Source organism: Lycorma delicatula, chromosome 8 (assembly GCF_047948215.1).
Source record: "Lycorma delicatula isolate Av1 chromosome 8, ASM4794821v1, whole genome shotgun sequence".
NCBI lineage: Eukaryota > Metazoa > Arthropoda > Insecta > Hemiptera > Fulgoridae > Lycorma > Lycorma delicatula.
In genome coordinates this window covers 111,436,685-111,859,568 of record NC_134462.1, presented here as the reverse complement: position 1 = coordinate 111,859,568, position 422,884 = coordinate 111,436,685, and the positions used below count along the sequence as shown (strand labels likewise).

The window sequence follows — 422,884 nt, the reverse complement described above, 5'->3', positions numbered from 1 at the left end:
GTATGTGTATACAATTGTATTGTATTGCTCTGTGTGTGTGTGTGTGTGTGTACCCGCGCGCGCGCGCGCGCGGGTACACACACACACACACACACATACAGAGCAGACAATACCTCGTACAGAGTTTTGTACGAGGTATGTTCAAAAAATAACCGAACTTAATTTTTTTAATCTTTCTTATTAATTTGACAGATAATTGGTCCTTGTCCCCTTCAAAGTACTCTCCTCCCTTATTCACACACTTTTCCCAGCGGTGTTTCCACTTCGCGAAGCAGTCCTGGATAGCTTCATTTGAAATGACCTTTAAGGTCCGTGACGAATTTGTTTTAATATCATCAATAGTCTCAAAACGGCGTCCTTTCATCACTGGCTTTAATTTCGGATATAAGAAAAAAATCGCAAGGAGCCAGGTCTGGTGAATAGGTAGGCTGAGGGAGGACAGTCTTCTGATTTTTGACCCGAAACTGACGAATTGACAAAGCCGAGTGTGCGGGCGCATCGTCGCAATGAAAGAACCATGAGTTGTCTCGCCTCGTAACTGGTCTCTTTTTGCGGATTTTTTTCGCGTAACCGTTCTAAAACACCTTGATAGTACGCACGGTTCATTGTTTCACCTTGAGGCAAGAATTCAAAACGCACGATTCCAGTGAAATTGAAAAAACAGAGAACATCACTTTGACGTCGGATCTAACTGACGTGCTTTCTTGTAGCGTGGAGATCCTTTGGCGACCCGTTGTGATGATTGAACTTTTGTCTCGATATCGTAGCCGTAAACCCGGCTTTCGTCTCCTGTTGTGATCCTTTGAATGAATGTTTCATCGTCATCGGCTTGTTCAGGAAGTTGCCGACAAATGTCCAGTCGGTGTTCATTATGCTGTTCGGTCGTCAAACGAGCAACAAATTTTGCTGCAACTCGATGCACGTTCAGTTTTTCAGTCAGAATCTTACAGCATGAACCAATTGAGATGCTAACCTCTTCTGGAAGTTCTCTGACAGTCAATCGACGATTTAAAATAGCGTTTCAAAAAAAAAAATATATATATATATATATATATATAAATAGTGGAAAGAAATTGTTTCTAAATGAACAAAGGTTTTCAAGAATGAAGGAATATTTAATGACCTTAAATTTTCCAACTATTTTTTTGAATTTTTATTAAAAAATATCTTATATATAGAACCAAACAATACATCATTACGCTATAAAATTCCAGTACTAAGCAATGGTGATGAAATCAAAAGATAACTAAAAATATCCTCAAATTCGTTATTGTAATTAATAATTGATATTCTTAAAAAATTTTCGATTGTAATTATGTTGAAAAAGACCGGCAAAGGGTTGCATAACTTTCCCTCCCTGCTTTGCGCTTGACACATTTTTTATTTCAAAACATCGCATAGTTTTTAAATAGTAATGAATTAATTATGCAATGTTTATAGTACAATTGCGAAAAATATGAAAACGTTCAGTAACAGAATTTGACTTCTTAAAAAAAAAATTCTTAAGTCGGGCCGCATGGGATAAACTAAAGTTAAAAAAAGATATTTACGGGTCCTATTCAGCCTTCTTTTGCGCTTAAAAGTTTATTTATTAGGATAATTATTTACTTCAATAAAAAATGAATTGACACGGTTTGGTGGAATATTCAAGGCCTGGACAAGGCTAAAATAGAATACTTTACAAAATAAAAGTATATATATATATATATATATATATATATATATATATATATGCATATACTTATATATAGCCAAACACTTGTGCCAGACTTCAGTTTCTTTGTCCACGGGTTTTGGATCTATCAGGCAAACATTGTTCAAAACTAATGTTAGATATCCTCCTTCCTTAAATTCGATTGATTTTAGACTTGGAATTTTAAATAATTTAAGTCATTCATTGTGCTAAAGCTCAATTTTAGAAGAAAATACAAAATGTCAAAATTTAAATATGGCAAAAACTACCCTTTTTTTAATTTAGTTCAAAATTTAATGCCAGCAATGCCCCGAATATAGAAACATTTTCAGCCTTTTCCGAAGAAATTATGTTGAGCTAATCCGAAGAAATCAAAATTTAGGCCAATTCATTTACATATGTATACATATTTACCGAAGATTTCAATAATTTTCTGGTGTTTTTTGGACTAAGAGGATCTTGAAACGGTCGACATTTGCAAAAATTCCATACCCAAAATTTTAACTGTCCCTTATACTTTCCCTTTATTTGCTATACCGCTGCAGGAGAAATAGAGCTTTAGCCAGAAGAGTAAAAATATACAAAAATATAACAATCCACGAGAAGAATTGCTACCTATACTGTTTTATAAAGAGAACGGTTTTTGTTTGTTCGGGATAAAAAAAAAACATTTGATTTGCCGGTTGAAGCACAAACTTCAATAGATTGAATTAATGAATTGCGAGCTGAATGATTCGAATCAATCGAACGAATAATATTACAAAAATAATAGAATTAAATAAAATAAAAATGTAAAAAATTTCTGTTCAACAATAATGGGCTTCCCCTGGGGACTGCGTGTGAGGCTAGAGTGGTGAGGTAGCGAGCACCTCGTGGGAGGCTAGACCAATCATCACCATCATCTCTGGTAATAAACGTGCTGCCTCTGAGGCGCTGTTTTGGGAGGTGCAATGGGATGCTCTTATAATATCTCTGTAAACAATCGTTCGATTTTCAAAATTGGGTAATTGTTAAATTACCAAATTTAGCGAGTTACCCATTATATAGTATTTGTTAATAGACTGAAGGCTTAGTTTCGCATGCATCAGATACACTCCCGATTTAACAGATCACGGTTATTCCGAAATATATATATATATAAATTTTGTCTGTTTGTTATCAGAACCAACTGATCAATACTTTCAAATTTGCAGGATACATTCATGTTATCCCAGGGAAGAGTTTAAGTCATCGACCGATGCCCTGGCTCCCTTGAAGGTTAAGATATTAGAAATATTCATTATTTCTTCGCCCCCAAGAAAAGTAGTGAATTAAAAATATTCATTAAGGAAAAAATAGATTAATCTTTTCACTTCATTATTATATTTCTACCACCATGGCAAAGAAATAAATTATGAATCTTTCGTCGTCAAAGTTGTGTGTACTTTAGTTATCATAGTTACTATTATTCTATCTTTTTTAATTTAGTTTCTTTTACAGGTTTCTATAAAACCTGAATACTGTAATTATTATTTATCAGTATTATTCTTACAACCATGAGGTGTGGGAGAGGTCCATGGGGTGGATTGCTCTGGGTAGATGGGAACAACGAGCGAAGCGAGCTCTGCGGTTATGTGGTAGGTCCCTTCGCCCCGGGAGGCCCCAAGGAGCCTCTGAATTGGCTCCGAAATTCGTCTGGGCTGACCTGAGTCCCGAGGATCCCAGGTTCTGGCTAGGCGGACCGACTAGTAAAATAGAAAATTAAATTATTGAAACCGGTCCATTCGATAAAGAGTAAAACTACTAAAAATGCATACGAGTTGAATTAAGGACCTCCATTATTTTTTGAAGTCGATTAAAATAATAAAGTAATTTTTATTTACATGTATTAAGTATATTTCTATTTATAAAAACATCAGGAAACATAAAATCACTGAAAAAAATTTCAATTTAGAAGAATTTGTTTACAATAATTAATACAATTTTTATTATAATTTGGGGTATATATGTACAAATGCTACGGAAAACAATTTACGAAAAAGTTGTTTCTCACATCAGCTCATTCAAATTTAATAATTATATTCTTTTAGCACATTTTATACATAAAACATTTGTTTGCACTATTTATTTAAAAATATATAGATCTTAAACCCTTTCTCCATGTTAACATTAGATTACAGTTAATTCTTTATTTAAAATTGTACAGTTAATGAATTTCATAAGTAACATTTTTCACGACCGATCTCATTTCCTGTCAATCAGATTTATTCATCTGAATAATTTATTTATTTATTAATGTTTATTTAATTAAGTAATAAATTAATATTAATACCCAATATTGCTAGTTTATGTACAGTTTTTAATTATACAGTTTAATGTTTTTTTTTCGTGAAGTGGAGGTATTTTTTAGTGGTCTTAAAAGCAAGAATTAAAAAATCATATGTTAATAATTATGAAATCCTTAAATTATTTTTATTTTTTCGCTAATGTTAAAAGAATACGTTTACGAGCATATGTAACACGAGATTTAATTTAAAATTGCTGTCAAGTGCGTGATTTTCTGGTTTTTTTTTTGGTTTTTTTTATACGAAGTAACAGTGGTAGGCTGACGTTGAATAATTATTATTTTTTTTTTAAATTATAATCTTTCATTTACAAGAATTTATTTAAGTTTGGGCTTTACTTTGCAGTTTAGGTGGAATTCGAGTATCCTTTGAACTAATAAGCCATCGTTACTGTGTAAATGCGTGCGCATTCTGTGACGTAACGTGACGTTTGATAGTGCCTTTGAACGACCTTGAGAAGTTGAACTCTGCTTCGGGTCGGCGGTTGATCAAATGCGAGGCAGTCGTGAGAGTGGTTGCGGAATGCGAGTCAGTAATATGGCGTTGAAATCGATTCAAGTAAAAACTGTTGTGTATGACGGTCAGAAACCTGGTACCAGTGGTTTAAGAAAAGCGGTTAAATTATTTCAACAGCAGCATTACACTGAAAACTTTGTTCAGAGTATTCTAAACGCCCTTGGTTCAAGTTTAGTCGGATCCACGTTAGTTGTCGGCGGTGACGGGCGGTACTTTTGTAAACAGGCCGTTGACATCATTATTAAAATAGCAGCTGCTAATGGGGTGAGTGACCTCGCAATAAACAAATAATTATTATTCTGTTCTGCTAGTTTTAGAGTAAAAAATAAACAGGTATTTGAATATTTATCAACTGAAGTTAATAAGCAGTACCGGCAAGTATAATGTAGTACGGTTTTGTTTTGCGTTTCTTTTTTGTTAAACAGGTCAGTTTTTCAGTATTACACCGCATAAACATAGTAATTTTAAATTTATTTACGTTTTACGAGATCCGTTAGACTTAAGTTTTAAGCCTTATTTACTTTTATGAATGAATAGAATGTGATTTTGAAAGATCAGATTAAATTTGTTAATTCTGTATAGACGTACATTGTCATCAACCAATAAAACATTTACGTGCCGGTGAGAAAAAAATACAGATATTTACAAACATTTTTTTTCTTTAATTTTGGTTGTTTTGTTTATAGTGAACAGGATCACGTACAACTAGATACGCGTTGTACTTGCTGTACGCACCTGTATTATATTACATATAAATCCTTTATCATGTGCTTACTTGCTGTGAACATAACCTCAAAGCGTAGGTTTTGTTAGTTTGTATACAGTATTTTTTTGTGTAACGTTGTACATTTACTAACTTAAAATTAGAATGACCATGTAAAATGTAATTTAACTCGAAGTAGATCCTTAAAGAGGATGATTGCTGTAGGTTCAAGACTGAAGTCTCAAAAGGCAATACCATTTTGTACCACTTATATTTAAGAGCTTATATATTGCTTCTAATATTTATATATATAAATACTTTTTTTTAACCAGGGACTGGCAATAACCTTGTATGGACTATTTGTAACCTTGGACATTTTGTAGTTCATAAAAATAAGCAGTATCGATTTCCAATATAATTAAAAAGATATACCAAAAATCTGTCATTTCCTGAGCAAATAAAAACTACAACTAGTGGCACTTAATTTCAGTGATGAACAGAGTCTGTTTCATTAAATCTAGCTTCACTCTGTGGCATAATAACCTTAATATTTATCCTATTTTCAAGTTATTCTCACTGCTAGTTGATTGGGCCACAAACTTTATTTTGCAAACCCTTGGTTAAATACTTTTTTTTAAAAGAAAACTATTTGCAATACATATATATATATATATATATATATATATATCTTAAATTTATCAAAATGGCAATTTGTGTTTATACTATTGGTTTTAAGTGTTTTGGTAATTTTAAGATGTATGTGTTAAATTAACATTTATTTGTATTTTTAAAATTAACATTTAATTCCATATAAATTTTTCATTGAATGTTTTAACCAAGGTAACAGTTTTAAATATGACTTAATTTTGTATTTAAAACTGTTACTCTTTTGTATTTAAAATTGTTACTTAATTTATAAAAAAAAAAAATGCTGTCAGAAAATATATACCTAGAAACTTGATTTAAGGGAAGATCAGAATAGACTGATTATTAATCATCATATTCTATTTGTAGGTGAGTAAATTGCTGGTTGGGCAGAATGGTATTTTATCAACACCAGCTGTTTCAAACTTGATAAGGAAATATAACACTATTGGTGGCATTGTTCTCACTGCTAGTCACAATCCAGGTGGACCTGACAATGATTTTGGTATCAAATTCAACATTTCAAGTGGAGGTAAGGAATTATAAAGTTATGTCTCTGTATATTCAATAATTATGTTTGAATTCCAATTGTAAAACTAATTGATTGATCACATGGAATAATTTCTGCATCTGCTTTCTGCAAATAACATTTTAAATTATATTTTGTTAGATAATATTAGGATATTTTAAAACAGAATTATTAGTTTTGGATGTTTAAGATTGAGATGTTTAAGATATTTAGTAACTATGTAGAGTGTCCAGGCTAAACATATCCAAAAGTCATGGCCTGTATTTAGCAAACTAGTCGTAATCTCTTGAATATAGGTTCAATGGAGAGGAAATATTTCCAAGATTTGCTTTCTATACATGCAAGGTTAGCAGAATACACACGTGCAGACAATTGCAAGTCACTTGCAATCAATTGCAGTGATTGACTTGCAATGCAAGTGTAATCAATTGAGATGTGGACCCCACAACAGAAGGTTCAGTATGTGCTTTGGTTAGCGGAGTTTCAATTAGTTACGTGTATTCAATGGCATGTATGAAGTGAATGGAATATTGGTCCTCCTTACATCCAAGTCCCAAGTCTTTTTAGTCAGTGGGATACGACTTTAAGAGAGAAGTTTGGTTTCACACACTGGAAATTATCCAAAAGTTTCAGTTAGTGACAAGACTGTGGATTGAATATACAGTGCATTTACTGCCAGACCTGGAAAGTCAGTTAGGCATGCTAATTAACGAAAAGAAAATTCTTCGTTCCCTTGTTTACGACATTGTTCATCATAAGCAGCTCCATTTGCTATTGTTCAAGTTAGAGCTCCTTCATCACATTAAACCAAATGATTGCCTCGTACAATATCAGTTTTCTGCAGAGGTAATGCATCGTGTTGAAAACAATCCCAATTATCTGGATAAATTGTTATTTAGTTATGAGATACATGTGAAAAAGTTAACAGATTATTCAGTCGTTGAATTTGGGGTACTAAAAACCCCAATACAGTAGCTGAAAATTAAAGTGACATTCCGAAAGTCAATGTTTGGTTAGGATTGTACAAAAGTGTCATAAAGTCCATTTTTTCATGGAGTCCTCTGTGACAGGACAAACGTAACTCAACATGCTTGAGAACTTTGCTGTTCCTCAGATTCCTGCAGGCTTCACTTTCCAACGAGCTGATGCTCCACCATGATTTCACTGAGATGAGATGAGATGAGATATTATCGTACTCTTGAAGAATACATTCTCTCCAGATGTTGACTCTGATGAGGAGGTCCAACTGCATGGCTACCTAGTTTTCTAGATATCACAACTTTGGACTTTTTAGCTTAAGGATTTATTAAAAGTTGTGTGTACCAAAGAAAAATGTGAGATTTAGACGATTTAAAATAGAGAATTGTTGAAGCTGCTGTTGGTCTAGTAATGCTGCAGATGCTCCTAAACACCTGCCAAGAGTTTGATTGTCGGTGATAATCTAACTCTAAACCTTTATCATTGAGCTACAGTAAGTTCACACCTTTATTCAGTTGATGTTAGTTAATTTAACTTAACTAACTTACATTAAAACTGAATGCTGTGTTTATTAAAAAAAAAAAGAAATTAAGTTAACTGGTTCTCTTAATCTGTTATTTTTGAATTCTTTTATCCCAGACATCCTGTATTTTAAGAATCACCTAGGCTAAGTGCATCAGCACTTCAAAATATTGTGGTTCAATGCAGTGAAATATCTATATATATATATATATATAAATAATAAAGTAAGTGCAGTTAAATGAACAATATGCATAATTGCTTTACTTAAAATGATTTTTATTTGATTTTAATTTCATTTTATGCCTTGACATCATATTTTTACAATTTAAGTTTTAATGTTAATTTTAATTCATTTTTCATATTTTTAAATTTTGTTTAATTTTTAATTTAACAGAATAAAAGTTTAAAATGAAAAAATTAAAGGTTTTAAATTTAAAATAAAATAAATAAATGCATGATATGTTATTATATTTTAATGTAATGTAATTTGAGATGAATATATAATGCAGCTGATGATGCGAGTAAATCGCGAAAGCGCTTCTGTATATATAGTGGAATAAGGTAAGGCATCCTACTACATTTATTCTGTACTTTGGTTGATTTAATAAAATAAATATATTTTTATATAGTACAGAGGATTATGATTCTTAAAAGAATTGATTTAATATATATATATATATATATAAAATAGAAAATCACATAATTAATGAAAGTTTACAGATATTAACTGTGGGAAAAATTATTAATTACTTTGTGTTTCATTTAAATTTGTTTTAAAATGAAACTGGTATCTTCCATTTGGAGGAAGGAGCTGATGTAAGAATATAGTGTTTTAATAACCAACTATAAAGATAAAAACATTTTATTGATGGCTTTGTATTTTTAGAAATTAAATATAAAAATGGTTTGAGTAAAATGTTATCGGCAGTAAGAGAATATTGGTTTAGTAATATTTGACATAGTATGATTAAGCTCAGCTGTTCTGTCATTATGTAACATATAAACCATTAGTATAAGTTAAGCAGTTATTAAATGGACCACATAAATTCTGTGGTGGTTTATAAGAAATGCCTAATATTAATATTTTCGTTAATTTTTTTTCGTAGGTCCAGCACCTGAGTCTATTACTGATAATATATATGAGCTGACTAAATCCATCCAGTCTTATAAGATTGTAAATGATTTAAAATGCAGTGTTTCATGTATTGGTAAACAGACATTTCAGGTAATGAACTATTAATTTAAATTTTATTTTAATTTAATTATTAAGATGTCGACTGTCAGGAAGGTATGTTGTACTGTTGGGAGAAATCAACAGAGAGCCACAGTACTTGCATATTGTTTAATAAAACCATCCCTGTTTTTCCATTGTACTGCTAGAAACATGTATTTTTTTCTATTCTACCTTATCACTGTAAACTCCAGATAACTTTTGAGAGAGTTGGTGTTCAATTTTTTTATTTTTTTAATATTTTACACAGTTTTTAAAAATGTATTAACTTGTAATTTTGGTGTAATCTATTTTATTAATAATTACATCTTTATAAGGGAAAAAATGAAAAATATTTAGAAACTTAGTATACAAATGCAAATTGTTATTTTCAGTGTTATTCATTACAAGTTATGTTATCAAATTGCATTCCACGTAGAGCTATATGAAATATTGATTATAATTACATAGCTCAAAAAAAAATTGTCTTATTTTACATATAACTAGCTTCCTGACACAGCTTTGCCTGCGCTATATGGTTATTTGTGATTCCAAGAGCGGTCAATCTTTTTTTTTTATGTTTATTAGTCAAGTAACCAGATGCAGGTGCAGCCAGTTACACATACAGTAAAGAGGTGGCAGTGGCTGTGGTTGTTCAGCCACATACCTTCACACCCCTTAAAAAAAATCAGAATTACAAAAAATCCAAAAATGGTTTTTAAATATTTATCTGAAGAGTGTTTACAAGCTCAAATCTACAGAATATCTCATTTACTGTAGTTGAGATTGGGAAAATGTTCAATCATTCAAAAATTTTTTCCCTTTCTTCATCCCTTTTCAAGATCAAATTTCAAAAATCTAGAAATTGGTTTATTGACATGAAGATTACACTCGCCAAAAATCAGGTTTATTTCTTCATTTGTTATTGACAAATTAAAAAATAACAGGGTTTCAAAAATCAATTTTAATTGTTGAAACTCGTAATGAAACTCAAAAAATCTAGAAATTGATTTTTAGATGTTCATAATCAATCGGTTCAAAGTACTTTTGCATTTCTTCCCCCCCTCAAAAGTTTTTCCCCTGGAAACAACTAAAAATAGCAGGAAATATTGATATTAACAATAACCAGGTTGAAGAAATAACTCTATAACATGCTAACATTCTGTTTTATACCGATCATTTTAAAAATTCTCCATATTAACATATTTTACATATTAAAAATATTATCATTATTGCTTATAATTATAAATATTATCTAACCAAACTTAACCTATAATTTATATTTATAATTATAAGCACTAATGCTTATATTTTTAATATGTAAAATATGTTAATATGGAGAATTTTAAAATGACCGGTATAAAACAGCATGTTAGTTACCATATGCATGTATGTTTTTCATACAACATGTATGTACATATTGCTAGTTTTCTAGCAATACTTGTACTTTTTGAGTAAATAAAGCTGTTACTAGCATAATAAACTTAAGCTAAATTAATTTGATTATTGAAAAGAATGAAAGAGAAATATCAAATATATATCTACGATTTCTCAGAAATTGGAATGAATCATTATCCATCATTTAGGAAACATATTTAAAAAAATAATTTTTTACTAGTTTACAGATTTGCCTAAAGAATTATGTACAATTGTGGCCTGCAGGATGTATTTTTACATAAAATTTTCCAGGGTGGTACATTGAGGCACTACAATTTGTTTTTGTTATTTAAGGTAAAAATTCAGTTTTTAATAAACAAAAGAAATGAACCTTATTTCATTTGTAATAAACAAAAACAATTCACTGTAGGAAAGAGAAAGTAATTTTTGTTTTTATGAAAAATGTATGGTTTTAAATGAAAGGAATAAATCTCTGTTGATCCACTTAACTTGTCAAAAAAGAAGGGTTATGACAACATTTAAGTAATTGTTTTTCTTCTCAGCAGGATTTTGTATCGTTGTGTCTGAATAAAGTGATGAATCGTACAGTTCATTATTCTGTGACATTTTATTTTTTGTAATTTTATTTTTAATTTTAAGTATTTAAAATTATATCGTACAATTTTATAAACAAAAAAATGTAATAAGTTTGTGTAATATATAAAATATTCCCTGAATTCTGTTCTGTATCACCAGGTTAAATAATAAAACATTGGTTAAAAATATATATATATATTTTAGTATTTTTTCATCAAATTGTCATTACAATTTAAAGAGAAAAAAAATTGTAAAAATAAATCTTATCACATCTTAAATGTGATAAGATTTTAAACTTTGTGTGTGATATTAGTTTTGGATTTTATTTTGCCTTCTTGGCTTGTTTTAGTGGATTTTTATTATATGATTAATATGACATTTACACCTTGTATAGCTTATTATTTTGGAGTTATATTACCCTTTTAATAATAACTACCGGGCGATGATAACGCCCAGGTGTTTTTCGCCCACAAACAACCAAACAAACATCTTAAATGTATGTATACTGACAAATAATATTAAATTATTTATTTTCATTACATTTATTTGTACACTAAATATTATTTTAAAAAATATTCTTTTGCATGATAAGTAGTATTTGTGTTTAATATGATTGTATTTTGGAGAAATTGGATTTACATCTGTGGAAAACAAGTTCTTGATGTTTGAAATCGTAACTGAACATTTGAAACAAATTGTAATCTCCTTGTTTATGTAGTGTAACACTTTAGGAAACCACTTAATGCATAATTCAAAATGTTACGAAGCTAGTTAAAAACTTATATTAACATCTAATCGTGAAAAAGTCATTGCTGCTTGATAGTGGGATACACTGATTCTCCTCATGGGTTTGCAATTGGAAATGGTTTGGTTATGCTTCTTATACTTTCATTTTATTTGCTTATATATATATATTTTTTATTAATAGTTTTTATATGTAGAGTTGTAACTCAATGACAGAACATAATAACTCTGTAAAAATTGTTAATATTAACTTACATTTTATTTAACAAACACCTGAAGAAGCCGGGGATCACAGTGAAAGCACTTCTATGAATTTAATAGATATAATAAAAATAAGTACTATTTAAGGTAAATAATTTAAACTTGCTATACATAAATTTATTTTAAAATTTGAATTTTATATTGCAGGATGCTTATAAACAAAATATTTATCAAACATGCGTGTGTCCACACACATACACACACACACACACATGCACGTGTGTGTGCGGGGGTTGATCAATAATTAAAAACATAAATGGCAACAGCGAAAAAGCTATTCATTAGACTAAACTCTAAAACCGTCTGATGTTCAAGTTGGGACCCTTAACATGGAAAATATCTGCTATTTGAAAAGAATTCCAGTATAAATTGTTTTGTTGTATTTTAAAATGTTGATTGCTTGAAATGTGTACAGTGGAAGAACAGTGTTCTGTGATACAATTTTGTTTCCTTAAGGAGTAAAATTTGCTGAAATTCATTCAAAGATGTTAAAAAGGTACAAGGAAAAGTGTATTAATTATGCAAATTTTGATAAGTTTATTAAACAGTTTAGATTGAGTTGAAGCCTTAGATTTTCAGTATAGTGGAGGTTTTAACAGATAATTTGTCAAAACGCTTGACAAATAGTGATCTTATTTGCAAGGACTGCAGCTTAAAAATTTGAAAAATTGTTGAAATTTGAAGTGTCAATATGAGCACTGTCCATTGCATCATTTATGATAAGCTGAATTACCTAGAATGTATAAGGTGGTTCTAAGGCAAGTCAACTCAAAATCACAGACACCCAAATTTACATTTGCACAGAACTTAAACAACAGTTATTAGTGTAAAGTACTGCTTTTTTGGATTGCATAATAACTTGTAATAAAACCCTGGATTCATCATTTTCTGTCTGAATTGAAATTGCTGAGTATGGAATAGAATTATCAGAGTTATCTCACCAGGAAAACTGTCAAACCTATGTGTCGGCAGTTAGGTGATTGTAACATTAGTTTGGTGCTATAAAGGCCCAGTTAATTGTGATTATTTGGAAGAACAGTGTACAGTCAGCAGCAAGTACTATTATGACAAGACTGTTATTTTAGAAAATAAACTGAAACCTGCAAGAAGGAGGAAACGTCCTGATTCTCTTTTAAATGGGTGATTCCTTTGCATGAAAACACCTGCCCTCAAACTGCTCAAAAGACACTGGAAGCTATTCAAAAGTGTGGTTGGAAGATGTTGCCACACCCACCTTATAATTCATCAGATTTTGTTTTGTTTTGTCTTCTCAAAGTTTTTACATGGCACAGCGTGTATTAACAATGAGCACGTCAAGGATGCAGTATAAGAATCCAGCTTGGACATGGACATGAAAAATTCTTTACTGCTTCGAAAAGAAATCTCATAGAAAGATGGACAGGTGTCTAAATGTGGCTGGGAATTATGTTAAAAACTAGTGTTATTTTCATTGTTATTGAATAAATAATTATTTTTTATAGTTATTTGTCCCTAATTACTGAATTAGGTAAATATGTATAGCCTCTTTAAAATATTATGACAAAAAATTAAAAATTTGTTAAATTTTGCAATGAAATTATATCTCGTAATTGTTAATGCTCCATAAAAACAGGTTTTAAAAATATATTTTGTATGTCAGGAGAAAATACATTTTTGTTGTATTTTAAATTAATATTATATGAATTATATTAAATTTAATATTTGTGAAGTGCTTACAATCATAGTGTTTATTTTTATTATCAGAATCCCTGTTATCTCAATCTAAATTCATAACACTTCAGATCTGGCTTATTTTTGACTTTGTTAAGTTTTTTAATTTTTTCCTTCATAATTATAATGATAATTGTAATGTTTTTTTATGATTTTCTACCTTATCAAAGTAAAAGTTGATTGTAGCAGTTAAACAAATTTATTTTATTCCTATCTTTGTATTTCTGTTTTCAGTCAGAATTATTACATTTATTTATATGAGTAGTAGAAAAAAGGCAGGCCTACAGCCCGCTGCAAAAATGTTACGTAGTTTATGTTTCTTTACATTTAAATGTTTTTTCAATTGTAGTTAAATAACATTCATAAATCTAACGGTGGTCCCAGAGGTTAAAAAAAAAATATATATATATAGTAAAAACTTTGGTGGTATTTGAAAAGTCTAAAATAACTGCTGCATGAAGAAAAAATACTGTTTAGATCGCCTAATAAATTAGATTATATAATTGTTATTGTGAATTGCTGATTATTATAAGACAAGACATTCACCTATCATTTTCTTATAAAAGCTGTATATTTTTACTATAATGATGAAAATTATTCACTCAAACAGTTGTATCTGTGTATACAACTTTATCAAGGATTAAATAATGATTGTTTTTCATTACCATACTGTTTTTTACTTATCTTATTTTTAGGGGCCATTTATACAATTTAAAAAAAAAAATCATTAAATAGCAGATTAATAGAATATATATTTTAGCTTTAATGTTTATTTTAAGATACATTCATATATTATCTGGATGTGTAGTTCATTGGTCATGGCCACAGTTGATAAGTAATTACATTGCAGTTTCATGATTCTTATTTAAATTGCTATAACTGATTATCTTATGTAATACTTGGGTAAACATTGATTATTTTAAATGAAATTGTACTGATAACAGAAGTTCCAGAATTTATTTATTTGCTGTTAGAAGTGTCTATATTTATTTATTTATTCTTATGTTATTGAATATTTAAGTATAAAAATATATTTATTCTATATCATAATTTTTTTTTTACCTAGTTGATTTATTTAAACTAATATTAATTTATTTATAATTTGTAGACTTGCAGTTTTGTTGTTTATTGCCCAGCTTTACCAGTTTCTAAAATATTAAAAAATGAATATTTTGTAAAAAAAAGGAAAAAATTGTTATTTATTAAAAAATATGTTCTTTGGCTCACATTAGCATTAAGTACATTATGTAGTTGTACATAGTGTACTATGCAAATTATTTTTACTCCTAACTGAACTAATGAGGCAAGTCGTTCTTATATCCTGAATGAGTTGTCAGAGTGACTGTATGTGAGTGTGCATCATTTCAGTATTTAGTCCGTCCTTTGATCTGCTCCCTCTATATCTGTTTGTGGAATAGTTTTTAATAAATTTTGAGTGGTATCGATTGCTATTGCCATCAGCCATAAATGCGAAAGTCTGTAGTGAAACTGCATTCAACAGTGTTCGACTGTTTTCAATGTTGTTCGATGACATTGGAACTAGTTTATTAAAAATTAAATCGGTTGCTGCCATTTATTTTTTCTTCACATTCTTCAATTTTTTGCATGGTATTCCCTGAGACATTCCAACAGTTTTAGAACAGTCAGATTGTAAGGGATTCCTTATATATCCCTTACAATCCTGCATACCGTACAATCTGGTTACTAGATTTTTACAACATGACTTGTGTTTTCTTGAAGATGATTTTTTGTTGTAGATATTTATATATACAGATCTATTACTTTATTGTTAACGTCTATTGCCGCTTCCAATACAGAGATTTCAACAATCAGGAACCACATAATTTCCTTCTACTTCTTTCATAATATTGTATTTACTATAAGGTGTGTTTCAGAAGTAAGAATGGTCATTAAAAACAAACTAAGCAAGAAAATAAAGAAATGTATTACCCGCTATTCTATTTTCTACATAATCACAATTGTTATCTAAGAATATCTACTATCTAAGAACCTTTTTTTTAGCATCTTGTTCTTAAAGATCTGCCTGAGATTTTACCGAGTTCGACTGCTAATTTTAACTACCTGCTACTCCTGAACCGTTGTGGGGCAAGCCACTTTTTTAGGTGAAGGAGGATGTGGTAGTCACTAGGTTTGGGTTCTGAGGTTTAAGGCATTTTGTAAAAGTTCCTATTCATAATGAATCTTCTCAACAGTAATGAATCTTCTCAACAGTAAAAGCAGCAGTAGGTTGCATTCATTACAATGAATGAGAAAAATTAATGATGTCAGCACCCATATTGCCAGTTCTGGAATTGTATGTCTTAGTTTTGAAAGCATTTCACAGTATGCTTTCACTGTTGTTTTTCCCTGAATTCGTACTGTAGTTGTTCCAGGAAACACTCAACATGATTTTCTGTCCTGAATAGGTTTGCTTGAACTGAATACTTTGGCTTTGATGAACTTGAATGATCCCATTGTTGGACTCATACACATATGAAATCTTTGTTTAATCACCAAGTATGATATAGGGGAAAAAATTTGTCTCCTCTCTCTAGTAGTAGTCGTCTAGTAGAGGAGTTGGTTTGATTTTCTTCATGTCAGTCAGCCTTTTTTGGACCCGTCATGCCTGCAATTTATGATAACTAGTTTTGCAGTAACAATTCTTTATTCTGTATTCCATGGAATGTGTGGAATTACTTTGCAAGAACAATAATTAAAAAGCATCTATTTTCTCAAACTAAACTTATGGATTCACTTGTTCAGTGGTCATCTTTTTGAACATTAGGCTTTCCTCTCCTCTTTTCATTGCATATTTGTACAATTTTTATTAAACTCATGGCTACTGACATTGCTGTCTTATCTTTCCTTTACTCATTACTCTAGGCCTGTAAAGTTTATTACTCAATTTATGTTGAATTTTGAAAACATTACAATAGTTTTCACAGAAATTTAATCACATTTTAGATTTACACAATTGGTGGGTTTGTGTACTGTTAAAAAAGTCAGCGGTAATGCAGACAACAGGATTGCTTTAAGATGACCAAAAGCTAGCTAATGAAATGGTTGAAGCTACAATGCACGCACAAGAGATTCATTGTTGTAAACAATTATTTATTTGCAACCAGCACTTAGTTTTGAAGTACACCTAAAATTTATTCAGTAATTTTTATAATTAATTTATACTAAACTAGCCAGTCAGGACAAGCAAAGTAAGTCCTTCTCGTTTAGCTGAGGGTTCTGTCTCCTAGACCTCTCTGTATTAAACTCATGCTTGTGAGAATAATGATAGATAAAAATTAATGCCTGTTCAATTTATAAAACCTGTTAGTGTATAGTAATTTCTTTAGAGAAACAGTTTGGTCAGTACATGACCTGAAACTTTGAGCGATCTTAAGAATGTGGGTTTCAAAATAGTTGGTCGTAATCTTAAAGATAGTAGTTGTAGCTGGTTACCCATCATTTGTATGGGTAAAAATATATTTTTCCCTTAGTGTTACTTGATAAGCACTACTAGGAGGTGACCGTACTTTTTTTCATTTTTTAATTATATTTTTCTAGTCAAGTAATGCATTTGCAGCCAGTTGCATCACACATGCAGTAACAGTGGTAGTGGATGTGTATTTGAGTTATTGCGCACCGTACACCATCACACTTCTTAAAAAATTAAAATTAAAAAAAAACCTGAATGGTTTTTAGATATTTCTCTAAAGAGTATTTGCAAGCCCAGATAAGTGAATATTCCATTTAGTATAGTAGGAAATGAGAAAATTTGCAATCATTATTTAAATTATTTCATCTTTCTTCACCCCTTTCAAATTCAAATTTTGAAAAATCTAGAAATTGGTGTTTAGATATTCACTTGAAGATTACACACACTAAAAATCAAGTTGATGTCTTCATTTGTTATTGAGAAATTAAAAAAAAACTAGTAAAATCCATTGTAAACCCTTTAAACTCGGAATTTCAAAAATCCTTTCTTAGTGTGCACGTACACCTAAGAACGTACATACCAATTTTCATCAAATTGTCTTCAGTTGTTTTTGAATACTAGAACGTTGATATCGGTGTTCTTTGGTGGTTGTGTTTCAATTAACCACTTATCTTAGTAATGGTCGACCTGAGACTATACTTCATTTACATTCATACATATCATCCTCATTCATCCTCTGAAGTAATAGCTTACGGTGGTTCTGGAGGCTAAACAGAAAAAAGAGAGTGAGTTTTGCTGGTTGTCGATTATGAATCAGTCACGTCATGTTGTTTTATAGGTACAAATAATATAGTTAATTTATTTTTTACCCTGATATGGTATTACTGGGCCTCAATTCTCTATTTAGTACCAGTCGTTTCATTTCGATATACCCCCTACATCCTGCATCTGTATCAGTTTGTTTTATGTATTCCAAATGTTTGCTGCCTTCACAATTTTTCCCATCTCCAATAAATAAATAATATTAAAGCGACTATTCCAGGATGATGTTAATTTGTTGCCTATAAGTCTGTCTCTTCTGTTAACTATAGTTTTCCAAATGCTTCTTTCTTCATCAATTTGCTGCAACACCTTTTCATTTGTCACTTTATCCACCCATCTGATTTTTAACTTTCTCCTGTAGCACCACATTTCAAAAGCTTCTAATCTTTTCTTCTCAGTTACTCCGATCGTCCAAGTTTCACTTCCATATAAAGCTGCGCTCCAAATATATACTTTCAAAAATGTTTACTTGTAATTTAAATTAATCTTTGATGTAATCAAATTATATTTCTGTCTGAAGGCTCGTTCTCTTGTGCTATTCGGCACTTTATATCGCTCCTGGTTCGTCCATCTTTAGTAATTCTACTTCCCATATAACAAAATTCTTCTACCTCCCTATCTTTTCTCTTCCTATTTTTATATTCAGTGATACATCTAAATTATTTCTACTACATTTCATTACTTTTGTTTTGTTCTTGTTTATTTTCATGCGGTAGTTCGTGCGTAGGATTTCATCCATGCCGTTCATTGTTTCTGCCAAATCTTTTTTACTCTCACCTAGAATTACTACATCATCAGTAAATCATAGCATCTTCATATTTTCACATTGTACTATTATTTCAGATCTAAATTGTTCTATAACATTATTAACTGCTAGTTCTATGTAAAAGGTAAAAAGTAACTGTGATAGGGAAGTCCTTGTCGGACTCCCGTTTTTATTATGGCTTCTTTCTTATGTTCTTCAATTATTACTGTTGCTGTTTGGTTTCTGTAAATGTTAGCAATTGTTCTTCTGTCTCTGTACTAGAACCCTAATTTTTTTTTAAAATGCTGAACATTTTATTCGAGTCTACGTTATTGAATAAATTTTCTAGGTCTACAAATACTAATTATGTTGGTTTATTTTTCTTTAATCTTCCTTCTACTATTAATCTGAGCAATAAAACTGCTTCCCTTGTCACTATACTTTTCCTGAAACCAAACTGGTCTTTTCCAATTTCTCCTCTCAATTCTTCTGTACAGAATTCTAGTTTAGATTTTTAATGCATGAGTAGTTAAGTTAATTGTTCTGCATTCTTCACATTTACCTGCTCCTGCTTTCTTTGATATCATGACTGTAACACTCTCTTTGAAGTCTGGTGACTTCCCTTTTTCGTAAATATTACGCACCAGTTTGTATAATCTTTTCTTCTTTCTTTTTTCTATTTAGCCTCCGGGAATTACTATTCAGGTATTAGTTCAGAGAATGAATGAGGATGATATGTATGAGTGTAAATAAAGTCTTGTACAGTCTCAGTTCGACCATTCCTGAGATGTGTAGTTAATTGAAACCAACCACCAAAGAACACCTCCATGATCTAGTATTCAAATCTGTATAAAAGTAACTACCTTTACTTGGACTTGAACGTAGGAACTCTTGACTTCCAAATCAGCTGATTTGAGAAGACGCGTTCACCACTAGACCAACCTAGTTGGTTAGTTTGTATAATCTATCTATTGCTTCCTCACCTGCACTGCGCTGTAATTCTGCAGGTATTCTGTCTATTTCAGGAGCATTTCTGCCACTCAAATCTTTTAATGCTCTTTTAACTTAAGATCTCAGAATTGTTTCTCCCCTTTCATCCTCTTTGACTTCTTCTTCTTCCTCTGTAACGCCAGTTTCTAATTCATTTCCTACGTATAACTCTTCAATATATTCCACCCACCTACTGACCTGTCCTTTTGTATTATAAATCAGTGTACCATCTTTCTTTAACACATTATTACATTTTAATTTATGTACCCCAAAATTTTCCTGTATGCTCCGTCTATTTTACCAATGATCATTTCTCTTTTCACTTGTGAACACTTTTCTTTAATCCACTCTTCATTTGCTAGTTTGCACTTCCTGTTTATAGTATTTCTTAATTGTTGATAGTTCCTTTTATTTTTTTCATCACTAGCATTTTTTTATTTTCTATGTTCATCCATCAGCTGCAATATATCCTCTGATATCCAAGGTTTTCTACCAGTTCTCTTTGTTTCGCCTAAGTTCCCTTCTGCTTTTTTAAGAATTTCCTTTTTAACATTCTCCCATTCTTTTATAGTTTCTACCTTAGATTTTTTACTCAGATCTCTTGTTATGTCCTCATCAAAAATCTTCTTTACCTCCTCTTCCTCAAGAGTTCTCTAAATTCCACCAATTTATCTGACACCTTTTCTTCAGGTTTTTAAACCTAATCTACATTTCATTTTCACCAAATTATAGTCACTATCATTGTCTGCTTCAGGGTAAACTTTACAGTTGACAAGATGATTTCTAAATCTTTGCTTAACCAATCAACAACATCTTTGCTTAAACAATCTATCTGATACCTTGGAATATCACTTGACTATTTCCATGTGTATATTCTGTTATGATTTTTAAACTGGGTGTTGGTAATTACTAAATACACTCCGTGTAAAACTCTATAAGTCAGTCCTCTCTTTCATTCCTTTTGCCCAACCCGTATTCACCCACAATATTTCTTTTCTTGCCTTTTCCAATGCTTGCCTTCCAATCTCCAACTATTTTTAATTTTCATTCCCTTTTATGTGTTTAATTGCTTCATCAGTTTCTTCATATACACACTCTACCTCATCATCATCATCATGGGCACTTGTAAGCATATAAATGTTAACAATCATTGTCGGCTTAGGTTTTGATTTTATCCTTATTACAATGATTTTGTCGCTATGCATTTTGAAATACTCTACTCCGTTCCCTATCTTCTTGTTCATTACAAAACCTACTCCTGCCTGCCCATTATTTGAAGCTGAATTAATTATTCTAAAATCACCTGACCAAAAGTCATTTTCCTTTTCCCACTGAACCTTGCTAATTCCTACTACATCTACTTCTAACACTCCACGCTCCGACTCCAAGAATGTTCTTTTTTAATTTTCTGGTGACTCCTTTCTTAGTAGTCCTCACCTGGATATTCAAACAGGGGACTAGTTTACCTCCGGAATATTTTACCAAGGAAGGCACTTCCATCTTTGTTACATGAAAATGCAGAGAGTTATATTTTCTTGGAAAAAAGCAGCTGTAGTTTTCCATTGCTTTCAGCTATGCAGTACTCAGAAGATTGAGTGATATTGATATGGCCTTTTAAGTTCTTCTGACCTACACCCTTAACAACTACTGAAAGAGCCGCTGCCCTCTTTCAGGAATTATTCCTTAGTCTGACTCTCAACAGATACTTTTCCAATATGGTTGCACCTTTGATCCAGCTACTCTGTATCACTGAGCACTCAAGCCCCCTCACCATCGGCAAGGTCTCATGATTCATAGAGGGAGAACTGTTGTTTATGTTACTTAATAAAGGGGTTATAATTTTCAAAATGAAGCTAAGCTGACAGACAAGCATGTGACAGACCAACTTGGAAAACTTGTGTAGATAATTTAGAGGTAAATAAACCAAATTAGTGGTATATTTTATTTAATTGTATTTTATAATTCTTTTGTAATGTATATTTTTATGATTAATAAATACACTATTAATATTATTATTTTATAATAAATTTTATTACATTCCATATTAAGCAGCATTTAAAATAAGTTAATAAATAAATAATTGGATGTTTAAAAAGTACTAAACTGTTAAAAAAAGTCAGATTTTTAAGTAAGCAGTTTTGTAAATTTTTCTCTTCATGTTTTGTTAGTCATAGCAATATCCTTCATTAATTTAAAATTTGGGAAGGGGCAGTTACTAGTAGTACAGTTTTCAGTCTTTCAATCCTAATCTTTTTTTTACTAATGTTTAAGTTCTCTCAAAATTACCAGTCATGTATTAAAAAAAAAAAAAACATTTCAACATTTCTACTGAAGTTTATATATAATTATGTTTCATTGGATGTTTAGGAGAAATTTAATTTAAGAATAAATTAGTTCTTCTATATTATTAGGCATGAGGTCTTAAGGTAAGGTAGTGGTGCAGTTATGTACTCGCTTTGTCATATATTTCCCCCAGTTGAAAAGTAATTAATATAGTTTTGATATGATTGGAAGTCATTAGTTCACGTTGCTCGGTCACATGTATTATCTATCACTTCTAACTATTGATGTATTTTGGACTTGTATTAACGTTTTTCCAATGCTTGAAGTGAAACGGTTCAATTTAAAAAATGTGACCATGTACCTGTACACTAAATTCTGTTAACATTGACTACTTTTGCAATAAAAAGATCTGAGGTAAGTCAATGAGGATACTTTCATCATCACAATAGGAGCATAATTCAGCTCTGATCACCTGGGGTTATGTTGTTATCACCAGAAACTTTGAGCGCTATACAGAAAGTGAAGAACATTTAGTATAATGCCTTTATAAGTGACTGTTGTTGATCTGTGACGTATTCAACTAGTTATGTGTTGTATTAGCTCAGTCTGAGCCAAGTTTCATAAGTAAATATATTACGCCTTTCCTGAGAATTTAATAGGTGTAAAAGAGCAGAAATTCCTGAGAGTGAAATTCAGACTAATGCGATAAGATTTTTAAATTGAAGAGAAGTTCACTCTGTAGATATCTATAGACAAGGTATGTCAATGGTGTATTGCATTCACTGAAGAAACAACAAATTTGAAAGGTTGTTCTAGATTATCCTCTTTTATGGTTGAAAAAATGAAGTAAAATTTGACAATAAAGTTCATGAGGTAGATGATTTGGTATTTGTAGATTATATCATCTTAGATTTCAAGGTTTCCTGTATGAAATTTTTGTTGGATATCATGGCTCTGTTAAAATTTATGTGGAAAGATTCCTATACTGTCTGAAGAAGAAAACAAAAGTGTTGGATTTATTTTGACATTTCTTGATCAATATGACCGAGAAGCAGTGAATCTCATTAAATAAATTAAAATGAAAAGTATATAAAATTTTATTTCACTAATAACTTCTGATTGTTTTCATATTTTTTTTTTTATTGTTATTGAATTATTATTTATTGATACTTTTTTTTATAATCAGAGGTTAATAAGTATTAATAAATCAATGTATTTAAATTAAAACAAAAAAGTTAAAAAAAAATTTGTATATGAAGTCAGATTCAAACCGTTGTGCCTTCCCCATTTTAAGATCCAAATATCTCATTAATTAAAAATTTTATTTGGCTACAACTCTGGAACCAATGAAAATAAGTACCACTTATGATATATCATTGAAAACCTCTCAATGAGGGCTTGTTACTGCAGTTACAACAAAACAGGAGAAGTTTATAAAATTTTATAGCAATATTTATTATCAAGTAGACTGAAACAAATGCTTAAATAAAATAATACGATTCTAAATTATAATTTTCAATTAATATTAAATAATAAAATGTTTCACCAAATCTGATGTTGACACAGTGTATGCCTAGTAAATTACATATACACATTTTTAAAGTATATAAAATTTTATTTTACTAATAACGTCTGATTTTTTTCTCTATATATATATATATATATATATATATGTTTTTATTGCTATTATTGAATTATTTACTGTAAACATTTTTTTACAATCTGGGTTTAATAATTATTAATAAATCAATAAATTTAAATTAAAAAAAAACAGTTTGAAATGAAGTCTGATTCGAACCGATGTGCCTTCCCCTTGTAAGATCCAAATATTTCATTAATGAATATTTTATTCAGCTATAACTCTGAAACAATGAAAATAAGTACCACTTATGATATATTGTTGAAAAGCTCTCAATGAGGGGCTTATTACTGTAGTTAAGTAAAATCCGAATTTTTTGGATTTTGGGCTTTTTTTGGATATTTTTGGTCCAGTCAATTGCAATCAAAAGGGGAGGTGCACAACTAGATGTTTCAACAGTCCTAAATCCAAAATTTCAACTTCCTACGGCTAATCATTTCGACTTACGCGAGATATATTTGTACTTACGTGCAGATGTCACGCCAAAACTAGTCAAAATAGATTCAGGGATGGACGAAATAGATATTTCTGTTGAAATCTGCAAACAGAAATTTTTCACTATCACCAATACCTCCTTCATTACTTTGTACAAGGAAATATAAAGATGAAATACTTATTTTAAGGTGAAATTTAATTAATTTCTCATTTCTTTTTATTTTGCAGATTGATAATGGTCGTACGTTTACAGTGCAGGTTATAGATTCTGTTGAAGATTATGTTATTTTAATGAAAGAGATATTTAATTTTGAGGCATTGAATAACTTGATAAAAGAACGTCGCTTCAGCATACTTATTAATTCTATGCATGGAGGTATATGTTTAAAAAAATTTCCTGTTTTGTTATTGTTTATAGAAACTAATGGATCAATTATCATAGTAAGTAGGGTCTAGATGTCAATGTTGGTTCAGGCTATCTAATGAAATAGTGAAGGTTAACTTTTCATTTATAAAAATAATTAGTTTAATTTTATTACTAAATATGTTATTTCATATACATATTGTCAATGTTATTATCACTGTGCTGTCAGTGATTTTATGATGATTGCTTTTTTTTAGTTTTTTATTCTTTTTTTAATTATACTTAATTCATTTCCGCTAAAAGTTTATTTTAATGATTTGTTAATTGACAATTCTATTATATCTTAGAACTGGCAAGTCCTTTTTTGAAGGTCAGATTTTCATAAAAAAAATCACATAAAACTCAATTTTCATCTTGCTTGTAACATTTAGCTCATTAAATTAGATTAAATTAAAAATTCTTCATATTAAAAATCTCTTCTGTAGTTCCAGTTATGTATGTCTTGTTGAGCATTTATGGTAAGATGTCCTGTTCTTCTCTCTTCTTTGTGATATAGGTCCTAGATAGTTGGTAAAAAAGAATGTAAAATTTACTGTCATATTAGTGTGAAACCGGACATATAGGATTGGTACAGTTGGAGGATAAAGATATTAGACATTTGCATACATCATAACATTGCCAAGCAATACAAATAGTTTTATCATTGATGTAACAAATATTGAAATGACTGTCAGTGATTTGACAGATATCGATGACTTGACAGAAGAGGTGAAAGCTTACAAGGTTGTTCTGAAACACATTTTTGGAAAGGCAAATAACAAAAAATGGAAACTTGTAACACAAAAATTATATTCATTAAAAAAAATACTGCAGCCAACATGTTAATTTTACCAGTATGTTTAATAATAACATCCTTAGATTTTTTGATAAGCTTTCTGTAATATTTTTACAAAATATAACATTTGAAGATTGTCACCTAAATGAATAATTCTTAAATCCTACCTCTTGATTTCATTATATTCAGAATAATATTTCTTGTTATATTTAGAATAATGAAAAAAAAAGTATCTTGTATAAGATGTAATCTTCTAAAAGATGTTATCCCTAAAAAAGTTAGGGAAATTATTATTATGTGGTGTAAGCACAACATTAGTGTAATTTTTCTGATTATTGATAGTCATATTTTTTACCCAATTTCATATACAATATTGTTACACTCATTGTAAAAAAAAACCTGTAAATTTTATACAAAATAATTTTACTATTATTATGTGCATCATCATCATCAGTGGTTAATTCATTTATTTATCATTAATAATTCATTAATTAATCATTTATTGTAACAATTAGGAGGATAAATAGAATTGTTTTTAAACATTTAGTTTGTTACATTAGTTTCTTTGATAATGTACGTACGTTGTAATTATTTAATTCATTATATTCTTTAAAAGGATATTATTAATTAATTTCTACTACGATTAATATTACAAGTTGTAATAAGTTTAATATTATAAGTTGTAATATATATATTTTTAATAGAATTTATGTTAATAAGATAAAAAAATTAACAAATCAAAGTTATTAGATACATCTTAAGCAATAACAATTAAATACTGGTAAGCTGTAATTATAGACTTTTTTATTTTACAATTGTCTTCAGTTATGTTGATATGCTGTACATTTAATTATTGTTTTTTAATAATTCTAAAAATGTTAAACTATGAAGTTTAGAAAAGAAAATATATATATATTTCTTGGTTTTTTGAAGTAGCATAAAAGTTATTAAAATATCAGCATTTTAAAAAAAAAACGGCCCTTTCCCGGCGCTGAGAAACTTTTCCGAACGATTTAAGATCTTTTCTTATAGTTGTTTTATTCAAATTATTATTTAAAGAAAATAAGTAATAATCTACTTAGAGAAATATTAGTATATTTTATTGTAAAATAAAATAATTACGAGTTGATTTAAGTAATATTAACAATTTTACTTTAAACTTATAACAAAATATTTTCAAATGGTGGATCAAGTTTTTTGATGGACATAGTTTTTTTGAAATATTTATAAAAATAAATATAGAAGCACCATGCTTCTTGATACAAACAATGTATATTTATTCCTTTTGCTTCATTATTTATATATTTTACCACCATATTTCTGTCCACCTTCATATTTCTGTCACCATGTCAACAGAAATGTAATTTAGTAAAATTGCCACTTTTTTTTCTTTAATGAACTGTAGAATACTTAATATTCTCACAAACGTCAGGATACGAACGCGTCGAGAGTCCAGGGAGCTCCACATCCCTGGCTAGAAGGTTGGGCGAGCGAATTGAGCCCTGACCGGCTAGTTAATATAAGAATAAATAACCAGTGCCAGGAAAATATAATAACTTCGTTATCAGCTTGTTTTTTAGACTATTCAATTAAATACATACTAGATCAAAATACTCTCATGTTACCGGTGTATTATACTTTTATAGCAACGGTTCAATTAACAGTACTGTAATATGGCTTTTTTAAAAATATATACAATCTTTATTAGGTTATGTTACAGATAAAGGAAGGAAAAGAACATTGTTAATTTTTTTTTTTTAAGTTAGGAGCCATAACAAAAAAAAAAGTTGTAGTTGACTTACATGAGATAAAAGTTACCTTATTCTTTAATAAGGATAAATAAGTTTTTTTTTTTCGAAACAAACATATCTTATATCGAGGTTACTATGGGCTAAGAAGAGAAGAGTAGTTTCTTGAACATATTGTCATACATTCATACATCAGCATGCCACGCTTAATTTGATGGGGTAAATTTCAGTGTACGTTTTCTTCATAAAACGGTCTTTTCACACCTTAATGTTAAAAAATATAAAATAATGTAAATAAACCCATCCGTAAATCATTTTATACTTTTTATATACTATTTTGAAATTTATAAGGGGGTTTATAAGCTTTTGATTTTTCATCACATTAATTTTTTTTATGCATTATATTTACTGGTTGTTTGTTTTTTCCAAAAAAATAAGTTTTTTCCATTGGTGTGTTCATTCATAAATATTTCTCTGCAAATGGATTACTACTTTCTGTCATATTTTAAATAAACATAAACTTATTATCGATTACAAAAAATGTAACATCTTTAGTTTAATTATAGTATTTAAGTAAATTGTTTACTTAAAAAAAAAAAACTAAATTATAGGCAAATATTACTATTGCTTAAATGATTGTTTATCAAAATTGAAAAAGTAAAAAATGGTTGAATATATTAATAGATTGAAGAATTATCTATTAGTTACATATAAAGGAACTGCTTTATTAGGTTAGAAATAAAAAGTGCAGTCCACAGTTTTCTCAATTGATGATGAAGTACCATGACAACTGTCACTGTCATTTTACATACATTGTATCAAATGATGCTGAAGTGGTTAAAATGATGCAATTTGTCATAATAGTCAACTGTCTTTAGTTTATTAGGTTTTTACAGTCATAGAAAAATCAGTAGTAATTTGTGGTTACAGCATTTAGTTGATTTGTTTGTCTTATAAAAAATGAAATTACTATAAATACTAGCTATGAAATGCCATAGAATCCTATAATCATTAGTTACTAATATGCAGAAACCATAATGTTAAACAGCAGCCAACATTCTTTAATTTTGGTACATGAGAACCATTTTATTATATAATGCTTTGTGAGCATTTTTCCAGATCTCATCCTATATTTTCCTAGATGCTACTCCCTAAGATCTTCCAAATGTTGGAGAACCATCAAGTTAGAGAATGTGGTTTGGCTTCTTACTCAGCATCCTGTAATTACCATTTCCAGTCATTGCTTTTTAATGAGTTCCTTGAAAAATATCTAATTAAATAATTTTTTATTGTGCCCATAGTTAACTTTATGATTCCTATTTTTTTCTTTTACAAGAGAGTGTATTGGAATAAATATTCAGCTTCCATATTTTTGTATCGGTAGAATCTGGTATACACCAGATGAAGATGCATATGTAAGTGAAGATTTATACCCTGCATATTAAGCTACCAATCTTCTGAGTAGCAAAGAGAAGTTTAATAAACATTCTTTACCACTTGAATCCATTTGGTATTTATGAAAAAAATTAAATCTTAAATGTTTGGTCAGTTAACAAATAAAAAATAAATTTGTACATAGATTTTTATCAGTCTTTTTAACTTTTATTTTTAGTCACCGGGCCATATGTTCGAAAAATATTTGTCGAGGAACTTGGAGCACCCGAAAACAACACAATCAACATTGTACCTAAGGAAGATTTTGGAGGTCATCATCCTGATCCGAACTTGACTTATGCTGCTGATCTTGTAAAGGCAATGCAAACCGGTGAATACAAACTTGGTGCTGCATTTGATGGAGATGGAGTACGTAAATATTGATTCATGTTGTAATTTTTATATAAAAATTTGTATGAAGTAACAGCTTGACAAGGATTTCTGTTACTATATTTTTCTTTAAAAAGAGATTTTATAAAATATATATTTAAACATCTTATAAAATTAAAATTTTAGAAATAAAATATAAATTTAATTTACTATACAAATAATAAATAATATATTTATAAAAATATAAATTTATGCTGTTCTCAGGAATGATGAGAAAACAAATTCAAATGACTGGATTAATTTGATGACTTGATAAATTTTTGAAATATATCTTATATAATCCATTAATTTATTTTTAAATGAAATATTCTCATATTACAAATAAAGAAATAAAAATTATTTTTTATCATTTCTCCCGTTGTTACGAGGGTCATTCAAATATAAACTGGAATTTTTCTGTGCAGACTGAGAAAGAGCATTGAATGTGGTAGGGTGCTGCAGATAGTTAGTTGGATATGTGTGGAGGTAAGCAACTGGGCAGCCATGCCAGTAGTCACATTCCCATGTCACTTGCAGAATGTCTGACAGGAGGTTCCATCCTCAACAAATTATAATCTGATTTCTCGCCAACAAAGGTGTCAAATCTTCTGAAATTTTGATTCGACTCTACGCACAGTTTAGAGATGCTACTCTGTCAAAAATTCAAGTGCTTGGTTGGGTCAAAAATTGTTGAAGGACTACAGTGCAGTGGCTAACGAAAGTCACGAACATCGTCTGTGGACCAAATTAATGATCACAATATGCAGGTTGTTTGTGAACATGTTGAAGGTGACCACTGCATAACCGTCGCTGAAATTGGGTCAGAGGTGGGAATAAATGTTTTTGGAGTGTGCATATAATGCTGACACTCTTGGATACAGCAAAGTGTTGGTGAGGTGGGTTTCATATCTTCTCACTGAGGCACAGAGAAATTACCATAAAGACATCTATCAGGGGCTTCTGAATCAGTTTGAGGGTGAAGGAGAGGCATTTTAGGACTCTACTGTAAACCCATTGGGTTGGTCTAGTGGTTAACGCGTCTTCCCAAATCAACTGATTTGGAAAGTCAAGAGTTACAGCGTTCAAGTCCTAGTAAAGCCAGTTATTTTTACACAGATTTGAATACTAGATCGTGGATACCGGTGTTCTTTGGTGGTTGGGTTTCAATTAACCACACATCTCAGGAATGGTCGAACTGAGAATGTACAAGACTACTACACTTCATTTACACTCATACATATCATCCTCATTCATCCTCTGAAGAATTATCTAAACGGTAGTTACCAGAAGCTAAACAGGAAAAAAGAGAGAGAGAGGACTGTAACCAGAAATGAAACGTGAGCCCATCACTACACCCTGGAAAGCAAGAGAACAAGTATGGAAAAGTGGGGAGGGGACACCCCTTACCGATTGATTTCCTGCATGAATGAAGGATGGTAAATGCGGCATATTGCTGCCAGTTATTGGGTGATATAAGGATTGCTTATCACAACAAATGTTGTTGGCAACCGATTTGCAACATCCTCTTTCACAAAAATACACAGCCGCATACAGCAGCTCAGACTCATGACAAACTTGCTAAAAATCATTGAACACCCACTGTACAGTCCAGACTTGTCACAGTGTGATTTTCCACATGTTTGGTTTGCAAAAAGAAACTTTAGGAGAGGAAAGATTCAAAGATGATACCACAGTTGAGAAATTATGTGCACAGTTGGTTGTTGGGGCAACCATCTTGTTTTTTTGTTGAGGGGATCAGGAAACTACCCATCCAGTGGAGAAAATGTATTTCTATTGAAGGAAAACTATTTTTAAAAAAAGTAGAGTAATTTATTTGTAATTTTATCTAATATCAATAAAGCTATGTAAACAAATTTGGTTTATATTTGAAAGACTTTCATATATAAATTTTTGACACCGTTCAGTGAATCTAATATACATACACTAATAAAAAATTACATACACTACGTAAATCTAATATACATACATTACGTAAAAATTGTAGGACAAAAGTCGCTTTTATATATCTAATTATAATTTAATATCTAGTTATAATCTTATATCTAATATACATACACTATATAAAAATTGTAGGACAAAAGTTGCTTTTATAGTTTGCAAAATATTTCCAGTAAGGTTCATATTAAAATGTTAATGCTTTCACTTATTTCCACACTTTGTTTTCTGCTTTATTATTCTGTATGTATATTTTAGTAATTTTTATAAAAATTAATGAAATATAAGAAAAAGTTTGTAATTAATCTTCTTTAGTAGTAGCTTTTGAAATTCTTTTTAATAAATTATTATTTTTATATTGTTATGTATTATTATTATTTTTTTATAGGATCGTAACATGATATTAGGCCATAAAGCATTTTTTGTTACTCCAAGTGATTCATTAGCAGTTCTGGGTGCTCATTTGGAGTGTATACCATATTTCAAATATAATGGAGTCAAGGGTTTTGCTCGCAGTATGCCTACAGCAGGCGCTATCGATCTTGTTGCTCGTGATAAGAATAAAGAATTCTTTGAGGTTCCAACTGGATGGAAATTTTTTGGGAACTTAATGGATGCTGGGAGATTGTCTCTGTGTGGTGAAGAGAGCTTTGGGTTTGTATTTTGTTATCTTTTTTTAATCGTTACTTATCTAGATCGTTAGCTGTAGAATAAAGCGATAATAATTATAGCTGAGAGCAAATATCTGAAAAAAACAATTGTGAATTCATCCTATGGTAGAATATACCCAAAAATATTTTGTTATTGTTTTGGCATGATTTGATAGAGTTATCAACACAGTTAAATTTAACAATTTTGTATCTTAACTAAATTATAATAAAAAATGTTCTATTTTTATGATACTGCCTCTATATAATTGTTTTTTTTAAATTCAAATTGAAGTCTTCTTAACTAAATTTGTTCAGAATAAATATATTTCAGAAATTTTTTTCAGATCTAATAAAAGTCTTGCCTATTCAGTTTCTTTTTACCTTTATAACTTTTTCAAGGTTTTTTTTTAATAACTAAAAAACATTTTTTTAGGGCTCTTATTTTGAAGATCTTAATTTGATTGATTATAATCCTTTACCAGATTATTTCATGTTTTGAATCATTGTGTGTTGAAATATTTGAATGGATCTGCCAAATCTCAAATAAATAAATAAAATAATTTTCCTTTTTTTAAAAATAAAATTATGTACCTAATAAATAAATTATTATTAATCAACCTAAATTATTAACCTCATTCAATGAAGGTGTGATATTTTCATAATTACAATTTTTTTGATACTTGGAATAAATTGAATTATTGTATATTATATTATATTTTTATAAATAATAATATTATATTATAAAGTTTAAGTTATAGTTTTTTTTTTAATAGTTTGTTGCTATCATTGTGCCAGTATCAATTTATGTAAATCATTGATTTTTTCTTGTTTTCAGAACCGGGTCTAATCATATAAGAGAAAAAGATGGTATATGGGCTGTTCTTGCCTGGCTTTCCGTTATCGCTCATCTCAATCAGTCTGTTGAAGATATAGTCAAAACTCACTGGGCCAAATACGGAAGAAACTTTTTTACTAGGTACTTATAGATGAAAATATATATATATATATATTTTTTATAAAACTATTTGACTTATTGTAGAGTATTATTAACAAAGGAGCTATGTGTAAATTTACTATTAATAATGTGTTTTGTGTATATGTTTGCTTTATTAGGGAATTATCTGTTTGTTTTTGGTCGTGGGCAAGATCACAAACATCCTCCATCAGAGGCAATCCCTCCACGAGTTCATTGTCTCCTTCCTTTTTTATTACTTCTTCCTTTATTAGTTCCACGGGAGTTTGGTTAGCTGCCCTGGTTTGACTGGTGTCATCTACATCTGTAGTAATCAGAAGGGTTACTGCTTCTTTATTGGAGCTTAATTCTGTAGTAACCCTATTACTTTTAGTATTGTCCAAGGATTCTTTGTATTTTATTTAGATAATGATTAAATTATTAAAAGCTCATAAAAAAATAATCTTTCAGAATGTGATTGAGATTTTTAAAATGTTTTTATTGATAATAAAAATCTTGAAACCTTTTCAGATTGCGCTTATGTACATAATGGAATTTTTCTTAGAATTAAATTGAAAACTTTTAAGCGCTGTCTGTTTTATCCTCAGATTATATAGCGTAGAAAATATAATTCAGTTTAGAATTATATCTACTTTATAACAGTATTTACACCATATAAAAATGCTTATTAACCAGTGGTATTAGAATTATAAAATTTTGTTTTCTATAGTAGTCATGTTAAAAAATACAGTTTCATTTAAAAAAGTTAAATCAGCCTAAATATTTAATCAATTAACCTCAAATTGATATATTTGAATATGTGTGATAGCATTATTGTAAAAGAAACTTAGCATATGGCAACATTATCGAAAGAAACTTTAAAAGGGTATTTTAGAATTCACTCTTTATATAAAAGTAGTTTCAAATTTATAAATAAATCAAAATGATTATTTTTCAAGAAGTCTAAAAATGTTACAATTCAAAAGACTGAAGTAAAATTAATAAATGTAAGTATTTTGTTATATGTAGCTAATAAACTTTATACTTAAAATTAACTTGATATACCTGACTGACTCGCATCAGCAAATAAAATCTAAAGAATCTCTCACCTAGTATTCAATTTTTAAGTGTAACCCTGTGATTGTGTAAATTGAGAAGATTTGGAATCAGTCCCTTATAGTGAATAAATATCACAGAGATAACTGAAAAGATGAAGAAAATTAAAAATTTGGGTAGATTCTTTATTAGAAAATGGAATAACTTGAAATTTTATTTTGTCTTCAGTCATTTGACTGGTTTGATGCAGCTCTCCAAGATTCCCTATCTAATGCTAGTCGTTTCATTTCAGTATACCCCCTACATCCTACATCCCTAACAATTTCTGTTTACATATTCCTAATGTTGCCTGCTTGCACAATATTTTCCTTTTACCTCTCCCTCCAATATTAAAGCGACTATTCCAGGAAGCCTTAATATGTGGCTTATACGTCTCTCTTTTTTAACTATATTTTTCCAGATGCTTCTTCCTTCATCAATCTGCCGCAACACCTCTTCATTTGTCACTTTATCCACCCATCTGATTTTTAACATTCTCCTGTAGCACCACATTTCAAAAGCTTCTAATCTTTTTTTCTCAGGTACTCCGATCGTCCAAGTTTCACTTCCATATAAAACTACACTCTAAACATATACTTTCAAAAATCTTTTCCTGACGTATAAAATAATTTTTGATGTAAACAAATTATATTTCTGACTGAAGGCTCGTTTCACCTTTGCTATCTGGCATTTTATCTATCTCGTCAATCTTTAGTAATTCTACTTCACAAATAACAAAATTCTTCTACCTCCGTAATATTTTCTCTTTATTTTTTTACATTTAGTGATCCATCTTCGTTATTTCTACTACATATCATTACTTTTGATTTGTTATTGTTTATTTTCATGTGGTAGTTGTTCCATAGGACTTCATCCATGCCGTTCATTGTTTCCTCTAAATCATTTTTTCTCATCTAGAATTACTATATCATCAGTAAATCGTAGCATCTTTATCTTTTCACCTTGTACTGTTACTACAGATCTAAATTGTTCTTTAACATCAATAACTATTTCATAAGAATTAAAAAGTAATTCGTAGACAGTAAAAGTAACATCCTTGACAGACTCCTTTTTTTTTTATGGCTTCTTTCTTATGTTCTTCAATTATTACTGTTGATTGGTTCCTGTAAATGTTAGCAATTGTTCTTCTATCTCTATATTTGAACCCCAATTTTTTTTAAATGTTGAGAATTTTATTTTAGTCTACGTTATCAAATGCCTTTTCTAGATAAATGCAAGTATGTTGGTTTGTTTTCCACTTCTTCCACTCACCTCTCAATTCTGTACAGAATTCTAGTTAAGATTTTTGATGCATGACTAGTTAAGTTAATTATTCTGTATTCTTCACATTTATCTGCTCCTGCTTTCTTTGATATCACTTGTATCAGAACTTCCCCTTTTTTGTAAATATTACACGCCAGTTTGTATAATCTATCAATCGCTTCTTCACCTGCACTGCACAGTAATTCTGCAGGTATTCTGTCTATTCCAGGAGCCTTTCTGCCATTCAAATCTTTTAATGCTCTCTTAAATTCAAATCTCAGTATTGTTTCTCCCCTTTTTAATCCTCTTTGACGTTTTCTTCTTCCTCAATAACACCATTTTCTAATTCATTTCCTCCATATAACTCTTCATTATATTCCAGCCACCTATCGACTTTTCCTTTCGTACTATAAATCAGTGTACCATTTTGTTTAACACATTATTAGATATTAATTTATGTACCAAAAAATTTTCGTTAACTTTCCTGTATGCTCCATCTTTTTACCACCATCTTTTTTTAACACATTATTAGATTTTAATTTATGTACCACAAAATTTTCCTTAACTTTCCTATGCTCCGTCTATTTTACCTTGTGGAAAGAGAAATTGTGAAATGATCATTTCTCTTTCCACCTCTGAACACTTTTCTTTAATCCACTCTTCTTTCACTAGTTTGCACTTCTTGTTTATAGTATTTCTTAATTGTTGATAGTTCCTTATTACTTTATTCATCAATAGCATTCTTATATTTTCTATGTTCATCCACCAGCTGCAATATATCCTCTGAAAGCCAAGGTTTTCTACCAGTTCTCTTTGTACCGTTTAAGTTCGCTTCTGCTGATTTAAGAATTTCCTTTTTAAAATTCTCCCATTCTTCTTCTACATTTTCTAGCTTATTTTTTTTACTCAGATCTCTTGCGATGTCCTCCTCAAAAATCATCTTTACTTCCTCTTCCTCAAGTTTCTCTAAATTCCACTGATTCATCTGGCACCTTTTCTTCAGGATTTTAAACCCCAATCTACATTTCATTATCCCTAAATTATGGTCGCTATCAATGTCTGCTCCAGGGTAAGCTTTGCAGTCTACGAGTTGATTTCTAAATCTTTGCTTAACCAAGATATAATCTATCTGATACCTTGCAGTATCACCTGGCTATTTCCATGTGTATATTCTTCTATTACGATTTTTGAACTGGGTGTTGGCAATTACTAAATTATACTTTATAAGTCAGTCCCCTCTTTCATTCCTTTTGCCCAACCTGTATTCACCCACAATATTGCTTTCCTTGCATTTTCCAATGCTTGCCTTCCAACTCCAACAATTTTTAATTTTCATTCCCTTTTATGTGTTTAATTGCTTCATCAGTTTCTTCGTGTACATACTACCTCATCATCATCATGATGGGTGCTTGTAAGCATATAGATGTTAACATTCGTTGTCGGTTTAGGTTTTGATTTTATCCTTATTACACTGATTCTATTGCTATGAATTTTGAAATACTCTACGCTCTTCCCTATCTTCTTCATTATGAAACTTACTCCTGCCTGCCCATTATTTGAAGCTGAGTTAATTATTCTAAAATCACTTAACCAAAAGTTGTTTCCTCTTTCCACTGAACCTCGCTAATTCCTATTACATCTACATTTATCCTTTCCCTCTTTAAATTTTCTAACCTACCAACCTTTTTTAGACTTCTAACATTCCAGCTGTGACTGTTATTTTTATTTTTCTGGTGACCCCTTCCTTAGTAGTCCCCACCTGGAAATCCGGACAGGGGGTCTAGTTTACCTCTGGAATATTTTACTAACGAAGGCTAACAAATCTTTGTTATATGAAAATGCAGAGTTATATTTTCTTGGAAAAAAAGCAGCTGTAGTTTTCCATTGCTTTCAGCTACACAGTACTCAGAAGATTGAGTGATGTTGATATGACCGTTTAAGTGCTCCTGACCTACGCCCTTACCAGCAACTGAAAGAGCCGCTGCGCTCTTTCAGAAATCATTCCTTAGTTTGGCTCTCAACATATACCTCTCCGATATGGTTGCACCTTCGGTCCTGCTACTCTGTATCACTGAGCACTCAAGCCCTCTCACCATCTGCTAGGTCTCATGATTCATAGAGGGAGTTATGAAATTAAAAAGCTTAAATCGTACAGATAATCTTTTACAATTTAAGTATTTCACGTTAATTTAATTAATTTCTCAAATTTGAAAGCATGTAGAAGGTTATTCGGAATATTTAAAGAATTGAGAGAGATGTCGTTTTATACCAAAAAATGTAAAGTTCTTAAAAAAAAAGTCTTAGGCTTGATGTGATTTCCATTTGGCACACATCTCACCTGAAATCAATTTCTTGTCAAACTTAATCAAGCATGGTGATAGCGATTCACTTTTTGATTTCAGCAAGAATGGAAGGTAAGGACAGTACAAGTTATGAAACCTCCCAAAAATATCAAGGAATGTCAAATCTGGGGAGAATAACATGGCTAGGCACCTGGCCAGTTTGGCCTCCCCACTGACCCAGGAAATGGTTATAAAGTAGATCCTACAGTAATGTAATTTAAGTTAATATACAAAAAACCACTTACCAACAATTGAATTTGAAGCTTTCAAGCACTTTTGGAATTAAATTCTATCTTCAGGAACTCTCCTATTTGTAATTAAAACTTCACATGTAAATTATAAAAAATTGTGATATTTCCTTAAAACATAACAGTTGGTCATCATATGTTACAAAATTATGTCAACGTAAATGTCCTGTCAATTTGGTGATCTCAACTGTTAAAATAAAACAAAATTATTATAATGTAGTAGTTCACCATCTAGCTGGAAGTGAAAGTGTGTCCTTCTTAGGAAAGGATGATTTTCTTTAAAAGGATCATCTACAACTAATATAGAATGAAAAAATGTTCATTCATATCTAGGATCACATTGGTATTCTCAGCAAAAATGAAGGGACTATTATACTGTCATGTGTTTGTGGCTCATTCAGGATATTGAGAGATTCACAATTGAAATTTGTTTTATAAGTATAATTTATTGATTTAATAACATAAGTAAAATAAGACAAATCAATATTAGTAATAATTATAACAATAAACAAATAATAATAATTAGAGTAATCACAACAATAATAATAATAATAAATGTCAATAATAATAGTAATAACAATAAGTAATGATTATATACAAAACAGAATTTAAAGTAAGGTCAGAATTTATTTACATTATAAAAACCAGAATTCAGTTCCATTGACAAACGACATCATGACCACTAATATTTACACTTTAACAACTGGTATTGTATTACTATGAAGATAAGATTAGACTAAAGTTCTTTTACTGCAGATACCTTTCCTGTTCACAAATAAAATTGCCCTACTGTTTATGAATGAATTTAGTATTTGATCTCTTTCACTAATTGCCTATCGGTAACTTACCAAATAACTTACTATATTCATGTACTGTTCACACTGGAATGCTTGTGACATCATGTGGAACACATCCTGTACCCTGCAGTACTACATGTTGGCAGGTAATGCCATCTTACGATCATGTTGAACACATGCTAATACTTACTTCGTAAAAACTCACTTAATACTGACCTTCTTGTTTTTCCATACTCCTCTGTTCTTGAACTGCAGAACCAGACACAAGTTAAAGCATGAGAATGATTGTCAGAGTTCTTTCATTTTCCCATAAATTCTTATCCTGGTCCGGTAATTCTTCTCATTGAATAACATCTGTTGAGGTTGTGCCAGTGGACAATATTACAAAGAACAATTATTAAACAGATCTATTAGCCCTATTAGCCTTAGAAAAATGATCCCTTCTGAATTCCGTCCATTATAATTTTCTACCACTTTCTCCTTAATCGGCAGGTATCCATTACTCAGGTCTGTTATACTGGTCTTGTTACAATTCTTTAACCTGACTAAGAGCACAAAAGACTAATTTCTTTCTAAACAATGAACATAGTGTAACATTTACAGGAAATGTTAACTCATCACAAAAGATTATAGTTTCTGTGAAAGTCCCATTTCCCTTTGTCTGATTTAACATTCTGGTACAGTTCATAAATGAGCCACCTCATCCACATCAAGTTATAGCACAATTATATATTTGTATGGTTCCAAGATGAAATTTTTATGTAATTCACACCAAACAGTTGTTTGAGGAATGCCTGCTTTCATGAAAAGTACTGATTTATGAGGACATATAAAAAGCTATCCCATAATGTGCTGACAATAGCATCAGAAACAAAAAAGTTTCTCGTGCCAAAGAGAACAGTTGATCTCAACAAAATTATGGCGCCAAATATAAATTATAGGTTCTCTGGGAGGATCCTTTCCATGTTGGATGAATATTGCATTGAAACCAAAATATGTTTATGGCAGCTTTACATCTGTGCTCCCCATTTTTTTAGCTGAATTGAACAAATGCATTAGCCTTTGTGAGGAAAAAATTTGTACTACAGCACTACATAAGTCAAAGCTTAATATGTTTTACAAAATCAGACCTTGTCTAATTTTGTAAGTACTTTTGAATAAACTTCTACATTCTTTCAAAGTTGTAAATTGATTTTCCAAATGCTATACTTTAATAGAGTGTTAAGTAATATCTATAATTCTGTTGCAATATTAGAAATTAATAACCAGTTTTAATTTTTAATAGTAATTATTTTCATTAGAACCTTGAATTAAGCAGAAATTTACAGCTCCTTGTTATTTCAGGGTAAATTTTACTTTTATTTCATGTGAATTATTTTCTAGATATGATTATGAGAATTGTGAGGCGGCTCCTTGTAATAAAATGATGTCTGAACTGGAGGCCAAAATTACTAATCCAGGATTTATTGGTCAAGAATATTCTACTTCAAAAGGAAAAACATATAAAGTGAAATACGGAGATAACTTTGAATATACTGATCCGATAGATTGTAGCATTACATCAAAACAGGTATTATAAGAAGTTTCTTCTATTTATTCAAGTATTTATTGGTTAGAAGATGTTATAAGGTTTTTAATACTACATTTGTTGTTGCTAATGCCAGTGAATTTGTTAAATGTGTATGCAGGTATATGCGTATAACATGACCAACAAATCTCTTTCAAATTCATTGTGGTTACATTTGAAATATTTTTGCTATTCAGAGATGATATGTTTATTCTATGATCTATTTTATTGAACTCAATGTAAATGCGAGACACCTACAGCTATTCACCTTTGTCTCTGTATGTATCATGTGAAAAGAGTCAAAAGCACTAACAAGTCATTGTTTTTGTGTTATTAGAGAACAGATTTAGCATCAGTATGAGCACAATTTCATACAGTACTTAAGATTTGTGGGAAAAACAGAAAAAATAGATTAGACAAAAAAAAGACGCAAAAAAAATATTGTAAACTAGACAATTTATTATTTGCAATAAACTTGTAAATAAATATTTATTATAAGTATTTAATAATATTTATGTAATAGTATTTATATTTATTTATAAATTTTTAATAATAAATATTTATTATTTGCAATAAATTGTTAACTAGACAGTTTATTAATAATAAATTGTCGAGTTTACAATTTTTTTGTTTATATGCTGCGCTAAATCATCATTTATGTCTGTTATCTACTGCATGCTTTCTCTTGCGTTGTTATACTGTCTTACCATTTTTTTTTACTGTTCTGCCATTATTGCAGTTTCATTTTAAACTTCATTAATCACCCTTGTTTTACATTTCTTGCATTCAAAAAATGGATAAGCTATATTTTAGTTGATCCTTCAACTTTCTTAAAACATTTAATACATATAGAACTAATCACAATCAATTTTTTTTGTAATGGTATCTAGTAAACAAATAAACATACATATTATTGTGCATTAGTTGCTATATTCATACATCTGAAGTGTTATAGTGGCCATATTTGAAAACTACTTGCTTTTCAAAGATGCATCATATTTTTTTTTTAAATTAATTTATTTTATAGTTGAAATATTATCATCATCATAATATCAACTTCATGACAGTGATGGCAGTGGACCTCTCTCTCACCCAGAAGGTTCTGGGTTTGAATCCTAGTCAAATTTGGGATTTTTTACATGTAGAAAATTCATTTCTTTTTTTAAAAAAGGGTATTGAACTAAAGTAACCGGTTTAATTAAATTTTTAATTTAAATCACCTTAATTTATAATTTTTTTCTTTTATAGGGTATTCGTGTGGTATTTGAAGATGGTTCTCGTCTAATTTATCGATTGAGTGGCACAGGAAGTTCTGGCGCTACTGTACGTCTATATGCAGAAAGTTATGAAAAGGATTACAATGTCATTTATCAACCAGCTGCTAAAGTACTTGAACCTTTAATCAATATCGCATTGGAATTATCAAAGTTACCTAAGTTTACCGGCCGTAATAGTCCAACTGTTATTACATAACTTTTATTTAAAGTTTTAATTAATGTGACACTGTTGCCAGTGAATGTAATGCTATCGAGTGAGATAGTTGTTACTTTTATTATATTCTTATGCAATAAAAAAACAAAAACAAAAATGAATAAATTAGCAGGGTGATATTAATTAGTGGTTTACTTAGTTATATAATTATTTCAGGGTAACCAGCTGAAAATATTTCATTGTTATTATTGTTGTTATTATTATTGTTATCTGGAAAAATTTGCTTTATTTTTGAAAGTGGTTGATTGTTGACTATTACTTTATTTACAATTTTTTGTTTTTAATAATGAATTAAGTTTGCACACCTGGTTTTTGTAATTTTTTTTATTCCTCTATTGAAAATTAAAGGGATCACACACTACTCCTGTGAAGTGGGATTGTAATTTTAAAGTTATGCTTAAAGTTATTAAGTTGTCTTTTGCTTAAATCTATTAAGTCTGATAATCTGGCGTGCCTGCTGCTTTAATGAAAATTATTGATTAATTTCATAAACAACTAGGAAACTACAATGTATGTTCAGGTAATCATAAAAATAAATAATCTCATGAGAGAGATAACACAAAAAGCTATTACAGACTATTTTAAATATCTAGTTTTTTATAGCTCTTTAAAAAATGATTATTTCTAAAGATGTGAAAAATGTCATATTATAGTATTTGATGCATTCTGCTGACTGAACAAACAAATGTGGCACACATATAAGGTGTTGCTGTCTTTTGTTTGGACGATAAGCATTGTGTTTTCTTAATCTAATTCTCATCTTTTTTTGCATTTTCTTTGTGTATAATAATGAATTACAAATGATTTCTACTATGATTGCCTATTCTTTATTTACATCTTCAACTATTTTTTTCCCATAATATTGTAATTCTTTTAACTAGTCTTGTCTTGCTGTCTAATGAAACTTAATTTATGATTTTATGTCTAAACTTCTCTATTCAATTTATTTCATAATAAATATTTAAATGTTTGTATTTGTATTAGAGTAAATGTTCTTGTTATTATTTTATTTTGAATAAAATTATTCATTTAGATGATTGATTATATAAAATCAATTTTAGCAAATCTTCTTTGATTCATATAACATTATAAAATCAAATTGTTCATCAACCATTTGTACATGATAAAAATCTTTACATATTTTTATATAAATAAGTGTAAAATCAGTTGTTATAACATTTTTTTTTTGTTTTTATTATTTAAATAATACTATATTAACAACATGAAGGAATTTCCCTTCCTTATTAAAAGTAAAAAATTAGTTGTAATGAAATAAAAATATCTTCTTAAAGACAGGATAACCAGAAAACATAGTGCTGTTGTGTATGTGGTTAGTGGTTCTATCCCTGCTACCTAGTTTTATGCATTTACAATACAAGGAGTGAAGTTGTTCTCATGCTATTTTGATGTAAACTTATTGAGAGGATGGCAGTACAGCTGTATATGTGGGTAGTAGAATTCAGACTCCTACTACCATCTAGTTTGATGCATCCATCATAAGTAATAACAGTTGTTCTCATGCTGTTTTAACATTATAATTAACATTATTTCATAAATTTCAGTTTGTAGTACTACTGGATAGATACATGATTATTTGATCGAATCTGTCATAGCATTGTGATTTCATCTTCCATAATTTCTTAGGACAGGCCTTCAATTAATGCTTCTCCATTTCTCATCTATCTTACATTATTCTCATATATACCTTCCTTCTAGAAATTCAGCGCTTTTTTGGATAAATTTTTCTTTTGTATTCCATTATATAACCAAGACGATCATACTTTTGCTTTTCCAGTTCTCTTAACCAGCTAACCATTCCCAAATGTCTTATTTAAGTTATTCTTTATCATAATTTTACTTTTTTTTCTAATTATTCTTTTTAAACTTTTTTTAGCGGTAGCAATATGTACCTTCATCTCAACTTTTCCTGTTAACTTTTCTGCTACATGTGTAATAGAATGAAATAAAAGAGAGTTACAAATTGTATTCTTGAACAATTAACAATTACTAGAAATAGTTTATTAAGGATGTTTTTATAGGTGTTAGTGTATGAAATTCATTTTAAAAACTGCATAAATTGAATTTATTATTTTTTCAAATATTTAAATTGTTCTTGGGGATCAAATTATTTTTTTGTTACTGTAATTGCATCCATTACTTTCATTAGTTAAAAATTAAATTATTCAAAAAATAAAATATGTATTTTGCTTTGATTACTCACTTCTTTAAAAATAACTCATTAATTTTATTCTTTTCAGCTGAATTTTTGTTATCCCCTTGTAAAATAATGATTTTTTTTTGTATATAATTGTTGTTTTTTTAATGTTAGACTTATTTAGAAAAATATTAATAATAATTTTTATGTTAATATGAATGAGTGAAGCTCATTGTAAATACCTTAATTCATACATTCAGTTATATTTAATTACTATTGTATTTTTATCTACATGTATATTTATATATACATTTGTAAGAATGATTACTGTTGATTATTGTAAATATGTATTATTACCTGTCATATTAGTTTTACACTTAATAGAATTTATTATAATGACCCTTGTGTCTTGGTACTTATATATTGTTCGTTATCTACACAAAATTTAAAGTAAATTACTTTATATTGTCATTAGAATCCTTGTTACAAAAAAAGCAAGACAAAAATAAGACACATCTTTTTCAGGTTAAATTATTGCAATTTTCATTTAGCGGCCAATTTAGAAAACTTGATATGGGCATAAACGAAGCCATTCTCTTTTCTTATCATCTGTCATTTTTTTTATTTAAATTTATTAATAAAGGTTACTAGCATATTAATTACATTAACAGTACTTATATATTAATTAGTATTTCATGGTTTAGTAAGATTTCACCTACCGGGTTGGTCTAGAGGTGAACTTGTCATTGCAAATCAGCTGATTTTAAAGTTGAGAGTTCTAAGATTCAAATTCTAAAAAATTCATTTACTTTTATATGGATTTGAATACTAGATCATGAATACCGGTATTCTTTGGTGGTTGGGTGGGTTTCAATTAACCATCCATCTCAGTAATGGTCAACCTGAAACTGTACAAGACTACACTTCATTTGCATTCATACATATCTTCATTCATCCTCTGAAGTAATACCTTATGGTCGTTCTGGAGGCTAAACAGAAAAAGAAAAAACATTTCATTTGGACTTAATCTTATTTGACAGAAAATTAATGTTTACATCTTTAACTTTTTACTTATTTAATTTTCAAATAATTATTTTTTTTTAAGAATCAATTTTGATTAATCAGAATTCTGTAATATTTATTGTTTTATTTAAATTTTGATTGCTTTTATAAGTTAAATGATATTCAATGTTTGTTCATATTGAGGGAACTATTAGTTATTTTGTGTAAATCCATGTTGGAAATTGATTTTGAACTATTTTTATTAAAAAAAAATAAAAGAAAGAAAAGAAAATGTACTTTGATATGAAATCAATTCGTATAATTTTATATAAATGAAAGTATGTTATTACATATTTACCAACATGTTAGATAAACTAAGAGGCACAAGGGTTATGTAACTATATAAAACTTAAAGGAGTAAATTCTTTTTAATTATAATTTGTGATAAACTGTAAATATTTTTTTGCAAATAATAATAATAATAATAATGATAATAATAATAAAGATAATAATATTTAGTAAGTCAAAAAATCATAATTAAACTAAAGGGACCTGATGATTTTTGTTATATGTTACCTAAAAACGGTTATCGATCGTTGCTGTAGTAACGATCAATATGATAACGCTTTATGGTGACAGACGATATTAAAAGTGACCAGCATCGACTGCCAAGTTTTTGTAAAATGCCACTAGATGGAGATGTGGTCTGGAATTATGTACAGTTTAAATTGTTAGGATAGGTTAGTTTATTTTAACCATAAATAGATTAGTTTGTATGAAAACCAGGGGAACAGTTTTATTATTATTATTATTATTAATTAATAATATTGTTATTTACATGATGTTCTTATTTTTTATCATGTATTATTACGTACCTAAATTTTATTTATTCATCATCGCTGTAAAATTATGATAATGTGTTACATCTGTTTTCTATAATAATATAACAATCAGCATGCATTGACATTCAATAATATCCAACCTTTTCTGATTTTCTTAGTACATTTAAAATTTGAAACATTAGTAGATTAAAAATGTACTAAAAATTAAAATTGTTAGTAGATTTAAAATTCCAATTCAGGAAAATAAATCTGAAGTTTTTCCAGATTTCTAAAACTGCTTATTTTTCCTGAAAATCATTTGTAAGATTATGAAATATCATGTAATAAAATTAAGTTTTTCTTAATATTATGATCTTACCTTAATAATCATTGCTTTGGTTTTGTCATTTTGAGATAACAAAATCATTTAACGTTTAATTTTGAAGAGTTGGTTAATATGCCTTATTACAATGTATTTAAACTCTCATTGTACATACACAGTACAAAAGTGTGGTACCTCAATTAATTTAAAGCTGTTGTCAACATCAGTTGAAAAGCATGTGGTAACATGCAGTATAGGATAATGAGTTTTATTTGGAACAAATACATGTTTTTACATCACTAATTTTGCAGTAATACACGTTTGGTAGATGTACTTATTTTTGACTTTGAGTTAAATCTGTTGCAATGCAATTAACATTCATTCAGTCACTGCACTGCATGCAGCTGCATTATACAAACATATAGAAGACTGCATTAGATTTGCATTAATATCTGTTAAATAATTTTGTTTTTAAAGAAAAATCTGAGCAGACACTAATTAACTATAAAAAATCTACTATTCATTTATGACATTTTTTGTTTACTTTGTAACAAAAATTTAATGTTATCTATCTTATCTACATTAATGAACAACATTTGTAATGTTATTTGTTTGTGTTGCAATGTATCTCATCTCTAATTTGGCCCCCAGCCTAATTCATTTGTAAAATTTGGGATAATTTTCATATAAAAAAATAGTTAAGATAGTTCATATATAAATTTGTTCTTATGAAAAACTAACTATAAATAAATTCATATGAATACTAATATGATCATTTAACTTAATAAATCATTTTTTTAATTATTATTATTGTTTATAAAATTATATCATAATTCTTTCTAATTGTAGATTTAAAATGGAAAAAAATTTAATATAAAATTTATTTACAGATAATGTATTATATCTTATAAAATCTGATTATTCTATTTTAATTTAAAGAGAGAAACGTTCCCAATGTTATAGATATAATAATAATAATAATAATAATCAGTCACAAATGACTTGAATTGTTGATGGGACTATAAATAAAATTATATTATTATTAGATAATAATAATAGTAGTAATAATAATAATAATAATAATATTGCTAATAACAGTGTAGGATAATTTTCAGCAGGTACAACCCGTAGTTGTATGTCCATACATATTTATTTGTGATACTATTACTAATTAAACTAATAATTTGCTTATCAAAGATTTTATTTTGAAATAAATTTGGTGGAAAAATTAAATGTGCATATCATATGTATTTTTTTAAATTTGTATTTTCTTTATTTCATTGTAACTAGAAAATAATTTATTTAACAAACTTCAATCGTGGTTCATATTTATAGAATTACAGCTCCTCTTTATACATAATATATGCATATAATTTTTTTTTATCATATAAAATTATGAAAAAATTTAATTCATTTAGAAAATGTTTTCTGTTAAAATCGTATTTTTTTATTAAGAATGTGATGTTTATCAATGAATACTAATTTTGTTTTTACATTTATAGTTAGATTATGTACCATGAGTATTTCAAGAATTTATGTAATGTAAGTAGTAGTTAAATTTGAACTCGAAGTAGTTTCAATATTGCAATTGAAAAAATCCGTTTCGTTTCCTAATTTCCTTATTAAAGATTTCTGGAAATTTAGTGTGAACCTATAATTTTCCCTTTTTTGATTTACTTTTTAGATATTTAAGCTTCTTTTATAATATAAAAATAGGTCTAAGGAGTTATTGAACAAAATATTTGCAATTTATAAAAATAATTTAAGATCAGATCACAACTCACCAATTAATTTTTATAATAATTTATATAATATGTATTGTAATTGTGTGGGATCTGTAAATAATAATCACATATAATTTTTATTGTAATTTATGATTATCTTAATTATATATATTGTATAATATTTTGTATATATGTTATATCTATATTGCATTACTGGTTAATATTTGGTAGCACATATAATCACCAAATCAAAGCATTAATATTATTTATTGTAGAAATATTACATAAAGTTGTTTTCTTTCTTTTTTTTAATAATTAGAAAATATAAAATAGTTGCATAAAACTTTGATACCATTAATTTCTTTTTTAACTCTTATCCTTATTGAACTGAAGCATTGTATGTAATGCACTATTTCCAACAAAGGAATTCATTAATCAACTACTATATTAAATGGAATCATATATTTGGCTCCATAAAGAAGATTTAATTAATCGGACAAACTTTTTATTGACCCATTATTATAATGGAATACGATTGGATAAATAAAAATCTGATGTAGACACAGCATGACTTCCTTGTAAGCCTTGCACTTCCTTGAAAGTGAGATATGATCCTCCAATTTTTTAATAAAGTGGACAGTTACACAATTGCAAAAGCATTATTATTAACATCAAATATTTATTTAATTATTAATTCAAAAATCTTACCTGCAATATTAGATTAGAGTAAAAGTCCATTTATTACTCTTTAAATAAATGTAAGTCGTATATCTATCAAATACTATATTTTTTAAAATTATTATAATGTAACCATCAACAAAATGAACACAAAAACAAAACAGAAGTTTACTAAATTTTATAGCAATATTTATTATTGTCAAGTAGACTGAAACAAATGCTTAAATAAAATAATACGATTCTAAATTATAATTTTCAATTAATATTTCACCAAATCGGATGTCGACACCTTGTATGCCTAGTAAATTACATTTACACATTTTTAAAAGTACATAAAATTTTATTTTACTAATAATGTCTGATTTTTTTCTTATTTATATATTTTTTTATTGCTATTATTGAATTATTTACTGTAAACATTTTTTTACAATTTGGGTTTAATAATTATTAACAAATCAATAAATTTAAATTATAAAAAAAACAGTTTGAAATGAAGTCTGATTCGAACCGATGTGCCTTCCCCTTGTAAGATCCAAATATTTCATTAATTAAAGTTTTATTTGGCTATAACTCTGGAACCAATGAAAATAAGTACCACTTATGATATATTGTTGAAAAGCTCTCAATGAGGGCTTGTTACTGCAATTAAAGAGTCCAAAATCCAAATTTATTTAGAGATCTGACTGTACACACGTTTTTGGCCCAGTCGAGTGCAATCAAAAGGGGAGGTGCACAACTAGATGTTACAACAGTCCTAAATCCAAAATTTCAACATCCTACAGCTAATCGTTTTTGAGGTATGCGAGATACATATGTCACGCTGAAACTACTCAAAATTGATTCAAGGATGGTGAAAATGGATATTTCCATTGAAATCAAAACCAAATTGCATAATTTAGTTTAGTCTCATAAATCAGACACTGAATCTTATATCTGAACTTTGATATAGTTGGTACCTTATTTTTCACCTAACCACAAAGTAACCCAATTCTGTCAAATTGCATGTTTTTTTAGATCAGTTTGTGGAAGAATTCTCTTTATTTTCAAATACCAGACAATAAACTTATGACACTTATCCCATGCCAAATAACTCTTATACTATTTTAAAAGCAAATCCCTCTTAAAATTCACTATTGGTGGTTGATATTGGCAGAAATTAATTCCTGAAAATAGATTAGAATTGCCATTCTTGAGATTTTTCATGAACTGTGTCTAGTTTACAACTGAACAAGAACAACTTGCTAGTTACCACAAATTTTATGCATGATGAATGAATTGTTATTTCTCTGTTGGGCAATTATGTGGCCAAAAAATCATTGAATTTGTGAAAGGAAAGTGTGGCTTTCCGCAGAACATACACTACCATAATATTAATGGTATGAACAAATTTTAGTGATGTCCAACAAAGGTAGATGCAGCACACAATGAACAACAGAGCTATCATAATCATCTGTTAGCTGTTGGAAAACCTGGTATACTATTTGTTAGTTATAAGATGCTTGTCTAAATAAACAAATTGCTCATTCTTAAAAAGAAAAAAATCTTTTTATTTTTTTCATAAAAGTTTATAATAATTGTTAGAACTGAATTTGTTTTTTATCATTCCAGTCCTCATGAATAATAGAATATACTTTTTACGTGGTATTAGAATAATAGTGAATAGTGATTCATTATTAATTTGTTATCGTAACAGTGAATAATATTCACTTAGAACTAACCGTATAATCTGAGACTTTTGGAAGTAAAATGTATCTTGAGCTAAGTTTTAGTAGCTCATTACATTAACATTTCTTAATGTAAAAAACCTATTATTTGATAAGAAATTTCCTGTGAGTATAGTATTTTGTAAATCAAGAAAGCTAATTTTCTGACAGCCATTATCATTTTTAGGTTATTAAATGACAATATGAAAGTTGGAATTTTTTGAGCAATCTGAAAAGTACAGTTATTTTTGCCAATACAGAAACATCGCGGTTCTCGGTTTTGAAGTATGATAAGTGTGACTTACAGCTTTATGTTTTCCCCACTGTTTTAAACATTTATGATTTTTTTTTGTAAAGGCGTTGATTGTCCCATCACATTTTTTATTTATCTTCTTCGTTCTCAAATTACAGCCCTTTAAACAAAATTTTCAGCTTCAGGAATTAGAAATCACAAGAAGCCAAAAATGGCTCCGTGTGGTGCCTTTGAATCGCTTATTTCAGTAAAAAGTTACAGCTCATTTTTGAAAAATTATAGAAATTACATACTGTTTCTACATCTGTTTTTTGAACAGATGGGTAAGTCTACATCTGTAGACTTACAGATGTAAAGTTATTCAAAAACTTTTCATGTTTACTCTTTAACTATGCTTATTATTTGACAAAGTTTATATCGTATTTGCATGTGATTCTTTTTGTTAAAGTTTCGCTGGAAATGATTATCTCAGTTTAAAAATGAAATGTTTGTTTTAGAAATGATATTTTTTTTTCTTCAAAGAAACTGTTTTAACTTTGGTTATTTTAATTCTCATAGGCTACTCGCAACTGATTGTCTATTAATATTGTATGTTTGTGAGAATTTCACTGAGATTACATCAACAATCTCTTGGACCATAACCTGTGTAATTAACAATATTATACTTTGCAGTTTACCAGAATGTCGACAATCTTTGCATCAAATTTTGGCAATTTTTGAAATGCTAGAACATAATCCAAAATCAGAAAACGTACATCTCAGCAGAGGGATATTAAGAAAAATTATTGTTATGCTGTTCATTACACTGAATTATTGTTTTGATATAGTGCTTTCATTTAGTTAAAAAAAGTTGTCGCAGAAAAATTTAAAGTTTTTCACTGAAGCAGTGGAATTTTTTTTTATTTTACAACATAATCTGAGAATAAATTATTATAAGAACACATGAGAATTATTTCATAATGTTTACTGACTCTCATGTGTAAAATAAATTAATTGTAAAATGTTTTCTCAGTCGCTTTCATAAAAATGGTAACATATAATGAACACAATGATATTGAATGTTTTTTTGATGGCAGGATGTGGTCCCAATCAAGTGTTTGTTTTCAGAATTGGCTTTATGTAATGAAAATTAAAGTTGTGTGTCATTTATGGTTAGGTAGACATTATAAATAAATTATTGCTTTTTTAGGGTCTAAATATTGGTTCTGTTACAAGAGTGTTGACACCATTGCACATAAGCAGTTTGGATTTTCTTCAAAAAAACTTTTGATGTCCTACATTCAAAAGGTTGTGATCCCAAAGTTCTCTTGATGATTTATCAACAATTTTTTTTTGGGTTCTTTTTAAGCCTATAATATGTAATAACAAAAACAAAATTATAATATGAAAGGAATTCTCTCGACTTGTTCTAAATATGTGTACGTGACCAATTACCCAGAAACAGGTCGACTGTAATTTCTGTACAGTACTTAGACATTAAAACAACTTAAGAGATGTGTGTATAATTTTTAACAATTCTGAGAGCCAATAATTCTGCAACACAACAATGCTCAGCCATACACAATGTATGCAATTGCTGAAGTTCTTGTGAAGTTGAAATTTGAACCTATTCCACACCCTTCAAACTCATCAGATTTAGATTGCTATGATTTTTACATCTTTTTGAAATTGGAGAAGGTATTCTTTAAATCAAAGATGATACTCTGAAGGATAAAGTGAGATCATGGATCAAGGAGAGACCACCAGCATTCTTCATTAGTGAAATTAGAAAACAGAATTAACATTGGGAGAAATGAATACCTGTAAATGGTGACAACATGGAAAAACAGATTAACATTTTTGTAGCAAATAAAATTTACTTTTATTCATTTCATTTGCTAGTTATGAGAAGCTGTGCATTACAACTCAGCCACCCCTTGTATGATAAAAGTGTTAACATAATTTATATATAAACATTGTATGGCAGTGACTGATTTTACTAATGAGGCTAGAAAAGAATCTTACAGCAACATTAACTACAACACTTTTTAAGCTACATCCCAAAACTTCAACCTGCTTCCAAAGAAAAATAAACAAATAATATACTTTATTAATAAGTTTTCTGTCATAAATAATACAGAAAACTAATAGTATAAATAAACAACAAAGCTTACTCAACAATAACATCATTTATTTATACAATAATAATACAACTCGTACATAATTTACATATTGAAACAATACATAACATTAAAATAAATTAATATAAAATAGTAGTTAATTAATAATATAGTTATATTAAATAATAAAATAAAAACAACAGATAATGGTGTTTAAAATATTTTAATAAAAAAAAATTAATACTATTTAAATATGATAATCAAAAGAAAAATCTTCATTATTACTAACACTGTTACTACAATAAATGGTAAATCACGACATGAGATAAAACTGTTGAAAATTGTAAAGTTTTAAATATTTTTTCAACTTTATATATAGACAACTTTATTCATTTTTCTGAATAGAACAAAGAAATGTAAAAAACAGGTATTAAAAACTAGATGGACATTTGACTATTAAACAATCATAATCAGTAGGGACAAGGAAAAATGTATATATAAGAAAATAAATTAAAAAATGAATAATAATAAAAGTTGTCAATGTTTTCAATTTTTTAAAAATTATCTCAGCTCCTTCATATGGTGATTAACAACCAAAATGGCCATCTAGCTTTGGATTTTAAATAAATGTTTTTTGATTGCAACTGTATTATCTAATTTATCTTATTAAGTAAAGATAAAAAGGTTTTAAAATAATAAGATATATTACTCATCAAAGTTTAGAAAGCAAACACAAAGATGCATAGTTCTTCTACCTGGATGTCTGAAGTAGTAGTGTTGGCACTGCTAGTAATGCACTAGGAAGGATAGTGCACTGTGACAGGATATTGTAGGTAGTAAGAAGCCTATCAATGTAGCTTTGTTACATTGATGATTTTCTTATTTATATTTTAGGTAAAGTATTTTTCAATATGCATTCATGCAGGCATGTGTGTAGCATAAGGCTGTTAATTAATTTGCTTTATGCCTCCATAGTGTGCCAGCATTCACTTCCACCAAATGTGTGTCAAATGAGCTTTCTAAACTTACATGAATAATATGTGTTCTAGAACAGCAGAAGAAACAAGTACGATCAAAAGATCTCTATATAACAAAGTTAGAACTAATTATTCAAAAAAATAAAAGGGTTTTAAAGTTTAAAAAATGCGCGATTCTAATATTTAGAATGTAGAGAAATAATATACTTACAGATCCAGTTGTTCCTTCTAATAGTAGTAAAATAGAATAAAAAGTGAATAAGTCCATAACACTTTTGGTCCAATGTCTGTGCTATATTTGAGTGTACATAAGTTATTGTAAATGACTACAAGTCTATAATCTTACATAGTCCAGTTTTTTTTTAAATATTTTTTTTTAACATTCCCTGCATTCAACTGAAATTTGTACAAAATGTAGTTTCTACAAATAGTTAATAAACTTCTTGTTCTATTTTTAATAGAGCAAGAAGGAATATTTTTAATTTTTTACGCACAGCATGGGTACTCATTTTTGAGAAGTTTTGCTTCTGCTTTAGTGATCAGTTGCTTTTGTTTTACTTGCTGTTTCTGATTACTAAGTATTCAGCTGTTTATTTTTGAAGAGTAATAATTTGTTTTGGTTGATTTTCAATAATTTATAACTAAAGACAAAAAATTAACTGAATTTGAAAATTTATAAAATACGAAATTAAAAAAAAAATTTATTTAGCACATTAGCAACCTTACATGAAAATAAAAGAGATTCCCTTTCATACACTGTCAATCAATTACATAAGTATGTAAAAATGTTAACTTAATTGAATTTAAAAATATAAAAATCACTAGTCTAGTTTATCAGCCCAAAAGCATGTTAAAAATAAAAAGTATGGGATTTAAAGTTGTAAAAAACAACAATTTCTATTATAACATGTTTTTTCTTTTATAGTGATAGAAAAATTTGTAAAAATGTAATATGGTAAGAGTAACTGGATAAGTTAAACTTAAATTAATTTGCAAGAATCAATTTTAGCGGCATTCTGCATCGCCAGATGGTAATGAATTCTATAATTACCTTTAAAATTGTTATTTTATTTTAGATTGTTCTCCATTTAAAAAAAATTAATTGTATTATGAATGCATCTTTTAAAATAGAAAACAATCTGAAAATAAAATAACAGTTTTTAAAAAAATTATATATAATGTAACTATAGAATTCATTACAATTGAATATGTAGGATGCTATGAATATCATTAATTCATGGAAAGTAATATGGTAAATTTCATTTTTCTTATTACTGTGTTTTGGTGGTTTATATTTTATATAATATTAAATTCTATTAATACAGTGGTCCAAATGTTAATGTATCATCCAACTAGTGCAGAATATTGAGATAAGACATATCTTATCATAGTACTTTCCACAAGATCCCCATCCTCAGATACGATTGAAATAATGTTTTATCATTTTACTAGATGGTTTATTTAATATAACTTAACAGTACCAGCAGAAAATATGAATCTTAATAAGATTCATTTTAGAAAATTATATATATACATATATATATATATATATATATATTATAATATAAGGTAATATGCAAGTTGCAATATTTGAGACATCAAATTATTAGAAATCTATTATTAAAAAAAATAGTTTGAAAACTAAATTTACCTAAGAGAAAAGTTTACAAAATTTAAAATAAACATTAATGATCCATGTAGACAAATTTTAAGTATAAAATCAATCTGATGGCACACTGCAGTTTGTAGATTCCACTGTAATGGATTCATGTCTTAGTATATAAGATCTGAGCCATTCTTTGACTTTCTAAGTATTTTTAGTCGTCAATGTTTTCATGAAACCTTTTTTTTAAAGAGTAATATATTAATATAACAGTATCAGAAAAATGCATTCTTCTCTTTACAATAGATATAACACTAAGTCCATGATAAGCTGAACATTTTCACCAATTAAATTTAAATAAGAAACACAAGTTTTGCAACTCTAAATTTCAAATTTTATTGTTCATAACCTTTATCTTGTTTTAAGTATGATTTGTACTAACTAAAGCAATAAATAAAGGTTTAATAATACAAAAATATTTTTAATATTTATTAACTAGTACAGGCAATTCTATGTAGACTTAAGGTAGTTTTGATTGCAAGTGCTATGACTGTAATGTAATGAAATGTTCAAAATGTATTGACAAAAACAGCTGCTGAATTCTGGTATTTATTTTTTCACACTTATGAAAAATAAAATATCTCCTTAGAACCAAATAGGCTAGATTCTAAAAAAAAAGAAACAGTTTCACAAGGGAAAAAATCACATAAAAGCATGTATTTATACATCATGAGACCAGTATTAATTAATATTCATGAGAAGAAAAAACAGAAAATTGAGTTATAATCAGCTAAAACTACATATTGTGATTATTCAAAGTAATAGATGTAGTGTTTAGTACATTTTGAAAAAAGACAAGGAAACAAAACTAATTTTGAATGAAACTGTAAAAAAATAAGGTAGATTATGGTTATGACCTGCATTTATAATTTACTAACAGATTATGAATATGTTAATTTCCAAGAGGATGGTGACATGATTCTTCTAAGAAAAATAACTTTTTTTGAAATAACTCCTTAGCAATTAATAAAAATAATGCAACTTTACTTAATTTACTTCTTAGTTCTCTTTATATTTACTTATATTTATGGGGTTCTTAAAGAGAAACTTTACAAATTGATTGAAATTGATTATTCAGATGTAACTAGCAACTTGTTAGAACAAAAAATGTTGTAAATGAATCTATGTTCAAAAGTGATGTCAAACAAAAGTATTTCTGCAATCTTTTTTCCATAAAAAGAAAACTAAAAGAGTAATACTTATCCTGAAGAATAAAAAGAAGATCAGGAAGAAATAGAACAAGTTAAAGTGCTATGTATATATGAAGCTGATGAGCAAAGAATATGTGAAATATACTTTGATGGGAAAGCTAGAAACAAGGTAGCAACAGTTTTCAATGGAATAAAGAGTTATGCGGTAGTAACCATAAAACGTTTTAGAGTAAAAACAAGAAAAGTAATGTGATAAATGGTATAAGGATGAAGGCAAGAATCATGAATCCTGAAGCAGGAGGTAGATAGGCACAGAAAGCTGATGCTACCTAAAACCTGATGTATGACAAATACAAATTACTACTGGCAAAAGTCGTTCAAAATAATTGTCAGATGATAAAACTTAACAATTTCAATACACAGTAAGAGCTGTTTTTCCACTTATTCCATGAGTTTTAGATCAAATTACATATACATAAACAAAAAATCAGCCAGCCTTCTTTTTTCAGCAACCAAAAAATATGTACCTTCAATAAATTATTCAAATAAATAATATGTAAATATTTATTTAATTAAAATGATTATCATATAATTGTATAAATTACATATACCTTTAATAGTTAATAAAAATAATAAATGAGGCAGAATAAATAACAGCATAATAATAACAATAATAATAATGTTCTATACACCGGGATACATATAAATTGATAAGAAGAGGGAGTAATCATTATAATGAACAAACATAATTTTAATGTATACAATTACTAAAAATCACAAATAAAAGTTTTAAGTGTAATCATTAAACTTTATTTAAAAGTCACATATGACTAAAACTGGATGATTTTTTTCTTTTAGCACATTTTACCGCTTATCAATAGTTGCAAACATTACTGATAACCTTAATCCTTTACGGTCATCTCATGCAGCAAATATGGTAATATATCATAAAAAAAATAAAAATAATACTGATCAATTTACATGTCACCGTCAGCTTAATTTACTACCATAATTATTATAATGTTGCTGCTGATGTTGTTCATGTTGGTGTCTTGTATACATCATCACTCCAGAAATGCTGTTCATCCTTTAACAAATATAAATAATAAAGTACAGGAGAGGGTACACCATATGTGCACACATACAAATGTATAAATACATAAAGAATGTTTTTGAGGAAAAACACATGTTCAGGAACTAATACCGGAACTAAAAGTATTACACAAATGTCTTCTATGGTATCTTTCTAAGTTAAGGCCTCTGCATAATTTACTCTAGATTATTTGACACAAGATAATAATCTGGCCTTAATTTCTACTCAATGTGCAAAATTTATGATGAAACTAAAGTTTTCAGATATACTTTTACGTAAAGAATTTATTTATTTCAATTTTATTTTCTGTAACTTCTAATATCTTTTTCAATTTCCAAAACAACTGCAAAATCTAGTCAAAATTTATTTCATCAATAAGTAAAATTTTAATTTTTTCAATAAATTGAATCAACTAATAATAACAACACTTTATAGGAGCAATTATAATGAAAATTTAATATTTTTTTACAAACTGATTGGCAGCATTGACTAAGCAAAGCAAGAATAATTAGATTTTTGTTCAAATCACTCATTAGATTATAATAAATATAGATAAATTGCTGTTTATAATATTTAACTAAATGGCAGATGATTCAATGTACATTTCTGTCTTATAATGAAAGTGCTAGGAGTTGTAGTTGAATATCATCTCTGATTTACTACCTGTACTACTCCAAATCAAACGATATTTAACATAATTTTAAAGAAATTGTGCGAGTGGTACAATTCAAAGAACCAAATTTCTTCTGAATTAAATGAACAAGATTTAGATGAATTGAAAATCAGTAGTTTTCAAATAACAGTAACCTTTTTTCAGCACGATTGTAAAAACACTAATGACACCTTCACAGTGCTTTCCTTAGTGCTCTGAAAATCTGAGCAATTAAAACATATAACTGCAGTTTAAAGTAGTGAAAGCTATGTACATTTAATAATCTACATTAGCATACTCAAGGATTTAAAAAAAATTGTATACTAGTTTCTGTGGTAACAACTTCAATTGGTTGCATGAATTGATATCGCACATTTCTGCTTCATAGAATAAATTCAATGAACCACATTCTAGAAACCCTTATTTTGGCTTCCCTTTGCATTACCCAGTACTATAATATTTTTTCAGAGATTTTGAGATTTTTCTACCCTCACTAGCCACAGAGATGTATGTACTTCCTAATGAGAAACAACCATAAGACTAGACAAGGTAGAGTGAGAAATGATGTTTGTAGCAAATGAGAGTGAGTAAAGATGTAGTAAACACAGATTGTAAAGAATATCCCATAAACAGGATGAAAGATGCTAGAATACCAATGAAGTTCTTGGTGGGGTTACAGATAGAAGTTGTTTACAATGTCTGCAACATTACCGGAATGATAAAATTCAGGAACAATGCTGAAAAGAGGTATGTTGCTGTATGACTGCACAATAGGAAGAAATAGAAACAGTATTGTGAAATTCAACAGCAGCAGCTGTTGAATTTCACTGAAAAGTATACTAATATGTTTGTGTTATGTTTACAACAGGTATCCAGATATTCAAACAACAACATATACTAAATTAATCTACTATGTAGTCGACTACATACCTAAGCAAATGAATTATATCTTGGCAAATAGTTCTAACTCTTAAATCAACATTTGGATCATTCAGCATTGCTCTCAACATATTACTTCCCTCTTCTGCTTCCAACATAGGGCAATAACGTTGAGCTGGAACATAACATCATTATTGTAAATACCAAAAATTGGAAAATACTAAACTATTTTTTTTATTTACAAGTATCTTCCTTGATATTTTATAACATTACTACTGGTTTCAGTTTATAACCATCCTCAGGCAATTTTACATTCTTTGTTCACAAATTTCATGACCATATAGCATAATAAAACATACAAAATGAATATTTAAAGAAACATCAGAAAATTAAACCTCCTTTAATTATAAAGTTACTATTATTGTCAGAAATTAAACTGTAAGCAATTACCTATACATAAGTCAAACCTTACGCAGGAATTAATCATTCAGATAAATCATACACATTTTATTAATAATAACTTCCAGTTAGGTTAGGTGTTTCTATGTTCGCTCCAGCTTTTATTCACCTTTATCAGTCAATAAAACTGTTTTCCTTATGGCTTTCTTCTTACTCAAAAGTGTGTAGTGTAAATTGGTCTTCTGTCATAAGCACTATATACTAAGACCACTATTCTACCCAAATCTTGCCCTTAAATATTCTTTGTTTATATATGAATAAAAAGCACATGCTAATTTTACAAACTGGATATTCTAAAATAAGTATTTGCTCAAATTTTACCTCTTCTTTACAAAGAGGAGGAAAAATGATTCTGCTAACACAGCTGAATTGATGATAATCATAAACAACATGCAACAAGTGACTTGCCACATTCAGAATGACCAGAAATGAAGGAATAAGTGAGGAAGAGAGAATGGCTATTTCTTCAAATAGACTACTACATATTTCTGACTACAAATTTCTGTCTGCATGCTAAACTTTAAAAACTTCAGCAAATAGATCTTTAAGTTTGGTAACAGTACTCCCATTGCATTCAACTATTTGTTTTTCTGGATGTGAAGAAAAATTTAAATGTATTCCACTCCAGTGAATAGAATTTTTTAATATGGTAGACTGAAAATTTGCTAGTGTCACACTGTCACTACATGTGCATAAATTTAATGACATGTGTGCAATGTCAAGAAGCTAACTCATCAGTTAGCTGATAGTTTTTCAAAACAGAATTACTGCACAATATCAAGACAATATTTTCATTTTGCTTCCTGATTTGACAAGTCAGATTGGCATTGCTGAAAATAAATTTCCTTTTATGTTTTAAGGTATGAGGAGTACAAAAACCATTTACTTAAATTCAGGTTTCCTTATATATGTATATAAAGGTCTACGTATAAAATTATGTGGCTCAATAATCTCCAAAACTATTGCATCAATTTTATTGAAATTTAGATATGTTGAAGTATTGTGTAACTGAAGTTGTATATGTGAAAATTTGATGAAGATTGGTAGAGATGTTTTAGAATTATGCTCAATTTAAGGTAAAATAAAAAAATTTGAGGTTATGATGACTGTAAAGTGGTGTAGTTTTCATACACGATTACGCAGTGAGTCACAGTGGTAAGCAAGTTGAGACTTACTTTTTATTGTAATGCTTTTTGATAAGTATTTTTATGGATCAAAAGTGTTTTTTTAATAAAATTTTAGATTAGAATCAGTTGATACTTTTGCAAAAGGAAAAAAAATAACAAAGGTCTTCTTACGCAGAACTGCTCAAGAAGAATATTTTTAATGTTTAACAGAAATTAACAAAAGTTTTAACTGTCAACTAACTATAGTTGTTTTAATGCAAATAAATTATCTATACGTGTTTTCTATATTATATACACATACCTACCTTTACTTCATAATACCTATTCATCACAAAAAAAATTTACCTTTAACATAACAAACAATTAATTCCCTTGAATCCATTTCTTCCTCATTTAAGTATTTCCGATAATGAATGGAGTATCTTATATATTACATAACAATAAAATTTTATAGCAATTTTTACTGTTTAATTAATAACAGTAAAGATAAAACAAGTTTACTATTTATATATAATCTTCACATACCATTTTTTGTACACACATGCCGAATTGCCCAAACTGCCCACAACTGTACTTGAGGAGCATCAGTACATTTTAAGAGTGAAATGAAAGGATGAAATGATCTATATGCAACCATTTCACTTTCTGGAGTCTCCCAACTGCTAACAACTGATCCAAGTTCTTCCAGGACATCATCACGTTCAGCACCGCTATTAACCCATGCTGATTTCGGTTTAGAAGCCAAATGAGCCATTATTCCAGCAGCAAAGTAACTGACATCTATGTGGTTAGAGTGAAGCAACTCCCTGTTGAAACAAAATTGTAAGATAATAAGATTTTCCAGTTAATGCAAAAATGATCACCACACAACATACACCAACAAATTACGTTGATGAAACAAATGAAATGACAAAGGAAATTTATTGTTATAGTCACCAAAATATAACTAGTACATAATATTTTTCTGTGTTTAACAGTAGATATTAATTAATAAAAAAAAATTAAATTTGATAATGTACAACACATTCTAATCTAATTTCCATGTTCAACTAAAGTACTTAATTCAAAATAAATCTTACCTGAGCAGAGAAATGAAAGTTGGCTGAAGAAGCGAATGTCTCAAGCGTGGCACCTCAGCTATATTATTGACTAGGCCAAGCACCTTTGTTTCAACAGTAGATTCACCAGGGAACTTTTGTAGCACTTGTAGGAACAATTCGAGGCCACCCTCTTCTAGAAACACTCCACATGTTGTTGGGGATTCATCTGTAACTAAATTAAAGCTCATAGTATTCGCACGCAATTACAAAATAATACAAAATTTAAAATTATAACTCCACTTAACATTTCATTTAAGGTAAGTTTCAAACACCAAAAGGCTATCTGCTAAACTGTGATCAGAATACATTATACGAGGTCTGTAAATAAAATAAGACTGGTTCACAAAAAGTTTTTATTTACAATCCAATACATGGACTCTAAACCTTCAAAATAGCCCCCTTGGGAAGCCACCCAATGCTTCAAATGGTTTTCCTACTCTTCATAGCAGTGTTGAAACTCAGAAACCAGAATATCCTTAGATGGTCCGTTACATTTTTAAAAATATTATCTACTACTCCAAAATGGTGTCCTTTTAGGTGTTTTTTTAGTCGGGAACAGCAAAAAGTCAACAGAAACAGGAATAGGAGGGACTAAAGTCAGGTGAATAAGACAGTTGAAGAACTACAGGAATATTTTTCTTTGCCAAAAACTCATTAATTGAGAGTGCAGTATGACAAGGTGCACTGTCACGATGCAGCATCCAGTTGTCTTTGATGCCTGGTCTCACAGGGGCAACTCTTTTCAGCAGTCTTTTAAGAATTTCTCAGTAAACATATTGATGTAATCTGTTCTGTAGGCAAAAACTGCTTATGGACAATGCCATTACTATCGAAGAAACAAATTAGTACGGTTTTGATTTGCTCATTTTTGGTTTGAAGTGTGTCACTCCTTGTTCTGGTATTTAGTTTCTGGGTAATACTCAAATATCCAAGATTCATTGCCAGTAATAACATTTTTTACTAGTAGAAAATCAGGATCAGTTTCAATTCGTCCAAGAAGATCACAGGACACTTCTACCCTGTTGTTTTCCTGTTTAACAGTGAGGTTTTTTGGGATCAATTTTGAACAAAATTTTATCATGTCTAATTTGTTTGTCAAAATTTGATGGACTGTGGTACGGTTCAAATTCAATTGTTCTGCAATCATTCTGATAGTTAATTGCTGGTCGTACCATATCAAGTCTCAGATTCGCTCAACACTGTCATCACTTTTTGGCATTAACATCTTCCAGAGTGTGGATTGTCTGCAAACTTATTCCCAGCCATCTGAAAATGCTTTAAACCACCTAAAACCTAGGGCTCGTGACATCGAGTTCACAAAACTTGATTGCACAACATTGCTCATAATTAGTATCACTCATTTTTGTAACGCACAACAAAAACTCGTTTCACAAAAAGTTTATTTACATCTCACTGGCAACAATAGACTAAAAATATTAATATCTAATATAAATCAGCTGTTCATATAACCATATGTTTACTAGTAACTTTACAGTGTTGCCACTTTGGCTGCCAAAAAAACTAGTCTCATTACTTTATCTACAGACCTTGTATGTTATGCAAAACATATTTTTCCTATAAATTTTAATCTATACCTACATAAAATGTACAGTAGTGCACAAATCAATCCAAACAGGAAATTTTTTGTTTGTATCTATGTTATGGCTATACTGTTTGACCACACCCATTCTCTGTAATGCGAGGTTATTGTTCTTTGGTTAGTTAGCAATTTTCACGGTTAAAAATAGTGTTTTGTGAAATTTTATTATATCTTTTATTACAAAATCATTTTTGTATTTTTTGTTCTGTTTCTTGAATATACTGAGTACTCCAACTTGTATGGCAATCTCTTAGTAGATGATTCTATAGAAAAAAATTTCATATAAACAGGTCAGAAAATGGTTCGTTAGGGAATTTCGGCTTGCAAAACAAAGACTTGCTTTCTGCTCCCACTGAAATTAAACCGTACTAAAATTCTTGGGGTGCAAATGAAGGGGTAAATTTGGGCTTCCTGATGGATTTTGATCTAAGAAGTTGAATAAAAGTGGTCTCAGATCTCTGTCATACTTAGGTTTTAAGAAAAGCTGGTAAACATGAAAAGGTTTTGTTGGAAAATTCACTTTTGTAAGTTTGGAATAAAACAACTCTGTTAATTTGCCTATAAACAGATAAAAATTTCTAGTTAACTTTGAAGAGAATTTAATTCTGAGAAAATTTATGTAAATAACATCTATTAAAATTAAACACAATTTGACAAGTTCAATTTTAATTAGAAATAAAACATACAAACTGGATCAGAAAAGTGATAAGATTTTAAGCAGAACAATGAATTTTTAACAATGTTTGAACTTGTAAAATGAAAACAAGCAGAAAACTTATCAATAACAGAAAAAATTAATAAGTAAAAGATTTAAAATAATAAAAATCATACTTTTTCTTTTTTCCTAAAAATGATTAAATATCAAAATGGTTACTTGAAAAAGCTGCACACATTTCTTCGAAGCAGTTGCTCAATCTGGTCACCATTCTGTTCAATGCATAGTTCAGTTCAGTGAATCCATGCTAGCCAGGCACATTTATAGCAACACTATTATTCTTAATAGTACCTACAGCTTCTATTATACAATGCCTCAGTTCTTTTTGTATGCCAATATGAGTAGAATAGATTAATGACTTCATCCAACCCCAAAGGAAAAAATCCGCTGGTGTGAGATTGCAAGATCAAGATGGCCATTTTAGTGGTCTATTTCAACCAATCCATTGCTTACTAAATGTGTTATTTCAATGTTTCATCACATCACGACAGTAGTGAGCAGGTTAATTTTATCATTAAAAAACCACTTCTGCACTCTATAAAGTGGAATGTCTTCCAAGAGTAATATCAATTTGTTTACAAAAAATGGAAGTACCACTCTCCATTTAGGCACAGATGTAAGAAAAAAAGGGCATATGGGATTATCACCAAGAAGATTACACTACACATTACACAAAAATTTTTTCAGGATTAAGTTCTCTACAAAGTAAACTAGAAATTTTTATTTATTAGTAAATTAACAAATTATTTTATTCCAAACCTAAAAAATTGTATTTTTTGAAAAAACCTTTTTGTGTTTTGCTCAGTTTTCTCAAAATATAAGTTAAATATAGGTCTGGAATGACTTTTATTCAATTTCTTAGCTCAAAAACCCTTAGGAAGCACCAAATTTACCCCTCGATTTGTATCCCAAAGAATTTTAATACAGTTTAATTTCAGAGGGAGCAGAAAGCACAGCTAATTTATTCATGAGCTGTAACGCCCTAATGTTTTCTGACCAATCTTTATATGAAATCTTTTTCTTATTTTTGGTTATTGAATCATTTTGATATAGATTGCCATGCAATTTAGAATCACCTGTATAATAATGGATATAACTTGAAAGCGTTCGAAAATTGTTTCTCTTTCCGAGCATACCAATATCACACAATGACTAATAACTTCTGTGCGAGGTGATGGTCTAGGAACAGTGTACACTATTTTAAAACAATTTAAAGAAACTGGTTCCTTTTCACCTCAAAGGCAAAGCAAATGTGGTCATAAAAGAAAACCTACTCCAACACAGGATCAATTTATTAGTGAGAAAATGTAAACTTAATCCAAAATTATCTGCTGTGGACTTAAATCAAGGGCATTAGCAGCCAGTTTAACTTATTTACATGTGACAAATGTTAGATGCTGACTTCTTGCAGTAGGATGGAAAGCATATCATCAGCTAAAAAGCAGCTTTCAACACTAGCAATGTGCAAAAAAAGGCTCTTGTGGGCCAAAGCACATGCTAATGATCAAAGAAGACTGAAAAAATGTTATGTTTTCCAACGAGTCACATTTTTGTGTTCAGGGGCTAAAGGTTCCATACATTAGAAAAGCATCAAATGAAAATACATTACCGGCTCGGCTCTCATCCAACAATCGGTTAAAAACCCCCAGAAAAAAATACTTTACATTTGAAGACTCTTGATCATTACTTCCAGTAGATGGTCTGTTGAAAAGCGATATATTCCTTCAGAATATATCAATTTTGAAGGAAAGAGTTGTATCACAACTTCAAAACAATTCCCACAAGGCTGCAGTGTTCAAACAAGATCTGGGACCACACCATACTGTCAAAAAAGCAGAAAATGTTTTTGAAGAATAAAACATTAAAGCGCTCCTGTGGCCAGGCAACTCCCCACACTTAAACTCAATTGAAAATCTTTGGGCAATAGTCAAAAAACTACTCTCAAAACTGAATTGTTCCACAAAAATTGACCTTATTAAAGCAATAATATCAGAATGGTTTCATGATGAAATAAAAAAAAGTGTAGTATACTCATTGAATTGGCCAAATCTGTATATGAAATCATAAAGAATAAAGAACATATTAATTACTACATATTCAGAAATGATATAGGTATGACTTTTTTTTTTTAAATGAAGTTACTTTTAATTGAATAACGTCTGTATTTGGATTAATTTGCATGCTAATGTAGATAATTTTACAAGTAAAAATTGTTTGCTTTCTGTTGGATTATTATTTAATCATTTACACTGATGAATTAGTGAAATGTTTTCAAATTCATCCAATTATAATGTACATTAATCTACTACTAAAACATTTATTTATTTTGCAATCTTTTCAATTAATTTTCTGGCCTCCATGGCGTGAGTGGTAGCATCTCAGTCTTTCATCTGGAGGTCCTGGGTGTGAGTCCCGGTAAGGCATGGATTTTTCATACGCTACATTTCCATATCCCATGCACAAGCTTCAATCTTATGTGGAGATATCATCAAGAAAAAAAAATTACAGATTGCAAAGAAATATGATTGGAAACTCATCATGTGTCAATGTAACACATGATGTGAAATATCACATGATGATTAAATAATATTAATATATTTAACAATAATTACTAAAATAAGTCAATGATTGTAAAAATGTTTATATTTTTTTAATTCAAAAATATTCTTAAGAAATATTTAAAAAAAGTTAACACGCAAGAAAATTACATCTAATATTGTTCAACTTTCATGATCTACAGAAAGCTACTTTATTAAAAACAGCTCTGAATGATGACATTTTAATTTATACCCTTTGAACTTTCTGTTCTCCAATACTCTCAGTGTTGTAGAACCGAGCTGTAAGACATAACATAGTAATTAACTATATTCTATCAGTATATTATTGATAATAATTAACAAACTTCAAAAAAGAAGGATGTTCTTAATTCAACTATTATATTAATTTGTTTTTTAATAAATAATCAAACCTTTCTTTTCAAAAAATGAACCAATGATTTTTTTTTACTTTATACAGGAAATTTTCCTTTAGTGGTTTTGTAAATTCAAATTACTTGAAGTAATGATCACATTACATTTTTTTTTTGGGGTGTCAAGATAAAATATTTAAAAAAAATTAATACTTAGATGCAAATTACCCAAACTACTATCATTTTATATGTTTTGTAATAAACTTATGCACAGGAGGAACGAGTTTGTAATAATTTTAAAAATGGCTTAAGAAATCAAAATAACAATAATTTTTCTTTTGATATGACATAAGCATAGGAAAGTAACTAATGTTGAAAGTACAATAAATAATTGCCAATTTTATCAATGAAAAATGTTAAGTATTAAGCTCTACACAAATATCAGGAAAGTTTAGAATCATAATTTTTGGTCTCTATATACACAGTCTAACGATTAAATAATATTAATAATAATAATGCAGATTTTATAATGACCAAGACACAAATACTACCTGGCAAAACATGTGGAGTCCATTGGGATATCTTTAATATACAATATAAAGTAACAAAATGGTTTCCAGCAAGTTGTGAGAATGACTACAGACGATTTTAAAGTTAATTGAGACAAATCACTAAATCTTCTTAGAAATTTTGCCTAGAAGAAGGTAATGTCTTGCTTGGGTTTACTGTGCATTTCTTGCTAGGTGATCAGTCATGACTGCAGAAACTGACTTGTTTGTTATAATTATTGAATTGCAACAAAAAATTCATAGGCTAATTAAATTAATAAATAAAATGAATTAATTAAAATTAATTAAATTTTTAAATTAAATTTTATGAATTAAATTTAACAGGGGATATCAAATGATTAATTTATTTGATAATCTAGAAATCTCTGAATATCTAGTATAACACTGATGTATCGGGACACAGAGGCAGTTACGTTTCTTTTGAGTAATTAATATACAAAAACGTTTTACATTCATATAACTTATCACATTTTAGCAAGGCAAGACTATGTTATTAATTAGCACCCAACAACAGAATGGTGTCTTGGAGATAAAGAAGAGAGCTTATAGTGTTCAAATAAATATATTGACTACCAACCTTCCACATATAAAGACAAACACCCATCCTTTGTACTCCCCAAAACACCGTACATCAACTTCCTAGTTAATGTATTATTTATTATCTAAAAATACATTATTCATTAATTATATTATCTCATAATTAATAAAGTGTTAATGTAATTAATTAACAATTAATAAATTATTATTAATTAATGAAGACTTATTTTTAAATAACCAGTACAGTATTAGGATGCAGATTATCTTTTAATAGTTCAATTGAGTGTGGGATGATACTTCATTCTAACAATAACCAAATTTTTTCATTTGTAAATGAAAATATAATTATGAAGCTTTACACTGAATATTACTTTTAGTTTTACAAATTTATTTCTCACTTCTGCTTCTTTCTTTTCTTGATAAACTATGATGAATAAAAAGAAATATAGATATTTCATCAAAATGAAAGGAGTTTGAATTGAAAATCTCCTATCTTTTCTCATAATCTTATTTGCCAGGATTATTATAAAATCTCATAAACTGAAACCTGGCTAAATTTGAAATTGATAATATTTAACACTTCTGTAGTCTTTATAGTGTCTATAGAAGGGACCAGAATACTAAGTTTTTACCCAAGACTTTTGTTCTGGTTGACTTTTCTAATATTAATTCTGAAAGTTTTGTTCTATTTATCTAAAACATTGTACTTAGGAAATCTATATTTCCATAAAAATGTCTTAGCTTACAATAAATGTTATAATAATGTTGAGAAATATCTTACTAATGTAAGAATAACATACTAATTGATACACAATAACTGTAGGAGACTTAATCTACTGATTCATTGAATTCACATTGAGTCAGCATTAGAAAAGATGTCGAGATTGTAAGAAAATAATTTAAGGAATCGTCAATAATTTTAAATACCTGTGGATTTAAGTTATTTAAGAGTAAGTCTGATACAAACTATGGTAAAATATTCAATTTAGTAAAGAATCATTTAAACAATGCAGCAGTTTTTAAACATTCAGCTCTTAAAGATTGTTTCACAGTACAATAAAAGTTACCATAAATGAAAAATTCCACAATAAATACACATGTGCACACACAAATATGATTAGGTAGATTTCTTTTTATTTCACAAATCTTAGACTTAAACAAGGATGGGTCTATAAAAGTGAAAGAAGCTGCAAAATTCATAATTACATTAATTTGTTCTAAATTGAATAATTACTCAAGCTACTCCAAAAAGTCTATTTCTTTTAATCTATCTGTGTTGTGTTGTTTCACAAATTTTAACACATTGTTATTTAATAACGAAGGACTTAGGAGAATAAAAGTAATAACAATACTATTATAATATAAACAAATAAAAAAATAATTACAAAGAATTAAAATAAGTTAAAATAAAGTTAAATTTATACATAAGTTAACTTTCATTCACAAATCTAAATTCTCTAACAAAGCACCAATAAAGAGAAGTAGTTAATAAAATATGAATGATTTTACAAACTGGCAGAATGTACATGTAACAAATATGCCTGACCTGTTAAATTCCAAAGAGCACTCAGAGTAAACTTCATAGTAATGTCAACATTATCGCTGTCCATTTTGTTTCGTACTAATTCTAACAGCTTACGCATGTAACGAGGCTCAGCACCTAGCTTTGATGTTTCACAAGTTGCTATTTTAGCCGCTGTAATAATGTTAAAAAAAAAAAAATTTAATTAAATAAGATAAATTATTATTATGCTATACAAAGTTACAGATTCCTTTAATAAAATACAATGAATTTTTATAATACATTATGAAGTTATACTGTACCTTTGTAAGAGTATAAGTTATTTATACAAAATAATTGAAACTTGAAAGGAAGAATTACATACAAAGCTTAAAAATCTTATAATAAAGAACTATATATGCAGAAGTTAAGCAATAAAGAAAGTAGCCACTTTATACAGGATGAGTGAATTCATTTATATTAAATTTACAATAAATGATTAAATGTACAAGAAGTTAAACTTTAATACAGAGGCAATAATCTTTATTGTGCAGCCTGGACAGAAAACAGTGTTCTAGGGCAGGTACACCAAGGACATGCTGCCTTACAGGACCTAAATAGGGTGTAAGTCATAACACACAGCATATGATTTGGAAAAGAACAGTTGGAAAGTGAACAGTATCCAAAAAAAATGAGATTAGCAACCACAAAAAAAAACTTAAGAGATCACGGCATTTTCAATCACAATGAAAGAAAAAGATTACGAATTCAGGATTTTCATTTATGTCTCTAAAAAATTTCATTTATCTCTCTATAAATTTAAACTCCCCCTGAAGAACGAGCAACATTTCTTTACAGAACCTTTTTATCCATCCCTAAATTGTATGGTATAGAGAAAACAGTTGGCAAGCCCCAAATGAAGAAAAACTCATTTGCTAGTTACAATTTAGTTTTGAACTAAACTGTACGTGGCAGTTACCTTATTGTATCTATTCACATAAGATGAGATCAAATATAAGGAGAGAGGAGTACATTTTTTATATATTAAAATTTAAGAAAGTAGTTAAGCTCCAGAGTAAGCTTAGCTTAACCCTATAAGTACCTACTCAGTAAACTTGATTACACAACTGGCTTAGTCTGCTGTTTATGGAACCAACAGACAGGAGACATTATCAAATCATTTTACACCAGCCACTCTTAGCCCAGTAGGTTACAAAAAAGTATCAAAATGACACAACAGATGAAATTGAATGGCAGCTGATAATGTCGAAGGATATCAGGGAAAGAGTGGATGAAAGATAAGGCAAGGGAAAAAGAAAAGGAAAGGCGCAATCAATTCATACACGGACTGCCTCGAGATCAGAATAGTTGTCTGTATAGACAACTATTCTGATGTAGTATAACCAAATAGGGTTATACAGTGAAAACATAAACTAGAAAGATACACTTGAAGATCTTGTATGAGAAACTAGTTAATAAAAAATAAAAATTATTTTAAACAATTGGAAATTGGATGATCAGTTTTAAATAATTTATAAAACTTTAACAATGAGAAATAAAATCTTTATAAATACCTAAAATACTGCATATAGCAACACTCATCCTATTCATTGATGTCTCTTCAAAAGCACAAAGCGAATCCAACACCAGCTTGGCACATCTATATTTATCTATTGGTACTTCCTGTAATATCCTATCGCTACATAATGTCAATAAAGTGTTCTTTTGCAACTGATAATGATCTGGAAATGTTTCCATTGCATCAAGTGAAAGTTCAACAACACGTGCCAATATACGCGGATGGATCTTGCTCGCTAGATCTCCTTTAGTTAAATTATACAAACATGCTGTAGCTGCCATCTGTACCCCAAAAGCCTGAGGATGCTGCTGCATACCAGGTAACACCAACTGTTAACAAACAATGGTAGACATACATATAAACAACGTACAGTAAAACATCATACAGTAAACACATACAGTAAAACTATGGTAACCCAAAACAGAATCAACCCTGGAAACAACGTAATAATGATAACTCTATTAATTATATACAAGGATACTGGTTCTTTTTTCATTAATTGATCGGCCAAGTAATGAAAATTGCTGAAAATAATGAAAATTTTAACTTTTCAATACTTGTTTTTTAAATAGTTACACTTTTGATACTTTTGGTTTTTATTGTCTATTATTTTAAAAAACCTATTATAAAACTTACAACCACTTACAAATATTAAAAGTGTAAAGAGCTTAAAACAATTTCAATTTTAGAAATTGAAGATTGGCTACGTAAAAAACTATTTAATTATTAAAAGTGATAATACAAAATGTTGACTTTAGTAGAGATGGACTTTCAGATTTCAATTACAATTAGAATTAATGAAATTTATAATCAACTCAATTTCAAATTAATGAGAATTGTTCTTTCAAACAACTTTTAGAGCTAATTATACAATTATATTCATTAAAGAATTATTTTTTGTGGTGTTATTAGTTGTACCAATCCTAAAAAGGTTATTAAATTGCCTTTTGTACTTATTTGAGACGTAGTTAATTAGTATACGTGCTCTGTTTCTATGAGATTATTGCAAAGGCTGATGTTATTGTTCTACATAGTATCTGTATGGGTTTTTACATCTGTGGATGTACATTAATTCACAGAAAAAGGACATAATGGAGGGGGATAGAAAGATATATATTTGTTCAAAATATTTAATCGTTTGACTTTTAACAATATGACAACATATACTAAGCAGAAGCACTGCCACAATTATAAATTATAAATTTAAGAGTAACATCACAATTATAAATATAAGAGTAAAATCAGTTTACTGCAATTTATGTTAAGATATTTTGTATTTTATGATGCATTTAACATGCATGTAAAAAACAATTTTAACTTGATAATTTTACAAGTTTAAAATGAATGTTTATATAATCAAATGAAAAAGCAAACTTGATTTAAAAAACATATATTTGGTAGATTTGTATGTATTAATAAAATTAATGAACTTTAAATATAAGTGTTTTAAATAACCTTTCCTTTTGCTTTGCGTCTAATTTTATCATGATGTAATTAATGGTATATGTAATTTATTTATTTGTTACTTTGTACATTTTGTCATTATTATAGTATCTAATATTAATTTGTACACCAGACTTGTTAACATTTTCAAAATCAAGATACGGTAAAGCCATTTGCGTTTTAAAAAAAGTAACTTTTCCACCAGGAAAGTATTATAACTCCCAGAAAAGTGATAGGAAAAACAATTATGTTTTAAAAGTAATTTGAAAATAATTTAAAAAAAAATTAATAATAATAATTTTATAAAGCATTAAATAATAATTTTATTCAATAATTTTAAAAAGCAATAAGCAGACAATAAAAATGCACTTCTCCATTCTACTGTCAAATCGTAAGTTAAATTAATCATAAAAGCATTATTAATTACCTGTATATATATATATATAAACAGCACAACAAAATTTTATTACCTCAATTATATCAACACGAGCATCAGTAAATGTTGGTGTCAATCTAAATAGATTATAAAGGCATTTCTGTACAAACCAAGGCCTCGATGTATAACGTTTCAGTCCCAAAAGTATCTGTTCCTCTGTTGCAGTACCAGCTACCTATTTAAGAAAGTAAATCAACAGTAATTAGACTCCACCTAGAATTAAACACATAAATAAAACAACACGCCCTGCTTAATAAAATCTTACCTAGAGTTTCAAAAAAATTGTTTAAATATAACATATGAGGTCTGTAAATAAAGCAATGAGACTAGTTCTTTTGGCAGCCAAAGTGGCAACACTGTAAGTTACTAGTAAACATATGGTTATATGATATTAGGTATTAATATTTTTAGTCTATTGTTGTCAAGCAAGATGTAAACAAACTTTTCGTGAAACAAGTTTTTGTTGTGTTACAAAAATAAGTGATACTAATTATGAGCAACGTTGTGCAATCAAGTTTTTTGTTAAACCTCAGTGAGAATGCTACAGAAACTTTTTCAAAATTGAAAAGGACATATGGAGATAATGCTCTATCACAAGCCCGAGTGTTTAAGCGGTTTAAAGCATTTTCAGATGGCCGTGTATCAGTTTCAAACGATTCACGCTTTGGAAGACAGTTAACGTCAAAAAGTGACGACAATGTTGAGTGAATCAGAGACTTTTGGAGTTTTTGTCTACAGAATAGACTATAAATTAATATGTTTACTAAGAAATTCTTGAAAGACTGCAGAAGAGTTACCCGCATGAGACCAGCCATCAAAGACAACTGGCTGCTGCATAATGACAATGCACCATGTCACACTGCACTCTCAATTAATGAGTTTTTGGCAAAGAAAAACATTCCTATAGTTTCTCAACCACCTTATTCACCTGACTTGAGTCCCTGTGACTTTTTCCTGTTCGCGACTTAAAAAACACCTCAAAGGACACCATTTTGGAACAGCAGAATACATTAAAAAAATGTAACCGACCATCTGAAGGATATTCCCGTTTCTGTGTTCCCACACTGCTATGAAGAGTAGGAAAACCATTTGAAATGTTGCTTGGCTTCCCAAGGAAACTATTTCGAAGGCAATAGAGGTCCATGTATAATTGGATTATAAATAAAGTTTTTCTGAACCACTCTCATTACTTTATTTACAGACCTCACATATTAGGGAAATTGAAGTCTGTATTTACTTTTACAAATTACAAGCAATGGAATTACTCACCATTAGTGTATGTTTGATATAATGATATAAAAATTCAATACATTTCACGAAATTGCAGTTTAATATAATTAATTATTTTAAAATACTGAACACATGTGCATTTACAAACTATACATAAAATTTAACAAAATAATATAGGCTTTCTTAAACCATGAAAAAATAGGATCCCTGATTTTTTATCTGACATTTTACACACTTATTGCACATGTTAATCATATACTATGTGCAATGATGGAGAATTAATCAATGGTGAAACTGAAGTGAAATTTTTATCACCAAATATCAATCACATCACTACTTCTAATAGATAAGGAGTAAAAGAAATGATTAAATGAGGATCCAGAAAACAATTATTGAAGAAATCATTGATTTAGATGACACAGGTGAACAAAAAAGATAACGAAGAGTTTTAAAACTCTACCAACATTTAAAATGTCATTTATACAGCTGCAATATCCTGAAATACAGTAAAATAAGTCAATTATCCACACTAATACAAAATGATTGGCATAAAGGTTTATCAAACTATTCTATATGTTTCATAAAATAGAAAGTTGGTCTAAATTGGATGGAAATAGTGATTATGACTGAAATATACACTTTTGACAGCTTATTAAAAATTTATTTTTTAAGAGCTGATTTTTTTTTTTGTGGAGGGCGAAAAACGTCTGTACGTTATCATCGCCTGGGTTTTTTTTTATGAAAAAAATAAATAAAAGTAATTAAAACTAGTACGTAAAACTAAAACTTAAAATAATAATAAAAAAATAAAAGCAAAACAATTAAACAAAGTCCGAGATGGGTGTAAAAGGCCCATTCTCGGATAACAAGAGCCAAAAATGATACAAAAAAGTTAAAAAAAAGTAAGACACAAACATAAAACTTAGAACTAGGTTAAAACTAAAATAAAGAAATTAAATAAAACTTAAAACTAATATCACAGACCGAGTCATTAAAACATAAAAGCTAAAATAATAAATAAAAAAAACTATATAAAAAATAAAATTTAACAGATTCGGATGTTAAAAGTGTTAAAAGGGTCCCTCCTCGGTTAACAAAATCAAATCTATTAAAAACTTTTTAGAATAAGAAATATACCCGACAATATAAAATTTTTTGGGTTAACCCTACACTATGCAGAAAAAGAAACATCCGGTTTAAAACTTCATTGTCGTTGCACAAGACACCACGGATGTTTCTGGGTAATTTAAACTTAAGATGCAATGCCACATAAACATATGCAGTCCACGAGTATGTGGTGCACAGTCATGCGGCAGTTACATTGTGTGCATAGGGGTGCTTGTTCTCTTGTCATCAGGTGCTCGTGTGTGACCCTGGTGTGTCCTATCCGCAACCGACAGAGGACTACTTCCTCAGGCCGAGATTTTCTACATGAGGAGTCCCATGGCAACACAGAATTTTTAATCTGCCGGAGTTTATTATCTACAGTAGCTGTCCAGTCACCTTGCCACTTTGCTCTTAGTGATTGTTTTACATAATTAATAAAATCAGAAGTAGCAACTCGGGTAGTGAAAGGGGGCTGGTTACATGCTTCTTTGGCAGCGGAATCTGCATGTTCATTACCTGGAATCCCTATGTGGCTTGGGACCCAGCAAAAACTTACTTCTGTGTTGCGATTATTAAACTCAGCGATTGCGTTGTAAATTTCAATGACGATAGGATGTGTGGAATAAAAGTTTTTTAAGGCTTGGAGAGCACTACACGAGTCACTGCAAATAAGAATTTTTCTATATTTAGGGTTAATGATGTTTAGAGCCTTATTTATAGCGTATAGTTCAGCGGTAAACACACTCATAATAACGGGTAGACCAAACATATAAGTTCTTTCATTGACAACAAATGCACAGCCAACGGTATCGTTTTGTTTCGATCCATCAGTGTATACAACTGCGTCTGGTTTCATCTTGGAGAGAACACACTGAAACATTTGCTGGAAGACAATAGGTAGTGTTGATTGTTTATTGTATGTCGTAAGGTCAAAAGTAAAATTTACAAGGTTTATTCTCCACGGAGGATATGAGCAAGGATACGTAGGAAAGAATGACGGTGTGTCAACATTTATATGCTGCAGCAGATGCCGAGTACGGACACCTACAGGTGCAGTACGACGTGGATGGTCCTCATACTTTCCTAGATTAGGATTTCTAAAGACTGACTCAAGAACCGGGTGATTTGGCTGTCCTCTGAGACGATCAAAATAACATAATAAAAGCTGGTCTCATCTATCACAAAGTGATGGTTCACCACAGTCTACAAGTAAGCTTGCGACAGGACTTGATCTAAACGCGCCTGTGGCAAGCCGAAGGAAAGCATGATGTACACTATCCAGCATTTTAGGCACAGCTTGGCGAGCTGAAGAGTAGGCGACACAACCATAATCTAAACGGGAGCGAAATATGATGGGCATTGAAGTCTCCTATTAACGATGGAGATGGTATTTGCGTGAGGAGATTTGAGACATCTAAAGCACTGAAGTCAGTGTTCGGTGAGAGATACAGATTGCAGATATGCAATTTGAAGGGAATAGAGACCTTTACTGCAATGGCAGGAATGACAGTGGTTAGTTGAATTCTTGTAGCCAACACCCCATTCTTCATGAAAATCGCCACTCCACCACTCTCCCTACTGTCTACTAGGGAGTCGTATCTCTCACAGAAGTGTCCTCTGAGTGTAATTGGGTCATGTTGTAGAAGGTGAGTTTCTTGGAAACACATGATTAGTGGATCATGTGCGTGCGCTAGTACTCTAATATCTTCAATGCGGGACCGAATACCTCTAACATTCCACTGAATAATGTTCATAAGTGTAAAAAAAAATAAATAATTAAATTTCGGAAATTATATAAAAATTAGCTGTATGTGATTCGGTTTTTCCCTTTTTTGTATTTTTTATTTTAAAGAACTCCGATGCCCTAGGGTCGGGTGGTTCTTCAACCATATCCTCCAGTATATGAGGTGATTGTGGAGATTTATTTGAATGGGATGCTGCAGTTAACATCCCAGAGGGGGTGGTTATGTGGGTTCCCTTTACAGGGAGCTTATTAGGTGGCTTTCTGCCAGCTGTGATAGTCGCTACTCGTGCCGGTACGACTTTGGGAACAGGAACTTTCGTATGTATCACACTGTTGGATTCACTAACTGCGACGAAAGATTTTTTATTCATCTTTGTCAGCTGAGATAGTGGCTGTAAGTGAAGCTACTTGATCAGAAAGCATCTGAACAAGTTTTTTAAGTTCATTGCAGGATCCGCACTGCTGATTATTAACGTTTGTAAGAGTTTGTTTCGATGTAGCGGTGGCAAAATATACATCTGGTTTAACCAGGTTCCGTGAATTATTTAACTTTTTGTATTCTCTTCGTGCGGCCGGGAAAGATAGCTTTTGCTCCATACAGAATTTGAGAATTGCCTTTTCTTCTTTAAAGATTGGGCAATCTCCGGAGCGGGCTGTATGTGGACCACTGCAGTTTGCACATTTTTCACTTTCTTCGCAGTTAGTGTCATTGTGACCTTCTTTAGCACATTGAGCACAGATCTCAGTTTTCGTGCAAGATGTTGTAGTGTGACCAAAACCTTGGCATCTGAAACATCGCCGTGGGTTGGGTATGAATGGTCGTACCCGAACCGAGAGGTAACCCAGTTTAATCTTCTCTGGTGGAACAGGGAGATTGAATGTTAGTATAAGAGACGGTGTCGGTTCTTCTGTTCCATTTTGCCGTTTCATAATACGTTTCACTTCAACAACATCTTGGTGGCAAAGCTCGTCAACTATTTCAGTGATATCTACATCTAAAAGGTCTCGACAAAAAATTACACCCCGGCTCGTATTTAAAGTTTTGTGGCTTTCTGCACTTATATTTATACCACCCACATTACGGAGACGTAAGATAGATCGACTCTGTTCGTCGTTGAATGTTTCAATTACAATCGATCCGTCGCGTAATTTCCTGATGTTCTTCGGGGAGCCACTTGCACCTGTTACAGTTTCGTTTATTAAGAAAGGTGAAACCTTTTGGAGGGAGACACCTTCCTGACTATTTCGGAGAACAACAAATCTAATATTTTTAGAATTCAAGTCTAAAGATTTGCAGTTCTCTTCGGTAGGACTTTTATCCTCGTCAGACAAAGCTGATCGAGGTCTCTTCACAAGACTTAATTTGGTGGTTTTTTCAGATGGACCACCAACCATCTTTGAATTTAATATAGGAACTGAAATTTTGGTCGCACGAGTACCGGCGAAAAATGGGCCACTCCAGCAGAGCGCATGCGTACTGGAGCTAGAGCTAAGTACAACTGGGTTCGCCCTGGTGCCCAGAGGACATCGTTCGAGACTAACTACGTAGAGCCATTTACCCATCGGCACGATTTGTTCCCACCTTGGGTTACGACATCACCGAGTGTTAAGAGCTGAGATGATTATTTACATGATTACATAGAAAAATTCTTTATGTTTTTATTTATAAATGTTCAATGTGTGCAACATTTGTAACATGACAGATATCAACACAATAGTCGAATTTGTCCCAAATACGTGCAAGCATATGCTTGCACATGTTTTGCATCATAATGCATCATTTATGATGCATTGTTTTAAGTCATCAATATTAACAGGAAGAACAGCACAAAAGCTTTGTCTTTTACATAACCCCATGAAAAGTAGTCGCAAGCCATTAAGTCTGGGCTACATGGAGGCCAACACTTAAACAACTGTTTTCCTCACTTGCACAACCAATTCATCTTCTGAGAAAATGTTCATCTTATATAATTTCTGAGTTATAAGTGCCAGTGACACAGAGCTCCATAAAAAACGAAGCTGTCATTATCTTCCTCGAGTTGAGCATTGGCCATTTACTTAACATGTCCAGATAAATTACTCAGGTTACTGTCACTTTGTGAAAAAAGAATGGCCTGTACTCCCTTTCACAAGATATAGTGCAAAACACGTTCATTTTAGGGGAATCACGTATATGTTTTAAACTTTCTCTTGGGTTTTCTGTACCTTGTATTCTTACATAATCTCTATTAACTTTTTCACTAATGTGAAACATATATTCATCAGTGAAAATTAAACAATGAAAAAAGCCATCGTCATTCCTACAACTCTACACAAAAATGTTTACATAAGTCTTCATCATCAACATTTAAACTTTGTACTAACTGTAATTTATAAGGCATCATTTTCAAACCTTTCTGCAGAATTTTCCACACATTCAGTAGATTTATTTGTTCTTCTGAAACAGGAAAGTGCTGGAAGTGTCTTCCATCACTTTTCTTCTTACACAGGCACCCAGTGTTTTGAAACTGTTTATTCCAGTCATAGATTAACTTTCTTGTTGGTGGTGATTTACCATATTTTGTTCTGAAACGTCGCTGCATGACAGTAACTGAGTTTGTTTTGGTTAATTCAAGCACACAAAAAGCTTTCTGTACTGCAATAGCAGCCATCTTGTTGGACTGGTAACATGACACAATCAGTGACATTAGCAGCAAAGCAGATATACAAACATAAATTTAAAAATCCCCTGTAAAACCGTATTATTCACATACACCATTTTAATTTTTTATAAGCTATCAAAAGTGTATATTTCATTTGTAATCATCCGGTACTATAAATTCTTAGGTTAAATGTGACATGATCATGAAATTTTCACAATGAAATAATTTTAACTTGTTCTAAACTTGTTTTGAGAATAAGGGTGAAGATGAGGATTTTGAAACTTAACTGATGAGGATAACAAATGTGAGGAAAAAACACTCAGTCAAATGAAAACAGATAAGATTATGAATAACTTATATAAAACACTAGATATACATTTACATCAATAGCTATTAAAAATTTACATGATTGTGTTTTTCATAAATGGTCTAACAAATTTATAAAATAAGATTTTTCTTAAAATGATTAAATGCATTTAAACTGTGTACTAAATTACTCTTTCTTTTTTTTTAAATTTCTAAACTTTTGTTTATATTTATCAAACAGATGTGTTAATGCTTACATTATTAATTATTGTAGTTTTAATTTGTTAAAAACAAAGTTTAAATATAAAGAATAGTTTTAACACTTTTGCTGCTTGCATGTACGAGTTGCCTTAATATGCACTGTATTCATTGCATTTAAGCATGTGATTTTATATATATATATATATATATATATATATATATATGTATATATATTTTTTGCATATAATTTTAAATTATTATCATAAATTAAAAGCTACAGAAGTAGCAATTTTTTTTTATTTTACTTCACAATTTTCCCCCACTGGTTTGTTTTTATCCATTGCTTGAAACAACATATCACATGTTTATACTTTTATTTAATTGTTACAGATAATTTAATTCTATTCATCTCCACTTCTACTTTTGTAAGCATTCATTCCAGAAAACTAATGTATAATCAAAATTTCATGCCTATCAAATTGTAAGTAGTTATAAAAAAAACCTACTCATTTAGAAATAGTACATACAGTAAAAGTTTGTTCACGTGCAGCTTTTTAAAAGTTATACAAATAGCTAATGTTACAATAAAAATAAAATAAAATAGGAATGTTTTAGTAAAGACGGAAACCGAACAAACTCAAAAACAATAATAATGTGCAATGAAAAGATTTCAAATTAATGGAATGGATGAAGTAAAATTATGTGTAAATATGTATAGAGAATGGCAAGAAAACCATGAACCATGACTTTATACTAATATAATGTAAGAATATTACTTTATTGCAGTCTGTATTTTATATATTTTTAACTCTGACTTTTTTGGTTCCTTTTGATCTAGATAAATGAGAGTTTAGGGTGTGTGTGTGTGTGTGTGTGTGTGTGTGTGTGCGGGCGCATGTGTTACACACATACACAAAACAGAAAAGTACATAAAATTAATATGTTTTAAGTAAAAGGCTATTGTAAACAAAAATATATTAATTAGTTTATTTTTACTCATAGTTAATTTTGATATATTGATAAAATAAACAATTCTTACAAAAATCATGAAATGTGTTGCAACTAATTATAACCCTACAAGTACCCATTAAGAATAAATCTGTATTGCTAGCTCAAATTTTTCTTTACATCTTTGTTGTTTATAGGAGCATTATAAAATATAAGACATCAAATTATTCAGAAAGATTTCATCTTTCAAAATACCTAAATATCAGTAAAATAAGTAAAAGACTGTTCATTAAATATAGCAATAAACATAAATATTCCAGAAACATTAAAAAAAAATAAAATTGAGTATTCACAGAGAATTATCCATAGACAGCAGGAATTTTCCAAAATATACATTTTGTTTGTTATAGTTTTTGTGTTTGTCAAAGTTTCATTGCAATAAATTGATATTAGTACAAGTTAGAAGAAAAAAAAACGTCTCGCACTAAAACTTTCAGTTCACTACACTACTCACCACTGAACACAACAAAATACATTTACACATAAAACTTACAAACTTGTTCAATAGAATTGCATTTTTTACATTTTATTTATATTTGGATAATTTAATAAATTTATTCATTTTATTTCAGGCATTTTTCTACCTTTTGAAATCTAATGGATGGTATTAATGATCTAGTTTTTGCCAACAGTTGTGATGGATTCTTCCTACATTACAACCTGGGCACCAAAATGTTGACCTATTTCTTTTATTTTCTGGATCACAGACAACACACTTTCTTTTCATCTTAAAGTTTTGCAAAGAAATGGTTTTTCGAATCCTCACTAGATTTTATGTTTACCAGAGTTCCAGGTCTCAGAGGCACATCATCCTTATTACTGCCGTAACATATTGTTTCAATAATATCCACTAGGAAATCATAAGGAGGCAAAGGATTGTCTGTATTACCGCAGTAGATGATGCACATATTAAGTACTGCTTCATTAATAAAACTTATACATATTTTTTTCCAGTACCTCATTGCAGCCTGGTTAGCAGCTACATGATAGACCGTTTTGTCTTTTACATTAACACTACCCATGTTTTTATTGTACGTAAGTATCATGGATGGCTTTCTTACTTCTTTGTCAAATTTAATTTTACGTACTTCCATCAGCCACTTCAGCAAATGAAAGCATGAAAACGTGATTTTTAATTTTTTTTTTTTCTTTAAAAGCACAAGCTAACAGAGCCCCTTTTCTAAGAAGTACTGCTTCTCCCTCAGATTGAAATTTATACTGTATTAGCTCTTTAAGTAGATCTCTGGAATTAGACCTTATAGTCCCTGTCATCATAACTTTCATTCTATACAACTCTTCTATTAAAGATACTTTAGTGTAAAAGTTGTCTGTAATGAGGTGATACCCCTTACCTTATTTTTTGAAAAGATCAGTTAAAAATAAGACTACAAGCATTAGTCATCCCAAGTGGATCTCCAGTAGCAAAGAAATCTTTACTACTGTACAATTCAGCGTGCATGACGTAACCACTGTAACTGTCACATAATTGAAATTTGTTTATTCAAAACCGTGAGTGCCGTTTTTTAGACATATATTGAATACTTACAACAAGATTTTTCATGCAGATTAGGCTTTCATCTAGGCAAACCATTTGATTTGGTATAAAGAGTGTCTTCCATTTAAATTAAAATAAGAAAGCAAAAATCTTACTTTAAACCAGGGATTCAAATCCTTCATTACCTCTAAGAATCAAATTATTATTATTTGAAATATGAATGTAATGATCAATCAATTGAAACTCATTTTGTGCCATTACCTCACTAAAGAAAGGCATCACTTGGCTTCTCCTAGTATTCCAATGAGTTGATTTTATTTTTTTTCTATTTAAGCCCATATTCAGCATTACAAAAAACCACGTTTTAAGTTTTGAAAATGTTACAGGCCTCCATTTGTGAATTCTATTTAGAAGGATGAGTTTCTAACCATTCTTTCATGCTATCTATCTCTTGTTCAGCATACAAGTTATTTTTTGTCATTAATGTAGACCAAAAGTTATTATCAATCGTCATAGAAAAATAAGAAACTGGAGGAGAATTTCTTGAAGGAATAAGTCAAGTATTAGATCCTGAATGATGAACAGAAAAGGGAATTTCACTATGGTTTGAGTTGGTTTCAGGTAGAATAAGTTTGGTCCAGAGTTCACCGTTATTACCGGATGAGACAGGTCTAGGAACTTCCTTCACAATCTATAAGAGCCAAATCATCATTCGAATTCATTTTCAAAATAAAACAACTAAGCAGCCTACTAAAGAAAACAACAAAATTTCAGTAGCCTATTTGAAAAACACATTACACGTTTCTAAAGTTTAACATTAAATTACTGTTTTAATAGTAAATGCAACACTGACAATTAAAAAACTGTAGCACGCATTACACTCTGTAGCACATTGTTTGGTCGCTTTGAAACAAACTGAAAAAATTGAGGTTATATTCACAGTACTATAAATCGCCTACCGCTTGGTCAATTGCAGATAATTTTACATTAATAGACTCTGTATAATTTTTTCTGTTCAAATAATAATAAAAAAAGCCAACAGAGAACAGCACAGACTAGTAACAATTTAGTTTCCTAGAGTCGATTCAGCCGACTCTGGCACAGAAACCAGTAGATAAAAGTCGCTTTAAGCGACTCTGGCACGTGTAGGGTTAATAAACAATCTGTAAAGTATAGCAATTATAAAAAAGTATTGAATTGTTTAAAATTTTTATTTATGAGGCACTGTTACTACCACTATATTAAAAAAACAATAATATATAAGATAACCTATATTATCTGTTCCTTGAAAAAATTCATAATTTTAACTTTTTTCACTATTTTCAAATTCTTCGCTCTTTTCTAAATTATAAGTTTTGTTATATATATATATAAATCCAACACTAAAACTTCATGAGATAACTATTTTGCTAAACACACACTTTCATCAGTAATTTATGTTTACAATCACTGTCACCGACATTTTCAATGTTGTCATTAAGCTAAATACTGCAATTCTATGTCACTAATTCTTTCACAATTTTTTTTATCAGTTCTTCACTATGACATTCAGCCAGTTATCATCAGATTCAGATTCAATATAAGTCTAAAATATAATTAATACTACTGCGTCATTAATTTATGGCTCAAAACAGAAAATATAATAAACATAATGTCTGGGATCAGTCAAGAAAGGGCAGATGGAATCACAGGCTGATCCCAGACCTCCAGAGATGGCTGGACAGCAAGCATGGAGAACTGGGTATAAGTTGGCCAAGTTCCTTACCGGTCAAGGGTGCTTCAAATGATACCTACACATGGACATTGAGACTCTCTGAGGAATGTGACTATTGCAGGGAAAAGGATACCACAGAACATACAGTTTTTGTATGCAATCGGTTCCTGCAGCATAGGGAAGCATAAGGCAATTTATTGTGCTGCAGACTGAACAGACATGCCACACAGTATCCACGATGTTGGTCACGATTATCAATATGAAAATGGTTAGAGGAATGCAAGGGTAATTCTCCCTTGAGCTATGTTTGTGTTAAACCAGGTTCGGTTCCAAAGGTGGAGGTAACAAAAAAAAAAAAACAAAACGGTATCAATTACTTATTTTATTTTAGTATAGGAATAGTTAATGAATGAAAATAAGTGAAACTCAAACAACAAATCCCAAGTACAAGGAGTTAGTGTATATTCTGCCTGTAGAAATATAAATTTTGATATATAGGAAACTTTAATACAATAACAAGTATTTTAATATATTCTTGTAATAATTTGTAGTGAAAAGATTGTGTGAATTTTGATAATAATATGTGTGTACTACCACAAATATTTTTAATTAATGCTCTACTTTTGAATGCATCAGAATTAAACTAATGAAAATAGATACCTGAAGATCAGGACGGTATTCAGGATTACTAGGATTTGTGAAACATTCATCATAACAAGCATCAGACTGAACCAGTCCAAGGAACTGTAATTTTGGATGTCTCCTGATAAAACCTCTTAACTCCTTTCTGGCGATTTCATCTTTACCAGAAAATGAACCTGAAACAAAAGATTCACAAAATACATGGTAATTAATATTAGTAAATACAAACTGGTAACCATGTTACCAGTTATCCTATTTGTAAAACAACATAATGTACAATACAATAACAACAATATTTACAATTTCAAATGAATATCAATAACTATAGATCATACTATAAGAGATTCAGATTTATTAATAAATTTGAACTGAAAAGTATCAGCACAATGGTAAAATTAGAAATGTGATTAAGAGTGTGCAAAACTGAATATCAAAACTGTTATGAATGCTATCTTGGAACATGATGAAAATTTCAAGGACGATTTAAAGGACATTTACCAAAAAAAATTACAAAAGCTTTATTTCAAATAATGACCAACAATAATTAATAATACAAAATCTCAACTATATACAGGATTTGGATTTTATGTTCTTTCGTCAGACAAATTCTTCAGTTTCTCCTGACAGAAAGGTAAAATATTTTTATTGGGATGGGATTTTCTTTCAGAGTAAAGTGATGAACAAGTTATACTGGGTAGCTTTCTAATATATTTCTCTCATTGTTATTTATTCTTATTCAAGGCTCACTCTTTGCATAAGTTTTAAATGAAAGTAGTTCATTTTTAGTCAATACATCTAAATAACAATTTATATCTAATAATTTATTCATTTAAAACTCTTAAAATTACTCTACCTCTTATTATGTAGGGGTATTACCCTTACATAATTACAAAATGCACAGAAAAACTTGAACAAGCAAACAAAAATTAATGAACAAGGCAAATGAAAAAACATCAAAGGAATAACTGGAGGTGAAATTCTTATGCAGTGTGGTGCGCATTATGTTAAATATAACAAGAAATCCAGAAGAACAAGAATATAGCCTTTTAAAATGCAACATTGTAGGAGAATATTGAACATCATGTGCAATGCAGAGTTATGAAAATTATGATGTATAAGATGAATTGGAGAAAACAGAAATTAACTTCTTTTGTAAAAATAAAACAAAAAAACACTAGGTTAGTGAATCACACCTCAAGACATCAAGGTATGTTAATTTAATATTATAAGAAAGTTAATGGGTGAACACTGTAATAAAAGGCATTAGAATAATGAAAAAGATAAAGATGAAAGGTGTAATACCATATTTATGCATATAAAAGGAAGTGTGTATAAGACACATCCAGTTGTAGCCAGACTATAATTTTAAGAAAAAATAATTTTCTTATAATTTTGTCAAGAGACCAAAATAGAAACAGTAGTAGTGAGAAACTTGAAAACATTGCAAATTCCTAAAAACTGCGCTGTCCACATAATAGTAACGCTTGGCACAGAGGGAAGGATGAATGCTGAAAAGCTTTAAATGCTTGCCAGTTAAAGGTACCTCACAAAGGGGAAGAGAATGGAGAGCATTCCTACCAGTAGCATGTAAACTCTTTCTTTAACTGACTGATGTGTATACTCTTGACTTTAGTTGACATTAAGCAATGAAACATGGCCCAAATAAGAGCAACAATTGTATATTTAAGCTGCAATTTTGGAATGAAAGGTGCTCTTGAAAAAAAAATTGCAAAGTCGATAATCTTTTTGTGGCAAGAAGGTGAAATGCCCGGCAGTAGAAACCAATCTAGTAGAATATGTCAAGAATATACAGGCAGATGGATTTTCTGTGTCCGTGGAAATGTTACAGTTTGAAGCGTGTCAATTATCAGATAACATGGGAATTCCTCAAAGTTTATGATGTATTATTTATTAATAAGTTTTTTGAAGTAACCTGTAGGCTTAATATCTTGAACATAAGTTGCATCCTATTTTTCCTTATAACTATGTAAATATCATAAATATTTTGAGATTGTATTACTTCTCTACTTCTTAAAAAAAATAAAAAATAAGACGTGCCTAAAGCTAATCAAACAGTGGATTAAAAAAAAAAAAATGTAACATGATCTACTAGCTTTTGAATCAATCAACATCTGTTCGTAGATTGAAAAAAGTAAATTCATATATTTTTTTAGAAATTGTGTAACATCTGCCTCCTCAGCAACTTCATACTTGACTCAAATGAATGTTTTTCATAATTAATATGATTTTCAATTCAATTGCTTTGCTATAATCAATTACTGTCGCTATGTATAGGCTGATAACTGATTAGGGTCATAAACCATTTTTCAACTACATGTAGTACAGCCAAAAAACATAAAGGTGACTATGGTAAAACTTTTGCTTTAATGAAAAAATTTACAGAATAACTCCAAGTAAGAAAACAGAATGAATGATTGACAGATATAAAACCCATTCAAAATTCTGCATAAATATCTCAAACAAATATTTTTGTAACTTATTGTCCCAATTTTTTTTCAGAGTAGAACTAAACAGTTCTTAAAGAATTCAGACTAAGTAGGAAATATAAAATATTTTTCAGGATAGAGAAAGTGTCCACATTAAAATTTGATAAAGTACTAGGAAAAAATTAACAGGCTTAAATTTAATTTATTTAAATAAACTCAGTTTCAATAAATTCTATTAAAGATTAATAAGTGAGAAAATCTAAAAAGTCTACTTTCACCAGAGAGCCAAAAACTCCCATTATAAATTTCAAGATAAGTTTGTGATATTTTTTGTTCATGGTAACTGACAGAGAAACAATGTTATAAACACAAAACAAACAAATTGTTACAAACAATTAATAGAACACTAGTAATTTTTAATGACATACAAACCTGAACTTATTTTGACAATTTTCTTTTAACTTATGTCATATCATTCTCAGTTATTTTTACTCACACTTTTAGTGATTTTTAAAGTTATAAATTGAAAAATAACGGGTTGTAAAGACAGTCTCTTTTACAACCCCCTAACTTTTAATTAATTTATTCATTATTAATATATTTATGGAAACAAAAGAATAAATTAACCATGACAGAAGGTAGAATGCATCAATCAAAAATAAAAAACTAACAAAAAAAATTTGAAAATAAAACAGGTGTATATATAAGTGCAAGAACACCCAAACAATGTAATGAAGACAGAGGGAAAAGAAAATTTATAGTGATGAAAAACTGAAGAGAGGAAGAGTTGAGCGGAAATAAAGGTTTAAAATTTAGATAAAAAACAAACATGCTAGAAAAACAAGGTTACCATCCCAATCCAAGACTAAGAAATACACTGATTTTAATAAATTGAAAAATACATTGATTTTATAAAAAAAGATCTCTACATCCCAAACCTGTACTATTGACTAGTGACACAAACATCTTTATAAAGAACATGGCTATCTACTAACTGTAACAATCTTATAAGATCATTCACAGTTTACATCTTTATGGATATAAAACAACCTATCATGACTTAAATATAAAAAAAGGCAATGACTTAGGTGACTTCAAACTTAATTACAAGTTTTAATAAAAAAAGACTTCCAGTTGTATAAAAAAAAAAAAAACTTACCAGACAAGTCCAAAGCAGTAATATAGGGCAAAACATTTGGATTATTGAGTAGATCACTAATCCTTGATTCAGCCAGTGATATGAACATATCAAAAGGATGCATTTCTTTTCCCTCTGACATATCCAGGCAACGTAAATTACTCAGTTCAGCTAGAACATCTTCCCTACATATTAACTGGAAAAAAAAAAAAAAAAAAATCTAAAATTAAATATTTACTTTACGACAACAAAATTGTAAAAAAATTAATGAAACAATTTATTAGCAAAACATGTGAGTGAATGTAATAGTATAAACATAGTATCATGTGTTTCAAAATGAATATCAGAGTTTTAAAATTATGTAATATTTATTAAGTTTTACTTACATTGAAAAATTATACCAGAAATGAAACAGCAAGTCATAGTTTTACCTATAAATTTTCAATGTGAGCACCATTTGTCACACAGCACACATTCAGCCAACAGAAGAGTATATTCCATACTTTAATCAGCCAAGTCTGGAGTAATTGATGCAACAGCTGCTTCAATTCTGTGTCTCAAGTAGAGTACATCAGCTGGTAATGATGGTACATATGCTTGATCCTTTACAAACCCCCAAAGAAAAAATCGCACATGGTCAGATCAAGGGAACGTACAAGCTATGGCAAAGGAGCCTTTCATTTGGTCCCCGATGATCAATCCAGCAGTCAGGGAGAATTTCATTCAACCGATCATGTAAACGTTATGTCAGTGACGCGGCGCACCATCTTGATGTCAAATAAAGTTCTGTGGTTCATATCGCAGTTGAGGAAAAAGCCATAGTTTTAGCATATCAAGATAGTTCATTCCAGATATACCTGCTTCTTGCTTCTGCAAAAAAGAACACCACATACATAAACTTGCCATCAGGATAAGGCACAAAAACCATTCAGTTTTGGGAGTTTCGTTCACACTGCTATATTTTGTAAGAATTTTCTGATACATAGATATGCACATTATGAATGTATACTTTTCTATTAACATGAAATGTTTATCCATCACTGAATACGACACGATAAAAAAGTCTTCATTGTCATGTGCATCATTTCACTTGCGAAGCTAGCATGCAAACCATTAATCTGTAGGATTTATAGCTTGTGCACAGCTAAAACTGTTTGAGTTGCTCTTTCATTTCATGTATAATTAATGTACATGAAACTTGAGAAATATTATACAGCTTTAAAATTGTGATAATGCATTTTGGTAAAACTTATCTATCATTCAAACATTTCCAATAAATTTTGAAAAAAAAAAGAAATGGAAATCCAAAATTATTTAATGTAGCAGTATATCAATATATAAAAAAATATATATACAGATATTATTAATACAGAAAATAAATTGGAAATACTTGAGATGTTTAATAAAAAAAAAAAAAATCAAATAGAACTACAAAAATATACTATATTTACAAATTTAAGTTCAAATATACACATGTGGAACTTCGAAGGGTAAAAATATTAAAATAAAATTCAAAATATTTTTGTTATTTAAACTGAATTTACAACTCCAGTCCATGATCAAATATAAAAGTGATCATATACATTAATATAATATGCAAACATAAACTTTCTGTAATAATGCCATGATTTACAATTAAAATATAATTAAAAATCAAAATGAAAATAATATAATGATGGATTGAAAGATTTCTCAACTAGTGATTCTGTTCAATTAATTATATTTAATATTTACATGTTTAATCAATAATATGTACAGTTAGTACATAAATATGTTAATGTTTATTAAAATGTGTAAAATAAAAATATTGACTAATTACAAAATCTGTACACTAAAATGTAAAAATAAGTAAAAATTTATAGTTGTCACCAGAGAATGACGTGAAACACCTTGAATATTAGTGCACTGAAAAAAAAAAACTCATTAAACTGGTTGCATGAACAATTAGCTGTGGGAAAAAGACCAAACCTTAACATGTAGAATGCAGTATGAGCCATTTTTGCATCATACTTGGATTTTTTGGTCACTAGTGGTCCACATATTTCTCATTTTCAATTCTTTTTACAGTTTACAATGCTTTTTAGAGTTTGACATGAAAGCCACAGCCTCAGAGAATAACAAAATAGCTTTGGCCTTTTCACATCAGTTTATTAAAACTTTTTTCTATTTTTACCTTCTTCACTTATAGACTGATAATTTTTTTTCTGTTTAAATTTCTGCTTCTGTTTTTAATTTTTTTTCATCTATTACATTACTACTATTATTATTATATTTTATACATTTAAAAAAAATAATATCAACAAGGCAATGGCTATAAATTAAAAACTGTGTATGTATGTATGTAAAAGAACCTCAGGGGGTTCTAAAAACTGGTTCTTAAAAGAGCCATTTAGGATTGCCTTCGGCCAGAGTTGAGTGTTTGGCCAAGGTATCTGGCTGTAATGATGTAACCAAGTTGTGCAGGATTAGTCAGTGTTATCTCTCTGAATGGTGACTGGTGGTTCTGCCAAAGGGAGAGGTGCAGATCAGGATGAGTAGTGGTGTTCCACAGGGTTAGTGTTGAAGCCAACACTGTGAAATATTGCACACAATGAAATCCTGTCCGACATGGTTCCCATATGGGCAGCCTGACCAGGTTTGCTGACAACTTGGCACTTGGTGATGACCCAAGTCAGAATGAGCAGTGATAGAAACTGGGAAAGAAGCGATAAATATTATTATCTCACTTGCAGGAGATTGGGCTTCAGCTTTCGCCTGAGAAGACCCAAGTGGTTTTAGTCTAAGTTAGATGTAACCTGATCCTGATTTTATTTAGGGTCAGAACCACTGTAGTCCACCCTACCCCTACAGTGAAGTACCTTGGAGTGTGGACAGCCACTTTCAGAGACATGTCAGAGGACAAAAAATGACAGCCACCATCAGTCATATAGTGACTAAGTTGGGACTCCTTGCACATAAAGTCTTGCATTAGGTAGTGCTCTTGAAAGTGTTGTATGGAGCACCAATATGACCTGTTGCATTGGAAAGGAGAACAGCCTATGAAATCCTCAGTCAGATACTCAGGGCTATCTCCCTTTGGGTATATTACAGGTACATGATCATCTTCAGCAATGCTGCCAGGGTAGTAGACGGACCTGGACCCCTGAAAAAACACCTCATTCGGAAGAGGGAGGAGTTATTCAGGGGGAAGCAGGTAAGGTGGATGTGAAGACATCACTTGTCCACAGATGGCAGATGGATCTACAGTCTGATCCCAGACCTCCAGAGATGGCTGGACTATAAACATGAGAACTGGGTATGAGTAGATCCCTACCAGGCAGAGATGTTTTAAGGCATACTTGTGTGCGTGGACACTGAAACCCTCTGTGGAATGTGAATATTGTGGAGAAAAGAATACTGCACACACAATATTGTGTGCAATCAGGAACTGATCATACAGTGCTTGTATGTGATCAGTTACTGCAGTGCAGGGAAGCAATCTGGAGAGAATTCGGCATGTTTATCCCCGCTCTATAACATCAGGAGTATGCTGCAAATTGAATGGGCGCAGCACAATGTTGTTCAAAATCAATTGTATGAAGATGGCAGAAGTGTAGGGGAAAATAATTCCCTTTGATTATTCCTTGGGCATGTGTTCATATTAAAGCAGGTCTGACCCCAAGGTACAGTAAAAAATAAAAAAAAAATATTCAAACCAATTTGGAAGGTATCCTTTTTAGCTCTCATAAGAGAATGTATGGATGTATTGAATGATGAGAGTTTTTTATTTCCACAAAGGAACTTTTTTATACACTATTTACTTATATCCAGCAAGAAGAATTCATCATTAAATTTTTAATTATATTCAAACCTTGTTTAAACCTTTCGGAAGGTACCTTTATTCACTTGAATGCTACAAATAAAATTCATCAGTTTAACATAAGTATATGGAGACTTCTATGAACTACATTTAATCAACCTCCAATCACATGGTGGAAGTGTATCGATAAAGGTTTTGATGTATTTCACTATTCAAATTGACTTAGAAGACAACTCTTACTTTTAAGTGAGTATATGAATGAGTTGAGTGTTAAGAAGTCAAGTTCACAATAATTTTAAAAATAAAGTGCTTTTTATAAACCACTCCTTTCAATTTCTGGGCATGAGGTATGGATCACATACATCACATGAGGTACGGTAAGTTTTGATTGCAGTTGCTTAAACCAAATTGAAAGCTGCATATTTTTTGTTTTCTTTTACAGAAATTGCTAGTGAAATGTAATTGTTTTTAATGCAAAAAATCAATTTTTTTTTATTTTGACACACATGATTTTATAAGCCAATTTTGTTTTGATTTTTGGACACAAAATATGAATTGTATCGATTAAGTATAGGCTGAATACTTTTCATTTGCTCTATATTTCACTTTTCTTATTTTTTCTATGTATAGTAAATATGTAGTACATAGAATTTAATTTATTTCAAGAATTCAATTTTTACCATTTTACCAATTATAAAAATACTAATGTAGCCAAAAAATATTGTAGAGAATAAATAGTACACCCATTATTTGTAGCAATAATTAATGGTTTAATTGATGTACATGTAAGTAATCCAAGAAAAATAAAAGAGCCAAAATTTAACTGCTACACTCATGTAATGATGAGCCAGAAAATTACAAACTTGTACGTTTCTTTATATCTCTTTCAAAAATATTTTTAATATTACTTAATAGGTTAGAATCAAATCTAAATGAAAATAATATATTAATAACAGAATAAATGAGTTTATAAATGAAAAATCTACTAAAGTGCATTAGTAACTTATAAAGCAAAGATGCAATAGATTTAGGAGAAAAGGATAAATCAATCTTTTGAAATTTAAATAAAGGTGGTTCTGAATTGTTAATCTTTAATCCTACAAAAACTGGAGGAAATAGATAATACTACATTAAATAATTAGCTTATAACAAAACTATTATCCTGTGTATCTAAAAAATCAATTTAGGTATATTTCAATCTCACTTTTTAATTACAATTATTTTAACTTCTGCATAAAATCAATGTAACAATTAACATACTAGTTCATATAATTTTCAAACAATAAAAAGTTATAAAGATGAATAATAAAGTAACACTGACTGACCTGTCACTTGTCAATATTCAATGACTACTGGCAATTTTTAATACAGTATCTACATTTTCATATTGATTTTTGTAACTACAAAGAGATGTTAAATTAAAATGTAATAATCATTAGTTTAATTAACATTAATAAAAATAACAATTTAGAAACAATAAAAATATCATAAGAACAGAATCTTCGCATATAAAGTAGTAAGTTAAATAAAACTTAATATTAAATACAACATAAATAATTAAATTTAGCCCACCTTAAGATCATAAATATCAAGCCTCTTGAGACGATGTTTACATTTTTTTAGTGGTGAAATGTCATCAACCCTAGTGCTGGATATATTTAGGGATTCCAGTTGCGGCAGATCTTCAACAACAATCTCAAGGCCATGTTTATTAAACTCTGTTCCACTTACATCCAATGATAATAATGCCTGAAGTTTTGATAATGCAACTACCACACAGTACCTGGGAGGAACCCATAACAATTATGTTACTTAAGTATCATCTGCTACACTCTGATTAACATACAAATTGATTAATAATAAGCATCAAACTCATTTTTTAACATAGAGTTCACTGTTCACATCATTTTTTAAATTAATATCAATAATGAATTGAAACTTGTCACCAAGCTTTATTTAATGAATTCCTTTACTTCACTTAAAAGTTATACTTTAATGAAAGTTTCAGGAGACAAGTCACTCTCGATGATGACATAGCAATTCTCAAGTTTAGTATAGAAGCCTTTTTTAAGCTTCCAAGGGAAAATCAGGCGTAGAATGATTTACAGTTGACAGGGACTAGCTATAGAAGGTGATATCCATAAATGATAGAAATTGTATTATAACGGTGAAGAGGTAAGGTCATAGTTCACGGCTCTGCTGCTGGAACAGTCTAGGTCTAGAACTCTTCCAAGTTAATTTGTGAGGCGACACCATCCTTATAAGTACTACATAAATACAGTAAATTTTTAATAGTTATTTTCCAATTCTGGAGAAAACATGATCGCTAAAAATTATCAGCAATACAACCATCAAATTTTGTTTCCTTTCAGTAAAAAATGTGGTGGAAATACTTGAAATGATCCAGAAAGCCTACAAAGAATCTGTTGAGTAAAGATGTATTTACAAGTGGTTTTCATGCTTCAAAAAAGATCAACAAAAATGTTGATTGACTATCATCAGCAATCTGAACATGCTACAAATGTTTGAACAGAAGAAAATTTTTGACAAATATCATTGACTAACCAATATTTTACCTGAAAGTTATCAAATGATTGCAAGTTTATGTAAGTAAAAAAAAAAACAGAATTTTGGCCAACAGGTGACTGGTTTTTCCACCACAACACCCCTCCCATGTCACACTTGAAAAAAGTGTCCATCCTTGAGTTTGGGGGTAGCTTCTCAAGGGCTGTGACAACTTTAGGCAGGCATTCCTCACTATCCACTTCCCTGTAACTGTCTTTAAGTTTCCAACACAACTCGCTCTATAAACTTCTTTCACAATAAAAAATACAGTCACCATTACCATTCAATTCTTCACTGATGGCTGTTTCAAACAGCCATGGGAGTCTCTTCATCTTTAAATACCCACTTTCTTCTGAGACTTGATTAGGATGTCATAATAGCACGATCAAGTTTCACCACCTGTCACACTGTTCACACAGGAAATTTCCCATTTTTAAACTTTTTCAACTCCACCATGAAATGTAATGTACCATTTGTTGGTCATGTTATGTGGCACTCAAAGGGTACAAAGCTTTCTAATTTGAAGGTGATCTCATAGAACAGCATGAACTATTGGTACGTTAATGCCAAGGACACTTTTATTTGGTGGCAGATCACATACATGTCTGTCTCAAGCACTTTCTGAACTGCAGCTATATTCTCTTAGTCATATATGAAGAGGGTCAACCTGACCTTGGAGTGTTCTCAAGACCAAAATTTCTTCTTTCAAACTATCAGCACCACCTAAATATTGTAGTATTATGAGGGTAATTTTCTCCAAATACAGGAGTGATTTCTTCAACCCACCAGGTTGGTCTAGTGGTGAACGCGTCTTCCCAAATCAGCTGATTTGAAAGTCAAGAGTTCCAGCGTTCAATTCCTATTAAAGACAGTTACTTTTATACAGATTTGAATACTAGATTGTGGATACCGGTGTTCTTTGGTGGTTGGGTTTCAATTAACCACAAATCTCAGGAATGGTCGAACTGAGACTGTTCAAGACTACACTTCATTTACACTCATACATATCACCCTCCTCTGAAGTAACACCTGAATGGTAATTCCCAGAGGCTAAACAGAAAAAAGGGGTCATTTCCTCTAATGATCAACACTTAACCGATGTGCAAAATTGCCAGGTACTCAGTTTCTGACCATGACATCATCATTAACCTCTTTTCACTAAAACACTTAACAACTAAAAATCAAACGACACTGAGATAGTGATTAGAGTAGTTGCATGCTGGTTGGGACCAGTCTAAACACAAGCTAATTTGTAATCATCTGTGATGATCTGTTCAGTCTTATTGCAAAACCTTTCTACTGCCCTTTGTAATTTATGTAACTTTATCATGCATGATATCTAGTTCAAAGGATGTTTGTGTGGTATTCAAAGTGTAACGAACTCCTTCTTTTAACTTACATGATATAGTGTAAATTCATTCAGATGAATGCATCCTTGTGTTTATATTTATCAATATGAAATTTTTTGCCTAAAAGAATAACAATATTCACCTTTACCAAACCAGAAAACAAGACAATTTTGTTGTTAAATAACAACACAATACTTTGGCTTATCAAAAAGGGCCTTATTAGAGCACTGCCAATTTTAATAATATTTTTAATTAAGAAATTTTCTTTTCTGTAAACAATAAACTTCTAATGAATTTTTAAATAACAAGAATTTAAAAAAAACACATTTATCTGCATCCTGTTCAATGTGTACATGAATATGTACTCAAAATAATTTTCAATAAAATTGGAAGCAGCTTCTAAATTGTGAATTATCTTGTGGTAATTTTTTTTAATATATTTAAACATTAACATACTTAAATAATTAATATGGACTTTAAGCACATCTATTTTATAAATTACAATTTGTTTTTACATTTATAATTTATTTTATATTGATGTTATTTATATATTTTTATGTTTTGATCAGAATCGATTTATTTAGATATTGCTAAAATATACCAAGGTTTCCTTATAAGAAAACTGAGAGCTGACCTTGTGAAATGATAAATAATCCTTCAAATAAAATAACACTGCTATTTTACTTCTTCAAAATCTCATGACTTGTTCCGAAATAATTTCTTAAAATAATATGCAATTTTCAATACAAAATTCTATAACATCCAGCACAATTATAGGCCGGTTCATACAAAATATTGGTTATAGATATGTTAAACATGTTGACCATAATATACTTACTTTGAACCATCAGTGAATGTACTTCGAGCTACATTTAATGATCGTAAATTGTGTAATGTCCATTCACCAAGGCAACCAATAAGATCATTGACTGTGACAGTCAAACAACAAGCTTCTAGTTCAGAGATTTTATGACCCTTCAACATTCTAAGTCCTTTAACTGTTAACTTTCTGGCATCTGGTAGGTATACTTTCCTAAAAATAAATAAAAAATAATAAGTAAATTATACAAATACACATAAATAATAAAAATCATAACAGTCTAAATTTCTAACTTCGATACCTCAACTGTAACCAAACAGATCTATCAGTCATACAGTACAATCCCTTCCTTAAGCTTATAAGCTTAGGTAAGGTTAGTTGGGTTGACCCAACTAACCATTGGACCACCTAATTCTTCTCATTCTACACATACAAATAAAAAGTTACATATAAAACAAAAGTAAAAATAATAATAAGATGTGTAAACAGGTTATCCGCCCAAATATTGGTTTGAATGTTACCAACAAACTAATAGATGTAAAACCATTCACAATAGAATATTAGTAATAAAATTTTGTTTAACAATTAAACAAATCTGATTTACCAAGGATATATAAACTTGACTGTCAGACGGTAAATAAATAACAATAAATAATTAAATAACACAAAAGCTCTTCACCCTATTAATAAATCTATCTCACTGAAACAAATGATATTTACAAATATCAAAAATATGAAGCTTTTACATATAAAATATATACTAGGAGCATTTGGAAAATTCTTAGCACAATGAAACAGAAGATTTTTCAGAATTTTTTTTATTTTTAATGTAGTCACCTTGCAAGTTGATACCATAGACTTTCCAACTCCAACAATACCTCAGTATGTAATTTGTCAAACTTCACAAAATAAACAGTTGTCTCAGCTTTGACCTCACAATTTGAAGTCAATTTGTCCAGCAGGCCACTGATTTAGTTTTGGGAAGAGGAAGTAACTGCTGGGAGCCTAATCTGATCAATATGACCCATATGTAAGCTCTTCAAAGTGTAGGCAATGGAGTTTTGCAGCAACATCCTGATATGTGTTGCAGGTTTATTAACATGGTAAAAAAACACATTCATTTTGGCCAGTTGCAGACATTTAGCCAGTTGTATTAGTACCCTTCAATTGGTCCAGTCATTAAATGTAATAATTCCTGCTAATAATCCTGCCTTTTTCCAGGTAGTCTATAACCATGACACCAAAAGAAACCTAATAACTGAACCAATGACTTCACCTGCATATGGAACCATTTTTACTTTCTTTGGTATACTTTCATCTGCTCCGACCCACTGTACGGACTGCTGTTTGGCCTCAATCTGGTAAAGGTGAATCAATGTTTTTTCTGTTATGACAACAAGCTTGCAAACCTTCAGTCAGCGATTACTCATTAAAGTAATGTGCATTTTTGTGATGATTTCATTGGTGGTAGCAGTTTTTGAGTGACCTGAGTGATCATCGTTTTGAATGGATGTATGATTATGTTTAATTTCAGCAGTTCACTTTCTTAACTGTTGTAAATGGAAGAGAAAAATCCTTTAAAGTGAAACTCTTTTTGAATTCATCAAGGCTAAACCTCATAAAACAAAGCTTGAACTGCAGTTTCTTCCATTTTTTAGAAAATGTCAAAACTTGTTTGTTCAAATGTTATAAAAAAGCAAGTACATGCATGCATCTCAAACTTCGCAGCATGTCATATAAAGATTTTACTTGGCAAATATCATAGTCATTGTTCATATCTGCACAATCTCTATGTCAGACTATGAACTTTCCAGATGACTCTAGTAAATGCAAACAAGATAACTGAACAGTTATTGAATATCTGTCTTTCTTTACCATTACCAGAAAGAGCTGGAGCTTTCCTATTTGTTAATCAAAGAATAGCAACCTACTTTTCTGATGTCATTTATAAAATGTCTAATTATGTCATGATCTGAATAAAGTATTTATTTACAATAATTCCTTAAGGATTTAATTAATTCAAACCACACAGAAGGAGAACTATCATAGATGCAAATGCAGAAATATACATACGTAGCACATTCAGCAGAAACTATACATAAATATAATTGTTAAAAATTAAACAATTTTTAAATTTTATGAAAATTTATCTTCTACAGAAGCTGCACAATTATTTTATAAAAGTTCTCTGGAGGAAAAATAATCATATTACTCGAAAACATATTTTCACTTTTTAATATTTTAAATTGCTAAGGCATTAATCATGCTGTTTAAGGAATAGAATAATCCATAACAATCAGTTTAATTAACTAAGCATACCTTTAAGAACAATTCACAAAAGGAAAAAGTAATTAAAACAGCTTTAGTACAATAATAAAGCATAAATTTTAAAAGCCTGAAACAAACTTTAACCGATGCTCAATGTAATTAATGCAGATTTTTTTTTCTCTGGTTAAATCTAAATACATTAATTCATGCTTATCAAAGGATAGGAAATTATAACATGTTGTTACATGACACAGTTGTAAAACAAATACTAAAACATTTAAAACTTTAACTAAATGTTTGAGAATAGTATAAGTTTAAGAAATAAATACAAACACACATCACGATATACTCAATGAAAATCGTAAACTAAATGAACGTAAAAGATATTAATTCAAACGGGGAAAAACGAACTTAAACCCAAACATTCACTAAGCTTATTTCTCTCTTACTAAAGGGATAGTTTGGAAATTCAAGCAATCAGGGTCATTGGTTCAAATACAATAATTAACAAAACATCAAAAAGCATCACAAACCTCAAACATGTTGTTTTCACATCAAATAAAGACATTTCAAAATCCGTTAATTTCCCTTTCAAACACAACGTTTTGAGAAGATGCTCAGATATTTCAGGATGAAAATACACATCTTTGCATTTAAACACAAGTTTCTCAACCGGTAATTTATCAGCTGGATAAATCTGTTTATTAGAAATTCCATCAAAATTATTATTTGTGACAGTCGTCTCACATAAACCAATCAAATGTTCACAAATAAAATCTACACACACGTCCTGAAGAGAGCTCGGAGAATCATACATTTTCTAAAAACTAATTATAATTAAAAATCACTATAAATTATCACAGAATGAAAGACCAAAATAAATTATTCTTAACGACTTAATGACAATTAACACGCGATTAATGCCGAAATACGCATCATTCACACAATCTACGCGACGTACTCTTTCTCCATTATTATTGCAATGGTATTACAAAATCATGTGTTACTATTAGTTACAAACATTTCAGGAGCAGCTGTTTCTAAATTTCGTACCAACTATCATTCATTACTGATAGCATTCTAATAAAATATTAATTGCAACACCCTTGCGTTTCAATAAAGACGTGATACGTTTCAGTAAGATTGGTTTAAAAACATGTTTACAAAAATACAATTTAATTATATTATATTTTTAATTTCATTTAATTATATATTTGAATATATCTATTATTACACTGTTATTAAATGCAATTACAACATATTAAAATATATTTTTTAAAGTTCTCTTATTATGAATTCCAAGAATTCTATGTTAGTAATTAGACATTCGAATCTAGAAATATTTTGTTATCTTCAGATGATAAATAATAATTAAAATATATTTATTGTTGTTATATTGCTATTAATTGCAATTATTGTAATTATATTAAACTTTTGCAATTGGTTATATTTTTTAAATTTCAGAGACGTTTAATTTTACTTCAGGAATGCAATAGTCATTTCATTTCAACAGAGTAGTAGACGGATCAGTGATCGAAAATGATATCAAAGCACCACTGAAGTAATAGAGAAGTGTGGTACGTCCCGAACTGAATTATGGAGAAGTTCGCTGTTGATTTTGAAAAATTATTGGATGATTTTGAATTTAGTGAAGGTAGGATCTGTAACGTAGTCGTGTCATTTCTTTACCTAAAAAACATGTAATATAGTTTTTACTACAACATGTGTGCATTAACTTACTACGCTGTCGATTAATGTGATTGTTTTGCGTTTTTTTTAGAATTGGGAGAACAAGTGTCCCTTGCTGACCTTAATCATCTAACTTTTTCCTGTGTTTATAGCGTAAGTCAGTTAGCATTGTATATTACCATTTATTTAGTATTAAGTTTTGGTATACATGAATTCCTTATATTTTATTTCTGTCTGTTTTTTTAGACCTGCAATGGCAAATTGCCTAGCTTATCCAATCAGTAAAAATATTTATTTCATCTGCATTTTATGTTCTAGTTTGTTAACATTCATCGCCGTTTATTCTTTTAGTTTTATATTCTTTAAATCTGATGTTAGTTTCAACCCGTTAACATATCTGTTGGGTTGTTGTTTACTGGCCTTTGTGGTTATTTTGGCATTGTTTTTTTTTGGCGAATTTAGAATAACAGTATGAACAATTTCCAAAACAAATTAGGTTCTGTAGCTACTTATAACATTCCCGTTCTTCCGATATTTAATTTATGCAAATGAAATGTTGAAAGTTACCATGAATATTGCATTTATGTAGTAGAAGATTTACAGTTATTTTCATGGGTCATCATTTGCTTGGCTTGTCCCCCTCAACAGTTAGTTGAAGTTTAAGAATCTTCTCTAATATTCAAAACAAAAGTATAGCAATACAAGGTAACTCTCTTATATTTTTTTATTACCAATATGTGACATATTCCAAATGGATTCCATGTGAGATATTCTTTAGCATTTTATTTGCTGTAGGAAAAATTTCTGAAAGATTAAAAACTATGATACTGGCATAGTATAGCTTGCATAAGTTTATAATAGCCATGGACCCATTAGACTTAAATATTTTTTTCATTACAAGTAACTATAGGCTATCATCTAATTAGAGTTATGTACATTAATAATGATAAGGAATATTAATTTTTTGAGCACAAATTGCAAACCCTGACCGGTCTTCTCTCCCCTTTTCTCTCTGTAACCCATTTGTTTATAAAAAATAATTGCATATGTCTGATTTGTCATGATGTATAAGTATCATAATTTATCTACTTCAGAAGGTTATATCCAAAAACTGCATGTAAAATAAGAGGGAGACTGAATAATTAAATGTAATTGTTTGTGTTTTACAGCTTTGTTTGTAATGAAATAAGTTTCCACAAAATTCTTTGCTTTAAAATTATGCAGTCAAATTTTTTTCATGAATATTTATCGAACAGCATTCTTAAATTAAATTTTCCAGTTTCAAATACTAATTTAAGTTATTAATCACACTTATATTTGTCTTAACATTTAGCAGTTTCTTTTGCTTATCATTAGCAGTTTTTCTGGAACTGCAGTTTTTTTGAAGAAGAATTTACAATGATCTGTAATATGTAATAATAGTTTGTCATTAGAAGATAGTTATCAGTATAATAATGTAAGTAACTATAACATTAGTCAAATTCAAGTAGTTAGCGTACATGAAGTTAATTACTTCTACCAGCTGGCCTCTGTGGTGAGAGTGGTAGCATCTCTGCCTTTTGTTTGGAGGTCCCAGGTTCGAATCCCATCAGGGATGGAATTTTCACACGCTACAAATTATTCATCTAATCCTCTGAAATCATCTGACCTAACAGTGAAATCATCCTTATTCATCTGACCTAACAGTGGTCCCGGAGATTAAACAAAAAAAAAAGAATTCTACTAATTACGGTATCCTTCCTTTTTTCTAGTAATTGATTCCTGCACATAAGCATCCTACTTGTAAGTTTTGAGATAAATAATTGAATAAGAACTGCAATTTCCAAGTAGAGTAAAATTTATGAACTTTTTTATATTTGTTTAGTATAGATGTTAGTATCTTTTATTGAAGAAAATTTGAAACCTAATAAAAAATATAAACATTTGTTAATATAAATATAAACTGTTGTTAAAGATTTATTTTTATTTATCTCCAATAATATTTAGTTTCCATTTTATATTTTATCAGAAATTAACTTTCCTAGAAAGTTAGCAAGCTAATATTATGTCAAAACTTCATTCTTAGTTAAAAATATTCAGATACTTAAGAACTTTTCCATTGAAAAGAGAAACTTTAACTTGGAAATTTTCCAAGAGAAAAATTTCTAGTAAAATTTATTTACTAGAAAAGTTAATAAATATTTATTCATTCCAAAATAAGTACTGTAATTGTTTTTTGATTTTTTGGAATTCACAAATATAAGTTAATATGTATATTAATTATGTAATGTATAGTCCTAATTTAACTTAAAAAAATAATTATTGTTTGAAAAATGTAACAATTCTTATACACATACTACATTAATATAATATAGCTCACCTATATTATGAAACTTAAATAATAAAAGTAATAAAGTTTATTAAAATACATTTTACCAGAGTTAGTCTATATTATTTAATGTAATGGTCTATATTACATAATATCTGCATGTGTGTGTGAGTGTCTAGAGCTTACCTATATATTGTAAAACTTAATAAAGATAATTTAAATTTACTAAAATACATTTTATGTATTTAGTTTTTATTAAAATAATATAATATTGACAATAAGTTAATATTAATTAACCTCTTTTAATGTTAAAAATGCAAACAACAGAACTGACACAGTAAGTATGAATGTTTGTAATTCCCTTGGAGAGAAAGCCCCTATAGCAGTTAACTCCTCAGTATCACATTTAAAATTAGTAACTGCTGCTTAATGGTAATGACATACAAATTTTTTGTACCAAATGAAAAAATGCCATGCTTGATGAGGACTCTAACCCAGAATCTCCCAGATGTTAAAATTTTGACATGATTAATTTTACCTTACAAACACCACAAGCACTTACTGAAAATCAGTCCAAAATGGGCCTTCTCCTTGTGTAATAAGCAACTTCTGCTATCAATCAATCTTACTGTAATCAATCAATCTGCTATCAATCAGTTGTACTGTAATCAATCAATCTATCAAAGCAGTAACATTTTTTTACACTTTATTATTTTTTTTCTGTATTTATATTTTTCACATCAGATAACAAAACAATCTTAATAATTTTCAAGGTAAGCAATAATGGCTACAAAAAAAAAGTTAACTTCCAAAAAAACTTCAAAAAGATGTTTTTCAGAGAATACATTTTTCCTGATGTACTCATTTAAATGATTCAGATGTGCTGATAGATATTCTTTTATCAGAATATATTCAGTTGATGACTAGAAGCTTTCAGTAGTTTGTGCATGATGCAATAATCAGAACAGTGGATGATCTTTTTTGAATTTTCTTCTCCCAAATGTTCTCTCATTGATTTTGACCATTATACCAGCATTGCCAATTTTTAACTACTTTAATAAAGGGTGTGTTAATATCTTTAAATACATTAATTCTCATTTAATCTCTCTATTTAGGTTTGTTTATTTATTATTACATAAATAGGATATTTCAAAACCCATTTACAAAAGATTTTTAGGGTGAATATACGCTATATTCACTCCAAAAATAATATATACATATATTTTCTGGATCTGTACCTTTTTGTTCCTTATCCAAAATATAATCTAGTATCTTTTTCTCTTTTTGAGAAAACATTAAGAATTATTGCTTTAAATTCCGTATTAATCAACCATTGATAATAAAATCTGAATTCCTTACAATTTCAACAAAAGACATTTAGGAAGAAGTATTTTTCTCTATTAGTAAACATTAAATATCAGTAAGACCACTAATCTAGTCCACATTTATTCACCAGTTTAGGAAGACCCTGCTAATCCTGTAATAATGGAAAATTTCAATCAAACTGTATTAAAATATTATCTTTCTTACCTTAACCACTCTCCAACCTGTTTACTCTCATGCAGATTTGGGGGTACTAGAAAAGTGGACTTTTCTAGTACCCCCAAATCTGCATGAGAGTAAACATAGCATTGTCCACTTAAATTGTAACTATACTTTTCTATAATTTAGAAAATTTTAATTAGAATAATGAATAAACTCTTAAGAATATCTGGACATTCAGAAAATATCTTAAGATTTTAATTATAAATATAAGTTTATAGATTTTGTTCTTTTGAAGAGTTCACAGATTGTTTCTTCATGAAAATCCCTGATTAGATTTTTTCAAAGCAAATAGAAGAATTTTTTGTTTTATTTTTTTTCAATGAAAACTTGGGTATTTCATCCAGAAGGTTCTAGGTCAACTCCTAGTCAGATTCAGCATTTTTCATACTGTACAAAATTCATCTCTCATAAAGTAACTATAATTGGGAGTTAAGCTTGTTGTTGCTTTTAGAATAACTAAGTAACTGAAATTTTTCTGTTACTTTGATCCGGCCTATTGTTGATATTTAACTATATTGTTATAATGTTGTGCAATGCCCTAATTAAGTAAAAAATTGAATGATTTTCAAGAATAATCATCATTAAAATTTTAGAAATTTGTATTTGTGAAAAAAAGGTGAACAAAATTTTTGTTCAACTGTTTTACTTTCATTCTGGTTAATATAAGATAGTATGAAAAGTTCTTTGTTTTGAAGAGTATTAATATATAAAAATAAAATGACCACCCCTAAGTTTTTCTATTTCTCAATATTTTGAGTTCTGATTTCTAAATGGAAATATAAATCAGGTGTTTCTAGAAATTCATTTGTAATATTATTTTCTTACTAATAACCTACTTAAATTTAAGTACTGATACTGTTAGACCCAAGATCTGCTTAGAATTATTTAAGATTTACTTAATGTATTTTAATGTTTTGTAACTCAGCATAACTGGTTATTAGATAAATTAACAACTAGTGGTATATTTTTTGTGCAAATGTAGATAGAAGTGTCCCCTAAAAGTAACCTTAGGACATCAAGTTAATTTATATCATATTTAAGTATATTTAGTAACGTACTTCTCTCATTAAACCCATAAATGTTTCTATTCCATAATTTCAATTTGTGCCACCAACTCTTTGCCTTTAAAAACTAAACAATGAGTCACAGCTTTTCTAGTGTACAGACTCATACCGTCATGATTGTTGAATCTACCTGCAATAGATCATACTTGGGAGTTAATTGGTCTAATTCCAGTGTTTAAACTGTAGGAACCAACTCAACATATGTAGTACATCAGCAGCAAAGGAACAGGAAAACTTATTTTCTACATTCTTTATTTTGTATTTAATATTAATTTAGGACAAATTATTGCAAAGTTTTATGAAGTTTATTTTTATTTAAAAACAGATTGTGGAATAAAAGCGTGTATTTAGATATGTGTATGTAAGGCAAATGTACAAGTCATTTCACTCACTGTTATGATGTATTTATTAAGTAGACTTCTTTTAAGTTTGTAATATTAAATATTGTTTTATAATTTTTGGAAGTATTTTTATGTAAATTAATTAATTTTTTTATGTCTTTATTCTATTTTTTTTTAACATGATTTATTGGGTATAATGTATGGCCCGGTTTCTGGTAAGTTAAACCTGTAGCTGAATAAAAATTGAGCTTTTAATCAGCCTATTGTGAAGCAGTATAAACTTAATTTTGTTATTTCATTTATGAGAAAACCCTTGCATTGGTTTTTATTCGTTTCTGTGTTGTGTAATTATAATTTAAAAATAAAAAATTTGTTTTAATTATAATTTTTTGTTTTTAAGTACATATATGTTCTAAACAATATATAAAAAAAAAATTGGTTGTATAATTTATTTTAAGAGTGAATTTTTCCACAAGATTTTTTTATTAATATAAAACTTAGATTCACCCACCATTTCTTTTTATTTAGTGTAACCTGAAAATGCAGATAATTGCTGAAGCATTATTATTTATTTTTATTAATATTTACTCTTTATTTATTAAAGTAATTTTAACTACGAACTAGTAAAGTTATGCAATTTTTTTGTAGAAGTAGCAGTGAGTACTTGCATGTTATTTAGATATTCTCTGACTAACAAGACAGTACTGTGAGTTTTTTTGCATTTAAATACAAGAAACTGATATGATCGTGTTTATTACATGTTATGAAATGCATATGTAAAATAATTGGTTTGTGAAATCTCATTAGATAATATTAATTTAAAATTGAAATAAATAACTTATCTTTTCTTTCATAAAATTATAGTTTTATATAGAAATTAGTGGACACTTTTTCTTCATGTAGTACAGGAAACATTTGTAGAAAACTAGTACTTAATAACCTCTACATTACACATAACATAATTGTATAATTATCATCTGTTTTTTGCTTTTCTATTGCTAGGTTTTTGGTAGTTACTGGTTAAGCCTTTTGGCAGCAGATTGTTATTTTTTATTTAAAATTTTGTCGTTTATATTATAAAATAATGATTTTACATTTCATGTTTCTGTGCAGTTAAAATTAATGGGATTTGAAACTAAAAATTCCTTTTCAAACTGTAGGATAATTCAGCATTCTATTGTGTTAATCAATTTGCATACAATCACAAATCTACTTATGTAATATAGCTATTTTAGTCTTAAAATTATATAAATTTCATTAAAACCTGTTTTTTATTTCAATAAGAAATTAAAATAAACTATAAATAATCTCGCAACTCTTTTGTATTAGTTCATAAAAAAATTTCATATTGCTAATTTTTTAATTGGAAAATATGTCAATATTTTTTTTATAATAGCAACACCAACTGCATCTGAGTAACAGAATAAGTTTTAATATATATATATATATATATTAAAAAGTGTATATATATATATATATATACACTTTTTTTTTACTATTGCTCTTAATAAATCCTTTTATTATTCAAATATCAAATATATATCTGATAATTATCAAATTTTTTTTATACGTAACAAGAAAAGAGCTATTCAGTCTTTTAAAGAAATATTTTAAGCATCTGTTTTTTATTATCAGTTTATAGCCATGAAAGTGAAATCGTTGAAAATGCCCTTATCTCCAGTTATGTTCTGCCAAAGTTGGCTAAGCCAAATTTTACTTGTCTGCTATTAACTCAGCCTATTAATAATTTGTCTTTGCAACTAGTTAAATTGGAAAATTATAAAGTTTCCTTCAATGTAAAAATAGTTGAATTTGTGAATGTTTAGAAATTTTATCTGATCATAAACATAACCTAAAATTGAAATTGCTGATTTCATTATGAGTGTAATTAGAAAGAGGATAAATTTTTTTACAATTTTTTTTTTTTAACCTGATCTATTGCCTAAGTATCAAATCTTATTAAAAAAATGTTAATGTTATTGATTACATTTAAGTCTGATTGTAAAAAAAAAAGAATTTGTGGTAAGAATTATACATATAAACAGAAGTTTTGTTTATATTTTGGAAGAAATTATATTATTTAAATGAAATAAATCTGTAAGGTTATTATGACTGACAAAGATAATCTTTAAAAATGAAAAAAAAATTTTGCCATCCCAAAAAGAGTTATGGGGCCTCTGTTTATTTTTCAATTCCAATAATTCATTTTTAGCTTTGCATTACATTGATTGTTTATAATGCTGTCATCAGTCGTGCTCCATTATTACAAATTTTTCTTCAAGCTTCTTGTACTTATTTTTGTTGTTTTGTTGTGAAGAAAACATCATGTCTACTTGCTTTCATACTCTGATTTTAAACAGTTTAAAAATTTGTTTACTTTTGCATTGTAATTATAGATCATTGTACTCAGTTCAGTATTTTTATTGTAATTTACTGTGCTTATTTCTGAGAACTGTTTTATTTGAAAAAATCCTACTTAATGAAAATTTGAGTTGAAAATGATTATGAAATGATTTTACTTTCACTCCTCATGGTACTGGCATTAATATATAATTATATTGCTGAATAAACAAACATCAAATTTAGTAAGTGAATTATGATATAACCACATCATTCTCTGTTTTCTGTTATTAAAAAAAGGAAAATAATTAAGAATTTAGATCATTATAAAATATGAACAAACAAGAAGTATAACCAGTTGGTTGCTGTACAGTATTTGCATTTTTATAAAGCGTCTAAAATTTATTTTGATCATGTTTTTTTGTCTGTTGTTTGGAGTGTCCACCATCTGGAATACTTTATTATTAGGTAATTATTTTAAGATACTGCAATTATTATTATCTTCTACAATTAGCCATTAACAAATTAAAATTGTCAGTGGGAGGTGTTCATTGATAGACACTTCATTGTTACATTGTATCCTTTCAGAGTTAAATGAATTCGAAAATGCATATAAATTGGTTCATTTTCAAGTAATTAAAGTTTTTAAATCATAGGTATATGCATTACTTTGTAATTAAGTAATACCTAAAATACAAAATTCCTTTAGGATTTTGTGAAAGGATTTATAAAAAAAATAGTTAATAGCAGAAATTTATTATTTTTCATAAAAAATGTAATTTATATTGAAAAGCAGAAAAAATATTTCTGTTGTTAATGATCCAAGTGTGTAGTTACCCTTTTTATCATTTTGTTCTGTTATCTTAATTTCCAGGTTTTTCCAGGAGCAATTTAACTTTGTGTTCTCAAATTCTCAAAATTATTTATTAATAAATTAAATGTTTTGACAAATAATAATTTACATTTTATTTTTTCTGGTCTAAAATGAGTTCTGCCGTACACAATCATTCATTATCTATTTAGGTAACTAATTTCCTCGAATAAATAATTAAAAAAATAGTTAAAAATTAATTAGTTTGTAACTGCTAATTATTTATTAATGAAATTTATGTTTACGTAACTACAGCATTGAAAATAAGTTCGTTATCATAATAGCGGAATGATAGCATCTCTGCTTTTCATCCAGGACCTACTGAGTTCAAGTTCCCAGCCAGGCTCGACATTTTTTATATGCTACAAAATTCATGTATTATAAAGTAGCTGTATTATTTAGGGTAATCCTGTTGTCATTTTGAGAATAAATAAATGAAATGTTTCTGTAATTGTGGTCCAGCCTATTATTGATTTTCAGGTCTAGTGTTGTAATGTCATGCAATATTTTTCTTCAATTAAAAAATTTAATGATTTTCAAGCATAATTCTCTTTAAAATTTTAAAAAGGTTTATTTGTGAAAAAGAAATGTACAGAATTTCTTTCAAAAGTTTTTTATGTTCATACTGGTTTGTATAACGCAGAGAAAAAGTGTTGCTGTTGTTAAAAAATAACTGCCCTCAGATTTTTTATTTCTCAATATTTTAAATTCTGATTTCAGAAATATTAAAATGTTTGGTGAAAAATTCTATATATAAGCAAATGTGAATTTATGTGTGTTTGCATCTTTTTCCCCCAGTCTCACATAGTAATTCATTCTATCAAAGGCGACATCATTAATGAAATTCTGTTAATAAATTATGTATCAGGAGGATATATTCTGTTTAACTTAATTGTTATGAAAAGGTATTGAACTTAAAATTTAATTTGTTAAATTCGTTTAATTGAAAAAACACCATAACATTTGAGATTTTATAAATTCATGTAATTTATTACTTTTAAATTATCAATAAAATATTAAAACTAGGTTGACTATATAATTTAAAATATTTATTTTATTGGTATTTCTGTAAGCTTAATCTATATCCATGAGATTGTTGTTGAAAGTCAGTATAGTGCCAAAAAGCCCCAGTAAAAATCGCATTGCAACAACTGCAGTCGCTAGTAATAAGTTATTACTCTTGCAGCAAAAATGTTCTGATGTGAGTGTAGAATTTTGGTTTTATTCTTCTCACTTTTTGCTTGGTGTATCTTAATGGCATTTTATTTCATTTCCGTCACTGACTGGCACGGTTAGATCTATGTTAAGATTTGGATATCAACTCAAATTCTGTTTTTACTCCGTTTTTTAGTATGACATTCATCACTATTACCTTTAATAGTCCATGCATTTTTATTTTTTTTTAATTCATTATTGCCAGTGCACTTTGTTTATTAGTCCTTTATGCCATTTTTGAATAAAATATATCTCTTCTGATTTTATATTTTCATAATATATTTGACAGCTTCATAAACACTATGGAACAATTGTTTTTGACTGTCCTTTGTTGAATATGTACTATATTTATAGTTTTTTACTTACTATTTTTGTTTTCTTATTTAAAATTTTGTGTTAATTATTGACTACTGATCCTCTTGATACTTTTCAAGTGGAAAGACTATATCAACTTTAATTTCATATGCTTTTAATTTAATTTGGAAATATGTTGTATTGTTAGTGTTACAAATGAAAAAATATGGCAGTTTAATAAAATTTTTGATTGAGATTTGGCATAAATAATCATTTGCTTTTAAAAACAAGTGTGACTTAAATAATTCACCACAATAGGCCATTCTAACCTCTTAAATATACTTAATATAGTCTTTTGGCTGTATTTAAATGAATAATTCCATAATTTGTGTATTTTTTTGTTTTTATTATTTTTTCTTTAAATAAGCTTTATCTTATATTTTGTTTTTTTTATTAGCCTCCTCAGCCCCGTCCTGCTATCAACAGTTATAGACGTCCTTCTTTTGAACCCATTAATTTAGCTGATGCTGATTTTGCTGCCTTACCTCCACATTTGCTGCACAATCAGCAACATAATTTAACATTTAATAACAGTTCTGTTACATCTCCTGTCATACAAAATGCACAAGATGAAGATTCACAATTGATAAATGTTGATAATTCTCGACAGTTTAATATTGTGGATAATAGAATAATTTCAAACGGTGTATCTGCTTCAGTTAGTGCACCAGAACATCTGTCTAAATCTTCATCGGCTCGTAATACTGCTGTGCTTAATTTATCTTCACCTTTATCTTCAAGAGGTTCAATTATATCGGAAAATTGGTCCGAAGAAGAATCTTCATCTTTAAGTGATGAAAAACCAGATTTATTGGACTGTAATTCGTGTAAATCTGTTGATATTATAAATGATCAGCAGCTTAGTAATGAAACAGGCGATATTAAAAATGGCAGCGACTATGATATGGCCAGTCGTTTATTGCCAGATGTAACAAATTCTGTACCTCATAATAAGTGTATAACTCATAATAATAAAATATTGGACGATAATAATAGTAATTCAAGTAGTTTTAGTGCAAATGGTGATAGTAGGAGTAGTAATTATAGTTGTAGAAGTGATTTTTCCAATATTAATTATAATAAAGACTGCAAAAAAGATGGTGTTAAGACTGTTTTAATTGATACATCTGTTAATTTTGAAGAATCGGAAAATAATTATAAGCAAACGTTAAATGAAAAAGGCAAGATTGAAAATATTGATAAAACTGATGATGATAATAAGCCCCAAGATGATGACAATTATGATAACTTGGATTGTAATGATAATAAAAGTATGCATCAGGGATTGTTAGAAGTTAATGAAAGTGATGAAGATTTATCCTCCAAAGATAAATGTATTACCTCAAATGGAAATAATGATATTATTGATAAAAATGTTTTGAAAAATTCTCATTATAGTAAAATTGAAAAGCTCACCACAACTGATATATGTAGTGTTGATGATATCAAAATTTCAGTTGAAGATCGTGATAATGAATCTGAATTCATACCTCAAACAAAACAGTCACAGCAGCAGCAACAACAACAGAAAGCTGAAGTAGCTGTTGGATTTACTTTAAATGATAATGATGAATTAGGTAATGATAATGAAGAAGAACTCGAAAAGTATTTAGAAGAGTTAGAGAAATCTCATAATTTTAATGATTATGATGGTGGAAAGAAGGATTTAGAAGTCAAACAATTGTCAGATAATACTTGTAATGTTAATCACCATTCAGAGAATGATAAATTTCATACAGATGTTATTATCGAAAGTAATGATAAATGTCAAATCTTAAATGATTTTGGCAAGGAAAATTTAAAAGAAATTTCAAATACTCTATATAATATTAATAAAGTACTACTGAAAGATCAATCTGAGATATCATGTATCGGTAAGAATAACAAAGCCATAATAGAATCGCCAACATCTGAAATTAAATGTGAAGTTGAAAGCATTGGAGATGGTAATATTGAGGAAAGCAAATCAGAAAGTTGTACAAAATTGAGTAAAACTGATGATATAAATAATTCTTTATCTTCTGATGAAAGTATTACCATTAATACAGAAAATTTTACTTTAACTGATGATTACAGACAAGACAATAGCAGCAATATTGACTGTGAGATAGATGATTTATCTGATGATTTTAACAATTTAAAAGATGAAAACATTACAAATATCATAATGGGTAATACTGCTGATAAAAGTATAAGGACTAACGATATTATTTCCACATCCATTAGTAATGTTAGCGCTAACAATAACAGCAGCGATAGACATGAGGATGTAACAAATGTTGAACAGTGTATTGGCATTATTGAATCAAAAACTGTCGATGATAGCGCTTGTTGTCCGAGTGATGATAAAAGTGGTATCGAAAACAGTGAAAGTAAACAGTTTCAGTCTCATCAGCAACAAGATATTATTCATGATGTTGATGCACGTGTATCGAGGCCAAATTATTTAGAATTGCCTGCAAAAATTACTATTGATCCTGAAGCCAGTAATGATGAAGTGGCCATACCGTCCACATCTACATCACCCTCTTCAGCTGCTACCATAACAAGTAAGTTCATTTATTTATTTGTTTGTTATATTTTAGTAAATAAAACTTAATCTTAATTAAAATATAACCTCACAATCAAAAGAATATTATCTATTATCATTGTTGATGGCTTACATCATGAATAATATACAGTATACTGTTCATATTTAAAGTAAAAAATTTTCTACACTAATAAAATTATATAAAAAGATAAAACTCATGTATTGAGTATTAATGCTTTCAGACATCCTTGTAAAATGCATGTTTTTTTTCTGATTGTTATTTAATCTAAATTATTTGTTTATATTTTTAAGTACTACTTGACACTTGATTTGAAGAAGAGAAAAAATTTTATCTGTTTTGATCTTGATATGTTTTTTCTATCTCTTAATGGATGCTTTATAACCATCAAAAGTTGAAATTTCTTAAAAGCAGTATTTAAAGAAAAAAAGGGAAAAGTAGGTAGTTTAATTTGATTTATAACGTCTTTATGTTAGTCAAAGGGACTTTGTTTATGTCAATGTAATAATAATAAAATGATTTTTATAATTGAATATTGTCATATAAATAGTAGAATGATTTTAAAAATCTATTTATGTTTGCTTCAATTTTTTTACCATAGTAAAATGTTATTGTAACAATATTTAGTTAATAATAATAGTAATAATGAATATAATATATTGATATTAATGCCAAAAAGTATGCGCACAATTGTGGTTAACACTTAAAATAAATCGGTTTAATTAACAGCTTACTGACTTCGTGTCCACTGTCCCACGTTCAACACCCAGCAAGTCTAAAATTCATTATATAAAACTATTTTTCTCATCATTAAAAATAGTATTGATATAATTGCTTCCTTTCCTATTTTAATAAAAATTGAATAACTATTATACTCTTATATTAAGTAAAGTTGTGTTTTTTCTCAATAGAAGGGGCTGTTTATCTGTTGTTTTAAAATTTCTTTCTTATGATGACATGTTTAAACCACCTAGCCATATAAGAGGCACAGGTTGAAATTAATTTCTTTGGCTTTGTTCATTTCATTGTTATTCACTACGCTTGATAATAAATAATTATGATATAAGTATTGTTATGGTATTGATTATGAGTAGGTACCGTATGGAAATTGATAATGAGTAATTATTGATTATGTTGTCATTGACATGATACACTGTAACTGTGCTTCTAGCTTATGAAGAAAGCATTGGGAAACTGCTTTGCTTTTCGCTTACTGTACAGTGGGTGTAGCATTGGATGTTTTGTATTCTTGAGTATTGGTATGTTGATATTAGGAGTGACTTGTCCCTCATCGGTTTACCTACAACCATTTGGATTGACACTTAATTAAATTTTATCAGTAATAATAGTTCTGGCTTTACCGGTAGGCACCTCAACTCCTAATTAGGATTTTTGTATGATCTATGGATAGTTAACTGAGTTCTTGGACAATCCAAAAACCACAGAGATCATATCATATTACCACTGAGCCACAATAAAGAAGTGGCTGCTGTATCAGCATGGTGTACAGATGGAACTAGGAAGTTGGCTGACCAAATCCCTTTAACATTCATCCAAATAAGAAGGAATAAAGGTTAAGGAAAAGATCTGGAAGAGATTAGAAGAAAGAGGGGTGGCCAACCCTCAGAGGAATTGCCTGAGATTGTATTAGTTTATCATTTTGTTTGGGATCTTAGCACCTAATATAAATAAACAGCAGTAAACAATTTATCAGAAATGCACAAAAAATTTCTTTAGAAGATCACCTTATTGAAATAGTGCAAAATATGGTTTTATTTCTGTCCTTTTTTTTTTTTTGTTTTTTGCTGATTTTGATTGTGCAAAAATCCAAGCCTTATCTTAAATCTTTCAATTAAAAGACAATCTGTACTATTACATTACAGTGGCTGGAATGGTACATTCCATTCCATTAGAATGGCAATATTAGTAAAAGTCACTTATAAAAGTACATTATCACTGTTCCCACAGGGAGGATAAGTCAGGAATTTAAAAAAAAATCAGAATTGCATTTTTGTTACTAAATTAAGTTTAATAATGTTAGTTATTAATAAAGTATTTCTTTAAGTAATGTCAAAATATTTGATACTTTCCTGGCATTGAGAACTGGCAATCCCATCTCCCAGCACATTGCAACTATGTGCATCAAGTAGCCATTAACATGTTCTGTTCTCACTTACATTCCCTAATTATTCTTTTTTTTGTTTTTTTATTACTTTTAAGACCATAATGAATCACTTTAGTTCATATTTCTTGGCAAGTTCTTTCTTTTCTTGCTGATTTGTTGTTTTTCAGCTTTTCTTTTTTGCCAGTAATTTCTAAGGGTTTCAGATCTTCTTGCCCTTTCTTGTTCAGAGTACACCCGGCTTATTGTTTTCTTGGGTTTTGATAGGAATCTTGTTTCTTTATTTTTTAATTTCTCATAGTTTCCGATTTTCGTTTTTAGGTTTTCACGGGTTATGTCTAATTCCTCCATGTCTTTCTGTACTTCGTATAACCAGTTCGGTCTGCTTTTCTTGTTCCAGAAAAGTTCGATTATCCGTCTGATTAGTCTGGTCCCTTCCATTCTGAAAATATCTCCTAGAAAGGAAATTCTCTTCTTTCTAAATTTATTAGTTATCGGGATGATAGTTTTGTAAATCTCTTTCTTTGGAATAATTCTCCAAATCCTGTCTTTTTTTAATGTTTTTCCCGATGCATCATCGTAGAATCTGTCTTTCAATCTGAAATCTGAAATAGTGCAAAATATGGTTTTATTTCTGTCCTTTTTTTTTTTTGTTTTTTGCTGATTTTGATTGTGCAAAAATCCAAGCCTTATCTTAAATCTTTCAATTAAAAGACAATCTGTACTATTACATTACAGTGGCTGGAATGGTACATTCCATTCCATTAGAATGGCAATATTAGTAAAAGTCACTTATAAAAGTACATTATCACTGTTCCCACAGGGAGGATAAGTCAGGAATTTAAAAAAAAATCAGAATTGCATTTTTGTTACTAAATTAAGTTTAATAATGTTAGTTATTAATAAAGTATTTCTTTAAGTAATGTCAAAATATTTGATACTTTCCTGGCATTGAGAACTGGCAATCCCATCTCCCAGCACATTGCAACTATGTGCATCAAGTAGCCATTAACATGTTCTGTTCTCACTTACATTCCCTAATTATTCTTTTTTTTGTTTTTTTATTACTTTTAAGACCATAATGAATCACTTTAGTTCATATTTCTTGGCAAGTTCTTTCTTTTCTTGCTGATTTGTTGTTTTTCAGCTTTTCTTTTTTGCCAGTAATTTCTAAGGGTTTCAGATCTTCTTGCCCTTTCTTGTTCAGAGTACACCCGGCTTATTGTTTTCTTGGGTTTTGATAGGAATCTTGTTTCTTTATTTTTTAATTTCTCATAGTTTCTGATTTTCGTTTTTAGGTTTTCACGGGTTATGTCTAATTCCTCCATGTCTTTCTGTACTTCGTATAACCAGTTCGGTCTGCTTTTCTTGTTCCAGAAAAGTTCGATTATCCGTCTGATTAGTCTGGTCCCTTCCATTCTGAAAATATCTCCTAGAAAGGAAATTCTCTTCTTTCTAAATTTATTAGTTATCGGGATGATAGTTTTGTAAATCTCTTTCTTTGGAATAATTCTCCAAATCCTGTCTTTTTTTAATGTTTTTCCCGATGCATCATCGTAGAATCTGTCTTTCAATCTTTTCCAGTTTGTCGGTAAACCTTGTCTGGTACGGTCAAATATGGTTTCGCATCCGTAAAGTATTTCTGGTTGGATAACTGAGTTATAATGTCTTATTTTTGTGTTTATGGACATGCATTTTTTGTTATAGATGTTTTGTGTTTTTATTGTGGCTTTGATGAGTTTATTTATTCTTTCATTCCATTTTGGATTTTCTTGGAGGTTGTGCGTGATGTTTTCCCCCAAATATTTAAAGTTTTCTACTACTTTGCTTATGCATAGTGGGTCTCTCACCATAATTTTGGTTTTTTCATATGAAATTTTTAGACCGATTTTTCCTGCAATCTCTTCCAGTGTTGACAGTTGGTATCTGGCCTCTTCTATATTTTGGGATAGTAGGGCTAAATCGTCCGCAAAGCCTAGGCAATTTACTGAGATACCTTTTCCAATTTTAACGTTGTCTTTATTTATTTTTTTCCAATCCCGTATTATAAATTCAAGGGCACAGTTGAATAAAAGCGGTGACAGTCCATCTCCTTGTCTCAGTCCTGTTTTGATGTCGAATGGATCAGATATTTCTCCCCTGAATTTAACCTTGGATTTGGTATCCGTTAGTGTTAGTCTGATGATTTTGACTAGTTTTGGGTGAAGCCCTAAATTTCTCAGGATTTTTAGCAGGGATTCTCGATGTACACAATCATATGCTTTCTTGAAATCAATAAAAGTCACTACCAGTTGTTTATTCCTTACTTTATGATACCTTATAATTAATTTTAAATTTAGAATTTGTTCTGGGCAGCCTCGCCATGGTCTAAATCCCCCTTGGTATTCCCCTAGTTCTTGTTCCAGTTGGTCTTTGATTCTGTTGTAAATTATTCTTGATAGAATTTTGTAAGTGCAATCTAGTAAGGAAATTCCCCTATAGTTGTCAGGGTTGGTTTTATCACCTTTTTTATATAAAGGGTGGATTATTGCGGTTTTCCATTCTTCCAAAAATTCCTCTTTGTGCCATATTTTTACCATTTCTTTGTGGAGATTTCTGTGTACTTTTTCTGACGCGTTCTTCCATAATTCTGCAGTCAGGAAATTTTCTCCACTTGCTTTGTTGTTTTTCATTTGCTTCAGAGCTATCTTTACTTCTGCTAATGTTGGTGGAAGGATGTTTTCTCTTGGTGTTTTAATCTGGGTATTTGTGTTTATTTCCAGAAGTTCTTTTGGTTCTTCACAATTCAGAAGTTTTCTAAAGCTTTCTCTCATGATGTTGGCATTTTCTTTATCAGTGTGTGCCAGATTTCCTTCTGAATTTCTTAACATTAGTGTTGGGGCATTAAATGTAGTGTTCTTCAGTTTAAAGTTTTTGTAATATTGTCTTTTATTACTTTTATGGAAGTCTTCCTCAATCTGTTCTAGTAATTTCGTGTGATACTCTCTCTTTTGATTTCGGATTATTTTTTGTGCGAGTTTTCTTTGCATTCTTAGTTTTTGTTGGTTCTCTTCTGCCATTCTTGATTGGAAGATCAACCAAGCCTTGTGTCTGTTTGCCAGTGCTTGATCACAGATAATGTTCCACCACTGGTGTTTCCTTTTTTTATCTGGCGGTGCAATTTCTGATGCTATTTCTTTTAGTTTTTCCACCAGGGCTTCTAGTTTGTTTTCAGTCCCTAGTTGGTCTGGTTTTTCGGTGTATGTGACATTTCCTGTAATTTTATTCTGGTCATATTGCTTTTTAGATCTTTTGTCCCTTGCAGATTTTCTCCGTGGTGTCATTTTGATTTTAATTTTGATTAAGTAATGATCTGAGTCTACTTCCAAACCTCTCATCACTTTTACATTGTAGATCTCTTTGTGTGAATTTTTTTCCATATAGACATGGTCAAGTTGAAACTCTCCTAGTTTCCAGTTGGGACTTTTCCAGGTTTTCATTCTTTTGGCTTTTCTGGGTAGTCTGGTGAATTTAGATAAAATGTCGTGATTTCTACAGTAATCCACCAGTCTTTGGCCATTTGCGTTTGTTCTTTTCTGTACAGGCCATTTACCAATGATATCTTGGTATCTTTATTCTTAATTATTCTTTTATATTAAAAGAGGAATATTCCAAATTGCAGTTAATTTTTTCACTGGTGAAATTTACAAAAATTTAAATAACATTTTGGACTGGGCATTATGGGCTGAAAGGCAGTGACTTTGCGCAGTAAAGGAAAGCAGCATAATGAAATAATTAAGATAAGAAATTCTGAAAACCTTTTCATCTCTCAGTGGTACTTCAACTCAGCAGTCTAATACTTTGACCAATAGTTGTGAGAACGGTGGTTGAGATAAATCTGTGTGATCTTTGCCTGGATCTTTTGGTCATAGTAATAGCATTTTAGCAGCAAATGATATATTTGAATCCTCAACTTCATTTATGCAACAATTTCTTCTTTGTGTAAAAATGGTATGTTTCCAAGGCGGAGATTATGTGGGTTCTTGGTGCTGTACAAAATAAGTTATCCTAAAGTTCATGTGAAGATATTGGTGCAACTTTTAAAATTATTTTCATGATAGTGCGTAGTATCAATTCCAGCTTGGAGCTACTAAAAGCTCTAATGTCATTAATTGTTCTCTTGCACCATATTTTGATGACATTCTGCAAATATATTAGAATAATAATAACAAAATATTTTTCAGGTAAATGTTAACAATGTTTGTTTTCGTTTTCTATATAGAATTAGGTGTTCTGTTCTAGTTTTCTCTGTATTACTTTTAGTCACAGTGATTTAGTTTCCCTTTAAGTTGTCATCATATACATATTTTTTTTTTGTCTTCAGTCATTTGACTGGTTCGATGCAGTTCTCCAAGATTCCCTATCTAGTGCTAGTCGTTTCATTTCAGTACACCCTCTACATCCTACATCCCTAACAATTTGTTTTACATATTCCAAACGTGGCCTGCCTACACAATTTTTTCCTTCTACCTGTCCTTCCAGTATTAAAGCGACTATTCCAGGATGCCTTAGTATGTGGCCTATAAGTCTGTCTCTTCTTTTAGCTATATTTTTCCAAATGCTTCTTTCTTCATCTATTTGCCGCAATACCTCTTCATTTGTCACTTTATCCACCCATCTGATTTACATATCATATACATATATTCTTCATTAAATTGAAATCTGTGTTCCTTAGCATTTTTATGCAAACCAAGTTATTAAATATTGTTTTTTATTTACTTTGCAAAATAATGTTGGCTATTTTTTTGAAAAATGTTTAAACAATCTTAGGTGTGAGCCAATTATTTTTAAAAATTGCTTTAGTTAGTTTTATTTATTATTTGTGTTGCTTTTGGTTAACATGATTTTCATTTAATACAAGAAACTTATTAAATTTTTTTTTTGTACTTTCCAGTGTAATTTACTGAAAAAATTTATCGCAAAAAATAACCCAATTTTAAAAGTATATTTTTTAAAAAAAATCATTAAAACATAAATTAAAAAAATGAATGTAATAATAAAAGGCATGAGTTGGGCAGCTATGGGGATGGTGGAGGCTGCAAAAAAATAAAATATATGTATATTTTGTAGAGTAAATGGCAGTAGCGTAACATTATGAGTCAGGAAAGTTTTACTAAATTGGTCAGGAAAAGTTAGGGAAAACTAATCTTAAAATTCGGTAGGAACGCTGATTATATCAACTATCTGCAGTACAGTTTATTAAGACTGACTATGATCAAACAGCAAGTAACTTGTTAAGAGGAATTTAAATGTACTTCAGTATATATCAGAATGTTATTGCCAAGCCACTACAGATGTTGTGAAACATTTGGTTTGTTAAAAAGATATAGGGATGTTAATTTTATTACTAAAAGCTATTCTTAAGTCTTAAAGATATTTTGCACCAACAGTATCATAATTTTGAAGTAAACAATATTGATAACATTCAGCTACTGTGTATCAGCTGTTGTAAATATTTTTCCTAGTACAGTTATGTTCCTTTAAAAGTAACTATCCTTTTTGGCTTACTGTTCTACTTCACTGAGCATTTATTAGCTCCAAGTTGTTGGTTAAGCAGATAAAAGGTTAACATTTCTGTTTTAGATTTAATTATTTGGTTATTGTATATAGAAAATTATTTAAAAATTATAACTGGATAATAGTTAATTATTCAGAAATAATTCCTTTCGTTCCAACTACAACAATTGTCAGATTATATCTTTATTAGTTATGTAATGTCTGTTACTCCTCATTTTGCAACAGGTGCTGATGGAATCGAAGTAAGTAGTGGTAATGTGAATAGCCCATCATTATCATGTGACTTATCGTCTGAAGAATGTCAGTTGGGAAAAGTACCACCTTTTTGGGTACCAGATTCAGAAGCATTGACCTGTATGCAATGTCAGCAAAGATTCACACTTGTCAAAAGAAGACATCACTGTCGTGCATGTGGTCAGGTTGGTAAAAACCTTTACTTTTAGTATATGCAATTTTTTTTGCATTTTAGGAGAGAAAAGCTCTACCAGCCACAATCCGCCTGTGAATGGGTGGCAGTCAGCTCTCACCGACTAAACCCTCCCCTGGAGACCAGACTTACTGAAGTGATATTCAGTCCCTGTGAGGTATTATATTTTTTACCGATCACTGACTAGCCCCAAACAGTGGAAGAGATAGGCCATAGCATGGTTTGCAGCACATCACTGAACCCCCCCCCCCCTTTCCTGCCGAAGCACAGATGAACATAACCTCCATGCTAGGATTACCTAAAACCAATGTTTTTGTCTTCATTGACATAGTGTTTCCTAAGCTGGCCCACTTCCTTTGTTATTATTGGCTTCTGAATTCAGCATAGTATTAAGGATTTGCTGTTCTTGAAAAATTTGCGTAAATTAGTTAGTTTTATTGTGCTTTTCTTATATTTAAACATTTGCAATATATATACAAAATGTACACCATAATACAATACTGTATTCAAATACAATACAGTTTACAATACCATTCATCTTATATATAGAAACAAAACATATATACTATACTACACATATATATATATATATATATATATATATAAAAACAATATGCAACTTTCTCCAGCTATGGTCGCCCTGATCAGCTTCATAACAAAATTTTGACTCCTTTTCTTGTTCAAACTTTGTAACCAATAATCCAGAGATAGGAAGACACAGGTCAACTCTGGGTTTCCAACACATTAAAATGACACCCACAAATTAATGCGAATGGCACCATTCCCAGCAAGGACGAACGTCACATCTGTGCTAGGAATAACCCGCTACCTATTCCTCCTCCTCCTCCTTACTATGCAAAATCTGGATCAGCCTGCAGATCTCGTCCTAGTTATCTATGCTCAAAGTCATATTGTTCTGATGTTTACTTCCAGCAGCCCTATCTTTAGGAAGTACCTCATCCTTTCTTCTTCCCTCTACCTCACAGCTAAACATGACATGCCTGGTATCATCCACCTCCTCACAATATGTACACCTCGATCATCTGCTCTATTTCTGACATAAAGGCAAAGCATCCATGGCTAGTCAGAAACTCATTCAAACAGTCAGACACTGAACTCATAGTTAACTTCACCCGGCGCTCCTTCCAACTGTAGCACAATTTAGTGTTTGCATTATGGTAATATTTTAAATTAAGAGAAAATATAGTTGTCTGTGCATGCACACGAGTACTTAAGTATCTATATGTAAATAAGAAGATTTTTATGTGTGCATGTGTGAGAATATAATTATTTTCTTACAGTTAATTTTCAAATTTTGTCAATTATTGCTTTGCCTTTTGATAACTTCCACAGATTACTTTCACAGAGATCTGTGTTTTTTCAACACTGCTTTTTATGAAAAATTAATTTAAACATAATTAAAATGTTAAAATTATAGAAATAGATATTTGTTATCCCAGTCATAGAAAAAAAAAATGTATTTATATTTCAATAAGTAAGATATAAAAGTATATAATTTTAACTTTTTAATTAATTTTTTTTTCCTAAAAGTCATTTTAAAAAAGAGATTGCAAAGGTACTCAATAGAAGTTGAAAAATTTGAAAATATGTTTTAATAATATGATGTTAAATGATTATTAATTGGTTTTTAATGTTAAAATATTTTGAATAAAAATAAATATCAGTTATAGAAATTTACAGTTATTTTAGTACACAGGATGTAAATATTACATATCATAAGTATTATTACTTTTCTTTATGATGTGGGTTTATTTACTATGTATTTGTTGTTTGTATAATATTCCTTGCATAGTAATGATTTCCAGTATTATATACTAATCAATTACTGTTATCTGTATTAATATTTTTGAGAAATTATTTAATAATGCATTATCATATGTGTTACTTTATTTGAAATGTATAGAAAGATTCTTAGCAGTACACTGAACTCTGCTTAAGAATTTTGTAAAATATTAAGCAATGCTTCTCTACCAAGCAGGAATTATCTGCGCTTTGGTTGAAATACTGCTCATTTGATAGAGCAGGATTTTTCTAGATTCTTTTGCTGAAAGATTTTTTCTTGATCTTGTATATAAAGTATTGGTATAATAATACTTCATAATAAAGCAACCCTGCGTTATTTTTTCCGGCATGGAATAAATCTACATAAATAAAATTATAAGTGTTCGTTTGTTCAAAATCTTAAATCTCCAAAAGTTCTTCACTGATTGGTTGACATTTTGACACAGCATTACATTCGAATACACTTGTGTTTTTATATACCTAAGATGTCACACCTGTAACAGGTAAAACATGCTTTTTTTTAAAACCAGCCCTATCTTTGGACATAGAAGCAACACACACACTGTTTAAATTGTTATTATTACTATTTAAAAATTATTATTATTATTACTAAATATTTTACAATTCCATTTCAGTGTTTCCGATATGTGTGTCCACTATAGACTAAAAAACTACTGGACCGGTTCAGACGCAGGGAAAAACTGGGGAAATGGAAATTGAAAGAGGAAGGGGGAGGGAAATAAGGGAAAGATAAATGAGGGAAGGAAAGGGAAAGGAACATGTTAAAAATTAAAATGGGAAAAAGGGAAAGGTTAAATTTTGTGAAGTTCCGTAATGTTCATTTTGTTAATGTTATAAAAATTTTCAATTGTTTCATTTATTTGTTTATATATATAAACACACATGCACACAAATCTAGCAATAGCAAAGCATTGCCGGGTCTGCTAGTATTTTATGGAAATGGAGAAATTGACAACTCATCACATGTATAAGCATCAGTTCTATGATCTCATTTTGTCATAGGGGTAGATACGTTTTTGAATACTTGTAACAAGGAGAAAAGAAATTTTCAGATATTAGGTTTTAAGAGATATTATTTTACAATACCAAAGAGATAGTGGTTTACAGTACCAAATGTCAGTGATTAGGGTTTCTTATTTAACTATTTTTAGCAGAGCAATATTGTTATTACTTAAGTAACAGATAAAACAAAGTGTCTTTATTAACCTCACACTTTTTTTTTATTTTAGCCTTCTATTTTTCTTTTTTCCTGCCTAATCCAGACATAAATGAATCATTTCTGCTATCCATTAATATTTGGGAGTAAAGGACAGTTTAAAGTTTTCATATTAGAAACGTGTTGGTCATTCAGTCTGTCTGTGACTGTTGAAGTTAATGCAAAAATTAATTTATATAATAATGCAAAGGAGTTACAATGTAGTAGTAAAGAAATGGAAAGAGTTTTTGACTGGCATTTAATTGATGCAGTCATTTAGCAAAAGAACAATTCCTTTTTATAAGGTTGCAACTGTCAAAAACAGTTTGTTTTCTCTATTAATACACAACATAGTGTCTTGTGTAGAACACTGATACTGATGCTTTTGAAAATTCTGAGTACCACTTGAAAATATTTGAAAATTATAATTATAGTAGAAAATTTCAGGCTGTTCCCATGGATCCCATTGAGTCTGTAATGATTATAAAACATGAAAATCAGGACTCTGAAGGACCTCTTATAGAATATCTTGCTGCTTTTCATGATGGGAGTGCGATTTAGGACTTTTTTTCCCATCCCAAAATACTATATATTGTTTAGAAAGCCAATATTGTGAACACACCTCAAACTAATGTAAACAGATAAGTTTGAATTAAATAAGTTTATGCAAATGGTAAAAGTTATTGCTGTTAATCATAGCTGTTGGATTCACATGGTGTGTCTCCCTTTTAACTGGCAGTATCCCAAACAGAGATTTACATCCTACCAATATACTCGGTCTGATTGTAAATATTGTATGTTATAGTTAATAAGATTATTAAAATTGTTATTTTACATTTGTCATTGTAGGTGCTGTGTTCAAAATGTTGCTGCATGAAAACAAAACTAGTGTTTATGGAAGGGGAAGCCAGGGTATGCCAACCTTGCTTCAGTATACTTGGCAAAGGTAGGTAATTAATAAAAACTTGAGAGATTTCATGTTAATGCCTTCTTTTTTTCTCGATAAATTTATTTAATTACATTTTATTTTTATTTGAGTATTGAAAATGTTTACTATAGTAAAGTAATAAAATAAAAATATTCAGGATGATTTTATATCAATCTGTTAACACTTTTTATTTGAAATATCTCCATTAAATGTAGTTGTTTTAAATTTTTGATAAATTCAAGTATTTTGTCAGATTCACTAAGACCTTCAAAATACACTGAAATCAGTATTGATGGAAATTTTTTATCGCTCATCTTGAACTTTTGCCTGGTTTTCAGTGCTGAAAAGATGAACGAACCGCATACAAAGATGAGAAAATTATTCTGTTAACTTCCCCCAGGAAAACTTAAGGTTTACTCAACTATTAAAAACTGGAAATCCATCTAGATTTCTTAGAGGAGGATTGATTTTATAGGAGTAAGAGGCCAAGGAAGGCCTCATCCAAGGAAAAAGGAATAAAACATAAAAGAAGGAGATTGAAACATAAAAATAGGGTTGTACTAGTGCAATTGGGGTAGTTATTGTCTTTTCTAAAATCTAAGAATTTTTTATAGCTAGGTAGATATTTTCACATGTTATAAAATTCTAGGATAGATAAGGATTTTGCTTAGGGAAGCCTGATCCTGTTCTGTAGAGACTAGTATTTAAAGTTGAAGCGGTTTATTGCAGCGTATATTTGAGATGGTTAATACAAACTCATTAATCAGTAATGTATGTTTTCCATTTTAGTTAAAGATAATGTAATCTTATTTGTCTTAGTGAGCGAGATGGGAACCCATTATCAGGAGAAATCTGTGCAGGGAAAAATTAGCTACTGATATTGTGGGATACTGTGAAAATGTTCTGGAGATATAAAGTTAAGAGACCTTACTTAATTTTTACTGTGTTAGTCAGTCATAAATATAAATAATAGATAAGTAATTAAGAATGATATTTGTAATATTTCTCTTATTGTTGTTGTTGATGTATATTAATTATAATTGTTACCAAATTGTCATCCATTAATGAAAAGCGACAAAATGTAAAGAATTTCTGATTTACATTTCAGCTATGTTAGTGTGTTAATCTAATTATATATTCTAGAGTTTACTTTTTTATTCGTAGTGAATGTATAACTAATTGAATAATTTAAATAACAATAAAAATTATATATTTTGCTTAGAAAAAAAAAAGAAATATGTTATGACGTACATATATGTGTGTGTGTGTGTGTGCACACGCACATGCACATGCTTACAAGCTGTCATATAATCATTAAGATCTGAATTTTAAAACTAAAAACTGTTACTAATATAGCGTAGAACATCAATTAAACCGTACAGTATCATATTTTAGTCAGAAAAAACTTATTTCAATGTTATATTACATCCATAATGTTTTAAATCAACTACAGTATCCTCAGGTGATCCTGAATCATTTAGTAGGATTACAAAAAATACAGGAAGTTTGTTTCATTTGGATTTCTTCTTTTTTTTTCTCAGAAATAATACTGAGAGTTTAATTTCTTTTGTCGTATATAGTATTAATAATTATGGCAACAGGTGTAAGAGGAAGTCTTTGAACTTTCATGCTGCTTCCACATTTTGTTTATATTTACAGCTTTTAGTAATGAATATCAGTTAAATATGTTTTTATCTATTATAGCAAATTCTTCGTCTGAAGGTAAAAGTCCTTTAGGACGACAGCCGAATCCAAATAACCCAATGGAATATTGTTCAACAATTCCACCTTTACAACAGGCAGCAGGTTCATTACATCAACCACCTCCTTCAGTGTTAGTTCCTGTTGGTGTATTAAAGAGAGAAGGTAAATTCTAATCCAATCATTTTGTTTTTAGTTTTTAGCATTTCTTTAATCATCTTTTTTTTAATCCGCTGGTGTTGTAATTTCTGTGCATTGTTTATAAAATAAATTTAAAGCATTAATCTTTAAAAAATTAATAAAATAGTTTAAAATTGCAGAGTCCCAAATTCATATTGACTGAATACTGTAATGGTGATTCTGGGTTGTGGTTTATGATTTGCGTATATCTATATATGAATAGCTGCATTAAAAATCTGATTTGGACACCATATGACCTCCTTATACACCTATAAATTACATATTCAAAACATTTTTTACTGTACTTCATTTAAATTTATTTCATTTGAAAGTGAGATATGACCCTCCAATTCTTTAATAAGGTGGACAGTTACACAATTGCTAAAATATTAGTTTTTATTAACATCAAATATTTATACAATTATTAATTTAACAATCTTACCAGAAATATTAGGATAGAGTAAAAGTCCCTTTATTATTCTTTAAATAAGTGTAAGTCTTATATCTATTTAGTACAATGTTTTTTAAAAAAATTATTATGATTTAACCATCAACAAAATTAAAATAAAAACTAAGCAGGAGAAGGTTACTAAATTTTATATTGATATTAAAATTTAATTTGATTCTAAATTATAATTTTCAATTATTCTAAATGTCGATTGGCCAGTCGATTGTAATCTAAAACGGAAGTGCACTACTTGATGTTACAACAGTCCTAAATACAAAATTTCAATATTCTATAGCTAATTGGTTTTGAAAATGTGTAAAAGGTAAAACAAGATAGGCTTTGGAAATAAAATTATTCTAATATATTAAGATCATGCTTAATGTTTAAAAAAAAATTGATTTTCATAAGCAAATTATTTCTAATTCTGAAAGAAAATAACTGTAGTGACCTTTTTATATAAAATGTTAAATCAGTATAAGGCACCTAAGATCCATATGACTGTAGCTAACAAGCGGAAGGCACAGACTTCAGGACACCGATTTGAACCATATTGCGTGTGTGAATAGTACACTGTTTATGTGTGTTCATCACAAAGTACTAACACACAATATTCAGTTATGCTAAAGAAAAATGGCCCTAAAAATTTCCTTAGCAGTTTATATTACTTATAATTAATCTTGTTTCACATCGCTCAAGTAGATATGTGGTGCAAGTGTGAACATGATCTGCAACCATGCATACATCTGTTCGAATCCAACTTCATATACATTTTTTTTTAAATTTAAATATATTGATTTATTAATAATTATTAACCTCTGATTGTAAAAATGTTTGAATTATTTTTTTGTATTGTTATTATTGAAGTGTTATTTATTCTTAATTTTTTTTATAATCAGAGGTTAATTATTTATAAATCAATATATTTAAATTAAAGGAAAAAAAAAGTTAAAAATATATATATATGTATATAAAGTCATATTCAAACTGATGTGTCTTCCTATTGTAAGATCCAAATATTTCATGAATTAAAATTTGATTTGGCTATAACTGTGGAACCATTGAAAATAAGTACTACCTATGGTATATCATTGAAAAGCTCTCAATGAGGGCTTATTACCGCAGTTAAGAAAGTCCAAAATCCAAATGTTTCAAAACAGAAACCCTGCTTTATTTAGAGGTCTGACTGTATACACATTTTTGGCCCAGTCAATTGCAATCAAAAGGAGAGGTGCATAACTAGATGGTACAACATTCCTAAATATAAAATTTCAACATTCTACAGCTAATAATTTTTGAGTTATGCAAGATACGTACTGATCTCACGCCAAAACTAGTCAGAATGGATATTTCCATTGAAATCTGTAAACTGAAATTTACTTTTTTACTTCCTTTACTTCGTACAAGGAAGTAAAAATGAGGTATTAAAAAACATTCAACTCTTCTTGTTTGTGTGCAGTTGAAGACTTTTTGTTTGTGATATCCTTTCAGTTATAATTCTTTTTTGTTCTTCTTTAATTAAATAAACCTTTAAATCTCATTACGTAAAAAATGTATCAGTTTACACTTAAAAAGAGAATGTATTTGTATATGTTGCTTGCATGTGTAGGTGTAGTGAGTGATTAATGTAAATAGAATTATTAAAATGCTGAAATCATGTTAAAGCAATTTTAAATTTATTGTAAAATAATTTATCCTTTTTTTTTTTTTTTGTATAAAACAGCAGTAGATCTTTGCAATTTTAAAAAATCAACCTTTAATAAAATCTGTCTCGTTTTACAGAAATTATTACATACATGTAACATTTAATACTCTTAATAAACATTAAATCTTTTTTGTTTTATATAATGTAAAATATAGCGAGAGAATTGAGCAATTTTTTTAATAATATAAACATTAATTACTTTTTATTTATAAATATAATATAAAAAGGAAGAGTGAAAATTGTTGTATAAATCATATTTATTGATTTAGCTGGTTTATTATTTATTGCTCTTTAATTCTGTCATTATAAAAAGTAATTTTTTTTAGTTAATTTTTTTTTTCTTTTTTTTAGGTAGAGTAAAATCAGAGGTTGCAAAACAAGTTATGTTTAGTGATGGAATAAGGCCAGGAGGTGATCTGACAGAACTGGATGGTTCAGGAGAACCTAGATTACCATTTAGACGACCAAGCCGTTTAACTAAAAGAGTTGGCACACCTCCTGGTATGTATGGAATTCAATTACATATTTGTTGTTTTTTTGTTTTTTTTTGATAATGTTATTACCTGATCAGATTTTTTCACTCCTATTTAATAATGGAGATAACTAATGAGCATGGTAGATAGAGCCAAAAGAACTAATATAAATATTTTTTAAAGATTGTTGTGTTGGGTTAATAGCTAGCTTGTTTTATTATCAAAACATTTTACTCATTTTGATAAGGATGTGTTCCTGAGGCAAGTCTCTTGTTCCATTTCCACCTCCAATTTCCAGTTCAACTTTTAGGTTTTTGTATAATTTTTAAATTTCTCCCAGTCTCTCATCTTTGTACTTTCTGCTGATTCTTCTGGCACTGTCTTAAAATGGATCGAACGTGCACTAGCAATGAACCACAATGGACATCCTTTTGAAGTGATTATGCCAGAAATGATAGAAATAGTGCATAATCATTTTGGCAGATCGATGAGTGATAGTGAACTAGTTATCAGAGTCTGCTGACATGTCAACAGAATGTGAACGCAATATTTTGCATGAACAAGCTAGGCACTAGATGGAATATGTGTTTGCTCATGCCCAGCTGAAAAAACATTTCAAGTGATTGTCTTTCGCTCTTTGGTGCAATCCAGAGGAATTTTTATGTAAATTTGTGATGGTTGATGGATTTGGGTTCATTTACTTCACTCCTAAGACAAAGCAGCAATCAAAATAATGGTTGAAAAGGTCATCCTGCTCCAAAAAAAGTAAAAATAACTTTTCATGTGAAAAAGTTATGGCAACTATTTTTTGGATTGTGAAACAATAAACATACCAAAATGTGAAACAATAGATTGTGAATATTATTGTGACCCTGTTCTAGCATCTCAATGATGAAATTAACGAAAAACATTTTGCATTTTTGGCAAAAAAAAATGCTTTTTCATCAAGACAAGTAGTTCCTCCAAGTCACACTTGAGTCACTGCAGTGGCAAAAATGAATGAATTATGGTTCGAATTGCTGCAGCACCCTCCGCATACACCTGATCTGGCTCTCAGTGATTTATCACTTGTTACCTAACCTAAAAAAATAGCTTGGAGGTAAGAGATTTTCAACCAATGAAATTATTGCCCACTGTTGATGGTTATTTTAAGGAGTTTGATAAATTAACATACTGAACTGGCATAAGCACTCTTGTGGTATGCTGGGCTAAATATATAAACCTTAATGGTGGATAAAAAAAAAAGAATAATACTAAAAAAATAAATCAAAATGTACCCAGAAAAATGTTGTTTTTGTATTCAGACCTGGAACTTTTCACCCTATCTTTGTATTTTCATTTATTTATTTTGTTAGTATAAGTGTGTGTGTGTATTTACCTTTATATTAAGTGGATAAATATTGCAAACCTCTTATTTTTTAATTGCATCCATTTTTAATCTAAATTGTTTATTCTGATTGGACTTGTTTATTTTAGACAGTTTTGATAAATACAGTAGCATGTAAATTAATTTGATCACATTAATAACGCACATGTTATTCAATAAAAAGTAACTTTTTTTTAGAAAAAAAAATCATACCTGTACAATTTATCAATAACTAGTAATTAATATGCCCTCCTTGATTCTTAATCACTTAATACAATTTGGCATCAACTCAACAAGTGTGTTGCACAATTTTTGTTGTATAATTCATTTTTGAGGGACATTTTTGTACTATTGCCCAAAGCCTTTCATGTGGGTTTAAGTCTAAGGAGTTGTCTAGCCACGGGAACTCTTTAATAGTTTGTTCTTCGAAAATGTTTTCCACTTTTTGGCAGTACGGAATGGAGGCCAAATCTTGTTGGAACACTCCATTGGCTTGTGGGAATTTGTTTTGAAGTTGTGTCACAACACTTTCCTTCAGAATCTTGATAACCCATCTCTTTTTGACATACAGTCTGGTGGAAATAATGAACAAGGGTCTTCAAATGTGAAACAATCCCAAAACATTTTTTCCGGGGATGTTTAATCGATTGTTGGACACGAGTCAGTAATATATTTTCATCTGATGCTTTTCTAACTTATGGAACATTTTGCCCTTGAACATAAAAATGTGACTCAGAAAACAAAATTTTACCAGTCTTTTTTGGTCTAGTTAGCATGTGCTTTGGCCTGGAAGAGCCTTTTTTGCACATTGATGTTGTTAAAAGCTGCTTTTTAGCTGGCTGACTAGTTTTCAGTCCAGCTGCCAGAAGCCAACATCTAACAGCTGTCACATGTAGTTCTGTTCCACTGGCTGCTAATTTTCGATTTAATTCCGCAGCAGATAATTTTGGATTAAGTGGTCATTTTCTCTCACTAATAACTGATCCTGTGTTGGGTGGTTTTTTACAGCCACATTTACCTTTCCTTTGAGGTGAAAAGGAACTAGTTTAGTTTCTTTAAATTGTTTTAAAATAGCATTCACTATTTTTAGTCCAACATATACTCAGAAACTATTTGTTGTGTCATACTGGTAACCTCAGCAGAGAAACAATTTTTGAACGCTTTCTTGGAGTTATATCCATTATTATATATTTAAGATGTACAGAACAAAAATTATGAAAATATGATTTTGTATTAAAGATTGAAATAAACTTTCACAAAATACTAATTATAACATAAAAAATGCTAAATAACCAAAGAACAATAACCTCACATAACTTAAAGAATGGGTGTGGTCAAGAAGTGCATCCACATTATAGAAATAAACAAAAGTAATTCTCTGTGTTCAGATTAATTTGCAACTGCTGTAGATAATTTATTTATTTAGTATATATATCTGTTTTCCCTTCAGAAAATTTATTGAAATCTCTTATTGACATAACAGTTAAAAACTGATTCAATTTCTTGTCATTTAAAAATGAACAATTAAAATTAGCATGCATCTCTGTTTGACATATACTAAACATTTACACACAAAATACTGTAACATTCACTCAAAAACAAAGTATTTATAAAAACGTGTATTTCATACTTTCCATCTTCTGAAGGAGATATTATTTTTTTTATTATTTGACATATTATTTAAAGTGTAACTTATATTAATAAATGAACTGAATAATACAAAAATAAGCCAGAGCTCACTGATAGAGGTGTCTTTCAGTCCTAGACATTTTCTGAGTTTCTTAATATCTTTTTATTCACATTCTGTATAATTATAATTTTATTCTGCATAGTGTTCTTTATTTCTTAACCTTTAAAAAATCCTCATCATTTCACATTTAATGTTCACTATATTATTATTATTATGCTTTTACGGCCAGCATGGGACCACTTAAGTCAATTTTAGTTGGATCTTTTCTGAGAAAAGCGTATTATTTTACTCTTCCGAGCTGCCCAGTATTTCTTCATCCGTTCAGATCTTGCTTTCTTTTCTTCGTCCGCAAACACCCTCTTCGTTGTATTTTGTCATTTGTTTGTCTTTTGTTTAAATCTAATGCTTTTATCTTTTAGCTTTGTAATTTTTCCAGTTTTATTCTGTAGGTCAGTCAGGGAAATTCCCAATTCTTTCATATCTTCTCTAATTTCTTTGATCCATCCTACTTCTAGCTTTTGGAACCAGAGCTTTTCAATGATATTTCTTGACAGTCTTGTTTCCGGTGTCCTTATGAGATGACCAAAGAAAGAGATTCTTTTTTTCCGCATAGTATCAGTAACAGGCTCTATTTCTCGATACACCACCTCATTTGGCACAATCCACCATTGGCCTTCTTTTGGTGTTTTTTATTGATACACGTTCTGACAATTCTCCTCTCTATTTTCAGAATTTTTTCAATTCGGTTTTTCTGAGTGATTTTGAAAAGGGTCTCGCTTCCGTAGGTGACTTCTGGCTGTACTACAGTTTTATAATGTTTAAGTTTTGTTTTAGCAGAAAGGCATTTTTTGTTATATGTTGACCAAGTTCATTTTTGGGATTTAATCATTTTATTTGTCCTGTTTTGCCATGTCACTTTTTCATTTAAATTATAAGTTATTATTTCCCCTAGATATTTAAATTGTTTTACTATTTTAATTTTCTGATTGTTTACCGTAATGTGCTCTATTACCAGAGGATCTATTGCCATTAGTTCAGTTTTTTCGAAACAGATATGAAGCCCTATCTTTTGTGCTAGGTTTTGAAGGCTCATGATTTGTGTTTTGGCTTCTTGAATATTATTTGCTAAAAGAGCGAGGTCATCTGCAAATCCTAGGCAATTTAATGTGATGGAGTTTTTCTTAGTACCCATTTTTATATTTTTGGGATTTATTTCATACCATTTTCTCATGACAAATTCGAGGGCGTAGTTAAAAAGGAGTGGTGAGAGGCCGTCTCCTTGCCTCAATCCAGTTTTTATGTAGAAGGGTTGAGAGAGTTCAGCTCTGAATTTCACTCTGGACTGGGTATTGGTTAAAGTTAATTTTATCATGTTTACGAGTTTAGGGTGAAGGCCCAGGTTTCTCAGAATATTCAGCATGGATGGTCGGTGTATACAATCATAGGCCCTTTTAAAGTCGACGAAGGTGATTATTAGTTGTTTTTTCCGTCTTTTATATAAGTCCATCATAAGTTTTAGGGATATTATTTGCTCCGGGCAACCTCTCCATGGCCTAAATCCCCCTTGGTATTCCCCAAGTTCCAGTTCAAGTTGGTCTTTGCATCGGTTGTATATGATTCTCGACAGGATTTTGTATGTGCAATCCAGGAGAGATATGCCTCTGTAGTTTTCCGGATTAGTTTTATCCCCTTTCTTATGTAATGGATGAATGAGGACTGTGGTCCAGTGTTCTGGAAGTTTTTCTTCATTCCATATTTTCACGAGGCATAGATGTAGGGAAGTTTTGACTGAATAAACTGATGAGTGTTTCCAGAGTTCTGCGAAAAGCTGATCTTCTCCGCTTGCTTTGTAGTTTTTTATTTCATTTAAGGCTGCGAGAACTTCTTGAATTGTTGGCGGGTTGATATTTACTGGTGAAGTTTTAACTGGAGTTTCAGTGTCAATCTCAAAAAGCTCTGGGGGGTCGTCACAGTTGAGGAGTCTATTGAAGGTTTCTGCCAAAATTTCAGCATTTTCTTTATTGGTGTGGGACATATTTCCTTTTTTTCCTCTCAGCATAAGGGTGGGTGGTTCATATCTTTGAAGAGCCTGACCAAAAATTTTATAATAGTCTTGGAAGTTAGTTTTCTTGGAACTTTCTTCTATTTGCTGAATAAAGTTTTTTTGGGCTTGTCGTTTGGTTCCTCTTATAATTTTCTGAGTTATTTTCCTTTGTTTGGTGAATTCATGGTTAGATTCTTCAGTTTTCTGGGTTTGGTGGTTGATCCAAGCCCGGTGTCGGTCTTTGACTGCTTTGCCACATTCTTCATTCCACCATTGGTGTTTTTTTCTTGGGTTTATAGGGGCTAGTTCTTCAGCTATTTCTTTCAGTTGGGATGTCAGTTCTTTTAAATTATTAGTTAATTTGATATTTTTTGTTGTTTCTTCAAAGATGGCATTGTTTATTAATTTATGTGGATCATAAGCTCTTTTGTTTTTAGGTTGTGATTTTTTCTTTTTATGCAGGGTGAATTTTATTTTAACTTTAATTAAGTAATGGTCCGATCCAGTATCTGTTCCTCTCAAGACTTTTACATTATAAATCTCCTCCTTGTGATAATTCCGGTCCATGCAAACATGATCGAGTTGCCATTCCCCTTTTTTCCAATCTCGGTGTTTCCAAGTCTTCAATTTGTTTGGTTTTCTCATAAAATAGGTGGATTTTGAGATCATATTATGGTTTCTGCAAAATTTGACAATTCTTTGGCCGTTCTTGTTAGTTTTCTTTTGGGCAGGCCATTTTCCGATAATATCAGGATATCTTCGTTCTTTACCAAGTTGGGCATTAAAGTCCCCTATTAAAATCTTGGTGTGGGTCTTATTTATGTTGTTTGCAGTTTGGTCAAGAAGTTCCCAGAATTTGTCCATCTCTTCTCTATCTTTTTTAAGATTGTTTTTGTCATTGGTGGGAGCATGGACATTTATTATGGTGTAGAATTTATTGGCTGATTTTAGGGTTAAGGTTGAAATCCTGGGGGAGTAAGACTTAAATTCTACGACTGAGTCAATTATTTTAAGATTGATTGCAAATCCTGTTCCGAACTGTGGGCAATTCTTCATCACACGTTTCCCGGGGATTCCTTTGTAAATTCTGTAACCCTGAGATTCAAACGGCTCTCGATCGGTGTTTCTCATTTCTTGAAGTCCTGCGATTAGGATATTTTGTTTGTCCATTATGTCTGTTAGAGTTTTTAGTTTGCCGGGTTGAGTTAGAGAATTAATGTTGTGAGTGGCAATGTAGTTTATTTGCTTGTGTCTTATCCTCAATTTTGAAGTTGTGTTGTTTTTGGGTGTTTCCAAACGCTCCGATTCATTGTTATCTTTTAAGCAGCTGCCCACCGGATCCGAGTGCAGCCTTCTCTGGTATTTACCAGACGGTGGATTTTTTTTTAAAAGACCTTCCATATTTGACTTTCAAAGGCAAGTCAGCCTTGGGTGGGAATAAATTCCCGAGTTACAACTCTGGATGTGATACAGAGAGGTGATTCCGATTTAGTTCACCAGTAGAAATCTCCACGTTTCTAACTGGTTATCCAGACGAACCAACGTGGAGGCGCAAACCGATTTTCTTAATTGAGATTTTAAGTATGGAGAAAGTTTAAATCGGTTCCGGAACCGATTTAACTATATATATATATATATATATATTTATTTATTATAAAACGTAGTAATTATTTTGCATATTTTAGGTGTCTGCTGTATTATCATATCTAGATGCTATGCTAATATACTTAATCAGTCTTTTGTTGTTTTTAAGGTGGTACAGTTACCAGCTGCAGTGTTGGTGTGAGCCGAGTGGTTACTGGAGCCAATGGACGCAGGCCATTGGATCCTGTAACGCAAAGTTTCATTCCAGCCGGAGAGAACAATGATACTAATACAAAGTGCTTGCCTCCTGTTGTTGAGCGAGTGCAAGGTGAAACTATTTATTCACAATTTGAGAGTGTGGCCACCAATGGAATAACATTGAACGATGAAAAGCCTATTAAATTTGCCATAAATTGTAATTTGTTTGTACTCATCAAAAGAGTTATGTGTAAGTATTAATGTTATCAAACCATGTAAATCTTTTAAAAAACCTTACTCTATGTTTACTTACAGAAAGTATTATTTCTTTACAAAATAATGCTTTATTTGTAATATATATTTGGTTATGATAAATAAAAAATTTATTTTTATAGGTTTAACCCTAATAGTGACAAACATAGCTGCAATAGGGACAATCTCACAGTTACCATGTTATTTATAAGATTTTATTAAGTATCCCTTTTGTTCTTAATATTTGTGTTTATCACAAGCACTTGTTTCTGCATACAATATATTGCAATTTTCCTTTAGAACACTTGGATGTCATTATAGTTGTAAAGAAGATTCTTTATGCATGCTATGAAAATGAAAAGACCAGCAATTTTGTGATTATGTTAAACTTTCTCTGATGTGCTTTTATTATTAGTTTATTTTCTTTCGGAGTTTAATTTACCATGTCAGATGTAATTTTGTGTATAAGTTTATATGTTTTTAGTGAAATTTGACAATGTTATGCATAAAAATCAATATAAAGTATTCAGTATATGATAACTAGAAAAATTAAGACTAATTTTACACACACGATATAATAATAATATTATGTGATCTTTTTCTCATGCAGAATAATGGCTAATTTTTTTTACTTCATAATATAAATAAAATAAGAAAAAAATTATTTATAATTAAATCCAGTGTAAATGGATCACATGATTTTTTTTATGTAGTTAGAACGCAAGAATGGTGGGAGTTTCAATATTTCACCCTACAGATCACAGAGCCTGGACAATGTCCCTTGCTGCTGTATTATTGGCCGGGTTTCATGGGTTATTTAGCGGCGGTTATAAATTATAAGTTTTATTTATGGACAGATTTGGTAATTTCCGTTCCTATCCGTATGGATCAGCGTGAAATCTATTTAGTGGGTCAGACTGGGAGACCAAGCTTTTGAGCCTAGTACTCCCGGCGTGATTTGCCTTCAGTTCATCCGCTGATGCCCTTTCAGTACCAGCACCATATGGGCTAGCAGGAATATGCCTACTGGGGGCCTAGTTATTTGGAGGGAGCAATGTACATTCCCCCTTTTCTGGAGGGAGTCGAATATGCTGACTGAATTAAATTGTGGTCTCTTCGTGGGACGGTGTGGGGTGTTGTCTAGGTTTTTATAGTTTTAACAAAATTTAATTATGAAAATGGTCACTTTTGCAGCTGGAATTTTCGCACGGTTTCCATTTATAGGTTATGCGATATAGAGGCTCCTAAGCTTGGTTTGACATTTTTTGACTCCCATACCGCCTCTTCATGGTGGTTTGTCTAAAACGGCGTGAGGCTGTTTTCTTATACCCTGTGGAACAAGGTCCTCTCAGCAGATGTCCCAGAGGTGGCCGTGTCTCAACACGGCCATCTCATGAACAGTCTGCGTGCCTGCACCACCCCCACCTCAGATACGGTGTGTAGTCTCGCATCGTGGTGAAGAAAGGCGTTTCTGACAAACCACGGTGCTCCAAATATTGTCTGCAACACTATGTTTTGGACGGCTTTAATTTCTTTTGAAGCATGGAGTTAAACAAAACTCCCCATGCCGGGTAAGCATATGTTAGAATCGGCAGGACATATAGCAAAAAAATGAGCAGTTTGGTTGCCATTGGATTTGGGCTGGCACTGTTCAGTACTGGGTATAGTGTGAGGCCTTTGCCCTTTGATTCACATATTTAACATGTTCTACTAAGGTAAGCTGTTTATATCCAGGACTATTCCCGATTGACTGTTTTCCCAAAGGGGATTTTCTCTTCTGAGATTTCCAGCTGCCTTGCTGGAGAATGTGTCTTGTATGTGAACATCACTGCCACCGATTTTTCACCGTTGACCTTGATTCTCCACATATCGAGCCATGGCTCTACTAGATCCAGTTGCCTTTGGAGTCTCTCGATCGTGTAATCTACACTTCTGGATTCATAATATGCCATGTCGTCTGCGTATAGAGCTGTTTTGACTCTTTCCGACAGCGGCATATCGTTGATGTAGGCCATGTACAAGAACGACAAAAGCACTGCTCCTTGGGGGACTCCAGTGGCTATGTCTCTTATGTAGGAGATTGTTGCCCTTATGCGTACAATAAATTGTCGGTCTAGTAAATAAGACCATATCAATTTGACATAGTGACAAATATACGGTCGTATGCGCAAGTTTATATAGTAAGCCGCTATGCCAAACTTTGTCAAAGGCTTTAGCCACATCTATAAACACGGTTGCAGTTACCACTTTTCTATTTAGGCCTCTGACAAGACTGTTGATTATTTTAACCAGTTGGAGGGTCGTCGAGTGGCCCTCCCTAAACCCAAATTGCTCAGGCCATACTTCTTTTCCCAAATATCATCGAAGTCTCTCCAGGAAAATCCTTTTGAATAGCTTTGACAACGCTGGTAATAAGGAGATCGGTCTGTAATTCTGTGGAAAGAGCAGACTTTTCCCAGGTTTGGGTAGGCATACCCCAATTAAGAAAATATCCAACGTACAATGAATATTGTTATGGTCGCTATAAAAGCGGGTGGAACATTTTGAAATGCACAGGCACTGATCCCATCAACACCAAGCCTTGTCGGGGCTTGTGGCTTTGATTGCTGCGGAAACCTCCGCCTCAGTTACTTGGTCTATTTCTAGTGGGGCATCCTCCACTAAATAATCTACAAGAAAGGACTTCAACTTGGTTGTGTGGTCGTCATTTGTGGCGGGAGGGGGGTTTGGAGTAAATTGTTTTTCCAGGGTGTCGGCGAAAACATCTGCCTTGTCCGCCTCTGAATATGCCAGAAGGCCTTGTTGCCCCACAACCAGGTGGTGGGGCTTCTTTCCTTGTAGTTTTTTGTTTAGCCTGAACACCAAGGAGTGGTCGTCTGAAACTGAGATGAGGTATTCGTTCCACATATCCTCTCAATGTTGTGCCAGCAGCTGTTTCATTCTGTCCGTTTGAATATAAAAAGCGCTTTTATCATGGGGGGGGACAGGGTGATTCGGTATCTCCTCCTCAGTTGGCGCTTCTCTGCTACAGCGTCAAAGATGTGAGGTAGGAGAATATTATGGATAGGCCTCGAGGTCTTCTCTGTAGAGCTGTTTGACAGAGCCTTGGTCATTGACGATGTGACGTGTTTGACCGTGTTGTCAATTTCCTCCAGTGTGGTCAGAAGTTCAGGATGTGTTGGCCTGTAATCCTGTTGGAGAGTTTCATAGAACCTTTTCCAATTCGCTGACCTTTTGGATATAGTTGGGGGGCTTGGCCCAACTCCAATAAGACAGGAGAGTGATCTGAGCTGAGGTCCTCTATCGTTTCAATCATGACCAAAGCATGGGGCTTCTGGAACATTGGTTGGTCTGCCAGACATCGTGGGTTTGGCACCTTTTTTTCCTGTGGTGCAGGCTTGTTCGGCTCTTTTGCTTCCACCTTTTTTTGTAACTACTGCTAGTTTAGTCTTGGGTGATGTGCGGGTAGGTGATTCCCCTTTTCCCACTGTCACCATTGCTGCTGGTGAAACTACCTGCGACTGGGGGTTCAGTTTTCCCCGTCAGGCAACTCGTGCCCAGGTACGTCCGTCAGTAACGGCGGATGTTTTCTGGGTGCCCTTTTGCTTGTTCAGCCTTATAATAAGGATAGCTCCTGTAATTGGCCAGGTGCGACCCCTTACAGTTTGCACATAAGGCAGGCTCCTTGCGGCTTCAGACACATTGCCATGTCATGGTCTCCACCACATTTCACGCAGAGCTGTGCCCTATGGCAATAGTTCGACGAGTGGCCGAACTTTTGGCATCTGTGGCATTGGGGCGGACCCCTCAAGACACAAATGCGGTCACCTTAATTCTACAGTAGAATAAGTTTTCCAGGTCGTAGATGCCCCTTTTGGCTGGCGTTCTTTTTAAGGTGACGAGGCACATGGGGGGTCTCCCTTCTGTCGCATGTTTTAACTGAAACTGCCTCATAATCGAGCGAGATCAGCTCTTCTGATCACCTCTACCGGAGTAACCCCATAAGGGATGCCCCAGACGGGGCATCCGTAAGGGAGTGAAAGGCAACTCCCTCAGAATGCAGAAAACTGCACTTCCCTGAAGTCGACTTTGCTGCTTAGTTGCAGCCTTACAGAGAGCCCAGTAGTTTTGGCTACCAGGCGCCCTCTTACAACGGCAGAGATTGCTCTCACCAGCGATGGCCACTCCTTAGGGCAGTCCAACATGATAGGCCGCCAAGTGACCGGAGGTTGCGAGGAAATTCCATCGCCAACCTCCATGGTGGCAGCTGCCGTTTCAGAGCTGCCCCTCATAGTGTTCAGCTCCTCGGAGGGTTGATCACCTATTGTTACCGATCACAATTTAAAAGTTTTCTTGCTCCCACATCGTTATCCTCTCCACCATCAGAATACTCCAGGGAAGGTGAACATGTGGTGGGGGAGGGGAGAATGGGTTCGGGTTAGATAGCTTTCCATTAAGAAAGAATCATCCGAAGAGTACTGCTAAAATTTAAATTAATAAAGTTATTAAATTAAAACTAGAACTAATTTAATATAATATAATAAAATTATTTATTATATTATATTTAATTTACATAAAGTCCAATTTAATTGCTTAATTAATTAAATTAAATTAAGTAATATTAATTTAATAAAATATAACAAAGTTATTATATTTTATAAATTAATTTAAGAAAATTAAAAATTTTAATTTAGTAAAAGTTCAATAGTATTCACTAATATATTAACTTAAAGTAATAAATACAATTAGAAAGTTTTTAAACAAAGTTTTGAAACTTATCCAATCGTTGACAATAGCAGTGGTATGTGGCTAATGGCCTGGGTAGGCATCCTAACGGGATGTAGCCGACATCACATGGTCAGGGACACAGGTGGGCTGGAAACGAAGCAGAACACTAACACACAAGCACTAGTAACACACTCTTAATGCAGGAGCACTATTTAACACAACCTTTCTCTTTCACATCTCATCAGAGACTTTATGTAGTTGTAAATGCATTGATTGTCTGTCTTGTTTCTTAAAAACCAATAAATTTATGAATATTTTTATCACACTTAGGATAATCCCTATTAAAATTATGAACTTTTATGTTTAATACATTAAGTGTTAATATGTGAAATGAGAATTGAATTGTTTAGATTATTTTAATAAAAAGATATGACATGACCGTAAAAGAGTTGGGTTCTCACAAGTTTCATAGATGATACCATTTTTACTTATAGCATTAATAGTACTTTTAGAATTTTTTTTGTTTATTTGATGGTAATTCTACCAAAGGGATACTTAATTTGTTTGTTGTTAGACATGTCATCAACAAACTATCTAAATCACTGGCTGTGATGTATTATTTCCTCTTTTCTTTTTCTTTTTTATTAAACCATTCAAAAAAAAATTTGCCATTCTCCATTTGTTTTCTTGTTTAATAGACTTCAAAAAAAGGAAGGTTCTCAGTTCAATAGATATGTAATACTTTTTTTTTTGTATTTTCTAAACTTACCCTTCACCAAATAGACTGATCAATGTTTTACTATTTTTTTAGAGGAATCCCTTTGGTGATCCTGTATTATGTATGTAAGTTATTTCAAATAGTCTATGTAAAAAAATTATTTTATGGTAAGACTGTTTTTGGCACTAGTTAAACCTTTCACAATCAATTTTTATGATCAACAATTCTTTTTTGAACTTAATTTTAATTTTCACTCTATTAATTCTGTTTTATTTTAGAGCTCAGTTTATTAAATTCAGTATAAAATGGAGTGAGATTTGCTGTTCACAGATTTGATATTTTAGTGTTAAACTGTAGCCTTTTTTTATTTAGGTTTTAGTGATGATGAATGTCATTTATTAATTCAATGATTTTTTTACAGTGGACTGTTGTGTGAATAGAGAATGTTGGTGTATTACGAGTAGTGGTTTGGCTTGTGTTGGACAAGATGAAGTAGTTTTGCTACTGGAATGTTTACCGGAAGAAAATTGTCCTCCTAAAGATGTATTTTTATTGATTAACATGTTGTATCTGGATGCCTCCAAAGGTAAGTCAGTTTAGTCTTTTCTGATATTTTTATTTTAATAATTATAGGATTATGTTTGTAAAATATCGGTATAGTAATTGCTGTTAGGATCAGTTCTTTTAAATTGTTCTTTAAATGTGGTATTTTAGTTGTAATGGTCAGTTCTTTTAAACTATTCCTTAAATATAATATGTTAAGTAGTTTTATTATATTTGTTTCATTAATGTCAATAATTAATATAGAAATTTAATTGATTAGTTAGTATCATCACCAATTCATGTGTAATGAGAGAAATCACTTTCCCTCTCGATTGCCTTTGGATTCAATCTCACGCTGCTTTCTACAATAATAATGTTAATAGATAACTGTAAGGAAAAAGTAATTATACTAACAGATTTTTTTCTAACATCTTTGATTTTACACTCACGTTTTGAATTAGAATTCTTCCAGACTTGTTCCCTCCTAGCTGCTTTTGGTATACATCTCTCAAGTAAATAAAATTTTACATATATTAGGGTAGGGTGCCTAATGATAGTAAATAAGTGAAAATATTGATTAATTGTACACTTGATCTACACTAATTGTGTTCAAATTTCATTCTGTTTTGTAATGAAACATTAACTCAGAAAGACTTAGTCTGTGGTTCAAACACTTGAAATAAATTCAAGAATTTACATTCTTTTACAACACCTCTATAGAGTATAAAATTTCTCAAAAACATTTTTTTATATATTTTCTCAAAAACATAATGTATATTTTCTGTCATATTCAATACACGGTTAAAATTTGGCAACAGAGTAATTAGGATGTATTTTATTATGAATGGAAATTTACTTTGTTTGAAAGTGATGGAACGAAGGATTTGCATTACATTTTCTGTTAAAAATACTATAAAGCGTAGCAAAGTAGTGTAGAAGTTAGAAAAGACTTTCGATGAGGTTGTTATATCACAACAAGAGTTTATGAATAGTACAAACTGTTTTTAAGAGGGCTATGAAGATGACAAAGGGTTGGAGGTCTTATCTATCACATTAACAACCAATTAAAATATAACAAAATAAAGGATATTGTGATCAGTAATCATCTAATCAATATTAGAGAAGTTGCGCTGAAGAGGTGGGAGTCTTATTGCTCATGTCAAACTATTTCTACTGGCATTTTGGGTATAAAATGAGTAACAGCAAAGTTTACTCAAATTGCTGATTTGTCGACAAAAACAGCATTACAGAACAATTGTTAGCTGTTATGGCTGATGACTCAGAATTATTCAAATGTGTCATAACAGGTAATGAAACTTTTGTGTACGGATATTATATTGAAATGAAGGTCTACTCATCCAGTGGAAATTTCCTAAAGAACTAAGACTAAAAAGCACACCAAGTTCAATCAAATGTTAAGGTTCTCCTTATTGTTTTTATTATTATAATGATGTCATTCATCCGTTATGTATCCTTACCACAAGGTATGGTCAACAAACAGTATTACTTAGGAGTTTTACCCATTTACTTGAGGCTGTCCAAAGAAAACAACCAGAAATGTGGGCAAACAGTTTTTGGATTTTCTAGCTCACTTCACTATTAATTTGTGATTTTAGCCAAAACTAATACCATACTGATGCCTCAGCCTCCTTATTCTTCAGACGTTGTTTAATGTTTAATGAGACATTATCTTGTTCCCACTTAGTAAGAGAACATTAAAAAGGCAATAAATCAATGATAAATGAAGTATAGAAGAAAAATCACCTTAAGTGAACTTAAAAAAGGCTGTATCAAAAAATGATTTGAGGATTAGAAGATCCCTGACTTTAAGTGTGATGCAACTTTGGGTGTAACTTTAAAGAGGATATTATCAGTGTAGAAGAATAAATTAATTCTTTTTGGTAAAAATTAAAATTCTCATTCTTTTTTTTTATCATACAATTTCCAGTTGAGATATGTAAGAAGGACTAGTCAGTGCTAGTTTATTTTTTACCTCAATATTGATTAAATTTTTTAATGTAACATTTTTAAAACTTGTTTTTAAAACAAACAAACAATAATATATGAAATGAAAGCCCTAAAACTAACATGACTTAACAATTTTTTGCAAAGTAGATATGATGAAATTTCAATTACCTTCATGAAATTATCTTCCTTTAATTTTAATCAAATCATCTGATATTGATTGTAACACAAAATTAATTACATAATAAAAATACTCTCTCTAATTTGATTTTTCAATGTTTTTGTTATTGCGACAAATTCATCATTTAAATAAGAGTGACCGTTTTATTAAAATAATTTGATAGTTAACACTCACTAGTCAACATGATTTTTGTCTCACGAGTACCAATAGGTGTACTTAATGCCGTTTTTTAATCTGTTTTCAAATATGTATTTGGGATTTCTCCATTACCCACAGTTTTTTGTTATTTTAATTTTTTTAAATATTAAAAACGTTTTTTCATCCATTTGTCCATTGTCAAGTAAAAGCTTCTAGAGCATTATAAACATGACGGAACCAGATGAGCTAACTGAAAGAGTAGTGTTGCTGCTGTTGTGCAAGTTCAGACGTGTATAGACATGTACAGACGTGATCTAGTGTAGCACACATTCATCAGAACAATGCCAGTTGTGATGTAGTAGTGAACCAGTAAACACATCATTGTGAGTGCTTTCTGTGCCTGAATTATTGTGTATTAAACATATAAAACTTTATTTCTTTTAATTACAAAATGCTTTAAGTTTGCTTAAATCATCCTAACAGTTTTTGTTATGTATGTGGTGAAGTGATGCTCAAGTCCCAAAGGTGAAATCTTACTCCATTAATAAAAAAGTGTTATGAACTTTATTTTGGGTGTAAAGTCAGGGACCAAACAAGGGGCCTGGGCCCCACGTATCTGTTGTTTATTGTTTTCTAGGCTTCTCACTGTCTGGAAAAATGTCACATACCATTTGCTATCCTTATGATTTGGAAGGAATCCAAATATCACTCTTCCGACTGTTATTTCTGTTTAACAAACATTAAAGTGATTATGTCAAAATCATAACATACAGTGGTGTACCCAACTTACAATCTGCAATGTGACCAGTTGCTCACTGTGAAGAATTGCCAATACCAAAGCCTCCAGAACATCTGACATTATATGAAGAGAGCACAGAGTCTGATGGAAATAAGGAAGAAAAAGAAACAGATTATGGTGATAAAAGTTTTGAACAAAGCAGTTTATCTGAGGCCTCATTTACTGACTCAAAAAAATCTTAATCTCATACAAGTTGTAAAGTTACTCAAAAAACAGTCTGAAATGCTTACTACCCGGCTAAAAGGAATGGAATCTTCTTCAAAAGAATACAAAGAAATGTACATATTGTAATCATCATTCTAAATTTAAAGACTATTTTTCTATAGAAAATGGTTTAGTGTTCTGTAATGACATTTCTTCTCTTATGGAGACACTTTGTAATGAATATAACCCATTAGAATGGCGCTTATTCACTGACTCCTCTAAAGTTAGTTTAAAGCTGTGCTTCTGCATAATGGCAATAAATTCCAATCAGTACCTGCATGAAAGAAACATGAAAACTTTAAATTTATATTGGAAAAGCTTCAATATGCAATGTATGAATGGAATATTTGTGGTGATTTGAACGTAATTGCACTTATTCTTGGTCTGCAGCTTGGTTACATAAAGTACTGTTGTTTTTTGTGTGAATGGGATAGTATGGATAAAAAAAACTATTTCATTAGAAAAGAATGGCCTAAATGCAAATCACTCATTCCTGAACAGAAAAATGTGAAACATGTTCCATTTTGTAATCCTAAAAATGTGTATCTACCTCTGTTGCATATAAAACTAGGATTAATGAAGAATTTCATCAAGGCTATGGTTATACTTCTGGTTTCATGTACTTAAAACAGCAGTTTCCTAAAATTAGTGATGCAAAAATTAAAGAAGGAATATTTGTGGGTCTACAAATATGATCACTATGCATGATGAAAAGTTTTGAGGAACTATTGAATCCACTGGAGAAAGCAGCTTGACAAACATTCAAAAATGTTACTCTGAGTTTTTTGGGAAATTAAAACACAAAAAATTATTGTGATCTTGTTAACGATCTTATAACATCTTATAAAAATTTGGGTTGTAATATATCCTTAAAAGTACCCTTCCTGGACTCGCACTGAGATTTGTTCTTGGAATATCTTGGTGCAGTGAGCAATGAGTACAGGGAACACTTTCATCAGGAGATTTCAGCTATGGAAAAGAGGCAAATGGAATTCTAATATGCTGATCGATTATTGTTGGACCATCAAGAGGAACACTCCACAGACAAAATATAGCAGAAAATCGTCATTTCTTACTTTCTAGGTGAGTCAGATGTTTGAATATTGTGTAGTTAATATTAAAATGTTTGAAATTATAAATGTGTGTCTCTCGGAAATCTTGAATGGTGGGGAAAAGCCAATATCATATTTGAATTCAGGAGAAAAAATATAATATATATAATAATATAATATATATAATATAAAATATCAGAATCACATAATTTTCTTCCTGAGACAAAAAAAGAATTCTTTTTTGTTCTTATTAATTAGTTTCACGGAAGTCAAATAACTACCTAAATCTCTTAATTCTTTGCTGACATAGTAAAGTTTGATCATAGCATTTTTGACTAATTTCTAATACTTTTTCTGAATTCATAAGCTTTCAGGAGTTAAAATTAAAATAATTTTGAAAAAACAATCAAAAGTAATTTACTTAATGCCGCTGATGAATATGAATTTCATTAGCAGTTAGAAAATATAAAATTAAATTTTAAAATATAAAAACAAAAAATAAAGAAAAAAGCTGTACAAAACAACAACATTGCCTGTGAAATAAACAAAAGCTGAATATTAATTGAAAAAATAGTACAATCTCATTACAACGTAAGCAGACTTTAATTAAATGCTTTTTTTAATTTTTATTATCCAAAAACAATACAGAAATTACCTTTTTTTTATTTTATCGATTAATGTTTTATCAGTAAAATAAAAAATATATCCTAGTTTCAGAATAGTCTATTTTATTTATCATCAGTCAGTTTTTATTGTCTTATTTTCTTATTTCTTTACCATTTTACAAACATAAAAAGTTAAATAAATTAACAATATTATAAAATGTATTAATTACACTAAGAGCAGTATAATCAAATAATTGTAATACATATGTTTTTTTTTTGTTTTTTTTTTAATAGACTTGCTTACAAAATGTTTCTCTTACAAAAACCATATTAAATATCCTCTTTATATCTTTAAATTCTTATATATATATTTTTTTTTTTTTTAGGTAATACAGTTAGTGAATTATCATTTTCGCCTTCATTTTGTACAAATTTGTTGGGTTCCCGTGATCATGGTGGCTTTTTATATATTAGACCTTCATACCAATGTACTGGGAAGCTGATATTACCCAGTCCACCTTATCTAGTTGCCTTGTTAATACACAAGTAAGTGTTCTATTTTTTATTTAAAATGGTATTACTCTCAGATTTATTATTTTTTATACTTGTAATATAACTGATATTTACTTTAAAATCACATTTATACATCTTTTATAAAACTATTTAAAGAACAGATTTTTTCAATCTTAATGACTTCCCCCTTAAAACAATATATTCTTGGCCTCTTGTAAGTAATTAGAATCTCACTACAATATTTAATCCTTTGGAGTAATTTAAAATATCATTCAGATTTTTTTTAGTCAAGTCTCATCTGCTACTCTTAATTTAACTAAAATTCTTAGTTAAGTGTAATTGAGTTCACTCTAAAAATATTTTTTTACTGAAATAAAAAATGAAATTTAAATGATTACATTCCAAAAATCTAGGTCTAGATTTCATATTATAACATTTTTTGTAATTACTTTTTTGAGTGTAAACTTGTTTTCATTCAGGTAAAAGTAATGGTAACTGAAAAGCAGAAATTATAGGCTTAGCACAAAATTTTTAATTTATTTAACCAAGCTAAGGGTATCAGACATTCTTGATAATGGACAAATGCCTAAATGGGGTTAGGCTAAAAATTGCTTTATGACTCAATATTAATCAGTTGCTGAAAGATTTTAGCAGAATTTTTTCTTTCTTCGTTTTTAGAAGAAGGTTAATTTTAGCAATGCGTAGTGAGATTGCAGCTGTGTCCAATGTTACCAGTGGAATCTTTGACTTAATTGTTTTGTAAGGATTTCTTTATTATATTATACTTTACTTAATGAAAATTTTGTATTACTTCTTTTATCTTTTATTTAAAGTTATTACTACTTTTTAAAATGATTTACTGCTTATGATTATTGTACCTTGCAGAGTTGCAGATTCGAATGTTATCAAGTTTGGTGGTATTTTTCATGAGTTATATGTAATTCATTTCTCATCACAAAAAAAAGAACAGTGAGAGGTTAATTTAATTGTGTGTCAGCTTGTTGTTGCCAGAGTGAATAAATAAATAAATTTTTTATTTTTATGTTTTCTGTATCTTATTTGTAATTACTTGTCATTAATTAATTGTTAAAAGTGATATTACCTGCTCGTGTAAGTAGAGTCATATTTAATTTACCAATAATATAATGTTACTTCATTATGATATATCTATAATTCTTTTAAATAAATAATTTGTATAATAATCCATACTACACTTATTGATTTTTTAGGGTACTTTAGTTTTATTATTATACGATTTTATTTAAATCTAATTTAAAAGTATAAAAGTGATTTTTTAATTTATTTTATAGGAATTTCAGTATTTACTGAAAACAGAAATGTTAAAAAGTAGTTAAAATCAACCATTTAGACGAGAAACAAAAAAAAGTTATCAAAAAAACTTTTGTTTGTTAATTAGTTGCTAATTGAACAGCATTTGTAGATGGTTTTTTGGGGGTTTTTTTCAAAAACAAAACCACTAACAAATAATATATAATAACATGTAACATTTCAAAGCAAACGAAAAACTTTGTTTCTGCATTAAAAAAATAATAATCAGTTACTAAGACTAAAATCCTTTCATCTCTCCTCATTGAAGTCGTCCTTTGCCAGTCACCCATGATTGAAATTATCCTTTTGTCATTGGGCTTCCAAGTTAATGAGTTGTCTAGTTTCTATAGTAAAAATTTTCAATTTCTGAAATATTAGGCTTTTGTCTGATTTTGAATAGATTTTTTATAGTGTTCTTTTTAGGTGGTAAAATTCCTTTTTACCATATTTTATGTGTGTCAATCAAATATAAATTGGACTTTTGTCTTCATAGCTTGTATAGAAACATGAATGGGCTAGTGCAGATGGATACTCCAGCTGCCTTAGCATTCAAGTTTCTCTGGTCAGTAGCATCAGTTGACAAAGCAGCAGATTCTATTGTCGATTGCATAACATATTATCATTTTCAAAAAAATAAAGTTTGATTAGTATGCACGCGTAGTTAGGGAATATAACATCACACACCCAGGTTTACGACCGGGCCAGCAAATTTAAATGAGAGGGCATGAAGCTGTAGAAAATAGATCACAAAAGGTGTTCCAGGAAAACTGTGATGGATGACACTATTTGATAGATCTGTGACCTCATTAAAGACAATCATCACCTTGTTGTTGACAAAATTGCTTTGGAAGTGGATATTGGTCATGAAAGTGCTTATTACATTATCACAGATCACCTTGGATTCTACAAAGTCTGTGTGAAGTGGGTTTCAAAACTTTGGCTCAGAATTTCTTGACAGGAAATTTGCCAAAGGCCGCTGAATAGATTTCAACAAATAGATATTTGTAAATAATCTTTTTTTACATTGAATCTCATGTGGTGAAACACTGTTACATCAGTATGCTCCTGAGTCAAAATCAGCAAGTATGGAGTGGTGTACAGGTGGAGAGCCTTATTCTTTAAAGGCAAAAACTATCTATCAGCTGAAAAGTCCTACAACTATCTTTTGAGATCAGGAGGCGTATTGTTTGTTAATTTTCTTCTCGAATATTGCAGTATGAATGCTGCATACTACCAGCTTTTGGTTAAAGTGAAAGCACCTACAGAAACAAAAAGTACCATCAGTGAATCAGAGATTGATTCCACTTCATGACAATGCCAAGCTTCATACGGCTGCTAACATTCAAGATAAACTGTACATAATTTTCAGGGAAACCTCAGAACATCCTCTACTTATACTTAAGTCTAAGATTTTTAAATTTGTTTTTCTGTTGCTTTATTTTGATTTTTCTTAACAAATTTTTTTTTACCCATCTTGGTTTTTTCTTCAATTTGTAAGGGTCTCTGTACTAACCCCATTTTGTTATTTCTATTTCTATACTAGTGAACTTATGTCCTTATCATTATGGTCCTGCCTATTTACCCCTTGAAAACAGTTTGTCTTTAATAAAAATATCTTCTTCTTTTGAAGCTCCACTTACTCATGACATTATTGGTTTGTTAAAAAGATTGTAATTTTTCTATTTTGATCATTCTTTTCTGTGATTCATTTCCTTATCTGTGTGTGATTCTTTTTTTACAAATTAAGCATAAAGTTCACCACTATTTTTTTTCCTGTAATTGTTATACCAGGTAATTCAAAAAGGACTTCTCAACTTTAAATGGTACATACAACTTATAGATTTGGATGAGGTCTCATTTCATAGAAAAATACATCAAGTTTGTCACCCAACATTTACTTTGGTTGGATATCGATTCCATTTGTAATTCAACATACATCCCGCCTGAAGTCGATTTCATTCCAGACTGTAGCCACCAAATCGGGCATTACCTCTTCAGCTGCGGCATTAGTTCAAAGTCAGCTAATAAGGTCGGCAGGCACAGGTGGTACATAAACCCAATCTTTAATGAACCCTCAAGAAAAAAATCAAGTGGGGTCAAATCTGGGAAGCAAGGGGTCATGCCATTGGACCTTCATGACCAATCCACCAACCTGGGAATCAGTATCAAGAAAATCTCAGACTTCTAGACAGTAGGCAGTGAGCTGATGCCCTGTCGTACTGATAGTAATGGCATTTCTACACAAAACTGTAGCCAAGCCACTTTGTTGTCATTTGTAATGTGTTGAAGCATGTTTAGTTTGTATGGCTTCAGGTGCAATTGTTTACATTATACATGCCAAACAGTTGTTTGTGGAATGCCAGTCTAACGTACGCACATTGAATTGATTTCTTCAAACTACATTAAAAACTTTCTCTTGAGTTATTTGAGAGCAGCTTAAGGGATGCATGGACATCACATCCTGGTGATTTTGTACGTTTAACAGAATAAACTGTCTCAATGAAGGTTTGGTGCTGTGAGTAAGTTGTATGCTACTAGCAAGCTTCCTACAATATTCTCTACAAAAATTATGTTGAACTGCAGTTGCTGACTGCAAATCGTGAAACCAAAACACACTACGAGCATGTCCGCACCAATAAATGGATCCATTTTTAACATCACTGTTAACACACTAGTGGCCAAATTCGGTACTAATTAGCTATGTGAGTTGAAACTTGATGTGTTTTGCCATGAAATGATACCTTAACCAAATATGTAAGTGGTGTAAATAAATTTTTATATGCTTTTTAAGTTGTAAAGTTCTTTTTGAATCACCTGATATAATTTACTGAAATCAAAGTGTAGTTATGTTTTAACTAAAATAAGATCTATAGGACTTCAAAAATCAAAAACACTCAAACTACAGCATTACTAATAAAAAGAATGGGGAGGGGAAATTAGTCATCGAACTCTGCTATCATTCTCTATACCTTGCTTAGTGAGTGCTTGGATGTTGGTACGGTATCGTATTCAGTATTTTGTAGTCTGCTCATTTTAATCATTAACTTGGGAAACAATCACATCAGTCTTAACAGTAGATAAGATTTTTACACATTCCTTTTATTTTTTATAGGTGGGAGACACCATGGGCTAGATTATTTCCAATACGTCTAGTGTTAAGACTGGGAGCAGAGTATAGGTATTATCCTTGTCCTCTACTGTCAGTGAGACATCGCCAGCCACTGTATACCGATATCGGTCACACCATTATCAATATTTTAGCAGTAAGTAACATAGCCATCTGACATTGATTAAATAACTGATAATATAACACTGTAGTGCATTCAAATACATTTCGTATTTAATTATCATTACCATAATCAGTCTTATTTAAAAAATATGGAATATTTTGTTTTCCCCCTTTGAGGTTCGAAAAAGTTTCAAAGCATGATAACTTATATTAAATAAAATAATTAAAATATTTCAAGTCAATTGATTTGAAAAAGCAAATTGAAAGTTTATAGAATCAATTTTTACAAGTACGGTTTATGACTGTTGAACATTAAAATAATGGTTGAAAATTTTTCCTATTTGCATATTGTTTCATTTACAGAAAAAAGATGGTTAATGCATAAAATTTCTCTGCCAAAAGTTTGTCATATTATTTTTTTATTAAGTTAGAAAGGATAAGTGGAAAGTTTTTTAAAATTCAACTTTGAATTTATAGAAAATCTCATCAATATTTTCCTTGTTTACCCCCAGAAATATCCGTTTTCCCCCTTCTTCTCATTTGGGAATTTCCAAAAAATATAAATGAAATGACTACTCTAATACACAGTTTTCACACCAGATTTTGAATTATACTTCCTACATATAAAACTAAATTAATACCAGTACATGTGCATAAACAGGTATGTTCAAAAAGTATAAACGTTTTGATTTACTTACCACGAAGAATTTTATTGATATGAAGTCTGTACCTGTGAGAGAAGTGGAACATAACACCATATATCCATTTAGAATTTATTTGTTTGTTGCATGGTTTGCTTTCTGTTGTCATTTATGTTGTCTTTCAGTATTATTTTGCAACTTTTTTAATGAGTAATTTGTATGAACGTCATATTAAAGTAAAATTTTACACAAAACTATTATTGAAACAGATATGTTATACGTAACTTACAATTATTTTTTATTATTTTTTTTTTTACATAGATTGTTAAAACAGACTTACAACTATGATTTTTTAAGCCATTTGCATTGTTTTGGAGTAAAAACAATTTGAAGATGGATAATCAATTATTGATTATTTGTCTTTGAATGGCTATCTGTATCAACAGATGCCTCTCATTTCACAAAAGACAATAGTTCTGGTAATTGTTTGACTAATGTGACTGAGTACAAAAATTCTAATCTTGGATAAGTTTACGTACTTGATGTTACTTGATCAAAAAGGTTCATTGTGTTGTGATTTGTCAGTAACTAATTCAAGTCAGTAGAAATGAAACAAGTGATAAAATGTAAATTCATGGCTATGGTATTGAAATTTAAGTTCACTCTTTCAGTGGATCTGAAAAAGTACCAAATTTAAAAAAAAATATAAAGTTCAATCTAGATCATGTTGACCAATCATTCCTTATTCTGCCCAAACTTGTGATTCCGACACTACTCCTTAAAAAACTTTATTTTACAAATCTACATTCTGATGGTGTCCCTTCTTTTCATAACAAGATACCTCCTTCTCTTGTTTTATATACAAGTATTGAGAAGCCTAAAAGATCCACTACTACCTTTTGTAGAGCTATGATTTAGGTACCCACAGTAAGTCTTAGAACATATCATTGTGGGTACAGGATATTAAAACATTATCACTGAAAAAGAAGTCAGTAACATGGAAAAATTTCAGGTGATGATTACTATTCTCAGTTCAACAAAAGATATTGGAAGATTCCTAGATTAAAATTTGATCAGAATTTATTTAAAAAATAAATTTCACAGAATGTATTTAATCTTAGTATCTCATTATTTACAAAATAAATAAATTGTAAATTTCACAAATTTATTCCCTATAAACTCAAAAACATTTTCTGTTGTTGTTTTTTGATTTTTCTGTTTTTACATTTACTCATTCTCTCATTTTTTCTTTATTTTTTTTCTCTTGTTCTTGCACTTCGTATCTATGGAAGTTTCTCTTCTCATTACAATAATATTTGAGATTATAATTGAAAAAGCTTACAGTAAATTACATAGTTTCAAAGAAACTATCTGTGTTACTTAATTTGATTATAGTTGCACAAATTGATGACTTCATTATTTTTAATTCCCTTGTTCATAATTTATTTTTTATACTTAAGTGGACAATAATCATGAATTTGTGTAATAATTTTTTTTGTTATGTTGAATGACTGTATTGTATGTGTTTTTAGGATTTTCGTAAATACTCATATACATTGCCTACAGTGAGAGGTCTGGTTGTACATATGGAAGATAGACAGACAACTATATTATTACCAAGAAATAGATATGATCAGGTATTCATAGTATAATTATTATTTATTTTATTTATTGTTTACTTTAACTTTTAAATAACTTTACACAATCATTTTTTCAAAATATCAAAACAATATGGAATTGATTGAATTCCATTCTTCAACTATTTGCACTTAACAGTTGTAAAATATTTATTTGAAAATTTCCAAAATTTAGTATTTTTAAATTCGTCCAATTGGTGTGAGAAAATTTTTTTTAACAATTTTTACAACATTGGCATTAAAAAATTTATACTAAACACTAACTCAGTCAGTAGTATCATTTTTAACTTTTTTGATAAAATTTGGCTATGGATACCTTCATAAGAAAAATTCCAATAAATATGAAATTTATGGAAAAAACATTTTCTGACTAATATCTATGTCAATTGGTGACAATCGCAAAAGGTGACTTGATATGATTCACAGGTCACTCCCAAAAATTATGTGCTATAACCAAGAATTAGAAGCATCCCATGTTAAGCTTACTGGTTAAAATGAATAGTGAAGTGGTTTCCTATTGCCTTCTTCACAAAGTGAAATGTACTGTTGTATATCAGCATCTCAGACCCAAAATGCAGGTGGTAAAGCTACCTGCATTTTATAAGTGACACCATTCTGTTTGTCACAGACTGTTTAGTGAAAAATAATTACTGTAAGACAACTGTGACTCTTGTACCTCTGGTGCTTCACATATATTACAGACATAAAAGAAATTGAGAAGATAGTATAAATCAACAAATTAACGTATCCCTTTCTGTCTTGAAACAGTTCATTATATGAAGTACTACATCTCAGCAAGAAATTTTTGACAAAAGTTGTTCATATTTTATGAATATGTTATTATGTTGTACAGCTTTTTTTCTTAAAATGACAATCATTTAAAGAAATTTTCGAAAAATAGTTTCTGATCAAGTCACAAGAGGAGTGACCTTGGTATATTTGTAAAATGCCTAAGTATGAATTGGAGTTACATACATATCAGCTTACGAGTTTCAATTAAAATTAGATAAGCCATTCAGAGTTTTGCCTTAACAAACATTTATGCAAAATGTATCACTAAGTTCTCCGAGGACTTTTCATAACCTATTCTACCTGTGAAAATAATGGAAAAAGTTCAGATAAACATTTGCCCTATAATGCTTCTTTTGCTAGTTACGGGTAGTGAAGATTTCACTCAGATTTCAGCTTGCCCCGGTAAAATGAGGTAATACTGAAATTTTTAGGATATTAATTAAGGGGCAGAATTAGTGATTGATTTCTTATGGTTTTTGACTTGAAAATCGAATAGGATAGGTCCCAGAACTGGACCTGCAGTAATTTTTTTAGAAATCTAGAATGAAAACCAATAAATTGGAGTAAAAACCCTGTTTTTTTCTGTTTGATGTACTATAACTGTTAAATGGGTAATAAATACGAAAGTTTTAAACAAAACTTGTAGAGAATTTAATTCTTAAATGAATTGAATAAAACAAAGAAAATTTAAAAAAAATTAAAGTTTTATTTAGAAAGAATACATTACTGCAGTTGTCAGAAAAGGTCTTATTTAATGTAAATAAAAAACAGATTCCTTTTTGATGATGTGAAAAAACTTTAAAAACAAAATTCGCTGTTAAAAATTGCTTTTAAAAATTTTTTTTTAAAAATGTACAATTGTAAAATAAAAATTACTCATAATAATTTTTTTATTACTGACAGAAATACAATAAAATATTTGAATGTGGGTAATAAAATAGCAACAGCTGATACTGTTGCGAAGGTTTTCTGTGAATTTTAGTTTGAATGTACTCGGTTTTCCATTGAAGTATAATGCACTTTGGTCTAGTGTACTGTCTCTAAATAAAATTCAAATTTTACTAACTTTTGTATTGTTTTATTCAACTTAAAACAAAAATGTTCTAGACCATTTGACCATTAGATCATTTTGTTCAGAATTAAATTCTGTACAAGTTTTGTTTAAAATTTTTATGTGTTTATTACCCATTTAACAAATTTATTGTACATCAAACATAAAAAACAGGATGTTTTTACCTTTATTATCAGTTTTCACCCCAGATTACTCAAAAACTACTGCAGGTACGGTTCTGGAATGTATTTTATTTGATTTTTCAGGTAAGAAATCACTAATTCTGCCCCTTAATTGTTAAATGTTTCAGTACCACCTCAATTCACTGGGATAGCAAAATCTTTCATTAGCTGTAACTCGCAAACTAAGCCGTTTAGGACATACATTTATATGAACTTTTTCCATTATTTTTTCGAGTAGAATAGGTTATGAAAGTCCCAGGAGAACTTTGTGATACATTTTACATATAGGTTTGTTTGTTTGTGTATTACTTTACTGAATTAATCTTTTTAAGATTCATATTATTACCCTGTACTATTAATTTTATTAATATAAACCACCTAGTGCAAAATATTGAGATAAAACATACTGTACCTTAATTTTATCATGAAAGTACTTTAGTGGAATCCCACATCCTCAGTCAAGATTCAATTATTTAATTAAACTGCATATTGAAAATGCTAAATTATTTTTAATTAGTAAGTATTTAGTATTTTTAATATGCAGCTTATTTAAATGAATACAATCATAACTGAAGATGCAGGATGCTGCAAAGTACTTTCATAATAAAATTAAGATAAGATGTCATACCAATATTCTGTACTAGGTGGTTTATATTAATAGAATTAATATATACAAGGTCTGTAAATAAAGTAACGAGACTAGTTTTTTTGGCAGCCAAAGTGGCAACACTGTAAAGTTACTAGTAAACATATGATTACCACAGTTGATTTATATTACGTATTAATATCTTTAGTCTATTGTTGCCACATGAGACGTAAACAAACTTTTTGTGTAATGAATTTTTGTTGTACGTTATAAAAATGAGTGATACTGATCATTAGAAACGTTGTGCAATCAAGTTAGATGTTAAACTCGGTGAGAATGCTACTGAAACTTTTTCAAAATTCAAATGGGCGTATGGAGATGATGCTCTTGTCACGAGCCCAAGTTTTTAGGTAGTTTAAAGCATTTTCAGATGGCCAGGAATCAGTTGCAGATGATCCATGCTGTGGAAGACCATTAATATCAGAAAGTTATAACGTTGAGCGAATCAGAGACTTGATACGGTACAACCGATGATTAACTGTCAGAGTGATTGTAGAATAATTGAATTTGAGCCATACCACAGTCATAAAATTTTGACCAACAAATTGGACGTGAAAAATTTTTGTGCAAAATTGGTCCCAAGAAACCTCACTGTTGAACAGAAAAACAATAGGGTGGAAGTGTGTCACAATCTTCCTAGGGTGAATTGAAACTGATCCTGATTTTCTACTCATAAAAAAATGTTATTACTGGTGATGAATCTTGGATATTTGAACATGACTCAGAAACAAAATCCCAGAGCAAGGAGTGACACACTTCAAACTCACTACATCCCTAAAAAGCAAAAATGAACATCAAAAATTAAATCGGTAGTGTGTCATTGTCCATAAGGAATTTTTGCCTACAGGACAGACTGTAAATCAGTATGTTTACCGAGAAATTCTTGAAAAAATGCGGAAAACAGTTGCCCATGTGAGACCAGCCATCAAAGACAACTGGATGCTGCATTATGACAATGCACTTTGTCACACTGCACTCTCAATTAATGAGTTTTTGGCAAAGAAAAACATTCCTGTAGTTCTTCAACCACCTTATTCACCTGACTTGAGTCTCTGCGACTTTCCTGTTCCCAACTTAAAAAAACACCTGAAAGGACACCATTTTGGAACAGTAGAAAACATTAAAAAAATGTAACTGACCATCTGAAGGATATTACAATTTCTGAGTTCCAACACTGCTATGAAGGGTGGGAAAACTGTTTGAAGCGTTTCGTGGCTTCCCAAGGGAACTATTTTGAAGGTGATAAGAGTACATGTATAATTGGATTGTTAGTAAAATGTTTTTCTGAAATAGTCTCATTAAATATCCAAGCCAAACACGCACAAGATTGATATCTACTGTTTATGTTACGCTCTTCGCCCTTTGTTCTGGGAGTGGTGAACAACTGTATGCTAGCCTAGGCTGTGAGTCATTCGTAATAAAAATTTGTTTATTCTGGTTTGTGTAAATAATAACTGAATGATGTGTAATTCTTAACATTAAATCTCTATTAATACAAACTGTTCCTGAATCATTCAGAGACTAACTTGTTTTTCTAAATGATTCTGTTCTAATTTATACTGTATTTGCAGTTAAAAGTTGTCCAGTTAATTGTGTGTATCCAAAGAGTATAAGGTTATCATCTGATTATAGCATTTTTTGAGTTTCAATTCTTGAAAGTAGTCTTAAGTGAAATTTTAGAAGTAATTTATTAGAGTCAAATTACTAAATTTATCAGCTCTATTCTTGTGGTAGTGAACTGACGTTACTATTTTGCATATTATGTCTAATTTACATGGAAAAGGCATTTGCCATCAAGGAAAATAATTTATACTCAATGTTTTTAATTACGTGGCAGGAGAAGCTGCAGTTGGAATGTTTGTTAGTGACCCCAAAAAAAGTTGTAGAACATGTTGCGTATGCTACAGGAGTCTCAAAAAGAACAGTTTAGCAAATTACTGGTGAAATAGCGTCAGAAAAAAATTCATTTCTCCTCACAAAGGAAAGAGATGCTCATGTTTGCACCCCACTCTTTAGGCCATTCATCACGCATATGAAAAAATTGGCAAAAACATCAGATTTTTAAATTAAAGCTATGACTTTCTTACATATCACCATCCAAGCTTGTTGTCAAATCCATTCTGAGATACTGTCTTAAAATTATTTTATATCTTTTAGTGCGTTTAATTTAAGAGTGGTGTTTTAAAATTTTTTGTACATATTTTTTTATTTTCACATTTTAGTGCATTTAATATGAGTGATTTTTAAAAAGTTTTTTTATATATTTTTTTATTTTCTACTCTTTAGTCTTCATAAGTTTATAATTACAACTGCGCTAGCACAGGTTTGAGTGTATTTAGTGAAAGATCGGATCGGTATGTTTATGGTGGGCGAGTACAATTAAAACATAGGGTTAAACGATTTAATTTCCGGATAACCAAGATCCAGTAGATCAAGAGTGTAAAGAGTGTACCTAATGTGTTAAACAGTTACCATTCGACCTGCTGATACATACACCATTTATACACACATACACGTTTAGCTAGGCAACCATCGCCTAGATCAGATCTGTGCCAATTCAGCTTGGGTAAGCTATAAAAATAAAAATTAAATACTTAGTGAATGAAAAGTATGCGATAACTTATATGGTTTTTGAATATAAATTAAATTAAGATACTTAATGAAAGAAAAGTATGTGATAACTCATACGGTTTTTGAATGTAAGTTAAATTATGATTTTTGCAAGAGGATTCTCTGTATCAAAAGGCTATTGGGGCTTTATTAATTCTAAGTATTAATTTAAAAGTTTTTTAATTATTTACCCATTATGTCACTCATGGGTTAAATTGAAGAGTTTATTATCTTATTCATGAAAACCAACAAAATTATTAAATTTGTATAATGTATGTACGAGGTCGGAGTAGAAAGTTTTAATATAGGTGCCATCACTGTTCAATAGGAGGGGATAGGTTTTTCTACAGGTGTAGAAGGGGAAGCTTGTTTTGCCCTTGAAATTTCCTTAAAAGATCATAGTGATTTTGTTCAGCAGTGAGTAGCATCCTGGTGAGTAAAAATATGTTTTCGGTTCTTGGTTGATTATTAATTTCACAAAATGGATGAGATAACTGAACAACAAATTTTGTTTGAAAACCAGGAAATCAGAATCTGAGACTTATAAACTCTTAAAAACAGCTTTCAGGAATAGTGTCTGAGCCGGTCTTTTTTTTTTTATTTGATTCTCAACAGATTTAATCATGAATCAGTTGAAGATGACCTCCAGTCTGGCCAACCTTCCACTTTAAAGACCAGCGAAAAAAATTTGAAAGTTTGCCATTTAATGCACTCTGACATTAGAATTACAATTATGGAGATGGCTGATTAAACTGAATTTAAGTTTGTGTGCAGTTCAGTCAATTTTAACTGAAGATTTGAACATGCAATAAAGTGAATGTAGAATTCACTCTGAAAGTGTTGTCAGATCAGCAGAAACAAAACTGACTTAAAGTGTTTCAAGAACTGATTAATCAGGCCGAAACTGATCATCACAGTGTAAGTATACCACGACCAAAAAAAACGTGACGAAAGTTGACGACAATGTTAAGGTTTTCTTCAATTCTGTGGGTGCATGCATCATGCATTTGCCTCCGGTGTCATTCAACCATCCAGGAATACTGTAAAAGTGTCCTTCAGCGTTTGAACAAAAATTGCAGAAGAAAAGGTCTGGCAAGACAAGAATTGGGTCCTCCACCCTGATAATGCACCAGCTCAACGTGCGTTCTTGATTACAGACCGGAATTTTTGACCAAATTCCTGTGCTTCCACAACCACCCCCTATTCCTCTGATTCAGTCCCTGTCAACTTCTACATTTTTCCTAATTGAAATTTTCACTGAAATGAAACCGATCTGACTCAATTGAAGACATCCAGGCAAATTTGGACAGGGTTCTTAAACCCTTAAGAAAGAAAATTTCCAGAAATGCTTCCAAAAGTGGAAACACTGTTGGAATCTGTGTGTTTAGTCGGAAAGGGACTACTCTGAAGGAGATTGATCACAATATCCTGCATGTACAGCAGTTTTGAAAAATTACAAGCCATCTTAAAACTTTACAATTACACCTCATACATATAAGATCTTCAAATACATTTTATAGCACATCATTTTTTATTCATTATTTATATTTTGCAATTCCGTAAATAAAAGTACAATTGTATGTGTTAATCAAATAAAATCCTTTAATTCCATTTATATATAAAAAATATTTCACTTTCTATTTTAGGTAATCAGGGCATTAAATAATTCTAATGACAGTGTGCTGGCCTTTGGAGCTAATCTCAGCCTTGCAGCAGATTCACATCTTGTGTGCATGCAGTCTTCAGACGATGAAAATACTTATCACACTCAAGCCATAAATATTCATAACAAACCACGAAGAGGTAAGTTGCTTAGTAATTTGTACCACTTTTTTTAATTTACTGCACTTTATACTATTTTATGTTCATGTAAAAATTTTCACCACCATTACAATTAAAAAGCAGCAACTCCCACATTTATTGGCTGCTTAGGAATTCCAGGCAATAAAAAGCCAACAAGAAAGTCTGTTTTTAAACAACCTTCATGGACCATATATATTAAACAACATGATTTCTGATTCATTGTTTGAAGGCAGTATGGCAGTTTAAATGGTGGTTACCCAATCAATTAGCACACATTTTAAAGATATTCTGTACCTGTTTGATTGTCAGAGAAGGTAGCCTCTATGAAATTGTTATTTGTTTGTTTGTTTGTTTGTCCCGTATGTGTTCCTATACCATTCATCTGATTACGATAAAACCTTGGTGAGTTGTACGGACGTCCATGAAGTTTCTGAATTAGTTTGGACCCACTAGGTGGCACAGGTCGAGATATTTTGAAAAATTGTATTTATGGTCTGATTTGGTTCATATTCAGAATATATGTTACTTACATGGAAAGAAATACCTCTGCAAAAATTGGACTCCTAGATTGCACTGGGATTGAGATATTTGGAAAAATTGCATTTATGGCTCAATTTTGCTCATATTCAGAACATTTATTAGGTATGTGAAAAGAAATATATTTTTGAAAAATGGAGCCACTAGGTGGCGCTGGGGTTGAAATGTTTAGAAAAATTGTATTTATGGGCCAATTTGGCTCATATTCAGAATATATATAAGTTATGTAAAAAGAAAAATCTTTGCAAAAACTATACCTGCTAGTTAACGCTGGTGTCGAGTTATTTACAAAACAAACACAAATATACAAGCAGACTTTGTTCTATATATATATATATATGTAAAAGGCAGTGTTCATATGTGTATCCGCTATAGGCTAAAAAAACTATGGGACTGATTTACATCAAGGGGGAAAAGAGAAAAAAGTAGAAAGTAAAAAGGGATAAAGTGAAAGGTTAATTTTGTGAATTTCCATAATGTTGTTTTTTGTTTTATTAAATGTTCAATTGTGTTCATTTAATCTATATATATATATAGATACTCAAATCTAGTAATAGTGAAGCATTGCCAGGTCTGCTAGTACTTAATATTTTATACTTAAAAACCGATGCCCAGAATGTAGTCTAGTGTTTAGGCCTAACACTTTTACATATGTTATTGTTCATAACATTCAAAACACAAACCAAGAAGATCTGATTTCTCGCAGGTAGTCAGAAAACTCGTCAGCCAGCTAAAAAAACAGTTTTTAACAACAGAAATGTGCAAAAATACGCTTTTGTAGTCTACAGCACATGCTAAATGGATAAAAAAAAATTAGAATAATGTTTTGTAAAGAGTGATTTTTTATGTTGAGGAGCAAACGGTTACATACGTTAGAAAAGCATCAGATGAAAATAATTCACCGGCTCAATTCCAACATTCATTAATATGTTGGAAAGAGAAGGGATACATCAAGATTCTCAAGGAAAGGGTTGTGACACAACTTCAGATCAAATTCCAACAAGATTTGGCGCCATGCCATACTGCCAAAAAAGTTGAAAAAATTTTCAAAAAATGATATATTAAAATACTCCTGCTGTCAGACAACTCCTCAGTCTAAGACAGGTAAAAAATTGACCTCATTTTTGAGGTAATACATAAAACAATATCACTACAGTGTACTGATACAGAATGTCAAAATGTTTCAAGCATTTAAAAAATTTTTAAATCTGATTGTTCACACTGTTGATTTCTGTGAAACCCACCAAGCGTAGACTTTTTGATAATTTAATAAATCATGTTTGAAAATTTAAGAGCAATGAATATTTCTCGTTTATTATTTCATCAAATTTGATCTGTGGTCACCACATATCAGTTAAGTCAATAACTTTGGTATTAAGATTCGTTTTTGGAGTTAAAGACTATTTGAATGGTGTCGATCGAAAAGAGAAGTTTAATCTGTCTGTATGCTTATAGATCATCATTTAGTTCTAATTACTATCATTATAATGATGCTCCATTCTGCCATTAATTTCTATAGATTTCTCCCTCTAAAAGAAGAAAATGTATCTAATCATTTTTCTTTTTTGATGCTCACAGATTGTGAAATATTTATAATAAATTAACTTTCACAGTAATAGACAGCTAGACACTAAACCATTACTTCAGACATATATAAATTGAAATTGTAGACAATATCGAAAAGTAAGTTTTGCAAGCCTTGTAGTAAAAAGTATTATCCTTTCACTTTTAGAACTTTCCTATAATTATTAACTGATAAAAAAATTGAAGTTCAGAAGCAGAAGTTGCTTCTGTGAAATAATGTGAGATTATACTGTTGATTTTCTACTTATTTAAACATTGATAATTTTTGTTATATCAGAAATATGCACTATACGATATTGTCCAGTCAGGGAAACAAGATCAGAATACTGGTCCTTAAATTGGGCGTCATATCATTTTTATTTTAGTAATCAAATAGAGCATCCAGTTAGGGCAGTTATGTATTTGTTTTGTTGGTATATTTATGAAAGTTCATTATCATATAAGAAAATGTGAAACAAATTATTTAAGCTCTCAGAAATAGTAAATAAATTTTTATCTTTGGTTTAAGTATTAATAATGGTAAGCAATATTTATTGTGTTTCTTTAATATTCTTTAGTTCTGTTTTGTTTAGACTAAAGTATGTGTGCATCCATGTATTGTACGCATAGATGTGCATGCATATTTTTATTTTATTGTGTGTATTTTATTATATATAAGTAACCATTTATTTTCTCAGGGCAAACACCTACCCATTGTATCATTGTCTGAACAATGGACAGAGTACTAGATTTCATGTCTATTAAAGAAGATTAACGTGAAAAAAAACTATAGTTAGTAAAGAGTCTGAACCAAGTACTTTTGACTAAGTACTTTCAAAAGAGACCTTACTAACATACCTGAGTACTTTCGAGAGAAGCAATCGTGGCTATTAAAAGCTCATTGTTTGTAACCTGAAAACTGAAAATTAGATTTAGAAGTAAAAGAAACTCATGAAAAAAGTAGGAAATATAAATAAATATGTGAAAAATAATACACATACAATAAATAAGAATAATATAAATTAAATAATACAAATAATTTAAAAAATAATACGATAAATAAGACTAATGTTATGTTAGCTAGACTGTTAAGGGTTTCTACAAAATTTAAGGTAAATTTAGAAGTCATTGAATAGGTTGTTAAAATAATTATATTCCTGCTGTTTCATATTGATTTCTGCATGGTGTTTAAATTTACTCTGCACTGTCACATAATGTAAACAATCAACGAGAGTGTAACTATATAATACATAGCAATTAACTGAATAGCCAGATAATTTGAGGAATTAATTTTTTAATTTCTTGTGCCCAAACATAAATAACAGCTTCATGACTGTCAACAAATTGACTTTTTTTTTTTTGTAATACAGCATCACTGAATGTCACAGCATTTCGTCAGCTGATAAGCTACTTGCCCTGCCCTATCACAGATTTTAATCAACTTTTCACTACCATGCTTAATTAACATTACTTAAAACTTCATGAAAATCAGCCAAATGCAAGCTTTAGTGACGTCTAAGTCAGCTTTTTTCATTGCCTGGAATCTAGCAGAAACCGACTTTGTAACACAATTACAAAGAACTAAATTGATTTCGGTAAGTGGAATTATGCTTTCCACTTCATTTATGTTACTAAAAATATATAAATATTCTGATTTAATTAAATTTAAGCTGTATGACCAAACAAAAATGTATATCTTATTTGACTAACCTTGTTTTAATCCTTATTTATTAGTTATTAGTTCACTTAGATTTACCTTATAAAGAAAATTTGAAGACTTGAGTCGAGTCAGTTCTTGAAAGAAGTAAAATTTGGGTGATGATGGTGAATCTTAAATTAATAAAGATTAGCTTTGTATAAAATGGAAACATATGTGTTTTTTATTTCTGTTCCAAGTGACCGGTGCTAGTTTTGTTGTGTTTAATGGTGCATTAAAAGCTTCATGCGGTCTGTCTGGTAAATCAAGCATAGTTGAGGATGGCCTGATGGTACAAGTGCCTGGTGATACAATGACTGCTCTACGATCTGCATTACGTGATATGAGAGACTACACTATAAGGTGTGGTCCTCATGCTGAGGAAACAGTGCTATTACGCTGGACAGCTGATGATACAAACTTTAATATTGGGTATGTATTGTATATATATTTTTAATAATTTATCATATCATTATATACAGAGTGTATAAAAAAGAATGTCAAGGTTTCAAAACATTTATTATCTCAACTTGGACTTACAGAACCACAAATAAAATGAAAGAGTAACTCTTAAAGTTACTCCCTGCAAGTTTTCAATGTGAGCACCTTTTGTCACATCATACATCCAACTGATCAGAGCGTTCATTCCATAATTAACCAGCATGTCTGTCTTTAACTCATACTTTAATGGATGCGACAGCTCCTTCAAATCAGGTAGCTCAGTAGGTAGCGGAAGCACATAACACAATATTCTTTAATAAACCCCAAAGGAGAAAATCAGATCTTGGAAGCCACTGCAAACAACCTCTGTCAGTCAGTCAGGGAAAATATTCAGTCACTTCTTTATAGCATTATGCCAGTGAGGAAGTGCACTGTCTTGTCACTAGATAAAATTCTTTGGTCCATCATGCTGTTCAGGAAAGAGCCGTGTATGCATATCGAAATAAGTAACTCTTTTTATGCTTAATTCAGTGAAAAAGAATGGTCTGAATATTGGACAGAAAGAATTTAATTATGAGGAGTCTCTTTTATATTGTAAGAGTTCATGGGAATTTTCTGACCCCCAGGTTAGAAAATTTATGTATTAACTTTTCCTCTGAGATGAAATTTTAACTCGTCACTAAACATAATGTGACAAGAAAATCTTCATATACATGCTGCAACAATTTTATCGTGAAGTCGGCTTGCACATTATAGTCATAGCTTCGAAGTCTGTAATAACTATAAACGGTATGAATGCATGTGTAGGTATTTCCTTAAAAGATTCCACACTGACAACACCAGCTTTGCTGGTTGCGGCTGGTCTTCCTAACAAATTTTTTAGGATTACACAGGAAAAACTCCCTGACACTTTCAACATTTTCTTCATATACCCTTGGTCGTTTCATACTCTTCCCTTATACAGTCATCCGGTTGCTTCAAACTAATTGTGCTAATGATGAATGTTCTCGCTCGGAGGATCACAATTAAACTTCTTATGGTACACATTTTGAATTGTAACTATAGATTCACTTTTCAAAAACTGCAAAACATAGGTTTTCTGGTGTGTAGGAGTCACCTTCTTAGCTTATGGTACTGTCAATTGGAAAAATAGGGAATTAATCTACATCCTTGCATACACTAAAACTGTCCTTTTTACTTTTTGATTTTAGCCTTAAATCAATATTATAGATTTCATCCAGGTGATGTATTATTAAGACTCGAATATATTTTTTTATACACTCAGTATATATACTTTTAAAATTAGATATTAAGCATTAAATACGTAGATGTTGTTTGGTTAACTGATAGTGTAAAAATTTGTTTATTATTTAGAATACAAATATCATAAAAGAATACTGAACCATGCAAAAGTCAATTTGCATGCCACATCAAATTTATATGAAAGAAATTCATCCTATCCTAAGTGAACAGCCAAGCCAAATCATCAGGTTTAGTCTTCATTAAATTAATCAGGACCATTTAAGTGCTTGTGCAAATATTCATTGAATACATTTTGCAAATTTAAGTAATGAATTGCAGTTATATTCATCGCCTATTCTGATTTTTTTCTGTAATATTATAAATATTAAAAAAAAACTGCTTCCCAAATACTGTGCCCAAACTTTTCCACAAATCGATTTACAAGTCACCTCTGTTGTTGATCCTTTTTTTGTATAATTAAAAAGAAGATTATTCTGGTATGAAAAAATCTTCAGGTAGTATGAATGTTATTTTATTGATAACACTGATAAACATAATTTTTGTTTCCTAACATGCGATACATGATTTTAATCTTTTTTTTTTAATACTGAAAACAAATATGAATCTTTGTTTTTGCTAAAAGGAATCTTTCTATCACCCTCTATTTTTAAAAAATTTTTAAATTTTAATTAAAGGATTTTTTTCATTTTTCAATGTACAGTTAGCATTTTAACCTTTTATATTGTATTTTGTTAGCTCAATTTTTATTGTTTAACTTTGTTAACATAATTTGTAAGCTATAAATAAACAATACTAGACAAAGAATTAAATCATATCATTGTCACATATTATGACATCATATCTAATACTGAAGAGTAAGCCTTCATGGACAAGATTAATCATGTCTGTGCAGGTCAAAACATGTAGCTGAAAACACAACTGTGTTGTTTGTATTAAGCACTGGATTTAGGAATGAATTAATTTTGTTCAATCTTATTGCTGTCTTAAGTTTGTTAAAAGTCCAGTGTCATAGTGCCTTGAAATTGTGTAAATGATGTGGATACCTTTTGTTATGTATGTGGTGAGTTTACTGTAAAATCAAATAGAAAAAACATTACACCTTTAATTAAAGAAGTATTCATTTGTACTATCAGTGTAAAATTGGTAATCAGGATAAGAAATGGGTTCCTCATATAGTATGCACTAATTGTTCTGCATATTTAAGAGGATGGCTGAAAGGTACGCAGAAGGCTTTGCCATTTGGTGTAGCTATGGTTTGGCGTGAACCAAAGGATCATGTAACTTGTTACTTATGTTTAACAAGTGTGTCTAGAATTTCTAAAAAATCTAAACATCTTGTAAAATATCCTTCATTGCAATCTGCAATCAGGTGTGTACCCCACAGTGAAATTATTCCAGTTCCTGAGCCACCTGTGAATGTATGTTTCGAAAGCAGCGATGAAGAATCAGGCAGTACTGAAGAAGACAACAATGATTTTGATTTTGAATTATCTTCCAATAAGCCATATCTTATATCACAAGGTGAATTAAATGACTTTGTTAGGGATTTAAATTTATAAAAAAAATCAAGCTGAACTGTTAGGATCAAGACTGCAAGGTTGAAATTTACTTCAAAAAAATACAAAAATTTTGGGCTTTCAAAGGCAAGAAAAAGAACTTTCTCAGTACTTTATTGATGAAAATAATTTGGTTTATTGCGCAAATATTTATGAGTTTATGTTGCACTTAGGACAAGTTCATCAATCTGAGGACTGATGCCTTTTCATAGATTTGTCCAAGAATAGTTTAAAAGTGGTTCTACTACACAATGATAATAAATATCCTTTGATACCAATTGCTTATGGTATTCATTTGAAAGAGACATACAATGTAATGAAAGATGTTCTTGAAAAAAATAAATTATAAAAACATAGCTGGAGCATATGTGGTGATTTGAAAGTTGTAGCTATTTTGTTAGGCATGCAGTTAGGTTATAGTAAGTACGTGTTTTTTCTTTGCAAATGGGACTGCTGAGCTAGGGATAAACATTATGTTACCAAATAGAGGAAGAAACGAGTTGAGGAACAACTCAACTCCAGATGGGAAAAATATTATATATGGATCCTTAGTTGAACCCAAAAAAATATTATTACCCCTCCCCATATCAAGTTAGGACTAATGAAAAACTTTGTAAAAGCAATGAAGGATAATCCTGGATTTGTATACGTCAGGCAGAAATTTCCGAATGAAATTGAAGGAAAAATTAAAGAAGGAATATTTGTTGATCGTCAAATAAGAAAGTTGGTCAAAGATGATATTCAATCTAGAAAGTGCTACTTGGCCTTCATTTAAAGACATTTGAAAATATTTTCCCAGCAAACAAAAATCCGACAATTACCACGATATTGTTAATCAACTTCTTACTTCATACAAAACTATGGGATGTAATATGTCTTTGAAAATACATTTCCTCTACTCGCATCTGGATTTTTTCCCGGACAACCTTGGGAGATGTAAGTGACAAACACGGTGAACGTTTCCACCAAGACATTTCGGTGATGGAAAGCCGCTATAAAGGGAAATGGAATACTAACATGCCAGCCAATTACTGTTGGTCATTAATTTATTATGTGTCTGAGGGTATTTATAAAAGAGAAGCATCCGCGAAATCATTTCTAACACAGGTATGGCCATGCAAAATTACAAATTTTAACTGTATTTTCCCTTGTGTTTTTTTTTTAAGTGTAATTTATCTAAAACTAAGGGTGATTTTAACTGTATTTTCCCTTGTGTTTTTTTTTTAAGTGTAATTTATCTAAAACTAAGGGTGAAAAATTGTATTTGCAGATCTGTAATGTACGCAAAAAAGCAATTCAAGAAATGGTATCACGCTTGGAGGGAGAAACATTAACTTTTTTTTTCTATCATTGTAAATGATTACAAACATTTTCCACTTGCATAACTGTGTTTCTTCTTAAATCTCTAATCGTTATGCTCTTTAGCCACAAAATAGTTTTTACTCCTCATATTATATTGATGAACTTTACTTTGAAATAAATATTCTCCAATATTACTTACATGTAACATCCTGCATTCATGTAGGTCATGCAAAATAAATACTAACTTCATGTAATTTACTGAAAATATCCATTTTTTCTAAAATATTTGAAAAGATAAGAAAAATCAACTTACTGTCATATTAATAAACTCTCAGCAGATTAGACAAAAAAAAAAATTGTCTACTGTCATAGCTATTTCCTAGTTTTTGAAAAATATTTTAAATTCCAGATAGATTCCATCAGTTTTTTTTGGAATCTCAACTAAATATTCAATTTAGTTTATATTTTTTTTACTGATAAAGAATTAGGTATCTATGATGGCAGTGCCCAAACCATAGCTTGTGAGCAACATGTCGCTTGCATACCAGTTTAATGTGGCTTGTGGCTTGCATATTAGATTCATCATGTTTATTAAAAATAAAATAGTTCTAAAAATTATACATATGAGTGTCTATATATATATATATATATATACATATAACTTTCAGAAAATTCAAATAGTTCACCAGCATATTGACCACTGTGCCAGTTACACTAAAAAAAAAACAACTTAACCACCAAACACAATAACAGAAAAATGTAAAAAACTAATCCCAATAGTCGTCTTTTACAGAATCCTGCATCATCAGCCCGTACATAATCGTATGATTACATCAACAAATAACAAATCAAAAAAAAACTTCAAAATTTAGAAAACATAAACCCTAATAACCACAAAATTTATAATAATACAACTTCACTGCCATACTGGAATGGTAAACTAAAGATGTCACACAACTAATAAATGGACATTCTATTTTCAAGATATTTGCAATTTTTGAAAATTTTAACCAACTGGACTCCTGTGCTAAGGTCTCATCGAGCACCTCCTTGTACAGTAGTCACAACAATCAGGATCATCCTCAAGTAAGACTATTTTATTCATACTCACATGCTCGATCTGGTTGATTAAGAATGTATCTGATGCACGTAATAATAAATCAACTTTCAACCTACTAACACATACTTATGAACTTAATGATTGTGGCTGGTTGATCAGATTTTTCCTTTCTTACAGATAAAACAATCAAAATGAATAAACTCAATCTTGAACTCTAGGGAATGTAGAGAGCTTTTTTGAATTAATAGGAAATGTAAAATTAAATTTCAGTTAAAATTAAATTTGTGGATATCCCATATTAAATAATCTAACTTCAGTCATCTTCCTCATTTAGAGAACTGAATTCATAAATATAAGGAAATGGAATAAGATAAATATTCAGGAAATCTCATTTAACTTAAAACTAATTTTGAAATTAAATTTTCTTATTTTCATAAAATTCATCCAATTATTTCATTCATTTTAAATCCATTTGTTGATATAAATATTTCTGAAATGTCGAAAAGATTGCAAGTATGTTGAGTAAAAATGTCAGTATTTTAGGAATGGAAATAATTGATTTTCAATTTGACCTACAATTAAAAACAAGAGTATCACAAACTGATTATTGAACACTTGTGGATGAGAGAAAATATCAACTTGTAAAAGAATCTTCTCAAATATTAAACTCCTACTTTGGATCAACTTTCCTTTGTGAAAGTGGCTTTTCGACAATGACATTTTTAAAATCAAAGTTCACACCCAGAATAACAATAAACATCTGAATGACTGTATGACACTGTAACACCACATGTATTCGAGTATAATCAACTGGGTGAAGATATACAATTCACATTTATATTGGTCAATATAAAAAAAATTTGAAACTGAAAAGGGAGTAGGTGTTCTATATAGTATTTTATATGCTGAATCTGAATAGTATTCTGAAACAACCCATTATTTTCTTAAGTTACAGTCCCTTAAATTTATTTGTTCCATTGTTTGCGGAACAAATACAAATAAGTTAGTACATCTGTATGTTGGCTTATTCACATCAGGTTTATATTTCGATACATGCTGCAGACCTATACTTGATACATAACAGTTGAATCATATCAAGCCAAACATGTATAGTCATTTCAGTTAGTCAAGTAATGAGTAATTCAACGTTATGAAATTTTTTTCAGTATGAGTTCAGCTCTTGGTATGACTTGCTGTGTTCTTTAGTTGTGGTAGTGGTTTTATCATGCATATATTATAAACATTGTTTCATAAGTGATGGCATAAATTTAGTGAAAGATTTTCATGATAGAACAATTTTGGTATTATTTTATTGAACTTCAAGATTTGTTAAGTTGTGTGTTTCGTGTTCTTTTATTATTGCACTCCATGGTGAAACAATTTTTATGAAGTATTTTAAGTAATTAAATATTTCTGTAATATTTCAGTTTACTTTCATTCATTAAAACATTTTGAATCTTACAATGAATAAAATTCAGTTTTTAACAAATATGCAGTCTTTGTTAAAAACTGCATATTCAGCAAATGGTTAAGAGGGATTAAGGTTTTATTTTAAATGTTTAAACAATGTTTCTACAGTTAAGTTCTTATATTACTCCATAAGTCAGGTCACATTTAAAATATATGTGCGTAATACGTATCCGCATTCATAGAGATGCACAGATATGATAGAAAGATTGTAATAAAGTTAGTAAGATTTCTTTATTATTGTTCAACTGGTGGATTGTATTACCTTGTTTCATTTAGGGGTTTATTGATAATGTTAGAAATTGATTCGTTAGTTTTTTTTACTTACAGTATTACAATGAAGTTGATGTATAATACTTGACACAATTGACTTACAAATACCAGATATCGAGCAGGACCTGCTGGATTGGTCTAATGGTGAACTCATTGCAAATCAACTGATTTCAAAGTCAAAAGTTCTAAGGTTCAAATCCTAGTAAAGCCAGTCACTTTTATATGGATTTGAATACTAGATCATAGATACCGGTGTTCTTTGGTGGTTACCTTTTCTTTTTCCTATTTAGCCTCCAGTAATTACCTTTCAGATAATACTTCAGAGGATGATATGCATGATTGTAAATGGAGTGTAGTCTTGTACAGTCTCAATTCAACCATTCCTGAGATGTGTGGTTAATTGAAACATAGAGGCTAAAAAAAAGAGAGAGTGATCAAGCAGGATAGGTAATTTTCATCTTTGTTTTGCTTGTACAACAGCTACCAAAAGTCTTTCTTTCAATCGTATGTTTAAAACCGTTTAATGAACTTCCTCCTGTTGATCATTTTTAAAACTTTGAAATTAAATCTTTATCCTTAAGAAGATACTCCTAGTCTTGTTTCAGAATGCTTCACAATTTTATTTTGTTGAAGCTGATTTGGTGTGGAGTTCTCATGATATTTTATACCATTAGATTTAAGTGTGATGTCTATAACAATGATTTTTGAATAAGTTTATTACTTTTATTAATTATATAATTATTTAATTTAAGCAGAAAAATTTGTAAAAATAAATAAAATCAAAATAAAAGTACAACACATCTTGTGTTATGTAATTGTTACTTTAATATTAAAATTTGTGTGGAATTATATATAAAGAAAATCTTTTTTTTTTTCAGTGTAAAAAGTTGTATTGACGGTCGCCCACTAGATGGAGTGCCTTCAATGAGAGTACATAACGGCACTGATTACTCAGGACAATATAGAATCATTAGATGGACTGAAGTATTTATATTACAGGTTAGTTTTATTTGTATTTTTTAACCATGTGTATGCAGAGATTTTTTTTTACTATTACTTTTAAATCAAGCAGTTTCAATTTCTTTTCTTTTATTATGTGATGTTTTTCATCTCAAAATATTTACTGCCCCTTCGTATGCTGATTCATGTATTCTGTAACCATTTTCAGAAAATAAAGAAAATTTAACTGTAGCTAATTAGATGAGTTATAATTTTTTTAAATTATTTTACATTTACATTTACCCTTTGTGAGTGGCGATGTTTTATGGCTGTTGGTGGAAGACATTTTCAAAAAAAAGGTTCGTGCAAAAACGAACTCATTGATTTTTTTTTATAGTTATATTTAAGTTTATGTGTGTTTTATTTTTCTGCCAAACAGTACCAGGTTTTGACCTCATCATTTCCAAAATTACTAGAAGCTAGATGTGGAGTGGAGAAGGAAGAGGGCTCTCTAGGCCCTACAAATGCTTGCCATCACGTTCTGTATCCATAAAATTTGCTTGACTTTAGTTTTGAAGGAGCTCTTGATTGGTATCATTTATTGACACTTAGACAAATTCATGTTTTGTTACTAGGTATAGAATGATTAAGAAATTGATTGCATTCTTGCTCATATTGATCAAAAAATTTCAAAGCACTCCCATTCACCTTTTCCTGTCTTCTTTAGACAGTAAAATAAGTTTTTTCCCTAGGTGTTTATAAACAACTTTGTATACATTATCCATCTTCAATAATTCACTAGACATACCAGTCCTTGCACAGAAATCATGTATCCTTATAAATTTATTCCATTATTAACTTATGCTTCTGCTTTTCAGTCACATGCGAGAATCATTAAGAAAACTCTTGTCATTACGTTTGCATCTCCTCTAATAGCATGATTATACACCATTTTTCAACAGAACCTATTCTCATAAACTCGTCACCAGATTCCCTTATTTTCTTATGAATTTCTATAGTACAGAATTCTCTTTTGTTCAAAGACGAAATTTCTTATTGGCAGGATTTTCAGTTTTTCCTCTGATTTTAACTGCTGAAGAAGACAATAATATACTTTATAATAAAACTTGTCTCAGATGAAGATAATACAACAGGGAACTTGATTTTGCATTAATTGGGAATACCTGCTCAAACCTATTACAAATATTCTTTATCCTTGTGAATGGCCTTGTAAACTAATTTTATCTCCTCTGTAGTGTGTCTTTGTCTTTTGCTTTGCCATATATTTTCCTCTGTCTTTTCATTGTGTTTTGCTTTTTAATTTCACCCTTCACCATTTCCTCCTTTGTTCTATGCCTATCATCGATTGACTTTTAGCTTCTGCTTTTGAATTTTGACCGTACACTTTACAAACTTGGCTCTTGTCCCTCAAACAATTAATCCTACAAAGTTATAAAAATAACTTTGTAGGATAATATTGTGAAGCACAGATAGTGTTAGCCTTCTCAAGCAGGAAATTGATAGCACAACTGAACTGGTTATATTTTGACTATAACACTCAATATTTTTCCATCATTTCATTTTTTTATTCTAATTAATAACATATCCTCACATGGCAATCCACAACTGTTAATAACTTAGTAGATTCTTATGTGAACAGCTGCGTACTGCTTCCAAATCAAGAAAAATAGTCCAAATTCATAGAGATGTCCAGAACATCTTGTAAATTATTTGAAAGCAACTTATCCAAAATCATTTCACTGAAAAATTTTCTACTATTCTTTTTCTGTTGCATTCCTGTTTTTTGCCGTAAATGGACTTATAACAAATATTTTTTAGAAATTTTTTTTTAATTCATATTTAATTTTTTTAATCTTTCTACCTCATTTTTCCTTAATTTTATTGCTGAAACAAATATATATATATATATATTTATTTAAATTAAATTTTCTGTAATCCATACTTCCCCTGTATGTAAAATCTAGCTAATTATATAATACAAACTTATTCAGCCACTCCACAAAGTATAGAATTAAAGAACATTCTTACCTTACTTTTTTCCACATTAAAGCACTTCTGGCATAAGCCCATCTTCAGTAATGTTTTCTCTAAATTTTACTTTTACATTTACACTACAGATAACATGATATGTTAAAATTTTTTAAAACAAATATTTGTTCAGTCAATAAAAAAAAAAACAATTTTTTTTCAATTTAAACCGTTATAATGTTTTTTTAAATTTCCTTCACCATGCATTATATGTTAAAGGAAATTTTAAAATTATAAGTTTAAATTTTTTTTTAATTGTTTATTTTTATTGACTTAATAAATACTTTTTTGATATGTTAAAATTTTAACATATCATTTTATCTATAGTGTAAATGTAAAAAGTAAAATTTAGAAAAAAATTACTGAAGATGGGCTTATTCCCGAAAGCGCATTAATGTGGAAAAAGAGTAAGGTAAGAATGTTCTTTAATACTATACTTTGTGGAGTGGCTGATTAAGTTTAAATTATATATATGCATATTATATACTCCTATATTAATATTTAATTTTTTATCCTATTTTACATTAATTTCATTACTTTTTGTTCTTATTTCGTTTGAACTGAATACTGTTTGTTCATCCTTGCTATTTGTCTTTCAACTCATTTATTGGTTTTTCCTCATCAAAGTTGAAGAACTGGATGTGGTTGCATTCCTTTTTTATGTTGGAATTTGTTTTTATTACTATTGCTCGATTCTTGTAAATGTGAATTTGTATCGCAATTTTGTGATTCATTGATCTAAAGTTTATGTAGTAAGAAGTTTATTTTTTTACTGAAAAAATGAAAAATGAAGGGTTGTTTAACTTCAGGAAGGACGATGTTATGACATAAACATAAAATGGGGTTCTTCCGATTCCTTTACCTACGGCATATGTTTGTTGTCAGAAACTTTATCACAAATTAAATCTTTTCTGTCAAACAATTAAAAAAAAAAACTAGGAAAAATTTTAATAGTATGCACAGGTGATTCAAAGAAACGGAAAATTAAAAAAATTAAATAACTAATGAAACTTTTTTTTTAGAAAATGAATTTTATTTCATGTAATTGTACAAATGTTGCCATTTTAGGATACATACATTTTAGTTTATTTTGTAAAGATGACATCTTGCAGGTGACCTCCTCTTCTACGTAAACACTCACAAAGTCTCTTCGTTAAATTGTTCATGGTTTGACGTAATATCTCAACTGCAATTGCTTCTCGGGCCTTTGCCTTCAGTTCTTCCGTTGTAGCTGGTCTACTGTGGAACACTTTACTTTTAAGGTGACCCCACAAAAAGTAATCGCAATCTGAGAGATCAGGCGATCTGGGAGGCCATCTAATGTTACCATTTCGTGAAATGACACGTCCAAACAATCTGCGTACAGCTGCCATCAATATTCGTGCAATATGTGACGTTGCTCCGTCTTGTTGAAACCAGGCTGTGTTAAGAATCGGTGGAAATCTCTTTTGTTGTTCCACAACAAAGGTTTCAAGCACGGCTTCGTAACGAGCTGACATCACAGTAATCACAAGACCGTTGTCATCCTCAAAAAAATAAGGGCCTATAACACCGTAAGATGACATAGCACACCACACGGTCACTTTCTGGCTGGGTAACGGACGCTGGTGTAGCTGCGTAGGATTTTCTTGTGCCCAATATCTGAAATTTTGCTTGTTAACAAATCCACTGAAGTGGAAATGCGCTTCGTCTGACATCCACAGTTCGTGAACAAACTCTTCGTTATCATTAATCTTGTGAAGCATTACATTACAGAATTGTGCTCGCCCAACTGCATCGTTTGGTTTCAGTTCCTGGACGATCTGCAACTTGTATGGATGGTATTGCAAGTCCTTCACTAACATTCTTCGAACACTTGAACTATGCAATTGTAAATATGCTGAGACGACAGATTGACCGATGTGGACTTCGTGTGACACCATCTTGTAAAGCTTGAACATTCTGTGGTGTACGGACGGTTCGCTCACGGCCTGGAGGTTTCTTTTTCATTTCCGAACCATTTCCTCAAAATTAGATATCCATGTTTTAATTGCATGTGCTGATTGAACACGGTCGTGCCGTCCCAGATTAAAATGACTATGAAATTCTCTATGCGCTCCCTTCACACTGTCATTGTTTTTGTAAAACGCTTTGATAGCAAATGCACGTTGTGCACCACTCCAAGGATCCGACAACTAAATGGCAGGTTAGGTTAGAGAGGCTGGCGCCACTTATCAAGTGGTACCAATCGCCCACGGCTACCAACACAACTTTCAAAATTTCCCGTTTCTTTGAATCACCCTATATATTGAAAAAAAAATAGTAAATAATAGTGTTAATTTTCACCATAAACTAGTTGTAATTTTTTTTTCAATTTATACTTTATTTTGCAAATATATTTTCTGTGATATTAAATTTTCTATTTATTTATTACATTTTTCTATAGTGTGAAGAAGTTGAGGGTTCAGGTGATCCACTGGATATAAGCCGTTTATCAGAGTCATTAGCAAGAGCTACTTGTGTGGCATTGGTTCCATACCTTGATCTATTGGCTGCAGCAAATTTGACTATGATTGGAGTTAGAGCCGCTATACATCCTGATCATGTTAGTAAATTAATCTATGTATTTAATAAATTATTACTATAATATTTACAATGTTAAGGAATTTTTTTTCTAGATGTAAGAGTGTAAATTGACAAAAAAAACACAAATTAATTTTTCTATTATTTATGAAATATTCATTTATTTACACATAAAACTGGATTAAAAAAAGTCTACAGAGTCTTACAGAATCTGTGATAATATTCTAGCAGTGGAATTCAACAGAGTTTGCAAAAGTCACTTCATGATTTTTAGCAGCTGATCAAAAGACATTAGTTTTTGCTTTGTATAAATTTTTCTCCTCTTTGCTAATTTTCTTACTCCCTCAAGCTGTCTTTAAAATTTTCAACAAGTACTTAATATACTTCTGTATGTAAAAAGAAATTAGGTAAAAATAATTACTTTCAGAAAATTTTTAATTACATCTATATACATCAGTTTAAACGCTTTACTACCAAAAGTTGAACCTCAGCTGTGCACTGAAATCCTTAATGAATTCATTTTTGAAAAAAATGCTATGGTTTATAGTATAAGAAAAAACAAAATCTGTCAAAACTTTAAACAATGTAAATTTATGTTTAGTCATTTGGCTAGTTTAATGCTTAGTACATTTCTTTCTGTTCTGTGTGTTAATCTTATAACTCAACATAATTATTATATCCTACTTCCTCTGTTATTTATTCTATAAATTACAATCTTTGCCTTCCTCTACAGTTTTATTACCCTCCACACATCTCGAAACAATTAGCTAAACCTGAATCTCTTAATACATGACCCATCAGAAAAGAATGACACACTAAAAGAAAAGTTTGGTTGTAAAAGATATGCCAAAATTGGCAAAAAAACCATAATCAGCCTAATATATGTTCAGTTAAGTAAAAATTTTAAGCAAGATAATTTAACTTAGTAAACTGTTCAGTAAAAAAGAAAATCCACTAGTGTGGCACCAATGTATCAGTCCACAGTCTTAGAAGAATTAAGCAGAATTATTTTTTCTTAATATCCCTGTAACAATTTTACTTGATTCCTTGCTTTCACAAAATATCAAGCAAAGCTATTAGTTAGTATTATTTATAATTTATGGACATGATGATAATTTTATTGTTACTTTGTTAATTTTACTTGAACAGGTCGGATACGAGGCGGGTAGTAATTGTGAAAAATTACCACCTTTATACATGAATATCCTGGATAATGAATTAGTTGCTATTGTGCACCAAGCTGCTATCACTTGTCAAGATACGCCTGCTACTCTTGAACTCATTTTCCGCATTATGGAATCATGATAAATATTTATGTCAGTGTTCATATCGTTTTAATTATTCTTTGCAGCTATAATTACTATTACTGCTAGTAATATTTTTATTGAGCATTTATTTACTTTTTTTTTATTTATTTATTACATTTTTAATAGTGCATCTGCAAAATAAATATTGTACATTTTATAATTGTATTATTTAATAATTGATATGTTATCTAAGTATGTGTGCAGTATGTATGTGAAACAGTATTTTTGAAGGTATTTGTGTCAGTCCTGTGAGAAAAAGGCTTGGGTAAAAAACTGTAGTTTTTAACACTGGATGTGGCAACTGCATTTTCTTTTAAAAAACATGTCCCGATGACAGAATTTATTCCCTTCCTACTTCTCTCCCGCTGAGAAATTTGTGGCATTAATTCACTTTTGTATGATAATTTTCCACCACGTCCTCAAAATTTTATATCGATTCACATAAAAAAAGCACAAATTCGGCTATATAATAAATGTGTACTTTTCAAAACTGATGTAGTAATGGCTGTTCTCAGTGCTATATTGTGTTGTGTGTTCTTAAGTTCAGTCATCCCACTCTGATTTTTTTTTAAATGGGTAATGCCATTAATAATTGAAAGTAGTAATGAAAAACTGAAATTCAAAATCCAGGCCGCTCACTATTACCAACTAAAGAAAGGAGCTTTGTTGAAATAAAAAGACTAAATTTTTCCTTTTTTCCAAATAAAAGTAAAATACATTTTGAAGTTTTATAACTGGTAATGTAATACATTTTTATAATTCTTAATAAATTTTATTATATTTTCATTGTAAATGTAAAAAAAAATGAATATTTGTAAACAAGAAATCAATAATGGTGCATTCAATAATAAATCAGTAGTAAATAATAAAAAATTGCACAAACAAAAAAATATATTACTTTGTATATTACTGTGCTCAGTTTTTTTCAGCTTATTATTGATTTAGAAATGGTTAACAACATTCCATAAATAGAAAAAAAGAATGATACGATTAATTTATTAGGGTTACAATTAATATACCTTATAGTGGTTCTGGAAGCTAAACAGAAAAAGAAAAGGGTTGCAATTATGGCCCAGTCGCATTATTTTTCTCATAGCATCCACCAGTTTAATAAGATGTGTCATAATTACATGCAGTCTGCACTCAGTGTAAAATTACAGTTATTCTATGAATATTTTTTTTTATAATATAAAAATACATTATCATCTGTATTTAGCAACTACTGAGATTTAGTCACTTCAATATTTTTTTTTTGTACATTAACTGATACTGTTACCTGTTAAAATATACCATTCCTCATGAATCTCCTACATACTTAAAATGTGTTACCACAAAATTTGATTTGAAGAAAAAATGAATCAGGCTAGATAGATGTGTTCCACAACTTGTCAGGTAAACCTGTTGACATAGTCAAACTAATTTGTCTCTTAGGTTGACATGGTCGTAGCATAATATTTCTCAAGATGTTAAGTTCTAAAAGTTATTTTTCTAAGTGTTTGAGTGTTATGTAATTTTTTGTTTTTATATAAAATTATGTTTATAATAGTATTTTTTACAAATAAAAACAGCAATTTACTTTACCTTTTTTATTAAAATAAACACTGAAAAATTAATTGTAATTATCATTGAAAAATGTGATTTAGAAATCTGATCACTTAATCTAACTTTTAAAAGTAATCTTGCACATATTTTAAGGCAATGAATTTATTACATTATGTTCATAGTCAATACTACTTTATTGTAATTGAGCTCAGTTAAATTGAAAATGATTTAACATTGTCCATAGAATTTGTCACTAAGTTACAGATCTTCAGTAAACTACCTTATACCACATCCTGTGTTTTGAATTCTAATATTGTTAATTAATGTAACTGTTAAGGAAAATTATTACCTTAGTAAAGATTATAGTACACAAAAATGGTGGTGCGTAAAGATTATAATACAAAAAAATAAATAAAAATGTTGATTTTATTTCCCATTTAAGATGAACATATTGCAAATACATCATAAAAGATTTATATACAGTAAACCTTGTTAATCTGAACTAAATGGAACTCAAGTTTGTCCAGATTAACACAAATATTTGACAGTTACGGGTTTAAAACAAAAACTCAAACTTTATTATAAAATACACTTATTTATTGCGTTTTAGAATATGATACAGTAGTTTGATTATTTATTTACAGTATTAGAGAAATTTTTATTTGTTTGGCTTAATTTTGTGCAACACAGTATGTTCAAAAAATAATTGATTAATAAATAAAGTGTTCATAATGTAAACAAAAATAAAATTTCAACAATCAACATCTTATTTATAAAAATTTAATAAAAAACAAATGTTTAAATAAATTATTAACTATGTAAAAAAGAACAAAGAACCTTTGATCACTTGCATACTTAAATCACTTGCTGAAATTAGTTTGCATGCAAATCATCGAAGAACACGGCTCAGGTTTGGGAGCATGAGATGTGCAATCACCAGGTATAATTCCAGAAGGCATTTTGAAAAAACTGCTTATTTTTTTATGCATATGTCGCAAGAGTTCATAATACGCAGAAATTCTTTATTTTTACATTTTTCCATGAAGTCAGTCACATAATTTAAATACTCTTTTGTTTTTCAGTGTATTATCCTCATAATTTGAGTCTCCCCTTACATGTTACACAATTTCTTCCTGTTAAATTTTTGTTACCAGGATCATCCTCATCGACCTCCAACCTCGCTTTGATATCTTCACGAGTAGCATCACGTTCTCCTGCTTTTAATAAATCATTTCTGTAATCTTCTAGTTCTAATCCCTCATCGTTCTCTTAACTTAGTAAATCATAATGTATTTTACTCCATGCCTTTATTAACATAGAGCATTTTACTTCCTTCACTGCAAAATTAAAGATCATATTGATCTTTAATTATATGATTTAATGTTCTGAAGTATACACTTACCCATGTTATCTTCTTCCTAGTTATCACTCGTTTCAATCGCTTCCAAAATTTCATTTAAAAATAGCTTACTGTAACACTGCTTCACAGTAGAAATACAGCTTGATTCATGGGTTGTATTAATGCTGTTGTGTTGGCCAGTAAAAACTTGCACTTTATTTTTCCACCTTCACTGCAAAGGAAAGAAGGTTGGCATGGATGGAACATTGCCAATAAGAATAACTGCCTTTTACGTATTCAGGAGAAAATTTGAGCGCATCTATTTTTTATTTTCAGAACAGCATAAATTTTTAAACTAATCTTTGAAGACATCTGCAACGTATTAATTTTTTTTTAATTACATGAGGATTTTTGCTCATTCTGACTATTTATTGGCTTTAATACATGATTACCTTCAGCTTTACCACAGATCAAGGCAGATACTTGCACCTTATCAATTTTACGGCTAGGAATATTTTTTACAGACCTTGATGCTTGGGTATTTTCAGGAATTGCTCACAGATATAATCTGGTCTTGTCTGCATTGTACAACTGACTGAGTAGTAGACTCTTTTTTTTAATCAGATCATCAAGTTCCTTTTTAAATGTAGCAACGGCCTCACTATCTCCACTTAAGACTTTTTCTGCGGATTGACAATATTGTGTCATCGGTGAAATCTGTACAGCCAACCTGAGGTTGCTGAAAAGTTTTCAAAACCTAAAATAACTGGCTAATCTTTTAGCATCAACTGTATTTCAACACTTCTTACAGCTATACCTTTTGAACAATGTTGCTGATACCATTTATTCGAGATCGTCATCTGCACCAGAACGCTTATGTCAGATACTGTTTGTTTAAAAATTCCATATTCCCTTCAAACACTAGCTACCAACACACCTTGTTCAAGTTTTTTAATAAACTGTAACTTTCATTACAGATGAGAGATATGTGTTTTTGTTTTTGACTAAGTTCTGGCTTACTAAGCGACAAATTAAAATTAATTTTATAAAAACACAAAGAAAACAAACCGTTAACTCATTGGGCTCCAGAACTTATAATCAAATTCTCAATATAAGGGCAGGAATTTATTTATTTTTCTTGTTAAATCAGTGTTTTTGATTATACATTTACTTGATTTCTTGGTGAAAGTGATTATAAAGTTAAAAACTCAGGAAATGTTCACCACACACCTGTTGCATGGTCCACATCATGAAGTGATTTTATTCCTGTAGTATAGGCAACAATACATCACACGTATGTAAATTCATCTTTAATAATATATTGTGAAAATAAGGTAATAAGTAATGTATAACATACTTTATGAATATTTTTCGCTATTCATAAAACTTGAAAAATATAACATTCATTAAAATAAATTTACTATTTTTTTTTTTTTTGCAATTACTAGTATAATTTATAATTGAGTTTTTTGGTTACAAAACCAGGTATCTCCACCCTGTTGCATTTGTCAGAAAAGGAAGAAAACTACCTCATTCATTTTATCAACATAATTTTTCTTCGTGTATAATAACATGGTGGGATTTGCTAATTACACTGATAATTACTGAATACCGCACCAATGTTTTTAATAATAGGCATTTAAAATTTGTTGATACCTAGCTTTGATACCAACAAAGATTTAACTTTTGTCTTGCCTTTGTAGAATATTCATGCCAGTGTGTTTAATGTTAAATAAATATAAAAAGACTAGTTTAATTAAATATAGATTTAATATTATACAGATACAATAATACCTTAAATTCCTAACTTAATTTGAAGAAAAAATAACATTTTAGACATTGTGTAATTAGTGAAATAAAATAAATAATTAAATATGTAAATGTTCATCTAAAATATCAATAACCATTTCACAAATTTCTTCATTAAAAGGAACTGTTAGTAAATGTTCAGCTCGGTTCAAGACTTCACTGTAATATTGGAGTTTGTCATTCTGCCAGTCTTTACGTAGTAAGATTCTAACAACTCTTCAACATCCCTTTATTTTTTCCATACTAATATTATTTGAGTTATCAGCCTCAATAATATCAGGGTTTATATCACTTGCAGTTAGTCCACTTTCAGTTAAAACTTTAGCATTACCACAATCTTGTTTTGAAGTATAATTCTCCTCTTACAATTACATTCAGTTTAGTGCAAAAACATTATAAAATAAATCTGTTTTAAGCACTAATTTTGAAATGCCACGATTCTAACTGCTTCCACACTATGTGCTTCAGAACGATTTTCTATAATACCAAACTATTTAGATGGATTAGCAATTACTTGGAGGGAATAAGCATATGTCCCTTGCTGGGTAGATTATTTCAACAGATTTTATGTTTGTGGGGACTTCCACTAACCACTTGCTGCACATGGCTAAAATAATTTTATTTTTGTTCTGCCTCCACAACTTCCACAAAACGATTTAACGTTCTTGTAAGGGTCATATCTATTTTAATCAACTTGTCAAACAAAACAGAAGCAATTAGATTTACTTGGTTTTGATTCCAGTTTTGTGTAGATTTACCGTGGTTTAATTCCAAGTTCATTTTTTAACCATTAAAAAGTATTCTATTTACCTGAATTTGAAACCAGATACATTTACTACAGTGCAAATAATTAATTTATAAATAAAAACGTATGTTTAGTTAAGAATTACCTAAAATAGGAGATTTTATTTACAATATATTTTTTAAAAATTAAAAAATATTACATTTTATATAATAAACCATTAAAGAGTTAAAATCTAAACATTTTTTATAAGATACTAAAAGGCAGTTATTTTTCAATATTATAATAAAATACAAAAATTTTCTTTCCTTCGTTTTGAATTTATTATAAATACCTCAAAATTAAATTTAAAATTAAGAATATTAATAATAGATAAAGTTTAAAAACATTTTTTCTAATGTTTATAAAGCATTTAGTGTATTTTTAGTAACGAAATCTAAATATAGTCAAATGATACTCAGCATCAAACTTAAAAATCAATTTCAAAAATAAAAAATACAATTAGGCTATATCAAATTTTGTAAAACATTGAACACAAAACTGTAGGTAGAATAATAGTAATTATTATTAGCAATTATTGTATTTTCTCAGATAAAAACCGGTTTTTAACTGGTAATCTGGAAAAACAGAGGTAGTCTATTTATGTACTGTATGTAATACTATACTGTATTTCACTGCACTAGCAAATCCAGCATCCATTTCACAATAAGGTATGAACTGCGATTTTATTATTAGGACTACTCTATTTATTTATCATATCTATAATATTATCATTAGTTTCAATTGGATGTATAATAATATTTTGTTGCTTTCCTTCAATGTTTTGAATATTTTACAGTTAAAAAAAATAAGTTACAGTAGGTTTGTTTTATATTTATAATTTGAAACTGATCTCTTTATAAAGTATTTAACTACAAGTTTATGATTAACACATGCTATGTTGCAATGTATTCTTGTAGAATAGAAAAATAAAGTTGGAACAGAAGATTTTTCTTAGTCCATCTTTTGTAAATAAATGGCTTTCAAGTTATTCAATTGGCAGAAAATAAAAATATCTCTGCATAATGCTTAAAATGATAAAATTATATTTAAAATGTATTTCCCTTATTGTTTAACTTGTGACAAATTAGTTAAACAGCATTACATGAATTGCACTGTTAAGCTAAAATATAATAATAGTAAATTTAAAATGTTGAATTATTATCAATTGTAAAACAACCTGGAAAAAATTATCCTATACTTTCCACCTAAGTTGCTCTTTACAGGCATTATGATTCAATTTCATAACCTCAATACAATCAACTTTTTCGTCACTTAACTCACTCATTCTGTTTCATCAAAATCAGATTCTTTATATCTTCTCCTGTATTTCATAAGAAAAATTATGAGCGTCATAATAAACAGAAAAGGGAGAATGTGACTGCAAAAAATTAAGATATTGGTCAAAGTGTCAAAGGTAACGAATTCTTAATTTTCACTTTTACATTTACTTTGGGTATATTTTTTTAGTTATAAACAAGAAATATTTATATGAGTGTGAACAAAATAACATGATGTACAGTTTATTAGGAACTAATAAATTACTAGAAAGCAGCAGTATTAATAATAAACATTACATATAGGTAAATAATGTACCTTCTACAAATGTTTTACCAATTAGATGTTTGTGTAAGGAATACCTCTGGAGAATAAGGATTCATTGGTTTATACTCTTCAAGCTTTCTGGTATCTTCATATTATTACTGATCCCAAATTTTTAAACAGAAGCAACAGGTTTAACCACTGAACATATTTTTAACTTATTTTTCTGAGTGTGGTATACTTACAATTTCTAAATTACACAAAAAATGGAAAAGAAATCAAGTTTGTTTTAAAAATGACATCCATTTTTCACCAGACACTCTTCAAGCCTTTCATGAAGCACTCCCAAAAACACAACCTAACAGCCCTTGTGTTACGGCAACAATTTCCTGACTTATGGCCTCTAACCTCAGCATATCATAGATATGCTGAGGTTCGAATAATAAACAAGCTTTACAATGTCTTCATGGTGAGAGATTAGACCCCCAAGAAATTTTTCTTTCAAATTATCGACTGCAATAGTAGGTATGTAGGCAGATCTTGCTGGTACCAAACTAAATCACAAGTTGATTGGTTCCACTGAAGTTAAAGCATCAGAAAATTTTGAGGCATGGAAAGAGAGAGAGATAGCTGCTAGTTTTCACTGCTCTCTTAACATGCTAACAGTGTGGCTTAACATTCTCTGATGTCCTGCCTTCCCTTTAACTTTTTAAAACTGAACTTGTTGTAGCTCAAACATTCTGCACCCATAACAAAATAGAGTTATGGAATGGAACACAACCTCTTTGAGAGACATTGAAATATTGACGGAACTGGCGAGGGAGTAACATAAGGCTCACCACTTCTCACCCAACCACATTTCCATCGCTACTAAAATAACACTGTGTGGGCAGTTGGCCTCACTTCTATTTTTTCTCTCTCTCTCCACCACTAGCACTGATAGTCACACACTAATGAAAACAATCAGATTTTATGCCACACCCCCTGTATAATTAAAAATTTAGATAATAATTTAATCAATATCATTCTTTAATCTAGGCCAAAAAGTTTTTTTACAAACCAAAACTAATCTTCAGACAAAGATAACAATAAGCCAAACCGGTTTTTTCTACATACATTATGATATACCAGTTTGGTTTAATATTATCTAGTTTTTTCTGCAAATCAGATTTGATGGAAACTTGCATACATACTCATGAGATGTGTTCTTTTAATAATTAAAAGAACAGAAACTTATTACTGTTCCATTGCTAGTTAACCATTTTATTTTTAAAAAAAAAGATGTATATTTTTGTTATTTGTAAATTAATATTGTAATGATAGAACTAAACTAATTAGTAGTAGTAAGGCGTTAATTGAATCACGCTATGTTTTATCAGTTACATTGTAATTAAAGTAATACACATAGGTATATATATTTAATATTATTTTTATTATATTACTCATATATAACGTGGATTATTAATAATAATAAAATTTATTTTTTATATAATTGATTTGTAATGTTATTAAATATGCATATCAATAATTATATTATTTATTAGATGGTATAGTCTGTTCATCAGTTGTTCAGTTTTTTCTAATTTTGTTTATCATCATGTATTGTTTTTTTTTAATCTCAATTAGGTAGACATATTTAATATGATCTATATTTTAAACTAAAAGTTTTTTTTTTAATTTTTCATTATATATGCCAGTAATATTTTGTTATTTAAATTTATATATATATATAATTGTTTTAAAGATTATTATCTTTTTCTTGTATTATTGTATATTGTATCTTATAAACTACTTCATAATTATGTGTAAATTTATTAATTATTTTAATGTAAATCACATTTTTTTCTGTTCTAGATATTGATTATTGATCATAAAAATAAAAAAATATTTTAAAAAACAGTTGCTAGAAAATTTTCTCATTTATAAACCACCTTGCTTAATTTTCATAATGAACGTGATAAAAAGTTTTAAAAATAAGAAAATTTAAATTACTTGAAAACACATGAAAGATTGTACAAACAATTGTCAAGTAGTATGTTTTCGCTTGACTGACAACAATCCTGTTTATACATTATTTTCTTTGACCTACAGTTTTTGCAATGATATAGTGATTTAACAGTGGAGATCAAAGTTATATGTGTCTATTATTAAGTAAATGTGTTTTTGTTTTGAAAACACATAAAAAATTGTTTATGAATTTCTTGTAATTTTGAAAAAAAATGTTTAAAGTTATTTATAAATAAATCACTCTTATAAACGGCTATTCTTACATATTAGGACACATTGTAAAAAGACTCTTCAGACTAAGTTACTATGAGAATATTTTAGATAAAATAATCTCTCTAGGTCCACCATTTCTAATGTACATCTGAACAATGTTATTGGTTTGTAGTTTCACCCTTTATTTTTAATTTCTTAAATTTACAAATGGTGTACACTTTACATCATTAAATCAGCTGTGCTGCCTACATGGTATTCCAAAACAACAAACAAATTGCATAATTTCTGCATCTAACATGAGATACCACCGCATCAAAGGAACTAATAAGAATGATTGCAAGGTTTCAAAGAAATTGATTAGGGTTGTATGTTATATGAAGTTGTTTCACAGCACCAAAAGAAGTGAATTAATGCTGAGTGAAGAACACGGAAATATTTATTGATGTCCATTAATTCATCAAATAAACCCTCATTCAGCAGCTAGAGACATTTGGGCTCCTAATTTATAACTAAACCAAATCTTGCAGTAATTGTTACATTAAACAGTTGTGGGTTCATGGGCTTATTTTAATAACAATAAACTATTCTTCAGTTTTAACATGTAATCAGATCTCACAGAATTAATTATTAATTTTAATATTAAATTTTACATTTAACTTCAAATCACATAAGAACAGTTTAAGGTAAATGAAGTAAAAACCTTAATTAAGATATCACAAAATTCAATTATAAAAGAATCACATCAAATAAATTTATTTATGATCTATAAATCTGAAATCCGAATTTTCAGTGATGCACTTTTTTTATTATCAAGGTGTGGTTCATCACAAGTATGCACTCAAGGACAAACTGTCAATAAACAGAACATACTGAACTTTTCTTTGTTGGCTAAGAAATGCTGATCAACACAAGAAACTACAGCTTTGAGAAACTGGTGATTGGAAACTTTCATCATGACTACACTCCAGGCCATGCACAACTTTGAGATTCTTGGCAAAACAAGATTGAACAATTTCAGCAGGCTCCCTGCAATTTTTGGCTTTCTAAACTTAAAACTTTCACTTAAAAAAAATCTGATGTGGACACTACACGACTTTGTTGTATGCCTACTAAATTAAATAAAATTTTATTTCATTAATAACTTCAGATTTTTTTTTTTTTTTTTATTGAATTTTTTTGAACTATTTTCCTCCACAGTACATATTGTGAAAGTCCATTTTAAAGCTGAGTATTTTCAAATTTAAGAGAAAGAAATGACTTAACTTAAAAAAATAAGAGCAATGGAAGAAATTTCAAATTACCAGAACACATAAAGCACAAACAAAAAATATAACTACTGCATGTTCAAGATGACAAAAAAAACCATGACTTTAAATACCTGACATTGGTGTGGTGGTCTGTTTTTTCCGAATATTTAAAAAGTATAAACAATTTATTTATAAGTAATAAGTTAAATTGAAAATAAATAGATTTACAATTTAGAGAATGTTAAATTTTCTATTCAGCAACATAAGTGTCAACCAGGTAACTAAGAAAATACTGCTTAAAAAAACGACTGAAACTGGTTCATTACTTTATTGCAATTAATAGCTTACACCAACTGGTTACTGTAACAAAGAGAAGATTATAAACTAGGATCATATTATATTAATATTAAAAATAACAGGAATATAACCAATTAACAGGAATTTACTGAACTTGGCTTTTAATTTTTGAATCTTAACTCAGAACAACTTTTTTGCATGGAAATGATAGAAAACTATTGTCAAAATCCAACTCAAGATTTGAGTTCAGTATAATAAATGCATTCCGAGAGCTTCAAATTGATTCTATAAGTAAACAGACAAAAATCAAAATAAAACTGTAATTTATTGCCGTGTCGTGTATTATTTTTTTTATTTATTTTCATAATTATCATGAAAATAAATATTTCAAGTAATCCAAAGATATAAAAACAAATTCTACAACAAAAAAATTCATAATCATACATTAAAACAATGGTTCACATAGGTTTATGACCACAGCATTTCAATCAAAAGGACATTAAAACTGTGCAGGTTACGAAAGCAGAAACTTGATTGGAAGTGGCAATGTATGGTAGAGGGGATAGTGTTCAAGGACCGAGTAGAAGCAGGAACTCATTTGCCTTGCATTTATGTAGGACCTGTGTACATTATTACCAGCGTTTATAATCAGTATTCTTCAATACAATTTTTTTTTGTTATAAACAGTTTTTTCAAAACTAATTTTCTTTCGATAATGGAATTTTTAAATACTTAATCTTCGTAATGGCTAATACAAGATGCAATCATAGATTGGGAAGAGGGAATACCTCTAGAAAGTCAAAGTAAATATATAATAACGAATTTTGTACGATGGTATTTGCAGAAATTCAAACTCACGTATTAGACCTTTGTGGAGAATCTGTTCACATTGTGCATAAAGTGATAACAGAATCAAATAAACTGGGAGAAAATGAGAATTTTAATTGCCAGGAAAAATTCTTCATAGAATGAAAATGAAAGAAAGTTAACATGGACAACTTCCAGAGATGCGTGTTACGAAATATCATATACAATTTTCATACACAACAAACACTGAAAAAATTATTAGTTTCAAAAACTTAACACCCAGATTTGCAGATGAATTATATAATCAGGAAACTTTTAAGGAAAATTCTGAGTATGGGTTTTAGATGGAAAAAAACTGAAAATAACAGGAAAATTTTAGTAGAAAAAATAAGATATACATATTAAACGAGTAAATTATTTTTTTTAACTTTTTTTAATTATTATATTTTTATTAACGAATATTAACTTTTTTGTTGATGATACTGATAGCGATTTCGAATTATCTAGTGACAGTGGGGCTGAAGAAGATGATGAAATAATCACAAGCAATAGTGATGGGGATTCAGAAGAAGATGAGGCATACAGAAACATCATTGAACCGGAAGATAATGTTCCTCTTCCACATCAATTTTTGGAACTCCCCGGCCCAAAACATATGCCTAATCCAGGTTCCACACCTATAATTTATTTGAACTGATGGTGAAAGAAACCAATAGATCAGCCGATCAATATTTAAATGCAAATAGAGATAGGCTGTCTGAACCGTACCGAAAAAATATTACCATTTCTGAAATGAAAGGTTTTATAGCTTGCATACTGAATTTGGGGATAATTAGAAAACCTACTCTTAAGAGTTACTGGAGTACAGTATCATCATAGGCAACTCCTTGGTTTGGTAAAATGTTTTCAGCGCCCCATTTTAGAATTATTTTGAAATTTCAAAGCATGAATGTTACAAAAAAATGGTAACACAAAATTACAAAAAAATGGTAACACAAAAATTTCAATAACTGTAAATAATATGGATTTTTAGTGAAATTTTTTTTATTTTGTTCACAAATAATTTTAGTTTTTAAATGAAAAAAAGTTGAATTTAATTTTTTAAATAATTAATCAAGGATGTAACACCATTTTGGATCGCAGCACCACAATCTACATAGTTTACTGAGTAATTACAATTTTTTTCATAATTTTATCGTGTATATTGTTATTTCTGTGGCATTTCTACCAAACATCTACTTTTTTTGAAAAACGTGCCTGAGGCTAGTAATTACAAAATAGGCTTGAGGTCGTAAGGGTTAATATATAAAGGAAACATTAATAAATAAATAAATCAAAAATTATAAGTTAAACAAAAAACCTTTATTAAAAATTACATTCTATTTCTTTCCTTCAGGTTTCTTTGCTGGCGCTTTCTTTTTTGTATCCTTTTTTACATCTTTACCAGTTTTTCGGGCATATCTCCTCTCTCTCAATTCCTTCTTTCTGCCAGCTCTCAATTTATAGAACAACTTTGTACGAGCTGCATTACGTACTTTACGAGCATGGATCAACTTAAATCGATCAAAGTCAGTCAGGTCAGCTCGCTAAAAATTAAAAAAAAACTCAATATCAACTTACAATTGAATGTTACAAAAAGTTCATGAAAATATTTAAACCAGTCATCAATTAAGGAAAGTTTTGGATAATGCTAAGCTTGAAACACTCAATGTTTAGGAAAACTGTGGCTCCTCCCTCCCAGCCTATAATTTGTTTTTTAGGGCAAAACAGAAAGGATCACCTGGGAGTCAAGGTAAGGTTAACAAAATCATACTATACAGATGAACATCCAACAAATTAATTTTTATGTAACTATGTAGAAAAAGGTTCCACCAAAAAACCTGACAAATAGATACATCTTTTCATTTCTTTCCAACAATGAAAAATCATCTTCATGGATAATGATGTTAAACATGGAAAGCAAAATAACTGTATCAACAAGATCAAAACAATCTGCATTAACACATATGGTGATTATGCTGAAAAGTTATTTAAAACAATTTCAGTAAAATAATTACTGAAAATCCTCAGTGCTGGGAGGACCTTACTTTATTACCTTTCCTTAGAGATGCAAAACTCACATATTATTAGCATAAATAGAAACTGACAATTTACAACTAAAAATCAGGTTATCAGGGAATGAATAATTATATACTAAATTTATTATTTTACTATTAATTATAATAATACAAGAGAATGAAATGCGGCACCTTTTTCTTTGCCTCAACTTTCTTTGACCAAGCACTCTCTTTCCAGCGTTCGTCAACTTTGTTATCCTTCCATGCCTTCCTTACAACTCTTGTGGAAGCTGTGTAAGGAAATTTAATACGGAATTTTGTCAAATGAATTTGATTTAATCTGATTTGTCCACGGGATACACCAGTTTCAGGTCCATCTATAAGTGCCTGCAAATAAATTATACAAAATTATTTTTTTCCAAAATGATTAGGAATGTAGAACATAAGCTGAGTAACTTGTCCACTCATCTCTTCCCTTTGACTAGACCCATTTCAAGGCCTACCAGAAGATACCCTTATATGAACAATAATGCTGAAGTTTAAGAAAATATTAATCAATCAAAAGATGTAATAAGAAATCCAATCCACTGATGATTATTGGTGAACATTATTTATTATATATATTTACAATGTTAGAGAATTCTAGTTTAATTAAAATAAATGTATACTTTTAAATAAAAGGGAGAATGTCCTTATAGCTTGATAAAGATTAATCAACGTATGTTCTGATGGATTACCAAATAGATACTGTGCAGAGTCCTAATTATAGGGTTCCCACCAAATTTAAGTTTTATTTTTATTGACTTTTCCTGATAAATCTAGTAAAATTTCCTGACTCTTATGCTGTCATTTACTCTGCAAAATATATACATTATTTTTTACAGCCTCCAACATCCCCAAAGCTGCTCAACTTGCACCTTTTTTATTATTACATTCATTTTTAAAGTTTATTTTTTTACAATATAAATTTAAAATTAGGCTATTTTTTGTGATAAATTGTTTCAGTAAATTACATTGTAATATAAAAAAAAGAAAAAACCTAAGTTTCTTGCATAAAAATGATCATGGCAAGGCAACTAAAAGTAACACAGATAAGAAATAAAAACGCAATTTTTAAAAATAACTGGCTTGTACTATTATTTTAAATATAATTTTTCAAAATAATTAGCCTACATTATTCTGCAAAGTATACAAAAAAACAGTATTTAATAACTTTGCATAAAAAGGCTAAGAAACACAAATTTTAATTAAACAAAGAATATATATGATCACAAATTAAATGAAAATTAAAATTACTGAGACTAAAAATAATACAGATAAGAAAACTAGAATGGAACACCTTTTTTGTACAGAAAATAAACATTATTAACATTTACTTAAAAAGGCATTTTGTCATTATTATTCTAAAAAATACCAAAAAATTAATAATAATATGAGATCTCATTCTATGCATATTACGTACGTATAAAACGCAGGGCAACTTTTCTTCAATATTCTTTAGGTTCCTAATGCTTTGTTTTAAAAGTTTAATTTTGGCGGCTATCTGTCTGCCAAGATTGTAGCTCTCATTTCTTTCATTTTTAGAGCAGATAACATGAGTTTTACATTTTGGTGGGCAACACACACACACACACACGCGCGCGCATGCTCGCTTGCGGAGTGAGTATCTGACCCACCAGCCTGAACACAAAATTTAGGCAAATCAAAAAATTTTGAGAAACAAATCTAAAATTATGTTTTTTTAAGGCTGCTTTCTTTGAAGGCTTACCTGCAAGGTAAAAATCTTAGGAAACATTTAATAACATTTTCATCAATTATGTGACTTGATTTCTTTTTGCCAATTTGTGGCAAAATTCCACTTGTTTTAATTAATTGTTTGGATTGATGGGCAAAATACTGACTAACACTTAACTCAATTTGAATTTTTTGAATGCTCCAGCTGCTTGATAACAAAATTAAAATAATAATTATTTCCTGGGTTGATGTAACTGTTTTCATTTTATCCTTTATTCTAATGATTAATTATTCATATTCCCTACCTAAATCGGCATAATTTTGTGGTACTAGACTGGTTTCTTCTAAGCAATTGCTTAATTTACTGGTAACTGACTCGGCTATTTTTGTAATTTTATTTTTTTAAATTGGTTTTAAATTAAATTTGGATTAATCGGTTTAGTGTGACAGCTAAATGGGTCAGAGAAACTTTTCCCATTAATATGAAAATATTTATCTAAATATTTATTTGGTTTTATGTAAAATACAGATATTTTTTCTTTCAGTACATCCACTTCTTAAGGATATCAATGTTATTTGCTGTTCAGTAAACTCTAAAATATCATGCAATACTGAAGATCTATTGTAAGTTAATTAGTGACATACTGTTTCAATGTGAATGCCAACTGAACACTCCATAATCCGTTTTTATAAAATGTAAGGGTTCTTACAATAACAATACAATTAGTATAAATAATGAACTACCAGTTACAGCTCATTTGTCTTATTCCAGTTTCTCTACAGCTAAAACAAATATTACTCTAATTAATAAAATTATAAAAAGATATCACATAAAAGAGAAGTTCACTTCTAATAAAATTACTTTATAAAACAAGGGTACATTACCTAACCACAGTATTAACATTAACAACAATGGTGGGGTAGTTATCATATACACCAAATATCATCAAAATCAAAATTAGTGATACAATGAAATTTTTGAAAATTTGTTAAATTAAAATGGAATACCTCTGAGATGAAATAAGTTAATACACTGGAAAACAATGTTATCACAAAGAATGAAAAAAATTGTCACAGCAAGTCCTATTTCAAAGCTATGCTCATTGTGTTTTTGATCTAAAGGTTGTAATTTTGGAAGAATGAGTCGATATGGCACAACATTGTCATAAGGATATTGAAGCTAATAATCAGAAAAAGTGGTTTCATTCTTCATTAGGAGAATGTACCTGGTCAAACAGCATTTTCTCTAGTCTTTAGAAGACAAATATATTAAGTGAGCTGAAGACTTGCTCCTGTCTTTGTCAATCAAATTATCGGCTGGCTGTCTGGCTTAGGCATGACGGGCAAGCAGGTTTGTTGTACTATCTAACCAGCTGAAATCACCAATTACTGATAACATGACATATCTGTATATAACATCCAAACATGTTAAAATGCTTAGACCAGAACTTTACATACTAGTTGAAGCTACACAAACTAAGATATAAGACAAATATTTTGGATCACCTTCTGGAAGCTCACTGTCACACAGCCATTCCACTACCATACCATCAGGATCTAAATCTTATTGAAATAATATGAACAAACATAAAAGGATATGTGGCCCAAAGAAATGTCACATTCAACGTTTGGATTAAGAGCATTTAGTTGACGAAGAATTTATTACAAATTTACAAGAAAGTAGTGATGAAGACAGTGATTATTCATCTACAAGTGAAGAAAATTTTAGCGACAAAGATTCAGCAACATCCTTAGAATAACAGTTTCTCCATTATGGTTAAGTCAAAATAAATATTTTTATGCTACCAGCATTTATCACTTATTATTAACATTTATAAGCATTATTGGCTATTAGCATCTACTTAGTTAAAGTGAAATAAAAACAAGGGCAATAACAGAATACATACAAATTAATTCATGGAGTTAATAATAAATTTATTTATACAGTGTGTAATAACATACAAAACATTGGAAATAAAAAGAGAAGAAATGAGCAGGCAACATGTTTTTTTGCATAACTAGTACATTAGACACAACAGCTGGCAAGAAGCAAACTTTCAGCTCACGAATTGTGTCTACATTGGAACATCCTTCATATTCATCATATTTTGCACCATATGATTTTTTTTATTTTTCCTAAAGTGAAATCTGCAATTAAAAGAAAACTTTTTAAACCAGCTGATGCAGTAAAGAAGAAAATGGCAGATGCATTAAAACCGCTGATGGAAATTTATCAGCTCCACGCATTCAACTATATAAGTGCAAATGGGAACTAAACAGAAGGGGACAACATTGGAATTATATAATCATAAATAAAGGTGAATTTCTATACAAGTACCATTATTTAATATCTCATATATTCTACATTTCTTTAAGGTTGTATTTTGACTTGTAGGTCTAAACACAGAAAAATATGTTTGCAGATCCACCAACTACATTAAGTAAAATCCGGTTTAACATGGCCCAAATTAATAAGTTTTAAAACATATTTAACCATTTTATAAGATAGTTTATAAGTAACAATTATTACACATTCACATATTAATAACACAATCTTGGTAATACATTAAATAAAGTGCTTTCAATAAACATGAAGAGGTTAATACGTAAGTTAAAGCAGCAAAACAGCAATTATCACCACACATTGAGCACAATATTCACTTTGGCTGACCATAACTTTTCAAGATTTTATGCGCAGCATTCATACAAAATGTACAATAAAACATTTGCTAAATGTACATTAGTACATTTACTTAATCAATTAATAGTCAACTCAGATTAATAGTTTTTATTTAGGGTAGTTTCAGAAAACAAATCTCTTCATAGTAGAAAAGTGCAAGATATAAATATGTTAACAGTTCAGTCGTTAAATTTACAATACTAAGCAAATACTTTTGATTTTAATGTTCAATTTGAAAAGTTAGAAGTTTTATTTATCTTGATGTTACCAAAATCACTTATTTTTAAATTAAAGACTAAACATTAACATGACATTATTAAAAATAACTGTAATTTTTTGCACCATTATCTCATAGAAACTATTCTCATTATATGCTTTTTTACCTTAAACAATTCAAAAGACTAACAAAACAATATATGCATAAGTATGAATACATATTATATTCTAAAATAGGACATAGGATTTACATGCTATACAAATTTGGAGGTATAATAGCAACAATATACGTATCAAAAAAATATGCACATACCTTGGTCTGATTAATGACATCTACTATAGCACACAGTTTACCTTTATCTGGACCATCGGCTACATACGCCACACGGCCTGTTTCAACAAACCTTTTGAAAGGCTGAAAAAAAAAAAACAAAATCAGTCAATTGTAATGTTTCAATCTTTAAAAACCTACCAGTTAGATATATAATATTGATTGCAACTTTAAACCAGCCATACTTTAAGGGAGGTAGGACCAACTGACCATTCCTACCAATGGAGTTAGCCAGAACTACAATCTCCCGATAATAACATTCTTTATTAATACTTAAAAAACAAATTAATGGTGCACAAATAAAAAACATATACAAAATATTTTTCTGTCATGTTAATACAGTAAGGCATCTTACATTAAGGCAAGAATGTCATACATTCCTCTACTAGTCAACAATGTCACACTTTACATATTATAAAACACAACTTTTTCAAACTCAAAAAAACCTAAATAGGCAATAAGAGATCTTACAGGAGATTAAAAAGAAGAAAATCCACTTCTAACAAAATTCCCACACAATACTTCTTCCAAGTCATAGGATACACCACAAACACTCCTAATAACAAGAAATCACATAATTCCAACAAACACAATTAAAAAGCACACAAATATAGTAACAAAAGAATTGGACTTTGAAATCATGAAATCAAAACAAGCACGCACACACACACACGCATAGAGCGGGGGTCAAGAATGGGAGGAGGAGGCGATGGTGAGGGGTTCGGGAGAGAGTAAGGTGAGAGAAGACAGTGTTGAATAGTGATGGAGGGATGACGATGAGAGGGGTAGGGAAAGATAACATGTTAAGATATAGTAGGATAACATAAAGGGTAGTGAGTGGGAGTGAATAAGGGGATGGATGAGGGAGAGTGGTAGAGGGGCAAAGGGAGAGAACATGTAAAATGCAGATATTGACTTTACACAGGACATAAATCCCATCACTCTACTCTTGAACAATATGAAATTTACCAATAAATAAATTTTGGAGGAATATTAAAAAAAAATAATAATAAACTGAATGCAGAACAAACATTTTGTCCTATGTCAGCTCAACAAATTTTATTAAATTTTACTAATTATAATTCATACAACAAATTAATCAGCATAATATAGTTTACAAAATTACAAACAAATTAATACAGGTATAAATTAAATCTCACTTTATCTACAATAATAGATAACAGATATAATTCAAGCTTTATTTTTAAAAAAAACTTTTACAACTAAATGTTCTGGTTTGTCTGCTGTAGAAAAAAAATATTTAAAATTAATAAAATCATTGACTATCAAAGTTAAAATAACAAAAATTTAAATATGAAATAGATCTTTTAAAAAATAATTAAATTCCACTTCCTTTCCTTTTTCCTGTTTAGCCTCCAAGAATTACAGTCAGGTACTACTTCAGAGGATGATATATGTTTGAGTGTAATCTTGTACAGTCTCAAGTCTACCATTTCTGAGATGCGTGGTTAACTGAAACCCAACCACCAAAGAACACCAGTATCCACAATCTAGTATTGTATTCAAATCAGTATAAAAGTAACTGCATTTACTAGGACTTGAACCCTGGAACTTTCGACTTCCATATTAGCTGATTTGCGAAGACGCATTCACTGCTAGACCAACCCAGCTGGTTAGATTCCACTTCCCTAAGCAAGATAATGTATACTAGCATTTCTTGAAATGGCCAAATAAATCCTTGATCAGAACAGGACCACAAAATCAATGAATAAAGCATGCAACCAAACAAGTTCAAATGAAACCTTGCAAGTATTATTTGAAAAATATTTAATATCATCATTTACCAGTTGAGTTAAAGTTGCCAAAATGGCAAATCGTTCTGTCACAAAACTGTACAACAGATATAAATGTTTTCATTCCTGTACAAGTTATATCTCTGTAGTTAGGGCTGAATATCATTCTGTCACTCCCACGTGCAAGTACAATTATTGTTTTATGTGTACAGTAACATACTCTAAGCTATCACTTGTCTGACGCTGTGGCATGCTGATGATAAGTAAATAAAAATTTTGTTGAGTTTGTTACTGATGTTTAATAATAATAATATCATTCATAATGCTTCACAACATTATTCAGTTCAGTGAAAGAAAACATTTCAGTCTGTGTTGTTGTGTTACTCCATACGGAACAATACAGTTTTATAGTTCACTTTTGGAACAATACAATCTTATAGTTCATTTTTATTTAAGTTTTATTCAGTGTTATTTTTATTAATTTTAATTTACCCGAGGTTTTGTGGCAATCGGGTTTTAAAAAAAGTGATTTTGTCATGAAATAAACCAGGAAAATCCTTAAGTAGCACAAAAAAAAAAAATAATCAGAAACGTATACATAACCTTAAAATAAGAAAATCCTGTAACTGAAGTCAGAGAGCAAGTAGTGCATTAGTGGAAGAACAATTTGTAACAAAACTAATAGTAAACATAGCCCTAAAAAAATTTGAAACAATTTTAAAATCAATGAATTTTCATTTCATGTCAAGAAAAAAATAATTCATTACTGATTGAATGCAAACATATTATTTCATGGTATGGGAGATATTTGAGAGAAATTTAAGCTTTTTCATGACAATAATACGAGAATTTATTATTTATATGAAACTTAGGTTAATGTGAGACATGTATGAGTAGAAAAAGAAATAAAGAGGGCACAAGACACTTTTATGAAAGGTTTGTCAACTGAGGGGAAATCCCCTGCTAGAAAAAATAACCAATTAATAGTAACAAATGTTATTAGTGAAAATGGATTTTTGAATGGTGATTTATGAATATTTGAATCCAGATTTCATACCTTAGGCTAAAAACTGAAAAAATTCCAAACCCTTCAATCTGAAAATCAGGAATTGCAGAATGGTTTACACCTAAGACATGTTAAAAATAAAACTTACATTAGTGAAATCAGGTAAACAAAAATGTATTAAGTTGAAATAGCAAAATTAAAAAATTGTGTTGTGTTGTCTTCCTCCATACCATTGCAATTTTAACCAGACAGAATTGACTTGAGCTCAAGTCAAAGGCTTGGACCTTTGGGAGTAACAACATTTCAGTTAAGTGATGTAAAAAATCTATTGATACGTGTTAATAAGAGTAGATACAAATACTTGGAAAAATTGTGTTCAACATGTAATTAATGAAGATAAAAGCACGGGAAGTGGAGAGTTTGTGTGAAAATATTGAAGAAATTGTGAAAAACTTTGGAAACTATGACAATAGTTCAACACAGCAGATTATAAGGTATTGAGGAAACACATTGAGGTAACAAATATTTTCTGTTTTACTTGATGAAAGTTTAACATAGAGGTAACATACTTTCTTAAAATGTTTATTTTTAAGGTAAAAATATAATCTTATCGCAATTGTCTAATTTTTTCATTACAAATTATTTTTGCTTCATTTTTATGTTACAAATAAACAAAAGTATTTTTCTTGGATGGATTGCATTAGATTAAAATCACCATTCTGTTATGTTTTGCTGCATGGTTTCGTGAGACAAGGTTAAGCTATTTACATGACTCAAATTGCACCACTGTAATCAAAAATGATTTACTGCTGTGTGTAGCAAGCACTCTCTATGCCACGTTATACAACCTGCAGTTGTTTAAACAATTTTTTTTAAACAGATATGTTTCAAACATTTGTACAGATATTTACATATTTTTAACACAGTTTTAATTCATTATGATAAAAATAAGGAAAATGTTTTTTCTTCAGATGGATTGCACTAAATTAACTTAAAATCGTCATACTAGTTTGCTGCACGCTTTCGTGAAACAAATTATAATAGCAATACGAATAAAAGTGATGTGAATCTATACATTATAATCTACAGTGTGATGCATACAAATGGGGATAAATAACTGAATGGTACCATTCACCAACACACCAATATTTGTAAGTCTGAATAATAAACTTCACAACTTTATTACTAAAAGTCTTATTACCTTCTGCTTAATGTAATTTTACTATTATCAGAAAAATCCAAAAACATCTAACAAAAACCCGTCATCAATTAAAAACGGAGAACGAACTATAGGTTATGTTATGTCAACCCATGTGGCATTAACAAACTCGAACTTCAAATAATTTTATTGTGATAAGAAACATAGGAAAAATTACAAAGCTAATAATCGATCTGATTCCCTAAATATATAAATGTAAGAAGTACTGATTAACAAATACGATACGTAAGATGTTAAAAATACCACTCACCATCTTCTATATCCACTTCTAAGCGGAAGCTCAAAAAGGCACATTCCCAGTCATCAGTTTCCTTCAGCAACATAGAGAATATAAATAATAAGCCCAGTATACTGAGTGATATTAACTTCGGGAAAATTTTACTCCTTCTAAGTTCGTTTTGAAATCATCAGTGTTTTAATAAAAGTTTTTCCATATAATCAGCGCATCCATCAATTAAAAATGTTTATATACCATGGATGTATTTATTCGTGAGAATATAAAAATTATAGTTTCAGAGTATTTTCTTTGAAGAAAGAATTAGTTCACCCTTCTAAAAATATATACATATGTGTTAAAACAATATATATATATTGTTTTAACATATATATATATATATATATATATATATATATATATATATATGTGTGTGTGTGTGTGTGTGAGTGCGTGCCTCATAAAGTGCGGTAAAGCTTACTATGATGAATGCAATTTTTTTAGGATATATTATCCCAGTTCTTGATAATTGAAAAAAGAAAACAACCACAATAAAGGTGAAAACACTTTTAATAGTTTATTGCCTCGACTAGCGCATTGATAAAATTTGTTGTAGTTTTCTAATTTCTAAACTGTCACTTTTTAGCGGGAATCTAGTATTACTGTTTGATGAAGTGATATACGTCAGTTACGATATCGTTGTGTTAGTACTTTAGTATAAACAGTCGGAATTTTATCTTTGGTGATATGATAAAGTGTGTTAAGAATACCTTATTTTACCATGGTGCGTTTTTTTTCAGTGCTATTTTCATTATATCCTTAAATTATTCTTTCAGTATTCCATAACCTTATTTGTGATCAATTTAGAATCGGCCAACTTAAAGTTAATTGTTTATGATTATCGAAAAGCTGTGTTTTAACTAATTAATTTTTTTTTAATTTCATATTATAATTTTTTTACTGCTGAGGAACATAATAAAGATGCTGTGCATCCCTGATGGGTTCCATCACAGTTATTGAACAAGTTTTAACTATTAAGTTAGATGACTGAAATATTACTTGAAGTAAAAGGTATACAATCATATTAATCCAAACAAGTTAATCTTTCATTTATGCTTTCCTTCTGTAAAGAATAGAGTCTCTTTGCAATAACTGTATTGTGTACTGCAGTATTTATAATAGACTACTTGTTATTCAGTGATCTAATATCTATTAACGTGGTGAAATCATCCTGTTCTCTTCTGAAGTGTTTATTATTTAAAATATTAAGACTCACTTGTAAAATAACAATAAATTTTCAAAAGTACAAATCATGAATAGACAACCGTAATGTTATAAAATTTATACACTAATTTTAGCGTATAATAACATTTAATTAATATTCCTAATGCAGATCAAAACCAATGTTAAATTGTTTCCCAACTATTTTAATTCGTCACCTGTTGTGGCATTGATGATAAAACTGGATCACAGTCAAAAACATCTTATAGAAAAAAATTTACAGTTATTTAGAAAATGTGTTGTGATTTTTATTATTTTACAATATTTTTCCCTGCAATTATAAAATTGTTTTTTTGTCAGATCCTGAATAAGCATTTCTGTAGATGGATAGTTTTGTTTGTTATGTATACCTTGATCTGTACCAAATTTTTAATTAGAATGCATTAGTGTTTAAGTTGTACATATTAACTCATTATGCAAAGTGCCCTTGTTTCATTAGTTATTTACTACTCTCTGAAAATTGTTTTACTTCCTGAATGTAATATTCTGGTGTGTGAATAAGTTTATTCTTTAGGTTAATAATTAAGATCTACACAGATTAAATATGTAGCATGTTATTTTAGGATTCAGTTTAAAGAAAAATATTTTTTAACTTAAAAATGATATTGCATTTTAAAATTATTTTTAATAAACAGAGACGAAGCCTTGCACCCAGTCAAGTTGTGAAACGAGTTCATTTGGATGATAGTGATGATGAAATCTGTTCAGTTACAATCAAAGCTAAAGGCAAAGGAAAAAAGCAGATTAATAATGGCCTTAAAATTCAACATTCAGTGGAAGTTCTTAGTGGAATTGAAAATATTAATGATAATCGTTTAGAAAAAATATCAGATCATGTAAGTTATTATTTTTTTAATCCGTTTTGATTTTTTTCTGATTAAGTATTACTACAAAGTTAGTGAAACATAAATTTTTCTTGCTAAAATAACAAAGAGATTTATTCTTGATTGTGAACCTAATTTTGAGTTTTTTTAGTTCTTTGTTGTTTTATTTTAAAGTGATATCTAATATAATTTGGTACTAAATGGCAACACCAAACTGTTTGCAAATGAACTAAAAAATATGCAACCCATGTAAAAAAAAAATAAAAATAATGCATTTAATAAATTATTGAAATAATTGTTATTATGAAGTGTTAAATCATATTAAAATAATCATGTTGATGTGTCACCACATTTATCATCCTTTTAATAATTATTGCACTGATGTAGGCCATTTGGTTTTAAGTGTTCTGTTTCAGTTGTTCAAATGAATGAGGCCTTTACTAATCCAGAGAAAAAAATCTAGAAGAAGTAAATCTAGCAATCTTGGTAGTCTTAGTCTGAGAAATGATTTTTTTTTCCTAAAATACTCGTGCAGCATAAACTTTTGTTATTCATTTACTATAATGTTGCAGCAGCTAGCAGGAATTTTATCTTTAACAGTAATAATGAACTGAATTATTATCTGTTGATTTGTTGCAGGTGATTTATTTATGTGAAAAAAGAATAGCCAAACTATTCTCTTTTACGTGATTATACGTTAAACTCTTACTTTCTCTGATAATGGTGGAGTCAATAGATAAGGTCTATCGTATTTCTTACGAAAAAGAAATCTCAGAAACATATTTTACACCCTTTCAACATTGACCACGTTTTGCTGGTTCCAAACCACAACTCTATTCTCAAATAAGTTTTACATCAATGAATTATAAATATGTAAAAAAACAGTCTCACATTTTAACTGTGACCATATTCTGGAAATGAAGTGTAACATCCTGAAATAACATATCAGAAATAAAATCTATGTGAATAAACTTTTCAATCAATCAGACATACACCAAATCTTTATCTGAAGGAAAATTTCTTAATTCCATGTTGATAGAGATTTGGATCTGTTTATTATATGAAGTTCATATTATTACAGATACTGACATTAATAATAAATTGGTCAATATATAGCAATTGTTATTCTTTAGTCTTAATTTCTATAAATATCTTCACACTGTCTACAAATGTAAAGCAGTGAGATTCAGTTTCTTAGAACATCTAAGCTCTTTTTATTATAATTGAATTAGCACCATGAAAATAGGCTATTTTTTACATGTTCAAGCAGCTCTTAAAATAATCAAATCCTTCACTAGTTCAAAAATTCTAAATTTTTGCAGAAGGATATTATGATTGACAATATTACACTTTGTTTATGAATGATATGTCTAATAAGGTCGTGTGTTTTTTTGAAACTAGGTTCATTAATATATATTTCACCATTATTTAATGTAGTGTGTTTCACAACCAATCAGAAAGTCTTTAAAGCATCCCTAAATTTAAAATAGTGTTAAGCACAGATATCTAACTGAATCCGGAATTTTTTTTTGGCAATGCATCCCGCATAGTATTACACAATAACCTACATGTTGGAATTTTCTATGGAGTGGTGGCTTTAGTGTTATCATAATGTAAACATTAATTTTAAAAACTGAAACGGTGGGTACCAAGTTTCTGCATGTTTTGATTACTTAGAAATTTTTAATGGCCAGAAAATCTCCCAGTTTAAATGTAATTTAGTATTTTTAGATTGTTCTCAAGAAAGCCATTTAGTCTTGGTTAATAACCATGACATGACAACAACCAGCATTGTCAAAATATTCCTATAAGACCTCTGTGGTAATTCTGTGTAACAAGGATTTAGTTGCAGACCATTTTGGGTAATTATTGTACTTATGCTCTGAAATATCCCAGGAAGGATACTTCTGATACTACTTTTGCAGATACAGACTAGGATAGAATTCATCAGTAGCTGATTCCATAGTTAAAAACAGCAGCACAAGTGTGTCACTGAAGATTGCAACACAAAAGAGATTGTAAGTGTAATTACATATGTTAAAAAAATGTTTTAAATAAATTTTGTTTAGTTCCTCATAAAACACACTTGTTTTAAATAAATATACATTAGCAGAGTAGTAATTGTATTTTTTGTAATTCTTTATTACATTGAGGGATTAAATAAAAATAATTGTTTTTATTTCAGGAGGCTTTGGTGAGACAGATATTACTGAGACCATTTAAGGTTCCTATTCCTAACTATCAAGGTGGCTCCAGTTATGGTTCAAAGGCATTGGGCACAGGCAGAAGATTAGTTCGCCAAGCTCTTCATGATCCTAGCGAACCTTCAGCTTTAATATTATACACACCACCACAAATTAGCGAGCATGAAAAGTTAAAATTACCAAAGTGAATATCTGCTGACTCATTAAATTTTAACCCTTTTTGTTTTGTCTCTATAGAACCAGTAATTTTTGAAAATTAGTCCCTTGTTTAATTTTACGTAAAAATATGTGATATCTTCAATTTTTTTGAAGTTTTACACAATTCATTAAAAATATGAAAATGAAAACATGAAATTTACCTGATTAACCTAAAATACCATCAACTGTAATATTTTTAGCTGTTTTTTTTTTTTTTTTTTTTTTTTAGTAGTTAATGTTATTTATCTGAGGTAATTTGGTGCTACCTTCATTTAGTCTTCCAATTACTGCGTTGTTATATTAAATTATAAGATAAACACAGTTAGCATATAAATGATTATTTAAAACCCATTGTATGCAATGGTGTCAAGGTACTATGCTCTTTCCTTTCTTTTATCCATTTCAAATTATTTCAGTTTGTTTCATTCCACATTTCTTCTCTGCATCAATCTTCTTACATTATTCTTTCATCTAATTACTATTATTTATCAATAACCTTTGTAGATTCTATATAGCAAAACTCATTGAATTCGGTTCATTTGAGGACTAAAAGAAATTTATCCTGTGGGAGTGAAAGAAATGCTTGCTTTGTCTTTTATGTTTTAAAGCGTTACTCTTTTTTTTTTCATATTTCATGTATATACTTGTAATGGAAACTTTCAATCAGCTATCAATTAATCACACTATTTGAATCTGATTGGTCATTGTATAAAAAAAATAACATGCACACTATCGATCATATTTTATTATACAGATATAAATTAATGATTTATATTGTGACTTATTAGCATAAATATTTATAAAATTTATACAAATGTCGCATTTTTTCTTTTTATTATTTTTGTTTTTAATACCACTGTATCTGTTCTATTTAGAGATAAACAGCTAGTTCATGTCGTGGTGGATCCTTTATTATCTAATGTACTACGACCTCACCAGAGAGAGGTAATATTTTATTTATTCATTTTTTCTTTTAATTTTTGTTATTTGATTAGTTTTGTTTTTCCTTACGCTGTGACATTTTAGTTAATATTTGGTATAACACCATTTTATATGTGATTTCTTTCAAATGAAGTAGAAATGGTCATTTCAGAAATAGAAATAAATAATTTTAAATAGATGAAATTTATATTTGAATAATCAGTGATAAATTTAATAATATTTCTTACTGAAATGGATTAATCACATTCTGATTGCTTCAAATTTGAGCATTTGTTAGAGCTTTAGCAATTTATTTTTATGTTTTTGCAGGGAGTTAAGTTTATGTATGATTGTGTTACCGGAGTTAGAATTGAAGATTCCTATGGATGCATAATGGCTGATGAAATGGGTCTTGGTAAGACATTACAGTGTGTAACATTACTGTGGACTTTATTGAAACAAGGGCCCAATGCCAACCCAATAATTGATAAAGCTATAATTGTTGCACCTAGCTCTCTGGTTAAGGTAATAGAATATTGTTAATCTGTTATTTCTTAGTTGTTTTTTTTTTTTTTTTATAATCTGCTTGTTCGTAAAACACATGCTATACTATACAGCAGTGTTTCTCAACCTGGGGGGGATCACAAAATTAGCCTACAACTTTACACATAAACAGTAATGAAATCATATTATGAGAAAAAATCATTTATTATAAACATTTTACTTTCATTTACAGGTGATTCAAAGAAACGGGAAATTTAAAAAATTAAATAACTAATGAAAAATTTTTTTTCGAAAATGAATTTTAGTTGATGTAATTGTACAAATATTGCCATTTTAGAATACATACATTTTAGTTTATTTTTTAAAGATGACATCTTGCAGGTGACCTCCTCTTCTACGTAAACTCTCTTCGTTACATCTCAACATCTCAACTGAAATATCTGCAATTGCTTCTCGGATCTTTGCCTTCAGTTCTTCCGTTGTAGCAGGTCTACTGTGGAACACTTTGCTTTTAAGGTGACCCCACAAAAAGTAATCGCAAGCTGAGAGATCAGGCGATCTGGGAGGCCATCTAATATCACCATTTCGTGAAATGACACTTCCAAACAATCGGCGTACAGCTGTCATCGATATTCGTGCAGTATGTGACGTTGCTCCGTCTTGTTGAAACCAGGCTGTTAAGAATTGGTGGAAATCTCTTTTGTTGTTCCACAACAAAGGTTTCAAGCACGGCTACATAACGAGCCGACGTCACTGTAATCGCAAGACCGTTGTCATCCTCAAAAAAATAAGGGCCTATAACACCGTAAGATGACATAGCACACCACACGGTCACTTTCTGGCTGTGCAACGGACGCTGGTGTAGCTGCATAGGATTTTCTTGTGCCCAGTATCTGAAATTATGCTTGTTAACAAATCCACTGAGGTGTAAATGTGCTTCGTCTGACATCCACAGTTTGTGAGCAAACTCTTCGTTATCATTTATCTTCTGAAGCATTAAATTACAGAATTGTGCTCGCACAACTGCATCGTTCGGTTTCAGTTCCTGGACGATCTGCAACTTGTATGAATGGAATTGCAAGTACTTCACTAACTTTCTTCGAACACTTGAACTATGCAATTGTATAGATCCTGAGAGATGACGGATTGACCGATATGGACTTCGTGTGACAGCATCTTGTAAACATTCTGTGGTGTACGGACGGTTCGCTCACGGCCTGGAGGTTTCTTTATCATTGCCGAACCAGTTTCCTCAAAATTAGATATCCATGATTTAATTGCATGTGCTGATGGAACACGGTCGTGCCGTCCCAGATTAAAATGATGGCGAAATTCTCTACGCGCTCCCTCCACACTGTCATTGTTTGATAGCAAATGCACGTTGTGCACCACTCCAAGGATCCATGACAACTAAATGGCAGGTTAGGTTAGAGAGTCTGGCGCCACTTATCAAGTGGTACCAATCGCCCACGGCTACCAACACAACTTTCAAAATTTCCTGTTTCTTTGAATCATTCTGTATAAGTACAAATGTAAAGAAAATAAATTAATGATGATGGTTGCATTTGTTTTTAATTTAAAAGTTTCTCCCTACGTGGATCTATGTTAGAAACACACTAAAGCAAATTGTTTTCAATTGATAAAAGACATTTCCTATATTTTTTTTTGTCATGTTACCAACTTTGATTCACGACCTGCTCACTGAAATGAGCAGGTCGTGAATCAAAGTTGGTAACATGACAACTACAACAGCGTTTTCACTAAATGGATACAGTACCCAGCCCTTTGAGAAATCTTTTCTATCTTCCATGAAATACTTTGCCAACTGAATTTTTACCTCAGAAAATGCATCTTCATGCTATCCAAACTGTGGAGAATAGTGTCTTCTTCATCCAAATTTTTCTTATTGTAATTGGAAGTGAGTGGAAACAGATCAAAATCTTTGCTTTGGAGGCATTAATCAAACTTCTTAATGAAAGCATGAACTTTGTCATTAATAAAATGTTTTTATCGCATCCTTGTAAATTCACATTCAATTCATTTAAATGCAAAAATACATCAATTAAGTAAGCCAACAGCAACATACACTCATTATTCTGTAAAAACATTGAGAGCGGTATTCATTTATCCTGAAAAAATATTATTAATTCATCTCACAATTACAACAACCAGGTTATATTACTTTCCCCCACAATAACTGTCTGACTTCTGTAGGGAAAAAAAGAAATTTTTTTCTTTTTGCGTATTTTATGTGCATAGTTTAGCAAACAGCCTGTACTGTAATGGTCAACTTTTAATAAAATTAACCATTTTTACAGTGTCATAAAAAATTGTTGGAGATTTTCTAGCATTTTTTTTTTTTTTTGCCAAAAACGTCTAAAGGAAGCAGTACATCCATTCCACCCTTAGTGGAGCTAAAAAGGTTGAGAGTCACTGCTATAAGTATAGATGCTATAGATTCTATACTTATCAGTAAAATTATCCTTTGTATACAGGTAGATGTTACTGTATACTCTTTGTCAGTATAAATGTTAAATCTTTGTTATTATAATATTTTTGCATTTACTGAATGAAAAATCAACAAATACTTTTTTATGTTTACTACTGTTACCAATTTTTTGTCTCATTCCCAGTTTCATCGTTTCATATAGTTTTATGCTTGTAATTTCATATTTGAATGTGGAATACCTGGAATTAGAAGATAATTTCCTGTGTGAATAATAACGTGAATTATATACATATAAAAAAAAAATTCAAATTTTTTCTGATATAAGGTCTGGAAGTAATATTAAAAACATGATATTTAATGTGGTTTGCAGCATGTGACTTATAGCCTTTTGCAACACATTGAGGAACAACTATAACTAGAAACTCCTCAGAATTGTCTGAATAAACTATCCTTAATGCTTGTCAGAATCTGTTATCAGTTTGGTTAAAAGCCATGTTTGTTGATTTAGTAGCCGTTGTTGCTCAGTATGGTGATTTTTAAGGCGTTGATAATACATTAAATAAAGCTTTTCAACACCTGTCTTTATTCTGCTATAAAAACCAACTTCAGCTGAATTTGTAGAAAACTCACCTGGACTTTTCATCCGTGGAATGCTTCACCAAGTTGACAGCTGGAATTAACATGGCAAGAAACACTTCTTTAATATGAACCTACATCAAATAGCATCATATTAGACAGAGCATTGTCTTATAAACAAACTTCACTACAAAGTAAAAAGTTATTATCAGAGATAATATATTAAAGAAATTTTGTGGTACATAATGGCACACTGAACCAAACAATTTAGAACTTCTAATTAAATATTCAGCTACTCAGCAAATGAAAATGGATTGTCTGCGGTTTTCACCCAACCAGGTGAAACAGGTTTATATTCTTATTAATGAAACCTGTAGAATCATCACCGGATGTCTTAAGACCAGTATCTGTTGATTAGTTATATTGTCTGGCAGCTGGCAGACACAGCTCATCTATAATTCATTGCTGTTATACCACTAACATGGAGATACCAAAACAGCTGATTGATAAAAGGCATCTTTTACATCAACTTACTGCTCTTACCTTAGGAATTTTTTCATTAAAGAAATCCAGTTACTTCAACCTCAAGAAAGGAATCTAAATAGACTGAAAAATTAATAATAGTATTCTACTGAAAGGTAAAATCAGCTGGAAATACAGTAAACGTTCATTGTATTGCAGTATAGGCATATATTTGGCTAAATTTAAAAAAAAATGGAAATTAGTGAATGAGGATGCTCTGGCTAATCTGTTTTATCGTGTTTTTTTAGTAAAATAAGAAGTAGTAGTAAGAAAACAGTGGACTGCTTGCTTAGTAAAGAATTCTGTAATAAGTAAAATTTTAATTTCCAATGATGAAACATTAAAACTTGTTGAATATTAGAAAGGTAAAATACGAAGGTAAGTCAATTATTATCCGCAATTTAGTTATATTTTTGTTATTTTGGTAGTACTGTTGTGTTGCGTAGATGAAGCATGCATGGTTTAATTGTTATGTCTGTGCAGGTTTGATGCTGCTAGGTTAGTTCCATTATCACTGCCCTTCCATTAACCGTGCCTTCTCCGCTTTTTGTTTGCACCAAAGAAGAGCAACGTTCAGTGATCTGTTTTTTTATGGTCGGAAGGTGTATCAGGGGCCGAAATTCATCTAAGACATTCGGTACAGTATGGAAACAGTGTGTTGCCGCAACGAAGTGTCTACGAATGGCTTGAAAAATTAAAAAATAGTGCCGGACGACCATTTACTGCCACAAATGAGGAAAACATTGAGTGTGCACATGACATGGTTTTCTTAGACAGACTATTGATGAAGTGGCACATCGTTTGCAAATTAGTCATGGTTCTGCCCACAAAATCATCCACAACAGACTTGGGTTTCATAGTCTGTGCCAGATGGGTCCCAAATCAACTCACACAGTTGCATAAACAAACGCGCTTGGATATCTGACAAACATTGAGATCACTATGGCAACGAACAGGACATCTTACACAGAATCATCACTGGTGACGAAACGTGGATCAATCATTACGAGCCGGAAAGTAAATGGCAGAGTATAGAATGGAAACATCCAAAATCGCATTGCAAAAAAGAATTCAAGACACAATCATTCGCAAGAAAACTGATGCTTACGGTTTTTCGGGACTCACAAGGCCCAGTACTGAAACATTATGAGGAAAGGGGCACAACAATAAACAGTGCGCGTTACAGTGAGATGCTTACTGCCAAGCTGAAGCCTGCAATTCGAAGCAAACGCCGAGGACTGCTGTCGAAAGGTGTTGTGTTGTTGCACGACAATGCCTGTTCACATAGTGCTGCCCACACTGCTGAAACGCTCCAGAAACTCAACTTTGAAGTACTGGCTCATCCTCCGTATAGTCCTGATCTTGCCCCTTCTGACTACCACTTGTTTGGTTCACTCAAGGAAGCATTAAGGGGCCGACGATTTACCTCGGATGAAACAGTGAAAGAAGCGGTGCATTCTTGGCTTGCAGCTCAACCAAAAACCTTCTTTTTATGAGGGCATCAGGAAGTTTGTGCAACAATGGACCAAGTGCGTTGAAATGCAAAGGAACTATGTTGAAAAATGATGTACCTGTAAGTTTCCTATTTGTATTGCAATAAAATTTATAACTATATTGCGGATAATAATTTACTTACCCTCATATAAAAAAAGAAAAGTGTCAAAATGCAATTCATTTAATGAATATATTTATTAGATGTTTCCTAGATGTGGAGAAACAAGTAGCATTTTATAAGTTTTTTTCACAGTGCTTCCTTTGTGCCACACTTGTCCAAATTCTGTTTAATTTGTTTACTATGTCATATACCATATCTTAGTGTTTTATTATTAGGGTAAGTGATTGTTAAATAATGAAAAGTGGAAAATATATTATCATACCTCTTTAAAAAAAAAGGTAAACTTATTGCATCAGTATCAAAATGAAAAATGATTCTTAATTGGAGATATCTGTGAGATTTAAACCAAGAAAACTGAAGTGTATTACACATTGAAAATAAAGATAATATTATGGTTAAGTGATTAAAACTAAAAACATTAGGACAGATAAGACAACTTGGTGTAGTGTCTTTGAATGAGGAAATAAAAACAACGATTTGTAAGTGTAGATGTAAAAGTATGCCAATTTCTGACCCGTAAATCAAACAGAGCCATTAACTGTTATTACTACCACTCCACATAATTTTTCTTAAATATTAATTTGTTTCTTTTTCTACAGAATTGGTGTAATGAAATAAAAAAATGGTTAGGCTCTAGAGTCGATCCGATGTCAATTGATGGAGGTGGTAAAGAAAAGGTAGAATCCAGTATTAGATCTTTTATGCAAAGTTATGCAAGACGTCCTATTAATCCTGTAATGGTAATATCATATGAAACATTTAGAAACTATGCCAACATATTACAAAGCAGTGAAGTCGGATTAGTTATATGTGATGAGGTAAATAATAATATTATATTTAACTAATTAATTTATTTATTTGTTTCAGATTCAAATACATTTCAAATTTTTATTGTGATGTACATAATTCGTTAAGAAATGTACTTTATTTACTTTTTTTTTTTAGAAGTAATTATTTACCAATTTACTATCTTAATGATGGATTAATGGTTTTGTAGCTAAATTGCAAAAGAAACAGAACTGACTAATTGTAAGATTTGCAATCACCGAAGATTAATAACTATAATTATTTATTTATGTAAGTGCTTGTGGATCCATATTTACTTACAGAGATAAAAAACAAATAATGTGTATCATGCACATACAACAGAATCAATCTTTATGAAGTACCTTATAAAAATGAGAAAAGTATAAAGATATTGCTTCTAATTTGGGGAGAAAAAAAGAAGACAGAATTATAATTATTTTGGAAATACTGACAAGAACAATAAAGGCCAAATATGTTTTTTAATGTAAAATCTTTGCCAGCTAGTAATGTGAACATAAATGCAAGAAAAAATAAAGTGACCTCTGCTCAACATTCTCCTGCACATACAGTAGATTGTTATCTACTGTACATGATATCATTATTATATATACATAATAAAATTTTTGTTTCCTTTATTGTAATAAAAAGATAATATTATTACATAAACAAAATTTTAAGGACACAACCAAACTGGTTGTTTGCCAGAGTTGAAATAAAAGTTGGCTTTGTTTATTTCCTAACAATAATTTTCAAACCTGCTTGAAAATTATATAAATAAAAATAATGTGTAATATGAATGCTACATTACTGTAAAAACATGACATTTGTTTATAGCATTTATCACTTTGTTATACGTATCACCTTTTCAGTTATTATATTTAAACATGTCTGATAGGGTGGTAGGAGGGGAAAATCTAGGTGGAATAAACCCATTCCCAGTGATCATAACTGAGGTACGGCCTGATGACTCCTCTTCTTCAGGAGATGATTAATCTAGGGCTGGAATTTCGGGTACTTCTACTCGTTCTGGCACGGATTTGATTAGGGATTTTGGTGCAGATTTGGGACGTGTGGGAAGTTTTGATCTTCTTGTGAGGGAATTCAATGAGCAGTTTGATGAATTAATGCAACTTAGAGAATTCTAGAACTGATTCATTAATTCTTCTCCAGAAGATTATTCCTTAGGTTTGGGATTTTAAAGCCTTATAACAAAGACAAACAAAACAGGAAAAACCCAAGTGGACGCCTAAATCCCTTCGGCAATTCTCTCTTTTGCCAAGTAAATTATAAAATTTCTACCATCATCCATTCGGCCTGACTTATCCAGTTGGCACAGAGTTCAAGTGCCGACCGGATAATATCCAGCCAACAAATGGTATTTGTGTGCATCAATTCATAATTTGAACACTGATAAAAGGCATGGTACACATTGTCCAATTGTCTGCACTGTGGACACATACCTGAGTCCGCCAGGTCAAACTTCTGAAATCTGTCCCGAAAAGCACCATAGCCGGAAATAAATTGTGTCATATATTTATTAGGGTGTACTCAAGAGGTGTCCTGCAAACCTAGAACACTTGAAATAAGATCATGCATGTAGCGCCCACCCTCTGTCCCATCCCATCTGGCCTGCCATAAGGCATTACCATGTTGTTCTATCTCCTGAATTTTTTTTGATGACAATTCTCCTTACTTTTTAGCAACATAACCCATTGTCAGCATAGGCCATAATGAGACACCTGCTGGGCAATCTCAACTGTAGAAGAGAGTGAAATTCCACCACCCATAGCAAAAGACCCAGCACACTGCCCTGGGGATAACCCTTGGACAGTGTCTTGCCTACTTCATAACTGCCCTTGCGAAGCAGCACATCTCAGTGACTGAAGTAACTTTACATAATTTGCAACTCACTTGCAGTTGAAAAATAGCAGAGGGCCAGCAGAGGTTGTTAAATGTCCCTGAAATGTCCAGGAAAATACCCAGGGCATATTGCTCGTGACTGGTTGTTACCACACTCATCACTCAGAGTATGGCATCCTCAGTAACCTTTCTGGAACAAAACCTGTACTGGTTCTCAATTAATAATCTGCATGGGCTCAACATACCAATTAATAATCTGCATGGGCTCAACATACAACGATACAGAACCTTTTCAAAGACCTTACCAATGAGTAGGAGTAATGTCAAGGGCCTACAGGACGAACTAACAGCGGGGTCCTTGTTGCCACCTTTCAACAGCAATCTGCTGGACTTCTAAGACTTAGCCTTCTAAGGCTTTTAACTTAGCCACTCTTATCTCATCAAGTACTAGGCACCTTACTTTAAAATCCAAAAGTCTTCTTCCTCCTCTAAATTCCTTAGTGAGCATAAAAATACCTGCATACCCTCCATACTAGGACTGCGCAATTTAAATGTAATTACATTTCATTTCTATGTATATCCATATTATCAAACTTCAGTTTGATAATACCCTACTTGATTGGTGTGATTCCCTACTTTCAAGTAGGGAATCACACCCACTTCAAACAGTAATGCATATGCAAACCAAAGATTTTTATTGAAACACTGTACTATAAAAGGTTTACCATTGCTGAATTAGTGGCCATAATGACCAGAAATGTGGTGGCATAAAGATGAAAGTCTGTATTTTAGAAGGGAACAGGTTTTAATTTGGTGTAAATAGATTTTTTACCACTGAAAATCATTTGTATCTTTGACATTGCCAAACTAATTAGTGGAATTAAAACAGTCAAATCTAATTATATGTTTAAAAAATAATCCTCTAGTTTATAATTATTATAAATTATACACTTTAAAGTATCCACCATTTGTTATAGAATGAAATGTGTACTTTTTACTAAAGAAGTAATATAATTGGAAGTACATAATACTAAGTATATAATTGTAATTTATTATGGAATCCATTAATATTAAATATTTTTATTTAAGGGTCATCGTCTGAAAAACTGTGAGAATCAGACATATATTGCTTTAATGGGACTTCAGTGCAAACGGAGAGTATTACTTTCTGGTACACCAATACAGAATGATCTTCTGGAATATTTTAGCCTAGTACACTTTGTTAATGAAGGGATTCTTGGAACAGCTCAGGTAAACAGTTTAACAAATTTTATTAAGAAGTTAGTAAAATATTAGGAGACATAATCCAACATTATTATTTGCATTAAAAAGTATTAACACTTTTCTTTCATATAGCTGGAGAAGTAATTATCTGATATTTAACCAGGTGCTTGAATGTTTATGCTTTAACATTTTTAAATAAATTTTAAAATTTAACTTCTTCCATAACAAAGTTGTAATAAAAGATTTTCAGTTGAGATAGTTAAATTAAGCTAAGTGCCTATACATGATTATATCCTTTGATATAATTTGATAAAAATATTGAAAGATAATTGAAGAAAAAAAAATAAAATTGATTTTTAAAAACATATACAAGGTATGTTTAAAAAAAGACTATACTTGTGTAAGAAAAAGTTTATTAATATATTTATAACTACATAGCCTTGCTCTCTTCAAATTAATCCCTGTTACTGACAATATGCTTCCAACATTTCTTTCATTTTGGAATGTTTTCCAGAACACATTTTTGGAGATGGCGCATAGGTGTTGTATCATATTTCCTGCCTGATTTATGGTTTCAAAACTATATACTGGGTAAGAATTATCGCATGAGCTGGCATTTTGACTTGGTGCATCAAGCAATTCCAGCTTTTCCACAGTTCAAGGCTTCTTTATGTACAGCACCATTCAAACGTCATAAAACCTCAATATGGCATTCCTTGTTTACAGTCTGACCATGTGGAATGAATTTATAATAGACCAAACCTTTCCACACAAGAAAAACCTTCAACATTACCTTTGTGTTTAACCAATTCATGTGCCATTTTTGGTCATGGTGATCCTTTCCCCACTTACTTTGGCAGTTTCATCTTGGTTTCCACATCACAGTCATAAAACCAAGTCTCATTATGTGTTACATTTTTCCAAAATGTTCATCATCAAAACCTTGGTCAAGGTCTTCACTGATGTTAACATGATTCTTTTTCTGTTCATCATTCAACAACCTCTGCTATTTGTGCCGTTAAACACGGCACAAATTTTGCAGAGATGCAATGCATGTAAGTTATTCTGCCAAAATTCCACAGTATGATTCTATGTTAATGCCTGTTCCTCAACAATCTCTTGCACTATTCAATGACAACCATAGCTACGTAATGGTTATCATCATTTGTCGATGTGGAATGTTGTCTGGGTCTGGAATTTTCATCGATTGATGTTCTGCCCCATTTAAACAGATTGGATCATACAGTCCAAATGTTTGCTGAAGCATTTTTAAGTGTCTGTGAAAGTTTTACAGTGTGAAGCAAAATTTAACATAAACAAGTTGTTCTCAAGATTTTTCATTGTTACTGGTTAAAAAACTAGCAAAAGGTTAGTATATGTGTTTACTGCATTTGTTGGCTCAAAAACTTAGAATGTAGCATGATGCATTAAATGGCATTGTGTTCCTGAAAGTGCTTCTAGCCAGTCCATTTGTTAGAACATGCTGTGTGTACTAGTTTACACACTATTACAAAAGTTCAGTCTGTTTTTGAACATACCATATATTTTTCCCTGTTTGTAAGACATCCAGCAATGAAAAATTGTACTATTTATTTGTGAATTATGTTGTATTTTATTAACATAAATATTTATTAACCACTAGGATTTTCATAAACATTATGAGAAGCCAATATTGAAAGGTCAAGATTCGTTGGCATCTGATGCAGATCGTGCTAAGGCTGCAGAAAGATTAGAACAGCTGATCGGATTGGTGAATCGGTGTCTTATAAGAAGAACATCAGCTCTATTATCAAAATATCTTCCAGTAAAAACTGAACAAGTTGTTTGCATTAAGTTGTCACCTTTACAAGAAAATTTGTACAAACATTTAATTAATTCTGAAGCTTTATCTAGAACATTAAAAGGTAAATTAAGTTTTTTCTTATAAAAAATAAAAACTTACCTATAATAATAATAAAAAGTAATTGTCTGTAAACCCATTTTTGCTTTTAGGATAAGTAAATAATGTGTATTTGTGCAAGTTATTCATAATTAACTAGTAACATCAGCTGCTATAGTTATTAGCAATTATTAAATTCATTTTACAGTTACTTAGCTTAGTCGAAACTGCACCCAGTATTACTTAATTCTGGTGATCTATGAGAAGTAGGTTTTTAAATGTATCGGTCTTTGGTTTTATCCTTACTCATATTGTTTTTGTTTTCCAGGATCCTATTGCTTTAGACGTTCACCATATTGTAGAAATATCAAGTTGAAGATTATTTATTTTTTATGTCATGGGATTATTAAAGAAATTGTTGATGAACCAAGAAAGAATTTAGAATCATTTTAAGATGTATCTTGTGCTAGTCAGTATGGTGGCTAATAACTTATCCCAACATATTAACTGCAGTGATTTTTAGGATCAACAGTTTAAAATTCATGACATCACTCCATAAAACTTCAACTATAGAAAATTTTGTTTTGAAAATAACAGGGATAAAGATGTCTTCATAAATGTGCTGTGATCACAACACTAAAACAAAGCAAATTTTTTCACTGATGTTACTTTTTGTATAATGTACATGATAATTTTTTTTTACATATTTTCTATTTATTTATAAATGTATTTTGAGGTTTTAAATATTTGTTTCACGCAAAAATTATTTACATGTTTATTTTTAACAGATGGAAATGGTAAAATAGCTTTGTCATCTTTGTCTTCAATAACATCGTTGAAGAAGCTTTGTAATCATCCTGATTTAGTATTAGATAAAATTGTATCAGGCTGTGATGGTTTTGAGAATGCTTTGGACCTGTTACCTGCTGGATATAATTCAAAGAGTAAAATGTATGTACTGCATTTAAGTAACACTGTATTAATTTTTCTGTAGAAATAATAACCACCACTTTGATTATTTTGATTTTATTTATTCTTTTTTAAAAATTGTTTGATTCTTATAGTAAAAATAATACTAAGTAGTACAAACATTATTGATCCTTAGTAAATTGAAAGAAAACAGTTTAAGATCATCATTAAAACGGCTTTTTTTTTAATTTCAAAATTTTTTAGGTAACAGAAAAAGATTTTTCTTCCATATTTTTTGGAAGAAGTAGAATTACTCTTCTGCACTGATGTACATGGACTTTTGAGTCTATTTAACATTCTGAAAGTACCAATTGGAGACTGTTCATAGATTCGTCCAAAAGAACCCGCAAAGTTGTCCATCACACTGGGAATACATATCCATCAAGTCGTATCAGACATTCTGTCTATTTAAAAAAGGGTTATGGTAATTTGGAATTCGTTCTTGATAAAATTAAATATAATAATCATAAGTGGATTACATGCGGCAATCTCAAAATAATATTGATGCTTCTAGGATAGCAAGGAGGATACACAAAGTTTCCTTGCTTTTTGTGTGAGTGGGATAGCACAGAGACAGAGAAAATCATTGGATAAGGAAAGATTAGCCAAGCAGGGCTTCATTAGAACCTGGAACCAAAAATGTGCTCCAAAAAGCTCTCGGATCTGAATAAAGTTCTCCTTCCACCTCTGCATATCAAGTTAGGCTTGATTAAGCTTGTCAAAGCCTTACCAAAAGAAGATAAATGTTTTAAATGCATCTGTAACAAATTACCCTGTAATTATGAACTTAGACCATAGATCACGAAAGTAACATAAAACAATATTTATTTGAGAAAACTCTTGCCTAGGCCTGCCTCAAAGCAAGAAACCTTTGGTTCCATTAAAAATCACCCATGACTTATCTTTTCAGAGCTGAACTAGGTCTTGTCTTAGAGTTGTTTTCCTTGAACATTACCCTAAGCTGATCAGCTACTGTTTCAAGCTGATTATAGGGTTTGATAGTTTGTTGAATTTTGTTTTAGGAACAATGTTTTGCTACACTAATACTATGTCTTTGTGATTTACCAACCTTCATAAAAATTGATTATTTGCCACTCAATCACAATTAAAACTGATTTTTTCCATGCATTGGCTCTTAACTCAAGATAGAGCACCAATTACCACAAAATGAATATCAATAACATTAAAATCAACAGAGTGGAAGGAAAAGATAAAAACAGATGCCAATCTACTTTTATAGATATGTAAAAGAGAGTTTTGCTACACTTGAAAAAATCAATTTAAACATAAAAATTTATTTTTTTCAGATTATTTCATACTAATCATTTCAAAGGTGAACATAAGTTCTCTGTAGAAACCAAAAACCATAGCTTTGCATGTAAACATTTTAGAACTCAGTTTTTCTTTCTAATTTTTGCAAGAAGGTTAAATTTAAAAAATATTAATTTTATTTTTTGTATAAATTGAGCTGCAGGAATTTTATTTTAATCAATTTTTTTCATTTTCTATATAGAACATTGTAAAAATTTAAGGTTATATGACAGTTTAGTTGTTTTGCGGAATGATCTTGAACTTTTTTTGACTACTGATGTCAGACATTCTGTTCATTATTTCAAATTGTCCTTGTTTGTCACTGCCCTCATTCCACATATGCAAATCTTTGCTTTACTGTGTGTAAGTTTAATACTAAATAAGCTTATCTGTGCTATGTTACTGCTGTGCGGATAGGGAACTTGATCATTTTGTTGAGGAGTGCTTTGGCAAACATATTGCAGGCAGCCTGTTTATTTTCTAAATGGGACTATCTTTGCAGTTAAATATATTTGTTATCTAGGGTTTTCATTATACATTGTCATTTATATAATAATTTTATTTATTTTCTTTTTCTTGCACTTGTTATTATATGCAATATATTATTTATATGTGATGAGTATGCATTATGCTAGATAAAATTAAAAAAACTGAGCAGTTTACATGCTGCAAAACCATGACATTTGAATTAATTGTGCTAGGGACATGGAAACTGCCAATACTAAATATAAATTTTAAACATGAGATGTGTTACAAATATTTTGTGTTCTGATTATTTCTACTGAAGCAAATATATACTTGTTCATTCGGTCTTTTGTAGAATTAACATAGAGGTGTGTCATCTAAGTTATATCAAAAATATTACAAAAAATAGTTGGAAAATGTAAAAATCAGGTCTTATAATAATTAAAAATAGCTTATAATAATGGAATCTTAACATTATCATTACTTTAAATTAGAATTGCTGTAACTGATTTTGCTCTTTGTTGGGATCTTTAATGACAATTTTAATTGAAAGTAATTTTATTTTATTCACTTTTTTTTAATTGTGTATGTTTCTGTTTGTTGATAACAGTGGGTTAAATGTGGAGTTATCGAACAAACTAATGGTACTAGATTGCATGCTGGCTGTGATAAAAACAACTACAACAGATAAAATGGTTCTTGTTTCAAATTACACTCAAACTCTTGATCTCTTTGAAAGGTTATGTAGATTACGAAACTATAAATATGTAAGGTTGGATGGTTCAATGAGTATAAAAAACAGAGCTAAGGTACAGTATTTCATTTATTTTATATTACTGATCTCTTGTATGTGTACAGGTTCCATAATTTTAAAGGTTTGTTGGTTCCTAAATGAAAAGTTTGATTGCACAATTTGTAGTTCAGTTCGATACTTCCACTAGATTCTGTTTTCAAATGATTTTATTGTAGTATCTGAAGGAAAAGCAAGATAGATTTGAGATTGTATTTTAGATGCCATCAATAATGTGATGTTTCCGTTCTAAGTAAAGATTCCCTGAATGGAATTTTTTACCTCATTTTGCTAAGTGGGTGGATCAATATTCTGCAGTAAGATTTATATCAGACATGATGAGTTTTACATGCTACAAATTTTTCAAGTTGTAGTGTGTTGAATTATTTGTGTGTCTGTGTGTGTGTTCCTTATATCTGTGGATGGATGACAGACTTGATGGTCAGTCAACCATTAAATCTGTCCATCAAGACAGATTTATATCTGGCTGTCGACTTGGTCAACTGTTCATCAAGTCTTTCATCCATCCACAGATATAAGGGACATAAACACAGACACATAATTCACCACACCACAACTTGACAAATTTTACTTGTAGCACATAAAACAAAAGTTGTCTACAAAACTGAACAATATGAAATTTATTTTATTTACAAAAGTTATGTTTATTTTTCCATGTAATCACCATTTACAGCTACATATTTCTCCTGAACCATTTTTCTTTCTTTTTTTGCCAGTGAAGAATGCTGGCAATCCTTCCTTGATCCCTGGACCTTACTGCATCCTTCAATTCACCATCTATCTTAAATGAATACTCTTAATGTCCCTGTAATTGCAGAGCCCAAGTATGGAGGATTTGGAATAGATTCAAATTTCAACATTACAAAAGCCTTGGTGGTTGCACACAATGTGTGGCCAAGCATTATTACATAGCAGGATTATCAGTTGCATGAATGGTCAAACATTTTTCCTAAAATGTTGTGCTATTGCGTGGTATGATGCTCATTTTGAATCGGTTATCCTTTTCCTACTTTTCGTCATAGAATCTGATCAACCAATGTGAGGTTCATCCTCAATATTTACTTTATCAATTTCTGATGCACAAAGTTTTATTGCCCACCTACTCACATTATATCTATCAATAGTTTCACCATCATAAATGGCTTATAAAGACCCATGAATATCACTAGCACTTCTTTTTCTGCTGTTAAATTCAATCACTTCACATAATAGTGATTTGAGATTATGATATATTTGACATAGTGGTGTACTCAACTCCATAACAATGGCAACTGATGGAAAATGAGAGGGTGTGGGTCAATGAGTTTTGGAATGTTAATACTAGAAGAATTAAATTACAAGATGTCAGCATCTGTTGTAGTGATGAAAATTATTTCCAGTAATGGAATTACTTCCAGGTGCATTACATTTCAGCTGCCCCTCATATAAAGAGATTTTCTAGCCTTTACAAGAATTACACCATTAATAACAGTACTATTGGAAATTACACTAAAAAAAGTTCTGATAGTTGACTCCAAAAGGTTTTATCATTTTAAATAGTTTTAAAGTATTGTTGCGTATTTCTTCATGTTGTTTAATGAAAATGTTTATGAAAATCCTGTAGTTACATATGATAGAGTGGCACGTGGTATATATAGCTTAAGAAAATTTGTTGCATTGATTGATAAAACAGAAATGATAATAACAACAGTTTAAGATAGTTTCATTATGTAACATTTGTGATATACATTTTTTCATGTTGCCTTTTTTTTTAATTTATAAAGAAATTTGGAAAAGTATCATTAGATATCTGTTGAAAATATTGAAGCAGGCAGGATTTTTTATCGCTAGGTTTATTTAAGTTGTAAGTTTGTACATGTATGAAACTGTTGTTATCTATGTAAAATTCTCGTATTTTTAACCTTAAAAGTAAATGAAGTTGTCGATGATCATTATACAAGAAATAAGACCAATGTTCACATTGATCAACATAATTTGATGTTACTTAAAAATTCCATTTTATATGAGGGTTAAATCAATGTAACTTCAAAATAGAGTTAAAGACATTTTTAATTAATAATGCATTCTATTCAATTGATGAACTTCTTAAAAGTAGCTTAGCTATATTATATTAAAATATTGTAATTAGTGATAGTAGTGCTTGTTAGCTTTACGTGTTTTGACTGCTGTGGGTTTTTTAAATTCCCTAGAATTTAATTTTAATAAAGTTTTATTGCTGCTGCTGGTTCATTTTTATCTTTATAAAAATCTTATGTTGTCTTTATCTTCCAGGTAGTTGAAAAATTTAATGATCCAAATGGCAGTGAGTTTATATTCATGTTAAGCTCAAAAGCTGGTGGCTGTGGATTGAACCTGATCGGTGCAAACAGACTAGTAATGTTTGATCCAGACTGGAATCCAGCTAATGATGATCAAGCTATGGCTCGAGTTTGGCGTGATGGGCAAAAGAAGCCATGTTTTGTGTATCGCTTGCTTTGTGTATGTATGCTGCAGTTTATAAAGAGTAAACTATCTAAACTGATTATCAAAAATCAGATACATTGATTAATTCATAAAATATTAAATGGATATTGAACTACTTGTTCTAAAAGAATGGAGTTTTTTTCTTTGTATAAATTCAACTGTGCTCTTTAAAACCTTCCTGATGGGAATTCAAGGACCTTAAATATGTTTATGTTGGGTAGAGAGTTTAGCAAATTTTTAATTTTAATTAGTTAAAGAGCTAAATCCAGAAAACCTATCTAAATTTTGAATTTAAAATTTAGAAAGACTTCAAATTTTTTGTACCATATTATGGTACAAATTATGTTTTGGTAATTTTTGTCTAGTAAACTAATTCGAACAACTTAACAACGCTACAGTTATACAAATTGTAAGGAAATTTTTAAGTACTAAAAAAAACTTATTTCTAAGTTTATTTCTTACTGATGAAATTCAATATTCATCTCTGGTAATTTCAACTTTTGCTTTCACACTTTATCAGGATATGTTAAAAATTAAGAATAGATAATTATCAACTGTTTAGTCCATCTTCATCAAAATATTTATCATATAATGTTGAATTTTATGTTTATTACAATTGAAAATGAAAATATTAAAGTGATTTCAATTATTTATTTATCTTTATCCCGATGGAGTGTTAAAAACCAAACGTTGTTTTTCATCACTGAATCTAATAAAATATAATTAATTTACATCAAAAAATAAAATTTATTGTGAGCTTTTAACTTTTATATCTAGTCAAACTATTTTATTTAAAACTTTGAATTTATGAAGTAGGAATAATTTTTTATGCAGTAAAGTGTTCTATTTATATAGAAATTTCAGGTTTGAGTAATATAAGTTAATTCTTTGAAATTTTAGATAGATAGTTTGTTTATATGTAATGAATCCCTTTTAAATAACCAAACTACATTCAGATAAAATAAACTAGGAACTGCAACAAAATGGGAGGGGAGAGTTTTGACCTTATACCTTATTGAATCAATAGGGCCTATTTTTAGACTTTTCCACTACTATTAACAACTGAACATCATTCTAAACTAATGTGATTATTCATCATATTTCTTTTCTATACTACATTATTAACAGTCTACCCGTGTAAAAAATTGCAATTTCAATTAAGACAGAAAAGCTTTTTCTTGATGGACAAAAAAAATCTGAAAATTGTTAATTATATGTTAAGTGGAGGTACAGTAAAACAGTTTTGTCATGCGTTTCAGTTTTTGACTGATATATTAACTTCAAGATGCCTTTGATATAAAAAAATTTATATTCAGTCTGCACCTGATGCAACTTCTTCTGCCTTTGTGAGTGGAGAATCTTCCATAATGATGGCAGTTTTGTGTAAATTATTTATATAAACCTAACTTTCATTGTCCATAATAATCCTAGGATGAAATTTGAATTTTTTGTCATTTTTTTGGAGCTCTACCCATATAAACTACCCTTTGTTTCTGATTGAGTGTTATGAGCCAAAAAACAGATTTAGCAGAAAATAAATGCATATTTAAGTATTTAGGGATTTTCTTTAGGCTTCATATTGATTCTAACCATGTTGTACTTGGTTCAATTATCATTCTTTGTGTGTGAGTTACTGTATGTTCTGTTCATTTTTTGGTATTTTGTTGGTGATTGGCCACTTTCTGTGATAATTGTGTTTAACTGGCATCCTACTATACTTGAAATAGTCATGCTTCTCAGAATTTTTACTGAATAATGTTATTTAAAATCGTGACAAATTTTTTGGAAATTTTGTTAGGCGATTACCAAACTTCGTATAAAATTTACTTGATGTAAGAATGTTCATTAAATATATCGATCATCTTACTGATACTATAGTCATACATAACATAAACATACACAATATATATTCTTTTAGACTAATTTTGGAGTAATGGCTTTCAATATTCCTTGCAGATTTGACTCATTAAATTGAACATGACAATAGTCAATACATAAAGATTCTATGTTCATTAATCTTAGATCAAAAAACATTTATCTGCTAATTTTTTTTTTCTGGTGGTAGGACTGAAATGTTTTTTCAGGATATATTCCTGTATGTAACAACTCTGAAAAAAGCTTGTCAAAGATGAAGACAATATTTTTTTTTTCAATTCTGATTTCTGATCATGGATGGAATTTATTCCTGTGGCCAGTTGAGGATTAGGAATATTACAGTTATAATACTTACAAACTGAACAGAAAATGTGGCCCATGTCTGTCACGCAGTCTTTAATGGAAAACAGGGTAACCACGTGTTATAACCCACCTTACTTTCTAGTCTCAGCATTCTTTTCTTACAAAAAATTATAATGGTTAAAGTAATCATGACTTAGACATACTTAGTAATTTCAGAGAGCAAACAGTAGCTGGTTTACATCTTGTATCAACAACTTTCTTTTTAGTAAGTTTCAGATTTCCTCAGTCACCAATTCACTACAGGCCCTTTTTGGGTCTTCTTAATTTTCAAGTACAACTTTATTCTTCATCTTAATTAGATCTCTGATTTCTGATTGATTAAATAATAATTGTTTTTATTATTTCTCTAACTCCTTTTTTTTTGTACTGAACCAAATATTTTCATTATTTGAATTTGTGTGCCGTATATTAGTACTGGTGTGTAGTTTTATACCATTTGAGTTTGATGTCTGTCATTAAAATGTTGAAATTAATATTCTATTTAATCCACTCATTTGTTCCCTGATCTTAGACTAGGAAAATTAAATCCACTAACCAGTATATATATGTGTTATTAATAACAGCACTTACTTAAACTGTCTATTCTTTAAAAAATTTATTCTTGTAATTGTGACCTTATTTCTGATTACTTTCTCTTAACAGAGTATTATGATTTTTACTGCGAGTTTTAGGCAGGCTTTTTTGCGTCATCTTTTAAAACTTTAAAGATAGATTAAATTTGATTTTCTTTTTTTCTTATCAGTACAAGGTCATTATCAAAAGCCAACGTGGAGAATTTTTTATTCACATGTTTATACATTGGCTTTAGTTTCAATTGAAAGATATAACAGCCGTAAACTATTAAACATTTTGTTGAAGAATACAAAATTTAAATCCAATGATGTGTAGGCAGAAAAAAAATTATGTTAAGTAATTATGCTACATTTAATATTCTATTGTATAATGTTCAACATAATACTGTGTTTATAGTTTGTTATTATTAAATTATTAATTGAAATAATTAAAGTTAGGTAAACAAAAATTATTTTTTTTTATTAAAGAAGTTATATATTATTATTATTATTAAAATAAATTTTGTCATTTAATTAGTCATATTCATGTACTCGACATCATCAACATAAAAAATAACAAGTAAATCACTTCAAATCGTAGTTAAAGATATTCGTTGTATATAAATATAAGTATTTTGTTAATAATTTCTAACTCTGTATTATATATTTAGCAGATAGCAATTATTAAATTTTCAGTATGTATTGGTATTACATATATACTAATGTTAGGAAATTATTTTTTTAGACTGGCAGCATAGAAGAGAAAATGCTTCAGCGTCAGGCCCATAAAAAAGCTCTGAGTTCAACTGTTGTTGATTGTGAAGAGGAAGTAGCTAGGCATTTTACTATGTCTGAGTTACGAAACCTTTTTAGCCTCGAAGAGAATACAGTTAGTGATACCCACGACAAGTAAGTTTTTCTAATCATACAATAATATGTTCACTTATAATGCTGAAACAAAAGATTGAAATTGTGGTTTTGTTCTAATTTCAGAATAATAACAATAATATCTCTGTACTTCAAGCCTTATAAATTTTACAAAAAAATTAATTTTTAGGAAAGTTAAAACAGTTATCCAAAGCCGATAATTTTTTTTATTTTACCAGTAGTTTTTTTTGTAACGAGTTTGTTGTTAATAGTAATTTATGTTATATATTTCAAAGATAATATGTAAAAAAAGGATATTTTTTCATTACTCACACAAGTGAGCTCCCATATTAATATAAAATTAGTTCCTTTTTATATAACTCACTTTGAGCTTGGTTGCACGATTGTAAATACTTTATAATTAACTGTTTAATATTTTAGTTGTCTAGAAAAGTCAGTTTACTTGCGCTGCCCTATTACTTTTTATATTTGAGAATATTCTGAGAATTTTCTATGGTTTCATCAAATGCGTACATTTTTAAGTAAAAATTGACTATTTGTTTTAAATATATATTCCTTTATTAATATATGTACTGTTTGTTATTGTAAAAGAAAATATATTAAAAAAATACATTTTTTTTGTAAATTATAGTGTAATCATTAAATAATTAACTATATAGCTAAGAAATTAAAAGGTTTATATTAAATCCATGTTATTGTGTACTTGTAGAAAGCTAATTTACAATTAGTATTTGATTTTTGTTTCTTTGATTATCATTAGTTGATAAGAATGTAATGTGAAAAGACATTCTGAGGATAAACTATGTTGATTTTAATTTGTGTTTGTATTCTTTGTTTTTGGTCAGTAACATCATATCATTAAAACTTAATTGAATTATTTTTTAACTCTTGAATTTTTCAAATTCTGATTCATAATGAAAAGCTTGATATATCCTAAATACTGATAAATAAATAGTTTTTACAATTTAATACTGTGCATTCCACTTAATTGGGCCACTGTTTAATCGGAATACCAGTTAAGTGGGACAACTTTAAAAAAAAAACTGAAAAAAATTGTCAAATTAATGATTTACTTTGCTTTTACAAGGCAATGCGCCGGTTAATTAATCCAAATTTTTTAGGCAGAGATTATTTGGAATCATAATAAGTTTGTTGCCAGTGAGATGAAGACAGTAGAATGTCGAGAGAGAATGATAAGAATGGTCTTAACAAATGACACATGAGCTGTGACAGGTCAGTCATCATGATCTGCCATCAGCTAAGAAACATGCATTTTTTATTTTGTCTGTATTGTATTCATTGTCACCATTTTACTGAAAGAGTGAAGTAGCTTTTATCATTTGACTTTATTGAATCGCATTTAGTGCACAGGCTGTTTTCATATTATTTTGTAGTGCGTTGTGGAGCAAGCAGGACTGTGCATTAATTTCCATCTTATAAACATTAGATATTTTTATGTATTTGTTACTGTAATTATGAATATGCCGCAAAAGGATCTGATATTAGTTGAAAAAGTTTCTTTACAAAAAAAAAAAAGAAAAAAGTCGATGGCAGCTGACAGAGGTTACTGGAGTCCAAAAATCAACAATTGCATGTCTGCTACAAAATACGAGAAGAGTGGACTTTAAAAGAAGGAGAGCCAGGACATCTCAGAAATGAAAGCAGTCACTTAAGGATCTAGAAGTTGAAGCACTTAATGAGTGGTTTTCAGTCTTAACAGGATAAGATGTACGAGTCATTAGTCTAATGCTTCAAAGTAAAGCAGAATTAGCTCAAAAATTAAATCACAATGAATTTAAAGCTATGGATGGATGCCTCCCCCATTGGATATACAGGCATAACATTAAATTTAAAAGAATGCTCGGCAAAAACTGTCTGAATTTCTTGAAAAATATTCAACAGATGACATTTATGCCAACAAAACCAGGCTTTTTATAGAGCTACGCCAGATAGGATTACAAACATGCAATACTTTTGAGATCAAAATAAAGATTAGTTCAGTATTGTGTTGCACAAATATGTCCAGAAAAGACTTAGTTATAGGAAAATTAGCAAAACCATGCCGCTTCAAAGGACTTTATCAACAAAAATTAAATTGACAGATTACCAGTTAAGTATTTTTCTAATAAAAACGTGTGGATGACAAGCGCAATTTTTACAGATTTGTTTACGAAATGGGATACCAAATTAAAAAGAAATTCACGGAACATTCTTCTGTTCATTGATAACTGTTCACCGCATCCAAATTTAAACTGTTTATGAAACATTCAATTGGAGTTTCTTCCACCAAATACAGTGAGTTTGATATAACCACTTGACATATATATATCGTAAAGAATTTAAAATCTGTATCATGGAAGATTAGTTAGGCACATTCTTAAGAAACTGAAACAAATATTTTTTCATCGCAGTCAATGGCCAGAGAAATCAGTGCAAAAATTAAAATTCTGCTATCTATCCAGTTTTCTGCTGAGAGTTAGTAACAAATAAGCAGCAGTACAATTAATAACTGCTTTGTGAACTGTGGTTTTAAGTTCTCCGATTCTGAAATGCCAGATGAACCTGTAGTAAAAGATTAACCTGTGGAGTTGCAATTTGTTACAAATAATGACAAGTTTTCTCGTATTGATGAAATCCTTGATTGTTACAAAGAAGAAGAGAAATTTGGGGACACAGTAATTGAACAGATTAAATCCAAAAATGAAGATACACCAATTGTTGAAGAGAGTGATGATGATGACTACATTGAACCCAAGTTGGAGAAGGTAATAATTATCCAAGAGACTAAGAAATTCATCGGTGAGTTGCAAGATGAAAACAAGGGTAGTCCATTACACGCGCTAGATGACTGTGCTGATTTTGTTGATAATCATTTAAAAATATAAGACAGTTAAAATTGGATGGCTTTCAGAAAAATTCAGTAGCATACAATTAGATTTTTTATTGTATAGAGTAATTCCAGTCGCGGAGTAATTCATTGGTTATGTAAACTGCATACATTAAGTAATTGCCGGATAACCAAGTATTGTTAAGCACTTCCTTTATTTACATTGAATTAATCATTACGTTATATTACAATAGTTTCATACTAATAGTTTTTTAGTTGAGTTCACACTTTTAAATATGTATTAAATATGCTGTGTAGCTAGAACATATAGAACTTAGTAGTGTTACTTCTTCAACATTTTAAAGGAAAGTGTTTCAAATACATACAATTAATAATCGTAACAGTAATTAAAACCAGTGGTTCATTAACAAATAAGAAAAAAGAAGATGAAAGGAGATGTTTACATTTAAGCAAGAGGACAAAGAAAACAATTGACTGTTATAATTTTATAAATTTCAATAGCCTAACTATTTCTCTCTTCTTTATATGTAAATGTACATAAAAAGAAGATCTTAGCAAATCATATTTGTCTACATGGCCCGATTAAGCGGAGTGCACTACATTAGCATATTTTAATATCCTTATAAATTTTTGTTCTTCGTATATTACTACATTTATCATAAAGGAAACAGGTAAATTCTGGGAAGAACAGAGTTATTATATATGCATAATATTATTTTACTGAGATTAATCTTTTTAAGATTCATATTACTCCTCTGTACTGTTAAATTATGTTTTAAATTCTATTAATATAAACCACCTGAATATTGCGAGATAAGACATATCTTACTTTAATTTTACCATGAAGGTACTTTTGATAAACATTCCTCCATCATCAATCATGATTAAAATATTTAATTAAACTGCCTATTAAAAATTAAAAATGCTAAAGTAATGAAAATTGCATGTATTTATTATGAGTTCTGTTATCTGTACAGTTTTTTAAGACTCTCTTCCTCAAACACTAATGGTTTATCAGACTTAAATTTTGTTTGTATTTATATATGTAATATTTTTCTAATATATTTAATTTTATGTCATCTTTATTCATTTGTAATATTTTAAAATTTGTGTTAAAATCAGACGTAGAGTGTTTATTGACCATATTATCTAATATGGCAGACCATATATAATTCATTATTTTTTTAATTTCTATAATGTTCAAGAAATTTAGTTTAAAGGATCTATTTGTTTTTCCAACATAAATACCATCACAATCATTATGTTTAATTTTATAAATCGTGCACAGATTGTTTATTTTATTATTTTTTTTTTTTAAGTATATTGTTTTTTGGTTATTAGTTTTGTATGCTGATTTAAATATTTTGTTATTGTTAGTTTTAGTAACGTTTTCAATGACATTATTAGTGTATAAATTCTTTATGTACATGTTTTCACTTCTTTGTCATATTATGTATTGGTTGTAAGGTACTTATTTTATCCAAAATTTTGTTAAAGGTATTACTATTATAAGAAATATATCTCAATAAAAGTATTTTGAATTTAATAACAAATATTATATTAAAAAAAATACCTTTTCTACAGGATTTTCACTATCAACAATTATGTCAGAAATATATTTATAGGATTTTGAGAGTAAATTACTGCTTGGCATCACTCACACACATATTGTTTTAATATGAACATGTACTTTGATATTCTCTTTATATGTAACCCGGTAATAAACAATGAACATGTAATAATACTAAACAAATTAAATTCGTATAATGAAAATTTAAATTCACATTTGAAATAGATAATAATAAAAAGTTAAATTATTTAGAAGTCAGTAATGAAATAAACAAGGACAACCAAATTGAAATGTCAGTTTATAAAAAAACCTACATCTAGTAATATAACAATTCATAAAAAAATCAAATCACCCTGTCATAAAATTAACACATACAAATATGATTAATCAACCGATCAAATATACACATTATAACAAAGAAAAGTAAGCATAAAAGTATAAATAATGAAATAAACATAAAACATGTAGCGGCTGAAAATGGATATGATACTTTAATTAATATTTATAAAAAACAACTATCAAAACAAAATAGCAGCAACCTACAACCAATACATAATAATACACAAACAAATGAAAGCATACGCATAAATTATTTACTCGCTAATAATATCATTAAAAATATTACTAAAACTTACAAAAAAGAAAAAATATTTAAACCAGCATACAAACTTAATAACCACATAATAAAATATTTAAAAAATAAAAATAATAATAATAAAATAAACAATATGTGTAGAATTTACAAAATTAAACTTAATGATTGTGATGGTATTTATATAGGAAAAACAAACAGATCCTTTAAAACTAGATTTCTTGAACATTATAGAAATTTAAAAAAATAATGAATTAGATTTATCTAATATGGCAGACCATCTAATAAACAATAAACATTCTATTTCTGATTTTAACACACATTTTAAAATATTAGAAATGAATAAAGATTTAAAATTAAATATATTAAAATACTATTACATATGTAAATATAAACAAGATTTCAATTTTATAAACCATCAGACAGTGTTTGAGGGAGGCAGTCTTAAAAAAACTGCAATAGATAACAGCTCATATAATAAATTAATAGACAATTTTCATTATTTTACTATTTTTAATGTGTAGTTTAATTAAATATTTCAGTCATGACTGAGGTTAGAGAAATATTTATCGAAAGTACTTCCATGGTAAAATTTAGGTAAGATATGTCTTATCAATATTCTGTGATAGGTGGTTTATATTAATAGAATTAAAAAAATAAATTATAATATTGTGTATTACAGATTATATACTTTGTTTGGTTTATTGTCATGCTTTATGCTAATTTTTAATGAAATTTCTTATTTTGTATTAAAAACCGCTTAATTATTATTACAGAATAAAATGTACTCGTTGCGTAAACGGAATACAAGTGAAACAACCTCCACCTGATAGTGACTGCACTAATGATTACTCTTGTTGGCACCATTGCAGAGATAAAAGATGGTTAGTTGATCCGGTACTTAAACAATGTTGGAGTGCTGGTATATCATTTGTTTTTTACCAACATTCACAAAAGACTATAGAAGACTGCAAAAATGAAGAAAAAGACTCTGATAAAGATAAATTGGAAACAGTTGATGAATGTACTGAATAATAATCTTAGTTATTTAATAGCGACTTTCATATATCAGGTTTAATAGGTTATAAAATTGATGTATTGTTTGTCAGGAAAAATATGAATTTTTTCAATGATGAAAGGATCATGGAAAACCTTCATCACAGGTCATGAAATACAAAATTAATAAAAAAAAATATATATATATAAGGGAAGTGGTCAAAAATCTACATTTTAAAAACATAAAAATAATAATAAATAAATGTAATAATGGTAAAGAAAATAAATGATTATATGTTTGTAAAGATCTACATTAATCGATACTACTGACATTATTGTTTGTTTATTTGGTTGAACCATTAAGTTTTATCATTTGTTTAACACTGTCCAGTTCAACAGTATTTATTTCAGTTAATTTTTTTTTTAAGTCCATATTGTTTCTAAGTGTACTTTCAATTTGATTACTTAAATTTTAAAAATTAGCCGTTCATAATCATTTTATCCCTACTGTAGGACAGAAATTGAAAGCATTAGAATCTACAGATAAAAGTGAACCTATAAAACATATATATGACAATTTAGGTGTTGATGTCATAATTACATAAATTGTAACAAAATATTGTATTGTATCAAATTAATATAATAAAGTGAATATACTGTAGTTTTTGTTTTTTAATTTGTACTTATTAATAACCTTTACAATTTTCATCATATTTTAAAATGTATTTTCAGATTAACAAGCTAATTATACCTGGTTCCAAGCTGACTTATTATGAGGATGTCTACTATATTATTTATGTTCATTAAAATAAATGGATGAAATAACTCAAGTTTTTTTATTATTTTTTTTAATTCTCATCAACAGAATAACGCAGGTATCGTAAAATATTTTATAATTGGGTTGATAATTATTTAAAATGCCCCTTTCTCATAGATTAAAGTAGTATCTTATAAAATTAGTTCTGTTATCTGGTTTGACAGAAATGGATCACTTATAACAACAGTTACTTTCGTTTGCTAAATGGCAGAGAAAGAATCTGGTATTTAAAACTTTCCAAATTTTAAACATCAATTCACAGTGAACACAATTTTGTTTTAGAATGTATTAAGTTACAAATAAGAAAATAAAATGTTATCATCTTCTGAAAGATGCTTTTTTGTGTAAAAATTTATAATTGAAGTTAAAAATCAGAATGACAGTTCCGTAGTGTAATGTGTCAGACCAGTCATTATAATTTTTTTAATGTCTGTTGGAATAGCATCACACACCAGGCTTGCATATCATTGGTTCTTTTGTAATTTACTTCTGGACTAGAAAACTATCATGTATTTGGCACGTTTACCTGAGAACCACAGTGGAAAAGTTCTATCCTTATTTTAATCGATCCGAATAGAAATTTTTTGAACTGCTAACATAGAATTTCTGATTCTATTCAGTAATAATCATTGGATAAAGAGATAATGATGGCATGCATTCAAAAGTAACTATACATCTGTCATACATTGGTATAACAATATATAACATCGACTTGGAAATGCCCCCCATGAAATGTTTCCTTACCTCAGAAATGTTTCAATTTCCAAAAGTTTTTGCAGTAAATTCACAGATTGCATAGTCATGCTGTCTTGTTGAATTGAAGCATTAATTTTGTCCTCGATTAGCTCTCTCATGAACCAGGGAATGATTTCACAATGAACTGAATTTATTGTTTCTGCAGAATATATTGGGCTGACTATTCTTCTCCTGGAATTGCAATCCATCCCCAATCTTCTGATCATACAGAGGAATTTCATGTATGCATTTTGCATGCACATTGTTGGTAGACCATAAACATGAGTCCTCTGCATGCACATACCTGATAAAAGAAACCATGCCTCATCGGTATATTATCACAATTGTTCGCTGGAGATTGTTGAAACCAATTTGTTCAGTTTTTGGTCAAGGTCGCAGACACAATATTGTTCGAGAAACCACAATTTTGCATTAAACGGACTAGGGATTGTCAACAAATCAGTGAATGGTGTTATAAACAACATAACCCAAGGTAGTTTATTATTACAATTCTGACATGTGTGCGAATGCTGTTACCAGCTGTCATCAGTCTGTTCTCTGTGTGCGTTTGGTGTGTTTGCTTCGGTGCTGTGTACATTGTTCTTTTCTTGTCAATATATCATCGTGTCAAACTCTTTACAAGATTTTAGTTTTCTAAAGACTATTTAATGTTTTACTTTCTGCTCACGACTGTTTCTGCATTGTCGGAAAAGCTAGAATTAGATTATTTTTGTGCTCAGTAAGGCTTATTGTGCTATGTGTTCTCGTACTGTGAGTTAAAATGATATGTCTGAATTCCTGTTTTCTTTTTTATTTTGTGAATATAATAATTATTCTCAGTAAAGTCTTCTCTTCTTGTGTTTCTAGTATAATTATAAATTAAACAAACTTCAAATAATGCTGATGTGCTGTTTTATTTGTTTTTTTTCTTATTCGTAATCACTACCCAATCCAGACCATCAGATCCTCTCGGAACACAATTACAGAATTGAATTTTTTTTCACAGTGTAACCAATAACTTTTGAACCATTTTCACTCTATATGGGATGAGACATCTTATGAACTGCCTTGTAAGTATTTGCATACTAATGTTTTTCAGTTGAGCCCTGTTGGCTCACCCAACCAGTAAACCAGCCCTGGTTTATCATACACAAACCCTCGTCCCGCCTTTTCAAAGTGGTTTATCTAACATGATACGAAGCCTTTTCCTCACACCTTGCAGTGTAGGGTCCTCTGAGCAGATGCCCCTGAGATGGCTATACTCGGACATGGCCACTCTCCCAAACAGTCCATGAGCCTGTGCTACGCCCACTTCCAACACGGTTTTTGTCTGGATCATAGTGAAGCGTGGTGTTTTTGACAAACCATAGTGCTCTAAAAATTGACTGCAGCACCACGTTTTGGATGGCCTCCAGCATTTTCTGGAACATGGAACACAGCAGAGTTCCCCATGCCAGGTAGGCTTATGTTAAAATTGGCAAGATGTAGAGTCGGTATATGAGTATCTTAGTCACCAGCAGAATGGGGTTGGCTTGATTAAGCACTAGGTATAGGGAAGCCCTGTCAGCCTTTGTCCTCTGGGTCACTTATTTTACATGTTCCCCTAAGGTAAGCCATCTATCCAGGATCACTCCCAGATTGAGACAAGAGACAACTTTGAGACAAAAGTTGTCTCAAAGGGTATTTTTTCCCCTGAGATTTCCAGATGTCTGGCCAGAGCGTGTTGCATGTGAATAGCACAGCCACAGATTTTTCCCTGTTGACCCTGATTCTCCACATATCAAGCCATGGCCCCACCAAATCCAGCTGCCGTTGCAGTCTGTAGATCGCGTATCCATATTTCGGGATGTGTAGTAGTAATATGCCGTATCATCGATGTATAAAGCGGTGTTGACGCCTTCCGACAATGGCATATCATTTTTATATGCAGTGTACGGAATCGGCGAAAGGACTTCCCCCTGGAGAACCTCGGTGGTTATCACCCTGGTAGTTGATAAGGATCCCCCAAAGCGTACTGCAAACTGTTCCCAGTAGGTAAGACCTTATTAGCTTGACATGGCGGCCAGGGACCGTCATGTGAGCGAGTTTATATAGTAGGCCGTCATGCCAAACTTTATCGAAGGCCACATCCAAGAAAACGGCCGCGGTCACCGCTTTCTTGTTCAATTTTACGACAAGGCCGTCCACCATTCGAACTAGTTGGAGGGTCCTAGAGTGGCCTTCTCTGAACCCGAACCTCGAGCCTTGATCCCGTCCCCCCACCCTGGGGACTTATCGGGGCTTGTGGCCTTGATAGCCCCGGTCTATTTCGCGGGGGCATCCTCTACCTGAGCGAAGTAGTCCGCGAGGAAAAACAACACCTCGGTTGCATGGTCGTTGTTCTGGCCGGCGGGTTTAGGGTGAACTGTTCCTCCTGTGTGTACGCAAAGACTTCCGACTCGGAATAAGCCAAGAAATCTCGTCGTCCTAACACCGGTGGCGAGGCTTCTTTCCTTCGCGTAGCCGTTTATTCAACCTTAACAGCGAACAGATGTCTGATATCAAGACGAGGTAATCTCTCCAAGATTCTTCGCGATGTTTTGTCAGCAGAACTTTCACCCTGTCCGTTTGTAAAACGCCCCCTTGTCGTCGGAGAACAGGGTCAGGCAAGATCACCTCCTAGTCGGCGCTTTTCCAAGATTGCCTCGGAGATCGTTACGAAGGGTCCATGCGGCCTTCTCCGTAATGCTATAATACAGAGCCTCGTTTACGGACGACGTGACGCGATCGACCGTGTCTCCGATGTGGTCAGGAGTTCTGGATCTACCAGCCTAAAATCCCGTTGGAGACCCTCTTGGAACTTTCTCCAGTTCACTGACCGGATATAGTTGGTGGTGGGTCTCGCCTGGCTCCTACTAGACCCAACTCTAGTAAGACCGGAGAATGGTCCCAACTGAGGTCCTCGATCGTTTCTATTGCGAACGACATTTGAACCGCCCTCAGAATCGTGATGTCGAGCACGTCTGGTCTCGATCGACAATTTGCACTCACGAAGGTGGGCATTTCAGGGCCTGTGACGACTAACCTGCGGGCCCTCGCCTCTTCGCATAGCAACCTGCCATTAGCATTTATTACGTTGCTATTCCAAGACGTATGCTTAGAATTGAGATCGCCCATGACTATGAAGGGACCATTCCAATTTTCCAGTACGGCATCTAGGTCAGCGCCGGGTACAGCTGAGTTCAGCCTGTTATATGCCGAGACCAGTCTGTATACTGTGCCTAGATGCTGCACATGTATACAAGTCTGTTTCATGACATCGGTATGAACCTCGACCCGCATGTGCGTGATTCGACGTGAACTAAAATAGCGGTTCCGCCACTGGCGGGACTTGGTGAAATAGTTCCGAAAGGTCAGTGATTTGTCCGGCTTGAGGTGCGTTTCTGCTAACAGTATCACATCAATTTGTAGGTCATCGGCCAGATGGCATAGCTCCGCCGTTTTGTTTGCAACGGGTCGCGCGTTCCACTGCAGCAGTCGCAAAGTTTTCCTAGCCATATCGGGTGAGTAAGGTCATGAGGCATTCAATCAAGGACTGGAGTAGGGCCCTAATAGATTTCGCCTGTAACAGGCGGGGCAATACAGCCAAAATTTCGGGCAGGACGCCTTTATTGACATTCTCGACAGAAAGTCGTTCCCGGCGCTCTCCTTCGAGGACGCGGCTTCCGGCTTTTTCCCGCCGGCTCAGCTCACATCAAGAGCCGCGCAGCTCTGCATCAAATGTGGTTCCCACCACATTTGATGCAGAGCTGCGCCGTGCGGCAATAGTTCGACGAGTGGCCAAACGTTTGGCATCTGCTGCATTGATGGTGCCCCCTCGTGACACAAATGTTGTCACTGTTATTTTACATTAAAATACTGTCCAGGTCATAGATGTCCCTGCTGGCTGGCATTCTTTAAGTCCCACAAGGCACATAGGGGTCTCCTTATTGTCCCTTCTGGTCAGCTTTTTCATTGACGCCATGTCACAGCCTAGTGAGGAGAGCTCCTCTCCCACTTCTTCACAAGTGGCCCCAAAGGGGATACCCTGGACCACAACTTTAAGCTCCCTCTCCTTAGAGAGCTGGTAACTGTGGAAGGCAATGCCTTTCGACTACAGAAAGCTCTGTATGTTCTGGAAATCGCCTTTGCTACTTAATTGTAGCCTTACTGAGAGCCCGGTTCTCTTTGCAACCTGGCTCCTGTGGACTATAGTGGATATGGCTCTCTCGCCAACGTGGGCCACTCCCTAGGGCAGTCCAACATTATGGGTGGGATTTTCTCCCACTTCTCGACCGGTGTTTGTGAGGGGGTTTCCCCTCCACTGCAACTTTCATGGTGGTGGCTGCTGTTTCCGGACCGCCCTTGGTTGTGGTTGGCTTTGTGGACTCAATGCCTCGTGCTTGGCCCTCTTCCAGGCTCTCAAGGTTAGAAACTCCCCTTTGCCAGAAATTTCTGGGGAGGGTAAACGAAGAGATGGTGGGCGATTAGTCGCCATTAGCCTAAATTAAAAAAAATTTTAATCTAAATTTTAACACTAGTGTAAGTTTAGATTCACAAAAAGAATAAATTAACTAAATTAAAAAATTTTTTTTTTTAAATAATTAAGTGAATAATGGCTTACATTAGCGTAAATTTCTAATACAAGGTGGTGGTTAAAGTCTCTATCAATAAATAACTAAATAAAATTAAGGTAAAAATTTTTTACTTTATACTAATCACTATGTAGGATGTAGGGGGTATACTGAAATGAAACGACTAGCACTAGATAGGGAATCTTGGAGAGCTGCATCAAACCAGTCAAATGACTGAAGACAAAAAAAAAACTAATCACTACTTAATATGTAAAATAGTTTGAAAGTAATAAATTACTTTGTTGTAAGCCTAAAAATAAATTCTACATATTTAACTAATTGTCAGACAGTGGTAAGAAAAAAAAGAACTTATATAAATAAAATAAAAGTAAACTATGCAAAAACTTATCCTCTTTGACCGGAAGGTCAAACAAACTATACAACTATATCACTGGCTAGACTGGGCATCCTAACGGTATGTTGGTGACAATACTAGAACTGTCATTCAAGTACACATACACACAAAACACAGAGCACTAGAAAACATGTTCTTTTACAACCACTGCTAGACAGAGATTGTGTACTCATCATGCTCACAGTAGATGTGTTCACCTAGAAATATTCACTATTCTAAACTAATACCATTCTTAAATGGAGTTCCTGCACACAATGCAGGATTACCAACCTTTGGGAAAAACATTGCTCACAGCAAATGGAATATAATCCATCAACATATTTATGTTTACATAAATGTATAGTTTACTTTTTGAATGCTTTTATAATCCATAAAGGTTATCAATGAATGGTCAGAAATATTTGGAGAAGTATGTAATATATATGTTATTAATAAGCAGATATAATTTAAAACTATCATACAGTTTATTATAGATTCATAACTTTGACATTTGAGTTTTCTTGAAATCTAGAAAGATGCTAATAATGATTCAGTGTTAATTTGATTTGTTCTATCTTCAGCAATACACAAAATAAAAAATAACTGTTATTAAACATGTTATCTAATCTGTTAAAATTTATAATTATTAACAAGAAAATTCCTAAAACAAAATTGAAAGTTTAATACAAACTTATCAATTAATATGAGGGACATTCAATAATTAACAAGACAAATTAATGTAGAGAAAAAAACAATTTACTCTATGACAATGAAACTTACATTATTTTTCTATATAGTCTCCAGAAACATTTAGACTCTTCTCCCGCCTTTCTGTGAGAGTTCTGATTCCTGCAGCATGCAAGTTTTTACCTTGTTTGAACCATTCATGAACCACTTTTTTGACCACTCATTGTTGTCAAACTTCTTGCTGCATAAAAAGTCTTTGGACAGGCCGAAAAAATGAAAATTGGACAGGGTAAAGTCTGGTCTGTAAGGAGGATTTGGTTACACCTCCCAAGCCAGCTTCTCAAGTGTTTCCTCCGTTCTCTGAGTAATGTAGGGGCACACATTGTCATGCAAGAGAATCACACCTTTTGAGAGAGCACCCTGACATTTTTGCCAAATCGCGGATCTTGCTTTCTTGGAATATGTTAGAATAGTACTCACTGTTTATGGTACATTGTTCTTCTAAATAGTCACCAAAAATTGAGCATTGTGAGTCCCACATGACCGTCAATATCACTCTACCGACTGACGCATGAGTTTTGACTTTTTTTTGGTGGGTGTGTCTGATGTTTCCACCCAAGACTTTGCCATTTGGATTCTGTCTCTAAAAAGTCATTACCTTCCACTTCAAACCGTTCTTTGAGCTCAGAACAAATGCGAATCCAGGTGTCTTTATGGGCATGTCAACTGTCTTGGAACCCATCTTGAACAGATTTTGCGATAATTCAGCACATCGTGAATGATTGAATGCACAGTTCCAATGCCAATATTACACAAACTAGCAATTTGGGAAATTTTGACTCACCTGTCTTCATGAATAAAAAAATTTATGCGATTTTACACTGTGGTAGTTGAAACATCAACTGGTCTTCTAGAGCGATGGGAACCAGTCACATTTGTTCTGCGTGAATTAAACTGTTCCACCCACTTATACACGTTACTGAAGTGTAAACACTTTTCACCATACTGTTTCAACATTCTTGAGTAAATTTCTGCCAGTTTCACACCGTCTGATAGCAAAATTCTTATCACTGAACATTGCTCTTTCGACATACTTGCTTCAAGCAAAGCTGACATTCTGAAATCAACAAAAGAGGTTATGCTTAGATTAATTCTGATCAAACAGCTGATTAGATGTGTCCCAACTTGATCCTCAAAAACTTTCATTGTCATTGAATGAACCTTTTTTTTTCTCAACATCAATTTGTCTTGTTAATTACTGAACGTCTCTCATATATAAAGATTTTTGAATCCATGGATTCATTATCATTTATAGAATATTTTATTATCAGATGATGCATTACAATTATTACATCTAAGAATGATAGTTGTAATTTTAATGGCAGTTTAACTTAATTATTTTATAACTAATGATATATCGATAGATTTGAAAAAACTTTTTTATAAACTGCCACGTTTACATTAACCTTGCTATTTTAGGATGTTAATAGGTAACTTTTGTTATTTGTATATATAGAGTGGCGCACAAAATTATCTAACATTTGGTTTCGTTAAAAAATATTTATTTGAATCGCAATACAAAAAAGTAAAATACGTGTTCACTATATGCCTGGAGATTATGTTCTGCTTATCAGTTGTTCAATAACACCACCATCACATCTAGCAACTTCTTCAACACAAACTCCTATGTTGTTAATAACTTGACAACACCTATCCTTGGTTATCTCAATGCATGCCTCAATGATCAGCACTGGCAGTTCATCACTGTGAGAGGATGTTTAGGGAAAATCTTTTCTTTAGAAATCTCCAAAGAAAATAATCATACAGATTCAAATCAGTGCTGTTTGGAGGCCAGTTCTGTCCACAAGCTAACGATTAGGAGATCGGGTTGAAATGACATTTGCATTAAAAGTCTAATGCAAAAAGTGTAAAACAACATTAGCTGTGTGTGGTCTGGCTGCATCCTGCGTGAACTACTCATTTTCAAATTGAAACCCATTTACAAGAAGCTGAGGAACAAAATTATTATGCAGCATGTTTAAATAACGTTCACTATTCATCTGTTCAAAAAATAATGGCCTAATAAGGCCATACTATCAAGTTACGGGGTAATAACCCCGTGAGATAGCAGCTCAAACCGTAATTCTTGGAGCGTGATACACGGCTTCATGAAACACATGTGGATTTTCGGAAGCTCAAAAATGCACATTTTGTTAATTAACAACCCCGTCTAGATGAAAATGTGCCTCATCTGAAAACCAAACATTGTTCAACAATATGTCTTTGTTCACAGCCCGTTCAGTGAATACCATTCTTTTACGTTTGTTGTCAGCCATTAATTTAGGGAACACTTATTTTTTACAGCTACAAATGCAAATCAGTTTTTAAAATTTGTTGCTCAGATCACCTAGAAATCCCAAGTTGTGCTGCTGCTTTTCTTGTTGAATTGCCCGAGTTCCTCAGCAATGCTGCCCTGACAGCTTCAACGTTCTGTGGAAAATGAACATTAGCAGGCCATTTGCACTACTCTCAAATACTAAAATCACTATAAAATTTTTCGTAAAGTCTACGTACTGTTTTAAATGAAAGCAATCACCAAGTTTGAAAATGTGCTCAAAACCATCTTTGTGTAGCATCAACTTTTCATTTCATTAAAAATGTCACTTTTGCCAATATAAAACATTAATAATTATTAGCCAAAACTGGATCATTTCATGCAACACTCAGTAGATTAGTTAAATTGAATCAGTCTTTCCAACTAATATACTCTGAATATCATTTAAAATTTTAGAAGCGTTTTTTGAATTTTGGGAATTCAAAATTGTTTTACATGACAGAACATCTAAATTTTAACCAAAAAGAAGAATAAACAACAAATTTATCAGATAATTGTTAAATAACAGTATAAATTGTGCATGCTCAGTAGTTTTCACTGACCACAAAGAAAAAGGTGGTAAGTAGTTGGAAGGAGGTCAATCAAAGCAGATAAAGTAGTGTTACTTAACCAAATTTATTCTTCTACTCAAAATAATAATGTTTAATTATCAGTAAATTGAACATTATGTTCTCTTAATTCATTTATTGTTTTTTTATTACATAGAAAATGCCTTGCAAAGACTATACATTATTTTTTCAATATTATAAAATTTGTGAATTGAGTGCTTACATCAATAATCAATATTTTTATAGTTATGTTTAGGTTAAATTTACAAAACTTTCTATAATTAAAGTTACAAAATTATTTATGACTGCAGCTGTTGGTAAAATAAACGGAGTACAATTCTAACATATTTTTATTATAACTGTAACCATTTTATTTACATTAATCAGCATGACAAATGATTAGCAGCATTTTGGTAAATCTGGAAACAGAGTTTCACATATTTGTAGTGAGTTTTAAATTTCTACTTTAAAAATAGGTGTTTTGTAACTAAAAATATTTATGTTTGTACCATATAACATAATATATTATATAATACCTTCTGTCTTTAAATTAATTCCAGTTACATTAAAGATATTTGTTGAAATGCTAATGACAGATGATAATGTTTTGGTTTATTTTACAGACAGATTTTGTGTACAGTAAAAATAATATTTCAATTAATAAACTGAATTTAAAACTTTTACAAAACGGGCGGTAATAAACAGCATCATCAAAGCAGTTTATTAACACTACCTAGTGGCACTATCTAGCGAGAAGATATGGAAGTTTTATCGAGGTCAATAGAACAGTAACGTGTTTACCCTTCCTTCGGCTGCCCCACCATAGTTGCTTCGTGGAATTTTATTCGGAACAAACCGAAACGACATCTACTTTCTACGTAATAACCAGCCGAAGTCGCCATCAATTTCATTTGGAGTTGCAACAAGAGCAATTGCGTTCATAGCTTCTTTTGTGTATTTGACTTACCGTTTTGGAATTTTTTTACAACTATTTGCTGTTGTCATCAGATGTAGGACCACTCCTAAAACCGAGAAGGTTTACTTAACAATTAAAATGCGTAGTATTTAATTAATGATAAATTAAATCCATTATATTTTATCTTTATTATATTAAATCCTTAACTAAAACGAAGTGTAAATAAACTTAGTGCTAGCAAAATTCGAGTCGTTGAAAAAATAAGATCATACATGAACCGGAATTATGGCCCTAAAAAGTGAGACCCTTCTTCGTACGCCTCCCTTAGCAGTTGGGGGCTCCTCAAACACTATGAACGATGATAAAACAAGGTGCGGTAAAAAGAAAATAAAGAAAACACATGAATTATTATGGTTTATTAAGGGGTGATCTCTGGGTTAACATTTTAAGATATTTATTTTTAGTATGGTATAGTAATTAGTAATCCATGTTATTTATTTTTTAATTAGAATAATTATTAGATTAAGTAAAAAGCATGCTCATTATATCGAAATATTTTATAAATATTCATTCTATCAGTCGTGCACTTTAAATTAATTACTTGAATGATAGATTTATAATTAAACAATAATTTATTGCATAATGGCGAGGTATGGTATTGATTTCTTTAAACTGTACAATGCCTTGCGAAAAATATGTGAACTATCATTAAATTGCATGTGGTGATGGGTGTGATAATATTAGGATTTTTATGTATCTGTTTATTTTTCAAGTTATGTATCTTATTGCGAAAATCACTTGAAGGCTTTGGTTTACGTGAACTGAAGCTTGTTTGCAATGTCGGCAGCCATTGTTAGTGTGAGTGTACGCGCAAGATCGTCATTAATTCTTGCGTCAGAATTTGAAAAAAAATCTTAATTAGCAATGAAAAAATGAATTTACTTTTTAAAAGAAACTGTTTTTTTACCAGGTAGGAGGATTTATAAAAATGTCATTTCACAATTTTATTACTATTAATATTTTATGTTAATAAAATAATTGTCACACGTGTAACCGAACGTGAATACAATCACTTTTTTTTACGTAATCGGGTCTACGCCATGTTTTCTATTTACTTTTTTGTTTGATAGGCAATTTTTATTTGTTTTTATGAACAGTTTTCTTTCGTTAATAATTCTTTGATAACTGAAATTTAACGGCAGTAGTGCATTTAATGAATGAAAGTTGTGTTCGGTTTTACTCGTTGAAAGAAATAAGAATTTTAAAATAAATGTATTACGGTGCATCTCGTAATAAATTAGAATGAATTGTCAGATAACGCTCATCTTCGTTACCCAAAAAATTTATTAAACAAGAGAAATCAACGACGTGCCTTAGATTTATTTTCAGAAACTGTGGGTTGTAGGTCGCGTGGTGGGGTGAAAATAGAAACTGGTCGAGGAGTGGTGAGGGGAGTGGAGTCGGGAAACGGTGGAGAATGCAACAAAGCGACTGCGTTTGAGATCTCTGTTCATAACGAGACAAGTAAAGCTATAAGCATATATAGTTTTTTGCTTTATTAGCACACTTTTATTCGCAACAGTACAAATGAATGCATCAAGTACAAATAACTGGTAGGTTAATAAGTAAGTTTTTATTAAAATAATACATTAAAAACTACCAAAAGGTATTGAAAGAAAAAATAAAAACTCATTTTATTGTTAACACGTGATGTCATATCCTTGTTGAAACTTATTTTCAAAGCATCGTCATTGTTCTGAGGGGAATTTCAACAGGAGGGGGTGGTACGTCATTCAGCTGGTGTTTCTCCTCCGGTCGTCGGTCCGCGTCTTAAATATTCGTTGGTCCCCTCTTTTACGCGTTATCTTGTTTCCAAGCGACTCAACTTAAAAATTGTGGTCGTGTATGATTTTTACGTGAATTATTTATTACGTCGCAGTTTCACTTGTTCATACTTTGACGGGTTTAACGTTGAATTCCCATTAATAGATAAATATATATTTTTTTTAAATTAAATATCAAACGTTAACATTTTATAATTAATCTCATGGTAACTAATTTTGAATTTTTAATCGAAATAAAAATTTTTTACGTTCTGATGGGACGAAAATAAAACCTTTACCTTTGTTCACTAATCGAATACGACCGATATTATCTGAAGTATCACTAATTTAAAATTAATTACGAATATAAATTTATTGCGCGATAAATCTAGTATTTAAATTTGGGATATCTAATTTTAATTTTTAAGTCTCAGGATTATTTAAAAACATTGAATTACATTAATCGCTTATGTATTTTGGGGCTAACTAATGTCTTAATGGTTATTTTTTTACATATAGAGAGTATAATCAACAAATCTATTTCCATACTACATTAATTTCAGTATTTGCCCGTGAATACGTCTAATAACCGTGTGATATAATGGATTGTTATATGAGTACCTTCCAATTTTCTTTGTTTTACAAATTTTTGAACTTTTTTGAGTTTTTGTTTTGTTGTCTATTTACAAACCGTAAGTTTTCCTGTTTAACACGTTTTTATACTCTGACCCATTCATTGTTTATTTTATACAAACTGAAAATACCAGTAATAAATCTCTTATTTTGTAAATGAAATAGTACCAAAATTTTTTCAAGGTCAGATTATAAATTTGCCGTGTCATCTTTAGAATTGCGTCGATACGCAATTGCGTGTTTGTTTTTATGATTCAGAATGTTCTTGAATAATAATGACGTATTGATAAATAATAATGTAGGAAGGAATGCATTGGCTTTGTCCAAATTTAGTCGATATATATATTTTTTAAACGTTTCCTAAATAAATAAATAATATGGTTTTAATAGCACCTTATAATAATAAATTTGTGCAGTTAAATATTTATATATCTCAAACGTGAGTAACTGTTCACCGCATGCTATAAAATATTTATTTATTTTTTTAATTTGGTTCAACCTTTTTACTTACCAGTTTAGTACATTCATTTTTAATTATATTGAAACCATATTAGTTTGTTTTAAGTTGCCTTGCTTCTTGTTTATTACGTTATATTTTTTAATTTTTGTAATCATGAATTACGATTAACAGAACGTCGGTTTACGTAATTATTGATCTATGAGAATTCATTTTTACTGTTCTGAATTTAAAAAAAAAAAAGAAGATGACTCCATATATCATAACATGTTACCGTAATTGTGTTTGTTCTGTCCGATTTAATTTTTTAACGAAAAATTAATATTAAATATTGTAATTAATATAATGTATATTTCATAACGTGAATAGGCATTCTAGCATTTATTTTTAGAAGTATTTCCCGTTTCTTATATAGGTAACTAAACCGAAATCTTTACAGTAATAATAGAATCTCCTGCCATTTTTCCAGTCTTCCCTTACATTTTTACACATCTCATTAATATTTTTTTATTCTTTGTATTTGTACAGCTAATATCACATTTCAATTACTGATTATATATGAATGTAACAGTTTTTTTTTTTTTTAGACAACCATGTCTAACACTAACATTTGTAAAAAAGAAATGGAAATTTTCAATATGACGAAATCATCTTCATATTTACAAATTGTATACTGTTGTAAAAACGAATTATCCAAATAAAAAATCTTAATGTATTTTTGAATTTCGTAATACTACATTCAAGTCATGTTAAAAATCACTACTGTCGATTCAGCTTAACAGTAAAACTGTTTAAATTGAAATATAAGTATGTAAAAATAAAAATTTGGTTAGATTAATCGAAATCGACTTTTATTTATCATTGGATAAATCTAATTTCTGTGTTATATTAATTACTTTTCGAAAAAGGCTTCAGTTTTGGCTTTATCATTTATAAAGTTCAATACTGCCGGTTTGGTTGTAAAATTGATTGAAAATGGGTTATTTTGAATTATTATTCTGAACGGAAATTTGCTACAGCTTTGTTGGTAAAGTTCAAAGATAATTTAATTTAATCTTTGTTGGCATACAACTGGAATGAGTTGTTTGTTTTTGTAAATTATTATTATTATTTCTTTTTTTACAGTTAAACTGGCCTACAGCTTGGCTACAAGCCAAATTTTTACGCTTTATCGATTGGTTTTGTCCAGTTTCCTACCGGAATTATAAAACAATGCCGTTAATTATATCCCAATAATTAAAGAATTACAATCAGAAGGAAATTTATTTCTATATAAAAAGTAATAATACTTTTTGGGTACATTGTCGTGCAAGTTACAAATAATTATACGTGATACAAATGATTCATACCAATCATTTGATGGGCCATAAAAATAAAATATTTAAAAAAAAATACTTGTCTCTATTTTAACTCTATAGTCCGGATCATGAAATTATTTATCACAGACTTCATTGTTTTGTCACTAGCTTTCTACAGAAAAACTGTGGTCATATAAATATTCCACTTTCAAATTTTGTTTGATTAAAACTTATCATGAATTCAGTGTTCGTTTAAAAGTTATTTTTGGAAAATACTTTATATCAACCGTTTTTGTTTGTTTTTTTTACACTTTCCTAATAACATGTTGTTGTACGCTCAATTTCATTTGGTAGGCGTGTTTTTCTCTCTTCCTGCCTGCCACTTACTATTAGTGTCATTAACTGAAAACCAAAAAGTAACTATTCAAACCTTAAACAGTAACTTAAACAGAATCATGTAAGGTATTATTCCCGCGTACCTTTAAAAATAATGATTTTCGTTCCATATGTTGGGTCCCAACTTAAGAAAAGAAAATGCTTTTAAAGTTAATTTCTATGTTTATCAAAAGGTTTTGTATGACGTTTTAATCATTTTATTTTTATTTTAGTTATTGGTATTTTGTTTACCTATCAGAAATATATAACATATATTTATTTAATCGTTTGATTATTTTGTGTTAGCTGACGCTCGTTTTCGTAGATTTTTTAAAATCGTGTATCATTTGACGTGTTTAATACCACTCTCCATCCTTTTTGTTCTGCGCTAATCTTTTAATCTTGAAATGTTTTCTACGTTTCAATTATTTTGTATATTCCATATAAATTATTTGTCTTCCTCTATATTTTCCTTTTACACATCCCTCTGTTATCAAATTAATTTGACCTGGACATCGTAATATGTTTAAAATCTGTCACAAACGTTTCTCTATAAAATTCAGCTACAGATTTATCCAAAAAAAAATATTTTAATAAGTTTAAATTCCTCTTTCTACCCGTGAAGTTAATATTTTTATTTAATTTGAAGTAATAAAAAAAATATATTTAACGGGTTTGGATAACTAGGTCGTGTTCTTTGGTGTTTGGGTTTCAATTAACCACATGTCCCAGGAATGGTCGGCCTGAGTCTGTCAAAGACTACACTTTTAGCGGTACAGTTACACTTCAGTCGCTAATGGCTTTAATTGTTGATGCGACTACAAATAGAAATATTAAAAAAAAAATTACATGGTTTTCATTACCGTTAAAAAAAAAGTTATACTCTAATAATAATAATTTTATTTGTATAAAATACAAAAATGTAGTATAAACGTATATTTAAATTATAAATATGTACGATTTTTCATTTGTCAAAATAATTTTTATTTAACTCAATAATCGTGTTTTCGAGAAAGAATTTCGATTTTATACTTTAATTATTTATTTCATGGTTGGGATTCAATTAACCACACGTCTCCGGAATGGCCGGTCCGAGTATGGACAAGATCACACCTCATTTACTTATATATATCATCCTCATCTCGTTGTGCGCCGTGGTGGTAGCGGGTTGCTTATTGTTCACTAGTTGAACAGATTGCAACGTATACATTAAGAAAATAAATTAAAAAAAAATTGCTATTTAAATTAAAGGGCTGCGTATTACTTCTTCCTTATTTTTCATTCGTTAATGTCTTATATTTATTTTGAGAATAACTACTACTTTAAAAGATATAATTTAAATTAATTTTCAATTGTCGATACTATCCAGTCAGACCTATGGCGTTCATTCTTGAAGTTCGTTAATTACATCCCAGCGAAAAATTAAATTTTTAATATGAACTTTGAATTTCATTTAAATGAATTGAACGCAGATCGAACAGGATTACACGGCAGCTTTGCAACCCGGGTTTATCTGATAAGCCACTCAGTGTCGTGGGGAACGGGTTGTTCGTACAGCTACCGAAATGCAGCTATTTAAGCAGTGCCGCTTCCATCAAAGCACATAAATTGTAAGAACACAATAAATAATACATAGGTTCACATTTATATAATATGAATACTGTGGCCATTTGATCAAAACTCATATATAACATCCCTGAGGAAAAAATATAGTTAAAAAACAGAACCGATAATCAAAAACTGACTGAATGTAATAATATAATATTAAAAAAAAAAGTTATATAAAGGGATCGCGAAACGAGATAAGTAAACTAAAGGATTGTTTCAAAAAGTCCCCACTGAGCTGCTTTTACCGATCAGGATATCATAACCCTGGGTGAGAGCACAAGTTATTGATCGATGACTTGGCGTGGTTCATAAAAAACGCTGCTGCTACAAATTTCTTTAGTAATCATCTAAGAGGAAGTTACTTAATTTTACTTTAGATTTATTTTATTTGTACATTTTTTTAAAATTTAAAACTGATTTTTAAATTGATATTCTGAATAACTCGGTTATCTTGTATATGTCTCATATTTACATTTATCTTGGTCAGACTTAAAAAAGCTGTTTTGGATAAGTTTTTCAATTTTATTTCTATTTTCTGAATTCAGAAAGTATTTCTTATAAAATTTGATGGGCCATTTTTTTAGTAGCTTAGAAAAATTAGGCAAATATGATATATTTTTGGGGAAAATTGGATAACTAACTGTCAGTAAAATGAATAAATAAATATATATATATATAATGTTAAATCAAAAAATCAGCTACGTTGTACGTAATATTTGAATATTTAATACATAATATTTTTCAATTTAATTATTAAATATTTAATTTCCCAATTTTTTTTTTTTAAATTTAAAAATAAAAATTATTTCATAGCTTTTCATTCTTATTTTGATAATATTTTTCTTTTATTTAATTAATATGCAATCAAATAAGAGTATTTAAAATATACAAATATTATATTCTAAAAAATAATTATTTTACGCTTTTGCCCGATTTTATTTTCAAGCATTTTATCGATAATTTGTTTGCTGTTCGCATTATCGTTAACGTTGATTAATGATAGCTGTAAATGTTATCAGTATTTTATTGTTTTTAAAGCAATTTAATTTTGCGTAACAATAGAAATTATTAACACAACAGGCAATAAATTAAAAATATAGTAAGAGAGTTAAATATTTACGATAAATTTTTTAGAATTTATAAGTGCTTTTTCGTTTTACAGAGAAAGATTTATTTTGTATAAAATAAATAATTAGATTACTAATCGCGCCATTTATTTGCTGATAGTTAACATCTTAATATAATTCCAGGAAAAAAATCAAGGATAGTCTTATTTTATTATTCACTAATTTTTCTGTTTAACTACATGATTTCATTTCTTTTGCCGAAATTTATATTTAAAAAACTAGAACATTTTTTAAATCTTTTTTAACTGTACTGAAATCTTCATCCGTATGAAACTTGCAAGAAAAAGCTATTACCTGCGTAATTTATTTATTTTTCTCTACTAGTTAAGACGTTTTATAAGTTTTACCAGTAATTTTATTAGTAAAACAGATATTTCAAAACGGAATTTTTTTTTAAACCGACTAAAATATGTATAATAATGAGAAACAAAATCACTATTACATCGCTGACTTATTTTTAAATGGGTAATAGATAAAAATATATTGAGTGCCCTTGATCCGTAATTATATATTTAAATTCTAAAAAATAACCTTATCTGCTGAAATAGATATTACTTTAAAAATTACTGTGTACTAGAAGACTATTGGTCCAAACCGGATGAAAGGCATAAACCATTAGTTGTAAGGCAATTAATAGAGTTTATTTTTAGAATTTTTTCTGTATTCCGCACGACGGAAATTCGTATTAAGTTAAAAAGTAATCAAAAATTATACGTTTCTTTTTTAGTTATTCAAAGAAAAATTTCAGTAATGAAATAAATTTGTATAGGTTACAGAAACTTTATTTGGGAATAAAGTAAGATTTTCAATTACAGGGTTAAGGTTTAAATTTGCCGGCCTCCGTGGCGCGAATGGTAGCGTCTCGGCCTTTCATCCGGAGGTCCCGGGGTGGAATCCCGGTCAGGCACGGCATTTTCACTCGCTACAAATCATTCATATCTCATCCTCTGAAGCGCTACCTAACGGTGGTCCTGGAGGTTAAAAGAGTGATTTTAAATTCAATCGGTAAAGCCAAATATAATGTGAGACCGGTAGAGTTGTCCTTAATAATGTTTATATACTGTAAATAAATTGCTCGTTTCGGTTGAATATATTTCTTTTCTTTATTAAATTTAAACTTTCTGTTGTAGGAAAAATAATTATAATCCTTTCTATAAAGAATAAAAATTTCCTTTATTAATTTTGTTTGAAGTTTTAGTAATAAGGTAAAACTTAAATTGGTGTGAGGTATTGTCGACGTCTTTCGATTTGTTATCTCAATAATATTCTACTATAGTAAATATACCTTTTTTCAAAGCATTCATTTCCTATTTTTACTTTCTTGGGATCATAGAGCTATGTTGCGAGAACATAGTACGGTAATCAGTTAAAAAATTGGCTATGGTTTTTTTTGCATTTCTTTACGTTTCGTGACCCAGGGACCCCGAAAAACAAAGAAGTGGGGGTTTATGTTCGTACGTACGTGTTGGCGTGTTAGAAGCTTAATAATTTTTGACTGGGTTAACCGATTTTTATGAAATTTGGCGCAGAAACTCCTATATATGAGGCATTTGTTTGTAGTTTGTGGTCAATATCTCCAGGAGATAGGGTAGATAGGTTTTGTGGTCAACTTTCTGAAAATTTGGTAAACATAACCCCGTTTATATTAAGTTCAGTACATGCGTCCATTCTTATTTTACCAATAAAATCTTGCCTCCAAATTCTTCTCCTTTCCTCAAAAATGCTATCGTTTTAATTATTGGATATCTTTTAACCGAATTTTTTTTTGTCTTCCTAACCATAGTAGTATTGCAAGCGGCCCAAAAAAAGAGAGTGGAGGGGCCAATCAAAGTTGAAAAATTTAGATATTTTGAATTTTTCCAACTTTTTTCGTGTATCATTATTTTTCCACTGTATAAAAATAAATAACCGATGCCAGGAAAATATTGTAACTTTTTTGTTGCCGGATTTTTTATCAACATCATTTAATAAAATAGAAGATTATAATACAATACAATACGTTCAGTTATCCCTGCTGAATTGAATCGCTGTATATAATCCAGATTTCATGAAACAAAGGGGTGCATTCAATCGTTGCTTTACGCTATCTAATAATACAAATGTAAAAGTCCCTAAAGTAGAAGAGGGACTGAGAGGGACAGTCGGTAATGCTTTCTCTAAGAGTATGATGCCCAGTCTGTGATGAATAGAGATACTTGTACGGCTGTATTTCATACTGATCGACATACGATATATTCGATTGTGAAGTAAGTACTTTTGTTAGAATACCTGACACGAGATATTGTTTTGTTTATTCTTGAAAAATAACTATGCAAATTGCAGGTGTGAATTGTAATTCATGTCAGGTCGCTCACAGTTGTTAGGTTACGATTATTAACATACAGTCTATCGGATAATATTTTTATTAAAATTTTACATAATGTATAAATAATTAGTTTTTTTTATTATTACTCTTAGATTATTTGTCACGTTGTACAGTCTGAAAAAAATAGAACTTTTATACTTGTGTAGGTGTATATTTTTGTTAGGTTTTTTCTTCTTTAAAAGGCCGTCAATTTTTCCAGATTTATGAATCTATATTTAAATTTTCGTTTTTGTTATCTTGAAATATCTATTTTTTCCCTTTTTCTCGGAAACGCTAACACAATTTTTGTATAAAAAAAAACGAACAAAAAAGTTCTACAGTATTTTATCACATTACGCTTATATTAGCCCATTTTTTAAAATGATATTTTTTCCTCATTAAAAAATAAGTTCGCGCGCGCGCTCTCTCTCTCGCACACATATATAATATATATATTTTTAAATACTTTTATTTGTAGTCGTATCAACAATTAAAGTCATTAGCGACTTATCAGTGTAATGTATATGTACGGGTAAAGGTGTAGTCTTGAACAAACTTAGGCTGACTATTCCTGAAATGTGTAGTTAATTTACCAAATCACCAAAAAACATCCTTGATCTAGCATTCAAACCGAATAAAATCAGGTACCTTTATTAGGATTTGAACCTGAGAACTCTTAACTTTGAAATCAGCTGATTTACGACGACTCATCAGTAGACCAACCCGATGGGTTCAAATATATTTTTATTTAAAAAAACCGTATTTCTCTTAAAATTAAATTTTATAATGGTGTTTATATCGATTTCGGGTAATTAATGTATTATTTTATAAAAGAAGGAAAAGTTGTACGTTAATTTTTTACTTTTTACAAAATGTCACGAGTCTTTCTTCTGGTTATAAAACGGTTCAAGATAATAGAAGCGCCAGTTTGAGTGTAAAATTGTGTTTAGTGCACGTACAGATCCTGTGGTGTTACCCACCGGGTTGGTCTAGTGGTGAACGCGTCTTCCCAAATCAGCTGATTTGGAAGTTCCAGCGGTCAAGCCCTACTAAAGTTAGTTTTTTTTTTTACACGGATTTGAATACTAGATCGTGGATACCGGTGTTCTTTGGTGGTTGGGTTTCAATTAACCACACATCTCAGAAATGGTCGAACTGAGAATGTACAAGACTACACTTCATTTACACTCATACGTATCATCCTCATTTATCCTCTGAAGTATTATCTGAACGGTAATTACCGTAGGCTAAACAACAGAAATAAATAAAAAGGCCCTGTGGTTGGTAAATAGAATGGTAAGCAAAGTATGTTGTGGGTGGGGCTTGGATTACTTCCCTATCTATCGCATTACTTGAACATTTGCCTTTGCTGTTAGTTAATTGTTATTTAGTTATGACTGGTATTGGATTTATATTATGGCAGATGGTAAGATTGTATTCCGATCACTTTCTTGATTGTAGATTTTTGAATTTAATAGGATTAGTTTTTGGGAGAGGTTGTGAATGTTACTAGTATTCTCCCTACCTGTTGTGAAAAGAGTGAGGATATCACTTGTAGACTTGAATATTAGTTACATATCGGTGGGCTTGATATGGATCGGTGAATATGATAACGATAAATAACTTTACACTTTAATAAGTAAGCCTGGCATGTCGTGTTTGTTATTCTTAAGTACGGTTGTGGCGTTTTCCGTATCGATTACAAAAAATATGGTGATAGGTCGTCTACAACTAATAAGTTATAGTAATTAATAAACTAAACAACGCAGTTTTTGTACGGGGTGGGTAACCCCGGTTCCAAAACTTGAAAATGATTCTTTTAATCAGATTTTTTGTTAGAAAGTTATTAATTATTTTTAGTTTTATTTATTCATTACAGATAAAATCCGTTGAAGATACCTGTACATTAGTTTTTTCTTTTTTAATGCCGAGCAAGAACAAGTGAACTTAGAATTTGTACAAAAATCGAAATATGAATTTATTATTTTAACTCCGATTAATTTCTAATCTACGGTTTAAGTAACCAAAAAGTGTTCCTTTTTCGGTGACAAGATTGGTGTTTAGTATTTACTAATTTAGGGAAACTTGCAGCAAAAAATCAGAAGTTGAATATTGTAAACTTTCGGTTAAATTTCAAAAAGGAGTGGTCTCGTTTTGGCAAAACTAAATTTTTTCACATTGTTTAATATATATTTTAATGAAAAATATGTAAAGTTTATAAAATGTTAATTTTTTTAACCCAAAGCAATTAAGATAAATCAAATCGACAAATACGTAAATTTGAAGTGCCTAGATAATTCTAAAATTATTTTTTAAATATTACATTATTTTTGTTCTGAAATTATTTTATGATATATTCTTTTTAACTTTTAAGAATAGTAGGCGTATCATTGAGGGCAGTTAAAAGAGTTCCTTCATCTCGTTCAGAAAAAAGATGTAATAGAAGTAATTTATTCTAGATAAAACCGGTTCTGGCGAGGGGGAAAGCTGTGAATTCTTTTTTGCCCTTCACGCCGAATCTCAATTCTGAGACTTTTTCGTATCCATTCTCGGTGGTGCTGTGTATATTAATGACTCTTCAGTCCTTGAGTTACTGTTAATATTTTCTAGTTCTAACTGCAATTATCCCGACATTACATACGTTCAATCTGAGATAAGTGTTGCTATTCTTTTTTTCTTTAATGTGTGTTCCTTAAAATTTAACTTGAGTATCACAAAAAGTCAAGTGATTACATCAGACTGGAGTTAACGGCCACCGTTCAAATAAAAATAAACATTTTTTTTTATAAACTATATCCTGAGTGAGTAAATCTGGAACATTTTTTTTGTGAGGAAATTGGGCACACCTATGAGAAGTTGAAAAACAAATACAAATTTTAATAATTTTATTTGATCTCTAATCGCATTCTTTTGTTGTACGTAGAACTACGTCATACATACCTATGAAGTAATTTGCTTCGTAAATGATTCTTGTAATTATCCAAAAGTCTAAAGGATAATTTTTGTAGCTTTATTTAAATATCTTAAATATTCCCATAAGTAAAGTTATGTATTTATATGGAATTTTATTGCATTCGCTAATAAAACATGCTATAAGTATATAACGTCTGCAATAAGTGATTATATTTAATTACTACGCTTGTGTGTGATTGGTCAACCATCAATGTAAAAATGAAAATGCTTAACCAACTAAATGATTGATTTTAAATATGTATAGTTTTATTAAATCGCAACAGAATAGATGATATTAATTTGTTGCTTTAAGCTAACAGGTCCATTTTTTCTTATGGTTAAAATACTTGACATACAATAGCCACTAGTCAGTGTTATTTTTCTGCGAGTAATGATATTCACTTTGCAGACAATCTTCGTTGAGATATGTCCCTTCAGGGCTGGAAATCATTAAGTTTCGGTGTTCTTATGTATAACAGTATATTTAACTCGATGAAGGTAACGGAATCGCACGCCTCACTTTCGCTTGTAATCATGTTATTGTATGCTTGTTATTTTTTTAGGATATTTATATTATTTCCTTGAACAAAGTTTATTTCAAAATTTGTACGATCGATAAAATTTATTTTTAATACTGCTGTTTGTCTAAACGTACAGGTATCGTATTAGTATAAACACGGTTAAAGATATTTACAAATTGCTGAAATTTTTATTGTGAATCTTGACAGATACAATGGGTAATAGCAGTATCGGTTGAGTCCTGGTTTCGGAATCTAGGTTGTGTTGTAACGAAAATTTTATGTAGAAGGTAAAAAAAAAAGTTTAAACTTATAGAACTAGTCAGGTGAGATTCCGGCGTGGTTAAACCGTAACAAAAAGTAATAACCAGTCGTTTCAACTATACTATAAATACAATTCAAATAATAAATTTTGAATATGTAATCTTTGCGGGCAAATAAAAAATATTAACTCTTGATATTTTGAATTAACTTTCTAATTATAATATATTATTGAAGGATGGTTCCATTTATGAATAATGTATTTGCTAGTTGTACCTTGTACTTTGTAGAAAGTACGCAAACACGTTACAGGTAGAAGAATTTTTATAGAATGTAAGGAACAAAAGACTGAATTCACAATTTTGGTTGAGGTAGAAAAACGTTTTTGGCCAGTACTGGCCCATTGTTACTGGTAATAAGGACGATTTACCTGTTGATAAATTTACAGTTACGCCGGATGGAATGGCAGGTTAAAGATTAAGGTTGACGGGAAACGTAGGTTGATATTTGGTAATTAAATCAGTCGTATTATTTCTATGAACCGTAAAGAATATTTTAAAGCTATAAATGAAAATTGGATTATACATTTTTATTGTATTTATGGTTTTTTTTTGCTTCATTCACCGCGCCGGATATAATGCTGTGAAATAACTGCAATTTTAATGTCGACTTTTATACGTAAGTTTAAATAATTAATTTTCCGTGTTAACTGTTTTTTGTAAAATTTAAATTATCAGTTATTTGATGTTGAATGTGAAAGTTAATTTTTTTAAATTTGCTATGACCTTTGCGAAAAGTAAACTTTTTTTCTTACGTGAAACTCAGTGTAATTATTTAACGAGAAATATATTTAAATATTTGCCCCTTTATTTCCTTAGAGAAAGTTTTATTTTTATTAAAAATACTCTGTTTCCATTACTAATTTTGATACCTTAAAAGGAATGAAAATTAATATGTAGCAGAAAATTTAGCACAGAATTTTTAAAATTGAACTGAAACTTTATATGACTAATAAAATAAACATTAAAACATCATTGTATGTTAAACTAATTTTTTTTTACAAGTAAAATTGTTATATCGTATTGTTATCGCATGGATAAAAGAAGCAAACTGTTTTCTGATTGCTAATTACGTAGCAGTTTGTTCGTTTTGTACAATGAGGCCTGTTGGGTTGTCACATTTTCAACAGTTGGACTGTAACAGCCGGCAACATCTGCAGATGCATGGCTTGGCAACACCGTACAGTGCTCGGCTCCATTTTCCCCTCCTATTATTGTCAAGGCGATCGGGTGACTGGCCTCCTCCTCCCTAACCAGAACTACATACATTCTCATACACCCTTCTACGATAGGGTTTTGTTGATGTTTACGGTTTATAATTACACTAAGTTATAAATTCTTGCAGTATAAATCAGAGAAGTGTGAAAATAGTTAATTTTTTTTTTTTAAATTTAATCTGTGTAATGTTAATGTTAACTTACAATCAGACTATCCTGTAGTACTTGAAATATTTATTCCTCTTAAATCAAATATGGAGTTTCATCAGATGTAAGAAAGTTAGAAACTAGTTAATTTCGCCCACTTAATTTTTTTTTTACCGTATTTTGCAGCTCACGTGATGAAAATGATTGCCCATATTAAGATTTACAATTTTTTAACTGTACGAACAGATATTTAATTGGCTTAACCGTTTATTTTACAATAATTGTACTAGTGATTCTAGTAAAATCAAGTGTTAATCTTTGCCATTTGATGTTCGCCTGTTTTTGGTCGTTTTAAATTGATAAATATGCTTTTCAATCTTAACATAATTTAATCAATTAATACTTAAATGTCGGTATTAACTAATTTTTCTTACAAAACTTTCAGAATTTCTGTTTACTAATTTTTCTCTTTTCTGTGATAATTTAGTATATTTAAACAAAATTCACCTTAAGTGTGGACGTAATAATTGCGCTAGTTTGCGTTTTTGAACGTCCAAAAATAACTAATTTTTAAACTATGTGTAATTATCACTTAAATTATTTGATAAATTGTATTATTCTTGAAGAAAGAAACCTTTTTCTCTTAAACTGTCTTTTATTCCTAATTGACCAACTACAAAACCCTATGACGTGAGGTGGTCTAATTAATGTTAGTCTTAGACCTCAATTCGTGTAAAAGAAGCAAACTTAACTCATGTGAGTTAACCGTTAGGCTTATAATTTTCGTGATAGGTAAGCTCTATTTTAAAGTAGATAATTTCGTGTATTGTCGTTGTTCCATACTTTGTCATGTCCATGAATTAAAATAATTTTGCCAGTTGTGATTTTAATTATTTTTCAGAACAATTTTGTATTATTTACTTTAACATACTTGGAGAAATGCCTAGAGACGTTTAACCTTTGTCTTTGCCCGGGCTATTGTTTAAATTACTTAAAATCAATCTTTTTATGTTTGATTGCCTGATTATGTAAGTTTCTTTTTTTAAGAAATGATCGTTTCCTTTCTTTATTAACTGGCTTCCATTTTATCACATAAAAAAAATAGGTCAACGTTTTTCATACATTTTAAAGGGGCCGTTTTATTATCTAATAAATATAAAATACTATTACTGTTCGTGAAATAAGAATTTGATTCAGCTGATTTTGTTTGATTTACTAACTGCTACTGTTTCGTTTAGTTTGTTATTGATGCTAGAATACTAGGTTAGGTTATTCAGTTCATTTTTATTAATTTTAAAATAATTTTCCTAGGATTATCTAAGAACGTTTTATTACTTTTATATTTGCTTAAAAATTGTACGTCATTAGTTCTATTTATTTATAAAGATGATTATTTTATCACTTAGTAGTATATATTTTCCCCATTCATTTGGGAAGTTTAAAACCTGGTGGGGATGCCAGTGCCACCTACGTTAATTTTATTCTTATCCCTGCGATTATTTCATTGTGTGCCACGTTTATATTTTATTATTTTATTTTATCTTGCGTTCATAGTATTTGGTAATAATTATTCCAGCGGTGTAATAATGCATGTTTCTTTGTTCGATGAATTTTTAAAATGGTATATTTATTTTCTTTTCTTATTTTAATGGAAACATAATACTAAATGAAAAATAAATTGCGAGCTACATATTTCACGCAACAGCAGCTGCATTGTTGTCTAGACCGCACTCAAAACTTTTTGTTTTAATTAGAACGGCAAATTCTTTTTCATAAGTCACACAAACAACGTGTTGCGCCAGTAATAATAATAATAATAATAATAGTAATAATAAAAATTGTAAAACATGGAAGTATTGCAAGAATTTTGGTGGGTGTTGTAAGTCTATAAAACAAAGTAAAAGTAAAATCGACGCATCAAATTTTTTTTTTTGCTAATTTTATAGAATAGCATACGTTCATTAAAAAACCAAAACTTGTCAATCTACAACTACCGTTTTCTAAAAAATGACCTTGTATGTGTCTTAAAACTATTTTATAAGTTATTTTGTATTAAATTGTGTTCCCATTATTTGCCTAAGTAAAATTAGTAAAGTAAATAAACTTTGTTTCATGTAAGGTCAGTTAGATTTGTTTTTGTGACAAGAGTGGAGGTTATAATGTTAGTAATAATTCAATATCGAGTATCTGATATTTGGTTCGTGAATTTCTTTGTGATTGTGATTTAGCCCGTTATAATTTAACTAAATTTTCATTAACCTATAGACATTTTGTTGTATATTTAAATGATAAATGGATGTGCACCGGTAGATTCGGATTCGCCCTAAGAACATTTACTTCCGTTTTAGTTTATTAAACGGGTGAAAGTTTCATTTCATCGATTCTACTTAAATAAATTTGGATTTCATATAAATTTTGTCCCTGTTTATTTGCTAGATTATAAGTTTCATCTGTTTACTTACTTCTAGTAGTGAAAGTTAATCCTTATTAGTGTTCTAATTCAACTGATCCCTATAAGGTGTTTTTAAATGGTCTTAAAAATTAATAAAAAGATTTAATTCAATAATATTTTTAAAAAAATAAATAAATTAAAAATTAAAAAAAATGGTAATTTATATATTTCTAAACTGATGGTAGCAGGTCCAAGGCCAATTTTTCTTTTTCTTACCATAATTTTATTCTTTTTTATAATCTATCAAATCTGATATCTTGTGTATTTACGCATTTTGGTTACAGCTAATTATTATTTAATTCTTAATTATTATTATTTTCTTTATTATAAATTCGGGTTTATATTATATCTTTAGTTATTAACTGTACATCGCACCAAATTTTAGTGGATTGATAACTGTAAAATCATTGTAGTAATAGGTATTTAAAAATCGATTTTAAAGTTTAGTATTACGTGTCATTTGCTAAAAGATTTTTTTCTCTTTGTAGTTAGCATTATCATAATCTTATGATAATATTGTTTAGTTCATTGAGTTTGATTAAAATAATGTGATTACATAAAAAATAAATAAAATGACCTTTAAATTACGGAGTAGTCTTTCTGAAAAAACTTTTCATTGTAATTCAGCTCCTTTTTCGGAAATGTCATCTTCTGCTGTTAAGCTAACGAAGGGACCGAGTAGTAGCATACAGCTATTATGAGCCCGAAAAAGATTTGAAAGTTACGTGTTTTTTTAAAGAGAGTCGTTAAAAACTTAATATATAAATATGATACTGATAAGGAATTATGAATCTGATTAATTTATTTTTACAAAATTCTTATTGATACAAACGGTAGTTAGGATTTCGAATCTTACATCTTAGTACAGGAAGACATAACGCATGTTTTTAACATATTTCTTTTGTTCAGCTGATGATTACAGAAATCGCTGAGTAAAAAATTAATCACAGAATCTGACAATATGTTAACATTAATGTTGATGAAACTGTAAAATAATTACCAAATGGACAAAAATGTCTTTGAGATGTGGAAAATATATATACAATTTATAAACATTGCCGTTTAGTCAACTTAGTTTTTTTTTTTTTAATGTTGTAATTTGTAGTTGTACACGTACGTTACTAAAATTCGTTATGAAGGATTACTTTCGCTGGAGAGCTTGAATAGTGTATAATTTTCGTTTTTATTTTTCAATTTTCTGGAAATATAAAGTCACTAATTAATTACTATCCAGGTTTTATTGAATGTATTCTTTACATTTAAACAGGAATTTATATGAAGTTCCTCACATGGTCACATATCTTAATTGCTATTTTTTAGGTTTTTATTTTTTACTGTTTGGTTGTTAAAAATTTATCCCATTTTAAGTATTTAGTATTTACTACAAACGTAGTTTACAGTAATGGTTAATTCTACATGATCATGAATGGTTAATTCTATATGCTTTTTCATATCATGAAGCTTAGGTAAGGTTAACTTTGGCTATTAATGTCAAATTATGAAATGTAGTTAACTTTTGTTAAAATTTTAAACTATTTAATTAAGTGAATTGCTAGAATTTAATTGTGTACAACAAAATTTATGTTCTATTATAAACTTGTTTACAATTAATTATCCACTAGCAGGAACATTTCCTCTGCATTTATGAAGAAATCCAGGGAAGTAATTTATTATGAAATTTTCTATATGGTTTGTTAGAATAATTTGGAGTTAAGAATTATCTAAAAATATTCTGCAATGTTAGCACTATACATTGTGTATGCTAGTTTTTCTTTTGTTATGAAAGGATCCCTAAAATTATTGAATTTTAAAGCTAAGCAGACTGTATTTTGGTTTTTATAAGATTTGTTTGGTTCATCTACAACTTAGTTGTATAAAATAATTAAATGGAACCTTTTTTAGATGATAATATTATTAGTTGAATTTTATTTCCAGCTGCATTGTGCGTCCTTATTTACATTAGAAAGTAAAAAAGTGGACGTAAAGTTGATTCATAAAAATATAACTAACAAAAGCCTTTGATTTCGAGTAGCCAAAATTTTGGTTAAAAGAGTATAGGTTTTTCTTTGTTGTATTGAGCATTTGTTCTTCTTGTCTGTTCCTTAAGTGTAAAGAATTTTTGTATCAGGAAAACTTTTATGTTCCTACACCATTATGATAATAAATTAGAGAACATGTTTCAGGATGTTGTGCATCTCTTTTGCCTGAATATTTATCAAGTCCTTTAATGTTATTTTAATCTCAGTATGCTCTCTTGTTTCTCTACATTTTTTTCCCAAATATTGTTTTATCTCTTTTTAACAAATATATGATTAATTCAATTTTAGCATAATTTTTCAAAGTAATGTTTCTGACTGATTAAAAAGTAAAATAAAAAGCCATTTTTTAGAATTAGAAATTATCATCTGCAGTTTTTATGTAACTGTTGTTATTGGCATATAACATCAGATTTGTTGTGAAAATCCATTATTATGCAGTTAAAGTACTATGTTTGATTTGCGTTGGTATTTATTTCTTAAAATATGTTTTCTTTCTTCAAATGTGTTACTGCTTTTCTATTCATATTGATTTAATATTTGAGTTTTCAATGTTTATTTTTGCTATTATTGTAAAATTACCGGTCTTTTCTGTTTTTCCCCCACAATGGTTTTTTTACGTTACATATTAGCAATTGCTTATGTTATAATTAATGGTATTATATGTAGAGAAATTATAAATATAATCTAACCAAACTTAACCTACACTCTCTTCACTCGCTAGTCAAAGTTAGTGAGCATAGGTTAAGTTTGGTTAGATTATATCTATGATTTATAATTATAACATGAGCAATTACTAATATGCAATGTAAAAAAAATCATTGTGGGGGAAAACAAAAAAGACCCAAATTACCATGGTGTGATTAGTATTATTTTTTTATACTTTCCCTTTATATGATAAGACTGCTTTTATGTGTTTTCAGTCTGTGGATGTATGTCTGTCCAATTTCCCCAAACATAGTATTTTTAAAATAACCAGTGGGTGTACAGGAGTGCCCGTGTAACAACCAGGATGTGGATTGTCACACTCGTACTGTATTACTGTAAGCAAAACTATCTTACCTCTGTCACTACTTTATCAGACCTTGTCAAAGGTCTCTTTAAATTCCTTTATTTTCATAAAAATTAAATATAATGAACATGTTTTTTATTTTATAACTGTTAGTATTTCTATTACTAAATATAGTAGCCCATCATCTATATATCACTTAAGAGTTAGGGGCAGTATACGAAATGTCGGTTGCTGCTTGACATGTTTTTAGATATGCATGAATTATACGCCCCCTCTACTCCTTTCCGTGTTATTGTATATTCAGCCTAGCAATCATTTATATACATCTAGATTGGTGAGATTATCATTATGTTTTAAGATATTTAGTAGTGTTTTGAGTTTGATTTGATTTTGATCTGTATTTTATGTAACATCTGTAGTACACATAAGTGTGAAAAGCAGTACTATGTACTATGAAATATGTACTAGATATTTTATTGTGTTCTTCAATATATTTGTCACCAGACATGGATGTTTATGGATTAGATGACTGAATACACTTCTTCAAAATACATGTAATCACTCTACACATCATAAGCATGTGACTTTTTCACTCATTTTATATAATCTGACACATATATTTTGTATACAGTTCTAACAAAAATTTAACTCTTTGTTAATAGCTAAACATCTTCACATATTGTTATACTATCTATGTAATGTTAAAACCATAAACTATAAACCTTTACCAAATCAGAAGTTGAACTATTTTCGCACAACTCCACACATTACTTCAGGTTATGAGAAGGGGCCTTAATGTGTTATCATTGACATTTTTAATAAATTGCCAGATATTTAAAAAAAATCTTCCCAGCAATTGATTTAAATTCAATTAATTTTTTTCTTTTATAGTAACAGTATTATTCTCTGATGAATTTTTAAATAATACTAATTAAAAACAAAAAAAACATGATTAATCTGTAATCCCTTTCAGTGTGTCCATAAACATTTGCTCAAAATAATTTTTCTATTGTGACACTTCTGAATTGTGAATTATTTTGTAGAAATTTTTATTCTTTAACGTATTCACATGAACATTATTGGATGTGTTTGATTTAAGTAATTAATATGTTTATATTATTTAAAAATTTAAACACATTATTTTCTATCTTATAATTTGTTTTTATATTTTATATTTTATCGTATATTGATATGATCTACATAATGTATTTTTATGTTCCAATCAGAATAAATAAATAAATAAATTTATTTATTTATAAAATATAGAAAAAATGAAATCGCTTATTCTAACATAAAATATATATTTTCTAGAAATATATTTCTGTTGCTTTCAAAAACTGCTAACAGTAATATAGGCGATCATGTTCTCCATGATTAACACATCCTAAGAATACACGAATACTGTAGGGACTGCTTAAATATTTGGTTGGCAGACTGAGCATCACTCACCAATAGATACAAATAACACTCAAGATAGCAGTATACATAATAACAGAATAAAGATTTACTAATCAACTTTTAGGAGGTAGATACTGATTAAAGATATCAAATACAGCGTGCAAATGTTACATGTAGCCTTAATTTAACACATTATACATTTCTTTCATTTAACAAAAATAATGGGCAATAAAAAAACAACAGATCAAATATATTTTTATATTCTAATAGGTTTTTTACAATCGCTTCTAAAACATATGCCAATAACAGCACATCATTGCTTCATAAATTTTTTTTTGTAATTGCATTGCCATGCATTTTGAAAGCAATTAGTTAAAATACTTAAAAAAAAAAAATATTTCACTGATATGCAATCACTTCTCATTTTCCAAGAACTGTATTTCACAAACATGCAACAAAAGTGAATTTTACTCACAGGTTTAAGTTGATTTCCTTATAGGCTTTTACTTTAATAGTACAGAAATAATTTTCTGGGAATTCCCAGAAAGGAATGGGAGTAAAAGTAAACTAAAAAATTGTTGTGACTAGAATTATTTGTGAAACACATTATATTCATTTATGTTGTCGATTTTAATTTGATTTTCTTCAATATTACGATATAGTATTTTATTATAGCAATACTTTTCTTTAACAAGATTTTTCATTATGTTTCTTTCATAAAACATTTCATAATAAGAATTGATTATACAACTAAAATATTAGTTTATAAAACAATAACAAACATATCTTTTAATACTACGTGGTCCACAAACATAATATTGACTCAAAATATTGCTTGTATTTAAGAATTGATTTTGAGAAAGCTTTCTCCTAGATGAAGGAGAGTGTTCAATAAGGAAAAAAAAGAGAAAAACTTTATATAAAGAGATGTATCATCAAAGTGACATATGTTTGAACTAGAAGATTGCACTAATATTGACGTGCAGAATATAAAAACAGAAAAGTTAAAAAAATAGTCAAAACAATAGCAAATGAACTGAGACAAATGAACATAAGACGGTAGATTAAATTGAAGCATGATGTGCTATGAAGAACACCATGTGTTAGTAGTTTAACATATACAGATAATCAAAGGTAGAGGGATTAGCTGAATTAGGTTGTAGTTATTTTTAAATCTAATATGTTAATAAGTAAATTAGGTGATGTTCGGCAACAGCTAGAATGCCTCGATGTTACAGCATCTTGGAAATTCAAGAGTATTACGTAAACACAAAGTATTGTTGATCGATAAAATACTTTAAAAATTTCTGTTATATCATCAAAATTAAAATATTTAGTTTGCCAGTGTTATATAGTTATTTTTCAGTGACTAATGACAATACTAATTGATGTCACTTTCTATAAAAAAAATTTAAAAAAATACATCTTAACCACCAAATCAATGGAACAGAAAAACCTAAAAAAAACTAATACCAGTAGTTGACTTTCACAAAATCCTGCATCATCAGTCGGTGCACAATTTTGTTAATTACATGAAACAAATAATAAAAAATTTAGAGAACATAATAAACATACCGCCATCACCGAAATGATGTGGTCACATCATCGCCATTACTGGAATGATATGGCCACATCATTCCAGTAATGGTAGTGGAGTTTTGTTATTGCAAATTTTGTGGTTATTAATGTGTTTATGTTTTCTAAATTTTAAGTTGTTATTTTTTTGGTGTAATTATAAAATTCTATACCAACTGATGATGGAGTATCCTGCGAAAGTCAACTGTTGTTCTTAGTTTTTCTGTTACTGTGTTTTAGTGGTTAAGTTGTTATTTTTTATTTAATTAGCCAGTGGTAAACCCACCGCGTTGGTGGTCTAGTGGTGAATGTGTCTATACAAATCAGCTGATTTGAAAGTCGAGAGTTCCAGCGTTCAAGTCCTAGTAAAGTAAGTTATTTTTCTACCGATTTGAATACTAGATCATAGATTCCGGTGTTCTTTGGTGGTTGGGTTTCAATTAACCATACATCTCAGGAATGGTCAAACTGAGACTGTAGAAGACTACATTTCATTTACATTCATTCATATCATCTGAAGTAATATCTGAACGGTAATTCCCAGAGGCTAAACAGGAAAAGAAAAGAAGCACAGTGGTCAGTATGTTGATGAATTATTTGAATTTTCAAAAAAAAAGATATTTACGTTTGATTTAGATATTTGGATTTATGCTTTCTCTGATAACTTTTAGGCATGTAAATTTTGATTTAAGCACTCATGAGCTTTAAATTTGCACCTCTAAATAATTACAAGCACATCCTTGTAATCATTCATTTCTCTCTAGATAATTACAAACACATCCATGTAATCTCAAAAACTTCCGCAGATGTTTTATATAATTTTTATTTAATTAATTGTGTATGTGTGCATGTTGACAACATTATTGTAATTCTGTTACAGTGAGGACTTGGAAGATGGTGAAATATTTGATGATGATGATGATGATGATGATGTTAACAATGAAAATGTTGCACCAGACGCTGAACAAAACAAGTCTGATGTAAAAACAAGTAGCACTGTCACACTATCTAGTAATAATAATAATAATAATAACAATAATAATAATAATAACAATAATAATAACAGTAATACTAAAGATAATGGTGCAGACTCAGTGGGATTACCTTTAACAACATCTGTTACAAAGTCTGATAACAAAAATATTAAAAATGAACAAGAGCAGAGTGTTCCATTATGGAAGAACTCTGGACCAACAACAGGATCTGATGATTATTTAAAACGAAGTAATTTGTTTAATGATGATGATAAAAGAAGTAGAGATAGAAGAAAAAAAAGGAGAAAACGAGATGTTGAGGGTGCAGAAGATGATAAATATTCAAAAGATAAGGTAATTAAGTTTTATTAACTTTTTTATGTGATTTTATATTAGACATACATACATTTTAATATTATGGCTATTTTTTTTTTTTTTTTTAATTTTATATAACAAAAAATTTTCTCTTTTTATGTTTAAAACTGATTTTTGTCTGTTGAAAGAATATAAAATGTTTATTAATTTTATTGATATTACTCATTTTCTTACTAGTTATAACTTCATTTTTTTAGTTACCAGTTGAATGATCTATTCTCTATTAACTTACTGTACTGTTAGAATTATTCTTTTTAACATCAACACAATTGCTACATCCCATATTTTTAACATGTATTTATATATTATTATGCCGTATGTATATTTTTTATGTATAAATATTTTATATATATTTTATTATTATACATTATGCTAATGTTTATTATATCGTAATATATTTATTTATTTTTAACATCTTTTGATGCCCTTTTTGAATTAGTGGGTTCAAAAAGTGCTTTTTATATCAGTTTGTAAGTTTTCATGGAGCTTTCAAATAAACTGGTGTTTTCGTGAGTATTTTTTGTATTGTGGGGCCATCCAGTGTAATTTGTCCCCTTGTCTCTCTATGAAATTAGATCAAAAATTTTTGTCTATATCTATTTGTCCTAAGAACTCTTCTTATCATATATATACTCGTACTTAATTTTTAATATCCTCCTGTTAGCATATTTTATGTCCAAGATGTTTCCTTTCTGTTGTTTATGTTATCCATCTTTCACCATGTTTAAAGCACTACAAGGTTCACAAATATTTTTAAGTATACCTTTTTTATAATTCTTGGATCTACATTTGATAACAAGACTTTTTTTTTTAAATTAAGCTCCTTAATTTTGATCTCTTAATTGTTTGTGGTTTTACTACATAGAAAACAAAATTCTACAATATCAATGTTAGTTTTTTCTGATCCTTATCTTAATATTTAATCTTCCTGTTGCTCTTTTTCTTTTTTTTTACTCTTGTTTTAAAATTTAATTTCTTTTATGTAATGAATTTGGCCTTCATAATTTTTTCTAACTTGTTAGAATGAATCTCAACATTTTTATCCTTTCTAGTTATGTAGTTTCTGCACTCATATTTTTCCTTCATTTGGTTCTTCTGAATAAAATTCTGCCTTTCTTCATTTTCTACTCTTATCTTTGCTACCTGATTCCTACACGTATTTAAGTAGACAGTTATACAGACATAACTGGTTAGAAGTGGCTGGTGAAATTTCGTAAACCTTATTTCTCCATTCTACTGTGTATTGTGGGTTGTAATGTTTTAATTAACAATTCTTATGAGAAGTCACCTCACTTTTGACAAGTCCAGCTGCTATAGAATTTTTGGAAAATAATCCTTTTTACAACATTATATTATAAATAAAGAACATATGAATTTCTAATTATCTGACCACGATAAACTCCTACATTTCAATAATCTGTATTGAATTCTGTTACATCTATTGTAAGAGTAAATAAAATATTTGTTATGAAGGAAGGAAACCGTATGATTTTTTTTAATGGAAGCCTTCTTTGGACTAAGTGGCTTTAAAGCATCATGAATATTGAATATTTTAAAAGTACTTTCAATATTTTTTTTATATTGGTATATGCTCATTGTGTATTGCCAAAGAGTATGATAACACTTGTTCTTGAAATTAATGAAATTGTTATCGATTGTAATATTTAAAAAAATGAAAATATTTTTATTTAAAAAATATATATATATATATATATGTATATATATATATATTTGCCTTGCATATTTATTAATTTAGATAACTCATGGTCTTTTTCTCTTGATTTTTTTCAATATAAATTTTGGTTTAATTCTCTTAAGAATTTCCAGTGATCTATACTAATATTACTTTAAATTACCTCATTATATAAATTATCTTATTGATTGATGTAAGCATTATCAATGTAGTCATAAATTATCAACAGTTATAAGTCTTAATCATTGTCAGTATATAAATCAATATATGCATGTATTTGAAAATCATTATCAAATGACTTCCAAATTTATTATAATTATTTTAATTTCACCAACAAAAATTTGTTTAAAAATATGCATTGTCTGTTGAGGTTCTTTAAAACTAACTTTATACTTAAACACTTCTTTTATTCAGACTTTGTTATTAGTATTATTTTTAACTACATATGTAATTTTACTGGAAAAAAATAAATATAAAGCATTTCTGATATTACTGAAGTTGTTTTCTTGGTGAAGAAAAGTTAAAAAATGAATGTTTGGTTGTTGTAATTTTATAAAATAAAATGCGCTGTTATGAGCATTTACTTGCATAAAGAGAAAATCATATGTTGATTGCATCAAATTATTTAAAGTGTACTTAACATTGATTTATTGTTAATATTTGAAAGGGATTTTAGAAATTCAGTTCATTAAGAGAGTTGTAAATTACTTATTCTAGTCTAAATCATTTGTGTGTATATATTAGGATAGTCCACCAGGCTGATCTGGCAAAAGCCAGTCTGGCTTTTATAGTTGCAGATCAGTTTTTAACAGCTGATTTTCAGAGGGAACATCAAGGAAAATGTTAGAATGGCTTAGGAGCAGCCTGGTTCTTCTGAAAAATACTTAAGTTCTAGGTCAGGCTTTTTGTTTTAACTGCCAGACAGGTGGGACAGATCATTGATGGAATTGGTAAGCATCCACCAAACAATAAAAAATGCAAAGGATATAATAACTATTATGCTGACACCTTTAATCAGTGAGTTTTGAACTAAATCTGTCAGAATGCCACTAATAAACAAGAAATTAAGGATATAGTAAAGGGTTGAATATATACTTGAATATAGATGATGTACTCAACGTAAAATAAAGGGTACCCGAAGGAAAGAAAGGCCCTTCCAAGTAGTAGGTCCATTTCTTCAGAAGATTAGGATACCGTAACCTATGAAAAAGACAATAAATTACTGATTAAAGATTTTACAGTAACAATCTTCAGACATTCAAAAACGACTTGTTTTTGTCCAGATACTAAAGAGCCACCAAAAAACAGATTCTGGCTTTCTTAATGAAAACATTTGTCATCCTCAGAATTGTGTACTGTATGAGTAAATTATATATATTCAACTGGATGATTAATTTATTCTCGATAAAATGTGCTACGTAATGAAAGTAAGGCCAATTCTTTTTTATATAATTTTGAATGAAGAGTTTTTTTTATTAGTTTATACAGTTAAAAGTTTATTAGAATTTATTAGTCATTTTATATATTGTTCATTATATATGTTGATTTTTAATCTTTTAATCATTTCAGAGATTGAAGAAAAATTCTGATAAGGATGTAAGTGATGCTACTGTAAGCAATAATGATAATAATGTGGAAGACAATGTTGAAGATGATGATGATGATGAAATGTTATTTGTTAGAGGAGCTTCACCAACGTTGCATCACAGTAGAAAGCAAAGCCATGACGATGATGAAAATGATCCTTATAATGATGAGGATGATGATGATTTTGATGATCTTGATGAAGACGATGATGTTGCGGATGGTGATGGAGAAGATAATGGTAAGTTTTATTTTACATTATTTGTCATCACTGCACAGACATACTTTTCTAAAAAAAATATTTAACCATTCCACACAGAGAAATGAAAATTTTACCTTTAACTTTCACACAAAAATTCAGTAAACTATTTATGTCTTTTTAAAATTTTTGTAATCACAGGTTTCTATGGTTGTTTATAAATATCAATTATTTCTTGAGTATACATTAGTTAGAGAAATAAAATGTACTAATAATGATACACAAACAAATTTTTGTGTCATTATTAGTACAAGCATTGTATCTGATAATAATTTATGTTTTGTGTAAAATTAGATGATAGAAGACGAGGGCCTCGTTCCAATGAGCAAATATCAAGGCTTGACAGAGCTGCCAGGAGAGAACGTCTTTTAGCTAGGGGGAAAAGGCATGGACGTGGTGGAAATAATAATGGTCCTGGAAACAATGGTAATAAGAGAAGAGATGACGGTGAGATGTGCATATTTTTCTTGCAAGGAAAATGTCATAAGGTAACTAACATGTTTTATTTTTGTTTATGTATTTTATGAACAGTAATATATGTAGTTTTTTCTTTTTAAATCAGATTGGTTATGAATAAACCATAGTTTAGAAGTATAATCTCATCTATTTAATATTAGACTTTAGTTTTTTATTATGGTGGGGCCAAATTGCATTGTTCTTTATGGGTCAGACCCGTCTCATTAGTCAAATTCTGAATAGTAGATACATGTGCAGTAAATCTGACAATTCATTACAATTTAATGAACCTGCTGTGTTGCTCATTGTTTTGTTTATGTATTTGCTCCCTTCGTAATAATAACACATAATAACATTAAAAATAACAGTGTTTACTAAACAAAACTCTATTTCTTAACTATTGTAATTTAGTTTTATATTTTCCTGTTTTTTTTATTTCATTTGTTTTAGATGCAGATCATGTATTCCTTATTTTACATAATCCAATTTTTACACATTTTTATATCATAACAATTAAAAAATTAATATTAAATAAATATCTGTCAAAATTAATATTGGAGAACTAGAATTGTGTCATTACTATACGTGGTAGATGATTTTCTTTAATCTCTTACAAATAAAAATCTTTCAATGGAGAATTTAATTGTGGATAAAGCCTCTTTATAATTGATTTGATTCAAAACCTTCAACATTATATCATGCTGATTTAAAAAAAAAATTATTGTTAACTCATTAAGATTGTCAAAAAGAATGATGGATGGAAGGAATAAAGTAGCTACAGTTTATGGAAAGCTTAGTAAACAATACCATATTATAAGACAAATGTTGCTACATGGCTCAGGCTCAAGTTTTTATTCAAGAAAGGTCAAAATTTGCTAGTCCGCCAGCCTTGGATTTTCAATGATAACCAAATTAAAAGTATGTATGTCAGTTCCATCTCTAATAAAGAAATCTGTGATTTATTAAATGAAGAGGAAAAAAGGTAAACTTATACAATCCATACTTGTTATCCTTTTTTTGGCATACATTTTAGGTGATGATTTTCTGAAACCAATTAATCACATAATATGATATTGTGTGTAGTTAAGCATTTTACTTTTCATTAAGAAGAAAAAAAAATATTATTGCAATGTATTTTATAAAAAGAAAGCATTTCTAAATAAAATCTTACGTAGTGATGTAATCCATGTTTAGTTATGTGTATTGTTCAATGGGATGGGATATTTTTTGGTTACAAGATGAATTAGAAAAAATTATTGTAGAAATTTTGAAAATTTTATCATAGTATTTTGTCATAAATTTTGAAAAAAGGCAATAACTTTATAAATCTTCATTTATGACTAATCATGCATCAGCATAGAGTCTCTGAAAGAAAATAAAGACCCAGCAAGTTGGAAGACTCATTTGTCCTAAAGGAAGATCCTCGTCCATCTCTGAAATTGGGATTTAGAAGTATGTTACTGAACTGTTTCAGTCAGAATTTATTCAGCCAGACTCTTATTAGAGAGGTTTCTACGCTTTCAGTTTTTATTAGATAACATCTCCGGCCACTGGGTATGCAGGAATCAATCTCAGGATAATTGTATAGTATTTTTTCCTCCACATAAATATTTTTTCATTCTGTAGAATGCATTATTTCCATGTTCACTAAAATGTTTAACTTAGTTTTGTTCATTTACGTATTATAGAAAAAATATTTCTATATAATCTTTTAACGTAAGCCCATTGTAAATCCCATTGCTACATATTTATACATGCACATGTGTGCACATACATACACACACACACACATATAGATATATATATATATAAAATATAATATATATATATATATATATATATATAAAAAATTCAACCACTAATTTATTGAGCAGCTGAAAACTACATTATAAACAATTTTCAAACTTGATAAGAAAATTTTAGATTACTTTTTTGGCTCGATGATTATTTGCAAACCATTAATTTCATATTAAATTGTTTTGTTACTTATAGATTTCTGATTCATTAATATTTTGGGGTGTAATTTCTAGTTACCTACTTCATATTTTTTCCTCAATCCAGTAAGTAATATGTTAATGTAATGATGTCAAACCACCATAACTCGCGCTAATGTTAAGATTTTGCCCTAACAGACTAATTCAAATTTTTCAGATTAGTAATTCTTTACAGTGATAAAGTGTGAATTTATGTTATTGTCTGATATTCATGTTAATGAATATCTAATTTTCTAATGGTAATATGTTTGTAAATATCTGAGTAATGCAATGAAAATGTGTTATGGGATTACTATTTACTGTAAATATGAAAAAATATGAGATGGTTACCATATTCTGAATACTAATTACAATGAATAGTCTTACTCTATGGTGGGAAAGTATCTTGAATGTGTGACCAATCAAATATTCTAACAGGAATGGACTGATGATGTTTCCTAGTGATGTCTGTACTTTTGTGTTTTTTTTGTTATTTTATAACTTAATAAAAAGGAAGGTGTTTTGGATATTTATTTCTTTGATTAACACTAAAATCATTTTGCAGTAATGTTGGTGCCACTTTTGGGTTCCAAATACTCTACTCTCTGAATCCAGAATTGATTTACCTAAAGATTAAATGATAAAGGAGTCTTATTAATTGTTTACATACTTCTCTTCGTGCAGCAATCCAATGTGGACAATGTCCTTTATAATTCACATATACTGTTACCTTATTTGTATCAGTCTTTTAATTTTTCTTTCACCCACATTTGTAGGAGGTTTCTTCCTTATCTTCTTGAGGTTTCCATTTTTACAAACTGTAATCCCAGTCACAATTCTAGGTTTGTTGCTTGACTTTACAGTTTTTATTTTTCATAGAAAGGAGTTGCTGTCAATGCACCCATCCTCCATTATTGTTCCTTCCTTTAATTATAAATCTTCAGTTTAAGATGCTGGATTCTTATCCTTCCTAACTCTGTAATGGATAGGATTTGCTGGTTTAAGTTGATAATCCACCAGCTAGAACATATCATTCTATATAATATGTCAAGTTGCATCCTACTAATCATCTGTACATTTACCAAAAGCTAACCAGCCATTACTGCTACTCTTTTCAGGCTAGGCTTGGGATCATTTATGACAGAATTTTTTTTAATAAGTTAATCTAATAAATAAATATTTTATTCTGTCAGTACGCAATTATTCCCAGCCAGGTTTTGGACGAAGCATTAAATTGCATTCCTTATAACTGCACAATCTACAATACTTGGGACATCTTAGGGAGTATCTTCTTGGAAATTAAAAGATATGAAGTAATAAGAATATTTATCAACTGCAAAAGTTGTTCTTGAACTTGGTCGTGTAGGTGACTGAAGGTGAAATTCATTACAGAACTAGTTAACACTTACAAGCGGTTCTTGTACGGTAGTTGTGTGTTATCAGTGTTAAGTTGATGCTACCGTAGGAAAAAAAAATTCAGTTTGTGTAAATTGTGAATGCCATCAATTTTTGTTACAGGGTAGTGATTGTCCATTTTCTCATGACGCGATGCCGCATAAAAAGATGGAACTGTGTAAATTTTATTTAATGGACTGTTGTGCTAAGAAAGATAAGTGTTTGTATATGCATAGTGAGTTTCCTTGCAAGTATTATCATATGGGCCTTAAATGTTACGCGAATAAAAACTGTAAATTCAGCCACGGAAAGTTAACAGACAGTCTTAGACAAGTTTTTATTAAGGTAATTTGTTATTTATTGCTATTGTATTTTGTTATGTATTATATATACAGATATGTGCTTATAAGAAAATTAATAAAAGAACTTACAGTTATGATAAATGTAGTTTATTGTAATAACTTTTTTGAAAAAAAATTTACTTTTCAACTATATTTTTTTAGTTTTATTTCTATAAATTTATATAGTATATTTATTTAAAAATTTTATTTACAGACTTTTGGACCCATTAACAACAGGGGGAAAGAATTCCCGGGTAAAAAAGGATCATCTGGTAAACACAGGCAGCAGGTAATAACGATTTTACAGTTATTTATATGTAATTTTTAATTTTGATACTTTTTTATTTCTAAAACTGCTAGAACTGATAAATTGATTTGTTGAAAAAGATTTGCTGATAGCAGAATTCATTTTTAAATTGGCTTTCTCAATATACTTCTTTAGGATTGAACATTCATTTTGAGTTAACAGATACTGGAAGGTCTTGTAGATATTTTTAACTGATTATTAAAAGAAATCTGGAAGGATTTTCCTTGTTTATCTTAAATGTAAATGTGCAATTATAATCAGTTGTAATGCTGAGACCATGCAAACATTAAAACAATACTAATTTTGATTTTTAAGTAACAGTTTTATTGCAATGATTTAGTTTTATTTGTTTAATTTTATTTTTAACATTGACAGATATGTTGTAAAATTCTGTTAAGGGTTTTTAATTGAAGATTAACTAATGCAATTAATGGGAATATATGAGAGAAATAAAGTTTGATCACCCAAATTTAGAATCTAAATTTCTAAAGAAAAGATTGATGTATTAGAAATATTAATTACAATTAATTGTTAAAAACATACAAAGAGAGAAAGAGAAGAAAGGCAAAATGTAGAAAATGTATTCAACAGAATAAGGTGTGACAATTCATAAATGAAAAGGTGTCAAAAAAAGTAAAAGTTTGGTTATTAAAATTTTTTAAGAGAGGTTGTCTTATTGACTTATAGGTAGGTAGCTGAGCATATAATTATATCTGGATGTCAGTAAAATAGCTTTTAAAAAATTATTTTAAGGGACAAAAAAGTTTTTCATAGAAAATGTGTATGATTTTTTCCTGTGAATTTTTGATTAATTTGTTTTAACTTAATATTTTTTGATAAAATTAATTTTCATATACACATTTAAATTTATTTGTGTAATACTATTTGAGGAATATTGTGCTGTAAATAGTTTCGGCTTTAAGCCTTTGCTAGATTAATTCAGATTTGACACAGTTTTAAAGTTAATTGATTTTTATTAGGTTGGTTTATTTACATTTAAAATAAGCTATTATACTTTCGCTTGTTTTCAGAAAAAAGTGTTGAATATGAAATACAATTTGTGTAAATGTGGAAGAAGGGGTGACAGATTATGAAATTAAAATAAATTTTAGAAAACGAAAAAGATGATTTAATAACAGGGAATATATGAAATGGAATACTAACAAGGAAGAGTGAAAATGGTGAACAGTTTCTGGAATTGTGCGGCATGTTTAAATTGAGGAACGTATAAGTAAGCAGATCAGGAATATAGTAACCACTGAATTGAAGGAATAGGGCTGTACGTTATCCAGTAAGAATCTCGGCCCGTGGTTAAATGTTTTGTACATCACTTCATACAGAAAACGTCCCCACACAAGTCTATAGACAGACCTACGCTCATCAAATCACGACAAACACTAAAGATGGAGTAACTCAGGTTAGTCTCATCATCTTAAACCCACAGAAATCAACCTTTGAGAAAAAGATAAAGAATAATCAAGAGAGGTGGATGGTAACAGAGACAACTACTCCAGAGGATTGAAAGACAAAACAACCCTACACAAAGGATATTTTGGATCTCCACCAGGTAATGGGCTTTTAACAGTTCCTCAGGGGATCAGGGTGTGTCTATACCCAGGATGGAAACTAGCAATAATTTTGCAAAAATCATTGTAAATATGTGACTAAAAGTTCCTTTTTTCCTCATACCAAAGATTACCTGAGCCAGGGTTCAAAGCTTTCTTATGGAAAACTCTTGTTCATCCCCATAATTGTAACAAGTGGAAGTGTACAACTGAACTATATAAATCATTCAACTTGATCCTAACTGGAGGAGTCAGGAAAGAAGCATTCAATCAGAAAATATATACCTTATGTTGAAACAATATAAGAGACTTAAATGTTATGTACAGTGCTTTATTTTATGTATTAGAGATATGAATAATGAAAGAAACAAGATGAAGGTAAAAAAGGCATTAATAATTTGAATTTTGAAAAGAGTAAATAAAAGGAATACAATGTTTGATTATAGTTAGAAACATAATAGTTAGTAACAAGTGTTACGAAAGGTCAAGGAAGCTAGAGTACATATCACAAAGGAAAAGAGAAACTAAATGGGACAAATACTGACAGAGTTAGAAAATGAATCGCTGAATTGCAGTTCTTGAAAAACAGTGAAAAGAGAGAAATCTAAGCTATAGATGTTATCTAATTTAAGTGTTATTCAAGGAGGTAAAATGCAAGCATGAAGCAGGAATTAAAAGAAACATCACTGGTGCTTGGATCCAATCACATGAAAGTATGATAAGGAGTAGCAAGAAAGAGAGAGTTATATTTATAAACTCTTTATTAATGTTGGTAATATTTACTTCTCTAATGGTGTAATATCTGAAGCAAAAAATGTTTTTGTCATAAATCTGCCGTCAGAATGTTTACAAAAGCATCAAGAATAGTAAAGGGTGCCATCAACTGAAACTAACTGTTATTGAATTTATTGAAATTTAAGTTGTATGCAGGTGACTGATGCTGCTAGCCGTCAGTTCATTGTTTACACTTCACTGTCTGAACTAATGAACTGATTTTCATAATATTGATAAGAATATGTTTTTGTATAAGTTTTGGAGTCAGAAAATATAACTATAACTTCTTTGGAAATCAAATATATTTTTTGTTTTTTTATAATTATAATTCTCAATTTTTGCATGTATATATTAAAGTTTGAATTTTTATCATTTTAAGAATGATTTTAAAATTGATTTAAATCAGTAAAAGTTATCTTAAAAAATTTTTTTATGTTTGTTTTACAGGATGCTGGAGGTTTAAGAGATGGAAGAAGAGATGGAAACAAGCGAGAAAAAAAGATACCATCACTGTTTGATATTAAAGTTTCTATACCGAGTGAGATGAGGAATCATTCAGATTCTGGTAAGAAGCTTCATTTTTTGTTCATTATAACAACTATTTTCCCTTTTATCAAGTTATTTTATTATGTGTATGCTGAAACATTTAAGCATTTATTTAATAATTTGAAAATAATTGATTAGAGCTAAAATAACTGGGTGGATATTCTAGGCACATTTGGAAAGTAGGTTTTGTTTGTGATGTCTCTGCAATAGTGTTTCAGTCGGTTTTTTCATTTTTGTGTGCTTCTTTGTCGTATGATTTATCCTAATGAAATGCTATCATAAGAACTTTAAATTTTTGTTGTATGAATATAATGTGATGTTAATCAGGAATTCTAATGACTGTGAATGAGGTCTTATCAGCTTTTTTAAGACAAGAGACGTGAATTCAGCTGAATTTTGTTACTTGATAATGCTAACAGAGTGGTGAGGAATATGATAAACTGCTAAATGAAGGATGTTATAATTTGCATTATGTTAGTTGTAAGCACTGTCTTTGATTATTGATGATTTGGTCAACAAAGAACAAACAGTCTTCAATTCTATCCCTAACCTTGTTTTTGCCTGAACTTTCTAGGATCATTCTTTATGAAATTAATCAAGGTCATTTTAATTATTAAAAGTTGTGCTTGCACTGGATATACCAATGATGTTTTCTGAAGAGTACAAAATCAATTCATGTTCTGGCATTTCTGTTGTGATATATGGAAAAAGATAATGTGTTAAAGTCATACTATCGTTGATTATGAGACAGTGTCTCATGTGATAGAATAAAAACAACAGTCTGTAGAGTGAAAGTGCATTATACCACCAAAAAGTCATAAAACAAGCAGACAAGGCCTTGATTTATATAGCAAATCAAGATACTGTACTAGTGGATTTGTTATTTGTACTAAGTTTTCCTTTTTTTTAACTGATAAGGGTGGTAATAAATTTTTTTCTTCAAACATCGTATAATGTTATCATTTGAGTTATTTATAATGCCTTAAAATTAAAGATAGAATATATTACCATAGCACAAGATTGAATTTGTGTTAATTTTGTTTACATTTTTTATAAATTATTCTAAAACTTAAAAATAAATCCTTATCTCTGAAGCAGGGTTACATCTCACACTCACTCTATATGTTTAATTGCCAGGATAGTTCAATAACATTATTTTCAGTTTTTTTTTGTTTTAAAAACAAAATGTATATTACTGCATGTTGTGAAAATAACTGAAGTTTTTATCTATTATAAAACTCATTGTATGCAAAAATTTAGTCCAAAAAATAAATAAATATGGTTGATCTGTGTAGGTTAGGTTACAATTACCTGATATTTAGCTTATATACTGCCTCTATATAGTATAGTATTCTATATTTAGCTTATATACAGTTCTTTACATTAATCTGTTAAAATACAAATTATAATGTAAATAATGTTTTGTTAAAATAACTAATAATTCTTAATGTTGCCACTAATTCCATTTTGTTACAAGTCAAGCACTTGCCCTGATCATGTAGCAGATTTTTAATAAAGCATTCTTTTAATAAGGTCTTTATTTTTTTGTTATTATAAAACAAATTTTTCATTGATCCAAACTTTACTATTTTTTTTTTTTTTTAAATTAAACTTTTGTTTAAGAATTATATTTCAAACGTTACTTTTAAAAATTTAGGGTATTCTATTATGAATACAAAATATGTATGTATTAAATGAATAAGTAAAAGTAATATTTAATAACAGCATTATTAGTTTATAAACCAGATTGTAATAATGATGAAGGACTACAGACACATTCAGATATTTTGCTTTTGGGCTGATGCTATGTATTTGAAGGTGTGGATTTCATTTACTGCTGATACTATCACAGAGTTAAAGTAACAAATGAGGATATTTATAAGTATAATTATTGAAAAATTTAATTTTTTCAGTTGATCTGTTTTTCATGTTTTGTAAATATAGTTTGACTTAGATATACTGAATTGATTTATAATCTGGAATTTAAGGTAATCAATAAATCTTATATATTTTGCGATCAATGTTTAGAACTTTAGTAATGTGTTTAAATTATAATACAGTACTGTTTTTTATTTTCAGAAGGAGGTGGCAACCATACACCTATGCCTTCACCACCACATCTTCAGCAGCCTCAAAACATGTCAGATTCATCAAGATCCCCTCCTCCGCCTAATGTTAGCCCTTCAAGGATGCAAAGAAGAAGAAGAAAAGAAAGAAAAGGTGATAGATTAAGAAAGGGTGGTGGACAACGAGATAGAAGAGAAAACAGTGGAAATAAACAATTTTCGATGATGAATGATGGATGGGATGATGGTGAACATCAAAGAATGCAGTCATTTGATAATGACGACAGTAATAATAATAACAATAATAATAATCATCATCATGATGATCTTAGTAATGATGATGATTATCAATATCATCTTGGTGGAAGTCATCACCATCACCAGGAACACAATCAATATGACATGTATAATAATAAAAATGATGTTGGAATTCATCATGATTCACCTGTTCCACAAGATAGTGATTCAGGTATGTTAAATAATTTTTTTTTTTGGTATATGGAATTTTTAGTTAGGTCAGACACAAATTGATTTAAATTTTTTACTTATTTACGTGTAACATTTATCTGGTTGTTTGTACTGCTACTGACACTGGATGTGTCATATGTGATGTTAGTATAAAATTCAATTTAAGGTGTTTTTTCTTCATATTAAGGTATTTTTATTTACTCATTTTCCTTATATTTTACTTTCCTGCCTAATTTCATTCTACTTAATTTTATTACTTTGTTATGTTTTATATAAAAGTATGTTGTGAATTCTAAAATAATTAAGTACAACTATTGTACAACTCGTCTGTGGGATGTATCAGGTTATTCTTCTCCTTGTGTAATGGTAAATTATACTATATTTCCAACCTCACTTACATATCAGTTGGATAATTAAGAATTTCAGTTTCTGAATCTAACCAGTGGTCTTTTTATTATTTGAAAAGAATGAAAGTTATAATATGCTATTAAATCTATTAACAAATTAGTTAATAGATGTTATTTTGACATTTTTCTTATTGCTTTTTGGTGATTTTTTAGCTATTATAGTGATATCTTATTAGCAGTAATATCTGCTGTGAGATTTGTTTGATTAAATATTACTAGAAATATAATATTATGATAAATAATGTAAAGTGTCTTTTTAGGTGGGCTACAACCATTAGGACAATCTGGTGGTGATAGTAGTAATGAAATGTTTCCTGCACATTTACCAAAGAAACAGAGAGAATTGTTTTTAAGAATAAAACAACAACAGCGCCAAGCCGGTGATACTGGTTCAAGTGGAGGCCGGCTGCAGGTATTGATAAATAATTTTTTCTTATGAATTTGTTACTAGTTTACTTAGAAAATTTGTTTTTAAATTATATGATTAATCCATTTTTTGATTTTTCAAAAAATAGCCTTTATTAATTAAGTATAATTAATTAATAATTTAGTATAATTCTTTAATAATAATATCTAATTATGCTACTTAATTTATTGGATTTTTCTGAGATTTCACCTTAAAAATAGTTTATTGACATAAAGAAAAATTTATGTATTATTTTAAAGAATTGGTTTTTAATAAAGGCAGCCTTTTTACAAGTATGAAATATTGTTTGTTAAAAAAACAATTTGTATGTTTTAAACAAACATTTTTATAAATGAACAAACAAACATGCATACACAGAAATTCGGATTTATATATAAGGATTATGAATATTATATATAAACTGGTCCAGATGGTTAAAGTGCTAATCTCTGTTGCAGAATTTTGGTAGATCAAAGGATGGTTATATCAGTTAAGTTTTAATGCTAATTGCTTTTCATTATTATCCTTAGCTGCAATTTGGTTTTGGATTTTAATTAACAACATCCTGGTTCAGTGATCTGGGGATCTAACAGATTATATGTGTACTCATGTGAACAAAGGATATGGCTTCCTGCAGTCTGACTCAAGAAAACTAGATTTCCAAAATGTTATATTAATCAATCAGCCAAATTTTGTGTAAAAAAAAATGTATAAAGAATGTATTTCTTTAATTTTATGAATATAAAATAAAAGGAAGAAGTAAAGTGTAATTAATTTTATTAAAAACAGTATCACTCTGGTTAGATACATGTCATGTAATTTTATTTTATACATTGAAATAAATATAATAAAATGAAAAAATCATAAGAATATATTGATGTATTAAAAAACCAAACGCCATATGCACAAGATATCCAGTACAGATAACACATAATTGCATAATAAAATTTTAATAGAAAAAAAATAAATCCACTTTCTCATTTTTATCACTAAAAGACAAGAAAGAAAAATTACTTCTCATTCATATATTAACATGTTCTTTATGCTGTTGGTAAAGTTCTCATAAAAAACCGTACAAATAAAAATTGAAAAAATATTCAAAAAAGTAGATAATGTTTGTAATGGAATTCTGCAATGTACTTCCCATAATAATCTACTCAATCAGGTTTCCTTTATACATCAATTTCAAAACATAACATAACATCTTTATTAAATTATGTAGAGCAATTTCCCCAAGTGATAGGTCATTTAGATAGATGTAGCAGTATACTGTTAAAACTTCATAATTCTTACCAAGATTTGGTAGTAATTAGGTAGTTTTCCTCATAGCATTTAAATGTGGGGCATTTCTATATAATAGTAATAATCCTTTATGATTTTTTTTCAGATTGATGATAGTAATGAAGTCGGTCTTGATGGTTGTAGTGATGTCTCTGGTGAGAATAATGCTGTACTGTCTAATAGTAATGTAAATATTGGAAAGATTGATAATTTTAATAATAGATTGAAACCAAGTGATGATCAGAATTGGTATTCGAGTGATGAAGATGATGAACAGCAGCAACTGCCATCTGGCAGCAATAGTATAACAGAAATTTTACAAAATTTGGTCAGACTTAATAATACCAACGTATCATCACCATCGACAGTGATATCAAATAATAGTGTATTCAGCAGCACACAGGTGACATCAATGACATCATCATCATCATCATCAGTGTTGTCTATGACATCTGGGGTAAGTACTACCTTAGACGTACTTCCCTAATCATATGTCACTTTTAAAGTCAAATTGGTTATTAAAAAACAAAGTAGGTAAGAAGTTCAGAAAAAAACACACATTCACCATAATACAAACAACATGATTTTTTTTTGTAATTTTTCATTTTTATTCATTTACAGACATAAAATTTTGAAAAAAACAGTAAGCGAACTTACGTAAAATACATTATTTGACTTTGTGGTTTTCAAGGTGGATTCCATTAACTACTGAAAGGAGCTCCATAATTAGTTTTTGAAAAACAATTTCTATACTATTTTAATGCAGATTATGTGATTGTTAATTTTAATTATTAAAAAAATGAAAAATTACGATTCACTATTATTATATATTTATACTATTAAAAAAAAATTAATGATTACCATTATTTTCTAATAATTTTGAGTACCAAAGAACATGTTTTTTATATTTTGTTTGTAAAATTCATCTGAGATTATAGCTAATTCAGTATTATAATTTTCAATATCTCGCTCTTCTCAGACAATTGAAAATGCTATTATGCTACTTCTTGAGGTGAAAGAAGGTGTAGATGTCACTAAATGTAAGAATTGGTTCATAATCTATAATGGAGGCTGATCAGAATCTTCTCATCATTATTACTGAACCTCGAGCAGTAGCTGTTTATTTGTTTTTACTCATACTTCAGAACAGTGCTTGATGTTAGTATCTTACTAGTTCTAATGGAATAACAACAGTTGTGAAAGAATTCCATGTTACTGCTCATCCATAATTGTTGTTCCTGATGTAAATAGTGGCCATATTTTTCCTGCTTATTGGAATTTATTTCAATTTTTTTTTTCTTCAGTGTTCTTGAATAATGTAATTGCTTATCAACATAAGAAATCCGTTTTTCAAAAGTACTCTTATTATAGGGAAACTGTATCTTCCTATTCTCTCCAGTAATGTACAGGTAGATGTTACCCTTTGTTTTTTGTATGCCTCAGTCAAAATTTTCAGAACCACTCTTTATGATGGTTTTATATTAACATTTATGTACACTGTACCCTATGAAATATTTAGAAATTCTATAATAAGAATAATCATGAACTTTTGAATTACTTTGAACATTTATCTAGTGAGATACTCATGATACCCAGTGATGATTCTCATGATGCCTTTAATATATGATTTTTCCTGTCATTACTGTTGGTCTGTAAATATCACATCATTGTGAATTTTGGCAACATAAAAATTTCTGCATTGAGAATTCAAATTATAGACCAGTTTTACTAGCAGGATGTTTTTTTATTCATACAGTCATCATTGCTTTAAGTTGTGGAACAACAAACAAGACTGCTAGCATTTTGCTAGCAGTCTTGTTAGGGCTGCTGATTATACCTAATATTATTATACCTAATAAACCTGTTGAAAGTTATAATGCATGCATGATCTAATTTAGTGTTGCCAAATCACTTTTATTAGCAACTAGTACATTACGCCTTGTAACATTCAGTGTTTAAAACAAAACTAAGTAGTTACAGACTGATTTATTGTTTATGACAATGATTTTTAAAATGGTTATTAATAAATGTAAATGGAAAGCACTTAAAAATTAATAGGAAAGTAATAATCCTGTATTGTTTATTTTAAGTGATTTGTGAAAACAAAGTGATTTCAGACATTTTTTTTAACTCTCAAGTTAAAATACACAAAATTTTTACAAATAAGGTTTCCATATTTATTTTACTTGAATAATGCTAGGTACCTGATAATTATTAAGAAGAAAAATCTATTCTGTATGTCTTAAACAATGAGTGCCATATTAGTAAATGAAAAAATAATTTTTGACCAGATTGGAAGAGTTTAGTGCTTTTATGATGACTGATTATGATTAATAATCGAAAGGCAAATTTGGTAATATATTTTTAAAACAATTGAGTTCTGTTAGATATTCTTCTCCAATAAAATACATATCCGTTTAGCATAGTATACTATAAATTATTTATAGTTAAATTGTGTTATGTTATAGGTTGGTACCACTGGAAGCGGGGGCATGAACAATATTAGTACTGCTGGCATTTCTAATGTTGATTTTGATATTAATGAAGTTTCTGAACTATTATCGAAAGTGAAGCAACACTTCCAGACCAATGAAAAAAAGTTAGTACAGTGTTAAATTTATTTGAATGCTTTAAAAAGTAAAATTACTTGTAATAGTCTTGAATCATTATGAATAAGTTTAAATTACTTTATGTTAGTGTAGCAGTGACTAAGCCAAACAGATTAGCTAATTACATATTCTAAAATCTTGCTCATTTTTTATTATTTCTGTAATATATATTTTATAACCTGTTAAATTATTATCAGTTAAATCAATTTTTAATTTTCTGTTTTCTTAATCAGTCATTGTTAAAAGGAGTACTACACAGAATGTGTGAGCCAGTCTATTGGTAAGTTGTAAACTCAGTGTTACTCCATTGTGTTGGCTATTTGTTTATTCACTTTTTATTTAACTGGACTATATTATGATAGATTCAGTACTGAAAAACTTAGTTATTGATTTAACTAAATAATTAATAACTTATGATTAACTACTCATTTGGTTAGTATTAGCCTTTTCTCACCACTTCCTACTTTCTGTGGCTGAGCGGTAGTGCCTCAGTCTTTCATCTACAGGTGCCATGTTTGAATCCCGGTCAGGCATGGGATTTTTCACATGCTACAAAATTTCCATTTTCATATACCACGCACAAGCTTTAAGCTTATGTAGCGATATCATCAAGAAAAAAAATTTTCAGCTGATTTATTTTTTATACCAATAACCTGTCGGCAGTATGAACACCTTTCTTATCTATAGATGTTGAAAATAAATCTCAATTTCTCCTTTTTTTGTGATTTCACAATGAGAGTTTAAATATACATAAAGGGAAAAAAATATTTATGAGCTGTAACAACAGTAGTGTAAAAATTGTATAAAATAATGAGATAAAAGAAAACCAATTTATAAATATTAAAACTATCTATGTATTATTATGTTATGATACTATGGGATGCAACTGTCTTCCGCCTTAATCTTTTCGTATACACGAGCTACATTATGTTATGATACTGGAATAATTTAAAAAAATCCCATAATAAAACTTTTTTTATTTCTTACTTATATTTATATTTTTAACCTACAGGGTTCGTGATCCTCGACTTAGATCTGATTTTGGTCCAAGTGGTGACAATCAAGGTGGTGGATCTGGAGCATTGAATTCTTCTTCTACACCAGCAGATTTTGGTAGTACTCGAGCAACTGCTCAGAATCTTGGTTCAGTAACCAGAAATGAAGATCTAGAAACAGGATTGAATGCTAGTGGTGGAAAAGGTGTTGGAGCTGGTGATATGGACTTAAGAAATCTACCATTCAAACCTGCTCCTGTACATTCTGCTGCCACTGAGATAGATGCATCTATCAATTCACATTCACCTTTACCATATCGATTAATTCCAGTTGTTGTTGCTAAACCTGACTACTCTACTGTAATGCCAAATTCCAAAGTATGTATAACATTACCTTAATTAGTTAAAAAATCTTTTATTAAAGGTCTTGAATATTGTATTAATATTTGAGAACTCTAATATTTAGTATGGTAATAATGACTTTTTTTTAAATAATTTTTGACTCATATGTTTGTAAGGTCATATTTTAGGTTTACTGAAATGCTTATAATTACAGTCATATTCAGTAATATACATTGTTTGACTGTCTATTTGACAGAATTGTATAAAAATTTCTGAACATTATAAATTCAGTACATCTGTTTGGTTCATATATATGAAAAATACTATGATTCAGTATTATTATTTTAAATATTTGTACAGATACACAAATTTTGGAATAAAGGTGTCTCAAAACTAATGCAGAATTTAAATTGCTTGCCATTTTTTTTCCATTAAGTTAACAAAGTTCTCTGAAGCATATGTAGTAATTACATTTCGGTTAGTAGTGAGTTGGTTAACCCACCGGGTTGGTCTAGTGGTTAACGCGTCTTCCCAAATTAGCTGAAGTCGAGAGTTACAGCGTTCAAGTCCTAGTAATGCCAGTTATTTTTACACGGATTTGAATACTAGATCGTGGATACCGGTGTTCTTTGGTGGTTGGGTTTCAATTAACCACACATCTCAGGAATGGTCGAACTGAGAATATACAAGACTATACTTCATTTACACTCATACATATCATCCTCTGAAAAATTATCTAAACGGTAGTTACGGGAGGCTAAACAGGAAAAAGAAAGAAAAGAAAAGTAGTGAGTTGGTTGTTATGGAGAAATACACAATGCAGGAGCAGATAACTATTGTGAAAATATGTTACAAATACAGAGAGTGTTATGCAGACACCATCAATGTGTGTTTACATTATTGTGAGATGAAAGCATTTTTGTGGCCATGGACTTTTGGCTTTGATGTTGGTGAGATGTTCCCTACCAGAAGGATTATGCAATTTGTCATATGGTGTGTGAAACACACCACAGTTGTTTCAGTAGAAATTTCACAGACGGCTGATTTTGCGCAACAGTGATCACAATTGGCCACCAAGGTCATGCAATCTTATGCTGTGTGACTTTTATTTCTGGGGATTTGTAACGTCCAAGATTTACAGCAAATGCATATCAACCATTCCTGAACTTAAAGAAGAGATCCGACGTATTATCGCAACAATTGAATCGCAAGTCTGCAAAACTGTGATTGCAAATTTTGTAAAAAGATTGTGCAGAGTGTTAGATGAGTTGTGGAGGATATTTGCCGGATATTATTTTCTATATTTAATCGGAGTGTTTACTCTTTCAAAGTATGTAAGAACTTTGCCAATTCATGCATAAATAGAAGTTCATTTTTTAAATTTAAATCTTGCTTTACTTTTGGGACACCTTTAGTAAAATATTTTGAAAATCTTTATTGGTCAGATTGAGATGAAGATCTAAACATTACTAAATCACCTACCATACATTATTTATTTGTTCGACTGCAAATATAATTACAACTTGATTACTTGTTTTGTTGAATTATACCTACTTGTATGTTTTATTTAGCATCTTATTGTCCATTTTAACCATTTACGGGATAACTTTAGTTAGCATGTAACTAGTACTATTATCTAGTTTATCCATATTATCTGGAAAAGCATCAGAATAATTTAAATATATGTATTATTTTCATTTACAATATTGCGGAATTCCATTTCTTTTATAATTTATGATGGATATTGTTGAATTTAAGGTAACAAACAACTTAAACAAATTTCTGTATTTTGTTCTTGTATTTTTTCTTTCTTACTAACGCTTATATGACATTTCTATATTTTCTCGCCATTCATTTGACCAGACTAAAACCACCCTCATTTAGTCCAGATGAAATGGGTCAGTCATATTGTATTTTATGAAATTTATAATCATGATACCTTCAATAATTTATGTAATAGTTGTATTGATCATGTCAAAAATGAGACACTAATCCACCAGTTAAAGAAAAACTGTCTCAGCGTTTGCTTAGAAGTGTCAAGAAAAATTATATGACTCACTGTACCAGAAAATACAAAAGTAATTAATAAATTGAGGAAAGCCTATACATTGTAAAAAGCATATCCGTGAACAGTAAAAGTCTGCCAGAAGAACTAAAAAAGAAAGAAATAAGATCCTTGGTCAAAAAAGAATACAAATTAAGATCCAGTGAAGAGCTATCTAAACCAGACAATAGAAAACTTGAGAACCAGCTTTAGAAAAAGAAGATTATGCTATTATGATTACATCAAGGGAATACCCAACGAGAGCGTAGATAAAGGAATTCTAAAATTCATAGGAAATAGAAAAACGCAAATAAACGTACTAGGAGGTAATTGAGGATATGAAAGAATGCAACATATGACTGGAAGTGATCAGCAATAGTACAGTGGAGTGATTTAGGGAATAATGAAGTTCCAAAACTGGATAAAGAGAAAAAAAGCAGAATTGAACTCCTGGTCAGAAGAACAAAACAAAACCAAGTCTGAGAGAATGAAGACGTACTGGGAATAGAAGAAAAAGAGGTTGAAAAAGAAATAAACTGATATCTAGTGTGGACCACAGTAGGCCGTAACGTACTCAATATTTTTTTTTTTTAATGAGGAGTTTCTAAAATAAAATGATATTGATATGTAAAATAAAATAAACAGTTATATTAAATAATAGTGATGAAAATATATGAAGATAATAAATAAAATCATTATTGAGTAGAATGACAATTTTAGTTATTAATTGGAAAATATTTCAATAAATATAAGTATTAATTAAATGAAAAATGTAAAAATTTCAGGATTATTTAAAAATTTATCAACATTCTCTTCATGGTGAAAAATTGTTGTATTTAAAAACGTATAAACATAGTAATGTCTGTATAAAAAGGTAATATTTTAATCTAAATTTAAATACGGGTACACTGGTAGGATGATCTTACAATAATAGTAAAAGAATAAATTGGAAGCAGTGTATTTAAAATGGAAGTGGTCCTTTATATATATATATATATTTATTTATTTATTTATGTGCCCCTTTCTAATAGGTCTTTATTCTAAATATTGAACTTCTTAAGAGTTCTTAATTCTTATTTTCTAACCAAGCAATGATATCTGTTTTTCCATCTTTGTCATAAAATTTTTTTAGGCTTTTTGATAAAATCCTTTATGTAATATTACACCCACCGGGGAAATATGATTACACTTAATGATCGCAGGTGATTGTGGTTGCAACATCAAGGCTAGCTAAGCAGCAAGTGGCGTGATAGAGCATTACAGTCTTAGGTTAAGGTTTATTTTTGATGTACTGTCAACCATTCAGGGAAACCTGTGAGGATGTGCATTATGTATAGAATTTTGTTATTATTTTATTTTCTTATTTATTTCAAAGTTCTATTCAGATAACAAGAGTAATTTTTAGGATTAGATAGAGCAGTAAGCTTTTGTCTTTAATAAAACAATTTTTTCTTATGTTTTAGTATATATTTCTACATAAGAGTTGTAGTAATTTTTTACTATCAGGAAAACTGAGTGTTAGATACAAAATTTATAGTGAGAAGATGAAGTTTTAAAAATCTTTTGGGAATTAGATCGGGAGATAGGTATGGATGACCCTCATCATAAAACTTACTTAATAAAACTTAAACTTACTTAAAACTTAATAAAACTTACTTTTCATAATAGAACATTGATATCCTCTTGATAATATTTTTGATTTTTAAAGTTAAAAATCCTGAGTTTGAATCCCAGTCAGGGTTTTTTTTATTATAAGAATGGATTGCTTTTCAAGTTTTGATCAAAACCTGTTCAAAAAAAAATTCTCAGTATTGGTATTGTTTGTAGGTAGGAGCAGCTGATCCACGTCTCCGGAAGTCACTGAGGGTGAGTGAAGAATCAAGTTCAGTGGTATCTAGTAGAGATCCTAGACATAGACTGATTGATGACATCAGTAAAGTCAAGGCCAGTGTGATCCCACCAGTACAGAATTCGGATCCACGACAACGTGCAAGATCTGTGACAGGTGTTACTCAAATGAACGCAACATCTGTTACTGAAGATCAGCAATTACCACCTTCATTATTAATGTCACATATTCGACCTTCTTATCCATTGATGCCAACACCTACACCGGATCTCGGAATGATGTGTCCACCGACACCTAGACTTGATGATGATAATTCTCCGTCTTACATGCCTCCTGTACCTACTGCTCGACCTACTGATCCACGGCAGAGGCATTCACAAGTTATTACCACGACATCAAATAGTCATCCACCATCACTATTTGATTCCATAACTGCTATGAGTGGTAGACAACCAAATTTTCTGACACAAACTGGTGATCCACGTACTAGGCCTCCAGGTATCACTAATATAGCTAGTATGCTGTTCCAAAATGCTGTGAGATCTGACGATCCTGTTAATAACAGAGGGCAGTACAGCTTTAAATAAATAAAATTAAGAAGACTGAAGGACTTTTTTTTGTAATTAATCTGTGTAAGTGAATGTTACGAGAGTACGAATGTCTGTATGTATGTACATAATTATGGACAACATGAAGTTTCAAACTGTTACCCGTGATTTATTCATGATACTCATTGAGCATTTAGTGAGCTGTATTTTTGTTATGTTGGCTGCTGTATGCATTTTTTTTATTTCTTTAGTTATTTATTTTATTATATTGTATTTCAAGTATAAGTTAATAATATTCATGCAGTAATATTATTTTTATATTATTATTATTATTAAATTATTTATATATATTTTGTAAAGATGTATGTAATTTTTGTTTATAAAAATTCAGAATGGATTTTATATTAAGAAACGTGTACATAAAATTATTATATTACTAATAAAATGTTGTTATTTACAATGTTAACAACAAAATTTTGGTCTGTATTATTTTTATTCAGATAATTAAACTTTATTTTTTTTTTAAGTGACATACTCAAGTCTTTAAGTGAAGCTTAAGATAAGTTAAAATGTATTCTTAATCAAACATGGAGACACGGAAGAGTTTATTTCTTCTTCTTAGACCTTTCTAAGTTCAGGGATTCATGCTGTGAACGAACATTACACTTACCATTCCTTTTGTCACCTTTTCCATATTATCATATCTTTTACTTATGTATCCATAATTTCTGGGTTTACCCTCTTGGTCTCATTTCTGTCTTATCCCATTTCAACAATCTTCTTGTCTATCCTCTTTCCATATGCCTAAACCATCTTAATTCTTTGAATGTCTTTCATTTCTTTTTGGTGGCTTCTTTATATCTATTAATAACGTCTGTTATAAATAATTTTTAATTCTTTCTCATTTTATTTTTTCCATCATAATTCTTAGGAACTTCATTTGCCTTTTTCTGTACCTTCTTTATCCATGCCACTTCTTAATAAATCAAAAGTAGTATTATACAAAGTGGCTATTATAAAGTGCCTTCTTACATTCTTTAGAGATTTTTTATTCCGCTCAGCCTTCAGTGTTTTAATAAAAACCCTTCTGCTTTTTACACTCACTTTCCAATCTTTTATTAATTTTTTCAGCCCTTGCCAGTACACTACTTATATATTCAAAATTCTCTACCAGTTTCACCACTTCATAGCTTATCTTTATATTTTTACTTTTGTACATCTAGTTGTATCTTGACTTCATCTTCTTCTGAATCTTAATATCATCCACGAGTTTTCCTTTTTTCTAACCATAGCAAAAATTTTCATTTTATGTTGTATTTCAGCTATTACTACGAGGTTCGGCTGATAAACTTTGCATACATATGCACAGCATGGGAATGAAAAGAGATATTGAAATTAAATAAAAAATGAATGAAAGTATAATATGCTAGCTACAGAATGCAGTATTTCTTTTTCAATATAATTCCTGTTAATATTGATACACCTTTCACAACGTGTGACAAGTTTTTGCATTCCGTCACTGAAAAATTCTGGCAGTCTTTCTCAGATCCAAGTGAGATTCCTCTTGAGATGAGGGAAGAGGTGGAAGTCACATGGAGCCAAATCTGGCGAGTATGGCAGATGTGGAATAGACTCAAACTTCAGCTTGCGGAGAGCCATCAGAGCGTTTGCCCAGTACCTATCATGCACAGATTTTACAGTAACCCAGTTGCTCGACAATGTGGCGTACTCATTCTTTAGGTATGCCTAACTGAATAGCGATGTGTTGCTGGATGATTCGCAGGTCACTTTGAAGTAAATCGTCTATCTCCTTTCAATGTTTCTCGTCAGTCACAGAAACTGGTTGTCCTCTACGAGGTTCATCCTTAGTTGTCACTTTACCTGCAAAATTTCAATGTCCACCTATTCACAGAATGCCTGTCAACAGTTTCACTACTGTAAACTGCTTTTAAGCGATGAAAAATATTCATGGTATACATATTTTTTTCTGTTAAAATTTGATCACTGCATCAACAGTTGTTTTAACTATGTTGACATATTGGCCGTACTCGACTTCATTTAACCTGCTGTTGAAAACAAACCAGTAAACGGATTTCAACGCATTATTGCAGGTTTGTAGAGGGGGATTTTAGCTATCATGTGCTGCCTCGCCCAACTCAATTGTACCGTTTGTCTCCATGTAGCATGCTAGTGTGTAAAATTTATCAGTCGAGCCTCGTATAATAAATAATAATAGTAAAGGTCACTACTGTTTTTATCTTTTCTCCTTATTTTCCTAGTTAAAATACATAGTATAACCATCTTTACCAAATGTGAATCCACTTATTTATGTTTTAACTTATAATATGTAATTGTAACTTCCATGTAATTTGTCTTCATTAGAATTTAAATATTAAATTTAATTTATTAAAGTCAATAAATAATAATTTATTGACTTTTTTACTAAACGACCTGCCAATTAACCCAGATTGGTCCAGTTCATTTTAGTTTCTCATATTATTATGTAGTTAATTAAATAATTAATTAATTTAATAATATAATTTAAAAATTCATAGATGCATTATATTAATAAAATTTTACAAATTACAGATTGTAAATTTATGTATACCTCTTACAACATAATAAACATCTGTTTTTATTATTAGTCATAATTGAAAATGTTGGTATTATTTATTATTTTTTATTAAAACTTTCATCAACAAAAATTTTAATTATGTAGCAGAATATTTTGATCAAATGACAATAAAATTAATAAAGTAAATATTTTTTTGACTGATAATTAATAAAAAGTTAATTCTGTAAAACAATTTATTGAAAAGACGATTAATTAATTTGTAAAATTCTTAATACTTACTTCTATATTTGGTATTTAAAGCAATTAATTATAGGATATAAAACTACAGAGAACTGAATCCTATAGTAAATTAACCATAAGTTATCCGAGGTAGGTCAGGAAAGAAACATTCCTCAGTTCATTGTTACCACCTTAACCATAATGGTTTTTACATTTATCTTCCATATTTACTTGCTAAGAAGAGATTTGATTATAATCTTTATTCAAGTTTAAAAGATATTTTTATTTTAAGGGCTGTTATAAATTCTAGATTAAAAGTTCTAATTTTTTGTTATTTGCTAATAACTCTTGTGTGTATAGTATGTTACATAAATTGTATATAGTTAATGTTTATATAATTTTATAGAACAAAAAGAAATATTTTTATTAAAGCAGTTTTTAGAAATTTTTATTTTGTTCCTTGTGAAAATTTTTGTTTTGAAAGTGTTACTTTTTTGAAAAAGTTTTGATATCACAACTTTATATTTAGTAAAATTTGTTTACTTTTATTAATATATGTTATATTAGATTGAAAATAATAATTATTTCAGAAAATAATAAAAATACCCTGTACCCTCTTTTCAGTGATGAATTCTAAATATATGCTATAGAACAGGTCATTAACTTTGATTAGAGGATAATAGATTTACAAATTTGATAAAGATAAAACTTTGTATGTCTAAATAAAGTGGATCCAATGATTAACCAACAATGTAAAATTTAGGGAACTACGACTTATTTTTTGTTGGGTTAATCTTACATATGTTTTTGGAAAAATAACTTGTTTTGGTCCGAGAATATTTTCTTGACAAATTATTAAATATGAAAAATGAGGTTAAAAAGTTATAGAGAACTGCATGCTTCTCTTCAGCTTTGTTATATTAGCCATATAAAATGGAATTGTTAATATAACCTGGAGAAAATTAATTACATAACTTTGAACATGAAGTCAGAAATATTTTATGGATTCTAAAGTTGAAAATAGGTTTTAACACTGTAACTCTAGTAATGGTTTGTTTTCATTCATAACCCAAAAAATTTACCATAAATTTTATTAAAAATATAAGTATTGATTCAAATCAATACATGTATGAATACACTAAAAATATCCATACAATAGTGTATACTTACAATGTAAAGGTAGATTCTATGTAACAATAATTCAATGTGAACTTCAGTTTAGTTTCTTCAAAACTTGTAATATAAATCATTTGTTTGAAAAAATAAAAGCATTTAAAAAAATTCATAAAAAACTCATTTTCATATGTGCCAAGCTATAATTACTTAAATTCAAAACGAAAAATTCCTCCTACAAAAGTATATAAAATTAATCCTTTTTTGCTAATCAACTAGTATTACAAAAAATTCCAACCAGCATTTAAAACATAAGAATCTATTTAATATGTTTAGAAAAATTCGATTAAACTCATGCCTCTTCTGCAGTTCATCCAAACAATTTTAAAAATGTTTAATATTGTATTAATAAAAATCTAATGCAAAAGATAGCATTAGTAGATGACTTTTTTGTCTGGTTCAAGTCAATGAAAAGGAATTTTTTAAATTCTTATTCTTTTTAAATATCTTGTAAATATTTATTATAGGTATTTATTTAGTGTACCCCAGTTGCATTCCTAAGAGTACAATGATGACATTTAGATCGCCACAGATTTTCCACTTATGTTGAGCATAATTGATTTGAGTCTAGGAGGATTGCCATGTTTGCATAAGTCTCCTTGATGTGAACTCGATTCCCCCCCCCCCCAGATTGGAGAAGAACCCACCTCGTAGCGTGTCCGGTCGCTACACCACCCCCTCCGTTCCTAGCCAGCAGTGGCTTTAACGGAGGACATCTTCTCGCCCTCAAACTGATGCGCACCACAGCTTACAGTTTAGGCCCCGCAGAGATGCCACCGATGCAGATGCCCCGAGGGACATCTACATCGGTAAAAATTCACCCCGAGATAGATTTACATGTTTATGCCTTCAGAATGAAGACAACGGACACCTGCAGCTACCACGTCGCCCTCAAGAACTAAGCTAGAAACCTAACCGCGGAGAGAAGACCCCGCGCCTAGATCCTACTATAAAGAGCCACTTTCTGAATGTCTCAGATCCGCACTAACAACCTCAACAATAAACTTCCCACTAAAGTTTAACATCGAAATTTAGACCTAGTTCCCTTAAGAATACTCTATAATAAGCCGAAAATATCCGCAGGTTTGATGCCTGCGATCACAGTCACTGCCTCTCGCGAGACAGTCCTGTAACCACCGACAACCGCTAACAGAAGAAGACGCTGGGCTCGTAAAATAATGTCCCTATAGCTTTGGTGTTGTAAACGATGAGCCCAGACGGGCGCAGCGTACAACATAATGGCCTCACAGACGCCTTTATAAAGAATCCGCATGGTACGGAAATTCAACCCCCAATCGGGATGGACCACTCTACGGACGCCGAAGAAAGCATCAATTGCTTTCTTCGCCACATACTGAAGGTGCTCCTTGAAGAGAAGCCTCTCATCAAGGATAACACCCAGATATTTCTGAAAAGTGACATACCTAATAGACCGACCGTCCATCACAACCCGCGGATGGCGAGTTGCAGCTAAACGGCCCTTCAAAAACATCATAGTGGTTTTCTCCGCACTGAAAACCATCTTATGCTGAAGACTCCACAACCGCAAAACCCTACATGCCTGTGCCGCTCTAAGCTCGATCTCAGCACGCGAATTACCCTCAACCAGCAGCAGCCCATCGTCGGCATAAGCCACGACGCGACAGCCACCAGGCAAGCGCAACCGCATGAGAGAATCAAACTCGATGATCCAGACGAGTGGACCTAATACACTGCCCTGCGGACATCCTTTAGACAGGGTCTTTCCTACTTGCGAACTGCCGTCACGAAGGACGACAGTTCTGTCGCTGAAATAACTCGAGAGAGTCCTAATTTCTTCCTGCGTGCAACCACGCTTCTGCAGTTGGAACAAGGCAGAGGGCCACCACAAGTTATTAAATGCCCCGGATATGTCCAAAAAGACACCGAGTACATACTTGCACTCGCTGCCCGAAGCCAGATTCAGGACCCTAATAATCGCATCCTCTGTGCTCTTACCGGGTCTAAAGCCATACTGGTCGTCCATCAGCATGTGATTTAAAGTGAGCCTACTATTAATGCGGAGGTAAAGAACCTTTTCGAAAAGTTTTCCAACAACTGGTAAGAGCGTCAGAGGACGGTAAGAAGAACTAACGGTGGGGTTCTTGTCGCCACCCTTGAACAACAACTTCAGAATTCCTCGCTTCCAACAAGCCGGGAAATACCCGGCAAACAAAAACCTATTGAATACACCTAGTCAACGGGCCAAGAATTACGAGCAGGGTGCGAACAAGGAGCTCCACCGTGATACCATCGTATCCGGGGGCTGTGTTCCTAGCAAGGCTACAGATTACCTGGCGGACTTCCGCCTCAGTAATCCCCAAAGACACAGAGTCCGTAGTGAAACTTACAACCGCCGCTCGAACTCTCCGGTGATACGAGGTCTCACCAACCTCGGTATCATCGGGGAGCAGATCGTCCATCAGAAGAGATAGAACCCGATCTTTCTCAACAACAACGTCGTCCTGGGTCGAGAGAGCCGACAGAAGATTGTCCTTTCTATGTTTATGACCAAGAACACGATAAACAACTCCCCAAGGGTCTTTATTCCCTTGCTCTTAGACAAAAGAGCGCCAGGAATCTCGTTTAGAAGTCCTAATTCTATGAAAATACTCGTTCCTTTTCTGACGGTACTCCGCAAACAAGGCCTCGCGCCGGTCAGGATCACGCGCACGCTGTGCGGCTCTCCTGAGTCGGCCCACGGCTTGTTTTACCGCAGTCAAGTCCCGAGACCACCAACCAGCTACTCTCTCTCGACCCGTACTTTGGGGGATTGAGAGTTCTGCGGCTTCAACCACCGCAGAAGAGAAATCCTCTGCCAGGTTATCTAATGGGACCTCGTCCAGGGTACGAGTGAACACCCGCATCCTGGCCGCAAGAATGTTCGAAAACTTGGGCCAATCCGCCCGCCTGTGCAGGAAGCGCCCCTGCTGAACAGGGACGTCCGCCCTAAAGACATCGCGCAGCCCACCTAACCACTCAAAGACAATGAGCCGATGGTCGCTTTCGCAATCATCGACTACAGACCAGTTCTGAATCCTACCTGGGATATCCTTGCCTATGGTAATATCAATGTTGGTACCAAGGAAGGTCCTCCGTAATCCCACAGCGCCGGCGAACGTTGCCGACTCGCCGGCGACGTTAAACACTTCTAATCGATGCTGCGCGATGAAGCCTTCTAGCAATTCTCCGCCGTCGTCTGTGATCCCACTGTGCCAAAGAAGCGATTTGGCATTCGCATCAACACCTATAAGAATAGGACGACCCGCTACCAGCCTGATAATTCTATCCCATCTTTCCAAATGTAATTCAGTGGGATCTCTGTACTGAAAGTACGAACTAACCACAACTAGGTCGAAACCATCCACAGCAAGCTTAACAACGACATGATGCGTGTCAGAGGCCTGCCGTATAAAAACACTATCAATAGACTTCCTGCACAGAACGGCGGATTTACTATCACCTACGTGGAACTTATTCCAGCCTGAAAAACCTGGCAGATCACCCTTGACAACATACGGGTGTTGAAGCAGCAAGACATCGAGGCTCCGGTTTTCAACGACGTTACCTAACTCGACTTGGACCGCATAGGCACCCTGGGCATTGAGTTGACCGAACCTAACCATCGAGCGAGTTGAAGTAGACCTCAACCGCTCTCAAATAGCTACCACACTCCCTACTGTTGATGGAGTGCCTATGATTTCTGCGTAACCGCTTGCAGTTAACGCAGACCGGAGCCTCCTTCTTTTGCGGACAATCCTCACGTTTGTGGCCCTCTTCACCACAATGCGCGCAGATCGACGCATATTTACAGAACTTGTCCCTGTGGTCAAACCTACAACACTTGAAGCACCTCTGCACATCAAGGTGCAGAGGTGCTTGCCTCTTGACGCGGCAAGAGGCAAAATCAACGAAGACCCTTACCCTCGGACAAAAACTTCTGGTGGAGACCAGCACCTAATTCAAACACTCCGTGATACCGAGAGGCATCACGCTTTCCAGTCTTAAAGACTAACCTACACTGCTCTTTGAACGTGGCCGCATCCAAATCAGTGTTCTGCTCTAGGATGAGAGACAGAACCTCCTCATCGGACCTTCATGTGAACTGCATGACCAACAGGAATAGAAGGAAGACAGTTGCCGTTGTGAAGAAATACAACTTTCAAAATAAGCTTGGAAGAGTCTATGCATAGCCTCTGATGAGTTGGATCATGATTCAGATTCAAACATTTTATCAAGCCATTAAAATTGTAGCAAACAACATGATTGTTTTTCTTCTCAAAAAAAGAAAGCAGATCCCTATGACGATGTCTGTACTGTGAGACCGTGACATCACGTCGGAGAAGATTCCATTGCTGTATTCTTGACCCTAGAAGTTCTTCTGCTTTGTCCTTTGACAAATCAAGATCCCAAGTGAGATCACTCAAGTTTCCTAGACTCAATCTGTGTAGTTTTTCATTGTTTTGTCAAAATTAAGACTCATGGGATGTGGAAGGCTTGTTGGGTTCTTCTTTCACACTGTCTTCATTTTCTACTTCAGTTCATAATTTTGGGGTGGAGCAGAAACTGGTAAACTATTTATATGTGGAATAGGTCAAATAACAGATGGAAGATTATGGTATTAAACTGTTCCTCTTTTCTTTATTGACAGTCCTGCCTTTATAGGTGGAGTCAAGCAGAAATAGCAGTTATCTGTTTGGTTGTAGGCTCTCGCCAAATCATAGGCACAGCAAAAGCCATAGACCATTTTATATTTTTCAGCCATTCTCGTAGTATAACTGAACAAGAGTTGCAACATATATGTGGGCCCATGACTTATACCCCTACCTTCATACCAAATAATGCTGATAGGCAGTCTTCACAAGAGGTGTCAGATTGCGTTTCTGTGACGAAAATGTTATTTCACCAAAAATGTAATAAAAATTATTCACTGAATTTACACATTTTTGTGGCATTTAACAGACTTTTCATTTCAAAAGCACTCAAAAACCAGAAATTCTGCACTAATTACAACACAAACAATATGAAATTCACCGTCTCAGCAACAGTAATAATGTTTATAACCTACAAGCAGCTGGAGAACATTGTGTTTTGTCATTTAACAGGTGCGATAACTTCAAAGACAGAATTACCCCCAAACTAAAAATGTAGATCGGGTAAAGAATGACATGTCATTGTATCTCCATAGCAAGAGCTAATCAGTCATTTTTATGGTGATTTTTGAATTTAGCAGATGGAAATACATAAGAATAAGCTATTTTTGAGCCTGAAACATTTTCATTGTTGGACAGTGTTATCGAGGGAAAAATATAGATTTAAATTCTATGAAGGACATTGTTAAAAACTGTGAAAAATTCTTAAGATGCTACAAATTTATGTATTACAATTATAGCATGAGATAGTGGTTGGTGAGGATTTAATTTTTGATTTGTTAATAAAAAAAATTGAATGAACAAATTTGCAAAAATTTGTATTTGAAACAAATACAAGTGTACAAAATAAACACAGGCTAAACAGTGACACAATTATTTGTCCATAAAATACTACAAACAAAATTGGCTCTTGATCAGGATGACAAAATATGCTTTTAACTTTTCTCCACAATTAGAAAATACCACCCCAAAGAAACTATCTTTTCATAGTTCTGAAAGTAGATTTCCATATTTAGAAAGTGATAGTTTTTTATGAAAAATAAAATTAATCATAAATTAAAAATAAAGAAAGATTAACATTTTCACAATATTTTATATTTCTGCTAGGATTATCATGATTGATTTGAGTGTTTTTTTATTCTATTCTCAAAACTAGTGTGCTAAATGTAGTTTTGAGAATGGAGGTACTCTGAAACATGTCAGTTACAAATATTAAGAGTGACAATGCTAGGAAGGGCAGAAAATAACACAAATCAAAGAAAGATGAATTAAAAAACCTAAGCCAGTAGTTCAAATAACATAGATATTTATTCGAAGATTAAATAAAAGTTTTATATTGAATTGGTCAAAAAGAATACGAGCTTTATTTTGAGACATTAAATTACAATTTAAAAATATAAATTCTGAGCATTTTGAATAATAAATGTTATTATATATTTTGATAAAATTAAATTGTTGGTAGACAACCTCACAGTAAGACACTATACCATTTTCAGAAGACTGTTAAATCGGTTTTACTAGTCAAAATGTAATCCCATATAAACAAAAAACAGACATAAATCAGGATATTGAGCTAACATGATAGTGGGCACAGATTGAAAATTAAACAAAGTGAACATTTTCTTTATTTTTTTATGGATACAAAAATAAAATACTGCTTAGCAATTTACCAACATAACTTAAGTAATTTTAAATGTCTTACAGACATAAGTAGTATATGTGTAGATGGTTTCATTGTGAAAAATTAAGTCGCTCATCTATCAACTGAAATTTTTTATCATATATCTGATATCTCATAAACAGCTTACCTGATGTTTATAAATAAACTAAAATAAAACCTAGTCTTTTTCAAAATTTCATTTGTGGTAAGTATGTAGATATCTCTTACAAACACAAACTAGTCAGGGAATCAAGTATTCCTAAATTAAAATAAATGGAATAAAATACATGCTTTCAGTTTTCAGTTAATAATATAATTATCTAGATGAATATATGCCTAAAACCTTGATACAAAAATATAGTAGTAAAAAAAATCATTCAGATCAACTTGGCAAGAGTTTTAAGCGGTTTTAGGGAATAAATGGTCTAAAACTAAAATTATTAATTGGACAAAACAATGCAGAATAATAACAGTAAAGTTTTATTTGTATTTATCTTTGGATTAAAACATCAGAAGTTTGTTTATCTAAAAAAGTTGGGTATTAAAGTAGTAGGTGATCTACAGCTGTAGTTAGTTAGTTCTTAGATGGCGCCACTGAAACGTTATAGTGAAATAAGAAAAATAATTAAATTGTTATTTTGTATGCAGAATCTGATGTTTTGGATTTGTCACTCTTGGTAATTATTCTTTTCATATTCCAAAACAGGGTTATTCATTAAAAACACTCACTAAAGTTCAAAAGAATGATAATTTTACACAATTTTATTGTTCTTTTGTAAGTAGAATCCAGTATTTGATATTTTGCTTTTGGGAGACCAAAACTAGAAAATTTGTTATGTATTTATTTATTATAAACAGTTTTGAGCAATATGTTTGTGCAATTTTTTCTCATAGAACATTTCAGTCAATGAGCAGTTTCTGTATTATCTTTAATTGATTTTAACAATGCCTAAAACAATAAATATGCCTTCTAAAACACTACCCATGTGTGTGTATACAATGGTTATTAATTGTCATTATTGCTCTCAATGTATTATATTTATTGCAATTAAAAAATGAAGTATTTTATAATTTTATGACCAGTTGATTTTACTGAATGGATTGAGAAATGAATTGTGAAAATAATAAATGAATGACTTGCTTTCTGATATGTAAAATAATTGCTTTTGACAAGCCAGAAGGCAGATGTAGATTTCACCGGTGCTAAGTAGGGGATAAAATAGATTTCCCTCCCTAAAGTTAAGAAAAACTTAATATTTACTTAATATAACAATGGTTGCATGTGAAAAAAGTTTCACAACAAGCCTCATCTTAAAATTCCAGCAACATTTTGGTCATCTCTTGCCATAAGGGTTGGTCATATCAAAAATTGACAAGAGTTTTTGTTAATGTTTTGAGGACTAACGACCACTTTAAACCTACTTTTTACTGTGCCTATTAAGGGAGGTATGATTTTTTGTCTTCGAAACCCCATTTTTTCCACTCCCTGGACCAATGGTTGGTGATATCAATAAACTTTACTTAGATAAGTTTTAGGCCCTTATCCAGAGAATAGTAGAAAGCTTTAAACGAATTCGATATTTTACTTAATAAGAAAGTTATAGTGATGTTTTGTTTTTTTGAAAAAGCCCTCCCATGGTGTGAATTTGCCCATTAACGAATTCAATTTAGATTTTGGGTTGTTATATTTTATGTATCAATTTGAAAATTATTGGCACAAAATTATGGCAGTTATTGTTTCCACAAAAAAGTGAAATATATATATATATATATATATATATATATATATATATAAACTTTTGAACTGATTTTGGTGGGGTCTGGGGGATGTGAATCGCAAAGATATGTTGAAATTTTCTGGATGTCGAATGATGGTACCCATTACAATAGGTAGTTTTCTTATGAAATCTACCTAAAATGTGCCTCAAGATATTTTCAGAACTATTTTTCGTTTGCATATAAAATAATACTAACTGGTTTGAACCAAGAATTAATTCATTAATTTAATTAAGTTATTTAACTTTATTTTTTGTGAATGATTTTTCTACAAGGATAAATCATTCCAAAAAGGGTTATGATTAATCATACTCCTAAGATAACAAGACATTTACTAGTGAGGACTGTTTTTTAATATTATTATTTATCATGACAATAATATTTATTATTAGCATTTTATTTCTTACAGTTACTTTTGAAGCCTATAAAATTGGATTTATATTGTAATTTAACACTAAATTACACTGAATGAAATGTTGGTTAGATGACTGTATATCAATAAAAGTTCTCTATCTTTATTTTTTGCATTTACTTTAGCCTTGGATTGTATAAATATGTTTGGCAATTTATGATTCTTTTTAATCCTTGATGGTACCTCATTATTTTGTAAAACTGACACCACTATATGGAACTGACATTTTAGCATATAAAAAATGCCATGCTGAGGACTGGGAGTCGAACCTAGGACCTTCCAGATGAAAGGACCCTCTAGATCAAATGTGCAGACAATCTTGACATAATTTTTATTATTGAATTATTAGCTACATTTGCTTTTATGCCACTTGATTATTCTCCAGTGACCCCCTTTTGAGAAAATACATTTTTTGTATTTACATTCATTCTGAGTAAGGGTAAAAAAAGGAATAGGATAAAAAATTAAACTGCTCAAATTAATGCTTTAAAGTTTTTTTTACTATTTATCTCAGGATAAATTTCAATCAAAACTATAACGAATAAATACAACCAGATGACTCCTTAGAAATTTTCTTTCTAGTTTCAAATGGATTAGGGACTTCCACAATCCTTATGGCAAAACATTTTTCATGATTTATTTATTTACACAGCAACAGGCTTACATTCACTTAAGTTACTGATGAACGATAATGAATTTTTGTAGTGTGTGAAAAATACCATGAATGACCAGAATTCAAACCTAGGACCCCCAGATGAAAGGTCAAGACTCTGCCATGGGGATCGGCAATATGGAATAGTTATATAAAAATCATGTATCATTAGATAATTTAGAAAAATTTAAAGTGATGAAAATTAAATCAAATAGAATTTTAAATAATTTTCATAATTTCTTTGCTCTATTTTGCAGGGAAAGTTTTTTTAAATTTGCTTGATGGATATATATTTTTAAAAAAAATTTTAAGAGGGAAGACTTAAACAAATTTAAAACAGTTTTCAGACAAAAAAAATTGTTGTTTTGGTTTAGGGTTCCTTTCTAAAGTAATAGATAACAATCGGTACCTGAAGAAACACTAGATAATTCAACTTATCCATAATAAATTGATTAAAGCTGTAGGTCTCAATGTGTAATACATTTCAAATATTATAATCTGACACCATATGACTTCACAGCCAAAAGTACTAGTATATTTATATATCTTATAGGCAGAACTGCTTGATGATACTATCAGTATGATAGTAGATTATGTTATATGATGACTGATGTGTTAATTGACCAGCAGCAGGAAATTAATTTAAATATCAATTTAAATAATCAATTTAAATGCACCAGACAAAAATATTCAAATGGAAAATTTGAGGAATCTAATATATGTCTTTGTAAGTAGATTTTAGGTAAAGAAGAAATGATTCTAATGCTGGAACAAAAGTTGATAATAGCTAATGAATATTAAAGCAACTGTAACTATGTAGTACTCTCTCAGTGTCCAATTTGCAATCACTGTTACATATCACTTTATTAATTTACTGAAAAACTTTACTACCTGTGATGATATAAAAACAGAGAACAAGGTGTAAGACTTGTGAAGGTGAGGGTAAAGGTCAGGCAAGGTAAAAGGTGTCCTTGTTAAGGTAGTTAATTTTATATGGATTTGAGTACTATATCGTGGATACTAGTGTTCTTTGGTAGTTGGGTTTCGATTAACCACACATCTCAGGTTAACCTGAGAATGTATAAGACTACACTACATTTACATTCATACATATCATCCTCTGAAGTAATACCTTATGGTGGTTCTGGAGGCTAAACAGAAGAAAGGGTAAAAGGTCTGACTTGATAAATTATTTATTAATTTCCTATTATGTATAATAATTTTTTTAAACTCTACAAGTGTTTGTGTAAGAAAGTAATTTCTGGCTCAGCAAGTAGCCATATTAACTTTATTTTTATTATTTGATTTTAATTTCACTCTGTGAAAATTTACTTAAGTTTTCTCTTTCCCGTTTGTCTCAATAACCAAAAAAGCAATTATAATAAAAAAGTATAGATATTGTGTAGAAATTATATTGCAGCTGCGAATCGGTAGAAGAAAAATTTATTAGTTCAGTTGTTACAATGTACCGCTTTGACAACATTCTTTTAGGCAAAAATTATGGTAAGAGCCAATATTTGGTCGGTTCGTAAGTTGACGAACAGGAATGACGTCACAACAAATTCATATCGTGGACCTATCGCAGTTAGTTAATTGTCAAACAGTATTAGTTACCGTTGTTGCAGCTGCTCCTTAGGGGGAAAGGTTATCAGTTATTTATGAAATTAAAGTTGTTTTACTCTTTTCTTCATTATTAGCAAAATTATATGTCCTAAAAGTATTATAAACATTAAATTGTAAGCTACATTATCATATAACAGCAACGACCGTGAGAAAGCTTAAGGTTATCCACGCTACATAAAGCTACAGCCTTCTTTATACCTTTCTGTAATTACAAATTTATGTATTGAAAATATAAGAAACATTGAGCAGTGTGATTTCTTTAACAAATATATTATATTTATTACTACGTTTGCTAGAAAAAATAAACCAGTCACTGAAACCAATAATAACAGTAATAATAATTTAAAAGATTAAGCTAATGTTTGTCGTTTAATTATTGAAAGAAGACTTGTTCAATTTTAAGCATTTTAAAACGGTTTGAAAATATTTTTGTACCGAAAAATATTATTGAAACGCACATTTAATTAGATATTAATATACAATCTAAGACAATACTATTTAGGAGGAAGTGGAAAATGAAACACAACTGATGTCAGGTTAAATGGCGCCGTGCTAACTGCAGCATCATCGCTTGAGTGTTTTCTGTATCTAAAATTTTTTACGTTTCGGTTTGTGTCAAAAATTACCAATAAATATTTTATAACATAATGCTGATCACGCTTAAAAATCTTCAGCAACAAACATTTCAAGTGGACATTGATCCTTCTCAGACCGTAAGTTGATTTTTGCAATTTGTATTGGTCTTCGTTATGACGAAGGGGTCATTTAATTTGTATTGTTTTTTTGTTTGGATTTAGCAGTTCTTACTAACGTAGATTCTCGACTCTTAAGTTGTTATTGTCAGGTAATTTTTGTTTGAAATACAGTTATTGTAAACGTTGTTAAGAGTGGTAGATTCTAACCCCTTTTATCTGATGTGACATATAACTTTACTATTATTTTATTTATTAATTAAATGGAAATTAGAAATTGGAACTAAAATAATCCTGACTTGAGGTAATTGTTGTTATTATTATTTACATTTTTGATATTTTGTTTAGTCCATATGTTGTTTGTAAGCAGTTATGTTAAGAGAATAACTTATTAGTAGTTATACATTTTTGAAGTTCAAACTTGTGTATTAGCAGTTAACTAACTGTAGAATCTCCTCTCCTTCTTCGATAGAAAAGTAAAAGTTTATGATAAATTCAATCTTGCTGATGCAGCAGCCTTTATTATCAATAGTGAGCTTTCCACTGCTTAAATGTCAATTTTTATTAGGAACTACATGTTAAATAAAATTATAAAGATTGTACTGTAAGGGAGCATAACACATCTTTACTGCACATAAAAGTTTGAACTGGATTAATATCTGTGTAATTTAAAGATGGATGAATTTTGCATTTTAATAATGATTTTGTTGTGAAATTGAAGATTTAACCAATTTTATTGGTGTAGAATACATAGCACTCTCTGGTCCTTCACAATAATTAACTTTATTCTGTAAAGACATAAGAAGTGACAAGATGTAATTAAAAAAAAAAGAGTAATATATATTAAAATTTATAGATTAAATTAACATTTAATAATAAGCCATCAGAATTAGAATTTTATATAGTAATTGATGTTTTACAAAACATTTTGTCAGATGATACGTTAAATTGTAAATTTGTTCAGTTTTTAATAATAGACTTTATAATCTATTACAAAAATCTATAAAACTATTTCCTAATATTTAACATTCGTGTAATAAGTGTTGTAACAAATTTTTCATGGATATATATATTTTTTTAATGTGAGAATTATTATGTCCCTTTATTTTATATTTACACAGTTCTGAATTTGTATAAGACCTTAGTGCATTTTATTAAAAAAAAAGTCATTGCAATTTTATAGATTTACAATGAGTATAGTGCATAAATAAGTTCTCTTTAAAAATGTCCTTTCAAATTTCATTATAAATGTAAAATTGATTATCACCACGATTGCTTTTTTTGAGGTGTAGTTCTTTTTTTATGTTTACTAATGGCTTAACTCCAAAACTCAATCAGATGAACCAAATAAAAGAAAATATCCCATAGTGTTACCATGATTAAGGCTGACTTATCAAGATTATTACCCAAGAATTATCATGTTACATATCCCATTTAAAAAAAAAAAAACGAGTATAGAAATCTTATAATTTCCAAATTGATCAGTGATTTCAGTATTTATTACATTGTTTGCCCTTTATGATATGGCTGCTATTAATATTGACCTTACCAAAATTGGTTGTGTGGAGTTGGACATATCAACAGACTATCCTACTGTACATTAATTCAACTGCACTTATTTTACACTGTCTTCTACTGAATCAATTTACAATTCACAGTTTTAATTTTATTTATACATTGGTTGTTGTCAAGCCCATGTTCTGTTAGTATTACTTCAAGGGGAGGTCCACGAATAAACTCTTATAGAATATCAATTTATTTTTTTGAGTTAATATTTTTGTACATGATTTAAATTCTGTTTCTTAAATAACAATAATTGTTAAACGGATTGATAATATTACTTAGGTAATTCTGAACAATTACTTGATCACCTTAAGTTTTTTTCATACTTTAATATACCATAGTAGATATGCTTAGGATCAGGAACACACAAGATCTAAATTTGAGAAAGCAGATTTGGACAGCAGGTGAACGATGGAAGTTCTCAGTCTGTGCTGCACTATCAATGCTCTAATCAATTAGCACAGTTTTGTTAGTTACCTTTTTGCATAATCATTTTTTGTGGAGAGAGATTAGTGTTAAGGATAGAGGTAGAGTTTTGTGGAGAGAGGAATAAACAGATCATAAACTAACCTTAATAGTTGTCAGAATTGGATTTGGAGACAGTCGTTGAAGATGACTGACAGTGCTTTTCATAAGGTGATTATCTGTCATAGACATGGCTAATAGTACGGGACATTTGGCGTAGTCTCTGTAGTAACTATATTTCAGTTAATTCAATCGAGTATCCTAAGAGATGGTGTTAAGTATTGCCATACCTTCGTAATTTAACCCTAATCTCTCATCACAAAAATCTAACCTTAACTCTAGCGCTTAACTAACCCTAACCTCCCTCCACAGAATGGATTAGCATCTGAACAGGTCCCAAAAACTGATAGCTAATTGACTAGAGTACTGATATGGCAGTAATGTGGCGCAGACTGTGACCTTGAACAGTCGCCCATTGCCTAAACCTGCTTTCACACATTGACCTTGTGTTTTCCTGATTTTAAGCATATCTACTATGGTATATTAAAGTATGAACAATGCTCAGAATTACCATTATTTAATATTGAACACCTATTCAACAAAGGGTAGAAAACTTATATATTTAAGGTTTTAAAGTTGGAGTATTTTATGACAGAGGTTGTCATAGACAAAAGTCATTTAGGATAGGTAATGTTGAGTTATAAAGTGATAAAAAGCACGAAAAAGAGTATTTGTCCAACAAAGTAACAAATAAAAGATTCATTCAAACTTCCAATTAGAATGAATGAATCTACTTTTAAGTTGTATATGAAAGTTGTCCAGATGCAAATATTACATTGTATCAGATATAATGTTTGTTGGATAAGTAATACTAGAGAATGAAATTAAAATCATAGTCAATTGTCTGTAAATGTATGATTTACTGCTTTGGTTGAGATGTAATTAATGGTTTTTTGTGTTTTCCCATAGTTAATTTATGTAGTTCTAAGCACGTCAGTCTGCTTCTCGTAGTCATCTCTCATATTTTAACATTAGTTCTCTTTATTGTGAATTAATGGTATTATTTTTTTCATATGTTATATCTATATGCTTAAATGTTTACTGTAATTTTTGTTTGATGTATAATTTGCATACATTTTTCCAGAAATAAGATTATCGTTACTGTGATTAGTTGTAAATATAGGTATGGACTAAAATAAGGTGTATATGATATCATTTTATCTTGATTCACATCATTATACTGTTTACAGATTATTTTCTTATTTGGTCAAATTAAATTGTGGTTATTATGAAGTAGACCACCTTATAATGATATCCAGTATAATATTTTACCTTGAAAGATTACATTTATATAAAATCAGTAGGCTTTAATCTTATTGTAAATTTTAATTAAATCATGCTGATCTTTCTTTTATTAAAATATATTGATTTTACCATTGGTAAATTTAGTTGAATGAGGCTAGCATCAAGTGGATTGTTAGACCTTTATCAGATGACAGCAGAATTAGCTATTCTTACAGATAGATAATATATAAATTTACATAATATATTTAAATATTTGTAGGTAGGTATTGAAGTTAAATAGGATGTAGCAAAAATATGTTTTTCTTTCTTGCACATTTAAAAACCACTCCCTGCTATCTTTTTTGTAATAATATTGGATTTGAAAAGATGGAATCAGGTATGCACAGTTAAATGAGAATAATCAACATGTAGCATGGGATTTTGCTTTCATGAATGTGAGTGTTTAAAAATTAATGTAATAATTTTTTTCACAATATTTTCAGTTGTGTGTTTATGATGCCATTACAAACTATGTAACTAAAACTTCATCATACAGTTAAATTTTTAAGTCATTTCTTTATTTTGGTTAGTGTCTTTTAAAAAGTTTTACTTGTCAGAATCAGTAAAAGGATCGATACTAAATGTATCAAAAATATCCATCTAAATCAATAATAACATTCTTTAATTGTAGATTTTTGCATTATTTTTCCTAAGTTCAATTATCAAAATTGCTGAGTTCTTTGTCTGCTTTTTGATGATTGTGTGAAAGAATTATTCTTAATGTCATATGAGGTTGTCAGGGTATAGTAGTAGCCTTTAAAATATAAAAGGTAAATGTGTAATTTATAAAAATATTTTAATATATTTATTTTGGGTACTTGCTTGCATGAATTTATAATAATATTTATTATCACTGAATTATTATTCCCATAATATAAAGTTATTAAATTACTACATTATTATATCATTATAAAGAGCAGTAGTATAATTACGCATATTTAGCAAACTATCTTTAGCATATTCAAAAAAATAAAATTAAAGTTATCAAACATTTCTGAATAAACCATGTATTTGTTTATGGTTTAGCAATTTCCAGTTAAGCAGGATTGTATTATAATTTTATAGTACAATCATAAAGAATTATGTTAAAAATGTTTTTGTATTATGTTGTAGTGGTGTTGTTATAGATTACGTTGGCCTGTTACAGTGATTCAGATTGGTTGGTCAGTCACCAGATTGGTTCCATGTCTATACAGTATAAATTTAACTGTGCCTGTAAAAAATCTGTTCTTACACTTCATTAATTTCACTTCTCATTTTACTTAAAATATTTTTTTATTTTTACAGGTTAAACAATTAAAAGAAAGAATTCAAGAAGAAAAAGGCAAAGATTATCCAGCTGAGAATCAAAAGCTTATTTATGCTGGTAAGATGAGTTTTTTTTTGTACTGGTCTTGGTTTTTGTATGTATTGATTTTCATCATATATTTATTTGGTTTACTCTATCCCAATGTAAGATTGATTGAATATTTACATAAGATGTGTATGTAAATATGTTTCTTTGTTTATTAATAAATAGCATTTTAAGCATTACCATATTTTGACATTTCTTGTTTCCAGGAGGTTCCAGCTAAACTAAGCAGGCATGTCCTCCTTAAAATTAGGAGGAATAAATATTCAGATAAACATGGATCTGAAAAGACTTTTCAAGTTATGATCAGTCAAATGTTACTCAGTACAAATGTTACTTAAGAAAAAATGTGCTATTGTTCTTGCAGGAATGCAGAATTTTAACAAAGAATTTAAAAAAAGATAAGAAGAGTTGATCCCAATGATATGCATTGAATTTGAAGAAGTTTTTTATGAATATTCTAAAAGTAACTGAAGATAGTAACTTCTCACACTTTCCTAAAAAAAAAAAAAAATAGTTTTGCTACAAATCTTATAAAAATTTAATCCTGTATAAATTCATGTTAAAAAAACAGTGGACATATCTCATGACTAAATAGTACTATTTACTACTACTGCATTTTGTTGTACTACTTCTGCATTTCCTTCAAGAAAATAAACATTTTATTATATTTGTAATATTGATTAAATTCAGAGGAAAAGTTCAGCCTAATTATTTGTGATCTGGTCATACAAAAAATTACTTGTCTTCCAAAAATGATTCAAGAAATCAAATGCGACCAACCAATTTCAATGTAATAGTTGTTAAAAAAAATTACAAATTACAATAACCACAGTCTTTTTCAGTTAAAATTAACTTTGATCTAATCAATTTATAGATTAGATTTTTACAGATTGGTGAAATTTTCATCTCTTTTAATATTACTTCTCTACATCCCAGCATATTCTGATCAAGGAAACAATGGAAAAATATAGTTAATATGTACGAAATAAATATAGTTTCAATGTAATTAAATTTTTGGCACCAATTGATCCTGCCTGGATTTCTAGATAATCTTTTCATGAATAACTACCTTGAGATGGAAGTTAAAAGATAATTTTAGTATTTCCTGTGAGTTTAATTGTGATAATTCACATCATCTTGAGAATTTTATTATAAACTTAAACAAAGTTACGATATGGTAAATATATTATGAAAATGATAAAGTAAACACGAGGGTTATTGTTTATCCATTTCTGTTGCATTCATAAATATAATAAATCACTTTTGATATTTACAGAAAACTACATACACTGATAGATTTGTTATCAGTGATTCATCCAATGCAGCAATAATAATGCATTGAGTCATAAGAGAGTAAATTTAGGTGTATTTTATCTGAATTCATTCAATGTTTATTAATTTGAAATTTAGTTACATCTTTTTATTTGTGTGTCATTTTAAATCAAATATCAGTCGACATTTTTTCTGGAAGTAAAATTCTCAGCATCAAGCCAAGTCCCATTCTATCATGGATAATATAATATATACATCATGCATAAAATAAACAAATTAAATCTAGAAAAAACTAAATTTTAATTTAATTTTTGCTTCATTAATACAATTCCATCAGATGTAGTAAATTGAAAATGCCTAGTAGTTCTTTTCATATACCTCTGAACTCCTTTTACACATTCACCTTGCCCATTTTCCTGGGAGGTTTTTCTTACTACGAAGCTTAAAGTACTAAATTTAAAGTTCTTAAGGTGCCTAAAAATCCTGCTGGAATTGTTTTTTAAATTTCATGTTGCTTTATTTTGTCACTATTTTGTTAATAGAATACCCACTCCAATAATATATTCATTCTGTGTTACACAAAATGTTTATAGGCAGAAAGCAGGAAAGTTACAAAATTTATGTGGCATACTTAGAATACAGTTTATGAGCAATCTAATTTTTCTGAATAATCAACTACGATATGGTTTACATGAAGTATCACAATTTTAAATTTTGAAAATACATTTTTCAGTCATAGGTAAAATTCTGTCCATTTGTCAAACCTAACTAAATTCCAAAATCTTCTTTTATACATGTACAGATTTTGAAAACAAAAAGACCAATGCAATTTATTGATATCTTGATACAAATTACATTCGCTCTGTTTAATGTGGTATGAAAATAAAATTGAATAAATTTTAAAACAAATTTCAATTTCCTTATTCTTATGTAAAGCTTCTTCTTTGTAAGCTTCTGTGGTGAATTATTTCATCATTATTTAATTATTTTGAATAAAATTTATCAAATTACAAATATTTACTTTAGATAAATGTCTCTTTTAATTGAATGGTTTTAATTAATATATTTTGTTTTTTTTTATGTTGGTTGTTTGTAGTTGCCTAAGTGTGCTGTGTTTATTTATATATGTGATTATGTGTCTGAATTAAATTTTAAAACATTATAAAGCTGTTAATAGTAATTATAAAAAAGTTTTAAATAATAAGCTGTGACTTTTGTTCAGGCCTGCTTAGAATATTATTTACTGTATTAATACTTCTCATGGTTAATTTTCTTTTGTTTTTTGTTCAAATAAATAAGAGTAATTTCGGTCATTTAGTTCTATTATTTTCATACATTCCTTTACTTCTTGTGTTTTGGATTAACGTTTATTTTAGAGTGTTTAACTAATACTCCAAATCTTCAATTCCATTTTTGCAGGCTGGTCTGTTTTTCTTAAAATAATCTTCCAGTACATGTAGGCCTGTAGTAAATATGCTGACACAGTTGGCTTCTGTCATGATTCTGAAGTATCAACTCAGTTTTGTGAGCATGTATTGTGTTTCTTACACTATACACTAAATAAGTAGTGACCTTTTCTGTCCCAAAAGTCTGTTGTTATTTTTCGAGTGGAGAATGCATGATGCTTGGGTTCTGCAGCGACAGACATGATGCTATTCTATTTATCTGTAATGAACTTTTTTTTTGCCTGGCTTCACACCACAGATGTAACAGCACTACTTGCTAATGTTGCAAATGAAACATTTTTCCAGCCTACAGCCCAGACTTAGTTCATGATTTTCACCTATTCATGAAATTGAAGAATGTATGGAATAAGCAGGAGTAACTCATTATAGATGATACTCTTTGCTACTTACAAATGGGTGAAGGAAAATCATAATGTTTTTAAATAGCTGGCTGTGGTGTGGATTATAAAGGTGTTACAAAAATGTTTGTTAAGATTATAATACTTAAATTTTGATTTTTAATCATAAAAATGAACCTTAATGGTTTTTTTTACTGATGAAAACAATTGGGTTAGAAGAGGAGGAAAATATTTAACCTTTGTGAACTAATAACACCGGTCTACAAGGATTTGTTACACAGATAATCTTTGCTTACTCTTATATATTTTTTGAATCCAAATATGACCTCAAAATTTGTTCTAAGGGGTCATATTTTTTGTGATTATCACTCAAAAATGAAAGTTGTTTAAAAACATATATTTTCTCTGTTAAGATTTAAGACTTGCAACGATTTGCTGTGAATCATTGTTCTATATTTGTAATGAAATTTAGTGTCTGAAGATACTTATAAATGACTCAAAGTGAAGTAATTTGGAGGAGTGGTTGATGTGATTAATATTATATTATATCATAGAATGACATCGATACTAACTTTTACTATAACTTATTTGTTCTAGGAAAAATAAATTATTACTGCAGTATGATTTAATTAACAGCCTTTAATAATGAAATCATAATTGATATAATTTCAGTCACCACTTTTACTGTGGAATAACCCAAACTAGAGAATCTGCTCGTTTTGGCTTTCATTCTTATATTATCACAACTTTGGTGTTTAGTTTTATTCCTAATTTTTTTTTTTTTATAGATGTGTATTAATTTTTAAATCTCAAAGAATAAATATTACTACTGTAGTTTTACTACTTTGCTTTAAAGTTCATATATATGAACTTTATTTTGGGTGTAAAAAAGTCAGTATAATTCTTAGTAATTCTCGTGCAACTTTAGTAAAAAGCTGGCTTACTGGGAAGCCATGTTATATGCCTTTTGCTGTTCATATGGTATGGAAAGAACTTAAGGACCACTCGACAGACTGCTATTAGGTAGATTTCATAAGTAAGCTATCTATTGTAATGGGTACCATGATTTGACTTCCAGAAAATTTTGACATATCTTTGCGTTTCACATCCCCAGACCCCAAAACCAACATCAGCTCAAAAGTTTATATATACATTTATATATATTTCACTTTCTTGTGAACATGATAACTGCCGTAATTTTGCATCAATCACTTTCAAATTGTTCTTTAAAAATAACATCCCAAAATCTCGGTCGAGTTTGTTAACAGACAAAATCGAACCATGGGGGTCTTTTTCAAAAAACAAAATATTGAACTTTCTATTAAGTAAAATATCAAATTTGTTTAAAGTTCCTACTATTCTTTGGATAAGGGCCTAAAAATTATGTAAGTAAAGTTTTTTGATATCACCAATCATTGCCTCAGGGGGTGGAAAAAATGGGGTTTTGAAGACAAAAAAAATTATACCTCCCTTAATAGGCACAGTATCAAATCGGTTTAAAATGGTCGTTAATTCTCTAAACATTACCTAGAATTTTGGTTTGAAACAATTTTTTATATGACCATCCCTTATAGCAAAGGATGACCAAAATGTTGCTGGAATTGTAAGAAGATGGGACTTGTATGGTAAAACGTGAAACTCTTTTTCATATGCAACCATTGTTATATTGAGTAAATCTGAAGTTTTTCTTAAGTTTAAGGTGGAAATCTTTTTTATCCCCTATTTAGCACAAGTGAAATCTACCTCTGCCTTCTGGCGTGCCTAAAGGGAATTTTTGTATCATAAAAGACAAAACATCATGTAAATTCAAGATATCTGTTCGAAATTGTAGTATTTCTCTATCTATAAGACTATAAGACCTATCTGCACAATGAAGAGTAACCTGTTCCAGTTCCATCAGAAACATGGAGTTAAAGAAGAATATGCAAACTATGAAGAATGCTATGGTAATTTAGAAGTAATGAAGAAGAAGAGGATCCAGATTTCTAAGGTGACAGTGCTAAACCTCACAAAATTACTCAAGCAGAACTTAATTTTCTTGTTTATGATCTTAATTTGTCTAAAATACAGAGTTACTGGCTTCAAGGTTAAAAGGCTAAAACCTCAAAAGTGACAATGAAATATATATTTTCTATGTCAAGCAACAAAAATTTCAACATCTGTTCTTATTAGATAGTATAATATACTGACAGTATATCGATAGTGATGTAAATTCTTTATTGGATATACTAGGACAGGCTCATAATTATATGGAGTGGAAACAGTTCTAATAAAATGAGTTTGAAAATTGTTCCATTTAACAATTGAAAAGAGGAACCTCAATTTCTCTTTCTTATGCAGCATAAATGAGGAAGGTGACTTATAACAGTATGAAATTTTTACTGATGTCAAATCAATGTGAAAAGTACTCTTAGCACATATGAGAACTAAAGGTGATATTAAGTACTGTTGTTTCTGAGCAGGGCAGCAGAAACAGAAAAAATATCAACAGTAAAAAAAACCGGCCGAAGACTCATAAAACTTGGTGTGATGAAAAATTTTTGTCAAAGCAGTTCATTGTTAATGACCGATGTTTCTTATACCTTAAGAGAAAGTTTTCCACGATCAATTAGGAAAAAACAATGCAGAAATATTTGTTGGACTACACATATGTAGTAAGTTAATTAAGGATTTGAACTTTGAGAGAGTTTGAATCGATCTGAGAAAGCAAGCAATGGGTATCATTTCAAAATATTGTTGAATCATTCCTGAGAAAAAAGAAGGCTGAGAATTATATAGAATTGGTGAGTGAACTTCTTGAAAACTATAAAAACTGGGATTACAAAAATACGTCTCATTCACATTAGAACTTTTTTCCACCTAATGTTGATGTAAGTTATGAGCACGGATGATCGCTTTCAACGTAATTTATTGTTGATGGAAACTACCAGGAAAAATGGAGTGTGAATATGCTTGTCGATTATTGCTGGAAACTGAAAAGGTACATTCCAGAGGCTGAATACAGAATAAAATTAAAAAAAGCAATTACTATGAAAGACAATAAGACAATTCCTTAAAAAATTAAGTTATCTTTAAATGTGTGTTAATAAAAAACTCTGCCCTCCATTCAAATTTGGATTGCAGATTTGAAAAATGTACACAAAATACTATAAGATACTATCGAAGAAAGTTAACAGAAATTTTTTTTTAAGAATATTTATTATTTGAGTCATTTGATAGTTAAGAGCTATTGTTTTTTTATTTATTTTTTTCTAGGTAAAATTTTAACAGATGATTCCACAATCAGTGAATATAACATAGATGAGAAAAAATTTGTGGTGGTGATGGTGACCAAACCTAAGGGAGCAGCTGTACCTCATTCAGGACCGAGTGATCCAACGGCTGCTGCTGCTACATCATCACCATCTCCAGCCGCATCTGTCAATGTAACGCCAGCCAGCACAAATTTGATCGGACAGACTCAGTCGGGTGAAAGTGACAGCAGGTAAGCAGTGGTGGTGTTTTCCCAGTTGATTACAAACTGCATTAATGGGTAGTAGTAATGCTCTAAAGATTATATTGAATCTCATTATTCTTCATTATAAGTAATAAATCACAGATTTCATTATGAATTTGTTCATTTTTAAAAATCTTTTGTTTTTATTAATTAAAATATACACACTACCACCATAATCTCTACTTGGTTGAAGTAATTCATTTTCTTTTCTAAATTTTAGAGTGAATACAGACTTTACTATTGGTTAAGCAGTACAGAATAATTTTGAAAAAACTATATTAAATATGGCCTGATTCTCAATTCAGTCTTTTTTTCATATTTATTTCATTTGAAATTAAATTCTCTATAATTATGATTTAATGCCAGATTGCCTCCTTTAATAAGGTAACTTATCTGATACTGTAATGAGATTTCCAACACTAACTACCCAAAGCAATAGAATACTTTAGAATAATTACCAAGACTTACATTAAGAATAATTATTCTATAATGTAATATTCTTTTGTATATTGTTCTTATATTTAGAATAATTATTATCAAGCCTTATATTGTTATACTAGCTTATAATTTAATCTTTTGCACAGTAGATCGTGGCAAATATATATATAACTTTCCTTAATAATGAAGAAACCAGTCATGTATGACTTCATTTAGTATTTCACTTCAGATTTTATGTAGTTGACCACTCTTTTAAGTTTTGCAGAGAATTATAGTTTTCCCATCATCCAGTCACTAACAACTGGACATTTAAGTTGTAAATTGGATGACTATATGCAATAATTCACAATTTTCAGCTTTAATATAGTACAAACCATTATGATTGAGACCTATACTTGAGTTTAAGGTTCTTAGTGTGAACTTGTATTCCAATACAGTGTTAGAGATTACAACTATGCCATCAAGTGAGTAGTCATCAACTAGTTAGTTTGATGACTAATACATATACATCATTAAAAATTTAATTACCATTATAGAATTCAGTGCATTAATCATCCAGACAGGGTGTAAAAAAAGGAATATCAGGATTTTAATTTGTTATAGCTCTTAAAGGAGATATTTACTCTTGATTTAAGGTTAGAATCAAAGAGCAAACAGGACAGTTTTAATTATGCGCATGTGTTCCATATCTTCCTGCTTGACAGTGCCACTAGCAAAGATGACAACTCGTGAAAGGAAAGCCTTCTGTGTTTTGCAGTTTGGTAAATATTAATCTGTAGTTACAGTTCAGCGTATGTTCTGTAGAAAGTTTAATCATAATCCTCCAAGTGACAATAAGTAAAAAAAAGTAGGCTGGCCATGAACTGGCATTGCTGTGGTGATAATGTGGAATGATTTAAGGATACGCTTACACATACGTTCCATATCTTTCATAGCTGTAGGCTTTGAAGTCTACTCATTATGCTGTGCGAGCTGACTTAATGATTGAAATATTGCAGTAAGAAGATAACTTTCTTGATGTTTAGTGATGAGACAACATTTCTTCTCGATGGAAAAGTTAATTTACATAATGTCCATATCTGGGGGTTAGAAAATCCCTTTCAACTCTGACAATGTGAAAGAGACTTATCAAAATTAAATATTTTCTGTGCATTATTAGGCAGGTTTACAGGCTGTTCTTTTTCGCTGAAGCAAGGATAACAGGAATTGCTTATTTAGATATATTGCTTACATGGCTCTTTCCTTGACTCCAAGATGGACCACAGAATTTTATTTGGCAACAAGAATGGTGTGCTTCCTCACCAGCTTAATTCTGAATGGGATCTGTTCAATGATGTTTTTCCTGACCACTGGAAAGGTCAGCACAGACCTGATGACAGATCTTGTTTATAGTGGCCTCCAAGATCACCCAAATTAATTAAAACAGTGAATGGGGAAGCTTTGTGAAGCCATTTAGCATTTAGCAAGTAAAATTGATTCAGCCAATCATCAGAGCTTTCAATCTCCCACATGGGAAGGTAACTACTTAACCTTCAATGCTACTTTGATGTATTTCCTGCAATGATAGAATTTCAAGATGAAAAGAGTTCAGGTGTGGGAGGATTTTTATGTTTTAGGTAGTATAAATGAGTTCAGTAATTTGTTTGTGAGGGTCGCTTAAGGTTTGTGAAACAAGTATTGCATATGAAAACAGCAAATACAATTGGCATAATTGAAATCCCTTAGCGTGGTAAATGAGCTACAAAATAGAATTGCTATCAACCTCATTTTTTAACCAATATATTTTTTTATTGTATTTGTGTTTATAAATTAAATCTTATGAAAATTAAAGCATATATAAACATAAAAAACAATTCTTTCATCTATTTAAAAATTGTTTTTCATATGCTTTTATAATTCTTTAAATTCATTCTCATTTATTTATCTATTTACAGATAATAAAATGATAAATAAAAGTATTTTTTTGTAGTAAAAAAAGGAGGTAATTTGATTTTGAACTTATAATAAAATAGACTGGATGACAATTTAAAATAAATAGGAATTTTTGGAAGTTTTTTCGTATGTTTAGACCCTAATTTAAAAAGCCTAGTTACAAATGCAACTACATTTTCCTCTGATTACTGCTACTAGAATAGGCCAACTCCTAAACAGATCCTGAATCTTTATCTGAATTCCTAAATATTATGTTATTCTTTTGACATTCCATATACTTTGTTGTATAATGATAAGTGTAAAATGTGGCTTCTTGAAGTTGATGTGAAGTGAAATTGATGAGACATTTGTGTGTTCAAGAATAAATTGGCCTCAACTAGTATAAACATAACATTTTTGTAGGGGGTTGTTTACATAACTGTGAACATCTATTATTGTAAGATTTTGGCTACTAGTGGAGGACAGCTTTGATGGCTGTGATACTATCCTCCAGAAAGTTCTTGGCTTTAATCCTGGTTAGACATGGCATTCATTTATCATTACAAAATGAATTTCTCTACTTTTATCATTAAAAATAGAAAAATTGTAATTGTGCATATTACAGGCAATCAGCCTGTTAAGATTAAATAAATATATTCTTTAGATGATACTGTTGCATGTTTCGCCGGTCGATCAGGATATTGAGAGATTGACAATTTAGAATGTTTATATAATTACAATTTATTGATTTAATGTGTTCATAATTACAACCAGACAATTTAATAATAATAACAATAGTGAATAAATGCAATAATGATAATAATAATAATAAGTGACAGTAATAAAGCAATTAATGAAAACAAATATTAATATAGTAATTACAACCAAAATAATAATCAGGATAATAGTAGTAAACAATAATAATAATATTACATACCAATAACAGCAAATTAAACAATTAATACATAACGTAAAACATAACATAATCAAAACAGTAAGCATAACATGAAAACAGAACATAATCAACAAAGAATAACAATCAAAATATTACACATCAAATAGTGATAAATGTCATTTAGTTAATAATAAATAATCGTTTGGAATTTATTCCAGGTAGATAAATAGAAGACTAAACCCATTAACAAAAGAAACTGCTAGTCTTAACCCTTTTTAACCACTAGTCTTGTATTAACAAACAATCGTATAGTGTTCACTTGCAAATGTCTTTGCTATCTACTCTTAACAGTTTATGAATGAAGTTTATTGCATTATTTCTTTCATTTATACATGTATAGTTTTACAGTAACTCGCCGATAGTATTTCTTGTTTACTGGAATTACTCGTGATTTCATCTTACTCATATTGAACTGGATTCAAAACTATCCTCGCTTGACTGCCATTTCGCACTCTCGTCTTGCAGACTCACACTTGTGATTCTCCATGCTGGACTGTCGTAACATCTTGTTGGACTGGTTTGCAGAACTCCACCAAACCCACATGACTCTATACCACTCACAACCTCTCCTTGCAGAACTGCCCTTGTGGGATTGATGTCATAATACCTCGCAGACTGGTACTAATAGAACTCTTTTAGCTGCTCTTACTGGGCTATTTATAGTGCTAGCCTCTTTACCTGGTGGATGAGACCCTACTCGTAGCATGAGAACAATCTACCAAGGCTTTTCTTTCCCATAAATTCCAAATTGTACAACAGGTGTTCATTGTGTATCAGTGGGCAGCATAATAAAGGAAAATTCTAAAACAAACCTATTCTTAACAAAAAAAGGTTCTCCTTTTTGTCCCTTTCTGGATTCCTACCATTATACTTTTATAATAATTGGTAGGAATCTGTTACTCAGGCTTGCTATACCGGTCTTGTTACAATATTTTTCACCAGGAATTCTTTTTCCTGTGTAGAAGAAAAAACATATTCTAGTGTTTTCAAAGTGACAAAGTCACTTTGATTCTTCTGCAGTGATCCATTCAATCTGTGTCATACCAAATGCCTTTTTCTTTTTTGCAATAGATTCTTTTTATAGCATTTATTTATAATGGAGCATGACCAGGCGGGTGAACAGAAGGTGTTTGCAGTTAAAACATTTTACAAAAGTAGTGATGATTATACAACTGCACAACAGTTTAGATATCTTTTCAGAATCCATTGGATTGATCCAGTGCTGTTTGCCTGCGCCATTGTGAAGTCTGGGTACAGAATTTTGAAGAAACTTGTAAGTGTCGCTTATCTTGTAAGCAATGCTTAAGAAAGCTTGTTAGGCTTTGTTTACTTCCCACTGTAAGAGCTGTAATGAGGTAATCCTTGGTCTGCCCATTATCGTTCAATTTCACCTGGCTGTCAAATACCAGTATAAGAAAATTACTTGTAAGGATTAATGCATGCATATTATAAAATTCAAATAATGGAATCATTAAATAAAGCTGATAGAATTAATTGACTTTTTGCTGTCAGTTTTTTTAATCTTATTAAAGTTAATGAAGAAATTACTCACAATATGCTTATAACAAATTGATGGCATTTCCTCTTTTATGGATGTGTGACTGAACTAAACTTCTGGTATCGAGTAATGAACAAACGAACAACTCTAAAAAAATTCAGTAAAAAAATCACTACATTGCATTAAAATTGTTGTATAATGTGCTATAGCATCCTCTGGAATAATTAATTCATATCTTGTTGTGGACAGTAATATGAATTCATTATTGTCATTTTAAATGTTTGAATGGTTGAAGTATTTTTTACTCAGTCACTCAATTAGGCAATTAACGTGTTAGTTAACTTATCGTTTCCAATCAATGTTTTCTTCAGATAATCCTTGGTGATGTCCCTTGGCTCATTGATTGCCAAATCTCGTATCTAAGTTAAACTTTAGTAAACAGTCTTTTAACAGTGGGTATTTAATTGATGTACTGTTAATAAGCAGGCTTTATTTAAACTGAGTAGAGTAGTTCTAACAATTTCAAGTTTTCTTGATTATTAGATCTGTTCGTAATTTTATACATGATTTTACTGAAGCTATTTTATTTTGAAAAAGAATATGTATGAACTTTAAAATAAATTAAATATGACCTCTACATAAATCTGAGTGAAGTCTTTTTTACCCTGAATTTAGAATTTAAACATGGGCATAGCAAAGACCAATCATTTCTCCATTGCCTACTTCCAGTGCTGGAGGACTATTGTATACCTCCCTCTGTTATTTTATTTGTATGTGATTTTGTTCTTTTGGATTTGAAGATAAGTCAGACCATTAAAAATCAACTTCCTAATTCATTCAAGAGCTTTCATTTGTTTAAGCATGCCTTTCTTCTTCTAGTTTTATCATAGCTGTCTAATTTTCTTATATAGTAACTGATCATCATTAACATCTATCCAAAATTTCCTTTGGTTGAGCCATCCACTGTTTTCAGTTATCTCTAAGGAGGGGTAAAATGTTAAGTAATGAATGGATAAGGTTTGATTTACTCATACAATCTTACCGTAACTTATCTTCATGCATCAATCTTCCCCAGATCTCTCAAAATGACGGTCAGCTTTTTCTGTGCAGCTCTTCCTGTAGGTTTTGCATTTTTATCATTTCAGAATCTATAATTCTTCTTCTTTGTTTATATTTTAAACTGAATTTCCATAATATTTTTAGAATTTTATTTCATACCTTATATACTTACCTGCTCTCAAGATCTATGAAAAATGTTTTTTAATCAAAATGTTGTTTACTCATAATGGTTAAGATTTATAACCTGTACTTAAGGTTTTTAAGTAAGATAATGTATCAAGTTGCATATTTATTGTATTAAATGAAAAGTAAATAGAGATTTGTTTTTGTGTTTTAGCATAGGAGCAGGTGCAGGTGGAGCAACTTCTAACTTAACAGAAGCAGAATCAGCGTTGTTAATGGGTGATGAATATACAGCTATGGTTAATAATATAATGGATATGGGGTATGAAAGGGATCAAGTGGAAGCTGCTTTAAGAGCCAGTTATAATAATCCTGATAGAGCCGTTGAATATCTTATAAATGGTATACCTCCAAATACTGATAACGAGTCCACAACTCCGCCAGCCACAGGACCCACCGCACAATCAGGTGAGAAGTTTGGTGATTATTTTGATAATCAGTTTGTACATTGCAGTATCTTTTGATGATCATATTAATTGTGCCCATCGAGTGCTCATTTTATCTCGGGTGAGTTAGTGTCCAGGAGGAATTGTTAGATATTGTTGTATCTTTTAATGTTACTATAAAAAAATTTGAAAAAAAATTGGAGTGAAATATAAAACATACTGTTATTCTAAAATGAAGTTACTTTCCATTGGAAAGTAGTTTAAATTTTAAGATTGAAAGTTATATAAATTTCCTGTTGACTCCTACCTATTAATTCATATTAAATTACTTGTAAACAAGTAATATCTGTTTAATTCACATATAATGATTTACTAGCTGCACTGGATAGTTCCTCATTTCAGAATAGTGTGCTCACACTATTCTGGGGGAAGGTCAAGAAACAATCTTGACCACCTCCAAATAAAAACCATATTAATATTTTACAGATTAACTGTTCTATGTCTACAAGTGAAGCAGTCTTTATTGTATTATTTTTTTTACCTATTTTAAATGTTATCAGAGCAAATCACTACTGTGCTGCTGTTTCTAATTTGCAAGAATTAATTCTGATTTTGATCTTCAAATCAGTTGGAAACCCCAAATTGATTGAATGTAATAGTTGGCTTCCTTAGGTTTATGGCCCTGCAGAGGGTGGCTTAAGGGGTTTGATTCTCTAATAGAGTAGCAACCCGGGTGGCTAGGAGCCCACTTGGGTGCTTACTGTGCCAAGATAGGCGTTATGCCATCAAATCTCAGTTAGTTGAGCTATTGTATTCAGGGTAGAGGTAGATTGTGTTAAAATCTTTGTGATGGAGCTGCGATGTGGGAGGATGAAGACGTTGACCTCACACCCAGAGCAGATCAGAGAGTTAGTGTTTGCTTCTTGTTAGAATTTCATAATTGAATCTCTTAATTAATCTCTTTGACAAATTAAGAGGTGGATTTGGGTATCTGTAAGATGAAATTGTCACTGCGATCAACACTTGTTTAAGAGGTATGAAAATAGAATCTAGATGTTTCAAGCAAACTCAACAGCTAGTTGAGAGGGCTACAAATTAAGAGCAGATGAGAGAAATTGGAAGAAGCCTAATACAAATGTGAAATTAAAGTTGAGTGAACTCACTGATGGGAATGTCTGCTGAGACATTTGCGTCAGTGGCATCCAGACAGACTGTAATATGTAATCAGATTTAAAGGATCTAAAAGATGGCCTCTGTTAAAACCCATTAGGGCTATGAATGGAGTGGGTAGGGGTGGTGTGATGACCAGGATCATCACAAGGCATCTTTCTCTACAAGGGTCAGGATGTTTCAGTCTAGATAAAAATGCCATGACTATCTCAGATCATCGTTTCTTACCATCTACTCTTTCTTGTGCTTGATCTCTTATTTATTTTTGGTTCTGTGAGTGTAGGTTTAGGCTGAAGATAGTGAGGTTTGCAGAGCCAGTATGATAGTAGGTGCAGATCCTAGGAGTGATTTGGTAGGAAGGGTGGGTTAATGCTTTTGGACCAACCCAAAGTCTCCTACCCATCTCTAGATGGGTATATTATGGTACCCATTTCTAGATGGGTAGGAGAATGATCTATAAATACATACAATGAACTTAAGTACCTTCACATATCAGTCTGGGCTTCCTAACAACCACCTTCTCCTAAAATACATGTTTCTATTTTAATTATTTATTCTCTACACAACAATTGGTTTATACTCAATCACTTCTTAACGATATGTGAATTTTTTTACATAAGAAAATGCCAAACCTAACCAGGGTTTTAACCCTGAAGCTTCTAGTTTAATGTCAGAGATGCTACCATTTCATCATAGAGAATGACTAAGTGGCAGATAATTTAATAATGATTACATAATTTTGAAGTCCATAAAAAATGTAAAAGTCAAAATTGAGATTGGACATTTCTAAACTTTTTTTTTTAAATAAAAGAAATTTCTGGAAAATTGAAGATGTTATTATCTGTTGAAATTTGTATAGACAATAGATTAGTATATTTTTTTTGAACCCTCCTTATATATTATTTATTATTGTGAAGAAAAAAGATTAATTTTAAATATACTATCATTTTTTTAAACAGTTTTATAATAAAATTAATTTTTGGGCTAAAAAATATGTGATAATTAACACAATCAAATAATATCGCTAAAATTTAAAAAAAAAAAAAAAAGGTCAGTATCATTACATATTAATAATATAAATTGGTCCTGTTTACTATCATAAATTTGTTAGTCACGGTCTGATTCATTTTAATGTAATGAAGAAAAAATATAGTCATTTTATTCATTTAAATCACAAATTTTATTCAAAAGAACTATTCCAGCTATAGTGAAAATATTTACATAAAAGAAAATGTAAAAAAATAATAAACCAAAGCAATTTAACATAATTAAATATAAATGACAGTGATAAGCAGTGATAGTTGAAGGGTTAATTTGCTGACACTCAAAAAATTATGGGTTAATTTGATTAGTCATTAAATTGTTATTATGGAATACTATTAAAACATCAAACAAATTTATTAGAACCTACCTACAACCATATATTAGATACTATAACAATAAGTTTTACTCAAACCATTGAGTTTCTAGAAGAGTCAAGAGCCTAAACCTAGATTTTAAGAAATTATTCCACTACAGAACATCTTAATACTTTTATCACCAGTAAACTGATTTTTTTTGCACTATATAATTTAATGGGGAATAAAGTGCAGACTTGGTTCTACTGAATTATATATAAAAACTTTATAAACTGTTCGTTTACTGAACATGATTTTATGTAGAACTGAGTTGATGCCTTTCATGCTTCATATATTCACATTTTATTACTAATGCTCTGGGAATTATTTCTTATGAAACCCATTCATAATAAAATTCTAAATTAGAGACAGGTTCAGTTAAGTCCCTTGTTTTTAGGTAATTTTGAAGTATTAAATATTTGAAAAAATGCATAATCTCTTAAATTAATTTTTTTGTGTAAGTTATGCTAATAAAAAAACCATTTTTAAGAAATCGTGTTTGTTTTTTATTTGTAACTAGTGGATCTGGTAATGCTTTGTTATAGCTGAATTTGAGTATATAGTCATTTTTTATGTAACAAACATCTCCAGGCTAACAAGTATATGGAACTAATAACTTGTGACCTGGGACAATTAATAAAGATGGTGAAATTTTCAGTGAAATTGGTTAAGTAGTTTTTCAGTTATTAGGCAAAATGAAGATTGTCTTTTATTTATATAGATAACAAACCGTATATGTCAGGTTTCTCTGTTTTATCATAACAATATACTGTTTGTTAACAATGTCTTAAAAGTAATATTATGGATATGTTTATTACTCGAACAAATAACCTTTGTCATTACTTAATCTTTTTCATAGATAGATATGTCAATATTTATTTCAGAGTTGCAAGTGTTATAAGCAAACTGCTAAATTATTACAAAGTATTGTGAAGTAATAATCCAGATTTCTTCATCACATTATTAGATGTACTCACAACGGCTAGTCCTCCTTCCTTTTAGCTAAATAATACAACTATTTACCTGGTAACTATGTGTTTTTTGTTTGAAATTTTACAAAAAAACAAAATAAATATTACTGTTCTTTATATAATACACACGTGTACCCTGTTACAAATAATATGTATTATTTTTGTTAAGGATAGTTATATAGTATTTATAAAGGTGTCCTGGAAGTGCTGGCCAAAGAGACTGATTCACACCCAAAATAAATACAAAAAAATTCATGTGAACAAATGCTCCATCTCATTTTATTTCCCCTGTGTTCATTGTGAAGAGTTTTTTGTTTTTTCAGTAAAGGTTTTTATCTTAAAAATAAATTTTAATTAAAAAAAGATCTTATTTGTTTAAATTGGCCAATAAATGCCTGAGATATTCTTGAAATTGTTAAAATGAAGTACAAAAATTCTGCAGTCAGACAATTTTGTGTCTGTTTCACACATAATTTTTGTAATTAGCTTTAACAGTTCATTCAGTAGAATGCAGCCAGTAGAAACCAAATTTCTTTTGGTGGTATCTGGGAATTGGTATTATAATAAAAATATATATATTATAAAGTTAAACTTAGATAAAATGGCTTCTGTTCTTTCAATTAAAACATTATTGTACAGTCCAGATTTATCCCCCAAAGATTTATTTTTTTTTGGCCGTTGATTCCAGAGTGACAATAAAATAAGGAGTTCATCTACAACTGGTTGTTACAAATCTTCGAGTTTTGTATGAAGTGATTGCAAGCTTCCCCCATGGAAAAATGAGCAGAACTTCATGGAGACTACATTGAAAAGCAATAAATATGTTTTTGCTATGAATTTTTTTGGGGGATAAATGTTTTTGAATGAATCAATTGAATCAGTCTTCTGTGCAGGGAAAGGCAAGACCTAAAAAAAATCTGTTATATGTTTATCAAATAATTTTAAATTATTTATTGTGGTATATTTTCTCAAAATAATATTATATCTAATAAGTGTTTTACACCCATCAACAACAATGCATTCCTAAGAATGATGCTCTAAATTTTTGGTTTACACATTACAGTTAACTGATCATTATTGAATTATAATATTGGTGAGATTGAAGAAAGTTAAAAAGTTCTGTATTTTTATAAGCAAATAAATAACAGGAGATATTTTTGTATAAAAAAAATATCTGTTTGGAGTCAATCTGTGGTAAACCAAAATCATGGTATAACTATCTTTTTCTTTCTTTTTCCTGTTAAGCCTCCGGTAACTACCGTTTAGATAATTCTTCAGAGGATGAATGAGGATGATATGTATGAGTGTAAATGAAGTGTAGTCTTGTACATTATCAGTTCGACCATTCCTGAGATGTGTGGTTAATTGAAACCCAACCACCAAAGAACACCGGTATCCACGATCTAGTATTCAAATCCGTGTAAAAATAACTGGCTTTACTAGGACTTGAACGCTGTAACTCTCGACTTCCAAATCAGCTGATTTGGGAAGACGCGTTAACCACTAGACCAACCCGGTGGGTTAAATGGTATAACTGTCTGAAAACTTTCTAGGTTTATGACAAATAATTGTTAAATATATTGAAACTTATCTATAAAAGTTTATATTCCAATAATAAAGTACTAGCCTAAATGTTATTCTACGATCAGTCATGGATTGTATTAATTCCAAATGAATTGACAAATATTTCTGTTTAAAAATCTTCTTATGTATTAACTTTATTATTAAAGTCTTCAAATTGATTTGTTAGTTTATTAATATGCAAATTAAATTTCAATCTTTTATTCAAACTTAAATCTAAATAATTATAATTATTAGAATAGGGAATTATTGTAAAATTTTTGTGGCATTTATTCTTCCTAGTGCCAATTAAACTTTGTGCAGTTACATTTTTTTTTTAATTTTACAATTTGTGTTACTGTTAAAGTTTTATTAAGAGCTAAGTGCTTATTCTCCCTCCAATACTTAATAATGGTAATTACTTCACTTGCATTAATTATAGTCTCAGCAAATTCAAACAAAACTACAGTATCATCAGCAAAGCAATAAATTTTGCTTTTGATTCATTAATTTTCATTTATTTTCACAAACCATTAAATAATTAAAGAAAGTATTGTTCTTATCATCGTTCTCTAGAATCCCATACTAAACAATCAATTAGTGGATCAATTATCAATGAATAAACTTTTGACAAAAATATGACTACAGATGAAAAAAATTGTAAGATGTCAATTATGCCTGCTAATCTAATTAGAGTTTTTATTTAGAAACATAAACCCAAAAGAATTGATTGAGGTAGTCATCTTTATAAACTGATTCAACCAAAGGTTTATATTTACATCCACACTAAAAATATGATATAAAACATTTTTTGGGTACATAGATTTTTTAAATGCCTTTTTTATGAATTAAGGACCTGTAATTTCCTCAATGCTGCGAGGATCAGTCAAATATAAACCTTTTTTTTAAACATTTATTAAAGCAGAATAAAAGTATAAAACATATTTATTGGTTTTCACATGCCTCCCTGAAGTTGTGCTCAATTTATATGGGAACTTGTGGATCCCTTCATAAATAATTTGAGGATTTGTTACAAGCCAATTGTGCTTTTTAATTTGTCTTTTTCATTGTCACTGGAAATTAGTGACCAAGAAAAAAGAAATCTCTGGGAGGTAAATGTAGACTGTACAATGAATGTTTTTTTAAAGTTCTCCAGTAAATTTTGTTCAGTATATTTCTAGTCCTAATGGCTATGTGTGATATGTCATTGTGAAGGAGAATCACATATTTGATTGGCTGATGACACCTTTTGTTCCTGTAAGCAGCTTTCAATTTGGCCAGGATTTGACAGTTTAGTAATGAGCATTCACAGTGCGACGTTTGTGAAGAAAATTGACATACAATCCATTTTTCCAGCATGCCTTTACAGGGGTAGACTCTCCCACTTCTACATCGTTTCATACGTTTTTGTGTGTAGGAGAAGGGAAAATCTGCATCCAGACGCCCAGCAGCCCGTACTGCTGGGTGTGTGGGATTTCCCACAGAAGGTGGTGAAACCTACTAAAAAACCTCCCCCATCCACAACATGAGGACAGAAACCACCTAGTCAGGTATTCGCTGCCATTACTCGTGTTAATGAGTACAACCCCTGAGCCACAGCTTCAGGTTTCCCCTAGGGCACCCAGCAGAGACAATCCAGTTGGACCCCTGCTACCCACCCATGAGGGCTGGCCTTCCACCTACCCTATTGGTTATCTTCCTCGTTAATTTTCTATGACATGACTTATCAAAACCACCCATAACACCGATCCCAGCTATCCTTAAAGAGAGCAAACATCTCATCATGTCTTCCAAGGTGATGTCCTCTCAAACTGGCTTCATAGCCTCCCAACATGAGCAAGTCAGAAGTGCTTGCTCACATCATCCATTAGATCACGTATTACCATCTCAGGCTCACCTGTGTTTCCTTCAAACCAAAGCTTTCCAGCATCCCCCGGGGGGCACCCAGCAGCGGCGATCCAGTGGGACCCCTGCTATCCACCCCTGAGGGCTGGCCTTCCACCATCGCTCTCCAGCAGAACACTACCCTATTGATTCTCTTTCTCTATCATCTTTTGAGAAAGGATTTCTCGAAACCACCCGGAACGCCGGTTCCAGCCTTCCCTAGAAGAGAGCATACTCTCATTACGTCTTCTGGGATGATGTCCAAGTCCTAGGAATCTTCTCACAATATATGCCCTGATTGAACGGTTCCAACAATGATAGAGGGGACACATCTGCTAAAACTTGCATGATCTAAGCTGTGACTCTATCAGGTCCAGGCATTTGTGTGGCCTGAGTTTACACACTGCATATTCCAGCTCCTGCACTATAAAACAAGGGGTTTCTCCATGATCATCTCGTGTCGCCTCCAATTTCCATTCTTTGGAAATAGATCTTGTAGAACCTCCACCAGCTGAGTCATGGGCAGTCTGGGCAAAGCCCTCCAAAATCTACCCATGACTCATATGCATCTCTAAAGGGGTTTTCATACTTCGTTTCATATTTGCTGATTTTGACTCAGGAGTGTCGTGATGGACAATACACATCTCATATAACTGTTCGATGCAAAAAAACAATATTTTCTTCATCAAAGTTGATTTTGGAGGTTGTGGCAAATTTCCTGTCAGGCCTGTTTCTGATTTTGCATCATAAGTTTTGGAATCCACAGACTTTGCACAGAACCTAAGGTATTTTGTTTCCATGATAAAAATTCCAAATCAATTTCATCAACATAGGCACTGATCAACTTCAGTGAGGTCATGGAATCAATCAAAGGTTGTCATTTGCCACACTTTGTTCTTGTAACTTCTTGCTCTTGACATGCTATTGACCAAAGAAGTGTGAATACTGAGACGGCTGGAGCATCCATCCCCTTCGCACATCTCTACCATCCCTCTGGCTAGCCCCCTCATGTTTGTGCACAAGCAATGAAAAAAAAGTCTCCTGACCTTCATCAGTTTAATGTTTGATAGAACTAACATTTTTTTATACATTTCAAATTGACAAGATTGGTGTAAACTGTCCCGCCAGCTTTATTATGTTTACCTGAATTGATAAATTCATTATAATTAATTTTTAATTACATTGGCAAAGAATGAACATTCCATATGATCCATTAAAACTAAAAAAATAATATTTTTAAATTATACTTTTAAATTATTGTAATTTTTATTGTGAGAATTTTTTTTAAAAACTATATCACTGAATGGATACTTATTAACTGACAGAGTAATTATTTAATTACTTATTAAGTAATTAAATTATCAATAAACATTGTTAGACTAGCTATTAAACAAAAAGAAGCTTAATAATAGATAAAAATGTTAGTTGAAATTTTTTTTTTTAATGATTCCTCATTAAATATTTTCATGGTGTATTTCGCTTTCTTTTAAAAAGCATTTCATAGACCTTAAACCAAACAAATTTATAATCACAAATTTTAGTAATGTTTTTACACCCATAAAAATAATTTTAAATAAGGACAAAGATGCTCACTTACATATATTTTATACTTAGATATAACTAAACATTTATTTTAAATGGAAGAAAATTGTTATTTTATTTCTAAAAAAGATTCAGTGAAACAATCCAAATTACAATTATTGTCAAAGTGGCATTTTTGCTAAATGCAGAAACTGTTTAAGTACAAAATCTATGAGTATTGTTTTACAAGAGTATAACTGACAGAAACCAAGCTACCAGAAATTTTAATATAAAGTTCAATTTCCACTTGGAAACTGTATAGAATTGGAAATTTCAATATCAAATTCTCTGCTTTTCTGTTGAAGTACATTTAATTGATAACCATTTTTATTACAACTTCCCTCAAGTGATTTAATTTTAACATTCTATATGTCAGTATATTCAAATAACTGTTTATTTTCATTTTTGAGGTCAATAAACTTCTTTTTTTTTTAATTTTGTTGGCAGCAGATATTTGTAAAGAAAATCATTTATATCCTGACATAATATATTCATTCTTGTTGTTAGTTTCAAATAATGTTATTATATACCTACTATAATATTTTTATTCCCAATCTGTTTCTGTTAGAGTAAAATGATAAAATAAGAGGAAATTCAAAGTAGAGCCAGGATGATAACATATGAAATTATTGTGATGCTGCAGTATTCTAATTAAGGGTAACTAACTTACTTTAGCTAAATTTAATAAAGTTTCACAAATAAATTTTGTTAATTGATCAATAAGTGCCATTACAAGTAATTTTTAGTAAACAATTAAACAAGATCAAACATTGAAAAAATTTAAAGGCTTAAAACCTGTTTTGGGACACAAATGCAGAAAAATATCAGAATGCAAAAAAAAAGAAGGATCACCTGACAAACTAAGCTTTCCACTTACATCACTATTTATTGCATTTTTATGTGAGCACTCCAGGATATGATTGATCAATTTTTCTATTCTTTCAACCATCCTTTAGGTCACATTTCATTAATATAAAAAATTCTGTTGCATTAAGTGTGTCAGAAAGATAGATTTTTGGTTTTAGTTTACATTAAAATTATACCCAAAACTACAGTTTTTCCTCTTAACTACAGTTCCTGTGAACTAGTTCACTTGAAAATCAGTAGGATTCTATTTCTACTAGGTTTATATCACCCTACCAAGTTCATCAAAATCAGTTAAAAGTTGCAAAGAGAAAAAATATTTCTGACTTTCTTTCAAAATTTATGTTTTTTTTAAATTTGAAAAAAATATTTTTACTGGCATATAATAATCTTATAATTTACATGTATTATCATGTTTTTAAATATTGCGTATGACAGTATAAACAAAAATATTTTGTAAGCATCTACATAAGCTTTGTATAGAACAGTTGATAAGTATCTAACCAGTTTTAGCTCTTAAAATAATTTTTTTTAAAACTGTAAAAGGAAATGTGAAAATAATTTCACTCAGTAGAATGGGAAAGAAAAGTTGAAAATGTATTTAAATACCTATTTGTCTTTTTTAATTTAATTTCTCTGGTTCCTCAGAACCAATTCGCTTGAAAATCAGTAAAGCTCAATTCCCAACAGGGTTACGTGATCCCGCCAAGTTTTGTCAAAATCTGTTAAGATTTGTATCTGGTAGAGCAGACAAAAATCTTGTACTTATATACATACATACATATGCAAGACTGGGCATGGTAGTGATTTCCAAATTCTTTGGAAATCTATTAAAAACTATAATGTTCAATTGTAAATAAAACACCCACTATCACAAATCCCTACATCATACAGGAAAGCATCCCATACAGTTGTATCACACATTACAAAAAAAAGTATTAAAAAGAAATTTTGAAGTTTTTTTAAGAAAAGATCCTCAGAAGAGTAGCTCAAACTATGTTGTATAAGTTTACTAATCTGTAAAATTAGTAATTTCCTATTGTTAGTGCCTCACCATTATTTTAGTAAATCTAATGAAACATTTTTTTCATTTTCTGTTATCAGAGGGTGAAGAGCCATTGGGATTTTTAAGGTCGCAGCCACAATTTCAACAAATGCGTTCAGTAGTCCAACAAAACCCTGAACTATTAGATGCTGTACTACAGCAAATCAGACAGACTAACCCTGCGTTGCTTCAGCTCATTTCACAGAATCAGGAAGCGTTTGTAAGGATGTTGAATGAACCAGCAGCTGGCTCCCAAGGTGGTGGTACGCCATCAAATACCTCAACGTTGCCAGCTGGAGCTACACCTACCACAGTTCCAGTTACACCTCAAGACAAAGAAGCCATAGAAAGGGTAAGTTTCTCTTTTGTAAGTGATTATTTGAATGGTCTCATTATTTGATGTGATTATCAGCCAAAAAGTGTTTGAAATTGTAGAAAGCAATTAATTTCCTTGCTTGGGATCAGACCCAAGAACAGCTGATCTAGAAGACAGCATTCTAACCATTAACACTCTATCCTGCCTGTGGTGTTATTTAATTTTGGAACTATTTAAAATGAACATATTGATGATTGAGACAAAGTTGTGTTTAACAAGCGTTATTTATTAGTGTGGTCTATTTTGCTTGATTTAAAAAATATTCTTAACTTTGAGAAATATTATTATAAAAATTAATAATTTTTGTTACAGAGTATTAAATTTTCTTTATCGTATTTTTTTATAGAAACTATAAATTTTATGTAGCATAACCAATTTTCTCTACTTGTCTTTTAAAGTGATGTTGCCGTATAAGATAATTGTAATTATTTTTTTATTTTATTTTTTCATAAATAAATTTAGAATCTTATAAAATAAAAAGATTGTCTGTTGTAAAAGAGGCCAATAGAAACATTAAAAATGTATTTTTTTCTTTACCTGGGTGAAGTTTTTTTTATAAATATTTAAAATATTTTAGTAATACGAGCCTTGTTTTTAAAGTTAGGTCCATTTAGTATTTGGTACTTAAATATGTCATACAAACAGATGGCCTTTGAGTAGCTCAATTATTTTAATCAATACTCAGCTGTTAGCAACAGTGTAGTTATTTTGTTGTTTATGTTCAACCTTTTATAATGATTCTTTGAGATCCCCAAATGCGAAGTAATTCAATTTTTGATGGCAAAAAAACAATTCTGCTTCTGAAATTCCAGGCAGTTGTGATGGTTTATGAGATGATTTATTTTGAGTGACGATTTTAATTTAACTCCTAAATAGTTTTAAAATAATAATGAAAAACATTCATCTGATCAAGAAATCAATTGTCTATATTAAAATGAAATAACATTCTAACAAAAGAATTCATATAAAACAATTATCTATTCAGCCTTCTTAACTGTGGCATAATAAACTTGTAAAGTTTATGTCAGTTGATGCTAGTCTACAGTTAAAGATAATTTTTTTTTTAAATTACTACATCTGTGATGTTAATGGATCAGAAACTTTTCTATTGCCTTGTAGTTAATACTGTTGCTATAGTATAATAAATACTGATAGCTAACAAATTTGCTATTCTTTAATTCTTGTTTTCAAATCTAAAATTATTAAACCTTACTTATAAAGAAATAACAAGAAACTGTACAATACAGCAGCATATTGATGTTCCAGCAGTAACCTCCTCCCATTATTATTAATCTGATTACATATTTTTATGATTAATTTTTTTTTTACAGTTGAAACAGTTGGGATTCCCAGAACACCTTGTTGTGCAAGCGTATTTTGCTTGTGAAAAAAATGAAAATCTAGCGGCCAATTTCCTCCTTTCGCAAACGATGGAGGACTGAAGATGGAAGAAGATCTGTCAATACAAAGAAGTCTGCCGTTGTTGTTGTTGAAGCTGCCTTAACTTAATTTAGTTTTCTTCATTTGATTTGTTTTGATTTGAATTAATTTTATTTAATTAATTGGAGATGATGCAGTGTCAACACGCTCTCAATTACATTTGTTAATTCTCAAACTCCGGTAAATGAAAAAAAAAAGTGAATGTTATATTGTATATGTATAAAAAAAATCATTTATATGATTATAGCCAATTCAATCCGAAGACGACCTACCTTTATATAATTTAAATAATTATAAACTGTATATTATTTATTATTATTAATATTATTATAATTAATGATAATTATTATAAAATGATATGAGCGATAGTATGATGTTGTTATTATTATTGCTATTATAATAATTATTACTATTATTATTATAACAACATGATTTCTGTAAATTATATAATTATAATAATTGTCATCATTATCATTATTATGTAATAATTGATAAATTTAAATTTTATTATAGTACTAAATTAAATTATTCCTTATATACTTTTTTTCTAATTAATTGCCTTAATTTATGTTGGCTTGTGAGCAAGGGTGGATGTTCACAGCTATTGATATAGCCTATTCCTATTCTTATTAAAAAATGAAGCTCTTGCTTTATTAAAAATTTATTGCATTTATTCTGTTATGAAAAATATTTGGTTTCTTATTAATCAATACATTTAAAACATTTGCAGGTTTCTTACACCAATTCGTGAGTAAATTATACTGAACTGATTTAGCTTTTTGGAATAAATTCTGTTGATTTCTAGATATATAAATTTATTTTTCTTACTAGATATATTTGCTTTTTTGCCTACCATATGAATTCTAGTCACATACATAGTAGATGTCAATTGCCCACGAAACTCCACAATGAGTGTACTGTCTTTGGGGTCCTTTTGCATGGTGAAACATTGGTTTTTCATAGTTTCTATATTCATATATTATGTTGTAAAATTATTGGAATGCTTGCTATAAAAATTTGTACTCGTTCTTTCTTTTTCTGGTATTACTTCAGAGGTATTACCTCTGAGGATGATATGTGTGAATGTAAATGAAGTGTAGTCTTGTACAGTCTCAGGTCGACCATTCCTGAGATGTGTGATTAATTGAAACCTAACTAACAAAGAATACTGTTATCCACGATATAGTATTCAAATCTGTATAAAAGTAACTGCCTTTATAGGATTTGAACCTTAGAACTCTCAATTTTGAAATCAGCTGATTTGCAATGATATGTTCACAACTAGACCAACCCGGTGGGTTGGTTTCGTGACTTAGTATGAAAGAGAATTTAATCTTACTTTTATTTTGCAAGTTCTTTGGATTGTAGAAGTGAAAATATGTAATTAATAGCACCAGCTTAGATGTATTGACTTTTTTTCAGTAGTTCTATGACTGAAGAAGCATACTATGAGGGTTGCTTGGAAAGATTCAGAGATATCACAAGTATGACGAAATGGCTGTGATGTTTCAGACATGTGCGTTTAGTTGCTCATTTGTGGAAATCAAGTAAAGCAAACAAGTTTTGAAATTTTCTGAAAAATGGATAAAATTAAAGTTCAAGTTGTTATAAAGTATTTTGTTTTAAAAAAAATTAACCCCAATAGATATAAAAAAAGTATTTCCACTTTTGAAAATGAAGGATTTTTTTCTTAATTTTCAACAGTTAAAAAGTGGACTGTTAATTGTAAACATGCTCATACATCCATTCAAGATGATGAACACTTGGAATGACAAAAAATTGCTATAACCATCAGGTTGTCACAAAAATCCTTAATGAATGCTGTATTAAATGATCACTGACCGAATGTGTGCAAATTTGCTGACATTGCAAACATCTTTATTGACCGTGTTTTCAGTATGAAAATGTTTCCTGTTTGTTGGGTGTTGTATTTGTTAACAGTCAACTAAATATGGACATACAGACTTCCTTAAACATGACTTTGCTGAGTTTCTTTGATGTTTTATAATAATACTTAAAACATGGATTCACCATTACCCACTAGAGACCAAATAGAGGAATTGCCATCTCTAGGAAAAGTAGTAGCTACAGTTTTTTTGGGATTTTTATGATGTGGTGCTCACAGACAACACGGAAAAAAGCAGGAACGACAGTGGGGAGTATTACACTTGTATTATTGGAACGATGCTGTTCAGGCTAAAGGTCCACATCCGGCAAAAAAAAAGTGCTCTTTCACCACAGTAATACCCTGCACACACATCTCTTTGATTGTTGCTGTAAAACTCCATGACCTACACTTCAAAGTGCTTCCACATTCACCAGATTTGGTTCCCAACAATTACTTCCTCTTATCTAACCTGAAGATATGAAGGCCCGTTGGATAAAGATTTACTTCAAATAATAAAATCAAAGCCGAGACAGTTACTTATTTTTCAAAGCTGGAAAAATCACATTATATTGAGGGTATTAAAAAGTTGGTCTAAATGAATTGAATTACAAAATAATAATGTAAAAAAACTTTTTTTAAGTTGTAGAAAATCTGTTTTGTTGCCAGTTCAAGAACTTTTTGAACAGTTCTTGTAACTGACTTGAACAAGCTAATTACAATCTGGCATGGAACTGGATGGAATTTAAAAGAATATATACACATAATACTGTGTGGGTTATTGTATTGCTAGTGCACTGATTATATATCATCTCTTTCTAAGTATTTTATCTCACTCATTTGTATTTCAGGAACAGAATTGTTCATACCAGTCAGTAAATTACAAAGAAATCTGTGAATTACATATTACCTCTATGCCAATTCACCAACCAATTGCAGACAAACTAAAAATTATACCTTCTCATATGATGGAACTCCCAGAAGTGTATTTATTATGCAATTAATATTGGTCGATTGTTGAAACAATTTTTTTTCTTCAGTCATTTAATTGGTTTGATGCAGCTCTCCAAGATTACCTATCTAGTGCCGGTTGTTTGATTTCAATATACATCGTATACCTAACAATTTGTTTTGCATATACCAAATGTTGCCTGCCTACACAATTTTTTCCATCTACTGGTCCCTCTTATATCAAAGCGACTATTACAGGATGCCGTAAGATCTGGCCTATAACTCTGTCTCTTCTTTTTGGTATATTTTTCTAAATGCTTCTTTCTTATATTTGTTGCAACGCTCCTTCATTTGTCACTTTATCTACCGATCTGATTTTTAACATTCTCCTATAGCGCCTCATTTCAAAAGCTTCTAACTGTTTCTTCTCAGGTACTCTGATCATCCAGGTTTCACTTCCATATAAAGCTACGCTCCAAACATATACTTTCAAAAAAAATTTCCTGACATTAATTAAAGTTAGTTTTTGATGTAAACAAATTATATTTCTAACTGAAAGCTTGTTTCACCTGTGCTTTTAGGCATTTTATATCACTCCTACTTTGTCCATCTTAAGTAATTCTACTTCCCAGATAACAACCATAATCCTTTCTCATCCTATTTTTATATTCACTGGTCCATCTACTTTATTTCTACTAAATTTCATTACTTTCGTTGTGTTCTTGTTTATTTTCATGCGGTAGTTTTTGTATAAGACTTCATCCATGTCATTCACTGTTTCTTCTAAATCTTTTTTACTCTTGGCTAAAAGTACTTCATCATCAGCAAATCATAGCATCTTTATCTTTTTACCTTGCACTGTTAGTCCAGATATAAATTGTTTTTTTACATCATTAACTGCTAGTTCTATGTAAAGATTAAAAAGTAATGGAGATAGGGAACATCCTTGTCCGACTCCTTTTTTTTTATTACTGCTTCATAACTGTTTGATTAATACTGCTCTTAATTAGCACTTTAATTATTACTGTTGCAGTTTGGTTCACGTAAATGTTAGCAATTGTTCTTCTATCTCAAAACTTGAACCCTAAATTTTTTAAAACGCTGAACATTTTTTTTCAGCCTACATTATCAGTTGCCTTTTCTAAGTTTATAAATCTCTTGTATGTTGGTTTGATTTTTTTTTTAACCTTCCTTCTAATAATAATAAGAAGAAACAATACCTGTCATAAAATTTCATTTTAACATTTATTGTGGAATTATGAATGTCTAATTATAGAACAAGCCAACAGGCCATTACTGTCGTGGTTTTCCAGAGAATTACCAACTTTAATATTTCTAGAGTTTACTGTTTTTTGTTTTTAAGAGATATTAGATTTTAAGTCTATTCACTATTATGAGAGGTTGTTATATTAAAGAAAGCATTGGAGTAACTTTGATAAGATTGTTGGTTGCTTTTTATTGTTTAACGATTTGCTTTTGGTAGAACATAGCTACTTAAAATGAATTAAAATCAATGTGTTTGAAATACAGAAGTTGAATTAAATATCATATACAAAAATATTAAGCATTATTCATTCATTTACAATCAAGGTATTTTTATGTTTGCCTTATTGTAAAAGAGCAAAAGTTAGAAAGAAATCATGTTCCTCATCAATATAATATATTAAAAAAGATCTCTGATACATTATATCAGATCTTTTTTAACTGCTGGGTTTTTCAGAGCCCTTGTTAAACTTTCAGGGTGTGATTTTGTACAATTTATTGCATTTCATAATGTTGCATACTAAGTTATTAAAAAAGATTAATTTATGTTCCTTACCTTTAAATTCTCTTTTTTATGATAGTAAAACAGATGCATATGTAAGCCAATATTACATTTAAGAAATATGTAAAATTAGATTCTTTTTTCTTTCTCTCTTGTGTTGACGCATTCATACCTGGTTGATTTTCGCTTTTGCGGGTATTAAATGGGGGAAATGTTCAGTCAGGCAAATGGAATGTCATAAAAAGTTGATGACCTACCTATCACCTGTTTTTTTTTTCTTTTGGAGTGTGATACTTCTCAAGAAACTAGCGAATTATGGCCAGTTGGAATTTAGCTAATGGAGAACTTTTACTAGTTTAAATTTTGTAGAGAATGAGAAGAGTAATATCTCAGAAATGAAATGAGGTTCTTATACCGTTTTATTAATTTCCACATACATCAACTCATTGGAACTAAAGTTTAGTTGGCATTACACACTATGCCAAACAATGTCAGTTTTATCAATTTTCCCCATATTATAAACATCAACACGCTTGAGTGTTTTGTTTGTTTCTTTGGATGAATCCGTGTTTGCCTCATTCACTAGAACATTCTCAAGCGTTTCTGATAATTTGGTAAGATTCGATTTTACCCTTGCTCAATTTCTTTGGAAATTAGTCGATTGTTTCTTATATTTTCTAATTAAACCGCAAGACTTTGTATTATTGTGCTGCATTTAAAAAAATAAGGACTACTTTACCTGTTGTTTAAAAACACTTTAGTGACAATTGCTTACTTTATCTTTCAGTAAAGTAATAACAACTATTTTTGACATACTAAGATTAAGATTATAAGAATAGTCATATTCTGTTCTCGCTACTATGGAGACAGTATCGTCTAAAATACAATCTGTTTCTGTGTCGCATAGTACAAATAATTTTTTTGTTGTTGCTGAATCTTATATATTTTTGAGTTGTGTCTTGGTTTTATGTGAATGAAATTGTAGGATCTACTATGACTAGATTTATCTCTGATTTCCTGGATGAGCTAGATACGTCTTAAATTTTGGCGTAAATAAAGAGTAGATCTATTTCTCTGGGTTAGATGTATCTACATTTTATAAGACTGTAATGGGGCAGACTAACTTTTTAGTGCTTTTCAGTTCAGTTCTCATTCATCATCATGGCAATGTTCATGCAGCTCAAACAAACGAAAATAATAGTCTTCAAAAAGATGTAAATAAATGTAGGAAACTGTTATGTTTTTGATAGTAGAAGTATAGACTATTTGACAGTGGAATTTTTGCTAGTAATTGAAAAAACAAAAGGAAGAACCCTGACTCTCAGAAGACAGATGCAGGTACTTCTGTGTTATATGGGTGATCCAGGTTCCAAAGTGGAACGCAGAGGATCTTGGAGTTGGTTGGACAGCAGTTTGTAAAACTGTCAATTTCATTATGGGTAGGGTTCTTAACGAAGCTCACAATTTGATAACTTTCCCATCTACAATGCTAAGTTAGACTGGTAGATATTTTTTTTTAATCTGCCAACTGAAGTACACAAATCAATACAGTCATTGGACTGTACACAAATAAAAATAAAAAAACCAGCTGTCCGTGGCAATGAGTTTGTAAACTGGAAAGAGTACTCCTGTATCACTGCAAGCTACATTCAATGCTGGTGAGAAATTTACAAATTGTGTAAGTGCAGAATGGCCTGGTAGTGTGCTCAATCTAGAATATGGAGATGTAGTCCCATTAGGAACATCATTTATTACGATGGAAATGCTTGTTTACTTAGTGATTCTGGCTACAGAATATCTACGGAGATATTCTGTAGCAGTGAAAAGCCACGGCGGGGGGCATTTCACTGTTTAAGCCCTAAGAAAAGCCATATAATGCGATAAAATTTGATCCATGCCTTTTGTATAATTTTATATATATAAAATTTACATTTATAATGTAATTTGTTAGTCATAAAAGTTATTGAATCAAGATTATGTTAATTTTAATATAAGTTTATAAAAATTTAATAAAAAATTTGAAAAATGAAAAAATAATTTAACCAACTCATTTCAACTTTTAGTCCCACACACATGCATATATATTATTAATATTTTTTTCAATTTTCTTTTTTTATTCTACTAGTTTATTATTTATCTTTTATCAAGGAAAAGAAAAAGGGTCAGTAACTGAAAAATGTTTTGAGTCGAGTTGCCAACAACAGATTTATGCTTTTTCCAAAGCTCTTTTTTTCTCTTTCAATTTCTGGAGTTAAAACTGCTGAATTTAACACCAGCCTTTGCAACTCGGACAGTGAAAAATCTTTGGTTTCATTTGACATCAACTTTTTTATGTCAGGTCTCTAGCATATGAGGTTGAAGGTAGTATTATGTCTTTTGATAAGGTCATATCTGCTGATAAATTATTGTCACTTTCCTCATTATTACAAACACTCATTGGTTCCTTTTGAACAACTTTTTTCACACTTCAGGAACTTTACCAAATACGGGATTTTCTTCTTGGACAAGTAATACCAATAGATCTTTTTACCAATAATGTAATTTAATTGGTTTATTCCTCCCTATTTCCTTAAGTCAGTTTTCTTTGTAATCTTGCGCTTCATGTTGGTCAGTAGTTTATTAATTTGAGCAACATTGACTTCTTTCCCAATTGCATGACAGTGTTGTTCTGTTATACTGTTCTATGCACTCTTTTCTTCCACATTCTCAGGAATTCTACATTTTTTCAGTAACACCTTACAAAACAATTTAACAAAGACAGCAAATTTACTTATAGTTGTTTTTCACCATTATCTTCTCATATTCTTCACTTTCACAGGATGACATTGATTAAAGATAAGTTTTAAGAACAGTATTTTGCTTGACAAACACAAATAGACTGGCAGCAGAACTGCTGATTTGGTAGGGGTACGACATTATGTAACCAACTGGATAAAACTTGCATGATTTAAGATGTAACTACCATATTAGTCTACAAATTTTTTTCTGTATTATACAACTACCTAGACTTAGTGTGTTTATTCACATAAAAATTAGATGATCCAAGTCTAGGCACTAGATACTGATAAGTAGATTCTCTTTTATTCACTTCACCCATTATTTCAGAAGAGGTAGATGTGTAAAGATGATAACAATATTTGCCAATAGTCTAGTTTTCTTAATTTTGGCATTAGCATAGAGCCAGAAAACAATACATTTACTGAAAATTAATGTCAAATATGCTTTCATCTGAGAATCAGGCAAAAGTTGATACTCAACAACTTGCCTTTAATATGCATTTGTTTCATCTTAAATAGAGGTTATAAATGCAGCAGGTAAAACAGCTAAATAAAATTCTACCTCAAAAGAATCATCTTCCAAGCAATTATTTTTTATTGCACTACTTATATTGTCACGACATGAACAATAAGAACAAATTTTTCAGAAGCCAATTTATAACTTTTTAAATAGGTCAACCGTTTTATATAGGTTTGATTGGACGTCAAAATTATATCATACAACTAACTCTCTCATGCAATACATTGTTTGTCTAAATCACAATCGTTAACATTATCTTCATCACTTATATCAAATTAAAGATCAATGACTCCAAGTGTGAATCTAGTAAAAATAATTCAGCACTGTTTTATATAATTGTATTACATGAAATGCTATACAATTTAATTTCATCTTTACAAACAAAAACATATTGTACAGGCTTGAAAATAGCAGCTGATAACTATTTGATTTCATTGGCAAAAAATTACTTTATCTAAATTTGACTGCTTTTAATAATAGAATACAGTTGGTAGCACATCCTTATGGAAATTTTAATACTTTCGTATAAATGAGTGTTACTTCTGTTTTGTAGAAAATATGAAAAATTAATTCAAGTAAAATCATGTTTAGTGTGCTAATGTTGTTGGCTTAATACGAGTATACTCTGGTTTAGCAACTGAAGATAGTTGCAAGCATTACCTATCTTTGTTATACGGCGACTATAAAAATATTTAATGAAATCACTTCAACCCCAAAACATTTCTCTTTCAGTTAATCTTCACTAATAGAAAAAAAAATTTTATTATAAATAATACAATTTTATATCATATGAAACTTTAAATCTAAACAAATCATCAACTTAATTCAAACCCAGTTTTCATAACTTCTTTAAAATCTGAGATTAATAACCAAAACCACTGAATTTTTTTTACAAAAATTCAGTGCACTAGCAAATTAATTTAGAAGTTTATGTGAATAGAATGTCTTTATTAATGTATGTACTATGTATAGGAGGCAAACTGGCTTTATCCAGTAAGCAATATTCTATGTTTGTGATTTCATAATCACAGCTGAAAACTGAGTTTCTGGTTCCATAAGATTCATTGGACACAATAACTAGGATTTTATAACCTTATTCTTAACTAGGATATTGTTGGTAAATGTCTTGGTAATAAAGTTTTAAAATGAGCAAAAAATCAGGACTTAAATAATTTTGCAACTACAAAATGGCAGCCATGTTTATTTTTCAATCCGTTATATCTCCATAAATATTGGTTTTATCAAAATGTATGTTATTTACTAAAATATTAAGCCTTTCATTTTGAACAAAATGACACTTTATTTTTGAAAATCAGTTGATAAATAGCTGAGTTATGGGAGAAAATTGATGTAATTATGTGTGTTTTCATGTCCTCCACTTTATGTTAAATTCAATCAAATATCAAATATTAATTGATTCGTCTATCCAAACTTGAGATATAAATTATATAAAAATAACAAAATAGCAGATAGGGGGAGAATGAAGGAGAAATTATCATTTTTTGTAAGGACATTTTTTGTTTAGTTTTACAAGTAGAATCCAAAAAAGTGTAGCCAGCCCACCATTTTAGAAACACCCTGTATATTTCATTAACCAGTTTTCCAGCTACTGCTGGGCCTAGATATGTGTATATAGGCAAATGCAATTACTGCTAACAGCTTACCAGGCCTGACATAGCTGCAATGTAAGTGTGTAAATGTACTGGTAAATATGTAATCTTGAACAGACAGACTTAAGTCAACCACTTCTGAGATGTGTGGTTAATTGAAACCCAACCACCAAACAAACTAGTATCCACCGTCTAGCATTCAAATTCATATAAAAGGAAAAATGTAAAGGCAACTGCCTTTACAAGACTCAAACCTTAGAACTCTTGATTTCAAAAATCAGCTGATTTTATTTAGTTCTTAAGTTGATCTCATAAATTTATTATTTGATATTATATTTTTTTAAATATAATCTAGAAGGTAATTTTGAGAGAGACTGTGTGAAATTATTACACAAGTGTAGCATTATTAACTTAAGCCTAACGAGCTGGTCTAGTGATTAACTCATTATTACAAATCCACAGCTGATTTCGATGAGAGTTCTAAGGTTCAAATCCTAGTAAAGGCATTTAACTTTTATGCAAATTTGAATACTACATCAAGCATACCAGTGTTCTTTGAAGGTTGGGTTTCAATTAACAACACTTCTCAGGAGTGGTCAACCTGAGAATGTACAAGACTACTTCATTCACATTCATACAAATCACCCTCTGAAGGTAATACCTTATGGTGGTTCCGGAGGCTAAACAGGAAAAAAAAGAGCTTATCATACTGATGTTTTCTTATTTGCTAATAAACAAGAAAAGTTGATCTCATAAAGTTACTAAAACATTCATAAAGATGATTTATTTTCATGTCTTAATTTTTACAGAACATGTTGAATATTTTTTGCATGTATGTGCATTTATGCTTAGAATCATTTATATATATTACCACTAGATTGGATCAGTGATATATAATCTGCATAGAGTATTAATTTCATATCTTTATTTACTGATAACAGGTCATTGTTATATATAAAAATTAAGGTTAGAGCAAGTGTTGAAATAGTAATACTCCTGCTAATAACCATAAAGATGAAGGAATTGAAAGACTGCTTTTGTTATTAAAACAAATAGCAGAGATAACAGAAACAGCACCAAAGAGTGGATCAGTTTACAGTTAAAATATTTCAAGTTTGTAAACAAATGTGTTATAGATTTTTTTTATACAATATTGAAAGTAAAGGAAGTATGTAATTGACTTGGAGAGAAATTATTTACTTATAAGCAACAACTGGCTGCCACTCAAGAAAAGTTACTAATGTGTTATTAGTTTTTCTTAATGTTTTTAACTTAGTTTTAGTTTTTATGTTAATTCTTTAATCTTTCTGTTATTTGAGAAGGGGCCCTCACTTATACTCTTCTCAGACTTTGTTAAATTCTATTTATGTTTTTTTTACAAAACATTAAATAATAATTTTATGTATGTTTTAAGTAATACTTTTTACAATATTAGTTTTTAACTATATTAGTTTTTAACTATATTAGTTGTAGGTTTATGTTTGTTTACTTCCATAGTTTTTAGCCTAGTATTAATTTTTTTGTTAAAATATTTTATTCCGGGCAATGATAATGTGAAAGCGTTTTTCATCCTCTAAAAGAAGAAAAAAAAAACTACTTATCTTGAGGGTAATAAAAATGTTACATTCTAAGATGATGCTCCAATGGCAAGTTGAAACTGTTTATGAACAAGACACAAGGTAATTGAATTTAATTATGATACTGCAAAACCAGTAGCTCATTTACACAAAACTTCCTGGAGGAATTCTGCAATATTTAATGCAGCAGTGTAGTGTTTTACACCTGTAAAATAGATAAGCTTTTATTTCATTTTTTTTTGTGGCAGTTTTCTATAACGAAGAATGGTGAAAGGAAAGAGAATTTTTTTAAAATTAATTGTTAATTTTTTAGTTAAATATAGAAGTAGGAGGGTGTAATGTTTAGGATCAGACTTTTTCTCCAAAATAACAACTTTAACAAAAGTCGGATTGAGCCTGCACGAGGTGCACCTGGATATATCCAGAACAAATAGGAGAAATCTGTCCAGTGAACTGAATATAAACAAACTTCACAGCATCATTTATCATCAAATCACACCTCACTAGATAACATCTAGTGTTGTTATTAAGGACCTAGTCCCACCACAGGTGACCTTATGACAATCAACCATAAAAGGTCTTTTAAGGAATACTCTACCGCCTGAACCAAGCTACACCAGAATTCAGAAAAGGCAGCATTCAGATACAATGGGCTACCACTTAGAAGATAACATGCAATCAGAAGCAATGGAATGCCCCAATACTACACACACGAACAAGAAAAATACAAAGTCCAAAATCAAACCAAAGCAAATCACCTACATTTCCACAAACAATGTAAAATCAAAGACAAACTTAAAATCGAAAGAAGATTTGGAAGAACCTTCATCAATAAAAACTACCAGAAAGACGGGCAGTAGTGGACTGTACCCAACAAAGTCATATACAAAGAGTCAGAACCCATCACTGATACCAAGTCTTAAGAGGAAACTAGAATTCTTTGGACATATCATGAGGATGCAGGATTCAAGACTTCTAAAACAACTAGTACAGTACAGTCTTGACTTGAGAAATACAAAGACAGGATGCAGATGGATCAGAGAAATAAGAGATCTGAAAGAATTTAGCCTTACACCAGCAGATACCACAGATAAGATAAAATTAAACAAGAAAATAAAGAACAGAAACACTCAACGCTTCACACTCACAAGAAAAAACTCAACATGAAATTTACAACATTAGAAAGGGCACAAAGATTGGAACATATAAAATAGTACTAGAAGGACTGCAAGGCCCAAATAGATCCATCGAAGAGACTTGGATAATGGACTTATCAAATTCATCCTATCTGGTCATAAAAAATAATAATATAATTAGGATGGAAGGAAATATCAAATGTCAATAAAAAAATCATGTCCTGTATAGTTATATAGAAAGCAATTATAATAATGCAAAATAGGTTAACACAAAAATTCCTGAATCAATTCAGCAACAATATTTAATGTGGCATTGTAGTGTTTTACTCCTGCAAAACAGATAGGCAATGCTGTTTTTATGCAAGAGCATTTTTCTTTGTATCGGATTTTATTTTTTTATATTTAATTAAAAATACATATAATTAGATTTTTTTAACATAAAAACAACAAAATTTACAGAAACCAGAATTTTTTAATATCCCTGTAAAATTAAATTTTTAAGACATACAAGGTTTTACAAGTAGATAATAAAATTTAAATGCTTCACTCAGAAAATGTTTATATTTGGGAACATGATGTATCACTTCTTTCTAAACGCAATAATTCCATAACAACGTGGAGATAATACTGGATTGAACAGCTGAACCAAATGAGCATCTTCAATACCCTGTGAAAGCAATAAAAATATATCTATTACTTTTTACCATTATTATGAAATTAAAAAATATGTATGTTATTAGTTTCAGCAGAATACATAACTTCACTGAAACAATCAGTGTTGGAATATTTTAAACATATACATTAATTTCTTCTTTTATAGAAAACTTCAGAACCCCATTCATTTCTTTTATAATAATGACTTCTTAATATGAAGTAAATATCAACTTATTCATTCTCTCTAGTACCTACTGACACACGTCTAACTACAGCTAACATTTTTTTTTACAAGAAATTAAATTTGTAATATAATGCTTAGCCTAACTTGGTCAATTGAATCCAGAACCTGCTGGATGAAAGATAGAGATGTTACTTACCATTTGGCCATATTAGTCGATGAAATGTTTTTGAATAACACAGCATAATAAATTAATAAATATTTTTCTATTTATTTAATAAATTAAATACTAGACTAAAGTTTCATCATTAGATGTACGTGTTTATAAACAAACATATATGAGAAAAATATTTTTTTTTTCATTTTAAATTTAAAATCTAATAATGTTTAGTACAAAATGCTCATGAAAGCTTTCTTCCAACTATAGTCAGATGATTGAATAGTTGCAAATTCTTTCAACTAACCAAGCATTTTTCTGTTTTTTACACTAATGCGGATTTAAATGAATGTTTTTAATAAACTATCTGTGATTTTTTCTTACACCTATGAATGCATTACCACAAAAGACAACGGAGACTCTTCTTCAATTTTTTTTTGGGAATTACTCATATATACTTGTTTTATTAGGTAATACAAATTATCATGGAAGCATCTCTAACTCAATTACATACACGTACATATATATGTTCTATTACATATCATTAACTAATTAATTTTTTAATTCAACTGCCTAATACTGTAAGAAATTTTCCAATTGTCTGCATAACAGAACCCATCAAACCATACAGTGTCAACTATATATAATAAACATATATAATGTCACATGTTCGCGGCTCAATCAGGATATTGAAAGATTGACAATTGAAATGTTTATATAATTACAATTTATTGGTTTAAAAAAATAAGTAAAATCAGAAAAATCAATAATAATAATAATAATAGTAAACGACAATCATAAAACAACTATAAAAGAAAAAGTATAGTAATCAAAACCACAATAATAATCAGAATAATAATAACAGACAATAAAAAAAATTCTCAATAATAATTAGAATAATAGCACAATAAACAATAATAATATTAAATATCAATAAGAAACAAGTAATCATGAACGTCAATAATAATAAACAGAGATTACATACAAAACAGAATTTAAAGTAATCGTCAGGATTTATTCACAGGTAGATAAATGATGAAAACCAGAATTCAGTCCCATTGACTAAAGACATTATATGACAGCTAGAGTCTTAACACTATTAACCATTAGTCTTGTATTAACAGCAACAGTACAATAGATAAGACAAGTATAAAGTTCTTTCTCTGTAAATACCTTTGTTATAGTCTTAGAGTAACTCACCGAAACACTAATTGTAATGTTAATTTAGTTGCGCTGACTTAATTCACTTTGAAATTCACTCCGTCACTGACCTCCTCACAGAACTCACATCTGCAGACTCTCCTCGTGGAACTAACTTTTAACTAGTCTTTTCCGGAGTATTTATACTCCTTCCTACGTTCTGTACCTGCCAGACCGGACCCAACTTAAAGTGTGAGAATGATCAACCGAGCCCTTTTGTTTCCATGCATTCCTAACCTTGGTCCGGTAACTCTTCTCACAGAATGACGTATTTATTGTGTCACTGAACAGTATTACAAAAGTCGATTGCTAAACAGACCTGTTACCTTTACTAAAAAGGTTTCTTTTAGCCCCTTTCTGGATTCATCCCATTATTATATTTTCTGCTATTTTCTTCTTAATTGACAGGAATCCATTACTCAGGCCTGCTATACCGGTCTTATTACAATAGCTTTATATTTGTACTTCATTACCTTACAATATGACAGATCACTACCTAATTTTGCAGAAACTTTTAATATTTTCTCTTTTCCTAATCAACTATTAACAATACATGCTTAAACAATTAAAATAGGCTCAACAATTCACCTTTTTCAACTCTTAAAATGGCTTCTTACTTTTTCAGTTGAATTCATAGTCCTTTTCTTTTTCGTTGATATCAAATGATTCTACATATACATACAGTATGATAAAAGCACTTAAACAAATAATACATAAACATGAAAAACAACATCTCAAAAATTTACAACAAAAAACGAATCACTTCACCTCTCATACAGCTGTTACTTCTGATAGACAACCAGGAATCCTGAGCTAAAAATCATAATTAAAAAGTATCAAATCTACTATTATTAAAAAATGGGTTTTTTGGTAAATGTATGTTAGATTAGATATGTAAAACAACTGCAGATTACACAACACCTTCCACTGCACCAGATAAAGAAACATATTGAGAAAATAATACCATAAGTACAACACTTACATTTTCATAAAGATATAACAGTCTATCCAATAATATGATAGCTTCAATTAAGGGAGCTAATGTTACGCGCATCATAAAATATACATTTAGTTTATCCTTATACTGTTTGTAATCTTTTAATATGTCATGTATTTCTGCCTCACTAATCTATAAAAAAAATAAAAATAAAAATCCATGTGAATAATCCTTTAAATATTTATTTTAAATTAAAAAAAATTAATAATAATAAGTCACTACTGAAAAGAGAAAAATTCATAGTAAATAGCTGCACCCAGGGTAATCCAAATACAGCTCACATTCCCTTCAAAGTTTTGAAGGGAATGTGACCCCATGTCTCGTCACAGGGGACAAGACATGGGTCCATTTCGAAACTGAAGAACAATCCAAACAGTGGATGCATTCTCATTCTCCCAGTAAACCAAAGAAGTTCAAGCAAACCTTCTCCATAAGAAAGTGTATGGCTACTGTGTTCTGGGACCGAAATGGAGAGTTCTCTTGATGGAATTCATGGAACGTGGCACGACCATCACTGCAGCCTCATACTGCATGACTCTTCAACATCTATGAAGGGCAATTCAGAATAAGCGGAGAGGAATATTGTGATCAGGCATTGTCTTTTTCCATGACAATGCTTGGCCGCACGTTGCAGCTGTAACAAAGAAGCTCCTGCAGCGTTTTCATTGGGAAGTGTCTGATCACCTACCATACAGCCCGGACTTGGCTCCATCTGATTTTCACCTCTTTGCTCACATGAAATGCTGGCTAGGAGGACAACATTTTGGCACAGACATCGAGCTGCAGACCAGCGTGGAAACATGGCTGAAAACACAGGCGGCTCCGTTCTATGATGAGGGTATTGGAAAGTTGGTACCACACTACGACAAATGTCTAAATCGGAGTGGCGACTATGTATAGAAATAGCGTAACTATGTAAGTACTTGTTAAAAATAAAAAAAAATTTATTTTCACTGTGGTTTTAATTTCATGACCGATCGGACCTTGAAAAACAAATAACCCTCGTAAAACAACCTACACTTATTTTTGATTATTTATTTTCTGATTTTCATTTATATAATGTTTTGCTGTTTATAGAAAGAAATTATATTAATTAATATTATGTATACATAAATTTAATTACTAATAAAATAAAAATATAAGTATTTTTTTTTCAAAAAATCTAAGCTGAGGGTCTGCCGGTCCCTGTATAGTTTTCTATAACTTTACCAGTCTGACGTAAAAAAAAAGGTTGAGAGACACTGCTTTATATGATATAACTCTTTAACAAAGATATACTTTATTTTTCATGGTACATCTACATACAGTTTCTACAATTTTCCATTAATAAAAATTAAGTTTTTGATTTCTTTTTTTTTTGGATTATGTACATTTAAAAAAATTAAGCTCTGAAATGTTGGTTTTGATTAGAATTTTATTAACATATATTAAGTGAAAATTTTATAATAATTTTATTTTATGTGAAAATTCCAACTTACAGAATTTTAAACAATGGTATGTTGGACAATCGGAGTATCTGAGAAGAAAAGATTAGAAGCTTTTGAAATGTGGTGCTATAGGAGAATGTTAAAAATCAGATGGGTGGATAAAGTAACAAATGAAGAGGTATTGCGGCAAATAGATGAAGAAAGAAGCACTTGGAAAAATATAGTTAAAAGAAGAGACAGACTTATAGGCCACATACTAAGGCATCCTGGAATAGTCGCTTTAATATTGGAAGGACAGGTAGAAGGAAAAAATTGTGTAGGCAGGCCACGTTTGGAGTATGTAAAACAAATTGTTGGGGATGTAGGATGTAGAGGGTATACTGAAATGAAACGACTAGCACTAGATAGGGAATCTTGGAGAGCTGCATCAAACCAGTCAAATGACTGAAGACAAAAAAAAAAAAAAAAAAAAAAAAAAAAAAAAAAAAAAAAGGTATGTTAACTACACTGCACAAAGCAATTTTTTTTGTTATTTTAATCTGTTTATTGTAAATATTTTTATAAAAACAAGAAATTTTAGAACAAAAAAAATTATCACCTAATTCATATAAAATGTACAAAAATGGCTTAGTTTGAAAAAATTTCTTGACTAAAACATTTTATGTAGATGGATAAATAAGGAAAAAGATCAAGCAAATTATATATACCATAGTTTGATTATTCTGAGTGGAATAAAAGGCCCATTTTTTTTTTTCACTAAAAAACAATACAAAATAACAATTGTAAAACCAAATAAAGGCCATTTTTTCTATCTAGTTAAGAATTGCACATACATAGCAAAAAGCTGCCATCCAGAAGAAATCATTTTGAAAAGAAAATGCTGTTGTTTATTGTTAATAAAAAGGTCAGAGAGAATATTCATAATTGATCCAGAGTTACTGCCTTGCATTGAAATAGTTAAACGTATTTTAGAATAAATAAAAGTTAGAACTTACTTCTAATTGTAAATCCAGTTTTTTTAAAGCTTTATAAACATATTCAGTAAAAGTTGAACATTTTATATGTCCAACACAATATAAACTATTTTCTTTAGAATCTTTTACATGACGCTGTAACAAAACTTCAAATAATGCTCGATAGAATAATGCATCACTTGGACACTGAAACAAAGAACAGAAATATATACATCAGAATAATTCTATTAATACTGATGTTATGTAACATAATCTTTCTTCCTACTTTAAAACTTACTTAGTCTTTAAGATCCTTCACTCAATTTTTTAAATGATAATAAAATACATTCACAGGATTTAACTTATACTGAATAACAAATCTTCAGTATTTGTTTTTGTAAGTTATAAACAATATATATAGCAGTATTAGTAATACGAATCCGTAAACTGTGTTTTTCCTTACAAAACTTCCATTTTCATACTCCCGTCCATAAGCGTCAAACTTATGTGGTGAATTAGTTTAAGAAAAAAAATTTCTTGGTGAAATAAAATTTAAAAAATTGATAACCATGTATATTCATATAAAAATAAATCTATGATCACCAGAACCATGAAAACATGATTAGATGCCATAACTGAAAGGTTACAAATTAGCCATTTTTAAATATATCCACCCAGGCTTAGGCAAGGAAAATGAGCAATGAACTAGTTAGTTTCCTATTGTCTTCACAAAGTTGAATTTACTGTTACACATAACATACAGGGTATATTAGACCCTCAAGTGACACTATTCTGTTCATTACATGAACTGAGTATATAAAGAGCATAATTACTCTTAGATAAAGCAACTCTGATAGGCATTTTACATTTGCAAAAAAAAAAGGTGGGACCAGTGTAAACCAACAATAAATCCCTTTCTGTCATGAAACAGCTATATATGCTGGCTCAACTCTATAGGGAATGGATGAATAATAAAAATAACACTAAAATTATTTTAGCTCTTGACAGACAAGATACAAATATTTAAAACTCTTTATATCTGTTTATGTTTTACTTCCTTGAACTGGTTTAAAAGAATAAATTATAATAATATAATTAACTTTAAAAAAAAATGTACATTTCACTCTTGTAATGTGATTTTCCTCGCATATCTATTTATCCATCAGTTTGATATGTTGTATAACCAGTTATGTATGGTCATCAACATGGCAAGGAACTTGACAACAATTAAATAATTATATAATCCACAACTATTACATGCTGTCAATTATAGATATAGATAAGACACATTTAAAAACTACTGCAGGATCAATAAGACAAACTATTCACATAATTCAAGCCAAGAAACTGCATAATATAATCTAGTTTTAAACAATTTATAGAAAAGGTATTTCAATCACAAAGGATTTGGTCTACAGAATATTAGCATTTCTCTAAAGGAAACAAAAGAAAGTATTAAAAATCATTTGCTTCTCTATTTTTACATAAGATGCTAAATCAACCTAACATAAGATGGCTGCAATTTTTTTACAGCCTGTCTATATGAATAGGATTATTATAAAGCAGATGGCCTACCTATTTTAATTGTCCTATTTTAAATGTAAATGTCACTTTGTTTAAAATATGAATAAGTCTGCATATCACAACAGTTTTCTTTATTATCTTCTAATAGTAATAATATATTTCAAAAAAGATTTTAGACTACAATGATCAGTAAACCCATTGCCCAAAGTAATGCACAGATATTGAAGTAACACTTTTGAGAAACCCCAAAAATTTTCTAGTTGTCATCCCATATTGTATCTTGTTCATTCTCTCCAGTATTAACCATATCAAAAAAATTAACTTAAGATAACAATAATAAAGCTAAGGTATTAGTTTTCAATATTGTTTTGATATAACTAAACACAAAACTTTGGCTTACAAGAAAGGTCTTATTATGCTTCTATTGCCATCTTTAACAAATTACAGAACAATCTGAAAAATCTTCCTACAAATTTATTTAAAAAATTCTTTTAAAAAACCAATATTACTCTGTCCATAAATTTTTAAATAGTACTAATTAAAAGCAAAACCAGATTTTTCTGGATCTCTTTCAAGCGTAATATGTGCTCTAAGTATTTTTCAATAGTGCCTTCTGAATTGTGATTTCTGTAGTAATCTTACATATTTAATATATTTACCTTAATATTATTTCATATTTTTATATTAAAATAATTAATATAGACTTTAATCACAACTATTTTTTATCTTATAATATAATTATAATTTATCTTATAACAACATGATTTATATAATGTATAATTATATACCACCGATCATAATAAAAGATTTATTTATTTAGTATTACAAAATAAATTAAAAAAATATTAAAATTGTTTAACCTTCAAATTATTACTATTAGCACATTAAAAAATTTAAACTGATTACAAACATGGAAATTTGATTTGTCTGAAGCAAATTATTAATAGTGTTCTTTACAATTTCAAATTAAAAGATATTATCTATGTAAGGTAATAAAAAAAATTGATATTATTTCTTTGCTTACCTTATTTCCTTTAGAAATTCTGTCAATTGGTTGTGATGATAATACTCTTGAATTGTAGCTGAGACTAAATTTTTTTGAACAAAGATAACTACTCATCGGAAATCCTGATTCTTCAGTATTATTGGCGTCAGTGCGCTCTATGATCTTTGACTGTTTAATAGAAGGTGTGCCAGGGTATTTTTCAGTTAACAAATGATAACAACACCCAATATTTACTAACAACCGTGCACAACCCTGTTCAGTATCTTTATTATCAACAAATAATTTTAAACAACTAGAAGCAAGGTTACCACAAGTATGAAGGCCTGTCAATACTAAATTAAATTTACAGTCATCTGGAAAACTATCTTTGACAATATCATAAAGATTCGAGTTATGGTTAACATAATATGTAACTTGTTTAAAATTGTTACCTACTATGTGAACATTATCATTATTGTCACTAGAATTATTTACATTAAACTCTTGTGACAATTCCATATTCTTTTCGTGACTGTCTTCTTTTAGTAATTCTTTATCATTATAACTTTGTTCAATGTTGCTTTTATAATTTAGTAAAAATTTTGCTTTCCAGTGTTTACCTTTCCTTTTTGATAAACCCCCATTTTCAATTCGCCTTCTTATACCATTCCAAGCTTTCTAAAACAAAAATGTACATGATAAATAAATTTATACATGAATAATAACTTTCAAAACAAGCAATAACAAAAAATTTAAAATATTTTATATTTAGTTAAGTTACAATAAATGTGCTATGTAATGAATTGAAAGATGTTATGTTATGGGCATTTTAATAATACAATGGTCTGTAAACACATTTTAAATCTGTAAAGTGGCATTTTAGAAGGGACCTGACAGCAATATATCAACAATAGCACTGAAGATGAGATCGGATGATTGTCTTGAAAAAATCTTACAGAGGTATCTTATTCCAGTGATTTAGACAATGAGTTGTGATTTGTAATATTTTTTTAATATAAATTATCTTTCTAATTCTTAAATTTCATAATAGCAGGAATTCTTTTGTGCATAAAAGTTTTCCTTACTTATGCAGATCTGGTTCTAATACAACATTTTAATTTTACTTGCTAAATAATAAAAATCTACAAATTTTAGTAAATATGTTCTCCTTTCTTAATATTTAATGTTTTACTCAATCAAACTTAAGCCTAAACTCCTAGCAATACATGTATGCCAGTCAATCTTTCATTTAATTTACATTCTGTTTTGAAAAAATGATATGTTTTTTGAATGTATGTGCTACCAGAAGGTGGTTTTGGAGCTTATAATACTAGTTCTTTTAGTGGTTTTGCTACTTCAAGTTGTTTCTGGTGGTTAAGAACTTCAGCACTCCTTTTTGTAGTAGTTTAATTGCATATTTAATTTATATTGTGTTGGTTTTTCCTAATTTGTAATTCTGTATTTTATTTGAATATATTTAATTAATGCCTTTATTGTGCAAATTAAAAATTTCTACATTTTTGTATGCAAGTCAATTTCTTTTGTATATTAATATTTATTTATATATTCTTAGGTAATGTTTGTATGTTTATATATCTATCATTGAAAGTGATTTTGTCACTTTCAATTTTTTATAAATTTGGGTTGATGTATTTATCAGTTTATTAGACAGCTTGAGTATTTTGTTGATAGTTAACAAAGCAATACTTTCTTTCCAGAGATTAAAACTGTCAACAATTGTGTGTGAATGTTGTCTTATAGTTATTAAATAATGAATGAATTAAAAATTTACTTACTTGCATTTTTTCAGTTCTTTTTGTAGCCACACTTGTATTCGAACTAGATGAATCTAAACCCAACACCTTCAATTTATGTTCTAAACAAAGTACTGAACTTAAATACCCTTTACCACCACCAACATCAACAACATGTGAACAATCAAAGGCTTTAAACATTGATGCCACAATACTACTTGTTACTTCCACTTCATGAGACTTTTTTGGAGACATAAAAAACTGATCCAACACAATATTGCAATCTGTACAACCCCAACTATCCATAAGTGTTTGAAGTTCATTTAAACACAAACACTTAGAAAAGTTACTGAGATATAATGATCTTGCATTTTTAACAAATTTATTTATCTCTACACACCTACTGCCTTTTTCAGGATAAGAGTCATCTTTATTACTAAAACACAAAAATTCTTTTAAAACCTCATCTACTGAAACATCTTCTGCTTCTTTTCTTATACTTAAAGGTACATGCTTTTCCCAAAGCCTGTGTGTAAAAAAATTAACCATATGGCTATCTACTAGCACACGATATGGATTTAAAAAGTTAGTGATGTCTTCTAAACTATTACGAATACAATTCATGTTTTCGGAAAAGTAACATCTAGTATGTTAATTTATCACTCACTGGCAAAGAATTATCAATTTTCAATAAACTACAAATTCTTTTGTAACGAACACGAATTTCATCTCTCATACTAATTATGTCAGAATCATTAGCATTATGTTTAGGAAATTTATCAACTAATTCTTTAAATTTTAAAAGAGCATCAGTTACTTTTTCTGAAGGCTGAAATCCACTTTTCTTCAATAAAGAAGAAGAGACTCTAATAAAACCCTTATAATAACCTATTTCATAACCTAACTCACAACCTCTGTGATAACCCAAATGGAATCCTTCCAACTGCCCTTCTTTCAAACCGTTTTGATAACCTTCTTCAAAACTTTGTTGAAGCACGTTGTTTTCAGATAGAACTATATCATCAAACACGAAATTAATATCATCAACCGTATTATTATTTTCCATAATAGAAATAGATATTAAATTATACACTATTCCATAACATTCGGCAAACTAAACACAGTTCTAAATAACACACTAGAAACTAACAAAAGATTAAATGTCACTTTCACATTATGTTATTTTAACATAACCTATAAGTTTATAAAGGTAATCTGCAGGTAGTAATCCTAACTTACACCCGCACTGGATGCTAACGCTATCTATTACAAATTAATAAAAACTCATAAATTTGTACATTTAACAGTTATTTTATTTGTTTTGAAACATGCACTACACAATTTCATTGCTATGTAATTTTTTTTAGATTGTTTTTTTTGGAAGCCCAAAGTCTCTTAATGATACAAGAAATTTCGTTTGAAGCAAAAACTTTTATCACTGCTAAGACTTATTTAATTCCTTAGAAATAGTTAACGATTGTTGAAGGATAAGTTGAAACATTTTATATAAATTTTATATATTAGAGGACTTTCTTACTTAACATAAATAAGTTTTTCATCATATTACCTAAAACGATTAATGTCTTAATGACATTAATGTAAGTTAATTTCATCCGTTCTTAGTTCGTTTGATCGGAAGAAAATCAGAATATTAATTATATACGAGGGAAATTTTTGAAACCGGTGTTGGATAACTAACTGCTATCAATATTTGTGAAAATATAAATACACTTCATAGAAACTGCTGAAAAGTAATAATTTTTTGGTACTTTCTGATTAAACGGAAGCCACCTGTTTTCAGAAGGAAGAAAGATATTTTTTAAAAACTCAAAAATTTGGTAAGATTATGTTAAATCGTTTTCTTTCTTTTTCCTGTTTAGCCTCTGGGAATTACCGTTCAGATATTACTTCAGAGGATGATACGTATGAATGTAAATTAAGTGTACTCTTGTACAGTCTAAGTTCGACCATTCCTGAGATGAGATGTGTGGTTAATTGAAACCCAACCATCAAAGAACACCGGTATCCACAATCTAGTATTCAAATCCGTATAAAAGTAACTGCCTTTACTAGGACTTGAACTCTGTAACTCTCTCTTCAAATCAGCTGATTTGGGAAGACGCGTTCATCACTAGAACAACCCGGTGGGTCAGATTACATTTATCTAACCAAACTTTACCTACGCTCGCTAGTCAAGGTTAGCGAGTGTAGGTTAAGATTGGTTAGATTATATTTACAATTATATATACTTATTTTATAAAAAAACTCAAACATGTACACACTGTTTAGGCCTTTATTTATATCCTTAACCTAATAGTCGCAGCGCACAGAGTTAGAATCGCCTTCATTTAATCAGAAAGTACCAATTTTTTAATATTATTTTATAAATTACAAATTTTTTTTTAAATCTGGTGCAGACTTAAAATTTTTGTTTTCATTTTAATGTACAAAAGTAAAAAAAAAAAAAAAAACAAAATTAAAAATGCTAAACTAGAATTTTATATTGAAAAGGTTTTTTTGATCTGTTTTATTATATTTATACTTTTTGGTTAAAATATGAATAGGTCTACAAATAATGGTGACAGCATGAATAAAATCTAATTGCAAGAAAATAAAGGCAATAAAAGGTGTTTTGATTGGGTTCTCTAAAATTCAGTAATATTCGTTAATGTTTACCTTAATTTTGTTAACTAATTTTCTTGAAATTTTGCACAAAATATTTTTAATATCAGAATACCAATTTAGAATATCAAATAAACTAAATTTGTAGTTTAAAAATTTTCAGTGAAGTAAATGAAAAAGAAATTTAAAATTGAATCACCAGAGGAGAAACCTACACAAAAAAAGAATCATTAAAATTGGCCCAATATTGAAGAATCAGACTTAAATTTATAGCTTGAATTGAGAACTTGACCTTTTACTTAGATACTTAAAACAGGCAAATAAGCAATAATAATATAATTTTTTCAATTCCTCAGCATATAAAATTTTTAACTGCTGAACTTTCTAGTACTAAGAAATATTTTGAGTATTTTTTATGTTTAAACCATATTTTGTCACGATGATGTATAAGTCCATAATAAGTCATTTATTTAATGAAGCCCTTTTTTCAATCTGTATTAGAGATTTGAGAGATCTGGTGTTACAGAATGTAGTAAGTGAGCGGATTTGCACAATTTCATGGAATGTGATTGATAACGTTCCTTTATAAGGAGGTTCTAATTAATTTAAAACATTCACTCTCAAATTTTTAAGATAATGTCTTAAATAATTTCTGAGAATATCTAAAAAAAAAAAAAAAAAATTGTTGGAAATAAAAAACCGATACACTACCCAACCACAGTAAGTTTTAGTGAAGACCACCGTGATACTTGGAATGCTTTTCAAAATTAACTTTAAAAAAGCGTTTTCTCTTTGGCTTTTCTGCGTTTTTTGCATTTTTAATTACACTGTAGTGTTATTAAAAATGTACATACATCATCCTGATATTAATATTTGAATGATAATGTAATGCAATAAAACTTTTAAACCTCACATTTTTGTTTAATTAATAAAAATGTTCTTTTATTTAGATTTATTATTATTATTTTTTTTTTTATTTAGTTGTCAATTTTAAAGTTATCATTGCATTTACCCCTCATGTTTTTAATGTAATCAAGAAATATTTTCTGATTAAATATTTCTTTCCAAAATTTAATTGTCATTCTTATTAAACTATGCATATATTTTTCAGAAATTAACAATTTTTTGATCTCTAAATATTGATTTCATTTCATGCAATGCTGGCTTTAGAATAGAACTGGCATGAAAATAATGATTCCCAGTCATACTTAGTTACAGTTACAACAATCATTCATCTAGGCAAATATTAACTATCAGTTTATATTTGTTGCCATCTTATTAAATAAATAACACTTATATGTTTACCAATATTTAAAAAATCACCCAACTTTTTCTCATTGCTATACCATAATAAAAAAAGCATTAATATGCTTTAATCTGTGTATATATAATAAATTTCTTGGTGTTTTTGTCCATGTTAATTTCAGAATTTACTGAAGTGATTTCAATGAAACTTTGCACATTCATAGCAGGCATTGAGCAGAAGGTTTTCCATTTTGTTTAATATCGATATGTTAAAAAGAATCAGAGTTATTACAGATTTTATTCACTTACCTTCTTAACATGCCCATAAGTTAGTTAAATAGTGCACCACATTACTCGCATCTGTTGCCATCATTATGTTGTACAGTTTCTTCAATGGTGAAGTAGATCAAAAAGGTTTACAGACTCACTGAGTCTATAAATTTGCACGATGTGCATATTTATGTGAGCTCTTGATACTGGCCCTGAGAAATGAATAAGTAAATGCCATAAATAGCTGCATACTGCAAGAATTTTCAGGAGACGAAAATACATACTATTCCATTAGTACAGTTTTGAACAAACAGGATGCAGTTCATTACCCATCTGACTTTTTGAATTCTTTATCAGTATCAGGATTACTTACTAGTTTACACATTAAAATTAAAAGTAAATGTTCCAGTTACACTCATGAGAGATCTGAAGCCACCACAGTTATGTAATGAAACTCAGTTGAAAGTTAAGTTTCTAAACTGTATTTTTCTCTAGAATTCCAGGCATACCTAATAGCGATCCGTTTCAATTTAAAAGACTCCAGTTAATTTATATTTTGCAATGACCAAAATTAAGTCACTAACTTTACATACAGCTGGTGCAAATTCACAAGCTGCTTCCTTTTCTCATAGTCAATTTTATGTGACATGTTCTTGAGTAAGCAAGAGTAGAGAATTCTTTATTTACTGTTATAACTGAAAAACCAAAAATATAGTTTATAATAGGTGCTGATGTGCAATAAAAACACCGTTTGCATTATTCTACAGAAATAAAGATTTCATCTATCTCTCCATTTATATGAATTGTGTTTGTTTATAAATGCATGTTTGTCAATATCTCAAAATTATTAAATATTGATTTTATGTACTGAGGACACATGAATGATGAATCTATTACTTTATTCTATGGATACTCATAAATCACAGTAATAAATATTTTACACATACTATTAACGATTTATAAACTTGACAATTGCTACAACAATCAGAGTTTGAGTGCAAAACCATAGGTACCTGCTAGTAGTGAAATAATGTTTTAATATTACAGTTGGTTAGTTGAAAATTATGTCCAACTTGTTTATCATCTTCAAGTTTTTTACATAACAAAACATTTTACAAATGGACATAAATTTTTCAATAACAGATTTTTTGAAAAGTGCAATTCTGCCAATTTGAAAGATACCCTTTTAATTAATTATATTATAAAGAACCAACTATTTAAATTAATTTCTGTGGTTACTAATAATAATTTTTTTTTTAAATTTATTTATTATTTTTTTTTTTTGTGGAGGGAGGTGGAAATGCATTTACGCATGGAGTGTTGGACTACCACTGATGGTATTATCCAATCACTGTCAGCAGACTACCGACTAAAACCACCCCCTTTCTACCAGGACCCAACCCAAACCGTTTAACACATTACTTCCTGTTGAGTCCTTCTATACCAGCCTGATTAGGTGCTACCTAATTTTCAGGACTATCCAGGTCAACCTTTTTGCCTAAAATTTTTTTTTAAACCTCCAGGACCACTGTCCTGGAGGTTTAAAAAAAAATTAGTCATAACCATGACCAATTATCTAACTGTTTTTAATTATTGCAGTTCTAATTATCATCTGTTCTTAATCATTTTTACCAGCTATTTTGTAATGTATAAAAAATGTGGTTTATCTGAAATCGATGTTTTTATTTGAAAGCCGCCATTTTGTTTCTATAAATCCTAGAGAATTGGAATTCTCGCAGAACATTTTTAAAACCTTTCGTAAAATATCTGTAAAGTTTCAATAGAGTCAGTGATGGAATGGGCAAGTGATACTAAATAAAAAGCGGTACACCTCTTGGTGGGATGCATACACTTTCCCAGCAGCTCAGATTACGGAGCATCATCGCAAACACATTGTGGGGGCTCAGTGCTCCGAGATCCACCTCTAGTGTCCCTCGATCTGCCGCCCACCAAGCACATTTGAAAAAGGTGTGCTCAGCGTCGTCCGGGGGACGGAGCTTTCCTATGACATGAAGGTAAGCGTGAAAGTACCCGTGACCCGTTAAAAATCGGGTCATGTAGTACTCTACCTCCCCATGCCGCCGCTCCGTCCACGGTCTGACCAGGGGGATAAGAGCCGTGCGGTCCATTGTCCACTGGTCTCGTGGTCCCACCAGATGTTTGCCATGCCAGGAACGTGCGAGTGCGTTCCTCGTTGGCAATGTTCTCCCGGTCTTCGCCTGCCCGTCGCCTCCTGTAGGTCACCTGGCGCTCCCTTGCCAAAATAGTAATGGGTATGACGCCGGCGGCCACCATTACTGCAGGTTCGGAGATCGTCCGATACGCGGAAGCGACTCGTAAAGCTGCGGTGCGTTGCACCTGCGCGAGCCGCTTCTAGTTTCTTGCAGTTCTTAATGCCTGGGCCCAGACTTCCGACCCGTATAACAGGATAGAATGTACCGTGGACATCAGCAATCACCGTCTGCTGGCCTTCGGTCCGACGACATTCGCCATGAGTCGGCTGAGAGCAGTTACGGCTCTCGCAGCTTTGTCGGCGGCCCTCCGAAGCTGCTCAGCAAAGCTGAGTTTCCGGTCAACCATCATACCGAGGTACTTTGCGGCCGGCTTGGTCTCGACAACCTCCACCCCGACCCGCAGGGAGAAAAGGTATCGATACGCTTCTTCGTTAGAACCACGATCTCTGTTTTGCTGAGGGTTAGAGACAACCCATGGTTGTCCAGCCAGGCACCGACTCTGTGCATGGCTCGGCTGTGCTTCAGTTGGACGCGCTTTACGTCGCGGTCTGCGACAAGTAGCGCAACGTCGTCAGCGTGACCAACCTAGACAGCTTCTTCAGGCATCTCCAGCCTCAGCAAGCCATAATAAACGGCGTTTCAAAGGTCGGGGCCGAGAATCGACTCTGCGCCACGCCTGACGTGATCGTAGTCGTACGCCAGCCTACCGCGGTCTCGTAAATGAGATCGCGGTTCCTCAGGTATGCGTCCACCATTCTAAGGAAGTATTCAAGCACATGGAACGAATGCTCCAGGACCCGAATCATACCGCTCCACCGTGCGGAGTTGAAAGCGTTTTTAACGTCCAACGTAACGAGAAGGACAACACATCGCGAAAAATGATTGTGGTCCTCTGCTCGCCGCACTGCCTAAACAACCTCTTGAATTGCGACTAGGGTCGACCCTGCTGGAAACTGTACTGGTTGGGTGACAGGACACCTGCCTGATTCATCGCCGCAACCAGTCTTTTCTTTAATAGCTTCTCCAATACCTTCCCAGTTGTGTCAAGTATATACAATGGGCGGTAGGAGTACGGCGACTGGGTTTTCTTTGCCCTTGGGAATTAGCGCAAGACGCACAATCCTCCACCTGGTGCTAAAAGACCCAACCTTCAGACATGCATTATACGTATCTAGTAGAAGGCATTCACTGCCAAATTATCATGTGCAAAAATATTTTTAAAAAATAATGTTATTTCTGACTGTTCTAAGAAGACATACAAGGTTCAGTAAGTTATATCCAGTTGTATTTGAACATTACATATCATTACTTAAGTTACTCAATATAGTTGACTTTAATTTCTGAGGCATGATTTCCTTTTCTTAGACATGTTATTGTGATACTTTGTTGTAAAAATCTTGCCAGTTGCAGAACTGGACTGTGAACTTTTGATACTGCTGTGTATTAATATGAGGTGTGTCTAGTAAATAACAAGGCTACTGTAATAAATTATTTTTAAATATGTATATATATATATATATATATATATATATATATATATATTACAACTTTAATGGCTTTCTCTTTCAATAGTCCCAGTGTGTACTTACACACTGATGCAGTCTTGTTCTACTGGCTGAAGACATGGACCAAACCAGTTTTTGTTAGCTGTGTTAATGAATGTGGTGCTTTTTCTTTATTACATCATCTGACCCAAAATGTGTTCATTTGAGCACAAAATTCACTATAGAGAAAAGAAAAAAGTTATATGGTGCCAAATCTGACAAATGTAGAAATGTTCCAGTGTAATAATGTGTTTGTCAGCCAAAAACTGCTTTTCAGAAAGCACTAGGTGAACAAGCACATTGTCCTGATGAAGAATGAAATCATTCATCCATGGTTCTAGTCGTTTTTTTCCTTACTCTTTCTCTCAGCTTTGTAAAATTTCTTTACAATAATGCTGGCTCATTGTCGTGCCTTCTGTAACTTATTCTTCTAAATTTATGCTCTTAACATCAGAAGCACAATGAGCATGGCTTTGAATTGAACTTGCTTTGACAAGCTTTTTTCATTCTTGAAGACAATGTTTTCCAACATATTGACTATCATTTATTTTAGGATCATATTGGAAGATCCAGGTTAATTACAACTAATGATTTTGTGAAAAAGGTTAGAGTTGGCATCAAGTCCGATGCATTGCAGGAACAAATTTCCTTATGTGGGAAACACTAAGGATCATCTTGGCACAAACATTTTTCATATTGATACTCACATAAAATTTTCCATGCAGTGTCTATCAATTTTCACTGCTTCAGCTATCATATGGACTCTGCTTCGGTGGTCTTCTCAAACAATCTGGCTACTTTTTCCTACATTTTTTTTTGTTTTCGAAGTGAAAAGTTATCTTTCACTGAATCATTTGTGTCACTTAAATATACATGCAAAAAACATGCAGTCTTCCTCACAAGCCTTGATAATCATTCAAAAACATTCCGCTGACGTTTGGTTCAATTTTACTAAAAATTTCAAACTGATGTCGTTTTACTTTTAAATTTCAAGTGTTGGGTACACTTACTCGTGTACCCAACAGAAAACATAACTACATTAAAATGATGACTCACAATCAATTGGAAGGCCAAAAATGATGTTTATCATGCATGTTTAGCTACATCCAAACTGATGTGAGCTCTAGAGCTCACAACAGTTTTCACTTTTTTGTCTAAGAAATAGAAACATATTCTTATTATTTAAGATACGCTCTGTATGTGCATATTCTCTGCACTATAAGTGTCACATTAAACTATACAGACCAGTATGAAGTAAAAACACTTACAAAGTACATTTTTTCATTTTAAATTAAATCACACAGTGCTGGGTGATTATTTTCACACTATATGGGTTCATTTAACTCGCATCACATTTACCACTCTAAAAATAAATACTAACATTATTTAAAATAATGTGTACTTCTAATGCTAAGGATATGGAAGGCTGCAATACACAAAAAAAAATTTGTATGTAAATTTCTGTGATTAGAACACTTTTACCATATATTTCTAGTTCCCCATATAAATATGTTTTTTAAAATGATCTTTTTTCTACTACAGCTGACACTGAAAATCACCAAAAATGATTAAGTTATTTTAATGACAAACTCAGCTAAATAAAACTTTGTCACAGTAAGTGTGTCAAACAGATGGATTTCTAATTTTAGTTAACCTTGAAAACATACTCAAAACCCAGTTTTTGCCTCTAAACACCAGTTCCTATGGACCAATTTGCTTGAAAATCAATAGGGTTCTATTTCTACTAGGTTAAAAATTGCATTCAGTAGAATGAAAAAAAGCTGAAAATGTACCCGAAACCCTCATCTTTGGCTCTAACTTGCTTTCCTGTGAATTGATTTGCTTGAAAATCAGTGGGGTTCTATTCCCAACAGATTTAAATCACCATACAAAGTTTCATCACAATTGGTTCAGATTTGCGTCCTGTAGAGCGGACGAAAAAATCTTATACATATATATATATATATATAAACATAAGTGGGTACAGTAGCGATTTCCAAATTCTTTGGAAATCTGCTAATAAATAATTAAGTAAAAATATGTCTGTTATATTTTCATAACAACTGTTTATATTTTCAAAACAATAATGTATTTAATTATTGTGTATATGATTATGTCATATGCATATATGGATATAATCCATATATATACACATGGATGCATACTAGATATGTACGTATATTATATGGATATAATAAACATAGATATCTAGTGTATTCACATGGATATTATGTCATATGAAAATGCTACAAAATTAAAATGATTGCAGGAAGCATGACAAACTTTACAGTTGTCATGTATGCAGTCTTATATATGTGTTGTATCAATAGTTATATTTTATAACTGTTGCCAGTGAAAATAAACACACAGTTACATAATTAAAGTATAGTTACTGATGACTACATACTACAGAAACCAGTGGCGGCTTACATGTAGAGAATGGAACTGCGGCACTCCCTATTTACACTTGATATTACACTGATAAACATAATTTTTGTTTCCTAACATGCGATACATAATTTTAATCTGTTTTATGATGCTGAAAACAAACATGAACTCAGAATCTTTCTATCACCCACCATTTTTGAAAAATGTTTAAATTTTAATTAAAGGATTTTTTCATCTTTCAATGTATAGTTGCATTTAAGTTCCTATATTGTATTTTGTTAGCTCATTTTTTATTGTTTAACTTGGTAAACGTAATTTTTAACCTACAAGTAAACAAGACTAGATAAAGAATTAAATCATATTTTAGTCACATATTACGACATCATATCTAATAGTGCCTTCATGGACAAGATTAATCATGTCTGTGCAGGTCAAAACATGCAGCTGAAAACACAGCTATGTTGTTTGTATTAAGCACTGGATTTAAGAATGAATTAATTTTGTTCAGTCTTATTGCTGTCTTAAGTTAGTTAAAAGTACAGTGTCATAGTGCCTCAAAATTGTGTAAATGATGTGGATGCCTTTTGTTATGTATGTGGTGAGTTTACCATAAAATCAAATAGAAAATACATTACACCTTTAATTAAAAAAGTATATCATTTGTACTATCAGTGTAAAATTGGTAATCAGGATAAGATGTGGGCTCCTCATATAGTATGCATTAATTGTTCTGCATATTTAAGAGGATGGTTGAAAGGTACACGGAAGGCTTTGCCATTTGGTGTAGCAATGGATTCGCGTGAACCAAAGGATCATGTAACCGATTGTTACTTATGTTTAACAAGTGTGTCTGGAATTCCTAAAAAATCTAAACATACTGTAAAATATCCTTCATTGCAATCTGCAATCAGGCGTGTACCCCACAGTGAAATTATTCCAGTTCCTGAGCCACCTGTGAATGTATATTTCGAAAGCAGTGATGAAGAGTCAGGCAGTACTGAAGAAGACAACAATGATTTTGATTTTGAATTATCTTCCAATAAGCCACATCTTATGTCACAAGGTGAATTAAATGACTCTGTTAGGGATTTAAATTTATAAAAAATCAAGCTGAACTGTTAGGATCAAGACTGCAAGGTGGAATTTACTTCAAAAAAATACAAAACTTTTGGGCTTTTGAAGCCGACAGAAAAAACTTTCTCAGTACTTTATTGATGAAAATAATTTGATTTATTGCACAAATATTGATGAGTTTATGTTGCACTTAGGACAAGTTCATAAACCTGAGGAGTGGTGCCTTTTCATAGATTCGTCCAAGTGTAGTTTAAAAGTGGTTCTACAACACAACAGTAACAAATAACCTTCGATACCAATCGCTTATTGTATTAATTTGAAAGAGACATACAATTTGATGAAAGACGTTCTTGAAAAAATAAATTATAAAAACATAGCTCGAACATATGTGCTGATTTGAAAGCTATAGCTATTTTCTTAGGCATGCTGTTAGGCTATACTAAGTACATGTGTTTTCTTTGCGAATGGGACAGCCGAGCTAGGGTTAAGCTAGGACTAATAAAAAATTCTGTAAAAGTATGCAGAAGGATAGTCCTGGATTTTTGTACATCAGGCAGAAATTTCCGAATGTTAAGTGAAGGAAAAATTAAAGAAGAAATATTTGTTGGTCCTCAAATAAGAGAGTTGGTCAAAGATGAAGTATTTAACTTGATGTTAAATAATATAGAAAGTGCAGCTTGGGCTTCATTTAAAGATGTCCGACAATTATCATGATGTATTTAATCAACTTCTTACTTCATGCAGAGCTATGGAATGTAATATGTTTTCCTCCATTCACATATGGAGTTTTTCCTGGACAACCTCGGAGACGTAAGTGACGAACACAGTTAACGTTTTCAGCAAGACATTTCAGTGATGGAAAGCTGCTGTAAAGGGAAATGGAATACTAACATGCTAGTCGATTAATGTTGGACATTAATTCAGGATGTGCCTGAGGCTATTTACAAAAGAAAAGCATTAGTGAAATCATTCTAACACAGATATGAAAAATTTATTTTATTATTTTAATGCAACATTATAAATTTTACAATTTTTAACTATATTTTCCCTTAATTTTTTTTTTAAGCATAATTTATTTAAAAATAAGGGTAATAGAAAAATTGTATTTACAGATCTGTAATGTATGCAAAAAAGCAATTCAAGAAATGATATCACATTTAGAAAAACATTAAAAATAATTTTTTTATCTATCACTGTTATCAATAACATTTAATATAATGAGTAATCTTTTCTTCAATTCTTTCTTTATGCTTGTACAATATAATGTAAAATCCTTAAGCTTAATGTCAGTAGCCTTCTCCCAGTTTATGAAATATACAGAAATATTTGTATGGAACTGTGCACTTCACAGTTCCAGCGGCGTGGTGTTTGGCTGTTGTGCACATGCACCCATAGGAAGCTGCACACGAGACTGCGAGGGAGAGATAGAACTGTTACTTCTGCAGTGCCGATCTTGTCATACTGGTGATGTTAGTTTTTTTTACTCCGCGTATGTATGGAACGTTCCTTGTTTGTTCCCTTTTCTAGTTTAGTCGGTGGAAGGAATACGAAAGTAGTTTAGTTTCTTTTCAATAATGATCAGAAGATGGAGGAAAGCAAGGGCTCTTTCATTATCAAATATGTCCAAAAACATGCTGGAAGGGCGAAAGAGAAGGTAATTAGTAAAAGCTAATTATGTATTTGTATGTGTACATAGAAATTTAAATTAAGCACCGTTGGACTGTAATGTTTATATGCAGACATTTTATTAGGTTATTATCTAATAATACTAAAAAATATTACAAAATTGAATTGTAAGACAAAATTGTTGTTGCGATCAGCACTTGTTTTGTTGGTAGGAACTTTTTTTTTGGTGTTCAAAAGACTCATTGCTGAGGTAAGGATTCCATGCAATTTTGGATACAGGCAAGATTTCTCCTGTAGAACCTCTTTATCTGTTCTCTTTTAATTTCTTGGGGAGAAGCAAGATTAGTGACAGCAAATACATTTAAAAAGATTAATGAAAATCATTGTTCTGCTCCCGTCTTGAGTAAAAATGCCTTAGGTAGATGCCCAGTTCTAATTCCATAAACTATTTTCATTGACATGTAAGTGGAATTGTACTAATTTTGGTATCTGATGTGAAGATAACAATTGAAAAATACAACATTCCTAGAAACATTATACATATAAAAGCAATGCATTTACAAAGTCCAGATTGTTCATTAAGAAGATAATCATGCACTTTAAAATCTGTGTTATCGTAGAAGTCAGCATTTTCGGCTCCTAATTTTTCGAGAACTCTGAGGGATATTCAGTTCATATTATTATCGAACTTATGTCAAGATAATCCGATGAGCTTCGTAGCGTAGTAGTAGTATCCCAGTCTTTTATCCCGACGACCCCCTAGTTCGAATCCCAGTCAGGTATGCCATTCGCTAAAACATGTGTATTCCGTATTCCCACGCTCAAGTGATGGATTAATCAAAATAAATACAAATTTGGGCTTTCTTCAACAAAATGGTGCCACAGCTCATACTTCCAGGCAGAACATGACAGCTCAACATGAAATATTTGAGGGTCGCTTGACCCTCAGCGCTGTCGGTTTGATGATGTGTTTTCATGCGTGATCTGATTTGCTCTACACGACATTTTCTTGTGGGAATATCTTTAAGAAATATTGAACTCTCAGCGCTATACAAAATAGGAATAAAATTAGAGAGGATAGTAGAGGTTGAAATACTACAAAAAAGCCATATCATCCCGTCCCGTCCTGTCCTGTCCTGTCCCGTCGTGTGTGTGTGTGTACGCGTATGATGTATATTACAAGTACATAGTAGTATTATGAATAAAAAAAACCTTTTTAAAAGAAATTAAAAAAAGTTAAGAAACTGAACTAAACAGTAAAAAATTACGCTAATCAATTATTAATTAAATTTCTAAATTTTGAAGTCGGTGCCTAATTAAAATCTTCCAATAACTTCTTCTTTATTGTTAATTTGGCGCTTTCTTCAGAACGTCAAAATTAAAAAAATTGAATTGTTTTTTTTTAATGAGTTTTAAAAGTTGATTTTTACTGTTTTATTTAAAATTTTCGTTTAAAATGTGGCTAGTCTAAAAAAAATCCTTACGGTTTTATTTATACAGACAGCATTTTTGAAATTCTCAATTCTTGAGAAATTAAAAAATGTAAAAGTGAAAAACCTAAGGCTATCAAATCCGAGAGTGTTTGTTATATTCTACCGTAAGTTTTTTTGAAATTTTCTGTGAAAATACTTACAATATCAAATATCAGGGTGTACGTATGAATATATGCCATAAAAATTCAGTGTTAAGCAATGGTCCCTAAAAATGAAAATTATTTTCTAATAATTTGCACAAGTAATGCAATTTTTTGTTTAAAACATTTTAAAATCCAGTTAGTTGGAAAAAACTTAGAACCGGATAAACTACATGAACTTACTTGATAAATTACAATCGGTTTTTTGGAAGAAAAAACTGCGAGTTGAAATGAAAACCTACTTTTTTTTTAATTAGGTTAAAAATTAAAATCAAGTTTCAGCTATTCTTAATATGATCCTTATATTAAAAGAAAACCTAATGAACACAAATTTATATTTTATACACTATGGAAATATATGGGAAAAACAAAACAAACCTGGACAATGTACAGATAACATTTCTTTGGTGTGTAAAAAACATTTATATTAAAATTGTTAAACAAGATTTTTCAGATTCCAGTTAAAATAAGTTCTTCATCGTTACCACACAGCAAGCGTGTTAATTGTAACATAGCAGTGGTTTCCAAGGTCAAATAAAGAACATATATGTGTATATGTGCTTTTATGGATTTACCGTCATTATTATTAAAATAAGTTATTTAAATCAAATTAATTATTACATAGGTTAATAATAGCGTGAAGGATTCGTTTGACGCCCGTGCATGTGCGTGTACGAGCATTTATATGTGCATGTGCGTCGTGTCGTGGATCAGCAAGCAGCACCCCATAGTACAACGGAGCAGCTGGTCTAGCAAGTTGCCACGCTCTCTATCCTTCTTTCACAGTTGCACGTTTGTCCGTCATTTAGTCAGTCGTCGGAGTTTGCTCTGTTTGGTTCTTGGTTGTAGCGCGTTGTTTTACGTTTTGTCTCTTCATGTGCGGTCTCTTAAAATAATGTTTTTGTATTTCATTAAACCAAGTTGAAAAAATTAATTATGATTTAAGTTTATTTTGTGTATAAATAAGAATAATAATTTGTGATCAAATTTGTACAGGTGAAATCTATTTTGCTACCTTGTTTGTACGACAAAACTACAGCCAGTTATTCTTATGCAAGACCAGTTATGTTTTGCTTAACTCAAGAGATAATAAGGTTATGAAGATTGCTGTCATATGATTTATTATATTAAAAAAATATAAATACTTTTTTTGTGTTCGCAATATAAGTTTTTATTAAAAAAAAAAATTGTGTTTAATATTTATATTAAAATCGAGGGAATTAATTTAATTATTCGATTATAACAATATTTATTTGGTGTTATATTTTGTTACTGGTATAAATCATGTGGTCGTGGATTACTTAATAATTTTGACCTGAAGTTACATTGCAATGGAATGCTTAAATCTTTGTAAGTTCAATTTTATTTCTTCTTTTTATTAGTTACAATAATGATAGGGTCAAGAAATATTTATAGATATTTTATATTTAATTTACTATAATCTGTATTTGTATTTCTATTATCATTGTTTGACAGGTTAAAGGTTATTTATTTTTTGTTTTTGTGCACGGGCACGAAGGCTACTTGAAGATAAAGCATTTTGTTGGCATTGATATTTTTAGTTTTTAAGTTTTCGATTACTTAAAAAGTAATTCTTATTTTTTTATATAAATGCTTTGTTAGTATTGTTTCTAATTTTTATAAAAATAGTTTCATTTCCTGTGCCTACATTCTTTCTTACTTAAAAACTATTTATTTTCATATATTGTGCAAATAATTAATTTTTTTTACTAAAGATTTATATGGATAATGTTTTAGATCAACCTTTTTAGTTCGTAATGGAATTTTTTAAACATTTCGTGATTAAAAAAAAGGATGTAATTTGTAATACTACTATTATTTATACAATTAATTCAGCTGCATATTATGCTTGCATTTGTTTATTTATACAATATTTGAAGAGTTGCGTTAGCGTTACAATTCCCTAAACTATTAATTGTTAAAATTTTGGTAACAGGCCATTTGTAACATTATTAGGAATGGAACAAGTTGAGTTACGGAAGACAGGTTTTTTATATTAATAAACGGATTAATATCTCCGTACGATTATATTTTTAGATTGTAAATAAATGAATTGTATGGTCATCAAATCTGTGGGCCGGTACGGTTTACTATGCGGTTTAATCCATATTAAGTGTCAATATATATATATATTCACAATGCAGCAGGAGTTAGTGAAAATCTGGTATTTTTCCGGAATCAGACAGCCACTTTTTTTAGTTTTTTCTTCCAAGTCGGCGGGTGGGTATTTGCAGAGAAATTATAAATATAATTAACCAAATTTAATGTACGCTCGCTATCCTTGACTAGCGAGCGAAACGAGGGCAGGGTAAGTTTGGTTAGATTATATTTATAATTGTCAGCATAATGCTTGTATTGGATCTCTCTCTCGTCCATGTTTGAATAAAATCGACGAGTAGAAATAAAAAAAATATGTTAGCGAGCGAAGCGAACGTACGTTAAGTTTGAGATAGATTAAATTTATAATTTGTCTGTAAATACCAACAAATACCCACTGATTTGGAAGAAAAAAGTGGCTATCGGATTTCGAAAAAGAACCGAAATATTATATTTTACAGGAGAATGTATGTAACCGTAATAAATAATAGCCGATAGTGATGATAAGCTTACCGTTTTATAAAGTGGTTAAAAGCAAACCGCATTGTAAGGTTTTCTTTTGTTTATAGTAATAAAAAAAAAAGAAAGGAAAGTATTTAATATTTTAATGTATTTGAAGCGTAACTAAAAGATTTGAAGGAATTATGTGACGGGAAATGAATTATTGTTTTTCGGTAGTTGTCACCATTGGCCGATATCTTTTTCAATACTAATACAGATTTACCATGCTAATAATTTTTACACTATCCAAATAAAAAGCGTACATTATAAAATTAACGTAAATTAGACAGATTGTTGCCTGTCTTGTCTTATAAAGAGGATTGAATCTGCTTATGAAACTGTTATCTGTATAAAATCGTCGGTTTTAAAATGAAATGTCAGTATACGTTACAAAAGGAATAAGATTAATATTCACATTGAATGAACTGACTCCCTTATTTTCAGCTTTTTTATTCTTTAAAGTTTCCTTTTAAGCATGTAAGTGTGTTAAGCCATTAATTTCAACATTGTTAGCTGCTTGCTCTGCTCAGCGGTCTATTATCTTCGTTCGGTTGTTTTTATGATTGTTTATATTTATAAAATAAAAATTTTTAAGTCTAAATATAGATTTTAATTAAAAAAATAAAAATCCTTTTGTTGATCAAATAGAAGTAGCGATGATATTTTCTACGAAAAGTTTTACGTATTACATGGTGTAAAGTGTTGCAAATTAATTAATTGCTATTCTAGTTTGAAAATCAGATGTAAACTGTTAAAAAACGGAATGGTAAAGAAATCCTATTTCTTTACCTCTATAAAAGTTTGTTAAATATTTGCGCGGCTTTTTGTTTAATTAACTTCTTTTGTAAATATGTCTGTATTTTTATTTGAAGTTATTCGCTTAACATAAGTAAATAAAATAAAACTACTGCATTGATATAAAGGATTCATATTTATTAATTCACTTTCATGTTCATCTGTGATCCTTTTATGTTAGTGTATAAACTATATAATATTTTAGAACTACAATTTTAACCGGTTTCAAAGTGTATCTGAACAGCTCTTAATTTATTACCGTTAAAATAATAAATAAAATGTGTATATTTTTCGTTTTCAGATTGTATAGTCTCAGAAGGTTCAATTACAGTTTACCAATTTTCGGTCTTATAGCCGTTAATTAACTACCTGCGATAAACTTATAACATGAACGTTTAAAACCTGTTCAAATTAATTTAAGTCTTTCTAAATTTAATTTCTTTATTTGATAAACTGAGTTCTGCAGCTGCTGCTGTTTGACATCTTTCATAACAACCGATCGCCAGGATTTTTTACCGTTTGTCCAAAATTGATAACATTTAAATAACCGGGTATCATTCTCTTTTTAACCTTAAGTTTTTTTTTTGTTTTTTTATAGATTACAGAATTTATTAAGCGTTTTTACTTTCCCGTCTAGATAGCGTCATAGGAAAGCTGTAGCTCTAGAAAGGAAAGTATTGTAATCGGTCCGATTTGGGCATATGGGTTTTCACCGGATCTTCACGTTTTTGCACCTAAGGAACCCCAAAAACCGGACGGAAATTTTCCGGATGTTAATGTACGTATGTGTGTGTGTGTGTGTGCGCGCGCTCGCGCTCGGAGTTTGCCTCTAAATCGCCTTATATCTCCAGAACTACTCAACCGATCTTGACAAACGTGGTCAGATTACTTTTATAGATGGGGGATTGATGTCATTAAATTTTCAACTTAAAAGATCGAGGGTGTGAGGCTGTAGAGCACGGTCGCCCACAGTATCTCGAGATTTCGCCTAATTAAGGTCACATTTTTCTTAGGCGCATTTGTTAACGAATAAAAAATAATAATTACAAAATAAAAGTGCAAAATTACACCCTCACCCCAAAAATGCTCTAAACTAGTGGCTAGGTGTACACACTACGTCAATAGTACCCCCTGGCACCACAAGGAGCGCGAGTGTCGCAGTCCGCCACCTTGGAATTTCCCTTTTTCCATGTGGGGAATTCCCTTTTCCGTCATACTCTTGGACCGGGAAATTCGAAATCCCACAGGGTTGTCGACCAAATTATACTTAAAGTATTATTTATTTTATTTAATATTTCAAAAGTTTGTAGCACTGACCACAGCTGACGTACAGCTGTTTTAGTCGTCTGCTATGTTGTGACGTCACAGGTGAGCGGTAGAATTAAATGAAAAATATTTAAAGTGTAAAAATGTAACTGTCTGACTGGGTCTCAAACTCGATCGACTCGGTATCCGGTGCGTTAAGCCTCGTGGCTACACCGTCTATCGACTGTACAAGCAAAATTTGTTGTGCCATATCCGTGCGAATTAAATACTGTATGCGCGCGCGCTTTAATTGGAATCACTGAATTAAATAAACGAAAAAATATTTAAATAAAATGTTAAATTAAGTTGTGTGTGTAAGCCGTGCATCAGTAAAAATCCACAGTTGTCAGCTTTTTTATTTATTTTTTTCCATTTAATGCTCCGGTACTATCTTACACGTAAAAATTATGTGTTAACGTAATAAATAAAATAAATTAATCTTTCATTATTTGTACAGTTTTGGCTATTTATTGCATAAAATGATTGGTTTCCAACATTTTGTGTGGATAAGTGAAGTGTTTTTATTTATAATTTTGTGATCACAAAAAATGGAAATTCCTGGAAAATTGTAAAAAATAATGAACAAAAAAATTAAAAATAATTTTGTAGGATCTGCAATATGCCCTCGGGTTTTCGATGTACGTTTAATGAATAAAATTCTAGAATCACTCAAGAATAAAAACTATCCCTTGTCAGTTTTAGTAGTAAATGTGAATATATATATATCTTCACTCAACCGAATACGAATTTGTCAAGCTCAGGGAAGTGCAGATTATATTCAGCCCTACAAATGAGACCTTCATTCTCTTCACCGTAGATACTGTGCATCATTACTTTCAGAAAAATCAGTTCTGATTACTATGTCTTATAACGCAGATATTTTACGTGCGTCAAAGACGTAAGGAGTAGCCGGATAGATAGTGTAAAGCAAATTATTCCTTCCGCCGAAAAACAATGCAATGTGTACAGTCCCTTTACATAATATGAAAACACTTAGCATGTAATTGAAACTATTTCTCTTTTCTTATAACAGTTTGTGCTTCCAGATTTATCTTTTTATTCAATTAAAATGTAGATAATTTCACGTTTCTTTCTTTCAATACGATTTGTTTTCTCGCTATAATTTGTGTGAACAGTGACAGTTGCGCGCATATATATGTAGGCGAAGAGAAAAAGTGCGGGAGGAGGGAACGTATTTTTGTAAAATTAATTTAAATGCCGTACATTCCGGTTTGCTAGATGTAAATCGCTGCAGAACTCGACGTGAACAGGTTTTAAATACTTTTTCCATTATAGGATTGGCGGAGGGGAATAAATAATTTGCATCACTTTTGTTATAATTCATTTCACGTAAACTATTTACTTCTTCGATCGTTTCTGAGAAAAACAACCACGATTAATTTTTAATCTTGATGTATTTGATTAAGTTTATATCTTAATTTATGAAATTGAATTTTCCTCTTGTTACGGCAGGAATAGATCTGGTATGATAAGAAAACACGATAAAAAAAGGTAAGATATTCTCAGAGCAATCAACTAATTTGTACATCTTGTATCGCAGGTACTCTTCAAGTTTAAAAGACGTAAGGAGTAGTGACGCAAATTACTCCTTCCATCGAAAACCAATGCAATTTAGTTTAACAACGAAACCGTAATAATCTTACTGGTAAGCTGCTGGTCTTTTTTTTTTGTCTTCAGTCATTTGACTGGTTTGATGCAGCTTTCCAAGATTCCCTATCTAGTGCTAGTCGTTTCATTTCAGTATACCCTCTACATCCTACATCCCTAACAATTTGTTTTACATATTCCAAACGTGGTCTGCCTACACAATGTTTCCTTCTACCTGTCCTTTCAATATTAAAGCGACTATTCCAGGATGCCTTAGTATGTGGCCTATAAGCCTGTCTCTTCTTTTAACTATATTTTTCCAAATGCTTCTTTCTTCATCTATTTGCCGCAATACCTCTTCATTTGTCACTTTATCCACCCATCTGATTTTTAACATTCTCCTATAGCACCACATTTCAAAAGCTTCTAATCTTTTCTTCTCAGATACTCCGATTGTCCAAGTTTCACTTCTATATAGCGACACTCCAAACATATACTTTCAAAAATCTTTTCCTGACATTTAAATTAATTTTTGATGTAAACAAATTATATTTCTTACTGAAGGCTCGTTTCGCTTGTGTTATTCGGCATTTTATATTGCTCCTGCTTCGTCCATCTTTAGTAATTCTACTTCCCAAATAACAAAATTCTTCTACCTCCATAATCTTTTCTCCTCCTATTTTCACATTCACTGGTCCATCTTTGTTATTTCTACTACATTTCATTACTTTTGTTTTGTTCTTGTTTATTTTCATGCGGTAGTTCTTGCGTAGGACTTCATCTATGCCGTTCATTAATTTCTTCTAAATCGTTTTTACTCTCGGCTAGAATTACTATATCATCAGCAAATCGTATAGCATCTTTATCTTTTCACCTTGTACTGTTACTCCGAATCTAAATTGTTCTTTAATATCATTAACTGCTAGTCCCATGTAAAGATTAAAAAGTAACGGAGATAGGGAACATCCTTGTCGGACTCCCTTTCTTATTACGGCTTCTTTCTTATGTTCTTCAATTATTACTGTTGCTGTTTGGTTCCTGTACATGTTAGCAATTGTTCTTCTTTCTCTGTATTTGAACCCTAATTTTTTTAAAATGCTGAACATTTATTCCAGTCTACGTTATCGAATGCCTTTTCTAGGTCTATAAACGCCAAGTATGTTGGTTTGTTTTTCTTTAATCTTCCTTCTACTATTAATCTGAGGCCTAAAATTGCTTCCCTTGTCCCTATACTTTTCCTGAAACCAAATTGGTCTTCTCCTAACACTTCCTCCACTCTCCTCTCAATTCTTCTGTATAGAATTCTAGTTAAGATTTTTGATGCATGACTAGTTAAACTAATTGTTCTGTATTCTTCACATTTATCTGCCCCTGCTTTCTTTGGTATCATGACTATAACACTTTTTTTGAAGTCTGACGGAAATTCCCCTTTTTCATTTTCATAAATATTACACACCAGTTTGTATAATCTATCAATCGCTTCCTCACCTGCACTGCGCAGTAATTCTACAGGTATTCCGTCTATTCCAGGAGCCTTTCTGCCATTTAAATCTTTTAATGCTCTCTTAAATTCAGACCTCAGTATTGTTTCTCCCATTTCAACCTCCTCTTCTTCCTCTATAACACCATTTTCTAATTCATTTCCTCCGTATAACTCTTCAATATATTCCACCCATCTATCGACTTTACCTTTCATATTATATATTGGTGTACCATCTTTGTTTAACACATTATTAGATTTTAATTTATGTACCCCAAAATTTTCCTTAACTTTCCTGTATGCTCCGTCTATTTTACCAATGTTCATTTCTCTTTCCACTTCTGAACAGTTTTCTTTAATCCACTCTTCTTTCGCCAGTTTGCACTTCCTTTTTATAGCATTTCTTAATTGCCGATAGTTCCTTTTACTTTCTTCATCACTAGCATTCTTATATTTTCTACGTTCATCCATCAGCTGCAATATATCGTCTGAAACCCAAGGTTTTCTACCAGTTCTCTTTATTCCGCCTAAGTTTGCTTCTGCGGATTTAAGAATATCCTTTTTAACATTCTCCCATTCTTCTTCTACATTTTCTACCTCCTCAAAAATCTTCTTTACCTCCTCTTCCTCAAGCTTCTCTAAATTCCACCGATTCATCTGACACCTTTTCTTCAGATTTTTAAACCCCAATCTACATTTCATTATCACTAAATTATGGTCGCTATCAATGTCTGCTCCAGGATAAGTTTTGCAGTCAACGAGTTGATTTCTAAATCTTTGCTTAACCATGATATAATCTATCTGATACCTTGCAGTATCGCCTGGCTTTTTCCAAGTGTATATTCTTCTATTATGATTTTTAAATTGGGTGTTGGCAATTACTAAATTATACTTCGTGCAAAACTCTCTAAGTCGGTCCCCTCTTTCATTCCTTTTGCCTGCTGTCTTAGCTCTTAAATTTTGTTTCGCTCGTATAAATCGTACTTTCTATTAATTAAGATTAATTCTTAGTGAAATTTTTATTTCGAATGAACTTTGGTTCTTACGAGCCGTATTACGGTTACGTGTGTTCAATAACGTTAACTCTATTAACGTATAAAAAATAAAAATATGCTATGAATTTTTTGTTTTGATGAAATGCATCGTTTTTTCTTAGTATAGTAAAATGGAAAATTCTTGGGAAAATTATTTTCTTAATGTTTCACTTAAAAATAAGTAAATTTATTACCTATACTTTTTTCATCAGTGTTTTGTAATCTTTCTTTCAATTAATTTATATCGGCGTGATTGTCAGTACATCTTTTATGTTTAATTACGACTTAAGTAAATAAATATAAGATAAATGTTTTTTACACTTGTTATAAAATTCGGCATAATGCCTCCCGCTACATCGTTGGAACATTGAAATATTACTAGGTTGTCACCATTTTAATTTAAAATAAGTAACTGAAAATTTGGTCTGAAAATTAAAATGTAAATAGAATTTTTTTTTTTTGCGTTCCTGTTATTTTAATTTTTTGTCATTCATAGTGCGTGATGGATCTTGTGTATTAAACTTATAAGTTAGCGTCAGTTTCGGTTGTAATATATAAAGAAATTTTTATTCTTGTGGTACAATACACGGTTATATACGAGGTGTGTTCAAAAAGTAAGGAGAATATTTTTTTTTTTGAAAGAATTTTATTTGTTCGTCTACATTAATGTTATAAAATAGTCCACATTAAATATTATACACTTTTAGCTAGCGCTTTTTTTCAATCCCCAAAACATTTCTGGAACTCGATCTTTGGAATAGTGTTATAGCAAATTTTAATAAAAATTCTCTGATTTATTATTTATACAAATAAAAATCGCTTATCGTAGCAAAACGTGTTATCCTTTTGACAACTGACAACAGACGAAACATCCAATATGGTTATAAATGTACAGATACATTTCAGACATGTTTACCGATACAGCTAAAAAAATCCCGAGAATCTTGACTAATACAACCCGCGAAATTTCAAAATTCTCTTTGCTTTTTGGACACACCTTGTACGACACATCAGGAATTGTTAGATAATCTACTCCATAGATAAAACAGAAACTACCCCGCATTTGCCCGAGTAAATCAAGGGAAATCGTGGGAAAATCTATTAGAACAGCATACATAAAACGCATTTAATAATTATAAAATAAAAAATAGATACGATTATAGTATATACTGATTATTTAAATAGTAAATACATGAAAAAATTTTAAGGTAAATACGTGCAGATATTAAATATTACCCACCGGGTTGGTCTAGTGGTTAACGCGTCTTCCCAAATCAGCTGATTTGGAAGTCGAGAGTTACAGCGTACGCGTCTTCCCAAATCAGCTGATTTGGAAGTCGAGAGTTACAGCGTTCAAGTCCTAGTAAAGCCAGTTTATTTTTACACGGATTTGAATACCAGATCGCCGATACCGGTGTTCTTTGGTGGTTGGGGTTCAATTAACCACACATCTCAGGTATGGTCAAACTGAGAATGTACAAGACTACACTTCTTCATTCACACTCATACATATCATCCTCTGAAGAATTATCTACCGGAGGCTAAACAGGGAAAAGAAAGAAAGAAGAAAGATATTAACTATTAAAAAAAAAAAACTATACAAGTAATTCTTAATTCAGAAGGTGTTAATGAAAATTATTTGAACATAATATATTTATGTACATTTTGTCGCAAAAATTTCATGGTTTTTGTAATTAATTTTTTTTTTTATCTCAAATTTTATTTACATTCGGTTTCGTAGATTAGAAACCGTAAGTAAATTTCACGATAATAATAAAGTAGTTTCTCTTGAAGTATCTTGCTTACATTCTAGATATCAACAGTAAATCAAAGGTAACATAACCATTGATAATTTGAACTAGAAATCATAATAATGTCCAGTACTACGAATAAAACCGCAATATAAAATGGAAAATAGTTACATAGGAACAAATAACATTAGAAACATAAATACTTTGATGATGCACAATTTAAGATGAGAGGCCTTGTCCTGGGAATCGCTATTAGGTTCATAAGTCCAATACGTGTATCCGCTTTAATCGCCCTACATCTACTCCATTGTCTAAGAGGTTAACAGCTAGATTCGATCAACTTCCTCTCGATCACACGGTGACTCTAAGAACTTGTGAATTTCGTTGCCGTGTACGAACCATAGCGCTTGTGTAATGCATATCACAAATGTAATCTGGAAACTCATTTATGTCTGTATTGCTGGTACTCGCCGTACCGCAGAGTTAAATTCCGTATGTTCAAACCAATTTTAGAATTACTTTGTACAGAAGTAACGCGTCTTCTCAAATCAGCTGATTTGGAAGTCGAGAGTTACATCGTTCAAGTCCTAGTAAAGCCATTTATTTTTACATGGATTTGAATACTAGATCGTGGATACCGGTGTTCTTTGGTGGTTGGGTTTCAATTAACCACACATCTCAGGAATGGTCGAACTGAGAATGTACAAGACTACACTTCATTTACACTCATACATATCATCCTCATTCATCCTCTGAAGAATTATCTAAACGGTAGTTACCGGAGGCTAAACAGGAAAGAAAGAAGATAGGGATAGTTGCGATTTCCTGCCTAATAACTTCTGAATTGTTCTTTAAATTTGATATCTTGCTGTTTTCTTTTTTCCTTAATGTGAACCTTTCAAGTTAGACGACGATCTAGGTGAAAACCGCATACTGTACACTTTCAGCTCGCAGTATGTAACCTCCATCTAAATGGATTCCTGAGCAATCATGTCTTGCGATTCGATTTCGCTTTATTGACCTTGATTTTCCATTTCTTCAACCACTCGGCTAGAAGATCTAACCCAGATTGTAACCTTCTAAACTAAGTCGGTTCATCATCGACAGCTACGATTACCATGACGTCGCCAAAGTATGCGATAGTGGTATATAGTCTGTAATTGGAAGGTTCGCAGTGAAGATTGAGTAGAAAATAGGTCCCAACACTGAGCCCTGAGGAACATCCGAAGAACTATCAAAGAATTCAGATTACTCTTCCTTCTATTTGATTTTAGAGAAGCGTCCGTCCATGTAACTTCGCAATATTAAATAAAAGGGTTGAGGTAGATTTTTTATTTCTTGTTTTTTTATTTTGTACCTGTATTTTTACTTCCTTGTACGAAGTAAAGGAAGGATTGTGATCGCGAAAAAATTCGTTTGTGGATTGTTTTAGTACAGAAATATTATTTTATATAAGATTTTTCTTCTTCTTTTTACACAAACTTGTGAGAATTTAATTTTTACTTCGATGTTGACCGATCTTACCTCAGTCGTGTTGTTGCGTTGTCTATCGCTATTATTGTGTCAACTGTATATGACCGTTAGCTTCTTGATCTTTGTAAAGTTTCCATTGTTAAATAGATTTAACCTGCTTTTTTTTTGTTATTCAAATATTCGTTTGTGAAATAGCAACGTAATATATATTATCGGGATTCGACCGTTCTGGATCAGAGTCCTGCTTTGTTAATTTATGCGGGCAACCAGTTAAAAAAAAAAGCTTTTATCCTTGATCTGAAATAAAACTGTAAAAAAATTTTCAATCTCTTTGTTATATTTGTTTGACAGATCTGTAATCTAATTTTTTTTCGTTCGTTTTTTTATACCCAGATTTTTCTGAGCTTAGACGGGATTTTACGGTCATATACTTTTTCTTAATGCTTGTTAGCAGCATAATATAATGTAAATAAACATTATTTTATTTTCATTATTTATATATTTACGCACGCGCACGCGAAAATTTATTACCGTGAAAAATTCCGCTTTATGTTACGCTGTTATAAAAGTAAATATTCTAAGAAGCATATGTTGTGTAATAAAATACTGTTTTCGTTGTCTTACTGATTGTTAGTACGTTATGTAAGCCTGCTAAAATAATATCTTGATAGCCCTGTTGGTAACCATGTTGTTGAATATTGAATAGCTTCTAAGATTGTATGTGTTATTACAGTTACGGAAATGTGCTGGAAAAGGTAAACAAGTCAAAAATAAGAGGTAAACGAAAGACCGATATAAGAGTTTTTTTTCTTGTTACAAGACAAAGACGGATGATATTTTCTCTTAAATAAAATGTTCTTATTAAATGGTATACATTTTTTCATAACACTATTTCTACATGTGATAAATACTATTTATTAATTATTATTTTTGAGGTTTATTTTTTTTTTTTAGAGATAAAAATTTTGTCAAAAAATTAAAGCAGGATTACAACTGGTTTAGCGTAATTAAACTGTATTTATGGATAGGATAGATTTTCATTTCCAACTACTCTGGTAGAACAGGTTGAGAATACGTATTTAATTTGTATCGGTTTACGGTTTGATATGGATTTAGGAGATCCGGTTTTACATGATAACTTGGTTAACTCTATCCGTGTAGCCATGTTGAATATATTTTGCAAACCACCGAACTGTAAAAAAACATTTTTTTTCTTTATAGGACCGTCGTCAATGTTCTCTCCAAATAATAAATATCAACGACCCGTTAAAATTTAAAAAAAAATCAACAATGCAATAATTCAATCGCTCACGTTTTTAGCACGGATTCTCTGGACGTGGAGTTAAATCCCAATGAATATTACACAGAAAAATAGGATCAAGGATAGAGAAACGAGTGAATTGTGAGAAAGAGCGAGGGAGCCTCAGAGGGATTGTGAAACGAGATAGACGCCATTCGATTGAATGAATGCTTCGATGTTCCCTTCAGCAGGGTGGGAACAACAGATTATTGATTAAAAATTTTGTTTCAACGGTTTAAATATATGCTAAAACAAATTTCGCCTTTTCTTCAGGTGTTAATAGAGGCCTTTCGATTACAGCCTCAGGTTTTCCTAATGAAATTTCGACGGTCTCCAAACTTGTACGAGGTATGAAAGTCTAAATTTAACTTTTAACCACTTATTCATATACTTAATGCGGAATGTTAAGTAATTTTTACTGAACACCATGGTAAACAACAAAATATTAAAATTAAATAATTTTATGTATTTTCTTCATTTACATGAATTTATTATCATTAAATGTTTAAAATTAAGTTTATGATCTTTGTTGTGTTTTAGTACAATGATTTACGTATAACATCACAATTAAGTAACATTTGGCATGATTAATATGTTTATTTATATAATAATGCTGGTGAAATTGTCGAGTAAAGTGGCGTCTGTCTAAGCTTAGAAAAGACTGATAGAAGCGATTGTAAAAGGCAAAAGAAAAAAGTTCAGTTTAATTAATGTTATTTAATTAATGTTAATCAAAAGTTTTTATTTAATTTTATTAAACTCTTATCTTAGTGACCTTTGTAGTGGTCTATATTATAGAAATTATTGCTATCGTAAGAAAACAATTCTTTCTTAATTTTTTACACTTTTTGAGTTTTCTCGGGCCAAAAATACCATAATCGTAGTTTTAAAATTTCGGGCAACACACACATACATACGTACACACTAAAAATTATTAAACCCATTTATTATGCGCTTGGACTAATCGTCTTAGTTTGTACGCTTCACTCCTTTATGCACAAAATATTTAAAATTAAAAATAGAAAGAGCTGCACTATGTATAGAAATTCTCTACAGATTGGGTAGTTTCATTGGATAAGCAGTGTCGTTTTTTCTAGACTGCCGTACTTCGTAGCTGTCTCCTCTGTGGCTTTCAGGAGGGTGTTTATAAGTGTATTTAAATTCTTCCCATTTTTTAAAAGATGCTTGTTCGCTCGACGTATTTTTTTTACTGATGTAGACTTTTAGTTCTTGAAAGTGTTTCGTCTTTTGCATTCTGAAAAGACTAGTCTTCTGCTTTACTCGATTGATACGCGACTTGAGACTTTAAGAAATAAACATAGCATTGCAGTTGATGATGGTCCGACTCGGAGTGTGCGCCGGGATACGGTTTTATATTCTTGACTGTCGTTTTCCATCTTTCTGAAATCAAGGTGTAATCAATTTGGTTGTGATATCTGGAGCACGGTGAAACCCGCGTATACAGCATACAAGGACGTTGCCGAAAGGGTGTATTGATTATTTGGAGTCTTCTCTTAACAGAATTGAGTAATCGTTCTCCGCGATCGTTTCTTTCACCAAGACCATAGCCACGTGCGCTGTTATTGTCTATGTATAATTGTACGGGATATATCTTGAGAGGCGAAGGATCGATTGAAGTATTGCTAGAAAGATCTATAGAGCTTGTTAAAAGCGTGAAAATTGTAGACTATGTAAAAGGAAAATTGTGTCCAGGGCCGGATTAACCAGTAGATAAATAACACCTTAAAAAATTGGTCCAGCCTTTCATTCGGAGGTCCCGGGTTAGAATCCCGGGCAGCCATGAAAGTTTTCATACGGTACAAAATTTCCATTTCATATTCCCACGCACAAGCTTCGAGCTTGTATGGTGAATTAATCGTGAAAAAAAAAACAAATAAATGCCATCATAATAATCGACCAAGTAATAAAATCGGATTAGTGCCACTGCCGGATCCAAGGGGTGGTCGTGGGGGGTGGCCCCCTTGGAGATTAACATGATGTATTTTTTTTTTAAAGATAAAAACAAGTAATACCTTTAATATTTAAAAAATGTAAAAAAGTAAAAAAATATATATATTTTCTTTTTAAAATCGTATCAAAATGTGAGAAGTCAGTCTTTTTGTTTTTTTTTTTTTTTGATACCGAAAAGGGGATTTTCCGACTACCTTTCAGATTTTTGTTTGAAGTTGTCCGCAACTTATATAAATGTGGCCCCAAGTTTAAATTTTGTCTAGGGCCCGGTAGAGCATTAAGCCTCTGCCGGGCAGCAGGGTGGTGCAAGGGACGTGGCTCAGAGGAGATAATATTTTAGTGAAATAATATATTATTTAAGAGAAATGTAAATTATATACCAAAATACTATAATTTTTATTACTTTTAACTACATTTTTGTAATAACTTACGACATTGTATCTTACCACTGGATTGATGTAAAATGAATATTTTGTCGATTAAAAGAATTAATCCAGAATATTAAAAAAATTCATATAATTTTTTTTTATCGTTAAGAAATTAGTAAATAAATAATGTGTTAAATCGATAAGAGTAATACAGTTTATTAATTACTGAGGGAAGGAATAAATATGTTAAGTTCTATGTAAATGGCGGAAAATCTTAACTAACTTTAGTGTCAACTTGTTTTCATTGTGAAACATGTTGTTAGCTATTTCTTGAATAAATTATCAATTAGATTTTTTCTTTACTATGAATACCACTATTATTAGTAATTATTTGAATTACGATAAATAAAATGAAATGTTAGACTATTTTTCATAATAAATAAGATATACGGTTATCGTTTCCGGCGTTATGGAATATCAGTTATATATTAATTAAAAATAGAATTAGTACTAGGCGTTGATCTCATTTCACATACTGCATGTCTAAACTTTACTAACATTTATTCAAATTGTCATTTAATATCGCTTAGTTTATCTAATTGAAAGATAATACAGTTTTATCTTTCTCGTGCATACAGTAGCTGTTTTCTTTCTATTGGAGAACAAAATAAACTGGTTATGAAAATTTTAGTTTCAGCTGTTTTTGCGATCATCGGAAATCCACGTCACAAAGGTTTTTACGAAAGTGTTTGAAATTAAATAAAGCAGTTCTAAAATTGTCTGATAGTTCTAGAAAAAGTATTCTGACTGATTTTAATGAAAACAAATACTATGTATCCCGACAAACTTTCATTTGAAGAGTTCCTAACGTTGGATTTTCAACGTACTTTGCTTTGCCCGATTTGTCCCGTTATTCGTTGTCTTTTAAACACTTAAAGTACCTGCGCTACAAGATGTACAAATCAGAGTTGATTTCTCTGCGACTAATGGTGTTTATTATCAACGTCAAAGAGAATGAAAGTCTCGTCGTTTGTAATGTAACGTTTTTTGATAACAGAATCGGTTTTCGGTTCAGTCTGGATTTAAATGTCGTATTGTTGTGTCTATATTTACCGAATTTTAATTTTTTAATATATGTTTGAAGTAAAACTTGAAACGTTTAGAAATATGTTCATTTATAATAAAATTGAGGTACATGCTGTACATTTACATTTTTGAAACTTTTAAATTTTACTGTCTTTTCAGATTGTGTATTATTATTTATTTTTAGAATTTTTGCCTACCATTTTTCTTTTTGAATGAATCGTTTATGTTTGGGAAAACTATAAATTTATTTTTAACTATTCTTCCTCGGATATGTTTTTGCCCGTATTTTAACGAGGAAGATGGTATGAGGAATGAAACGATAGGTGAAAAATACCAGACCGTTGCCGGGAATTGAACCCGAGATTGAATTTATTAGCCGGCACGCTAACCATTACAGTATTTTCCCAGCCTGACCAGTTCAGTGACCTGTCCTAAACGCTACTCAATTTCAATAATGATGTAAAGTTGGCGACCAATCTTAGTTAAAAACTAAATTATGTTACTTTTTATTTTATTTTAAATTCTATGTAAAAAAAAAACTTAATAAATATTTAAAACAACATTTACTAGTAAACATTTTTGAAATCTTGAGTCAAGGCTATGTACTTCTGGGAAGAAATAGATTTATCGCTATTTTCTCGCTCAGTTTTTCTATTGAACTAACTTTAACGTTTGTAAGAAAAAGTGATTAATAAAAATGCCATCCTACTTGGTGGAGTGATCTCAGGCTTTACCGAGAAGGTCCCGGGTTCATATTCCGGTAAGGCATCATACATTTTCCCCAAGCTACAAAATATCCATTTTATATTTTCACGCACAAGTTTCCCAGCTTATATGGTACGAGTAAATTATTCGTCAAAAAAAAAAAATGAAATGCTTTGTTAAGTAACTTACCGGAACAGAAATGAAAACTTAATTATCGTTTCAAAGAAATCAAAACTGTCAATAATTCTGCTGACTTTTCCTAGTTTTATATTTGAAATGTTGACATATGATGTAACGATTTCCGGTCTTATGCGGTTTTTCTTTATCGAATTTGAATTCGATAACGAAAAACCGTTGATGTTATTAAACATCAATAACAAAGACCCGACAAAATTTGTAATTGCTTATCATCGGCGCCAGACAAGTCTTAGCTCATAGTACAAGTACATTATTATAAGCATAGAACAGTAATTGCACTTGCACGTGGAGTGACAGAATGACCAGCCTGAACTACTGAGCTGGTTACTCATATTGCAGAATTCTTATTTACGCCTGCGCGGTTCGTAAGAAAAGATTTAGTCGCATCTACATAATGTCAAACAAGCCTATTTGATCATATAAAAGAGAGTATATAGCTTATTTATTACAAACCTTATAAAATATACGAATAATTTGCTTATTTACAACTGGCGATCTTCCTCTAACATGATGTTTTTTTTTGTTATTAATTAAAGCTGTTTTGATTACGATTCACTGTAAACTGTAACGAGAAGGCGCCATAGAATTAATAGTTTTAAACTGGTTATTCTGATTTATTGAAGACAATCGTTTCGATAGGCAACATAGTTGTGTTACAATTAAAACAACGTTTACAAAATAATTTGTGATAATTGGGTGGCAGTTGACGTTTCTGATTGTTTACTAATACGTAATGTTCCTTATTGTTATAATTGTAAACTTTTCTCGAGTACTAAAGCAATTTTATTTTAACCTTTTAAATTCTATTTACGTTTACAGACAGAACGTAATGAACATTAACAAATATTCTTTTCTGCATTTTACACTGGCGTTTTCATTTTTAATACTGTGTTCAGCGTATGAGAAACCTAGCTATTTGTGTAATGAGATTTTACTGTAGCGTGTACGTTTGTGTTAGTGAGTAATTTACCGGGTAACCCACCGGGTTGGTCTAGTGGTTAACTCGTCTTCCCAAATCAGCTAATTTTGAAATCAAGAGTTCCAGCGTTCAAGTCCTAGTAAAGCCAGTTATTTTTACGCGGACTTGAATACTAGATCGTGGATACCGTTGTTCTTTGGTGGTTGGGTTTCAATTAACCACACATCTCAGGAATAGTCGAACTGAGAATGTATAAGACTACACTTCATTTACACTCATACATATCATCCTTATTCATCCTCTGAAGAATTATCTAAACGGTAGTTACCGGATGCTAAACTGGAAAAGAAAGAAAGTAATTTACCGGGTGACTCAATTTGTTAGTTCTCATCAGTATATAATACTTTACCGTGTATCGTGTTTTTGTCAACAGTGATATAACTTTAAATGTAGCTGCTATGTAAGTAATTCATAAGTAACTCGAATCGGTCGGCGAAAAAAAAAATCAAACATAAATCAGATTATAAATCAACAAAAATACGTAATTTGTTCGCGTAACTGTCGAAACAGTCTGTTACATCATCATGCAGTTTGTTTACAACAGAGTGCTCTTACAAGTGAATCGAGTATAGAAAGACAATCACATACGGATTTCGCCAACCCACCGGGTTAATCTAGTGGTGAACGCGTCTTCGCAAATCAGCTAATCTGGAAGTCGAAAGTTCCAGCGTTCAAGTCCTAGTAAATGCAGTTACTTCTATACGGATTTGAATAGTAGATCGTGGATACCGTTGTTCTTTGGTGGTTGGGATACAATTAACCACACACCTCAGGAATGGTCGAACTGAGACTGTACAAGACTTACACTTCATTTACACTCATACATTTCATCCTGCGAAGTAATACCTGAACGGTAATTCCCGTGGCTAAACAGGAAATAGTAAAGATGGATTTGCCCATACCAAAGAAATGTCTTTCTGTGCTGGTCTGCACACAAACAACCCTTGAATCCAGTCAAGATGTAAGATCGCACGGAGATCGACAGCGGATTTTGATAATTTACATGTTCGTTTTTATATGTTAATAGATTTTTTCTGTTTAGCCTCCGAAACCACCGTCAGGATTACTTCAGAAGATGAATGTGGATGATATGTATAAATGAAGTGTAATCTTGTACAGTCTCAGGTCAACCATTTCTGAGATGTGTGGTTAATTGAAACCCAATCACCAAAGAACACCGGTGTCCACGATCTACTATTCAAATCTGTATAAAAGTAACCTTTACGTGGATTTGAACCTTAGAACTCTCAACTTCCAAATCGGCTGATTTGCGAAGACGCGTTCATCACTAGACCAACCCGGTGGGTTGTATTAATATATTTAAGTCTATATAAGTTAACCCCGTGAATTTTATGTAATTAATACTCTTATAATATTACGTAAAAATCAGCCAATTTAATTAGAAAGACAATGCACATGCCTTTTTTCTGCAGTGGGCATTTTGGCGTGTTTTATGTTCATTATCTGTAGATATAATTGGATATTTAACCGTATTCTAAAAGTCTCCATTAAGAAACTACATTTATGCTTACGAGATTTCGGGCCCTATTGTTCTAGATTATAATTATTATTTTAAAAGATTATCGAAGTACCGTAAGTGTCTTTCTACTTTACGAAAATTTTTAAAATAAATTATAAAGTTTAAAAGGGTATTTTCCTTTACTTTCTTATGTAATATACATTATACGCAAAAGGTAATTCTCTTTAAAAACAGGAAAAAAATTTCTAAGATAGACACAAATTTTTTTTACAGAAGTTACTGACTTTAGAGTTTTCAGTACAACGTAAAAAAAATTTAACTTTTTATACTTTTAGTTACATTAATAAATTTATTATTTTAAAATATAAATTTTATTATGAATAAGTCGAGTTTAGGAAAACTTTTTAACATAAAAGTCCTAGGAAAAAGTAACTTCAGTTTATGGATAAACTAGTTTTCATATCCTTAACAAATACTTTCTCTCTATGATATTTTTACATTTTATTTAAATTTGGGATTCTTCGTTATCTCCTAACGCTAGACAAATAATCGAAAACTATAATTAATTTTATATTAGCTGCTTTATCGTAATAATAGTAGTTAATTATACATACCTGTAGAAAAAAACATTTATTTTTATAGATAGGAAGAAATTTTTTTATTATGTTGGGTTAAATATAAAAGTTAGATTTTTTAACACAAATTAATTGGAAACGCATAAAAAATTCGAATCTTTCTGTTAACTTACAGGATCTGCAATATTACATAGCTTCAAACGTACTGTAGATTTGGCAGTCTCCTGCTCGATGTCTCTTCCATTCTTCCAAGTTAAGTAATCATGTAAATGATAAAAGAAGAAGCAAACTAAATTATCATTTTTTATAAATTAAAAACAAATATTTTTTGCTATTGTTCTATTTATTGTTTATTTTGTTCCTATTGTTTTGTTCAATAAGTTGTCCTTGAAGCGTTTCGATAGAGATAATACATTTTTGATGTAGGGGGGGTGTATATTCAATTGGTTCTTCGCTATCGTAGTATGTTTTTTAATTTATCTGTGAGAGTGTATTATATAATATAATTTTTGTGAAAACATCTTGTGTTTTATTTACGAAAATTATCGGTGTCGAAATAATTTTTTAATTTATACATTTTCTGTTGTTAACCGATTATATTTTTGTTTATTACAATAAGTTTAACGTTGGATATTATTATAATTAAACTTTATTGTCACGGAAGGTGAAAGTAGCTGGATATACAAGAAAAAAAAATGGGGAGAGAGGGCGTAAACTTATCCATAGCTAGACGAGAGAAATCATGTTTAATATTTTTAACTTTATGACAAAGGAAGCATAAGGTGGAACGATCCATCTTATAAACAAGTTCAGAAACGTGTCGTCCAAGCAACGGGAATTTCACTCAGTAGTATTAAAAAACTTTAAACGAAGCAAAAACTAACCCCCATAAAGGCTTTAGTACTCCTAAAAATATCATAACACAAAAAAAACTAAAATGTCCATGGATAATTGATAAAAGTGTTATTCGTGATACGCTATATAATTTTCACGTTGATAAAGATGAACTTGTTATTCATCGATCGATACTATAGGTTTTTTTCCGTTTGAACGTCATGAAATGGATAATGCGCCATAGAGATCCAAAAGCTTCCTTGAAGATTGATCTTCTTTTTTACGACCGGAAAATCAATTTTCAATGAAGCCTTTGTTCTCTATGGCGCATTATCCATTTCATGACATTCAAACGGAAAAAAAACTATAGATAATAGAATAATTAAAAAATTTGGAACTGCGGCTACGTTATTTAACAACTATTAAAAAGTAACGTAACCAAAACGTCATTTATACGGACGAATTCTATGTACATGTTATTCACATGGAGTGTTGGTTCTGACTGCAACCTTGCTGCTCCGATTTCTAAAGGCAAGCTTGTTTCATTGTTCATGCCGATCCGGAAATGGTTTTGTCAAGAAGGCAATTCTTATATTTTAATTTTATACCAAAATAGAATATTACCATGACTATATGAATTCAGTTAATTACGAGCGGTGGGTAAAACAGAAATTGATCACCAATCTTCACTGTAACTTGGTCATCGTCATAGATACGGCTTCGTACCATAACGTGTTTCTAAACCTCACACCGAATTAGAACACGCGAAAAGCGTACATGTTTGATTGGCTTATACAGAATAACGTGTCATTTACTAGAATAGTGTTGAAAGCAACCGCTGTTTAATAAAATTATTAACCGCGTGTTACATTATTTAAAATCGATTCAGTTTTAGTCGTGTAAGGTCACAGTGTTTTGAGATTGCCTCCTTATCCTCCGGAATTAAATCCGATTGAAAATATTTGGGCGTTTTCATTTTCATTTTCATTTGGGCATTAATTATAAAAACTATAATGTATAGCGGCACTAAATACTATATTGGACAGGCAGGACTCACATTGACTGTCAGATAAAAGAAACGCGTATTAGTGCTATATTCACTAACCAATCAATCTTTACAAATCACCTCTTTGAAACAGAAAATTATAACAGGAAAAGTTGTAACATATCGACGACATATGAACATTTTATGCGTGGACGTAACGACACAGTTCCAACAACAGCATTCATGTATTTAATTGATTTTAATTAAATAATTTTGAAGATAAATCTATAATGTTTGCTTCTCAGGTAACTGCATCATTGACAATTGGATGGATAAGACCTTTCCCATAATAAAGGATGGTGCATGGGTTTGTTTGATGTGTGTGCTCACATTTTTATTTTAGCTGCTATTGGTGCAGAGTGGAACACGCGGTATGCCGGGCAGCTGCGCGCAGCACAGGATTCGTTCAAACGATTTATACTTCTTTATACGAACGATTTATCTAAAATTATATTTGTGTTTTGGGGATAAAAATTACAAATCAGGAAACAGCTAAAAATTTTCAGGATTTGGAAGTTTTTCATCGCAAAAGTTTTTTGTTATTGTTAGTACGCTAAATTCATGATCGTTATTTAGGTACAATTGGCAAAAACATTTAACAAAATCAGGTGTAATGAAACATTAACCATTTAACAATTTCGCGGCGGGCCTTAGGCCCGCCTTTTTCTAGTATATATTAGTAATAGTAGTAGCATTTCTATTTTCTATAGCGTGAAATTTTCTACTGTCCAGTTAAATGATGATTTAAACGCGGTCGAATAGTATGACTTATAACACGTTTAATATGATCGAAACTATTCATTAAACGAATAAACACTGCATAAATCAAGGACTAATCTAATTATAACCATTTAATGTTTTTAAGGATTTCCTTATCGTTTCAAGAACACCTGCGACATGAACAATTCGAAAAAGTTCTCATAACATTTCATCCAACAATTTGAATGTGTTTTTATAATTTGTTTTTAAAAGAAACAACATAAACGTACATTATACTCGTATCATAGTAATAAACGGATAAATTATACAGTTTTTGGGAAGCATAATGATATAATCACAAATCTTTTCTGTACATTAACGTTAATAAATAAAAATTATTTATTTCGTATTGATAGATGTCATATGCTCGTACTTAACGATTATTTGCTGATAATTACTCCAAATTAATCATTTTGATATGTGCGGTGATTAATCATTCTGCCTATTAATAATCTTTTCAACTATTTTAATGGTTAATTTAATTATAGAATACATAATAGCCTTAATACATTGTATTATTGAATTTATTGATGACTATTAATCGGGTGGATTTTAATTAAGGAAGTTTAAAAGATTACGTCAGTTGTTACAATTTGCTTCTCAGGTAGACAGAACATTGCTAATTAAATGTATTTCCATACGTGTATCCACGGTTACTTTTATGTATTTAATGTATTTCCGTTAGTAACAATCTTTTAATACAAGATTTCTACGAGTAGTAAGTAATGCAATCAGATATACAAAATTAGTATATCTGTTGCCCCTTTAGTGTACAATTTTTTGATGTCTTATTGAATAATTAATTCATTTTCTTGAAATAATTTACAGCAAATATATACCGTATTGCTTTACTTTAGATGTACAAAAAACGCTAAGATTGTTTTCCTTGTTAAATGTTTATTGTATAATGCATTTAAGCATTAAATGCTTCCAGCTATTCTATTTGATTCATTTTTTGTCTTACAGAAAACTAATCGTGGCCTTGAAAAGGTCCAGAAAAAAATTTCTGGAGCAACATCCCCACTAATTTTAGCTACGAGTCGCCAATAGTCGGGTTATTTTGGTTATTATAGCCTTGTCGATATAGCATAACCCCTGGTGCTTCATAGGTATGAGTTGGATCGTAAAAATCTTAACCCCTTTAAATGACCTCAAGCGACTGAATTTTTGTTCGTATTCTACTTTGATAATAATATATTAATCGTTACTGTATAAGTGGGTAAATAAAATTAAATAAATTAATATTTGTGTATAACTGTCAATTTTTACTTCCTTGTACGAAGTAAAGGATATATTGTGATACCGAATAATTTCCGTTTTTAGATTTCATCGGAAATATCCATTTTTTGACCATTCATGAATTCATTTTGGTTAGTTTTGGCGTGACGTCTGTACGTACGTATGTATTTCGCGTAACTAAAAAACGATTAGCCGTAGAAGGTTGAAATTTTGGATTTAAAAATGTTGTAACATCTATTTGTGCACCTCTCATTTTGATTGCAATCGAATGAACCAAAAGTATCCAAAAAAGAAAAATCCAAAAGTATCCAAAATCCAGAAAAATTAAGATTTTGGACTTTTCTTAACTGCAGTAATAAGCTCTCATTCAGAGCTTTTCAACGATGTCATAAGTGGTACTTAATTTCATTGGTTCCAGAGTTATAGCCAAGTAAAATTTTAATTAATGAAATATTTGGATCTTACAACAGAAGGCACATCGGTTTAAATTAGACTTCATCTCCTTTTTTTCTTTTCTTAATTTAAATATATTTATTTATTAATAATTAATTAATAACCTCTGATTGTAGAAAAACGTTTTACGATAATAATTCATTAATAATTTAAAAAAAGAAATGAAATAATATCAGAAGTTATGAAATAAAATTTTATGTAATTTTCATTTTAAAAAAATGTGTGTATATAATTTAATAGGCTTACAAGGAATTCATGTGGTGTCATCAGATTTAAAAAAAAATATATTATTTTTTGCCTTTTGTTAGCATTTTCTATTTTAGATTGCATAGGTGTTATAATGCTACAAAATGATTGGCGACTATGTAGCGCGATTAGTATAATACTATTGTCGAAGAATAAATCGAATGAAAAAAAAAATTAGAATTCAGTTATCGTTTAAAAAGAATTGTTAATGAATAAGAAACTCTGATAAACGAATGTAATAATTTTTTTTCATTTTTACAAATCTAAGTTGATTGGTTCTATTATCTTTTAAGAGGAAAAAATTACCTTGTAGTGTTTTTGTCCTAATTGTTTATAGAAGCAGTTTGTTATTTGTAGATAAGAAGCATGTTTTGAAAGCAGTCGTTTTAATGTTTAATCACAGTTATTAAATATAATTATCGAATTACTCATAATTTACAAATTCTAATCGTGTACAGCGCATTTTATTACGATGTAATTACTGCATGGTTGTTAACAATTTACATTATACATAAATTTATTTCCGTTTCATAAAATATACATTTTTTTTTGTATTTATGTATATAGTTTATGTATATATTTGTATACATATATGTATACTATATGTATATTGTATACTATATGTATATAGTTGTATATATTTATGTATATTTCTTGTTTTTAATTCTTGACAAAACTGGAGCAGCAATAATTATTCTGTTTCCGTTGTGCTTAAGAAAATTTTAAGGTGGGTCCACACTTTTATCAATTCCGTACCGCCGCGTTGATTATAATTTTCCTGTTGCATACGAGTTTCATTAAGCAGAATCATTATTCATTTAGCCGTAAATGATGTAAGCCACTACAATCAACCTATATTATCCCTTGCAACAGGAAGATAACGCATTCCAAATGATAGGGATGCAAGTACGAACGTATTTTTTATGATGAGTAGTACAGTTTCTTATTGCTTGTATATTATTGATTATTATGCGCCCGAAACATGTTTCAAAATTTTTGAAAAAAAAAAAATGGTAGTATTTTTGATTTTTTCTTATATTTTTACTATTTTTTTTATTTTTAACGAATAAGAATTTAAAAACAAGAGTCAATTAGACCAACAGGTCTAGTTAACAACATTGCATGTTTTTCGCTATTAACTACGAGTACATCGAAAAACTGATATATTCTTAGAAAATTTTGAATTAGTTTCTTCGGCCATGATTATGTGTAAAGTCAACATCCAAAAAACAGTAAAATTGTAAACTGTACGGTAAGAGTCTCGGAGGTATAATTTCTTCTGGTTAAAAAACAAAAATTTCTGTAATATAAATAAAACTGTTTTTAACAAAATGATACTGATATAACGGCATAGATGAAGTCCTACGCAAGAACTATCGCATGAAAATAAACAAGAACAAAACTAAAGTAATGAAATGTAGTAGAAATAACAAAGATGGACCACTGAATGTGAAAATAGGAGGAGAAAAGATTATGGACGTAGAAGAATTTTGTTGTTTGGGAAGTAGAATTACTAAAGATGGACGAAGTAGGAGCGATATAAAATGCCGAATAACACAAGCGAAACGAGCCTTCAGGAAGAAATATAATTTGTTTACATCAAAGATTAATTTAAATGTCAGGAAATGTTTTTTGAAAGTATATGATTGGAGTGTCGCTTTATATAGAAGTGAAAATTGGACAATCGTAGTATCTGAAAAGAAAAGATTAGAAGCTTTTGAAATGCGGTCCAATAGGAGAATGTTAAAAATCAGATGGGTGGATAAACTGACAAATGAAGAGGTATTGCGGCAAATAGATGAAGAAAGAAGCATTTGGAAAAATATAGTTAAAAGAAGAGACAGACTTATAGGCCACATATTAAGGCATCCGGGAATAGTCGCTTTAATATTGGAAGGACTGGTAGAAGGAAAAAATTGTGTAGGCAGGCCACGTTTGGAATATATAAAACAAATTGTTAGGGATGTAGGATGTAGAGGGTATACTGAAGTGAAACGACTAGCACTAGACAGGGAATCTTGGAGAGCTGCATCAAACCAGTCAAATGACTGAAGACAAAAAAAAACTGATATAAAAAAAGGTAAGACATTTCTGTTATAAAATCTATTATTAATTTAGAATTTTGTTTAAAAATATTTAAGTGTATGTAATAGACAATAGATATATAATAATAGATAAACAATGTGTAAGCAAAAAATAGAAAAATTGTTACAAAACTCTTACCGGCCTGATTTCATTTATATGTAATACACATCATATTTACAGAAATAATACAATTCTTATGATTATTTGTTGTTTAATAAATGAAATCGGGCCGATAAGAGTTTTATAACAAATTTTTCGATTTTTTGCTTATTATTTGGAACGCTTAAACATTATTTATTTTCTATTATTGTATATCTGTTGTCAATTACTTACACTTTTATGTATTTTTTTTAAAACAAAATTCTAAATTAATAACAAATTTTGATAATATAAATGTAGCGTCTTACCTTTTTTGATATCGGTATCATTTTGTTAAAAACAGTTTTATTTATATTACAGAAATTTTTATTTTTTGACCAGAAGAAAATATATCTTTTTTTTCTGTTTGGCCTCCGGAACCACCGTCAGGATTACTTCGAAGATGAATGAGGATGATATGTATGAATGTACGAGTAAATGAAGTGTAGTCTTGTACAGTCCCAGGTTTCTGAGATGTGTGGTTAATTGAAACTCACCCACCAACGAACACCGGTATCCACGATCTAGTATTCAAATCCTTATAAAATTAACTTTACTAGAATTTGAACGTTATAACTCTCGACTTCGAAATCAGCTGATTTGCGAAGACGCGTTCACCACTAGACCAACCCGGTGAGTTGGAAGAAATGATATCTACGAGACTCTTACCGTACACTTTATAATTTCATTGTAATTTTTTTTTTTATCGCTGCGTTTTGTTAGATTATTCTTTTTGTTTATGAATTATTGATTGTTATCTTATGGATTTATTATTAAAATTTATTCTCTTGTAGAACAAACAAATATACATTTTATGAATTTCTCAGCAAATTTTTTTTATTGGTATTCACTTCATATCAATTTTCTCTTTTTTTAATAAAACTTGTATCATGACCTTCACGAATCGAAGATTCGTGATGTAATATTGCACTTATTCACTTTGTATAACCCTCGATTTTTATCTTATCCGTGGACACTCTTTCTATATTATTATTATTATTATTATTATTATTATTATTATTATTATTATTATTAAATGAACTTTTTTTTTCTCCATCAGTTATTTCAAATAGTTCAAATTGTAGAATAAAAAATTTACTGATCGAATTTATTTCTTTTTTATGTAACAAATATTTGTTGCCACATTTGCAATAATTTCCTGCTTTTTGAGTTTTATTAACAGCTAATCTTATAACTAATACTTTTATTTTTTTTAATGAAGTGATGGGAGTTGAGAAGATTGTTTCATCTTCAGTACTTTAATTTACATCAGAGCATTTACTATTAAAACAAGCTGTAGTGTATTTTATTTTAACTTGTATTATTTCAAGTACATTATCAACTTTTTGTAGAAACCATTCAATTCAAATGCGCCGTTAAGTACTGCTACCTTCTTCTTTTTTTTTTTTTAACCTCCGAGTCCACAGTTAAGCATTACTTCAGAGGATGAGGTGAATGATTTGTAGCGTGTGTGAAATTGCCATGCCTGACCGGGATTCGAACCCGGGACCTCTGGGTGAAAGGCCGAGACGCTACCACTCGCGCCACAGAGGCCGGCAAGTACTGCTACCTAACGGCGCGTTTCGTAAACCCACCTTTTTGAGGGAAGAGTAATATAATCGAGTCCTGCGATTTATCAAATGGAACAAAAAACCGTTGTCTAACAAGATTCAAGGTATTTTTTGAAAGTGTTCTTTATTACAAATGTAATTGAACAGAAATTAACTGTTTTCATGCGTACTTTTTGTTTTTCCCATTTTCATTTCACTTTTAGGTTAGGTCATGTTTAGAACTGTAAACATAATTCGTTCACTTCGAAGTACCGTCCAGTTCTGCGGACTCTTACCGGCGAAGTTCTAACAAACTTCTTGATTACAACCTAGACAAAGTACTACGATATAGCCTGACATGGGCTTTACAATGGACAACTGTTTTAATCTCTATGATCGTATGGGTTTTAAACTCATCTGCTCTTTGCATCAATTATTCTTGTCAATAAGGATTTCAAGTTAAATACTATAGCTAGATTTTATTAAGACGGAGATAGGTAAATCGTTTTTGGCGTTTAACTGACGTATAAATTTTGAAAAAAAAAATGGGACAGGCTTCACCTTAAGGATAAAACGCTGATTTTTACGTAATTTGTTGTTCCTTAAATATTTCATTAATTCCGGTTTTATTAAGATTTTTTCTTGTTTGTTAAAAAGAAGATTTTTCATTAGAGGGACATCTGCTATGTATTTGGTTACGTCAGTTCGTAATCAATGTATTTTTTCCCCGTTTTTATTATCTGTTATTAATAACAGACAACATGGTACATCGATAATTAACATTGGCTAACATTATTCTTTATAAATATAGATTCTTCTATAAATATACATGTAATTGAATCGTTTTTTGACGAGTTATCGGTTAATTAATGGCGGAGAAAAGTCGGTTGCAAAAATTACTACAGTAGAGAGCCGTGCATAACAAAGTTACTGTATTGGCCCTCTCAAAAGAAAAACCGATAAAGTTTTTTTATTTTAAGTCTACGAAATCCTGTTAACGAAACTAATTCCGGACGGGTGTATTCTCTGCTGTGGGCATTTAGTAAAATTTGTTGGCAGAAAAATATTCTTTCTCCGAATTTATTGTTCCCGATAAATTCCTTCGTACAGTAACGATTGCCGTCAAAACTAACATTAAAACTGAATACAAAAACGTCGAAAAGTTCAGTATTCCCACCTATGAATTACATACAGTTTACAGAACTTTCGTTCTTTGGTAATGGATGATTATAATGATCTGGCTAATTGATCGGAAAACCGTAATATTGATCCAAGATCGAGTTTGAAATTTACCAAAATGCAAATAACTGATAAATTATGAGACTTTTATCGTATCATAAGCAACCATTTAGAAGCAGGTTTCTGTTTGCTTCCGTCCTGTTAAAATTTTAGTAAATTTCGCCAGGTTGATATTAAAAGAATAGTCTTTCAAAAAAAGAAAAAAATTAGTCCTTAAAAGAAAAGAATTAGTCCTTAGTCAATCTTAATCGACTTACTAAGGACCGAACTCTTTCTATCCAAAGTATCCCCAAAGTCATTACCCGGAATAGAAATTTTATCAGGTGCTGGACCGCGATTTCTAGATTTAGCCCTATTGAATACACATTCTGAGATAAACATAAGAGGTGTACGATTTGGCTGAAAGAAGCGTGTTGTCTTGAAGAATGCTTTTTAAAGGAAACGTTATGATTCGAAATCATTGATTATCAAACTATCGCCCACCGTCCACATTGATAAACAAAAACTTTCTAGCGCCTCCAAAATCTTTAAACTTACCATCTGTTAAAAATAATTGCAATTGCTGTTTTTAAGATGCTCTTTTAAAAACAATTGTAATTATGCTTTTAAACATGTTATCTCATTTTTCTGAGTTGAAACATACATTAAATATCAGAAAAACATAATTTTTGCCTTTTATTTATCAGCCATCGCCTTCCTAGACCGCCTGAACGCACCCAATTTTCAGTAGACCGTCCCCCCTGAAAACCTTCAGCGCCCATAAGGGGGCGTTATCGTCCACATTGAGAACGAATGATCTAGATACTGAAACATGTATACGCAAGTGTGTTCTATAATAATTTTTCTTCTCTTTTCTTAAAATGTAACTCTTTTAATTCTGAAAAGAAATTCACGGCAAAGAGAGGAAAGTTTTTCTTCAGTATATATATATATATATATTTTTTTTTTTTTTGTGTATTAGGAAGGTATCGTAGTAATGTCCAATATTTTCACGCTGTTTAGCGTAGTAATTAATTAACGAACTATTATTAATTGATTGCTAGTGCAAACAGATTCTCATTGTGGTGAGAATAAATCCTGTTTATTCTGACATTGCAGAAAGATCTTTCATTAATTATGATTTATGATTAGTTTACCCTGTATGTGGTCTATTATTAATTTCCATTATTTCAATGTCAATCGCAAGGTATCAACGTACCAAAGTGCAGCGTGACATCTTTACACATATCAGCTCCAGTGATGGTAATAGCATTTAATGGAAGAAACTTTGATACGGATTCTTTTTATTACGAAAGAATTCTGCGTAATCAATTAACCAAAAATTAATAATGTTAGAAAACAATTTAATTGTACATAATAATTTATGAAAGCACCTATATGATTCTTTACAGCATCGATATCCTGTAAAAACGTAAATGATTAACTCACATCCCGTTAATTACATTGCGCACCGAGAAAACTAAGGGGAAATTGATACTTAATAATACAATTTATTAATATTTATGTGGTATATATTTTTTTTAATATACGTAATTAATTATTACTTGAAGAGGGTATAGCTAATTTTAAGGTAGATTTCAAAAAAAGGTACTTATTGTAATGGGTACCATGATACGACTTCCAGAAAATTTCGACATATCTTCGCGTTTCACATCCTCCAGACCCCAAAACCACCGTCAGTCTAAAAGGTTTATATATACATATATATTATATTTCACTTGTGGACACGATACCTACCGTAATTTTGCGCCACTTATTTTCAAATTGATACATAAAATAAATCTATAACAAAATATCGTTATAACTTTCCTATCAGATAAAATATCGAATTCGTTTAAAGCTTTCTACTATTATTTGGATAAGGGCCTAAAACTTATATAAGTAAAGCTTTTTGATATCACCAACCATTAGCCAAGGGGTGGAAAAAATGGGGTTTCGAAGACAAAAAAAATTATCATACCTCCCTATTAGGCACATTTTGAATCGGTTTAAAGTGGTCGTTAGTCCTCTAAACATTACCTAAAACCTTTGAAACAATTTTTGATATGACCAACCGTGTTAACGACAAGGGATGACCAAAATGTTGCTGGAATTTTAAGTTGGGGCTTGTATGCTAAACATGTGAAACTTTTTTTCACATGCAACCATTGTCGCATTGAGTAAATTTGAAGTTTTTCTTAACTTTAAGTTGGAAATCTTTTTTATTCCCTTACTTAGCACCGGTGAAATCAACCTCCACCTTCCAGCGTGCAGAAAGGGATTTTTTTTATTGTATTTAATAAATAAAATTATATTTCTGTATTTTTGCTGATAGTAGGAAACTGTAATAAGTGTTTTTTTCTATTTATAAAGATTTATTTCTACATTATAATTAAAAGAAGTACATTATAATTATAAAACTCTTTGAATTGAAAATAATAAAATCAGTCATTTGGTATTGTGATTGTACATTTGATAAAGAATTGCATATTCTTCTTTTATTATATAGTTAAATCATATTTAAATGATGCAACGGTTGATAAGTATGTTGAGCCATTAAAATTCAAGATTATTTGCTTATTGTTCATGTTATGATTTGTTACGTTGAATAATGATTATAATTTGTTTATGTCTATTGTAAATATAAACAATATTACAAATGTGAAATTATTTTATCTAAATGGTTCGTTCTTATCTTGCGCGAATAGATGTAAAAAACGTTTGCCTGTCGTTGCTCAGAAATATCTTTGACATTCTTTGTACAAACTGAAGATACCAAATAATTAGTCTTGTAGACGTTTCACAATAGAATAATCAAATTTATTATTTTGACATAACATTGCTAAAAGAATATATGTTAATTGTAATTGAAATTTTATATTGTCTATTAAAATATTAATGGAAAATATTAAAATCTTAATTAAAATATTAATGGAAATTATTTTTACTTTGAATGAAAAATAATTTTTCTCGTTCAGGATATTTTTACTTCCTTGTACGAAGTAAAGGAAGGTTATTGTAATCGCAAAAAATTTAGTTTTTCAGATTTCAACGGAAATATCAATTTTAACCATCCTTGAATCCATTCTGACTAGTTCGGCGTGACGTCTGTACGTACGTTCGTACATGTATGTATCTCGCACAACTCAAAAACGGTTAGCTGAAGGATGTAGAAATTTTGGATTTAGGACTGCTGCAACATTTGTTTTGGGCAACCTCCCCTTTTTGCAATCGACTGAACCAAAAAAGTTAGTTTTAATTAATGACTTTTTCTTAACTACAGTAATAGGTCCTCATTGAGAGCTTTTCAACGATGTATCATAAGTGGTAATTATTTTCTCTGTTTCCGGAGATAAGCATATAAAATGTTAATTAATGAAATATTTGGGTCTTATAAGGGAAGGCACATCGGTTCGAATCAGACTTCATTCCTTTTTTTTTAGTTTTTTTAAAAATTTAAATATATATTAACCCGTGAAAAAATAATTTATTAACCCGTGATTGTAAAAAAAATTCTTACAATAAATAACAATTCAATAATAAAAAAAAATCACCAGTTATTAGTGAAATAAAATTTTTTATTTTTTTAAAAATGTGTATATGTAATTTAATAGGCATTACGTATGTGTATATGCAATAGATTTGGTGAAAAATCTGATTATTTAATATTAATTGAAAATTATAATTTAGATCGTATTGTTTTTGGATTTTCTAGTTTAATTTTATTTAATTATTCTTGGAATTTCTGTTTAATTTCATCTACATTAAAGTTAACTAAAGAGTATGAAAAATAGACCCTCACAAGAACAACATGTACACTGAGGCATGCAAGCCTGATCTTTAATAAATTGCAAAAAATCTTATCTTTTAGTTCATTACTCCTGTGATATTATCCGAATATAATCTCTCTAAGTCGCAGTTTATTATCATTTCGTTTATTTTTTTTTTTGTTGCCAATAATTTAATCGCCCTTTGGTTTGATATAATTCTTCTGATCTTAATTTGTGTACAAATTAAGATTCTCTTAATCTTTATTCTTTCTTTGGTTTTAACATTTCCTTCCTCTTTATATTTATCATCTGTTAATCTTTTTATTCTTTCTTTAGTTTTAACATTTTCTTCCTCTTTACATTTATCATCTTTCTTAATTTTTTTTATTCTTCCCTTTTTATCATATTCTTCCCCTTTCACATTTATCTTCTTGTCCACTTCTTGTTCATACTCTTGGATTATTCACCAAATAATCAAATGATAAAAACTGAATATTTTTAACCGTAAGGTCGAAATTAACATTTGTAACCACTACACAGGAGTTTACTAAAAGGAATAATTAATTATTATTAACTTTTATTTATACGACATACCAGAAATTTAAAACTTTTCTTAATCAGCAATTCACGAAGATACGAATAATCTTGATCTACCAATATGAGTAATGAAGGAACTTTTACTCTATCCTAATATTTCATGTAAGATTGTTGAATTATAATTTTATAAATATCTGATGTTAATAAAAATAATATTTCAACAATTTTATAACCGTCCATTTTATTAAAGAATTGGAGGATCGTTTCTCACTTTCAAATGAAGTTTAAATGAAGCGCAGTAAAAAATGTGTAATTTAATAGGCGTACAAAGAAGTCATGTAGTGTTCTCGTCAGATTTTTTGTTATAAAATAAAAAATTAAATCGTATTAAATTTGAAAAACAAAACTTCTGTATTCTGAACATACAGATAATTGATTTAGAAAAAAAAATTCACCGAAATTTCGGTTAATAAGATTTTTACCTTTATTGTAAAATTAATTTTATGTTTGAATACAAAAAGGGGCCAATATTTTTTGGTGAAAGAGGTGAATAATTGATGACTTTATTAAACAGTTTTGTCCACATAAAACAGCACACCCACATTAAAAGAACTCGGTGTGTTGTTTATGTCAATATGCCTTTACATCGGACCTTCTGTTCTAAACACGTGTTCCGACTGTAAAGATGCTTCTTGTCTGCGGTTTCTTTTTTTTTTTTTGTTGAAAGCGTTGAATATGAGGGTCATTTCAAGGTGAAGAAACTGTATATGTATAGTTGTGCCAACTATTATGGGTCTATACTTGTATCTATATCACGTATTTGTATGTTTTATTATACGTGCCGTAACACCAATCTTTTGTGTCCATCTATACTAATATCATTGCAAGTAACAAGAATATGATACGGATACTGCACTTGTAAATGTTTAAAAAAAAATTACTAATGCACACGGGTGAACATTCTAACATAGATTAAAACAATTTCTATGATCTTTCTTTGCAACCAATACTGACTCATCGGTATTCGTACCAAATATCGTGGCATACTACGGAAACAAATTACTTGGTGGACGCATTTTTTGGGGAAATATTTGAATAATATGACGTAATGTAAAAATTATGAACCGACTAATTACGGTTTCTTTTTCTGTCTTTATGAACTTATACATCTCTTTTTAATCTGTTCTAATATCTAAATCCATCTTGCATGCAGAATTATCTGAATCATTTTAGTCTTCATTTTTGTTACTATTTTTTTTTATCTATATGTAATGAACGGAAGTAAATTATAGTTGCTTTATACGTGGCCTTGTATTAGAATTTCACGATTCTTTTACAGAATTCCTGTTTATACCTTTTAATTTTTACTCTTATGAAACCATCTAATTTTTAAATATTCTCTGTAACATTAGATTTTAAAAACGTCATTTCATTAAATAGTTTCCTCATGTTCATTTTTCAAAGCCTTCAAATATTTAATTTTTTTTTATGATTCGTAAATCTAAATCTTAATTTAGATTTGTTTCTTTGCACGAAATTTTCTATGCCGTTTACTCTTATAGCCAGCTTTTTAAGTTTTTAATTTCGCTCTTTAAAAAAATATAATATAGAGGTAGTATTCATAAAATATGTCAACCTTAAATAACCTATCAATTTTTAAACATAGAATATATGATGTGGGCACTACATAACTTCCTTGTACGCCTATTAAATTACATATATACAATTTTTTTAGAATGAAAAGTACATTAAATTGTATTTCATTAATACCTTCTGATATTTTTTCATATTCTTTTTTTTATTGTTATTGTTGAATTATTTATTGTAAAACTTTTTTACAATCGGAGGTTAATAGTTATTAGTAAATAAATATATTTAAATTAAAAAAAGTTAACAAAAGGGGATGAACTGATGCGCCTTCCCCTTGTAAGATCAAAGTATTTCATTAATTACAATTTTATTTCGGTATAACTCTTACGATACATTGTTGAAAAGCCTGTCGATCAGGGCTTATTACTGCAGTTAAGAAAAAATCCAAAATACAATTATTTTTGGATTTTGAGATAGATTTTTTGGTCCAGTCGATTGCTATAAAAAGGGGAGGTGCACAGCTTGATGTTACAGCAGTCCTAAATCCAAAATTTCAACATCCTACGGGTAATAGTTTTTGAGTTACGTGAGATACATACATACGTACAGACGTCACGTTGAAACTAGTCAAAATCAATTCAGGGATGTTTAAAGTGGATATTTCCGTTGAAATCTGAAAACAGAAATTTTTCGCGATCACAATACTTACTTTTTACTTCGTACAAGAAAATAAAAAATGAAACTTAGAAGTTCCTCCTACTTCGAAACTATGTGTTTTTTTGGTACGAGAATTTTACATCTCGGAGGAAGTGGTCCTGTGCCGATTGCGATTAGAAAATACCAAAGCTGCTCACGGATACCTGATGTCAGCAGAAAAAGTACCACAATGTGCATGATGGAAACTGCATATGTTATGCGGCTTTATGTTGCAAATTTAAATTGCCGAGGGACATTCGGCGCATCCCAGGAAATGAATGTATTAGACCACCGGATCTTCATAATGATAATCAACCGTCAATTTTATTTTGTTATTCGTGTTACATATTTTATCCTAATTGTTACGCTTCTTTTGTTATTTTAGTTTTAGTATATTTCTGTCTTAATTTTCATCTTTGTTTTAACCTTATTTTTTTGATATTTTAATATCCGAGAAAAGGGTCTTTCTGTTAATTTTTGACCCGGGCGATGATAACGCGAAAACGTTTTTCGCAAAGAAAAAAACTACATCTCAATCATCCAGGGAATTTCCGTGTAGGCGGGAAGAAACTCACAAATTGTAAATAAAAAGGGTAGGATTATAACACATCATTTTAAACGTCATTGAAAAAAATAAATGGAAGGTAAAAGTCTTCGGATTACAACAAACCTAACCAAAATAAATGTCATTTAATGTTTTTCTTTGGTAGTTACAAAAGTGGTTTAGTATAGCTCTTAAATAAATTGTCAACAACGAAATGCAGAAAAAAAAAATCAGTAAATATTCGTACCCTAAAAATGTTATATTTTTCGGTATGAGACCGCTACTCGGAGTCTACTGTAAGCTAACGGGGTCTACTGTAAGCTAATTTTCCCTGTGAAAAATATTGCATGGTCACCATTTTTGTAAGGGTTGACGTAGACTGACTTTTTTATGTAAAAGCTTTTGTTTTTTAATGAATGATCTTTAAAAATGGTTTATCGCATCCATACCATTTAACATTTTTATGTAGATCCCCTCTAAAGGCTTGGTGATGTATGATCTCAAACCGAAAAATAATTTGTTTCTGGGTAGGGACGTTTGATAAATTTGATTTTTCTATATTTAATTGTTGAACAGTTAGTTTATGGGTTAGTATATTTTGTTAATACCTGTCCTGTATATACCTTTTACTTTTTTATCCGTAAAGGATCGATTTTTTTTTAACTTCACACACGATTGTCAAAAAACTAAGTGAAATTTTTCGGCATCCGGCCCGGAAAACCAAAAATGGTGTCTATTAACTGCCGCCTTGGTTAGGTTTAATTATTCTAAATCCTTTGTTTTATTGGTTCAATTAAATAAATAATATTATTTTATTATCGTATTAATTTTATTATGATATGAACTTGTAATAACGACACATGTTGAATCATTGACGACTGGCAGAAGACCGACTGTTCTAGTGGGGAGCCAGCGAAAAGTAAAGTTTTGTTTTTAGTGTGGATGGAGCCGAGTGACCCCCAGGAGCTGTGTGCAGCCGACCGAAGGGCTTTTAAAAATTATACGTCCTTAAAATAAAATTTAAAGTTCCTCATTTAAATAAATCTCTGCGTCTTTCTCTTTAAGGTTATTATTTTTCAGTAACAAGGAATACGAGAGATTCTGTGATGAAGGAATTAAAAAAAAAGTCAATCATAGTTTTGTAAACGCCGTTCCCAAATGGAATTAAAATTGCTAAACGCTAAATACACACATACACTCTCTCTCTCTCTCTGTGTGTGTGTGTGTGTGCACCCGGTAGAAACAACTATCAAGTTTTCCTAAACCTGAAACGCCGTCTTTAAAAAAGTAGAAATTTAAAGAAGAATTTACATAGGTTTTTTGCTCAAGCGTGCGCTCACACATTCATTACTCAAATTTAGATTTGTCATGATAAATGCACGCAAAGAGACTATTACGAATGGTGAGGTAGAATGAGGGAATACTATTATGTACTTTTCCGAAAGTTTTCTAACAATTTTTCTCGAATTTTCTCATTTATATACTTAAATTTTCAGAGTAACATAAGGTTGTACATCATTACATATAACTTTTTTTTGTAAATGTATACGGGGAGGAACCCCATTTACGGACGCCTAAGCAGTGTCGGGCTCGCTAACAGGTTCCGCAGGATGTTATTAAGTGCATATGTGTACCTGCGCACTACCAACTAAACCTACACCCGTGGCACTCCTCCCCCTTAGCTGGAACAGCTAGTACAGTATTACTACAGGGGGGAAGGTTAACGCCCCCACACACGATTGGTCACCACAAGGAAACATCAAAGCCGTATCATCACGCGCATCACAAAACACAACACGTCGCAAAAGGATATCAACACAGTTCCAACAAACGCAAACACTCCCACAGGCACATGAGACCTCTGCAAGCACACACACTCGGGTACAGACCCTGCCAACGCACAGACACAGACATCGCAAGAACTCAAGTGGAGAGAAACACCAAGCACGAAAGCCGCTCTCGAAAGAGGCGCCCATCAACCACACATGCACTCGTCGCGCGCATACATTCATACGCGCCTAGCAAAACAGACACTCAACTCACATACTTACCCATAACAGCCATCAGCGTGTTGGGCAACACGCTTAGGCACTGGGAATTATTACGTATAACTAGGCCGATATGAAACGATGATGAAAAAAAATCTTTATATATTGACAATTTCTATCTAATAATAACATTTTACTAAGTTATCTGGAAGAATCCTATTACGGTTTAACAGAGAATTTTGTTTGTAAAATAGATAATTATATATATATATATGTATACAGGGTAGGAGAATTTGATAAAGAGTTATGTTTGAACAACACATGTAGAAGAAATAGCACGCTTGGCCCGAACTGAAAACTTCCTCTTTTATTGTAATCTCAAACAAAATGCTTCAAAATTTGGTTGACTCTTATGGTTATTCCTTATATTAAATTCATAGTTCTCTTACACTTGTTGCATCTTATTTCCTTTGTTCATTATTATTTTTTTTCAAATTTATTTACAGTAATGTTTAATATTTCTTCTATTCACTTTGTAATAGATCTAATATGTATAATTTATAATTAAAATTATATATAATAAATAATTTGTGTATAATTAGTATATAATAGCCAATTTTATAATATATATATATATATATATATATATATATAGTATTAGCTTTATTTTCTTTCGTTAAGTATTACTGTACGACTAAATACATTTCCTTTATACGAGTAAAACAACAACCCACATCCGTTTCTAAGTTCATTTTATATACTTGCTTTTCCTCGTCTTTATAATTATCGCTGCCTGATCCTTATTTAATTTAATGAAATGAGAGTTGTTTAGTGGAATTTGTGGTTGATGTAGTAAAGATTGTTTTTTATTTAGCTTATAGTAATTTTATCTGCATTTGCGAGCTGTGCTTAGAAAATTATGATTTTATTATTTTTTTTACAATTCATTCATCACAGTATCTTTTGTATTCCTCTTGGGAAATAATAGATGTGTACAGTGGAGTTTCACTTAGTTTGACGAGAACTATTGATAAAGCTCTTTTTTTATTAAAAAAAAATTAGTTCCCAAAAGATTAAAAAAAAAATTACAGTCAAATCTCTTCGAACCAATTCGAATCTCAAGGGTTCAATTTTTTTTCGATTTAGGCAGTTTTCTATTTCGAGAGGTAAAATAATGAAATTCAAAAATTATACAGAAAAATTTCATAATTTAATAAAAAGTTATGTTAATTTATGATTATGTGCTACAGTGCTAAGTTACGCTAGAAAAGACAAATTGTGTATAGTTTTATGTAAAAATTTAAAAAAAGATGTGAAATACAGTACAAAACCTTTTATTATTTCTTGAAAAAGTCTGTAATTTTTTTAGTTTTCTTCTGGCAGATTTGAAAATCAAGGGCTTTTTCAATCTTCACTAATGCACTAAATACACCATCTTCTATTTCGCTTGAACTTTCGAATAATATTCGAAGGTTATTTATTGCCTATTTCGCGTCTTTTGCTGTAATTGTAATTTATACTTGTTCCGTTTCGTCGTCTTCATAGGAATCCTTATGAATGGTTGAATGTGACACAGACGCGATGATATCATCATCTGTTGGAGAGGAACTACTAACTGCAGTGTCACCATCAAAATGTGCGAACATCAAATGAAATTTCGTCCATACTAATGTTAAAGTTTTTAAAAATTATACTCCATTCTTCTTCTGAAATTGAGAAATTGAAAATTGTTTCATTTCTCCTGAAATGAAACAAGTTCATCTTAATTTTTTCCGGATGATGATCCACAAGTTTTAAGCGCAATTAATAATTGTTTGTGAGCAGAGGTTCCTCCACGTTTTGTCAGCGCAAACGTACAGCCTGTAACATAGTTATACACGTTTTCTTGGTATCATCAATATCTGCTATAATTTCACGCACAACTTTTTTTCTGTAGAGAGTTCCGACTAGTCCGACGACCGTTGATGGAAAAAAACAAGTCGGAAGTTTGTTAACATTTAGACTTATAGTACCGGATAAATTCACAGTCCTCACTAACGGTCGCTATACACTATTAAAGTTAATTTACTTCTACTGCTACTTCTTTGGAGATCGTGTACTGTATGTAAATTCTTTATTGAAAACGTTAAAAAAAAAGTTTTCATCAAAGAAATAATATTTATATCAAGTCCTTGAATTTTTCAAATTAAGGAGGTTCGATTTAGGGAGCTTTGACTATATATTGATTGATGGTTGGAATAGTTTTAATTTTATTAATTTCTTTACAGCCAGATTATAAAAAATTACCGTTTCGAATTGTCTCTTTATATTCAGCTCAAAAAATTTGTAATTATAAATCCGTCTAAATAAAATAAAATTTAAGCTATATAGTTCGTGAATTGAAACAATTTTTTTTTCATAATATTACGTATTAAGAAAATCCATATTTTTATAAAAATGTGAATTTGATTTATTGTATTTATTAAGCAAGCTTTATCATTTTCTTCCCATAAAAAGGATGGTGGGTGGGTTGGTTTGTTTATTGTATGTGCTCACATCTATTTTAGCTGCTATTGGCGTAGAGTGGACCAATGGTGTTGCGCCGGGCGGCTGCGTGCAACGCACTAACGATTTATCTAAAATTATATTTGTGTTCTGGAGAAAAAAGGAAAACATTTGGGTTAAAAAATCACAATCGAGAAACAGCTAAAATGTTCAGGATTTTTGAAGCTTTTCGTTGTAAAAACCTTTTTTGTTAGTACGCTAAATTCATGAACGTTATTTAGTTACAATTGGCAAAAACGTTTAACAAAATCATGTGTAATGAAACATTAAACCATGTAACATATTCGCGGAGGGCCGTAGGACCGCCTTTTTCTTAGTAATCATAAATAATTCAACCGTTGTTGCATAATTGGATAAAATACACACATACATATGTTAATAAGTGAAAAATTCTCCATTAATTGTAGCAGGGAGTACGAACCTTTATGTGGATAATCTCATCAGTATAGGAGAAGCAGATCAATAAGAATTTGATGTTTATGTCTATATGGGCTTTCTACGATCGAGGTGAAAATGGTTCCTCCATAGAATGATTGTGGCTTAATTTAAGGGTAATTTCCATGAAACCGACTTTGGAGGATAAGGTTTCACTTTATCCTTAGCTCTGAATAAGAAAATAAAATTATTTTCAAATTCTGTGCTTGATATTTTGGATTATTTGTTTCTGGTAAGTCAACGTGATCTCGGAAGATTTAGTTACAGATTCAGGATTTCAGAAATGAAGTCTCAGTTTGATTATTATTTTTAGTTTGGAGAATTTATGGTTTGAAATATTAACGAATTACGTATTAAAAATTTAAATAGCAAAATACAAGGTTTACATTCTTATAAAAACATTTAAATACGTATTAATTTTGAAAAAATGTTACGAGATACAATAAGTAAATGTCGGAATTATTAGACCGTAGAAATGCGTCAACTTTATTCTGACCACCCACCAGGTTGGTCTAGTATGGTAAACTCGTCATCGCATATCAGCTGATGTCGAGGTCGCGCGGATTTCTAAGGTTCAAATCCTAATAAAGGCAATTACTTTTATTCGGATTTTAATACTAGATCGTGGATACCGATCCACGATCTTTGATAGTTGGGTTTCAATTAACCACACATCTTAGGTATAGTCGACCTCAGACTGTGCAAGACCACTTCATTCACATTCATCCTCTGAAGTAATACCTGAGGCTAAACAGAAAAAGAAAGAAGCTTTACCACTGCAATTTAGTATTATCTTAATACTGTAATAAAATTTATATTTAACTTAAGGAGGGTTTAATTTATATCAATAATAATTTAAAGTCCTTACGTTATATTTATTGTGTACTTTATACTAAATTATTTCTTTTTACGCATGTTGTAATTTTCATGTATTACAGGCATAAATATAATTTACAGGTAATATCAGCAGCTAACTTCTGGAATTTAATTTATTTTACATTGCGATGAAAATATATACTTTATACAGTCTGATCAACATACGATCGATGTAATGAATTTTGCAAAACGACAGCCGGATTGTGAGTTCACGAAAATGATAATGACCGTGGTCTTGAGAATTGCACAACCAAAGAAACGACACACAACCGATGAAAATGATGCCGATAAATCAGCATCAATTTTTTTTGTATATGTATATATATAAAGGTGTGATTTGTTAACGTGGCATATGTTCGACTTTTTTTTGTCTTCAGTCATTTGACTGGTTTGATGCAGCTCTCCAAGATTCCCTACCTAGTGCCAGTCTTTTCGTTTCGGTATACCCCCTCCATCCTTCATCCCTAACAATTCGTTTTACATATTCCAAACATAATTTTTCCCTTACATAATTTTTCCCTTATATACGGAAAATTTATTTCATATAGGGTCCCTCCAATATTAAAGCTACTATTCCAGGATGCCTTAATATGTGACCTATAAGTCTGTCTCTTCTTTTAACTATATTTTTCCAAATGCTTCTTTCTTCATAGATTTACCGCAACACCTTTTCATTTGTCATTTTATCCAACCATCTGGTTTTTAACATTCTCCTGTAGCACCTCATTTCAAAAACTTCTAATCTTTTCTTCTCAGATACTCCGATCGTCCAAGTATAAGGCTGCGCTCCAAACATATACTTTTAAAAATGTTTTCCTAACGTTTAAATTAATTTTTGATGTAAACAAATTATATTTCTTACTGAAGGCTCGTTTCGCTTGTGCTATTCGGCATTTTATATCGCTCCTGCTTCGTCCATCTTTAGTAATTCTACTTCCGGAATAACAAAATTCTTCTATCTCCGTAATCTTTTCTCTTCCTATTTTTATATTCAGCGATCCATCTTCAGTATTTCTACTACATTTCATTACTTTCGTTTTGTTCCTGTTTATTTTCATGCGGTAGTTCTTGCATAGGACTTCATCCATACCGTTCATTGTTTCTTCTAAATCTTTTCTACTCTCATGTAGAATTACTATATCATCAGAAAATCGTAGCATCTATATCTTTTCACCTTCCACTGTTACTCCGGATCTAAATTGTTCTTCAACATCATTAACTGCTAGTTCAATGTAAAGATTACAAAGTAACTGGAATGGGCAACATTCTTATCGGACTCTCTTTTTTATTACGGCTTTTTTCTTATGTTCTTCAATTATTACGGTTGCAGTTTTGTTCCTGTAAATGTCAGCAATTATTCTTCTATTTCTGTACTTAAACCCAAATTTTTTAAAAATGCTGAACATTTTATTCCAGTCTACGTTATCGAATGTCTTCTCTAGGTCTATAAATGCCAAGTATGTTGGTTTGTCTTTCTTTAATCTTTCTTCACTATTAATCTGAGCGCTAAAATTGCTTTCCTTTTCCCTATACTTTTCCAGAAACCAAATTGGTCCTCCTAACATTTCTTCTGTCAGAATTCTAGTTAAGATTTTTGATGCATGATTAGTTAAACTTATTGTTGTGTATTCTTCACGTTTATCTGCTCCTGTTTTCTATGGTATCATGAATTCGACCATATTTTTAAAAAAAATTCTTTGAATTTGATCTTTTACCCGTCGTAATATGTAATTATAATACAACATGATCCAATAGGAAAATATATAAAACTAAAGTATTTAAATAAACATTTATTTAATTACTCTGAAAACGACAACAATATCATTTTTCAGTTGAGTTACATTAATGATTTAAGTAGTTCGTCGATTATTAAGCAATTTCAATTAAAAATACTGAAAAATAACGCACAGTCAATTAATTCGGGTGTCTTTTTCAGTGACCGTTCCGAATTCAGATTAAAGACATTTTACAGTAATTGATTTGTTCGATTTAATTGAATTATCAAAGGCAATTTCAAGGTTACGTTCGTTTAATGCGAATCGGCTTTAATAAAGGTCTTGAACGATGTATTTAATGAAGAAACGAAATTAGTCGAACGTACAACTGCTGTTGTTATTTCATAACTTTGTAGAATGCGTTGGGGTGAATGTAGAAATTTGAGAAGGAAGGGACGGTTGTTTTAGCCTCCGGTTCTAACCCACACACCTTTTCTTTTCTAATTTTATAA

The 422,884-nt window shown here is 30.3% G+C and overlaps 9 protein-coding genes across 28 annotated transcripts; 5 read left to right on the top strand and 4 right to left on the bottom strand.

Annotated features, from left to right (window-relative positions):
* Positions 1-4,477: 4,477 nt before the first annotated feature.
* Positions 4,478-47,637, top strand: Pgm1 (phosphoglucose mutase 1). Its single transcript, XM_075373264.1, has 9 exons — positions 4,478-4,797; positions 6,251-6,413; positions 9,017-9,135; positions 24,382-24,529; positions 28,713-28,903; positions 31,248-31,513; positions 32,345-32,485; positions 39,590-39,776; positions 41,022-47,637. Exons 1-9 carry the CDS (start codon positions 4,510-4,512, stop codon positions 41,244-41,246), a joined length of 1,728 nt encoding a protein of 575 aa, XP_075229379.1. The 5' UTR covers positions 4,478-4,509; the 3' UTR covers positions 41,247-47,637.
* Positions 47,638-52,909: 5,272 nt separating this feature from the next.
* Positions 52,910-99,913, bottom strand: LOC142328588 (protein zyg-11 homolog B-like). Of its 2 annotated transcripts, none has more exons than XM_075372361.1 (12): positions 99,419-99,913; positions 96,636-96,830; positions 93,456-93,666; positions 88,106-88,280; positions 84,518-84,675; positions 72,445-72,585; positions 70,527-70,860; positions 68,998-69,147; positions 61,102-61,294; positions 60,548-60,828; positions 58,488-58,611; positions 52,910-56,899 (listed from the first exon to the last, which is right to left on the bottom strand). In XM_075372361.1, exons 1-12 carry the CDS (start codon positions 99,700-99,702, stop codon positions 56,803-56,805), a joined length of 2,343 nt encoding a protein of 780 aa, XP_075228476.1. In that variant the 5' UTR covers positions 99,703-99,913; the 3' UTR covers positions 52,910-56,802. The 2 variants fall into 2 exon arrangements, with proteins under 2 accessions (XP_075228476.1, XP_075228477.1); XM_075372362.1 differs by having other exon boundaries at positions 61,102-61,288; positions 99,419-99,912.
* A 488-nt stretch (positions 99,914-100,401) lies between these two features.
* Positions 100,402-189,150, top strand: Sara (Smad anchor for receptor activation). 4 transcript variants are annotated; one of them, XM_075373278.1, is made up of 18 exons: positions 100,402-100,539; positions 100,666-100,727; positions 111,010-113,161; positions 121,065-121,258; positions 125,135-125,231; positions 126,918-127,079; positions 129,596-129,745; positions 136,571-136,849; positions 142,719-142,883; positions 148,171-148,330; positions 152,739-152,889; positions 155,029-155,133; positions 162,061-162,217; positions 166,214-166,445; positions 174,254-174,374; positions 178,789-178,947; positions 180,075-180,241; positions 189,100-189,150. In XM_075373278.1, exons 1-17 carry the CDS (start codon positions 100,482-100,484, stop codon positions 180,228-180,230), a joined length of 4,560 nt encoding a protein of 1,519 aa, XP_075229393.1. In that variant the 5' UTR covers positions 100,402-100,481; the 3' UTR covers positions 180,231-180,241; positions 189,100-189,150. The 4 variants fall into 4 exon arrangements, with proteins under 4 accessions (XP_075229393.1, XP_075229392.1, XP_075229391.1 ...); XM_075373277.1 differs by lacking the exon at positions 189,100-189,150 and adding an exon at positions 184,599-189,093; XM_075373276.1 differs by lacking the exon at positions 189,100-189,150 and having other exon boundaries at positions 180,075-189,093.
* Positions 189,151-193,156: 4,006 nt separating this feature from the next.
* On the bottom strand, positions 193,157-203,207 carry RpL14 (ribosomal protein L14). The gene is made up of 4 exons (XM_075373044.1): positions 203,064-203,207; positions 198,817-198,918; positions 194,066-194,260; positions 193,157-193,402 (listed from the first exon to the last, which is right to left on the bottom strand). The coding sequence occupies exons 1-4, from the start codon at positions 203,064-203,066 to the stop codon at positions 193,196-193,198; spliced, it is 507 nt and encodes a 168-aa protein (XP_075229159.1). The 5' UTR covers positions 203,067-203,207; the 3' UTR covers positions 193,157-193,195.
* A 271-nt stretch (positions 203,208-203,478) lies between these two features.
* okr (DNA repair and recombination protein RAD54-like okr) lies at positions 203,479-236,254 on the top strand. 2 transcript variants are annotated; one of them, XM_075372883.1, is made up of 13 exons: positions 203,479-203,811; positions 204,944-205,144; positions 207,318-207,520; positions 208,410-208,479; positions 208,786-208,980; positions 214,721-214,939; positions 217,878-218,039; positions 219,655-219,916; positions 220,680-220,842; positions 223,247-223,445; positions 225,719-225,925; positions 229,445-229,608; positions 235,374-236,254. In XM_075372883.1, exons 1-13 carry the CDS (start codon positions 203,809-203,811, stop codon positions 235,630-235,632), a joined length of 2,307 nt encoding a protein of 768 aa, XP_075228998.1. In that variant the 5' UTR covers positions 203,479-203,808; the 3' UTR covers positions 235,633-236,254. The 2 variants fall into 2 exon arrangements, with proteins under 2 accessions (XP_075228998.1, XP_075228999.1); XM_075372884.1 differs by lacking the exon at positions 208,786-208,980.
* Positions 236,255-246,769: 10,515 nt separating this feature from the next.
* On the top strand, positions 246,770-297,565 carry LOC142329422 (uncharacterized). Of its 13 annotated transcripts, none has more exons than XM_075374025.1 (13): positions 246,770-247,048; positions 270,850-271,297; positions 274,581-274,836; positions 275,149-275,342; positions 278,802-279,023; positions 279,234-279,308; positions 282,113-282,230; positions 284,294-284,746; positions 285,413-285,564; positions 286,946-287,296; positions 289,308-289,438; positions 290,461-290,821; positions 294,657-297,565. In XM_075374025.1, the coding sequence occupies exons 1-13, from the start codon at positions 246,963-246,965 to the stop codon at positions 295,263-295,265; spliced, it is 3,456 nt and encodes a 1,151-aa protein (XP_075230140.1). In that variant the 5' UTR covers positions 246,770-246,962; the 3' UTR covers positions 295,266-297,565. The 13 variants fall into 13 exon arrangements, with proteins under 13 accessions (XP_075230140.1, XP_075230139.1, XP_075230152.1 ...); XM_075374024.1 differs by having other exon boundaries at positions 284,291-284,746; XM_075374027.1 differs by lacking the exon at positions 246,770-247,048 and adding an exon at positions 247,493-247,647 and having other exon boundaries at positions 284,291-284,746.
* A 12,936-nt stretch (positions 297,566-310,501) lies between these two features.
* Positions 310,502-341,233, top strand: Rad23 (UV excision repair protein Rad23). Its single transcript, XM_075373954.1, has 6 exons — positions 310,502-310,699; positions 315,338-315,416; positions 321,736-321,964; positions 328,175-328,428; positions 338,938-339,230; positions 340,586-341,233. The coding sequence occupies exons 1-6, from the start codon at positions 310,634-310,636 to the stop codon at positions 340,694-340,696; spliced, it is 1,032 nt and encodes a 343-aa protein (XP_075230069.1). The 5' UTR covers positions 310,502-310,633; the 3' UTR covers positions 340,697-341,233.
* Positions 341,234-353,367: 12,134 nt separating this feature from the next.
* Positions 353,368-363,799, bottom strand: LOC142328794 (putative methyltransferase-like protein 25). Of its 3 annotated transcripts, XM_075372837.1 has the most exons (6): positions 363,660-363,799; positions 362,790-363,183; positions 361,033-361,671; positions 358,527-358,691; positions 356,090-356,236; positions 353,368-353,582 (listed from the first exon to the last, which is right to left on the bottom strand). In XM_075372837.1, exons 2-6 carry the CDS (start codon positions 363,051-363,053, stop codon positions 353,496-353,498), a joined length of 1,302 nt encoding a protein of 433 aa, XP_075228952.1. In that variant the 5' UTR covers positions 363,054-363,183; positions 363,660-363,799; the 3' UTR covers positions 353,368-353,495. The 3 variants fall into 3 exon arrangements, with proteins under 3 accessions (XP_075228952.1, XP_075228950.1, XP_075228951.1); XM_075372835.1 differs by lacking the exon at positions 363,660-363,799 and having other exon boundaries at positions 362,790-363,371; XM_075372836.1 differs by lacking the exons at positions 356,090-356,236; positions 363,660-363,799 and having other exon boundaries at positions 362,790-363,371.
* LOC142328796 (uncharacterized) lies at positions 363,391-364,027 on the bottom strand. The gene has a single exon (XM_075372838.1). The coding sequence runs from the start codon at positions 363,811-363,813 to the stop codon at positions 363,391-363,393; it is 423 nt and encodes a 140-aa protein (XP_075228953.1). The 5' UTR covers positions 363,814-364,027.
* Between the last annotated feature and the right edge of the window lie 58,857 nt (positions 364,028-422,884).

What these genes read in the sequence shown, in the direction of transcription:
- Rad23 (XM_075373954.1), top strand. Translation starts at nt 310,634, where the DNA reads ATGCTGATCACGCTTAAAAATCTTCAGCAACAAACATTTCAAGTGGAC. An exon ending in ACATTGATCCTTCTCAGACC is followed by an intron (nt 310,700 to 315,337) that starts GTAAGTTGATTT and finishes TTATTTTTACAG; the next exon opens with GTTAAACAATTAAAAGAAAG. An exon ending in AGGACCCACCGCACAATCAG is followed by an intron (nt 328,429 to 338,937) that starts GTGAGAAGTTTG and finishes TTCTGTTATCAG; the next exon opens with AGGGTGAAGAGCCATTGGGA.
- LOC142328588 (XM_075372361.1), bottom strand. Translation starts at nt 99,702, where the DNA reads ATGTATGATTCTCCGAGCTCTCTTCAGGACGTGTGTGTAGATTTTATT. An exon ending in TGCTCTTTGGAATTTAACAG is followed by an intron (nt 61,295 to 68,997) that starts GTCAGGCATATT and finishes GCTTTAATTTAG; the next exon opens with TTACAGATGAATCCCCAACA. An exon ending in GCATGTGTGTACAAAAAATG is followed by an intron (nt 58,612 to 60,547) that starts GTATGTGAAGAT and finishes GTTATGTTCCAG; the next exon opens with CTCAACGTTATTGCCCTATG.
- Pgm1 (XM_075373264.1), top strand. Translation starts at nt 4,510, where the DNA reads ATGCGAGGCAGTCGTGAGAGTGGTTGCGGAATGCGAGTCAGTAATATG. An exon ending in GGAAGAAACTTTTTTACTAG is followed by an intron (nt 32,486 to 39,589) that starts GTACTTATAGAT and finishes ATTATTTTCTAG; the next exon opens with ATATGATTATGAGAATTGTG. An exon ending in GTAGCATTACATCAAAACAG is followed by an intron (nt 39,777 to 41,021) that starts GTATTATAAGAA and finishes TTTCTTTTATAG; the next exon opens with GGTATTCGTGTGGTATTTGA.
- LOC142328796 (XM_075372838.1), bottom strand. Translation starts at nt 363,813, where the DNA reads ATGGAAAATAATAATACGGTTGATGATATTAATTTCGTGTTTGATGAT.
- LOC142328794 (XM_075372835.1), bottom strand. Translation starts at nt 363,371, where the DNA reads ATGAATTGTATTCGTAATAGTTTAGAAGACATCACTAACTTTTTAAAT. An exon ending in AAAGAACTGAAAAAATGCAA is followed by an intron (nt 361,672 to 362,789) that starts GTAAGTAAATTT and finishes TTTTTGTTTTAG; the next exon opens with AAAGCTTGGAATGGTATAAG. An exon ending in GAATTTCTAAAGGAAATAAG is followed by an intron (nt 358,692 to 361,032) that starts GTAAGCAAAGAA and finishes TCTTTGTTTCAG; the next exon opens with TGTCCAAGTGATGCATTATT.
- okr (XM_075372883.1), top strand. An exon ending in TATAATTCAAAGAGTAAAAT is followed by an intron (nt 220,843 to 223,246) that starts GTATGTACTGCA and finishes TGTTGATAACAG; the next exon opens with TGGGTTAAATGTGGAGTTAT. An exon ending in GTTAGTGATACCCACGACAA is followed by an intron (nt 229,609 to 235,373) that starts GTAAGTTTTTCT and finishes TTATTATTACAG; the next exon opens with AATAAAATGTACTCGTTGCG.
- LOC142329422 (XM_075374024.1), top strand. Translation starts at nt 246,963, where the DNA reads ATGGCCCTAAAAAGTGAGACCCTTCTTCGTACGCCTCCCTTAGCAGTT. An exon ending in TCCACAAGATAGTGATTCAG is followed by an intron (nt 284,747 to 285,412) that starts GTATGTTAAATA and finishes GTGTCTTTTTAG; the next exon opens with GTGGGCTACAACCATTAGGA. An exon ending in CTGTAATGCCAAATTCCAAA is followed by an intron (nt 290,822 to 294,656) that starts GTATGTATAACA and finishes TATTGTTTGTAG; the next exon opens with GTAGGAGCAGCTGATCCACG.
- Sara (XM_075373278.1), top strand. Translation starts at nt 100,482, where the DNA reads ATGGAGAAGTTCGCTGTTGATTTTGAAAAATTATTGGATGATTTTGAA. An exon ending in CCATTATCAATATTTTAGCA is followed by an intron (nt 152,890 to 155,028) that starts GTAAGTAACATA and finishes ATGTGTTTTTAG; the next exon opens with GATTTTCGTAAATACTCATA. An exon ending in GATACAAACTTTAATATTGG is followed by an intron (nt 166,446 to 174,253) that starts GTATGTATTGTA and finishes TTTTTTTTTCAG; the next exon opens with TGTAAAAAGTTGTATTGACG.
- RpL14 (XM_075373044.1), bottom strand. An exon ending in ATGTCATTAATCAGACCAAG is followed by an intron (nt 194,261 to 198,816) that starts GTATGTGCATAT and finishes ATTTATTTGCAG; the next exon opens with GCACTTATAGATGGACCTGA. An exon ending in AAGTTGAGGCAAAGAAAAAG is followed by an intron (nt 193,403 to 194,065) that starts GTGCCGCATTTC and finishes TTTAATTTTTAG; the next exon opens with CGAGCTGACCTGACTGACTT.